Genomic DNA, 576716 nt, shown 5'->3' on the forward strand with positions numbered 1-576716 from the left:
CGCGCCACTGCACTCCAGCCTGGCGACAGAGAGAGGCTCCATCTCAAAATAATAATAATAATAATAATAATAATAATAATAATTTTAAAAAACACCTCATTTTCTAAAGAGGTCCTCAGTGTGTGTTTCCCATGCCCTTGTTTGCCCTTCACTTCCTTTGCCTAATTTAGATTTGTAAGCTCAACACATAAGCACTTTGTCTTTGTTTATGTACATATGGTGCCTAGCACTAGTCTTGGATTTAACAAATATTAAATAATCATGACTTCAGAATGATTATTAGTATTGGCATTTTAAAAATCACAGCTGGCCAAGAATACTGGTTTTGTTTTGTTTTCTCAAATGACCTTGTCTGATTTTGACACTGCTATGGTCGACAGCTGTACTATGGCACACTTACATTTACCCTTGAATACCACCTGGAGAACAGAGTTGGCACTAAGTGCAGCTGTTTTACTTTTTTGGAACACTTTTACAGATTCTGCACTGCACACCAGTTTGCTTATGGATGTAATTTCAGTTGTGTATAATCACCTTAACAGAACTGGAAAAACCCAGATACCATCTTGTACAATGCTCTGTGATGACAGAATTCTCTCAATGGGTTAACTCTGCATGTTGGAAATGGGAGGTTTTTTTCTTTTTCAATTACTAACTTGAGCTTTCATGATATCTAGTGTAAGCTCTAAAAGATCTGTGCATTAAATACTCTTGGATTATGTAGTGCATTTATATTGTTAGATTTTAAAATAAAGTTCTTAATTTTACCTGCTTTTAGGCTTTAAAAAAAAAAGCCCTTAATCTGTATCTCTTACCTAAACTCCTTTACTCCCCTTAAAGCGGCCAAATGATTTTGGACCATCATCCCATGGGCCAATTTATAAAAATAAATGCCAAATACTACATAACAATAGAAGAAATTGATAGTGGATTACAAGTTTAACAATGCATTTCCTTTTAGAAATGTCAGCATCAGCTTTCTCACAATAAGGGAAATACAAAGGTTGCTCTCTACCACTAGCCCTATATTTCAAGTGCAAACAAATCAATTAAAGAAAGTAGTTATGTCAGTGTGAGGGATACAATAGTGTAACTGAATAGAACAGTTTTGTTAGTGTGTATATTTTTGATTTATTTTTATTTTATATTATGTCCAGGGCAGAACCTAGGTAATAATATTGATAAATCGGGGGAGATGGTTTCCTTTTTCTGAATCAGTTCCAAAATATCGAAACATCTACCTGACCTCTATGTTCGAATAGTTCTGTGGCAGCATCCTCAACTCTGAATGTTATGATTCCTGTACAATCAAAATGAATAGTCTGATACTCTACCTGTGCTTCTGATACACTTCATCTTGAGATCTATCTTATGAACTCACTGTATCTCTCCCTGAATGTCTGTAATTGTACTCCCCATTAGAGACTCTCTGGAATGCTACTTGTAGGTGAATACAGTATTTCCTAGTGGAGTGTGCTCACTGAGAATGATACATTGTGTAAACGACACCCTTCCACTCTCCTGAGATTCTTACTGACTTGACTGCAAGGGTAAAAGTAATTGCAAAACAACGCTTTAAAAAAAAAAAGTTTCTAGGGAAGGGGGAGTGGTGTGAGGAATGTCTTCAACAGAATCCAACTTCTCTCAGCTGGAAATCTTGCCTTGAGAGGGTTGTAACAACTGGAGAAAGCAGTAACGAGAGGAATCTCTTGTCTTAGCAGAGGAGGGCAGTTTCCTGGATCCTTTCTATTATCGTCACCCTCCTTGTAGGAGAGGTGAGTAAATTAAACCAATGCTTGGCACATGGAACAAGCTCCCAGGAGGCCAGGGAAGGAACCATATTTGTCTTATTCATTATTGGTATTCCAGGCATGGAGATCAGTACCTGGCACACAGGAAAGCACACAATAAATATTTATTGATGGAGCAGTAAGGGCTCGACGTGTTTTTAAAACAAAATGGCTATGTATGTAAAATCTCCCTAATCTTGGGCATAGCTGGACTCATGGGAATTTAAAACAAATAATTCACTTTTAAAGATGACCCTAAATGTCTAACCCACATGATATATTTAGGGATGTATTAGATTTTACAGTTGGAAAGATCAAAGCTTTTTAAGTTACAAGTAGAATGATATTAAGGCCAGAACTTGAAAAGTATTTCTGAACTTAAAACCCAGTGCTCTGTCTCTCTTCCTATCCCCTAATGATTTTCTAGATAATATGATGGTGGTAGAAACAGAACAAAGAAACTCTCATTTTTACACTTGCCTTTATGAGGCAGCATAATAGATGGCTTACTTTGATTATGGTTTGTTGACACAGTTTGGTTTAGCCTAATTGGCAGAGTGGCAGATCTTTGTCTAATTCTGTCTTCCAGGTTGTGCCTAGCACATTACTGGTGCTCAAATGTTAATAAAACAGCAACGCATGCCAAGTATCTGATGTCCTAGATGCTGAGTGGTGATATGCATTATTGACATATGTAGATAAGTAGGTTATACATAGTGTGAAAATTAGCTTTAATTGAAGTTAAATGATAGCTTAGAAGGTGACAGCGAGTTAGTCATTTTGTTGGTGGATAAGACATACTATTATGTCTTACCTGAGGTGATTGATGTAATTCAATGTCAGAGTAGAACACACAGAGAAAAAAGACTTGGGTTTGCAACCGGAATTCATAACTCTCGCTGTGAGATCTGGCAGAGAGGCACTCCTGTTTGGTGTAGAAGGTCCCCTCTAGCATCCCCCCTCCCCATGGGGCAAGGAGTTCCATACTCTCTGAGCACCTAGAAGCCTGGTCCTGACTGCCCTGCCATCATCTTCCAAGGCTGGTCCTTGGCCAGAGGAATCACCAAGGACTGGCTTTTTTGAGAGGTGTGATATCACTTAGATGTGTAGGCTGGGTTGTCCTTTTCTTTTTCTTGAGATGGAGTCTCACTCTGTCACCCAGGCTGGAGTGCAGTGGCTTGATCTCGGCTCACTGCAAACAACCTCTGCCTCCCGGGTAAAAGCAATTTTTCTGCCTCAGCCTCCCAAGTAACTGGGACTACAGGCGCACGCCACCACGCCTGGCTAATTTTTGTATTTTAGTAGAGACGGGGTTTCCCCATATTGGCCAGGCTGGTCTTGAATTCCTGACCTCGTGATCCGCCCACCTCAGCCTCCCAAAGTATTGGGATTACAGGCATGAGCCACTGCACCCGGCTGGGTTGTCCTCTTATGTGTGAACCTTTCCATGGGATAGGACGAAGTTGAGATGGAAAGAAAAAGAGATTCCAGTTGCAGACCAGACACCAGTACTCCCTGCAGCAGTACTTCCCCAGTTAATTTGTAGCTTTTAGTATTTACGATAGAGTATATGGGTCCCCATTTGTTAGCTGGCTCCAGAACTTTCTAAAGTGAAAGGCAGGCCCGGAACTAGAAAAGTCATGTAGCTTGTTTTAGCATCAGTTCTTCACCTGTAAATAAGAAAACACTGTCCCACTAGCCTCAGAAGATTGCAATGATGAGAATAATCTTAAATACAACTACCATTTATTGAGTATATACTGTTGTTAAACCACTATGCAAAGGCACTTTGCATGTATTATCTTGGATCTTCACAAATCTTCACGGTATGCAACTTTTTCTTTTTTTGTGATAGGGTCTTGCTCTGTCACTCAGGCTGGAGTGCCATGGTGTGATCATAGCTTACTCCAACCTCGAATTCCTGGGCTTAAGATAGCCTCCCACCTCAGCCTCCTGAGTATCTAGGACTGCAAGTGCACCCCACCATGCCCAGCTACTTTTTGTTTTTGTTTTTGTAGAGGTGGGGGTCTTGCTATGTTGACCAGGCTGGTCTTGAACTCCTGGCCTCAAGCTATCCTCCTGGTTCAGCCTCCCAAAGTGCTGAGATTATAGGAGTAAGCCACTTTGCCTGGCCTGACTATTCAATTTTTACTCTCTTTTTATAAAACAGAAAACAGGCTCAGAGAGGTTAAGTTTCCTCTCCCAGTCTTCTCCCGCCAACCAGGGACACAAGGAAGATAATGTATGTAACAATCTCATACAAATACAAGGTAACATGAACTACTTCATGTATCCATTTAATACATATTTGTTGGCTGCCTGTCTTGTGTTGAGGATACAGCAGTAAACAAAAAGGGACAAACATCCCTGACTTAGAAGCTTACATTACAGTGGAGGGATAAAACAATACATAAAATAAATAAGTATAGACGGTTCTCAATTTATGATGGTCAAGAAATTGACTTTTGATTTTTCCACTTTATAATGGGTTTATCAGGGTATTAAGTGCATTTCTGACTTACGATATTTGTGACTTACAGTGGTTTATCAGGATGTAACCCCATCCTAAGTGGGTGAGCACCTGCACAATATATAGTATGTTAGATGGTAAGTAAAGCAAGGAAGATAACCAGAGTGTATGGAGTTACAGGGAAGGTGAAATTCAAACAAAGATATGACAATGGAGGAACAACATTCTATATTTTGGTTGTTGTGTGTGTGCATTTTTCTTTTTGTTTTTGTGGGTGCAAGTGGGGTGGGGAGAGGGGGAGAGATAATCCAGGCAGTAGAGGGAACAGCAGATGGAAAGGTCATGAGACTGGAATTTGCTTACTGTTTCAGAGACAGCATGGAGGCTATTGTGCTTGGGAACAGAATAGTAGGAGAAGATGTCAGAGAAATAAAGGTCCATAGGTCATTCAGGCCATGGTAAAGACTCTGGCTTTTAGCTCGAGTGGTATGGGGAGCTAAGCAGAGGAATGATTTGAGAAGAAGTGAAAAGAATTCACACTTTGGCGCTGCGTTGGAAATGAACTGTATGGCAAGCAGGGTTAGAAAGAAGGGGACCAGGCCGGGCGCGGTGGCTCAAGCCTGTAATCCCAGCACTTTGGGAGGCCGAGACGGGCGGATCACGAGGTCAGGAGATCGAGACCATCCTGGCTAACACCGTGAAACCCCGTCTCTACTAAAAATACAAAAAACTAGCCGGGCGAGGTGGCGGGCGACTGTAGTCCCAGCTACTCCGGAGGCTGAGGCAGGAGAATGGCGTCAACCCGGGAGGCGGAGCTTGCAGTGAGCTGAGATCCGGCCACTGCACTCCAGCCCGGGCTACAGAGCAAGACTCCGTCTCAAAAAAAAAAAAAAAAAAAAAAAAAAAGAAAGAAAGAAAGAAGGGGACCAGGTGGGTGGTTATGACAAAGTGCTGGCCAAACATGATGCTGGATTGGACCAGGGTCATGGCAGTAGAGGTGGCAGATAGAGGTTAGAGTTCAGATATGGTATTTTGGAGGTTGAGCTGACGATTTTTACGGTCACTTTTGAGGTATAACAGAAAGAAGGGAGTCAAGGAAGTCAAGGTTTTCATCCGGGCAATGAGAATAGTGTAGATGTGATTAACAGAGGATGGGGAAGGTTGTGGGTGTCTGAGACAGGAGATCTGGAGCCTGGTTTGCACATGTGAATTCTGAGATGTCTATTAGACACCAGGTGGAGATGTCAGTTATATTTTTTCACTTCATTGGGTTTGAATTCTTTTATCTGCCTCTCTTTTTTCAGAGCTGTACTGGCACTTATTCATGTTCCTCTGCTTTCAAGGTAGTGGCCTATGTCATAGAGAATTTGATGTTGGGGCTCAACTAAGAGGTGAAAGAAATATAGAGAAGCAGTTACAGCAAGAGTAATATAAAAAGTTTGTACACAATTTGTAACTCAGATTCCATTTCACAAGGTTGGGCAGGGACAGTGCCTTTGCTAGGAAGTCACACAAGCTGTTTAGTGCACACAGGTGACTTAAGGAACCCCAAAATGTTAGCTGACAATCTATTCCAAGTGTTTAAACTAGATGTTGACAAACATGTTTGAAAATTTGATGAAAGTTCAATGTAGTAGCTCATACATAAAACTCATTGTCTCTATAGATATCAAAATATGAACTTATGGGGGGTGGGAGCAAACAAAAATAAATCCCTGGGACGAAAACAGCAGAGTGGTCCCCGATGCTTGGGCTGATCTTACACACCTCTACGTGGCCAGGGCAAGGAGAGGAGGGGAGCTGAGGGAAGCAGCAGGAGCGGTGACATCTTGAAGGACCAGGTATTGTTTCTGCACCAAGTGAGTCTGGTTTGGAAATTTGAGCACCTAGAGGAGGTGGTTTGTTCTGTCCAAGGCAGAGCCAGATCTACCAATAAATGTTTCTGATTATGTCACAGAACTTGACATCCTGGTCCGTCGCTAAGGAGTGATCCCCTTTAAATCTGGAGTGTTTGTTGGTCTAGGGGTGGTAGTGGGTCTGGTGTTGAAACCTCTCTGCCTAATTTCGTGGTCATTTTACTGTCTGAGGTGCCAGAGTGGGCTTGGAAAGCAGGGGAGGGTGCAGCAAATTACAAATAAGCAAAATAAATCCTAAGAGGATTTATCGCCACATAAGCAACTCGCACGCAACTCTTGGGCTCCAAAAGAATAGTACAGCCCGCGTTGGTGGGCCGGTCTTCTGCCCGGGGTTAGCTTTCAGTCCCGGGGCGGCGGCGTGGCGTCAGGAGCGGGCGGGGAGCGGCGACCCGACGCGGCTGGGTCTCCTAGTAGGGCGCGTCGGGTGTGGGGAGGGGGCGCACGTGAGACAGTGGGGGGGCACTGCGTGAGGAAAGCCCTGCGCTTCTCGCCGGGGCACCAGGACTTGCGCCCCCTCCTCGGGTCCAGGCCGCGCGAGGGACCCGCCAGCCCGGCCGAGGTCTCCGCGACCCCCTAGCGGCCCGAGCGCTGCTCACCTGGGCGCCACCGAAGGTGCTGGTCAGACGCGAGGGCGCGGCCGGCCGGCGGGCGGGGAGCGGGGAGGCGGGACCCGGCGCGACGGGGCTGCCCCGCCCCGCGATGATGCGGCGGCCGCCGACTCGCCCCCGCGCTGTCACTCATTCCTCACCATGGTTGCAGCACAAAGCAACAAGCCCCGGAGGCCGCTTCCTCCCTGAGGAGCGGCTCCGGCGGCCGGAGAAGGCGCAGGAGGAGGAAGAGGCGGAGGAAGAGGAGGGGAATCGCCGCTTCCCAAACACTCTCTCTGAGGGGGCTGTGCGCGGTTCGCGGCGCTCGGCTCTTGGCCCTCGGACGCCCGCTGCCGGGAGTCCAAACCCGGGCTGTCCGTGGCCCCCTCTTTCCCCTCCCCCGCCCCGCGCAGACGAGGAACAAAGTTGCCGAGAGCGACTGGGCCGGAGGGCTGCAGCCCGGGCCGGGTGCTCTGGCCGCGGCGGCGCCGGCGCCGGGGCAGCTCCGCTCCGGGCGCGCTCATGGGGGGAGGCGGCGGCGGCGGAGCCCACAGCGGCGGCCCGAGCAGCAGAGGCGGCGGCGGCGGCAGCTGGGCGGCCCGAGGGGATGCAGCAGCAGTCGGGAGGGACGGCCGAGCCCAGTAGACAGAGACCAGGAGCGGCGGCCGAAGCGATCGGGCTTCGCAGCGCCCGGACCTGAGCCAGACCCACCCGGTCCGTCCTCCCGACCGGCGGCCGAGGCACCCGAGCGCCCGAGGACTGGGGACGCGGAAGATCCAAGTGATTCTCGGAGACCCCTGGGCGGCGGCACAAACCCCTGAGAGGAGGGGGCGACCCTCAGCGCCGTGGGGGAGGAGGCTCCGCCTGCCCGCAGCCCTCCCCACTGCCACTCGTACCTCCCTAAAAATAACTCGGGCTCGCTGGGGCCAGGAGGAGCCGCCACTGTCCCCCGAGTGGAGCTGGGGAGGCGTGTCGAGCCTGGGCCGGAGGGAGCCGGCGGAGCGGCGAGGAACAGGAGGAGGAGGAGGAAGAGGAGTTCCGCCTGCAGGGCGCACCGCACGGCAGCCTAGGGGCGCCGCGACCCTCCCGGCTGCGTCCAGCGCCCCTCGCGCCTGTGCCGCGCTCCCGGCCGCCGGGCCCAGCCAAGGCGCCCCCCCGCGCGGGCCCCGCGCCGCCGCCGCCGCCGCCGTCGCCGCCGCCGCGGTTTGGCTGATTAGCCGCGGGCGGGCGGGCGCAGCGCGCAGGGCGGAGGCAGCAGCGGCGCTGGGCCGGGAGGAGGCCGGCCAGGGTGCGGAGCGGCCCCAGCCCGGCCCCCAGTGGGGAGATGGCGTCCTACGTAGATAACAGCTTCCGCCAGGCGGTGATGAAGAACCCCCCTGAAAGGACCCCCCAGGTGAGAACGCGGCGGCCGCCTGCACTTGGCCGGATTTCTGCCTCGCAGGCTGCGTCTTCCCCTGTCCTCCCACCTCCTTCCTGACACAGTTCGCCCGGAGCACCCCACTTCTTGCATTAGGACCCCCAACTGCCAAAGGCATCTCACCTCCGAGTCTTTTACTCCGCCTATCCTGATTTTATTTTTCCCTCTCCTTGACATTCTGCTCCTTAACGCTGCCCTACCCATGACTGACCTTTCCCCCCATGTGGCCCCGCCGAGAGACAGAGACAGAGAGAGAGTGAGTGTGAGTGTGTGTGTGTGTGTGTGTGAGTGTGTGTATTCTCTAGCTTTCCTTCTCCCCGGCCGCCCTCGGTGGCCTCTGAATATCAGGGGTTGGGGTCTCATCTCCCCTCGGCCAGCGACTCTTGCTCCCTCTGACTTCAGATCCGTTCCTCCCCTTGCAAGTGACCCTTGGAGTTCAGTGGTGTTTGAAAGGTATAGGAGGAAACCTGTACGGTTGTGCTAAAGACAGATCCGTGCTGACCTTCTAGTAAAACATTGAGGTGTTTATGTATAGTTTACTGTTTTGCTTTTGTTTTTCGAAGGATACTGCTTTCAATTGAAGAGAAAAAAAAGTTGAATAGCTAGGTTAATGCTTTTAGTTTAAATTGCAGACATAGCTGCAGAGCAGGCATGTTCAAATACACCCTCAGGAAGGGCACCCTGCGGATTCTTTTGGTGTTGCACAACCTTGTCAAAATTAGATAAGTTTGTTAACCTTTATACATTTGTTTACCTGCAGGCTTATTCTCTTACTTGTAGCGGCTGATAGGATTGGATTTGGTTGTCTCAAGTTTTACTGGAGAGGGGGATATTTTATGAAAATGTGGTAGCTTAATTTTCTCCCCTTTTAGTTGCTGACTGGATAATGACGCATATTCCTAAGCGTTGGGATGGTGACTACAGGAGGTCCTGCCTGCCAACCCTCTTAAGACAAATAAGCCCTCCTGATCCTTGGGACCATCAGACGTTTAGGATCTAATGCTTGAAAGTGTTGCTTCGCTTGTTAGGTGTTGGATGCCATCTGTTCAAATCCAAATGCTCTCCTTCTCTCATGTTGATTATTATTTACTGTGGGGAGAACATAATAAAATATAATCTTCCCCTGGCTGCTTTTGGACAAGCCCCAAGAATGGCACCTGGTACCGTTTTTGATTTTTCATTTTCCTTGATGGAGCTGTCACATCTGGGAGATCATGGATAGATTGCACATACTTATCAAACGTGTGGAAGATGGCTGTAATTTTACAAGAAAATTTATCTCAGTGTCTCCAGAAAGTTCCCATTTTGAAAGACTATTTTTATCCCAACAAGGAATGTCCTGCTTTGATCTTGTTCTTCTCTTGGTGTTGCACGCGCTGCCTCTCCTGTGCCTTTCTCATTTATTTGTTTTAAAATTGTCAGTTGGATCAGTCTTCTGCATCTGAAAATGCACATTCCCTGTCTCAGTGTGAAGGAAAAGCAGATTTCAGTGAGATATTTCATTTCCTTTCAAGAATATTGTTTTAAGTGCCAAGTGAAATTACGCATGCTGAGAGTATTGGAACCTACCAAGGCTGGTCAGAAAATGATGTCAGAGGCCTTTGGTGGAAATTAGGGGGAAGCGGTGCATTTGGTTGATTAGTTAGAAGAATAACAATGACTAAAACCTACTATCAGGTTGGGAGGCGGGTCACCAACTAAGACTAGAAGAGACAAAACCTCCACTGTGACTGTGGGCCGACCGTGTCAAGTAAATGAACTGTTAAACTTTCCTGTTCCCCTGCCAGTTGTGTAGAATAGAGTAAAAACTGACCCAACACAAAACTTGGCCTGCGCCAGCTACTACTAACCCCACGACATGAAAGCTTTATTGACAGTCGGAAAGCAGCACATTTGCCCCACCAGACCGTCATAGAAAAAGTAAACATAAGGAAACCTACCAAACATTTCAGACATTCCTAAGTGTCAGCCCTATTAACTTTGATGTTCGTTTGGTTATTACTACAAAACCCCATGTTTATTTGTTTTCAAGAGAAAGTTGTTCAGAATGTGAACGTTTTCCATCTTTACCTGACTGGCCAGGAGTAATCTTCTAAAAATTTGAAATTTACTCAAAAGTTATATATATAAAGTTTTTGTAGAAGGTACTTTTTATGTTAAGAATGCTTTGTTAATGGAACGCTGGAAGATTTTCCATACAGCCTTGTCTTATAAATGTTTGTGAGTTAGAATTTTTAATATTAGAAAAGCAACCTTGTTAAATAAGCTTGATATCATGAACAGAAGGACAGGAATTAGGAAAGGTTTGCTGTTGTGCTTCTTTCTGAGGATAGACTCGATAAAGGAGTTTGTGTGATTCTCGTTATAGGCAAAAGGAAAAGAATTGGGGAACATATGTAATTTTTTTTCCTCTGCTATTCAATTCTATTTGTTTTTTAAAGTCTTGCCGGCCTCATTCATTTCCCAAGCTCCGTGAAAACATAGTTTTGTATTTAGGTCAATCAGTTGCCTAGAAGTAATCCTGATGTCATTAGTGTAACCTAAGAAGTTGGCTTGAAGAGAATCTGGGGGTGGGAAGAGTACTAGGAACTTTCGTAAACTGGGAGCTTTTCATGTCCACCTGGAAAATGGAAACACATTTCGGTTATATCTTTAGAGAGGGGGAAGAGTAAGGAAAAATACCAAAAATTATCATCGAAGTTTTAGCCAGGTTATACATAGTTCAGTTTCAAGAGACTATCACTGTTTCACCTGATATTCTGAGAGGAGGAAAAAACTCTTTAATCCAATGTGTATCCCATATTGTGTGTCTGGAAACCTGGCTGAGTTCTAGTCAATGGGGCATTGTATTCTAAATAACAAACTTCCTTGAAAATAATGAGCCCTGAAAACATTCTACTGATATTTCTCAGTGCACCTCTGTTGAAAAACAGGACTCTTAAGTAATTGCTTTATTTAATTATTTGGGTTTATGTCTTTAATCACTTAAATGAGAAGCTTGGTCACCAAGGCAATTTGGTGAAGTAAAAGATTGTAAATAAATTACAAACAGCTTTTATCCCCCAAGGCTTATACAATAAAATGATTTTTCTAAACCATTTTATTAACTTGTTGAGTTCAGGCCCTTTGAAATTGCTTCTGTAGAGTGTTTAAATGCATACTGTTTTTGGTTTTTCAGGTGAAACATCTATTGCAAAATTGTTTCCTCTCTTTAAAGACCTAATGTAATGCATTTTTAGCTAGTTGTAAAAGTTACTTTTAAAAATGTTATGTGTAAAATAACCCCCACCCCATCTCCTCCTAGTTAATAATCTTACTTTTTTTTTTTTTTGGCTATTATAACTTTTGATGTAGTTACTAACCCATTAATGTGTTATAAAGAATACAGGACTTAATTCATTGCGAAGTCACTCAGTAGAATTCATCTTGAGTCATAATGAGAGGGCTGAAAAAAATAACTTTAGCCCAGAGAACTGTAAATTATGAGAAACGGCATGAAAGAGTATCTGACAAATATTTAACTTTCAAATCTACTGGAAGAATTGTGTCTGTTATGGTTAAATTTTCCATTTGAGTTTCTTTTTACCATTGTTTATAAGCAGACTTGTATTTGTCAGCTTATACTTTCATTGCATTTTAGCCCATTTTGGGGCTTTAGTAATATTTGTTTCTCAAGTAGTTTTTGTTCATAGAATACAACTAAATTATCTGTATGCCATTTAAAAAGCATATCTCATAAAGAAATGATTGGCCACAAGCAGTTAGATTTCATCACAATGACATTTGAATTTCTTGGTACAGAAATACATTTGTAACGGAAACATGAACTTCAAACTCTGTTGTCATGTGACTTTGAACAAATGAGAACTTAAATTTATGATAAAAAATATTAACGTTCCTTGCAATATTGATAGAACCTTAGTCGCCTTCAAATAACCCTTTAAACATTTAGTAATTAACAGTTCCATTATTAGCTTTGCATATCTTGGCTGAGATTCAAAATGAAAATCTCTCCAACTGCAATGCTGTATGCAGATACTGGTTAATGCAGTTGCAGTCATTCCCAAATGCTGGAATTTCACAGATTTTTTTTTTTTTTTTTTTTTTTTAGGAGAAGATGACCACCTTGGTTTTTCTCTCAAGAAGGAACATAAAATCAAAACTAGTTATGACTTCTTATTGCTATCATTTAATCTCACTGTTTTTAAGAAAAGAAGGATGCACTGTTATTCTAAATCTCGGTTTTGAAAGAAAATATTGTTTGCGTCACAAGAAAATTCACTGCAGTTTTTCATTTAAATTTTACTTTGGACCTGAAAAAAACTTATTTGGGTAGATTTTGGATGATTCAAAGAATCACAATAAGGTCTTTCTTTGGTGATATTTGATGAGATGGGGTGCTTTCAGGATGGTGTGGCCACAGACCAAGTTTGGTAAGAGAGAGAGAAATATATATTTGGAATAGGGTCTTGCTTTGTTGCCCGGGCTCACTGCAGCCTCTATCTCCCAGGCTCAAATAATCCTCCCACCTCGGCCTCTTGTCTAGCTGGGTCTACAGGTTTATGCCTCTGTGCCTGGCTAATTTAAACAATTTTTTGTAGAGATGAGGGTCTCGCTTTGTTGCCTAGACTGGTCATGAAGTCCTGGGCAGAAGTGATCCTCCTGCTTCAGCCTCCCAAAGTGCTGGGATTACAGGTGTGAACCACTGCACCTAGTCTATTGGTGATAATTTGAAATTCAAGTAACATAAAATTGTAATGGGATATGCCTCAGATATAAATGGACTATCTGAAATAATGATATGATAACTTTCTAGAAATAAAAACTGATTTTGCTTGACTCATATGAAAACTTAATGAGGAAAAAAAATTACTCCTTTTTTGTAAATTTTATATGGAAGTAACTTTGGCCAGGAGTGGTGACACACATACCTGTAATCCCAGCACTTTGGGAGGCTGAGGTGGGAGGATCTCTTGAAGCCCAGGTGTTCAAGACCAGCCTGGGCATCATAGCAAGGCCCCGTTTCTATTTTAAAAAAAGGTAAATTTGATTTAGACTTAGGAGATATGGAAACCACTGAAAATTATTGGTCCTTAATAATCTGTATTTTATGGGATATTCCTTCTCTTCACTCTATTTTTGGTAACAGTTTCTTTGTCGGTAAAATGATAATAGCTTTCTGAGGTTTTGTGGATTAAGTGAAAGTACATTATTTAGTGTAATGCCTAATGTTAGTCCTCTTTATAGCATATTTTATAAAATATCTATTATTTAACAGGCCTTGGGAATTCAAAGATGAAATGTGTGTCCCTCAAGTAACTCACTAATCTATTGTTATCTTATAAGTAGGTTGTAATTCATTAGTGCTATAACACCTATCCTATGACAGCACTGAAGAGGATATGGACTTCCTAGATGAATATGTATTGAGTCGTAGGGGAGTAAGAATTCACTTACCAGTGAACTAGCAGACATGAAGTGTATTCCAGATTGACCTACTGTCGTATGAGTAGCACACATGGTAAGACGACATGTGTAGATGTTTGTTGAGTGTGCGGGGAACAAGAGGACTGAGGAAGGGATGAGGAATGATTACTGGCGTTTAGAAGCTTATGGTTTGTGAGAGTAGGGAGGAGATCAAGAGTTCTGTTAACGACTGGTGTTCATTTTCCTGGCTTGAGATGGTTGGGAGGCTGAATTACACAGTGGTGATGGATTAGAAATATTGCAGGAGTAGAATCTACTGGACAGGCTGGCTGAATGTGTGCACCTTTTATATCTCATTATATTAAAACTATGCTTGAATTATATCAGTGCATCCTAATTATGGCACAGGATGATCATGGATATTTCATAGTTCATGGGAAAAAATCCAAGTTGTCGAATATAGTATTCTTGATTTGTAAGATTTCTCACACTATTTTTTTCACTTAAACATTAGTATCTTCTACATGTACATTCTGGGAATCTAGTTTGAAATATCTGGTTCATCATATAGTTAAACTAGTCTGGGTGCTGTGGCTCATGCCTCTATCGCAGCACTTTAGGAGGCCGAGGCAGGTGGATCATTTGAGGTCAGGAGTTCGACACCAGCCTGGCCAACATGATGAAACCCCGTCTCTACTAAAAATACAAAAAAATTAACCGGGCGTGGTGGTGGGTGCCTGTAATCCCAGCTACTCGGGGAGACTGAGACGGGAGAATCACTTGAACCTGGGAGGCAGAGGTTGCAGTGAGCTGAGATTGCACCATTGCACTCCAGCCTGGGTAACAAGAACGAAACTATGTCTCAAAAAAAACAAACAAAACCCAAAACACCACCGTATAGTTACACTAAATATATTTCTTACTCTGTAATGATAATGTGATTTCCAAACATTTCATCATTTGGAAGAGTTGGAGAACTTCTAAATTTAAGCAGGCAAAAATGAACTTATTTATATAAAAATTCAAAATTGACTCGTGATGGCATAATGTAATGATGGCATTGAGTCTTTGAGAACAGTTTCTTACTCCTCTATACCATTTTTTGTTTAGATAAATTAACTGATATTGGTAAATTAGGAGGAGAAGGAATTTGTAGTACATACACTTGATCTTTTGTAGCTTTATCGGAGCTAGAATATATATATATATATTTATATGTATTTATGTAGTTAAAACTATGTTCAAGTGATTATATCAGTCATTGTGGGAAGAAAAATAAGTTTATTGCCACATTATTTTGACTGTTAAGATTTTTATTTTTTCAGGAAAAAAAAAAAAACACCCCTGTTTTCACATGCAAAATCGCCACCACCTACTGAATTTTAAGAGGGGTGTGTTTCTTGCTATATTCAGCTGTTTCCTTTTTCCCTCCAGTCTGTGAAAGAATTTACCCTGGGTGCGGTGGTGGTGGGGTTATTGTTTTTTTTGTGGAGGGAACAGCTTGGTTCTTGGATTTTAAGTTGTCCTGGCTCCACCTCTTCTGTACTTTAATATCCAGTATGTATAAGAAGTGTTTTGGGAGAGTTAGTGTCAATGACTTGAAGTGGAACTTTGTTTTGTCATTGGAACTAAACTCCTCTTCCTCTGGCTATTGTTTCTCATTGCTTTCCTTCCACAGGTTGAAAATAATGGACTGTGGAGCTTTAGAATTAAAATAAGTGAATAAAAATTTACATTTTGCTGCCATTTGCAGTTTAGTTGACAAACCGACACAGTATAGTATCTGCCCCTTGGCACCTTTCTGTTCTGTAGCTCATGGTATTTGTTTCCACCCGACATAAAAATTAAGAAGAAAGATAGAGAACACTGAACAAGAACTAATCATTAGGTCATTCTGGGAAGGCCTGATAGTAACTTTCTTAGAAGCTAGCAATCAATGGATCTGAGAGGTTTATGGTACTATGGTGATTATCTGATTTCTCCTAAAAATTCATTCTAGATTTAAGACTCATTATTTTTTAAAATTTATTTTATTTTTTAAGTGGAATCATTTTCTTTCTTAAACTTTTTAATACTACATTACCGTCATTATTTGCTTCTCAAATTGTCCCAAATTTGGCCATTGGGATTCCCTTTTATATATACAGTCATTAGACTTCCTTCTGATTTATATAGTTAACACTGTGTTCAAGTGATTATGTCAGTTATTGAATTATCTCAAATAATTGAGGTAAATATAGATTCATATACAATTGAAGGTAATAATGGGGAGAGATCCTGTGTACCCTTTACCCGGTTTCTACCATTAGTAATAGCTTATAAAACTGTAGTGTAATATCACAATCAGGATATTGACATCAGTGCAATCAAGAAACAAAGCAATTCCAGCACTGCAAATGGTTCTTGTTGGACTTTATAGCCACAGTCACTTCCCCACCCCACCTCTGGGGATCACTGATCTGATCCATTTCTATAACTTTGTCATTTCAAAAATGTTATTAATTGGAATCGTGTAGTATGGCCTTTGGAGATTGGCTCCCCTCCCCCTGCGCAGCATCATTAAGGCTCATTACCTTTTGGTTAAAATGAATTTCTGTTGTTGTTAGTGAATAGTTTGGCCTTGTGCTTCCAAAATACCAGTAATGTCTGAGGATTGGGGGGTTGGTGGTAAAAGGTAAATGGGTTTAATAGTGACAATGAAGAGAAAGTTTTGTGATAATGTGTATAAATATAGAGCAAAGAGCATAAGGTCTTGGGTGAGCAAGAGTTGTGATAGCATACTACATTTGGGAGATTTTGATATATGTATTTCATTTTCGTATTTTTTTTTGTCATAATGGAAGTAGTAAGGTTAGCCTTAGCCTTCATATTCTCCAATTGAAATTTAAAAAATAAATCAGAAGAAAGTCTAATGACTGTGTATACAAAAGGGAGTCCCAATGGCCAAAATTGGGACAATTTGAGAAGCAAATAATGGCAGTAACGGAGTATTACCCCTAGGGAAGAAAATATCCATGAGCCCATACTGATATAAGTAAGTAATTGAATAAAAAGCAGGAGAAGAGACAGCTCTTTGTTACGGTAGAATTCTAATTAGAAAATGAAGGAATGATGGAAATCGAAAATCACCAGCAGGCAAACGCCACAGTAGCAGTTGCTACAGGCAAGAATCATCAATGGATGCCAAAATTAGTGGGTGAAGGTATGATGAAAAATAACATCATAGATCATATCATTGGGATATTTGCATAGTCTCAAAATATCTCCCCCACACAATTAATTAACTATAAAGGAAAAAATCAATACTTAATAGTGAAGAAAACTGCTGACACCAAATTAACCAGATCATCAAAGTAATAAGTAATAATAATAGTAATAAGACATGTCAACATCATGTGTCTCCTGATATAATGTACTGAGAAAGAGACATCTCTGGTATTCTTAACTAAAAATCAACCTAAGTGGAGCAAATATCAGACAGACTCAAATTTAAGGACATTCTACAGAATAACTGGCCAGTACTCCCCGAAAGTATTGAGGGTGTGGAAGATGAAGAAATGCCCAAGAACTACCATACATTGGAAGAAACTAAGGAAATGTGATAACCAAATGCAGTGTAGGATTCTGGAATTGATCCTGGACAAGAACAACAACAAAAAAACATTATTAGGATGACTGATGAAATTGGAATATTTAGATAATTTTACCACAATTATTTTAGATGCTAAATTATAGGAAGCTGGGTAAACAGGGGATCTTTGACCTGTTTTTTAAATAACCTTTTTTACTCTAAAATTATTTTAAAATTCAAAGTTAAAAAAGGGAAGCATAGCTTTTGAAGTATTTTTTTGTGATCCTGAAAAGGGGATGCCAAATTATTACTTTTTAAAAAATCTTTTAGGCTGAGCATGGTGGCTCACTCCTGTAATCCCCGTGCTTTGGGAGACTGAGGCGGGTGGATCACTTGAAGTTGGGAGTTCGAGATGAGCCTGGCCAAAATGGCGAAACCCCTTCTCTACTAAAAATACAAAAAATTAGCCGGGCCTGGTGGTGCATGCTTGTAATTCCAGCTACTTGGGAGGCTGAGGCCAGAGAATGACTTGAACCCAGGAGGTGGAGGTTGCAGTGGGCCGAGATTGCACCATTGCCCTCCAGCCTGGGTGACAGAGTGAGACTCTGTCTCAAAAAAAAAAAGCAAAAAGAATCTTTTTTTCCTGTTTGATAATTTACTCTTAATGAAGAGCCTAGTACCTTTTAAGTGAGTATTTTGTATGTATTGGACCACTAGTAAAATGGTTGAGGCAGTATATATATTAGTTGGAGAAACTTGAAAGCACACACACACATAATAGCTAATAAATAAATGGATGAAAAGAGATAAAATAGGTTTATTTATTTTATTTTATTTTTGCAACAGGATCTCACTGTGTCACCCAGGCTGGAGTGCAGTGACATGATCATGGCTCACTGCAGCCTTGTCCTGGGCTCAAGGATCCTCCCACCTTAGGCTCCTGAGTAGCTGGGACTGCAGGCATGCACCATCATACCTGGCTAATTTTCTTTTTTTTTTTTTGAGATGGAGTCTCGCTCTGTTGCCCAGGCTTGAGTGCAGTGGCGCGATCTCAGCTCACTCCCAACAACCTCCGCCTGCTGGGTTCAAGTGATTCTCCTGCCTCAGCCTCCTGAGTAGCTGGGATCACAGGTGCATACCACCATGCCTAGCTAATTTTTGTTATTTTTAGTAGAGACAGGGTTTCACCATGTTGGTCAGGCTGATCTCGAACTCCTGACCTTATGATCTGCCCACCTCATCCTCTCAAAGTGCTGGGATTACAGGCGTGAGCCACTGTGCCCGGCCCTAATTTTTGAATTTTTTAAGATCTGGGTGTTGCTATGTAGCCCAGGCTGGTCTTGGACTTCTGGGCTCAAGTGATCTTCCCCTCTTGGCCTCCCAAAGTGCTGGCATTATAGGTGTGAGCCACCTTGCTTGGCCAGAATTTTAACAATTTATTCACCTTTATTCCTACCTGAATTTTGTTGATATTCCCAAGACGGAGTGTATTTTATCAGTGTTTAATGTTTTGTGATTCTGAATTTAAGTAAATTAGAATATTTGGTATAAGAAAAATTGTAGGAAATAGAATATTCCATGTATGTTAAGCAAAATAGAAAAATTGTGGTAGTAGTTTAAAGAAGTCAATCCCAGTGAAATTTAAATTGTGAATTCCCTCTTCCCCATTTTTTTCTTTCCTGTGACCTTAAAAATTCTTTAAATTGTTACTTTTGGTAGGAGTGAGGGGGTGGAAGGGGAGGGAAGGGAATGAATGGAAGGGGTGTGTTTAAAAAGTCTAGTCAGAGGCACTGTTACAGTTATGGATAATAGTGTTATCTAACCTGAGTATATTGAATACTTTCATCTAGATGTCTTAAAAGGACTTTAGTAGGATATAAAAAGAAAAGAAAAAGGAATTTTAAAAATCAAATTAAGGCAAACGGTCTCTACACATTTTCCCCCTCATATGTATGCCTTTACATTTAGGTTATGAAGTCAGCCCCCCTCCCCAATCGCATGAATTAGCCAACTGTCTTTCCTTTTTTTATTTTTTGGTGGTAAATACCAGAGAATGAATGCTGTTTTTAATGTTACAGATTTTTTTCATAACTGAAATTGGTGTTAAAAGATTGAATTAAAAAATATGAGACCTAACATTTTAGATAATTGTAAATATAATGTAAACAGGAAGGTATTTACTATTTTTAATAATAAAGACATAAATCCCTTGTTTTCTGTATTTTAAGAAACTTTTGCTGGTATTTGATGTTTTAAATAATAAGTTGCATTTGAGGGCACAAATGAAAAAGAAAAGAGCAGGCCAGGTTTTGAAGTAACTAATTGTATAAAATAAAATGAAAAATGTGTAAACATACAGGTGTGGACTAAACCTATTTGACATTTATCCATTTCTTCATAGAGAAACTATTTGAATTCTGCAAGGCAAAAAGTTTCTGATTTTTTTTTCCTCTGAGCTACTTCATGCATTCTTACAAAGTCCATTTCCTTTTAAACGGAGTCAAGGCCGGGCGCGGTGGCTCAAGCCTGTAATCCCAGCACTTTGGGAGGCCGAGACGGGCGGATCACGAGGTCAGGAGATCGAGACCATCCTGGCTAATGCGGTGAAACCCTGTCTCTACTAAAAAATACAAAGAAACTATCTGGGCGAGGTGGCTGGCGCCTGTAGTCCCACCTACTTGGGAGGCTGAGGCAGGAGAATGGCCTAAACCCGGGAGGCAGAGCTTGCAATGAGCTGAGATCTGGCCACTGCATTCCAGCCTGGGCGACAGAGCGAGACTCCGTCTCACCAAAAAAAAAAAAAAAAAAAAACAAAACAAAACAAAAAAAACTCCAAAAAAACGCAGTCAAATGTATTAGGGAATATTTGGTCAAATTGTTAAAAGTATTTCTTCGCTACCTGACTTCAAAGTATTTTGCAAAGATACAGTAACCAAAACAGCATGGCACTGGTACAAAAACAGGCACATAGACCAGTGGAACAGAATAGTGATCTCAGAAATAAGACCACACGTCTACAACATCTGATCTTTGACAAACCTGACACAAAAACAAGCAGTGGGGAGAGGATTCCCTATTAATAAATGGTGCTGGGAAAACTGGCTAGCTATATGCAGAAAATGGAAACTGGACCCCTTCCTTACACCTTATACAGAAATTAACTCAAGATAGATAAAGACTTAAATGTAAAACCCACAACTATAAAAACCCAGAAGAAAATCTAGGCAGTACCATTCAGGACATAGGCACGGGCAAAGATTTTATGATGAAAACATCAAAAGTAATTGCAGCAAAAGCAGCAGTTGACAAATGGGATCTAATTAAACTAAAGAGCTTCTGTACAGCAAAAGAAACTATCATCGAAGTGAGCAGACAACCTACAGAATGGGAGAAAATTTTTGCAATCTACCCATCTGACAAAGGCCTAATATTCACAGTCTACAAGGAACTTAAACAAATTTAGAAGAAAAAAACAATCCCATCAAAAAGTGGGCAGAGGACATGAACAGACACTTCTCAAAAGAAGACATTCATTGCAGCCAACAAGCATGGAAAAAAAGCTCAATATCACTATCAGTAGATAAATGCAAATCAAAACCACAGTGAGATACCATCTCACGCCAGTCAGATGGCAGTTATTGAAAAGTCAGGAAACAACAGATGCTGGTGAGGCTCTAGAGAAATAGCAGTGCTTTTGTGGAAGATGGTGTGGTGATTCCTCAAAGACTAGAACCAGAAATATCATTTGACCCAGCAATACCATTACTGGGTATATACCCAAAGGAATGTAAATCATTCTCTTATAAAGATACATGGAAGCATATGTTCATTGCAGCACTATTCACAATAGCAAAGACATGGAATCAACCCAAATGTCCATCACTGATAGACTGGAAAAGAAAATGTGGTACATGTACACCATGGAATACTCGGCAGGCTGTGAGATCATGTCCTTTGCAGGGACATGGATGGAGCTGGAAGCCATTATCCTCAGTAAACTAACACAGGAACAGAAAACCAAACACTGCATGTTCTCATTTATAAGTGGGAAGCTGAACAATGAGAACACATGGACACAGGGAGGGGATAACACACACTGGGGTCTGTCAGTGTTAGGGGAGGGAGAGCATCAGGAAAAACAGCTAATGCATGCTGGGCTTAATAACTAGGTGATGGATTAATAGGTGCAGCAAACCACCATGGCACACTTTTACCTATAACAAGCCTGCACATTCTGCACATATATCCTGGAGCTTAAAATAACAAAAGTATTTAAGTTGTATTTTTTAGTTACTGTATTGAAAAATGGCTTCATCAAATTTATGCATTTCTGAATGACTAGAAATGAGTTTTAAAAACTCGTGAGTTTGGTCAGGAGATCGAGACCATCCTGGCTAACACGGTGAAACACCGTCTTTACTAAAAATACACCATCTCTACTAAAAATACAAAAAATTAGCCAGGCGTGGTGGTGGGCGCCTGTAGTCCCAGCTACTTGGGAGGCTGAGGCAGGAGAATGGCGTGAACCTGGGGGGCGGAGGTTGCAGTGAGCTGAGATCGTGCCACTGCACAATCAGAGTGAGACTCCGTCTCAAAAAAAAAAAAAAAAGTGAGTTAAAAAAATTGAAATATAGTATCATAGAATGCCAATAATTGAAATAAGGAAGAATTTGATAGCATTTCTGTGTTTCTAATCTTCATTCATATCTGATCCCCATCCTGTTTTTGTGTAGCTGTGAGAGATTGAAGAGCAAGCTTTAGGGCAAGCATTTTCTATGTGTCTGTTGCTTGGGTTTGGGATACCACAAGCTTCATTTACAATGAGTGTGCTGAGAGACCCAAAAGTTCTTTATTCCCATATGTGAACCTCCCAACCTAATCGTCACCTGATACTTAAGTTGGAATGGGTGAGAATTCCTATCTTGATTCTGTTTTCTCTTGTGTGGTTTAAATCTACATCCCATAGTTAGAGAAAACTCTGTGGGAGGCAACATGCTAAAATCATTTCATTTTAAATGTCCTTGTTCCTACTTTACATATTCTGCAATGGTTGGGTTTTTTTTTTTTTTTTGTAGTTATAAGTTCATATCTTTAATTTTAATTGTATTCATAGAATACTTGTTTAGAGTTTACTGTATTTCCTTCATATAACCTAGTGGTTATAATCTTGGGCTCTGGTGTCAAACAAACTGCTTTGTGGCCTTGGGCAGGTTACTTCACCTTAGTCTGAGGCTTTTTGGATTTCACAGCCTTAAAATTTCACAGCACTGGGCATTGACATTTGTTCGTCACCTATTTATTATACCAAGTAAGCATGGTTAAAATACACATAAACTTGCTATCCACTAGCCTCATTTAAGAAAGGATATTTTACTGTCATAAAAATAGGAAGGTCATAGTTTCAGAATAAACAAATATAGCTTTGTTTTGCTATATTCTGGTTTTTTTTCAAGGATTGATGAAATTTTCACCATGGGTGGGTATTGTAATATTACCAATCTCCTATAATTGTGAATATTAATACATTAATACAGGGGTACCCAACCCCTGGACCACAGACTGATAGCAGTCCATGGCCTGTTAGGAACCAGGCCACACAGCAGGAAGTGAGTGGTAGGTGAGAGAGTGAAGCTTCATCTGTGTTTACAGCCATTCTCCATCTCTGGCGTTATTGCCTGAGCTCCGCCTCCTGTCAGATTAGCAGCAGCATTAGATTCCCATAGGAGCACAAACCCTATTGTGAGCGGCATATGCAACGGATCTAGGTTGTGCACTCCTCATGAGAATCTAATGCCTGATGATTTGTCACTGTTTCCCATCACCCCCTAGTTGCAGGAAAACAAGCTCAGGGCTCATGCTGATTCTACATTATGGTAAGTTGTATAATTATTTCATTATATATTACAATGTAATACAGAAATAAAGTGCACAATAAATATAATGTGCTTGAATCATCCTGAACCCCCCCCCCCACCCAACTCTGTGGAAAAATTGTCTTCCATGAAACTGGTCCCTGGTGCCAGAAGGGTTGGGGACCTCTGCATTAGTGTATATTAAAGTTCTTTTTTTTTTTTTTGAGACGAAGTTACGCTCTTGTTGCCCAGACTGGAGCGCAGTGGTGCAGTCTCAGCTCACCACAACCCCTGCCTCCCAGGTTCAAGTGATTTTCCTGCCTCAGTCTCCCAAGTCGCTGGGATTACAGGTGCCCGCCTCCACGCCTGGCTAATTTTTGTATATTTTGTAGAGACGGGGTTTTTACCGTGTTGACCAGACTGGTCTTAGACTTCTGACCTCAGGTGATCCACCCTTCTCGGCCTCCCAAAGTGCTGGGATTACAGGCGTGAGCCACCACGCCTAGCCCTAGTAAAGTTCTTAACACAGTCTCTGGCATTGAATATTTACTCTTCTTCTTATTATTTTTCAGTAGTTGATATTCGTTACTCTTTTACTTTTTCCCATAGATAACTTTTCATCATTAGTTTAATGACTAATTCATCAAAGTGATTTTAATATGTTGATTTGATAGACTTGATTTATAGCACAGATTGTGTTAGGTTTGCAGGTTGCCAAGAACTGTACATAATAGGGGTTAACTCCAGGCTTATTTTTTTTTATGCAAGAAAAAATCTAAAGGTAGACAGTGCAGGGTTGGGTTGGTGTAGATGCTCAAGGATGTCATTTAAAGAAACTGGCTGAGTCTTCTCTTTAGCAAGCAATTTTAGTCTTCAAAGTCACAAAATGGTAGTTGCCTCAACAAACAGGAAAGGAGAGGGGTAGGTGTTAAATCCTTTCCTTGGTGTTTTGTCTTTCTATTTTGAAGGAAAGCCCTCTCTAGAGACTTATTGGCTAAGACTGTATCACATGGCTACTCTTGGCTGCCAAAGAGGCTGGAAATTTGAGTGTTTTACTTTTAAGCCTCGATAGTACAGAAAGGCAGGAAAGAAAGACATGAAGATTAATGGGTGCTGTGAGCTGATGTATTTCTCCAATTTACTTTGCATAGAAAATAGATGATTGTAATAAGCTTATGCAGTGATTCTCAGGAGACTTCTTTGAAAGTCTTATTGAATTATAGAGTTATATTACTGTAGCTACAGTTATGGAATGCAGATATATTCAACTTCTTGGTTCACTTATTAGGCATATGGTTATTAATTTTTCGAATCTCAGTCTCATTTACAAATAGGGATAAAAATACTAGTGGGCGAGCGTTATGTGTAAATATTATAAAACTGTATGTAATGTTAAATATTATCATTTCTATGGTAGATGAGTTCTAAACATCCCATCTATTGATTTGAAGATATTGGCATATGATATTTTCTAAATCGGTTCCTTTTGTTTCAGATTTACTCTATTTAAAAAATTCCAGAAATGTATTTCATTTTTTTGGATGCTCCCAAAAAGTACAAAAGTATGTACTGATATGTCTACTTGTAGTAATATTTTGTCATTTTGCTAGGACTTCAGTGTTTCATTTGTCATCATTCCGAAAAGCTGAATCATCACTTCTTTTTTGTTTGTTTTTTGAGTCAGAGTCCCTGTTGTCCAGGCTGGAGTGCAGTGGTGCAATCTCGGCTCACTTCAGCCTCTGCTTCCTGGGTTCAGGTGATTCTCGTGTCTCAGCCTCCTGAGTAGCTGGAGTTACAGGTGTGTGCCACCACACCTGGCTGATTTTTGTATTTTTAGTAGAGACAGGGTTTTGCCATGTTGACCAGGCTGGTCTTGAACTCCTGGCCTCAAGTGATCTACATGCCTCGGCCTTCCAAAGTTCTGGGATTACAGGTGTGAGCCATTGTGCCCAGCCAAATCGTCACTTCTTATAAATATGTATTTTTATATAGAATATACATAAAAGCTAGTTAAATAGATTTTTGCACTTTGCTTACATCACAACTTTATGTCTTTAAGAAAAAGTTTCATATTGGTTGTTATACAGGACTAGCTTTGATACTAAAACTTTAAGAATGCATTGTGTTCTATCTTAAGGTGGGACATATGATGTGTTATGGGCTTTTTCTGATACCATTCAAGATTTATATACATAAACTGCCCTTAATCTTTTATAGTGGGATCAGTTAAACAATTTCCTATCAGAAGCTAATGGCTAGAAATGTTACTGGTAAGAGTCTACCATTTATCATCTTTAAATCTATGTTTCCATAAATTATTTCTTTTGGTGGGACTATAATATATGCCTGAATTTGGAGTTTTAACTTAGGACTCGGTTTTTCTTTAAAATTGATTAACTTGAACTATGTCTATCATTCCCACTAAGCTGAGAGTTTATTAGGCTGAGACTTACTGTCCATCTTTTTTTTTAATTTTTAAATTATTTTATTTTATTTTTGAGAGGAGTCTTGCTCTGTTGCCCGACTGTAGTGCAGTGGTGCAATCTCGGCTCACTGCAACCTCTGCCTCCTGGGTTCGAGCGATTCTCCATCCTCTGCCTCCCTAGTAGTTGGGACTATAGGCACCCACCACCATGCCCAGCTAATTTTTGTATTTTTAGTAGAGACAGGGTTTCACCTTGTTGGCCAGGTTGATCTTGAACTCCATCTCAAACTATCTGCCCACCTCGGCCTCCCAAAGTGCTGAAATTACAGGCGTGAGCTCCCACACCCGGCCCATCTTTAAAGCTCAGTACTTGCTCAACCTCTTAGCACAGAATTGGAGCTGATAAATGTTTTTTGTTTTTTTTGTTTTTTTTTTTTTGAGACGGAGTCTCGCTCTGTCGCCGGGGCTGGAGCACAGTGGCCGGATCTCAGGATAAATGTTTAATGACTTGATCTTGATTTCCTGAGATTTCAGACTTGGTGGTACAGGGAAAAATGTACAGTTGAAGCTTGAACAACATGGGTTTGAATTCTGTGGATCTCCTCATACATGGACCTCTCCCCTCCCCTCCCCTTCCTCTTCTCTCTCTTTTTTTTTTCCTTTCCTTTTTGAGATAGGGTCTTGCTCTGTCTGTTGCCCAGGCTGGAGTACAATGGTGTGATTAACAGCTCACTGCAACTTCAACCTCTTGGACTGAAGCCCTTCTCCCACCTCAGCCTCTGAATAGCTGGTACTACAGGTGTGTGCTACCATGCCTGTAGCTAATTTTTAATTTTTTTTTGTAGAGATAGGGTCTCGCTGTGTTGTTCATTCTGGTCTCAAACTGCTGGGCTCAAGCTGTCCTCCTGCCTTGGCCTCCCAAAATGTTGGGATTACAAGTGTTGAAACTTCAATAAATATGTTGAAAAGATTTTCGGAGGATTGCCACAATTTGAAAAAACTTGCAAATGAACTGGAAAAATTATGAATAATTATGAAAAAGTAGGTATGTCATGAATGCATAAAATATTTCTGGGTACTAGTCTATTTTATATATGACCATAAGATGTAAACAAATCTATTACAAAATGTTAAAATTTATCAAAACTTACGGACACTTACAGATTGTACATAGCTCCATTTGAAGTCTAGAGAAATGTAAACAAATATAAAGATGAAGCATTAAATCATAACTGCATAAGATTATTGTGCATACGGTACTACTGTAATAATTTTGTAGCCATCTCCTGTCGCTTTTGTGTCATGAGTATGGTTACTCATCTCTCAATGAGGAGTTTGTCCATCAGTAAACTGCATATTGCAGTAAAAAGTGATCTTTTGTGGATCTCCTATATTTTTCATGGATTTTGGTGCAATACTGTAAACCTTGAATAACATCATGGGACCCATACAGAGTGCCACTGGTGATGCTGGAAGTCTTCCCAAGAAGCAGAGAAAATTCCTAACATTATAAGAAAAAGTTGGATTGCTTGCTATGGACCATAGATTAAGGTCTGCAACTGCAGTTACCCAGAATTTCAGATAGGCAGTTCATCTTGCAAAGATTATTTTTATTTTTTATTAAACAAATTTAAGATATTGATAAATACAGTACTGTAAATGTATTTTCTCTTCCTATGATTTTAATGACATTTTCCTTTCTTTAGCTTACTTTGTTGTAAGAAAACAGTATACAATACAAAATATGTGTTAATCGAGTGCTTATCAATAAGGCTTCTGGTCAACAGTATTAGTAGTGAAGTTGTGGGGAGTCCAAAGTTACATTCAGATTTTCAACTTTGTTAGGGTTTGGCACCTCTAATATCTGAGCTGTTCATGGGTCAGAAGTTACCCACTTCATGGATTAAATTTACTCACTGAGTGTTAGCAAGATTGTCTTTGGCTTTTGCGATGGAACACTTAATTTGATATTTCTCTTTCGTGATGCTGAAAGTGTTAATTCTCTTATAGTTTGCATATATTCTATAAAAAGGATCTTGTTCCCTGCCTTGGTGGTTACAAAGTTGGTTTACCAGCTTGAAAAAGTTATTAATACCAGGTTAAGTATTTTATTTGAGTTTAAACTGTGTGTACCTGTGGGTGGGATATGGATTTTTATCTTTTTTTTTTTTTTTTTTGAGATGGTGTCTTGCTCTGTTGCCCAGGTTGGAGTCCAGTGGTGTGATCTCGGCTCACTGCAAGCTCCGCCACCCGGGTTCCCGCCATTCTCCTGCCTCAGCCTCCAGAGTAGCTGGGACTACAGGCGCCCGGCTAATTTTTTGTGTTTTTAGTACAGACGGGGTTTCACCGTGTTAGCCAGGATGGTCTTGATCTCCTGACCTTGTGATCCGCCCGCTTCGGCCTCCCAAAGTGCTGGAATTACAGGCCTGAGCCACTGCGCCCGGCCGGATTTTTATCATTTTACTTTTGTTGTTGTTTTGTTTTGTTTTCTTGAGATGTAGTTTAACTTTTCTTGCCCAGGCTGGAGTGCAGTGGCGCGGACTCGGCTCACTGCAAACTCTGTCTCCTGGGTTCAAGCCATTCTTATGTCCCAGCCTCCCAAGTAGCTGGGATTACAGGCGCGTGCCACCACGCCCGGCTAATTTTTGTATTTTTAGTAGAGTTGGGGTTTTGCAATGTTGGCCAGGCTGGTCTCAACTCCTGACCTCAGGTGATCTGCCTGGCTCAGCCTCCCAAAGTGTTGAGATTACGGGCGTGAGCCACCGCGCCCGGCCTTTGTTGTTGTTGTTGTTAGATGTACTAAGTTTTTCTTTCCTCAGTTATCTCTTGGACTCTCGATGAGAACTTTCCACTGATTTCAGGGCACAAGATCTAGTAAGTTGGCCGGGTGCGGTGGTTCATGCCTGTAATACCAGCACTTTGGGAGGCCGAGGCGGGCGGATCACCTGAGGTAAGGAGTTCAGGACCAGCCTGGCCAACATGCAAAACCCTGTCTTTTGTAAAATACAAAATACAAAAATTAGCTGGGCGTGGTGGCACGTGCCTGTAGTCCCAGCTACTCGGGAAGCTGAGGCAGGAGAATTGCTTGAACCTGGGAGGGAGAGGTTGCAGTGAGCCAAGAGCACACCACTGCACTCCAGCCTGGGCAACAGAGTGAAGACACCGTCTTTAAAAAAAAAAAAAAAGTCTAATCAGTCTTCTGTAATTACAAGCCTGTAATCTTTTTGCTGAAGATGTATCTTTACGCAAAGAAGAATGAAAAGGAAGAGACTCATCCCAGCCTAGTTTCCCTGTTATTTAAAAACAGCCAAGACAAAGCTCTTTTGTCTATCTTGGTTATTTTTTCTTCCTAAATATAGCCAAGCAAGGACTAGGACTTGCAGTAACTCTCAGAAAGTATCTGTTGATGATCTTTACAAATACACTCTGAGGGCAAAAAAGAAATTTTATTCTACAAATACTGTTATTAACATAACTTTGTAAAACTTCTTAAAGATACTAGGTATAATAGATACTATTTATTATTGTTCATCTGTTAATGTTCATCCAGAATGGTTTTTCCACATCACACACTTTTGCTTACGGAAGGACATATTTTTGTTTAGGTTGCTTTCAGTTTTCTAGCCTAACTTCCTTGAAACTATCTGTGGTGTTTGCCTAGGTGTTTTTTTTTTGTTTGTTTGTTTTTGTTTTTTTTGTTTTTTTAAGAAATCAAAAGTTAGATGAGAGGTTTTAATAAAGTTTTCTTCCTGCATTAGGCTTTGGTTATTAAACCACACACAAACAGCTATGATATTTTAGAGGCCATCAGATATACCACACCCCAATCTGGCATATGTTAGGTGCTTTGCTAAATAAATCTGCACAATCAGTTGATTTAGTTTACGATTGAGAAATATTTTACTACTATTTTACCTTATTTAAAATGATTGTAGGTATATTATATCAACCTTGAAATTGGAGTCAGAGATAAGACTGTTTACTCTTTATTAAATGAGGTGCATTTCCTTATCTCGTGTCAAAACAGAAATTTACCTGAGTTTATTTTCCGTTTTCTTATTTGTAATATGCTATGGAATTTTGTTCAGTAGCTTCTACTTCTTGGAAACCGCAAAGATAAATAATGGGCTATTATGGGCCGGGTGTGGTGGCTCACATCTGTAATCCTAGCATTTTGGGAGGCCGAGGCAGGTGGAAAACGAGGTCAGGAGATGGAGACCATCCTGGCTAACATGGTGAAACCTCATCTCTACTCAAAATACAAAAATTTAGCCGGGCGTGGTGGCGAGCGCATGTAGTCCCAGCTACTTTGGAGACTGAGGCAGGAGAATGGCGTGAACCCGGGTGGCAGAGTTTACACTGAGCCGAGATTGCACCATTGCACTCCAGCCTGGGCAACAGAGCAACACTCCATCTTAAAATAATAATAATAATCATTAGCTTTTATAATCTGTGCATCTATGACAATTTTATCAATATATGTTAAGAAAAAGAGGTTGTTCCAATTGGATTTTGGTTGTTAGATGTGAAATTACTTAGTTGAGAGCATTTGCTGTCATCATGGTTCAGGAGAGACACTGACCACTCAGAATTTGGCAACAGTATCTTGCCAGTGATGTTAAGTATAACTTTGTAGAAAAATGCTAATGAAAAACTTACTACAATGTGTCTGGTATCGGAACTCAGCACTTCCCAATAGAAATGTTGCTAGTGTTTACTCTCCTTTAACTACTTGGTCAAAAATAACTGGGTGATATTTGAAAGTATAAAAATTGATTGTCCTCAATTTTTATGTTTTTTATGAAAACAACGTTTTTTTGGAAAGGATTGAATACTATTTAAGCCTGCCTTCAAACTTACTGTGTAGCATTTTATACATTTCTAGTTGTGATGTTTTTTGTTTTTTAAAGGATGAGAGTTAAACACAAATTTCAGGAAAATACCTATCTCCATATTAGTTCAAACAAAATACAAAATAGCATAGGAGAGAGCAATTTTAGAAACCTTTGAAAGCCCAGTGTAAAGCAATCCATCATTCTTACCAAACTGGGTGAAATTTTTAAAAATAAGAAAGTCTTACCAACACAACTTAAAATCTGGCTTTTTGCATAGTTTTACACTTTTCTTTCTATATGAAATAAGTGAAGTAATTTTGATTGTAAAATGTCATTTGTTCTATCTCTCGTCCAGGTTAAATAAATAAATAAATAAATAATGATGCCTGATGCCTCCCTATCATCTCACTCAGAAGAAAACTTTTAAGACTTTCTCAGAATTTTCTTTTTAACTTACTGGATAAACACTCCTCTCCTCTGATGGTGAAAATGACAGTCTTAAAAGTGCTTACAGGAACCCACACTTATCCTTTTCCCGCTTTGCTTTTAGGCTAGATCTTAGGTCATAATTTTAGTTTCCCTTCATTTTTACTTTTCTCAGTTTATTATAAGATCAAAACTACAAGAGGAAAAATGCTGTTGTAGACCTGTTTATTTAGATGGTCTTTTAGAGGAAAAAATCCAAGCCCTCATTTCTCATTGTCAAGTAGAACCCCATTCATGTGCATGGTAATTGTCAAGAATCATATTTGTAACCACAAAGAACAATAATCTCACACTATCTTCTGGGTAAACTGCTCCTATGTTTGAATTGATTTTGTAAAGAGGTAACTGTGGTTTGTGGATGAAAACATTTGTTTATTTGCATTTTTTTGTTGTTTGTTTGTTTTCTTGAGATGGAGTTTTGCTCTTGTTGCCCAGGCTGGAGTGCAATGGTGCTATCTTGGCTCACTACAGCCTTCACCTCCTGGGTTCAAGCAGTTCTCCTGCCTCAGCCTTCTGAGTAGCTGGGATTACAGGCATGCGCCACCACGCCCGGGTGATTTTTGTATTTTTAGTAGAGATGGGGTTTCACCATGTTGGCTAGTCTGGGCTTGAACTCCTGACCTCAGGTGATCCGCCTGCCTTTGCCTCCCAAAGTGCTGGGATTACAGGCGTGAACCACCGCGCCTAGCCTATTTATTTGTGTTTTATGGTATTATTTACATTCTCACTGCCACCGTTCTCAGGGCTTTATCAATACCCCACAAAAAAATCACACCTTTTGATTTCCTCCCTTTTTACCTGTGGTAGTAACTCATTTAATCCCATGTTCCCCCCTTCATGAAGCATCTTCTAGTCACTTAGTCTAGAGGTTGAATTTTTCTTTATGCTGTCACTGTTTTTAGCTTGTGCATTTCTTCTAGGCATTCCTTGGTAATGCATAATTTCATAATTATTAAGTGTACATATCTCATATCTTTTAAACTGCAGAATTCCTCAAAGGTTAAACTACCTTAATGACCTTTATGTCTCCATGGCATTTTATAATACCTTAGCATTCCTTAAATATTCAAATGTATAATATGAAGTGTTTGACATTCTCATAGTAATAGAATAAGCAATACTAACGGGGTATATAACTCAGTTTGGGACAGTTTTAAAAATTTAATTTATAGGCAGTTTGAATTTGAATACAACATTGTTCAGGCTTGTAAATTATTTTAAGAGAGTCAAAATTGATTCTTAGAAAATTGCCTGGTTAGGTGATAGCAGTTCAAATTTTACTTAGTCACCATGATTTGTGTAAGTTACAGAAGCAATTCAGAAGCAAAGCCGTGAATTCTAGGCATGGTATTATGAATCTCTATGCCCTGGACTTCAGTTTATTGCCTTGGATTATATTTAGGTATGTGTATATATGTTTTCTTTCCTTGAATTTTGAACTCTCTGTTTTATATGTGTACCTTATAACCTTTCTTTTGTTAGGAGATACTTTAAATTGTACATTCTATTTCATCTGGTAAAATCCAGGAAGAAAAAATACTGAGACTAATAATGTCTTAACTTTTATGTTACTGTCAATCTAATAGTACATTTTGGGGCCTAATTCTAATGGGGAGGACTAGCTGCAAGAGAGAGACTGGTGTTCTATCCAGTTACTCTCCATGTGACCTTGGAAATTTTCACTGGATCTTAGTTTTCTCATCTGCAAAATGGAACACAATGCTTTCCATACCTATTTTCAGGGTTAAATAAGTTTAATATATGAGAAAGAACTTCACAATTGAAAAGTCTACATGGATGTAAAGTATTACTATTGCTGACATAATAAAAATATTAGTGTCAGTAGAAATTGTGAGTCATTTATAAAGATAACAGGCTAAGATCTTCTTAATATTCTTAACATTTGGCTAGTAGTGTTTATAGGAATATCCCTCTTTTTGGTGAATGCAAAGCGGTAGAACCATGTTTTCAAATTATTATTTGGTTATGCAGGTTTATACTTACATGGATTATTTCAGAAGTATGGGCTTCATATTGAGTTTTGTAAAGAGCTTTCTCTTTGCCAAAACATTTTCAGACTTCAAAGAACCATTGTGTAAAAACTCTTTTACACCAATGTATCTTAAATAGTTTTGATTATTTTATTTAAATAAAGAAGCTGAACCAAAAGTTCTTCACTTTAAAGAGTAGCAAAGTCTTTCCATATGTGTAATAGACACACATACATACATATGGAAAGACTTTGTCACTTTTGAAAGTGAAGAGTGTGTATATATATATAGGGGTGTGTGTGTGTATGTATATGTATTATATATAAATATTCTATTTTAAGCATGTTTTTTGGAATACATGTTTGTAGAAGAAAAGATTTGTAATTGTATGATGTGAATGGATACAGTCTTTTGCTTATTGAAATCTGACATCATTCTGTATTTAAATTTGAATGCCGATATGTGATCTTAGACACGGAGCCAGAAACTTGCATAAAAATGTAATAAGAATAAGAATCTTAAATACAAATCTTACCGCCATTTCTTTGAAGAATTTGAAAAGGAATTAGAATTGCTTTCATTTTATAAATGCTCACCATTGAAAGGTACAATATTAATGAATCTTTATATTATGCCTCTAGTTGTCTCTTTAAGAGTTACTTTGATAATATAGCCCTTTTGAAAGTGCCACACTGATGGTTTCAGATTGACTGTCACTGTAATAATATATAGTACTTTCAGTTGTGGTGTCAGTTCTTTATTTTATGTTTACGGAGCACATATCTCAGAACAGTTCAGGAAAGACATAGAAAAGCAGTTGTCATTTATAAAGTGTCTGTTATGTGCCAGAAGGTCATCTAGATGTTTTCTCATGGTTTACTTAGTTCTGACATCAACCTTATAAAGCAGGAGGTATACTATTATCAATTTACCAATGAAGAAACTGAGATGCAGGGATTATGTAATTTGCTTAAGAACACATGACTGTCTGATTTCAAAGTCCCTTTTCTATCCACTCTACTCCCTCTATAATAAGAACAGGTATAAATGTCTATGTTGTTGTTAATAAAGACTTTTACAAAATGAAGTTCTAATTTGGTTAGGATGTTTTTCTTTTTTTTGAGACAGTGTTACTGGAAAGGGGTCCTGATATGGACCCTATAAGAGGGTTCTTGGATCTTGGGCAAGAAAGAATTCGGGGTGAGTCCGTAAAGTGAAAGCAAGTTTATTAAGAAAGTACGGGAATAAAAGAATGGCTATTCCATAGAGCAGCCCTGAGGACTGCTGGCTGGCTGTTTTTATGGTTATTTCTTGATTATATGCTAAACAAGGGGTGAATTATTCATGAGTTTTCCTGGAAAGGAGTGGGGATTTACCCCAGAACTGAGGTGTTCCTCCCCATTTTAGACCATATAGGGAAACTTCCAGACATTGCCATGGCATTTGTAAACTGTCATGGTGCTGGTGGGAGTGTCTTTTAGCAATCTAATGCATTATAATTAATGAATAATGAACAGTGAGTACTACCAGAGGTCACTTTTATTGTCATATTGGTTTTGGTGGGTTTTGGTCTGCTTCTTTACCTTGTCCTGTTTTATCAGCAGGGTCTTTTTGACCTGTATCTGGTGGTGACCTCTTATCTCATCCTGTGACTAAGAATGTCTAACCTCCTGGGAATGCAACCCAGTAGGTCTCAGCCTTATTTTACCCAGCCCCTATTTAAGATGGAGTTGGCTCTGGTTCAAATGCCTTCGACAACAGGGTCTTGCCCTGTCACCTAGGTGGAATTACAGTGGTGTGATTATAGCTCACTGCGGTGTTGAATTCTTGAGCTCAAGTGATCCTCCCATCTTAGCCCCCCAAGTAGCTAGGACCAAAGGCATGCACATTTTTCTTTATTCAAATTTTTGTGCTAGGTCACTTTTACTTTAGAGATGAATTTCAGGTCTAAAGTCTAATTTTATTAAAATTAAAAATGTTTGAACAATTAGAATTAGTAGAGTAGGACTGGAAGGGCTTCTTTTAAATTAGACCCAGGTTTAGCAAATAGATTACTCTCAATAAAGGTTATCTATTATTGTTTTATTTCATTTTTGGGGACAGGATGTTGCTGTGTTGCCTAGGCTGTAGTGCAGTGGCACAATCTTGGCTCACTGCACCCTCCACCTCTCAGGCCCACCACAGCCTCCCAAGTAGCTGGGACCATAGGCGGGCACCACCACATCTGGCTAATTTTTGTATTTTTTGTAGAGATGGGGTTTCACCATGTTGCTCAGGCTGCTCTCAAGCTTTTGGGCTCAAGCAATCTGTCCGAAGTTCTGGGATTACAGGCACAGCCACACCCAGCCAGCTATTATTATTTTAACTACACCTTTTTAAGTAGCATGTTTTATTCTCCAGGTTTATTTGAAAATAATACAGAGTTTCGAATGTTGTTTGTGTGTGTGTGTATGTGTGTGTGAGAGAGACAGAATTTCGCCCTTATTGCCTGTGCTGGAGTGTAATGGCGTGATCTCCGCTCACTGCAACCTCTGCCTCCTAGGTTCAAGCGAAGTCTCCTGCCTCAGCCTCCTGAATAGCTGGTATTACAGGCTATGCCACCACACCCAACTAATTTTGTATTTTTAGTAGAGACGGGGTTTCTCCATGTTGGTCAGGCTGATCTCGAACTCCCAACCTCATGTGATTCGCCTGTCTCGGCCTCCCAAAGTTCTGGGATTACAGGTGTGAGCCACCGTGCCCGGCCTTGCATGGTTTTAATAACATCTAAGATTTATTGATTGCTGATTTTTTCAGCAGATACTATGTTAAAGACTTAAATGTATTATCTTGATATCTTTGTCTGATTAATTACTATTGGTATTTTGGTTTTCAGCTTATGCTGTTGTTTTTGTTCAGTCAGCTATACTATTTGGAGTTTTTACTAGTTGAAGTGAAATATAAGTGCTAAGCACAGTTAAAGTTCTTGGGCTTTGGGAACCTTGGGCTAGAGAACTTTGGGCTATATTGATGTCTTTCGAGTTGTTCTGTACTTGGGAAAGTTATTGGGTTTTCTCAACAGTCCTACAGCCCAGACATCTCCTTGTTTGTCAGAAACACAGACTTGACATACTCGATATTTCCATTCCTTAAGAAGTTTTAACATAGAATTACTTTGTTAATACTTAGCCTTTCTTTGTAGGGCCATAAATGGGAACCTTGGTTCTCTGTGCTAACTGAAAAAGTCGGAGGAAATGTGTGGGAAGTTACAGTCTCCTTACCAAGAGGATCCAGATTCAAATCTGGATACTTGCAACAAAAGTCCAGATTGTAATGGGTGTATTGTTTGAAACTATCAAGTTGGAGAGTAAAATATTCCTGGTGTTTTTGCTTATCTAACTGTTGCCATTAGGATAATGTCTTAGCTTGAAAGTGAACTTTGTTATTGGACCACACTATTCAGAGAGGGGCTAGTTGGTCTAGAATTTATCAAGAATTGAGAAACATTTATTCAGATATATTCATGAGCCTGTATCTTGCACAGAAATACATTATCTTGAGGTTATCTAACTCTAACACCATTTTATGATTGGACTTCACAGTCTCAACTGCGGAATGAAAAAGTTACTTTTCTAGATTTTGGAATGTGGGCTCTCAAGGAGACTTAAGTTCTTCCGAAATTCTAAAATAATCCATCCAGGTCCTTTGGTTGTGATGGGTGTATCTGTGTTTAAATGATGTTTCTGACTCCTTCGGTTGTAGAGGACAGTGTCTCCTTGTGTCTGTGGCAAGGAGTCTTGTTTGTTTCTCTTTGGTCCTTACAAGACATAGAAAGGGCTCTCTCTCCGTTAGGGATAGATGAGCGCTGTACTCCAGGACAGAAAGGTAGAGGGGTTTCAAAGGCGTGGCAAGTTGTTGCCTTTTTAAAATCTGAGTTTTCTTATTTATGTCTCCTTTTTCTAAATTATGGCTCTTTCTTCCAAACCATGCTTTGTTCTCTATTTCTCACACTCCTTATTTTCTTCTATTTTTGTGGGTGGTGGGTCAGAAAGAAAGTTATAAATATAGTCTTTTACGTTGATTGCTCGTTTTCTTCTGGTAGTTGAAAGTTATGTGCGTTGTAAGTGTATATGATGTTTTCTCTTTCTGGAATGTTTGCAGTGTTCTAGAAATGTTTATAACTTGTACCTAAATTAATATTTTAAGTATTATATACTTAGTTTTTTTTTTTTTTTTTTGCATAGTTCACATGTCACAAATTATAAAAAGTTATACACTGTAGTCTTACTTTCCTCTTCCACACCTGCCTAATTTCCAATTACCTTCTGGTAGTGAGTGATTTTAGTTACTTGTTTATTCTTCCAAAAATTAAGGAAAAATTCATACACAGATCCATAAAAATATATTTTTCTTCTTCTTAAGTTATATCTACATACATATCTGCCCTTGTATTTATTTAATATAAAATACAGTTTGAGGATCTTTCCACATCAGTACATGAAGAGCTCCTGTGTGTGTGATTAACCATTACAGAGTATCACAGGGCTGCAATGAATACCCCTCACATACCTGACCTGGAAAATTTCTGCTGGGCCACAGGGTGCTTGCATTTCTAATTTTGCTAGTTGTTGTAGAAGTGACCTATGGGACTACCAGCATTGTATTAGTACATTTCTTTTCCTTTATTTTAAAAATATAAACTTGTAATATATATGGTAAGATTAACCTTTTTAAGTGTAAAGTTGTATGAATTTTTTTTTCTTTTTTTCCAGAGTTTTGCTCTTATTCCCAGGCTGGAGTACAGTGGCACAATCTCAGCTCACTGCAACCTCCGCCTCCTGGGTTCAAGCCATTCTCCTGCCTCAGTCTCCCGAGTAGCTGGAATTACAGGTGCCCACCACCATGCCCGGCTAATTTTTTTTTTTTTTTTTTTCTGGAGTCTTGCTCTGTTGCCCATGCTGGAGTGCAGTGGTGCGATCTGGGCTTACTGCAAGCTCCACCTCCCGGGTTCAAGTCTTTCTCCTGCCTCAGCCTAACGAGTAGCTGGGACTACATACAGGTGCCGGCCACCATGCCCGGCTAATTTTTTTATATTTTTATAGAGACGGGGTTTCACAGTGTTAGCCAGGATGGTCTCGATCCCCTGACCATGTGATCCGACCGCCTCGGCCTCTCAAAGTGCTGGGATTACAGGTGTGAGCCACCGCGCCTGGCCAATTTTTTGTATTTTTAATAGAGATGGGGTTCACCATGTTGGCCAGGCTGGTCTTGAACTCCTGACCTCAAGTGATCCACCCGCCTCAACCTCTCAAAGTGCCAGGATTACAGGTGTGAGCCACCACACCTGGCAATTCTGAGATTTTTAATGTGTGTATAGTCATGTCACCACTGTAACCACAATCAAGACTAAGACATTTTCATTGCCCTGAAAAGGTCCCTTGTGCTTTTTTGTAGTCAGTCCTCTCCGTCTAGCCTGCCTCTGGCAACCAGTGATCTGATTTCTATCCCTATAGTTTTACCAGCCTTGTACTGTATATAGAGTCATATAGTGTACAGTCTTTTTTGCATGACTTTTTTCACTAAGCATAAGCTTTTGAGATTCAGCCATACTGTTCTATGTATCAATGGTTTGCTTCTTTTTATTGCTGAATAGTATTTCATTATATGGATGTACCAAAATTTGTTTATTCTTTCTCCAAGTGATGAATGTTTAGATTGCCTCTAGTTTTTGGCAGTTATGAATGAAGCTGCTATAAGTGTTCATATATAGTATTAATATAGACATATGTTTTCCTTTTTCTTGATAAATACCTAAATGTGAGATTCTTAGGATATATGATAAGTGTATGTTTAACTTTATGAGCAACTAACAAACTCCTTCCCAAAGCAACTATATCCTATTTTATTTCTACCTGCAATGTACAAAAGTTTCAATTCTGCATCCTCATCAGCACTTAGACGTGTCAGTTTTATTTTGTAAGCCATCTTATAGGTGTGTGATGGATAGGCGTGTGGTGGTATTTAATTCTGTAATTTAGAAACAACTTTATTGAGATATCATTCACATACCATACAATTCACCCGTTTAAAGTATATAATCAATGGTTTTTAGTATATTCCTGGATATACGCAACCATCATCACAATCAACTTTAGGACATTTTATCAGTCTCAAAAAGAAAATTGCTATACCCTCATCCTCTATCCCTTCTGTCCTAAGCACCTACCAGTTTACTGTCTGTCTATATATTTTCCTATTCTGGACATTTCATGTAAATAGTTTATATGTGGTCTTTGGAACTGGCTTCTTTGATTTAGCATGTTTTCAAGATTCATCCATGTTGTATATATCAGCAGTTCATTTCTTTTGTTTGTTTTTTTTTTTTTCCTTTGTTTTTTGAGACAGAGTCTCACTCTGGTGCCCAGGCTGGAGTGCAGTGGTGTGATTATGGCTCACTGCAGCTTTGACCTTCCAGGCTCTAGTGATTCTCCTGTTTCAGCCTCCTGAGTAGCTGGTAATATAGGTGTGTGCCACCATGCCCAGCTAATTTTTGTACTTTTTGTAGAGATGATGTTTCACCATGTTGCCCAAGCTGGTGTTGAACTTTTGTACTCAAGCAATCCTCCCACCTCGGCCTCCCAAAGTGCTGGGATTAGAGGCGTGAGTCACTGTGCCTGGCCCAGTTCATTTCTTTTTGTGGACAAGTAATATTCCATTATATAGATAATACTGCGTTTTGTGTATCCATTCATCAGTTGACGAACATTGGGTTGTTTCTACCTTTTGGCTCTTATGAATGATGCTGTTATAAACATTCATGTACAGGATTGCAGTTCCTTTAATCATTAACAGTGAAAACCTTTCATATATTTACTTTCCATCCATATCTCTTTGGTGAAGTTCTTTTCAAATGTTTTGCCCCCATTTTAATTTCTTTCTTTTCTTTTTTTGAGATGGAGTTTCACTCTTTTCACCCAGGCTGGAGTACAATGGCATGATCTCGGCTCACTGCAACCTCCATCTCCCGGGTTCAAGCAATTCTCCAGCCTCAGCCTCCTGAGTAGCTGGGATTACAGGTGCCCCACCACTATATCTGGCCAATTTCTGTATTTTTAGAGAGATGGGGTTTCACCATGTTGACTAGGCTGGTCTCAAACTCTCGACCTCAGGTAATCTGTCTGCCTTGGCCTCCCAAAGCGCTGGGATTACAGGCGTGAGTCACTGTGCCTGGCCTTAATTCCTTGTTTTGAAATAAATTTAGATTTACAGAAAAGTTGCCAACATAGTACAGAGAGTTTCCATATGTATACCTGACACTCAGGTTCTCCTGCTGTTAATAATTTAAGTACATTTGTCAAAAGTAAGAAATTAATATTGAATCAATACCATTAACTGCAGACTTTTATTTGGATTTTGCTAGATTTTCCACTCATGTTTTCTTTTTCTTCAGGATCCAGTCCAGGTGTACTATATTGCATTTAGCATTTTTTAAAATGTGGTTGTTTTTCCTTGAGTTGTGAGAGTTCTTCATATGTTCTGGATACAAGCACTTTATTAAATGCCACTTTTTCACTTGGCACAGTTCTCCAAAGTAATTTTATTAGTAGTGGAATCATTATTCATGTTAGATTTGGGTGTGAAAGAAAGAAGACTTAAGGATGACTTGAAAGTTTCTGGATGGCTGGGGATGTTAATTATTGGAGAAAAGGACTTCAGGAAGACCAGGTTTGATTAAGACAGTGAACAGTGGGTGGTGCTGGTGGTGGTAGTGATTAAGAGCTTAGTTTAGAACAAGGAGAGTTTGAGATGCTTATTTGTAATCCAGAGAGGAGTTGTCCAGTAAGTACCGTAGTTTGGACTTCACTGGTTAGGGATTTAAGGTTACTATGCTTTTTAACTACTATTTGACATCTATGTATAGGTAGATGTCTTTATTTTCTCTAAACAATGTGAATGCCTAGCACACTACTTGACATGCTGGAAGTGTTTAATGTTGAATATGTTGAATTGAATTGAAATGTAAATTTCAGTTCTGTTTTCTATAATGAGATATTTTACTGTAATAATAGTTTCTGGTGTTTGAAGTGTACATTATTTTCTTTCAACTGAACTTGAATATAATATACTTTTATCAAGTCATGAGAAAGTTTGATAACCTTTCTTAAGGAATAATTTTTGGAAATGTGTAGACATTAAAAAAATAGAGCCTGCCCCTGAACTGGCTACTGTCCCCTGAAGCCTGTATTCCTGACCACTGTGAAAAGTGCCATCCTTGATCCTAGGCTTCCTGTCCTTAATGGCCATTGGTTGCTAATGCTAAAACTGTGTAAGAAGGTAAATTTGTAATCATCATAGGTTATTTGTAAACAGAAAAGGTGGGGGGGTTGGTAGTAACTGTATTTTGGCTCTGTTCAGTGGGCCTAGAAATTTATTTGACTACATTTAACGCTGTTTTGAAACTTACCTTAGTTTAAGAAGTTTACTGTATTAGTCTATTTGGGCTGCCATAACAAAATACCATAGACGGGGTGGCGTAAACAACATAAATTTATTTTCTCACAGTCTTGGAGGCTAGAGGTCCAAGAATAAGGTTCTGGTCAGTTCATTTTCTGGTGAAGGCCTGCTCCTGGCCTGCAGACTGCTTTCCTGCTATGTCCTCACACAGCCTTTCCTCTGCTCGTAGGAGGAGAAATGGAGGAGGAGCAGAGGGAGAGAGCAGGTGCTCTGTCTCTCCTCTCATATAAGAACACCAGTCCAACTGGACCAGGGCCCCTCCCTTATGATCTCATCCAACCTTGATTACCTCCCAGAGGCCTCCATCTCCGAGTACTATCACGTTGGGATTAGGGCTTCAATATATGAATTTTAGGGGAATACAGTTTAATCTATAACATGTAACCATAGTAGCATCTTTAATACTGGGCTTATTTTGCACTTTTGTGTATGAGAGAGAATAAAGAACACACCTTTTAAGGTATTTATACCTGAGGTATCATTCTAGGAAATGAGAATGAGTTTGTGAAAAATAAAAGCAAAAAAAAAAAAAAAAAAAAAAAAAATCCTGCAAAGATTTAAACTTACTGGGAAGGGAGGTTTAAATTTCTGAAATGCTTACATGGTAGAATATTTTAAAAATTAAAAATACATGCAACTCATTACCTGTAAGCACAAAGAGTAACTGTAATTCTTTGAAAACGTTTCTTTATCCTGTTTGAATTGATTTAATGAGTTAAAAAATTGGTGACTTGTAATTAGCTTTCAACTAATGTGCTAGGGTTCTTAAATTCGTTTCTTGAGTGGGATAAATGTGTCCACATAAGATTTTATTGCATTATTAATTTTCATGGTATAATTGACTTTCACACAGACTGAATTACTAATTAGTATAATGTTAATGGATATGGTTTAATTTTACATCATGTGGCCTGATACACAAGCTTTCTCTAAGAAAGTATTGGGATGAGAAGTATCTCCTTAGAGATTTTACATTGGTACCAGTTTTATACCACCCCTACATTGCTGAAAGGAGCTCTGATTTGAAATGGATGGAGATACACAAACACACACACATATGTGTATAAGATGGGTATCTATACCCAAAACATCTAAAAAGCACTGATATAGACTATTTTTCCTTTTTGATAGAAAGTAGAAAAGTATAAAGTTTATGTTTTAGTGTGTCCAAGTTATCCAGCTAAAGTTACTAATACTGATGCATTTGGTTTGGTAATAGTTTTCACTGCCACATTGAATAAAACTTTATCTCTTTCAGCTTTTGACGTTTAAACAGGTGTAGGGAGAGATAAGAATAATTTCATACCTTAGGCTAAATTTTAAGAGAATTTTACTCTGTTCATATCTCTTTGGCTTGAGTAAATAGATGGTACTAAATAAGTGAAATGATCCCTTGTGGTGGGTTAATTGATTCATTTGGGAAGTACAGAGGTCCATGTGAAAGAATATGATTTCTACATTGGGGAATTTTTTTTTTTTAATGATGTAGACAAGATAATTTTGAAATTATATATTGAGTTTGGGTGATTGAAAGAATTAGGAAATGTGTAATAATCTTAAACCATATTTTTTGTCTACTTGTTTACCTCACTGAAGCATAAAACTCTTCTCTGACACCATTTGAACCAAAAATTACAGAACAAGGATACCAGTCATGTACTCCTAAATTATAGTTAGTTTATATGCGCTGGAAGGATACCCAACTTTACTACCATGTGAGGGAAACTTCTGGGGACAGTAATGAATTGAAATAGGTAAAGCAGAAGAATAATGTAAATTTTCCATGAAATAGAGTCTCAGGCAACTTGGTGCATCTGACTAGGTAACATTTTCAGTGAATGGGTGAATATGGCATAAGTCATAATTGTGTAAAGCTCTAGGAAAGGCACATTTGCACACTTGAGGCCCTTGGTCGCATGTCAGATACTTTTGAGCACACCTACTGTGTGTGTATGGCACTGTGTTGCCAAGTACGTTGGGATACACAGATTGGTAAGGCATAATGCAGGGAACTCACAGTCCAGTGAGGGCGGTACCCATAGGTGAAGAATTCATACCACAGCGTGGAAGTGCAATGATGAAGCTGTGTGGAAAAGGGTGAAAGAAACTTGGATATGCATGGGTCAGATGACAGACTCCATAACTGTTTCCATTAACAGGATTGTTGCTTCCCCAGCAGCCTCTTCTATATAGTTTCTTCAGTCTCATTTTAGGTCATATTTCTGTAATACTTATGGCTTGGAGAAGGGCATCCTATTTAATGTGAGACACACATCTGAAGCACAGAATGAAAAATAAAAACCTTAGGCATTTTGAGCAGTATTTCCTTTACCTGTCATGTATACAGCCTGCTCCAAAATACATGGAGTGTGGTATTGGAGAAATCTAAAAACAAAACAAAACACAGAGCACTTTAAATTTTTTTCCTTAAAGGTTATTATGGTAATTTTAAATCCTGAAATATAATTATTGCAGGGATATTAAGCCCAAAATTATTCTAAAGTTATCTTTCGTTAAATGTGGTTTGTTAAAAGATTTCCCATTGTTCAGTATTAGTAAGTGGACAGTGAACAAAGAGGACAGATTTTTGTCAAGCATAAACAACTTTTGCATCCTGTTTATTAAATAGAAAATACCTCAGTGAATGTGCTAAAAATAGATTCCTTCAGATTTTTAGTTTTGTCCTATTAGGGGTGGAGTCATTGAACAAGAAGAAAGGCATCCAGTAAACAGGAATTGTGTGCTAAGAGGTAGATTTTGCAAGGGAAATGGAGGCTTATGCGCTCAGAATTTGAGTTATACCATTTCACCATTATGAGTACCTTTTTAAGAATGTTAGATTTAATGGAGTGCTAAATGGTCTTTTTCATTACTGCTATGAATGATAAATTATCTTGACTAGGACTGTATGTTGCAGAATAAAGTTTTGAAAGTTGACAGTGGTGTTTTCTCAGATTCATTCATTATCATGTTTAGCTTGATGTTCTCAATGTTTTATACTGTTAGGAGGTAATTTTCCATTTTGGGTAGAAATAGTTTTAGTGTAGTTAAATATGGTTAGTATAGATTCAGTAATTTAGTATAGCCATTTGTTTTTACATTTGCATATATGTATTCAAGAAAGTTTGAAAATGAGAGGTATAATATTAAAAAATTACTCTTCCCCTCCTGGAAATCAAGCAAATAAACAGCAAATGAACCTGAACTTACCTTTCTCTTTTAAAAGCAATTGTTGTTGGAAACTATATATTAATTCCAATGATATTACCATTTCTTAAAAGATATTTTTTGGGATGTCTCTTTGTAGTTGCCAGGTGTGAGGTTGCATGTGGCAGCTTTAAATGTTACAAGTATCCGAGAATTCAGGATTTGCCATGGGCTGTGAAAATATAGAAGTAAATAACCAAGGTAATGTAGAAGACTGTTCTAATTACGGGGGATCAAGATGAGGAAAGGTTCTCAGTGACAACTCCCTAGTAGACAAAGAAGTAGGAAATGAAATCAACAAGACCAGCTTGTTATTTAGCAGATGGGGCCTGGGAGGACAGAATTTAACATTGATAACTCCAATTTAATGTTTCATGAAAGATTGTGTAAGCAATAATGTTGAATCTTTGTAAGCCAAACATTTTTTTCTGAATTAAAAAAATTTTTTTTTATTTTTTATTTTTTTATTTTTTGTTGAGACAGAGTCTCACTAAAAAGAAGAGAAATTTTTTTAGAGACGGAGTCTCACTCTGTTGCCCAGGCTGGAGTGTAGTGGCGTGATCTCAGCTCACTGTAACCTCTGTCTCCTTGGTTTAAGTGATTCTCCTGCCTCGGCCTCCGGAATAGCTGGGACTGCAGGTGCCTGCCACCTCGCCTGGCTAATATTTGTATTTTTGGTAGAGATGGGGTTGAGCTCAAGTGATCCCCCCGCCTCAGCCTCCCAAAGTGCTGAGATTAGAGGTGTGAGACACTGTGCCTGCCCTAAAAATATTTTTTAAAAATAAAAAATACAAACACTTTGCAACCCAGTCTAAAACAGCGTAAGAGAAAGTTTCCCTCCTGTATACTACTGTTCCAAATTTCCTAATTTCTTTTTATATACTTGAATGAAAATTTTTATAATCCTATCAGGATATTTAGGTATATTTTGTAAGTTAAACAAATGGAATCATTTCATACACATAGTTCTTGCCTTTTCTTTTAAATATTTCCACGAGATGATTCAGAGGTCAGCCTCATTCTGTCCAGCAGCACAGTATTCCCCTGGATACCTCATTATTTATCTTAGCAGTCCCAAAGGATGAACATTTAGTGTGTTTCCCGATTCCGTGTCCCCTTACACATAGTGCTGTGGTGAATATCATTATGTGTGTGTGTGTGTGTGTGTGTGTGTGTGTGTTTGTAGATGCTTTTTGTGAGTAGATGCATAAATTAGGTCCCCGGTAGTGGAATTACGGAGACTAAGTGTGTGTGTGTGTATATATATATTTATATATATGTAAACATTTATATATATATATATTTTTAACATTTTGGTAGTTATTGCCAAATGGCTCATTGAAAAGGCTGTACCAGTTTATATTTCCACCAACAGTGTATAAAAAGTCCATGCCAGCGATGGATTTTCATTAAACTTTACCACTTTTGCCAATCTGAGAAGTGAAAAATTGTATCAGTCTTTAGATAACATTTCTTTGATTCTGAGTGAGGCTGAACATATTTTTATGTGGTTAGTGGCCAGTATTAAAGATAATTTTAACCAGTTTTACATTTACTTCAGTTATAAATAATTAATATTAAGTGGCAAGACAGGCTCAACAAATAAATGGGACCAGAAAACCTCACCCATCTGTAACATAAGAGAAGTATCTCAGTGTATCACTGTTGTTGGAGGCATATGTGCAGAATGAAAGACAAAGCAAATTCCCCTGTACCTTCTGAGTATGTGTGACCAAATGTCTTTTCTATGTTGTGTACATCTAAGATTCTAGGAATAGCAATTTTATCTTTATTTAAATAATGTTATCTAGAACAATTGAAAAGATTATTTAATTTGGGTATTTTTTTTTTTACTTGGAAAGTAAGAAGTACCCTAATGTCACTCAGAACATTAAAAATGTTGAAAATGAAAATGTCTTTATTCTTTCTTCTGTTTTTGTTGTAGTCAGAAGTTAATGAATTTATAGCTTTGACAAAATGAGGAACATTTTTCTTGTGTATATTAAACCTCGATTGATTTCTGACAAAACCAATAAGCAATTTATTTGGAGTATTTGAAAATAAATTATAGGATGCAAGAATCCTACTAGTACGTTGGCAAGTGGATGGGACCAGATGATCAAATATTTCATTTCTATGTCTACATTTCATGAGTCAGTTTCACACAACAGCTGCTGTGGGGGAAGGGTTGACTTACCAGAATACTTCATGGTTTATTTTTTTAAAAAATGAAATTCATTTGGATATGAATGGGTAAACCAAGAAAGTTTATTGCTAATATATAAAAATATATAAATAAAATAAAGATAAATATAAAAAAAATTTTTAACATATCATTCTAAAAAAAGCCTTTAAAATTTTTCTTTTCAGTTTAAATTAGAGAAAGCAATGGTTAATTTTAAAATCTTCTTGCTTATAAATAGTATGAGTAGCAAATATTTGTTGGATAGTTTCTGTATGCCAGGCCCTGTGTTAAACATTTCACCTGTATTATGTATTGGACACATTATTTCCATTTTTCAGAAGAGGCTTTGAAAGTGCAGTTGATTTGTCAGGGCTGACACAGATGGTATGTGGAAGAACTAGTGGTATGATCCAGGGACTCTGGTTCTAAAACTTGTGCTCTTAAGCATTGTGTTAGAATGACTCCAAGTAATCAAGAAGAACAAATATAATTTGTGAATTGAGCTTATCTCACTAAAAACCTGCGTTTTTAAAACATTAATAAACTTCCTTGAGTAATTTTAAGCATTAAGAAGAAATTAGTTGCTGGGCTTGGTGGCATGCACCTGTAGTCTCAGTTTCTTGTGACGCTGAAAATCACTTGAGCTCAGGAGTTCCAGGCTGTATTGTATGATGATCGCTCCCGTGCATAGCTACTGCACTCCACACTGGGCAATACAGTGAGACCATGTCTCTTTAACAGCAACCATCACCACCAAAAAAAAAAAAAAAAAAAACCCTTTATTTTTTTCTTTTCTACAATAAATTTCCTCTAATTTTGTTTTTGGTTTAGGTCTTAATCTTCCCTAGTTTGGGTTCCAAAGATCTGTGGAAACTCACACGATAGATGGAAACTTGTAAAAGTGAGAAGCACATAAAAATATTTATTTGGAATGTTTATTTTATCAATCTTATGGTATATTCAAGGAGAATATATTTTCTCACAGCAAATATTCCACTGGGCCCATACCTGTCAATTAATGAAAGGAGGATTTGTAATACCATGTGATATAATGTAGTTTATTTTGACTGAGAACTTGGATCAAATGTAATTTTTTCTTCTTTTTAACAGCTGCAGGGATATACACTTAAGGCTCTGGGTAAGAGCTGGATCAAATGTTACATGGTTGCTTTAAAGTTGATACTTAATGGGGAGTTGAACGAATAGGTGTTTCTGGCGTTTTTTGAATGAGCAGGGTGCTTTAGAGGAAAAATGTCTCCTCTGACTCTGAGCAAATGCCTGCCTTTTTGACAGATCATGTTGCCATGGAGAAGTATATAGTCTATAAATTGTAACTTGCAGTAACAGGCAAGAATATGGCATTGGGTTGTCATGTGGGGCTGTGAGAACAGAGTGAGTCCAGATGTATATAGTCAGTTTGTTCAGAGATGTTATTTTACAGTAGCCAGGTGCCCACTGGTCTTTCTATAATCTCTTTATCTCATAATCTTTTTTCCTGTCTATGTGTATATGTCTGACATAGGATCAGTGAAACCGTGTAAGTAACTCTTTCCCTTCTTTAGTCTCATAGTCTTCCCTTTAGAGCAAATCACTGTTGAAAATTTGGTGGGTGTCCTTCCAATCCATGTTTTTAATTCCTTTACTCTCTGTATAGCTGTGTAACCACAGTTTTGTGTTTTTTAAAGTTCATCCGAATACCATCATCCTTCATATATCATTCTGCAACCTACCTTAGTCTTACTGTATTTTTTGAGGTCTCTTCATGTTGATATTAATCAGGTTCATTTATTTTAGTTGGTCATAGTATTCCATTGTACTGCATTTGATCTAGTCCCTTAGTGACAGACTTTTAGATGTTTTCTTTTTGTATTTCTGTGTAACTCTTCAGTTCCATTTGTTCCTGTCCTTTCTGTGGTGTTGCGTATAGGAACTCAGTACATACTTACTTGACTTTATTTTGATTTGACTAAAGCTAGGTCATGAGCTATGAAGCCATCCTTCATCTGTTTCAGTTCTTTCAGATTGTCTCAGTTCAGTTTATTTTTAATCGTTTTAGGTACTTTCCAGTCATTCGTTCTCATCACATGTTTACTCTGTTGAACTGTGATATATATTACCCATGTACTTGTAGTCTGGCTAGGTTTTGGGATGTAATTGTCTTTTCGAGATATGGATTTTTTTTCCAGAAATTATAAGTAACAGCATTGCTGTTGCAAGAAGCTTCCTTGTAACATCTTTGATGGCTCTAGGAATTATAGAGAAAGCATAGCTCTAACCTTTTAAGTACTTTTGATCATACTCCATTGATGTTTTTGCTTATTAAACAACTTGCTTTTTAATTTTTTTCTTTCTTTCTTTTTTTGGAGACAGGGTGTCATCCCATTGCCCAGGCTGAAGTGCAGAGGTATGATCACAGCTCACTGCAGCCTCTACCTTCCTAGGCTCAGGTGATTCTTCCACCTCAGCCTCCCAAAAACCTGGAACTGCAGGCATGCACCAGCACACCTGGCTAATTTTTTGTATAGACAGTATTTCACCATGTTGCCCAGGCTGGTCTCAAACTCCTAGGCTTAAGTGATCTGCCTGCCTCAGCTGCCCAAAATGGTGGGATTACAGCCGTGAGCCACTGCACCTGGCCTGTTTTTTCCCCCCCTTTATTATAGTAATACTATTCAGAAAGTAGTGCTGAAGACTCAGTTTGCCCAATACAATTGTCAAAATACAAGTTATATCAGTGCTTGCTGTCAGATAGAACATAATGCAAGCCACCTGTGTAATTTTTAATTTTCTGGGAGCCACACTATAAAAGGTAAAGTGAAATGGGTAAAATCAATGTTATTTAACCAGTACACCCCAAAACATTGCCATTTCAACATGTGATCTATATAACAGCCTATTGAGATAATTTACATTCCTCTTTTCTTACCAGCTCTTCAAAATCCTAACATATGTTCCCCAGGACCAGCGGCATGTCAAGCATTCCATAGCCAGTGTGTTTAGTGGCTACCATGTTAGATAGTGCAGGTATAGAAAATATATGTTTAAGAGGTATTAGTAAGGATCAGAGTGACTGGGGCTGAGGGGAGGTTTCAGGGAGGAGATGGAGGTACCAAGAGCTGAGCAGATCTAAGCCATCAGGTGCCATGTGGACTGGTTGGAAGAAAACCCAGGTGCATGGCTTAAGCAAAGATGATGTGTGGTGGGAGCAACTCTGGCTTATTCCAGAAACAAGTAGCTGGCTTGTCATAGAGGGCTAGATTTCGGAAAAGTGGGAAGGAAGCGTTGATTGGTAAACTGTCACCACTTGATAAGGAGTTGTGGGTGTCGGAGTTTTACGCTGTCTGTATGTAACAGTATCTTTTTTTTTTTCTTCATAGAAGGCGGCTTGTCAGGTTTATGAAACTATTCCTTCCATATTTCATGGTTGTCCTTGCAGAGTGAATTATGATTCTGATAAACTATGAGGTCATTGTTATATAATTCTGTGAAATTATATATAAGTTGGATGTTTACCACTGTAAGGAGAATGACTAAGAGGAATGAGAATGAGTTTACAAAAGCAACAAAAAGTGGAATGTTAGTTGGATGTGCATGTTTAATACTTTGGGTCTAATAGATTATGCCATAAAAAAATCAGAAGTTTTAACTTTAAAACTTTAAAAATCATGTAAGCTTTTTTTTTCTTTTCTTTTCTTTTTTATTTTTCCTTTTGGTGCAGTGTAGGGATTATTAGGATAGTTCCTGGTAAGTTATAAAGCCTAAAGGTTTCAATCTTTGAAGAACTCAGTTAACTGGAGATAAAAATCATTTGATGACTGCTTGTTATGTGTCAGTATTTATAATTACGTGTATTAATTTAATGCTCAGAAGAACCTAATGAGGTAGATGCTACTACTGTTATTACTGTTATCGTGTTACAGATGAAGAAACTGTCTGTCTTATCATACTGTCTGTATATGTAATAATAATCGTATGGAGAGGTGACCTAACTTGTTCAAGGAGGAAGAACTGGGATTTGAATTCAGGCTACCTGGCACCAGAACTAATGCTATTAACTCTGATGCTTCACTGCCTATTGTGGGGGCTGACTTAGGTTTCTTCCCTCCCAGCTTTTCTTTGGTATCTAGTCATTTCTCCCCGGCTCTCATAATTTTTAATGTGAAAACATTGGTACAACCTGACTGAAGGAAGGAAGGACCTCATACTGTCTGTACTATCTTTGCAGCCTTTCTGTACTTCCAAAATAAAGTTTTAAAAAAAGAGTCACTATTGACAACCTGTAATTCTCTTCTTTTCTGTTGTTTTTTGTAGAGATGGATTGGTCTCACTTTGTTGCCCTGGCTAGTTTTGAACTCCTGGCATGGAGCACTTCCTCCCCACTGGCCTCCCAAAGTTCTGGGATTACAGGCATGGGCCACAGCGCCAGGCCTCTTTTTTATTTTTGACTTTATTATTCTATTAACCAGTCTTTTCTTTTTGTATGAAACTAAACATTAATGACTGAACATTATTGGATAAAATTATTTGCAGCATAAATGGTACTATCCTTAAAAAACACAAAGAATTTTTACAACTCAATAAAAAAGCAAACATATTAATATAATGAATAAAGGAAAAAAAGAAATGGTTTAAAGTGTATGAAAAATGATTTTCACTAGAAACTAAACATGCAGTTTGCACAAAATGCCTTTTTTTTTTTTTTTTTGGTTTATGAAACTGGAAAAAGTTTATAGAAAAAAGAGGATAATACTCAGTTTTCCTAGGGCTTTGAGGAGACACACAGGTTAGCCAGCTACCCAGGGTCATACAATATCAAGTGGCAGGGATATATTGTAGCATTGTTTAAAGTTGTAGAAAAAATAGCAAGATATTAAATATTTATAATGAATAGCTTGATAGAGCAAATAAAGAATTTGGAATAAAAGATTATTTTTTAGTTGCTCCTGAAGATATTTTTGGCTAGATGTCAGTGATGAAAGCTGATTACAAAACAGAATGCATACTATAGTTGAATATTCATTTAAAATTACACTCATGTATCATATACATGTGAGTAGAAATCATCTCCACAGAAAGATTCCAATTGTTGCTTTCTCCTTACTAGGTGTGTGACTTTAGTCAAGATACCTAATCTCTCAGTGCCTTAAGTTTTCTTTGAAGAGATTCTTTTACAGATTTACAGGTAGTTGAAACGATTAAATCGGAGGAAAAGCAAAGAGTTTTTGGCAATGCCTGGCTCACGTGCCTAATAAATGGCCCTCACAGCTGTTTTTAAAAATCTTATTTCTGGCTGAAGAGATTGCAGATAATCTAAAATTTCTTATTTTGTCCTATTCATGTTTAACATTTTCAACAATAGATATCTTTTATTTAAAAGCTAGGAACTGTTTTGTTTTTAGGTTAAAGAGAGCAAAGATAGATTTGATGTCACATTGACATCTAGTATATTAGATCTATATCAGAAATTATTATTATTGCTTACTGAATTGCAAAGTCTAGAGAATCACTCATCTGATGTTGAAAAACAGCCCTTCAACCACATTTACAGTTAATAGTATTCATAAAGAAATAGTAGGTTTTTTTGAATCTTAGTCCCAGTCTTTAAAGTAGATAGTTAGGCAAGGTTCAGTAACTAGGAATAGATGTTGAAAATTGTAAATGCAAGTTTCTTATGTTTGTTTTTAGGAAAGTTTTAAAAATTATTTCTTATACTTCGAATCAGGAAGTGTTATGATTCCTTAATAAAGAGAAAGTCAAACTATCAGATTATTTACTAATTTGGGGAGTTGAATATAATGTTTCCAATAATGTTTCCTGATTTTATTTCCGTTTTGCCTTTAAATCCTTTGAAGCATCTTACACATACGGTGGTCCATGTTTAACTACTGCCTGTTAAATGCCAACTCTTCTATTTAAAATGGATTTTCACTGTTTTTTTTTTTCATGGCTTTCTTGGAAACCACTCTTGGGATTGCGTGTACTTAAGCATTGAGTTTACAAGTGAATCCAGATTTCATATTACATTTTCTGAATAGTACAGTGTACATTTATCTGCTTATTGGTTGCATTCTGGTGCAACTGTCAAGAACAGGTCTAGAAGAAACAAAACTAAAACTAGTTCTTATGAACACATTTGTTTTATGTAATCTCTTTTTGTAGTCTATTTTATTAAATTTTAATATTTTATAAATGTTTGTTACTTTGTTTATTGGTAAAAGGATGTTGTGGACAAATTATTTTTTGGGTCCAAATTAAACTTGGATTAAACAAATTTATTATTTACTGCAAGCATTTTTTGAGCCCTTCTTCTAATCTGCATCTTGCCTCTCTAAGGCCGGAGAGGCTAGAATGTATGTTTCCCAAAATCGATTGACTTGACTAAGCCACTCTTTTGCATAACTGTCATGAAACACATTCTGGGAAATAACTGTTCTAAATAAAAATACAGAAAGAGGGCAGAAGATAAAGCTGAAATATTTATTCATTGAATAAAAAATGAAACTGGCACTTAAAACCATTGCTTTTTGTGGACACAGATTTAAAGGTTTAGTGTTTTGTTTGTTTGCTTTGTTGAGACAGAGTCTCGCTCTGTTGCCCAGGCTGGAGTGCAGTGTCATGATCTTGGCTCATTGCAACCTCTGCCTCCGGCTTCAAGCAGTTCTCTGCTTCAGCCACCCAAGTAGCTGGGATCACAGGTGGCTGCCACCATACCTGGCTAATTTTTGTATTTTTAGTAGAGACAGGGTTTCACCATCTTGCCCAGACTGGTCTTAAACTCTTGACCTTGTGATCCACCCAACTCAGCCTCCCAAAGTGCTGGGATTACAGGTGTGAACCACTGAGCCTGGCCTAAAGTTTTAGTTTTTCTTCTTCCTCTTCATCTCCTCTCCCTCATCCTCCTCACTCCCTTTTTTAAAATAAGAGATTGTTTTTTGTAAACAATGAAAAAGAACCAGAGACTTATTCTGAGTATGTATTTACCTAAATAGATTATTTCTGTGTGTATAGTACTGTGAGTGCTCAGACACTGCATTAAGTAATTGAGACTATCCAATCAGGTAAGCGCTTTATAGAGTGAAACTGCTTGGTATTGCGTAGTTTACCCATTGTTTTAGTGCCGCTATAATCAGAAGTTCTTAGGAGACAGAATTGCTATCATAAACAGATGTGATGGTGAAAATGTATTTTCAAAACTTTATAATATGTTGTGGCACTAATGGGGGGGTGGTCTAAAAACAGGCACAAGTGGAGGTTGGATCTAGAAAATTAGCCCTATAATCTTAGTTGTTTTACTTAGAATGTTGTGTTTTTCTTGCTCTTGACTTTGCAAATCCTAGTAGAAGGTTCACTAAGTAGTATTAATTTATATTGTTATTAGCAGTATCACTTAATCTTGTTATTTGTGGTAGTTATATACTATAAAGTCACCCTGACCACTGAATTAGCAAATAATGAACCACTGCTTCTAGGGGTAATACAGGGTTAAGTTCCTGCAAACTTCTGGTGACATTTTCATCAGCTGATTAATACATAACCTCATATTATGTGTGCTTTTGTTTAAAAACAGCTTATTTAATATATATGGTTGATTCATCAACATTAAACTCCTGGCCAGGAGCACTATAACGCATGCTTGAATGAAGTGTATCGAACACACATATTTTCTCTGTAAGGCACATCACAGGCTTCTTCTGCTTACGGAACACGAGACCAGCACTTAAGCATTTTGTTTGGAGGCTGTTTTAAACAGTGGAATCATCAGAGAACACACAAGAAGGGGAAAAACCTGAGACCTAATGTACCATGAAGAGAAACTTGTTTACTGTATAAGAATTGAAACAGGAAGGCAGAGGGCCACTTGTTCAGCCTCAGCTGGAGATGTGTTTGTTGGACAAAAATTTTTTGGTGCTCTCTGCATGTCCCTTAAATGACCATGGAAGTCCAGGAGTACTGACTGTTCGAGTTACAAATAAATTTTAGGAAGTAGGCAAATTCACAAGGATGGAATCCTTGAATAATGAGGATCCAGCAGTATTTGGATTGTTTTGGAATCAGGTGATGACCCAGAAGCTGAGGTTTCAGGTAACTCAGCTCGTGTTCCCCTGACTCCTTTTCTGCTTTGCTACTGTTGTTCTCTCCAGCTTCAGTGTGAAGTATATGTAGGTTGCTCCTGATCCAGCAGGCAAGAGAATAGAGGGTGACCAGGTAATGGGATTGGAGGCGTGAACAGAGCTAGGGCTTGGCTGTAGACATTTTGCTGATTGTGCCCACAATTGTTGGATCAATCGGAGACTTACATTGTACTTTCCTATTTCTTATACTTTAAGTTTTAGTGTAATTTATGATGGAGAGTATAAATGTTGGTTTCAAAGTTAGGTTATACCCTATGGAACAAGTCAGTATAGATGCACATTCGTTCAACTTGTTTAAAGGACTTTAAGTTATACCATACAGCTGTTTGGCTTTTTTGTTCCCATATGGGCTCATGGTTGCTCACAGCTGCAGTCAGTGATAAATGCTTATCTCGGGAGTCCAGGTCAGTTTGGTGCATGTCAGTTGAGTTGGTATGAAACTGAAAACATGAGTTGAATGCAGTCAAAAGACCAATTTTGAGCATCGCTTGTTAGCTGGTTATTAAGGAGGTTTTTTTTTTATTTAGTTTTTTGAGACGGAGTTTCGCTCTTGTCGCCCAGACTGGAGTGCAATGGCGCTGTCTAGACTCATCACAACCTCCGCCTCCCAGGTTCAAGGGATTCCCCTGCCTCAACCTCCCAAGTAGCTGGGATTACAGCATGCGCCACCACGCCTGGCTAATTTTGTATTTTTAGTAGAGATGGGGTTTCTCCATGTTGGTTAGGCTGGTCTCAAACTCCTGACCTCAGGTGATCCACCGCCTTGGCCTCCCAAAGTGCTGGGATTACAGGCGTGAACCAGTGTGCCCGGCCTTTTTTTTTGAGATTGTCAAATTGATTTTATGTGGAAACTTGGTTCTTGAGAAAATTTTTAAAAATACCTTATTAAGGGCCTGTTCTGCATGAAGTCCTGTGCTGGACTGTGGACAATGAATTGGTATAAATAAAATTGCTATTCCTCGGCTGTTAGAAGCTCGCAGTCTGATACAGGATGCAAAATATTAAAAAACAAAAAGCAAAGTTGTGGTGGGCTTCAGGAAATAAATTTATTAGAGAGTAGGGTGCTTGGGGAAGGTGTGGTGAGAGGGAGGTAAGGGCCAGTATCAGTGATTATGTTGTGGCTTTTTGTGTAAGTGTGTGTTTGTGTTGGGGGGTGTCTGTGTTTAAAGTAGGGTGTCAGCTTTAAAGCTCTGCATCTTAGGAATATAGCAGCTGTGCAAAATTGATGGGAATGAGAAAAGAGAGCACCATCTTGTCGCGTTGGTAGGAGACAGGTACTTCTTCATCTAGAGGGACAAGGGCCTTTCACCAGACGCTTGATTGGCAGTGGGAAGGAGCTATTGAGGAGCAACAATCAGTGTGTCTTGATCACTGAATACGGACAAGGAGAAAGTAGAAAGTAAGGTTTTACGCTATTTACATAATAAATGGGCCAGATGTGGTGGTTCATACCTGTAATTCTGGCCCTTTGCAAGGCTGAGGCCGGCATACTGCTTGAGCTCAGGAGTTTGAGACCAGCCTGGGCAACATGGCAAAACCTCGTCTCTACAAAAAACACAAAATTTAGCTAGGCATAGTGTTGTATGCCTGTAGTCCTGCTCTTTGGAGGCTGGGGTGAGAGAGTCACCTGTGTGTGGGAGGCAGAGGCTGCAGGTGAGCCAGGATCACACCACTGCACTCTGGGATGGGCAAGAGAGCGAGACTCCGTCTAAAACAAAATAAGAAAGAAAAGAATGAATGTTTCTTCTCTAGTCTGTAAATCATTCTCAAACTCAAATCTGGACTCAGAGGCAGAATGCCCATGCCTGAATCTATGAAATTCTTTTGCATTGTTTTATTTTTAGCTGTGAGAAAATATTTTTAAAATTGGTATGTCCATGTGGGTATGGTTTTTTCAAGAATACTTTATTGTGGAATAATTTTAGATTACAGAAAAATTGCAGAGATGGTCTAGAAAGTTCTTGTAATATCTCCTACTGAGTTTCCTCTGTTAGTATCTTTTTTTTTTTTTTTTTTTTTTTGAGACGTAGTCTCGCTCTGTCACCTAGGCTGGAGTACAGTAGCACGATCTCAGCTCACTGCAAGCTCTGCCTCCCGGGTTCATGCCATTCTCCTGCCTCAGCCTCCCGAGTAGCTGGGACTACAGGCGCCCGCCAGCACACCCAGCTAATTTTTTGTATTTCTACTAGAGACGGAGTTTCACCATGTTAGCCAGGATGGTCTCAATCTCCTGACCTTGTGATCAGCCCGTCTCAGCCTCCAGAAGTGCTGGGATTACAGGCATAAACCACCATGCCTGGTCCCCCTGTTAGTATCTTACATCACCATGATGCATTTTTTGTAAGAACTAAGAAATCACTACCGACTTTATTTGAACTCCACTAGTTTTTCCACTAATGCGTCTTTCTGTTCCAGGATCCCATCCAGAATACTAAATTTGGCCAGGCATAGTGTTGCACACCTGTAGTCCTGCTATTTGGAGGCTGGGGTGGGAGAGTCACCTGTGCGTGGTAGGCAGAGGCTGCAAGTGAGATAGGATCTCACCATTCAGTCATCATGTCTCCTTTGTAATCTTTTCTGACTTGTGTTTCTCACTCTTTCCTTGTTTTTTATGACCTAGACAGTTATGAGGACTAATGGTCAGGTATTTTGTAGAATGTCCCTCAATTGGAATGTTTGCTCATGATTAGACTGTGACTGTGGGTTTTGGAAAGAAGACCACAGAGGTGAAGTACTGTTTTCATCACATCATATCAAGGATACATACTATTAATATGACTTGTCACTGTTGATGTTGACCTTGACCTTGTCCTGAGTTAGTGGTTGTCAGGTTTTTGCACTGTAAAGTTACTGCTCCTTCCTCCCGAAACTCTCTTCTTTGGAAGCAAGTCATTAAATCCAACCCACACTCAAGAAATGGGAGACTTAATTAAGCTCCACCTCCTGGAGGGAGGGAACATCTACATAAAGTATTTGGAATTCTTCTGTAAGGAAGAGTGACCTGTTCTCCCCCATTTATTATCTAGTCAGTTAATCACAGTTGTATCAGTGTGGGTTCAGGTCTATTTATTTGATACTTTGCAGTGTAATTTAATATTACATTATGTATTTTATTGCTCAGATTTTTCCAGTGTTTGGCATTGAAGCTCTTTCAGCTTTGTTCCTGTTTCCATTTGATATGCCCCTGTTTTTGTTGTTGTTGTTCTTATTTTTTGAGCACATTCTTAAATTTTGGTGCTACTAAGTGTTCCGGGCTCATTTGTGTTTTCCCCACCCCAGCCTAGAGTCAGCCATTCTTTAAGGACCCCTGGTTCCTTTCATTGGAGAATGACATTAGAAACCAAGGTCTGGGTGTCGGGATGTGCTTTTTGCTGCTCTAGGGTATTACTTCTTCTAGGCCCTCTCGCTGGACAGCGCTAGGAAATCAATGTGCATATGCGGAGGCACATTAGTGTAGTTTTATATCAAGGGATTTAAATGCTTTTTGACACTTAAAATTCAGAAACTAAAATTAAACTCCTTAGGCAAATTAATATATCTTTAGGCATAGATATGAATGTCTATAAATTTTATAAGTAGATTAGACAATACTATTAAGTAGGTATCTTCCCCAAAGTCTTTGTTTTCATTTTTAGTTGTAAATTATTATATTTTTATTACTGTTGATTCTTTGGTATGAAAATCTGGGCTGAACTTTTTTGTTGCCTGTAGATAATTATTTTATTTTTTTCATAGTGAAGAGATTTAAATTTCTGCCATTTTTTTGTTTGATGAGTTACAAGCTAGGATAATTTTTTTTTTAACTTTATTATGAAAAGATAATTCACATGTATTAATTTCCATACTGGCCTTTTTGGTTTGATGAGTTACAAGCTGGGATAATTTTTTTTAAACTTTAGTTATTTATGAAAAGAGAATTCACATGTATCATTTTCCATATTGGCCTTTGTACTCACAATCTTAATTTTTCAGATGCAGAGATATTTAACCTGAGCAGTTTAATCATCACTTCTAGACCATAAGATATCTTGTTAATGTTTTCCTAAATAAAAACAGAATTTTAATTTTCAGAGTAAAGCAGTTTCCTAACAGCATAATAGTATTAGATCTAAGTTTTCAGAAACACTAGTCTTGAAAGTCATTTATTGCTTGTGTTGTTAAAATTAATTTTATCATCTTGTGACAAATAAAGGGAAATCGCAAACAGTTCAGTGTAAACTACTATAAAGTAATTTGTAGGGTTTTCTCCATTTTATTTATTTATTTGAGGTGGAGTTTCACTCTTGTTGCCCAGGCTGGAGTGCATTGATGCGATCTTGGCTCACCACAACCTCTGCCTCCTGGGTTCAAGCAATTCTCCTGCCTCAGCCTCCTGAGTAGCTGGGATTACAGGCATGCACCACCACATCCAGCTAATTTTGTATTTTTAGTAGCAATGGGGTTTCTCCATGTTGGTCAGGCTAGTCTCGAACTCCCAACCTCAGGTGATCCACCCGCCTCGACCTCCCAATGGGATTACAGGTGTGAGCCACTGCATCCGGCCTCTCCATTTTAAATAGTTATACTACATGCGCCATTATTCTATAATATATGTTGTTTTTATAACAGCAATATGCAAATAGTCCTATAAATCAAGATTATTGCTATCTGTTTCTGGTCTTAATGACCAGTTAATCCTAAAAACAAGCAATGAAACACTATTTCTGGTACTTGTGGATTTAATAGAAATATTTCCAGAATTGTGATATGAAATAGTAAAGGCAGAATGTTTTTGGAAGTTTTACAGCGTGGTAGGTGCTGATTGATGTTGCCTGCCTTTTGCTTTTTTTTTTTTTTTTTGAGGCAAGGTCTGGCTCTATCACCCAGGCTGGAGTGCAGTGGCTTAATCTCAGTTCACTGCAACCTCCGCCTCCTGGGTTCAAGCCTTCTTCCTACCTCAGCCTCTTGGGTAGCTGGGACTGTGGCCGCACACCACCACGTCTGACTGAGTTTTTTTGTATATTGTATAGAGATGGGATTTCTCCACGTTTCCCAGGCTGGTCTCTTAACTCCTGAGCTAAATGATCCTCCTACCTCAGCCTCCCAAAGTGCTAGGATTACAGGCAAGAGCCACCGCGCCCGACCTTTTTAACTTTTTCTACTCATGATGACTGAGTAAAGTTGCATTGACTTTTTAATACACTGTATACTTTGCTTAAATTTTGTGTTAAAAGGAAATTAAGAAGTTATTCTATCTCCTTTCATTTTTCAGGTTAAAAAAATTAGCTCAATATAAGTAAAATGGGTTGTCCCCTAAATGACTAATAGTAGAATCCAGAGTCGAATCCAGATATCCTGTTACTCCAGTCCTTTTTAGGGCAGTCATCTGATTTATATTAAATTTTACTAAATACTTGATTTGCACCTGATAGCTACCTTCTCTCTTTTATTGTTGAATTAAAAGTTTAACCTTGAGCAAATTTTTAGGGACTATTTGATGTGTACTTGACAATGTGCTACAAAGTCTTACGTAGACTTTACCCCTGAAGACTTATCTGAATATTGTAAAGAATCAGGTTAAGAAGCAGCGGTTAAAAACATTTTATCTTTGTTGGGGAGTCCTAATTCATCTGGACTGTCAAATTTCAATTATCTATGAAATGGAGTGTAATGATGGTCCCAGATAATTTCAGTGTGAGTTACCATATCATTTCTGTTTATTGAGTGATCTAGAATTCATACAGTGTTGTGCAAAATTTGTATTTGCTGTAATGTGCATAAAACTGTCCATATATATGCATTTTACAGTATGTTTCTTACTAATTTTGTTAGAATTACTTAATACTAAAATACACTTACGTTTTCTGAGAGCTATTAGAAGAAACTGGCTTGTATGTGCCTAATGGCTGAAAATTTACAGTGCTGTGTCATTTGTAGATAATTTAGTTGCTCAACTTAATGTGTCTCATTTGTTTTTTTAAAAAAAGTATTAAAGCTTATGATTAGTATATAATACATTTTATTTTTTTTCTGACATAATGCCTAATAATCAGCCAGAATAATACATATAATCACATCATGGTTTTGATTTTGTTGTTGCTGTTTCTACGATTATTTTGAGGTGAAGGGGAAAACTACAGAGTAAAATGAATTAAGAATGAAAATCCATAAAGATGTTGACCCTAACACTAGAGTGTTTTCATATAGCTTCCATATTTGTAAAAAGGTACAGAATTTTATTTTGAAGGCGTTATTTTCGTTGTCAATCCTGGTAGGAGAGATTGTTTTAGAGAAAGATTCTTTGGCGTATTATTTTAAGGCACAGTGCTCTGTGAGAGTATTGAGAAGAGAAAGGTGGGGAAACTGAGAAATTACCTTGTGAACTCATGGATTTATAATTAATTCTAAGTGTTGTGTATATATATATAAACCTCCCCCCCCCCTTTTTTTTTTAGATGAAGTCTCACTGTGTCACCCAGGCTGGAGTGCAGTGGCGCAATCTCGGCTCACTGCAAGCTTTGCCTCCCCGGTTCATGCCATTCTCCTGCCTCAGCCTGCTGAGTAGCTGGGACTACAGGCGCCTGCCACCATGCCCAGCTAATTTTTTTGTATTTTTAGTAGAGATGGGGTTTCACCATGTTAGCCAGGATTGTCTCAATCTCCTGACCTCGTGATCAGCCCGCCTCGGCCTCCCAAAGTGCTGGGATTACAGGCGTGAGCCACTGTGCCCGGCCTAAGTGTTATACATTTTAAAAGTCTTCTTAGCTCAAATTGTCTTCTATTTTAGCTAATGGTTTTAGGTGTTGCTGTCTTATATCTAATTAGTAAGTGTTTAAATAGTTGCTATATGCCTTTCACTTGGATTGTTTACACTTTTTTATATTGGTCAGTTACTATGTTATTTCAATAACCTTTTATTTGCCTTTATCAAACAACTTCATTACACTACTAGCCTTCATTAGCATGAAAATTCCCTGGTGCCGTGGACTTGAGTTGACTTTGATACAGAATTTTGGAACTGGATTAGATGCAAGAGATTGCCTGATTTAGTGGTTCCCTTGACTGTACATTGAAACATCTGGGGAACTTTAAAAAGAAATCTTACTGGGGTTCGCCGCCCACCCCCCACCTGAGAGGGATTTTGATTTAATTGATTTGGAGTGTGGCCTGGGCACCAGACTTTTAAAAAGCTTCCACAGGAGATTGTAATGTACAGTGAAGTGTGAGAACCACTGTTACAGTTCCCCACTCTATGGAAAAGAAAAATGAGACTCAGACTTATTAATCAAATAATGTCTACTTTGGGGATCCAAAATCATTATTAAAATTGGTGAATTTAGAATGACTCTTAGAAGTCCATCTTGGTAGTTTTAATAAGTTAGAAATAAAACTAAACACTGCTAGACTCTCTTATCCTAATCCTTGTAACTAAACTATCACTAACTTTTTAAGGTCTAGTATAGGAGTGATTAGATTTTCCCAGGTATATGTAGTGCTTCCTTCTTGCCTCCTCCTGTTGCCCTCCAGCATTTTCCTGAAATTGAATCTTTGCTGTTTGTTTGAGAAAATATCCCCTCCTTGAAAGTTATTTGTAGAATTCTTGTAGGCTGTTCAGGGAAGGGTACTATGCAAATTTGCTAGTAAAGGATGTTTTAAATAAACCAGAATTAGCTAACCTTGCATTAAAAGGACATATACAAGCCTCAGTGCTTGGCATGGTATACAGTCGATGCTCAATTAGTACTTAAGTAAACAAAAGAAGGACCCGTGTTTTAATTTTTAAACATTTCCATCTCTCAGTCCATCTTTGCAGTGATAAACTGAGTGGTTAGATAAGGAATCTGACCTTTTACAAGTTGATTAACTTCTTTAGGCTTTGGTTTCCTTGTAAAATTAGGGTTGAATCGATGCTTTCTAAGGACTTTTCTAGCTCTAGCATTTTATGATTCTATAACCATTAATATTTGGCAGTATAATATTAAGTAAATGATACATTATCACCTAGCAGTCCAGAGGAAAGAATTTTCTTAGCTAACTAGAAGGTTGTTCAACTAGAGAAGCAAGTAGAATTCAGTATGTTGGTGAAATGGCAAGAAAACTTACGAGGTAGATTGGATGTAGAAGGGACAGTAAAAGTGGTTCCTTCTTTCTCAGCACATATTATTTATTGCCTCTCTCTTACTGACTGTATTTACATCTGTTGAAATCCCTTCACTCATAAAGTTGTCTTTGTGTACTATATTTTGGAGAATGCATACTCTTGGTATTATTGAACTCAGATTACAAACACATTGTTATGTTATCTCTCCTTCCACTAACATCACCTTAAAAAAAAAAACAAAAAAACAAAAAAAATGAGTTTACGTCCAGAAACCAGTGACTATATTTAGCATTTAAGATCAAATGGTTAGTGATTGATGTTTAGCTATGTTATTGTGCTGATAATTTGTAAAACAGTCTGCTTCTAGGGATAGGTACCAGGCTCAATTTGTGATTGACTAAGGAGATTTTAGAATCAAGAGATCTCTTGAATCAGAGACTCAGAGGGAACTGGTGACTTGCTCAGGTTCTCAGATAGGATTTGATTCAGATCCCTTCCCATGTTACTATACTGCTTCTTATGAATTCTATATTAGGCCAAGTGGGCAAAGACAAACGTTCTGTTTTGATAGAAATGGCTGTGAGGATAATCCACGTACCATAGATATGATTGATTGCCTAGAGAGCCTGTCAGTTGTATAAACTATTGTAAGTATATAGTATGAACCACTTTTTAAGTAGCTTACATATTTATTAAAGTGATGATTTTCAGATGTGAAGCAGTATTATAAAAATTTCTTGATATTTCGAATTCAGAACATGCTATAACTTCCATAATATATTCCAAAATATAACATAAATCTCCCCAGAGATTAACACAGTGAAACTTTCAGCTAGTATGGTTCCTGTGATTCTCAAATTGGGGACGGGGACAACCTTAAACTATAGTGAGGAGACCATGAGATTTTTTTAATTTTGAAAGGATACATAGGTGACAAAAAGTTGACAGACACAGCATTTAAAGCCAATATGAAATTCCCGCTGAGTAGTTTTAATTTTCCATTTTGATTGACAGCCACCTTTGCACATTTCCTCTTCCTTGTTTTGACAAGATTTAAGAGGATTAGAAAATTGATTCTTTAGGCATTTCTCCTTCCCTTTGGCCTTACACAAAGGTGGGAATGTTCAGTAATAGAATTCTGTCCTGAGAAGAAATACAGTTAATGGAAAGGAGATAATGAGTTTCTTTGTAAGGAGTTTCCAGGTAGGGGGAACATTTAAGATGTTATCTGTTTCTCTAGTAGGACCATTACTGAGCATTATTTTATTGTTCCACACCTGAATTGACTCTACATTTAGGACAGTAGAAATTCCTGGAATTTAGTTTGAGCAGTATTACAGAAGACATGGTAATTCTTAAGTGTAACTTTGGTCTTTCTCGAGGAATAAAACAGCACTTTTATCTGTTGGCAGACCTCTGCCATTTAATTAGTAAATGCATCCCTTATGCCTCACAATGCACTCATTCTTTTTTTAAAAAAAAAACATTTATTTTTAATTTAACACTTATAGCTATAAAATTTCCTCTCAGTACTATTTTAATTGCATCTCACAAATTTTGATATGTTTTAGTTAGTGTTGAGTTCTAAATATTTGCTTATTTCTGTTATAACTTTTACTTTGATTCATAGGTTATCAAAAATATATTGCCAAGTTTCCAAATATTTGAAGATTTTTCTAGATATATGAGCTACTTATTCCCATATGAAAGTTACTCTACAACTTAGACTCAAAACACCATGTACTTGTTATGTCTCAATTTCTGTAGTCAGGGATCTAAGGATGGCTTAGCAGATTCCAGTGCTTCAGGGTCTTTTACAAATCTGTAATCATTGGCTGGCTGGGGCTACAGTTTTATATGAAGGCTTGACTGAGGAAGGATCCGCTTCCAAGCTGACTGTTGGCAGGACTCAGTTTCTCAATAGAAATGAAAGATCTTTTGAAAGTGTCATTCCACTTAACATCCCACAGCACTTGAAATTGTTTTATATATTTTACTGCTGCATGTTGTTAACTTCTGAATATATTGTTACTAATTTTCTTTGAACAATTTTTATAACAACTAAAAAAAGAAAAAAAGAATCTCTTTAATCCCTATGTATTATATCTACTTTCTGAATTCTTTTCTATAAATTATGATTTTTATGTAATACTGTTTTTTTCAGCCTGGGGAACTTTTTTTTTTGGCATTTTAAAAAAATTATACTTTAAGTTCTAGGGTACATGTGCACAACGTGAAGGTTTGTTACATAGGTATACATGTGCCATATTGGTTTGCTGCACCCATCAACTCATCATTTACTTTAGGTATTTCTCCTAGTGCTATCCCTCCCCTAACCCCCATCCCCCCTGCCCACAGGCCCCCGTGTGTGATATTTCCTGCCTTGTGTCCAGGTGATCTCATTGTTCAATTCCCACCTATGAGTGAGAACATGTGTTTGGTTTTTTGTCCTTGTGATAGTTATTACAGTTGGTCTCGATATCTGCAGGTGCAGCATCCAACTAGCGATGGATGGGAAATACTAAGAAAAAAACCCCAAACCCAAAAATAACAGTGCAACAATAAACAATACAAATAAGAAATATAGTATAACAACCATTTACAGAGTGTTTATATTGCATTGGGTTAAAATAACGTAGAGATTTACCCACTACAGTATCTACCCAATTTACATCTAAAGAAGTGCTCAGGAGTATGTATTATTTAAGAAGCTCAGTGACTCCAGTGCTCATTTTAGGAACCATTTTCTCCGACTTAGCTGGTTCATTGGCCTTTCACTTTATTTGACTGGTCAGGATTCTTGCATTGTCTGTCCATTCAAGCTGAAGAAAAGATACTGCCCAATTGTGCCTTCTTCATGTAACACTTAATGATCTATAAATGTCAATAAACATATGCCAGACTCCATTAACCATGAAGTTAGGACTGCAGCTTTGCCTCTTGAAAGGATCTTAGGTGGTTATAGCTGGTCTGAATGAAACTGCTATGTGACAGCAGTAAAAATGCTGGCCTATAGGGTGTGCTGTTCAGTGGTGATTGAAAGAGGAAAAACAAAAAGCCAACTAACAGGGCTGCTACTAAGCAAGTGGGAGAGGAGGGGCATTACTGTTTTTATCTATTATTGTTAATCCTCCCAAATTATGTGCTTATTGTGTTCTTTACAGTTTGGGAATCATAAACCCATACTCTTTTGAAGTGGTTACCAGGGTTTTGGAGTCAGACCTTTGACTTAATTGACTATGTCTGTCAGCCAAAATGGATAATGAATGGCTTTTTAAAAGAACATGTTTTACAAGACTACAGAAGTTTTGTTGCACTTGGTATCTGTAATCTTGGTGTCTATCTAAAGGAATTCTTCACCAAGTCCATTCTTCAGGGGGAAGGGGAAACCTTATGAGACAACTTTTATTGCCATCGTTTTCCTTGTTCATCATAATGTCTGTTTTCTCATTTGGGCCTTGAAAAACACTCCCAACATACCTCTGCTGCTAGAATGTCATTGTTTAAGAAAGAAATGGTCCTTCTTTTAGGACAGTTATTTGAGTATTTGAAGTTACTCCACTCATTTTCCTTTCTTCCTATGGCAGTGGCAGTGGCATGAAGGTTGAGGTAGGGAAGCTGGGTTTTGAGGAATTGGGGTAATGACTGAGACAGGCAGCAGCCAAGTGTGGTAAATGTCTATGGTGGGGCTAGCAGATGGTGCCTGAGGGTGTACTTCTAATTTTAGTTGTTTAAAATACTTGTTTTATTTGACATTTCAGAGTTATAGTAGTTCATAATATTTTCTTCTTAAAGGAGATAAACATTAACTAGAAGGTTTTAATGATTTTTGTTCTTAAGAGGGCCTGCATTGCATTTTTGCCAACAGTAAAAAGAGGCAATAGCTGTCTTATTCTCCTCCAACTTCACTCCCTAACCAGCAATAAATTCCAGGAACTGCATGCAGATCAGTGATCCTTTATCTTTCATTGTTCTCCTTACGTGGGAAAGCATTGTTACTTAGTTGTAAATGTAGATTGTAGTTGAACAAAAAGCAAAGGAAGACGTATCACTTTCCTTTGGCTCTCTTTTTTGTGTCTTGAGTCTAGAAGGACTTTAAGATTATCTAGTTAATCTCCAGTCTCAAGAGGTAGTACCTAAACCATCTTTGTTGAGAGCACTTATAAGGTTATCAGAGGTCATTAAACAATTTCCTACCCAAATCTCTCTGCTTTTAAATAGCTAACACCTTTCCTTTACAGAGTTCCGTATTGAACATTTTGTGTAAATATTCTCTTTGTAGGCAGGGAGAAATAGGTAATTACCGTGGCAGCCCTTGGTGATGGCAAACAAAACAAAAAAAAAGCTCAGAGATGACTATAGTCACTCATTCAGGAGAGCATCCAGAGTATCTTGAATGGCACACAAAACCAAGTCTTTTTAATTTACCCAATTTGCTCAATATTAATTGAATCAACTGAGAAGGATGAAATTTTTCTAGCATTATTTGCCAGGTTGGACCTTGAAACCTGAAGGAACCAGAAATTGTCGTTGGCCACCTTGTAGAAGCCCTTACTCAAGTTTCACTCTTATTTGACTTTTTCGGAGACTGGCTAATCCCCTTTTTCTTTAAAATTGAAACAATAGCAGTAGCTGTATAATGGCCAGTGTTTAAGTGTTTTATATACCTCATTTTATTTGGTCTTCATGGCGACACTATAAAGTGTAGGTATGATCCTTAATTTTTATATGGTGAAATTTAAGCTTAGAGATATTTAAGTAATGCTCCCAGAACCTTACAGCAATAAGTAGCGAAGTTCAGATTTCGACTGGGTCTGATGCCAAAATACTTCTCTCAGTTGTTTTCCTCTGCCACCTCTGTCATTTGCAGGGCCCATCTGCAGTGTCTCCGTCAGCCCCTTTCCTGGATCACACAGCTGTTTATTTTGCATCACCCTCCTTCCATTTTACAAACAAGTTGTAACCTCATATTCCACTGTTAGGCACATACGGCTGGACATCACTGTTCTCTTAGGAAAAATGTGTTGCTTGAATCTGTATGGAGAAAATTCTTTTATTTTAAGTACATATAGTGGGATCAACCTATAGATCTTTTCAAGAAAACTGAGTGTAGTGTTGTTTTTAAGGGACCTCTTGTTGTCCAAGAGGTCCCTTAAAAAGAGTATTTCAGAATCAAGTCTGGCCACTGAAAAATTACTCGTATACCTATTACAGCAAATTAAATTTTAGTGACTTTTTCCCAGTATTCAAAATTATAATAACAATTCTGCAACTTGACCTCTTCATTAGAAATGTGGAAGTGATTTAAACTTGACAGTATGAACAATAGCGTTCTGAACTCGTATAGCAGCATCCTATTTATAGATGGAGGCAGCTGCATCCTTTTTCTTTATTTAGGAGGAATACTATTGTTCTCAGATCATCAGGTGAATGATCCTGTGGGGAAAATGTGATTGAGCCGATTATGACACAGGTATTATCTCCCTCCAATCAAGCTTTTATTCATCTATATGAAAAAAGAATGCATTTAAACTCTGATAGCTAAGTATGAAATAATGGTGCTGAATTCATATTAATTGGACACTTACATAGTTGTTTTAGTCTAATGAGATTATTTCATCAAGAGGTATCTTTGTCCAACATTTCTAGTTGTGCAAAGGCTTTAAATAGTCTGTTATGTATACTATAGACACGTATCTATTCACATTTAAAATTGTGTTTTATGAATTGTACCTTTTACTGATTGATTGATTCTCTCCCATTCTTTCCTATCAATAACTAATAGTTGTGCTTTTATTTAAAATGTTAATAATATCTGATACTTAGAGAAAGCCAGGCACTGTGCTTTATATTTTGGCTGTTTTATCTTATTTAATTCTCTCCCAACCCAGTGAAGAATATGTTGTTTTCTCACATTATACAGATGAGGACAGTTGATATACTTTGCCTGAGGTCATACAGCTAGTAAATGCTAGAACCGAAGCTTCAAACCCATCTGTTGGTGATTTTAAATCCTCACCTATAACACATGGATATTGTTGGCAGTGTTGGCACTATGGCTAGAAAATGTTTGTTTCACTTATTTCAGTAGCAAAGTAGCAATTTGAAGAAAGTCAACTTCAAACTAACCGCATTACTTGCACACAGAGCTTAGACCAGAGTTAGGTTATGTATCTTTAACATGATATTCAGTATATCTTTTTCTATATGTAGCAAACTATATGGATGAAGGTCTGCTACTTTGTGCCTTAATGACTCCAGAAGGAAGTGGGCTTGATTTAAGTGAATTTGTAGTGCGTGCTCTGTTCACGTATTCTTGTACATCTTTTGTTTTCTCTTCCACAATGAAATTTTTTGAGTACAGTGTAAGAAATCAAAATGGAGTGTACCTACCCACATCAGGGTTTGAAAGGTAAAATTTTTTCTATAGCTTTGTCTGTATTACATTTTTAGCCTTCCGTTTGAAACTAATTAGAAATATTAGTGCTCAAGTATCCGAACCTAATTAGAAATTAAAGTTTGTTTTTTTTTAAATTATAGGTGTTGAATTCATAGCTTTAAAAATGCTTCTGATTGAAGATAAGATGGGAATTTACATGGGATAAAAGAAAAAAAGCACCTTAAATGAGGACATTCCCATGTATGATTAAAAAAACATTCTGGATGTAAACATTAAAAAAGGATTTCTGTGTGTCATCCTGAAGATTTTGAGATTCATGTATTAATTTTTTTTCAGAAATTATTCTAAAGGGATTAAAATTGTTAGTAAAATTGAACTTCATAATAATATTTTCTCTGGTATTAGTTTCAGAAAGCCAGTGATTAGAAGAGATGTTAACTGTGTTTGGAGGTACTTTCTTTATGAATAGTTAAATTATATTTTCAAAAGTTTGTATCATAAACAATATGTAGGTTCCCTGTAGGTTTTCTTTTTGCAAAAGTGTTATTTAATTGAAGAAATAATTTAGGCCGGGCACTGTGGCTCATGCCGTTAATGCCAGCACTTTGGGAGGCCGAGGCAGGTGGATTGCCGAGCCCAGGAGTTGGAAACTAGCCTGAGCAACGTGGTGAAACCCTGTTTCTACAGAAAAATACAAAAATTAGCCAGGTGTGGTGACACTTGCCTGTAGTCCCAGCTACTCGGGAGGCTGAGGCAGTCTTTTAAAGCATACATTATAATATTCTGGAGAGAAAAATCTGCAGAATGCAGCATGCAAACAACAGTAAAGTAAACCATAAATTTTGTTCATTTATATGCTGTCTCCAACATATTTTTAAGTGTTTGTTAAAAATCTGGAATCTTTGCTGGCTATAGTAGGTCATGCTTATAATCCTAGCACTTTGGGAGGTTGAGGTGGGATGATTGCTTAAAGCCAAGAGTTTAATACTCGCCCGAGCAATATAGTGAGACTGTGTTTCTTAAAAAAAAAAAAAAAAAAATAGCTGGATGTGGTGGCATGTACTTGTAGTCTCAGCTACTTGGGAGACTGAGGCAAGAGGATTGCTTGAGTCCAGGAGTTTGGGGGTTACAGTGAGCTCTGATCACAACACTGCACTCCGGCCTGGATGACAGAGTGAGATCCTGTCTCTTAAAAAAAAAAAAAAAGTCAGCCGGGCATGGTGGCTCATGCCTGTAATCCCAGCACTTTGGGAGGCTGAGGCGGGCAGATCGTGAGGTCGGGAGATCGAGACCATCCTGGCTAACATGATGGTGAAACCCAGTATCTACTAAAAAATACACACACAAAAAATTAGCCGGGCATGGTGGCAGGCTTCTGTAGTCCCAGCTACTGGAAGAGACAGGAGAATGGCATGAACCCGGGAGGCGGAGCTTGCAGTGAGCCGAGATCACACCACTGCACCTCCACACCTCCAGCCTGGGCAACAGAGCGAGACTCCACCTCAAAAAAAAAAAAAAAGTCTGGGAATCTTTATATTGAAAAAATTAATTATTATAATTGTTCTTAGGAAATAGTTTTCAACCACCTGGGAAGCATATTCGTAAATCTTTACACTTAAAATTCAGGTTTGTTGTATACATTAATAAACCTGGATTATAGAACCTATTTAAATCCTGCTTACATCTGCACAGTATTTGCAGTACATTTGATAGTTTGATAAAACTATCAAAATGGAACCTAAAGGTTTTGCTGGTGTTCTCTCGTTTAATGAGGTACCAGGTAACAAAAAGAAGATTCTAGATTATAGCCCTCAGCAACCCTGTGCATTGAATTTTCAAATGGAATTGATTCTCAGGTTATAAGTAACTTGTCCACAGTTAAAAACCATGCAAGTGGCAGAGGTGTAGATTTTATCTCAGCCTGGCTCTAGAGATCAGTCTCTTACCCACAGTGCCAGCATGCAGGGTATATTAAAGTATACATTTCAGTTGTCTCTTTTGTGGTTCGTTGTAATTTTTTTTTTTTTCCATAAGATTACCCAGGGAGGAAGAAATAGGTGAAATGTCAGAGAGTTTAGGCAGTGGGCTATAATCTAGAATCTTCTCTTTGTTACCTGGCACCTCCTCACTCCGAAAAACCTGTTCTAGAAAGGAATCATTTTTGATGATGACTGTGCACCACTTGCTGAGCTTTGTAAAGGGCTTAATTTTTTTTTGTATCGTAGTATTCCAGAAAAGGTAGCTAGTAGGTATATATCCCTACCAAAAGATGGACATGCTTGAGGTAAATGGTTCAATTATGAGAGTGGGGTGGTTTTTCTTATTCTAATAATTTTATATACTATTATTTTACCTATTTTACAGATTTGTAAAATGTAGCAATTGCGACAGAATTTTTTCCCTCCAGAACCCCCAGTAACATCCTGTTAGTTCCTCACATAATGAGAGATGATCATATAGACATTTTATTGCAAGGTATAAATGTTGAGTGTTGAATAAGCACTTTGTCTTGATAGAGAATTAGGTGTGGTTATTTGTGGATGCCTACTTTGCTTTTGTGGGGTGGTAAAAATGATTGTTTGTACTATTAGAATAAAGCAAATAAGAGGGTTTATAAAAGCTCAGTGAAAATTCAAGAGCATTCTAAATATAAGCTTATATTTTTCATATTGTGTGTTGCACAAAATTAGGCTTATGTGCAAAAACAAAAGATTTGATAAAAATGTTTACTTAAAATGTATAAATGAATAGTGGAACTAAGACATATAAGAAAATTTGGTGGTAATCTATTTAAATTTTTTGATAAGCGTAAAAATCACTTTTTCTAGTGTATTGGAAGAAAAGTTTTACTGACTCAACACATTTGAAGTGAGTTCTTACTATGTGCTAGAGACTGTATAGTTTTAAAAAATGCCAAGAAGGAGTTACTGAAAGATGAAAGAGGATCTGAAAAACAAAGAGATTATTACATCAGTAAAAATCACATCAAGGGTTTGTCTAGATGAGTGTGAAGAAATAGTAGTACATGGATAAAATGAGCAAACGTAGGTTGTATCTCACATATCAGGACTATTTGTGAGGTTTCATAAAATATGACTTCAAAGTTTGTTGGGTAGATAATCATAACATGTATCAATGGTACTGGTAGTTTTTTTGTTTGTTTTCTTCTTTATTAAACGGGAGAGACAGGAAGGAGAAGGGGAGAGAATATAAGAATGAATTTGGATGAATGAGAGGAGCGAAAACGAAAATATCTGTATTTTGGATTTGAAAATTCTACTGCAGCAGATAATAACAACCTGGCTTATGGAGTTAGTGTATGTGTGTAGCAGTTTGAAAACTGTTTTTGATATCTTTCCCTTTGGTGATTATTAGATATAAATTACCTACATGTGAAATTTTATGGAAATTAGAGATAATAGATATAGAACATTCAGCACAGTGTCTGGCATATAATAGGTAGTTATTGTTGATAAATCATTTATATGAATACATTCATATAACTTGGGTGGCACAATATAATACAATGGTTTAAATAATGGTTTGAAACAGTAAGCTTGAAACTAATACTTTGGTTTGATAGTTTATATTACTAAGCTGTTGAAATGTGACATCTCTACAAAAATAATAAATTTAGCCCAATATCAAAATAGTAAACTGACTTCCAGAATCATAAATATTTAGATGTCCAGCGTATTTTGTGACTTCGTTCAGTTTGCTATTTTTGTTTAAGTTTTAAGAAAAATTTAAGAAAAACAAAGTTCAAAATATTGCAAGCACACAGGATGGTATAAAATATAGCAGTGTATTCCTGCTGAAAATCTTTAACGTACTCTGGAAAATCTTTAGTAGTGGAATATTCTCTGCACATTTAAAAAAATCTCACACAAAGAGCCTTCTGTGTTTCTTAAAGAATTTTTTTTTTCTTTTTTGGGGAAGGGGAAAAGGTCTATAGGATAAGTTTATTTAATATGACATCAGTTGAATAAAGCCAGCTGTGGGTAATTATCTCTGATATTTGATTTCCAGCTGTTTTGTTGAACTGTTATGGGCTCTCAAGGTATTTGGATATTAATTAAATGATGACTCATTACAAAGGAGTCTTGTTTTAAATACTACTGTATCAAATAGAACATTAAAATATAACAACTGGTACAGAGTTTTAATCCTTTCTGGAGTAACTATTTTTTCCTACCTGGTTCATATTCATGTTTATTTTAAAGTCAATACATTTTTTGTTTTTTGTTTGTTTGTTTGTTTGTTTTGAGACGGAGTCTCCTTCTGTCACCCAGGCTGGAGTGCAGTAGCGCCATCTCGGCTCACGCTATTCTCCTGCCTCAGCCTCCTGAGTAACTGGAACTACAGGTGCTTGCCACCATGCCCAGCTAATTTTTTGTATTTTTAGTAGAGACGGGGTTTCACTGTGTTAGCCAGGGTGGTCTCAATCTCCTGACCTTGTGATCCGCCCGCCTCGGCCTCCCAAAGTGCTGGGATTACAGGTGTGAGCCACCGCGCCTGGCCTAAAGTCAATACATCTGTAACTTGGAGGAAATCATTCAGATCAGATATGTTTTGGTAATGATTTTCTATAATTATATCTATATCTATATATCTCTGTATACGTAAATAGAATTAAATGTGTCTTCTCTTTGCTTAAAGGTTTTTGAAGTCAGGTTATCGTTAGTGAATAATTCATATCAGGTTGAATATAGAAGCAGGTATTTTCATTTTAGCATGTTGGATGTTGAACATCAGTCAAATTGTGTAAACAGTGGATTTTTTTTTTCTTTTTTTGAGAGAGAGGGTCTCAATCTGTTGACCAGGCTGGAGTATAGCAGCAGGATCACAGTTCACTGTAGTCTTGACTTCCTGGGCTCAAGCAATTCTCCCACCTCAGCCTCCTGAGTAGGGAAGACTGTAGGAGTCTACCCCAGCTAATTTGTGTAGTTTTTGTAGGGTTGAGGTCTCTCTGTGTTGCCCAGGCTGGTCTCGAATTTATGGGCTCAGGCAGTCCTCCAGCCTCTGCCTCCCAAAGTGCTGCGATTACAGGCATGAACCACTCACTGTCCCTAGCTAACAATGGATATTTTGGAAAATGTGAAAAGAAATCACAGAGGATAAAAGAAAGGTATTAAAAAAAAAAAAAAAAGGCATTGAACAATGAAATAAGAAATTAGGAAGTGGGATTAGTTAAATGTGGATTAGTGCTCCAAAGATGTCAGGAAAAGGGGCCAGGAGTGGTGGCTGACACCTGTAATCCCAGCACTTTGGGAGGCCGAGGTGGGTGGATCACGAGGTTAGGAGTTTGAAACCAGCCTGGCCAACGTGGTGAAACCCCATCTCTACTAAAAATAGAAAAATTAGCTGGGCATGGTGGCGGGCACCTGTAGTCCCAGCTACTTGGGATGCTGAGGCAGGAGAATTGCTTGAATCCAGGAGGCGGAGGTTGCAGTGAGCCGAGATTGCGCCACTGCACTCTAGCCTGGCGACAGAGCAAAACTCCATCTCCAAAAAAAAAAAAAAAAAAAAAAAAAAAGTAAGGAAAAGGGCAGAGGCATAAATCAAAACTGAGCAAACCCTCAGGGCTCTGGCAATGAGACAGGGTGTGGTGGAGGCCTGTGGGGTGAGGGGTGAGTGCTTCTAGAGGAAATGTAGTGTTTTGCAGATAATAAATATTGATCAGACATGCATTTTTACCCCTGCTGTGGGATTTTAGTCTCATTGCTTTGTTGATCTACTTTGTAGTTAACCTAGAGAAGTTAACACAGCCATTGCTACAGAACTTTCTGCCCCTTGAGTTCCAGAATTCCAGAATCCAGTTTCCTAGGGATTGTGGGGAATAAAAAGAGGTGTAGGGTATGGTCCCTGTAGGGGAGCAATACAGTCTTTATTGAGTAGTGTCTATATTGTCTTGTTTCCACAGGTATTTCATATATACATTTAAAAAGCTGACAATAAAAATGAACATATGATAACTTCCTTATTTGTGATACATGAGTAAATGTTGATGAGATTAGAGAAGGGGAGAACATGATAGAGTGGTCCAAAAAGGTTTCTCAGAGGATATGAGTTGAGTTGCCCATCGGGATAGATTGGGCAGTGGATGCTGATGTGGGCAAACACTGAAATAGACCTCAGATGCTGCATGATGATATGCCCGTGTAACACAGTTGAAATTTGGTGATCAATGAATGTATTCCGGCAGGGTAGGGCAACCGCCTAAAAAATGACTTGGGGTCCTTTACTTGGTTTATGTTGTACATGGTGAAAGAAGAGAAGGCCCCGAAATGACCGTGGGATAGAAATAGAAATGAAAAAAGAAGTATGACAGGAGACTTAACAGGATTAAAAAAAAAAAAACAAAACACGACTAATTAAATGTGTGAAAAAAACAGAAAATAGTTGCTACAAGTAGCAACTAAGTTGAAAACTCCTACGTGGTTTTCACTGGAATAGCTGGGACACTGGTGTGGGCACCAGAAGTAGAGAAATTTAAATGTGTGGCTGGTGTTTTGGGGGAAATTTAGTGTGAAGTTTAGTTACCATTTGAAATGACGCTTTGGCAGCTTCAAATGGTAACTAATCAGCTGGGAATTGTGGTGGTTTGTAAGAAAAGTCAGAGTCCAGGAGTCAGTTGTAAAGATAGGGTGAGAATAGATGCGATCCTTCATAAGGATCCTTATGAAGAACAATGACCGTTCAAAGACCAGCCCTGGGAGTACCTAACATGGAGAGACCGCAGAGCCTGGTGCAGCCTGCAGAGCCCATGTCCGGCCAGGGAAGACCCAAGGCCACACAGCACTGGCTGCCTTCCTGAAGTTTCATACCCTTTCCTTTTGTGATTTTTTTTTTTTTCTTCTTGTGTGTCACTGTGAAATTTTTAAAAATGTTTTATTTAATATTGTCTGTCTTACTAGAAAAGACAGTGGTTTTGGCTATTTTATATGCTAGTGTGTTCCTGGCATCTAGAATATAGCTTGGCACTATTCTTGGCCCAAGAAGAAAAAGGATTTGCTTTAAAGAGATCACTGGTGATCTTGTAGAAACAAATTTCAGTAAATTTAGGGGCAAAGATCAGATTCCCAAAAGTTATACAGTAACTGGATAGTTGAGAAAATGGACAAAAGGAATATACCTGCATGCATTTAATAGCCAGAACTTTACAGTGAATGACCAGTCAACATACAGGAGACAAATCCATCCTTAGCCTCCTCTTTTTATTTTTATTTTCCCTCCCTAGTTCTTTGCAAAGGAGGCAGACTGGATGCCGGGTGGCCAGGCCCCACATGTGGTTCAGCACAGCTGGTGGTTCTGCCAAGTTGGGTTTGATCCCCAGGAGCATGCAGATTTAGTAGTGCTTTTTGGCAGAAGACATCACTTTATATTAAATTATTACTGAACTGTCATAAATTTAAATAACTCAGTAAAAGATATACTTGGAAACGACACCTCTTTTTTAATGATAAAAGGACCTGATGCTACATGTAGGATACGGTCGCTTTTCATTATGCATAGGAGGTACTCGGTAACAGTTTGCCCATGGAAGAATGAGAAGTGATAGGTATTTATTATTTTTTATATAATTGCTTTGTAGGTAGCTTGAGGATCAAAGGCTAGAAGAGAAGACTGTATGTGATAGGATATAGAAGTTTTGTTATCAGGCAGCAGTGGTAGAGTGGAAGAAAGCATTTGTGAATTTGGGAGTAAGAAAACTTGTCTTCTGACAACTGTGATTCATAATTGAATTTCTATCTTGCATTGTGGCAATTTGTGAGAACCTTTTATCTATTCTAGCAAACTAAGTTTCTTTGAGGGCCAGAGTATATTGTACCAACCTTTGTATCTCCGAGGCAACATCCCAGCACAGTGCTTTGCACAGAGCAAGTATTCAATATCTTGAATTTACCAGTGAACTGCAAATGAAGGGAAAGGATAACATCTGAACAGATTTTGGATCCCCCTCAACTCCGAATCTATATAGAAATTTGAGACTAAATAGAAGTTGTCGTTTGTATTAGGAAAAATATGTGTGTTTAACTAAATACTCTTGATTACATGTCAAATTCTGCTGTTCTCTTCTTTTTAAAAGTTTATTTTAAAAATTGATACATAAAAATTACAGGTATTTATGGTGTACAACGTGATTTGAAATATGCATACATTGTGGAATAGCAAAATTGAGCTAATTAACATACATATTACCTCAACTTATTTTTTTGTGGTTAGAACACTAAAAATTTACTTAGTGATTTAAGAATACAATATATTGTTGTAAACTACAGTTACCATGTTGTGCCTTAGATCTCTCGAACTTATTCCTCCTAGCTAATTTTGTATCATTTGATCAACGTCTCCCCAGCAGTCCCCTCCTCCCCAGCCCCTGGTCACCACTGTGGGAACTCTCTACTCCTGTGAATTCAGCTTCTCTAGATTCTACATATAGATGAAATCACAGGGTATTTGTCTTTGTATGCCTGGCTTATCTCACTTAACATGTCCTCCAGGTTCATTTATATTGTCATAAAGGGTAGAATTTCTTTCTTTTTTAAGGCTAATATTCTGTAACACATAGATACCACACTTTCTTCATCCATCCATTGAGGGACATTTAGGTTGATTCCATATCTCAGCTGTCATGAATAATGCTGCAGTGAACATGGGAGTGCAGGCATCTCTTCAACGTAGTGATTTCATTTCCTTGAATATATAGGCAGTAGTGGGACCTCGTGATCATATGGTAGTCCTATTTTTAATTTTTTTGCAGGAACCTCCATACTGTTTTCCATAATGGATATACTAATTTACACTAATTTACATTCTCATCAACAGTGAGAATTTCTCTTTTCTTCACATCCTCTTCAATGCTCATCCTTTTTTTTTTTTTTTTTTTTTTAAACAGCCGTTCTTACAGGTGTGAGGTTTTATCATTGTGGTTTTAATTTGCATTTCTCAGATGATTAGTGATCTTGAATGTGTTTACATATACCTGTTGGCCATTTGCAGTCTTTCAAGAAATGTCTATTCAGGTCCTTTTCCTATTTTTTAATTGGGTTACTTGTGTTTTTTTTTTTTTGCTGTTGAGTTGTTTTTCTTACATATTTTGAATATTAACCCCCTATCAGATGTATGGTTTGCACATACAGTCAGCCCTCCATATACTTAGGTTGTACCTGCAGATTCAACGAACCATGGATTGAAGATATTTTTTAAAAAACCAATAAACAATACAACAATAAAAACTAATACAATAAAAAGACAATACAGTATAACAACAACTATTCACATAGTATTTACATGGCATTAGATATGATAAGTAATCTAGAGATGATTTAAAGTATATGGAAGGATGTGCATAGGCTACATGCAAACCCTATGCCATTTTATATACGGAAAATCCTCGGGGACGGGTTCTGAAAGCAACCCCTCATGGATACTGAGGGTCAACTTTATTTTCGCCCACTCTGTAGGTTGTCTCTTTAGTCCAGCTGTTTTCTTGGCTATGCAGAAACTTTTTAGTTTGATGTGATCCCATTCACCTATTTTTGATTTTGTTGCCTGTACTTTTGGTGTCATTTCCAGAACATTATTGCCCAGACCAATGTCATGGAACTTTTCAGATGTTTTCTATTAGTTTTACAGTTCCAGGTCTTAGTTTAAGTCTTTATTTTGAGTTTATTTTGTGTATGGTGTGAACAAGGGTCTAATTTTATTCTTCTGCATGTAGATACCCAGTTTTCTCAACACCATTTATTGAAGAGACTGTTCTTTCCCACATTGTGCTCTTGCTACCTTTGTTGAGAATCAGTTGACTATAAATGGTGGATTTATTTCTGATCTCTCTGTTCTGTTCCCTTGTCTACTTCTTAAGCTGTCTACTAGTAGAGTGTTGCATCATTGTATTTGACTTTAAGACCAGAAATTATCTAAGTAAGAAACAGAAAAGAAAAACTAAAATGCTATTTTGAGTATATTGTAGGAAATCTCTGCAGCCTGACATATTTTGGCAGAAGCCAGAGAGTGACTGATAACCTCCTTCACCCTGGGGCACCCTCTCCCTTAGATTTTCATAATTACCTTTCAATTGAACAGCAGTAATGTTCCACATGCCAGTGCTCACAAAAGAAAGTGTCAAGGCCCTGATGATTCACTTCGCAAGTCTTAGGTACTGTTATTATTCCTATTTTACAGGTGGAGAGACTGAGCCACAGAGAGGTTGAGTGACTTGTTCAGGGATGTTAAGCTGGTAAATGGCAGTCAGATATTGAACTCAGTCAGTGTTGCTCAGGTGACTCATCTAAGCCTAGTGGCCTGGTAAGCTTGCAGGGGAATTGCCTGGAAAGGTGCACTCTGATTGCCTGTTCTGTCCACAACATCTTCCTACATCACTTTGCAAATTTTTCATTCTATACCAAGGCCCAGAGTTCCACTAGTAGTTTTAGAGAGATAATGTAAAAGGAGTGTCTCTTAAATTTTTTTTTTTTTTTTAAATCTTTCATGGGAGAGGGTCAAAACACCTCGAATACTTTTTTTTCTGGAAAGTTTTCCTGGAGAATAAGAGCTGGAAGTAAAAGGTAAATAATTCTGCAACTTTGCAGTCACCTCACTCAGTTAAGATTGCTTAGGTACGTGTCAGAGACAAGTGTCCCAAGTTTTTGGATTTTCATCAAGCCAAGACCATTGCCCTTCATACTACCGTTCAAGAGTTAGAGCACCAAAATAAGGTAGGCAACTTAAAACATTTCTTCTATTGAGGATATTAGATAAAACAGTGAACTACTAACTAGTAGCAATATAATTTCAAGTAATGACTTTATAAGAGAAAAAAAAAAGGGAAGGTTACAATCCCATAATAAAGGGGAATTCTTTAAATGGAATACATTAAGCTTATCAAGGATCTCAACTTGTCCTTACTCTCTTATTTTGCCACACACTAGTGAGAATTCTCCAGTGGACCTACATTTGGAACCTTTTCACTAGACTTCTTTGAAATATTTTACCAAGAAAATATTTTATAGCTTCCTTTTCCTTTTTCCTGTATGGGTCCTGTAGTTCTCAGATGCAGTAGCTGATAGACAAACCCAACCACCTTTTATAACACTGGCTCTGAGGCAACACACATTTTAAGTTATGCACAAGTATTTTGGGAAATGTGAAGTTGGGAACCGTTTTCCTACCTTCCCTATTCATCTTCCGTTCTGATTGTGATGGCTGCTCTGCAGTAATTGACTTCATAGGATGTTCATTCTCACCACCCCAAGGCCTCTTTGCTTCCTTCTGATTTCTGGAGAATCTTGGTAATGATGATGGGAGGGCTTTAGATGTTGGGGTTGGGATGTCAGAGTATTGATGTTATGAAGGTAAAGGTCTGTTTATGAATGTAATGGAGTCTATCATATAAATCAAATGTACACATGTACAATTTAAACTGTAATGCATGCATGCTACTTCCTCTTTAAGTGGGGGAGGTAAAGCAGTTAGTAGTAGGATAAGTAAAGTGAGATTCTTAGCTTCAAGGGAGAATTCAAAACATGTATTGAAAGGTGAGATACTTCAGAAACTATAATTAACTTGCTGTCCCTTCTAGTGGAGCACTTGATTAGAAAATACATATTTTTAAGTCTCTGGTTCTTCTTTGAAATTCAGTAATGCACATTTTCTGTAACTGCCCTCCTCTGCACCCTTTCGCTAAATGTTTATCTGATTGGATAAACTATTCCTCTTCTCTGCTCCTTCACCTTTTATGGATAGGTCTAAAAGAGATCAATTTTGAACAGACCTAAGATTTCTTTCGCATTTTAACTCATTTCTGACCAGTAAACGTGGAAGGCTTTAATTACATATGTGGAATATTCTCATTTGCTTCTCCTGTCCTCTTGAGAAATAAAAAATTTGAGAATAAGTAGTACTATTGGTGGTTGACTCCTTGGTAAAACATTCAAGATGGGAAAAACAGATGTCAAATTATTTTTGTCTTTTGTCCTAGAAAAATGGCTGCAATGAAATTTTCTATATTTAAAACCTGCTTCCATTCACAGAGTATTTCCTTTTTGCTAAGAGGCAATAAAGAACTGGTGTCCTCAGTGACCTATTCTGCTTTGCTTTTATTAAGACTGTCTAAATTCTACCACTGTAGGACTGTTGAGATTTGTACAGTGAATGTTCAAAATGAGTGCTGTTGATAGTGCCTCTGGAATTAGGTTGGTATTAGAAACTTGAGGTTTCCTGAGGGTGATTTGTGCAGACTCTACGGCCCCTTGTTGCAGAGATAGGAGTTCAGTGGAGTGATGTATAGCAGCCCCTGTCTGTCCACCCCCAGCTCAGCAAGATTTCTAGGAGCCAGACTGTATTTGGGAAATGAATTGAACACCAAGCTGAAGGTTTTAACTCTATTGTTAGAGGAGAATTTGGGGGGAAGGTGTTGGTTGATGTTATTTTTTAATTGAAATCGAAGATAGTTCAGGAATCATTTTATTAGAGAGTGTATGTCCGTGCCTCTGTTCTCTATGTGTATATGCAGCTGCTTTACGTTTTTGGTTGTTTTACTTAAATGTTAAATGTAATCATTCGCAGCCTGCTAACTTTTGATGGAGAAAACCAGTGCAAGTATAGTATGTTAATCTATACATGTAAATTAAAATTTGACTACAAATATTGCCGTCTGAGAGTCTATTAAAATAAGATACTTTTAAAACGAAGATATCTTTTGTTAAATGTATTTTTGCTGCCTGAGAGATGGGAATTCTGGGAAGCTGTAGGCTTGGTGGTGTAATACATTGTTCTGAAGGAGAAATATTTATACTGACTCTTGAAAACAGGAATTGTGGACTGATCTTGGGCACTTTCTATTTTCTTATTTGTTAACAAAATTGAGTTTTTGGTGAAAACTAAATTGTTGCTTCTTCTAATGAAAAATTGTAACTTCACAAATGAAACTTGCTTACAGGATCATTTTCTCCTGGGACATGACAATGAACATGGTGCTTAGCATGCATTTTAGTTTGCTAAACAAAACACCCATTTAGTAATCATAAAAACTGCCTTGTGACTTCTGTTGTGACTGTATCATTTAACCCTTGTGTTTTCTTCAATGAGAGATCAACTCTTTGAGAATGCAGACTATAGATGATACTTCATCTGTCCCTTCAAATTTATGAAGTACTTTGTACCTTTCAACTCTTGTCCCTTGACACTTGACTGCTCTTGGGTTCCCTGACACCAACTTGAATTAGAAGACGAATGGGATAAGAGAGTGTTTTGTTGTAATTTGCAAGTCTGTTTTGTAATTTTTATGGCTAATCAATGAGATAATTACTAATCACCTTTGTCTCAAGTTTAGGAATTGTTCAAAAACTCAGTTTAAAAAAATGCCTTTTTCAGTGGAAAACACTTGAGGAAATTTTATGTTTGATTGATTTATCTTTTCCTCTAGAAAAGAAACCTGAGGAAGTTTTAGACAAACGGAACAACTTGAGTCTTTATAATTTACTTCTAGAATTCTTCATACATGTGTCTTTTTTTTTTTTTTTTTTTTTTTTTTTTTTGGAGATGGGGTCTTGCTCTGTTGCCCAGACTGGAGTGCATTGGCACAATGATGGCACACTGTAGCCTTAACTTCCAGGGCTCAAGTGATTCATCTACCTCAGCTTCTCCAGTAGCTGGGACCACAGGTGCGCATCACCACGCCTGGCTAATTTTGTTTTCTTTTTTCTCTATAGAGATGGGGTCTCACTGTGTTTCCCAGGCTGGTTTCAAACTTGGACTCAAGCAAGCCATTTGTGGGACTACGTGTATGGCTGCACTCAGGCATACATGTGTCTTATAAAGTTTAAGCCATATGTGTGTTACAATGTTTAAGAATCTGAGGCTGGAGAAATATGCAAGGGCCTTATCAGCAATGACCAGTAATGTCATTATCAGGTTTTCCTGGGCTTTGACGTGAATTTGAATTGAAATCACAGTCCTTGGAGATTGTTTTTCTTTCGAGTGTAAATTAGTAGGGTCAGAAACAGTATTTTGCCTTCATATGATTTAGGGTTAAAGTAATTATTGTAACTCTAAAATTATATATATATATATATATTTTTTTTGAAAACCATACACTCTGCTATGGATTATTTTTTCTTACTTTGTTCAAAAGCATGTGATGATGTAATCTGGGGTATGAGTGACTCGGATGCACAAAGCACCTCAGCAGGCTGGTGATCGGACATTTTTGTTTTATTTGCCCTGGTGCTTTACAAAGATGTGGGGAGGCTATTTGAAAATAAACATTTCCCTGCTAAGGATGATAGAAGTTAAACAGTTTTAATAGGAGTGCTGATGGACTTGTTCCCCACTTCCTGCCCCTTGTCTTTAGGGACACAAAGAGAAAGGAATCATCATATTTTTTGAGATCGTCTTCAGGAATGCTTTAAACCCCTATCTCTGTGTAGAATCGCTTGTGAGACCAGCGACTGCTTTTGGGTTCCAGGAAGGACGGTTGGTCCGGTCTGCCACCTTGTGGTTATTTACAGAATTGTTTCAGCCTGTATAGGTATGAGTTTTCTGAAACTGTAACACCCAGATTGAAAACACATTTCCTCCATTTCTTTCTCTCCCTGTTCTCAGGGAGTGCTTAAGGTCATGCATACCACCACCGCTGCAGGAATGTTGCCCTTTTCTTTCTTTGCATCTAGCAACATCCACCGTCCATTGCTAGATGCAGAGCTGAGAAAGAGATGTAAGAGAAGATGAGTAAAGTCTTTGTTCAAGGTGCCTCTCTCATCGAGGACATAAAATACAAACCTATTAAAGTGACCACATAGAGCACGTGTGAAGGGCCTAATGTGAATGGTCAAGGTGGTAAGAACTTTAGAAGCTCAGAAAGGAAGTGTTCACTGCCAGTTTTAAATGGGGTCTTGGAGCAGAGGGAGGACAGGAGAGTGTTTGGAGGGACTTTGTGTTAGGCTGGACCCGAAGACTGCTGGTCATCATGTGGAAAGGGTGCAAGAGGTTGTTGGTGTTTGGGTTTCATTCCAGTGTGGGGAGCCTTGGAACGAGGTGGTTTGAACATGGTGTGCTTGAAACGGTGTTAACAGATATGTGCTCCGGAGGTAACAGGCACCCTCTGCCCCCACCTCAAACGAAGACAGCATTAACCTTGTTTGGGAAATTTGTGGGTAAAGTTATTAGTCCCTCTCCTGCATGAACTGTAATGTAGTTTGTGAACCTGGCAGAAATACATGCTATACAGTGTTGTACAGGACAAGGTACTCTGGGGTACATTTTGGGAAATACTGCCAAAAAATGTTTAAAAGGATTAACCTGACAATATGCTACTGATGTGTTATGTTGAATTACTTCAATATAACAGGTTTTATTCAAATGATACTTCAGTTGTGTGGATATATTTTAGAAGAAAGTATATACAACATTTTAATTTGTTTTCTAATACCATCCACAGATGAAAAAATATCCAAGCATCATGCTAAATTAATTAGATCTTCAAAGACAGTTTCAGTAACTCCAGTGTGACCTGAAACTTGTGGGAAACCTCTTATAATTTGTGTAAAGTGTAAATATTGAAGTGTAAATATTGTAAGGAATGTTTTTAAGTCTGTAGGTCCAAATGTTAATGGAATGCATGCAGAATTTTTTTTTAACAACTTCATTTTAAGTGTTGTAAAACAGTCTTGAGCTATGGAAGGTAAACCTATGTTAGAGAGGAAAATACTTTGTTGTCCAGCTCTGCCAGTCTTGAATATGTTCCTAGCCAATCTTTCTTGGAGGAAAAATTAAGTGACTGTTTTCAAATTGGAAAATTTCCCCATTCTCCTCTTTCTCGGTCTTAAGGATATGAGATTTCATACCAATGTCATTTGGAAAGTATATTTATAACAGATGTGATAAAATATATGTCAGGTACACTTCTCTTTAAACCTAATCTAAAAAATCTAGATTTATAAAAGACACAATTTAGGGGCCCTTTATAAGTATTATAAGAATTCATTTGACTTTTTTTTTTTTTTTGGCATACAGACACATCATAAAAGGATAGTTAATTTGTAAAAATTCTGATATACATAGTAAGTGTCTCAGGAATATTTTAAATTTTATATTCTTAGGATTACTTGTGCTTGCATTCAGATCTCATTGGCAGTAAACTCAATCACCTTTTTTTCCAGGATCTGATTGTGCCATGAAACTATCAGTACTGAAACTATGTGTAATTTCAGCCACACAGCCTAGTTGCATTGATATTATTCACCTTGTTTTGCAAATATGGTCTCACTAACAAACCCAGGGTCACACACCTAGGGAATGGTGGGGATCAGGATTTGAACTCTGCCCCATCTGACTCCAAAGCTTGTATTCCTTTTATTCCATCTCTCTCCTTCTTAGGCTAGCTCTTTTGTATGTTTTAGTGTAGAAGTATTTGAGATCTCCTAAATAAAACACTGCAACTTAACCATACCATACCCACTTAACCATACAGTATCAATAAACATAATGAAACTTGCAGAACTTCCCCTTTTCTGCCCCTCCCCCATTTGGGTAGAGACGTGAATTTGAGCATTGGATAATCTAGCTTTTAACCCCCTTATTAATCATGTTCAGGATGTAGCTGTCTAATTCATTGCTAGTGATCTTTTGCCCAAAAGGATAAATTTCATTTTATCTTTCCAAGTTCCTCTCTCTGATAGATCCACAAGGAAGAATATGTTGGCGTCAGGACAGTGCTTATCCAGTGACTAGTGTTGCTTTAAGCGAGATGCTCCTTTCTCTTCCTCCTTACGTTTAAGTCCACGGACATTTGCCACTTAGGCCTCAGCCTCCACAGGCCTGCTAATTATGACACAGTCTTGGCCTCGGGTTCCTTGACCATTAAGATAGGCTTTTTAAAGGGATCAATCCAGTTCCAAATACAGTTAAATATGTAGCTTCATATATGAAACAAAACCCCTTTTAAAGGAGAAAGATACGCCTTTTTTCTCATGGTGCGGTGTAACATAATCCCCCCACCCCATTATTTTTTGTTGTGTCCAAGCAGCAAAGAGTCTATACAGGATAGGAGGGATCGCACCAGCATATGGTATGGGCAGTCAGTTGGAAGAGGAGGTGGAGAAATAGTAATCTGCTCTCAGTTCTCCAAAGATCATATTAAGACATACTGTAGATTGTTAGCGAGATCTTAATGCTGCAAACAAATGAAATTAAAAGCTAGTTGTAAGTGAATTGTAAGTTTGCTATGAAGCCAGTTATGTATTCTGAATGAGTCTCTTAGGAGAAATTTGAGAGCCCAGAATGTGGGGTACTCTCCCTCTGACTTCTTTCCCATTAGCATGTATTACGTCTTTTTTTTTTCTTTTTGAGACGGAGCCTTGCTCTGTCACCCAGGCTTGAGTGCAGCGGTGTGATTTTGGCTCACTGCAACCTCCACCTCCCGGGTTCAAGCAATTCTCCTGCCTCAGCCCCCCAAGTAGCTGGGCTTACAGGTGCACACTACCACGCCTGGCTAGTTTTTGTATTTTTAGTAGAGACAGGGATTTCTCCATGTTAGCCAGGCTGGTCTTGGGCTCCTGACCTCTGGCAATTCACCCGCCTCTGCTTCTCAAAGTGCAGGGATTACATGTGTGAGCCACCACGCCTGACCTAGCATGTATTATGTTAACAGACTTTGAGCAAGAGGATTGACTTTGGATAGGTTGTGAACAATCACTCTCCTAAAGTACTTAAGGATGCTTTTGGGTTTTGAATCTGGTTTACATTTGGGACAAAAAAAGGGAGTCTGTTTTTCATGGGAAAGCTTTATTCCAATTGGTCTCTCAATATCTTTGTCCACTGTGCTACCATGGTTTTATAACTTCAGTCTACTTTCAAGTAGCATCTATTTTTGAAAAAAGGATGTCCTTCCTAGGGTAAAACGAAAGGCTTATTGTTCTAAAAAATGCTGCTTCCTGGTTAGAGCAACATGTTCCTGTTTGTGCTCAATGACTAGAGAATTTTGGGGAAAAAATAGCTTACATTTTTTTTTTTTAAGAGTCCTTTAAAATAGTAGTAGTCATGTGAATTTCATTTGTCTTAGGAAGTGCATTTGGGAAGGTTAGAAATTGTTCAGTTTGTGTGTCATAGTTTTTTGACCAAAATGGACATTGAGACACTCTAGGTCATTTAACTCTTCAGCATTTTTTTTTTTTTCTGTAGTTGTTGGTTGAAATGTCCTTCTATGAATGTTTCTTGTTTGCATAGAGAAAAGAAGATTCTAAAAGTGTAACTCCCTGAAGGCCATACATTTCTTTGTGCATCTTAATAAGAGAAAAGTCTTGCTCTGTGATGTGCAGCCATTGGTTTTCACTGATGGTTGCACATTTCAGGTTGGTTTGAGGAGCGGGACTTCTCAGCACCCCATTCTTACTCACTTGCCTTTTTGTTTTTTTGCTGGTAGAAGCAATTCCATGCCAACTAATTATTTTACTAAAAGCCCACAACTTAGGGGAAATAAAGGTTGAAACTTCTGTGGGAGAAGTGAAGGAGGAGAAATAGGAGTGACCACTCGGGCAGGAAAGGAGTGGGGGTAGCTCCTGGGCAGGGCAGAGCTGGATTGTTTTGCAGTGGCCTTTCATGCCCCAAATCTCCTCCCTTACACTCCTGGTAGATTTCATTTCTCTTGGTTGTGCTGCCTGAAATCTCATACCACTTGGAGATTTGTTTGGTGGACTATGGAAGTACAAATGCCGACAGACAGTTCTTGTACAAGTTTTAAGGGTTCCTACTGATTGTGTTCAGATTGCCTGCCTTTAATTCTTAGACCAGGGCATAGTGAGCCGATATGGGGCGTGGGTAATGTGAGGTCTCTTGACACCTGGTGAGAAGGTAGAAAAAGTTGATAGGAAGATTAGAAATGAAAGGCAATGTGTGCCTATTTCAAGACATTGCTTAGTCCCGCTTGCTTTTAGGAAAGGACAAGAAAACTTGTTTTCCTTTTTGCTTTTTGTTGTTTATGCGATCTATGGTAACTAATATTTGGCTGCTGACCTCCTAATTTAAGAAAAGCTTAAACACAGATTCCTCCTTCCTTCGGTTTGCATGTCTTTTGCTTATCTCTAGTCAACTTTCTTTCATTTTTCAGGGTCTGAGAGCAGAGATTTCTTGATATCTTTGCCATAATTTCTCTGTTTTTTCCTACATGCCAAAATCCATGTTGGTCAAATTCATATTACGTAGTGAAACATTACTTATGGGTTGCCTGCCACTCCTGTTAATATAACTAAGAAGTCTCAAGTTTACATGGAGTCTATCTGTAAAGCCCTCTAATTGCGTCTATAATAGTGGAATCATGTAGTCTTTTACCCCAGTTTATAGGCTCCTTGTGGCACAGACCATTTAAAACAAGTTTAAAACAAGTTTCTTGTGGGATGATGTACTGTAAGAGCAATAGAAGAAACTCTGAATGTAATTGAATTCATTTAAGAAGTTTATAGTCTGGTTTGATATATAAAATACAAAATGAAGCAGTTACTACACAGGGTTTTCTGGTTGTATATTGCTTGAATAGTGACACATTCGAAAGTACCCCCTAAAAATCATGATTATATGAGATATGAATGTTTTATTTATGCAGGTACATATAGGCAGAAAACTGCTTTTTAAGTCTGTTCATGCAGTAAGGTGTAATGTCTGTCTCCCAGGTTTATGATACAGGCTCAGGAACGACTTCCTGATTCGTTCATTTATGTCAGTGAATTATAGGTGATAATATTCCATTCTTTACATTTTTATTAACTAATCAACAATCTTATTTAATTTGTATGCTCTAATTAAGATAAAGAAATAATGGTTATTCAAAGTATACATTCATACTCAAAATTGTTAAATCCATGTATATCACACTAACATAATATGTATGACATAGTTTGTATAAGAGCATGGCCCTTATACAACTATGAAACTCCATAATGTTGAAAAGCAACAGATTAATAAAGTGCTACTTGATCAGTGAGCTAGCTTTTTATCTTTGATTTTTCTTGGGTTAGTTGAAGTAGAAACTTGATTATTTCAAGGTCTTTTGTTCTATTTTAAGGCCTTAAGGCTGTTCTTTGATTCTGTCTTGAGGCTTCCAAATTCTTGCTTCTACTGTGTTTCTTTTTTTTTTTTTAATTTTTTTTAATTTATTTATTATTATTATACTTTAAGTTGTAGGGTACATGTGCATAACGTGCAGGTTTGTTACATATGTATACTTGTGCCATGTTGGTGTGCTGCACCCATCAACTCGTCATTTACATCAGGTATAACTCCCAATGCAATCCCTCCCCCCTCCCCCCTCCCCATGATAGGCCCCTGTGTGTGATGTTCCCCTTCCTGAGTCCAAGTGATCTCATTGTTCAGTTCCCACCTATGAGTGAGAACATGCGGTGTTTGGTTTTCTGTTCTTGTGATAGTTTGCTAAGAATGATGGTTTCCAGCTGCATCCATGTCCCTACAAAGGACACAAACTCATCCTTTTTGATGGCTGCATAGTATTCCATGGTGTATATGTGCCACATTTTCTTAATCCAGTCTGTCACTGATGGACATTTGGGTTGATTCCAAGTCTTTGCTATTGTGAATAGTGCTGCAATAAACATATGTGTGCATGTGTCTTTATAGCAGCATAATTTATAATCCTTTGGGTATATACCCAGTAATGGGATGGCTGGGTCGTATAGTGCTGGAAGTTCTGGCTAGGGCAATTAGGCAAGAGAAAGAAATCAAGGGTATTCAGTTAGGAAAAGAAGAAGTCATACTGTGTTTCTTAGACTTCGCCGTCCTTTCCAGAAATAGCTTTTAAAAATTTTATTTCTTTCTAATACTTTTCCAAATACACGTTTTTAGTCAGTGTGAATTTGTTTATTCTTGATAGTTAAATGAATGCAAATAGTCTTTTTGCTTAGATAAAATCAGTTTTAGGCCTTGGGCAGATTGTAACAGGTTGACAGGTAATTTAGTGAAAACAATGTAAGACTTTAATATAAGAGTCAGAATATAAGCTCCTCAGAAATGGGAAGACAGTCTTTTTTTTCTTGAGATGGAGTCTCGCTCTGTTGCCAGGCTGGAGTGCAGTGGCACAATCTCGGCCTACTGCAGTCTCCGCCTCCCGGGTTCAAGCGATTCCCCTGCCTCAGCCTCCTGAGTAGCTGGGAACTACAGGCGTGCATCACCACGCCTAGCTAATTTTTTGTAGTTTTAGTAGAGACGGGATTTCACCGTGTTGGCCAGAATGGTCTTGAACTCCTGACCTCAGGTCATCCACCCGCCTTGGCTTCCCAAAGTGGTGGGATTACAGGTGTGAGCCACCATGCCCGGCCAGGAAGACAGTCATTCTGTACTATTTGACGACTTCAAGTAACATACAAATTCATAATATTTAAACTAGAATGGTGAACTTTAGGATTATCCAGAAAAGTAACATACAAATTCATAATATCTAAACTAGAATGGTGAACTTTAGGATTATCCAGAAGGATCTTTTATTACAAATGTTTCATTAGGACATTTTTATTGGCTTTCCTTGAATGCAAATAGAACATTATGATTGGAGCCTGATTGCTTTTCTAAAGAAGGGGTTTATTAGATTTAGGAATGTACACTTCGTGAACTGGATAGAGGAAACAATTTTGTTTTAGTTTTCTTATTGGCATTGAACTTATGGGACCTATTTTTACATTTCAGTCTTTAAATAACTTTTAAAAGGCTTCTTGGAAATTATTTATCAGAGTATAGATGGATAAAATGAGAGAGGCCATCAGTTTATTTGAAAGTTGTCTATATGAGGGTGACATTTTAAGTTTCTAATATTGATAAATTTTAAATTGGAATGACTGTCTTAACATACCATAACATTGTTTTAAGGACTAAAATAGTCTAAAACATTTTAGACTGAAAAGCTTCCTAGTATTTTCTTTTCTTCTTGTTTTTTTTTTTGTTTGTTTTTTTTTTTTTTTTTTTTTTTGAGACAGGGTCTCACTCTGTTGCCAAGGCAGGAGTGCAGTGGTGCATTCTCACTCACTGCAACCTCCTTCTCCTGAGTTCAAGTGATTCTTCTGCTTTAGCCTCCCGAGTAGCTGGGATTACAGGCATATGCCACCATACCCAGCAAATTTTTGTATTTTCAGTAGAGATGGGGTTTCACCATGTTAGCCAGGCTGGTCTTGAACTCCTAACCTTAAATGGTCTGTGTACCTCGGCTTCCCAAAATACTGGGATTACAGGCGTGAGCCACCATGCCCGGCCTTAGTACTTTCTTTAAAAGGTTTCTAATTCCTTATCTAGTTATTCTGTGAATTATTGTCATCTACGTCCTTATATAAGATTCAGTTTCTCACACGGTTCTAATTGTTCCTAAGTGTTCTCAGCCTACAAAAAGTTTTTTTTCTTGATTAAAAGGATTAAAATTTAACCAAGAGAGTATGGTCTGTACACTGAAAAGTACAAAAACAATGTTAAAAGAAATCACAGAAAACCTAAATAAATGTATAGACATCACACGTTATAGATCAGGAGACTTGAATTTTTAAGATGGCAATACTACTCAAATTGGTCTGCAGATTCAATGCAACCCTACTAAAATCCCAGCTGGCTCATTTGCATATACTGACAAACTAATCAAAAAAATTAGGATTGAAAATGCAAGGCACCTAAAAGAGCCAGTAAAACCTGTTGAAAGGGTAGAACAAGGCTGGAACACTGAAAATTCGCAATTTCAAAACTTAATTACCAAAGCTGCCTACTCCAAACAGCATGGTAGAGGCACAAGGATAGACAAACCAGTGGAGTAGAATTGAGAGTCCAGAAATTAAACCCTTTTATTTATGGTCAATTGATTTTTCAATAAACATACCATTACAGTTCAATGTGGTAAAGAATAGTCTTTTCAACAGAGGGTTCCAGGACAACTGATACGCACATGTGAAAATAATGTTGGACCACTACTTCACAGTGTATACAAAAATTAAAATAGATCATAGGCCTAAATGTAAGAGCTAAAACCATACAACTTTTAGAAGAAAATATAGGAGTAAATCATTGGGATCTTGAATTAGGTAATGGTTTCTTAAATATTACTCTAATAGCTCATGCAACAAAAGAAAATAAATTGAACTTCAAAATTAAAATTGTGTGCTTCAAAGGACACCATCAAGAAAGTAAAAAAGATGGTCCATGGAATGGGAGAACATATTTACAAATTATACATTTGAATAAGGACCTTCTATCCAGAGTGTATAAAGGACTCTTACAATTTAATGATAAAAAGGCAGATAAACCAATTAAAATATGAACAAAGAATTTGAATAGACACTTATCCAAGAATTTATATAAATGGACAAAAAAGCACATTAAAAGATGCTCAACATCCTTAATCATTGGGGAAATGCAAATCAATACTATTACACACTTAGTAAAATGATTAAAATAAAAAGAGGGACAATAACAAGTGTTGGTAAGGATATAGAGAGCTTGGAATCCTCATACATTGCCTGTGGGATTATAAAATGGTTACAGTGACATAGGAAAGCAGCTTGACGGGTCCTTAAAGAGTCAAACACAGAGTTATAATGTGAATCAGCAGTTTCACTCATAGGTGAAACTATGAGCCAAAAAGAGGGAAGATCGTAAATGTCCATCAATTGATAAATGGGCAAACAAAGTGTAGTATGTATCTACAATGAAAGAATATTTGGCAATAAAAAGAAAAGTACTGATACATGCTAAAACATGGATGAACCTTGAAAACATTGTGCTAAGTCAAAGAAGCTGTCCCCAAAGATCATATATTCCACTCTGGGATTTCATTTACATGAAATGTCTGGAATAGGCAAACCCATAGAAACAGAAAGTAGTTTAGTGGTTGTCAGGAGCTTGGAGTAAGGGGGATGGAGAATGACTGCTAATGAGTATGGAGTTGTTTTTTTGGGATGGTGAAAATGTTCTAAAATTAGTGATGATGGATTGTACAACGAAACCACTGAATTGTTCACTTTAAAAGGATACGTTTTATAGTATGTGAATTATTATTAGTAAATAAAGCTGTTAACACTTTGAAAAGGAGAGGATTATTTTACAGATTTCTTAGATTTGTTGTAGATTTTGTCTAAGATTTCGGAAAGGAGTAAATATCCCTCATATTCTTGATGGCAGAAACTGTGTGTAATCCTAGACTCCTAGATATTATTAGAGTCTTAAAATACTAAATCCTTTCTGGCTTGTCACATATGAATATAAACAGGACTTTGAATTTTTACCTCTTCTGAACTTTCATAAATAAATTTGAGTCATTTTTTCTTCCTGTTTACTGCAGTGTGATCTGGAAAAACAAGGCACGTTTTCTTTTTTAAAAGAAAATATTTAAACTTAAATATCTCTATAAGATGTAATTTTGGTAAGAATTGAAAAAAATTGAATTTATATCAATTTTTAAGTGTAACCAGGCAATAACAAGCATTCATTTTATATTAACTAAGAAAATAATTTGATTTAACTATGGTATTGACAAATGTACTTTGAAATTAAAACTTTGTAGTTGCTATTTTGATGTAAAAGACAGAAACAGGTGATAAAGAACGATTTATGAGGAATTTATTTTTATAAGTTTGTCATATTATTTTCTATTTTAGTAGGTTTTATGCATATCCCGGAAGCAGTTGTAATGGACATTTGTACAATTGAGCTTTTAATAATGTTTATTTTTAATGTCTTAAGAAAACATGTATTTTTTAAAAAGCTATCCATAGTTTAATTCAGTTTGTAGATATAGTGACTTATTTTAGAAACCCCCTTTCCTGACAAGTCTAATAATTTCTATCCTTTTCTTTGACACAGGATCTGGAAATAGTATATTCCTATTTACATGGTATGGAAGCCTTGTCAAACTTGAGGGAGCATCAACTTAGGTATGTCATTTTAATATTAAGTTAATCATAGAATGCTAAAAATTTGAAGCATGTAACAATTGAACATTTTAATTTTTTACTTTTATTATTCTTGACACAATAATTGTATATATTTATGGGGTACATTGATATTTTCATATATGTATACAATGTGTTGTGATCAAATGAGGATTATTAGCATGTCCATCACTTCAAACATTTATCATTTCTTTGTGTTAGAGCATTTGAAATCTACTCTTTTAGCTATTTGAAAATACACCACAAATTGTTGTTAATGATAGTTACCCTATAGTGCTATAGAACACTGGGACTTATTTCTCCTACCTAGAATGCTAGAATTTTATAGATTACTTACTGTAGTCAACAAGTAGGGTTAAAGAAATCTTATTCGTGAAAACTCTGCTTCATCTAGCTTCTATACTAAGGAGCTTAAACTTACACTAATAATATATACTTAAACAGTATGTACAGTCAAACTTATACAGCTTAAATTTTACTTTTACAAAGTTGAATTCAATTGTATCCAATAAAAGAATAATATTTTGACATTTCTGTCATAGTAATATTTTTCCATTTCCACCCCAGTGTTTGTCTCTGTCTCTCTCTTTCTCTCTTCTTCCTCCTCCCTCTCTTTTCTGTCTTTCTCTCTCCCCATCCCCCTCCATTTCCCTCCCTTCCTCTTTCACCTCTCACCAAATGTAGTAAATGCCACTTGGTGAAAATATCGATAGGGGCAACATTTGCCATCTTGGCAAATTAAAAACCTACTACTTAGCATTCAGATTTATTAGAAACCAGAACCTTTTAAATTAATCATTTAAAGAATGATTAGGTCCATTATTTTAGTATGTTCTGGATCTTTGAATATTTTATTGCATTAAGTAGACTGCCTTTCAGAGAAGCACAGTTTATACCATATTTGTTTTTATGAGATCTGCCCATATAGAAATCTCATTACTTCTGTTGTACAGTAATACAGCAGTTGTATTTATGTTTATCTGGGCTTCATATTAAAGAACAAAAATGATGTTACCTTAAGTGGGGTATAAAATAAAGGACCTTAGGAAGATGGATAATATATAAACACCAACTAGGACATAATGGGAAAGTCTTGTTTCTTCCAGGTCTAGCTATTTCTGATGCCAGCAGGTTTTAATTATGAAAGGAATGCTTTTTCCATGTATTTCCCCTTTACTCTTTCAACACTAATTAATTTGTGAGCGTGTCAACTCCATATTTAGTTGTTAATTGAAAAGAATATCAAGAGGATTGAGTACTTCTAAAATTAAATTTTTAATGAAAATCATTTAAATTAAAGTAGATTGTAGATTAAGTGTTTAAAAATTAAGTCAAGTTTTATTAGGAAGGGCAAAACCACTGGGATTTTAGAAGATGGCTCAAATTAGAACAAGAATAATTTTTAACGTGTGTAACTTACATTTTATGTTTTGTGATGACAACTTTGCTAAGAAAAAATTGCAGTAACAATTGTTTATTTAATTGCATGTCATTAATTCATAAATGCAAATGCAGCTAATTAATATGTAAATACAAATGTCACATTCCCACTGTGCACATAAAACCACACACACCTAATATTTAGATATATTGATTATTATAATGTATTTTATAGTATGTGTGATTATAAAATGATTTAGATAATAGGAATTCTATGCAATTAGAAAAAGGATTTTTTATACCTAGAGAAATTTTCTGGATGACAAATGTATAAATAGGCTGGGCGTGGTGGCTCATGCCTGTAGTCCCAGCTCTTTGGGTGGCCAAGGTGGGTGGATCACTTGAGGTCAGGAGTTCAAGACTAGCCTGGCCAATATGGTGAAACCCCATCTCTACTAAAAATACAAAAATTAGCGGGGTGTGTTGGCAAATGCTTACAATCCCAGCTACTCTGGAAGCTGAGGCAGGAGAGTCGCTTGAACCTGGGAGGTGGAGGTTGCAGTGAGCAGAGATCGCACTACCGCACTCCAGCCTGGGCAGCAGAGTGAGACTCCATCTCAAAAAAAATAAAAGAAAAGAAAAAAAGAAAAAAAAAAGTATAAAAATACTAATGAAGTTCCATACACCCAGTTTCCAGCCAGTTTCAGACCTGTCAACTTTCTGCAGCGGCAGAAGTAATTTTTGGTTATAAATAATAAGTTCAAGGGTATAGTTGAGTCTATTTACACCTTACAATGTCTATTTTGGAGCCTACACAGATGTGTTTGTTGGCATGAACCTACAGGGTGGGCCTGTAAGATGTTTATCTTAGGCTTGTGTTGAAGTCACATTAATGGAAAACATCAGCTTAAACTAATTTAAGCTCTGTTTTAGAACGAGATCAGGATACCACATACATAATAACAAAAATAGAGGTACAGATAAACCCAACAACTTAGATAAACTGCTTTATAATACTACAATTTCTGGGAAGAACATGTCTCCTTTAGGTAAATTATTTTCCTTTAATTTTATACTCTGGGATTAATAGAGAGCAGTCAGTTAAGACTTCCACATGATACAGTTTTCCAGTTTTAGAAAAAAAGTGCTCATAATCAAGATTTTCAGTCTGTTAAGTATTGGGCAGTAGAGCAGCAACATTTGTGTTCTCTTGTGGGGGAGTGGAAGTGGCTTTTATTTATTTGAAAGCTTCAGCTCCCTGCATTGTTACAGAGCAGTTAAAATAGACGTTACTGCATTGCTGTAAGATCACACACTTTGTGCATTGTAAAAGTTTTTCAGAGCTTTGCTAAAAACTGTGTTTCTTCAACATCATTTTAACTGTTTTTCTAGTGTTTTATCCCTTTAGTTTATATAGACAAGAAGCAGCATATTTGCCAGTGGGGAAAAGAATGCTGTAATTGGGAGCAGAGACCAAAAATCTGTTTAAAAAAAATAGAGTAATTGGGGCTACTTAGTTTTGGAAACAAGAGCCTGCTAAAATAGAATATATATTTTCTGCAGCATCATGGATGAGTGTAATTGTTACTATATAGGCACCGTTAGATCATTGAGTAGTAACTGAAGTATGGTTATTATACTCATTAGGAATTCAGGGAAGGTCAGTTTGCTTTTGCTAAAACATTGCCTAACAATGTTTAAAGACAAAAAGCATTTTGGTACTTGATTCCTTCGTTTATGACATGTTCATATAAGATATTTTATCATGACTTTCTGATAGCACTGTTTAAATTTATTTATTTTATAAACAATTATTGATTGATTGTATACTTACTATGTACTCGATATTGATGTAGGCTCTGGAGATACTGCAATGAAGTAAATCAAACCCCTGACATCACGGAACTGAGGTTCCCAGTGGAGCAGAAAAGATGGAGATATGGATCAATGTTACTTTATTTAGTATGTTGGACATGATAAGGATGGGTGCTGGGCTGCTGGCTTTGGAGTCAAAAGGAGGTGATATTAGAGTCGGGACAGCCTGTGAAGATTTCTTCATTGTAGAGGTGCCTCAGATGCTCTGTTGTGGGCACAGGCTTGGTGCAGGGGAAGGCAGGGGCCACGATATAGTACGGTACAGTAAGTAAGTAAAATATAGCATAGTATAGAAGTACAGCAAATAGCATAGGAGTTTGGATTTTCTTTGAGAGGTTGTGGAGATTAAGAGTAGAGCTGTGAGATCATCTGATTTAGTGTTTGGAAATATCTCTCTGGAAAGTTTGTGGGGAATGGACAATAGGTATGTAAAGGTAGAGGTAGAAGTCTGTACTTGTCAAGGTCTTGGTAAGGGATAATGGTGGGATAATGATAGCTCGTGCTGGATTTAACAGGGGAGATGGTGAATTTGGTCAGTTGTGGAGGATGCATTTTGGAAACAGGTGATGGCAGAAAGATGTATGTGAAGAAAAGAGAGGAGTCAGGAATGATGACTCTTAAGGTTGTTACTATATTAGTCTGTTCTCTGCTATAAGGCCATATCCGAGACTGGGTAATTTATAAAGGAAAGAAGTTTAACTGACTCACAGTTCCGCATGGCTGGGGAGGCCTCAGAAAATTTACAATCGTGGCAGAAGGGGAAGCAAACACATCTTTTTTCACAAGGTGGCAGGAGAGAGAAGAATGAGTGCCCAGCGAAGGGGGAAGCCCCTTATAAAACCATCGGATCTTTGAGAACTCACTAACACCAGAACAGGATTGGGGGGACCGCCCCCGTGATTCAGTTATCACCACTGATCCCTCCCATGATGGGGGAATTATGGGAACTGCAATTCAAGATGAGATTTGGGTGGAGATACCATGGCCAAACCATGTCAGGGTACTAACTCTGGGAAAGCAGATTTTGGGGGAGAAATTCATTTTCTGTCTTGGACGTTGTAAGCATGAGGTGGCTGTTACATATTCAAGTGGCAGCACTGAGTAGGCATTTAGATGGGTGGCTGCCGTGATGAGGGATTAGGTTTGGGGCATTGCTTTGGAAGTCATCAGTGTATAGATTAAAATCATGAACTGGGTGAGATTACGTGGGTGTAGAGAAGAGGACTAAGGACAGGACCCTGGAGATGACAACATTTAGAAGTCAGGTAGAGGATGAAGTTGGGTAGCATCCAAAAGAGACAGAAAGAAAATGACTAGTAAGTTAAGCTGGAAAAGCAGAAGACCAAGGACAGGGAGCTGAAAGGAGATAATGCTGTAAGGAAAAAGGAGTAATCAAATACTGCGGAGTAGTGGAATTGCTCAGGACAGGTAGGATTCCGATAACAAGGTGTTTGCTGATAATTTTTAGAGCTTTTTCTTTGGAGTTTCGGGGACCAGATGATGGAGGAGTGAGGAAAATGGTGAGAAAATGGAGATAGAATATATAGACAACTCAGGCCGGGCGCAGTGGCTCACACCTGTAATCCCAGCACTTTGGGAGGCCGAGGTGGGCGGATCACGAGGTCAAAAGATCCAGACCATACTGACCAACATGGGGAAACCCCGTCTCTACTAAAAATACGAAAATTAGCTGGGCGTGGTGGCACGCAGCGTTAGTCCCAGCTACTTGGGAGGCTGAGGCAGGAGAATCGCTTGAACCCAGGAGGCAGAGGTTGCAGTGAGCCAAGATTGCCCCACAGCACTCCAGCCTGGTGACGAGTGAGACTCCATCTCAAAAAAAAAAAAAAATATATAGAGATAGATAGATAGATAGATAGATAGATAGATAGATAGATAGATAGTAGCTGGAAGGAGATGTGAGGTCAAGAGAGGAGTTCCGCCCACACGATAGGTGATATATTGAGTTATGCTTACATATTAGTGGATGTGATTCAGTAGAGAGGAACATGGAGAAGGAGGTAAGCTTGCAGGAGCGCAGGGTCTTACACAGGAGCGCAGGGTCTTCCATGGAAGCAGGAACTAGATTTCGGGCGGAAGTAAAGAGGCCCAGGCAAGAATCCTTCTGTTCCAACAGGAAACAAGGCAGAGCCTATTGTCTAATTTAAGACCAGATATTTTTAGACTTAACGCTTTTGGCTATCATCTTTTCCTATGAAAAATTGTTATTCAACCCACTGAAGAGGAATGTATGCTTAATAAGATGTATTCAAGACTCACTGCTGCCTCCTGGAGTTAAGTGAGAATCAGCTGCATTGTTTCCAGGAGGGGATTGAAGTTAAAATTCAATCCTCTAAAGTACGGTGGTGGGAATGCGAAGAACAAGGGAAAAAAGTACCCAAGAGAGCTGTTTCTTTGATTTAGCAAACCGAGGAAAGAAAGATGGATGTGGGCTGATTCTAGGGTTTCACAGGTTGGAGAATAGTAGCCCGACTGACCAAAATGGAGATGCTGTTGAAATAAACACTTTTAATAGCCAGCGTTTTCTATTTCTAGTTCCTTCATAAGATGGAATAGTAATTCTCTGATTTGCATTTCTGTATTTTGGGAAAAATGTAATTCACTTAAAATAATAGGATGCTTCTTGAAGATGCTATTCTCAGGGTAATTTTGAATATTTAAAAATTATTCATGTTTTTCATAATTTTTATAGTTTAGTAATTTTTTCAAAAACTCTGGGATGAATCAGCTGAAGTAAGAAATCTTTAAAGTTCTAAAGCCTCCAGTTAGTGGTCATAAAAATATCAAGTTAATTAGAGCCTACTTTTATCTTAAATTCTATACTGTTGAGTAACATTCTTGTTGAGCCGTGAATGATGTTATCACTTTTAAAATCAATAAGTTTTCCTTTTAACTTTTAGGTTCCTTCTCATTTTTTATTTATCTTGGGGAACATTAATTTGTCCACATGCCATTTACAAAATATAAAATACACACAGTGTTCTCCCCCATAAAATAAACACAGTGAAGTTGACATCGTATTAGATATTATCTTTTCTAGCATATTTTTACCAGATTTAATGTAATGTAATTTTGTTAACCTAGGTATTAAAAATATTCATCTTGAGGCTAATAAATGATTGTGACTAACCATATAAAATAATCAACTTTCTAGACTATATGTCTCATTTAAGGATTTAAAATACCAGTCTGTTTTTTAGGACAGATGTTGAACTCATGTTTTTATCTCTTTTACAGGTTAATGTGTGAAACTGTGAGATATGAGAGACACGAAGCAAATGAAGTTTTATACTAGTAGGTGTTTCCTTTTTGTTTGTACGATGTGTCTAATCCAGTGACTAAATTTTCTTAAAGAATCAAAGGAGAATTAGTAACAGCTGGCTAAGTCAGCACTAACTTATTTTTCTTAGTTGAGAAATGGGAAACATTTTATCTGTTTCCTGTCATAAAATAAAAGTTTACAGTTCTTTCCTGATAAGTTCACATTTATGTCTATATTTGTATCTCTCACATGTGGGTCAAAGATACTATTTCATAGTGTAGAGTATTTTGACATTTTTATTATGAAATAATAAATAGTATACAGTTTTTCTAACGGAACAAAACATATATTCCCACAGGCACACCAGATGAAATGTGAAGATAGCATAAAGGCCGTATTTTAGTTTATACTTCTTTCAGAAACAGGAAAATAAGCTGCCCCCCTGTCTTTGGGTATAATTTCATCTTTAGATAATATTAATATTCCTTTCAAGATGTGCAGCATATTCCTTCAGAAAAGACAGCCTATTCTTAAAGAATATGTAGTAGATAAATATTCGCATATTAACATAAATTATGATTTAGTAGACGTTATTTTGTTTAAATTATGTTTGCCATGACTGTTGTTCTCATGACTGTTTTTCCAAGCATTTATTTAAAAATTAGTACCTTCTAGACTTATAGGGAATATTTATTGAAATAAATAAGTCACACTTCTGCCCTTAAGGAGTTCATTATCTGTTGAGAGAGGTAGAAATAGAATACAAGGAAAACAACAACAACAGAAACAAACAAAGCAAAGTAATTGTGAGAATGTAGCTATGTTCCAAGGGTGGAAGAAGTGCAAGGGGGCGCATGAAGGAAATGAGGAGAGGCTCAGCGAAGCGGTTGTGGAACCAGATCTCAAAGGTGTGTCCAGGAGGCTGCGGAGACTTCTTAGGCAGAAGGAACAGTATGTGCCAGGATGCAGAGAGGTGAAGGGGCCCGGCCTGATGTTTTGAACATCATGGCAAGTTTAGTGTGACTCGCCTGTGGCGTGGGTCGGGGTGGTAAGTCAAGAGAAGACGCAGTCTGCCGTCATACTTGGTGAAGAACGTGTTGTTCAGAAAACAATCTGGATTCTTCAGGATACTTTTTTCCCTCCTAAATAACATGTTATGGAAAATTACAGACATAATATTTGACACAGGGGTATCACAGACCCACAAATACTCATTGTCCAACATGGCGAACCCATGGCCAATTGTGTTTCATTTCTGACTCTCCCCTCCCAGCTCCAACTGGATGATTTTGAAGTAAATTTCATAATTATTATGATATGTATCTCTAAAAGATAGTGACTTGAAAAAACCTTAAACACAAGATTATCAAGTCTTTAAAAATAACACTTTAATATCATGAAAATATTCAAAGTTTTTGTCTCAAATTTTTTTTTACAGCTTATTTGTTTGAATCTAAATCTAAAGTTTATTCATTGTGATTGTTGATTTTCTTTAAGCCTCTTTTAATAGTAGCTTGGAGGCTGATTTTCAGGCAGCAAAATGATGTGATCACATGTCTCCCAACCCTACCTGTCTACCTGTTCCCTCAAAGATAATACCTGTGGTTGTATGAAAATACGAAGGGTGAGTTAGATAGATTGAGTGTCTGGACAAAGAGGTCAGTAAGGAGACAGTTACAGCCATCTGAGGTGGTTAAGTACTTGAACTGAGGCAAAGACTGAGGGAATGGAGCAGTCAGGGATGATGGATTTTAGAAGATAATACAGGTAGATAGAATCTAGGATGATTCTGAGGTTGCAACATATGAAACTATGACACCTAGGACCTGTTCAGCAGATAATAATAAATATCCATCTGGAACCTACACCAAATATAGAGTCATAGATAATCAAGACGTATTTGATAATGAGAAAATTAACAAGAGGCAAGTGCTCTTAACATAATTCTTCCAGAAGAAATGAAGATGTGAATAAAGTATTATTTTGGGAGCAATAAAAAGTTATCAGTGGAATGGGTATAAAATAACAGGGATAGAGATATTTGAATTCTATTATTGGCATTTATCAAAGCAGTCTAGTGGCAGTAAGCATCAGCTTTCTAATATTTTGTCTTCCTCTGAAACACAATTTGGATAGTATCAATGATGATGAGGTGATAGCTGACATTTCACAAGCACTTCCTATGTCCTGTGTCCCCGATATGTGATTTATATGCATTCATTTACTTACTCTTCATGGGTATCTTGTGAGGTACTTGTTATCATTATCCCAGCTTTACACATGGACAAACTGAGACTTTGAGACGATAAAGAACTTACGCAAGCTCCCACTGCCTAACGTGGGACAAAGATTTGAGCCCAGACATTGTGATTCTGCAGCCATAGCTCTTTTTCTGGCTTGTTTCATGCCTTGTCACCATAAAATAATGCTTCTGTACATGGTGGGGTAAACACACACTCTCTCTGCCCCAACCTGTTCTCCTAAAGTGGCAACTGAAACCCACCAGCAGCTACGTTATGACTGCCTAACAATTATTATTGCTTACTTGTTTAAATCAAAGGTAGATTACAGTGTCTTCAAACCTACCTTTTTTTTCTTTTTTTTTCTTTTTTGAGTAGGTTTAGAGGTTTAGACAGTGCATGTGAGCTATGCTGATAATGCAAAGCCATATTTTAGGTAGCCTTAAATTTGAATGCATTCCACTTTGTAGAGTTGATTGTGGAACCTGCCCACATTTGACTAGTTAGAAGTAGGTGACAGTGTTAGTAAGTGGTGAAAAGTCTTTGGATATTCAACAAATCATGATTTCATAAGACCCAAAATTCAGAGACTAATTGTAGATTCACATAATCAGGTTTCTAGCGTTTGACCAATCTTGTGATGAAATGTAATTGAATTGTTTTCTTCCATGATCCTTAAACAGAGATGCTTCAGCTCTTACCAATTTGTGTTGAGTTCAGTTTTAAAAATTAAAAAATTATTGTATTTGTGTTATATATAAATCTGCGATAAACTTAATAATAGTACTCCTCTTTTTTGGACCTGTTGTTATTACGTTGTGGGGAAATGACTTGTTTGTTCTTGTTCTTCCTTGAGCTTGAAGAACACAGTGTAGTCAGAAATATCAAAGGCTTTCAGGCTTTGGTTTTATGACCAAGAGATGAGTAGAGTAGTCATTTTCCTTATTATGTTTATGTGCTGGTGCCTGCTAAGTCTATGGTTTGAATAATTTCGCCAGGTAAATATGATACTCTTTTGATCCACCCCTTTACCTCGTTTTTCTCACCTATAATGTGGAACCGATAATAAAAGTTCCTACCCATCAGGATTGGCATGAGGATGAGATGCAGTAATCTGTACAGACTGTTTAGAGCAGCATGTTCAGAATAAGTGCACAAACACGTTAGTGCCAGCATCATTGTCATTCTCATCAGTGTTTGATAATTTACATTTTGGTCTTCCAGTTTTTTATCGCTTTAAATGTTTGTCAGGAAGGAATTATAGTAGTGGTACTTTAGCTCTGATGGTGTTACTGTTTTAACTTGAACCACCAAGATGACAAAAACGCCGTTTTAAATTGTATTGAGTTGGGGGGGAACATTGTGATTCTGATAAGATTGCATTTTTAAAATTTAGAGTTGCCTGTTTAGCGTCAAATTTTATTTGTTTGCATTAGAAAGTTAGAGAAAATTAGCTCAACTTTACAGAATGGAAAAGCCTATCAGGTAATTTCTACCTTCCTTTCCTTTATTATCTACCCTATTAGGTATTGTGCTGTTTTACGGGAATACTGAAGTGGATAATATAAATTCCTCTCCGGAGGGACCTTAACTTGTATTTGTTTTTATTTAAGAATTTAATCTTAAATGAGAAACATATATGTAAAAACACTGGAGAGTAAAAGTTGCGGCATATCGCCAATAAGAAGTTGGGAATTTGTTCTCTGGAAAAATTATTCGAATCTAGGGCTGTCTTATAGTACAGTATGGAAACTGATCTGTTTTAGTTTTTTCTTAAGGCCAGCCATCTTCACAGATAGTGAAGTGAAACGGAAATACCGTTTAATATATAATTACATTTAACGTGCTCAAAACCTTTGGATCAGAAATTCAACCACTGCAAAAGTTTAAGTGTCCACACACACACGCCCACATGATAAATAAGTGTAACTGTGCACCTCATTGCCTGTTTGCCACATACATCTGACTGAATGCTTTGGTTTCCAAAGGAGTTTTCATAGCACTTTGTAAGGGTTATCTTGCTCTATTCCAGGAGAGGAAATTGTTCTCCATAAAAGAGCTGCATTGAGACCTATTGGGTCTTTTAAAGCATTTTCATTTAAATCTGTAAATGTGCAATTTAGAAATGCAGGCCTCCGCTGAGCTCTTGTTGCTTTTAGCAGTCTTTGCAGTTGTTGACTTGGCTTTCTGTTTTCACAGCAGCTGTTCCCACTGCTCTGTGAAGGTGCTCATCTGTCTCTGTCCCCCTTCTGCTCTCCCACACCTCCTCCAGCTAACTCTGCCTCAAGTTTGCTTTCTGGTCTCAAGTACCCTAATTTATCTGTATCTGCATGTACCTCTTGTCCCACTCCTGTCTCTAGGAGGAAGGGATGTCTTTTTGCCTGTATGATGGAGTTATTTCTGTTCTGGTTTGTATCTTCAGCCTCTTCTTCCTGCCCCATTTCTGAGACCGTAAGCCTGACCCTAAGTGTGCTATGATGCCTTCCATCCTGAAGTTTCTCCTTTGCCTCTCTTACTCATATCCAATTATTACACTATTTTTTTTCCTTCCTGATGTGACCAAGATTTTATTTTATTTTACATCACAGTAAATTGTTTTAAAATTATTACAAAAGCACTAATCTACTACTTAGATCATTTTTATAGCCCCCCACCCCTACCCCAGGTAGCAAAATACTGCAGATCTTCTTTCTTTATTAATATTTTTTTTTTCTTGAGACAGAGTCTAGCTCTGTTACCCAGGCTGGAGTGCAGTGGCACTATCTCGGCTCACTGCAACCTCCACCTCACTGGTTTAAGCCATTCTCGTGCCTCTGCCTCCCGAGTAGCTGGAATTACAGGCATGTGTCACCACGCCTGGCTAATTTTTGTAGTTTTAGTAGAGCTGGGCTTTCGCCGTATTGGCCAGACTGATCTCAAACTCCTGACCTCAAGTGATCCACCCACCTTGGCCTCCGAAAGTGCTGGGATTACAGGCGTGAGCCACAGCGCCTGGCCTCTTCTGTTTTTACCCAGCAAGATGTAACCACCATTTTGAGTATTTTTCTGTCCTAATTTTATTATGCTTATATGTGTATATAAAGAAAATGGTGGCTGGATGTGGTGGCTCGCACCTGTAATCCCAGCACTTTGGGAGGCTGAGGCGGGCGGATCACTTGAGGCCAGGAGTTCGAGACAAGCCTGGGCAACATGGTGAAACCCCGTCTCTACTAAAAATACAAAAATTAGCCTGGCTTGGTGGCATGAGCCTGTAATCCCAGCTACTTGGGAGGCTGAGCCACGAGAATTGCTTGAGCCCCAGCAGCAGGGTTTGCAGTGAGCTGAGATCACGCCTGGGCAACTGAGACCCTGTCCCCCCGCCGCCGTCCCCCAAAAAAAGTGAAACCAAAGGTTTTAATGTATTTGAAAAAATGGCATCTTTAAAGACCTAGCCTTTGCATGGAATTGTAGGACACAGGTGCTCAACCACCTCGCCTGTATGTAAGTATGAGAATTCAAGCACATGCACACCCATGCCCACACAGATACTTAAGAAAGACTGTTTCATCATATACATATGGAGATCCTTTAAGGCTTCTTGACAATGATATTTTTATATTACTATTTTAACATGAAAATGTTTTATTTTTATGTTGAACAGAAGAGTATTTAAATAAAAACATTGTTAAAAATACAATTAATCTGTAATCTTCACGAGGGTAGGGACTATGTTTATGTTTCAGGTTTGCCTTCTCATGCCTGCAATGGAAATTTGCATTTAGTCTGTTCCTGATGGTTATTTATTTATTTATTTTTTCAATTCTCTATTCAAAAGAAGGAACTCCTTTGATCTGTAGATAAAGACCTTCATTATGGTCTAACTTTCTAATAAAATGACTGGTTACACATCATCAGGTGTTGGATTCTTTGTGTCAATGTTCTATGAAACTGCTTAGTGAATAAAAGCTGTTTAGGGTAAGGTATAGGAGAAAAATACAGCTTGCTTTTTATATCCTTTCTGATGTGAGGGTTAGTGGTGCTGTCAAGTGTTTTGCAGTGTTGTTGCGGTTTCTTGCTGTAGGGACTCCTATAGTGAAGTTAGGCAGATTTAGCCTTGAATTTGACTCTGTCTCTGGGTGTGTATAAGTTACCTTTAATTTTTCTAGACCCAGGTGACGCTAGGTGAGGAACAGTTTTCTTGTGAAGATGAAATTGCAGCATATGAATCTAAAAGACACATTTGCAAATTAATTTCGTAACCCAGTAGTCGTTTCCAAAAGAGTCAAATTTTCAGATTCTTTTAAATGTGATAAATTGTTCCTTGAGCCCTTGGATCTATTTTTTTACCCTCAGTATAGCTGACTCATCGATTTGATGTATTGTAATCTCTCTCTATATATATCTATATCTATATATAGTTTTTCCTATCATTTATCGTTTATTGAATAGCTTTATAACTCCCAGTGTTTCATTCCTTCCTTTCATTTTAAAAATGAATTTCATAAATTTAAGATTGTGCCAGGCACAGTGACTCATGCCTGTAATCCCAGCACCTTGGGATGCTGAGGTGGGTGGATCACTTGAGCCCAGGAGTTCAAGACCAGCCTGGGCAAAATGGCACGACCCCATCTCTAAAAAAATACAAAACTTAGCCAGTGCTGGGACTCCAGTGCACCCCTGTGGTCCCAGTGCTACTCGGGAGGATGAGGTGGGAAGGTCGCTTGAGCCTGGAAGGTGGAGGTTGCAGTGAGCCAAGAGTGTACCACTGCACTCCAGCCTGGGCGACACTGAGACCTTGTCTCAAAAACAATAATAAAAATAATAAATAATGAAAAAAAATGATGATATTAATGAGCCTATAGAATATCTGGCTTTATTGGTTCTTTGGTAGTTTACATTGCTAGTTAAAAAAAAAAAAAGGATGTCTGCTGTCTCCCCTGTATTTTCAGTATAAAGATGAAATATCTTTAATATTTTCATCAGTTTTCAGAGTTCTTATTGATCTTACTGACTTTTCCTGTTTGTTGGTTGCAATTCCTTGTGAATGAATTGCTGTTGATTGGAAAATAAGGATTTTTTTTTTTGAAAATCTTAAAATGGTGTTTTCTTTCTTCAGAGTTTTTAATTATAAATGAAGTAATTTCCTGACAATTTAGAACTTTTAAGAAATAGAATAAAAATTACCCTCAACTTTAAAAATGTCATTTGTTTTCTTATTGTGGGAATTTATAATTGATATATTTACATATAACTCATTTTATAATAATGTATCAGTATTCCAACAGTGGAAAATGGAAATACCAAAGCCCTTAACTCTTGTTAGGACTCCTGAAATTTGGCGATGTTTTGGTACATGCACTTTATATTTCTTTTGACTTGATATCATTGTTAGGGTTGTTTACTGTGCTGTGTTGCATTAATTTATCTAGTGAGCTTGCTTTGTGCCATTTGGCTATACAAAAATAAATAATGAAGCATTTTTCTATCAGCTTATAGCTCAGAGCTCCATGAGAGGAGTAAAAATATACAAATAATTTTTAAACTGTAATAAATCCAGTAAGAAAAATGATGTAATGTATTTGTGAAAAAGATTAAAATTACTGTGTATCTGGAAAGCCATCTGTGTATTGGAAGGTGGCCATTGTTAGAACGTATTTTTTTGAAGCCGTGGAACACTTTGTTCATAGAAAATCCTGTTCAGCCCAACAGCAGTAGCTATTATAGTTGAAAGAGGTTTGGACGCCTTGAAATCCCAAGGGCTGTTGATATTGAAAACCTCTGATCTCAACTGTCTGCTGGACGCCTATAAAGGGATAGACGATAAATTGTCGTAAATAAGTAATTTTCACTGTGTTTTTTTTTTTTTTGGCGTAATCGTATATTTGAGAGCGTGAGTCTAAGCTGGCCAGAAGTCTGTAATAACAGCAGTGTAGGTGAGCACAAATGGGACCCTGAACTTTAGCAAAGGGCTTCGATAGAGACTTGGGAGGGGAACCCGCAGAATGTGATGACAGGCCGTGAAGAGGGAGAAGCTTGGGAAGATGTCCGTTTATCTTTTGGTTGGATGGTGTTGGTGAGACAGCAGATACAGGAAAATAAAGGCGTTTTTTCTGTTTTTTGGTCACGGATGGCTGGCCCTGTGGAATTCCTTGTGGTCCCCACGTAGTTATTGGAACCTTTGTTAGTCTTCATTTTATTCCATTTTTTCTTGTTTTATAGGCATGGGATCAATAGCCCTAGATGATGATTCCTGTCTCCTTTTCTCCAGATGCCAACAGCCTTGTCTTTTGAATGTGATACTGTGTGGTATTACATCCTGGATAGTATAAAGTGACCTTTCTAAAATAGCACCAAAATTAGTATTTGATGCTATATGTGGTTCTCAGTTGTGCCGAACCTGTCTGAGATAGCTGTGTCATGTGGTAAGCTCAGCCACTATTTCTGGACATTTTGCCAGTGCTCATCTTACCTATTCTTATTCACAAAACAATTGCCATCTTTGTGCTTCTTTGTTTTAATGACCTTGTTAATGCTGCCCATATGAAGTATTCAGAGGAGCTTCCTCACTCCCCTGGGCCGCTTCAGGCTTGGCCATATTGCATTTGATCTGCTAAAGTGGGAGGAGTCTCTTCTTTTTTTTTTTTTTTTTTTTGAGACGGAGTCTCGCTCTGTCGCCCAGGCTGGAGTGCAATGGCGCGATCTCGGCTCACTGCAAGCTCCCCCTCCCGGGTTCACGCCATTCTCCTGCCTCAGCCTCCCGAGTAGCTGGGACTACAGGCGCCCACAACCGCGCCCGGCTAATTTTTTGTATTTTTAGTAGAGACGGGGTTTCACCGTGGTCTCGATCTCCTGACCTTGTGATCCGCCCGCCTCGGCCTCCCAAAGCTCTGGGATTACAGGCGTGAGCCACCGCGCCCGGCAGGAGTCTCTTCTTGTAGCCCATACACCCTCCTTGTTCCATATTTTGTCAGGATCATCTGGGAAAGCACTAACTTCTGGTTCCAGATTGCTTAGATTTTCCATGGGCACCATTCTTTCTGTTTCTGTTTATTGCTTCTCCACTCCCCAAACCACCCCCTCCAAACTTAGATGGCCATATTTGTGACTGTTGGGAGTCTTGTTTTGACACGATGGTCTGCTAGGCTTGGCATCCTTTGCCCACAGCCACCTCTGCAATGCCTACCACTCTGTTTTGTTTCAACTCAGAATCTTCTCTCTCCTTGTCTCCCTTGGCTTTTCTTTCTTCTTCTTCTTCTTTTTTTTTTTTTTTTTTTTTTACGACGGAGTTTTGCTGTTGTTGCCCAGGCTGGAGTGCAGTGGCACGATCTTGGCTCAGTGCAACCTCCACCTTCTGGGTTCAAGAGATTCTCTTGCCTCAGCCTACCCAGTAGTTGGGACTACAGGCGCCTGCCACCATGCCCGGCTAATTTTTGTATTTTTAGTAGAGACAGGGTTTCACCATGTTGGTCAGGCAGTTATCAAACTCCTGACCTCAGGTAATCCACCCACCTCTGCCTCCTAAAGTGCTGGGATTACAGGCGTGAGCCACTGTGCCTGCAGCCATGAGCAGCCTTTTTGGCTGACTGTGCCTCACTTAAGTTTTCCTCTTGTATTAACAGCTGAATGAAGTAGCATTTTCACAGTTACTTTCTTGCCCTCTAATAATTGTCTTTGCTTATTTAATCAGTTTTCTTCAGGCTTAGTAGTTTTTTGTTCTTTCAATTCCCTTGTCAACTTCAACTTGATCACTTGCATTTACCGGCGGCTTCCTTAAATGAGAATGTGGAGCGGCACACACAGCTCTTTCCCATGGAGAGAGTGCCACCTTGTGGATCTCTAGGATATTGCCAAGGAGGCGCTTAGATGGTGGCTCCATGTTTCCGTTTACTGGTAAACTGAAGTTAACATCTTTGACTTTCAAGCACTTTAATACCTTACCTGGGTTCCTGTCTATTCAGTTCATTAATTTACTTATTAAGAAAATATTTGAGTGCCAGTCAGGTATTATATAGTGTATATATTGGGGGTACTTAAGAGTTAGAGGAGTTTAAAAACTACCGAGGAGAAACCCCTACTGTGAGTAATTATGACACTGGCACCTGCTTCACGCGAGCATGTACACAGGGCACTGGGAAGCTGGAAGAAAATGACTCACTTTCCTTGGAATATACCAAAACACTTCTCAGAGGAGGTGATAGTTAACCTGGAACTAGAAGGATGAGTAATACATTTACAAGAGAAAATATACTATTTAGAAGCTAGACAGCAGGTTTGTCCGAAACCTTTGTGGCATAGGTGGAAAAAAAAATGTGTGGCTTGGCCGAACAGGATGAAGTTTGCAGCATAAGGAATGTTGGGGTTGCGAGCAGAAAGCAAAACTGTAGGTTGGTCCTTTCAGAGACGATGCTGAGAGAGGAAAGGAGATGAAGAGAACTAGTATTTTTTGTACCCATCATACAAGGTACTGCATATATATTGTTTCATTATATAAAAGGAGCTCTGTGAAGAAGGTATCAGTGTCTTGCAATTTGCAGTTGAGGAACTAAAGTCTCAGAATTTGACTTTACCAGGATCACGTGGCTGGTGTGGAAGAAGGAATCTGTGCTCCAGAACCTGCGCTCTTTGCACAGCGTTTTCCTGCTTCCTTCATGGACTCTGCCAGGGAGGTTGGACCTTCTCCTGCGAAAGACCATGGGGTTCATCAGAAGGATGTCATCTGATCTGATTTACCTGAGCATATGATCACTGAAATGTTGCCCAGCTTCTCCTAGGCATGAACGTTCCTGCCCTGAAAGGAAGTTCATTGTAGTAGGAAGAAGATGCTCAGGAATAGGAAATCATTACAGAAAAACATAAAACGATGAAATTAGATGGGCTAAGTATTCTAGAGTTTGGAAAACAGTGAGAAGATTTTCTTAAAGTAGTAGTTTTTGAGCCATCTCTTAAGGTACAGTGTGATGCAGAGGGTAGATGGAGAGAGGTAAACATCCTGAACAGTGTGGCAGAGTTGGAAGGAACAGAAGGAAAGCAGCCAGACAGGAGCAGTGGGTTATGTTGAGGGTTAGTAGGAAGGAAGGTGGGAGAGGAGAGGGAGTCAGATCAAGTATTTCCCTCATGCCGATTTTTCTTGGTTTAGATTTGGGGTAATGCTCAGCGGAGATCATACAGTTCTGATTGCCCCAGAGGCTTTCTGTCTGTTTACAGCTTTCTGTCTGTCTGGAAGGTGAACTGATCATTTTATAATGGTCTGTATTTGTTTGGCCTTGTTAATTTCCTTCCTGTTGATGAAAAACAGAAATCAGAGCCTTTTAGAGTTTCTCATTATATACCAGGGCTTTTGTGACTTCCGTTTCATCCATTGTAGGATGAGATGTATTGAAATCAAATCTGTTGTCCATTGTGGTTCCTAGCTCATCATCCTGTGATCAAATTCTGAGATTCTAAGAAGGATTAGGTCTTCTCTAAGCGTGAATTCTCCTGATTAGAGAGACTTGCAAGTACTGCTTTCCTATACAAACCTCTTTAGTCTTCAGATTTCTTTTTTTTTTTTTTTGCCCAATACTGGTGGTATCAGGTTATTTGGAAATCCTTAGTCAGGATTCTTTCAGGGTTAAGCTTTGGCATTTCAGCAACACTTGAGGGAGCTGCTTTGCTCATAATTTTTAAAAAAATTATTTGAGGAAAAATTTAAAAACCACTGATTAATACAATGCATGTACCTAGTTGCATGGATATTGATAGAGTTGTACTTTTTTTTCCTGCCATTTGTTCCTCTTGGGACTTCATATCGAGACCATTTTTCTGAAAGTTTTTCAGAGTTGGCCAGCCCCATACGTAAGAATCATCTGGGATATTTGATTAAAAGTCACTTTGATGGATCTCCTACCTAGTGATCAGAAATTGGGTGGGATAGATGCATTTTAAATTAACATCTTAGTTGATTCACTTGCACATCAAGGCTTGAGAACTACTGGATATAATAGAATATCAGTGTTAGTCTTAGATATTTGTTATCTACCACTACACCTACTCCAATGTGGTTACATCCCAATAAACCCACTATATGTTGAAAATATCCTAAGTCAAAATGCAGTTAATGTACCTAGCCTACTGAACATCATTGCTCAGCCTAATGATACGGTTTGGCTCTGTGTCCACACCCAAATCTCATGTCAAATTGTAGTCCCTAGTGTTGGGAAAGGGACCTGGTGGGAGGTGATTGGATCATGGGGGCAGATTTCCCCCTTGCTGTTCCCATGATAGTGGATGAGTGCTCATGAGATCTGGTTGTTTAAACGTGTGTAGCACTTCCGTCTTTGCTCTGTTTCCTGCTCTGCCATGGTAGGACATACTTGCTTCCCCTTCCCCTTCCCCATGATTGTAAGTTTCATGAGGTCTCCCAGTCATGCTTCCTGTACAGCCTGCAGAATTGTCAGCCAATTAAACCTCTTTTCAAGTTAGCCAGTCCCAGGTAGTTCTTTGTAGCAGTGTGAGAACGACACATACACTTAGCCTACCATAAACATGCTCAGAACGCTTACATTAGCCTACAGTTGGGCAGGATCTTTTAACACAAAGCCTGTTTTATAACAAACTGTTGAATACCTCATGTAATTTATTGAATATTGTACTGAAAGTGAAAAGCAGAATCGTTGTGATACTCGAAGTTGAGTGTGTCGTAAAGACGAAAAGCTTGTCGGATCATTGGAAGTTGGGCACCGTCTGTACTATCATTGTCAGTCTTCTCTTAACCAGCTTCATTGCCTGGAAGTGAGGTCTCAATTTGCATACCCTTTAACTACTGAACAATTTGCTGCTGCTACTACTAAGTATTATTTTAATAATTTTAGTTTCATTTTTCTTAAAAAAAAATCACTTTTCCATTTTTACATACACGTGTAAAAACCCTCCAGTAACAGCTGCACTGTGGAAAGGAAGTGTTTGCAGACCTTGAAAGGAAGCACGTTGTACCCTACACAGAAACACTGTCTGCCTGAGGCATAATTGTAAGTGAAAAGAGTAAGCGTGGTTAGTACAGTGCTTTCTAATAAAGTAAGGGGAATTTCCTAGACAAGTAAGACTAAATAAAACAGATTTTTGATGCTGACACCTCACAGCAAGGAATTTGCATAACAGGAACTAAACATAAATTCTGTAGGGGATGGATAGGAGGAGAGGAGAGGGGTTTTTCTAGCTTACAACTATTTCCAGAACATCTGTAAAATAAGATTCACTGGGTTTTTTTGTATTCTTACATTCCTTAACTATGTGTTCTTACTTTTAATTAACTTACTTTTCGAAAACCTGAATCCTTAGAAGAGATAACTCAAAAAATTTTGCTTATCATATGGGGCCTGGCGTGTGGTAAATGCTCACTGAATTTAATAAATGTTGATTGAATGGTCATTCTCTGCAGATGCCTACTAAAGCAAAAATAACTCTTGCAAGTTAACTTTGGATTCTTTGGGGAATGTAGAGCAACAGCCTGTCTATCAGATAAACAAAATTGTAATGAGTGGTAGAGATTACCACTTACCTTCACATCCTCAGATCTTTCCCATGGATTTCCTGATATAAAGAGTCAACCCTAAACACAGGCTAATCGATAGGTGTTAAGGATGCTAGAGCATTCACTGCCACAGTATTTGATCGACTTTGAACATCAGTTGTCTTTCACTTCATGTGTGTTTTATTATCAGTGCCAGGAGAGCTGAGTTTATAAGGCTTGTACTTAATTTGTCCTTATTATTTTTGCCTTCAGAGTTGACAGACATGAAATAATTGAAAAGCCAGCTAATGTTTGTTATTTCTCTCTGTCACAGATAATCTAGATCATGGTGCCATTTATTGTACTTTCTAACATGTTAACGCTATTAGTTGTCACTGAATAATTATATGCATTTAATGATCACTGCTCATTTAATCCTTGCAGCAGCTCTAGTAACTTGCCCCAGGTCACATAGTTAGGAAGTGGCGATCTACCTTAATTTCCTATTTTTCTAGATTTTATTTCCTTGGGCCAGCCTTTTTTGTGATAAAGGGAACATTGTAAAAACAGATTTTAAAAAGTTTACAGAGTATTTTTTTTCCCGCTTTCTGTTTTAATGTTTCACCATTTGTTATTTAAAAATTATTAAACTAGTTTTGAGTCTGGAATAACATTTTTACTTGGCATAATTCAGAATTTAAGAGTAATGCTGTCATCTTAATAAAGACAAATAAGTTTTTTTCACAAACCAGACGAATGATTGCTGGTTGCAAGAGCTAATGATTAAAAACTGAGGAGACAAAAATATGAATTACTCTTTGAAGTACTTTGCGTTTTCACTTGAGAAATCATTTTATTTTTATGGTTCTGCATTCACATGTAACTTTTTGACAATGCTTTTCCTTTATGTTTTCTTGAGGCATTGCTATTGAGCTAAGTAGTCATGAATTTGGTGAAGAATGGACTTGGGGGGAAAGATGTTCAACTGCTGATTCACTTTGGAAGCAGATAGCACAGTGAAAATGATAAGGCGATAGAGATTGACATTATTAAGTGATGTAACTATTCAGAGTTGTAAATAGAATTTAGTGTCTTCTAAAAACTTTTTCATGACATAATATAGAAACCAGACAAAGCAGGGACTTGGCAGAAGTTGCTGAAGACTCCCTTGCAACGTGCATATGGTTCACGGGGATCTGAGAGGAGCGTAGTGTGCAGCGTCCACGTTGTGCTCTTGAAAGAAAAGGGGTGTGCTCTGTGCCTCCTTTCTACTCCTCCCCCTGGCTGGAGCGTGGATGTGGTGGATGAGATGCCACCCTAGAGTATGAGATGGAAGCCATGGGTTGAGGACGGCTGAACCACAAAACAGAAGGAGTGTGGCTTCCCAATATCATGGAAACACCTTATCAGTCTTGGACTTCTCATGTTCACACTATTTTGTGTATGAGAGAATAATGAACTTCCTCCTTGGTTACGTTATGCCATTGCTATGTTTAGATTTTTTAATAGTAGCTGAGTTTGTGTCCTAACTAATAAATTTGATGCAATTGACTATATACGATAAAATAACTTATTCATGGCAGAAGGCACCATAAACCAAGTCCAAGGGTAAACAGCAAACTGGGAGAAAAGATATTCACAGCTTATGTTTTCAAAAGGCCAGTTTTTGTAAAGTACGCCTAGAAAAAAATTTCACAATTTTTTTTTTTTTTTTAAGGCAGAATCTCTGGCCATGTCCACCCAGGATGGAGTGCAGTAACCCAATCTCGGCTCACTGCAACCTCCACCTCCTGGGTTCAAGCAATTCTCCTGCCTCAGCCTCCCAAGCAGCTGGAATTACAGGCGTGAGCCACCACCGTTGCTATTTTTTTGGTATTTTTAGTAGTGACGGGGTTTCACCATGTTGGCCAGGCTGGTCTTGAACTCCTGACCTCAGGTGATCCACCTGCCTCAGCCTCCCAAAGTGCTGGGATTATAGGCGTGAGCCACCATGGCCAGCCGGGGAAAAAAAAAAAAAAAAAAAAAAAAAAAAAACCCTCACAATTAATTAGAGACTTAGAGTAATTAATTAGAGACTTAGTTAAAAGTTAGGAAGTGATTTTACAAAAAAGAAACAGAAATGACTCATGAACATAAAAAAGATGGTCTTATAAGAAAAACAAATGAAAAATAAACTGAGATACCATTTTCACCAAGCGGATTGGCAAAACATCCAGAAGCGCTTCAGTCACCCTGACCTTGCTTGGCAGTGGCAGCCCTTTGCACTCACACTCCCCATCCTCCCTGCCTGTTGCCTGGAATGCTGCTCCCTTCAGGATCCACGTGGCTAACTCACCTCCTTTGCTCAGATGTCTTCTCAATGAGACTTGAATGTAATCTCCATGAGGGTGGGATCTTTTTGTTGTTTTTCCCCGACATATTCTAAACATCCAGAAAAGCCTTCCACATAAAATTTGTCAATATTTGTTAAATTATGACAAACTATATTAGTAAGGTTGTGGGGAAGTAGGTAGGCATATACATCGCCAACTACCTGTGGCGGACAGTTTGACAGTATCTAACAAGATTACTGTGTATGTGCTCCTAGACCCAACAGTTGCCCTTCTGGGACTTTGTCTTCCAGCTACTACTGTATGTACAAAATTACTATTGCAGTTTTTATTTGTTTTTATATAATTGTGTAATATTGAAAACAATGGGAAATGACTGTCAGTAGGGGGTTGCTTGAGTCAAATATGGCACATCCATACAATGGAAAGGAATGCTCTACAACAGTAAAAAGAATGCTCAAGAAAGCTATCTTTTGGTGAAAAGATCTCTAAGAGTTATCGCAAAAGAAAAGAGCTGTGTAGAGTGTGCTATCTTTTCTGTAACAAAGAAAAAAGTTGGTGGGAAGGATAAGAATGTATGTCCATTATTGTGTGCATATACATAAATTCTAAAAGAATACCAAAGAAATAGTGGAGAAATATGAGAACTTGCTAGACAGGGAAAATGATTAGGAATAGTAAGTTTCACTGATAGCTCTGGGTATTTTTTCATTTTATGAAGCAAGTGAAAGTATTTCGTGTTCAAAAAAAGTAAAAAATAGAACTTAGAATGATAGGTGCTGTTGGTCTAAGGAACATTTGAAACATTTAAATATACTAATAACTATCTTTTGTGTATTTCAGGGATATAAAGTAATTTGTAAAAATGATTTCAATCGTTGAATAATGGTATTTTTATGAATGTGTTTTATGCTATTGTTCTTTATTATTTTAAAAGTAATATGGGTGCTGTACTTTGTGCTATATGTTTTAATTTTGTTGTTGTTGTTGTTATAGGTAACAATCTGATTCTGTTACCGTTTCTTTTCAGCCCCGATGATATTGGGACCTGCTGGTATATCCTTCTTTCTGGTTCCGTGTTCATCAAGGAATCCATGTTTCTTCCAAGAAGCAGGTATCGTATAGACATTCTGTAACAGATTATCCATGAAGCTTGAAATTATTTGCAGAATTGAGTTCTAAAATTCTTGTCTATTCCTGTGTCCTCTTCTGCTGACACAAAGCAAGACAGTACTTTGAGGTGTTGATGCATGAATCTTTAAGAAATAACTTTGTTTTGTATGCACTGTTCCAATCTCTTTAACAAAGGGCAAGAACAGAAAACATACTGATGACATGTGCATTTGTTACATGATTATGTCAGCTGTGTTGAGGGCACATTTGCTCCTAGGGAATACAGTCAGTTCAAGGTAGCTTAGATAAAGGAGGACTAACTTAAAGAGTATAGCAGGCAGTCTCATAAACGTTTAAAGAGAGGCAAAGAAAGTTATTTAAGACCACATGGGACTAGAAATGGAGAGCCAGGGACTTTCATTGGCATTTTTTGCTTCTCAAGACCATATGACCTTTCATTTTTGCATTTGTCTGTAGATTGGCTACCTGCTCTGTAAGGCTGTTGATTCCTTTCTGCCTGTCTTTGACTTGTATGTGCTGACTACTCACTTAAGGCCTTATGTTGCTTAAGGGCTTATGTCCCTAATGTTTACATTGTTTGACTGCAGTGCTGGTATTGTCTTTAAATTCCTCAGAATACAATCTGACTGGCCTGGGTTGGGGCGGATGTATTCCTGTCTTCCAACCAGCTGTGGCCAGAAAGGGTTAGGGCTCATCTGTTGCATACATGATTGCCTAGGTTCAGGTTCCCCAAGGGTGTCAGCTACTGAGTTTCAGTAGTTTTGTTTCTACGTACTTTTCGCAAGTAAATAATTTTTACTAAAGGTTTTAAACTTTTAAGTATTTTTATTTTAAATTACTAAATAAATATTTTATTTGAATTGACTAAATTTATTAAAGTACGGGGATTGCCCCTTTCTGTCACTTAGCTCTTCTATAAAAATATTCAAATGTCTTGTTGGTAAATATTCTGAATGGGTCAGGCTCTTACGAAGAATCTATTTAAAAGATGTGAACAAAATTTTATAAAAGGTCAGAGTCTGAAACAAGGAGAGGTAATTTTACACTGTGGAGAAAGATCAGCCTGGGTGTGGTAGCTGACGTGAGTAGAATGGGCCTTTGGTGGCCAGAGTGCTAGTAGGAGTGCCAGAGGCACATTGCATCTAATTAAAAATAATTTCGGCTGCGATTCTCATGCCTCTTTGCCCTTCTACTTCTTTGAGGTCAAATTGACAAACATATTCTCTTTAGAAAATGGTCACATGAGGGAGGGAAGCTCTACTGCTTGCTTGTTCCTGAGTAATAGTCTTGGAAATGATGCTACCATTGGTGGTGGTGGCGGTAGTAATAGAGATAGTAATAATTGTAGTAGTAAAAATAATAGTAATAAAAGAATGATGACAAAATAGCTAAGCTTTTACATTATTTTCCATTCACCATTTTAAATGTTTTGTGTATATTAAATACTTTCATAACTCCCCTTTGAAGTGGGTACAGTTATTACCTGTATTTTATGAATGAGGAAACTATGGTAATACAGGATGGAGGGTGGTTGTACCTCCTGGAAATCTGCCTAGAAAGCCTGGAGTGACCCTGTGAGCTAGCTTCGATAATTCTAGGAATTCTGTTTCCCGCAGGAATATCTCCACTGGAATCGTAAAGCTCTTCCACTCCTTCAGACTCAGGACCTACTATTTGGTCCCTTTCTGGAGGTTCTGTCTGACTCTCTTTCTGAACTTAAAAGAAGGTGCTGACAAACAATATTTAAGCATTGGCATATTTTAAAAATTATATATAATTTAATATGAAAGTAGTAATTACCATATACATTTTCAAAAATAAAGAGAAGAAACATTGTCAGCTAAAATCCTCTCATCCAAGATAATCATTCTTTAATAGTATTTTTTCTCTACACTTATATGCTTGTGTTTAAGATCATGCTTTAAATACAATTTAATGTCTTCCTTATTCCAGTTAAAGAATATATATGTTGCCTTATAATATTAAAAATTCTTCATAAAAAGGTTTACTGTTTATAACTTTTAATGCCAATTTAACATTCAGTTATTTGAACTTTCCACAATTTAGTTAATAATTGTAAAGGATACATTTTATTATAAATAATGCTGTAGCAAATGCAATTTGAAATTTATGTCTTAAAAAGAACACTGATTGTGACTTTATCATCATCTTAATACAAGGTCTGTTGTACAAACTAAATGCATAAGACCAAAGCCCTAGAACAGTGAAGAAGCCAGTAATGGTCGTCCTTGACTACCAGCCGTTATCAACTAGTCAAGTAACAGCTTGTTCTAACTTCTGGAAAGGGAACTTAATGTTCAAAAGACTGCTATTCTAGAAAAAAGAGGACTTGCAGTTCAGACTTATTTCTTGAGCACATTGGACTCTGTATCTAATTATTTTAAAAGATGACATAAGTTACTCTTTTTCTGGCTGGATGTCAAGTGCTTGCCAGTTAGTACTTTAATAGGGTGAAAGAGGGAATGGCGGTTCCGACGGAATGACAAGCCAGTACTATTTATAGGTTATTGCTTCATGTTGCACCTGCTGACATTTGCACTGTCCAAGTTGTTTGTTTCCTTTGGGGATGTTGCCTTAGGAATAGGACTGAGATTGTTTTAATGAGAAAGAGTTTAGTGGTGTTATGCTGAAGATTGGCATTAGTGATTCAATATATATTTCTCTTCCCAGAAAATACTGAGGTTCTATATGGATTAGGTATTACTGACAGTACAGTTTCATAAAACAACTAGTTTACAGATGATTCTTCAACCTATGTTTTTATCGTGTAAGCCTGGAAATTGGTTATCAGTATATAATAAGTCAACTGAGCATTCTCTTAAAAGTGCCAACTCGTTTTGACGGGTAATTCACCTTGAAAGTACCAAAAGATCTGGAACAACATTTTTATATTTTTGACTAATTCTTATGAAATTGTTTTGACACATGATTTCATCCAGTGAAAAGGAGGATATATATGGCAGAAAAATCTGTCATTTGGCTTCCAGATTTAATTAGCCTTATTGAAATCCCTCAGTCGACATTTAAGTCAGCATTTTATGTTTTTCTAATTTTTTTTCTTTTGTTTTAGTTACCTTCCTAGAAGATAAGGGTGGTTTGGGTATGTACTTTTACTTTGGTTGTTCAGACGTGAGTGTTGTTCCTTGTTAAGGTTTGTAGGGCTTATGAATTCCTATGTGACTATCACTGACAGCTTGCTTACTCTTCTTCTCCACTTCAAGCAGTTTCAGTGATTATGAATGTTGTTTTTGTGAGTTTTGTTTTTAATCTACTAGAAATTTGTCAAGTTTTGAAACACTGATATTTATACAAGTGCCTGTAACACCATGTATTTTATGTTGTTACATATATTGTTGCCTTCAGATAGAGCTAAACTCTTATTTGAATTATAGTTTGTATTGAAGCAAGGTACAATTTATAGTTATTGTTTTCTTAAAAGTCGTTTAAAATGAATTCAGTGTCTTTGTATCAACAGAAGATTACTAGCAAAGGTAATTTAAGATTGGAGTGTATGGGTGAGAGAGAATATTTGCCATAGGTGAATATAGAAACAGTGCAAACTATGATGTGTTTTTTCAAATCTATGAGTGAAGCAGTTGTGGCCACTCAGTTGTAAGGTTGTGTGCTGCATAACTTTATGAGTGCTGATTACACCCATAGTCATTGCAGGTTGATTGATTAAAATAATTGACAGGCAGAGGGTAGTAAGAAGAAGGAGTTTTTCCTACATAATATTTTCAAAGGCATCATTTGCAACAGCTGTGGGGCTGGAAAGCAATAGATGAAGATTATCTTATGAGGTTGCAGATTTAGAAATGGTTTTCTAATGTACCTTTGCTTTATGCTATTGTACGTAATGGATAGGAAAACATTGACAATTTTCATTGCCCCTAAATACCCTAAATCAGTATATTTTAAAAAATTATAATAGAAATTGTGGAATTTAAATTTTTGTCTAAAATTACCCCATTCTATGAATGATGAAGCCTATTTCCTAATAAAGTCACAATATAATAATGAACCAATATATTATTTTTTGGCTGCTGACTTCTGGAAGGTTAGGAATTTATTAAAGATAGGTTCAGACTGTATTTCTGAATGTATATCTAGCTCTTTAGATTATTTGTTAGAGAAGGAGATAGTTTACCTAGGTTTTATGTTAACTCATTGAGTTAGAGCATTTTTCTAGTAATTTATCAGTCATTAAAAATCCTATTTGCAGTAAGAAAAAAAAAAGTGTACAATTTTTATTTTGTGGGGAGGGGTTATGGAGTCTTACTCTGTTGTCCAGGCTGGAGTGTAGTGGCACAGTCTCAGCTCACTGCAGCCTCCGCCTTCCACGTTCAAGCAATTATCGTGCCTCGGCCCCCCAAGTAGTTGGTATTACAGGTGCCTACCACCACATCCTGCAAAGTTTTGTATTTTTAGTGGAGACGAGGTTTCACCTTGTTGGCCAGGCTGCTCCCAAACTCCTGACCTCAACTGATCCTCCCACCTTGGCCTCCCAAAATCCTGGGATTACAGATGTGAGCCACTGCCAGTTTTTTGTTGTTGTCTGTTTGGTTTTTAAAGAGACAGGTTCTAAGTCTGTCATCTAGTCTTGAGTGCAATGGCACAATCTTAGCTCACTGTGGCCTCAGCCTCCTGGGCTTAACCCATCCTGTCTCCTCAGCCTCCCAAGTGACTGGAACTACAGGCACACATCAGTATACCCTGCTGATTTGAAAAATATTTGAGAGGAAAGATGGGGTCTTGCTGTGTTGCTCAGGCTGGTCTCAAACCCTGACCTCAAGCGATCCCCCCACCTTGACCTCCCAAAGTTCTGGGATTACAGGCGTGAGCCACTGCACCTGGTCTATGCTAGATATTTAAGACATGAATCATTATTGTTATACAGAGAGACTCTTTTATATTGGTCACAGTCTTAAAAAATCACTGCTGTTGAAATGCTTAATCTGATTTTCTTTTTTTTTTGAGGCGGAGTCTGCTGATTTTCTTAATAAAATCAATTTTATCATAGAAGTCTCAAAGGAAGGGCCTTTTAATAGAAATAGTCATGTGTCCCATATTTAATCATAAACAGCATCTTTATTGCTCTGATAGTTTAAAACTTTTTTTATCTTTTATATAGAGCATTTGGAGAGGAATCTCTTCACTTTCTTTTATGTGTTGGCCAGGTAGGGACTGTAAGGTTGAAGGGAAATTAATCCCAGGGTAGCTATTAGTCTAGGAACTTTGAAGATGCCAATAGGAGGATGGTAATTAAGGCTGGAAACCAGAGAGATTAGGACAAAGACTATACAGAAAGTGGTGGCTTCTGATGCATGGACTCTAGGGTTTGATTTACCAGGTTATTTGGGCAGCAGACTTAGTAGGCAAAATAATCTATACTACAAGTGCGTTAAGAAATTTTATCTATAACTGAAAATGTACTGGCAGTGGGAACTGCTGTGCAGTGAAGTGCCATCAAAATTGAGGTTTGCTTCATGGGCCCTTTCCATGCTTATCTATGGATTATTCTCCTCATTTTATATTTTTCAGTGTTTTTTCAAACATTAATTGAAACTTGCATTGACCTGACCACTCTCCTACTGTGTGGTCTCTACAGTGAGTCCTAGAGTATTCAAAAGAAGCAAGATGATCTACCCCTGCCGTCATGTAACGTAGTATCTGCTTGCGGCAATGAGGCGGTTGCATGGGAAGTAGAAAAAGTTCCCTGGGTATCATTGAACAAGTACGTAGTACTGTGTAAATTGACGTGGCAAAGACCATACAAAATGCAAAATCATTTCAAAGAGAGGGATATTTTAATGTATGTGGAAGGTCCTCAAAGGTGGCTCTTAAGGGGGTATTTTTGAGTTGGGTTTATAATTTAGATTGTTGGAAAGTGATCAGGAAGAAAATGTGGACATGGTAAAGAACATAAGTGATGGCACAGAGATAGGATTGAGTGAGGACGATTCAAACATAACCAACAGCTTGAGTGAGGGCAAAAGATTGAGATCAATTTATCTAGAATGCAAGTGTAGTTTAGGGAGTGAAATAGTTACAGCAGCATTGGTAATAGTGGCATTGATGAGAGCTCTACTTTACAAAGCTGTATAACTTGGTTGGAAAGCCGGGACTGTTGGTAAATTAGGTCTCAAGTAACATTGGCAGAAGGTTGAAATGTGCATATCATGTATTTGCACCACATTGACTGTGTCCATTTACAATTAGTGCTTCTCCTTCATTGATACCAACTGTATCCATAATTTAAAAATTAAAACTGTGCTGTGGTACTCTTAATAATCACATTTTAAATCAGAGCTGGCAGCTATAATGAGAATAAATGGAGAAACAGAACATTTAACTAATCAGTTTGGAGAGGCTGAAATACTATTCTCATTATGATTCACATGATGAACAATGAGCTACTTGAGTTTAAAAATCACAGGCCTACTTTCTGCTTGCCGCTGCTGCATGATAACTTAAGTGATTGTTCTGATACCCTTTAAGGTTTTTTTTAGTAATGGGAGGAGGTAAAACAATGGATGAGTTAGTTCTATATGTGGCAGAGACTGAAGACAAATTTATTTATTTGTTTTCAAGTGGGATTATTTATTTTAATTTTGACTTTGATTTTAGATTCAGGGAGTACTTGTGCAGGGTTTTTTACAAGGATATATTGTGTGATGCTGAGGTTTGGGTTTGATTGAACCCATCACCCAGATAGTGAGCAAAGTATGCAATAGGTAGCTTTTCAATTCTTGCCCCCTTCCTTCCTCCTCACTCTTGTACTCCCCACTGTTTGTTGTTGTCATGTTTATGTCCATGAGTAGCTAATGTTTAGCTCCCACTTACAAGGGAGAACATGTGATATTTGGTTTTCTGTTTCTGTGTTGCAGCCTCCAGCTCCATCCATGTTGCTACAGAGGACATGATTCCATTCTTTTTTATGGCTGTGTAGCATTCCATGGTGTACGTGTACCACGTTGTCTTTATCCAGTCCACCACGGATGGGCACCTAGGTTGATTGCATGTCTTTGCTATTGTGAATAGTGCTGAGATGAATGTGCAAGGGCAGGTTTCTTTTTGGTAGAATGATTTCTTTTCCTTTGATTATATACCCAGTAATGGGATGGCTGGGTCAAATGGCGTTCTATTTTTATTTCGTTGAGAAATCTCCAACCTGTTCTCCATAATGTCTGAACTAATTTACATTCCCACCAATAGTGTATAATAAGCGTTTGCTTTTCTCCACAGCCTGGCCAGCATCTGTTGTTTTTTGACGTTTTAATATAGCCATTCTGACTGGTGTGAGATGGTATCTCAGTGTGGCTTTGATTTGTATTTCTCTTGTAATTATTGATGTTGAGCATTTTTTCATATGTTTTTTGCCACCTGTATGTGAAGACAAATTTAAGTGTTTCGTATTTCATGTAAAGAGCTATATAGGATTAGAAAATCATATTCTTGAAAGAGTACACATTTGTTTTAAGTCATCCAATGACTTACTGAAGATACCTTAAGGAGTATGGCATTTTAAAAATAACTCACTAGTGAATTATGCTACAGAAGGGTAACTTTATTGGACATTAAACATATCCAAAAGGCATAAAGATAAGTGAGGGATGGAGTTCTGGAAGTTGTATATTCACGTAAGATTTACTTTCAGGTATTGGCAAAAATCACAGCTGGAGTGCAGATTAAGCATGATAGGAGTGTGGTGATTGGAGAAGGAATGGAGGGGGAAAAGGAAACACTACAAATCATGTTAAAACTGTCCTCATTGAGTTTTACAAGTAATATACTGGTCTTACATACCCTTTCCTCCTACCATGGGAAAATATCACTAACTTATAATAGGATTAAATGAGGCAATACATAAGTTTTTAGATCTTTTCTTTATAGAGAACATTATTAGAAGTTGTTGGCCAGGCGCAGTGCCTCATGCCTGTAATCCCAGCACTTTGGGAGGCTGAGGCAGGCAGATGACCTGAGGTCAGGAGTTCAAGAACAGCCCGGCCAACATGGTGAAAACCCCATCTTTACTAAAAATACAAAAAAAATTAGTCAGGCGTGGTGGCACCAGCCTGTAGTCCCAGAGACTCGGTAGGACGAGGCACGAGAATTGCTTGAACGTGGGTGGCAGAGGTTGCAGTGAGCCGAGATCACGCCACCACACTCCAGCCTGGGCAACAGAGTGAGACTCCGTCTAAAAAAAAAAAAAAAGAAGTTGTTTTCTTGAAAAGGAAAACCATAAGACTTTATTTAATTCATATTTGGAATGGCCTAAAGTTAGATGATGGGAGAATTAGTAAGGGTTACTAAGTGTGTAAGAACTGCTTATCTTAGGATTCGTCTTGTACAACTCATTATCATGTTATTTTTGCAGAAGCAGGTGATTGGGCCCTGCAGTTGGTCAGTTAATAAAAGTACTAGGTTAGTCTGGGAGCCATCCATTTTAACCTAAAAATGTTCAATTTGATCTATGCATATCTATATAACTGAATCTACAGTTGAGTTAAAATATACACATGTGCATAAATATATATTTGTTTGTGTGTATGTGTGTCAATTCATCCTCTAGGACTTGACTCTGTTCCCTTAAGTCTTCCGTACTTATTTACCCTGCACCTAATCCAACAACAGGTGTAAAAAACTGACATACCTGTATTAGTTTTACAAAGCATTAACCTATTAGGTAATTATTAAGTAGGTAGTTTATCAAGAATGAGCGGTATATGTATTGTTCTTTTTAAGATATTAATGTGCAAAACCTAATCACTACAAGGGGTAGTGTCCCAACAACTTTATCTTTGAAGAATTGTTTACCAAAAGGATTATCAAAAGTTACGAGCAAAAATGACCAGAACTGATTTCTAAAATCAGACGTTACTCCAGGTTATTAGTCATGTCTTTTCAAGAGATTCCTTACCTTTGTGCTTAATCAGTACTAATGAGCTCTTTTATCTTGACTTCTGACCTAAACTCACCTGCAATGTTTGATATGCGTATACTTCTGTCTTATTCATCCTACAGATATTTATTGCTTCTTACATGCTTGCTTAGAATGTGGTGCTGAACTAAAGGAGAGATCCTCCTCATGTGCTATCAAAGCCAAGAGATTAAAAAGTGTTTTGAGAAGGGAGAAGGGTCACTTTGTCTAGTGCTGCAGGGACATTCAATAATGGGAGACATAACCTTTGGATTTAGCAACATGGGAGTCCTGTGACCTAACAGGACTCGTGTTAGTGGAGTGGTGGAGCTGGTTGAGGAGACAATGGGGAGAGAAGAATTGGTGAAACAGAAAATTTCATCATATCAAGAAATTTCATAGTGAAGTAGAGCGGGAAAATGGGGTGGTGACTAGGAGTTGTAAAGTCAAGAGGGGTTTGTCTCTTCAAAATTAGGAGATGCTAGCATGTGTTTGTGTGTTGATGGAAATGATCCAGTTGAGAGAGGTACAAAAGTGATAAAGGAAAGAGGGGAGGTACTTGCAGAAGTGGGTGAAATTCCCACAGTGGGGTGGAATGGGGTGGGGGAGGTGTTAGCTTTTGAGAGCATGAAAGCACTTCATGCTCTTTTATAAACTTAGGATAAGAGATGTAGGTCACTTGGTAGATTTGGGAATTCCGTGATTTCCTGCTGCCAAACATAAATCCACACTCCCTTGATGAGACATACAGGGCAGCTCAAAATGCTTCCAGCTTGTGGTGCTTCCAACATGCTCTACAGTTACTGATCTCTGTGGTCTGGACACACTTTTGTCTAAGCTGTTGTGCCTGTCTGGGATATCCACCACATTGTTAGCACCTTCCCCCTACCCTGTGAATTTCTTTAGGAAGTCTACCCTTGTGTTCCTGTCAGGATCAATCATTGCATATCATACTAAACTGTGATACTTTCAAAGGTGTGGGCTCTGTTATTCATCTTTGCTTCCCCAGTGCCTAGGACACAGCAGGCATTTAATCAATGTTTGCTGAATTCTGTTGGGTCAGGATTATATTTTTAACTTGCCCTTTAAAAAAATCACTTATAAAGTTTGACAATATTATGATAACATATTCCCTTTTAGAAATAACTTTTCAGTAGCCTACAATTTATTTAATGTCAGGTTGATATAGATGAGAAAACCAGGGAAAAGAATGAGGTTGCAAGGTAATGGAGGAGGAGTCTGGGGAAACTGTATGATAAATTGATATTGTTCGACCTTTGCAGGGGTGTAGAAGAGGAAAAAAGGCAAATGGTGTTTGCTGGATGTTGGTTTTCTTACTGTGTTAGTTGTAATTAGTTTTGGTTGCAAAAAACAATTGCAACAATACAGTAGGACCCAATTTTTCTCTCACAGAAAAGGACCCTGGGAGTGGATGGTCCAGGATGGTTTGGTGGTGACCCCAAAGGTGAAAGGTTATAGGCTTCCACCCTTCTTCTCTACTTGTGCTAGCATGTGGCTTGTATTTTCAGGGTCAGTTGGTAGCACAGATGTCTGCCGAACCCCAGCCATCATGTCTGCCAAACTCCAGCCATCATGTCTGCATTAAAAGCTAGAAGCAGGAGGAAAGGCAATAGAGCAGAAAAGTTACCTTTTCCATCCAAGACAGATTCCTTGAAACATCATTTCTATTTATATCTCATTGTCCAGAATGTAGTCATGTGGCTGCTTCAGGCCACCCAGGATCCTGGGACACGTAGTCTTTTATTCTGCAATGTGATGCGCCCTGCTAAAAATAATATAAAAAATCCTTCTAAGGAGAAAGAGGAAAATGGATATTGGAGCAGGGAAGCCACGGTCTCTGTTACACCTGCTCTTCAGTTTTCCCCCTCACCCTTGGAGTGCGTTAATTGCCTGTGCTCACATTCTACATCAGCTCAGCCACGCTCCTTTAGCTTTTACATTATCTGTAATTCCTATTTGTCTTACTGGAAGTTTACTCAAGTCCTGGTATTCCTATGACATATATAAGGCAAAGGCTTATATTAAAGGTTTTAAGGAAGTGTGCTGGGAGAGAATTCCAAATAAGGCAAAGAAAATGATGAAACAAATGTCAACTTGCTTCAACTAGAGTTGATGATATTGAAGGGAAACTTTAGTTACACTAGATGTAAGTATATTCTATTTTAAATGTAAAATAAGGTAGGTCTCTAAAGGAGTAAAGTGAAATATGTAAATAGTCACAGTGGTATATATTAAAAATTCCCCCTTCGGGTGTTCGTCATACGTTCTGCTTCAGTATGAAGTATCTTCATCCTGGAACACTAACATGATTTTTAGCATTATTTAGAACCCTGTTTCCTGTTGTACATCATATTCCAATGTGATACCTGATGCACAGAGCAAAACTGTTCTCTAGAGGGAGAGGGTTCAATTGCTGGATCAAGTTGGGAATTTGGTTGCTATAACTACAACATCGCAGATGTGCTATACATTTACGTAGGCTTCTGTGGCCTTTGGAGTACTGGGATTGGTAGTGTCTTAACACAGTAAGTAGCTGTAAAGAGAAGGACTGTGATATTTTTTGTGTGTATAGTTGATGGAGTTCCCCAGGTCACCTGATGCTTAAAAGTCTTCAGTTAGGGCATTGTTTGTGATCCTTGCTATAAATGAGTGTGTGATAGTTCATCCCAGAAGTCCTGTTTGCAATGATGTTTATATTTCTCGTGAAGAAATAAATAATACTATATTTCATAAAGATTTTAGAGTCTGATGTTTGTGTCAATGAAACACAGTATTGTTTTTCTCTGGAAGATGTTTCAGTTGGTTACCCACTGCTAAGTGCTCAGGAACTCCTAACTCTTGTCTGTGTTCCGGTTGTTTTTGGAGAAGGGACAGAGGGATGTGTGAGTTACTGTTTCACTTGTATGAATTCAGGGTGTATCTTAAAATAATAGAGCAGCTAAATTTGTTTTTGTTTAAGAAAGTGTACTCTCTGTATTGGGGTCACTAACAGAAAATAACAAGAGTAATAGTATGGTTAAAAGAAGATTGATATGTGATGCAAATTATACTCTGGGAAATTGGAATGTCATTATTAAGATAAAAATGTCCAATTAATCATAGTTCAGGGACCTTCTTATTATGAGTTGAATATATGTGTGTGTGTGTATATATATATATATATATATTTTGAAGACAACAAAATCATATTTTGAAATGTTAAAGATGACTTTATTCTGTATTATGTACCCACTTAATTTTTTCCATGTATTATAAATTTTTTGACAGTACTTGTTGAAATAATAAAGTGAAGGACTATAGCTTAGATATTTATATTATTGCTTTTTTAAATGTAAGAATTTAAATGTCATGTGGTTTTTAAAAGGATCTGCAGTTATTTTTTATTACCAATTAGTATTTTGAATTGTGAGTCCAAAATATTTAAATTATTGTCTTAGATGTTTCTTATGGCTTTATAGGGGTTACATATTTTTGCTATTAAATAGAAAATAGAATTTCTGCTATTGACTATTCATGTGTTTAGAGAGCTACACAAACATTAAATCATTATTTTCTTGGTTATACTTTTATCTACTTTTTTTGAGTCAGATTATTTCAAGGTAATCTTAACCTTATCTTTAATTGATGGCTTACCTTTTCGTGTTTTATAACTAGAAATTGCTTAGAATTTAAGTGTAATTTCCTTAAGATAACTTTGGTATTAAACATTTTCAGATAGTTTTAAAAATGAGGGCAATTTAAAATTTGTCAAACACATTCTTGTGTTTTATTATTATTATTTTATGGTTCATTAGGGTGAATTTAGAAAATAGTCATTAGGCAGACTTAATTCAGTTTTACACATAGAAAAACCTCAAGTTGAGAAATTCCATTTCATTAGGCTAAATCAGATATATTTTAGGATGAACGTGTATATATTCTAGCATGTATGTATCAGAGACATATATGTTTCCCTCTTTTCTTGCCATGATGGATATAGTCCATGATAATAATTTAGTTATTACTCAGAATCATGAGACCATTTCCGTTTACTTCTTTTCACCTTATCTTGAATTTTAACTTACATAATTTTGGGAACACAAACTAAGGAATTGGCTTTGAATAAGGTATTCCAGGTTTTATAGCCATTATCCCATTTAAGTGTTTTTTTTTTTTTTTAGATAGAGTCTCGCTCTGACACCCAGGCTGGAGTGCAGTGGTGTGATCTTGTCTCACTGCAACCTCTGCCTCTCGGTCTCAAGTGATTCTTGTGCCTCAGCCTCCTGAGTAGCTGGAATTACAGTCATGTGCCACCACTCCCGGCTAATTTTTGTATTTTTTGTAAAGATGGGGTTTTGCCATGTTGGCTAGGCTGGTCTTGAAGTCCTGGCCTGAAGTGGTCTACCTGCCTTGGCCTCCCAAAGTGCTGGGATTACAGGTGTGAACTGCCATGTCTGGCCCCATTTAAGTGAACTTCTAAAATCTCTTATGTATAGGAAATTTTGTGTTTGAAAGCATCATTGTGACTGAAACAGATTTTTTTTCATTGATTATCTATGTTAGAACATAAAGTAATTTTAGTCTTTCAAATATAGTAGAGAAGAGCTGCTTGATTACCATTCAAGCCCAAGAAACATGAATTTTAATTTTTCTAAGAACGTGCTTGTGGGACAGTATATAGAAAAGACTTTAGAGTCCTTGTGTTTGGCAATAATGATGGTTTGAAGATGACATGGGGCAAGACTTTCAAAGTAATTGCCCAAGGTAGAGGTTTTCAAACCAGGCAGTTATTACATTTGCCTGGCTTAGGATGGGCAAAATGCTGAGTCCCACGCCCTGGAGATTTTGGTTTGCCACATCTGGGTTGGACCTTGGACTCTCTTGTTTTAAAAGCATACCAGCAGGTGGTTAATCAGATTCAAACAGAGAGGCTGTAGGTGAATGACTTTAAAATCGATGTGTAATTGTTTTAAAGGTAGATCAATAGAAGAAGAGAATCCCTGGAAGATCTGGTAAAGTTGAAACCAGAAATAGGAACCTTATCTTAATGGTCTCTGTGTGCCAAAGCTAAGGGCCTGAATAGTATTTCCATGGAAAAAGAAGTTGATGGAGAATAATTTAAAAGGGCTAATTGGTGGAATTTAGTGACTGAAGGTTACAGACAAGGGAAGAAAAAAAGTAAAAAATGGCTTCCGTTCTTTGAATTTGGATGTCTATAGAGCAATTACTTTGACAGCTATAACCAAATCTGGAGGGAATGAGGTAGGTGGGTATCAGAGTTGAAATGAAGATACTTGATTTTAGGCATGTTTAATTAATGCATTGACAAATAGATGGGAGCTACAGGGGATATAAAGAGATAACCTGGGTTCCTGAGAAAGATTGTAGATACAGGGTAGAGTAGGTGGAGGTTGGGTAAATAGAATACTGAAGGAAAAGAAGAGTACTTACAGCTATGTCAGAAAGTAACAAACAGGAACAGAATTTGAAAACTTTAAAATTTTGCTGTACTGCCCAACCCAGTGCAGAGATGTCTCATGGTCTATTTTAGCAAGCCATGCAATATGTTGTCAACCCTTACATAAAGTGAATGCCAGATTTATAAAGTTACCGAATTTTGTAAATGAGGCAATATTAATCTTTCACAAAACATTAATTTGAAAATGATTGAGTTGCTTTCATATTTTGGCTTCTATGAACATTCACAAATGTCTGTTTGTGTGGGTGATATGCTTTCCTTAATGTCTTGGAAAGGTACCTGGGGTGAAATTGATGGATAACATGGTAAATGTGTATTTAACTGTATAAGGAACTCCCACACTGTATTCCACAGTGGCTATAACATTTTTTATGCACACTAGCAGTTTATGAGATTTTTGTTTGCCTCACATCCTCGTCAACGCTTGGTATTGTCAGTCTTTTTCATCTTAGCTGTTCTAGTAGATATGCGGCAGTATTCTTACCGTGGTTTTTATTTTGTATTTCTCTGAAGATTAATGTTGATAATTTTTTCATGTGTTTGTTGGCCATTTCTGTATCTTGGCAAAGTGTCAGTTCACCTCTTTTGCTGTTTTAAAAAATTGGATTGTTTGTCTTATTTTTGAGTTGTGTAAGCAATCTTTTGGATACAATTATTTTGTTGGCTATATTTTGCAAAAATTTCCTCCTAATCTAACATGCACCTTAAAAAAAAATAAATAAAAACTCTGTGTTTTTGAAAGCTAAGGCTTTTTTTAATCTTAATGAAGTCCATGTTGTCAACCTGTTTTTTAATACTTTGTACTTTTAGTGTCCTTGTTAAGAAATCTTTTCTTAACCTCATGTCATAAAGGTTTCCTCAGTTTTTCTTCTAGAAATGTAATAGTTTTACTTCTTCCATTTAGGTCTGAGATCTATTTTGATTTAATTTTTGTGTGTGGTGTGAGGTAAGGGTTGAGATTTACATTTCTTCATACAGATATTCAGTTGTTCTAGAATACTTCATTGAAAAGAATATTTTTAATCTATAGAATTGCCTTGGCATGTTTGTTTAAAATCAATTAATTGTAAAAATAAATTATTTAACTATGAAATATTTGTTTAGATCTATCTCTGGAATCTCTCTTCTGTTCCATTGCTTTACATGTCAGTTCTTCCACCAGTACCACACTATCTTCATTTGTGTAACTTTATAGTCACTTTTGAAGTCATATAGCGTAAATCCCTGACTTTGTTCTTGCTTGTTTTTATTCTGTCCTTGCCTTTTTATATAAATTTTAAACCAGGTTATCAGTGCCAAAAAAATGTTCGTTAGGATTTGGTTGGAATTGCACTGAGTCTGTAGATCAGCTTGGGAAAGATTACTATCTTATCAATATTGAGCTTTCCAAACCGTGAACTCTCTCCATTTAAGTTTTCTAGAATTTCCCTTTGCAAGGTTAAGTTCCCTTTGGTAGTTTTTAGTATACAGATCATACACATTCTTCATTGTATTTATTCCTAAGTATTTTATATTTTGATTATAAATAATAGGTTTTTACCACTTCAGTCTATAAGGGGGAAGCTCTGAAACAAAGGTTAAGCAATATTGCCAGTGTTAGTTATTGGTAGAATTAGAACAGTCTTTCACTTACAAAACAAGTATGGGCTCATGAGAAGAGTCCACATTTAATTCAGATGAATTACATCAGTTGCCATTTTATTACTTGATGTCTTTGTAAAAGATTATATATGTGTATGAGTTTATGCTTTTCCTTTCTTGGACATGTGTTATTTTAACTTCCAAGAATTATGAATACAGTATTTTTCAAGTGACCTGAATTTTTGTTGAGGTTCAATCTTACAAAGACATACTTACCATTTCAACTTCTCTTACGGTATGTGCCAATTTTTGGGCAGGTTAGTGGCTAGGTTTTGATGCCATTAACATAGAGCTTTAAAGAATAGCAGATGTTTAGTTGTGATTCTTGAGATCAGTTCAAGTTCTTACTTGCTTAGGGCCAATCTGAATCATTCATTATATTCATCTGCCATTTTTCTCATTAATATGTTACATAGATCTGTTTGGTTATTTCTTAATGTAATTGTTTATTTTACTTCTTGAATGAATTTTATAAAAAATAAGGCCATTTGAAAATAAGATATTAGAGCTAAGCTTCCTTGTCTATACAACTCATACATGGCCAGCTTTGCACACTGCAATGGTGAACATTTAACAAAAGTATTATTGGACGGGCATGTGTCTACATGCTGAAAGGAAAAGCTGTTATGGACCATAACTTTTATACAAGCTGATCAGCTGCCATCTGTGTACAAAGCACTGTGATCAGCAGAGACCTGTTTGTGCCACTGTGTAGACTGATAGCAGCAGATTAATTTAGCTGAGCTGTTCTCTAGCAGTTTGGTCACGAGGACATAGACACTACCAAAGTGTAGTCATCACACCACTGATCTTTGCTGGTTTAGATTGTGGCAAGAGAGAAAAACTGCTTGCTCTCTTCACCCCAATACAGCTGAGGTAAGAGCCACCTTTTTTTCTCCTGAAGGGAAAAATGAGAGCAAATCTGCCTCTTTTAACTTTTCCCATGCTGTTTGATTTAAATTTATTCTAGTCTTTTCCATGATAATCCCCCAGGCCAGGTATACAGTTCAGCATCTCTTTGGCGGAGAGCAACTAGTTTGTAGCACAGCTTGGGTAAATTTTAATAACAAAATTGTATTGCCAGCACGAAGCATTTGACCTTGAAGACAGAGGAGAGCAGACATTGCAGATTTCCCTACTTGCCCTTCACTTACAAGAGAGTAGATAATGAATTAATAGAAATTGATAAAGAGTGTCTGTCAGGCAGCCGCTGAGGTCATGAGGCTGGTATGCAAAAAGAGTACCCATACAACATGCGAGACACATAGCTGCAGCCAGGAGAGGTGGGTGGGTCATCGAAGCAGGAAATTAGCCGTCAGATGGAATGTTGGCCTCTGTACAAGCTACGCCGCGCGCATGGACTCACTGGGAGAAAACACACAGGGAAATGGGGAGTGCTCAGTGCTGCAGAGAAAAGAGCTCCTATAGAAGATGACAGCACTATTGCTGTTAGTGGTACTTCAAAGATAACTGAAGACAGTGCAGGTTAGAATTTTTTTTAAAGGAATTAAAATGTTAGTAGCTTAAGTATGTTTAGTGTTTGTTAAATAGACAACAAACTACTGAGGAACGAACAGGGGGAATAGCACAGCTATAAGGCCTTCATATTGTATAATAATTTTTATCGTGTACTCTATTTTTATAAGCAGAGATTAAATGTTGAGATCCACTTTGCAGAGGAACAAACTTCTGTTAATTTGTGTAGGGTGATGATTGTTAGAATGTTTCTAAGTGAGCCTTGAAAGAAATTTAGAGATGTATAGTGTGTGTTCAGTTTTCCCAATACTTCTGAAATATAAGCCGGTTAAAGTCCATGCTTTAGAAGCAGTTTGCAGTTTACACACATACATGTAATTTATATATGTATCTGGTGTGTGTGTGTGATTTTTAACATAGCTGTTACTTTTTTGGGGTCTAAACTAATGAGTTAACTTATTAAGAAAATATTACATGTATTTTATGGAAAGTCTTTCAACCCACTTTCCTTTTATACTTATATTAAAATTTATTCTTATATAAGTTACCAATTTTTGAGAATGGAATTGATGGCATCAGCAGTTACTTGTTAGCTTTTCCTCCCTAATTTAATTGCCACTCTGCTGTCTGAAGACAGTGTTATGTGATTGGTTTTTTTGTAAGTCCTAAACAAATAAATTGGTTTTGATTTAGGATCATCAGTCCAGTCAGTTACTTAGACTTTTTTAAGGAAGAAACTAAAATTTAGTAACTGGCTATCATTTTCTGGAAACAGGGGTGTGAAAAATTGATATATTGGAGTATTATGTTTATCATTTTGTAAATTAGGATTGCCCACCAGTATAATATCTGCTTGACTCCTGTGTATTCCCTTGCTGGGTGTAGGCTGACTTGAATAAGTTTACATTCCGATACCGAGAATTGCATTCCACTGGGTAGTTCTGACGTACAAGAAGAATGTGGAGGCCCATACAAAGGGCAAGATTAGGGACACTGATAGAAGAGGCTTCTATGCTCTGTGACTGCCTTCCGTGGAAAGCTCACACTGGCAGAAAGTGCTCTTGACCCAACTTGGGAGAGGAAAATGTGGTCACAGAAACTTCGGACAATTGGACCTTACAACACCTGCAGCACCCTGTCTGGTGTTTCATTGCCTATGGGTATTTACGAAAACTAGGTAAGACTTCACATTCTCAAACTTTCATGCTGTGTGGGAGTCTTGAAGGAAAGTTTAGTTTTCTCTATTTTTTATATTATATGGAAGACTACTTAGTAATGTTTTGTCTTCATATTTTTGGTATTACAAAGTCATACCATTTGCACCTGTAGAAGTATATAACTTAGTTTCAATTTTGCTAACAATTTTACTTTTTAATTTTTAAATTGTTTTGTATAAAAACTTCAGCAAAAAAATGTAATGGAATGAAAGTCTGAATTGTTATACTGTTTTTAGAGCAGTCGTTCTTAGCCATACTGAGGGAGTACTAGCATTTAGGAATAATCTGTTTCATATGCTGCAAGTGGTCTTTTCAGTAATCATTTACTGGTGGGCTTAATTTTTTTCACAGATTTACCAGAAGTGAACCTACATCACTTTTAGTTGTTATCTTGTGATTGTTTAATGTAAGATTTTAAGGACATGCTGAAATTACATTGAGATTGAATTGTTGAAAGGCAAGGTGTACAGTGTATTTATACAGAACAATTTAGAAAGCTTTAAAATAGAGCATAGTGATCACATTTTCATTCTGTGTGGAAGGAGAAGACTATCAGCATTCTTAAAACACATATACCATAATACTTCTCCCTTCCACCACCCACTTTTCCTACTTTATGGCCTCTGACTAGACACCTCTTGTCAAATGCTGGTGTCTAGTTAGAAAGAACAGGTTTTTAAAATATTCAGGCTAACTCTCATTGATAACTGTTAACCTTCATCTTTCTTGTTTTTGAAAGACAGCTATTCGTATATGTGTGTTAATACATGTGTGTTAATAGCGTGTCTTATATACAAATACACATATACACACAAAGACTGAAACTTCTAGAAGACCAGAAATAACTTTTGAAAGATATTTAATTCTAAGTAGAAAAGATAAGCCATGTATCTTTAAAAATTAAGGAGTCTGAAATTTTAAAATATCTTGTTTATCTTGGTAAACAACAGATCTTTGCCGAGGTAACCCTAAAGCTCTTTATGGTCATTTGTAATTTGCTGAATTTGAATTGCCTTCTGAATTACAAATGCTGATTTGTGTTTTTCACTCAACTAGCTACTGAGTGAGCCTGGCCATTGAGAATTCACCTCTCAATGAAACTCACTTCTCGACTTGTCATTGGGTTATAGCTGTTTGTGTACTTGTCATCCATGGCATATAAACTACTTAAGAAGAGGGACTGTATTTAGTGAGTTTTTTTGTAAACTCTCAGTATTGATTACCAAGTTTATATTGGTAATATTGATTCTGTTACGTGTCCAGTGAACATTTGGAAGAGGAATAGATAGCACAATAATATATATGTCAGAAATAATATTATCTAGTCGTGCACTGTGTAATAATGTTTTGATCAATAATGGACCACATATACAGTGGTCATCCCAGAAGATGATAATATGGTATTTTTACTGTACCTTTTCAATGTTTAGATGTTTAGATACACAAATACCATTATGTTACAATTGCCTACAATATTCAGTAGAGTAACATTCTGTATGGGTTTGTAGCGGAGGAGCAATAGGCTGTGTCATCTAGCCTAGGTTGATAGTAGGCTATCCCATCTTGGTTTGTGTAAGTATACTCTGTGATGGTCACACAACAGTAAAATCGCCAAACAACATATTTCCCAGAACATATCTCCATCCTTAAGCAATGCATGACTGTATGTTAATATATATTATTACTCACACATATTATTTTATGTGTTGTATGTTATGTGTATAATATATTCTCACAAATACATTATTTATATCTTAAATTTAAACAAAAGTTTCTCACATGAATCATATATATGTGAGAAATAATATATGTTTTGTAGAGAGAGAAAAAAACCTCAAATATATGACCATGGATAAAGAAAAAAATGAGATTAATATTAGGTGAAAAAATGTTCATATAAATGACTCTTCTAAACTTTGATTTAAAATAAAGATTAAGTTGTATTCTTAATCCAAAAATTTCAAATCCAGAATGTTCCAAAACTTGAAATTTTTTGAGCACTGACGTGGTGCTCAAAGGAAAAATACTCATTGGAGCATTCTGGATTTCATATTTCCAGAGTAGGGATGCTCCACCTATACATGCAAATATTCCCAAATCCAAAATAATCTAAAATCAAAGCACTTCTGATTCTAAGCATTTTGGATAATGCATACTCGACCTGTCTTTCAGTCGTATTTGTTTACCTTCTGCCCATCTCTAACTAGTTCTTTCACCCAACGTCTGTCACTTCATTGTTAAATTATCATATAAAAGAGACAGGTTCCCAGTTTGTCCATCATCAAATATAACTCTTCATTTGTTCCTAAGATTTGCTGTTTGTTAAAATAGAGATTCTACTTTTTCTTATTCAAGTCCCAGATTTTTGCCAAGAAACCCAAATATCCTCTCTATAGTTTCTTTTCTAAGATTTTTTTATTGTGGTAAAAAAGATATGTAAACTATGTCATTTTAACCATTTTTAAATATATGGTTACATTTAAGTGTGTGTTCCAGTGGCATTAATTACATTCACACTGTTGTGTCACTAGTGGCGCTACCTCTTTCTAAAGCTTTTCTGTAACTCCAGATGGAAACCCTGAAACCATTATGCTTTCCAAACCACTTTCTCCAACCCTTGGCAACCTTGAATCGTTTTTCTGTCTCTATGAATTTGCCTATTCTAGATATTTCATGTAAGTGGAATCATATATTTGTACTTTTGTGGCTGGCTTGTTGTCTTTCGTGTATGTTTTCAAGATTCATCCATGTTGTAGCAGATATCTGAACTTCATTCCTTTATATGGTTGAATAGTATTCCATTGTGTGTGTATGCCACAGCTTGTTTATCCGTTCATCCATTGTTGGACACTGGGGTTGTTTCCACATTTTGGCTACTGTGAATAATGTTGCAGTGAGCATTGGTGTACAAATATCTGTTTGAGTCCCTGCTCTCAGTTCTTTTTGGTATTTATCTAGGGCTAGAATTGCTGTGTCATATGTTAATTCTATGTTTAGATTTTTGAGAAATTGCCAAACTGTTTTCCACAGTGGCTGTATCATTTTACATGCCCACTAGCAATGCACAGGGTTCCAAGTCCTCCACGTTCTTTTTTTTCTTTCTTTTTGCTTTCTTAAAAAAGGGAAATAGTAAAAAATTGTAGCCACCCTGGTATCCCATTTGCATGTGGCTTCAGGTGTGAAATGGTATCTTACTGTGGTTTTGATTTGTTTTTCTCTGATGACTAAAGATGCTGAGGACCTTTTCATGTGTGTATCAGCTCTTTGTGTATCTTCTCTGGAGAAATGCCTATGTAAGTCCTTTGTCAAGTTTACATTGGGTTGTCTTTTTGTTGTTTAAGAATTTTTTATGTATTTTGAATATTGAATCTTTATCAGATATGTGATTTGCAAATACTTTCTTATTCTGCAGGTTGCCTTTTCAGTTAAGGCCCTTTGATGCACATTTTTTAATTAGGATGAAATTCAGTTGATCTGTGTTTATTCTCCTGCTCCTCATGCTTTTATTTTCCAGAGCTAAGAATCTATTGCCAACTCCAAGGTCATGAGGATTTAATCCTATGCTTTTACTAAGAGTTTACTTTTGGCTCTTATATTTAGCTTGTTGATTCATTTCGAGTTAATGTTTGTCTGTGGTGTGCAGTAGGGGTCCAATTTCATTCTTTTTCATGTGAAAGCCAATAATCCCACCACCATTTGTTGAAGACTCTGTTCTCCTCCCATTGAACAGATATGACATCCTTGTCAAAAACCAACTGGTCAATCATTTGCAGTAACCTAGATGAGACTGGAGACTATTATTTTGAGTGAAGTAACTCAGAAATGGAAAACCAAACATCATATGTTCTCACTCATAAGTGGGAACTAATCTATGAGGATACAGAGGCATAAGAATGACACAATGGATTTTGGGGACTTGGGGGGAAGTGTGAGAAGGGGGTGAGGGATAAAAGACTACAAATTGGGTGCAGCGTATACTGCTTGGGTGGTGGGTGCACCAAAATCTCACAAATCACCACTAAAGAACTTATATAACCAAGTGCCACCTGTTCCCCAATAACCTGTGGAAATAAAAAATTAAAAAAAAAAAAAAAAGAAAACATAAGGAAAAAAAAGTCCTGTTAATTTAACACTCACACACAAAAAATCAATTGGCCATTGATGTATGAGTTGATTTCTGGACTCCTACTTCTATCCTTTTGGCCTAAGTACCACACTGTTTTGATTACTATAGCTTTGTAGTAAATTTTGAAATTGGGAAGTGTGAGTCCTCTGACTTTGTTCTTTTTCAAGATTTTCTTGGCAAATTAGGGCCCACCCAATTTCCATATGAATTTTACGACCAGTTTTTTTCATTTCTGTAAAAAAGACTAGTCTAATTTTGATAGAGGGTATGTTGAATCTGTAGATCACCTTATGTAGTTTATTATAAGACTTACTAAAAAAAAACAAAAACAGTGCTGTATTTGACAGTGTTAAGAGTCCATTTCTGACAGTGGCACCAAGGAACAGGATGTAATCACATTTGGATCAGAATGTAGTCACATGGTTTAGAGCAATCCTTACCTACTCCTGATTTTTGATCAAGGATCGTAGGTGTACATTTAAGTTACCCAATTTCTTTAATTGTATTTTTTTCTAAATTATTTCTAAGTCTTTTAAAAATGATTATTTTAGAAACTTAAGGGATACTGGCTTTTAGCTGATGTAATAGGACTTAATGAATTATTATTATTATTATTATTATTATTATTTTGAGACAGAATCTTGCTCTATCACACAGGCTGGAGTGTAGTGGCGTGATCTCGCTCACTGCAACCTCTGCCTTCCGGGTTCAAGTAATTCTTCTGCCTCGGCCTTCCGAGTAGCTGGGACTTCAGGTGCATGCCACCATGCCTGGCTAATTTTTTTTTTTTTTTGAGACGGAGTCTTGCTCTGTTGCCCAGGCTGGAATGAGTGGTGCGATCTCGGCTTACTGCAAGCTCTGCCTCCTAGGTTCACGCCATTTATTGGACTTGAAGTGTGACTTGAAGTGTGAAGTGCAACTTGAAGTGTGACTTCCTGACCTCAGGTGATCTGCCTGCCTCAGCCTCCGAAAGTGCTGGAATTATAGGCATGAGCCCCCGTTCCCGGCCTATTATTATTATTTTTGAGACTGAGTCTTGCTCTGTTACCCAGGCTGAAGTGCAGTGGTGCAATCTCGACTCACTGCAACCTCCATCTCCTGAGTTCAAGTGATTCTCCTACCTCAGCCTCCTGAGTAGTTAGGATTACAGGTGCCTGCCATTATGCCTAGCTAACTTTTGTATTTTTAGTAGAGACGGGGTTTCACCATGTTGGCTAGGCTGGTCTCAAACTCCTAACCTCAAGTGATCTTTCCATCTCGGCTTTCCAAAGTGCTGGGATTACAGGCATGAGCCACCGTGCCCAGCCTATGAAAAGTTATCTTAATTTATGCATCTGGTCTTTTGGAAAGCCCTTTGGATTCCCTGAATTTTTTGTGAGAAATTTTTCAGTTCTGTGTATTTCCCCTTAGAAACTCTTCCAGGGTAATACCCTTTTATAGATTTGATTTTTCTATAAGGACATGTATTGTAATTATTGTTTTTGATTCTTTCCTTGTGTGTCCATCATTTCATAGTTTTGTCTTTGTTTATAATTTTACTTGTTGTGTAAGCATCTTGCTGTGCTAATGCATTCAAAGACTTCGTTTTTGTTAATAACTTTTAACTGAAAACTGAGAACCTGTTGTTTAATATAATATTAAATACTGTGTGCATTTGATCACCTTTTCAGTGTAGAGCATTTCATTATGCGCACTGGATCCTCTGTGGCTTTCCTGCACTCCCACTTTATAAAATGTCTTGTACTTTATTCTTACTGTTTTGGTTTTGTGTTTTACTTTCTCAGAGTGTATTTGTTATTTGCAGTCCTGAAGATTTTGCACCATTTTTTTCCACTCAGTAATCTAAAATATTTAAAAGGATTGTTCATTATATTGTCAATGAGGTACTTTATCTCCTACACATCTTCATCTGTTGCCTTTTTTAAGTCTGTACTTATTTTCCAGAGCTGAATTTCTTCAGTTTATTTTTATAGAACTTGGCCAAAGATTTTTGAAAATGTTGTAAATAATCATATTTATTTACTTTTGTTTATGTATTTATTGTTTCAAAGAATCAGAGAGCAGAAGCAAAAGTAACTTGTGGACTTAATTTCTAGCTAACTTTTTTTTTTTTTTTTCATTGCTTTGTCTGTTTCTTCCAACCTTACAGCTTCTGGTTTGTGAGCTAAGAGCACATGATCTCTGTGAGAGAGCTCAGAGGCTTTGTCACTCATCAGGCCTAGCGTGTGCACTCATGACCTACTCTTTGGCTCTTTCGAGGCTGCTCTTCCTTTCTGCATTCCTGGCTGTGTTTGAAAAAATAGATTGTTGAATAAATGAAATAATATATTCTCCCTTGCTAATGTGTGTTCTGTGCACATTGCTTTTTCCATTCAGCTTTTTCAATAAATATATCTGATGGAAAGTCTGCAGTTTCTCGTGTTCACATCTTTGTGACGCTTTGTAGAACTCGAGTCTTTTTGTGGTTGAAAATGTTTCATCAGGCTCTAGTGCAATTGACTCTCTGAAAAACTCTCATGGAAATATTTTTGTAGAGCACGTTTTAGGAAATTTAAACTTTTCATCCCCAAAGTAATAGTGTGCTAGTGCAACTTGAAGTGTGACTTCCTAGCCATAAAGTTCTGTTGAATGAATGACTAATTGGTAAGAGGATTTGCACCCTAAATCCTGGAGTGGGGAAGATGGTACTATATTTATATATAAAATAATTAACAGTTATATAGTTTATTTATGTGAACATTAACACCTTTTGTTGCTAAAATTTGTAAACAATTCTAGCATGTATTTTTGTATCAAGTATTATATGAACAGTGTATACTTTACAAACATTTATGATTTTTTACTATGTTACATTTAAAAATGGATAAACATTAGACCAGTATATTTATAAACTTGTCTAAGTCTGTAACCTGCCAGATATTTTACTCACACATTGAGATTATTTATTAATTTGTAGTGCATAATTGTAAGCTTCATTTAAAAAAATTAAATTGCAAATAGGTAGATTCAGAAACTCACATTTTTGTGTATATTGAAGAGTTATGGAATTTCAGTTGTATTTAATTGTAAGCTAAAAGAAATGTTTAAAAATTCAGATCATTTAAATTGTATGAGAAGTAACATGAAAATAGATTTATTATGTTGTTTCTGGCAATTTTTTTCACTTAAAAGTACTCCAATGTGTATGTTTCTGTGGGCATATATGTGTGACGGCATATATGTGTGACTGTATATATGAACATTAAAAATTTTTTTTCAAATATGTTAAACATGATGCTGGTTTTGATTTTCATGGAAACGTTTTCTTCTTTTCAAGGCAGGTTTTACTCTATTGCCCAGGCTAGAGTGCAGTGGCACATTCTTGGCTCACTGCAACCTCTGCCTCCCATGCTCAAGTGATCCTCCCATCTCAACTTCCTGAGTAGCAGGGACTACAGGCTCACACCACCATGCCTGGCTAATTTTTGTATTTTTAGTAGAGACAGGATTTCACCATGTTGCCCAAGCTAGTCTCGAACTCCTGGGCTCAAGTGATCATCCCTCCTCAGGCTTCCAAAATGCTGGGATTACAAGCATGAGCCATCGCGTCTGGCCAGAAATGATTTTGGAAAAGGACTTAATTATCTTTAACAATCAAATAATTATTATTAAGGAAAAGGACTTAAGTGATGGCCTAGTCTAACCTAATAAACCTGTAAACAAATAAAATTTATCGTATGATGTGGTGAAGATAGTTTGCTAGAGATTGCAGACGATAGAATGACAATATTGGCTTTTCTATTTTCTTCCTCTTACATGACTTGGCTCCTAATACTTGAAACATGTGTATTACTATGATATAAAGAGGATTATAAATGGAACAAGAATTTCCATAGGAGTCCGTCACAGTGCCTAATTAACTTGGAAAAAATTGTTCAGTGAAATAGTTTTTTGGCAGAATTTTAAAGCATTTTTTCTTAAATATAAGTTTATTAAATATGATTGACAAAAATTTTAATATTAGGCCAGTGGTGGTAGCTCACACCTGTAATCCCAGAATTTTGGGAGGCCGAGGAGGGAAAATTGATTGTGGCCCTAAGTTCAAGACCAACCTGGGCAACATAGCTAGACTTTGTCCCTACAAAAATAAAAAAAAAAATTTAAAAAAAAAAAGGCATATATGGTGGTATGCACCTGTAGTCCCAGGTACTTGGGAGTCTGAGGTAAGGTAGGAGGGTTGCTTGAGTCCAGGAGTTCAAGACTACAGTGAGCTGTGATTGTGCCGCTGTACTGTGGCTTGGGTGGTGGAGTGAGACCCTGTCTCTTTTAAAAAAAAAAAAAAGTTAAGTCCTGAATGGGCAAAAACTGGCAGCCTTCCCTTTGAAAACTGGCACAAGACAGGGATGCCCTCTCTCACGACTCCTGTTCACCATAGTGTTGGATATTCTGGCCAGGGCAGTCAGTCAGGAGAAAGAAAGGGTATTCAATTAGGAAAAGAGGAAGTCAAATTGTCCCTGATTGCAGATGACATGATTGTATATTTAGAAAACCCCATCATCTCAGCCCAAAATCTCCTTAAGCTAATAAGCAACTTCAGCAAAGTCTCAGGATACAAAATCAATGTGCAAAAATCACAAGCATTCCTGTACACCAATAACAGACAAATAGAGAGCCAAATCATGAGTGAACTCCCATTCACAATAGCTTCAAAGAGAATAAAATACCTAGAAATCCAACTTACAAGGGATGTGAAGGACCTCTTCAAGGAGAACTACAAACCACTGCTCAACGAAATAAAAGAGGACACAAACAAATGGAAGAACATTCCATGATCATGAATAGGAAGAATCAATATCGTGAAACTGGCCATACTGCCCAAGGTAATTTATAGATTCAATGCCATCCCCATCAAGCTACCAATGACTTTCTTCACAGAATTGGAAAAAACTGTTTTAAAGTTCATATGGAACCAAAAAAGAGCCCACATTGCCAAGACAATCCTAAGTCAAAAGAACAAAGCTGGAGGCATCACGCTACCTGACTTCAAAGTATACTACAAAGCTACAGTAACCAAAATAGCATGGTACTGGTACCAAAACAGAGATATAGACCAATGGAACAGAACAGAACCCTCAGAAATAATACCACACATCTACAACCATCTGATCTTTGACAAACTAGACAAAAATAAGAAATGGGGAAAGGATTCCCTATTTAATAAATGGTGCTGGGAAAACTGGCTAGCCATATATAGAAAGCTGAAACTGGATCCCTTCCTTACACCTCATACAAAAATTAATTCAAGATGGATTAAAGACTTAAATGTTAGACCTAAAACCATAAAAACCCAAGAAGAAAACCTAGGCAATACCATTCAGGACATAGGCATGGGTGAGAACTTCATGTCTAAAACACCAAAAACAATGGCAACAAAAGCCAGAATTGACAAATGGGACCTAATTAAACTAAAGAGCTTCTGCACAGCAAAAGAAACTACCATCAGAGTGAACAGGAAACCTACAGAATGGGAGAAAATTTTTGCAATCTACTTACCTGACAAAGGGCTAATATCCAGAATCTACAAAGAACTCAAACAAATTTACAAGAAAAAAACAACCCCATAAAAAAGTGGGCAAAGGATATGAACAGACAGTTCTCAAAAGAAGGCATTTATGCAGCCAGCAGACACATGAAAAAGTGCTCATCATCACTGGCCATCAGAGAAATGCAAATCAAAACCACAATGAGATACCATCTCACACTAGTTAGAGTGGCGATCATTAAAAAGTCAGGAAAAAACAGGTGCTGGAGAGGATGTGGAGAAATAGGAACACTTTTACACTGTTGGTGGGACTGTAAACTAGTTCAACCATTGTGGAAGACAGTGTGGCGATTCCTCAAGGATCTAGAACTAGAAATACCATTTGACCCAGCCATCCTATTACTGAGTATATACCCAAAGGATTATAAATCATGCTGCTATAAAGACACATGCACATGTATGTATATTGCAGCACTACTCACAATAACAGAGACTTGGAACCAATCCAAATTTCCATCAATGATAGACTGGATTAAGAAAATGTGGCACGTATACACCATGATATGCAGCCATAAAAAAGGATGAGTTCATGTCCTTTGTAGGTACATGGATGAAGCTAGAAACCATCATTCTGAGCAAACTATCGCAAGAACAGAAACAAACACCGCGTGTTCTCGCTCATAGGTGGGAATTGAATAATGAGAACACTTTGACACAGGAAGGAGAACATCACACACCAGGGACTGTCGTGGGGTAGGGGTAGGGGGGAGGGACAGCATTAGGAGATACACCTAATGTAAATGACAAGTTAATGGGTGCAACACACCAACGTGGCACATGTATACATATGTAACAAACCGGCACGTTGTGCACATGTACCCTAGAACTTAAAGTATAATAATAATTTTTTAAAAGTTCATGTTAAATGGAAGGAAAGAAATACTTTTGTGAATGAGTGAGGTGTCACATTAACAAAGAGAGCTTCACTGGAATTCTCTGTTCTTGATTCTAGTTTGCATATCCCTATGTCAGAAACAATAAATCTTCTCCGGTGTTAACGTGGGAATTCACCACAGATAAGGCAAAGGTGCTATGTCTGTGTTCACTCATGCAGAGTTCTCAGGAGGAATGAGCTTTCAGTAGTACATCAGCTGAAATCAGTTTACCATAAAAATAAAGTTTTAAGTTGAGTATGTTTTTCTTAAAACATTTAGAATAAGTTGATTTGAAAATTTAGGAAAATAAATACACTTTTTAGGTGAAAAAAGAGTTTAACCTAAGCAAGTTGTGAAGAGAATTACATGTATATGCATTTTATACTTCTTTGGGACATTTCTATAGTTTGCCACTGAGACATTTCCCATCCCTACTGGAATATTCTCAAAGTTCACCTGAGGATGATTTAAAATAACCTAACAGAAAACTCACCCATGCTAATAATTCTCCTTTTCTTACATCATTAATTTGAAAATATTGTTAGAATTTTCCAGAAAAATCTATGACTGAAACTTAAGAATTTGCATGCTTTCTTGTCATTCTGTGGAAATTATTAAAGATAGTTCACTTTCTCCAAGGTGTACTTTTTGTAATTGTTTTTAATTTTTATTTATCTGGAAGTTTGGCTTATGTTCCCAATTCATATTACTTAAATCTCTGAGGTTGTCCTCATTGATTTTTTTTTCTTTCTTTCTAGTTTTGGCAAGCGTTCTGCAGGAAGTTTTAGGCGTGGCTGTGAATGCATTGTTTTAGAGCCTTCTGAGATGATTGTGGTAAGAGTATTACTTGTGAGGACTGTTTTTCTCCTGAAAAATTGCATGAAATAAAGGCATTTTTACAAACTGCTTATAATATTAGATTTTTGTTGAATAGAAAATATTGTATATTTTCTATAACATTAGATATATTTATTTCACAACTTTGTATTATGAATTTGAGTTCATAATCATAATATTTCATTATTTACAGGATTCAATTAAATGCAAAAAAATTTTAAAAAGTACAAGTAGCTAAGTGTTTGATTTTTGTACTTTGTAATTCAGTCTATAATAATGCCATTTAATTGAAATTTGGGGAGAATCTCTTGATTGCAGGATTTTAGCTCTCCAAGTTTTGATTGGTTTGAATGACTTACTTTAAATGAATCACTAGGTTTGCTGGTGTGAGAACAATTTTGGAATCTAAACATGCCTCCACTGTGAGTGTTTGTGAGGAGTAACCAAATGGAACTTTGTTCACTGTTAATTCATTCATCAGAGTTTCTAAGATGTTTTAAATGAGGAATTATTTTTTAAACAACACTTTTTAAAAACGCAAGAAAATCACTTGAATTCTTTGAAGTAATTAAAAGGAAATTTGGGGACTATTATGCTGGTTAAACACTCTGTTGACATCTTTTCTCTCTTTTTAATGGAATTTTGTGACTTAAAAATTTATAAAGAGAGATTATACATGGAACGTATTAGTAAAATAGATATTAGCAACCTTGAAGCTTAAAAACCAAACCTGTCATACTTTTTTCTTACTGTATAAGAATGATTTTAAGATAGGATAATATGTACCCTTTAAAAAAATTAGTCACAGAAATGAGATGAGGTGGAAGGGGAGTTTCCCAGTCTAGACATTCAGTAGGTATTCTTACTGTCCCCATCCAGCATCCTAGCTGGGAAGGAAGATCTTGTAAAGTAAATGATAACCAAATAAAGATGACGATGGAAACTTTATTCACGTTTAGTAAAGTATTTGATAAACAATTGTAGGTCTGTTTTCAGAGAAGATGTAGGGCTTTTCCCTATGATGTAGGAGAGGAATTCCGTCAGAAATGAGAACTTCCTCATCAAAGCTAGCAAACTTTTTGTAAAATTTACTGAAATATTTGGTAAAGTTTTACAAAATGTACTCAAGTGAGAAAGTAGCATAGTTATGAGTAAGGATTTAGGGTTGGGAAGAATGTGGGCAGCTATATAGCACTTTCCAACAGTAGATAGTCAAGATATTTCCTTGAGATTTTGCCCTCTGTTAATGCCACTTTTAGTTTTCTCTGAAGGATTTTTAGTCTTTAAAATTGAGTATTTTATACTTGCTGATACTACATGAACTACTAGGTTTGCTGGTGTGAGAACAGTTACATAACCTAAACATGCCTCCATTATGAGCAGTCACATGAGGAATAACCTATTGTAACTTTTATTCCCTGTTCATTCATCAGCATTTCTAATTTTTTTTTTTTTTTTTTTGAGACAGAGTCTCGCCCTGTTGCCCAATTTGGAGTGCAATGGCGTGATCTCACCTCACTGTAACTTCCACCTCCTGAGTTCAAGCAATTCTCCTGCCTAAGCTTCCCGAGTAGCTGGAATTACAGGCATGTGCCACCACACCCAGCTAATTTTTTGTATCTTTAGTAGAGATGGGGTTTCACCATGTTGGCCAGGCTGGTCTTGAACTCCTGACCTCATGATCCACCCGTCTCAGCCTCCCAAAGTGCTGGGATTACAGACGTGAGCAACTGTGCCTGGCCTAAAATGTTTTTAAATGAGGAATTACTTTTAAACAACACTATTTATAAAAAAAAGAAACTGAAGTCACGGAATGAAAGTAGAAGGAGAAACCCTTGCATAACCTCCCGAAGCCATTCTGTTAGCAGTGTTTGAGTCATTTGGAGGTTTTTACAGATTTCCATCAGTTTTTTTTTGTTTTCGTTTTTTCCACGTTGCTTAAGACAGTGTGGCAGTTGCTTTCATAATGTGTGGTAATGTATCCTGTGAGATCTTTCACTAATAAATCAGTACAAAGACTGCTGAAAATATCCTTCCCTTTGAAACTACAGGAAATTCAAGAGTTACCCATATTGTCCTAAGTGGAACTGAAAATGCCTCCTCATAAAAGAAATGTTACTTAAAACCAATTAGTTCCAGAGAAGTTCAGAGACACTTGAAGTTTGTCTAGATAGTTTGTCTACAGATGTTCTTTGCAAGATGATTGAATATGGGTTATCTGTAAGTTTCTTTCTGTATCTAATATTAATAGGAAATGTTGCATTTGGAGAAATGAAATTTTGGGGGGTTTTATTTCAGGTGGACTATATGGATGAAAATGAAGAATATTTTCAGCGTCAAGCTTCCCATAGACAGTCTCGAAGGAGATTTAGAAAAATCAACCAGAAGGGTGAAAGACAAACAATTATTGACACTGTGGATCCTTATCCCATGGGCAAACCTCCTTTGCCTAGAGGCTATCACACGGTAAGTTATACGAGTGTAATCATTTTATTTATTTCTAGTTTTTTTGTTGGGGTTTTATGAAAAGATGTTTAAATTTTCAGTTTTTGACAAATCTTTTCAATGATATATATACACACACACGTTAAATATACTTATTTATTTTTATTTGTTATATTAATATAAAATAAATATATTTATATATTTAAATTTATATTTATTAAAGAAATAGTAGATTTTTCTGGAAGCAAACATGATATGATTAGTTTTTAAAAGACATTGAAATAAGAAGTCCACAGACTTTGCTAGCTCCTTTATTTCTTAAGTTGTTCTCTGAAGATCAGCTTTGTGATAAGCCCATATAATTGTAATTGGAGTATTTTAAGTTGTTTTACCTTAATCTAACATTTTAGCCCCCTCCTGTGCACTCCACCCTTCACTCCCAACCCGAATGGCTGCTATCTATTTAAAAATAGATATGTAAAAATTGCATTATTTTTCAGTTTTTTATACCATTGTGAGAATATCTGAGATTTATTTTTTTAATGCAATGAAGTAAGAATAATTTGAAATAATGCTTTTTAACTCAATGTGAAGATGCCCTGAAATATTTCTAATAGGTTCAAAGATCCTCTTAAAGGCAGGCAGACATAACCCAGTTGATTGTCATTTATTTCATAAATATTGATAAATAAACTCCTTTTTATGTTTGAGGAAACCAAGACACAGATAATGAGTGCTTTGTTTAAGATCTCAATAAAGTCACTTTAAAGCCTTATTTTTCTTATTCCTTTGTTTTTTCAAGAGCAAAGTAGCTTAGATTCCTGGATAGGTCATAATAATGTGAAAGATCGTTTATGCATGTGATACCATTAAATGAGTGGTTATTTTATGTATAATTAATTTTAAAATAAAAATGTAAAAAATAAAAATAGATAATTAACAACTGTTTTACATTCCCCAGTTGTTTACGGTTTTCTTTTCTGCAAATAAGTATAAATACAAAATGCATGGGAAAATGTATATAGACTTAAAATTATTTACTCAACTTTTAATAAGTTTAAGTGATATATCTTACACCCACACTTCATATATTCTATTTCTCAGAGAGCTCTTTTTATTTAAATATTTAATGTGGTTTTGACCACTAGCAATCTGACTACTCCTCTTGCTACCCATGAAGTATTTTAGTTTAACATGAATTTCATAGTTGAATCATTGCATTGAGCTCATTTGGAAAGGACTGCTTTTTGCTCATCACAAAGACATCTTTGTCTATTGGAGAGACTTAGTATTAAAAAAAACCATGAAAGGTTTTTTGTTACCATTGTCCATAAAAGAAGGTAATGTTTTTGGGGTTGATGTAGCATTATGGAAGAAGGAAATATGTATTAAAAATAGTTACACATATTAATAGTACAACACAGATAATATTTTAGCCTAGCATTAATATTGCTGATTTTTTTCTGCTTTGGAATTGTTTTTCCAGTTTAGTTGTCAAACTAAAATAGTCAGTGGGAGTATGGATTATTTAAAATGTAGTGCTAAAGTTGGTTTGTTTGTTCTTATAGTCGTATTTGTCACACTTTAGTTGGGTGGGCCATTTGGTAACTGTCACCCCCACCCCCACTGTGATTCCCCTTTTATGGAAAACTTCATTCAGTTTCCTTACACTGCTCCTGTTTCATTATTTGTTTTAAAATATATATTTCTTTTATTTTTACAAGATTTTTTTTTTTTTTTTAGTGGATTTTTAAGAATGTCTTACCTAGCCAGCAGATACTTTTAGGGAAAATTCAATACTAGGATGAAAAATTTGACTTGATTACTAATGGATCTTATACTGGTTTACTAATGTGTGACATGTGGCATTAGTTTTACTAAATGAGTTAAGATTGGCAACAACATGGTCATAAGGATTGCATCCTTTTTGGGGTGTAAAAATGATGTATATTTATTTATTTTACATAAATACATAATTTTAATGTAGGAAGATTGCAAAATTTTGTTTTGTATATATGATACCACATAGTAAAAAGAATTAAATAGAAATTATTATTTATTACCCCTACATCATATTTACTTATTTTTAACAGAAATAGTTCTCTTTGAAGGAAATTGGCTAATAGGGAAGGACTGAGGGTAAAAAGTTTATTTAAAAGAATTGCATGATCAACTTCACAGGTGATTTAAAGTGATTGCAAGTGCATTTCAAGTGCATGGCTAAAGAACATGGGAAGCATTATACATATAGCTGATTCTGTATGATCATTCTTAACTTAATTTTAACATTATCTTCATTTTGGCAGATGTAATATAGCATGTCTGATAATGTTCATCTTTTCCTTTCCTCCTTTATGGCACTCATTTCATTTTGGCTCAAAGGAATGCACTAAATCTCAGGTATTGTAATTTGTGTGTGGTCTCCTGACACTAACCTAAGTTTATGTGTGAATTTGCACTGTTACTAATGAATTTATAATATTGGTATGTTGTGCTTGGTCTTGTCCTTCTGTATTTTGCCCTAATTTACTTTGAAATTATCAGTGGTTTGGGTGGTAGAATAGGCTGCTTGATCTATACAGACCTGGGGATGGATTGTCCATGTTGAAGAAAGAATTCAAGTGCAAGCTATTTATTTTTAAAAATGAATGGAGCACTTAATAAAATGAATGGAACACTATTCTTCACTAACCTGCTTTGCAAATAAAAAAATGAAGAGAGAAACGCAGGCAGACATAAAGGATTTTTTTTCCTTTTTATGTGAAAGCTTATGGGAAATTCATTAGAAATTTACATTTTAAATACTATAGATGAAAACTTTAAAGTTCAGGAATCCCAATGGGAGAACATTTTGGGAGGCCACTGGTAAAATTTCAGTCAGATTTTTTTAAAAAAGCTTAGTTAGAAAGGAAACAAAGTTTAAAATCTCTTTGTATTTTCTTATTTGCACTTTATTTTTAACAAGGTTTCTTGCTTTTATTTCATTCTACATTTTAATTGAGGTCTGTAATAATCTCCTTGGTCACTTCTTTCATGCCAGTACATGACTAAGTACTATACTAAGTACTAAAGTACATGACTAAGTACTGTACTAAGTACTAAAATCTATGTTTTTCAGTGTGAGTTCTTTGAAGATCTAGATTACATTTGGGGTTATCAGGGAATTTTGAGTCAAGGAAGAAAAACTGATTTATTCCTGAAAACTAATTGGTTAAGTAACTAGTAGCATTTTATGCTTGTGTTTTATCATTGTACAGGGAAAAGATCATGAATAATTTATTCACTTTGGGGAAATCTATCATCTGTATATCTTTGGCTGTTAGAGTAACTTTGCCTAAAAGTATGAATTTTATGTATAAGTTTTCAAATTAAAGTAAGACAGTTCCTTTATGTTCTATACAAGAGAGTACGTATTAGAATGCCACAGGTGTCATGATTGCTGTATTGGTTTTTGGAAGCACTACTAATTTTTAAATGATGTGATAAATCTAAAACATTTTTATATAATTTAAAAATTTTAAGTTAAAATAATTTTTAAATTGTACACAGTTATATGTACATCAGTGTTTTGAGCTTCTCTCTGAAAATAGTACACTTACATATAACATAATTTTAAAAAGGTAAATCAATATGTAATTGATCTTCCTCTTTTTTTAGCATAGATTACCAGTCTAATTCCTACTTAGAACTTGGAATTGAATTTAAAATATGCACTGAGTTATGATGTATACTTTAATGTACACTTTTTAAAATTAGATGTGTCGCAATAGTTTAAAATGGATTATAATTATTTTCTTCAGAAACATGAATACTCATAGTCCATGTAGTGTGTTTTCAGGACATTTTTCAAGGCAAGTGTATGAAGTTTGCAGAGAGAATAGCATTTTAAAATGCAGTGAGAAAGGAAGATTGGAGATGGCTTTCATTAGCATTTTCTTACATTTTGATGAGTAGAGATTGAGGCTGTATTTAAAATTGCTAAAAAATAAGATTTAGCATGAATTTTCAGTCTTAGAGTGAGTAGTTATAGAGGCAGGTAATAAGGTTCCTGGCAGAGGCTGGAAGATTTGGGGTCCATCACTAAAGAGACTATCTGGGGACTTTGGATGGTAAAGTTTACCTTGTCTCCGGGTTCAGAATAGGGCAGGAGAAGAAAAGCTATGTTTGTTTTACCCATGGTTTCAAGCTTTCTCTGTATTGATCAGTAATTTATTCTAGAAGTTTGTGTGGGTAGGAAAATCTGAATTCCATATTAAAAATGGAGAGGAGAGGAAGGACCATTTTAACTTTTACCTTATTGGAGCGACGTGGGAAGCTGGCACATTCCTCTTCCATCATCTTCTATCCCTCCCCTGATTTTAATAAGGAAAAAACGCAGCTCTTCCATTTTTCCAGTTTGGAAAGAGGAAAACTGTACAGAGAAATATTAGACTAAAGATTGAAGAAAACTTGTCCAACTGTAAAGGTTATGTGTCCCAACTGACATTGCATAATTTCCATCCTTCCTAGGCTGGTGGCAATATTAAAATGCTCTCCATGCTTTAAAGTTCTGGTTGACCTCACACTCCCACTCCTGCTTACCCAAAAATACGGCTCCACTTTATACAAATCTGAATCAGGAGAATTTGAACACAGTGTAAATAAAACATATTTATAAAGTTTCAGTCAATGCAAAAATTTTAAAATGATGAAAACTCATTGGTTGTGTAAAAGGGTATCTCCCACATATTTTATTAGTAGTCCTTTTCTACAATGTGAATATACACTCCAGAGTACTGTTTCATAAAGGTACACTGAATTTTCCAGTAGATGAGGCTTAATGTTCTTAGAGAGAATGTGCAAAAGTAATGGAAAATACTACATAAGATTAAATTAATATAATGTAAGTTGAATGCCATATAATATTAAACTTTATGGAAATAATTTTTGTTGTAGTCAGTGATAATACAATATTTTTAAAGTGTGGCAGCAAGGTAATAAGATTGATTCATATATGAGGCTTATGAAAATCAGTCTCATTTTAAAACTAAGGTTATTAGTTTTAAATATATATTATTTAAAACTAGTATTTAAATATATATTATACATATTAATATATAATATGTATAATAATATAAGACAAAATCTGTTTCTTACAATGGGTGTATAAGATATAACCATTCCTAGAATATATCTTAAATATCTCTGAAGTCACTAATTTCCTTTGAGATAGAGTTAAGTTGATTTCTCCTTCAGTTAAAGACTTCTTGGTAGTTTTGGTTTGTTACAAAAATCATTTAGCTATTGAAACAAATGAAAACATTACAGCATTTAGTTTCCGTGATCGTGTACATTTATTTGACATTTAGGCTTTTTGACTTGAGTTATGTTCTTAAATAAGTAGGCAATATTTTTACTCGTGTCATGTATTTGCCTTGTCATTTATTATTTATTAGGTGTGACTCAGTATTTGCTACTTAAAATAAGAGGATATGTTTTGGGTAATGTATCAATGACTTGTATAGCTAGTAAATTTCCTAGAATATTTAAGGACTTCAGATTTTACCTTCAGTTTATATGATATCACACCTAGCTATAATTTATATGATGATATTTAAAAATCTGTATATGTACATATATATGAAATTATGCAAATACAGAGGAAATTTCTTAGTTCTCTTAACATTTTTTGTCCTTTTAAAACATAAATTTATCAAGCATTTGTTTGCTTAATTGGACCTGAAGACTTGTCTTCAATATTATTATCAGTGTCTCTGTGAATTATAATGGGATAGAGTTTCAGGAAATTTGTGTATTTTATTTCTTGTATCATAGAGAGAAAAGCTCAATATTTTCATTTATGTATTTTTGGTCATTTAACACATATTCATTGAGTGCCCACCATGCTTCAGGTCTGTCCCAGGCTCTAGAGATATAAAAGTCTGCAACACAGGAGAATCTGCGCTCCCTTTGCCCTTACAGTCTCACAGGGAATACAGATAAATAAATGGTACACACCCAGGGCCCCTACAGGAGTCAGGGATGATTTCATGAACCACCTCAATGTCTTGGCTCAAAGAAAGATGTTTTGTACAGAAAGAATCTTATTTGCTCAAAGACTTAGAGGTTGAGTGGTCATAGGGTTTTTGAAAGCCATGTTGAAAGTTGAACTTTTTCATGACTGTAAGGAAGAACAAAGAGACTGAAGCAGAGGTGTGACATACTGAGATTTACATTTAAATAAACTACTCTGGCTCCGAGATGTAATAGATTTTGGGGATAGGGATGGTCAGGTGGGACCACAGGACCTGGTTAAGTAATGGAAATGGAAGTGGTGGCTAGAATATGGCAACTGGAGTAAGAATGAAAGGTGAGGGATTTAGGTGGTATTCGGGGGGAAGAAAGTAGAAATAATTTATGTTTCAAAATAAAACTTTAGCTCTAATTTATTAATTTCTGATGATTTGCTTTGTGGGCAGTACTTTCTATTCCAATAGTGTTTAATGACCATACTGTGTAGGAATATAAATACGTGAGTGAGAGTTTGAGGTAGATTAGTTTCAAGCAGATTACTCTTTAATCCAGGAAAGCTAAATAGAAATGTGAAAACTGAATTAGGTAATAAAGAATGGAAAAGAGGATGTGGAGAGAGTGTTAGAGAGTGATATACATACAAATAAAAACCCCCTGGCCGGGCGCGGTGGCTCAAGCCTGTAATCCCAGCACTTTGGGAGGCCGAGACGGGCGGATCACGAGGTCAGGAGTTCGAGACCATCCTGGCTAACACGGTGAAACCCCATCTCTACTAAAAAAAAATACAAAAAACTAGCCGGGCGAGGTGGCGGGCGCCTGTAGTCCTGGCTACTCGGGAGGCTGAGGCAGGAGAATGGCGTAAAACCCCGGGAGGCAGAGCTTGCAGTGAGCTGAGATCCGGCCACTGCACTCCAGCCTGGGCGACACAGCGAGACTCCGTCTCAAAAAAAAAAAAAAAAAAAAAAAAACCCACAAATTTTACTAAAATTTATTGTTTGGATGCCTGAAGCTTTATGTTTTCATCAGAAGAGTCTTTGGAGAGTGGTGTCAAAAGTATCCTTTGCTTTTCACGCCCATTATCAGCAGATTTACTAGTTCCTCTGTACCCTAGATTATGTTGCATTTTAACATCCTACAGAAAGCTCCCTGTGGAAAAGTCTCTGAACAATAGGTGGATGTAACAATACTGTGCTGTGTGCTGCAATTTCTGGCCAAATGCAGCATGTTAAAGCTGCTGTAGTGGTCTCAACCTCCTTGCTTTGGGGGCACTAATTCTCTTTCTTGCAGTTATAATCAGGTATTTATGTTGATTTAATTTATATGGATTGGGAAATTGCACTTGGATTGGGAAATTGCACTATAGCATATGTACAGAAATTGAAATGTAAATCAGGAAATAGTTTAGAAAATAAAATGATTTCTCATGCTATTAACAGCATGCATTGTAAATTCGTGCAAGGCAGTTGAGAATGGTATGCAGTGTGCTGTTTACCCAAGTTTCAGCTTCTGTTGAAGGATGTCTATTTTTATATATTACATCATCTCTGCTACAGAACTCCGGTGTCCACTGGGATTTACTGTTCTTTCATTCCATTTTGAAAGAAAGCTTGTATTGATGTCATAATTGGACCCATCTTTTGGTTGCACTTGGAAATTGAAAGTAATAAGGGTGTTGTGTAGCAAGTCATGCAATATTTCAAGCGATTTATTTGTCAAAAAGATCACTGTCACTTTGTCTTGCCTCTCCTTGTGAATACTGGTGGCTGTCTGTGCTTGTACATGTTTTAAATATACTTGGCTAAAATTTAGCTTTTAATTGCAACAGTGAAGATGCTTTTCATCTTCGACTGTTTCATTTCTTACCATGTGATTTTTTTTTTTTTTTTTTGTCATGAGATTTTGCAGAGCTACATGCTGATTTTAAAAGTCTCTGTTTTTTTTTTTTTTTTTTTTTTTTTGGAAAAATCTACTTTGATATTCAGACCTATTTCCTGCCAGTGCTGAATTGATCTTTTTTCAGTTATCTGTTGTAAGTTGTCTGTTTTCACTGTTTGAAATATCAGGTGATTGGAAATACTATCTTTTGGTTTTGAATGCAGTGTTAAAACATTATTAGCCTGAAATGCCACTCTGTTAGCTGGAAGATATTATTGACCTCTGGACAAAACTCTAGCATTTTATGGAATATATAGATGTTAGGTTTTAAATCACTTGTGAAACAAAATATTTTAATTATTTGTATTAAGATAATTAAAAAATAATAATGCTATACGTATTTATCTATATAAAATTTCCCCCTTATTTTCTCTGAAAAATTTAGTCATTTAGTCAGTATTATCAATACTATTTTAATAGTACACTTTTTTTTTTTAACTGATCAGGGACAAACCTCCGCTTCTTTTGTCCAATAACAGCTTCTTTGAGATATAATTCACGTGCCATAAAATTCACCTATTTAAAATACGTAAGTTAATTGTTTTTCTTTTTTGGTTAAAGAAACCCAAATACCATTAATGTTACCATCTTAACATTTTTATGATACAGCTCAGTAGGGTTAAGTATATTAGTAGTGAACTTTGGACTGACTGAGCATATCCATTTCACAGATGTACTGCCTAGCATCCTTTGTGAAAATTAAAATTACTCATATTGGAAAATATCAAGGCAAAAAAGTAAAATAAAATTACACATAGGCTAAAAAATACCTTTAAAGATTTTTTGGAAAAAGTAATTGTAGAATCTATTTTTAAAACATTACTAAATAATTGTGTTATAGCAATTTCTTTTGGACTCAGTAAATGATCAGATATCCTCCCCCATCCCCTTAAATCTTCCTTTCAAGTGGAAGACAGAAGACAACATATATGGTGCAGTGTATACTGCTCTAGAGGTGGGTGCACCAGGGTCTCACAAATCACCACTAAAGAACTTACTCATGTAACCAGATACCACCTGTACCCCAATAACCTATGGAAAAGTAAAAATAATAATAATTAAGTGGAAGACAGGTGGTAGTTGGATGTAACATGACATTTGGAATAGCTGACCTAGGAGAGAAATGGTATGGCAGTAGAGTGGACCAAACCTGTAATATGAATTGCTGATTTAGATAAATAGTGGAGTAATTACAAAGGGAAATATTTGAGGATGAAAAAGAAAATACTCAGGCTGTTTTGATTTTTACTCAGATGTCTATGAGAATAGCAATGGTAACCTGTCATCTATGGTTTCGATACAGTACAGAAGGCATTTGAGGGTGTTAGAAAATAAAGTTAAAACCTCAAAACAAGTCGTGACATTTCCCTTTCACCGATTATTAGCACACTTCTTTTTTTTTTGTTTTGGAGACAAGGTCTCTTGCTCTGTCACCCAAGCTGGAGTGCAGTGGCATGATCTTGGCTCACTGCAGCCTCTGCTTTTCAAGCTTAAAAGATCCTCCCACCTCAGCCTTCCTAATAGCTGAGAATACTACAGGCGTGAGCGAGCACACTCGGCTCATTTATGTCTTTTTTTTTTTTTTTTTTTGTAGAGACAGCGTTTCGCCATGTTGACCAGGCTGGGTTGAGCTCCTGAGCTCAAGAGATCTGCCTGCCTTGGCCTCCCAAAGTATTGGGATTATAGGCGCCTGGCCCTGTATTTCTTTATACAAAAATTTGAACTGAACCTTTAAAAATTGTTTGAATCATCAGGACTTTTGGAACACTCAGGAAAGTTTTTAAAAAAGGATCATTTTGCCCTTTGTTAATTTATGAAATAAGCATATCCCTAACCAACTGGGATGTAGAGAATACTTGGTCATCATTGATATTCTTGATGTCCTTTACAATGGGCATTTTTGAGGAGCACTTAACAGCTCAGTTTAAAAATTACTCTTTAGTATAAACTTTTGCCTGTCTTTTAGTATTAACTTTGGTTAGACTAAAAAAGCAGCCAGCTATTCTGCAAGCAGATTAAGTTGTCAGTCAGAGGGTTCTGCTCTGAAGTGGGTGTAAACAGGAAATCTAAGGACAGTTGATAACTCTGCATTCTTTCACATCAGCTAAGAGAGGCTGATTGTTTTCTTGTTGCAGCAGTTTTCAAACAGTTTAACCTCTGGACTCCTTTAAACTTCTAAAAAAATTTTTTGGCTCTAATGAGTTTTTGTTTATCTCTATTACTATTTACCACATCAGAAATGAAACAGAATTTTGAATATGTATCCATTGATTAATTTAAAAATAGTAATAAACCCATTACACATTAACATGAGGGTTTCTAAGGGGAAATATTTTATAAAGCAAAAATTTTTAAGGAGAATGATAGTGTTTTATACTTTAGCAAATACGTTTAATATTGGTCTAATAGACAGTTGGATTCTCATATCTGTATTCAATCTGTTGTGATACGCTGCTCTGGTTGAAGTATGTAAAGTATATGAAGAAAATCTGACCTCACATGCATAGGTAGTTGGAAGAGGGAAGAGTATTTTAACAGCTTTCAAAAATAATTGTGGATGTTCTTTGAAAGACTGCACCAAAATTTGACCAGTAGTGGTTTCTTAGAGATCAATAGCAATGAAGAATTTAAAACCATGTTAGTGTAACTTGCCTTATTCTCTTTTATTAAAACCCATTGGTCTTACTTGCACATGAAAGGATCTTTTTACTTATGCATACTTTTGTAACATCATGCATTGGTCACTAGGTTTAACAGTCTTCTGAATTTTGGCACATTATACAATATAAAGAAAAGTCACATTTGTTAATACCACCACAGATCTCATAAAGAAAGTGCGTTAGTTATTAAGAAGCTATCAAACTGTGTTAGATATGTTTTTCAAAATTCTTTTAGTTGAAACTTCAAATTTTATCATTAGCAAAGTACTATCAGCTGTTTTTCTTCAAATGACAGGCTCATTTTGTTCATTTTTAGAAAACACCTGCCAGATACCCAAGTCCGAATAACCATAGTTTTTTTTTTTATTATTTGTTCTTTCAAATGAAAATGTTTTTCTGTGAAAAAAGGGGCCAGTTCACTCACGACTCAAATAATTGCACATCTTTTCCTTGAGACAACCATTGTACATTGTAACAAAAGTGCTTTATGCAGACTTCTCACTTCATCATACAGAATATTAAAAGGATGTATACTAATGGGTGGAGATTTAATGCAATTAATTATTACTGCTTTATCAAGGACACTTTCAAGTAATACTGCATTTTCTTTTTTTGCGACTGTGAGTGGTGGTAAAGAATACGAGGACCATATTGGTAATGACAGTAGTTACACATTAGTAGTGATACCAGTGTCCTGATATATGCTAAGACATCAGTCAGGTTTTACCCATTTTTGCTTTTGCACATCAGCACAGTGAAAAAAGCAAGCAACATTTTAGTGCCAGAATGAAAACATAGTTTGACTTTATGAACTCCTTAAGAGCCTTGGGGATCCTCGGGGTCCTGAGACCATACTTTGTAAACTAGTCTCTTATAGCTTTGATTCACTGGTTCTTCAGATTTTATTTGCATAGTTTAATAGAGTTCTGCACATAAACAGAACCAGTGGAGTGTTAAGGGAAGGAGACGTTAAGGAATTGGCATATGCTATTGTGGAAGCTGACAAGTCCAAAATCTGTACCTAATACAGCATGACTTCCCCCCCCCGCCTTTGAGACGGAGTCTCGCTCTGTCACCCAGGCGGGAGTACGGTGGCACAATCTCCACTCACTGCAACCCCCACCTTCTGGGTTCAAGTGATTTTCCCACCTCTGCGTCCCAAGTAGCTGGAACTACAGGCGTGTGCCACTATGCCTGTCTAATTTTTAGTAGAGACAGGGTTTCACCATGTTGGCCAGGCTGGTCTTGAACTCCTGACCCCAGGTGATCTGCCCACCTTGGCCTCCCAAAGTGCTGGGATCACAGGCATGAGCCATCATGTCCCACCAGCATGACTCTTTAAATAGTCATATGCTGCATAATGATGTTTTTGTCAATGAAGGACCACATACACAACAGTGGTCCTAGATTATAGTACAGTATTTTTACTGTAGCTTTTCTGTGTTTAGGTATTTTACGTATGGAAATACTTACCATTGTATTGCAGTTGCATACAGGATTCAGTACAGTGACCTGCTGTACAGGTTTGTCACCTAGGAGGAATAGGCTATCCCATAGAGCCTAGCTAGGTGTGTAGTAGGCAACATCATCTAGGTTTGTGTAAGTACACTCCCATGATGTTTGTACAAAGACAAACAAAATTGCCCAGTGACGCCTTTCTCGGAATGTATTCCCTGTCATTCTGTTGTCATGATGTGTGACCGTTTTTAAAACTTCTTTCTTCTCAAAGCTCCCCTTACTTTATTTCTAGAATTCTTCTCTCTCTTTTGCTCTATTTTGAATATATAGTGTGTGTTTGTTTGTTTTACTGGTGCCTTTGTGCTGCCTTCATTCTTTTTCTATCTCCTTGTTCTTATATTAAGACGTAAGTGGCCAGTTTCCCTTGTTATCACAAAGTGTGATTGGCAACTCATGACTGTGCTCTGACATTCAGAATTCTTTCAGTAATCAGCTACTATAAAGCAAAATAATTGTCTGAGGGAATAGAGCTGCCTTTGGAAAGGTACTGGAAATGTTGTCTCAACTCCTCAAATCTGAAATGGTGGGTCTCGCTTGGTGAAAACTGAAATGGCCAGATGAATATTCTGTGTGATAAGGGGTCACCATAGGTTCATGCATTGTTTCTGGGTATTTTTTTCAGTAGTCTCATTTTCTTCCATACTGTGTTTTTACTTTTATTGTAAATACCATGTTTTGTAGTAGTTGATTGGATTATTAATATATTGTTAGTTTTGTTTTTAATCTTAAAAGTTCACTGAGTTTAGTGATGCATACTTTTAAATTTTGGTCGAACAGATTTTAAGTTTGCTTTCTGTCTTGGAAAAAATACTTACTTCCTATAAAACATAAACCATCCAGAAAACAGGTTTTTCATACATTTGCTCTAAGACAGTCTTTTAGTAAGCATTTCCTAGATGGTCAGTATATTTTGTTTATGTCTAGCACACTGTTGAACTGACCAAACATGATTTCTGAAGTTCATCTCTGATTTCTTCTTTTAGTTTAATTTTATTTAAAGTTCCAGGATACATGTGCAGGATATACAGGTTTGTTACATAGGTAAAATGTGTAACATGGTGGTTTGCCACACGTATCAACCCATCACCTAGGTATTAAGCCCATGTATTAGCTTTATGTATACTGATGTTCTCCCCCGCTATGGCCCCCCAGGCCACAGTGTCTGTTGTTCCCCTCCCTGTGCTGCCACTTAAAAGTGAGAAAATGCAGTATTTGGTTTTCTGTTCCTTTGTTAGTTTGCTGAGGATAATGGCTTCCAGCTCCATCCATGTCTCTGCAAAGGACATGATCTTGTTCCTTTTTATGGCTGCAGAGTATTCCATGGTGTGTATGTATCACATTTTCTTTATCCAGTCTATCATTGATGGGTATTTGGGTTGATTCCATGTTTATGCTGTTGTGAGTAGTGCTGCAATGAACATGTGTGTGTGTATCTTTATAATAAGATGATTTCTATTCCTTTGGGTATATACCCGGTAATGGGATTGCTGGGTCAAATGGTAGTTCTGCCTCTAGGTCTTTGAGGAATCGCCACACTGTCTTCTACAATTATTGAACTAATTTATACTCCCACCAACAATGTAAAAGTGTTTCTTTTTCTTTGCAACTTCGCCAGCATCTGTTGTTTCTTGACTTTTTAATAACAGCCATCCTGATTGGTGTGAGATGGTATCTTGTGGTTTTGATTTGAATATCTCTAATGATCAGTGATGTTTGAGTTTTTTTTCATTTTTGTTGGCTGCATGAGTGTCTTTTGAGAAGTGTCTGTTCGTGTCCTTTGCCCACTTTTTAATAGAGTTGTCTGGTTTTTTCTTGTAAATGTTTTTTGTTTCTTGTAGACTCTGGATATTAGACCTTTGTCAGGTGGATAGATTGTAAAAATTTCCTCCCATTCTGTAGGTTGTCTGTTCACTCTGATGATAGTTTCTTTTGCTGTGCAGAGGCATTTTAGTTTAATTAGATCCCATTTGTCAGTTTTTGCTTTTGTTGCAATGCTTTTGGTGTTTGTGTGTACGAGTGTGTGTGTGTGTGTGTGTGAAGTCTTTGCTCGTGCCTATGTCCTGAATGTCATTGTCTAGATTTTCTTCTAGGATTGTTAATAGTTTTGGGTTTTACATTTGTGTTAGTCAGTTTCACACTGCTGATAAAGACATACCTGACACTGGGCAATTTACAAAAGAAAGATATTTAATTGGACTCACAGTTCCATGTGGCTAGGGAAGCCTCACAATCATAGTGGAAGGCAGGGAGGAGCAAGTCACATCTTATGTGGATGGCAGCAGGCAAAGAGAGGGCTTGTGCAGAGAAACTCCCATTTTTAAAACCATCAAATCTCATGAGACCCATTCACTATCATGAGAACAGCACAGGAAAGACCCGCCCCATGATTTAATCACCTCCCACCAAGTCCCTCTCACACCACTTGGAAATTATGGGAACTATAAAATGAGATTTGGTTGGGGATGCAGAGCCATATCATACCAACATTTAAGTCTTTCATCTATCTTGAGTTAATTTTTGTAAAAGGTGTAAGAAAGGAGCAATTTCAGTTTTCTACATGTGGCTAGCTAGTTCTCCCAGCACCATTTATTAAATAGGGAATGTTTTCCTCATTGCTTGTTTATGTCAGGTTTGTTGAAGATCAGATGGTTGTAGATGTGCAGTCTTATTTCTGAATTCTCTATTCTGTTTTGTTGGTCTGTGTGTCTGGTTTTGTAACAGTACCATGCTGTTTTGCTTACTGTAGACTTGTAGTATAGTTGGAAATCGGGTAGCATGATGCCTCCAGCTTTGTTCTTTTTGCTTAGTATTGTCTTGGCTATATGGGCTCTTTCATCCCTGATGTCTTGTTTCTTGTCCTATCCCATTTAAAGTCTTGGGGGTCAGTTGTAGAATTAATGAGTGAATGCCTTCCTTTATTAATAATGTGAAATGCTACTTTATGACACACAGAGGTAATGTAATCTTCCATGAACATGAACTATCTGGCCAGCTGTTAGCAATTCTAACAATGATGATCTGATATTTACAATTAAATATTCTAGTATTATCTTTGGTTTTTAAGTATCAAAATGGTAGTAACTGATAATTTCAAAGTATAACTAAAATATGAATAGTAAAATGCTCTCCATGCCTTTTTAGAGCTGCTAAGGAGAGGGAGAAATTAGTGTGTGTTTTGGGCTTTGTTTGTTTATTCATTTATTTATAAAAAGGAATATTAAATGTTGTTATCTTAAACTCATGGCTATATTGGTAGGCTGACTTTTTTTTTTCAAGAAAATATTTTAGAAATTTTTGTGTCATTTAAAATATTTTCTATATTGAGATGGTCTTCTATATTTATTTATTTTCCAGGCAAGTTTATTTGGAAGTTTTTCCTGTCTGGAATGTATTTGATTACAACAAAAGAGCAGGCACAATTCTATTTCTGGTAGTAAAGTCCATTGGTTAATGTGTCCATTTATAATCACTGTCGCTTTCTTTTAGAAAGACTGTTGAACCATTTTGAAAACTTGCATATTTTGATATTTCCAGACACTATATTTTTTAAAAATAAAAATGTATTTCTTAAACATTAAATTTCTGAAGACTCAATAGGTCTTTGAAAGCAGATAGTAACTTTATGCCATCGTGTATGTCCTTTACACAACAGATAATATATAGGTCTCAGCAATACCGTGGTTACATCATGTTGATATCTTTGGATCAAACTTGCAAAATTAGCGTTATTTAGTATTTCTAGGAGTGGCATTATAGATCTTCCTGCTTTAACAGGTCTATACAGGGATATCAGCACAAGGATCTTAGTCCCAGACAACTGTACAACATTAATTAATGGGTTGGCCGAGGCTTGAATGCAGCTGACCTTTTAGAATATTTTAGAGAGGATAGAATTGACACTTACTGAAGGTTTATGATACACCAGTCTGCTAGATGTTTACTCATATGTTTTGTCAATGAAACTAGCCCACAGTTCTGTATTTCCCTGCCAGTAGATAAGCATGCACAGGCCAAAGAGGTTAAGTAACATGTTCAATATTCATGGTCACTCAGGTAGTAAATGTTAGACGTAGAGCCAAACATAGGTCTTTCCCACCCAATCTATGAAATTACTCATTTTTTAAAATGAATTTAACATATGTTGCTTTTTATGTTATTTAAACTTAAAATACGGCCCAAAGGAGATATATATCAAATAATTTAACGACTTTAGAAGTATACCATTTAAGTGCCTTTTGAAGAAAGAGACTGGGGCATAGAATGTCCAGTGCCCAATATCCAGAAATGATGACTGAGCTATATTTACAGCAGTTACGGACTTTGGTTGATGAATCAGTCTTTTTATTACAAGTTTAGTGTTTTTCCTTTTCTGACCATGTATCTCTCATTAATGAAGCACAGCTATCTTTTTTTCTTTTTAGCTTTTCTAGCTTCATTCCAATAGGATACATTTTTACTAGTAAGTAGCACCATTTCATAACAAAGGGATGACCATGTAACTAGTATATTTTAAAAGTTAGGCCCACTAATATTATACTAAGGAAAGCCAAAATCTTGCTGAAAGATCTTTTGTAGGTGTGACTCTTTAATGGACTAAAATAACTTACAGTTGTCTAAAATTACTCATAGTTTTTAGAGGTGAAAAAAATACCACTCAAAATTGCTTCTTGTGTACCAGAAAATGTTGGAAGTGTTTTGGCAATATTTAAGAATATTGAAAAAATACAAGTAAATCAAAGAGTTTTTAAAAAACTTCTGTAAAACTTACTATCTAGTTATATATAATCTGAATAATTCAAATTATTGTTTAAAATCATCTTTCTCTAATCCATTTCTAAGTTTGGCAACTTTTAATTTTTAAGTAAGGACATTAAGAAGAAAACTGCTTAACTATCGTCCAATTATCACTATAGTTTGTTTTTATTATCATTTATTTATTTATTTATTTATTTTAATTTTTTGAGACAGGGTCTCACTCAGTCGCCCAGGCTAGAGTGTGGTGGCGCAGTCACGGGTCACTGCAGCCTTGACCTCCCAGGCTCAAGTGATTCTCCTCACGAGTAGCTGGGACTACAGGTGTGCACCACAATGACTAATTTTTTGTAGAGATGAGGTTTTACCATGTTGCCCATGGTAGTCTTGAACTCCTAAGCTCAAACAATTCACCCACTTCAGCCTCCCAGAGTGCTGGGATTACATGTGTGAGCACCTGCGCCCAGCCTAAATTTTTTTTTTTTTTAAGTAGGGGGCATTTTAATACTCTCCCTCCCACTGCCAAAACAGAAAGACAAAAATCTTGGAATGAAGGAGCTACTTGGAATGAAGGAAGTCTTATCCCAAAACAGATCTGTGTCTATTAATGTGGTGGGTTTTTTTGTGTGATTCTATATTATATCACCCTTCTAACCCCATTTTCCCACCAGCTGGTGTTTGGTGACAGCCATGTTAGATGAGACTACCTTAAGAGTGTGAAAGGATTGTAAGAATTTTCTGGCTGAACCACTTAATGCAGTTTAGTTCTTTTCTATAACCACTAACATTCAGCCTCTACCTTTAAGATTTTTAAATTGCAATTAGCACAGGTATTTGAGAGGTATTCCTTTACAGAATGAGTGTCAAACTTGTATCCCAGTGCCTGGTACAAAGTAAGAACTTAGTAAATCCTAACAGTTATCATTTTAAATAGGAAAAGGTTAATGATTATTAGTTTTTGAGACAGAGTTTCACTCTTGTTGCCCAGGCTGGAGTGTAATGGGGTGATCTCAGCTCACCACAACCTCCACCTCCCAGGTTCAAGTGATTCTCCTGCCTCAGCCTCTCAAGTAGCCGGGATTACAGGCATGCGCCACCATGCCTAGCTAATTTTTTGTGCTGGGATTACAGGCATGAGCCACTGTGCCCGCAGCCAGGAAAAGGTTAATTTTTTTTTTTTTTTTTTTTTGGAGACCCAGTCACTCTGTTGCCCAGGCTGGAGTGCAGGGGCGTGATCTTGGCTCACTGCAGGCTCTCCCTCCCGGGTTCACACTATTCTCCTGCCTCAGCTTCCCCAGTAGCTGGGACTACAGGTGCCACCACCATGCCTGGCTAATTTTTTTTGTATTTTTAGTAGAGACGGGGTTTCACTGTGTTAGCCAGGATGGTCTCGATCTCCTGACCTCGTGATCCGCCCACCTCGGCCTCCCCAAGTGCTGGGATTACAGACATGAGTCACTACACCCGGCCAGAAAAGGTTAATTATTAAGAAACTCTTGAACTTAGTAAATCCTAACAGTTATTGTTTATTATAGGAAAGGGCTAATTATTAAGAAACTATTATGGTTAGCTGTAATCTGTCTCTCCACAATTTTAGTTCATGTTTCTAGGTCTCTTTTAAAGCAATACAAGTGAATATTAATATTCCATTTTTATATAACTGTGTTTCAGATGTTTATAAAGATCCACCCTTTAATCCTCTTCTTCTGTATTAAATATTACCAGCTTTTTGTAGCTTTCCTAAACCAGTAACTGCTTGCTGTTGTTTGCATAGGTCCTATAATACCCTGCAGTGCAGATAACAGTAGAATTTTCTGTCTTCCTTGCTCTGGACATCATAGGTCTGATCATGTAACCTGAGATTATATTAAGGTTTTGGGTATTGTACATTGGCTCAGAGAGAGCCTTTGGCTTGCTCTGTTTTATAGATAACCCCTTCTACCTCCCACTCACCTGTGAATTGTTCCTTAAGCCTGACTCTCCCCTCTCCTTTTCTTGTACAGGTGACATTTTGATAATATTCATGTAGGTCTTTATATTTATTCCTGTTAAATTTAAATTTACTGGTTTTAGCCTACTCTTTTTGCCTATCAAATTATTTAAAACTCCAGATTTTGTCAGTAAAGAAATTAGACATCTTTTATGATTACTCACCCATCCTGTGTCTGGTTCCCCATCTTAAAAAGTATGGAATAACATTTAACAGGTTAGTTTCTAAGTTGAAGTGGAATCACTTATGATTCATTCTGCGAACTACTGTGTGTCAAGTACTAGGGATAAAGCCCAGTCTGTCGTTGACCATATCAGATAAGTGTTGTGAGGTTGCCCTCATCTAACTTATAATCCCAGTTTGTGATGCAGTATTTCCTGTTTTTCTTAAATAAAAACAGAGGGATAATTAACAGATCATTGTGCTCGTGCAACATAGTAATCCCAAGGGAATATATTACAGTCAAATTAGTAATAAAGATAATATTTTACATTTGCCATGTTGCTGTGTGAAATGTTAAAGTGGGGAGCCTTGTTCTAGGGCCTCGCCCCTAGAAAAAGCATGGAAGCAATTCACAACCACTGTTGAAGGACTCCACCTCCGAAACCTTGAGCAGAGGTTTGTAAGTGAAGTCTGGCCTTTTTAAAAGATAGATTCTAGGAAATGAAGTAAGCTTTGTTAAATCTGCTGTTAAGGTCTGCCCATTTTTCAAGTAAGTGCATTTTTAAAAGTCCCACGTGGGAATTTCTCATGGACTTACAGGCTTCTTTGTTTTTCTGCATGTCTCCATCTCATGTCATCTTTTAATCTTGCCCTTCTAACATGCTCCATGTGAATGTTTCTTACAGATAGTTGCCACATAATTTTCTTATACTTCTTATAGATAGTTGCCACATAATTTTTCAATTACAAATCAGATGCTACATAAACAGTTTGCTATCAGAAACTTTTTTAAAAAACATTTTCTTGGAACGTATCTGTGGAGTAAATCTTGGTGATCTTTCTTGAACTCTCATTTAGGTTTTTCTGATACTGAACATGAGCTCAACAGATTCCTTGTGTTTCTAAAGACTGTATTTAGATTCACTTAGATGTTTAGTTAGCATCTAGCATTTCCTATGAGTCAGCCATTGCATTGGTTCCTTTCATATTTTATTTCATAATTAAATTATTTTTAATAATGAACCAGAAGTACCATTTCACTTTATGAAAGTAGAAAAATGAAATTTTAGCCCAGGTGTCTTCTGTGACTGCTTTGGGTGGGGTGTGTCAAGGACTTGTGTGAGGTAAACCCAAGGATGAAATAGATGATGTGAAAATGTAAGATTGAGTTAAAATATAAAGTTTATCAGATAATCAGCTTTTCTTCTAAAAGAAATTGCACTATTAATGCGGGATGTATTGGCTTTAGGAAAAAAGAAAGTAAAACTTCTGACCATGTCTACCATCTTTTATTTTGCGTTGGCTCCGTGCGTAATGAGTTTGATGTACTTATATAGAAAATTGCATTTTAAAATGACATTTTTGGGAGGTACGATGAAAGACTATAAATCCGATTTGTAAACTTTCTTGTTTTCTAGTATCAAAGAATGACTTCTTTCTGCTATACCCACAAGTTTTCCCCAGCTTCTATAGTTTTTCCTCTGTGGTAGCGGTGAGAGGGAATATTTAACTGTTAAGTGAAGTAAGTGGTATTAAACCTAGAATTCTATTTTGCATTCTTCTATGCTACTAACTCTATGATCTTATACACTTTATTTTTCTATGAAAGATAAGTACATTATTCTCTTCTCTTGGGTTTTGATGAAGTTTAATTAAATGTTTGTAAAGCACATTGAGATCTATGGTTAAACACTGTATATGTTCTAAGTATGATTAATCATTACTGAGAACAGACCATTTTTCTCAATTTCATAGTAATTAGAAAGTGAATACTTCAGGTGGAAAAAAAAGAATATAATGGTATTAAATATAGCATGGAAAGCCTTTGCATTAAGTAGTTTCCTGAACTATATAATCTCCATTTTTTTGGAGTGTTGTTACTGATAATTTAGAAGTCATTGGATGTTATTGACAGGGTAGAAAGTTCTTACATGGTTCTTTTTCTTAACCGGATCTAGTTAATGCTACTTGGTAATGGTTAAGGAATGAGGTAAACATAACCCAAATTAGAGTGAACGTCAAGGTAAGTGTGATTTATTCTTTTTTGTATAAAATCTATAATATGGGTTTCCCCTAAATCCTTTGTTTATGTTTTATTTCTTTAGCAGTGTTTGGTATATTATAACCTGTCATAATTGTGTTTCAACATACAAGATAGTGTGGATAATGAAATTTCTGTATTACAATTATGAGTTTTAAGATGTGTAGGTTGTAGGAGTGGAGCCAGACTGAGAGAGAGATCACGCCAAGTCTCAGCACAGAAAAGCATCAGTGCCTGAGGATGTGTGATTTTACTTCATCTATCAGGTTCCCCGATTAGGTTAGTTTCCATCTTGAGAGAAGTCACACATTTTTCCAGAGAGAGGCAAGCAATTGGAAACCTCCATATATAAAGTCAGACACCATCAGCATGGGGGTAATTTGACATAACCTTGAGAAGAATTTTTTGGCTCATGGATATGTGTTTTGTGGGACACGGGCCAGATGGAAGGTGTAGAACTTGATTATTTAATCCCTGAGTTGCCATTTACTTTTTTTTAATTGTGATAAAATATAAGTAACAATAAAATTTACAATTTTGTGTGTTATTAAGTGTAAAAGGCCAATAGGATTAAATACATTCCCATTGTTTTTGCAACCATTACCACCATCCATCTCCAGAACTGTTTTGATCTTCCCAAGCTAAAACTCTATGCCATCGAACAATAACTCCCCAATCCCTCCTTCCCCCAGCACCTGGCAACCTCCATTCTACTTTGTACCTATGTGAATTTGACTACTCTGATATCTAGAGTAGAGCATTATATAGTATTTATCCTTTTGTGACTGGCTTATTTCTAGCTTGATGTCTTCAAGTTTTATCTGTGGTGTAGCATGTAATAGAAATTCATTCCTTTTGAAGGCTGAATAATGCATATACCACATTTGTATGAATATTATTCATACATTCATCTGTCGAACACTTGGGTTGCTTCTACCTTTTGGCAAAAGTTTACTTTTAAGTTGTTAGTTATGAATATTATAGAAAAATATTTGGGATTTTGACAGAAACTAGTCTAGAGGATTAAATAGGGTCTTTCCAGTGCCCTTTCCCAGTCAGTGGAAGGTTCATTCACTCAACAAGAATGAGAGTGCCTGCAGTGCTTGGGGCGGTGAACACAGGAGTGCCCACACACAGATGTGGCACCAGCCATTGTGGAGATGAGAGTGTAGTGGAGGAAGCAGACACTAACTGCTTAAATACTCTTGGGACTCCATGCAAAATTACAATGGTAGTAAATAAGTGCTTCCACGAAGGGATAAACACTAACATGAGATTTCTGAGGGTATTTCACCAGTATGTTTTTGGGGGTGGAGGTGGCATCAGTCAGGAAAGGAAGGAAGAAGGAAAGTTTCAGGCAGAGGAAATAACGTGTGCAAAGGCGCTTTTGTCTATCAGGGAGGCAAGAGCCGCCCATGCAACTTGGGAGTGCAGAGAGTGACTGTGAGCAGGGTGTAAATCTGGAAAACGTATAAATCTTGCAGATCATGATAAGAGTTTTGGTCTTTATGCCAGGAGCAGTGGGAAGCCATGGAAGTGTTTTGTTTTCATTTGTAAAGGGGGCTTAGTGGATGAGGGCAAAATGATTAGGCTTTAGTTTTTATAAGATTTCAGGAGGTGGTATTGTAAATAGGTTGGGTGGATGGAGTTAGAATCCAGACAGTTAATTAAGGAGACTTTTACAGTTCTCAAGGCAAAAAATAATGATTGGAGTGGGATGATAACAGCAAAGACAAAGAGAAATCTAAATTTGAGAAAAATTAGAGAATGTAATAAACAGATGTTGTGATGGATTGATCATGGACAGAGATGTTAAGGAAACTATTAGATGTAGAAATGGCGTAACAGGATCACTGTGGTTCATCATGTGAGTATTCCATGGGATGAGGAATGGTGTAAACCAAAACAGATTCTTGAGAGATTTGTCTGGGAAGTGGAGGAAGAGGAAAATACCGGGTCTGGAGAATGTTTCTGTTTTTGTTTTGTTTTTGAGATGGGAGAGACCTGCACATTTAAAAGCTGGCAGGGAGGACTCTGGTTGTGGGGCAGAGGTTAAGCATACATAGCAGAAGAAGAATAATGGGTAACGTTTGGAGAAGGATCCAAAAGAGTGATGTGGTGGGAATGGTTGCCTTTAGATATGAGGAGAAAGAAGGAAAGAGAATAGGGTGGGCAGAGTCTTAGGTAGTAGTCAAGAAACACAAGTCAGCAAGCACTGACAATTCCAAAGTCAATTATTAAAAATGCTACATTTTCTGTATCTATTTTCTTTACATGTGCCATCATTGATAGATAAACCTGATTGTGAAAAGCTGACCAGTGTTTCAGAATTAAAATGTCCTTATTCTTTGTCAAATATAATGCAGTCTTTCAAATACCTACATACCTACGTGAAATTAAGAGTTTGTAATAGAATAATGTATCCTCATTTTATTTCAACTCTCTGCCTCTGAAGTTTGGTTTGGTTTTTAAAAAAACCTGGGTAGGTTAATTTTTTATATTATTTGCAAGGCAATATGTGCATCTGTGTGTGTGTATGTGTGTGTGTGTGTGTGTGTGTGGGTGTTTGTGAAAATCACATCGTCTAAATTTATACAATGCTTGTCAAGTGTGCATTTTATAAATTTTTGATAGATATTTGTTTACTATAGCACAGCGATATTTGAGGGTGGGATAGAGGTCACATTGATTCCTTTATCTTCACCTTGGTGAAAAAAAATCATATTTTAGTTCAAAGCTGTTCAAGTAAGTCCTTGCTCCGTTTTCCCACCCTGTCTTCAGTGATATTATTTGGAGTCAGCAATCAATGGATTCCATCCCTCTGAGACTTGCTTAACCTACAGCTGCTGATAGAATACAGGCAAGAGCTTGTTACTTTATCTGAATTGTCCATTGCTACCTTAATGAGTGAAATGGTTAAGTAGAGGAGGGGGCGAGTCTTAAGGAATGTGTGTACCATTTGAGCTGAATATTTCAGTGTATATAGGGAGAGGGAGGGTGAGAGAGAAATCCACTTACATCACTAGAACTGCATTGAGTGTGAGCCTTGCAGGTTAAGAGACAGACTACAGTGTCTTGCTTTCTGCAGGAAGCAGCAATGCCGTTTGTTTCCTAAGAGGAATTTTTTATTTAGAAAAGGAAGCTTTCTATCCAGGAAATGGCTTTCCTTGTGCGTTGCTATGCCAACTGCCTGCAGCCATGGTCCTCCAAAGTAAGCACAATAATGTAATTATATTGGTGTATTGCATTCAGACTCATGATTTTTGAGATTGTGTGTGTGCATGTGCTGTGTTTCTGTTAGTGGCTCTCTTGCTAGCAGGCATGCTTGTGTTGAGTGTGAGGGACAGACATCATTAAATTAAATGTCCATCAGTGTCATGCTGCTAAGATTAATTGTGCAAACTTGGTTAGTGGAGTGGGACAGAGATCACTGGTCACCACTCTGTCAGCATCATTAGCAGCTAGGGAGGAGTTCCCGATTCACACGCTCTGCCCTGATTTTTTTCTTTCTTTCATTTTCTTTTTTTTTCTCTTGGTTGGAGGGTTCTGTATGTGTGATTGCAGATGAAACAAGGGTATTAACAATGCTTGGCTGAATGCTAGAGCCTGGTTCTTATACCACCCTGACTAATATAATTCTGTGTTAAGCCTTTTTGAGGGGAGTCTGTGTGCAGTCAGCCATTTTAGCTTTTTTCTTTTTTTTTTTTTCCTCTCCTTTTCTTTTGCCTCTTGTTCTTCAATCTCAGAAATGATCTTGTTCTCTTGGAAGACTGAGAGCTGTATGAGGTTTTCTCGGTCTTGTCATAGCCTAGGATGGTTAGAGTTTCAATGTTATAAAAATGGAGACGAACACTGTTGTTCGGATTCCTTTTCTGGTCTACAAGTGTGAAGGGTTTTTAAGCTTACCAGTAGTGACACTTTAAGCTGCAGCTTGGTTTTCCCTCCTCCCTCTTTTTTTTTTTTTCTTTCCTTTTTCTTTTAATTTAATGCTGTAGAGGGTGACTTGCCATCGTGAGAGATTGGTACATGATGTGTAAATTCAGTTCAGCATATGTTTCTTCATTATGAAACCACTAGCAATCCCAGCTAACCATGGAGTTATGGGCCAGCAGGAGAAACACTCAGTAAGTATCGCAAATGCCGCTTGTGCTTTGATAGCACGTCATAGAGAACTGCTTTAAAATGGGAATGTTGCTCTTTCTCTTGAGGGAAAACAGTTTTTGTAGAAGGTATAATAGTCTGCTTGGAGGAGGGGAGGGTACATTAAAACTGCCTTGTTCCTCCAATGTTGTAATTTTTAAAAATTTGAAGCAAGACCAGCAATTTATTTAAAGCAAAATCACTAATACTGAGAAATATTGGGCAGCTGATTTTTATATTCAGAAACTAAAGCGTGACAGTTCAGCTTCGACTTAATACTTGAATAGTTTTCAAAAAAAATGTTTTTGTAGTTGAAATCAATGAGAAATCATCAGAAAGGTTATTGAGAACAGGAATCTATAGTGAGGAATTCACATGTAGGTTTGAGTGTAGGAGGGAGAGCTTTGGTTATTGATTTGGTAATAAAGCGATCAGTGGGATTTATCTGACTTCTTAACATGTATTCATCACTTATGAAAACACAGATTTTTTTTAATGCCACAAAAAATTACTGCTTCTTTATAATTGATCCCATGAGTCAGCTATGTGTTTGTCAAGCTGAAATCCCATGGGCAGCTACCGAGAAAGACTTTTCTATGCCTAACAGCAAGTCAGAGCCTCCTGTTTCAGGAATGTGAGTTCTCACAGTGCTACTTTTATATCACCATATTGGGAGTTTTCTGGCATCACACAAATTCACCTGATTGATACATACATAAATATATTCAATCCTCAAAATGAAAATGCATGAATTTAGGCAGCTTGTATAGTAGTCTAAGTATTTTTGAAATGCCTTCTTCTACATCCTAGCATCTAGCAGGTTGTTAAAGTGTAGGAATTGTCTTTCATGTATTCTAAAGAAGATAAGATGGTAAACTTCAAAAGTGGAAATAAGTCGCTGAGGCTTTGTAAGTTTATAGATAGGAGGCCATGAATGTAGAGTATTTAGATGCTTAGGTTCATGGGTATAATTTGGTTTTGTTCATCATTATGAACAAAATTACCAACTAAATCCAAGAGGTGTTCTTAGACGAAGTGATTCTTTGCGCACTGTCTCACCTCAGGAATGAGCCATGCAAGCTGCGCTTAAGGCAGCGGCTGTGTGGGAAGCATGTTATGACGCTGCGCCGAGAGCCCAGCCCCTTACCGTGAGGTCCTCGTGGTACTTCACTAATTAACTCTCTTTGGATCAGATCCAGAGAAAGACCAGCCCTAAACTTAATTTCACTAGTAGTAAAGGGTGTTGTAGAGAAGTTCCATTGTAGTTTGATTTTCTTAACAGGGCCTTTGAAATTAGACTCTTCTGTAGTCATGATTTTCCAGGTAAAAGTAAGAGTGTTAGTTAAGCTATACTTGAGGAACCTTAGAAATAAAAGTTAAACCCCAGGCTTTTTACTTAACTGTTTCATATGTCTTTTCTTAAAGTATGTGTGTGTGTTTGTGTGGGGGGGTATTTAAATGAATAATAATATAAATTTAATGAACAAAGAAAATTGTTGGCTGGGCGTGGTGGCTCACACCTATAATCCGAGCACTTTGAGAGGCAGAGGTGGTAGGATTGCTTGAGGCCAGAAGTTTGAGACTACTGTGGGCAGCATAGTGAAATTCATCTCTATTTAAAAAAAGAAAAGAAAGTTGTTAAAACCATTTACTGCCAGGAGGAGGAAAACATATTACTACATTCATGAAAAGGCCAGTTGGGACAGATACTACCTAGTAGTGCCTGAACTACAGTCCCTGATCTTATTCTGTAAACCTGTTTGTTTCCTGACAAGTGCCTATATTTTGCTACAATTTAGAGAGATACTAGACTAAAGTAACACTAGCAATAAAATAACTTTGGATCAAGCAATTTATAGAAAATATGTGAGTGGTATTGCCCATGATACTTTGGTTAGAACTTAAAATACTAGAATTTGCCATCTCAAGATGCCACATGCAGCTTAGGATATCAAGATCTTGCTGTATCATAGTTGACTAGTCCTTTGATTCTATTGAGCTTGCTATGTAATAATCAGACCTTTAAAATTTTAATTGTGTGTGAGGAGTTGAATAAGAAAATAATTACTCAGGCTCTCAATAAATGACTCAATGTAGTTGTTGGGCAAAAATGAGTGAGATGGCCCCTTTTTCATCCTATGAGGTTTTATGGTGTCAGAGCTAATTTCAAATGAATAGAATTTATTAAATTCACAAATACTTCTGTTTTTGCTTCTTCAAAAAGTTTGTGGACTTTTAAATGGCTTGGCTTCTTTGACTGCAGCAGGTAGTGCAGTACTAGAAAACAAAAACCATTAAATTTGGGGTGGAGGCATTTTTTAGCTATGACAAGGCACAAGTAGTAAGCTCAGTTACTGTACTTTATCAGAACCTTTCAGATCTCATGGGCTTTTATTCTTTATTTGTTGTCTCTCATTCAATGCATACCTTAGTTGCTGGCACATAATAGATGTACGATAAATACCATTGAATTTCTCTTTAAACTTTTGGATGAATAAAGTCTCAACCTTTTTAACTAGTAAATTTTACATATTTTATCACACCTCCCCCCAATTCCATGTTATGTGGTTGATTGATAATACTAGGATGAATACCCACCTGTCACCAGAAATGCACCCAGCACTGGGCTGTATTTTTATAGTCATGTGGTGCTTTTCTGTTAGTCTTCAGAGGAATCTCATGATTTTGTGAATATAAAAATGTAAAAATCTTGTGATTTCTTTTTAAAATAAGAGGAGATTTCTAACATTTCAGAACTGTATTATGAGACTGCGTTTTTCTAAAGACTACTGTGGACCATTAGTTGGATAGACTGTTAATAGATGGTAGATGAAGAAAAGTTTTATAGGCTCATTAAGTTAGGGAAAATGTTAGCATTAAAAGTATCTTTACTCAATTTACCAACTGTTTTGTTTTTTAAAGTGGAGCTCTTCTCTCCCCATTTTGTCCAGCTCAGATGCCTTTGAAAATTCCACAATGTAGGATGGATTAGAAACTCTGTAAATTAAAAAAAAGTTTTAAAATAAATTAATTTGATGCTATCAAACTGATAACATGTTTTTGAATTTTACATTTTTGTAGAAATTGATTTATATAGTGTGCTATACTTAAATCACAGCCCAAGTCATGATTAAATAATAATAAAAATGGTAGTACACATAAGAAAGTGCCCTACTTAAATATGGGAATAAATTGCAGTAGCTGTAATTTATAGAGTAATGTAGTGCATAGCAGACACTATATTACATATTATCTCAATTCTTAAGAAACAGTATTACCTTTTTACATATGAAAAAACTGAGATTAAAAAGAGTTTTCTCAGGAGCATATTACTAGTAAGTGGTGGAGCCATCATTGGTACCCAGGTTTGTCTGATTTTATAGCCATTGCCTTAACCACAGACTTACACTACTTATCCCTGTGTGACCAAATTTAGTCTACTTCCGGTGTGTAGACTGCATAATTATGAGAGCTAGTATTAACCAGTGGAATATACAACTTGAAAAAGTGCTTTTTTTCCTGCAGCTGTCTTTTTCCTGGCATATGTGACATTCCAAGCAGAAAGAATATCATGATCAAAATCATTTTACAAAACTTTCATTGCTTGGCTGAGTCAATCGTACATCTATCCATTTTGAAATCATGTTGAGACTTGAGTTGAGATGGTCAGGAATAGTTGCCATTTAGCCCAGTTCCTTTCTTCCTTCTGCTTTTCTGTGTTTGGCCCTACCGTGTACATTTCCTTTTTGCTGCTTAACTCTTTAAACATATGCTCAATGTCTCAACTTCCTCTGCCTATTCCCTTTGTAACTTCTGAGTGCCTGACCGTGGCCACTTGTGTTCTACTAGAAGTCCTGAACCTTGCCATTGCGTCTCGCCTGTTTCTGCCCCAGTGAACCCTGCATACGGTGGAGCCTGACTTCAATTCATAATCACCTCCCTTAAGTCCATACCGCCCATGACTCATCTGTAGCCATAAGCATCATTTTCATCATTCAGAAGCCCCTTAACCAAGAAGGATATAACTTAACCATATTTTCTAAATTCCTATTGGTCACTTAAGACCCTCTATAATCTACATTTGTTCCCTTATAAACGTATAAGATTGGGCTCTTTTATTTTAGGACAAGCTGGCCTGATGAGAAACACTCCAGGTTCATTTTTTTTTCTCATTTCTCAGCTTGCTGTGTTCATGGCTTGACTTTGACTTGGTCCTTATCGCTTCATATTTATCTCTATGTTAATAAGGAATCAGGATCACTTAATATGCAGTGCTTAATTTTATTAGTTCTTCTAATTGATGCTTATAAATTTGTTTGGTCTTTACAGTTAGATGACAGATTACATCTGGAATGAATTCCATGTGTTCAAACGGTATGGCTGGAATTTAAAACTGTTTATCAGCTGTTAAGAGTACAGTATAGAGAAGGATTTTTCAGGCTGGAACAATAACATGTGAGGGCCCAAGGTAGGAAGATGGAGAAGAATATGAGGGTTCTGAGGAAAAACAATGAAATCATCACTGTTGGAGTTTTGTGTTAGAGAGAAGTAGGTCAGTACAGGTGATGGAGTGGAGGATGTTAGAATACCAGATAAATTAATGACTATTTTGAAGATGCAGCAAAGGAGTGTAACCTCTTTCTTCACCTCTCCTTCCTGTCTTTCAACTGGAACAGATTTAAGAGAACTCAATTAACAAAAAATGAGTTATATTACCATGACAGTTTGACCTTGTCTGTAAACATTGGGTAGAATGTTTCTTTAGTATATTTTGATTGATGGATTTTCCTTAGCAATGTAGGAAAAAAGCACCAGGACTAATTATAGAGGCTAGGGTACACCTCTTCTGGGTGAGACTCCACCTCTTCATTATCTGATCTTTATTTTGTCTATTATAACAGATATATTTCCTGAGATGAAATAAACTTATCTCTTGGCATGATTTTCCACTGTGCTTGCTAGCAGAGGGGATTGAGAGGAAGCATATCCTGTTGTTTCATTCAAGGACAAGGTCGTCTTGCCTTGGATTTGGGCCAAGAAACCCTGGCAACAAATAACAGATCTTTTTACCCCCATTAGAAGTGAAGAAATGTATTTAGAAACTTGCCAAGACATTGCATGCTCTGCTTATATGGGTAAGACAATGCTTTTTCCAGTGGTATCACTGTGTATCCAGTTATGTCACAGAGGACATATTAAAGTAAGATCTTTACTTTTAGTCAAAATAAGTATACTTCGTATCTTTGCTTTTAAATATTTTTAGTAATAATTCATTAAAAAATCTATCTGAAAATAAAATCAATTTAGGTTAGTGAAAAAGAATGATGAACTTAAGAAAAAGCAAATGCTCAAAATGTATCATTAGGAATTCAGTTATTCTCCTTTAACCATTTAACCCTAGTAAGATCAGTAATCAGTTTATTTCTTTCTTTCTCATTTTAAATATTATATAAAATGCACCAAAGTAAATGCTCTGTAAGTTTGGTCTCATAGGTATAAGTATTCCTTAAACATAACCTGACATTTCTCTTCTCTTCTCGTCTCTTCTCTTCTCTTGTCTTCTCTTCTCTTCTCTTCTTTTCTCTTCTCTTCTCTTCATTTTTTGAGATGGAGTCTCGCTCTGTCGCCTGGGCTGAAGTGCAGTGACGCAGTCTTGGCTCACTGCTACCTCCGTCTCCCGGGTTCAAGCATTCCTCCCCCTCAGTCTCCCAAGTAGCTGGGATTACAGGCGCCCGCCACCACGCCCAGCTAATTTTTGTATTTTTAGTAGAGGCGGAGTTTCGCCATGTTGGCCAGGCTGGTCTTGAACTCCTGACCTCAGGTGATGTGCCTGCCTTGGCCTCCCAAAGTGCTGGATTACAGGCTGAGCCACTGCACCCAGCCCTGACATTTCTTTAATCTGCCTCCAGAGGTTTGGCCAAACTCCTAATTTATTCAGGTAATCTGTTAAGAATTCCTCCAGATGAATGCTGAAGTTTTCTTCATTTTCTTTTGTTTAACAATAAAGGTAAAATTATTTTACAGTTACTTTCAATCCTTAATGAAGTACTTTTTAATGCTTACTTTATATCCCTCATTTTAGAAAAACTAACTTATTACTGTCATGTCTGTAATGCTCTTTATAAACTTTTGAAAGCCTTTTCAATTTAGATCAAATAACTTTTATCATTATATATTTTATTCAAATATAGTTTGCTTATAAGCTTTTTTGAAAAATATTTTAAAAATAAAATGAGTGTCTAAGTATAGCTACATACAGATATAACCATGTGAGCATGTATAAAAATATACACGTGTGTGTGTGTAGTGTGTTTGTAGTTTAAATGAAAGTTTGTAAATGTGTCCTTAAGGTCTCTATTAATATCCTTGTTCTGAGATCTTTGTTCTCTCTGACCTACTTTTTCTTCATCCTTAAGAAGTGGTCTTTATAGACATGACACATGCTTGTGATTATTTCCATATAGTATTAAGATGCCAATGCTATTAGTATTGTCTTAGGTATTACACAGAATGGACTAAATGGAATAGTGTCTGGTTTTTGGAACATAGATTAAGAAACCAATAGAAAAGATATATTAGGGAATGTAGATATAAATTTGCTACCTTAAAGCTACTTTAAAGACATGATGTAACAGAGCAGACTTTAAAAATGCAACATATTGCATCACACAAGAAGTTCTCTTAAGCTCACCAATGGTCCCTGCCACTCACTGTCTTTCCTTTTGGTACAGAAACACCCATGCCATAAAGAGTTAATCACTTGTCACCCTCTGCCATTTCTTCTTCTTAATTGAACCTCTAACATAGGCCTTGTATGTAGTTTTGTTGTGTTTTTCTCTCTTTCGCTTGTGTGTGTGTGTATGATATATAAGAATCTTATTATAATTGCAGTCTATGATACATCATATCAATCATCCACTATCTATATTTCTTTTGTACTCTGAAGTCACTATATAAATATGCCCCATATGCTTCAGATCTCTTCATTCCACATCAATAGACCAAATTCTCTTTTACAACTTACACTGGATATTCATCATGAAGGCTGTTTTCGGAGACATCTTAGGCATGAGTTAGCCTTACGTTTATTAATAAAGTGACAGCCTGAAAAATTTCTTTACAGTTATCAAAGTTATATTCTTCTTCAATGAACTCTAGAGAGATACATTACTGGTTTGCAATATTGACTTGGTTTGATGATTAAATGAAACATACCCTCCTTTCCCCTTTATTGATATATCTATATACGTGTACTTATTTCATATGTAAGTATGTGTATGTGTAAATATAATTAATCCATACTCTCATTTTTAATTTTGGTGTGTAGAAAAAAACTAGAATTAAGATTTGCTTACTTTATTAGTAAAAATTGAATTTTGAGAATATATGTTCTATCTCTTGTCATAGATGTTTTATTTTCTTACTCTTCTCTGATAGAGTTGAAAATACAGATTACAATGGAGTCATCTTATTATAGGGTATTTTCAGTGGGCAAAAATTTAATAAAAGTGGCAAAAAAGAACATCACACTTTTCATGATGAAGACAATAAAACATGAAATGTGAAAAAGTGAAGAGTTGTAATTTTTTCATTCCCTCTCTTAGGGGAAAAAAATGGGTAACCCACTTTTGCATTCTGAAGTATTTTTATTAAGTGGGAGCACTCTTGTTTATTTTTCTCAGTAATTAAGAAATATTTGGACTTAAATGGGAGAATTCTGCCATATAATTTTTATGGGTACTATGGAACTGAGAAGGACTACTAAAAGTACTACAGTAATTTTAATACTTAAACCTTAAGTACTTCATATTATAGTATCTTTAATAGTAGTGGAAAAGGAGATTGCCGGCCGGGCGCGGTGGCTCAAGCCTGTAATCCCGGCACTTTGGGAGGCCGAGACGGGCGGATCACGAGGTCAGGAGATGGAGACCATCCTGGCTAACAGGGTGAAACCCCGTCTCTACTAAAAAAATACAAAAAAAAAAAAAAACTAGCCGGGCGAGGTGGCGGGCGCCCGTAGTCCAGCTACTCGGGAGGCTGAGGCAGGAGAATGGCGTGAACCCGGGAGGCGGAGCTTGCAGTGAGCTGAGATCCGGCCACTGCGCTCCAGCCTGGGCTACAGAGCAAGACTCCGTCTCAAAAAAAAAAAAGAAAAAAAAGGAGATTGCCTTGAGTTCCTTGTCAGTAAAGATTTAGAATGATTCTTTAGTCACTGGGCCTATAGTGGCTGGGTTGGTGGGGGTTGCGGAAAGTTTAGCAAAAATGAGCGATGAGTAAATTTATGCCCCAGGTTTCCAGTGACTAAGAATGTGAAGGATGAAATTAGCTTTTTCGTTATGACTAATAAATTTTACACTTACTTGTTTTCTTGAAGGTATACTTTTGTTCATTTTAAATGGCAACTTAAAGATATGGATGCATAGGACTATTTCCTGTTGAAATGAGTATCATTTGTTGAAATAGTCAAATGTCAAAATCATAGTATTTTAGGGATAACATTTACCTAAATGTAAAAATAACTTAAAACAATTTTATGTAGAAGAAGGCATACTTTGAATAGCTAACCTAATTTTCACAGATTGTTTTTATTTGTTACAGTTATTTAGGCAGCAGCTTGGTCTGTGTCTTGTTATAACAAATAAAATTTGAAATAGCAGCTAAAGAAAGTATAAACACAGGTGACATTTCTTCTCCCTTTGCACTGTATATAGTGAGCCTTTTATCACTAAAATTTTTTTTTTTTTTTTTTTTTTTTTTTTTTTGAGACGGAGTCTCGCTCTGTCACCCAGGCTGGAGTGCGGTGGCCGGATCTCAGCTCACTGCAAGCTCCGCCTCCCGGGTTCACGCCATTCTCCTGCCTCAGCCTCCCGAGTAGCTGGAACTATAGGCGCCCGCCACCTCGCCCGGCTAGTTTTTTGTATTTTTTTTTTTTTTAGTAGAGACGGGGTTTCACCGTGTTAGCCAGGATGGTCTCGATCTCCTGACCTCGTGATCCGGCCATCTCGGCCTCCCAAAGTGCTGGGATTACAGGCGTGAGCCACCGCGCCCGGCCACTAAAATCTTTTAATGTGTTCATTTTAGTTGGGCATATTCCCAGATTTCTTTACCCTTCATTATCCCTATTTCCCCTCTGAAAAAAATTAACAACCTGATATAAATAAGAATTAAAGCATGTCTGTTGAACAACCTCACGAAAGATCATTAGAAGTGATATTACGAAATTCTTTTTTTTTCCTAGAAAAAGAAATAAGGATAACTTTAAATGTCGTAGCTGTTTCTTAGAGCAAGACTAGTCAGGGACTATCTTTCAAAAGAAGAGGAAAATACAGATTTTAGTTCTTAATGAAAGTGTCTTCAGTGTCAGCTAAATAAAACGTTAAAAATTAACATTTCGAGTACTTGCTGGATATTAGAAAAGAAGTAAATCTATATTGATATTAAAAACATATAGGTTAAAATAAGTACATTTTTATATAAGAACAGCCACTGACTAGTGCAGAAGCACTCTGCAGAAAATGAACGGAGAGAAAAAAATTACAAAACATTTACATTTACATTACTGTTGTTCTTTTGTCATCTGAGCAGTTCCATTATGTTTTGAAATTGTATGTTATGCTTATTTGCTTTGTAAGAAGAGAGTATTAATAAGGAAACAACATTCTGAATGTTTTCTTGTGGGTTTTCTTCAGAGTTCTGTAAAAGATTAGAAACTGTGGTTTGAAAATTTTCCATCTAGTTGGAGTAACATATTTAAATACTGGGTGAACGGACAAAAAATATATAGGAATGCACAGGCAAGACTGTCACCCGTAATTGAGTTGTCCCCAAAGAAGCAAATAAGACTCAAATTTTACCAGTAAAGGGTAGGACATAAGCAAGATGGGAAGAAAAAAGGAAATGGGAAGAACGTTTGCAAAGCCGAAGGAACAAGCTAAAACCTTGAATCAGAAAGGTTCATGTGCCATCAAGGAGCAGAGAGTGGATCAACTTGGCTGAGATGCTAGGGCAGTTGGAGGAAAGCTGGGTTGATAAGAGGGGTCAGTTTGCAGAAGCCGTTGAATGTCAACTCAAGGAATTTTGGTCTCATCTGTGGATACATATAATAATTAGAAAACCATTAGCCATTGAATATAGTGAAATGAAATTGTTTGGTGTGGCCAGGGTACCAGTGTGGTGTTAACGTTCATGGGTATGGTCTTTTAGGGTGACTAGTAGAATCAAGCTATCTCTATTGATCTGGGCACAGTCTGCTCACTGCTAACTTTATGATGTCAGCAGATGAAAGGATCAAGAATTCCTTGATGTTATTTTCCTTTAAAATTTGACTGTATATGTGTTTCCATGAAAATGTCACTGCTTGACTCACCTTACTTTAAATGACCCAGTACTTTGTTTTCGTTGATTATTAATTGGATCTTAATTTCAAAGATGTTGAAATGAAATAAACTTTTAGAATCCACGAAATGTGGTATTAGCCATTAACATATTTAATGTTTATGTTTAATATATTCAATAATAACATCTGTGTATTACATTAATAGTAATGTGCAGATAGTACAACTGGATATGCTGTTAACCTTCCCAGGTTCCTTACAGCAGATTCACTTGTTAAGGAAAATTCAGTGTCACCATTCACTTGTCTTGGTTATTTGATTGTGAATAAGACGTCCCCTATCTTAGAGTTGCTCACAGAATGATAGTAGGAGATGAGGGATCTGCTGACATGTGTACCCACTGTTATGTATGGGGGCTGACTGAGGAGTGTGCAGGGGGTAGCTGGGGCCCACCAGGTGAATGCGTATGAACATGGTGAATAAAGGCATTTCAGGCAGATGGAGTTTTGGAAAATTTGAGCTGTGCATCAGAGTCATCTGGAAGTCCTGGAACACAGGGTTTGAAAAAATCCAGGATAGAGTGGGATTGAAGATGACCTGCTCCCACTTTGATTTAAATACTCTACTCTTGTAATTTATATAATGTTATCATTCCTACCCCTAAAGAACCTGAGTACTTAAATATATTGAAATAACTACTCAGGGTTCCACAGGAGCTCTCGAAATTTAGCAGTGGATGGAAGGGGGGGAATATGACTTAGAAGTGAAACTGCTGCTAGTAACCCATCTATAAAAATAGCCCACGTTAGGAAATAGTTTGCACATGTGATTACGAAAACAGTAATCTGGCCAGTTGTGACCTTTGTGAACAAAGTTATGTTAAGAGAAGGGATTAGTAAGAGCTGTAGCATTGTGGTCAGAAAACTCTAGAATCAGTAACTTGGATATATAATCTGGCTTCCCCACTCATTCGCTGTATGACCCTGGCTGTATGGCCCTTTAACATGGAATCTTCATTTGTAAAATGGAGGTAATATGGTTGTGTGAAGATTAAATGAGGTAAAACCTATAAAGTGCTTAGAATAATACACAACCCATAAATACAAGGCTTATATTTTTGTAGGAAGATTTTATCCACACTATCCAGGAGGTAAGGAAAATTAAACCTGTTACACACGTGAGGCAGAGACAGTACACTTGTCTTTTACAAGTACACTTGATGTTTCCCTTTCCTTTAGGTGACTGTCCTTAAGTTGGTTTGCCTTTTCCATCGCCTACCGTTCCATATCAGCAGCAACCTTCTTTTTACTAGTTTGTTATTAGAGTGAAAAAGCAACAGTAATGATATCATTAGTTAAAATGGAAGGCTCCCTTTGTTCTAGGCAATGTTTGAAACTCTTCATTTATTATCTCATTGAATCCTCACAATAATGTGAGAGTGCTGCCTCCACATACTAAAGAAATCGGGACATAGAGATAAAGTAACTTTCTCGAAGTCACAGGCTAATGCCTGGTGGAGCCATTGGCAGGATTTTCTTGTATGTGCAGATGCATGTGCACACACAGGTCTATTTGGGGAAGCTACGTGAAATACCTGTCCTTTGTACATAGGTTAAAGGATAGACAGTTCCTTTTGTTTTCAGTGTGTCCTGTGGATTATAATTCTTATCAGAAAGTCCATGAACAGTTTATTCCTCCCTCAACATTTAGAGGTGATTTTCTTTCAAATAGATTTCAAAGGGATTTCATAAGTGCCGTGTCATAACTGCTACCATCCCTGACATAAAATGTAGAGTAACTTTACCTTGATCCTGATAGAAATAAAACCAGAGTATTTTATTGTTCCTCAGTCTTAGCCAGAATTGCAAGAATACAATTTTGTTTTGAAGAACTACTCTTTTTTTTTTTTTTTTTAAGACAGGGTCTTACTCTGTCAGCCAGGCTGGACAGGCTGGAGTGCAGTGGTGTGATCTCAGCTCACTGCAACCTCCGCCTCCTGGGTTCCTGTGATTCTTCCACCTCAGCCTCCCGAGTAGCTGGGATTACAGGTGCATGTCACCACACCCACACCCAGCTAATTTTTGTGGAATTTTTGGTAGAGACAGGGTTTCATCATGTTGGCCAGGCTGCTCTCTTAACTCCTAAGCTCAAGTGATCTGCCCGCCTTGGCCTCCCAAACTGCTGGGATTACAGGTGTGAGCCACTGCACCTGGCCTATATGCACATTTTCTCTTGTTAATTTAACCTTTTAGGAGCAGGTCACCATGCTTATCTGAAATTTCCCATTCATATGGTTTGCCAGAGGTCTTTCATGTTATCCTTTTTTAGACTTGGATTTAGAAAATAATCCTGCTTTGACTTACTATTTGGGTGATATAATTGCTCTCTTAATTTGTTTCTAGTTAGATAAGTAATCTATAGGGAGCTAATTTTAGTATATAGCCAGATGAAAGAGTTTTCTCAGCCAGACTGACTTAGCAACATAGTCTTAGCCATTTAAAATACATATAAATAAATAATAATTAGGTTTATCTTTATTACGGTTTTGACTGTGAAATATAATTAGACCTTTTAGAAAACTGTATTAGGATATATTTTCACCTGGCCACAACAGAGTGCCCTGAAATCCACTGATTATGGATTCTTCTTCCTTGGCACTGCTAATGGCACTGTATTCAGTCCCTACTCTCTGAAAAGAGTGTATGTCTGATGATGATGGCTGTGGTGTTAGACTAGGTAGGACAAGAGCACATCCTTGAAGGAGTTCATGTCACGTGCTGGCTTTATTAGCCACGTGTATATATATTACTCCATTCTCTGTATTGTTCCCTCCTTAAAGTGTCATCCAGAGCTGCTGTGGAAAAAGATATTGTTGTCAGTTTGTTTATAATAAAGTTAATGAGTGACTTTGAATTGTTAACCCTGAGCCTGAGAACATACTGGATCTATATTGAAGCATCATTCATAGTGTAGCAAAACTTATTAATGGTACTCATTGCATATTATCTTCAAGCATTTTAGTAAGCATATTTAAAACAAAAGTCTTAATTTTTTCAACTGTGGACCTCTACACAGCAATAGGAAGGAACTATTCCAACTAGGTTTTTTTGTGTAGTAAAACAATAAAGTAATTTATTTACCAGAGACCTTGATTTGAGTTCTTGTTCTGATGTTAGCTAGCTGCACAATGCTTAGACAAGTAATTTAACTACTTCTTCTTTTTTTTTTTTTTTTTTTTTTTTTTTTTTGACATGGAGTCTCGCTCTGTCTCCAGGCTAGAGTGCAATGGCGCCATCTCGGCTCACCGCAACCTCTACCTCTGCCTCCCGGGTTCAAGCGATTCTCCTTCCTCAGCCTCCTGAGTAGCTGGGCCTACAGGCATGCACCATCACACACAGCTAATTTTTGTATTTTTAGTAGAGACAGAGTTTCACCATGTTGGCCAGGATGGTCTCGATCTTTTGACCTCATGATCCGCCCGCCTTGGCCTCCCAAAATGCTGGGATTACAGGCGTGAGCCACCACATCTGGCTGTCATTTAACTTCTTAAAGTTACTGATTTCTCCCTTCAAAATGGAGGTCATGATTGTCATACTGGTCTACCTCACAATATTATTTTGAAAATTATTGGCTGGGCATGGTGGCTCACGCTTGTAATCCCAGCACTTTTGGGAGGCTGAGGCGGGTGGATCACCTGAAGATTCAGGAGTTCAAGGCCACCCTGGCCAACGTGGTGAAACCCCTTCTTTACTTAAAATATCAAACATTAGCTGGGCACGGTGGTGTGCACCTGTAACCCCTGCTACTCGGGAGGCTGGGGCAGGAGAATCACTTGCACCCAGGAGGTAGAGGTTGCAATGAGCTGAGATTGGGCCATTGCACTCTAGCCTGGGCAACAAGAGTGAAACTTTGTTTCAAAAAAAAAAAAGAAAAAAGAATTATTAATAGTTACAGTAATAATTACAATTATTTTACTAAGTACTCTGTGTGTGTGTGTGTGTGTGTGTGTGTGTGTGTGTGTGTGTGTGTGTGTGATTTTCTTTAGTCATCTAACAATATTAGGAGCAAAATGGGATTCTGCTTCTCATTCTTTAGATGAAAACTTGAGGTTTAAATGAGAAAACTAGAGTTCATGTCATCCGAATCTTTTTGCACACTGTAAAGCTTATGTGAATGCCAGTTATTGTTGTTAGATTGTAATGCTCTAAAGTCATTCCTATGTGGGTTGGAACCCAACTCTTCTCTGTATCTGTGTGACAGTAGGCAGATTGCTTCAATGTTCAGAACCATTTTTCCTGATCTGTCAAGTGCTGTTAATGATGCATACTTCATAGGTTTTGCAGGAATTACATATCTGGCACATGGCCTGACACACGGTGGCATCCATGAATTCGACTCCTGCTTTTTCAGCTAGGATGTTTTCCTTTTCTTGATTTTTAAATAGAATGTTGATGGTGATTCAGAGACTTATTTATTTGATTTTAACTTCGTAGAACATGATTTTCTGTTGGACATCTTAGATTAATTACGATTTGCTTTAAGATCCTTTATTAACTACTCTTTACACATTGGTACTGGTTTGCAAAATAGCTCATAAAAGACCATAATTGATATGAAAAATTTGTATTATTTTTTCCCTAAGTACTTCAATTTTTTCCCACTTATTAAGTGATTTTGTGCAAGTCGAGCTGCTTAGTAAGACCTGTCTTTGTAGTCATTTCGTGTGTGTGTTTGCAAGGAGGTATTTTTAGATAGTTTAGCTGAACAGCAATCTGACGTCTTTAGAGGAGACATCAGTTCATTATGTGGATACAAATTCTATGCTTTCGGCTTTTATACACCAAGTCTTAATTTAAATCTGTTTTTCTTGCCTTTTCTAACGAAAGAGACTACATCATGGTATGTATTCTATTTCTTCCTAAGGCTTGCCTTTCTGGTTAACCTTTGCTTAAGAAATGATCAAGGTAGAAATGTCTTTATTTGCTCACAACTTAATATAGATTATAGAAGCATGAGATTTGGAGCTGTATTTAAATATGCCATTATACATTGTGCTATACAGTGTTTTTCTATTGCAATGTGATTCAGGGATTTAAAATAGTCATTATGGGGCTCATAAATGCTGCGTTCTTTTAAGAAGAAGAATGTAAAGGCCAAGATGTGGGAGTTCTATACTTCTTATAACTGCACATACTGCTTTATCGGTTTAAAAAAATGCCTTTTGCTTTGTGAAAGATAATTTAATGCTGAGTATGTAAGAGGAACGTTGTTATTTGCTTTCTTATTGCTCTAAATACAGTGTTTATAGGAAGTTATAATATCTTCTTTTATCTGATTCTCCTTACCCCTTTCGAAATACTGGGAAAAGAAACTCTTAAGGCTTAAGCAAATTCATGTTAGTTGTTTGTGACACTTATCTCAAAAGAGATAATACCTTTGGTAAATGATATACTTAGTACCTTTGATTAATGATAAACATAGAAATTTTTTTTCTAAGCATAGTAAATTTTTTTACTACAGCTAAGTTGAGAAACTATTCATAGAGAAGTTTAAAAGATTTTTAAAAAATAATTTTCCAGTATGTTCTTTATTTCTTTTCCAAAATTTTTAAGTTATATCTACTACATGTCGAAATGTCAAAGCTTGAGTGAAAACTTTTGTTATTGGTTCCGATGTGTCATCTGCATGGTGTGAAGCATCCAGGGTTTAAAGCATGGTTTTTGGTTTTCAGTTTAGTTATTTGATAATGTGTGAATTCACTGGAATTTTAGAGATATTTTAATTATTACAATGGAATTTCTCATATTTTATCTTATATTGTAAACATGAATCATTGTCAGAGAGAAATGAATTATCTAATGCCAAAGAAAGACACATCTTAGAGTGTCAGGTTAATAATGGGCATCTGTATGAAGATGTGGAGATCTTTTATTCTTCAAGAAGAAAGCAAATAAGTTTTTTTATATATCGAAGGATCAAACAAGACATTTTTTATAGTATGAAAAACAGAGGAAATCCTAAAGCCATGACTTTTTTTTTTTAAATCCTTTCTTGTTCTTAAAAATTAGTGGCGTTATGTAACCATTTAAGTATTTAGCTGAAGCCTGATATTAAGTGAGTCAGATTCCTAGCTTCTTAATGATGCGTCTTTACAGTGAAATTCAAGCAGTTGCCAGATTCTTAAGCCATGAGTTCATTCTCCACCCCCCTCCCCAAATTTGCATGCAGTAGAAACTGAGAATCTGTGCCAAAAGAGGTGTTAGCACTGAAATTCTTATATGCTAAATGTAACTTTTGATTTTAGGCTGTTTCACAGTGAAATTGTATTTTAATTTAAGAAACATGACCAATGTCAGGCTGAAGTTTCTTTATTGAAAAGTAACATACAAGCTCTGAAATCTGCCGTCATTGGCTCCTCTTAACTTCCCATCACATCCCACCAGAATAACAGTTGTTTTTTTAGAGTTTTCCCCAAATCAACGAAGAAAAGCACCTACCTTTGCCTAACGTAGTAACACAGTAATGTACTAACTCTATCAGCCCTACTCTCGTGTAAGCCAAGTATTTTCTTGCCTCAGCATTGATTTGGAGGGAGAAGATTATATAAGCCTTTTCTTGTACACATAACTCCAAGCAGTCCTTCAGGAATTGTGAAATTGAGCACCTTACGAATTTTTCCTAAGGGATCATGGAGAAGTCAGGTTGGAAATATGAAGAATGTAGTTAATGCCTACCTCCCACCCCCATGGAGACACACACACACACACACACACACACACACACGAATTGTAAACGAAATAGTGCCCTGGTGGGGGATATGCAGTGCCTGACTCCTTTGGATTTCATTCCAATAGACACTTTATCCCTTTTTTCCTGAATTAAGGTGATAAATCTTCGTTTTTGGTTCAGTTCACTTTAAAATATCTCACAGATTTGAACCATCATTAACTGGAATATATGAAATATATAAAATTCTTGAAAATTGTTTAAAGATGTCTTTCCTTAACTTACTCTTCTGGCTGGGTGCAGTGGCTCACGCCTGTAATCCCAACACTTTGGGAGACCACGGTGGGAGGATGACTTGAGCCCAAGAGTTGGAGACCAGCCTGAGCAACATAGGGAGACTTTGTCTCTACAAAAAAAAAAATTGAAAAATTAACCGGGGGTGGTGGACCATGCCTGTGGTTCCAGCTACTTGAGAAACTGAAGTAGGAGGATCACTTGAGCCCAGGAGGTTGAGACTGCAGTGAGCCATGTTCATACCACTGCATTCCATTCTGGGTGACAGAGGGAGACCCTGTCTCAAAAAAAGAAAAGAAAAGAAACACACTCTTCTTGTGTTGACAGGAGATTTTTTTCTACCTCTATTGCTTTTCTTTTTTTATGTTCCAGTTTTCCATAGTTGGTAGAATACATTTGAATAAGCCCTATTTAGTCATATATGAAGGTATGTATATATCTAGTTTACACAAAGCTATCTAGTTTATAAGCACCAGAGAATCACAGATGTCAGATGCTGGCCTTCAAGTGAAGAGGACACATTAAAAATACCAAAGTTTATATCTGATTTATTTGGTGTGTTTTGTTATTGATGTCTTGGTTACTATTTTTTTTTATTGATTTTAATCTGAGTTCTGTGAATTACAGTCTAAAGGAAGGATTCTATCTCAGGAGGTTTGCTAATCCTGTTGGTAAAATTGAAATCATTAAAGAGCAGAATTTATTTACAAAGCTACATTAATTCAAATGGCAAGTATCTAGCCAAGTTCATATTTCACTTGAACTTTTATTAGGTTTCTGTGTTTGGAGGAAACACTAGGTGTTTCTCAAGTTCCTTAAGATATTTATAAGCAAAAGTGTAGACATTTAAGCAAACTTTAAAATATAAATGAATTCCTATTTTACTTTCCTGTGGTGGGCTTCATGTATGAACTACTTTAAGTAGGGCTTACCTCAAAAGGAAGAGAAACCTTGAGGCCTGTTATCTAGTTACCCCATCTGTTTATGGATTTCAAGAATCACTGTCTCACCACAGTATGGATCAAAGTATTCCCTCCCTCATTATCATTGTCATCTTGATCATCATTGTACTTGTATGCGTTAACTAGTAAGCACTCAATAAGCAGGTGAAGTTTTACAAAGTTTTGCCCCCAAAACGAAACATCAGTTGGTTGATTATAATTTTAAAAATTAAGAGTCTATTTATTTGCCCACTGGATATTTTAGTGTGGATGTTGTCACAGATTTGACATAGCTAAAATACAACTCTTAACTGTTCCCCCCAGCCACCACCACCACCACCAAATATTAACCCAAACCAACCAACCAACCAGCCATGCAGTCAACAAACTATTAGGGTCCCTAGTTTTCCTCATCTCAAATCATTGAGGTTGCCATCTATGCACGTATTGAAACCCCAAACCTATCTTTGGTTCCTCAGGTTGCTCAAACCTCTGTATCCTTCAGCAAGTCTTAGTTCTTCTACCTGCCTCACCATGAATTGACGTTCTTCCCTCCATCTCCATTATTACCACCCTGGTCCAAGCTACCATCGTCTCACTTACACGGTTCCGGGTGTTGTACTGTTCCAAATACCTAATAGTACTTGTACTATTCCTAGTGTTTCCCTTATTTCTCATCTGCCCTTCTTCTGCATGCTATTCTTCACATTTATAAAATATAAATCAGATTTATAAAATATAAATCAAACAATGTCATTTCTGTGCTTTTAAAACTCCTCAGTAGCTTTCTATTGCACTTGGAGTAGAATCTGCGCTCCCTGGAGAACAATGCATGAACTAGCCCCACTTGTTCTTCTTTCCTGTCATTGGACTTTTCTCCATCTTACCCACTCTTGCTTCCGTTGCCTTGATCCTCCCTTTGTACATTTAACAGACCAAGCCATGGAGCCTTTTGAGGCTCCATGTTTTATTTTGCCCAGAATTTTACCTGTGATGCTTGCCTGGCTGGATCCATGACTCTCAGATGTCAGCTATAGGAGGTTTTCCTGGCAGGCCAGTTCAAAGTAGCCCCTCGGGCATTTCTGTTACACCATATTATTCTAATTCTCTGCCAAGCATTGATTACTGTATTTTGGGTTTTTGTTTGTTGTTGTTGTTCATGTTATTACTGCTTGATTATTATGTCTTTCCCCACTGGAATGCAAGCTTCATGAAAGTATGTACCTCATCTGTTCAGTTCATCACTGTCTGTAATGTCTGGGATGTGTTTAACATAAAAAAACCATTTGATAAATAATTATGGAATGTGTAAGAGAAAAATTAATAAGTACAAAAACGTAGGTATAGGCAACATGTTAGTAAGCTTAGAATTAGTAGATAATTGTTTCATCTTGGGAGGATTTTTTTTCTCTTGTGAGTAGATTAAACTTAGATAAAATTGAATTTGGGTAAAAAGACTGGAGGCAATAAGTAGCTAGTAAACATCAATCACTGAATATCCACATTAGCAATCTTAATGATAAGTTAGGATTAACACTGTTAACTATCACTATTGTTATGTCATGTGATTCTTTAATATTGAACATTTTAATAAAATATGGAAATAAATATTGTTTAAGCAGCAAAAAAATTTTGATAAAAGCTTCTTAGGAATTTAGGTGATATCGAATTTTAGAAATACTGACATTCTATTTAGGAAGAATATTACTATGGATTATTTTGAAGATCAAACTTTGAAGGCCTTCGGTATAATTCAGTGCCAAAAACCAAGTAAAGCTACTTGGATGTTTCCTTAAGTGATAGGACTTGACTATAAAGCATTATGAAAGTTACATGGTTCTCTAAGAACAATCATATTTAATGTATCATGGAATTGAAGTAAAAATATGTAAATTTTTGTTTACATGCATAATAAATTGTTAATAAAGAATTCCAAGTTACTTTTCCCTCTTAGGATTTATGGGGGTTTGTGGAATACTTGTCTTTAAAATTAATGATACAGTTTACATTGTAGAAAATTTGGAAACTATTTAAATTAATATTTTTCTATGATATAAAAGCAAAATCTAAATTCTGCTTTTAGCAGTGACGTAGCTAATTCACCTCTCTTGATATCAGTTCCTACAGCTGTGAAATGAGAAGATTATACTAAATGAATCCTCAGGCTCTTCCAGGTCTATCATTGTGCTTTATACAAAAACTTGTATTTGCGTAATGCTTTATATTACCAGAATTCTTTCACATCTGTTTTCCATTTGTTCTCACAACTATCTTGTTAGGTAGGCAGTACAGACCTTGTTATGTCTGTTCCACACTTGTGAGTAAACTGAACTAAGAATTAAAATTATTTTCTTGAGTTACACAGTCATCTTGGAACTAGCCATGTATTTGCTGTATAATTTCATATCATAATCTTTGACCTCCTGATGCTAATTCCTGGTGATGTTAAGTACTTAGTCAAAGTAAGTATCCATATTTCATAAATTACCACTGCAGTAACTTGAGAATTTTCAAAATCTGACTTTGGAAATTTGGTTATCCACCCACATAATTTGTAGGAAGCCAGTACTAAAGTATTGTAGCGATTTGTGAGATATACCTAATCACTTTTATGGTGCTTCAAGCCTATCAAATTTTTACTTTTTTAAAAAGTTGAATAGCTGAATATAGAGGCTCCTCTAAAGTACCTCCAGGTTAGGTTTTGAAAGGCCATTTTTAAGTTTGTTGTCCAGATGGTATACCTCACTCCATTCTAACTTGACTTCCTACTTCCATTCTAATCCCTTACAAGCCATTTTCCCTACCCCGTGCCAGAATTATCTTATAAAACATAACTGGGTCTTGTTAACTTCCTGTTTAAAAAAACCCAGTGACTTCTCATTGCACTTAGAGAGCCTACTTTTTGGTAGGCTCTCTGCCCTGACCCTATTTGTACCACTCTGCCCTGACCCTATTTGTACCACTCAGCCTTTCTCACTCCTTACCTTCCAGTGCATGAACTCTTCTCAGAACCGTCAGATTCTGAGTGCATGTTTTCTCCCTCAACATTCTCACTCTTTACTCCAGTCACCTTGAAATTGGTTCTCGACCGTTCCTAGGTTTATCCCACCTAAAGTCTTTACCCTGGATACTCCTGCCATCTGTAAAGCTTTCCTTCCACATCTTTGGCTGGATCCTTTGTATTTATTCACCTCTCATTTCAGATGTTATTTTCTCAGAGTGGCCTTCTCAGATCACCCAGTCTTAAATAGTAGAGTCTCCATTCCCAACCATCACCATCTATTACACGCTCTTCTTTTGGTATTGTCTGTACAGTACTTACTGATAGCTGAAATCGTTTTAAAATTTTTTTATTATTACATATTCCTCCTTTCCCCTTCCCCCCCTCAAACCCTTCCTCTCTGATTTAAGAGTGTAAATTCCAGGGAGCAGGGATTTTGCTAATCCTAGTCATTGCCAAATCACTAGTTCCTGTAACAGTGACTGGCTTGTTACAGGATGTCAGTAAATACTTGTTGGATAATTAAGTAGATGAATGAATCTTATTGTTCTGAGTAAGTTTATATACTCTTCATCTGGCAGGCTTCTTGTTGAGATCTATGATAGGAAGTTAAAAATTTGTTGAGTTCAGAAGTTTTGTCCTTAATTTTTTTGGTGCTGGCTTCCAGGAAAGCTAAACTAAATTTATTGCATAACTACAGTTGCTGGTCATTGTGTTTTAGTTTTATTCTGGTGATCTTGCCTATAATTGCTGATGGAAGGGGTTGACTATAGAGCTGGTTAAGGAAAAGAACATTGGGATCAGACCATCCATGTTCAATTTCTCTCAGCCTCAATATCTTCTACTTTAAACTGGAGTTAACAATTCAATGATTTGCTTGTTTAATACTTACTATACCTTAGGCACTATGTGAGAAGCTAGGAAAGCGTGATGAAAAAGACAGATACACCTAGAGAGGGCATTGAATTATTAAATCAGCAGCTACTGTAAAGGGATTTAAGTTCTGTGACAGGCAGCATTCTGGGTATCACAGGAACATCTCACAAGAATTTCTAACTTCAGGAGGAGGGTTCAGAGAATTAGCCAGGCCAGGGGTGAGAGTATTCTTCCCGGAAGAGGGAACAGTGAAGACCCAGGAGGAGATACAGAGTATCTCTCTGTATTTAAAGTAACCAGAAATAGATTTATATATTTAGTACAGAGACTGAGGGGAAGAGAAGTAAGTGTGAGAAGATCAAAAGGAGAAGACAGTAGGGTGCAGTGGTTAGGAATATAACTTTTTCCAAAGGGAAAGAGAAGCCACTAAAACATTTTAGGCAGGAGAGTGACAAGATCAGGTGTGTATTTTCCTATCGTGTTTTAAAAGTTTACCTCTGGCTGCAACATGAAGAAGAGGGTTACAAGAAGCAAGATGGGACAGTGGTAGTACAGTAGCACCACAGTGAAGTGGGTTCATATTTGTAAATCCCCTCTCAGAGTGCTGTCACACATAGTGGGAGCTTGGTTAATTTTATAAGTTCTGAGTGTTCCTAAGGTGAATTGAGGCTGTGTAACTTCAAGGTTATGGAAGTTATACTGTTTGCATCGACGTTTTCAGAGTATTCATGCTTTTGTGTATGTGCATGCATGTGCACTGACACCATAGATTATATTTAACCAGTCATCAGCTTCTCTAAGTGGATTTTAATGAGTGCTACTCTGTTTCCCTGATTTCAACCTAGGATGATACATCAATATGCATACGCATACACACTTAACAGAAAAATTTAGAGAAAGTAGTTGAAGTTGAGGAAAGTAAACAAAACTTAATACAGCAATAGAATATTAAAAGTTTGTATTAATTTGGGAAGAATGTACTTTCTAAGAGAGTTACTCAGTTGGTGATGTAAATCAGTCATGGCAGGTGACTGAGAAAGTCATAAAAATGCTGGAGCATTGGCAGAAGTGAGGGGATCTCTTTATGAGGTAATGTGTGCTTGATGATGTCATAGTCATTCAGACTATTCATTTAATGGCATGTGTCTAAGGTTTACAAAAAAAGGAAAGATGAAGGAAAAGAGAAAAATCTGTTAGACTTCTTGCAGTTTATGAGTATATATTCCTACTGGCCCTAGGCAGTGAGTAACACACCACTAATGTTCAGTCAGTTCTTGCATAGTGCCCTCCCGACAGCCAAAGCAGTGAGATTACCTGGCATGCCAGGGTTGACACATCAAGCCTTTGAAAATAAATGTGAAATTAAATGTCTTATCATTGAAGTCCTTGGAAATAAATCCTAACGTGGATATCTTTAAAAAGGAAAAATTGATACAGTAGGCACATAACGTGAATACCTAGTGTGTTTGTTAGCACCTGTGGTGGTGGTTGCATGAAATCTAGAAGCGAATCTTTAGAGGTAGGATCTGAATTGTCATCTAAAATAGTTTTCTGTGTGTGTGTGAATATATACATCTGTGTGTATGAGGAATGGGTGGAGATTATTAATTATTTTTATTATTTTTCAAGACAAGGTCTCACTCTGCCACCCAGGGCTTGAGTGCTGTGGTGCAGTCACAGTTCACTCAACTTCCTAGGCTCGAGCGATCCTCCCACCTCAGCCTCCTTAGTAGCTGGGACTGCAGACGTGTGTCATTACACCCGGCTAATTTTTGTATTTCTTGTAGAGACAGGGTTTTGCCATGTTGCCCAGGCTGGTCTGAAACCCCTGGACTCAAGCTGTCCTCCCGCCTAAACCTCCCAAAGTGCTGGGATTACAGGCATGAGCCACCATGCCTGATTTGCTTATTACATTTACTTACTATACTTTAGGCACTATTTGAGAAGCCACACAGTATATAAAGTTTTTCAGTTGACAAAGTTATATAACCAGTGTATCCATAAATGATAACTTAGAATAGATGGAACTTCACAGTTTTGAGTCACTATCCATTGTTTACATATCAAGACAAGCTTTAGTGCTGTTTTTTGATGTCCTCTTGATATAAGTTGTAATGAATATCTTTTTATGTTAAAGTTATGTGGAATTACTGTAAATGTTTTCTTTTTCTTTTTCTTTTTTTTTTTTTGAGACGGTGTCTCGCTCTGTTGCCCAGGCTGGAGTGCAGTGGCCGGATCTCGGCTCACTGCAAGCTCCGCCTCCTGGGTTTACGCCATTCTCCTGCCTCAGCCTCCCGAGTAGCTGGGACTACAGGCGCCTGCCACCTCACCTGGCTAGTTTTTTGTATTTTTTAGTAGAGACAGGGTTTCACCGTGTTAACCAGGGTGGTCTCGATCTCCTGACCTCATGATCCGCCCGTCTCGGCCTCCCAAAGTGCTGGGATTACAGGCTTGAGCCACCGCGCCCGGCCAATGTTTTCTTTTTCTTATCTCAAAAGTAATTCATATTTATATTTAAAACTTTAGAAAATGTAGATAAGCAGAAACAAATTTTAATTGTCTATAATCCTACTATGCAATTATAGCTATTGTTAACATTTTCTTTATGCCCTTCCATAGTCTTTATTTTGTGTATGTGTGTAGAATTGGTTCATGTTAAAATGAGGAAAATCTTTTGTGCAACATTACCACCGTTGCTGATATTTAAAATGTGTTGAATTATTGACTCGTACATTGTGAGCTCCCAAAACCCTTCAGTGGCTTCCCACCTCATTCAGGGTAAAATCCAAACTCTTTACCATAGCTCCCCACGTAATTTCACTCTTGAATATCTCTCTGCCCCAGTCCCTCTCCTTGTCAGAGCTTGTGCTGACCTCGCTATTCCTAAAACATGCTAATGCCACCCCCAGCTTGGGCTTTTGATCTTAGTGTCCTTGTTCCTGAAATGCCTGCTACTCACATGTGCTTCTGCAGGGGTCAGGCCTTCATTCCATTCATATCTTGTACTCAGATGTTACCTGAGCAGGGAGACCTTTCACCCCCTATATCCTGGATCCTACTTAATTAATTCTCTAATCACTACTATGTGATGTTCTTATTTTTTTGATGGCCTTCCCCCAACTTCCTACTCACTCCCCAACACAGACACAGAAATGCTAGGATATAAAGTCTATGGAATCAGAGTTTTGAGTACATCCACTCTTATTCCTAATGAAATCAAGTTTACTTCCATTTTTTTGAAAGACTACAGCATAAATTTCAAAAGAAGTATTTATTCTCAAGTGGTCAGCCTATTCAGTAAATTTTATGAGTCATCAAAATCAAACAGTCAAGTAGGTGGCTTCTAGACCTAATTTTTCACATAACCTATGAAGCAGCACTTTTAAAAACAAGTAGTTTTTCGGAAGCCTTATAGTTTCATCATAGAATATTTGTGTATTGAAATTTGGGTAGATATTAGTGCTCTCCAAATTAGAGGGCACTGAACAACTCCATATATTTCATACTGTCTTTGGTTCATAAGATAATCTAATACTTTGTTGATTTTGTTCTTAAGTTACATAAACAGCACAAGAATTTTTCATAATATATTTAATGATTATATTCCTTTGACTTAGTGATATGCTAGATTTATCTCAACTTTACACAAAGACAAATATGAAGTATACTTAGCAATGTATTATATATTAATATATGAAAATGTTATATACAAAGTTTGTGTGCTTATATACTTTGTATGCATGTCTGTATATTTAATGAAGATGATATAATTAAAATTATTCCTTTGGGAAATAAGTGAGAGCATTAAAAAAGAGAAAACAATTTTCTCGTCTTAATATAACATCTTAGGTCATCCCTTGCTATCTAGTCACCGTTTATCACATCGGTTTCTTTTCGTCTTTGCTGGATGCAGTACTTATCACAACTTGACAGTTTCTTGTTTGTTATTTAATTATTTGTCCCCACCCACTAGTTGTAAGATGCATGACAGCATGGGCTTTATTTTACTCATTGCTATATTTAGCAAACTCGGAATAGTGTCTGGCCTACTGGTTTTCAATAAATGTTGTTTGACTAGTTAATTGAAAAGTAAATGAACTGTCGTGTTTATTTTATCCAAACTGCACACAATCCCGTGAAATAAGTCACATGTTATCAGAGTCCTGCCTACTTCTTCATAAGGCATTTAGACTTTCACTGTGGAAGATTTTTCAGTCATAGGTCGCAAAAATGATCCTAGTATTTGTTTAGGGTGATGATAGCTATTGTACCAAACAAAACAAAATATAATGGTTCAAACACAATAGATTTGTTTTAAAGTCTCTTTTTCATAAATCTGATGTTGTTCTTGATCAATGGACAAATTCCTTCTAGATAGTAGTTCAGGGGTGCAGGCCCTCTCCATTTTTTGGCTCAGTTGTCTTTAACCTTCAATGCAAAGCTTGCGTTTTCTTCCAGTGGAGACTCTCTTTAATGGAAAGGGTAAGATCATGGAGAGTCTCATGTGGAAGGTTGTTATGAGTAAGATATAGAAGTGGCATAATCACTTGTAATTGTTTGTACTCTAGTGGTTTGAACTCATTTATATTGGCACTTACGTAACTGGAAGGGAGGTTGGGAAATGTAATCTAGCAATGTACTCAGCAAGAGGGCACTGGTGAATAGCTAGCCAGTCTCAGCCATGCTACTGTATGTAGATCTAAGTTCATTTGCATTTAGGTGTAAGATAGCTTTATAAGTTTTGAAGAGTTAAAAATTAATTATGGATTAATGTTTTTAATTCTGTGTAAGGCCTCCTTCCCAAACCCAACCTTTTTTTTCACAAATAAGGCAGCTTAAAATCCTCCATGGATCCCATAGGAATCTTTTTTCTTTGATTTTAAACACTCATTTCCCAAACTCCATACCCCATTGAGCATTTCTTCAGCTGGGATAACTAAGTGCAGTCTCTTTGGAGCTCATCAAAGTTGTTGTCTAATTGGTTGTAGAAACCATCTTCTGATAGTACCAGCAGCTACCTCCCTCTCCAGGGATTGCTGCTTCCATAGCACCAGTCCCACTAGGTTCTGGAAAACAAGAGACCGAGAACTCAAGTTTTAGTAATTGTAGAATATTACCAGTATTTCTATATTAATTAGTGTTACAGTCTAGATGGTATGATTGCATGATTTGCTTATAGTTGATAAACGTAGATTTTGGAGCCTGTTACTGAGGGTTTTGGACGAGCCACTTAAGCTCTGTGAACTTCCGTTTCTTATCTCCTTCCTTCCTTCCGTCCGTCCGTCCTTCCATCCTTTCGTCTCACTCTGTCACCCAGGCTGGAGTGCATTGGCATGGTCTTGGCCCACTACCAACTCTGCCTCCCGGGTTCAAGCTATTCTCATGCCTCAGCCTCCCAAGTAGCTGGGAGGTGCATGCCACCATGCCCGGCTAATTTTTGTATTTTTAGTAGAGGCGGGGTTTCACCTTGTTCGTCAGACTGGTCTGAAACACCTGACCTCAGGTGATCCAGCTGCCTCGCCGTCCCAAAGTGCTGGGATTACAGGCGTGAGCCATCGCACCCGGCCTGAGCTTTCATTTCTTCGGCAATGAAGTGCAACATCTGGGTTCTTCATAGGTATTAGAACAAAGAGACAATGTATGAAACATTCATTGCATTGCCTGTTACACAATACATGCCCCCTCGCCCCAAAGCAATCTAACATTAAGAGAAAATATACAGAGGACTTTGGAATTTAAAACAGATGAAATACTACCCAGAACATGACTTTTAAATCACCCAACTCAGTGCCAACAGTTGCTGTGTTTTTCATTGAAAGTTCTTGGACTGGTAATCTAGAGAATTTTTTGGAATCTCCCAGAGGGATTCGTGCTTTTCAAATGAGTCGTCGTTGATGGTTGAAAATGAATTGAAAAGGAAAAGGAATTATATGCAGAGTGCATGCCTGTGTACGTGCATTTGTGTGCGTGTGTGTGTACGTATGTGTATTTGAAGTGAGAATAGTGTGGCTGTCACTTGAAATCCATCATAAAACTGTTTATTAACAGGCAACAGGACATTTCATTTGGCCATATATACATTAATCAACTACCTTCGTGTTTCTATGGAAACTTGTATAAACAGTTGGATTGTACTGTTTGAGGTCTCAAATAAACATTTCCATTTTGAAAAAAAGACAGTTATCTTTTCAATGACACTTTCAATGGTTCTAATAATAATTCTGCTATTATTCTTGATGCCATATATCTCAGATATCTTTCTTAAAGTGATAGAATTCATTGACTAGCTAGCATAAGTGAGAGAGAGAGAGCACGCGCAAGAGAGCGTGTGCACACACATAGTATTTTTTCTGACCTTCAAATGTTGGGGAAATTATATATAAGACAAGGTTTTGTTTCCATCAAAATCAACTATCAGAAAATAAGTCACCTTAATCTTCTATATAATGAAATTCTCTCTCAATTTATTGTTTTTAAACAAGAATGTATTTTTTCCATAAGGAAAATAAATCAGAAATGACCTCAAGCGATCTTAGCTTGGAATGTTTGTAAGAGTCACATGATGGCATTGGTATAAGGGAGTTAAAGAAGTTTTACGTAGATTTAATAATGAGTCCTGAAAATATGATCTCAAAATTGCAGTTGCTGGATATTACCATAAACATTGTAAAGATCAATTTATAAAGCAAAAAGTAAATGATTGTCGTTGTAAAGAACTTGCAAGAAAAATGAAAAATCAGCTTCACGAATGTTGTACAGCACTATGTCATGTATAGACACATCACTACCTTAAACAAATTAGAAGGAATGTAAACTCAATTGGATGACTCAAAAAGTGAGTCAGCTTTGCAAATGTCAAAGTCATTGATGTTAGAGATGCAGATGTAAAGTTTCGTGAGAGCGAGAAATTATTTACAATTAATATTTTATTTTCCATGTGATTTTGAAATTTGTATTACACTAGTAAGTTGACATAAATAGCCATTTGATTGTTTCATTGATATCCATGAGAATTTTCAGGTCAGTTATTAAATTAATAAATATATTTAAGTTTAATGCTTAAGTGTGTGCTCCCTAGCCATTTGTCTGGGGCTGCCATCTGTTTCCATCACCTTTTTGCTGTGTGATCTTGATGCAAGTCACTTTTCTGCATCTGAGGTTTCCTCCTACATAAAATAGTCCTACTAATACCTACTTTGTAAGAGTGTTGTTAAAAATTAAGTGAGCTAATATATGCAAGTACTTAGAGTAGGGCCTGGCACATAGTAACTGGTGTACAGGTAATCTAATTTTGTTATCTTTGGAAAAATGGGGCAAAGCTTCACATTTTGAAATACATGATACTTAGATCATGCAGTTTCTCATCACCCGGAAGTATTCCTCTCTGCCATTTTGAAGTGAAGTTCATACAGGTTTCCTTTCTACTCAGTGCTTTCTTTCAACATTCAATGGAAAAACCCTTCTAAAAGTATTTGCTTTGAAACATTAGTCACCTTGTGACAGACAGTCTCTTTTCAACCAGTTCACTAATTCTGATTATTTATTTTCCTCATCGGGGTCCCAAGTGTGTTTAAAGTGTCCCCATTTCATACATGTAAGAATTAATTCCTTTCTGCCTTGGGAGAGGGCTAGAGTACCATATTTCAGTAGCTGATTCCACCACATAAAGATATATATTTGGACAGCAAGCCATGTGAAATATTCATTGTATAAGCCACATCTTATCAAGCCTTCTCTGTTACAACTCTCTCTAAAACATTATCATAATATAGGAAAGTAGCAAAGAACATTTGCAATACATCCCCTCCCCCACCCCCAAAAAAACACACAACACAGTGGTGTTTCTGTTCAGACTGTCCTCTGAGAGGCGGTGTGCTCCGTATGGCAGGAGCAGAGTTTTATGGTTTTACCATACTTAGTTTGTAGCATATGTCTGTGCCAAATACGTACTATTTTCGAGGCTTTTGCAGTCAAATATAATAAGGCAATACACATAAAAGCACAAAACTACCCAAGTTGTTATCACTTTGAGAGAATTCTAAACTACAGAAACTTGAATATTTATAAAAGAGAGTAATTGAGCTATAAGCATATCATGACAATGAGGTTATTTAGTTTGCAAAATTTATTATGGTATTCCAAGCAGTGAGTTCCTCTCCATATAAATACATGATTTATTTAAAAGGTAATACGTAGACTTTTGGGGAAATACGTAGTAAGTGAACTACCGTAATGGTAGTTTTAGGTATGATCCTGTCAAAACAAGTCATTTGGTTGGCTTCTTTGTTTCCACGGAATTTGAAAAATATCTGGCCTAACGTGGTGAAGGATGTTGAATGGAAAAATGACAGAAGAAATGAGAAGGAACAGAGAGGCGTATGTAAGGTAGATTATTTGGACGACAGTGATTATTTCATTTGATCACTCTCTTATGTTACAGTCATTTCATAGAAGAAACTGAGGTACACAGAAGTTAACTGACTTGCCCAGGTTTGCTTGACTTAGGAGGTAGTTGAACAGAAGATAAATCCATATATGGCTAACATGAGGCTTCTGTCTTCTGAGCCTGGTAGGAAGCTGGAAGAATGTTAAGTTCTTACAAATTGTTAATTTTGGCAGTTTTCTCCAGTAGATAAAAGCAAATACATTTTTGCAGAACTATTCTTATAAAGCATAGTTATATCAACTCCTTAAAAACTCTACCTGTAGTTTAATCAGAAAAACATTAGGCCTTATCAGTTTATTAAGTTATTAACTCATGACAGATTTAGAAAACTTTTGTTTCCTGACATTATATACATTTATTAGCAAAATAAATTGTATATTTTACAAAAATCTTTCTCTTTGCTTTGTGGAATACTGATAGATGAAGCCTTCAAGGATGGGTGTTGTATCTAGGGTGTATATAAAGGGATTATGAGAGGAGTCAAAATTACTATGGTAAATAATATTTAAAAGTCCAAATGTTTACTTTTTTCTGGTGTTCTTAAAGAGATAGGATTTAAAGAAATAAAAGTTGATCAGATTATAAACTGGTCTTTAAAATGAGCTACTAAAAAATTTCCTGCCTCATCAAGCTGCATGTAGAAACAAGTCAAAGAGTGTCAGAACTAGTAGTACCTGAAAAGATAGTAGCAGAAAGGGAAAAAAAAAAAGAAGACAATGTGGGTGTGTATGTGTGTGCCTGCCTAGAGAAAGAGAAACAATATGAATGGCTTTTAAAACAACTTGAGCTCCAGAGGGAGTGAAAGATAGTGTCTATAGCTGGGTGACTTTGGCCATAAAAGCCCTTTCTGGGAATAGCTCAATAATCTATTGGCATCTAGGCTTAGATTCCAGCTACAGGAATCGTGAATTTGGAAAGGACCTGTGCCTTGCAGAATCTGGTCTGTGACGATCTATACTTAACACTTGTTTAGTCATTTCTGTGTGCCAGGCACTTCTCTAAGTCCTTCACACCCATTTATTTATTCAGCCCTCACAACACAGGCTTTCAATAAATGATGGATGAATGCTGAATGAAAATATAGTATGCTTTATTTTTTACAAATACCTCAGAGAAAAATAGAAAATATGTCTAGGAATATACTGACTCCACCTTGTAGAGATTAAAAGCATGAACATAAAGACTCAAAACTCTAACAATGATATGGGGAGAGCAGTGTTCATTTGGGTAAATTCTGAGTGATGCATCTTAATATAAAGTTACTTTTAGTCACTAAGTGTGATATTTAATTTAAGTAGTTTTATTCAAGGTAAGATGCCCGGGAAGATTGACTAGATTCCAGTGGTCATCACCCCAAACGTTGTGCATTCTGTTGTAACTGTTACTTAAAGTGGTTCCAAGATTAGTTTGGAAAATTATCAGTTAAATACATTTCAGTCAATAGACAGTATTTTTTTGTTTTTAACTGTTGGATTTCTCAGCAGTCCTAAGATGATGATGATAGGTATCTTGGAGCATGAAACTCTCTTTTACATATAAAAAAAAAAAAAGGAGAATAAGCCTCTGTTGATAATAAAATTCCACAAAATTCATCCCCAAAACTTGGGGATCTAGTACCACAGATGCTGGGCTATATCAGTAATTAATTCAGGATGGAAAGGAAGAAGAAGGGCAGCCACCCTTGTTTGTACTGCACTGTCACCAACTTTAGGTATTTTACCAATTTAACTTTTTTTTTTTTTTACTTGTTATTACTTATTTACTTATGAGTATTTACATATTGGTATCAGAGACTTCAAGGCATCCATACTCATTGTCTTTATGTTCAAGGTAGAGTTCATTTATTAGCTAGTGATTTTATAAATGCCAACCATTAGATTAATCAGTGATTATCAAATTCCTATTTATATATTATAGAGACTTAAATAATATGTAGAATTTATTTTTTCAAAGCTAATTATGGTAGCATCTGTTTGTCCTACATAATAAAACAACAAAAAATTATTAAACAAATGATACCAAGGTTTTATGAAACTGTGATTAATTTTAGATTTATGCTTATATAAAGTATTACTTCCTGTGTGCCGGGCACTTCTCTAAGTCCTTCACACCCATTTATTTATTCAGTCCTCACAACACAGGCTTTCAATAAATGATGGATGAATGCTGAATGAAAATATAGTATCCTTTATTATAATACTTATATAAAGTATTATATAAAGTATTACTTTATGTACTTTAATACTAATATAAATACTTTATTACTTCATATATGCATAAACCTAAAATTAATATTATCTGATTTAAATATAATATATAATTAATATAATCTAAGTCTGATTTAAGAACCTGATTTAAATATTACCCTTGTTTCTTATGTATTTAGCAGTGTTTGTAGTTAAACTGTGATTCAACCATTTGCCTAAGAGTAGTTTATTAAAATTGTGATTCACAGGTGGTGTTTTTTAGGACTATAGGTTGCTTGTTCCAGGAACAAAAAAAATTAAGCAGTAATATATTTATATAATCAAATATTAAAATAAATATTTAAGTGATAAAAATGAAAAATATAGGTGAAAAGATTCCTTGGAATTGTGTTCTTAATGAATTGTTGGAAAATACATTGGTATTAAAATTACATAAAATGTGTTACTTTCTCATTTAATTAACTTAATTATTGATTTTATTCAGGTAATTACTGTATATTTCTAGCTTTATAAATTTTTTTTTTGAACAGAATTTGTTATAAATGGTGGCTGCAGTTGCAAGATAATTCACAACTTCAATTTAATCTGTAATTTAAATAGCATACTGATACATAGTAATTTAAATTGGCACTGGGTCAAGCTTAGAAAAAGTTTAGAGTCAGGGATGCTTGCTGTCATGTTGTGCCTTTCTTATATATATTCCTCAGATCTCTGTTGCCCTGATGCCCTTGGGTTTAAATATGGGCATCTGCCCCTGTGTCTGCCTCCTGACTCTTAACCCCTACATGGTTTATTTGCCTCCTAGAAACTCCATTTTTCCTAGGCATGGGCTCAGGCCTCTATTCCATTAGAGTGTCATGGCAGAGCCAAATCAGTGCATTTCAGTTTCTTTCCTTATGGGAACACCTTTTGTAACATCTCCCATTCCATAACTTGACTGATGTGTATTGTCAATAAAATTTAATAATAATGCCAGATGTGGTGACTCATGCCTGTAATCCCAGCACTTTAGGAGGTTGCGCAGGTGGATCACTTGAGGCCAGCAGTTTGAGACCAGCTTGGCCAACATGGTGAAAGCCTGTCTCTGCTTAAACAAATAAAATAAATAAATAAATAAATAGCCGGGGTGGTGGGCACCTGTAATCCCAGCTCTTTGGGAGGCTGAGGAAGGAGAATCGCTTAAATCCAGGAGGTGGAAGTTGCAGTGAGCTGAGATTGTGCCACCACACCTCACCCTGGGCAACAGAGCAAGATTCTGTCTCCAAAAAAAAAAAAAAAAAAAAAAATTAATAATAGTATTGTGATCCTAATTGGTGGGAAAAGATTTTAAGGTTTTTTTGAACATGGCATCTATTCTTACATATCTCATATTAAAAGGTATTTAATTAATGCTAATTTATATATGCATTTACTTTAATGTATCATTATTTCATGCCATTCTGCAAAGAACACAGATAGTGGAGAGAAAGAGATAAAAACAATGTTTGCAGTGGCTCACACCTGTAATCCCAGCCCTCTGAGGAGGGAGGATTGCTTAAGGCCAGAAGTTTGAGACCAACCTGGGCAACATAGAGAGACCCTTTTTTATTACTTGCAAAAAATTTTAAAATTAGCTGGGCATGGTGGCATGTGCCTGTGGTTCCAACTACTCAGGAGGCTGAGGTGGAAGGATCACTTCAGCCCAGGAGTTTAAGGCTATAGTGAGCTATGATTGTGTCTCTACATTCCAGCCTGGACAGTTGAGGAAGTCTGTGTCTTTAAAATAAAAATAAAAATAAAAAACATTTATTTTCTATTGTTTGTAACACCTGTCACACAGTGAATTTGGAGGTAGTAGAGGTTTAGAGTTAGGAATGTCTTACTTATCTTGATATTCTCTGCCCCTAGCAGAGTGTATGACACGGCAGATATTCAATAAGTATTTATTAAATATAATTGAATTTTTAAAAGCAAAAATATTTCTCTTTTGACAGTCTTATGGTTCTGGGCCTAACATTTCCATGTAATTCTGATATTTGTGACTGTAAGTAGGCACAAATGAATAGATTGTGGTATCTAAAAGCTGGATAAATGTCTCTTCTGTTAGGTTTGGAGCTCTTACAGCTCCTAGTGCTCTCCATACAGTGAATTCTTAGTCAGGGAAGATGACCAGATGATGGATTCTAAAGAGAAGAGAATTCTGTGAGACCTGAATAAATAAAGTGTAAAAATTCATTAGATTGGCCGGGCGCGGTGGCTCAAGCCTGTAATCCCAGCACTTTGGGAGGCCGAGACGGACGGATCACGAGGTCAGGAGATCGAGACCATCCTGGTTAACACGGTGAAACCCCGTCTCTACTAAAAAATACAAAAAACTAGCCGGCCGAGGTGGCGGACGCCTGTAGTCCCAGCTACTCGGGAGGTGGAGGCAGGAGAATGGCGTGAACCCGGGAGGCGGAGCTTGCAGTGAGCTGAGATCCGGCCACTGCACTCCAGCCTGGGTGACAGCGCGAGACTCCATCTCAAAAAAAAAAAAAAAAAAAAAAAATTCATTAGATTGTTTTATCTTCATTTGACACATTAATTAAAAAAAAAAAAAACACTATGTGGCATGTCAACCTGAGTCATGTCTGCAAAAGATAATCAATAGAAATCAGTTTATTGTTCTCTAATTACATGTATTGATTGATGCCTTTTAACATCTCTAAGCCATAGAGTAATGTTTCCCCAGTTGCCTTCTGCAGTAAGTGACTGAATTAAATGGAAGAGTAGCTAAGACAATGAAGGGTCTCTATCCTGCCTATTATTTATTTTAATATCTGATCACCATCTATTTAGCTACATGTAAAATTATAGTCATTAATACATATCTGTAAACTTGTATCTTGGAATTGTTCCTGAAGAAGTCCTGCAAATATTTCACTATTCTACATTATGAATGAAACATATAAATTCTGAATTTAGAGGTATTTGCCTATCCCTTACAGATAAGTTGTTATTCTCCTAAATATTACATATTTTACAACATCTTCAATTACCAGTTTCTTTATAAACACTGTTAATAAGATAGGTTTGCGATTATTTCACTTCTCCAAGCTCCCTCAACAAATAGATTTTTCTCCATTTATTTGGCATCTAATTATATGCCCCTATGAAGTTCATGTTTAAATCTTCCCTTTGTATGCCTCGTATCCCATAAAGTTATTATTTCTAAACAGATTGTATGTAAATATTGTTCAATATAATTCACTTAAGGTAGAGGGGGTATAATCCATTCAGAAAGTAGGTCTGAATTAATATGGGATATAAATACATTTTGCCTACTTGGAGCTCTGAAGTATCAAAATCCATTGAGCATTGTCACAAATCCGAACTGTCTCCCTTGTGAGGCCTACTCTAAACTATGCCCTAACATTTTGGAGGGGGAGAGGGAATGAGCCTCAAAAGGTAGATGGGAGTATTACTAAGGTTAACATTTATTTAAGTTTTAACAGTTAGTCCTTATATTTATAACTATTCACCAGCTAAATAGGATCAATATGCAGGAAAAAGGGAGTGTTATCAGTATTTCATGATGCTAGTTAACATGTATTTTGAAATGCTGTTTAATAGCTCAGTAGTATAATATGTGATATTATAGATAAATAGAATGCCTTTTTTATTCAAAAGAATTGGTAATAACTGATAAGAGTGTAAGATTCTTCAGAACATTACATCTGTTTTCTTAGTTTCTCACATGACTAGGGCATAATAAGAGAAAAGAGACTCAGTAAATATTTGTCAAATATGCCATTGTATGAGTGGGTTTTTTTAAATGCATTTTCTCTGGTATATAAGGGATGCAGAACACATAAAAGATGCTTAGTGAATGTGTTTATTTTAATAGAGACTGTTTTTATTTAAACATGAACATGTAGAAAGTTGATATTTATGTATATGAGTATAGATAGGTAAGTGTTGTCCATAACTTTTTCAATTCTAAGATCTTTGATGGCATTCTTCTCTCTTCTTTGTAGAGCCTAGTACAGTTGCTTGTATGGCAGTATACTTCATCAATTCTAAGATGCTCTCTTTTTTCTTAACCTTTAAACATCATTTGGGTATAAAAGAAGCTTAAATGTGTCTTCTTGTTTAAACTGCTTTTTGCCACAAAGTTACATTTGTGATGGCTAATAAATAGTAGTAGCCTAATTTGCTCATTGATGTGTGATTGGAAAATTTTAGCTAACTAAATTAAATACCCAAGTTTATCTTAATCACCAGACCCACCTATTTAAAGCATTGAATTAGTGTTATTTAAGGCTTACTGTGTGCTCATACACTTTAAAAATTATTATGTGATTTTTGGTAAATAAGACAATATTTAGTAATTTGTGAATGTGGAAAATGAATACCATTTTTACTTCAATGGGATAGAATAAAATATGATATTTTAATTTTAAAATGTCTTCTTGGAGTTCTTGATTCAGATTGTAATCCTAGTTTTTCCTGCTCCTTCCATAGCTTCCTGCAGATTTCACAAAACTGCATCTTACTGACAGTCTCCACCCACAGGTGACCCACGTTTCTTCTAGCCATTCAGGATGTAGTATCACTAGTGATTCTGGAAGCAGCAGTCTTTCTGATATCTACCAGGTAAGAGACTGTTTTCCTTGTCATTTGCTTCATTTTCATTTATTCCAAGACATTTTAAGGTTCTCAGCTGATAGAATCTATAAAGTAAATACGTGTGTGTATATTACATGTGCATGTATGTACAAAAAATATTAATGTTTATTTAACATATGTCATTTTTAGGGTGTAGAACTGGTCTAATTGTACTGCCTCTGCTATTATGAGTTACCAAAGTGTTTATTTTTTTATTTGTATAAAATATATGGGGTAAAAGTGTAAAATTTTTGCTTGGATAGATTGCATAGTGGTGAAGTCAGGGCTTTTAGGTTATACATCACCCCAATAACTTACATGGTGCCCATTAAGTAATTTCTCATTATCCACCCCCTACTCTCTCATGCTCTGAGTCTCCACTGCTTATTCCATACTCTGCATCCATGTGTAAACATTATTTAGCTCCCACTTGTGACTGAAAATGTGGTATTTGTCTGTCTGTGTCTGACTTATTTCAAATAAGATAGTGGCCTCCACTTCCATCCATATTGCTGCAAAAGTCATGATTCATTTTTTTATGGCTGAATAGTATTTCATTGCGTATATGTACTGTACTTTATTCGGTCATCCATTGATGAACACTTTGGTTGATTCTGTATCTTTGCTATTGTTAATAGTGCTGCAAGACACATACAGGTACAGGTACCTTTTTGATATAATGATTTATTTTCCTTTGGGTAGATACTCAGTCATGAGATTGGTAGATTGAATGGTAGTTCTCTTTTTAGTTCTTGGAGAAATCTCCATACTGTTTTTCATCAGAGGTTGTACTAGTTTACATTCCCACCAGCTGCATGTTATTGTTCTCTTATCTCCACATCCTCATCATCTGTTACTATTTTTGTCTTTTTCATGACAGCCATTCTGACTGGTGAAAGATAGTATCTCATTGTGGTTTTCATTGGCGTTTCTCTGATGATTACTGGTATTAAGCATTTTTTCATATGTCTGTTGGCTATTTGTATGTCTTCTTTTAAAAATGTCTATTCATGTCCTTTCCCCACTTTTTAATGGGATTATTTTGTTGTTGTTGTTGTTGTTGTTGTTGTTGTTGTTGTTGTTGTTATTCAGTTGTTTGAGGTTCTGGATATAAGTCCCCAGTAGGATGCATAGTTAGCAAATATTTCTCCCATTCTACAGATTATCTGTTCACTCTGTTGATTATTTCTTCTACTGTGCAGAAGCTTTTTAGTTTAATTAAGTCCCATTTGTCTGTTTTTGTTGCCTGTGCTTTTGAGGTCTTAGTCATGAATTATTTGCCTAGACCAGTGTCCAAAAGAATTTTCCCTAGATTGTCTTCTAGTATTTTTATAGCTTTTGGTCTTAAGTCTTCAATCCGTTTTGAGTCGATTTTTTTTATATGCTGAAAGATAGGGGTCCAGTTTCATTATGCTGTGTATGGCAACCCAATTTTCCCAGCACCATTTATCAAAAAGGGTAGCTTTTCCCCAGTGTATGTTCTTGGCTTTGTCAAAGATCAGTTGGCTGTACATATGTGACTTTATTTCTGGATTCTTTATTTTGTTCCATCGATCTATGTACCTACTTTTATACCAGTATCATGCTGTTTTGGTTATTATAACCTTGTAGTGTAATTTGTTCTTTTTGCCCAAGATTGCTTTCACTATTCAGGCTCTTTTGTGGTTACATATGTACTTTAGGATTTTTTTTTTTTCTAATTCTGTGAAAAATGATGCTGGGATTTTGATAGGAATTACATTCAATCTGTATATTGCTTTAGGCAGTAAGGTCATTTTAGTGATATTAACTCTTTCAATCCATGAGCATGGGATGTTTTCTCATTGTGTCATCTACAATTTCTTTCATCAGTATTTTGTAGTTTTCCATGTAGAGCTTTCACCTCCTTGGTTGAATATATTCTAGGTTTTTTTTTTTTTTTTTTGGTAGCTCTTGTAAATGAGATTGCTTTCTTGATTTTGTTCTCAGGTAGATTGTTATTGGTGTATAGAAATGCTACTGATTTGTACACATTAATTTTACATTCTGAAACTTCCCTGAATTCTTTTATCAAATCTAAAAATTTTTTGATGGAGTCTTGAGGGGTTTCTATATATAATGAGATCACTCCGTCAGTGAACAGGGATAATTTCACTTCCACTTTTCCATTTTGGATGCCTTTTATTTCTTTCTCTTGCCTAATTGCTCTGGCTAGGACTTAGAATACTATTTTGAATAGGAGTGGGAAAGTGGGCATCCTTGTTACAGTTCTTATAGGGAATGCTTTCAACTTTTCCCTGTTGAGTGAGATGTTGGCTGTAGGGTTGTCTAATATTACAAGTTTTTTCTTATTAAAGTCCATACTGAGTGTGACAAAAGGAAGGGCCTATTCAGAGTGGACCATTGAATTATCTTCCTTGTGTTTTTTAAAAATTACCTTTAGATTTAGTATCTGCTTAAAATAAATTTTTATGATACTGATGGATAGAAAATAAGCCAGAGCTGTGGGATTCCAAAAATGTTTTTAAAACAAAATAATTTTAATTCTTAAGAAATATTCTATTAGCTTTGAATATGCAAAGTTAGGAAAAGAGACTGAAATATACACAAAAAATCCTTATTTGGGCCTTCAAATACATTCTACTACTATTGGATTGTATATGGTTTCAAGCAAAATAACATTATTCTTACTTTACAAAGAATAACTCTTGGCTTATTAGGAACTGTGGCATGAAAAAGCCATAAAAGTAACTTTCTTTAGAGACAATATAGTTATGAAGGATCATTGCTGTATTTAGTCAGTGACGTTTTTATTTTTTTAATTATTGAAAGTTAGTCAACAATTAAGAATACCATCAATACAAGACATACTCGTTTAGGTCCTGAATTTAGTAGATCTTGGAAAATAATTTTATTTTAAAGAGACAGTATACTAGTTATATACTTTTCTCAGTTTACTTCCACATCACATACACACAAACACACCATTTATTCTGAAAGTTGATTTTTCTAAACATGTATCAAAGAGTTCCCATGTGTAAAACAATCAACAGTATACATAAAAGCTGTACTTTAGCTTATATTAATTGAAATATTATGGCAGAGCCTTTGTCCTCTAAACTTTGAATTATTATTATACATATTGAAAATCTATAGTGAGAATACAGCTTGAGGTTACAACAGTTATCACTGTTCTCATCAGATAAATACAAACTTGGATGAAACTCCTAAAAGGTAAATCTGTTAAGAGAATGAAGTAACTTGTTTGGCCAGGTGCAGTGGCTGATGCCTGTAATCCCAGCACTTTGGGAGGCCAAGACAGGCAGATCACTTGAGGCCAGGAATCTAAGACCAGCCTGGCCAACATGGTGAAACCCCATCTCTAAGAAAATACAAAAATTAGCCAGATGTAGTGATGCATGCCTGTAGTCCCAGCTACTCAGGAGGCTGAGGCACGAGAATCTCTTGAGCCTCAGAAGTTGTCACAGCAGTGAGCCGAGATCTCCCCACTGCACTCCAGCCTGCGGGGCAGAGCAAGACTCCGTCTCAAAAAACAAAAAAGTAACTTGTTTGTATAATTGATTGAGGCATATTCTGAGGGGAATTCTAGTCATATGTGCTTTTACCTTGAATAGGCTGGATAAGTACATGAGGAAATGCAGATGGTACTTCTTCTGCCCCTGGTTATCATCTGAATGTCTGTGAAACCAGAGTGTAGGTGAGAGTTCCTAATTACTCTAACTTAGTTGGAGCTTGCAGCCTGCTATCTGGCTTTATCTTTGGGTGTAGATGAAGAAGAGGATCCCTGTGCATATCATTATAGTTGATTGTCAAAGCTATTTGTTTCAAATTTGATGACAGGCATATAGCCTGTAAGTATGTATCCATCATAAGGAAAAATCCATAGATGTATCTAAGGATCTAGTTATTGGCTGTGCAAAACTTAACATTTAGTAGAGATTTTCAGTAGACCACTTCTATTATCTTTGAATCAGAACTTAAAATGAGAAGTCTGACATGCACCTGGTTCAACTTCCAAATTTACATTTGAATCCTCTGCTTCTCTCCTGTGAATCAAGCATCCAGTTTATTCTTGAACAATTCCAAGGGTGAGCAACTTTCTCCCGCAGCAGCCCATTTAATCTTCATACAGTTCTGATTTCAGAGGTCTCCTGTCACATTGAAGTGAGAATAAACGCTCACGAGATGGACACAGATTGAATTTGAATGCTGTACACCAGGGAGATATGGATAGAATAATGTTGCTGAGATGGTGGGAAGAGAGGAATTTGTGAGTGAATTCTTAGTCATTCATAATGACTAACCTTTAGAGAAGAAACACTCCTCTGTTTTAACAGGGACACATCCTGGGGAGTTTGGGAGTTGAGGGAGTTCCTGTCTTAGACTTCTGTTTTCTCTCGGAAGAGTTGAGTTCATTTGTTGAGAGTGAGAGGGTTGGCAGGTAGAGAGTTTTAAGGAGAGAGAAGTTTTGAAATAATAGTTGCAGAGAGTAGGAGAACAAATTGACCAGAGAAATGGAGACTGAATTGAGTTAGTGCCCTCAAATATAAAGTGATTTCTCTGCTCTGTTAAGTAATTTTCTCCACAGTAAGCACAAAGAAAGCAAGGATTTGACTTCACCCAGGACTGAAATTTGTTAAGTGACTGTAATACAAAGATAGGTGGAGCAACAAGGCAAGTGTTTTCTAACTGCAGATCACAGCTTTTGTATGCCTTCTGCCTGGAATGTTTTCCCCTAGCTTGATCCTTTTCAGCCTTTGTTTTCTTTTTTTTTTTTTCTTTTTTTTTTTTTTTTTTTGAGACAGAGTCTCGCTTAGTCGCCCAGGCTGGAGTGCAATGGCGCGATCTCGGCTCACTGCAAGCTCCGCCTCCCGGGTTCACGCCATTCTCCTGCCTCAGCCTCCAGAGTAGCTGGGACTACAGGCGCCCGCCGCCTCGCCCGGCTAATTTTTTTGCATTTTTAGTAGAGACGGGGTTTCACCGTGTTAGCCAGGATGGTCTCGATCTCCTGACCTCGTGATCCGCCCGCCTCGGCCTCCCAAAGTGCTGGGATTACAGGCGTGAGCCACCGCGCCCGGCCTTCAGCCTTTGTTTTCAAGTATCATCTCCTCAGAGTTGTTTCTTTATAACCCTCTGTAAAGGAAATCCTCCATTTTGATTCCTTTCCTGCCTAATCTTTTTGTTTCCTTCCTAGAACACTGAGTGAAACAATTATTACTTTTTATGTTGTCTCTCTGCCTAGTAGAATGGCACCTTCAAGAAGGCAGGGAACTTGTCTGTCTTGTCTCCATTTTTTTTGCTAGAGCCTAGTACAGTGCCAGGAAATTTTAGGCATTCAGTAAAGATGTGTTGAATGAATGTAATTGAAATAATAGACATGGGAGTATAAGCTGGATATGAAAGGAAGTTGAGACAGGAGGTGTGAACACTAGACACAGAAGGTAGTAGAGTCTTGAGCAAAGATCCTTCTTAAGTTGAAAAAAGGTTACCGGAAATAGTTATACAAAAATAGATAGATCAATAGAACAGAGAGTTCCAGCAAAATTGAACTCGTGTAAGGATGTAATATGTGATAGAGGAAACTTCATAAATCAATAAAGTGATGGATCATTCAATAAATGGTCTTTGGAGTTGGGGAATCATTTTGTATTCTCATTTTGTATCGTAATTAAAATAAATTCCTGATAAACTAAAGAGTTAGCAAACAGTGTTTTAGTAAAGGATCAAAACATTTTGTAATCAAAACATCAATTGATATGAAGATTTAAAATCAGAATATAATTTATGCAAATTAGAAAATAGCTCACAATGTTGAAATGTTCAAAGGACAGTAGTAGGTAACTTACAGAAAAGAAAATGCAGATGTCTACACCTTAAGTATTTGAAACATAATAGTAATTGAGCATATAAGGACTTAAATATGAAATTATTCTGCCTATCAATTAGCACAGATTTTCTTACCTAAAGTAAACATTTATAGACATTTTTATATACTCCTTGTAGGATTGTAATTTTGGGGAAGCAACCTAACGATTTACATTAAGAGCTTTAAAAATCGTTCTTCTCTTTTAGGCATATAATATGCATTTAATAAGCAACACTTTTTTGGCAAGTGATTTTAAAGTGCTTACTGATAAAACATGCAGTATTTGATTTTTATTTTAGTTAAATGAATACTTCAGTAGAGCTTTATGGCATAAAAAATTTTTTGTTAATTTTCTTGATTTTTTAAAATAATGTAAAATAAATTGGTTTTAAGAACTGTTCACAATAGCAGAATAGATTTAGTGCCTTTTGATTTAAATAGTGGAGCTTTCAGCATTGATCTGAGCATATTATTTTTAAAAGAATATCACTATTTAAATATTAATGGACAACAAAATCTATGTTAGTCTGTACATGTATAGGAAATTAGACAGGAGTTATTTGGCTAAACCTTTCTCCTTGTTCCTGTAACAAATATATCCAGATAAACTTTTAAATATAAAGCGTCTGTTTTAGTGTCTTTATTTAGAAAAAAAGGGCTTAAAGACACACATGAGTCTTAGTAGTGTTATTTGGAGGAAGCTAGAAAACAATAAGTGTTATGTTTAAATGCAAATATGTATTTAAACTTTGTATCTTTTATGACTTAGCAAAGTTGAAAACATTTTATTACTGTATTATGTTTCAACTATTTCTTATAAGACTATTGAGAATGTTGAGCAAAGTGCAGAGTACTTAGTATTTCTTGGTTGGTCACACCTGATTTTGAATCCTAGCCAGTTACTGGGTTTTGTTTTGCTTACATTGAATAACTTATTTAATTTCCTTGACATTTTCTCCTCTGTAAAATAGGGTTAATAATACTAACTTGCTGAATTGATATGAAGATTATTGTTTTAAAACATCAACTTCAGTGCTAGATACATATGATAGTCATTCAATATAGGATCACTATTTTTATAATTGTTGTATGAACCAGTTGGCCAGAATGTGTTGGTGCAGTTAGTCTAAGATACTGTTTTACAAGGAGAGTGCAGCATTTGACAGAATTTTTTGGGATTTTTTGGACAAATTCCACAAATATAAATTGTGTGCAAGGTTCATTGATGGTATGGGGAGAGGTAGAAGGTGTACGAGTACTAAGATGAAGACTGCATCCCCTTGAGGAAGGGACTTTTGATCTACCTTGAGACTGGCCTTCTTTCTCCCATGTATGATCCAAAAGCAGTCCTGTGAATAGTAACAAGCTGTATCTACAGTTTACATCGATGATAAGATGGGCTTGTGGAGGTTAAGTGACTTTGCTAAAATCACATCATGAATAGTAGAGATGAGATTTGGAGCCACGAAACTGAGTTTGTTCACACAGTTAATACTATATTCTAGGCACTCTTCTTAAGTTTAGTACTCCTCCTGGAGACCAGTTTGTGTTCCTCAGTCTCTAAACATCTTGTCCACAAGGCAAGAAATTATGAAATTAGTAGGTCCCTGAAAAGTTACACATTCTTTTAAAAAGTATGATTTAGGGAATATGTAGTATTTTAAGGTAAAATGGATATTTATTCTAAATAATCTCTAAATTTTTGGTTTAGTAAATGTTATTTTATGAATAGTTTGTTTCTTAAAGCATGGAATGCACATAGAGATAGCAAGCAGCTGTGATCTTTTACATAAAGTGGAAGGTTCCATTTGGGAGAGAGAAATCCAGCTGACAGTTGAAAGTCTTTATGTTCTGCTTAAGACTTAAATATAAATAATTTAAATGATAGTTATTTCTTTGGGGTGGTATAAAATATATTTCATCTTTTCACATACATTAGATGTTTTAAAATTAAAGAAACCTTTAGTTATATAAATTATTATTGAAAATAAAGATTTTTAAAATTTCTGTCTTTGGTAGTGTCCTTCACTCTATGCTAATATTAAAGAATGTTTATATAGAGAACTGATAATATTTTTGAAAATATAAGGTGATGAGTAATAGTCTTCAATGTGAAGATGCAACTAAGGTGAAAATGTGATCATAGCAAGCATTAGCAAATTATATTTCTAGACTTCAGGGTCAGATGCTGGTAACAATGTTGACCTATTTTCTCTAACCAGAACCTTGGCATACTATATCACATCAAGTTCTACTTCAGTTTCCTTATTGAATCTAGCAATGATTCAGTTAACTTTGAGCTTAAATTACGAGATGTGTTTCTGAGTGTGTCACAGTTCTGTCTGTATGGGCTGCTGTGGCTTACTGCTCTCCTGCCTGCAGTATCTCTGCTTATTAATGACCAGGCCATTGAACTTTCATAAACATTAGCTTTTCTGTCTTCAATTATTTTCCCTTTAAGTTTTTTTTTAAAATAATATATGCATTTTAGTTCAGGAAATTGTACCTAAAGAACAGAAAATGTGATTAAAACTCATTGTTAACACATGCTGGTATTATTTCAAAATGTAGGATTAAATCTTATATTCTGTGATATGAACCAGGACTTCACAAAGCTGAAACTTTGTTGATAAGAAAATAGCACAGGCTGGGCGCGGTGGCTCATGCCTGTAATCCCAGCACTTTGGTAGGCTGAGGTGGGCTGATCACTTGAGGCCAGGAGTTCAAGACTGGCTGGGCCAACGTGATAAAATCCCATCTCTCCTAAGAGTACAAAAATTACAAAAATTAGCTGGGTGCAGTGGTACACATCTGTAGTCCCAGCTGAGGCATGAGAATCTCATGAACCCTGGAGGCAGAGGTTGCAGTGAGCAAAGATCATGCCATTGCACTCCAGCTTGGGCAACAGAGCAAGACTCTGTCTCAAAGAAAGAAAGAAAAAAGAAAGAGAGAGAGAGAGGGAGGGAGAGAGGGAGGGAGGGAGGGGAGAGGAGGAAAGGAGAAAGAGAAAATAGCACAATTTATTCTGTAAGTATTAAATTATAGGAAAAGGATAGATCCTTATATAAGCCACATTTGTATTCAGTGAATGTTAAAAAGAGGCAGATTAGATTGCGGTTAAGACTCTGAAGCCAGAATTCCTGGGTTCTAGTCTTGATTCCACAGTTTATCAGCAGCACGACCTTGGAGAAATTATTTCTCTTCACCTAAGTGTTGGAATAATAAAAGTTAATAATGGCCCTTACTTTATAGGGTTGTTTCAAGGATTAAATGACTTAATAAATACATAGCAATTAGAGCACTACCTGATACATTGTTAAGTATTTAGTGTGGCTGGGCGCGGTGGCTCAAGCCTGTAATCCCAGCACTTTGGGAGGCCGAGACGGGCGGATCACGAGGTCAGGAGATCGAGACCATCCTGGCTAACACGGTGAAACCCCGTCTCTACTAAAAAATACAAAAAACTAGCCAGGCGAAGTGGCGGGTGCCTGTAGTCCCATCTACTCGGGAGGCTGAGGCAGGAGAATGGCGTGAACCCGAGAGGAGGAGCTTGCAGTGAGCTGAGATCTGGTCACTGCACTCCAGCCTGGGCGACAGAGCAAGACTCCGTCTCAGAAAAAAAAAAAAGTATTTAGTGTTAGCTATAATAAGATGTTTTCAAGATTTTAATATTTCATTTGGAAAAACACGTTCAAGATTGATATAGTTAATATTTAATTGAATTCATTTTTACTGTGCTTAACTGATAAGTGAAGTCTAGGTATATAATGTCAAATAAGATCTATATGATATATACATACATATTGCTGAGATGATAGTCACAAAAGGCTACATAGTGACGTAGAAAGGATAATTGTTCTAGGATTGAGCTAGTCCAACAAAAGAGACCATCTTGAAATGTGTGACTCCAGTGACTTAGAAAATTTGCAAGTATCTTGATAACTTGAAATTTGGTGATGTGATCACCTTTGTTGATGAGTGGAAAGAAAGAGCATGTTGCCTCTAAGCATATGGTCTCCTATAGTGTTTCTCAATTTATCGTTTAACATTAGTCATTGGGATAATCTAATTGTTAATGTTTCATTTGCATATTTATCAAGTTACCTTTGATTTGTGGCTCGTTTTTCCATAAGGACTATTTAATAGGGGTGAAATGGTCCGGGCTTCTTGGCATTAATAATTCACACCTGTTCTGCAAAAGGAATTCCTCAGAATTGTCACCCTTAAGCTGTTAGCCTAAGCCATTCTCTTTGAAAAATGGAGTGAAAACAAATACTACCTTTTTCTTCTTTATTCTACTGTGTTTCACATGCCATATGACAGCTCAGATAAGAAATCAAAATTACTGAGATAAAGTCATTATTCCTAACCAAAAATTTAATAGGAAGTGGAATCACTCATATTTTGTTAAAGTAATTGTTATACGTAGTTTCTGGTGCATACGTAGTTGTTGGATGGAAAAATAAATATAACAAAAGCATTATTTTGAATGAGACTTGCTCTTATTTCTTTGGGCCCCAAAGATTTATTTACTTAAAATAGTTTTTAATTTGTGTGTGTGCGTGCGTGTGTGTGTCTTAAGGCCACAGAAAGCGAGGCTGGTGATATGGACCTGAGTGGGTTGCCAGAAACAGCAGTGGATTCCGAGGACGATGACGATGAAGAAGACATTGAGAGAGCATCAGATCCTCTGATGAGCAGGGACATTGTGAGAGACTGCCTGGAGAAGGACCCAATTGACCGGACAGATGATGACATTGGTAAGCTTGAACAGTAAAATGAATCTAAGAGCAATTAAAAATATTCAGTGGTAAAACTGTGTGATGAAATAAGAGCCCAAGACTTGTAGACTTTTAAAAATCATTAATTTATTAATTTCCTTTTTATAAACAATAGTATTTGTTGGACAAAAATTGGAAAAAATCAAGTTTACTCAGTCTTACCTTCAGGAATCTACAAATGATAACGTGAATGAAACTTCTTAAGAAACTCTTTCCACATAAACCCTTTCTTAAGCTTAGTTTATGGCGAAAAAAAAGAAAAAAGTTAAAATGAGACTTTCAAGCAATATTACTTCTATTAATTTCCTCGTGAGCCCTATTTTTATTAAGCTCATGTTTTCTGTATGTAAACATAAAGGCAGTTGGTAAAATTGTCATAATAAATTTGCTTCTACTCTGGTTTCATATGAAGACTCAAGTGGGTGGAAGGAGAGAGCAAAATGTCAGGTTAGTGGCATATAGGCTGTGTGATGGTTGAGACTTTTTTTCTTTTGCTGTTTTTGTTCTTTTTTTTTTTTTAATTTTTATTTTATGTTCAGGAGTACAAGTGCAGGTGTCTTACATAGGAAAACCTGTGTCATGGGGGTTTGTTGTACAGATTATTTCATCACCCAGGTTTTAAGCCTAGTACCCACTGATAATTTTTCCTGAACTTCCTCCTCCTCCCACCCGCTAACCTTCTGAAAGGCCCCAGTATGTGTTATTCCCCTCTCTGTGTTCATGTGTTCTCATCATTTAGCTCCCACTTACAGGTTCTGTTCCTCTGTTAGTTTGCTAAGGATAATGGCCTCCAATTCCATCCATGTCCCTGCAAAAGACATAGTCTTGTTCTTTTTGTGGCTGTGTTGTATTCCCTGGTGTACATGTACCACATTTTCTTTATCCAGTCTATAAATGATGGGAATTTAGGTTGATTCCATGTCTTTGCTATTGTGAATTGTGCTGCAGTGACTTTGTTTAAGTGTACCCAGAGGTTAAAAATTTAAGTAGCGTTATATCGACCTTTCCATCGTAGCAGGAGTTGGTTGTGTAGTAATTGTTTTGGGTTTGAGTATGCCTCCCAGACTCTGGCTTGTTTCTTAGAGCACTGGAAATGAGAGCAACTTCCATTGAGAGTCATCCTTCCGTGAGAGTTCCAGGGTCTATAGCCACCCTTGCCTGAGCCTCGCTCATCTGTTGTACCGCTCCCCCAACTCTTGGGCCAATACATATTTGAAGAGCAGTTAAATGAACTGAATGTGTTGGAATTAGATATACGATGGTGTGGAGTGACTTGTTGCATGAGTTTGAGTGGCACAAACATGTATGAGGAAAAACTTTCACCATTTCAGGAATGGTGAAATATTCTAGGAAATTAAAGGCAAAAAAAAAAAAAACCCACAAAACCTTAGATTAGACATTCAAAATTTAATTGAAATAATTTATGGGAATTGTTAACTCTTTATAGATGAATAATGTATGGTAATTATTATTTATGCATTCAGCTAATGTGGGTGGGTGAGCCCCTTCTATGTGCTCTAGGTTTTCTAGGTCCTGGCAACTCACTCAGTGCTGAACAAGGGCAAAAGTCCTTGTTCGTTGCAATCTATTAGGGGAGACATGTGATCAGCAAGTGAACAAGTAAAACCCATTGCAGGCAGTGAGTGCAGTGAAGAAGAGTAAAGTAGAGGCTGGGCTGATGGAAGCAGGGGAGTGGCCTGAGTGGAATGGTTCTGTTTCACCCCCTGAAGACTTAGGTTTATACTTTTCCTGTTTCTGATACTGCATGTTAATCTGATTTACAATTTCTAAAAATGGGGTTTCACTCTCCAATTCCCTGTTCACTTTCTTGGGTCCGATACCACATGTTCAGCTGATTTCCAATGTCCAAAAGTGCGTTTCACGTTCTCCCTCTTTGCCCTTGCCAATTTCTTTCTTTTTAATCCCCTGTAGTTTTAAAGAAGTAAATTGGAAGTGTGTTCAATTTACCATTTCAATTCAGAATCTTTGTTCATAGGTGCTTTTTAAAAAAAAATAGGTGAAACATTGCTTATGAATAGATTGATTTGGAAGTTGCCATTTTATAAACTAATCTATCTTTTTTGAATCTGTTCATTTTAAAATAGTTGTGGAAGAAAATGCTGATTATTAAAATATATGTCTGTCATTCCTGGAAATTTAAGACTTTCAGTTGGTAGCTGAGAAGCCCTCTCTCCCAGAATCTCTAGAAAGCAGCAGCCATGGTGATTCCTACAAATAAATAAAAAGCTATCTTAAAAAAAAAAAAAAAAGTGCTTGTCAATATAATTCCTACAGGGAGCAGCATTTATTACTTGGAAGCAGTGATGATTATCATGCTTGCAGCTATGAAATATACATTTATTTAAAGCAATAAATCACTAACATTAAACAAGTCCTAAAGGGTGTTGTTTGTTCTATATAAGACCTTGAAAGATTTTGTATTCTATTTCCCTGAAAATAAAATGTGTGAGAACTGCTTAGCTGTTGTTAAATGCAACTCATCCTCCAGGATTTAGTTAAAATAGACACCCTTTATATAAAATACAAACATCTGTATGATTGATGTTTTAGATTCCTCTTCCCCTGCAAAAAAGGGAGAGATTATGTCCACATGCATGCACGTGAGTGTATGCGTGAGTGTTTAAGGTGAATCAAATGAAGTTGCTAATATTTGAACATGTTTTTGTGAGCTGCAGGAAGAAAAAAATTCCCTTTGGGTTCTGATAGATTTCTTGGGTATAGTTTTGTTTCAGTACTTTGAAGGAAGGGACTGTATCATGTTAATTTTTGCCCTGGAACTCACAACTTTGTAGGTACTCCATTATTGAATAGTTGTAAAAAAATTTTTTTTGTTTTGAGAGCTTGACACAGTAAAGTAGAAGACTACTTCGATCTCTTTATACAAACCCCGGGTTTTTTTTAAAAATTAATAAAATGTTTTATATAAAATTGTATCAAGCAAACCAGGATAAGCTAATTTTCTGAATTGGCTTCGGCTTCTGGTATCTGTAAGTTAATTATTTGTTGTTTTTTTTTTTTAATGGTACATTGTAAATAAAATGTTTTTAAAGCTTTATATTTTTCCATAAACATTAGATAGGTCATAATAGTGTATCATTCTAATAGCTAAGTGTATAATTCTATAGATTGTTCTAAGAAATACAAAAGAAAATTGTCCTGTTTCTCCCATCCGTGGCTTCTTTTCATGTGTCCTGAGGATTTTCCTACTATCCATCCCAGGCTCTGAATCCTTGGCTACCCTAAGCCCTTTTAAGTCTGTATGATACCTGTGTCATTGTCAGAGTTTTGAGCCCCCTGTAGCAGGAGTCTCCACCCCTGGGCCACAGACTGGTACTGGTCCCTGGCCTGTTAGGAACTAGGCCGCACAGCAGGAGGTGAGCAAAAGGTGAGGGAGCATTACCACCTGGGCTCCACCTCCTGTCAGATCAGCGGCGGCATTAGTCTCATAAGAGTGCAAACCCTACTGTGAACTGCATATGCAAGGGTTCTAGGTTGTGCACTCCTTATGAGACTTTAGTGCTTGATAATCTGAGGCGGAACAGTTTCATCCCAAAACTATCCCCCCCGCACCCACAGAGAGTGGAAAAGTTGTCTTTCACGAAACCTGCCCCCGGTGCCAAAAAGGTTGGAGACTGCTGCCATGTATATATATATATGATTAGTTATAAAATAGTTCTTTATTTTTAAAAATTGCTCCAATCATCTAGTATAATATAGCATGGAAATTATCTAAAAACCAGGGATACCATTATTGAATCCTTGAAATCTTAAAAAGTCTTAGATGCCATCTGGTTTAGCATTTATGTATTTCTGGTTTTTCAGCTGAGCCTGGATAATTATGTACATTTACTATTTGATCTTTCTGTCTCCTTTATTCTTATAATATATGATACGCAGATATCTTCTAGCCTGTGGTTTTTTTTTTTTAATGCTAACCACTACTCATATATCACAAATTAAACTCATGACCCACTAATAGGTTAAGAGTCTGCCAAAAAGCAAACAATATGTCTACACAAAGCACTTTAAAATTATTACAACAAATACTTGTGAAGGTACTTTGTATTTTCTTCCCACTTTTTATTCTCTGATCATATATGTGATAATTATTTGACTTCTATTATTGTCTAAACAGATACTAAATTCAAAACATTTCTGACAATTTCTGGCCCACATTTTTCTTAAACCCACGAAACTTTGCTTGTCCAAAGAAATTTAGCAAATACAAGGGGTGGGAAAAAGTAAAATGCATGGTCTCTAGGTAATAGTGTCATAGTTTATGGTGAGGGGTGAGGGATGAAGGCTAAAGAAAACAGAGCTGGAAACTGCAGAGTTAACTGGGATGTGCTTCAGAAGACCATGACTTGTTCATTTGCCTTTATAATTCAAATCAAAAGGTCAGTGCATTGGTAAAACAATGATTCCTGGCTCCCATATATGATAGATATGGGTCATCTCTTGCATTGGTATTCAAAATTGCTTTACTGCTTCTCCAGGAATAAATACATTTTATGGTACAGCACAGACACTCCTACTCATTCCAGAAATAAAAGTTTCATGAAACAGAACGTATTCTTTCTATAACTGATGTGCTTTGATAGTTTAACTTCTTTTTTAAAAAATACTGGTAGCAAAAGTAAAGTGATTTCCTGACACATAAATCTGAGTCAGTTTGCACAGCACTGTCCTATTGGACAGAATCTTTGGGTACACCTGTCATTATCATTTTGCTTGTTGCCAGAGCCCCCCTGTGTAATGAAAAGTCTTATATAGGAGGGATGACATAGTCCAATCAGAACATGCCATTGCCCAACTGGACCAGAGAAAACCACTCAAGTCTGTCCTTCCAGAAATGTTGTATCTGGGAAAATATATTCACAGAATATATTTTTCTGTTGTGCTTTGTTTTAGTAATTAACAAACTGTATCCAAGAACATAAAATTTGTCACTAAAGCTTAACAGATAAAAGGAATGTACATAGGAAATGTTTGATTATGTACAAGAAACATCTAGTATAATTTTTATTTAGCCGAAAGTTTGAATGATATCATGACTATTATAATAATGACAGTAATAGCAGTTCTCATTTATTGAGTGTTTACTCTGTGCCACAGACTCTTATTGTCTTTACTGCATTTTATTCTCACAGCTATCCAGTAAAACAGATACTGTATTTTTCTTTTTAAATGAGAAAACTATGCCTTAGGGAAATTGATCAACTTACCCAAAGTAATACAACTAGTAAGCATTTAAATGTCTGACGTACACCCTGTGCTCTTTACCACTGCCTTTAAAGTCCAGCAGGACCTTGGAAACAGATGGTCTTGAATCATGTCACTGCCACGGTTTTTTTTGTAGTTTTTTTTTTTTTTTTTTTTTTTTTAAGAGACAGAGTCTCTTTCACCCAGGATGGAGTGCATTGTCACAATCACAGTTCATTATAACCTCAAACTCTTGGGCTCAAGCAATCCTCCCACCTCAGCCTCCTGAGTATCTGGGACTATAGGCATGCACCACCACACGTGGCTAATTTATTAAATATTTTGTAGAGATAGGATCTTGCCAGATTGCTCAGGCTGATCTTAAACTCCTGGCCTCAAGCAATCCTCCTGCCTCAGCCTTCCAAAATGTTGGGATTATAGGCACGAGCCACCGCGCCTGGTCTTGCCATCTCTTAATTATATGGTGCTGATGCTGAGCCTTGGTTTCCTCCCTATGAAATGAAAAAGAAAATGCACTTCACAGAGCCATGGTGAGGAGTAAGGAAAGAACTTAGTGTGTAATTAGTAAAGCTACTGAATGATAAGAAAATACAGGACTTTTAAAAATAGAAAACCCAGGACTTGAAGAGACTGTGACATCAACAGCTAGAACCATACTAAGGTGTAAGCTGTTTCTCCACAGTATCCCCACAGGAAGGAAGAGCGATCAAATTTCCTTTTTTGCCAACTTGTGGGCTAAAAAATGGTATATCAGTTTTCATTTTCATTTATATCATGTTGTTAATTTTTTAATTGATCATTTTTTATAGATTTGATCCATGGAAAATATTCCTTAGAATGTTTGAATTAAATATAGTTATTTCTGCTGACTATTGTAGGCATCCACCTGCCCAAAAGGCACAAGAGTGGACCAACTGACTTGTTGGAGAATTCTCAGAGCCACCTTTCATTTTTCACTCATGTGATAATAAGCCTTGTATCTCATTTACAATTGAAATTTCCCATTTGAAGTTTAGTAATGTCTTTAGTGGCGTTAGAACTGGAGTTACAGTGTAAACTGTTGCCTCTAATTCAACAAGTAAGTGTCATCATCTCCACAGTGACAGAATTTTTTGTGTACCTGCAAGAAATTCAACTGGTGTTAAAGATACTTGAGATGTGTTTTTCAATAAGCAACATTGTAGGGCATTTAAAAAGAAAGGAACCTAAAGCATTCTTTTTGAACACTTGTTTTTCATAAAAGTTGTAGTGTTTATAAAGTATGTCTTTTGCTTTTCAGAACAACTCTTGGAATTTATGCACCAGTTGCCTGCTTTTGCCAATATGACGATGTCCGTGAGGCGAGAACTCTGTGCTGTGATGGTGTTCGCAGTGGTGGAAAGAGCAGGGACCATAGTGTTAAATGATGGTGAAGAGGTGATTAGCTATTCTTACCACCTAAAAAGTTTCTTCTTAAAGATATCTCAATACAGCAATTGAACAAAACCCCAATTCTTACTTTTTCCTTTTTAACACCCAACAACAGTAAGTTTGAATAAATCAAGAATTATGGTACACCTGTTATGTCACTGTATTAGTCCATTTTCACACTGTTGATAAAGACATACCTGAGACTGGGAAGAAAAAGAGGTTTTAATTGGACTTACAGTTCCACATGACTGGGGAGGCCTCAGAATCATGGCAGGAGGTAAAAGGCACTTCTGACATGGCAGCGGCAAGAGGAAAAATGAGGAAGATGCAAAAGCAGAAACCCTTGATAAAACCATCAGATCTCGTGAGACTTATTCACTAGCACGAAAACAGCGTAGGGAAAACCACTCTCATTATTCAAATTATCTCCCACTGGGTCCTTCCCACAACACATGGAAATTATGGGAGTATAACTCAAATGAGATTTGGGTGGGGACACAGAGCCAAACCATATGAGTCACTATATTCCAAATCCATTCTATTTCCCATTATTTGCAGAATTTCATATGCAAATAGAAAGTTTTGATATATTAACTTTTCAGTTTTTACATCTTAAATGTTCGTAAATTTAATGCCTTTTTTCAGACAAAATGATATTGAAGCAATGATGATCATTTTGTCTACATGAGCTTTGGGGGACAGAGAAATTTTTTTCCTTGTGTCATTTTAGAGAAGAATATCCAAAGTCAAACTAAAAGGGCATTATGATACGCGTTCAGTGCTAGGCATATGGAAACATGTCAATACGTGGCTGTGTTTTATTCCTTTTTCTGTGAACTTGTTAAACAGTAAAATAGAGTTACTTGTTTTATCTCCAAAATGGAAGATCTGCTCATTCATTTTTAGGGACCGTACTAGCACCTTCAGCTGTATGATCATGATGTTACTTTCTGCTTTGTCTTTATTTTTTTGGATTAGCTGGACTCCTGGTCAGTGATTCTCAATGGATCTGTGGAAGTGACTTATCCAGATGGAAAAGCAGAAATACTATGTATGGGAAATAGTTTTGGTGTCTCTCCTACCATGGACAAAGAATACATGAAAGGAGTGATGAGAACAAAGGTGGATGACTGCCAGGTATAAAATATATCATTAAAAGTATATATTTTATTCTTAATAAAGAGCACTTATATGCCATTGTGATGAGATTTTTCTTCCTATATAAATACCTTACAAATAAATTTTTTTTTTTTGAGACAGAGTATTGTTCTGTTACCCAGGCTGGAGTGCAGTGGCACAATCTCGGCTCACTGCAACCTCCGCTTCCTGGATTCTAGTGATTCCCCTGCTTCGCCTCCGGAGTAGCTGGGATTGCAGGCACTCACCACCACACCCAGCTAATTGTGGTTTTTTTTGTTTTGTTTTGTTTTGTTTTTGGAGACAGAGTCTCACTGTGTCTTCCAGGCTGGAGTGCAGTGGTGCGATCTCAGCTAACTGCAACCTCTACCACCCGGGTTCAAGCGATTCTCCTGCCTCAGCCTGCCGAGCAGCTGGGACTACAGGTGCGCGCCACCATGCCCACCTAATTTTTGTGTTTGTAGTAGAGATGGGGTTTCACCACATTGGCCAGGCTCGTCTCGAACTCCTGACCTCATGATCCACCTGCCTTGGCCTCCCAAAGTGCTGAGAGTACAGGCGTGAGCCACTGCACCTGGCCTTTTTGTATTTTTGGTAGAGATGGGGTCTTGCCATGTTGGCCAGGCTGGTCTCAAACTCCTGACCTCAAGTGATCCACCGCCTCAGCCTCCCAAAGTGCTGGGATTACAAACATGAGCCACCATGCCTGCACCAATAAAATTTTAATGTGGAACTATTACTTTTAGTCTTATAACACCGCAGAAAAGTAAAAATTAATCTCCATTAAAGTTACTTGAACTGCACAGAACTGTGAGTTCAATTAAAAAAAAAGTGATTGCCATCAGTAATTAATAATCTCATCAAAATATGGAAGTAAAATGCACATTATGAAGTAAATACATTAATAAAAGTGATTAGGTATAGTTATGCAGTGTTTTTATTTAAATACATGTAAGAAATTGATTTTAGAAGAGTCATGGAAATTAATCATAGTGTGAATCAGTAGAATGACTTGCTAGTTAAATAATAGCTAATAAAAAGAAAATACTTGATAGCAAAAGACAAATAGTATCAGTATTGATATTTTATTAATATTTATTATTTAAAAGCATTTAATAATTGACTAGAGAAAATACTAAGGCCAAATGTGAAACTAGATTGATTTAACTGGCAACCAGCATATTACAGAGAAATACATTTAAGATGCTTTTGATATTATTAGGTGTTTATAATTTATGACTTCTAAAAGGATTTGTCTCTGAAACAAAATTAAATGTAAACAACCAAATGATGTGACTTAGACTAATTAAGTGTCATTGTATTTATTAGTCTGCAGTTTGAAAAACACCTGAATATAGTTTATTTTAAAATAACATAATTGAATTTTTATAGTGCCCGGTCAATGTAAAATGGTATCACTCATTTAAATATTCATTTTAAGCATTTTACTTACTAAAAAGGAAAATGACCATGGCTATACATAAAATTATCTTATTTATAGAATCTAAATAATTCCACCAGCTAATTCCTTCCATGAGCACCATAGAGGAAAAAAAAATAAGGCTATGAATTCAGTGTTGTAAATATATAATGCCAGAAACGCATTCTAAATATATTTACTTCCCAATTATTTTGTATAGTAGAGGAAAACAAAATGGTATAAGAGAGGAAAACAAAATGGCTAATTCTCAGTTTTGTGGTATAATAGAGGAAAACAAATGGTAAATATTGAAGTCTTTATTTAGCGGGAATGTGCATTTAAAGGGAATTATATATGCTATTTCAGCTCTGTAATTGTACTCTTGAAAAAAAAAAAAAAAACTAAATCTAAACTGAGTCAAAACAAGCTAGCAAATTGTTAAAGGTTTTTCCTGTCTCCTGTCTTCTCAGTTCTTCCCTGAACCCTTCTACATAGTGGAATTACAATAGTGTTTGAGTTAGAGTGTGTGTCCTTAAAGGGCAAGTAAAAGTTTGTTGTTTTTTTTTTTTTTTTTTTTTTTGAGAATTCAGCCATTACATTACTACCCCTTAGCCAAACTCTTTTGTTAGAAGTTTTGTAAGTATGAGACTGAAATGATATGCGGCATAGAATGTTTCAGGATAATTGATTGAAATGTTATATGACTGAATATTATAGAGTGCTTAAGTCATGTCAAATGTACCAGGTAACATTATTTATCTGGGAGTTCTGGAAAAGGAAGAGGAAGTAGGGGTTATGTTAGGGAAAAGAATCTAATTTATTTACCAGGTGAAAGATTAGTGGGAAACCCACATAGTCAGCAGGGAAGAGTCCAATTCAAAATAAAACTCTGATTAAGATATATAGACTTCTGGCTGGGCGCAGTGGCTCACGCCTGTAATCCCAGCACTTTGGGAGGCCAAGGCGGGTGGATCACGAGGTCAGGAGATCGAGACCATCCTGGCTAACATGGTGAAACCCCGTCTCTACTAAAAATGCAAAAAATTAGCCAGGCGTGGCGGCGGGCGCCTGTAGTCCCAACTACTTGGGAAGCTGAGGCGGGAGAATGGCATGAACCCAGGAGGCAGAGCTTGAAGTGAGCCGAGATCACGCCACTGCACTCCAGACTGGGCGACAGAGCGAGACTCCGTCTCCAAAAAAAAAAAGATCTATAGACTCCTATAGCTCCTAGTATGAAGTTAATTATGAAGAGGGTCAAGGGTTGAGGTACCTGCTAAAGAAAGTCCCTGTCTTCCTTTCTGCTCCACTCCACACCACTGTAAAAGGAATATGTTAAATCAGGGATTTCGTTCCTGTACTTCCATTGACCCATCTGCTCAGGCCTAGCATTTTATCCCTAAGGAATTCCTTAAACAGGGATGGAGAACGAATTTTGGCATTTTAAGTGCTTGCTTGGGATACCATTTTAAAATATCATATATCTGTCAGAAAATACAAATGTTAGTTCATCTCCTTGTTGAGAGAGGTAAAGGAAACGGTGAGAACCATATTTTTATTCATGCATAAAATAGCCTCCGTGAGTTTCTGTTATTTTACTGATCATATTGTAGGGAAGCAAGTTATTGAGTGAAATGAACAAAAATGATGCTATCTTTACCAAGAAAAAACAACTTTGTATAGGCTTTGTCGTCATTATCTTATATTTCAGGGAGTTCCAAAATGAATATTGGTTTCTGTAGTAAGATAGTTGAGCTCATGTTAAGCCTAAGAACACAATGATGAATGGATTAAATTTAAGATTTATTTGTTTGGATCCCATGACATGGTCAAGCTCTTGTTTTGCTCTGGGTCCCTTCTTTGTATTCTCTTCCAGTTCTCCCTCTTCAGTGTCTATTCTTACTCCCTGTGTGGTATGAAAGGACAAAATTCAGAGCTTGATACACACACCCTATGGCACCAGGCAATTGGTAATGGTTTTCCATTACCCACATATGCCTCTTTCTTTTCTTTTTCACTTCTTCTGTTTCCCTTTCTTCATTTCCTCTTTTACCCTCTTAGTCCCTTTATTCTTCTCCACTGCCTGTATCTTAGGCCTGCCAGTGACACCCAGGCATTGCTTAGCCCTGCCCTCCACCCTTCAAGTGGGGAATGAACACTTGGATACCTGTGTGAACAATTCGGTATGAATTTCCCTCACAGACTGCAAAGTGCCAGTTTAAATAGATCTAACCTCTTAAAGCAAATCTATGTTAGATTCACCTCTTCCTGGAATCATAGGCACTAATACCACTTAGAGTGTAAGAAGCAGTTTTGGATGAGAAAACAGTTTGCTGTGGATAAATTGAAAATTGATTACACCATATGTGGATTGAAGTTTAATTTTATTTCATTCATCATCTGTAATGTTTTACTTAAATACAAATTATAATGTCATGCCCAAAGGAAAATAATCCTATGATATAAACTGCCATTGACTTTAAGTGAATTCTTATTTGAATTTTTATTTCATACCAGGGTACTGAGATCATATAGTACTTTCATGGGCTTACAGCAATCTGAAACCCATGAGATTTACAGAAACCTAAAACCTCAGTAAAGCAATTCAGAGATTTTCTGAACAGGTGCGGTGGCTCATGCCTGTAATCCCAGCATTTTGGGAGGCCGAGGCAGCCGGATCGTGAGGTCAGGAGTTTGAGACCAGCCTGGTGAAATCCCATCTCTACTAAAAATACAAAAAATTAGCTGTGCATGGTTGTCCATGCCTGTAATCCCAGCTACTTGGGAGGCTGAGGCACTTGAACCCAGGAGCTGGAGGTTGCAGTGAGCCGAGATCACACCACTGCACTCCAGCTTGGGCGCTAGAGTGAGATTCTCTCAAAAAAAAAAAAAAAAAAAAATTTTTTTTTTTTCAAAGATTTTCAACTGACTTCATCGTATTAGTTAAAATTAAATGTTACCTGTGAATTTCATGTTAGATCTATAAATTTGTTATAGCAAAAATAAGTAGCTTCTTTAAAAAAGATAAATATTTTCATGTAAAATGTATTTCTTTTTAGGTGCCAGTTCTATATGACCATATTAGAAATTCAGTTTGGGATTTTTTTTCTTTTTTTTCCTTTCTGGATGGTATTTCAGCTTGCTACAGAATAAATGCCAAAATGTCTGTCTAGACACTAAGAATTTCAAATCAAATGTATTCTAATTAAAAAAAAGTCTGTAGTCAAGATTAATTTTAGTACATTTCTCTTCAAAAAGCATTTTTCCCTTATATCTACTTATTCAGTTGAATTCAGGGATGTATTTCTTTTTTAGAAGATAAATGAGAAAATGAGTATTTAATTATGTTCTGTAAAACTGAGCGCAAGAAAGAACACCTAGAATTATTTGGAAATAAAACCATTCTAAATCTCTTCTATGTATTTGGGAATAATTTTGCTGCTGTGTACAAAGAAATAAAATATTTTTTAGATAAGAAACTAAGGATCATATACTTTGAAACTTTATACACCTGTGGTCAGTGTTAAGGAAATTGCTCAGAAATAATGTTAACAGTTTATTTATAAAATTAGTGTGATACTATGAGCAATATTTTTAAAAATATAGTATCAGAGCTCTAAAAGTATTTTTAATATAATTAAAGTATACATAATTATTAGTACAAAAAAAGCCTATATCTTTTGATTTTTAACTTTTTGCTTCAAAATGCTTAATAGAAAAACTAGTGAGATTAGCCAACTCTGGGAGAAACATGATACTGCAATATGCTGTTCCTCTTATGAACTGCTGCTTCTACTTAAAATCTATTGGTTATGCAGAAAGCATGAAAAATATAGAAAAATATTAAAATGAAAGTCACTCAAAATTTGTATTGCTCAGAAATAATATTAACAGTTTATTTCCCTCCAAGATTTTGATGTGCATGTGTAATTTATTTTAAAGTGGCCAGCATGTAGTTATGAGACATCGGGCTGTTTAGCCATCTGTACAATGAGGATAATAGCACCTTCCTCATGGTTTGATGAGGAGGATGAATTGAAAAAGTTCCATAAGGCTGCCACAGTGTGATGGTGATGGCGGTGATGATGAAGATGTTGTCATTATTATTATCATAATACTTAGTGTAGTATCTTTTTAAAAAATTCATATGAGCAATATAAAAAGAATAATGTATTATCAGAGCTCTAAGTGCCCTATGAAATCATGATTTCAGGTGGTTGCATCATATTTTATCTTATTTACAATATAATTTAACCACCTTCTTTTTCATCTTCTTCACATTAAAGGAGAAAAAGAAATACTATACTTCTTTCCATTTCCAAATGATCTCTTGTCTCCTCACTAACCTCTAGTTAATTTCTATAATAAGTGATTTTTATCATTCATTCTTAACTTTTTTTAAAACTTGTAAGAAATGTAATTTCTTAAGTGGTTTGCCCTAAGCTCTGAAATTTTTTATATTTGGGGTCAGGGAGAGTAATGACTTAATATGCAGATTTTAAACTTTTTCTTTAAGAGCAAGAATTACCCTTAATACCAGTTATAAGGATAATGGTTTGAGCTATAACACATAATGTGGTTTGTGTTTTGGCCTTCTTTGAACAAGCTTTCTAAAATGGTGTTTCATCAATGTAATTAGCAAATATGTCTACTCCATAGGTATCTTTGAGTGTCTGTATCTTTTATTAAAATCATTCTCATTCAAAAATTGTTGCTTTTTCAAATTCTTTTAATTCACTAAATGATAATTAAGTTTTTACATCTATTCTCCTACAGTTCTGCTCCCCCCACTGCAATGTTTTTTAACTGTGAAAGAAGCATGAAAAAGCTATCTTCTAATTTTGTCTTTAGGTTTTTAAAATTGTTAGGATTTTGAATGTAAAATACATATAAATACTCTAGAAATGAAACTTTTCTTGACCGAGGAAGAAATACATTAAAAGTAGAGAAGTCTGATTAAGGTTCATTACAGCATTAATTTAGAAAGTATGGGAAAGACAGGGAAAAATGTCAGTTTTAAATAATTAAAACACTGAATTATTAGTACTGCTAAGTCTTTTACAAGCACTTTATCATTAACATGTGACTTATGTTTTATTCCAGTTTGTCTGCATAGCCCAGCAAGATTACTGCCGTATTCTCAACCAAGTAGAAAAGAACATGCAAAAAGTTGAAGAGGAAGGAGAGATTGTTATGGTGAAAGAACACCGAGAACTTGATCGAACTGGAACAAGAAAGGGACACATTGTCATCAAGGTAGGATGCAGGACCACTCCTACTTCCCAAGGAAAGGAATTTTTTTGGTAGTATTGGTTGTGGCAGTTTAGGATTTTTTTCATTTTTAAGCCTATCTCTTAAAGGTTATCAGTTGTGGAAAATCTTTAGGTATGATCTCCTGATGAATAGCAGTTTCATTTATTGTTAACTGTGTTACTACCCAATTAATTTTATGTTGAATGTTTGAAATCCCAGTACCATATAAATGTTACATATATATATATAGTAATTAAAACTTTTTTTTGTTACAGGGTACCTCAGAAAGGTTAACAATGCATTTGGTAGAAGAGCATTCAGTAGTAGATCCAACATTCATAGAAGACTTTCTGTTGACCTATAGGACTTTTCTTTCTAGCCCAATGGAAGTGGGCAAAAAGTTATTGGAGTGGTTTAATGACCCGAGCCTCAGGGATAAGGTTGGAAATATATTCTATTTTGATTCTTAAATATGAAACGTTAAAATGTAAACATGTAAATATTTGTCACAGCAATTATGTCCAGATTAATGTAATGAAATAGGAGAATGTACTTCTTAAGCAAAAAAAAAAAAAAAAAAAAAAAAAGGTGATATAAAAATATTAGTTCAGACTTAGAAATATGAACAAAATATTAGTTCAGTCTTCTTTAAATACAAGGGCCAATAAATTGGCCACCAAATGTTTAAACATTTTTTAAGTTCTGTTGGGAGTGTGTTAAAACATAATCAAACATCTGGATTCCATAGGAATCTGCATTTTCTAGTTTGGTAGTCAGTGTACACCAGATAAAAGTTACAATTTTTAAATTGGCACCAAAGCAGCATTTTATGGCAGTCATCACTCACTGTAGGCCCCAGGATTATAATTCTAAGGAGACCATCTAGAGCTCTTGAGAGCACTAAGGCCAGATTGGATGATAAACTATGTTATCTTATCTCCTTCCTTTTATATTCTGCACCCTTACGGAGCTTTCTAGGCTTAATAGCATTGATTCTCTTTGTCTAGTCTGTTCTTCTACCTTTACTTTCTAGTTTCTGTCTTTTGTGTTAGCTGATTTTTGTTTTATTACACCTTTGCTTTTATTTTGATCTATTTCAAATGCATTTTGAAAGTTAGACAAGTTTTAGGTTAAATACCCTCACAGACTCAGAACCTTTCCTGGCAAAGCAACATGAAGTCTATAGTCAAAGTAAAAATAATTGATTTTCAGAAGGTCATCCTCATTGAAGACTTTATTGTTAATTTATTTTCCTGTTTATTATTATTAGGTAAAGTGTTTGAAAGTTGGATATCTTTTCTGGAATGACTTTAATCACATTTTTGGCACTAAAAAGGACACTTACGGAAAATAATTGACTTTTCAGGTTACACGGGTAGTATTATTGTGGGTAAATAATCACTTCAATGACTTTGAAGGAGATCCTGCAATGACTCGATTTTTAGAAGAATTTGAAAACAATCTGGAAAGAGAGGTAATATTTGTGGTTTCTTTTTAAGATCAGCTTAAAGTTCATTTTATTCAGCCTGTTTTTGAGTTGACACTACTGTTTCTGAACTCTTACAGAAAATGGGTGGACACCTAAGGCTATTGAATATCGCATGTGCTGCTAAAGCAAAAAGAAGATTGATGACGTTAACAAAACCATCCCGAGAAGCTCCTTTGCCTTTTATCTTACTTGGAGGCTCCGAAAAGGGATTTGGAATCTTTGTTGACAGTGTAGATTCAGGTAGCAAAGCAACTGAAGCAGGCTTGAAACGGGGGGATCAGGTATGCTATTTCTAAACTCAGATTTAAGGGTGAATTTTGGTGTCTGTGTTGTTGTTGTTGTTGTTGTTGTTTTTTCCAGTTTTGATACATTAATTTTATAATTTTATTTTTAGATATTAGAAGTAAATGGCCAAAACTTTGAAAACATTCAGCTGTCAAAAGCCATGGAAATTCTTAGAAATAACACACATTTATCTATCACTGTGAAAACCAATTTATTTGGTAAGTATTTGGCATACTTTTCGTTTTTCTCCTTTTGGCCTTTTTTCCCCCCAGTATTTCAGACATCATAAGAAAGCATGTGTGGTAAAAGCATAGATTCGATCTAAATAAAAAGCTACTGACTTGACCATAATATATATTTTGAATCTATGTCTTTATTGATAACTGAAATATTTTATTGATAAATACGAAAATACCCATAAAGAGTGTACTGTACTACTCTTTTTAAACTTATTTTGATAGAGCAACATACCAAGCAGATTTGGCGTCATTCATTTACTGTGTGGTTTTGTTTTTCTGCAGGTTTGCAGTTTTGATAACTGAAGTCTGTACTTCTCATGTATTTCCAAGTTCCACAATTGCCTTAGAATTGTTCTGATATCTTCTAATTGCCATTATGTGGTGTTTCTGTTTTCATTTATTTTAGTATTTAAAGAACTTCTAACCAGACTGTCAGAAGAGAAAAGAAATGGTGCCCCCCACCTTCCTAAAATTGGTGACATCAAAAAGGCCAGTCGCTACTCCATTCCAGATCTTGCTGTAGATGTAGAACAGGTGATAGGACTTGAAAAAGTGAACAAAAAAAGTAAAGCCAACACTGTTGGAGGAAGGAACAAGCTGAAAAAGATACTCGACAAGACTCGGATCAGTATCTTGCCACAGAAACCATACAAGTAAGCATCTGCCTACATTTTCTGTGCATTATTTTGTTTTGTTAAAATGATATGCAAAGGTAGTGATGTAATTAATGTTTGCATGAGTCTGAAAATGTTCTAGGTTTTTATTACTGAGCTATTTTGGAAGAAGTAATTAAACAAATTTGTTTTAATCTCGTTTTTGCCACTTATTTGGCCACTCCCAATCTTCTTTAAAGATAGTTTAGCATTTCCTCATTTGAACTATTTTTGGGGGGTTTGGAGTTTTTTTTCTTTTGTTTTTTGTTTTTTTATTTTGAGACAGAGTATCCCTCTTATTGCCCAGACTGAAGTGCAGTGGTGCAATCTCGGCTCACTGCAACCTCTGCCACCCGGGTTCAAGTGATTCTTCTGCTTCAGTCTCCCGAGTAGCTGGGATTACAGGCGCCTGCCACCACACCCAGCTAATTTTTGTATTTTTAGTAGAGACTGGGTTTCACCATCTTGGCCAGGCTGGTCTTGAACTCCTGGCCTCGTAATCCACCCGCCTTGGCCTCCCAAAGCGCTGGGATTACAGGTGTGAGCCACTGCACCCAGTCGCAGGTTTGGACTTTTTAAAAGTAAGGGTGTGTTTGCCTCCTGTCTCCTCCGTGATGATTTAGAGTTGCTTTCTCTACTGTATTTTGTTTCTGGGTATCTTCTTTACCAACAACATCTGCTCGTTACCAATCAAATCATTGCTTTATCCAGTTGCCACTATTCATCCCTATTATTCTCTATATTCCCCTCTCTCTTCTATTTTCAGTTATTTAATTACTGTCAGGGTATCAACAACCAAGCACAGAACTCCTTTCATTCTTCCCAGTCAACTTAGTGGTCAGAATGTCAGGTGTATTCTTGAATTTCTTCTTGGTTACTTATTTATGCCAGGAGCTCAGCCAGGCTAGACAAAATTGCAGGTATTTCTGATGCTTTTTAAGCTTTGCTTGTTTGCTTGCTTATTTCTTCATTTTAGTTCCTTCTTGAGTCTAGGGATGTTTTATAAAACTCGATTACTGTCAGCCATTTCTCACTGTGCCACATTTAGTTATATAGTCCCCAAACTACAATGTTAGAAGAGATAATAACTTTAAAACGTATAATTTCTTTCTTTGATAAATTAATGGGTCTAAAGACATGCAGTAGATATACAGGACTATATCAAACACTTCTTTTTCTTTTTTTAAAAAATTCCATTTCAGATCTTTTAAAAAAAAACTCCATTTCAGATAAAATTTTCATCTACAGATTAGAGAAATATGATTTAAAATATATTATTGATTGATTGAGTTGTCCCAATTAAACTATAGAGTAATGATTGGTGGTTTTGTATCAGCTGAAGAAGTCTTCTATAGCAGAGTCCTAAGGATAAGCAGTGAGTAGTAGTTATAGACTCAATAGGATATTTATATTGAGTAAGTTTCTAAGAGACAATGGATTAGGGCACCTGACATTTACAGAAAATAAGAATCAATTTTTAAAATAACCCTCCTTGATGAAAAGCTTTTTTTTAAATGGATGAAAAGAATAAATTACCTAAATGCAGATTTTTAAAATTAATTTATTATTTCGAGACAGAGTCTCGCTTTGTCAACCAGGTTGGAGTACAATTGCTGGGATCTGCTCACTGTAACCTCCACCTCCTGAGCTCAAGCAATTCTCGTTCTTTAGCCTCCTGAGTAGCTGGGATTACAGGTGTGCACCACCATGCTCAGCTAATTTTTTTTTATTTTTAGTAGAGACAAGATTTTGCTGTTTGGCCAGGCTGGTCTTGAGCTCCTGTCCTCAAATGATCCACCCACCTGGGCTTCTCAAAGTGCTGAGATTACAGGCATGAGCCACCACACCCAGTCCTAAATGCAGAATTATTAACAGCACAATAACAAAGAAAGATCTTAGAGTCATATTTGACCATGAGTTAAATAAGAACCTTTAAAAAAAAGTTGGTATGACCCTGGCAAGTATAAATAGAAATGTGACATGTAAGAACTGGGATGTAATCCATCAAAAATACTGGATGTTGGAGAGGAACACAGTATGAGAATACTATGTATAATTTTGTTCTATGTGTATTTAGAAATACTCTAAAGCTAGACAAGGGAAAAGAACAAGAATAATTAGATGTGTTGATTTTAAAACACTGAGGAAACATCTTAAATAATTTGTATTTAGGAAAATAATATGACTCATTTAAAGATTTATCATGAAAATTATTTGAAATCCTATGTGTAATGCAATTGAAAAGAAAAAGGAAGTTTCACTAAGCTGTAGGATCTATTATATTGGTAATAGACTTGATTTATACTATACTAGCTATTAACACTTTTCTAGAAATTATCATTTGTTTATGAGGATTTTTTTTTTTTTTTTTTTTACAAAGCTACTAAGCTAGTAATTAGAGAAGTCTAGATAGAGTATACTGTTGAGTTTTTTCCTCAAACATTATCAGCCTTAGAGAAGCTAAGATGCTAGATAATGGCAAATTGGCAAGGTCGGCACAATTGAGCGATGTGCATAGAGAGGAAGGAGAAGGTGGGGCTTGAGCTCCCAGAATTCAGATTTGGTTGCCAAGTAAGTAGAAAAAGACTAATGAACCCAGAGACAAGAAGGAGTCAGTCAGTACACTATAAAACCAGCAAAGATCGAAAGGCAATTTCAGTAACAAGGCAAGTGTTGGAGAGGTAGAATCATAAGAGGATGTTCCCAGAAAGGGATATTTCTGACTTAGGTCTTGGATATAAAATAGTTTCAATCCAAGAGCGTCCGCATGTCTATGGATGACAGAGATGTAGGTGAGTAATGAAGAAACTGAGAGTAGAAAGGGAGTTCATCACATAAGGTGTTAAAGTGTTACGGAGAAACGGTTCTTAAATGTTGGGTGTGCCTGCAAGATGCTAATATTTGTAGCCTTTTGTGCCAGAGTGGCCCAGTCAGCTATGCTTTGTCCTGAGCCCATAATAATGATCTTGTGTCATGTATTACATAGCAGGTTTTTTGCAGAGACTGCTTTATATGGTTGAAAAATAAAATTCCACTAACGTGAAAGTTTTCATCTTTTACAGAATATTATTACTTTTAGTCTTTATGCCGGTTTTATGCTTCAATAGAAATTTAATTTTGTCCCAGACTGACCTATGAATTTGAAATAATTCACACTGAAGTTGTCTTTAATTTTTTAAATTTTTATTTCAATAGCATTTGGGGTACACGTGACTTTTTGTTACATGGATGAATTATATAGTGGTGGTGAATTCTGAGATTTTAGTGCACCCATCACCCAAGTAGTATACATTGCACCTGATGTGTAGCTTTGTTTAATCCCTGGCCCCCACCTCACCCTTCCCCTTCTGAGTCTCCAAAGTCCATTATATCACTCAGTATGCCTTTGCCTACTCATAGCTTATAAGTGAGAACATAGGGATTTTGGTTTTTCACCATTATTTCACTTAGAATAATGACCAACAGCTGCATCCAAGTTGCTGCAAAAGACATGATTTTGTTCCTTTTTATGGCTGAGTAATATTCCATGGTGTAGCTGTAAATGTGTTTTCTTTATCCACTCGTTAGTGGGCACTTAGGTTGCTTCCACAGTTTCGCAATTGTGAATTATGCTGCTCTAAACAAAATGTGTGCAGGTGTCTTTTTCGTATAATGTGAAATTGTCTCTAATTTTAATTTAATTTTTGTCTTTAAAAAATGTTTTTGCCCTTATTTACCTCTATAATTTCCATTTTCAAAAAAAAAAAAGTAAAGAGGAGAAATGCTGCTGTTTTTTAGCATAACCATTAAAAATAGTAGTTATTATGATCAAGCCCTAATGTGGGAACGGCTAATAAATGCTAAATTTATTCATTTTATTCATGACACCTTAGTTTATATTCCAGCCTTAATATAATTTTCCTCTTACTTCAAGGTGTTTATAGAAACTAGTCTGAGCTATAACCATTTTCTTGTGACCCCAGTTATTTCTGTGTGTGTTTGCTTATTGCTTTATGTGATGTTTTGTTTTGGAAACAGTTGACCCTTCATTCTAGAAATAGTTTTTACATATTGTTAAATCATGTTTCAAGAGTTCACAGTAACAGGCTTTTTATAAATGGAAACGAGTTTGTTGCTGTCAATAATAACCAGTATTTCTCTGGATACTTAAATGGGTAGCTAGAAATTTTGATCGGAGAATTAAAAGTGAGTCATTGGATTTCTGTTGCCTTTTCTTTGATGCTAGGAAATGTCACCATGCACCACTGTTTTTTTATGCTCTGTATAATCAAGAAATAATGTCTGTGTCAGAGTCTCCTTACATTGGACTCCATAATGATCTCATTTTTTCTCTAAAGCACTGGAAAATAAAATTAGGACACTTTGAATTTTTTTCCTCCTCTTTTCATTTTACTCAATTTCTTCAACTATTGAAGGTCAGATTATAAAATAATTTATCATTCTGATGCAGAACTATCAGTTGAGTGAGATAAATGTATTCTTTTTAATGTACTTTTTCTTAAATACATTTCCATCAGAAGCTAGAGCTTATTTTTTTTAATGTATTTCTATGGTAAGTAACTACTAATTTTTGTTATGACTTATCTACTTAGAAAAACCATAGGTTTTAGAGAAACATACTATACACAAGAAACAGCAAAATGAGGCTGGGTGCTGTTACTCACGCCTGTAATCCTAGCACTTTGGGAGGCCGCAGTGGGAGGATCACTACTTGAGGCCAAGAGTTTCAAGACCAGCCTGAGCAACAAAGCAAGACGCTGTGTCTAAAAAAAAAAAAAAAAAAAAAAAAGCAAAACAAAAGCACAAAATGAGTCAGATACACTTAAGCAGTAGTTGCTTTTGCAATTTTCAACCACATTTATTAATGATGTTTTTACATTAGCTGCAAAAAAAATGGAATACGGTTTTTGGTCTGTGTCTATTGTATAGTGATGACTTACAACTTTTTAACTTGCTGATAATTTTCTAATTTTCCTCTTTGTTCAGTGATATTGGGATTGGTCAGTCTCAAGATGACAGCATAGTAGGATTAAGGCAGACAAAGCACATCCCAACTGCATTGCCTGTCAGTGGAACCTTATCATCCAGTAATCCTGATTTATTGCAGTCACATCATCGCATTTTAGACTTCAGTACTACTCCTGGTGAGTATCACCAACACTTCTTTTGTTTTCTTGTAGTTATCTTTTTATTTCTAACATAATGGTCATGTTATATCTATCTCTCTTCATTTGTCATGGATTATATCAGATGCTGAGTAAGGATGAACCTTAAACTTCAAGATTCTTGAAACCAGGTGTTGGAACCCGTTCTCTTTATGTTCAGCACAATATTTTTATATGGCCATAGGCAGATTCTCTCTCTGAACTTGTTTCTTCTTTCATAAAATGAAGATAACGCATCCCATGCCATGATTACTAAATCATATTAAATAAATAGAGTAAGAAGCATATTTTAGGTCTATTTAATGGACTTTTCAATACAATAAAGATTTTTTTTTTTTTTTTGAGACGGAGTCTCGCTCTGTCACCCAGGCTGGAGTGCAGTGGCCAGATTTCAGCTCACTGCAAGCTCCGCCTCCCGGGTTCACGCCATTCTCCTGCCTCAGCCTCCCGAGTAGCTGGGACTACAGGCGCCTGCCACCTCGCCCGGCTAGTTTTTTGTAGTTTTTAGTAGAGACGGGGTTTCACCGGGTTAGCCAGGATGGTCTCGATCTCCTGACCTTGTGATCCGCCCGTCTCGGCCTCCCAAAGTGCTGGGATTACAGGCTTGAGCCACCGCGCCCGGCCTACAATAAAGATTAACTCTGGATTTAAATTTTATTTCTTTGATGCCAGCATGACAGTCTTGTGTGCTGCTGTTGTCTACTGATGTGCTTGCTGCTGTCTGTAGATCAATCTGTTACCTTTAGGGAAAGGTGTGTTCTTGCAGCAGAACAGCAGGTAGTTTGACTGATTCTTTGAGGAAGACCTAGAGTAAGGGAGAGGTAAAAGTTCAGCATTGCTTTTTCTGGGGAGCTTTTTTTCCGATTACTTTGCTTAATTGCATTGCCATATATTAAAATTCTTTCTACTTATGTGTGACTTTTCTTTCCCCAGACTTGCCAGATCAAGTGCTAAGGGTTTTTAAGGCTGATCAGCAAAGCCGCTACATCATGATCAGTAAGGACACTACGGCAAAGGAAGTGGTTATTCAGGCTATCAGGGAGTTTGCTGTTACTGCCACCCCGGATCAATATTCACTATGTGAGGTCTCTGTCACACCTGAGGGAGTAATCAAACAAAGAAGGCTTCCAGATCAGCTTTCCAAACTTGCTGACAGAATACAATTGAGTGGAAGGTATATATTGTCTACCTTACTGGATTTCTTTATCCCCTCTTCAAACCCACATCAAAGTCTAAGAGATGAACAGTTTTCAAAGTGTTTTTTAAATGAGTAAGTGTCCCTGCAGATTAAAAAGTAGTTGTTTTGTTTTTTTTCCCTTTCACCAAGAATTACTGTATGAAAGCAAATGCACACAGTCGACTACTGACCCTAACAAGGATCTCTTAGGAACTTGTTCAAGGGCACTGTGACCTGAAGGTTGTTACTGACTGCCACAGTGCGTGCTGTAACTTCTCATGCTTACCTTAGGGTCCTGGTTTGGAAGGCGAGAGTATGCTTGACATAAAGTCACAGAGTTAAACGCGGGTGCTGTCTTCCCTTCGGATAGGTACATTCACGGGCACATTTTCTAATCATATTCTAGTGTTATTTGCTCCTGCACACCCAACTTTTCTAGGAGCTTCCTTAGTTTAGGCAGAGACATCTATGACAGTGTGGTTGGCCACTACTGCCTGTTATTGTACATTGTGCTGTGAAATACACTTCTCAACTCTGAAACCAAATTTTACTTGCTACAGAGCTTAGTCCTTTGCTGCAGAAGTGCTATCTCACACATGTTACTTGCAAGAAAATGTCGTATCTGATTTTACTATTCTCTTCAATGATATTTTCATTGTTAGGTGTAGGTAGCTTTATCTTCAAGTCACAATAAGTGCAAGTTGAAAAAGAAAATAGTTGTTTTGGTTCTCATAATGGCTGGTTTCTACACTGAAAATTAAGCAGTTCCATAAATCATATTCCTTCTATTTTTAACTTACGGAGTGTTTCACTGTATTTGACTTTTCCATGTTATAGGTTTAAACCAGTATATAATTCATTCAAAACTTTGATTTTCTTGCCATCAACTGTAACTTTCTTATGCCTCTTCACTTTTGTTTTCAAACACTAGCAAGTAGTTTTGTTTTAGTCGCTCTGTTTTTTCCAGTTATCATTTCAATGCACATTGATATATCTGGAACCACGATAGAGTTTTACAGAGCTCCACTGAGCTATAAATTCATGATTCACATTCATTATTGAAGAAAATTATAGATGGGTATGTCATGGGCTTCATGAGTAATCAAAATGGAGAATGTTAAATCTGTGAAAATCAAGGGTGCAAAGTATATATTTTTTGTCATATGTGTTTGTCTTGGTGAAATATACAAAAAAACATTTTAGCGGGGCCCCTACTGTGCTCATTCTGTTTTTTCGTTTATGGAATTTCACAGAGAAAGCATATGTCTAAAAAAGAAAAACAAAACAAAAAAATACCACCACCACCATACCACAGACACACACACACACACACACACACACACACACACACACACACACAACAAACATCTTAATGCTATTTTCAACAAATTACCTAAAAGGAGAAGGAGCTCCAGCCCTGTGTTCTCATTTTTGCACTGACATTAACTAGTCAAACTTTAGGAGCCTGTTTCCTATTCTGACAAATAAGTATAATACCTGCCATCCACTTACCTGCAGAGTTTTTATGAAAATCCAGATTTTTTAAAGTTAACCTATTGTAGGATTGTTCTGTTCATAGGATCAAATAGAGGCAAGTAGCTTAGGGTTTCTTAGGTATTTGAATCAATAAGTAAACCTGGATTGTTACAATTTGGGCCCATCAATAATCACAGATTATTGGGAAAATAAGAATGATGATCTACTTGTGTCTGATCTTTCCTGCTTCCTGCCTTAGGATCTAGTTCCTTTTTAAACTAAAAATGTGGCTATTTTCTGTTATTTTTAGCAAAAAGGGTAAAATACTTCCAAAAGCAGGAAAAGAAAGGAGAGAAAGAAAGTCCAGCTAGTAAAAGTGAAATTCCATGTGATTTGTTTGTTTCTACCACCTACTTCTGGATAGGCAGTTCTGTGACCTGGTACCTGAGACAGCAGCTGCGCTCTGTCTTGGTTGAAAAGAAATCTTCCATCATTCAAATCGGTGTTCTCTCAAACTTTCCGTAAAAAGTAGCATTCTTTCAAGGAATATCATGAGATTGCTGCATAGGCTTTGACTCTGGTATGTTTCTGTTTTTCACAGGTATTATCTGAAAAACAACATGGAAACAGAAACTCTTTGTTCTGATGAAGATGCTCAGGAGTTGTTGAGAGAGAGTCAAATTTCCCTCCTTCAGCTCAGCACTGTGGAAGTTGCCACACAGCTCTCCATGCGAAATTTTGAACTCTTTCGCAACATTGAACCTACTGAATATATAGATGATTTATTTAAACTCAGATCAAAAACCAGCTGTGCCAACCTGAAGAGATTTGAAGAAGTCATTAACCAGGAAACATTTTGGGTAGCGTCTGAAATTCTCAGAGAAACAAACCAGCTGAAGAGGATGAAGATCATTAAGCATTTCATCAAGATAGCACTGCACTGTAGGGAATGCAAGAATTTTAACTCAATGTTTGCAATCATTAGGTAAGAGAACACATTTTTCTTAAGATTCAGTTCAGTTCACAGATTTAAAATATGTATCAGTCCAGGAACATCGTATAATTAGTATAAATGCAGTAGATTTTAATTGACTCATAAGGGACAATTCTTTTTCTCTGAATCCTAACCTTAATTTAAAATCTCTCGTACCAACAAAACCAGCTGTGCCAACCTGAAGAGATTCGAAGAAGCCATTAGGCAGGAAACATTTTGGTAGCATCTGAAGTTCTGATTTGGAGCTCCGAAAATCTATATCCCCCACTTTTTTTTTTTTTAAGTTTGTTTCAACTTTTCTCAATATCAGTTTACTTTTCTGTGGAAATAACAATACCCCAAAGAGTTATCAACAAGATTAATGATATCATGTATGCGGAGTTCCATCAAATAGCACAAAGCAGTTGGCCAGGAAATGTTAATTTTCTTCCCTTTTTTTAAGAGCTTAGATTGAGGTTAGAAGAAAAAAAAATGGCAACAATTAGTTATGTTGCTATTGAGGGTGATTATTAAATGAGTCATTTTCTCTGTCTGGGAGTTTAGTCATACTCTCATTACTATCATAGCTTATTTTATTACTAGAGGATATTTGCTCAGTCGGTTTTATCAAAAGGCCGCTATGGGCTAAGCACTGGTATGTATACATACTGCTATGTATGGATACAAAGCATCAATACTTATATTCAGGTGGTTTTGCTGATAGTAAACAGATGAGGAGGGTCTATAGGGAAGAGGAGAGTAAAACGCCTTGGCTTGACCCTGACCCTACTTCCCTGTGCCATCTCATTCCCCAGAATTATCATCAACAGTTTCTTATGCAGCCTTCTGTAAATTGTTTTGCATATAAAGCATAAACAAGGAGGTGTTATGTGTCAATAAATAATCTGTACACTATTTTACTTTAGTTGTTATATCACATTTCTTTTTCTCCTCTCAGTGGCCTAAACCTGGCACCAGTGGCAAGACTGCGAACAACCTGGGAGAAACTTCCCAATAAATACGAAAAACTATTTCAAGATCTCCAAGACCTGTTTGATCCTTCCAGAAACATGGCGAAATATCGCAATGTTCTCAATAGTCAAAACCTACAACCACCCATAATCCCTCTGTTTCCAGTTATCAAGAAGGATCTCACCTTCCTTCACGAAGGTAAACATAAGGCAGAGGGTTTCCATCTTTGCTTGGAGAAGCACAGAATAAATGCCATGTGATTTCCTTTTTCTTCTCTGTCAATTTCAGGAAATGACTCAAAAGTAGACGGGCTGGTCAATTTTGAGAAGTTAAGGATGATCGCAAAAGAAATTCGTCACGTTGGCCGAATGGCTTCAGTGAACATGGACCCAGCCCTCATGTTCAGGACTCGGTGAGTATGTCATCTTCAGTGCCACGTGTGAGAGTAGAGAAGGTTAAATTTAGAGCTTCCCAATAAATGATTTTTTAAAAGTTTGAGTATTTACATTTGTCCTACGGCAGAAATTATAGTAGGATGTGCTGAGAATCACCTGTGAGCTCTAATTTGGAATAAATGTCTTATTCCTTATAAAGTGTTCTTTTGGCTGTCAGTAAAAACAGTTTGTCCTTCAGATATTTTCAGTGTAATAGTCACAATTATGTATTTCTTATTTCTCAGAACACTGACTTGTAGAGCTAAAACTCATAACTAGTAGTATGAACTAAAATATGTAAATACCCGAAATAGTCTTGTCTTAATATCCACACAACAGATTTAGCTAGCAGTGTAGTAAAAAGTGATTAATTCAGTGAAAGAGAGAAAAGTCGGTCTTAATTCTAGAACAAAAAATTTAAATATATTTGTCTTTTAAGCTAGAAAAATATTTCTAGTAAAGTTGCGTGTGTGAGGTGATTATGCAGTTTAATGTTTGTGGGCTTCTAGAACTGCTTATCCAGAAGTCTAGTCCTTTCTTTCTGAGCTTGTGATCTTTCTGTCTCTCTTTCTACACCCATGCTTCAATCTCCATGGCTCTCACTTACAGGAAGAAGAAATGGCGGAGTTTGGGGTAAGTGGTGGAGACCTTGCATACCCACACACAGTCCTTATTCTGCTCATTGTATTGTTTTCTTACCTGCTGTATTTTCTGATGCTTTGCATTTTTGCATTTTTTTCCTTAACCCTCTTGCTGTAGCAGAATTTCAGACGGCAAACTGACTTCAAGTTTAATCTGTTGGGGCTTTTGCTTTTGAAGTCATGATCCATGAGAGCTGTGAAATGATTGATGACTGTTCTGGGGAACTATAGGCCAGTTTTTCTGAACTCTTAGAAAGATTTTATTTTAATATAATTGGTGTGTCTTGAAATGCGGAAAGCTCAAAGTAGGGGGAGGGGAGGAAGGATATTAGAAGGAAAAATTGTACAATTAAAATATTTCACAGATATGTGAGAAATAAATATTTTTAATATAAAATAGGTGCCCCCAGGTGTTAAACCCAAATTTTTTACAGCTCAACTAACTACTATTTTCATTCTGTATAAACCAATCCTTTTTAAAAATAATTCTTAACAATTCATGTGCTCAATAGTTTCCATACATACATGTTTACATTTGCATGATTGTTTTATTAACAGATTGACCGTATTACTTTAAAAACTCACTACATTCAACTCAAGGAATAAGAAGACAATTGTGAACATTGTAGTTAATTTTATTTAAATATATATATAATATCCTCTTTAGGGGAAGTAATCTTAATGTTGCAAATCTTAATGATTATAGCTGTGTATTCTTGCATGAGCTTTTATATGTAATTATTATTTTCTGGCATCTGTGAGAGAACTGCCTTAAATGCTCTATAGAGGTGAAAAGTAGAATTTCCTAGTTCGAACTGAACAGGTGCCAAACATATATTTTTATATGTATATTATGTATAATTTTCTTTTAACTAAATTTTTTTAATCTATATTATTCTATATTCCTGTGTAACAGTTTACTCACTGGAATGAAGCATGTGACCTTTTGAACATAGAATATTAATATCAGTCTTGGCACGTTTTAAATAGATAAAGTACTCCCATGCTAGAGTGAGCTGCATATCTACCTTTTCATCTTCCAGGTCTCTCAGCCAGGGTAGTACAAACGCAACAGTGCTAGATGTTGCTCAGACAGGTGGTCATAAAAAGCGGGTACGTCGTAGTTCCTTTCTCAATGCCAAAAAGCTTTATGAAGATGCCCAAATGGCTCGAAAAGTGAAGCAGTACCTTTCCAATTTGGAGCTAGAAATGGACGAGGAGAGTCTTCAGACATTATCTCTGCAGTGTGAGCCAGCAACCAACACATGTGAGTTTTTCCTTAAAGTGGCTGCCGACTTTGGCTAGAATGCAGATTTGTTTCCTGTACAGTGATATGGGCAGTGACAAAATAAGGCTTAGTGCAGAGGGGGAGCTGGCAATCATGAGATATACTAGTCCTTCCCTTGAATGCTAATATTGAATACTGGATAGCACTGTGCGCGGCCAGGCCCTCAGGTCAGCTGGGTTAGTGTGTGGAGGATGACACTGTCCACATCTAGGGCAACCCGTTGCTTTAGTTTCACCTGGACACAGCCAGTACACATGCAAGGGGCGCATATGTAGATATGGCTCCCAATTATGTGTCTTGTGTTCTCAGAAAGGTGCCCCCAAATTATGGGCACCCTGAGGGGAGTTGGGGCATGAAGTTGAGTGTGCTGGCTGCCTTTTAACCACTAGCCCAGACAACACCCAACAAGAAATTCACCTACCAGTTAGAGCAATAATTCTGCTCCACAATGAACTACAATAGCCATTAAAAATCGGGTTAGTCTATAAATGGGGCAGTTTTTTTTTTCTAAATCTGCATCTTGACAAAGGCATTTTCCATTCAATACACTCCTGTGTCTTTTATGTGCAGATTTGAAGATGTCTGCTATAGGATTTAGTTTAGATAGGTGATTTGAGAAGATTTGGATTATTAGATTTACCCAGGACACTGTAGAAGCACTGTGTCATGGTGAAGAGCTTGTCCTCTGGAGTCAGAGTGGTCTGAGTTCAAATCCTGTTTGCCTCCTCTTACTAGCAATGCAGCCTTAGGCAAGTTACTTGACCTCCCTAATCCTTAGCTTCCAGGTGTGTATAAGGGAGGAAGCATACATATGTCATTGAGTTTTGCATATTAAGATACTACATGCACAATATTTAATTGTCCTAAATTGCTTTGCCATTTATCTACCACAAAATATATACTCAGTATAATACTCAAGCATTTTTGGCTACTGTTTGCTTGCATAGATAATTCTACCTCCTAGGAATGTGGTAGTAAATAGATTGCAGTTGGCAGCATTTATTAAATAAAAACTTAGTGCATATACTTGTCAACCAATTTGGAACACCATTTTAGAAAAATAGTGTCTGATGACTTGTCTGTTGTAGTTTTTATCATGTATTTGTGTCTTTCATATACATGGATATAACATATTGAACTACCCACATTTTTCTATATTTGTAATGGGGTGTTTAATAGTATAATCATCTTTTGAGATTGCTGACTTCATAAAGTAGATACCTTTGTCCTGCCACATACCTAATATTTTCTGTAACTAGGGTCCCCCATATCCATTTCTGTGCTTCATAAAGGCAGCAGGACGAAAGGTGTGCCTTTTAGTATTCTAACTGCAGAAAATGCTCACACAGTTCTAAAATTATCTTCTACATAGCTACTAGCATCTAAAATTCTTTGTTCTATTTTCAAACCCAAACAATTACCAGTGCCTAAGAATCCTGGTGACAAAAAGCCTGTCAAATCCGAGACCTCTCCGGTAGCTCCAAGGGCAGGGTCACAGCAGAAAGCTCAGTCCCTGCCACAGCCCCAGCAGCAGCCACCACCAGCACATAAAATCAACCAGGGACTGCAGGTTCCCGCCGTGTCCCTTTATCCTTCACGGAAGAAAGTGCCCGTAAAGGATCTCCCACCTTTTGGTAAGTGATTACATTCGTTTCTTTTTTTGGTGCCATTCACTCTCATGGTTTGCAAATTAGGAAAAAAATATTTGTCTTGGATAACTTTGTCTAATATATTTGAGTTTCTGTGTTAATTATTAGCTCCTAATAAAACCTGAACATTGAGCAAGTTAAACCTGACTTTGCCAATGGAAGGGGTTGTTTTTATAAGTAATATCTCATTTAATCACGCTAATTTGCTACGACAGGGTGTTAATAGAGAGTTATGTGTCCATTTAATTTTTGCTGAGTGCAGAAGATGCTTTGTTCATTTACATTATTTAAACTGGTTTTGCCTTACAACCAACGAACTGCTGGGATTTAAGCAGAATATTTTTAAGTTAAATGAATTGTCTGAAGGTAAATTCTTATTTGTTGACTCACTGATTCTATAGCTTAGGGGGAAAAATAAAGCAACTAACTCCTGAGTATGGAGGAGTTAAATTACACTTTATCTTTCCTACGAAAAGAAAAACATCTAGTAGTTTAGCCCCTTTGTGGAAGTGGTACAACACAATAATTTTTCATAAAATGCACAGCTTGTTTTTTTCTACGTATATGTGAATGAAATAATTGATAAAAAATAAATTATTAAAAATAAAGGGACAGTAGGGTGGGCGCGGTAGCTCACGCCTGTAATCCCAGCACTTCAGGAGGCTGAGGCAGGTGGATCACTTGAGGCCAGGAGTTAGAGACCAACTTGCCCAACGTGGCAAAACCCCGTCTTTACGAAAAATACAAAACGTAGCTGGGCATGATGGTGCATGCCTGCAGTCCTAGCTACCTGGGAAGCTAAGGCACAAGAATTGCTTGAACCTGGGGGGTGGAAATTGTAGTGAGCCGAGATTGCATCATTGCACTCCAACCTGGGCGACAGAGCAAGACTCTGTCGATCGATCGATCAATAGATAGATAGAAGGGAAAGAGTTTACTTAGATAACATTGGGTGTTGATAGCTACGTCCCTGCACAGTTACAGCCCATCTGTATGGCTGGGGTGAGAGTCATTTATTTCATAGACCTCTCACATGTTCTCTGTCCTCACCTCACATCTGATCAGCAAATGTCCTCTTTATTGATATTGGGGGGGAGAGTAAGAAAAGAACACCTTTCCTTGATACGTTTCTCCTTTCAAATATTTGTGTTGATCCCCTCATCACAAACACATTGAATTATGTGTTTCTTTATATATTGTTTTTAATATGCATGCATTCCTGAATCCCCTGCAGTCTGACTTCTGTATCCTCTTTATGCAGAACTTCTCATATGGAAGAATATCAGTCTTCACTTTAGCTAAAAACAGCTTATTAGCCATATTTAATATAATGTAGATGTGTCTGAGTATAAAGCTCTATCCCCCATGTTTCTGAAGCCATAGCTCTCAAAATGTCTTTAGTTCCATTTACGAACTTTAGAAATGTGGATGAAATATCATTTGTTGTCTTATATTTATTTAGTTTAACATACACATTTAAAGTCACAGTATATAAAATACTAATTTAGAGATGCTGCAGGTGTTTCCCCCACTCCAGTTCATGAAAGAGTTTTGTTCTATATACTTTCTACATCTTTAACATTGGTGTCTTTGTCCATCACTGGGACCACTTTTGAAGTATCTAACACAGCTTTCTTAGGCATAACATCTTCACATCCATCCACATGGTTTGAAAGATAGTACTTTTTGAATCTGTGTGTGATGCTGGCCTTGGAAGTTTTTTCCACATCAAAACTACCCATTCAATTAGCTTTATTTCCTGTGTATATGATTTCTACGTGTAATCAAAGTATTGCTTTAAAAGGTTTTTTTTAAAAAAAGATTGTATTAAAACAACATCAGACTGCTTACATGAAGTGAAATGAAGGATTAAATCTTTGTTAAATTTTACTAACACTAATCTGAGGTGGTTTCAGGCTGTAGTGCCTTCCCAAATATCTCTTTGTTGTTCAAAATAAAATTGAGAGTGCCTATTAAAAATATTTTACTGTAACTTCCTCATTTATGAAAAATAATTTTGAGGAGGGAAATCATCTTACATTGACATATAGAATAATTTTTCCTCCACTCTCATCCTGTTGGATCCTACACATGGTGCTGGCTCACTTCCTTCTTCTGAAACCACCTTCCAAGGTTTTGTGACACAGCACTTTCATGGTCTCTTCCGCCCTTCTCTTTCATCTGTTTACTTGATCAAGTATTAACTGCATGGAATTCCTTAGAGCACCTTCATTCACTTTCCTGGTTAGCTCCTCTTAGCTCTTGCCTCTGTACTCTTCTCCCTTTATTCTCACTTCCCTTGAGCTACCCCTTTCCAAGGATACAAAACAGCTTCCAACTCAAATTTGGTTTCTAATAATAAACATATCTAGCTGTGCCACTTCCATCCTAAATTCAGTGTGTCCAAATTGTCCATTTTTTCTTCATTGTTTACTAATATATTGTTGAATAAAGATGGTGACTACTTCAAAGTTTAGAATCTGATGTAAAATATCAAAAGCAAACTATTTCTGGTACTCGGCAGATATCAGCCTGAAACCAAACTACAGGTATGTCATGCCTTCTGTAGGCACTTACTCTGTGGACCATGAAGAATACAAAGAACATTTACATTGTAAATAGGTTGAACCTCAATGTAATGATATTAAATCTTAGCACAAAAGAGTTTTTCAGTCATAAATGGTGTTTATTTTCAGACTTGAAAATACATATGTAAGGGGTTTTTTTTTTTCTATTATAGGCATAAACTCTCCACAAGCTTTAAAGAAAATTCTTTCTTTGTCTGAAGAAGGAAGTTTGGAACGTCACAAGAAGCAAGCTGAAGACACAATATCAAATGCGTCTTCGCAGCTTTCTTCTCCTCCTACTTCTCCACAGAGTTCTCCAAGGAAAGGTAGAATTAAATTACTTTTTGTTTTCTTGTATTGAAACCTGTACATTTTGGCTATGGGAAATTCCAGAGTTATGTATTACATAATTCTTAACGTTATCGTCATTTAAGATGAGCTCATATGTAATTGCCCAATGGATTTTTTTTCCCTCAGTTCATAAATTTGGAAGAATGGCGGTTTTTAAAAATGTTATACTTACAATAAATAGTATTAAATTTATAACTATAAGAAGCCTTTTAAAAATACATTTAATTTTTATTCATGATAAATATACAAAGAATTTTTTATATTAAAATTTGTTCTAACTAAATTTGGTTCTATGATATTAATACAGAGAAGAAGGCTTTGAAAACATGAAAAACTAATATCTTCCTGATTTATTTTTTCATTGTATTAACACAGGTCTTGATTACCTTTTTGGTTGCTACCTTGTTTTATTTTTAAAGAGACTATATTTTAGGTACTCAGAGTCACCTCCTTATGTTGATACCGTCTCATATTAAAAGAGTAGGTAATTTTCTGCTGCATAACTCTTAAGGCTTCTTCCTCCTCCTACCCTTTTAACTGAATGAGTGTAAGCCAATAATAAATGGCTAGGACTGAATTTTCCCTAAAGGAAGGCCAAAAGGGCTTAATACATTGTTAAATTTCACTGACACAACAGGTATTGCTTTACTTGGTGGATATTTCAGACATCTGTGCATTTTGTATGGGTATCAGTCTCTCCTGTCCTTGTTACATGGATGCATCTCAATTCTTTTCTCATCCTGTTGTTAGGTGGCAGTGGCAATCAGCTGAGATCTTTTGGCTCCGGGCAGTTGGACTTAACCAGTTCCTCCTCTTCTCTTGGAAGTGAGAACAGTAACAAGAATAACAATGCACCACGGACCTATGGGATAGGTGGGGTTTATAGAACCAAAAACGGGGTGGGAAAGAGAGGAATCATCTCATTAGTTAATGAAAATGGGAGAATTCCTCCAAATGTCAAGTGCTCCATCTGAGTGATTTACTTTTCTGAAGATTTTTTTTTTTTTAGCAGACTGTTCAGGGAAGGCTTTAAATCTTATCTGTCAGATCTTGCACTGTGGTTTTATAAAAAGACGTTTTATAAATGAACACATTAAATCTTATCAAGACCTGTGCAGCCTTTAAAAAATAAATCAGGAATTACCAATATACTGAAAGAACATACTTAAACTGGCAACATGTAGATGCTCTAGATTTTAGTTTTTCTTAGGTAAGTGGCATTGAAGAAATTTGCATTGCATATAATATAAAATAAATACTTAAGTAACATGAGATCCCTAGTAATGTAGACAAGAAAAACAATGAATATTGAGAAAGAAGATTTGGATTTTTTTCATTAAAAACATCAAGATAGGGCCGGGCACAGTGGCTCACACCTGTAATCCCAGCACTTTGGGAGGCCGAGACAGGCTGATCACCTGAGGCCAGGAGTTCGAGACTAGCTTGACCCACATGGTGAAACCCCTGTCTCTAGTAAAAATACAAAAAAAAAAAAAAATTTGCCGGGCATGGTGGCACCCGCCTGTAATCCCAGCTACACTGGAGGCTGAGGCAGGAGAATCGCTTGAAGCCAGGAGGTGGAGTTTTCAGTGAGCCGAGATCCGCCACTGCACTCCAGCCTGGGTAACAGAGGGAGACTCCGTCTAAAAAAAAAAAAAAATCAAGATAGGCCCCTTCCGTTGTGACTTTCAAAATTATTTTTAGTAACAAAAGAGAGTTACGGGTACTTTCAGGCCAAGAAGTGGACATCTGTTTAGCTATTCTGTAGTAACGATCTTGTGAAAAGTGCCCATTAACTCCTTCAAAACAATTGGCTTTTATGTGATTCAACCAATATTAATATTGAAAAACCAAATGGCAAAAATTCAAAGACATCTTCAGGTCTTATTTCTTATTTTTGTTTATATGTTTACTTAAAATTGTAAGTAGGATACAGATATTTCCAGTTGAATTATTCTATGCCATACAAGTTCTAAAAATTGAAAACTGTTGAAAACAAGATCAGTGGCTTTGCATTTTGAAAAAAACATACTTTAAAATCTGATCCGTTTTCTTCGTGATTTCTTTTCTATAGACTAATAGTGTAATGATATAGGTAAGGGAGCTAAGAATAGTCGAGTGGTGCCTTTTCTGCATGTTTTCCTAGCTTGTAGGATACTTTCTTTTTTCCTCTCTAAACTTTAATTAAACAACTTAAGCTTCATTAGAATAAAACATTTGTCTCTTAGTCATGTGGTATCTACAAGTGAAACGGAGTTTTTCTCCCCAGTTCTATAGAGATATCTATGCCTGCATTTTATTTTTGCTTCTATTTGGTATACTTCCCTTTGGTGTTATGAACCTAGAGAGTCTAATTAATATGGTCGTGTTTCTCATGCAGGCTATACTTTGGCTCCCAGTGGTACTGTGGATAATTTTTCAGATTCTGGTCACAGTGAAATTTCTTCACGATCCAGTATTGTCAGCAATTCGTCTTTTGACTCAGTGCCAGTCTCACTGCACGATGAGAGGCGCCAGAGGCATTCTGTCAGCATCGTGGAAACAAACCTAGGGGTGGGCAGGATGGAGAGGCGGACCATGATGGAACCTGATCAATATAGCTTGGGGTAGGTGGCTTTTCTTAGTGTTCTTTTGAATTTATCCTTCCATCTCTCTTTTGGTAATGAGTCTTTTCTCCCAGATGTTTATTTTTATTTATTTTACATAATGCCTAAGAATTTTTCTCCCATCCCAGTTCTGATTTTTCACAATTTCTACACTAAGTATCATGTTATTTTTGTTAAGCAGACTGCTTTTTTAGTTAAGTTTTTTCTTCAGTGGAACACAATTGTTCTGTTTTAAAGGCAGAGGGTGACTGTAGGATCCATCCTGAAATAATCAAATTATATTGAGCCATCCTTATTGTTGTTGGAAATTTTTTTTTTTTTTTTTTTAATGTCACGTTGCATTCTTTTCCCCCATGCCTGTTTTATAGTAATGACAAACTCAGAAGGCTAGACGTGGCAGAACTGGCCACTATAAGGCAATTCAGTGCTACTTTTATCCTGTTTCTGGGATAAAAGCAAGCTACCTTTCTAGGAAAAAGGGTGTTTTGGTTTTATCATAGTTGAATTAGTTATCAATCTTGGTTTGTTTTTTTTTTCTTTTCCATTTCTTTTAACCACTTAGGTCCTATGCACCAATGTCTGAGGGTCGAGGCTTATATGCTACAGCTACAGTGATTTCTTCTCCAAGCACAGAGGAACTTTCCCAGGATCAGGGGGATCGTGCGTCACTTGATGCTGCTGACAGTGGCCGTGGGAGCTGGACGTCATGCTCAAGTGGCTCCCATGATAATATACAGACAATCCAGCACCAGAGAAGCTGGGAGACTCTTCCATTTGGGCACACTCACTTTGATTATTCAGGGGATCCTGCAGGTTTATGGGCATCAAGCAGCCATATGGACCAAATCATGTTTTCTGATCATAGCACAAAGTATAACCGGCAAAATCAAAGTAGAGAGAGCCTTGAACAAGCCCAGTCCCGAGCAAGCTGGGCGTCTTCCACAGGTTACTGGGGAGAAGACTCAGAAGGTGACACAGGCACAATAAAGCGGAGGGGTGGAAAGGACGTTTCCATTGAAGCCGAAAGCAGTAGCATAACATCTGTGACCACAGAAGAAACCAAGTCAGTCCCCATGCCTGCCCACATAGCTGTGGCATCAAGTACTACAAAGGGGCTCATTGGTAAGTTTTAAAATTGGGGGACTTTGTCATGTCTGGATCATGTCTTTAATGTAACTTATTACAATAGTAAAATTATGTGTTTGTTGGTTCTTTTCCTCATTTTCTCCATTGTACTTCCAAAGTGGTGGTGTGTTAAGGTCTTTGAAATCAATAGTGGTTAAGAGCTCAGGTTTTGTGGTCAGGTACATACAGATATATTCCTACATAACAAAACATTCAGTAAATCTTAGCTATTAGGATCAGTAGATTGTCATTGTGGATATGATCTAGTCTAATTTTTTTCCCTTAACCTAAAAATCAGGATAGATTCCTATTATTCATAGAGGAGAAATTTTTCTTTAATTGAAACTCTTTTATATCTTTTATTCTTCTATTTTGTTCCCTTGATTGTGTTTAGAACTATACACTTTGTATATTTAAAAGTCTCCCATTGATTTTTATTCTGCACACACATCGATTCTTGATAAGCAATTATTTGTGCACAATGCAGAAGGAGGGAGAGGTGCTAATAGTACAGTGACTAAGAGCACGGGCTTTGGAGTCAGGCGGACTGGGGATTGAATCCTTGTTTTGCCACTTTATTAGTTTTGTGACATTGGGGAAAATACAAAGCAGTGCCTGTTTCCTCATCTATAAAATGAGCTTAATAATTTCTACTTAATAGAGTTAGTGGGAGGATTCAAGGAAATTTATGCAAAGTATTTAGAACAGTGCCCAGATAGTAGATTCATTAAGTACATGAAAGCTATTGGTGCTGCTGTTTCTGTTAGAAGAGGCTGTCATGCTCCCTCAGCCCTGTTGAGATGTATTTTCTATGGCACAATTAACATCTATATAGATGAAGTGTAGAAACAGATTATTGGTTGTAGAGTGAGAAATTCTGGAGTATAATCATTACAGACATTACTTTTATTAGTAGGAAAATTGTAGTTATTTAGCCATGTAAATAGTCATGGGTAGATTTCAAGTTTAATATCCTTTTACAATGAATAAGGAGAAAACAGTAAATATTCTTAGGTTGGACTTTTTCAAGTGCTTACAACTAATACTCGGAATTTGTATTGCAAAGGAAGGAAGAATGATTTTTAGTTCCTAACAGTTGAGTTTAAAAAGTTCAAGAAAATAAAACTTTAGTTTTACTTGCCTATACAGTAGGTTTCATATTCTAGGTCATGAGCATCAATAAAGGGATTTTAAGAAAAATTGACACCTTATAGTAATAGTTTTAGAGTTTTTAAATTGGTATCCTTTGTGTGACTTTTCCAAATTTATTTTAATTCACTGTTTCCGTAAGTGAAGTCCTAAGACCCAAGAGTGATGTGGAATTGCTTCTCTGCCTGGTAAAGATAAATGCCCAGAAAAAGGGCAGATCCGGCAGGCAGAGAGGAAAAAGGAAACTTGTACCAAGCGCAAACAGGTTCCAGGCATAGTGCTGTGTACTTAGGTTCTTCCTGTGCTTCAGTCTTTCCAATAAGTCCAGGGGTTAGGTTTTAATCTTGCTACTATTTTATAGTTACAAACTGTTTTAAACAGACAAGCAGCCCATTTAAAGATGAAAGTACTTAGATGCACTAGCAGCTTTTCTCACCAACTGTTTCACCACACAGTGATAACCATTGTGAAATTTGGTTTAATTAACATGCATTCCCTGGCCTGCCTCACACGGCACCTCTGACCCATACCACACAAATTCACATTTGCTGCTACACTGTGGATGCTGTTTTAATAATTATTTTTATATTTTTAATTAAACTTTTGTGGCATGAACTACTTTTTAATGCTGGTGCATTGTTTCTACTCTAGCACGAAAGGAGGGCAGGTATCGAGAGCCCCCGCCCACCCCTCCCGGCTACATTGGAATTCCCATTACTGACTTTCCAGAAGGGCACTCCCATCCAGCCAGGAAACCTCCGGACTACAACGTGGCCCTTCAGAGATCGCGGATGGTCGCGCGATCCTCCGACACAGCTGGGCCTTCATCTGTACAGCAGCCACATGGGCATCCCACCAGCAGCAGGCCTGTGAACAAACCTCAGTGGCATAAGCCGAACGAGTCCGACCCGCGCCTCGCCCCCTATCAGTCCCAAGGGTTTTCCACCGAGGAGGATGGTATATACACATAAATATTCCTAAAACCTCCAAGTTAGATGTGTTCACTTATGCTACTTCCCAAGGCATTTCTGTTTTCTTAACACTGCAGTCAGCTATGTCTAACCATACACCACACAAAGAACACTATATTCAGAGTTCCAAATTTAGGGTTACGGCTGTTGACTGCTCTGTGTGTGTGTGTGTGTGTGTGTGTGTGTGTGTGTGTGTGTGTGTGTCCCTAAATGGCTTTTAAAATGCCAAAGATTATGGAGGGAGTCACTTAAAATACAGTGTGTATATAACTGGATTTCTTTTCTAATTCTCACTAAAATTTGACGGCTTTCTGTGTGTCTGTGTGTTTCCCTAAATGGCTTCAAAAATGCCAAAGATTATGGAGGGAGTCACTTAAAATATAGTGTTTATATGACTTGATTTCTTTTCTAATTCTCACTAAAATTGAAGTACTTCTGTGACCCTATTTTGAGAAAAAGAATAAGGCAGGTGCGATGGCTTACACCTATAATCCCAGCACTTTGGGAGGCCGAGGCAGGCAGATCACTTGAGCTCAGGAATTTGAGACTAGCCTGGCCAAAATAGTGAAACCCTGTTTCTACTGAAAATACAAAAATTAGCCAGGTGTGGTGGCAGGCACCTGTAATCCCAGCTACTCGGGAGGCTGAGGCAGGAGAATCACTTGAGCCCGGGAGGCAGAGGTTGCAGCGAGCCAACAACATGTCACTGCACTCCAGCCTGGGCGACAGAGGGAGACTCTGTCTCAAAAAAAGAAAATAAAAATCTCACAAGTTTGTGCTGTTGTCAAGAATTTTAGAAGCATCTAGGACTCTCAAAGGTGGATGGTTAAAGTTTTCTGTGGAAACTTTGTATTTGCACTTTTAATGAATTGGGACTCATTTGGAAATGAAAGTCTGATAAAGAAAGATACACTGTCAGCCAGCCCGGTGGCTCATGCCTGTAATCCCAGTGCTTTGGGAGGCTGAGGTGGGAGGATTGCTTGAGGCCAGGAGTTTGAGACAAGCCTGGGCAACAAGTGAGACCTGTCTCCATAAAAATATTTTTCAAATGACCCAGGTGTGGTGGCATGTGCCCATAGTCCTAGCTACTATGGAGGCTGAAGTGGAAGGATCACTTGAGCCTCGGAGTTCAGGACTGCAGTGACCCACGATTGTGCCACTGCACCGTAGCCTAGGTAGCAGAGCAAGACCCTGTCTCTAAAAGAGAGAAGGGGAGGGAGAAAGGGAAGGAACGAAGGAACCCACATTGTCTGTAACTCTTTGTGCATTCTTTCTACAAACCTATCTGACCATGCTGAATTGAGAATGAGGAAGGAGATTATGTCTTCCCATCCTCTTTAAAGTTTTCAGTTTAACATGTTTGATTACACAATCATAGATAAAAGCAACACATGACCGGGAGATTGGGAGGCTGAGGCGGGAGAATCACTTGAGCCCGGGAGGCGGAGGTTGCAGTGAGCCAAGAACACTGCACTGTGGATGGCAAATCCACACCCTGTCTCAAAAAAATTAAATAAATAGAAAAACATTACAAATGAAAATTACTTAAAATCCTGCCACTTGCAGACAGCCATTATTAAAATGTGGTTACATATCCTAGACTTTTTGTGTGTATCTGATCTTATATTATTTTTTTAAAATGACACATGCTGTTTTACAACTTTTTAAAATGAATTTATTTACTTTCTGAACAAAAATATATAATGCATATCTTTTTAATGTTGTGTGTGTGTATATATGTAAAGATATGTATTGCATACATTTTAACCTTTTTATTGTTGTTCATCATTGCTTAGGAGAAAAGACAAGGATTCTAAGTGAGCTCTACTAAAAAGAGTATGATTTTTTTTTTTTTTTTTTTCTTTTTTGAGGCAGAGTCTTCACTCTGTCGCCCAGGCTGGAGTGCAGTGGCGCCATCTCAGCTCACTGCAAGCTCCGCCTCCCGGGTTCGCGCCATTCTCCTGCCTCAGCCTCCCGAGTAGCTGGGACTACAGGCACCCGCCACCGCGTCCGGCTAATTTTTTGTATTTTAGTAGAGACAGGGATTCACCGTGTTAGCCAGGATGGTCTCGATCTCCTGACCTCGTGATCCGCCCGCCTCGGCCTCCCAAAGTGCAGGGATTACAGGTGTGAGCCACCGCGCCCGGCCGAATATGATATTTTTATTTAGCACATCAGTGAATATATTCTCTATAGCACAAGAAATTACTTGCTTGCTCATTTATTTCTTTTTCTTCCCTGCTGTATTTGCAGAAGATGAACAAGTTTCTGCTGTTTGAGGCACAGGCTTTTCTGGATCCAGAGCGAGCCACCTGAAGGGAGAGCACAGGAAGATGTCCCAAGCATTGGAGCCTTGGAACTCAACATTCTGAGGATGGTGGACCAGTTTGCCTCCTTCCCTGCCTTAAAAGCAGCATGGGGCTTCTTCTCCCCTTCTTCCTTTCCCCTTTGCATGTGAAATACTGTGAAGAAATTGCCCTGGCACTTTTCAGACTTTGTTGCTTGAAATGCACAGTGCAGCAATCTTCGAGCTCCCACTGTTGCTGCCTGCCACATCACACAGTATCATTCCAAATTCCAAGATCATCCCAACAAGATGATTCACTCTGGCTGCACTTCTCAATGCCTGGAAGGATTTTTTTTAATCTTCCTTTTAGATTTCAATCCAGTCCTAGCACTTGATCTCATTGGGATAATGAGAAAAGCTAGCCATTGAACTACTTGGGGCCTTTAACTCACCAAGGAAGACAAAGAAAAACAATGAAATCCTTTGAGTATAGTGCTTGTCCACTTGTTTACAATGTCCTCCTTTAAAAAAAAAAAAAATGAATTTAGAGATTTTGTTCAGAGAGTAAATGTATATCCATTTAATGATTACAGTATTATTTTAAACCTTAAGTAGGGTTGCCAGCCTGGTTTCTGAAAAACCAAATATGCCGGACAGGGTGTGGCCACACCAAGAAGACGGGAAAACCTGGCTTGTGACCCTGGCTTCCCATGTCCTTCTGGTCTCACCCGCGAAGTGCCCTATCCTGGAAGTATGAAATGTTAGCCAATTAATACCAAGACACCTCATCTGCTCCTTCCCCAGTGGATGGGGTTCTTCTGTAAAACTGTTTGCACATGGCCAGGGGAGGGAACTAGGACCCTTGTGTCTTGTCTGAGCCTTATGGAGGCAGGACGGTGTCATTGGCGGATGTGTCCTGCTCCATTGAGATGGATGGCAAACCCCATTTTTAAGTTATATTTCTTTGATTTTTGTTAATTTAGAGGTTTAGGTTTTGTTTTTCTTTTTTTTTTTTTTTTTTTTTGAGAGAAACATTTATAACTGGATAGCATTGCAGTGAAAGCAGCTTGGGATGTTGGAGCTAATGCCAGCTGTTTATACTGCTCTTTCAAGACAGCCTCCCTTTATTGAATTGGCATTAGGGAATAAACAAGCCTTTAAATGTGATAAAAGATCAAAAACCTGGTTAGATATGCCAGCCTTTGCAAGGCAGGTTAGTCACCAAAGACTAACCTCCCAGTGGCTTTATGGACGCTGCATATAGAGAAGGCCTAAGTGTAGCAACCATCTGCTCACAGCTGCTATTAACCCTTTAATGACTGAAATGACCCCTCCACTCTATTTTTGTGTTGTTTTTGCACAGACTCCGGAAAAGTGAAGGCTGCCAATCTGAGTAGTACTCAAATGTGAGGAACTGCTGGTCTTGGATTTTTTTTCCATTAAATTCAGCTGATCATATTGATCAGTAGATAAACGTAAATAGCTTCAAATTTTAAAAGTGGAATTGCAGTGTTTTTTCACTGTATCAAAAAATGTCAGTGCTTTATTTAATAATTCTCTTCTGTATCATGGCATTTGTCTACTTATATATTACATTGTCAATTATGCATTTGTAATTTTACATGTAATATGCATTATTTGCCAGTTTTATTATATAGGCTATGGACCTCATGTGCATATAGAAAGACAGAAATCTAGCTCTACCACAAGTTGCACAAATGTTATCTAAGCATTAAGTAATTGTAGAACATAGGACTGCTAATCTCAGTTCGCTCTGTGATGTCAAGTGCAGAATGTACAATTAACTGGTGATTTCCTCATACTTTTGATACTACTTGTACCTGTATGTCTTTTAGAAAGACATTGGTGGAGTCTGTATCCCTTTTGTATTTTTAATACAATAATTGTACATATTGGTTATATTTTTGTTGAAGATGGTAGAAATGTACTATGTTTATGCTTCTACATCCAGTTTGTACAAGCTGGAAAATAAATAAATATAACGTAAAGCCTTGCCTATATACTTAATGAATCATGCATGCTTTTTATTATTAAACTGGAATAGAAGCCTTTAGTCTCCTGCAGAAGCAAGTCCTTTGGCTGAAGAGATTTAGCCTCTGGGTTATTGGAAACTGCCCAATAGCCTATTTATTTTAGGCAGATCTCTGTTGATCCAAAGCAATTAATATCATTAATGTTAGCACCAACCAAACCACGTTCAGAATTCAGTGTTTCTTGAAGATGCTGTCACAATATATTTGCATAACATTTGTCTCTTCTCAACCGTTTCCAACAGTAATCTTTATGGTACATAATATTTTGGTTCCCGGTATACATACTGAGAGACAGGACCTCAGAGAACTTAAACTGACATTCAAGGTCACGATCATTAAGTGAAGAGTACAATTTAGCTAGTGATTCTGGACTTCTAACTAGTACACAATATTGATATGAGTGCTGATGTCTCGTGTCTGAATAATACTTTATCAGAAGGGCACTTAATTTTAAAAGGTAAAAACCAGTTAAGTAGTAGCCTGCTTAAGCACATTTTTAAATGAGTGACTCATTTCTTTTCCTCAAGCAGGCATAACTAAAAGTATTATCCATCAGCCACTGAGAAGTCTCAGAAGTCGGAGTAGAAGCAACCGGAAGCCAAGGCACCAAACACAGGAAAATGCGAGGGAGTCTGAAGCGGAGCGGGAAGAAGGTCCCTCCAGAAGCTTAACAGGAAAATGGCCAGGGCCAGGCTTCAAGGTCTTTCCAAGGCATTTGTGCCAGCTGTGTCACTGAGTAAATTTTGAAAACCTGGACACCAAAAGAGTCGGGCAATTTATTTATTTACCATTCTAGTAGCTTCAACCACACCTTTTAAAAAATGAAGAACCTGCGTGTTTGTGTATGTTGTTACATGCTCACCTATGTTGTCTTTTCACTCTAAACCCATTCCTCAGGGACTTTCCTAAACTGTCACTCAGAAAGCTTAATTTTCTTAAGCTTTAAAAAAAAAATACTAAGAATCTGATGTTTTGGAAAATAACTTCTTTATCATCACTATTTGTGTTCTTCTAAAAATATGAGACAGTGACAAATAGGCCATGGTTTGTTATCCTTTTAGGTTTTATTAGACTTACGTTTTAGGATACCTCTGTGTAGCACAAGACTGGTCTCCACTTAAGGGTATCAAGAAATAAGTATTTGCCAAGTGTAACAGTTTGCAGGGACAGAGGTTAATCTATGTTATGTTAATAATAGAACTTTGCCAAGTTTTAGGGATATTGTAGAAGGTTTTGGTGAAGGTCTGATGCTCTCCACCCTAATCAAAGAGGCCACACAGACCTGGATCTGTGTTTTCGTACATACAGGTTGAAGTCCTCAGAATGTTTTTCTCAGCTTCAATCCATTTCTCTGCTTTGGGAGGTGTAGATTTTATGCTCATCTATGATTTAATGTCTTTTACCTTTAGTTCACTGATTATATCCCAAAATATTTTTGAATAATGCAAGCTTCTGAGGATGCATGTATCAACACGCCTTTTGGTCTCTGCTTCTCAACGCCAGTGCACTACCGTCTCATACCAAAGAAAAAGGAAACTCTTGAGTGCTTTATCCCATGATACCAGCATTCTTTAAAAAAAAAAAAAAAAAAAAAAAAACCAGCCTGGCTAATACGGTGAAACCCCGTCTCTACTAAAAAATACAAAAAACTAGCCGGGCGAGGTGGCGGGCGCCTGTAGTCCCAGCTACTCGGGAGGCTGAGGCAGGAGAATGGCGTAGACCCGGGAGGCGGAGCTTGCAGTGAGCTGAGATGCGGCCACTGCACTCCAGCCTGGGCGACAGAGCGAGACTCCGTCTCAAAAAAAAAAAAAAAAAACTTGCCTAGAGAATAAAGGTAATGCAGCAACTGAGGGGTCAAGTTGTTGATTGCAGAGGTAAGTGATTTTATGAAGATTCACTAAGGGTGTAATATCAGCAGAGGTTGTTGAAAGGGGTAATAAGATGGAAATGTGTAAGGCAAACTGCAGCTGAGGCCAACATGACACTTTCAAGAAAGATTTCAAAGTGAATGAGAATTTACCTATTTGAGAGTAAGACAACAATATTGACTGGAACTGAAAAATAATTCACGAATTGCATTTTTTGAGACAGAGTCTCACTCTGTTATCCAGGCTGGAGTGCAGTGGTGCAATCTCAGCTCCACTTCCTGGGTTCAAGCGATTATCCTGCCTCATCCTACCAAGTAGCTGGGACTACAGGCGTGCGCCACCACACCCAGCTAATTTTTGTATTTTTAGTAGAGACAGGGTTTCACCATGTTGGCCAGGCTGGTCTTGAACTCCTGACCTCAAGTGATCCACCCGCCTTGGCCTCCCAAAGAGCGGGATTACAAGCGTAAGCCACCGTGCGTGGCCTGAGTTGCATTTTTTTAAAGATTTACATTTTAGCCAAGTACAAGGCAAGCTAGTTTCTATTATGCCATAGCTATATACCAGAAAAATTTATAGAGGCAATCACAACATTCCATGCAAGGTTAAGAAATGCCAGAAAAGGCTTTATTTCATGGGCAATCAAGATTGTAACAATTCTTATGGGAAAAAATGTCTAAGCCTAGAATAAAATATCTGAAATAAATTGAGTCAAATGACCAGTTTTATAAAGAATGAAAGTGAAATAAATTTAGTTCAGAGTGTTCAACACCTCAAAAATAAAAGCTAGTTTAATAGAATTTAAGAAACTTTTGGCCAGGGACAGCGGGTCATACCTGTAATCTCAGCATTGTGGGAGGCTGAGGCAAGAGGATTGCTTGATGCCAGGAATTCAAGAACCAGCCCAGGCAACAAAGAAAGACCCTATCTCTACAAAAAGTAAAAAATATAGCCAGTTGTAAGGGTGTGCACCTGTAGTCCTAGCTACTCAGGAGGCTACAGTAGGAGGATGACTGAAGCCCAGGAGTTAAAGGCTGCAGTGATCTATGATCATGCCACTGCACTCCAGCCTGGGTGACAGGGCAAGACTCTTGTCTCAGAAAAGGAACATTTTAATAATAATATTGTATGACCTTGCCAAATGCATTGTGGTCAGATGGGGACCAATGAAGTAATAGTATCTCAGAATACGTGAGGTTTTCTTTAATTTATATAGATTGAAACTTTTTTTTCACCAAATGGGACTATAAAATTGGTTTTAGGATCAGGTGAGTGTCACATTTGGTATTAAGATGAAAATATGTATATGTACAATGCTTCTAGATACAGTTTAGTGAGCTAATTTACTGTGGTCCAAGCACTTTTCTAGATGCTAGATATTTACAGATTTTATTAAAGTGAACCAAGGCACCTTCAAGTTATACTTTCTTATTTTAGAGAAGCGTCTCAGGCCCTACATGGAAAAACCTGCAGAGTGATCCCTCCGTTCTTGATCACAGCTGGATTGAAGGAGGTGCCTGATCCAAGAGTTGCCAATGTAGGCTCACCAGCAGTCTAGTCTGTAAGAGGGTCCTGGAATGAGCGCCGTGACCAGCCAACAACTAACAACCTTATCACATTCTCTTTGGGGAATCCCTATGAAAGGGCAAAAACAAAACAAAAGATGCACCAAAGAAGTGAGTATGCAGAAACTACTAAGAGAAGCAATGAGGATGCAGAAATCGTAAACAAGAAGGAGCCCATGAGGTCAAGAAAGCAATTCATCAAAGGCAGGAATCCTGTTAAAAACTTAGACACTTCTTATGGAACAACCAAATGATCCGTCATCGCACCTGAATAAAATGTCCAGTCTTAGAACAACTCCCTGAAGCTTGGCTCTGAAATGTTCTTGTTCTTCATGAGGCCAGGATGGAGAGCTATTTTTTCTGTATCCTCTCTAAATAACCACTCTGTTCTCAGCATCTAGAAACAGTGCCTGGGATAATGCCAAGGTGTTTAATAAATGAATATATCAAACAACCTAAAAGACAGTTACACAGGTAAATTGGAGACTCAAAAATCAGACAAAATGCATGTGTGACGAGGCATCTATAACTGCTCAGACTGGTGAATATTCAGAAGTGAAATAAATGATTTGTAACAAGGCTAGCAAGGGTTTCAGATTAATCAAAAGGAGCAAAGGATAAAAGACTGTTGAAAGAGTTCAGTTTGGTGTGACTACAGAAGTTCAGTGGAGTGAAAGGTCAATGAAGACTGAAGTGTCCATAAGAAGAGACGAGACTTCAGCTATAGCTTCAAGTATCATTTGAAGATGTGAACGAAAGCAAGAGGCAGGGCTATTGGCATGGCTGTGGGACACTGGAGTCATGCCTCATTAGATGGGACATTATGATCGGAATATACTGAGAAATTGGTTGGGATAAGTAGGGAGCGTGAGATTAGCAAAAAAATGTTTAGAGATTGTTCATGTTAGGGGATTAATAAATGCTTGTAAAAAGAAGGAAGGAAAGGAGAAAGAATTGGCAGAATCTTTTGATGAGACAATGGTAGGAAAGGATGACTTGATTAGTCAGGACCCGGCAGGATGGAGGGTGAGGTGGGGGAAGGTAGCTAGCTGGGAAACTTGCTGTCATCCCAGGCCTGAGCTAGCAAAGCCCTGGAAAGTATGGTTTCAAAGGCCATTCAAAGGAAAAAAATCAATAGAATTTGGTGTCTAATAGCATATAAGAAACTTAAAAGTTAAGCCAAAATTTTTAAAATGTTCAAGATCCTACTCTGAATGCTTAAGATAAAGAGAATAGGCTGGGTACAATGGCTCACACCTGTAATGCCAACACTGGGAAGCCAAGGTGAGAGGATCGCTTGAGCCCAGGAATTCCAAACCAGCCTGGGCAACATAGGGAGACCCTGTCTTAAAAAAAAAAAAGAAAAAAAAATGATTCAAGCTTGGTAGCATGTGCCAATATGTCCCAGCAACTTGGGAGTCTGAGGTAGTAGGATCACCTGAGCCCAGCAGTTCCAGTCTGCAGTGAGCTATGATCGTACCACTGCACTTCAGCCTGGGTAAGAGAGCAAGAACTTGTCTCAGGAAAAAAAAAAAAAAGTAACATTGACAAAGATAAGGAAGTTGCAGAAAATGTTAATTTTTAAAACAGTCAAAAAAATTCTTATCCATGGGATTCAAAGTTCCACACTATTTCCACTGTACCTTCTGTTAATACATCATCAGGTAAGGCTCTGGATGTGGTTGCGGAAGCGGGCATTCGACCCTCTTCAGGTACAATCACAGTACTGGTGAGTCCGCACAATCTATTCACTGCATTTTCCAAAACATCTGATTTTTTTTTCTTTTTTTTTTTGAAACAGAGTCTCGCTCTGTCGCCCAGGCTGGAGTGCAATGGTGCGATCTTGGCTCACTGCAACCTCCGCCTCCCGGGTTCAAGTGATTCTCTTGCCTCAGCCTCCCGAGCAGCTGGGACTACAGGCACGTGTCACCACGCCCAGCTAATTTTTGCATTTTTAGTAGAGACGGGGTTTCACCATGTTGACCAAGATGGTCTTGATCTCTTGACTTCGTGATCCGCCCACCTCAGCCTTCCAAAGTGCTGGGATTACAGGCATGAGCCACGGCTCCTAGCCATCTGATTCATTCTTTTGTGTCATTGTAAAGGTTGCGAATCATTGAGTGCAAGCACTACATCTAACTAAGCTATTTCTAGCACTGTATCCTTCAAGGATATCCTTAAATAATAGAATTTGTATAATGTTGGATCAGCTGGTTAGATTTTAGAGCTTTTCAAAAGATGGAAAATGTAGAAGAATCAAAATAGCCAAGCAAATGCCAACGAATAGAATGGGAAGAGTCAAATAGAAAATGTGAACGGTTAAGCCACAGCCCTGCAAAATTAAAATTATTTGCTCACATGCAAAACTAGGCCCAGAGAAGGACACTGACAATGTGGAATCGGTAATTTCAAAAATTCACCTCAAAAAGCTGGAGGACCGGTAGAATGAAAACCACCAGCCTGTTCATGGGCGAACTGTGGTACTTGTGTCCTTTCTTCCATTTACTTTCCTGAGGAGAGGAGAGACTGCTCGCCTGGTGTTCCACTGCGCCCCTCCCCAGCAAGCCCCTCACTGACCCGTGAGGCAGGAGCAGAAGTTGTTCACTACAGATTCTCACTCCATCATAATATAAGCAAGAACGCTGGGCACGGTGGTTCATGCCTAATCCCAGCACTTTGGGAGGCTGAGGCAAGAGGATCACTTGAGGTCAGAAATTCCAGACCAGCCTGGCCAACCTAGGGAAACCGCATCTCTATGGAAAATACAAAAATTAGCCAGATGTGCTGGCATGCACCTGTAATCCTAGCTACTTGGGAGGCTGAGGCACAAGAATTGCTTGAACCCAGGAGGCGGAGGTTGTAGTGAGCCAAGATCGCACCTCTGCACTCCAGCCTGGGCAACAGAGCGAGATTCTGTCTCTAAATAAATAAATAAATAATGAAAAATAACCAAATATAGATATAGGAAGAAACATGAAAATAATAGTGTTAAAGGAGGTGGAAGAACAGCAAGGAAAATGAGGGAAGGGAAATGATAAGAAAGAACAATTGAATGGTGAAATAATAAGCAAATATTCAAAAGCAAAAAAAAAAAGCAACACAATAGTTCATATCTGTGGTTTGGAGCAGACCCCTCCTGAAGCAGGAAAACTCTACTCTTTGGGAAGTGAATTTCCCATTAATAACAGTTAATGTGACTCACAGATTGGAGGCTTCTGATAACAGCAAAAGATTGTATCCTTTCATTCTCAGACTGGGGTAGGTACCAGATGCTCTTACTTAATTACTTGAGGATATAACTACATAATCTTGCCCATGATTGCTGCACTGAGTTTACCTGGTTTGAGCTCAGAGTGGTTTACCTCATTGATTTCCAGCGTCCTTTAAGGTCAGTCACATATGATTGCACTTAAGATATTTAAATAGCTGTTTCTTTTTCCTCCCATAGAGTGTGCGATCATCAGAGTTCCCCCAAACCAGAGAATCTCTACTTAGCCAGTGCAATGGCTCAACATGAACCCGTATTTGAAATTTCATTTTACCCAGTCAGCTCATGAAGAAGCAATTTATCTGTGGATTTATATAAATATCACTATTAGAGACAAACTACTTATAAATGCTTTAAATTCATTTCTCCTCCAGACCCAGAAAGGAAACCCAAATGTATCCACTTTACGCATTCAAAGCCTTGACATTCTGAGCTAATCTTTCATAAATGGATCGAAGGGAGGGTCTCCTTCCTTCCTTGGGGCTCACCCAGAGGTTGCTCCTTTGCAATCCACATTGATGAAGGACACCTTCCCTGCTGGAGGTCACGTGCCTGCAGGATATTCTTTGAAGAGCAAACACCACCCTCCAGCCTTGAAATGCTGGCGTGGCTTCACCGTGTCTAAATCAAGCTCTGTCCACCCAGACAGGAAGACTCCACCCTGTTGTGACAGGCACAATGTGGAATTTGTGCTTCAGTGAGCTTCAGATGATTCTCACCCCACACCTTGGATGTGTTTTCGAAACAACGTGGGATATAAATAAATAAAACACATTAACCATTGTGGTGCTTTATTCTCTCTTCAGTATGTGTAAGCTGATTTCTACCATAAAAGAGTTTTTTTCTCTCCTTCCCCCTTCCTTCTTTCCCTGCTCTTCCACCGCCCTCACCATCACCACCCACCCTGCCCTAAAAAAACAGTTCCGCTTTTGGTATTCTTCTGTGAGGTTCCACACTTCATTGAAGGGTGATTCTCCTAGTGGAAATTTTGAAATGCATCCATTCCCATCCTCTGGCTTATTCAGAATCCTCTATTGCCACATCTTTAGGTGCTGCTTCAACCCCCATTTACAACTTACCTCAAGCTCATGAGTGTCTTTTCTTGCTCAAGTTCTCATCCTATCACTCGCTGCACAAAAGCCTTGGAGAATGTTCATTTCCATCCCAAGAACAAAATAAGCTTTTGCCCCTCCCCACCTTAAAACAATTGCTCAAGGTAATGGTCATTATCTCACAAAATTAAATGATTAACTTTTGAGGTCAGACTGTGGTTTTTCTACTGAAAAACTTTTCTTGGCCGTGCGGAAAGAACAGTCCGTCTGTTCCATGTGACACAGAAGTGTGAAGACGATGCCCGTGTTTCTGTCCCAGGCGAGGAAGTTTGTATGTAAATACAGTGAGGAAAGGGTAAGAAGACAGAGATTCAAAGCAAAAAAAGGGAACAGTAAATGCACACAGTGCAGTTTTACAACTAAAAAACCAAATTTACACATTTCTGATGTCAAGAAATCAGAAGGCATTTGGAAAATATTCTAGCCCTTTTAAAGATATTGCAAACCGTTTTCCCTGGTTATTTCTACATAGCAACAAACTTTTATCTCTGAAAATAAACTGTCCATCTCCTGAGAAGAGATTATGTCTCTTCTGAGAACTCTTTCAGATACAAGAATGTGAAGGATTCCAGTTGTTTGGTCCTGCTTACTTTTCCTGTGACGTGGATATATGAAGCGGTATAGGAATCCCCGTCCAGAAGTTCTCAAGAGAGGAGATGGGCTTCTATGCTTTTTTTTTTTTTTTTTGAGATGGAGTCTCGCTCTGTCGCCCAGGCTGGAGTGCAGTGGCCGGATCTCAGCTCACTGCAAGCTCCGCCTCCCAGGTCCACGCCATTCTCCTGCCTCAGCCTCCGGAATAGCTGGGACTACAGGCGCCCGCCACCTCGCCCGGCTAGTTTCTTTTGTATTTTTCAGTAGAGACGGGGTTTCACCATGTTAGCCAGGATGGTCTGGATCTGCTGACCTCGTGATCCACCCGTCTTGGCCTCCCAAAGTGCTGGGATTACAGGCTTGAGCCACCGCGCCCGGCCCCGGGCTTCTATGCTTTTTTAAAAAATGTGACAGAAAGTCTGCATGAGGTTTTAACTTTTTTTTTTTTCCTGGTGAGGACAAAGTCAGTTTTCAACTGTGAGAAAAGTGCTCTGAGGCAAACTCGCTTTCACCACAGCTTAGCCCTGTGGCATCTCCTGCTGTGGCCATGCACCCAATAAATTTCCCTAGATGTGCAATTCCTGTAGCCTGGTCCTGGTCAGGCTGGCATGGCAGGAGGGCTTCCTTCTATTACTAAAGTGGAGTCTCCAAATTACCTCTTTGGAACGTGTGAACCCTAGGGCATGGTTCCCAACCCCTGAGCCACAGACTGGTACAGGGCCACAGGCAGGGGCTGAAGGGCGGGTGAGCAAGGGAAGCTCATCTGTATTTACAGCTGATCCCCATCGCTGGCATTACTGCTCAAGCTCCCTCTCCTGTCAGACCAGCGGCGGCATTAGATTCTCATAGAAGCACGAACCCTATTGTGAACTGTGCATGGGAGGGATCTAGGTTGCGTGCTCCTGATGAGAATCTAATATCTGATGATCTGTCACTGCCTCTGATCATCCCCAGATGGGACCGTCTATTTGCAGGAAAACAGGCTCAGGACTCCCACTGATTCTACATTACGGTGAGTTGTATGATTATTTCATTATGTATTACAATGTAATAATAACAGAAATAAAGTGCACAATAAATGTAATGTGGTTGAATTATTCCAAAACCATCCCCCTGCCTGGTCCATGGAAAAACTGGCTTCCACGAAACCAGTACCTGGTGCCAAAAAGGCTGGGAACCGCTACCCTAGGGGAAGAATTTAAATACAAATGTAGCAAACTCCAGTTCCTTATTTTGTTCTGTAAAAGCATTATTGATTTTGACAACCCAAAGCATCATCGGGAAAACAGGGAACACACTGCATGGACATCTGCCATGAGGGGGATGTTAGTGATCGTTGGCTACAGAGCTCTGTGAAGGAGCAGGAAGAGAGCCAGGAGTCTAGTGGGCACCCCCGGGGGCATAGCCCCTGTGTACTGGTGTGCACGCTGGACGCTAGTGACCTGGAGGCCAGCAGTGGGAGGGGACAGGCAGCATTAGGGATTAGAAAGCAAAGACTTCATGAGTTTATTTTGGATTGCTCTCTTTCTTTTATGTTCCTTGTATTTGTCTGCTAGAGTGGCCACAGCTTGGGTGTTGTAAACAATACAAATGTTGTTCCCACAGTTCTGGAGGCAGGGGTCCAAGATGAAGGTGCTGGCAGTTTTGTTCTTTCCTGAGGTCTCCCTCCCAGATTTGTTCTCCCTGACTTGCAGATGGCTTCCGGCTCACTGTGTCCTCACAGCGTCTTTCCTCTGAATGTGCATCCATGGTGTCTCCCACTTCTTATAAGGACACCAGTCCTGTTGGTTTAAGCCTCTGCCCTGTGACCTCGCTTAACCTTAGTTACCTCTTTGAAGGCCCTGTCTCCAAATGCAATCACATTGGGAGTTAGAGCTTCAACACATGGATTTTGGGAGACTACAATTCAATTCATAACAGGTCATTACCGAGCCACCAGGTTGCTAAGAGCAAAACCTCAAGTTCATGAGTGCAGCTGTGCCCAGGTGCAGCGCCAAGGGATACCCTGAAAAAAACTTTTTTTTTTTTTTTTTTTTTTGAGACAGAGTCTTGCTCTGTTGCCCGGGCTGGAGAGCAGTGGCGCGATCTTGGCTCACTGCAAGCTCCGCCTCCCGGGTTCCCACCATTCTCCTGCCTCAGCCTCCCGAGTAGCTGGGACTGCAGGCGCCCGCTACCATGCCTGGCTAATTTTTTGTATTTTTAGTAGAGACGGGGTTTTACCGTGTTAGCCAGGATGGTCTCGATTTCCTGACCTAGTGATCCACCCGCCTCGGCCTCCCAAAGTGCTGGGATTACAGGCGTGAGCCACCATGCCCAGTCAAAAAACTGTTTTTCATGTACTTATCGGAACGGCTAAAATTAAAAATACCAAATGCGGGAGAGGGTGTGGGGTAATAGGATCACTCAAATTGCTGGTAGGAATGTAAAATGGTACAGCTGCTTTGGAAAGCATTTCGGCAAATTCCTATAAAATTCAACAGTACTATAAAGTTATAGATGTACTGTACTATATTTATATTAATATAAACTCAAGTATCACTATAAAATTAAAATTACTACACAACCCAGAAGTTGAACTCTTGGGCATTTATTCTCAGCACATCCAGGATAATGTAGACTTTTCCTTGATTGACTTGTAAGTTCAACATGTCCATGGTTTATGGTTCATAATGTCTACCTATGGTTTAATATCATATGCCAATTTATTAACATATTCTCCATTAACAAAAATGAGAGAGAAAGAAAAACTCTTCTAGATAACAATCCTCCCTGCTGTTTCCCTAGCAAGTCATGGGTGAGATCATTGGAAGCTGACCTATGGTGCTTTAGGTGTCTCATAAGACTCGCAGCATTTCTTCCTCCTCGGGAAATGCTCTGCTGAGTTCACAATCTCAAATCAAATCTGCTTTGTATGTAGGAGAATGAAACTGGATCTTCATCTCTCACCTTATACAAAAATCAACTCAAGATGGATTAAGGACTTAAATCTAAGACCTGAAACTATAAAAATTATAGAAGATAAAATCAGAAAAAACCCTCATACACATTGGCTTAGGCAAGGATTTTATGACCAAGAACCCAAAAGCAAATGCAATAAAAACAAAGATAAATTGCTGGGACCTAATTAAACTAAAATCTTTTGTTGTGCAAAAGGAACAGTCAGCAGAGTAAACAGACGTGGGAGAAATGCTTCACAATCTATACATCTGACAAAGGACTAATATCCAGAATCTACAAGGAACTCAAACAAATTAGCAAGAAAAAACAAACAATCCCATCAAAAAGTGGGCTAAGGACATGATTAGACAATTCTCAAAAGAAGATATACAAATGGCCAACAAACATGTGAAAAAATGCTCAACATCACTGATCAGGGAAATGCAAATCAAAACCACAATGCAATACCACCTTACTCCTACAAGAATGGCCATAATCAAAAAATAATAGATGTTGACATGGATGCGGTAAACGGAGAACACTTCTACACTGCTGTTGGGAATGTAAACCACTATGTAAACCACTTCCATAGTACAACCGCTATGGAAAACAGTGTGGAGATTCCTTAAACTAAAAGTAGGCCGGGTGCAGTGGCTCACACCTGTAATCCCAGCACTTTGGGAGGCCGAGGTGGGCGGATCATGAAGTAAGGAGATCAAGACCATCCTAGCTAACACGGTGAAACCCCGTCTCTACTAAAAATACAAAAAAATTAGCTGGGCAGGGTGGCGGGTACCTGTAGTTCCAGCTACTTGGGAGGCTGAGGCAGGAGAATGGCATTGAATGCGGAAGGCAGAGCTTGCAGTGAGCTGAGATCGCACCACTGGACTCCAGTCTGGGCGACATGGTGAGACTCCATCAAAAAACAAAAACAAAAAGACTAAACTAAAATTAGAACCACCATTTGATCCAGCAATCCCACTACTGGGTATCTACCCAGAGGAAAAGAAGTCATTTTATGAAAAAGATACTTGTACACACGTTTATAGCAGCACAATTCACAGTTGCAAAAATGTGGAACCAGCTCAAATGCCCATCAATCAATGAATGGATAAGGAAACTGTGATACACACATACACAAACACACACACACACACACCATGGAATACTACTCATCCATAAAAATGAATGAATTAATGGCATTCGCAGCAACCTGGATGGGATTGGAGACTATTATTCTAAGTGAAGTAACTCAGGAATGGAAAGCCAAACATTGTATGTTTTCACGCATAAGGGAGAGCTAAACTATGAGGATGCAAAGGCATAAGAATGACACAATAGACTTTGGGGACTCAGGAGGGAAGGCAGGAAGCGGGTGAGGGACAAAAGACTACAAGTCAGGTTCGGTGTATACTGTTTGGGTGGTGGGTGCATCAAAATCTCACAGATCACCACCAAAGAACTTACTCATGTAACCAAATACCACCTGTTCCCCAAAAACCTATGGAAATAAAAAAATTTTTTAAAATTTAATCTGCTTTATAGTTGGTTTTTAGTATAGAATAACTTTTCCTAAGAATCAAATTGTTGCATATTTTTCTAAAACATGCATGGCGAGATGCATATAGTATACAAACATATTGTAACAGCATAAATCTGTAAGAGACAGCAAAGTAGGATGGGTTACAATTTCTTGGGAAGCAGATCATCTCATGGGCTAGGACTAGTGGCATGGTGGCTGTGTTCAAGCCACGATTGACTTCACCTCCTCTGCCATGGGAGATGCTGACAATGCAGGGCACACCCCAAGCAGGGGCTTCCGCCATTCCCTGACCCACGGACTGAGCATGCAGAGAACTGGCATGGTCTGCTTAGCACCTGCCTAAGATGTGGCTGGGGTAAGTATCAGGAAAGCGGGTGGAAAATGTGAGCCCAGGGCAGGAAATCAGAGCACAGGTTTAAGAAAAATGTCTCAGAAGTCCTTAAAAAGTCAAGTACCTGAACGGACACACTGGCTAATAAAATCCTGGCACTTTGGGAGGCTGAGGTGGGTCCAGCAGTTCAAGATCAGCCTAGGCAACATAGTGAGACCCTGTCTCTATAAAAATATTTTTAAAATTAGCCAGCCATGGTGGTGTGTGCCTGTAGTCCCAGCTATTCTGGAGGCCAAGGTGGGAGGATCCCTTGAGCCCAGGAGTTTGAGGCTGCAGTGAGCTATGTACTCTAGGCTAGGCAAGAGGGTGAGACCCTGTCTCAAAAACAAACAAAATGTCAAGTGAAAGTTTAAAAATAATCAAAAGGGCCAAGCACAGTGGCTCACGAGGTCAGGAGTTCGAGACCAGCCTGACCAACATGCTGAAACCCCATCTCTACTAAAAATACAAAAATTAGCCGGGCACAGTGGTATGTGCCTGTAATCCTAGCTACTCTGGAGGCTGAGGCAGGAGAATCGCTTGAATCTGGGAGGCAGAGGTTGCAGTGAGCTGAGATTGCACCACCACACTCCAGCCTGGGCAACAGAGCAAGACTCTGTCTCAAAAAGAAAAAAAAAATCATAAGTAATAATTAGTAATAATTAATACTAATAATTATAATAATTTAAAGGAGTATTTCTCAAGACACTTGCAAGAAAGTCTGCATGGTCAAAACTTTCCATAAGCATTATTATTAATATTATTTTCACACTAATACTAACCTATTTGCCTTATTATTTGTATTGACATATACATTGATGGTACAAAAGCAATGGTGGGTAAAACTACTGGAACCTTAACATGAATCAAAGCAGTGACGCCAAACTGAACTAGCAGTCATTGTGTTTTTCACCCTCCATGCACTTGCGGTCAAACAAACCCGCAGAAACATACCAATCCTTGATAAGGCAGTAAAACTTTTTAAATTTTTGTAAGATCTTGTCCCTCGAGTAGTGTCTAATTAATATTCTAGGTGAAGAAGTGGAAAATAGAAATAAAGCACTTCTGCAGCTTAGCAAAGGAGAATAATTGTCTCAAGAAAAAGCACTTTTTTTGTTTTAGTGTAAACCGAACTAATTGCTTTTTTCATGAAACATAATACTTTCCAGAAGAATGACTAGTTTTTCAGTTTTGGATAGTTGGTAAACCCTTTTTTTTTTTTTTTTAATTTACAGGCAAGGTCTCTCTGTCACCCAGGTTGGAGTACAGTGGTGTGATCTCGCCTCACTGCAGCCTCGTCCTCCTAGTGTCAAGCAATTCTCCCACCTCAGCCTCCTGGGTAGCTGGGACTACAGGTGTGCACCACCACGCCCAGCTAAGTTTTCTGAGTATTATTATTTATTTATTTATTTTAGTTGATACAAGGTCTCACTAAGTTGCCCAGGCTGGTCTCAAACTCCTGAGCTCCAGTGATCCTCCTGCCTTGGACTCCCAAAGTGCTGGGATGACAGACGTGAGCCACTGTATCCAACCAACTTATTGTTTTTAATGACCAAAGTGAGTCCACCACTTCAGAGAAAACAACTGATTGACTCTTGTCAATAATAAAATTCAAGCTTTCAAGTGAAAATTAGAATTTTGAAAAACTTGTATTTGCCACTATAAACTTGACAGCTCCCCAACAGTTAAAACTTTTCTATTGAGATTGCTGGAGTTATCTTAAGGAATGTGGGTTTTTTTTTTTTTTTCATATTATATAATGAAATGTATCCACATAAAAGGTTGAGAACTTCTGTCTTAAGGTTTAGGGTGGGTTCCTGTTAGCCAGACCATTTGATTCTTTCTTACTAAAAACAATTAGGTGTAAATCACATGCATGAAAAATGTGAGTTTCTCTACTTGAAAGTGACCGGCAGCTAAGCTGCTGGGTTGCACACTGAAGTTGTTTGTGGACATCCAGAATCACTTGAAAGGTAAGACCCACTCACCTGTTAAAAGTATAGATATGCGACTCTTAGAAAAATTAGTTCTATTTTTCTTGTAGCTTAATTATAAGAGAATGATCTAGATCTAAAAAGATCATAATCCACATTCCGTCTTGGTTTGAATATATTACAAAGACAACAGTTTCTGGAGTCAGATAGGTCTTAGTTTGAACTCAGATGTCCACCGTTTCCATTGCAGGACTTTGAGATATTTACATCTCTGACCTCCAAACTAGCCTTCAGTGGTGCCTGTTGCCTGGTTTGACACCCTTCTGACCTCTCTCATGATGGGTGGTGGTCTGTTGGACAAATAGGATATGTCAGAAGTGATAGTATGTAACTTCTAAGATTAGGTTACAAAAAGATTTCATGCGTAAAGTCGTGCTAACTCAAAATCAAATGTCAATCTGTGTTTCTTTTCGTTTTAAGCACAGTTGATTCTCAAACAACACAGGTTTGAACTGTATTGGTCCATTTATATGAATTTTTTAAAATAAAAACTTGTATCTTGAACTCTTGCTTTTCTTTTGGATCATAGCTCTGGGGGAAAGCAGCGGCCACACCAGGGGGCCCTGCAGGCCACTCAGGCTGTATGTGGAGAGGCCCGTATGGAAGAACTGAGGCTGCCAATAACCACGTGGGTGAACTTCGTAAGAGGGGTTTCAGCCCCAGCCAAGCCTTGAGACGGCTTGTGGCCTGGCTGACAGCGTGTCTTCAGCACCATGAGAGACTCTGAGCTAGAACCACCCAGACAAGCTGCTCCCAGATTACTGAGCACAGAAACTATTTGTTATTTTAAGTTACTATGTTTTGGGGATAACTTATTAGATAGCAATAGATAATACAGGTAACTAAAATATTGTTTTCATACTTTAAAACATGTCCTGAATCTTCCAGGAATATATTTCTCTAGAAATCTGTTGAGGGTTGGCTCAGTTGTCTGCATCTAAAATAGAAAGATCAGATCCACTAAAGCCGACAATTCTTTGCTTGAAATAAGACAGAAGTGTGTGGTCTGATGCAAAATTGTAGCGATTTCCTGGAATGTAGGGGCCAGGCTCACAACCTTAGCTATATTTCACTATCCTTCCATCACTGTTTCTCTGGTGGTTTGGGTTGTCTGGAGTTAGTTCTCTAGTAGATTCATGAGGAAAGATTCATGGGAACGCTCTTGCACTGCAAATTCAGTTTTAATGTACAAACACTCAGCTCACCTTTTCTTTTCTTGAGTGTACTAAAAATGACACTTCACTGTCTTCTTGCATAAAGTAGTGCTAAGTCAAAATTGATTGTCAATTTGTATGTCTTTTCCTTTGAAGCATAGTTGATCCTTGAACAACATGGGTTTGAACTGTGCGCTGGTTCATTTACAGGCTTTTTTTTTTTTTTTTTTTTTTTTGAGACGGGGTTTCACTCTCATTGCCCAGGCTGGAGTGCAATGGCGTGATCTTGGCTCACTGCAACCTCCACCTCCCAGGTTCAAGCGATTCTCCTGCATCAGCCTCCCTAGTAGCTGGGATTACAGGTGCCCGTAACCATGCCCAGCTAATTTTTATATTTTTAGTAGAGATGGGGGTTTCACCATGTTGGTCAGGCTGGTCTTGAACTCCTGAACTCAGGTGATCCACCTGCCTCCGCCCTTCCAAAGTGCTGGGAGCCACCCAGGTGTGAGCCACCACACCCAGGCTACAGGCATTTTTTTTTTATATCCAGTGTGCTTGCTCTCCTACATCCTCTTTCACCTCTTCCACACTTTCTGCCTCTGCCACCCCTGAGACAGCAAGACCAAACCCTCCTCCTCCTCAGCCTTCTCAACATGAAGACAGTAAGGATGAAGGCCTTTATGATGATCCACTTCCACTTAATGAATAGTGAATGTATTTTCTCTTCCTCATGATTTTCTTAAGAGCATTTTCTTTCCTCTAGCTTACATTATTGTGACAATACAATATATAGTACATAAAACAGGTCAGGCATGGTGGTTCACGCCTATAGTTCCAGCACTTCGGGAGGCTAAGGCAGGCAGATCACTTGAGCCCAGGACCAGCCTGAGCAACATAGTGAAACTCTGTCTCTACAACAAAACCAAAAACATTAACTGGGTGTGATGACACATGCCTGTTGTCCCAGCAACTCAAGAAGCTGGGGTTGGAGGATCACTTGAGCCCAGGAGGTTGAGGCTGCCATGAGCCGTGGTTGCATCCCAGTACTCCAGCCTGGGTCACAGAGTACGACCTTGTCTTAAAAAAAAAAAAAAAAGGAAGAGCAGCGAGCTAAAGTTTCCAGTCAACAGTAAGCTATTTATAGTTAATTTTCCAGGGAGACAAAAGTTATCACAGATTTGCCCCTAACCCATATGGTTCAAGGCTCAACAGTAGTATGGTATTTTTATGAAGTCTAAAGGACTTTTTCTTTTTCTTTTTTTTTTTTTAAGCTATAGTTTTGGCCAGGCATGGTGGCTCACGTCTGTAATCCTAGCACTTTGGGAGGCTGAGGCAGAAGGATTGCCTGAGCTCAGGAGTTCGAGACCAGCCTGGGCAACATGGTGAAACCCCATTTCTACTAAAAAATACAAAAAAAAGTACTCAGGCATGGCAGCGCATGTCTGTAATCCCAGCTATTAGGGAGGCTGAGACAGGAGAATTGCTTGGACCCGGGAGGCGGAGGTTGCGATGAGCTTAGATCGTACCACTGCACTCTAGCCTGATCAACAGGGCAAGACTCCATCTCGGGAAAAAAAAAAAAAAAAAGCTATAGTTTTATCAGACTAAGTCTTGGCATTGTAAGTTCTGGGCTATTATTTCATACAAGCAGGGGTCCATCCAACAAGTAGTTTCAAATTCTCCCTAAGGAAAGTTTTATTGCATTTTAAATTTTAGTATTTGTTCTTTTCAATTATTTTGGTTTTCCTCTTCAGAGACCTCTCCCTATCAAACATGCTAGATCTTCTTTTACTGTCTTCTGTAGCTTTCACTTTTTATCAAATCCTTTTTATCTTTTCTCATTTCCTTTGATATTTAAAAGTTTCCTCCTTTCCGACTTTCACTTCCCTTAAGCATTTTGTGTTGTGTTTATTGTCACATCTTGTTTGGTTTATCTTAATTTCTCTCTCTCTTTTTTTTTTTTTTTTTTTTTTTTTTTTTTTTTTTTGAGGCAGAGTCTTTCTCTGTCGCCCAGGCTGGAGTGCAGTGGCATGATCTTGGTTCACTGCAACCTCTGCCTCCCAGGCTCAGAAGATTCTCTTGTCTCAGCCTCCCAAGTAGCAGGGACTACAGGCAGGTGCCACCACACCCAGTCAGTTTATGTATTTTTTGGTAGAGACAGGGTTTCACCAGGTTGGGCAGGCTAATCTCAAACTCCTGACCTCAAATGATCAGCCTGCCTCAGCTTCCCAAAGTGCTAGGATTACAGGTGTGAGCCACCACACCTGGCCCCTTTATTTCTCAAATGTTTTTTTCCCTAAACCTTTTCTGAGTTTTTTCATATCTCATTTAAATTTTTCTTTGCTCTATTTACTTTATTTTTGTAAATTCTGATTTTTATGTTTTATCAACACATATAATAGTTTTCTTTATGTTCGTTTAGCATGTTTTGAAATATTCAGTTAAAGTTTTCATCTGTTGTGTGAGCTTGAATTTCTGGTGTTATTTCATAGTATGTAAGGATTTAATCTCCTCCTATTTCTCTTTTTCTGTTTTGTTTGTTTGTTTGTTTGTTTGTTTTTGTTTTTTTGAGATGGAGTCTCGCTTTGTCACCCAGGCTGGAGTGCAGTGGCACCATCTCAGCTCACTGCAAGCTCTGCCTCCCGGGTTCACGTCATTCTCCTGCCTCAGCCTCCCGAGTAGCTGGGACTACAGGTGTCCACCACCACACCCGGCTAAGTTTTTGTATTTTTAGTAGAGATAGGGTTTCACTGTGCTAGCCAGGATGGTCTCGATCTCCTGACCCCATGATCCACCCACCTCGGCCTCCTAAAGTGCTGGGATTAGACTTGAGCCACCGCACCTGGCCCCATTTCTCTTTTTCTAATAATACCAACTTTGTTTGAGATTTGATACAATCCTTTTCTTTAGCTCATTTTTAATTCAAATGACTATTTTTGCATATTTAAGAGAGATGAAGGAGTCAGAATAGCATTTCTAACCTCATGACTCTAGAACTCTTCCTTTTGTTGTTTTCACAAAGAGACTGAAAACGTGGCAGTGAACTACCTGAGGTTTTCATTCTCTGTTCATCTCTAATTTTATCTGGATATTCTCTTTCCTTTGTCTCTATTGTCCCTGCCCTAGTCAACTAGGAATCTATTCTCAGCATTTGCTCCTCCATGTAGGGCTTTGTCATGGAAAATCAGTCTGGTTTGTTACTTTCAAGAATTCATAGGCACAAACACCCAGGCAGATCCGGCATCCTCAGATCTTCCAGCAACCCCAGTGCAGTTATCTGGACAATAAAACCTGCAAAACACTTTTCAAGTTTCTACAGTTATTCTCAGAATACTCTACCATGTTTTCCCGTGAATAACCGATAGTAATTTAGGAGTTCTCTGTCTTTGGTTTTGCTCTCCTGGTTGCTCCGATGTTTTTTTATGGGGGCATTCAGAAGGTCAAAAACCACACTGCCACTGCCACCTCATTCCCAGAATGGTATTCTCTTACTTTTTCTTTTGAACATAATTTCCTTGGAAATGGTTTTTAGAAACTTGTGCACTTATTTAATTTGCTTTTCTATTCATTTATAAACGTTTTTACTATGTAAATTTCAAAATCTAGACAAAGGTAGAGATGACAGTATATTGCTATCACCCCATGCACCCATTTTCAACAACGATTCACATATGACTAATCTTATTTCATTTTGGGACTATGTATGTTTCTGTCTTCCAACCCATTGGATTATTCTGAAGAAAATTCAAGACATTATGTCATGCCAGCATAAAATGCTTCTATTTTTAAATTATTTTCAAATGACAAATGCACACACATACAGCTGACCCCTGAACAATGTGGGAGTTAGGGGCACCAACCCATCCCAAAGTCAAAAATCTGTGTATAATTTTTGACTCCCCCAAAACTTACACAAATCAACACACATGTTGTATGCTATATGTACATAGTATGTCTAGTTTCCTGTATTCTTACAATAAAGTAAACTAGAGAAAATAAAATGTTATTAAGAAAAGCATGGCTGGCTGTGCACAATGGCTTATACCTGTAATCTTAGCACTTTGGGAGGCTGAGTTGGGCAGATTGTTTGAACCCAGGAGTTCAAGACCAGCTGGTGCAACATGGGAAAACCTCATCTCTATTAAATAAAAAAGAAAGAAGGAAAGAAAGAAAGAAAAAAAGCAAGCAAGCAAGCAGGCAAGAAAGAAAGAAAGAAAAAGAAACCTATGGCTGAGTCTGGTAGCTCATGCCTATAATCCCAATGCTTTGGGAGGCTGAGGAAGGAGGATCACTGGAGACCAGGAATTTGAGACCAGGCTGGTCAACATAGTGATGCCCCATCTGTATTAGTCCATTCTTACACTGCTGTAGAGAACAGCCTGAGACTAGGTAATTTATAAAGGAAAGAGGTTTAATTGACTCACATTTCTGCATGGCTGGGGAGACCTCAGGAAACTTACAATCATGGCAAAAGGTACCTCTTCACAGGGTGGCAGGAGAAAGATTGAATGAGTGCCAAGCAAAGGGGGAAGCCCCTTATAAAACCATCAGATCTCATGAGAACTCACCACTATCAAAAGAACAAAAGCATGGGGGTAACCACCCCCATGATTTAATTACCTCTCACTAGATCCCTCCCACAACATGTGGGGATTATGGGAACTACAATTCAAGATAAGATTTGGATGAGTACACATGTTATGCCCAGACCGTTTATTCCCCGAAGAAGACCACCAGAGTCCAGAGTCAAAGCTAAGCAGCAAGGATCTTTATTACAGGTTCGAACCTGGAACTCTCCCTCGCTTGTGAAACGAGACGGGCAGGAGAGCTCCCCTACTGAGCTCCGAGCAGTGTTATATAGTCTAAGAAAAGTGGGCATAGAGTTATTATACAAATCAGATATATGATTGGCTAGTGTTTGAACAAGGCAATTTGGCTAACTATGATTGGTTCCCGCCATTTCTGATATTTTGGTTCAAACTTTGAGGCGGGAGAGCAGGTTTATGGCAGCAAGAGTTTATCTTACTTAAACACGTCTTGTGACCTTGCCTCAGAACTTACAAAATCTCTGGTATGTGCAAAACAAAATCTCTGGTACGTGCAGAAAACCAGGTACTCACAGAACTTACGAAATCTCTGGTATGTGCAAAGATTAGAGAGCAGAACAAGGGTGTAGCGGGTGGGGGGCGGGTACACATCTATCTTTGTGTCCTTTCACACAGCCAAACCGTATCACTGTCTATACAAAAAATTTAAAAATTATCCAGGTGCAGTAGCGTGTGCCTATAGTCTTCCTAGCTATTCAGGAGGCTGAGGTGGGAGGATTGCTTGAGCCCAGGAGTTTGAAGCTGCAATGAGCTGTGATTGCATCCCTGCACTCCAACCCAGGGAACAGAGTGAGACCCTGTCTCAAAATAAATAAATAATAAATTAATAAATAAATAAAATTTTTAAAAGAAAATAATAGAAAAAATATATTTATTATTCATTAAGTGGAAGTGGTCTCTCAAAAAGGCTTTCATCCTTGTCATCCTCATGTTGAGAAGGCTGGGGAGGAGGAGGATGAGGCAGGTTGGTCTTGCTAGCTTGAGGGTGGCAGAAGCAGAAGAAAATCCAGGTATAAGTGGACTAGCACACTTTAAACCATGTTGTTCAAGGGTCAACTGTATAGACATATATATAAAACATCAGGCTGTGATGGTTCACAACTTCCCACAAATGACAAGTACACAGTGGTGCTTTGGCTTCACACATCTTAGGAAAATTGTATCTATGAATGGACTGAAAGGACATAAAGATAGATGTGTACCCGCCCCCCACCCGCTACACCCTTGTTCTGCTCTCTAATCTTTGCACATACCAGAGATTTCGTAAGTTCTGTGAGTACCTGGTTTTCTGCACGTACCAGAGATTTTGTTTTGCACATACCAGAGATTTTGTAAGTTCTGAGGCAAGGTCACAAGACGTGTTTAAGTAAGATAAACTCTTGCTGCCATAAACCTGCTCTCCCGCCTCAAAGTTTGAACCAAAATATCAGAAATGGCGGGAACCAATCATAGTTAGCCAAATCGCCTTGTTCAAACACTAGCCAATCATATATCTGATTTGTATAATAACTCTATGCCCACTTTTCTTAGACTATATAACATTGTTCGGAGCTGAGTGGGGGAGCTCTCCTGCCCGTCTCGTTTCACGAGCGAGGGAGAGTTCCAGGTTCGAACCTGTAATAAAGATCCTTGCTGCTTAGCTTTGACTCTGGACTCTGGTGGTCTTCTTCGGGGAATAAACGGTCTGGGCATAACAAATGGGGGCTCGTCCGGGATTTCCCCCAAGCCCACCAGACCCCCAAGTCAACGGATCTTAATCTGTAGGTAAGCCGGCTTTGTCACTGTCTCTGTCTTTGTCTCTGTCTGTCTCCCTGAAATTTCGCGAAATCCGTAATCTGTAATCCGTATTGGTCTGTTCTGTAAGTGGCACGGTCTTGGCGGACGCGCTAGAAGACAGCCACTCGGGACTGGTGGGAGACGTTCCCCAGTGCCCATCTGGGGGCCTCCATCCTTGGTTGCCCCGTCTGACTCAGGTCGGAAGTCCGACATGCGCTCGCGAATGCTCATTGTTATTACTGTCTGTCCGTTATTGTTAAGTGTTAAGTGTAAGCCCAAAACGAAACATAAAACCTTTTCTTCCCCTTCCAGGACCGGACCTGTCGGATACTCCCCTCTGCTTCACACTCATTTTCGTCCCCCCTTCTCTTTGTAGGAGCAGTCCAAAGATGGGCAACAACCAGAGCACGCCGCTCTCACTCCTTGTTACCAATTTTAAGGATGTGAAGGCTCGGGTGCGTAACTTAAGCGTAGAACTAAAGAAGGGAAAGCTAGTTACTTTCTGCCGTTCGGAGTGGCCCTCTTTCGGCGTAGGGTGGCCCTCCGAAGGAACTTTCTGTCTCTCTATTATTACTAAGGTAAAAACTAAGATTTTCCTGCCAGGGCAGTCAGGACATCCTGATCAAATTTCTTATATTCTAGTGTGGCAGGATCTTGTGGAAAACCCACCACCCTGGATAACTCCATTCATCCCTGAGCCCTGCAAAGTCCTAGTAACGCGACCTACAAGACAAAAGACTCTCTCTGCTCCCTCGGCCCCTGTGCTGCCAGACAGCCAGGACCCCCTAACGTTAGAACCCACATTTCCCCCACCATATCCGCACCTTATCCCGCAGGACCCAGTCCCCCAGGGTGGTGCTTCCGTAGAGGGAAACCGAGAAGCGGAAGCAGCCGAGAGCGAAAGTAACCTGGGGGTGCCGGCCGGCCGAACACGAGGCCGCGTACAGCGGGACCAAGCTTCCCGACTCCCTGACTCCACTGTAGCCCTGCCTCTCAGAGAAATAGGATCGCTCGATGATACCGGGCTCTCCCGTCTCATGTATTGGCCTTTTTCCACCAGTGATTTATACAATTGGAAGTCCCAAAATGCTCGGTTCTCAGATAATCCCAAAGATCTAACCTCGTTGTTAGACAGTGTCATGTTTACTCACCAGCCAACCTGGGATGACTGTCAACAGCTCCTCCGAATCCTGTTCACAACGGAGGAGCGGGAAAGAATCCAAGTTGAGGCCAGAAAACTGGTTCCAGGAGATGACGGCCAGCCAACTGCAAATTCTGACCTCATTAATGCGGCTTTCCCTTTGACCCGGCCCAGATGGGACTACAACACGGCAGAAGGTAGGGGACGACTGCTCATTTATCGCCAGACTCTAATGGCGGGTCTCCGGGCTGCAGCTCGCAAGCCCACCAATTTGGCTAAAGTATATTCTGTGTTACAAGGTAAGACAGAAAGCCCCGCTGTGTATTTAGAGAGATTAATGGAAGCCTTCAGACAGTTTACCCCTATGGACCCGGAAGCACCGGAAAATCAGGCAGCGGTAGTAATGTCCTTTGTAAACCAGGCAACACCAGATATTAAAAGAAAACTCCTGAAATTAGAAGGTTTAGAGGGAAAGCAGATTCAGGACCTCCTTCAGATGGCCCAGCGAGTTTATAATAATAGGGATACTCCAGAAGAAAAACAGTTCAAGGCAACCAAAGAAATGACCAAAGTCTTAGTAGCAGCTTTCCCCCAGGCAGGAAATGGCCAAAACAGAAAGCAGAAAAAGCAAGGCCCTAGGCAAGGATTAGAAAAAGATCAGTGTGCTTATTGCAAGGAACGTGGCCACTGGATTAAGGACTGCCCAAAGAAACGGAGACCAGCTAACCCTACCTCCGTACTCGTTACCCAGGACTCTGACTAGGGAGGACGGGGTTCGGACCCCCTCCCAGAACCCAGGGTAACTTTGCAAGTGGAGGGGTCCCCAGTTCGCTTCTTGGTCGATACTGGGGCGGAACGCTCAGTCCTAACCAAACCAATTGGAAAAATGTCTAAGAAAACATCCTGGGTGCACGGGGCCACAGGCATCAAAAAATACCCCTGGACAACCCAGAGGACTGTAGACTTAGGAACGGGAAAAGTCTCCCATTCCTTCCTAGTCATCCCAGAGAGCCCCTGCCCTCTACTAGGGAGGGACTTGCTGACAAAGATGGGGGCCCAAATCCACTTTGAGCCAGAAGGGCCCAAGATAACTGATTCCCAAAACAGGCCAATATCTATCCTGACTGTCACCTTAGAAGATGAGTACCGACTCCATCAAGAGCAAAAGCCCCCCGATCAGGGAATTGACTCTTGGCTCCAGCGTTTCCCTGAAGCGTGGGCAGAAACTGGGGGCTTAGGTCTAGCTAAACATCGACCTGCCATATTTGTGGAAGTTAAGCCAGGGACAGACCCGGTTCGGGTTCGGCAATATCCTATGCCCCTGGAGGCAAGAGAAGGAATTACGCCCCATATCCGCCGACTCCTAGACGAGGGAGTCCTACGGGCTTGCCACTCATCCTGGAATACTCCACTGTTACCTGTTCGTAAACCCAACAGTACGGACTACAGGCCAGTACAGGATTTAAGAGAAGTTAATAAAAGGGTCATGGACATACATCCCACTGTGCCCAATCCATACACCCTTCTGAGTGCCTTACATCCCAAAAAACAGTGGTATACCGTTCTTGATCTAAAAGACGCTTTCTTCAGCCTTCCTCTGGCTCCCAAAAGTCAAGAACTCTTTGCATTTCAATGGACGGATCCTGAGAGGGGCATCAACAGTCAGCTAACATGGACCAGACTGCCACAAGGGTTCAAGAACTCGCCAACCCTGTTCGATGAAGCCCTTCATGAAGATCTGGGTGAGTACCGGCGGCAACACCCTGAAATAACTCTTTTGCAATATGTTGATGATCTCTTAATAGCGGCCAGGTCCCCGGAAACTTGTGTTCAAGGGACTGAGGACCTCCTGAAGACTCTGGGGGAGCTAGGCTACCGAGCCTCAGCAACAAAGGCTCAGATCTGCAAGTCGGAGGTAACTTATCTGGGGTGCCTATTAAAAGGGGGGCAACGCTGGCTAACCAAAGCCCGAAAGGAAACAGTCCTACGCATCCCTAGACCCCAGTCAACACGGCAAGTGAGAGAATTCCTGGGGTCGGCAGGGTTCTGTAGGTTATGGATACCCGGATTTGCTGAGTTAGCCAAGCCCCTATACCAGGCAACAAAGGAACGGCAGCCCTTCAATTGGACGGAAGAGGCTGAGCTGGCCTTTCAGCAAATCAAAACTGCCTTGTTATCAGCCCCCGCGCTGGGGCTCCCTGATGTCTCCAAGCCCTTCCACTTATACGTGGATGAAAGTAAGGGTGTTGCAAAAGCCGTGTTAACACAGTACCTAGGCCCCTGGCAGAGGCCAGTTGCCTATTTGTCAAAAAAATTAGATTCAGTGGCTGCTGGCTGGCCACCCTGCCTCCGGATAATCGCGGCGACCGCCCTAATGGTCCCAGACGCTGATAAACTTATCATGGGGCAAGAGTTGCGCGTTATAACCCCGCATGCCATTGAAGGCGTCCTCCGGCAGCCGCCGGACCAATGGATGAGTAACGCCCGGCTCACCCACTATCAAGGACTGCTGTTAAACCCCCTCAGAATAACTTTTCTGCCCCCAACCTCTTTAAACCCTGCTTCACTGCTGCCAAATCCAGACTTGGACGCCCCGTCCCATGAGTGCACTGAGATACTGGCTCAGGTGCATGGGGTGCGGGAGGACCTGCAAGATCATCCGCTCCCCGACACAGAACTCACCTGGTTCACTGATGGCAGCAGCTATGTCCACCAAGGCCAGCGGTATGCAGGAGCGGCTGTAACGTCAGAGACTGAGGTAATCTGGGCGGAACCCTTGCCTCCAGGGACATCGGCCCAAAGAGCCGAACTGATAGCCCTTACACAGGCCCTCACCCTAGGGGCAGAGAAAAAACTAACAGTATACACGGATAGCCGCTATGCTTTCGCTACTGCGCACATACATGGGGCCATCTACAGAGAAAGGGGACTATTAACAGCCGAAGGCAAAGAAATAAAAAACAAGCAAGAGATCCTAGCTCTATTAACTGCTTTGTGGAAACCAAAGAAATTGGCTATCGTACATTGCCCTGGGCATCAGAAACCAACTACGCCAATTGCTCGAGGCAACTTCTTAGCCGACCAAACCGCAAGGAGCATAGCAAAAGCTCCCAGTCAGCTCCTCGCGCTCCAGCTCCTCGATCCTGGCCCGCGAAATTTGCCATGTTTTCCCGACTATACCGAACAGGATCGCGAATGGATGAACACGCTTCCCCTAAAACAGGTTAAAAATGGGTGGTGGACTGATATAAATGACCAAACCATCCTACCAGAAAAATTAGGATGGCAGGTGTTGGAACACATCCACCGGACAACCCACCTGGGTGCCCGGCGAATGATGGACTTAATCAGGCACGCCAAGTTTAGAATCAGGTGCATAGCTGAACTGGCCAGCGATGTCACAACAAATTGCAAAGCCTGCCAACTAAACAACGCTTGCCCCCAAACCCAGACCACCGCAGGAATTAGGTGTAGAGGAACTAGGCCTGGTATCTATTGGGAAATAGACTTTACTGAGATAAAGCCTGGAAAATATGGGTATCAGTACTTACTTGTCTTTGTAGATACTTTTTCAGGATGGACAGAAGCGTTCCCAACTAAGAGAGAAACTGCTCAGGTTGTAGCAAAGAAAATTTTGGAAGAAATCCTCCCCAGGTATGGCTTTCCCATCCAAATAGGGTCAGACAATGGACCAGCCTTCGTTGCTAAGGTAAGTCAGGATTTGGCTTCCATTCTGGGGGCAAATTGGAAATTACATTGTGCTTATAGGCCCCAAAGCTCAGGACAGGTAGAAAGGATGAATCTGACTCTGAAGGAGACCTTAACTAAATTGACCATGGAGACTGGTGCTAATTGGGTAGTACTTCTCCCCTACGCTCTGTTCCGGGCCCGAAATACCCCTTACAGACTAGGCCTCACACCATATGAAATCATGTATGGCAGACCCCCACCCCTGGTCCCCAGTCTAAAAGATGACTTACTCAAACCTGAAACTGAAAATGTCTCTGAGTTCCTGTTCTCCTTACAAGCCTTACAGAAAATTCACCAGGAAATTTGGCCCAGACTACGAGAACTGTACGAGGCAGGACCTCCGCCGACGCCTCATCTGTTCCAGCCGGGAGACTGGGTCCTAGTCAAGCGCCACCGGCAAGAAACTCTTCAACCCAGGTGGAAAGGACCACTGCAAGTACTCCTGACTACTCCCACCGCTCTCAAAGTAGAAGGCATCGCTTCGTGGATCCACTACACACACGTCAAACCAGTGGACCCAACATCCGACCTTCTCGAGCCGTCTGGAGCACGGGTTACATGGACTGTAGACAAAGCTAAGAACAATCCCTTAAAGCTAACCCTGCGCCGTCATCCCCATAGCCGTAACCATGTCTAGCTTACCTATGCTTTTATGCCTTATGCATCTGACTCTCCTCACTGCTGCGCCGTCTAATCCCTATGTCTGGAGGTTCTGGCTCTATGAGAACAAAACTCACCCCGGGGAAACCCCCCAAGCGGGTAAACTGCTAGCTAGCGCAGACTGCCCCCCCTCAGGGTGTAATACTATAGTTTACCTCAATTTCACTAGGTTCCAGATTGCGCAACCAGCAATACCCATGATCTGTTTTGAATATGATCAAACTGAATATAATTGTAAAAATTATTGGTGGCACCAGAGTGCAGGTTGCCCATATAGCTACTGTAAGACGCACTCTGTCCGATACTGGAGAGAACGACAAGCTGTTACAACAATTCTCTGTTGCTATGGAAGACTCCGCCTATTCCCTAGCCTCCCTTCAGCGGCAGCTCACCTCCCTAGCACAGGTCACCCTTCAAAACCGCAGAGCCTTAGACTTACTCACGGCTGAGAAAGGAGGTACCTGTATGTTCCTCAAAGAAGAATGCTGTTTCTATATAAATGAGTCAGGGTTAGTTGAGGAAAGAGTCCAACGCCTACACGAACTAAGCTTAGAAATGAAAAAGCAACAATTCACTACAGCCGCTAACAATTGGTGGAGCTCTTCAATGTTTTCCCTTCTGGCACCCCTTTTAGGCCCCCTAATGTCTTTACTACTTCTATTCACTATAGGCCCCTGTGTGGTAAATAAAATTTTACAATTTGTCAGAGAAAGGTTTGATACCATCCAACTAATGGTCCTCCGTAGCCATCACCAGCTTCTCCTGCACCCAGAAAGTGAGGCTATATTATAAGACTCTGGAAATCCAAGATTGGACATCCAGTTGCTTATGAGAAGGGGGAAATGAAAGGACATAAAGATAGATGTGTACCCGCCCCCCACCCGCTACACCCTTGTTCTGCTCTCTAATCTTTGCACATACCAGAGATTTCGTAAGTTCTGTGAGTACCTGGTTTTCTGCACGTACCAGAGATTTTGTTTTGCACATACCAGAGATTTTGTAAGTTCTGAGGCAAGGTCACAAGACGTGTTTAAGTAAGATAAACTCTTGCTGCCATAAACCTGCTCTCCCGCCTCAAAGTTTGAACCAAAATATCAGAAATGGCAGGAACCAATCATAGTTAGCCAAATCGCCTTGTTCAAACACTAGCCAATCATATATCTGATTTGTATAATAACTCTATGCCCACTTTTCTTAGACTATATAACATTGTTCGGAGCTGAGTGGGGGAGCTCTCCTGCCCGTCTCGTTTCACGAGCGAGGGAGAGTTCCAGGTTCGAACCTGTAATAAAGATCCTTGCTGCTTAGCTTTGACTCTGGACTCTGGTGGTCTTCTTCGGGGAATAAACGGTCTGGGCATAACAGGACCACTGAAATAAAAATTAGATATTTTCTTACAGATTTATGAAGACAATATTAAAACAAAAACAAAACAAAGCACCAAACTTCTATCCAATTTTCAGCATCAGAAGATCTGAAAGTTATTCTTAATTCACCTTTTCTCTTTCCCCAGCACAACCACCATTAATTAAGTTCTCTCCGTTCAATATCTTCCAGATCTCTATTATGACAGGCTCTGCCTTAGTTTAGGATTTCATCATTTCTTTTCTACGCTCTGGCTTCTGATTTATCTCTTGACCTCTAGATCACCTCCCTTCAGTTGGTCCTCCAGAAACCACTAGTAAGAACTTTCTTAACTGTTAATCTATTCATTTGACTCTCTAGAAGCACTTAGTAGGCTCCTATCGCTTAAGGATAAAGGAAATTTCCTTACAAATAAAGGAGGCTGCTAGTGATCAAGATCCTGTTTACTTTTTCAATCTCTCCTCTTGCTCTGTCTATACAAACACCACTTGTGCTTCCTTCCTGCTCTGCTATTTGAGTCTACTCTGCTTTCCTATATGTTCTGTTTTTCTCCAAAAACCTCCCCCCCACATCCTGCCAGTAAACTGTGACTTACCATCAAGCCTCAGTTACATCTCTTCTGGCTTTGAAAAAAACACGGTGCATGAAGTAAAAGGAGACTTAAATATTATCTTGGACTTTCAATGTCCTGCTCACATCTAGCTCATTCATTCCTCAAAAGCCTTCCTGAATCATATAAGGTGGGTATTGTTTCTGTGGATAAGTAAACTGAGTAGAGGCAGCGGTTAGTAAATGGCAGAATGAGAAGGCCCTGGAAAACCCCAGCAGGCATCATTCCTGTTGTAGTCTATAGGAACATGCCCCTGAGTGCGTAGCCAGCAAGTTTGCCCTTGTTACATATATATCCCTTTCAGAGTTCACAGCAGGGGTAGCTTCCATTATGCGGATTGTTGATCCTTTTTCCTTTTTTCTAAGCTCTCATGACCACTAAATCTGCATAATAAGCAACTAAAATGCTTCCTATTGGAAGAAAGTTATTTTTTTTCCCTACTGTCTTCACTCCCAAATGCACCCAGGTCAAAATTTAGCAACGCTTGGCTTGAAATGGCATCCATGTTTTGTTATGGTAATTTTTTATTTTTAAATGCAGAAGAGATTTAGTAGTAAAATCCTGCTTGCTTGTTAGAGGTCGTGGGAATACCTCTCCATCTGAATGGAAAGAAATTAGTTTTAAATTATTAGATGGCCAAAGACTTATAGAGAGTAGAGTTACAGAAGCAGCTTATGACCTTCACCTACACTTGAACTGGAATGGCAATCTACATTTCCAAAGGCGCTAAGCGTTCCAATTTAAATTTCTGTGGTGACACTTGAAAAGATTGATCATTCTATCCTGAGAGGAGATGAAGGAATGAGGGTGAGGGGTTATGAGCAGGCAACACTGCTAGTGGGAGCTGACAATCAACTAGGAAAGCCCCAAGGATGTCCGATATTTCCTGTTGCAATATTTAACTCATTTTTGTGTTTACATTTGATAAACACAAGTTTAGAGATTCAAGAATTAGAACATCTCTTGTCTCACTCCAGCTACCAATATTGATTAAAATGGGAAAGATTGTTTATTGTAAATTGCATTTGTCTTCACAATGTGGGAACAATTTAGGTTTTCAGTGAATGCTTCTTTGTGTGTGAAAGATGTGTGAATAATCAAACTAATTTCAAAATATTTTTAATGTTTAATTTTTATTTTAAATTGACAGTAATAATTGCATAATATTTATGTGGCACAATGATGTCTTAATGTATGTGTACATTGTGGAATGAGCGGACCAGGCTAATTAACATATTCATCACCTCACATGCTTATCATTTCTGTGTTGGACGAACATTTATAAACCACTCTTTTAGCAGTTTTGAAATATACAACACATTATTGCCGGGCGCGGTGGCTCACGCCTGTAATCCCAGCGCTTTGGGAGGCCGAGGCGGGCGGATCACAAGGTCAGGAGATCGAGACCACGGTGAAACCCCGTCTCTACTAAAAATACAAAAAATTAGCCGGGCGCGGTTGTGGGCGCCTGTAGTCCCAGCAACTCGGGAGGCTGAGGCAGGAGAATGACGTGAACCCGGGAGGCGGAGCTTGCAGTGAGCCGAGATCGCGCCACTGCACTCCAGCCTGGGCGACAGAGCGAGACTCCGTCTCAAAAAAAAAAAAAAAAAGAAATATACAACACATTATTGTTGACTATAGTCACCTTGATATGCAATAGATCACTAGAACTTATTCTTCCTAACTAAAACGGCCTAATTTCGAAATTCTGAAATCTTACTTTACATTTTACTTTGTATTTTTAGAATGTAGTATCTTTGAAGGCAGTGATATGTTTCCTTCAAAGACTTTAATGAATGCAGTGTGTCAAAAATACACTGATTAATGTGGATAAATAATAATGATATCACAGTTTTCTCAGGCCCATAGTCTCTCCTATTGAACAACATAAACCTGAGAAAATGATGAGATAAAGCCGATTTTTTTCAAGATGAGAAGGAAGAAAATTTGGATATTTAAGAATTTAAAATAAAATGATAAATTAATCCTTCAGAGTTATGTTTGAGAATGCTAAAAATTAGCCTTTCTTTTTTTTTTTTTTTTTTTTTTGAGACGGAGTCTCACTCTGTCGCCCAGCCCAGGCTGGAGTGCAGTGGCGCGATCTCGGCTCACTGCAAGCTCCGCCTCCCGGGTTCACGCCATGCTCCTGCCTCAGCCTCCCGAGTAGCTGGGACTACAGGCGCCCACAACCGCGCCCGGCTAATTTTTTGTATTTTTAGTAGAGACGAGGTTTCACTGTGGTCTCGATCTCCTGACCTTGTGATCCGCCCCCCTCGGCCTCCCAAAGTGCTGGGATTACAGGCGTGAGCCACCGCGCCCGGCCCGTGAGCCACCGCTCCCGGCCAGCCTTTCTTGAGTAAAAAACAAAAGTGTGTGTTAGAAGAGACCTCTCGTGTTTATAATAGCTTACTGCAGTTTCTTAAAAGAAAAATCAGCTTCTGGAAGATAGAATGAATGTACTATTTCTTACTCCTTTCACGAAGTGCAACTACAAACCCTAGACTTTACATATTAAACAATGTGATGACTCTGAAAGGTGGAGAACGCTGACTGACTGGAGACCATGGGACCAGAGGCAGTGTGTTCTCTGGGTTTTCTTTTTCACTCACATATCCCAGACTTGTAGCTAAAGAAACTCGTAACCCAGAAATACCAATGAATGCACACCAAACAAAAGAAAACAAAAATTCCCAAAAGCCTGCTCTCTCCAGCTGAAAGAACAAAAGATGGGTAGCTAATGAGACAGATAATGATTAGACAGGCTGGGTGCAGTGGCTCATGCTTGTAATCCCAGAACTTTGGGAGGCCAAGGTGGGTGGATAACTCAAGCCCAGGAGTTCAAGACCAGCCTGCTGGGCAACATAGCAAGACACCATCTCTATTAAAAAAAAAAAAAAAATATATATATATATATATATATACACACACATAAATATATAAATATATACATATATATGACAAGGATTGGACAACAACTGCTCCACTCCAGCCAAACACCACAGAAAAAATGTTAGCCCCACTCCCAGTGAAAGCTCAAGAGGAAGCATAGACTTGCACTGTCCCCAGGCTATAATGGCAGTAGCACCAACCTCCACCTCCCACCCTCTCACTGGACTAGAGTCAGAGAAAACTGAGTGTGGAGATGGAACTTTCATCCCTCTCATGCAGTGTCAGTGGAGACCACATGGATTTCCACACCTACCCAGTGGGTATGAGATGCCTCTGCCCCTTCCTTCTGGGGTGGCCTCAAAGGAGACCTACTGCAGACAAACCTTTCATCTCAGCCACTTCTCCAACATAATGTCAGGCCAAGAGGGAAGCAGTAATAAGGTTCTTCAACGCCTCCCAGCCAGGAGTAGAGGCTGAATGTGAAGCAGGACTTCCACTCTCACCTAACAGTAATGCGTAGCTCCCCCAACTCAGGCTCAATGGGAGCCAGGTGGGAACCTGAAACTTGACCTCTTCTGGCAGTAATGAGGCAGCTCACTCCCCACTCCCACTTTCCAAGAAATTTAAATAAGATCCCAAATTTCAATATAACATACAAATATCTAGGTTTTAATAGAAAATCACTCCTACCGAGAATAAAGAAGAACTCAAACTGAATGAAAAAAAGATAACAAATAGATCCTAACACTGAAATGACGGCAATGTTAGAATGATCTGATAAAGGTCTTAAGGAAATCATCATATGTTTCAGTGAGCATTACAAACATGCTTGAAACAAATAAAAAATAGTATTTTATCAGTGAATGGACTCAACACAGAATAGAGGGGACAGAGGAAAGAAATAATGAACTTGAAGATAGGATAATAGAAATTACCCAATCTGAACAAAAGAGAGAAAAAGATTGAAAAAAAAAAAAAAAAGAAAAAAAGGGCCGGGCGTGGTGGCTCAAGCCTGTAATCCCAGCCCTTTGGGAGGCCGAGACAGGCGGATCACGAAGTCAGGAGATTGAGACCATACTGGCTAATATGGTGAAACCCCGTCGCTACTAAAAAATACAAAAAACTATCCGGGCGTGGTGGTGGGCGCCTGTAGTCCCAGCTACTCGGGAGGCTGAGGCAGGAGAATGGCATAAACCCGGGAGGCAGAGCTTGCAGTGAGCTGAGATCCGGCCACTGCCCTCCAGCTTGGGCGACAGAGCGAGACTCCGTCTCAAAAAAAAAGAAAAAAAAAAAGAACAAACCTCAGGGAATTATGGGACTGTAAAGATTTAACATTCTTGTTATCAGAGTTCTAAAAGGAGAAGAGTAAGAAGATGGAGCTCAAAAAATATTAGAAGAAATAATGGCTGAAAACTACCCAAACCTACAGATTGAAGACACTGAGCAACCCACAAACAAGATAAATCCAAATAAATTTTCATCAAGACACATTACAGTCAAACTCATGAAACTTTTGAAAACTAAAAGAGAAAAAATCTTGAAAGCAGTGAGACAGAAAAGATTACATTAGTTATATTGGAAAAACAATTTGAATGACAACAGATTTATAAGGAGAAACTATGGAGGCCAGAGGAAGTGACACTATATTGTGGAAGTACTGAAAGAAATGAAGTGTCAACATGAAATTCTATACCCAGGTAAATATCATTTAAAAATGAAGGGGAAATGAAGGCATTATCAGAAAAAGTTTAACTAAAAAGATTTCTCAGCAGTAAACTTATTCTAAAATAATAACTAGAAACTGTTCTCAGAACAGAAAAGATAATTAGAAGGAATTTTGCAACATCGTAAGGGAAAAAATAATCATGGAAAGACTAAATATATGGACAAATACAAAACATTTTCCTTCTCCTCTTGAGTTTCCTAAATTAGTTTGGCAGTTGAAGCAAAAAGTATGACACTGTCTGATATGGTTCTTAACATATGTAGAAAAAATACTTAAGCTAATTATATTATAAATGAGGAAGGATAAAGGGACATAAGAAATATAAGATTTCTATACTTCACTCAACTGGTAAAACGTGATATAATGTCTATGTAATAAATATTTAGCAATCAATAAAAACTATACAAAAGGATAAACTCAAAAACACTATAGATAAAATAGAATACTAAATTATATTTAAGCAACCTGTAGGAAGGCAGATAAAAAGAAAACAGAAATGGAAACCAGAGAGAACAAACAGAAAACAAATAGCAGACTTAAGTCCTAACATATCAATAATTACACTAAATGTAAATAACCTAAATACAACATTTAGAAGACAGTTTGAAGTCTAGGCACAGTGGCTTATGCCTGTAGTCCCAGGACTTTGGAAGGCTGACGCAGGCAGATTGCCTGAGGTCAGGAGTTCAAGACCAGCCTGGGCAACATGGTGAAACCCCATCTCTACTAAAAATTACAAAAAGTAGCCAGATGTGGTGGCCCACACCTGTAAACGCAGCTACTTTGGAGGCTGAGGCAGGAGAATCCCTTGAACCCAGGAGGTGAAGATTGCAGTGAGACTGTGCCACTGCACTCCAGCCTGGGTGACAGAGCAAGACTGCATCTAAAAAAAAAAAAAAAAAAAAGGCAGTTTGAGTGGATTAAAAGACATGACCCCCCATATGGTGCCTACAAGAAACTTACTTCAAATATAACAACATAAGCATATTGAAAGAAAAAGGATGAAACAAGTTATATCATGCAAACATTACCAGAAAGAAAGCAGAAGTAGCTATGTTAACACCAGATAAAGTAATATTCAGAGCAAAGACTATATTACCAGATAAGGAGAGGAATATCATGTAATGATAAAAGGGGTCAATGCACCAAGAAGATATAGGAATCCTGTACGGGTATCCACCACACAACAGACCTTCAAAATATATGAAGTGAAAACTGATGGAACTGAAAGGAAAAATAGACAAATCCACAATTATAGTTGGAGATTTCAACACCCCTGTTTAACAATTGATAGAAAAATTAGGCTAAAAATCAGCAAGGATATGAAAGAATGGGATGTCCTCAACCAACAAGACGTAATCAACATTTATAGAACAGTCTACCCAACAACAGCAGAATAAGCATTCTTTTCAAGCACCCATGGAACATATACCATGATAGACCATAACTTCGGCCATAAAGCAAGCCTCAATCTACCATACTCACAGGAAAACTACATGCTCATATCAAGTAATGCAGAAAAGACATTTGACAAAATTAAACACCCATTCATGATTTAAAAAAAAAAAAAAACCCACAATTCTCAGAAAAATAGAAATAGGAACTTCCTCACCTTGACAAAGGGCAGGAGACATATGCTTTCAGAGCTGGATCAAACCTTGGATGAGAAAATTATGACTTAAAATTGTGGACTGAGTTACCCATCTTTAACTAGCTGGCGCCTATGGAAGACTCCTACATTAACTATTTCTTATAATTTTTCCACTGAAATTAAGAATGCTAAATCCTGGCCAGGTGCAGTGGCTTACACCTGTAATCCCAGCACTTTGGGAAGTTTGAGACCGGTGGATCACCTGAGGCCAGCAATTTGAGACCAGCCTGGCCAACATGGCAAAACCCCGTCTCTACTAAAAATACAAAAATTAGCTGGGCGTGGTGACAGGAGCCTGTAATCCCATCTACTTGGGAGGCTGAGGCAGGAGGATTGCTTGAACCCCAGAGGTGGAGGTTGCAGTAAGCCAATATCGTGCCACCACACTCCAGCCTGGACAACACAGTGAGACTCCATCTGGAAAAAAAAAAAAGAAAGAATGCTAAATCCCCACATTATCTGTTACTTTCTGTTGGAGACAAGAACTATGAGGCTGCAATCTGGGATAGAAATCTTGGAGCAGCGGGGAAGTGCTAAATCCAGATGTGGGACAGAAAACAAGGGATGAGACTAAGGATGCTTCTAAGAGCAATAAGAGCATTAAAGTTCAATAATAGAGCTACCTCAGAACCAGTAAATATGGAGTAAACCAAATTGATCTAAAGTTGTTGCAAAAACTGAATAAGGTTCTAAGCCTGGTAATGTCAAGTCATCTTGAGAGACAACCTGAGCCAGCATGACCACGGAACCTTTGATTTGTGATCCAATATCTCTGCAGTGATCCGGGGCAGCCTGGAACGTAACGACAAAATCCCATTTGCCCAGAACCCAGAGTGATAACAGCTTTGGGTTTGGTAATAGAGACCACCGGCCAAGTATGTCTGTCAAATGGTAAATTCAATCAAAACATTCACACTGGGATATATGTGTGATGTATCACATACATCTAGGGACATCGGCCTTTCTCTTCTGAGAGGTGTGTTTTGTTTTTTGTTTTTTGTTTTTTCCCTGCGAGAGACTTTGAGAGTTACTATGGTTTTCTAATTTAACTAAATAACAGTTTTTGTGAGCCCAGAATTGCACAGAATTATGGGTATCGCAGACTATAGAAATATAGCCTATTTCTACACTGTGAATACACTAACATGTTACATGTGGCAACAGGCTGATTTCTCACAGCCTGTAAGGTGGATACTATTTTTCTCTCCATTTTTCACATGAGAAAACAGAGGCACTGGGTGGGGTAAGCAATTTGCCAAGGGTGCAGTTAGGAAGTGGCAGAGGCAGAATGCGAACCCAGCCAGGCTCGCTTCAGAGTCGGTGCTCCTAATGACTGTTTTGTGAATGACTAAACAGTAAAGTTTGAACTGCTAGGTCCAGAAAGGTTGCATAAATAGTTTTCCTTGAAGTTGCCCTGGCACCCAGGATTTCTGAGCAATAGAGGAAACTTTTTAATTCAGATTCAGTTTGGAAGTTTTCTTCCTTCCTTCCTCCTCTTCTTTTCTCTTCTTTTCTTTCTCTTTCTCTTTCTCTCTTCTCTTTTTCTTTTGAGATGGAGTTTTGCTCTTGTTGCCCAGGCTGGAGTGCAATCTCGGCTCACTGTAACCTCCGCCTCCCGGGTTCAAGCGATTCTCCTGCCTCAGCCTCCCGAGTAGCTGGGATTACAGGCCCCCGCCACCACGCCTGGCTAATTTTATATTTTTAGGAGAGACGGGGTTTCTCCATGTTGGTCAGGCTGGTTTCAAACTCCCGACCTCAGGTGATCAGACCACCTTGGCCTCCCAAAGTGCTGGGATCACAGGTGTAAGCCACTGCGCCCGGCCCGGAAGTTATTTTTCTTTAAAAAGCACAGACTCTTTTAAGGCTGTCTTATGTTTTCAAAAAGCTTTTTTTTTTTTTTTGAGACGGAGTCTCGCTCTCACCCAGGCTGGAGTGCAGTGGCGCAATCTCAGCTCACTGCAAGCTCCACCTCCCGGGTTCACGCCATTCTCCTGCCTCAGCCTCCCGAGTAGCTGGGACTACAGGCGCCCGCCACCTCGCCCGGCTAGTTTTTTGTATTTTTAGTAGAGATGGGGTTTCACCGTGTTAGCCAGGATGGTCTCAATCTCCTGACCTCGTGATCCTCCCGCCTCGGCCTCCCAAAGTGCTGGGATTATAGGCGTGAGCCACTGCACCCGGCTCAAAAAACTTTTTGAGAGATGGAGGGTCTTGCTATGTTGCCCAGGCTGGTTTCGAACTCCTGGACTCAAGCAATCCTCTTGCCTCAGTCTCCCAAGTAGGGGGGATTATAGGCATGAGCCACTGTGCCCAGCTTAACGCTATCTTCTTTTACATGAATCACAAAGGTTTGAACAAGAAGTAACAGCCCGAGGGTGCTGAAAGTTGTAAAAACACAAGGAACAAGTTCAGTACTATGTATTCTTCATCTCTTTTCCCCATTTACCTGTCTCTGACTTTGGAAAATTTTTTCTTTGCAGAGAATCTACTTTTCTATGCTCTTTTTGGAAATATAGTTTTAACTTGCCTGGTGGAGTTTCCTAGTCTTTAAGTGTTGCTGTCAGTGGAATTGGATTGCTGAGCAGTAGAAGAGAAGAGGCTCACAATTCTTACAAGGAGTCCACATCGCTACCCACAATACAGAGGCTGGGGAGAGAGAAATGGCTAGAGAGGAAGAGAAGAGGCTGAGTGAGTCTCAAGTGAGAATATTAGGTTTAGCACGAGAGGATCTTGAGTAGTTGCAAGGAGAGAGAGAAATGGGGAATTAAGGGAGACGGGGAGACATTTGAGAAGGACGAGAAAATTGGAATCCCTTTGAAAAATGACTTTGCTTCTAGATGGGGCATCCCTGAATGCAATGTTGAGCAGAAACCTGGCTACAAGAGGCCCCTTAACATACTTTGATAGAGAAGGACTATTCCCAGAGGCATACAGTTAGCTGTAGGAATTTGAAAGTGTTTAAAAGGAAAAAAAGAAAAAAAAAAAACTTAAAAAATAATTTAGATGATAAAGAATAAAGACCCTATATTTAAAATTCCGGCTTGATTCAACTGTAGGCTGAAAAGTGGAGAGTTTTAAAATTAGAAAGAGCCAGGCGAACTTAAAAACAAAGAAGAAGAGAATCAGAAAAGAATAAAATACTGTTAATTGTGTCAAAGATTCCTAGGAGGAGCTGGAATCTCAAAATCTCAGTCTATTTCTTATTGTTCGTCCTATGTGACTAAGTTAATTACAATAATGTGCATCATTCTCATTTTGTGCTGTAAGTTTAATTATTTTGGATAACCTTTTAGTTGTTCACATAATGTCCTGATTTAAACAACGCCTTTGGTTATTTCCACAATTAGGTGGGCAACGTGGATCCCTGCTAACAATTGAGATAAAATTATGTCACTCAAAACAGAAGAATCAGGTAGGCAGCCTCGATCTTAATTCAGCATACACCTGGCTGATTTTACTGCATGTCACAATCATTAAAGTAACTTTAGAAACTAAGATTATACATTTATAATACAAATGATAAATATCTACAGAGAAAAATGTAAATTCTGTGATTTTGCAGATTCCTTTATCATGTGATTATTTTTTTCCTTAATTCTCTAAATCATCTTTTCCAAATAAGAGAAAAATTAAAATCAGACTAAGAATATACATCTACTCTTGGATGAAGAGTGAACACTCTACCTAAATATAGATTTTTGACGTCAAGAATCCGAGAACTGGTTTGTGAAAATAAGCTTTAAAAGCCATGAAATTGAAAGCCTTATTGGTCCATTTTTACTTGCTTTAGTCAGGAAAGTTTTGAAAATCAAGAACCTTTGGATCAGTTACTCCTATCATTCTGTGCCTTACAGGAAATGAGAGAGTAGAGTACGCCAAACGTCATGTTTTCATTGTTGTCATTTAATCTTTTGGACAACTGAATTACTTGCTTTCTTTTAAATTTCCCCAGGGTTAACAGATCTGACGATGGGTTGAGATTTTTGTGATGTGGTTTTGTAAACCTAGAGTATTTGGTCCTTTCAATAACTCAGCCCTGGGCAGGAGAAGAGATCATTTTTCACCTGACTCCAGTGTTGTCTGAGCATCCACAGACAGCTGATTAACACGATGTAGCTCAAGGACAGATGTAAGAATCTAACTTTAAAACACCAGTGAGCCAGGCGTGGTGGCTCATGCCTGTAATCCCAGCACTTTGGGAGGCTGAAGCGAGCAGATCACTTGAGGTCGGGAGTTCGAGAACAGCCTGACCAACATGGAGAAACGCTGTCTCTACTAAAGAATATAAAATCAGCTGGGGGTAGGGGCGCATGCCTCTAATCCCAGCTACTCAGGAGGGTAAGGCAGGAGAATCACCTGAACCTGGGAGGCGGAGGTTGCAGTGAGCTGAGATCACACCATTGCATTCCAGCCTGGGCAAAGAGAGTGAAACTCCATCTCAAAAAAAGAGAAACCAATGCTCATTTTACCTTCAGAAACTGTGTCTGGATATACTATTAGATGCTGCGTGGAAAAGGCTCCACTTGGTGAAAAGAGAATAAAAAAGGTTCCACTTGGGTCTTATGCTGGTGCAGTGGACATATTAATTTTGTTTGACCATCATCCATTTCTCCTCCTTCTATGAATTTAACCTTTATTTTGGGGAGAGTGACCACCCCTGTTTATCATGTGGCATAGGTCAAATGCTCATGCTAAGCTTAAAGGAAATTTTTTTACAGGGTGTCTCTCTGTCGCTTAGGCCGGAATGCAGTGGCGCAATCGTGGCTTATTGAAGCCTCAAACTCCTGGGCCCAATTGATCCTCCCACTGCAGAATACTGAGAAGCTGGGACTACAGGCAAGTGCCACCAAGCCTGGCTAATTTTTGTATTTTTTGTAGAGGTGGGTGTCTCCCTATGTTGTGCAGCCTTGTCTTGAACACCTGGCTTCAAGTGATCCTCCCACCTCAGCCTCCTGAAGTGCTGCATTACAGGCATGAGCCACTGCACCCAGCCTCATCCTAGTCTTAAGGAAAGCACATGACTCAGGCCTGGCCAGTCAGAGTATCAGAGCTTGTTAGTTACAATGACTGGGTGAGTATTGTACTTAGGATCTCAGCTGGGTTGGGAAGAATCGTTTTTGGGATTTTTGTTGGAACTTTCGTGAAAGAGGCATTGTCTCCTGCTGGGGTTGCCACATGGATAGATTAGAAGATGACTACTTCTGGTAGCTATTTTTTGCAAATACTTAGGAGCATTAGCCTTTGTCTGAAAAAAAAAAAAAAAAAAAAGCAACACAGACAAAAGCAAGTCCAAAGATGGAGTAAGTAAAAAATTCCTAAAGATGTAATTGAGTAATTTCTTCCCTCTGTGCCTAAGTCTATCTGTACCCCTGCACTTTTCAAATTTGTGAGCCTACACATTTTTTAAAAATTTAAGCCAGATTAAGCTAGGCTACTCTGGCAACCAAAAGTGTCCTGATTAATACACTTAGCTTTATGTGAATTGGAACAATTGGCCAGGGCAAAGAATGAAATACTGATAGCAGGTCTTGTGGTCCTGGATGAGAGAGACTGAGGAAAATTAGATTAGAGGACACAGTTTGGGCTGGGTGTGGTGACACATGCCTGGAATCCAACATTTTGGGAGGCTGAGGTGGGTGGATCACATGAGGCCAGGAGTTCGAGACCAGCCTGGCCAACACAGTGAAACCCCATCTCTACTAAAAAATATACAAAAAAGTAGCTGGTTGTGATGGTTAATACTGAGTGTCAACTTGTTTGGATCGAAGGATGCAAAGTATTGATCCTAGGTGTGTCTGTGAGGGTGCTGCCAAAGGAGATTAACATTCAGTCAGTGGGCTGGGAAAGGCAGACCCACTCTTAATCTGGGTGGGCACCATCTAATCAGCTGCCAGCGTGGCTGGAATATAAAGCAGGCACAAAAATGTGAAAAGACTAGCTTGGCCTGGCCTCCCAGCCTACATCTTTCTCCCAAGCTGGATGCTTCCTGCCCTCGAACATCAGACTCCACGTTCTTCAGTTTTGGGCCTCGGACTGGCTCTCCTTGCTCCTCAGCTTGCAGACAGCCTGTTGTGGGACCTTGTGATCATGTGAGTTAATACTTAATAAACTCCCCTTTATTTATTTATATATATATATATATATGATATGTAATAGGACATATATGATATATAACAGAATATATATATGATATATAATAGGAGTTTTATATATATATCTCCTGTTAGTTCTGTCACTCTAGAGAACCTTGACTAATACACCAGGCATGGTAGTGTGTGCCTATAATCCCAGCTACTCAGGAGGCTGAGACAGGAGAACTGCTTGAACCCAGGAGCTGGGGGTTGCATTGAGCTGAGTTTGAGCCACTGCACTCTAGCCCGGGGACAGAGTGAGACTCCATCTAAAATAAATAAATAAATAAATAAACAAACAAATAAATAAATAAATAAGAAGGAAAGCATTTTAAATTAGCAATTTAAATAGTGCAGACTGCCAGACAAAAACCTAGTTTTGTCAAATGACCTATATTGTAATGTATAAAACCAAAAATTATTTAAAAACATAGTGCAGGCTGATCCACATTATTCAAAATGAATTAAAAGCCATATGTATTAGCCAAAATAATAGCTCCCTCCCTCAAAGAGATCTACTTTGTAATACACAGAACCTGTGATTGTGACTTTGTATGGCAAAAGGGAAAACCTTGCAGGGGAGATTAAGGATCTCGAGATATGGAGATTATACTGGATTATCTTTGTGGAGCCTACAGATGATTTCAAGGGTACTTACGAGAGGGAAACAAGAAGATCAAAGGAAGACGGTGATATGAAGATAGAAAAAGTATAGAGTGAGGCCAAGGTGAATGGATCACTTGAGGTCAGGAGTTCAAGACCAGCCTGGCTAAGATGGTAAAACCCCATCTCTACTAAAAATACAAAAATTAGCCAGGTGTGATGGCATGCACCTGTAATCCCAGCTACTGGGGAGATTGAGGCACAAGAATGCTTGAACCTAGGAGGCAGAGGTTGCAGTGAGCTGAGATTGTGCCACTGCACTCCATCCTGGGTGACAAAGCAAGACTCTGTCTCCAAAAAAAAAAAAAAAAGTATAGAGCGATGTGACTTAGAACCAAGAAATGCCAGGACACCTCCAGAAGCTGGAAAAAACAAGGAACAAATTCTCCTCTGGACACTCCAGAAGAGACCAGACCTGGCAATACAAAACAAATTTTAGATTTCTGACCCCCCAGAACTATAAAAGACTACATCTGTGTTGTTTAAGTCACTATATTTGAGGTAATTTAATACAGCAGCAAAGAAAACTAATAAAAACACCCTGTTAAATGAGGTGGGTATTTTTGAGATGGACCACCTAATCTTGGAAAAATATTTTGCCTCTTAAGCTTCTAGCAGCTGTAAGAGGGAAAAACATCTTCAAATATGCCCGGGCTTTATTTCCTACGTGAATTAAAAGAACATTGCTAATTAAGGGTAAAGATGGAGATTTTCCAGTGATTCTTTGAAAGGATCACCAGGTTCAGATTGTATCATGGTGCTCATGACTTCACACCTCGTTACTGCAGAGAGAGAGAGTATTAGGAGGCTTTCAAGGAAGGTGGGCCGATTCTCCAGCCAACGTGAGATATTGATAGACAAGAAGCTAAACTTCCCCCCAAGAGACAGTATGTCAGTCAGAAAACTATTTCCTGTCCGTTGAAATATCTTTTTATAGCTGGGAAAAACTTGGGAAAACCAAGTGGTGAGCCATGGAAAAGGGTTTCTTTGTTTATTTACTTTGGCTTTTTGAAATGTTCTTGGACTTGAGCAGACGGCTGACTCTGGGGAAAACAGACCTAAGGACGATTAAAGATGTCCCAAATTGACTCTGCTGGGAGGGACACTGCTCGTTGCTGCCCTCCAGAGAAGTTCGGAGAGGGAACAATGAGAAGCAGAAGGCTGATGGAGAAAGGGCCGCCTGTATGCCAACAAAGGTCAGCCCGTATGCGTGTCTGTTGCACCTTGCCTAGCCTGTGAGTTTGCCTTGAAACCTTTCCACAGAGATGGCAAAATATGCTTTCAGCTCAGCTTTAATTTAGAAGCCATATCCCATCTTGGTTGAGTGCCATCTTGTTTAAAGTAACGTATTCTGGATCTATGTAGCTGGGGACACAGAAGGGGCCCACCATGAGGTTGTAGGCTTGTGAGCGTCTTTATGCAGGCTTCTCTTTGCGTTAAGCTCTTCTGGAGAGATGGTGACTGACTGGTTGACAGAACTGGCCTTAGCACAAAATTCTTGGAGAAATTTGGGGCGAGATCTTCTCTTCCAAAGTCCAAGCTGTGGGCGATTGGGGGCAGATTCTCACCCTAAGAGGAGACATTGAAGTGAGCCAATATTTTCCAGACGTTAAACACTGGAGGGGACCAGTGATTAATGGCTCACACCTGTAATCCCAGCAGTTTGGGAGGCTAAGGCAGGAGGATTGCGATTGCTTGAGGCCAGGAGGAGTTCGAGACTGGCCTAGGCAACATAGTGAGACCTCCATTTCTACAAAAAAAAAAATTAAAAAATTAAAAATGTAATCAGGTGGGCCGGGTGCAGTGGCTCACGCCTATAATCCCAGCACTTTGGGAGGCTGAGGTGGGCAAATTGCCTGAGCGCAGCAGTTTGCGACCAGCCTGGGCAACACAGTGAAACCAAATCTATACTAAAATGTAAAAAATTACCTGGGCATAGCAGGGCACAGTGGCTCATGCCTGTAATCCCAGCACTTTGGGAGGCGAAGGTGGGCGAATCATGAGGTCAGGAGTTCAAGACCAGCCTGGCCAACATGGTGAAACCCTGTCTCTGCTAAAAATACAAAAAATAGCTGGGTGTGGTGGTGGGCAACTGTAGTCCAGCTACTTGGGAGGCTGAGGCAGGAGAATTGCTTGAACCAGGAGGTGGAGGTTGCAGTGAACTGAGAGCATGCCATCACTCCAGCCTGCGCAACAGAGCGAGACTCTGTCTCAAAAAAAAAAAAGGTAACCAAGTGTAGTGGTGTGCCCCTGTAGTCCCAGCTGCTTGGGAGGCTGAGGTGGGAGCATCAGTTGAGCCCAGGAAGTTGAGGCTACAGTGAGTCATGACTGCACCACTGCAATCCAGCCTGGGTGACAGAGGGAGACTCTATCTATTTAAAAAAAAAAAAAAAAAATTAGCCGGTGCGTTGGTGTGTGTGCCTGTGGTCCCAGCTACTTGGGAGGCTGAAGTTGAGAGGATCGCTTGAGCCCAGGTGTTAGTCTGAGGCTACAGCGAGCCATATGAAGACAGTGCATTCTAGCCAGGGCCACAGAGTGACACCCTCTCTGAAAACAAAACAAACCACCAAACAAAAACAACCCACTGTAGAGAGGGAAGGTATAATGGTTTTAGGCATTTAATTTTTTGGCGTCACTGAAGGATTTTGTTTTTAATTTAGATTCTTTGAAGGAAGAGTTGGTGATGGTGATGGTAAGTGGTGGTGGTTGGAGCTGTAGGAACGAGGAATGCATTTGTTTGGGGAGGTTAAGGGGGGCCACTTTACACTGAAAGATGAACGTAGATGTAAAACTAGTAGCTACAAGAAATTAACCAGGAATGGAGTGAGGCTAGAGTTAGACCCTCACAGAACAGCAGATAACAAAGATGTGCCCTGAAAGCCGCGAATATTTACCAGGTGCTTACTCTGCAAGAGGGACGGTCTTTTTTATGTGCTTCACCTACTTAAGCCCACACAACACCCCATCATGAAAGTGCTATTGTCAGGATTCCCATCTGACAGATGGGAAATGGGGGCCTGGGAAGTCCAAAACCACCCAGCTAGCAAACAGAGGAACCAGGCTAGGAATCAGCCAGTCTCTGTCTAGAGCCACCGGGAGAAAAATGGGAGAAAAATTTGATGCTGCCAAAGGCACCCCTCAAAAATAGATAATGATGCCTCCAAGCCAAAGGGAGGGGAGTCTCCTGCTGAGAGGGTGTCGCTTCTAAAGGCACTCCTGCCTTAAATGGAGGGCGGAGGGAGGCAGGGCAAGCTGACCACCCCTGCCTTGAGCCTGGTGCTGGCAGCCCCCTCTGGGCGTCGAATGGGGTGTGTCAGGTCAGAGTGGGCTGGGCCTCGAGTGTGATTGGGGGGAATCCTGAGGGAGGATTGTAAAGATGGGACAGGACCCTGAGGGCTCGCGCTCAGGAAAGGCTCAAACATCCCTGTCTTCCCGAGATGGGGTTGTCTGACTCCCTGGGGGAATGTGATTTTGTTTTCAGTTAAACCAATTTGAATGAATCTAGCAAGTGTCAATTCTTCCGCTTGGAACTGTGGAGAATGCTGTTCTAAAATTAGACCGACTGGCGAAACCTTCTCACAGGCTTCTTTCTGTTTTACAGACTGAGATAATGTTTCGCTGGAAGATGCTGCTGCATGAGGCAGCCCATTTTAATCACAGTGAAGCTTCCCCCGAGGCTTTCGCTGCCTCTCCCACCTTGTGGGGACCTGCCTGGGAGAAGTTTCACACGCGCCCCCGCTCCACCTCCCACCCTGCAGAACGGCCGCTGGACGCTGGCTGCACCTTCTCGTGGAGAACAGCTGCTGGCTGTTTCTTCATTTCTAAACTTCCAAGGACAAGCTTGGAGTGCAGCTAAGCCTTTGGAGGTGCTGCAGCTACCGTTCTGATCCCGAGAGGTGCATTTCTGAGGCGGACAATCAGCACTGACAAGACAAGTTAGAGGGAATGAGCTGGCTGGGGGCTGGGAAGCAGCCCCTCTCCTTGGAAGGACTCTGATGGGAAAACAGATGCCAAGAAGGGATTTTTGGTTTATTCCAAGGACAGATGAGATAAGTTATTGATGCACATGATTTTGTGGGGGAAGCAGGGGAGACCCAAGCGGGGCACAGCCAGCCTAGCCGGTCAGCAATGAGAAAGTGTCCTTGGGTCTACGTGGGTGTGCCTGGGAGCAGGGCTTGGATCTTAGGCATTGACGGTCACCGTCTGCAGGACAGGGGCGGCCAGTCCATGGATATCCAATCTTCTCAGGGTCCCTGGAAACAAAGGGGACAAAATGTCTGAAGGCTTCCTGTCCCTCACTCCTCCCCTCTGAGTCCCTCTTCCTGACCTGCTCCACCCTCTCTTCTTCCTCTCCCACCTGCTTCTCTTTTCTTGCCTTCTCTCCACCCCTTCTTGAGTCTGCTCTGTGTCTTTCATTTCCTTTTTAAAATCCTGTCAGCATCCTTTAGCTAAGGATAACCATCAGTATCACTATTCTGTGTTATTTTTCTCAAATAAAATCCTGTTTTGTTTAGTAACCAACCCTGCCCATTCCCCCCACTCCCCACCATGCTTCCTCTGTTTTTACCCCACACAGCCAGCAGCAAGACTGGGGCAGGCATGTGGAGAGCACTCTGGGTTCTCCCCCAGCCTGAGGCCCTCCCTTGACAGGTCCCAGGGAGCACCATACAGCCCAAGAGCCCTGATAATCCGCCAGGCCCCAGCCCTCCACTCTCCTTTTGTCTCAGCTACAGATTGCCTGGCACCAGAGCCCTAGAGGAGCCTGTAATGAGAGTTGATTATCCCATCCTTGCAGGAGAGCACTGGGACAAATCCTCCAGCACTTATGGTCCTGTTGACCTCAGTTACTACTGGAAGTCCAAGTCCAAGCCTTCAAGGTCAACCTTCATTACTCCGACCCTTTTTCCCAGGGGTTTCAGAACATTCCCTCATCTGACTCATGCTCCCACACCTCTGTGACCCTCAGTCGTTCCTCTGAGCCTCTGGAACGCAGAGTGTGTCATCAGTACAACTTCCTGTCTTCGTTCTCATCTGGGAACGTTTCCTTCACCTTCTTGTTTAACTCTGAGCTTTCCCATGCAGCCACTATTACCCATATGTGGCTGTCGAGCACTTGAAATGTGACTAGTCCAGACTGAGATGCGGTATCAGCATAAAACACATACTGGATTTTGAAGACTTCATAGGAAAAAAGGAAATGAAAATATCTTGAAGGATACTTACGTGGGTATAAGATTCTGTGCCGGAGCCGGGCGCGGTGGCTCAAGCCTGTAATCCCAGCACTTTGGGAGGCCGAGACGGGTGGATCACGAGGTCAGGAGATCGAGGCCATCCTGGCTAACACGGTGAAACCCCGTCTCTACTTAAAAAATACAAAAAATTAGCCGGGCACGGTGGCGGGCGCCTGTGGTCCCAGCTACTCGGGAAGCTGAGGCAGGAGAATCGCGTGAACCCGGGAGGCGGAGCTTGCAGTGAGCCAAGATCGCGCCACTGCACTCCAACCTGGGCGACAGAGTGAGACTCCTAAAAAAAAAAAAAGATTCTGTGCCGGCCGGGCGTGGTGGCTCGCGCCTGTAATCCCAGCACTTTGGGAGGCCGAGGCGGGCGGGTCACCTGAGGTCAGGAGTTCGAGACCAGCCTGGCCAGCATAGCGAAACCCCATCTCTACTAAAAATACAAAAAATAGCTGGGCTTGGTGGCGGGCACCTGTAATCCCAGCTACTCAGTAGGCTGAGGCAGGAAAATCACTTGAACCCAGGAGGCGGAGGTTCCAGTGAGCTGAGATTAGTAATTAACTAGGCCTATTGCACCACTGCACTCCAGCCTGGGCAACAAGAGTGAAACTCCATCTCAAAAAAAAAAAAAAAAAAAAAAAAAAATCTATGCTGTCAGTTCTTTTCTTGTAGCCCTTCAAAAATCTGGCTGTCACTTCCTTTTGGCCTCCATGGTTTCTCATGACAATATGTTGTCTATATTGTATTAAGTAAAATACATTATTAAATTGTTTACCTATTTCTGTTTGTTTTAAAGAAATGTGGCTAGTAGAAAATTTAAAATTATATATGTGGTTCACATTGTATTACTATAAGATAGTGCTGCTTTGGATAGGTGTGATGGCTCGTGACTATAATCTCAGCACTTTGGGAGGTTGAGGCAGGAGGATTGCTTGGGGCTAGGAGTCGAGACCAGCTTGAGCAACAGAGTGAGACTCTGTCTCTACAAAAAAGTAGCCCATGCCATTCTGTAGTCCTAGCTACTTGGGGGGCTGAGATGGGAGGATTGCTTGAGCCCAGGAGATTGTGGCTGCAGTGAGCTATGATTGTGCCACTGTGTTCCAGCCTGGGTGACAACAGAGCGAGACCCTGTCTCAACAACAACAACGACAACAACAACATAGGGCTGCTCTGACTGAGGTCTGGCTGCCCCTGAAGGCTTAGCTCCTTCAGAAACCCTCTCACATGGTGGCTGGTCCCTTCCTCATGCCCTCTGTTCAGACAAGGCCTAGAGGTGGGGCTGGTAGCTCCTGGCTCCCCGTTGTTCTTTCCAAGCCATTGGTCATAGTAGTTCCTAAAACAGTTTTGATCTTCTGAAACTCATGCCATCAAACTAGACCTGCCTTTACCTCTTCACATTGCAATTCTCTACCATTCTCCTGGTTACTCCTTCCCCTCTTATTGATGATCTTAGTCTCCAGTTCACTGTTGTTCTCACCATCATGAGTCTGGGCATCATTTTTGTCATTGGTATGCCCCTAGATAATCCATCAACACCCTGGCCTCTCTGTTCACTGTTTTCCTCACTTTTAATGACATGTCCTCTATCCCACCTCAGCCATCTGCTTTAATGGTCATATCTTTGTCATCGCCTATGGTTTCACAACCTCCAAAATCTTAATTTTAGCATCCCATTCTTTGAATTCTCTCTCTTATATTTATAGCTTATTTCCTCTAGGCTCCCCATTTCAACACTTTTTTGTTGTTGTTGAGGTATTGCTATGTTGCTTAGGCTGGAGTGCAGTAGTGTGATCATAGCTCACTGTAGCCTTGAACTCCTGGGCTCAAGCAATCCTCCCACCTCAGTTACCTGAGTAGCCAGGATTACAGGCATGCGCCACCATGCCCAACTCAACAATTTATTGATTCCACTGGTACTTCCAATTAATTGATTCTATCAGCTTCTCACTTACGCATCTTAGAGTCTATGGTTCATCATTGCAATGACTCCTTGCATATATCTTTAAGACCCTTGTATCTCTCCCCCTTTCCTTAGACCTTCTGGCAAACCTCTGAACCTGACTAAATTCAACTCTCCCCGAACATCTATAACCAAGCAGCTACCATGGCCAGAAAACAACAACAACAACACAACAATAACAACACCTGAACTAGTCTCAGTCTAAATTTATGACATCAAACCTTGAGTGCTCCCTGGCATGGCCTGTTAGTTTTGCAAGATATCCTCTTTACACTCTCATTTTTCTCCACCTTCACTGGCCACCAATATTACATTACAACTGATACTTTCCTTTCTATTGAACTGCAAAAGTATAAATAATCAGAGGAAAACATCTACTCCTTCCCATCACTGAGTCAGTCCACTTTATATGCAACTATATATATTCTCTATTTTCATTTCACATATAATGGGTGAATTGACCCTACTCTTAGCTACAACCAATTTCTCTACTGTGCACCATATTTTATTCTTTCTCAATTCGTACAATTCTTTCTCTGTCATTTATTATATTTCCTTTGGTCTACTGGATTGTTCTCATTAGCATGCAATATGATACAATCTTTGCCTTCTAATTTCTGCTTGGATCTTCTGCTCCCCTCTGTAGCAGAACTCCTGGAAAGACTTGCCTATCCTCTCCGCCTTCACTTCACTGCATAGTCTCTCCAGGACCCTTTCTAGCAGATATTCAAGTCCACCAGTCCAGAGCCATTGTCAATGTCAGTAACAATGTCTACATGCCCTCTTCTTCTTTTTTTTTTGAGATGGAGTTTTGCCCTTGTTGCCCAGGCTTGAGTGCAATGGCGCGATCTCAGCTCACTGCAACCTCCACCTCTCAGGTTGAAGTGATTCTCCTGCCTCAGCCTCCCAAGTAGCTGGGATTACAGGCATGCACCACCATGGCCAGCTAATTTTGTATCTTTTGTAGAGATGGGGTTTCTCCATGCTGGTCAGGCTGGTCTTGAACTCCCGACCTCATGATTCGCCTGTCTCAGCCTCCCAAAGTGCTGGGTTTACAGGCTTGGACCACCGCGCCTGGCCTACATAGCTTCTTCTAATGTTCATTTCTCAGTCATCTTCACTGAACTTTTAGCAGCATTTGATCCAGCTGCTTATTCCCTTTTGGAACACTGTGTTCCCTTGGCTTCCAGGGCTCCATTTTCCTGGTTTTCTTTTTCCCTCCCTGGTTGCTCCTTCTCAGCCTCTTTTGCTGACTCCTCCTCCTCGTTCTCACTTTCAAATGCTGGAATGCCCACAGACTCAGGCTTTAGACTCTTGTTTTCTTTTCTACACTTATTTTCTCCTAGATGATCTCACACAGTTTTATGGTTGAAAAGATCTATATATATGCTGAAAATTCTCAGATTTACTTCCCCAACCTAGGACATTCTGAAATTCTAAATGCATAAATCAACTGTTCTTTCTATATATCTACTTGATTTCTAATGGGAACCCCCCAGCTTTATTAAGAAATAATTGACAAATAAAGCTATATACATATATATATAGTGTACAACATAATATTTTGATATATATGTACATTGTGATATGATTAAATCAATCTAATTAACTCGAATGGGGTTCTTGATTATTAAATATGCAATGCCAAACTCTTCATTATACTGCTCAAATCTCTTCCCCCTACAGTGGCTCATGTATTAGTAAATGGCATCACTATTCATCATGTTAGTTCTACAATTTCAACAACCTGGAATGAACTATCTTTTTTTCTCTCATGATCTGCATGCAAACCATCATCACCTCTTGTAGACTCTACCTTCAGAATATGTCCTTTCTAGCTGGGCACAGTGGTTCATGCCTGTAATTCCAGCACAAGCTGGAAATCAGCATGGGCCATGTAGCAAGACCCTATCTCTACAAAATATTTAAAAATTAGCCAGGCACGGTGACACATGCCTGTAGTCCTATCTACTTGGGAGGTTGAGGTGGAAGAATTGCTTGAGCCCAGGAGTTCAAGGTTACAGTGAGCTATGATTGCACCACTGCACTCCAACGTAGGTGACAGAGTAAGGCCCTATCTCTAAAATAAAAGAAAAAGACAAAACTTTATTTTCACCTTCCCCACCAGACCCTATCCCAAGTCATCATCTCTTTCCTGCAATAGTCTCTTGAGTTTTATTCTTACTCCCCTCTAATCTATTCTCTACACAACTGCCAGGTTGATCTGCTGACATGTAATCAGATCAAGTCATGACCTACTCAGAATCCCATGGTGACTTATCTCTAGTTTATTGTGGTGGCGATGTCTATTTGGGAAAACGGCATTTCACACAGCATTGCTTCTGATCAGGGAACTCACTTCACAGCAGATGAAGTGTGGCAATGGGCCCATGCTCGTGGAATTCACTGGTCTTACCATGTCTCCCACCATCTGAAGCAGCCGGCTTGATAGAACAGTGAAATGGCCTTATGCAGACTCAGCTGACACGGTGTCAGCACCTGCTAGGTGGCAATATCTTGCAGGGCTGGGCAAGGCGCCCTCCAGAAGGCTGTGTGTGCTCTGAATCAGCATCCAGTACATGTTGCTGTTTCTCCCATGGGCAGAATTTGCAGATCCAGAAATCAAGAGGTGGAAATGGGAGTGGTACCATTCACTATTACCCCTAGTAACTGACTAGCAAGATTTTTGCTTCCTATTCCTGAGAATTTATGGTCTACTGGCCTAGAGATCTTAGTTTCTTTTTTTTTTTTTTTTTTTTTTTTGAGACGGAGTCTCACCCTGTTGCCCAGGCAGAAGTGCAGTGGTGGGATCTGGGCTCACTGCTCCGCCTCCTGGGTTCATGCGATTCTCCTGCCTCAGCCTCCCAGTGGCTGGGTTTACAGGTGCTTGCCACCACGCCCGGCTAATTTTTTGTATTTTCAATAGAGATGGGGTTTCACTGTGTTAGCCAGGATGGTCTCGATCTCCTGACCTCGTGATCCGCCCACCTCGGCCTCCCAAAGTGCTGGAATTACAGGCGTGAGCCACCGCGCCCGGCCGAGATCTTAGTTTCAAAGGGAGAAATGTTTCCACCAGGAGACATATTTATTTCATTGAACTGGGAGTTAAGATAGCTGCCTGGCTACTTTGGGTTTCTCATGCCTCTGAGTTGACAGGCGAAGAAGGGAGTTATAATGTTGACTAGGGTGATTCCTGATTACCAAGAGGAAATCTGACTGCTACTCCATAAGGGAGGTAAGGAAGAATATGCCTGGAATACAGGTGGTCCCTTAGGGCATCCCTTACTATTACCATATCCTATGATTAAGGTCAGTGGAAAACCATGACAACCCCTGCAAGGCAGGCCTCATAGTCCACACCCTTCTGAAATGAAGGTTTGGGTCTCCCCAGCATGTAAAGGACCACAACTAGCTAAGGTGCTTACTGAAGGTAAAGGGAATATAGAATGGTTAGTGGAAGAAGGTAGTTATAAAACCATGACCATATAACCAGTTACAGAAATAGAGACTGTAATTGTCATGAGTATTTCTGCCTTATATTTGTGTGTGTGTGTATGTGTGTGTATTAAGCAAATACCTTGTTTTATTCCCTTACCATGTAACATAGGATGTACTGACTTCATCTCATAATATTTAAGTATTGCTGATTCTAAATCCTAGTATTTAAGCTACAGGATATTAAGGAAAATAGTAAACACCGCACAAGGACTTTATCTCCTGTTCTGGAGAAGAGGTTCATGTGTTTTGGTTGGATGTAGGATAGTTATACCATGTTAGGAAGAATTATGGCCTTGTTATCGCCCTTACTTGAAGATTAAGTATTGTTTGAGGAGATGCATATGGGTTCAAATTGACAAGGGGTGATTTGTGATGATTATTTTTAAATGTCAACTTGACTAGGCCATGGGGTGTGTAGGCATTTGGTCAAACAAATGTGTGTGCCTGTGAGGGTGTTTCTGGACAAGATTAGCATTTAAACTGACAGACTGAGTAAAGCAGATTGCCCTCCATAATGTGTATGGGTCCCTCCAAACAGCTGAAGTCCTGAATAAAACAAAACGGCTGACCCTCCTGTGAGTAGGAGGCGATTCCTCCTGCCTGACTACCTTCGAGCTAGGACATTGATATTTTTTCTGCTTTGAACGGAAACACCAGCTCTTCTTGGATCTTGAGGCTATGGCCATCAGACTGGAACCACACCATGGGTCTTCTGCATCTGCAGCTTACAGAGTGCAGGTCTTGGAACTTGTCAGCCCCTTAATCACATGAACCAATTCCTATATGCATGTGTGTGTATGTGTGTGTGTGTGTGTGGTGTGTGTACATACATATCTGGTTGATTCTGTGTCTCCGCAGAACCTTGATGCGCTTACAATGAAATATTCCACCCATGGACTGAAAGGCTGTCATGACCAGGCTTCCACATGCTTCTCCAATGTCTGACGTCTTCTCCTTGTTCACTCTGTCCTGCCACACAGGCCTTCTTTCTTAAACAGGTCATTGACTTCCCCATCTCGGGGCCTTGACATCTGCTCTTCCCTCAACCTAGAATGCACTTCCTCCATATCTTTTTAGTGCTTTGTTTTTCATCTTCTTGTGGTCTTTATTAAAGAGTCCCTTCCTCAGAGATATTGCCTAACCACCTTATCCCAAATAGTACCCTGTATCATTCTATCCCCTCTGTGTTGTTTCTTCTCCTTAGCTCTTACCACTTCCTTACATGATATTATGTTTGTTGAAATATTTGTTTATTTGTTCATTTTTTATTATACTAGCATGTCATTCCCATGGAGTAAAGACTTCATCTCTCTTGTTTTCCTTGGCTAAAGTGACCCCTTTCAGGGAGGCTCTGAGATATTTACTCCCTTCTTATTTCTTGACATCTGTTGGTCATGAAGGTTACAACTTTTTTATACCAAATGATAACTTTTATAGCCAATCCAGTTCAAGTGTATAAACACAATCATTGCCTCCTAGCAATACATTTTGTAAAAGCCAATTAAACACTGTTATAGATGATGTAATTCCCTGGCTCTCATTCCCCCAGCTGCTCTCCCATTTAAGTCATTAAACTGACTATGTTAAACTTTTGAACAATTTCCCTAATACAGAATTAATCAATTGCTCCCAAGCAAGTTCGTTACAATACCCAGTCAGCTGCCAAAGAAGCATGTGAAAAGATACCAAGCCTAGAAGATAACTGCGTTCAAAGATACTTCCCAGTGTTTTCTTGTGACAACTTATTCGTTTATTTTTACTTTAAAATTTATGTCAACCACTTTGCGTTGGAAAAAAATAACCCATGGGCTCTGCTATTAGTGATGTGAACCTGAGTCCACATCTGCAATTTCAATGCCACATGACCTTGGCCAGTTTTGAACATCGCTGATATTCAATTCCTCGTTTCTAGAAATGGAATAACAATACTATCTACTCACAAAGATGTTTGGATGACTGTCTGGCATCATTTGTAGGGAAAATTGTTTGAGAAAGTTTAGAGCAAGGTAGAAATATTTGCTGTTAACTAATATGTGTGTGGGACATAGTAGGAGCTCAAAATATTTTCCAAAGATGAATAAACGAAGTCATGTTTGTTATGTTCCTTTTGATGACATATGGGTGATGGCGGTGCTGATTTAAGATGGGATTAACCGAGGATAGATGAGGGGCTATTTTACTGAAGTCTTGTTATTCTTTGTCTGCTTTCATATCTGTTCAATCCCACTGCCATTTTAAATCATCCAGAGCTAAACTGGAGGCGAGGGGAAATATTTATTTGCAGTAGACCTGTCAATTCTCTAGGTAGCAAAGAAAGGGCAAAATGAGCTATCTCTCTCACACACACACACACACACACACACACACACACACACACACACATGCATATTATTCAATTATTATCTCACATTTCATTGATTTATAAGAATATATATACATATTAAATCTACCTCATCTATCTATCATCTATCAATCTATCTGAAACCCACAGATAGTTGAACAAAGATAATAATTCAAAAAAACAAAATTCCAAAAAGAACAAGTGTTCATCATGTGTTTGTGTCAAGATTTCAATTTAATACAAGGGCTGAAGAAATGGATTACATCATTGTCTATATTTGATTTTCTTTTGCTGTCAGTGAGGGTCCCATGCTTCATCCTGATTTTCCTCCCCCCTTCATTGTTGATGTTATGGCTCTGTTTTCTGCTTTGCTGTTGTTTTGTAAGCTTGCTGTTTTCTGTCACTCTGATTGAGAGCATAAGCCACCATTTGTCAAAAAATCTACTCAAGTTATTTTGTCAAATGTCAATCTCTTCCCCTTGAACTTTATTAAACACACACACACACACACACACACACACACACACACACACACACTTCTCCAAAGAACCTTAAATATATATTTAGTTCAGAGTAGCAGGGACCCCAAATCACGAAATCACAGTCCTTTGTGACTCACTATGACAAAGATGTGAAACTATTTTTGAATTTTACCTGAGGTCAGAGAAGTTTTCAGCATGACACATACACACACACAAAAAAATCCCTAAGAATCTGAAAGTGGACAGCCATCGGATAGAGAAACAAACTGTCTGAAGAACTGAGAGTCCTGCACAACCTCCACGCAAACAACACTGAGTGGCAAAGCAGGGCCTGCTTGGTGATGCACCAAGTGATGCTTGGTGATGAGGGTCTTTCCAGCCATTTGTAGATAGACATGGTGGAATACAGAAATCACATTTTATTTCCAGTCTTGACACTCACCTGAAAAATGAAATCCTTTGCAAGACAATGGGGATTTGGAACTGACCAGTAATAGAGTTTGAAATGGCTCTTCCAAAACAACTTTATCACTTTAACAGATAAGATACGCTGCTACTGAGGAGCCTGGCATGCATGCACTGGAAACCCTCGGCTTCATTTCGCTCACTTCCCTTTGCAGCTGGCCATATTTATACTTGTTATCAAGGGGGACAAGTACCATCTAGCTCTGTTATTTGAGTTTATAACTAAAAAAGCAGGCTATGAAGCTTTCTTTTCTTGGTGGGAATAGAGATGCCCTAGAGTACTATAGGTCAGCACTGAGAGCTCTCTGGAAACAGCTTAAAACACCACTGGAAAGCTTGGTGAGTTTTATCTGCCTCGAAGGTTCCCCAATTATATAAATGTTCATCTCATGGGCCATATTTAGAGTGTGCATGCTCCAAAAAATATAAAATAAATGGAGGGCCCTCATTGCAGAATTATGAAGAACTCATATTAAATGTTGCCAGTTTCACATTCTGTCACGCTGTCCTCCTTGGGATGGGAGTGTTATAGAGGAGGTAGCCATCTGGTCCCTGTGATCATGACAGATGAAAACTGAGTATGTTGTATTTCTAAACCTCAAAGGGAAGAACTTGGTCTTTCTGCTACTTGATTAGAATGTTAAGATCTGGACTTTGACTGACATGATGGCAAAAGCTCTGAATATACAAGGGCTGATATTTTAAGACATTATATATTCATCGAATCCATAAATACTCACTGGATGTCTTCCTCGTGCCATGGCAGTAGACTTGGGGGACAGTCACGTTTCCTGCTTTCATAAATCTTACAAAATATTACTTTCAAATCAAAGACATCAGAGGTGATATTCCTGCTTCTGTACTAGTGTGGTCTTTCAAACATAGTATGTACAAATATAGAGATTATAATGATGGGCTGCCAGTTAGTTTTATTTCTAAATCTTAATAACATCTAGTTGATTGTTGGAACTTGGATATAAAAAGTTAATTAGAAAGCAACTGCTAACCAATTCATCAATTACCTGCAATTACTAATGGGATAGAAGTCTATGACTGTTGATTTAAACAAAAAGCATAATTTTAGTGAACCATTATTATGGAGTACATAGCTATTAATATAATTTATTAATTACCCTTAAACTGAAAGTTAGAATGTTTAATTTCTTTGCAGGAAATTCACTTTTGATTCAAAATCTTTTAAAAAATGACATGCAGTACAACTTAATATAGAAGAATAACATGAATATATCTGCCCCTTCTGGTCCATTTATCCCACTTTGTAGTCTGCTGATTTTCTAGATGTTTTAATGTGATTTGTCTCACTCATTCTTTCAAACAAAATTTTGTAATTGTTGTGCCATTTGCATATTCATCTCCCATCTTCTAAGCTAACGTTAGTCTTCTTTCATTTACTCAGTTTCCAGAACTGAATTTGTGCAGATGGTCTGGAAGTAGTAGCTCAGGTGGCTCATAGAATTTGATGCGAAGGAGATTATGGGTGTCTGACATCTGCATTGGCCAGAAAATTTGCAGAGAGACATAATCAGTGATCATTAGTTTGGAGGAAATTAAGAAAACAGATTCAGAATCTAAAATAAGACTTTGTCACTTACAAAGAACTGCAGGGAGGAAAGAAAGAAGTGCTTACTAGCCAGTAACTTGGAAACATCACACCCCAGGTCCTCCTCAGATCAAAATGGCAGGCTCTCCTTTAGGTACAAGTCAAATCTAAGCCCCTTTCTGAGAATTGCCTTGTCCCCAGGAGGGGAGAAAGGGCCTCCTCATAGCACACAGGTAGAAGAAACTTTGTAATACTCAGCAGGGGAAAGGGAACTGATTTAAGTTAGCCTACTTCAGAAAGCCTATTTGAAAGGGAATACTGCTTATTTGAAAAAAAAATTACTTTTTTTAAAAAAATAGCAAAATTATAATGACATACCATTGTATTGAGATTTCAACTTTAACTCCTGCATGTAGTGTTTTGTTATTATGAAGGGCTTCCTTTCAGCACTAGGCTTTTGGGGGAAAAATTACCTAGTGGTATCTGATATTTTGTGTAGTGCAAATGTCAGTCTACCATGTATCTCGTGCCCTCCAAGCTTCTGTGAATTAGCTTTCCTTTAGTGCTTAAATGAAAGGGTCTTGAGCCTTCCTTTACAGACAAAGTCCACAGTGGAGCTATAGAGGGTATAAATAGCCAAGAGCACTTCAGCTGGTGGAGACTCAGGGAAACAGGAGCAGTAGTAGGTATGCATGTCCTTCACTAAATGTTGTATTCTAGGAAACTGCAAGGACATCTAGCAAGATGGGATGGGAGAGGGACCTCAGCTGCCAGACTCATGCTTATTAAGCTGCATAGTTGGGGAAGCACTAGTCTTTTCCCTGTTGTGGCCAGGGAAATCGTATAATAACAATACAATGATGCAGAGTCTTGAGTCCAGCCTTATCCTGAGAGTTCAGTGTTTACAACTGGGGTAGCATTAACCTTTTCTTTGCTATGGTCAGGGGCCTGGTGTTCAAGCCTTGTGATTATAGTAATGCACCACATAATGATGTTTCTGTCAACTACAGACCATATATATGACAGTGGTCCCATAAGATTATAATAGCATATTTGTAGTATACCTTTTCCATGGTTAGATACACAAATATTACCATTGCATCTCAATTGCCTGCAATATTTGGTATAGTAACCTGCTGTATGAGTTTGTAACCTAGGTGTGTGGTAGGCTGTAGCATCTAGGTTTGTGTAAGTACACTCTATGATGTTTGCATAATGATGAAATCACCTAATGATGCATTTATCAGAATGTATTCATCATTAAATAATGCATGACTCTCCAGCTGTATAATGTGGCAAGACAGCAGTGGGATTTGCGACATCATCTTTTTATGGCTAGGGAAACATCTGCTCTTTGGTGGCATCATTGGAGGGCTGGGGTCCAAGCTTGTTGATGAGACTTGATTGCTTTCAGCACAGGGCCATAGCTGGATTCCATGGAGATCTGCAGAAAGCCAGCTCCCGCTCTGAGAGACCAGCTGCAGTAATCAATTTGGACAACTCTTACCTTACAAGTAGAAGAGGTTTGGTCAGCAACTTAGGGAAAACAATATGCAGGAAATGAGCATTTCCCCTTTGTTCGTACCTCTTGCCCCACCCACATATGACAGAAAACCCTTGTAATGTGACTAAAGTTTTGCCAATGGAATATGAGTAGAAGTGGCCTTTGACACTTGTTGCTATGGGTCTTAAGACTAGAGGAAAACAGAATATTTCACTGCAAAATATCCTTCTTTGGCATACTTTGAGACGATATTGGAAAAAACTACAGGCAGAAATAGCTCTTAAAAGCTGCGTTTTTGTGGGGGGTGGGATTTAATTCTATAGAGAAATCCCACATTAGTGAGGTAAACAATGAAGTGAATAGCAGAGGCAAACAGATTTTCTCTGAGACCCCTCACCTGGGTCTAGGAAAGATGAACACACAAAAAAAAGGAGACTAAAAGTTTGCCTTTTTTTTTTTAGACAGATTCTTGCTCTTGTCGCCCAGGCTGGAGTGCAACGGCACGATCTTGGTTCGTTGCAACCTCCGTCTCCCAGGTTCAAGCAATTCTTCTGCCTCAACCTCCTGAGTAGCTGGGACTACAGGCACGTGCCACCATACCCGGCTAATTTTTGTATTTTTAGTAGAGACGGGGTTTCGCCATCTTGGCCAGGCTAATCTCAAACTCCTGACCTCATGATCTGCCCGCTTCAGCCTCCCAAAGTGCTGGGATTCCAGCCTGGCCAGGTCCAGCGTTTTTACAGTTCTGACAGAGAAAGCTTTCCCACAGGCTACTGTCTATTCTTTCTGAGGGCTGCTCCCTGTGAGGCTTCATCTGCATAAGAAGACAGCCTTTCCTCACCACACTTTTCCTTCTTTCGCCCACATCCTGTCTTGCAGGCTCCACACCCCTATTCCTTTCTGGACAGTGTAGAAATTTCAGTCATCTGACCCCTACTTTGAGTTTCGTACCTTGTATATTTGTGGTGTTATGACGTCTATTGACTTTTGTCCATAGTTCCTTTCTTGTAACTCCCATAGCCCTTCTTACAGTCTTTTGTTATTATGTTGGGTGTGTTAGGCCTCAGGGACAGGCCTCGGATCTTCTACTGCCCTCCCTACCTAGCTCAAGGCAGGACTCTAAGGTTTCCCCACCTTTTCGATTGTGGGTCTTAAGGCCCTCCCATGGAGGGTCCACCCTATACCCTGTGGGGAAGGAATACTGACAACGTGAAGCTTCCATGAAAACCCGAGAGGACAGGGTTCAGTGAGCTTCCGGAGAGCTGAACATATGGAGGTTTCTGGAAGGCGGCATACTGGGGAGGGCATGAAAACTCCATACCCTTCCTCTATACCTCACCCTATCCATCAATTCATGGTATCCTTTTTGACATTCTTTATAATAAATTGATACACACAAATAAGTGTTTCCCTGACTTCTGTGAGCTGCTCCAGCAAATTAATCAAACTCAAAGAATCCCAACTGGAAGACTTTTGGTCAGAAGTTCTGGAGGCCTGGATTTGCAATTGGTGTGGCGTAGAGAGCAGTTCTGGGGACCGAGCCTTTGAATTGTGGGATCTGACACTATCTCCAGGTCAGTGATGTCTGGACTGAATTAGAGGACACCTCGCTGGTGTCCGCTGCTTGGAGTGTGGAGAAAAAACCACCCTACATTTGGTCACAGAAGTCTTCTGGGCTGAAGATTATTGTGGTATGAGAGTAGAGGAGAACATGGTTAGAGTTTTCCCTACACAGCATTGCTCCTGGGTCCATATGCATGTTAACAAATTTGTATACCTTTTTCCTGTTAATCTGCCTTTTATTTGAGAGGTGTTCCAGGTAGGAATTTATGAGGGTCGAAAAAAGAAATTATATTTTTTCCTCCCCTCCAGGACATTGGGCTACCTCATTCCTCTTCCCATCAGATTATGGAACCAGGTTATGGTCATGACTCAGCTTTGATCAAACAGATGACAAAGCCTTTAGAGAGAACGACAAGATTAAAGGAATCAGGGCCCATGAATAGCTGTGCAGAGGAGGATGTCCTGCTGTAAACCAAAAATAAAATCCTAAGCCCCCCAGCCAACTGAATGGACCCCTCCTCTCAGCCAAGCGCATTCTAGAGTAAACCTGAGCACTGGTTCAGGGCATGATGGAAATGCAAATGAGGCATAATGAGACAAGCCTCATTATACCTTCCTCTCTTTGGAATCCAGGCACAGCTGAGCAGCATTAACATTAAAATAGAGACCTGGCCGGATGAGGTGGCTCACGCCTGTCATCTCAGCACTTTGGGAGGCTGAGACACATGTATCACTTAAGTCCAGGAGTTCAAGACCAGCCTGGGCAACATGGTGAAACCGTGTCTCTACAAAAAATACAAAAATTAGCTAGGTGTGGTGGCATGTGCCTGCGGTCCCAGCTACTCAGGAGGCTGAGATAGGAGAATCACTTGAACCCGGGAGGCGGAGGTTGCAGTGAGCCAAGATTGTGTCACTGCACTCCAGCCTGGGTGGCAGAGTCAGACAAAAACAAACAAACAAAAAGCCAGGGACCTTATAAGTGACAAAACAGACTCTTTGTAGCAATAAGAAACCAACATGACAGATAGCAGGCCCTGAAAGAAATCGAAGTATTTTATCCCAAAATATATTTCTTCACATATTTTGAAATGGCCTTGCAAAGTTGTACTTTGTGGGGAAAATCTGCATTCTATAGGAAATACCTTCTCTTTCTAGGTCTTTTTCCTGACTGAGGAGAGAATTAACTGAGTCTGTGGCACCTTTGAAACTCTGTCTCCAAAAAAAAAAAAAGAAAAGAAAGAAAGAAAGAGAGAGAGGGGGAGAAGGGATATTTTGCAAGGTGTGTTTTATAGACCTTTCTGGTGTTATCTCTGTGAAGATAAGGATCTGGAATTATCTGGGTGACTAACTTCTGTCTTCCCTGGTAGAGGGGAGAGAGACACCATTACAAATTTGCATCTTGCCTTTAGGAACAAAGGGTCAGGGAAGAAAACTTATATCCTTGTATCTGCTTCTTTTTCAATTTTGGGTTTTCAGCTCAAAATAGTCCTTATGCTAAAGTGGCGTATTTTGTGGTGGCATATTCTGCTGCCCCTCATTAAGCACAGTGAAACTAGTGAGAAATCAGATAATGCAGGCTGGAAACTGGTGATATTTGTGTATATCAAGGCAAAATATTTGCTAAAACTTTTATTCTACTTGGAGGACACACTGACTGTTTTAAGGAAAGGGGTTGGAAATAACAGAATATGAGTGGGTTTGGGGTACTCTTTGAAGATTTTAGCAAGAAATTCAAAAAAGAGTCTAGTTCAAGCAAGAATTAGCCAGTTTGTAATCAGAGATGAAAGGGAATGGAAAGAGCTGAGAAATTTGGAGGCTTATAAGGTCAGAAAAGCCAACTCCTTTTGGACCCAAGTTTTTCTCAAAGACCTATTGAGATTTTTTTTTTTTTGGAAAGCAAAGGGAGGTGTCTTTGCCAGGTCTTTGCCAGGCCAGTGGCAAAGACCAGAGTAATGGTGTGGCTTTCCTACTCAAACCTGTTGTTTCAGATGGTCTCCAGGTAACCTTCATACAAATGAAGAAAAGAAGCCAGGGTTGAGCTCAGATGTCAAGAAATAAAGCAGGTTGAGTAAATATGGCTGAAAAAGAATGTTCGGTGTGCACACTGGCACTTGAAACAGACTATAGAAAATACAACAGGGTCAGGCACGTGACTCATGCCTATAATCCCAGCACTTTGGGAGGTCTGGGGGAGGGTGGACCATTTGTGGCCAGGAGTTTAAGACTAGTCTGGCCAACATGGCAAAACCCCATGTTTACTAAAAATACAAAATTTTTCTGGGCAGGATGGCACATTCCTGTAATCCCAGCTACTTGGGAGGCTGAGGCAGGAGAGTTGCTTGAACCTGGGAGTCAGAGGTTGCAGTGAGCTGAGATCGCACCACTGCACTCCAGCCTGAGTGATACAGTGAGGGAGGAGGAAAGGAAAATAGTTGGGCAGACAGCTAAAGCTGGTCTTTGGTAAAATTCTTTTAAACAGAAAGACACTCTGAAGAATCAAGCTATAGGCACACATAGAGCCACCTGGGGAAATCTCAGGCTGCAGCTGCACAGATAAGAAAGCAAGGCCTAACATAGAAGCCTTTATTCTTAGTGTAACCAGTGGGATCCTAGGAAAAAGCTTCCTCTCCTTTTCAGGCATGTACACAGTGGGCTCTGGGGGAACTTGCATGGGGAGCAGGGATTCTTACTGAAAACATACCCACCGTTGCACAAACAAGAGAAACTGCACTTTGTGCTTGCCTAAAGATGGGCTTGCAGCTGTACAGACAGGGGGAATTACACAGACAGCTTCACAGATAAGGGAAGTTACACAAACAGCTACAGAGATGAGGGGAGTTTCTTATAAAAACTTTTGGATTCAGCTGTAAAAATGGCAACTCTCTTTTGGGCCCCCTCTCCACTGCAGAGAGCATTCTTTTGTTAATTAAACTTTCACTCCAACTTCACCCTTGTGTCTAGGCTCCTTAATTTTCTTGGCGGTGAGACAAAGAACTCCAGGTACTGTCTCAGACAAGACTGTAACATTGTGGTGCATTGGCAAGACTGCAACAACAGCAAGACCCTGTCTCAAGGGAAAAAAGTATTTTAGTTTATAGGTACCAAAACTACAACGGTCCCTCCAAAATACGTTATCTGTAGTTTCTGGACTTTGAGCTGGTTTCAGCAACTGGATGGGAATTTGGGTTTCTCTTCTGGAGAAAAATTGTATTCCACTTGAGGGAGGTGTGTTAAATCAGTTTAGCCTAGAGCTGCCTCCTAACATATTTTAAGTTCAGCCTAAAGGATATTTCTCTGTACATCATGATCTCTAACAAGTGGAGGTGTAAACAGACAGTAGCCTATACTTGTGCCAATCACTGTGTTTTAACCAATCAAATGTAGCCAACTGTTTGAACCATTTTCAAATAAAGCAAACACCTAGCTGTAACCAAACTGACTGTTTCTGTACCTCACTTTAATTTTTTGTACGTCACTTTCCTTTTTCTATTCCTAAATCTTCCACCACATGGCTGCACTGGTGTCTCTGAGCATACTCTGGCTCTGAACGCTGCCGGATTCACAAATCATTCATTGCTCAAGTAAACTCCTTTAATTTTTTTTTTCTTTTTTTGAGACACAGTCTTGCTCTGTCGCCCAGGCAGTGGTGCGATCTCGGCTCACTGCAAGCCCCGCCTCCCGGATTCATGCCATTCTCCTGCCTCAGCCCCTGGAGTAGCTGGGACTACAGGTGCCCGCCACCACGCCCAGCTAGTTTTTTCTATTGTTAGTAGAGACTGGATTTCACCGTGTTAGCCAGGATAGTCTCAATCTCCTGACCTTGTGATCCGCCCTCCTTGACCTCCCGAAGTGCTGGGATTATAGGCGTGAGCCACCGCACCTGGCCAACACCTTTAAATTTAATTTGGCTGAAGTTTTTCTTTTAACAGAAGTAAGATGCACACGGATATGTAGCTATCCAGGATGTGAGTTCTGGCAGAGATTACCAGTTGTCTGTCAATAACAACACAGGTTCCTTGATGAAGGAAATAAAAACAAATGGCTGTAATTTTTAGGGGGAGAGCTAAGCTGTTGTTACAAAGAATCCAGCGTCATACATTGGTTTAAAGAACAACTAAGTTTATAGTGTTCTCATATAATAGCCTCCAGGTGAGCAGTTCTGTTTGGTGACTCGTTCAGGGACTCAGTTTCCTTCAGTTTTGCAGCCCTGTCATGCCTTAGGCCATTGTCACTATCTGCAGAATCAAAGTTTAATCAACTTTCAGACTAGATTCCGCAAATGAGAAGGGGAAACAGATCCTGGTGGAGATCCTGACCAAAAATGGCTCACATTCCCATGGCTAGAACAGTTACACAGGCATTATTAACTGTAAGGGAAGGCTGGGGATATGGTTGAACAGGCCAGCCATGAGCTAGTCACACCTGTTTACTATGTTTTTATTTCCATCATCTGCCACTCATACAAGGAAACCACGTTTATTATATTAGTCTTTTGCTGAAGAAAATAGGAGAGTGGGCCGGGCGCGGTGGCTCAAGCCTGTAATCCCAGCACTTTGGGAGGCCGAGACGGGCGGATCACGAGGTCAGGAGATCGAGACCATCCTGGCTAACACGGTGAAACCCCGTCTCTACTAAAAAATACAAAAAACTAGCCGGGCGAGGTGGCGGGCGCCTGTAGTCCCAGCTACTCGGGAGGCTGAGGCAGGAGAATGGCGGGAACCCGGGAGGCGGAGCTTGTAGTGAGCTGAGATCCGGCCACAGCACTCCAGCCTGGGCGACAGAGCGAGACTCCGTCTCAAAAAAAAAAAAAAAAGAAAATAGGAGAGTGATACCTTTCACTTTATCAAAAAGGATTAGCAGGCCAGGTGTGGTGGCTCACGACTGTAGTTCCAGCACTTTGGGAGGCCGAGGTGGGTGGATTATGAGGTCAGGAGTTTGAGACCAGCCTGAACAACATGGTGAAACCCCATCTCTACTAAAAATACAAAAATTAGCTGAGTGTGGTGGTGGGCGCCTGTAATCCCAGCTACTCAGGAGGCTGAGACAGGAGAACTGCTTGAACCTGGGAGGCGGAGGTTGCAGTGAGCCGAGATTGCACCAGTGCACTCCAGCCTGGGCGACAGAGCAAGACTCCATCTCAAAAAAAAAAAGAAAAAAGAAAAAGAAAAAAAAAATTAGCACAACATACAGCTCCTAACAAAATGTTAGTTTTTGGGTTTTGTTTTGTTTTCTTTTTGCCAATGTCCCTTTCCCAGGACTTCTGTGGGGCACTTCTCCTTGACATTCTTTATTTAGTTCTCTTCTCCTATAACCAGCAAAATCAACAATAAGCTCTTAATTTTCATATCCACTACCTCAGCAATCATATTCTGTGCTTCTTCATGGTGTTTGACACTCCTGACCACCCTTTCCTTTCAAAAAATGTTCACTACCCTCTGGTATTATTTTGCCTTGGTAATGCCATAGTCAATTTGCTAACCTTTCCATCCTCCCTTTCCATGGAAATCTTTCAGGGTCACTTCTTGACTCTCTTTTATTCTTATTCCACTTATTCCACTCTCCCTGGTGGGTCATGTTCATTTCCCCTTCCTCAGATTTCAATTTTATGAAGATGATTCCCGAATCGATTTCCCTGGCTTGGACTTCTCTCTCTTGCATTTCGAATTACCTGGTATATAATGCCATGTAAGTGTTTTGCCAGCAGATCAAATACACATATTTATACATTTGATAAGTGTATACATTATAGGCATCTATTAAATATTAGGCACTGTGCTAGGCCTTAGGAGTGCAATGAAAAATAAAATGGATAAGGTCCTTGTCAATTAGAGCTTATCGTCTATGAAGTAGAGATTAACTGGATGTGTAGGTTTGCAGTGGCAGCTGGAGTGTTCTGGGCAGAGGGGATGACCTGCATACAGGCCCTGGAGCACAAAGTTCAAGGAACTAAAGATCAGGGTGACTCTAGCAGAAGAGGAAGTAACATAATGTTTAAGAAGCCGGCACAGGATAGACTGTGTAGGACTTGTAAACCATGTTAAGATTTTGCTCTTTATACTAAAAACTACTGAAAGCCATTCATTAGCAATGTTTTAAGCGGACTTGATCATATTTGCATTGGAAAGATCACTCTAGCTCTGGGGAATGAATTAGGGTTTGGAGAGAATAAGTGGCAGATTAAAAAATAGGCTATGAGGGGTATTTTGTCAGTACAGTAGACAGGATTTGGTGAGAAATTTAATAGGGAGAGGAGGAAGGGAGGTACAGTGGTTAATTGCTGGGTTTTTGGACTTGAATGATTGCGTGGATAGTGGTACCATTCACTGAGACAGGGATTGTTGGAAGACGACCATATTTGAGGGAAGAGAGGGGTTAAACAGGCAGCTGGACATATTGACTTATACCTTACAGTAGAGATCTGAGCCAGAGATGTAAATTCCTAATTTTATATGGTAATTAAACCAAGGACATGAGTGAGATTTCCTAGGGAAAGAGTACGTAGTGAGAAGGAGAGAGGCCAAGAGAGGAACTCAGGAATTTAATTGTTTAGTAGAAAGTATGACTGAGAAGGAGGAGCCGGAGGAGTGGGAGGAAAACCCGGAGTAGGAGACAGTGGGAACGACCCACAGTGTTGGATGCGCTGAGGATATTAAGCAAGGGGTTTAAAATACTGAAAGCATTTAGTGAAGTAGACATCTTACGTGACTTTAGTGAGAGTGAGTGTTATTTATATGAAATGACAGGTGGAAACCAGATAAGAGATACCTGAAAAGTGAGTGAGAGAGGATAAAAGGGGAATGGTTGGAATATATAGCTCTGTGAAGGAAGAAGAGGTAGGCCAGAAGCTAGGAGGAGATGTGAGGTCCATTGTGGTTTGTTTATTCATTTTTTCTTTGGATATGTTTAAATGTGAATGGGAAGGAACCAGTCAGGAGGGAAAGGTTGACTTCACGATACAGCAAGTTTTCTGAGGGGGGAGTGCTTTGAATCCCTACCTCTCCAGCCTCCCACAGGCCTCTCAGATTACCTTAGGAAGGAGATTTCTGTTATAACAGAAGTACAGCTACAGCTGCAGGTAACGTGATATGTTTGGTAGAAGTAGATGGGAGGCTTCTAATTTGCTTCTTTTATATTTACCTAAAGTAGAAAACAAAGCTATTTCCTGAGAATGAGAAAAGTTCTGTGGGGGTGGGGTGGCGGGGGTGGGGTGGCAGGGGAAGGGTAGGAGTGTTAGTAGGAGGATTCAAGAGACTAGGGAAACATAGAGAATATTCCAGTTATCTATGGCTGCCTAACCAACCATCTCAGAGTTTAGCGGCATGATCATTTCATTGTGCTCATAGACTTTGTGAACCAGGAATTTGGATAAAGCACAGTGAGGGCAGCTTGTCTCTATTGCATGGTAGAGGCTCTGTTGCCACTGCACCTGGCCTCCTGTCTGTTTTTCAAACTTACATTGAACTACTTGGTTCACCTTCCGGGTGGCTGTCGATGATACTGTCTCTATGGCGGCAGAAATCATAAAGTCACACTGACATGCTCCTTCACAGAAATCATATCGAGCACTTAAGACTGACATACTTGCTTTTCTTCTTTTAACCTCATTTTTAAAAAGATTTTTATTTTGTTAATGTTTTATTTTTTGTTATAAGGACAGAACTATAAACATACATTTTCCATTCATTCTAGAATTGCCTTATCTCCAACCTGGTTAGAAGCCCTTCAAATCACCAGCTTAAACACCATCACTTCTGTGAAACCTTAACTGATTTCCTGATTTTGTTGGTGGTCCCAAAGCATTTGGTTTGAGTTGCTAAGTACCATATCTAGAACAGTTGTTCCTAAATTTGTCAGTGCAGTATCGTCACCTGCAAATCATTTAAGAAAGGCAGATTTCAGCCTCACACCCCAAACCTACTGAGTCATTCCTTGTGGACACAGTGATCCACAATTATGTAATTGTTAATTGATTGATAGACATTTGCATAGATGCCTGTAGGCCCATTAGACTCTTTTTTTTTTTTTTTTTTTTTTTTTGAGGCGGAGTCTTGCTCTCTCTCCCAGGCTGGAGTGCAGTGGCGGGATCTCGGCTCACTGCAACTTCTGACTCTCAGGTTCAAGCAATTCTCCTGGCTCATCCTCCTGATAGCTGGGACTACAGGCATGCACTACCACGCTTGGCTAATTTTTGCTGTTTTTTTTTTTTTTTTTTTTTTTTTTAGTAGAGATGATGCAGATAGGAGACAGGGAAATACTGGGTGGAAGAGGGTGGTTCTGTGGCAAAGGCCCCACCATCACACCTGAAGACCCCCAGCTCTAAATAAGGACAGGCATTCCTGTTTTTCACACCCAAAAAGTTGCCTTGTGGCTCACCACACCCTCTATCCTCCACCCATATAAATCCCGAACCCCAGGTGCCAGAAGCAGACAGGCAAGCCAGCAGACCAGCAGACGAGCAGTAGAACAGCACGGCAGAGAAAGAGAGAAGAGGAGAAACATCTGAGCACCTAGAGGAGTTCGGATGGGGTGGTTGGAGAGGAGTCCAGCTGCTGGGCAGCCCGACCCCAGGGGAAGATCACCTTCCTGCTCTACCCCCACCTTCTGGGTCCCCATGTATCCCGCTGAAAGTGACCTCCACCTCACATTCATCCTTCAAGCCCTTGTGTGACCTGATTTTTCTGGGATGCTGGGCAAGAACGCGGGATACAGAAAGCTGTCACACTGGACTTCTGCCCTTTTGAAAAGGCCGCATTGAGCTGATTAATACTCAAGCTGTCTGTGGATGGCAAAGCTGAAAGAGCTTTGTGTTACTGGGATTGCAGGCACGCATCCCTAGACAGTGCCAGAGCCCAAAGTGCTCGCCCTGGCCTCTGCACCTGCCCATCTGCATGCTCCCCCTCCTGCTAGGGGTTTGAGCAGCAGCGCAATTGAACAGGCAAGCCATAGCCCTGTCGCATGTCCTGCGAGGGGGATCAGGGAACTCTCCCATTTCAGAGGCGGGGTTTCGCCATGCTGGCCGGGCTGGTCTCGAATTGCTGACCTCAAGTGATCTGCCTGCCTCGGCCTCCCAAAGTGCTGGGATTACAGGCAAGAGCCACCACACCCAGCCCCATTAGACTCTTAAATCCTCAAGATCAGAGGCCATGTTTGATTTCAGATCCTCTGTAGTGCTTTGCCCATGGGAGATGTTCAAAACATTGTGTGGAGTTTGTCTCTGTCTTCTCTTGGGATTAGTCATTTGTAGAGACTTTTCTATATGCTCTTCTTTTTCTCTTGGATTTCCATCAGATGTCACCCGATTCTGTTCTCTTTTTTACTTAGCCATCTGGGGCCCGATTGCCACAAACAACAAAAACAGCAACAACAACAACAAACACAGTATGTAGGTGGGAAGTACATTCAAGTTAAATTCAAGTTAAAAATGTGAATGAGGTTGTCATTTTGCTTGCGTTTGTGTGAACTCTTTTCTAGGCAGGGGATCAAAGGTATTTTATTTATTTATTTATTTATTTATTTATTTATTTATTTATTAAATAGAGATGGGGACCTCACCATGTTACCCAGGCTGGTCTCAAACTCCTAGGCTCTAGTGATCCTCTTGCCTTGGCCTCCCAAAGTGTTGGAATTACAGGTGTAAGCCACTGTTCCTGGACGGGTTTTATACTTTTAAAATGTTAAAGGCAGTATTTTTGACTGTCGTCAAGGTGAGCATGGCACGTACCATGGGAATAAATGGAATTCCCAATGATCATGTTGGTATAGGTTTTCTTTCATTTTTATGGTAGGGTGGGAAAGGGGACAGAAGGGTCTTGCAATCTCACGAAGTCAGCCTAAGCATCTAGTTCCCTGAGATTTTGCTCAACATGCTTTGTTGAAGCAGTTAAACCTGGCTATAGCAGCAGTAAGGGGTGAAAAATGGACAGGATGGAATCAAATTTTTTTTTTTCTAATTTTCAATCGCCATGCTGGCCGGGCTGGTCTCGAATTGCTGACCTCAAGTGATCTGCCTGCCTCGGCCTAATCACAAAACAATTGAATTACAATCTCAGTGCAGTGATTAAAAAGAATTGATTTAATCTGGCAATAATGGATTCTGCTGCTAATTAAGCATTTGTGTTGTACGTGGGAAGATACATTTGGGAAGCAGTTATTTCTCACTGCATACCTGTCTAATATAGCTGACAGTTATAGTCACAGTCCCTTTTCTCCCCCCTTAGGATTTTGTTTGCAGCTCCTTTAAATGCCAAACATTTGTGCTAAAAATAGCTGTTCCATTTTCCTGTGACTCCATCCAGGTCAGTCTGCCTGCCTCCCTTGCTTCCCAGGTGGGCATATCCACATTACGGTTTTGTTAGTTCGTCTTTGTATGATTTATTTTCCCCTCCAACTACAGACGACCCACATTGTACTTCCGTGACAGGGCTGCAGTGCAGTTGCTATGCAGGGTTCCTAAATAGCATCGAGTAGAATGGATGCCAACAGCTGCATTCAGCTGCAGTGGAGGGACTTTAAGGGAGTGGGCACCGGAGTAAACATTTCAAGTGGAAAAATGTCACTGCTGAGGGAAGTAGTCTCTTTTAATGTTTTAAAAACATTTCCAGACCTTGCTAGACAGATCAGTGTGCAGCATCGGGTGAAAGGGAAGCCGAAGCAATGAGAGGTCACCAGACAAAGAAACCAGAAGAAGCTTGGAGGGAATGTATGATCCTGACTCTAAGATGCACATTTCTATTTCATATTTCAATACTTCAGATGTTGAGATATATCTTACAACTGCTAGGTGCGTTTAATAATTTCCGCTGCTTATCCCTCCAGCACCCTATGTCACCCCATAAAATAAAACCATTATTTAAATGAAGTTGTGAAGCTCGCACTGAGTGATGTCTAGATTTGAGGAAACAGCACGTTCACCAAGGGAAACCCACTACAGTCTAGAGTTTACCTCTCAGCCATGTGAACTAAGAATCCTAATTTGTGAGCACACAGAAGGACTTTTTGTTTTTACACCTTTATTGAGGTATAGTCGATATACAAAAACTGCATATATTTAATGTATACAACTTGTGGAGCTGGGGCATGTGAATACAACTGCGATACCATCACCACAGTCAAGGAAATAAACATATCCATCTCCTCCGAAAGTTTCCTTGTGTCCTTTTGCTTTTGTGTGTGTGCTAAGAACACTTAGCATGAGAGCTTCCCTGTTGACAAATCGTTAAGTATACAATACCATATTGTGCACTACTGGCACCGCGTTGTACAGCAGATCTTCAGCACTTACTCATCTTGTATAATAATAACTTTATACTCATTGAACTCCATTTCTCCCTTTCCCTATCCCCTGGCAACCACCACTCTATTTTCTGCTTCTATATATTTGACTTTTTTTTTTTTTTTTTTAGATGGAATCTCAGTCTGTCACCAGGCTGGAGTGCAATGGCGCGATCTCGGCTCACTGCAACCTCCGCCTCCCGGAGTGATTCTCCTGCCTCAGCCTCCCAAGTACTGGGACTACAGGCATATATATTTGACTCTTTTAGGTACCCCATATAAGCAGAATTATGCAGTATTCAAAAGTACATTTTCTTTTTTTTTTTCTTTTTTGAGATGAAGTTTCGCTCTTGTTGCGCAGGCTGGAGTGCAATGGTATGATCTTGGTTCACCACAATCTCCGCCTCCTGGGTTCAAGCGATTCTCCTGGCTCAGCCTCCTGAGTAGCTGGGATTACAGGCATGCACCACCAAGCCTGGCTAATTTTGTATTTTTAGTAGAGATGGGGTTTCTTCAAGTTGGTCAGGCTGGTCTCGAACTCCCGACCACAGGTGATCCAATCCATCTCGGCGTCCCAAAGTGCTGGGATTACAGGTGTGAACCGCCTCGCTGGGTTAATTTTGTACCTTTGGTAGAGACAGGGTTTCTCTATGTTGGTCAGGCTGGTCTCAAACTCCTGACCTCAGGTGATCTGCCTGCCTTGGCCTCCCAAAGTGTTGGGATTACAGGCATGAGCCACCACACCCGGCCCAGAAGTACATTTTCTAAGGAAAAGTATAGTATTTATTTGGCTTACAAAGACTTATGTATAAATTCAGACTGTTCATTGAAAAAACGTAACAGACACAGGAAAGGAATGGAGGAATGCCCCTGTCAGAATTACCAACCAATTCCCCTCCTGGAGATGAACTCTTACTTGGAAACCATATTTTAATCAGAAGACAGCTTGGAAAGTCTCCAGGTAGGGTGAGGAGTCCACCTTAGATGATCCACCCGCTTTGGCCTCCCTAAGTGCTGGGGATTACATCCCTCCCTCCCTCCCTCCCTCCTTCCCTCCGTCCTTCCTTCCTTCCTTCCTTCCTTCCTTCCTTCCTTCCTTCCTTCCTTCCTTCCTTCCTTCCTTCCTTCCTTCCTTCCTTCCTTCCTTTCCTTCCTTCCTTCTCTCTCTCTCTCTCTCTCTCTCTCTCGTTCTCTCTCTTTCTTTCTGAGTCTTGCTCTGTCACGAAGCTGGAGTGCAGTGGCGGATCTCGGCTCACTGCAACCTCTGCAGCAAGTTTCAAGGGATTCTCCTGCCTCAGCCTCCCAAATAGCTGGGACAGCTGGGACAGCTGGGACTAAAGGTGTGTGCCACCACACCCAGCTAATTTTTGTATTTTTAGTAGAGACGGGGTTTCACCATGTAGGCCAGGATGGTCTCGACCTCCTGATCTCGTGATCTGCCCGCCTTGGCCTCCCAAAGTGCTGGGATTACAGGCGTGAGCCACCGCTCCTGGCACTCTGTTTATGGCATCCATTATGTTACATTATTGATTCTCAACCTTAGATGAACATTCAAATGACCTGTCTCTCCCTCCACCTTTTTTTAGGGGGAGAATTATGTTTGTACATTACACCACAGGGACTATACATACATAAACTTCTTTTGAAAGATAGAGATGGGGTCTCACTATGTTACCCAGTCTGTTCTTGAACTCCCGGACTCAAGCAATCGTCCTGGCTCAGCCTCCCAAAGTGTTGGGAGTACAGGCATGAGCAACTGCACCCAGGCTATATATATTCTTGTATGCCTAGTTTCTCTCACCCAATATAATGTTTGTAAGATTCATCAATGTCGTTGCATGTGGTTGTAGATTGTCAAATCCCAATGCTGTATAGAAATCCATTGTATAACAATATTACATTTTACTTATCCATTCTAAATAGGAGAATAAAAATTCGGGTGATTTCCAGTTTGTGGTTATTTTGAATGCTATTACGAACATTCTAGTACGCACCTTTTGGAAAACATATATGTATACATTTCTATTATATACCTAGGAGTCACATTGATGGGTTATAAGATACGCCTATAGGCTGGGTGCGGTGGCTCATGCCTGTAATCCCAACACTTTGGGAGGCCGAGGCGGGTGGATCACGAGGTCAGGAGATCGAGACCATCCTGGCTAACATGGTGAAACCCCGTCTCTACTAAAAATACAAAAAAATGCTGGGCGTGGTGGCTGGCGCCTGTAGTCCCAGCTACTCGGGAGGCTGAGGCAGGAGCCTCAAAAAAAAAAAGAAAAAAAAGATACGCCTATATTATTAAGCCAGGTGTAGTGGCTCATGCCTGTAATCCCAGCACTTTGGGAGGCTGAGGCGGGCCGATTGCTTTGAGACCAGCCTGGGCAACACAGTGAAACTGATCTCTACAAAAAATACAAAAATTAGCCTGGTGTGGTGGCACATGCCTGTGATTCCAGCCACTCAGGAGGCTGAGGTGGGAGAATTGCTGGAGCCCAGAAAGTTGAGGCTGCAGTGAGCTGTGATCGCACCACTGCACCCTGGCCTGGGTGACAGAGCAAGACCCTGTCTCAAAAAAAAAAAAAAAAAAAAAAAATGCTATGCCTATATTCAGGCTAAGTGTATATAGAATATTTTCTTTAAATTAACATAAAACCACATGATGAACCTGCTAAAACCCTCACTGGCTTTCTTCTATAGTCTGAGTAAACCGTGTTCCATACAAGGCCCACAGGACCAGCTCCTATTTAATTCTCTGGCTTCATCCCATGTCACTCTTTTGACTCAGCCATGTTTGCTCCCGTTCAGTCGTCTTCCTGCATGTGGGTGTCCTGCTTTTTCCTTTGTTTGCAACATACTTATTGCCAGTCCTTCTCCCCAGGCAAACCCACACTGCTCAGCTCCTAACAGGAAGCTTCTATTCATCTTTCAAGTGTCACTTTCATGGAGCTTTCTCTGATCATGGTTATCCAAATATCTCCATTTTATTTTCTCTAATTCTATCAAATTTCTTCATAGCACTTATGACAAATTTGACAGTATATACTAATTTTTTGTTCCTGGTTATATACTATTTTTTTTCTTTTTGAGACAGAGTTTCACTCTTGTTGCCCAGGCTGGAGTGCAATGGCATGATCTCTGCTCACTGCAACCTCTGCCTCCTGGGTTCAAGTGATTCTCCTGCCTCAGCCTCCCAGGTAGCTGGGATTACATTCAGCTTCCCAAGTAGTTGGGATTACAGGCATGCACCACCACACCCAGCTAATTTTGTATTTTTAGTAGAGACGAGGTTTCACCATTTTGGTCAGGCTGGTCTCGAACTCTTGACCTCAGGTGATCCACCTGCCTCGGCCTTCCAAAGTGGTAGGATTACATGCATGAGTCACCATGCCCGGCCTGTTTCTGGTTATATGCTATTAATAATTTTTGTTTCTTGTTTTTCTGTGTCTTATTCTAGCCTTGCGGTACTTTAAAAAACAGCTGCATGAATATTCCACTCCCAGACATCTTGATGTAATTATTTTGGAGGAGATCCTAGCTTTGGTATTTTTTAAAAGCCTCTCAAGCTCATGACTGTGTTATAGCATTTGTAATAAGTTATTAATAGTACATGCCCATCATCATAAATAAACATTGGAGACCACTGGACCAGTCCACATGACACCTTATTTTACATACTAGGGAACTAGGTTGCTTAATAGAGAATCTGAACTATGTTCACTGTTACACAACTGGTTAGTGCTATGACTGGGACAGCTTCACTTTCTAATTCCATTGCTCTTCCAGTGCAAGGCAAACTCTGGGGTTGCATATTCTGATTATTTGTGCATGTCTATCTCCCTCACTGAATTGTAAGTTCGTGAGCAATTGGGACTGTGTTTATTTTATCTTTTTATTCTTCATAGCACCTGTATAATTCCTTGGTCATAGCAGACTGTCAATAAGTGTGTTGAGAACAAATAATATAACCATTTCGATCACTTATCTGACACTTATATAACATGTTTCACTGAGCTGTTTCTGTTTTGTACCTTAAGCACTAACATTTCATTATTTCAGAATCTTTTTCTTTATACATTAAAAGGCTGAATCAATTTCAGAGCCTTGAAGCCAAAGAGGTTTGAGGACCCTCGAAAGTACAGTACCTTTTCTGGAGTATTAAATATCAATAACAACAGGGATTTTCTTCATCTATGGTTGGACATATTATTCACCAGTGTCAGAAAATAGAGTCTCCTCAATCAGGAAGAGTTTCTGGTTCTTTCTTTCTCTTTTTTTTTTTTTTGAGACAGAGTCTCGCTTTGTCGCCCAGGCTGGAGTGCAGTGGCACCATCTCAGCTCACTGCAAGCTCCGCCTCCCGGGTTCACGCCATTCTCCAGCCTCAGCCTACGAGTAGCTGGGACTACAAGCACGCACCACCACGCCCGGCTAATTTTTTGTATTTTTAGTAGAGACGGGGTTTCACCGTGTTAGCCAGGATGGTCTCGATCCTCCTGACCTCGTGATCCGCCCGCCTCGGCCTCCCAAAGTGCTGGGATTACAGGCATGAGCACCGCGCGCGGCTCTGGTTATTTCAAGAATTGTAGATTACTATGTACTTACAGGCATCACTTTACCCACAGTATCTGACTCAAATTCAAATGAAAAAATTCACTGTATAGTAAATTCATTTCTAGTGATTTGTGTTTTATAAAAAAAGGGAAAAATAATAAATTCAAACATCCAGAACTGTCGTAAATTAATAAGGTAGTTCTGGCTCTAGGAATTTTTGGGCACTTTCCAAAGTAAGTGAAAATATAATTATCAATACAATCCAAGAAATTTGTGGCTGGAACATAGGAGAAGCTACCTACTGTTATCGGGAGGTTGTGTTTCTAGCAAGTAGAGTGTCTGGCAAATTTTCATCTTTCAAGATTAAGATCTATTAGGAAATAGAGAATACCGTAGAAATAACTACAATAGCATTAAAACAATAGTTTTAAAAATTCACAATAAATAAAAATTCAAGAAAGAACCCATTTTATTAATACAGCAGTCTGCTCCAGAATCATCCTCTTCAATTGATCAAGAAACATTGCTAATGGTGTGATGATCTGCTGAGGCTGTAGGGTTTGTTTCATATGAAATGCGCTTCCTTTACAGTGTTCTGGGTCAGTCTCTGCTGGCTTAAAATGTAATGACTTGTGCTCTTGCATTCTTGTTTTGTTCTTGCAAGTCTTTGCAAAATGCTAAACTCACAAATGATTGTGGTGCTCAAGGGCATGTTTTCTAGGGTATGTCAAGAGAGTTAAATGTAATCAGGTCTTTCTGCACTGCTTCTCAGACCTGCCCCCTGATCCACAGAAGCAGGGAGGGGAAGTTAGGAAACAGTGTACACTGAGGAGGAGCTTTAAAAATGTAGAATGATGATATGGTTTGGCTGTGTCTTCACCCAAATTTCACCTTGAATTGTAACCATCTCCACATGCGAAGGGCAGGGCCAGGTGAAGGTAATTGAATCAGGGAGGCGGTTTCCCCCATACTGTTCTTGTGGTAGTGATTAAGTCTCACGAGAGCTGATTGCTTTATAAATGGGAGTTCAACTGCGCAAGCTCTCTCGCCTGCAGCCACGTGAGACACAACTTTGCTCCTCTTTCGCTTTCCGTCATGATTGTGAGGCCTCCCCAACCATGTGGAACTGTGAGTCTGTTAAACCTCTTTCCTTTACCCTTTACAAATTACCCAGTCTTGAGTATGTTTTTATTAGCAGTGTGAGAACAGACTAATGCGAGTGACAACGTAAAACCAATGACCTCAAAATCATTGCTAGAAAGGGATTTACAATATTTACAGGTCTCTCTACTCTTCAGGTCTTCGAGGGTAGTGTTTTTTCATCTTTATATTCTTAGCACTTCTCAAAGCGTTAAGTTACTAATCGATGCTTATTCTGTAATTGCTGAATGAATCATGAATGTGACATTTGGGGGTTGTTATATAGTAATAGCCCCTTATTTGTCTATTACCCCTTTTCAAGTAACCTTTTTTTTTTCTGTAATTTTTACAATCTTCTTAGGGAAAAAATGAGAAGGTAAATTTATTTTAGTTTCCCATAGTTAGTTGGAATTTATGCAGTGGAAGTAATTTACCCAGTGAATGAAATTTACAAGTCTCATGACTTCTCTGCTTACATGGAGGTAATAAAAGTTTCTGTGGTCAGTAATTAAAATGCTCAGTGCCACAAATAGTCAAAACTCCAATTCTGATTTACATTGAACAAGTTCTTCCTGCTAGGGAAAGGGGATGTGGCCAGGAGAGAGGGAGAGAAGAAGATCTAGATTGTGATCTAGTGTTGGTTTCCTCTGGCTTTGGCCCACCTTAAAGCTCATTTCTTTTTCTCATGTTCTCTTTTTGGGACCTTCAGAGGCCCTCCCCAACCGCATCCCTTGGGAATCTCACCAGCAATTTCAGTGACCCAGACTAATGGCTCTTTGTGGCAGCCAGTCATTTCCTGGTAAATATTTTCGTTTTCTTTGCTCAGTGTCTTCTTGGAGGGCATGCCATGCGATGCTGCCTCTCCTTCACTCGAGCAATTTCTGTATTTTGCAGGTCACATATTGAATCACCCAGTATTCTAAATGACACCAATCTGCTTTTAAATCCCTCTCTACCTGAGGTGAAAGTGGGCATTCTTAGCGTAAGCAGCCAGCCTGGTTTGCCTGGGATTGTTCTGTTTTTTATTTTAGCTTAATTTTTTTATTTTTACACCCCTCTTAGCTCATACCTAATGCCTGGGATTTTTCTGGTTACAGCACTAAAATCCCTACTTCCCTGGAAACTTCTCCCTGGGATGCAAAAAATCCTTCCCCCCGACCACCCCCAGCAGATATGGAAAGTTGGGAGAAAAGCATACAACTTCTATACCAGCCGCCAAATAGGATGAAAAACAACATTGTTTTCAGTGTCAAGTAGATGTGGTATAAGTTATCCATCCTCCATAGTTGCTGTCATAAGGCACCACTGGATAGTACTTAGGATGAGCAGTGCTTCAACAGGGTCACCATGACACAGCCAAGCTAGACATAACAACACGAAACAAAATCACGCACACATAATTATATAATATAAATAGTTCTACACAGGTGTATTACTCTAAATAAAATTATGAAATTATTTTACATTTCATATTTATGGTATTTTTGAAATTATGTATTATTTACTTCCCTGTTACATAAATGCTATTATTGATAGAAAACCATAATAGGACTAGTTCATAGTGGCAATTAGACATTAATTGTAGGACTAATTAAATCAATACTATGTATGAAAATATCATAATTTATGTTTCTCTGTCTTTGGATACAGCAAAATGTGTGTGGATACATGTATATGTATATATATGTATATATATTTACTCCCTCTGTTGAAAACAGCAATATAAATCTGTGCGTATACATATATATGTATTGTATATATATGTATATATTTACTGTATCTCCTATGTTGAAAACAGCAATATATTTAAAAATTACTGCTTACCAACATCTCTCTCTCTCTCTCTCTCAAAACAAAACTCTTCTCTAACCTCCCACCTCCCACCCTGATTTGAGTGAGTCCTAAAAGAGATGGTGAAAATTAGATAATCCTGCATGAGGTCTTGCTCTCTGCCTGGAATGTGCCACCTTGGAACCTCACGTTCAGTTTTCTGCATTTAGCAAATATCTTTTGATTTATTTTTTTCAAATTTCTGATGAGCTCTTTTTTACTCCTTGCTGCCCTATGGATAGTCCCTTCTCTGGAAACCAACTTGGTGCTGATTTATGAATTCTCTATTCTTTTTTTTTTTTTTTTTTTTTTTTTTCAGTCTTGCTCTGTCTCCCAGGCTGGAGTGCAGTGGTGCGATCTCGGCTCACTGCAAGCTTCGCCTCCTGGGTTCACGCTATTCTTCTGCCTCAGCCTCCTGAGTAGCTGGGACCACAGGTGCCTGCCGCCACACCCAGCTAATTTTTTTGTTTTTTTTAGTAGAGATGGGGTTTCACTGTGCTAGCCAGGATGGTCTCGATCTCCTGACCTCATGATTTGCCTGCCTCGGCCTCTCAAACTGCTGGGATTACAGGTGTGAGCCACCGTGCCCGGCTGAATTCTCTATTCTTGTATGATCAGGAACAAATATACTTGCACCTCGCCTTGGGGCACAGGGTTCATCAGGGTTGTGGATGCTTGTTTTCAGCAGAGAAATGCTCAGGAGCTTGTGCTTCAAATGATAAAACAAAACAAAAAACAGCACAATAAACCAGTTCCAGGATATGTTTGTTTACTTCAACAGATGTAGTGAAGTTTTAATTGTTCACTATGACTGGTAGTTGAAAAACTGCCCAATTCCTTGTCCATTTTAATGTATAAACTTCCTTATGGTTTTAAAATATTTAATATTTAGAAGAAAACACAGTGGATTCTTTAGTAGAGGCTTTAAAATTAGTTAACTATTTGTAGACTGCATTCCCTTGGGGATGTCTTGCCTCTTTTTAAGTGAGGTTGAACACTTTATTAGCTTTCTATTTTTGTATAACAAATTACCACAAATTTAGTGGTTTTAACAGCACACACATTTGTTATCTCAGTTTCTGTGAATCACAAGTCCAGGCACAAGTTAACTGAGACCTTTGTAGAGTCTCACCAGACTGAGCGGAGATGCCTGTTGGGCTGTGTTCTCATCTGGAGGTTAGACTGAGAAAAATCTGCTTCCAAGTTTATTCAGGTTGGTATTAGGATTCAGTTCCTTGAAGTTGTAGGACTGAGGCCACCATTTTCTTGCTGACTGTCAGCTGGGGTCCCTCTCAACTCATTGAAGGTGCTGCCATTCCTTGTCATGTGGTACACACATGGCAGCCCACTTGCAGTAGGAGACTCTCACTTCAGTCTGATAAAACAGAATAATGCATGACATGATATGGTCAATGGAGTTGATTGCATTATTCTACTCCATCATCTTTACCTTATATTTTAATCGAATTAAGAGACTGTCTATTCCATCAAATTCACAGTCCTCACTCACACCCAGGGGGAGGGAATAATTAAGGTTTAATAGGCAAGAAGGCAGGGATCTGGGGAATTCTTAGAAGTCAATGTATCACAAAGAGTTTTTATGTTTAAAAGCCATTTGTATTTTCTTTCTGTAAACTTTTTTTTTTTTTGAGACAAGGTCTCACTCTGTCACCAGGTTGGATAAACTGTCTTTTGATATTCTTTGACTGCTTTTTTCACATATTCCAAAAAATAGCAACATTGCATAAATGAGTACAGGATGAGTGAAGTAAAAGGGCAAATCCATTGGGCAAGCTTTGCCCCAAACAGAAAGTCAAGGTGGGTGGTAAAAAATTTACTTAACCTGCTTTGGAAGAGAACTGTTATATGAAAACTGAGTTAATCCTCTTTCTTTGAAGCCTTCCTGAGGACTGGTGCTTTGACTCCCAGTTCCTGCTTCTCCCAATCAAGATTTTTTTTTTTTTTTTTAAACTTTAAGTTCTGGGATACATGTGCAGAACATGCAGGTTTGTTACATAGGTATACATGTGCCATGGTGGTTTGCTGCACCCATCAACCCATCATCTGCATTAGGTATTTTTCCTAATGCTATCCCTCCCCTTACCCCCCATCCCCCAACAGGCATCACAGGCACAGGTGTGTGATGTTCCCCTCCCTGTGTCCATATGTTCTCATTGTTCAACCAATCAAGATCTTAATGGGAGGAGGGTTAAGTAGATCTGTTTCTGCTTTTTTTTTTCTTTTTTTTTTTTTTTCTGAGGTGGAGTCTTGCTCTGTCACACAGTCTGGAGTGCAGCGGCACGATCTCAGCTCACTGCAACCTCCGCCTCCTGGGTTCAAGCAATTCTCCTGTTTCAACCTTCTGGGTAGCTGGGATTACAGGTGCTCACCACCGTGCCCAGCTAATTTTTTTGTACTTTTAGTAGAGGCAGAGTTTCATCATGTTGGCCAGGCTGGTCTTGAATTCTTATCTCAGGTGATCTGCCCACCTTGGCCTCCCAAAGTGCTGGGATTACAGGTGTGAGCCACCTCATCTGACCAAGCAGATCCATTTCAACACCAAGGAACTTAACATCAAAATCTTATTGCTCATCTGAAAGAAACCTTATGTCTCAATTCTTACAGGACTGAGTTCTGTGACATTGTGGTTATGTTAGGCCCACCTTGATAATCCAAAACAGTTTTCTTATTTTTAGGTCAGCTGGGTAGCAACCTTAATTCTATCTGTTCCCTGAATTCTCCTTTGCCATGTAATACAAGTTCCTGGGATTAAGATGTATCTATCTTTTGTGGGAAACATTATTCTGCCTATCACAGGGTGCTATAATTAGCTTTGTCTGGTATACATGGCCACCACTATGATTGGTGGGATTAGGGATATGACGGCAGCCCCACCAGCATTCCTATCATTTAATAAGATGAATAGTTGCCTAAAATAAGTCAAATACCGTTCTGGACAGAGAAACTATTTTTCTCCCATAACCCCATCTGCATGCAAATTCTTACTAATTATTCTTGGATAAATATAAAATTTTGCATATTATTGTATTCAAGTGGTGACTGGTGACACATATGTTACCATACCTCATTACATTGCATTTTCAAAATTCAGTAACATATATTTATTGCACTGTTAATTTTGATAGCAGCTGTCTTTGCTGGTTATGCTTCTCAGATGGTCAACAGATCATGGATGATTTGATAAATGAGTTATATTGCTATGGCCTACTTCTGGATTTTGCTAATCAAAGAGTTTGGACATAATTTCTTTATGAAGTTCTGTGTATCTCATGCTTCTTATCCTAACTTTCAACTTTAAGACATTTTAAAATGATGCTTTCAAATGAGAGTGTTGATCATGCTTTCTCTTCTCACAGTGTGTATTGGTTTGTTAGGGCGATATGGTAAGGGTTCCCCAGAGAAACAGAATGCATATATTATAAGGAATAGGCTCATGTGATTGTGGGGGCTGACAAGCCTCGAGATCTGCAGGGTGAGTGGGTGACACGGTTTGGATATTTGTCCCCTCCAAGCTCATGTTGAAATGTGATCCCCAGTGTTGGAGGTGGGGCCTGATGGGAGTTATTTGGGTCATGGGGGCGGGTCTCTCATGAATGGCTTGGTGTCTTCCCCACAGTAATGAGTGAGTTCTTGCATTGTTAGTTCATGTGAGAGCTGGTTGTTGAGAAGTGTGTGGCATCTCTCTTGCTCCCTCTTCTTGCTATGTGACACGTTGTTCCCTCTTCTTGCTATGTGACACGTCTGTACCTTCTGACGTGAGTTAAAGCTTCCTGAGGCCTCACCAGAAGCCAAGCAGATGCTAGTGGCATGCTTAAACAGCCTGCAGAAACGTGAGCCAAATCAACCTATTTTCTTTATAAAATACTCATTCTCAGGTATTTCTTTACGGCAACACAAAACAGACTAACATGGTAGGCAAGCTGGAGATCCAGGAAGAGCCAATGGTCAGTTCAAGTTTGAAGGCAGGAAATAGCCAATGCCCTAGATGGAAGGCAGCCAGGCAGAAAGAGTTCTGTCTTACTCAATGGAGAGTCAACCTTTTGCTCTATTTAGGCCTTTCACTGACCTAATGAGGCTCACCCACATTAAGGAGGGCAATCTGCTTTATTCAGTCTAGGGATTTAAGTGTTAATCTCATCTAAAAACATCCTCACAGAAACACCCAGAATAATGTTTGACCAAATAGGGCCACAGTTGCGCACTCTGTGGCCCAGTCAAATTGACACATAAAATTAACCATCACAGGCTGCCATAACAAAGTACCAAAGACTGTTGTTTAAGTGACTTAAACAACATAACTGTATTTTCTCACAATTCCGGAGGCTAGAATTCCAAGATCAAGGTGTTGGTAGAGTTGGTTTTTTTTCTGAGGCCTTTCTCCTTGGCTTGTAGATGGCCATCTTCTCCCTTTGCCTTCACACCGTCTTCCCTCTGTGTGTGCTTGTATCCCAATTGTCTCTTCTTATAAGGGCACCAGTCATATTGGACTAGGGTCTACCCATGTGAACTCATTAATTACCTCCTCAAACACTCCATCCTCATATATAGTCACATTCTGAGGTACTGGGACTTAGGACTTTGCTATATGAATGGTGAAGGAGTGAGGAGATGCAATTCATCCCATAACATAGGATAAGTGCTGTATTTGTTTGTTGTTGTTGTTTTTTTTGAGATGGAGTCTCACTTTGTCACCCAGGCTGGAGTGTGAGGGTGCGATCTTGGCTCACTGCAACCTCTGCCTCCCAGGTTCAAGCGATTCTACTGCCTCAGCCTCATGAGTAGCTGGATTTACAGGCACCTGCCATCATGCTCTGCTAATTTTTGTACTTTTAGTAGAGACAGAGTTTCACCATGTTGGCCAGGCTGGTCTCGAAACTCCTGACCTCAAGTGATCCGCCTGCCTCAGCCTCCCAAAATGCTGGGATTATAGGCATGAGCCACCGCACCTGGCCAGAGTGCCATATTTGTTAATAAATGTGTGTAAGATCTGAAAGTAGAAACAGTGAGAATTTAGGATGTAGACTGTACTGGGAAGGCACAGGAATGGAACTAGACAGGCAAATGTACAGCTTGACTGGTCAAGCACAGTATCATATAGAATCTATAATAAATATTAGTCCATGGGCCCAGCTATCATTGTCAAGTCCAAAAGAGAATGTAGGCACTTCCTAGGGGTATAACATAATGTCCTTCAAGAATATAGAACTAAGGACAATAAGACTACTCTGAAAGAATTAAATACAGAACTATTTAAGAATCATCAGAATAAATATACATAATATAATCTTAAAGATACAGATAGTCCAGATCAAGTCTTGACTAAAATTATTGGCATATTTCTTTTCTTTCCACTACAAAATACTATGTTAATTAATGAAGTGGGAGAAATTGGCCATCCATGAAAACATCAAAAACAAAACAAAACAAAAACAAATCAGCCTGTTTTAGGGGCAACTGTTGGCAGTGACCACATAGTTGTGTTCTGGGTAGAGAACATCTTGACCCAATAATTTCATTTGTCAGTTCTTTTGGTAGATTATTATCTACCAAGGTATATTTACCTTTTGTTGAGAGGATTGGGTCATGTTTTGAGAGCCTGATAGTTTAACATTTAGATCTGTTAACTAACTCACATGTAAACCAGTGAGACTTGAGAACCTGAGCAGTTTGGCTACAGGAACAAAATAGGTTGGCTAGATAATAACAAGTGCTATACCCCTAACTGAATATCTTTCTTGTGGAAAGTTTATAAATTAACATGCTGGCTTACACATGAGGATTTTGAGAGTTTTGTCACTGTCAGGTGGTGTCTTTGACCTTGGCCAATCATGAGACTTGGGAAAATCAAACTTGTAGGTCTCTGTAAGAGTGAACTGTGTATTTTTGTTAACATACTGTAAGTACTGTCGCTCTTTGTGGCTTTGTGTCAGAAGCCTGAGGATATTTTTGGCATTACTCCAACCTCATCATACCATTTGTAGTTGAATTTCTACAATAATAATGGGGTATCCTAAAGTTAGTATAGACTATTACAACTGGGAGCCATCAGCAGGTCAGGGGCTCAGACACGGACCTGTGTGTGTGTGTGTGTGTGTGTGTGTGTTTAGGACGCAAGAGAGGAGAATTTGGATGAGAATGTGAGGTGAGCGCACAGGCAGGAGGGAACAAAGAAAGGCAGTACTAGCTAATTTTTATATGCTATTTAGTATGTGCCAGGTATTTTCCTAAGCTCTTTTACATTTATTAACTCACTTAATTTTTATAAAGCTCCATGGGGTAAGTACAACTGACTTCCTTATTTTAAATATAAAAATGAGACACTCAGAGGTTAAGTAAACTACCAAGGTAGAGTAGGATTTGAACTCAAGATGTCTGGTTCTACAGTCTGTGCTTTTGACCATCCAACCACCATCATCATAGGACCATGTAAGAATTCCAGTGACTAGGAAAAGATCTCAGAGCTAGCATCTGGAATTACTTATCCCTGAGTGCTAGAGGCGGTGACTTTATATCCCTCCTCCCTTGGGAAACTGCAAGTAACATCTTTAGCATTTATTGAGGGACACTCTATGCTAGATGTTAAGCTAGGCATTTTATACTATCTCCTAATAATTTAGAGTTCTAGAAGGTTCATAATGGAACCAAATGCCAGATGATGATGATGATGATGATGATAAAAAGATTATGATACTCTATAGCAACAACAATGATGATAATGAAAATAGCAGCTAATATTTGTTAAGGGCCTTCATTGTTGCAGGCATTGCGCTAAGCACCTTTTATACACTATCTCATTTATAACTTCTCCAGAGCCTGAGGTGAGGACTATTATTTGGTAGAATTGTTGCATTTTCCAGTTTTCATTTAAGCCACAGAGAAGATAAATAATTAGCTCATGAATGGCCCTGGTTGAGGGCAGAAGAGAACTGTAAGGAGAGAGAATCAGAATGGTTTTGAAAGTTGTGGAGATTAAATGTATAAATATTTAGACAAGTGGTTTATATTATAAACACCTATACGAATGAAAGATTGCTTGTACTATCCCTCCTGATTTTGCTGTATACTGAAAGCACTCAGAGACCAGCCAGCAGAGAACACAGTCTGACCCATCCCACTGGAGGATGCTGGCAGCAAAAGCCTCCGCCGTCTGGCTTGGCAGTGCCAGGCTCTTACCTCACCCAGGTGCCTGTGCGGATAAAATGGTGGGAGGGAAGGCAGAACCTCCAAATCCATAATTCCCAAATCCTCAAGGGAGACCAAAATATTATGCTGTTGCTTTCTGGAGTTTTCTCAGTTTGAATTAAAGTTTCCAGTTAAGTCCCATCCATTGGCCAAATTAGTTTTTGGCCAACCCAATCTTACTGTCTTCCATGGGTCCTGCTTGATGCTGCCTCTTCTGGAAGTGAGAATGGGGATTCACCCCTACCATGCCAATTTCCCAGGGGAAAAAAGGAAACTTCCACAAATATTTCACTTCAGTAGATGATGAAGATTCTATAAGAAGATCGTTCAACTAGGGAAACCCCTTTCTGATCATGTCAGTTTCCTTTTCAAAACATCTCTAATTCTTCAGTGCTTGCAGAATCAATCCCCAAATCCACGAGCCATCATTCAAGGTCCATTAAAACCACACTAACCATCCTTGTCCAGTCACTTCTTTCTCCTAAAGGTGCATGTGCAAGTGGGAAGTGATGGTGAAATTAACATCCTGGTGGTGAACCTTTGACTAATGGGAAACCAGACACCCTTTCCAATCCTACCAAGATGCATTTTATGTAACGTCTCAGGGGTGCAGTTCCACAGATCCAGCAATGAGTTGCACTTAGCTATGGCCAGATTAAAAATGCATTCTTGGACTGGTTCTCCCTCCTTCCTTGCTTCCCTTCTCTTGTCACTTACTTCTGCTCCCTAATAAAGTAATAAATTGTGTGAAAGGTCTCTTCTGCCTTAGGTTTTGCATTTTGGAGAAGACAGTAAAAGCAGTTAAGAACACAGTTTTTGGAGATCCTTGTTTTCACTTATCAAAAATATTATCATTAATATAATCATAATATTTGTTTAAGAGCATATAAGATTACTGAATAAGAGAAGGGCTCAGACTCCACATTGTGTGGTTTTGAATCCTGGCTTTACTACTTAAAGACTGTGCAACCAGGCTGTACGTGGTGACTCACGCCTGTAATCCCAGCACTTTGGGAGGCTGAGACTGGCAGATCATGAGGTCAAGAGATTGAGACCATCCTGGCCAACATGGTGAAACACTGTCTCTACTAAAAATACAAAAATTAGCTGGGCATGGTGGTGGGCACTTGTAGTCCCAGCTACTCAGGAGGCTGAGGCAGGAGAATCACTTGAACCCAGGAGGTGGAGGTTGCAGTGAACTGAGATCACGCCATTGTACTCTAGCCTGGGAGATAGAGAAAGACTCTGTCTCAAAAAAAAAAAAAAAAACAAAAAACAAAGAAGAAAAGAAAAAAGACTGTGCAACTTTGCTGTTGTAGATATTATGGAACAATTTGTTCAAACCTCATTTTACTCTCCTTCTAGATGGATATTGAAAGGTTAAAATCTATATTCTCCACGCTCTAATGCAGCTAGCATTCTGGATGTGGGTTCATGCACTTGTGTAATATTTGAAAGGCAGAACTGAATCAGAGACCATTCTCCGCTTCCTTCTTGGCTTCTCTTACTGGTGAGCAAGGCTGCGACAATTCCCACAGTCACCCTCCATTATCCTGGGTGTTGACAGACAGTTGCAATGATAGAATGATCTAAATGTTTCCTCTCCTGATCCTTGGCCAGAATAAAATGAACAAGAAAATGCACTCAATTGGCAACAGATCATCAGTTAAATCATTAGTGAATCCGAAAGTGGGACTTTCAGAATAGTAGCTTTCAAGGAACAACAGCTGAATTGGCCCGAAGATTGGAGTAATTGCAAAAGTAGATACGAGCAGCAACTTACCTCTTTTGAAATAATGTTTCTCCTGACTGGAGGACTTACTTGGAGTTTAATCATTACCTGCCCTTACCATGTGATGATGGATAAAACACTCGGACTCTGAGGGTTCGATTCCCCATCTATCATATGTAAACGATGAGCCCAGCCCTGTGTGAGGTCATGGGTGTGAAAGTGCCTGTAGAGGTGTCTGCCTCTGTCTTTGGCTGTGTGTAGGTCTGTACATCTGTGTGAGTGCACGTGTGTGTGGAAATGCATCTGTGTAGGTCTATGTGAGTTTATCTGAATCTTTCATGTTTCTAGTTTGTATGTCTTTTGAGTTTTTATGGGCATGTCACTGTGCATAGGGGGTGTGTGTGTGTGCACATGTGCTAGTTTGTATATACATATCTATTTTGTGAAGGTGTGTTACGTACGTGATGCTGGATGGATGTCTCTCCATGTAACTGAAAACATGTATGTACATGGGTCAGTTTTTGCCTGCGCTTCTCCATTTGTGTGCCCTCTTCAGTAACACTCTAGTGTATAGGCTCAGAACCTCCTATAGAAATATACAGAGCACCCTCTAGTGTTCAACAGGAGACAGTGCCCTGCCCGCAACCCACAGCAGGGCCTAAATTGCCTTCCGTAAAGCAATGGTCCCCATATGTCCATGGCCGGCTTTCCGGGACTGTCCTTGAGAGGCAGAGGTGGACGGTCTGGAGTGGGGTGCCCCTGTGACAGAGAACTCCACACAGAATGTGACTCACAGGAAGGTGCTTGATGATGTGAGGTGAAAAGCAGCATCTGCTGCTTGTGGGCACAGGATCACCAGTGAGCGGGTAGGACATAGGGGTAAGAGTTTATTAGGCTTCATTTCCATTCAGCGAGTCCGTAGGAAGGTGGCTGGTACATAATCAGATTGCAGTGGCAAGGAAACTTACCTCTGTTCTGTACACTTGAGGATCCGCACTTGAGAAGCTGATCCCAGAATACGCTATATTCCTACGTGGCTCTGTATAATGTTGGGGCTGACAGCATCTGAAGTACGTGGGTGCTGCCTGTGGAATGCTGACTCTGTGCCAGGCACTGGACTAAATCCTTTATGTACTGTCTCATTTGATTCTATAAACAACTACACAAAGTGAATACTACTAATATGTCCGTTTCAAAGATGAAAAAACTGAGGTCTAGCAAAACTAAATAATTTGTCCAAGGGCACACAGCTTTGAGATGTAATAAAACTAGATTTTGAATCCAAATCATCTAAAATAAAAACACTGCTCTTAATCTATTACAGGGCATTCCATGGTCTAAACCACCATTTTATAAAAGCCAGCATGAAAACCAGAAGCAGGGCACTGGCTGCCAATTTGACACAAGATAACTGGAAGGAAAATGCCAATGACTTAAAGTATGTGAAATTTTGGCAAGGGTGCCAAGACCATTCAACAAAAAGGGCAATCTTTTCAATAAATGGTGTTGGAAAAATATCCACATACAAAAAAATAAAGTCGGACCCTTACTTTATACCATACACAAAATTAACTCAAAATGAATCAAAGACCTAAACATAATAGTTAAAATTATAAAACTCTCAGAAGAAAACACAGGGAACAAGTTTCATGACATTGGATTTGGCAATGACTTTGTGAATATGATACTAAAAACACAGATATCAAAAGAAAAAATAGATAAATTAGACTTGATCAAAATTAGAAACCTAGGAATCAATGGACACTCAACAGAATAAAAAGACAACACACGGAACTGGGGAAAATATTTCTAAATCTACATTTGATAAGGAGTTGATATATAGAATATGTAAAGAACTTTTATAACTCAGCAACAAAGAACCAATTTGATTTAAAAATGAAGAGAGACAGGATACAAATGTCCATTCTCATAACTTCTTCTCAACGTAGTACTGGAAATCATGGCCAGAGCAGTTAGGCAAGGGAAAGAATCAGAAGGTATCCATATTGGAAAGGAAGAAGTTAAACTGTCCCTGTTTGCAGATGACGTGACTTTATATATAGAAAACTTTAAAAACTCCACCAATAAAACTCTCAGAACTGATAAATAAACTCAATGAAGTTGTAGGATACAAAATCAACATACAAAAATCAGTAGCATTTCTACAATGGGCGTGATGGCTCATACCTGTAATCCCAGCACTTTGGGAGGCTGAGGTGGGTGGATCACATGAGGTCAGGAGTTTGAGACCAGCCTGGCCAACATGGCGAAACCCCATCTCTACTAAAAATACAAAAATTAGCCTGGCGTGGTGGTACATGTCTGTAATCCCAGCTACTCAGGAGGCTGAAGCATGAGAATTACTTGAACCCAGGATGTGGAGGCTGAAGAGAGCTGAGAGTGCACTAGTGCTCTCCAGCCTGGGTGACAGAGTGAGACTCTATCTCAAAAAAAAAAAAAAAAAAAAAAAAAAAAAAAGATGCTGGGAAAATTCGATATTCACATACAGAAGAATGAAACTGAACCCCTATCTTTCACCATATATAAAAATCAACTAAAGATGAATTAAAGACTTAAGTATAAGACCTGAAATGATAAAGCTACTAGAAGAAAACAAGGAAAACACTTCATCAGCCTGGGCAATATGGCAAACCCCATCTCTACAAAAAATACAAAAATTAGCCAGGTGTGGTGGTGCACGCCTGTTGTCCTAGCTACTTACGGAGATGAGGTGGGAAGATCTCTTGAGTCCAGAAGGCAGAGGTTGCCGTGAGCCATGATCACGGCATTGCACTGCAGCCTGGGTGACAAAGGGAGACCCTGTCTCAAAAAAACAGAAGAACAAAACAAAAACACTTCATGACGTGAGATTGGGCAAGAATTTTTTGGATAGGACCTTAAAATGTAAACAAATGCAAAAATAAAGACACGGGATTACATCAAATTACAAAGCTTCCACATGGTGAAGGAAACAGTGAAAAGACAGCCTGTAGAATGGGAGAAAATATTTGCAAACCATGCATCTGACTTGGGGTTAATAGCCAGAATATATAAGGAACTCAAGCAACTCAATAGCAAAAAACAAATAATTCAACTACAAAATGGGCAAAAGACCTGAACAGACATTTTTCAAAAGAAGACATACAAATGGCCAACAGGTATATTAAAAAATGCTCAATATCACTAATCATCAGGAAAATGCAAATCAAAATCCAAATGGTCTATCACCTCATGCCAATTAGAATGGCTATTATAAAAAAGTGTAACAAGCATTGGCAAGGATGTGGAGAAACGGAAACCCTTACACAGTGTTGGTGGGAATGTAAATTATATAGCCACTATGGAAAACAATATGGAGGTTCCTCAAAAAATTAAACATAGAACTATCATATGATCCAGCAATTCCATTACTGTGTATATATCCAAAGAAAATGAAATCAGTATGTCAAAGAGATATCTGTACTCCCATGTTGATTCAGCATTATTCACAGTAGCCAAGATATGGGCTTAACTTAGGTGTCCAACAATGGATGAATGGATAAAGTAAATCGATAAAATAAATGTACATTTATGCACTGCATTACAGCATTTCAGTTAATGACTGACCAGGTATGTGATAGTGGTCCAGAAAGATTGTAAGGTAGCTGAAAAATTCCTATCACCTAGTGACATTGTAGCTGTCATAACAATGTAGCACAATTACTTTTAAAAAATGTAGCCTACGTCTACAGTGTTTATAATAAAGTCTACAGTAATATACAGTCATGTCCTAGATCTTCACATTCACTCACCACTCACTCACTCATTCACCCAGAGAAACTTTCAGTCCTACACATGCCATTCATGGTACTTGACTATAAAGGTAACTGTTTAAAAAATCTTTTGTTTTTCAAGATGGGGTCTTGCTATGTTGCCCAGGCTGGAGTGTAGTAACTATAGGCATAATCAGAGCACATTGCAGCTTCAAACTACTGGCCTCAAGTGATCCTCTCATATCAGTCTTCCAAATAGCTGGGACTAGTGGCATGCATCACTCTGGCTCATTTTAAATATCTTTTATACTGTATTTTTATCATTCCTTTTTTTATTTTTTATTTGAAGTTCAGGGGTACATGTGCAGGAAGTGCAGGTTTGTTACATAGGTAAATGTGTGCCATGGTGGTTTACTGCACAGATCATCCCATTACCTAGGTATTAAACCCAGCATCCATTAGCTGTTCTTTCTGATGCTCTCCCTCCTCCCACTCCCCACCCTCTGACACGCCCCAGTGTGTGTTGCTCCTCCCTTGTGTGTCCATGTGTTCCCATCATTTAGCTCCTACTTATAAGTGAGAACATGATGTATTTGATTTTCTGCTCCTGCATTAGTTTGCTGAGGATAATGGCCTCCAGCTCCATCCATATCCCTGCAAAGGACATGATCTCAGTCCTTTCTATGGCTGCTTAGTGTCCCGTGCTGTATATTATCAACCCTTTTCTATATTTGATATGTTTAGATAGACAAATGCTTACCGTTGTGTTCTAATTGCCTACAGTATTTAATATAGTAACATGCTGTACGTGTTTATAACCTAGGAGCAATAGGCTATATCGTGTAGCCTAGATGTGTAGTAGGCTATACCATCTAGGTTTGTGTAAGTACCCTCTGTTAGGTAAATTTTGACAAAAATTTTGTCAAATTTTGTCAAAACACAATGACAAAATTGCCTAACGACTCATTTCTCAGAATGTGTCCCTGTCATTAAGTGATGCATGACTGTATGTATTCAAAACAGAATACTATTTAGGCATTAAAATAATATTGTGTCATTTAGAGCAATATAAATGAACCTGGAGGACATGATGTTAAGTGAAATACGCAGGCACAGAAAGAGAAAATACTGCATGGTCTCACTCACATGTGAAATCTAAAGAAGTTGATCCCATAGATGTAGAAAGTGTAATAGTGCTTACCAGAGGCGTGGTGTTGGTGGTGGTGGTGGTGTCGGGGAGCATGCGGGGAGGGAAGATAGGGAGAGATTAATCAACAGGTACCAAATTACAATTAGATAGAATGAATAATCTGTGGTGTTCTATTGCTTGGTAGGGGGCCTATAATTAACAATGTTGTATTTATAAATTAAAAAAGAAAAGAATTCCCTTAGGAGCTTCTAGTTCTATGAAACAGTGGCCCATCACATCTGCTGAGGTTGTGGGAGACGGAAGGCTGAAGAAAGTGGAGAAAATTGGTAATAATTTTGAGGAGGATGTGTGGGACTGTTGGCTAAGGACGTAATGATGTAAGGGCCACATAGTAAGCACTCAGTAAAAACACATTAAGTATGAGTGCATAAGAATGGTAGTTGACCATTAATGGTATATCATGAGTTTATGGCGGTACCAATATTCTTTTTGTTTTTGAGGCAGAGTTTCACTCTTGTTGGCCAGGCTGGAGTGCAATGGCATGATCTCGGCTCACGGCAACCTCCACCCTCTGGTTTCAGGAGATTCTCCTGTCTCAGACCCCACGAGTAGCTGGGATTACAGGCATGCGCCACCATGCCTGGCTAATTTTGTATTTTTAGTAGAGATGGGGTTTCTCCACATTGGTCAGGCTGGTGTCGAACTCTTGACCTCAGGTGATTTGCCTGCCTTGGCCTCCCAAAGTGCTGGTATTACAGGCATGAGTCACTGCGCCCGGTGGCCGTAGTGATATTCTTATGTGAATGATCTTGAGTATAGCTTGGAAAAGGCAGAGAATTTGGATTTTGGTAGGTCGGAGTGAAGGAAGGAGAATGGCTATTTGGGAGGTTAAGTGATGGATCGTAAAATCTGTAATGGTAAGGGAAAAACTAAGGATGAGAGGAATTAGCATGTGGACATAAGCTGGAAGGTCCGGAGGCTGAGTTTGGAGGGTGAGAAATTCGACTTGTATTATTTCGGAAGAATGAGCTGTTCCTGGTGAATAAGGTCTAGGTTGTGGCCATTACTGTACTGGAATGGAGGCAAATAACTCTGAGATGAAACAGTCTAAATCTGGGAATTGAAATGCCAGTTTATTTGATGGTCCATCACAGGGATGTATAGGTCTCTCAGATATCTCCCTCCTCTTGGAAATCCTTGCCCTCCACCCCCTCCTGCCTCTTCCTCAACCTTCCAGGGCCTCTATAACTATCTTCACTGAGAACTGACAGCAAGCGTAAGGAGCTGAAGGGAAATCATGAATAGCTAATAATCATAAAACATACTTTTTAAAAAACTTTTAGTTTCAAGTGTACATGTGCTGGTTTATTATAAAATAATTTGCATGATATGGCATTTTAAAATTATTTATTTGTTTAGTTTTGAGACTCTGTTGCCAGGCTGGAGTAAAATGGCATGATCTCCACTCATTGCAGCCTCTGCCTCCCAGGTTCAAGTGATTCACCTGCCTCAGCCTCCCAAGTAGCTGGGATTACAGGTTTCCACCACCACACCTGGCTAATGTATTTTTAGTAGAGACAGGTTTTCGCCATGTTGACCAGGCTGGTCTCGAACTCCTGACCTCCTGATCTGCCCGCCTCAGCCTCCCAAAGTGCTGGGATTACAGGCATGCGCCACTGCACCAGGCCTGATATGGTATTATTCTTAACTTTACTAGTAGTGATGAAAATGAGAATGAAAGCCAGAATGAAAAACCATTTCACACCGATTATACTGGCAAAAATTAAAAACATCTGAGAGCCGGGTGCAGTGGCATGAGTCTGTAATCCCAGCTTTTTGGGAGGCTGAGGAAGGAGGATGGCTTGAGCACAGGAGTTGGAGACTAGCCTGGGCAATGTAGTGAAACCCCATCTTAAAAGAAAAAAAAATCGGAGAATATCAAGTATTGTGACCTTGTGGAACAGTATCTCTTCTATGCTGCTCTGGGAATTTACATTAGTATCATCGATCACTCTTAAGTATATATCTTAGCAAAACCCTTACATGTTTCTCTAAACATCTAATGGGATGTTTAGGATTGTTTTTTGTAGCATTATTTGCAGTGGGAATAAAATGGTAATATCCTAAATATCATTACAAGTGTACTTGCTGCCATCTTTCTATTGGGGTTTAAAAAAATCTTTTTCTTATTAAAAAATGTAGGAGCACTTTATTCTGGATACAAATAATTACAGGGGTAGTATAATTTTAGTCTATACAGTATGTAATTAAAGGAATGCTATAAATTCATTGAAAAGGAATTAACTAAAACTACCTGTATAAATATGAATAAATTTCACAAAAAAGACACAAGGAACAGAGGAATACATTCAGTATGATACCATATGAAGTTTAAAAACATGCAAAACAGGGCCAGGCGTGGTGGCTCACACCTGTAATCCCAGCACTTTGGGAGGCCGAATCAGGCAGATCACGAGGTCAGGAGATCGATACCATCCTGGCTAACACAGTGAAACCCCGTCTCTACTAAAAATACAAAAAATTAGCCGGACGTGGTGGCGGGCGCCTGTAGTCCCAGCTACTCGGGAGGCTGAGGCAGGAGAATGGCGTGAACCTGGGAGGTGGAGCTTGCAGTGAGCCGAGATCAGCCACTGCACTCCAGCCTGGGCGACAGAGTGAAACTCTGTCTCAAAACAAAACAAAACAAAAACATGCAAAACAGACTGGGCACGGTGGCTTACACCTGTAATCCCAGCACTTTGGGAGGCTGAGGTAGGCAGATCACTTGAGGTCAGGAGTTTGAGAACAGCTTGGCCAACGTGGTGAAAGCCCCTCTCTGTTTAAAAAAAAAAAAAAAAAAAATTAGCCAGTGTGTAATCCCAGCTATTTGGGAGGCTGAGGCAGGAGAATCGCTTGAACCCAGGAGGCGGAGGTTGCAGTGAGCCGAGATTGCTCCACTGCACTCCAGCCTGGGTGACAGAGCGAGACCCCGTCTCAACAACAGCAGCAACAATACCACCACTCACGCAAAACAATAACATTTTAAAGGCATTTATACCTTTATAGTAAAAAGTATGCAAAAGGCATGGAGATGAGAAATACTGATGTTGGTGTTTATCTGTGAGGTGGGAGAAGGCTGATGTGTTGGAAAGAACACCCAGGAGGTTTATGCTGTGCTGTTGGTCATGTCTTACTTCTTAAGCTAGGTGAGGATATATCGGTGTTTCCTTTCATTCTTTCTTTCTACTTTATCTGAATATATTACATGTTGATTTAAAAATAAAATATTTGTATCTCAGACATATATAAATAAGGCAAACATTATTTCTCTTTCCAATTGCTCCTTTAGTAATTATGTCTTTTCCCTCCCCTGCTTTTCGCATTCCTTATGGCTCACACTCTCCCTCTAGTGGTAGCTCCTGCAACCACAGATTATTTCCTTGTTTTTACATTTTCTTGTTTTTTTTTTTTTTTGGCTTATTTATTTATTTATTATTATTATTATACTTTAAGTTCTAGGGTACATGTGCATAACGTGCAGGTTTGTTACATATGTATACTTATGACGAGTTGATGGGTGCTGACGAGTTGATGGGTGCAGCACACCAACATGGCACAAGTATACATTTTCTTGTTTTTAACTGAAATGATGAACAGAAATGCTGCAGACTTTACCTTTGTCCTTGTGCTGTTTGTCATCTAAACTTTTCATTCAAAGATCAGTTTTCAAAGTAAAGTGCTAAATATATTATAAAAATCATTGAAGGGGTTCCATCTTCTTTATGAACGAAACAATTTAAAACTGGCTTTGCTTCAACCAGGGAGACTATGGGGTGGGGGTGTGGGCTGCAGTAGAGTTTAGTTTCATTTTGGAAAATGGATTTTTAAAAATAGGGTACTTTGGAGAAATATTTGAGAAAGGATGTAAGACATTGTGCATTTATATGCTTATTTGCATTAAAATGAATTTGACAATAATCAATTTACTTTGCTTAAGTCCTTAACCTAATTTTTTTCTAATGATATTTAAGCCTGTTCTTTGGCCTCATTTTTCCTGTAATCATAGACAATAAATGCCCATCAACATCTGCATATTGCTCTTTTACATGGTGAAATTGTTTTTTAGTTTCCTATTTCTTGCTTCTTTGAGCTAAGTTCCTATTAACTTACGTTGATCATCATTTCTATTTCCAGTGCTTATATATTATTATATATTATTTATTGCACTTGCCTTAACTGTTTTCCAGGTGTGTTAGCTTTTTTTTTTTATGAAGCAAAGCAAACACACCACTGTTTATTTCACTAAGATATTCTTAATTTATTTTTCTTTTCGCAAGTACCACAATATAGCTCTTGTTACATTTTAAAACTTAAGCTCTAATATTCTGAATATGATTTGTGGTATAAATATTTAAAAATGTATACTAAGCAAAGTTTATCCCAGAAGAAACCAATCTGTTCCAGATGTACGATGGCTGGTCTCCCTTGCTGCTTGCCAGTAATCTTGCTGTTTGCCTCTGTGGGTCTTCCTCTGTCACTTCAGAATCTGTTGAGAGTTTTTATTTGTTCTAGAGCCCTTGAGAGGAAAACACTGGTTTGATAGCAGAACACTTTTTTCCTTCAATTGCGGTGTCTTTTTCTCTCCTCCTGTAAATGAGTAATATTATATATATCTTGGGGGTGTATATATATATATATATATATATATATATGTGGAATTTTGACATTTGAAATGTGATGTGAAAAGTTGTTTATAAAAACAAGTCAAGTTTGAGAAAACAGGAAAAATTTAGAAGGAAATGCCCAGTGAGTTAACTGGAAGAAGAAATTTGTGGAAACAGGAATGAATGTCAGAGAGGGCTGTGGAACAGGGAGGCTTCCAGTGTCTACATTATGTCATATTTAAGCACGTGATGTAAAAATATTTTGGGTAATTTTTTATTTTGGCAATTTTTCTTTTTTAATCATTTGCAAAATTACATTTAAGAAAAGAAATAAACAGGCTGGGTGTGGTGACTCACGCCTGTAATCCCAGCACTTTGGGAGGGCCGAGGCAGGCAGATCATGAGGTCAGGAGTTCGAGACCAGCCTGGCCAATGTGGTGAAACCCCGTCTCTACTAAAAAATACAAAAAAATTAGCCAGGCGTGGTGGCACACGCGTGTAGTCCCAGCTACTTGGGAGGCTGAGGCAGGAGAACTGTTTGAACCCGGGAGGTGTAGGTGGCACTGAGCTGAGAGGGTGCCACTGTACTCCAGCCTGGGTGACAGAGTGAGACTCCGTCCCCTCCCCCTGCCCCCCAAAATGGAAAAAAGAATAAACAGAAAAAAAGAAAAAATAAAAGCAATATTCCAAGATCCAGGTACGTTCCCTGTTAATATTGGAGGGAAGAAGTAAAACAAGAGGCAACGAGGACCGTCAGATCTAGGAGATGAGCATCGGATGTGAACCTCTGCAGCCAAGTGTGTTGGTGATGTCAATGGGCCAGAGACCACGTCCTCTCTACTGACCCTTCTGCAGGAATTGGGGCAACTGGACAACATGTCACCTTTCGCATTCAACCATGATCTGCTGCTACCCTTCGCCTTATAAGTGGTCTTTTAGTCTTCACTATACTCTTACAGAAAAACAAAGGAAATGATCCCTCCCCTTATCTCAGGTATTTTCCTTGTTTCTGACCTACCCGACTTCTTATCCTTCAGCTCTCGTCTTAAACATCTCTCTCACAGAAGACTCATCAATTCTGACACCCCAATCTAGATCAGGCCCATAGGCTAGAATGGCTCAGCATCTTCGGTATTTTTCCTGCTAGTGCTACCGGCTGTTTGAATCTGCATGTTTACTGGTTGTAAGCTCCACAAAGGAAAAGCCCATGTCAGCGTGGCTTCCTGCTGTATTCCTTACCTAGTACTATACCTGGCGCATTGCAGTGCTCAATAACATGTTGAATGAATGAAGAGTAGCTGCATCCATGAGTGTCGAACAGTTCATGTGTGTGTTACATATTTCACCACTCCAAGTGCCTCATTTAAAACTCATCTGAAACTATTCTGCAGTTACATCATTAGGCTTCCCTTTTTTTTTTTTTTTTTTCTGGGGACAGTCTCCCTCTGTCACCCAGGCTGGAGTGCAATGTGTGATCTCGGCTCACTGCAACCTCTGCTTCCTGGGTTCAAACGATTCTCCTGCCTCAGTCTCTGGAGTAGCTGGGACTACAGCATAGTGCGAGCCACTACGCCCGGCTAATTGTTTGTATTTTTAGTAGAGACGGGGTTTCACCGTGTTGGTCAGGCTGGTCTCAATCTCCTGACCTTGTGATCCGCCCACCTCGGCCTCCCAAAGTGCTGGGATTACAGGCGTGAGCCACCGCGCCTGGCCCATTATGCTTTCTAAAAGAGAAACATACTGCCCGTCCTCAGACAATGATGTATGCTTCATGGTTGGCTTATATCAAAGGCTTTCCTAGGAATCTAAAATATGACATTGGGATAGAAGGCATTGTGCTCAGAGTGTTATCAACACAGTAATTCCCGCAACAGATCCTTGCGGACAGGCTCATCTTTTAAAACCATCCCTTTCATTCTATTGTCTCCCTACTGAGGAACATACAATGGTTTCCTCATGGGCAACCATATTAAATCATATGATTGCAAAGTGGGAGCCTGGATGAACTTCCCAGCTGCCTTCTTTCTTTTAATAAACAAAGGGTTCTACACCCAAAGAGGTCCAGTCATTATAAACTTCTTAAAGCAGAGTTGTGGCCATGTCATTTCCTTACTGGAGGCTTCAGTTTGTATTTTCAGTTTTTTGTGATCTGCCTTTTTGACTTTTCTCTATTTTATTCCCTTTACTACACTCTTTGCTCCGGCCTAGTGATATGGTTTTGATGTTTGTCCCCTCCAAATCTCATGTTGCAATGTGATTCCCAGTGTTGGCTGTGGGGCTGGTGGGAGGTGTATGGATCACAGGGGTGAATCCCTCATGAATGGCTTAGTGCCACCCCCTTGGTGATGAGTGAGTTCTTGCTCTGAGTTCACACAAGGTGTGGTTGTTTTGCAAGTGTGTGGCACCTCCCCCTTGCTGTCTTGCCCCTGCTCTTGCTATGTGACGTGCCTGTTTCCACTTTGCCTTCCGCTATGATTGGAAGCTTCCTAAGGCCCTCACCAGAAGCATAGGACAAGTTGCTAAACCTCTCCAGTTCTGTAAAGTAATGCCCACTTACAACAATCTCGCTGAGTTTCACCTATGAATAGTAAATGTGAAAATGTTTTGGAAATCCTGTGTGAGGTATAAGTTCTGCACAATTACCAGTTTTTATTATTAGGAGGGAGTCAGTACCCTCAAATATTTGTGTTATTCTGAGGCTAGGCCATGGTAGCTTTAATGGTTGTAATCTAATCAAGGCTGGCTTTGGAATGGGAGGTAGAAGGAGAGAAGTGAGTGAAGTTCATATGCTCACTCCCCTACTTTATAATATTAGGTAGGTGCAAAAGTAATTGTGATTATTTTTTTTTAAGACGGAGTCTCACTCGGTTGCCCAGGCTGGAGTGCAGTGGCGCAATCTCGGCTCACTGCAACCTCCACCTCCCGGGTTCATGCCATTCTCCTGCCTCAGCCTCCCCAGTAGCTGGGACTACAGGCGCCCGCCCCCATGCCTGGCTAATTTTTTGTATTTTCTTTTTTTTTTTTTTTTTAATAGAGACGGGGTTTCACCGTGTTAGCCAGGATGGTCTTGATCTCCTGACCCCGTGATCCGCCCGCCTCGGCCTCCCAAAGTGCTGAGATTACAGGCATGAGCCACTGTGCCCAGCGCCATTACTTTTAATGTCAAAGCTGCAATTTTGCACCAACCTAATGGAAATGGGCCTTTATTTTTGTATCTTATCACTATTGGAACAAATCTCTTGTGTGTTATTAAATCTATGAAGTGACCCACCTTATAAAATAAAATATTTAAGTGTTTTTGTAAATTTAACACATAGGAACTTTCTCCCATAAGCAACTGTTTGCTGTGTAATGATACTTGATTTTATCCCGAAGCAGTAATTATCAATCTTCACTGAATATTAGAGTCACCTGGGGAGGTTTAAAAAATCCCAGTGCCCAGACTGTACCCCAGGCCGGTTTGATTAGAATCTCTAGTAATTCCAGTGAGCATCTAATATTAAGCATCAATGCACTGAAAGACTTATCCTGGTCATCACATTTTTGGTCTCTGTCCCCACTAAGGAGTCTTTTTTGGGGGGTGGCTATTTACTTCAAATACATATTTTGGTCTTTTTGCTTCATGTGTTATTGAAAAATAACATGTCAGGGTCTTACCTAACATTTTGTCCCAAGAATCATACTGTCCAAGGCTTTTACAAGACTGATCTGTGAGTATAGTATATACTTTCAGAAATGCCCTACTTTGAAGGTGACACTTTGATTCAAAGTGTTTGCCCTGACTCTTCGTGACATTTTTCTTTCAGTTTGGCATCGCGCTTCACCTTCCTTTAACTGCAACATCAGTCCTTTTTGGAAATTGGCTGCCTGGGTGACATTAGTTTTCTTTACTTTTCAAGAATCTGGTGTTTATTTTGTTTCCTTTGAACAGTGTACAGAGGCCTCCACTCCTCTTGGATGAAGTCCAAACCTATATTCTTATATAGCACCAGCTCCCACAGCCAGTCCTCCTGCCCATAGCTCTCCTCTCGAGAGCAAAGTCCTGAGAATGGCATCTTTTCTCTGAAGCATGTGAGTCACAGTTCTTCACTGGGATCAATACCTCCTCTCTGTCTTCTGGAAATTGTGACTTCATTCAAGTCCCTAAATTGCAGTAGTCATCACAATTAGATATTTATCCAGTACCAGAATCTCCAGAATGTTTTTCTTACAGTTGCTGTTTCTTTCATGGATTCCACTGAGAGTCTCCATGAGGCTAAGCCCCATTTTGAAAGGAAATGAATCTTGTGGATGTTGATATCTTTCTCCTTTCTAGTTTCTGATTTCCTCATTGCATCCATATTACTTGTATAAGTCATGCTAGGATTTTCAGGCAATAATTGACATGAGTTATTTTTTTTATTTTTATTTTTATTTTTTGAGACGGAGTCTCACTGTGTCTCCCAGGCTGGAGTGCAGTGGCGTGATCTCGGCTCACTGCAAGCTCCGCCTCCCGGGTTCACGCCATTCTCCCGCCTCAGCCTCCCAAGTAGCTGAGACTACAGGCGCCCGCCACCACGCCCGGCTAGTTTTTTGTATTTTTAGTAGAGATGGGGTTTCACCATGTTAGCCAGGATAGTCTCGATCTCCTGACCTCGTGATCCACCCGCCTCGGCCTCCCAAAGTGCTGGGATTACAGGCTTGAGCCACCGCGCCCGGCCTTTTTTTTTTTTTATTCTTCAGCATCTCTTTCCCTCTCCACCAGCACTCCAAGAAATTACATTTGTCCCATGGGACTTGAAAAGGTGAGTTTATTATCAAGTGCCTGTCCTCCCATAACAAAGGGGCAGGGATATGACCCAAGCTGGGCACATTAGATGCTCCTGAGCTTAATCTTGGACAGAAGATAAGAGTGTAAAACCAGTTGGAATTTATCCCAATGCTGGTGTCTGCCCAGGCTATGATAAAATTATATTGTGCTTGCTTCCTTAATTCTGGGGACACCATGGTTCCTACCACACTGGAGCCTAGTTCTCAGTCTTCTTGTTAATTTTTATTATTATTATTATATTTTTATTATTTTTTGAGACAGTTTTCCTCTGTCATCCAGGCTGGAGTGCAGTGGCACTATCTCAGCTCACTGTAACCTCCGCTTCCCCAGTTCAAGCAATTCTCCTGCCTCAGCCTCCCAAGTAGCTGGGATTTCAAGCACCCACCACCATGACCAGCTATTTTTTTTGTATTTTTAGTAGAGACGGGAGTTCACCATGTTGGCCAGACTGATCTCGAACTCCTGACCTTGGGTGATTCACCCGCCTTGACTTCCCAAAGTGCTGTGATTACAGGCATGAGCCACCGTGCCTGGCCAGTCTTCCTGTTAATTCTGAAAGCTGTCAAATATCTTTCTAACTACTTTTTTGACTTCAACTACCCAGATTTTTTTTTTTTTGGCTTCAACTACCCAGAATTAATTTTTGTTGGTTGCAACCCAAGATGAGAGCTAAAATAGATGCAGATTCTGATGCAGACCCCTATGGGCCTCAGGAACATGGTTTTCTCTCATTCTCCCTACGGAGAATCATCTCTCAACAGTCAAAATTAGCAGGGTAGACGGGGTAACCTTGTTTACTTTATTGCCTTGCACTATCTGTCATGGAGTAACAAGGAGCAGCAAAGCTACTCATCTTTAACCTAAGTACTGAAGGAGTTACATGCATCATTAGGTAGACAAGCTAGCAAGGAGAATAAGAGCATGTGTATATGGTGAGAGACGGGGTTTGGGTCCTGGCCTCACATTTACTAGGTGAGTGATGTCAAGGACTCCATTTCTTTGTACAAGAGGACAACAAAGCTCTTCTCATGGAATTGTTATCTAAAATTAAACGACAGAATTGTAAGATGCTTGGGACTGGCCTAGCATGTAGTAGGTGCTGTGTAATAATAGCTATTATTATTTTTGGAATTGTAGAAATAATGGTAATGTCCATCTTTTTCATAGAAAAATTACTCTATTATCTATGACAGTAGGAAGGAGGAAAAAGAGCAATTAGTTGGGCCAAGGGGTGGTTCATTTGGCCTTGTAAGATTTTCCTCCAATAGAGCACGTCGGAAGCCTCATAATTCCCAGCCTTGATCTTGATCTTCTGTTAGAACTTGGAACAGTGATTTTTCCTGGCAAGCAGTGACGCTTCTGTGGATTTGCTATGATAATCTGGTGAATCTTGGGTGTAGAGTTCTAGTGCTCCTAGAAAACTGGCCTGTGATGCTTAAGAGAGTGATTGTGAGGTGGTTATCTGACTGGGTGGATTTCTCCATAGCTGGTTCACTGCCTTCTGTCATTCTGATGGATTCTTATATATAAAAAAAAATCCCTGGGACTTCATAGCTTACAATGAACCACTGTCATATCCTCTTGGTCAAAAGGTCACCTAGTCACTTTAGTCAGTGTGAAGAGTCACTGATGCTTGTTATATTCCTTCCCATACTACTCGAGGTATGTGATTCAAGCAAATGACCATACTTAATAATAATAATAATAATAATAATTGCAATGGCAAGTGCCAGGGTAGCTTCTAACATTTATTCAGTACTTACCATGTGTCAGGCTCTGAGAAATACTGCTTTCAATCATTATGGATTCCTATAAAATGGGTATTATTATTGTCCTTAGTCCTCAGATGAGAAAACAGTAGAACAGAGAAATGAACTTTCTAAGATAACACAATGTGTCTGAGCACAGCTGGGATTTGGACCATAGCCTTCTGGACTCACAAACCTGTGACCTTAGCCAATCTGAAGATTTCCTGAAAGGAAGGAGTGGGGGCATGGTCTTTCTAATCATGTCAGGGAGTTGGGGGTCTAGGTTCACCACCTTTCAGGAAAGTTGTGGAGCTATTATTTCTGACCTTTCATAATAAAAGTGTTGCAAGGATTTGGAAAGGCCGTTATGTTCTTTGGGAAGTGCTTTTTTAATTTTTATGATGAAAATTTTTGCTTCCCTTTTTATTCTGCTCTGTAGCCTCTCTGCGAAACATAGTACCAATTCTTGACCTTTTTAGATTTAGAAATAGATTGTTTGAAGCTGGGCTTTGTGTCAAGTGTTCCCCAATGAAATTATAATTTACCTCAAAAACCTTATCTCACTGGTATGTGACTATTTTCCTTAAGGTGGGAGGTATTGACACAGTAGAACACTAGGGGTCAGAGCATCTCAGACCACGTCAATGCTTGCTTACAAACCAGGGGCAACCTGGGGAAATCTCCTCTAGCTTTAGTTTTCCCATTTGTAAAATTAAATTATTTCTGAGATCTCATGTTCAAATGCTGTGTCATTAATTTCCAAGTCCAAGTGGGGGACAGATGATAGGATCTAGAACAACATAATAAGTAGTTAAGAGCCTAAGGTATAGAGTCCATCTGCCAGGGTTTGAACCTTGGCTCTACCAATTACTGACTTCTAACTTTTAGTCAGCTACTGTTGTAAAGTGGATTTTCCAGAAGCAGACACTGAGTAGTTTGGTGCAGGATATTTAGGGATAAATACAAGTAAAAGGAAGGAGAAGAAAGCAGGATTGTGAAGACAGTGAAACTGAACTGTGATGTAGGCCTGACAAAGCCTTGGCCAATCCTGTGGAGAACTCTGGAGCTTATGCACCTGTCAGAGCTGTCCCACGGTTTAGGCCTTTAAACCCTTTTGTGATTCATTACCTTATCAAGTAATAAAGCTTGATATAAAGCCTTATTACTTGATAAAGGCTTCCCTGGAAAGGCTACACACTTGAGCAAGGTGGTTCTCTGCAACCAAGGAAAGAGCTGGAAGAAAAAGTCATTTCTTGAAGGAGAATTTGGTGGTGCATTTCCACTATAGCTGCATGACCCTTTCATGTCTCAGTTTCCTTGTTAACCAAGATGTCATAACAATAGAGTTTACATCTCAGGGTATTGTGATAACTAAATGGATTATTATATAGAAAGTGCCTTGAACAGGAGAGGGAGATACAGAAAACTCTTGATATCTATTACTGATGATGGTGGTGATAATTATAATGCTGTAGAATTTTTAAGCTATCAAGGGAGTTAGAGATAATGTCATTCAGTGGTTCTCAAATTTTAGCAGGTGTCAGAATTTCTTGGAGGGCTTGTTAAAACACAGGTTTCTAGACTGTATCCCTAGAGTTTTTGACTCAGTAGCTTTTGGATGGAGCTTGAGAATTTTTACTTCTACTTCATAGATTCTTTCTTCTGCTTGATCAAGTCTTCTACTGATGCTTTGTATTGCATTTTTCATTTCACTTGTTGCATTTTTCAACTCTGGGATTTCTGTTTGATTTTGCTTTTTATTACTACAATCTTTGTTAAAAATCTCTGATAAATTTCTAGGTTGTTTCTCTGTGTTTCCTTATAGTTCATTGAGTTTCCTTAAATACAGCTATTTTAATTTTCTTGTCTGGCAGATCACACACCTCCATTCCTTTAGAGTCAGTCATCACTACCTTATTTTCCCCTTTGGTAAGGTCATATTTTCCTGCTTATTGTGGATTCTCGTTGACATGTGCTGATGTCTATGCATTGAATAATTAGGTATTTATTCCGGTCTTCATAGTCTGGCTTTGTTTGTGCCTGTCCTTCTTCAGTAGGCCTGCCCAGAAGTTCTAAGTAGGCTGATTTGTGTTCCTTAAGCTCATTACTGCTACAGCTATTTCAGCCTTAGAGGGCACCCGAAGCCCAGGTTTGCTGTGAGTCTCACAAGGGGGCTTCAAGGTTTGAGTGGTGACCCAGCCCATAGGACTTGGGGAAGACCCAAGTAGGGTACCTGGGCTGTGTGGGAAAGCTGGCCAAGCTTGGAAACTGTCCCGAATGTCCCGAAGGCCCAGATAGGTGCACTGCCAGCAGTTCCCTGAACAGGTAGGACAATCTTCAGACTGCAAGAGGCGTTCAAGCTGAGACTTGGCTCCTTCAGAATCTGCTGTGGGATGGGAGCTGGTGACCCTTCCTCAGTGGTTCAGACAGGCTCACATCTACCAGCAGTTCCCTGCATAGGTGGGATAGTCCTTTGACTGCAGCAAGAGGGAGCAAAGCTGAGACTGGCCCCCTTCAGGATCTGTTGTGGGATGGAGGCTGGCAAGCCTGTCAGGGAGTCTGTCAGGTGAGTAGCTCCCAGGCTGTGAGATATAGGCAAGTCTTCCTCTAGATTCTTGTGTGAGCAGTACTAATCTGGGACCACAGCTGAGAGGGGCTGGAAGCTGAGCCACAGGACATCTTTCAGGTCTATTGCCAAGATCAGTGTCAGTGAGCAGATGAGCCTCTCTGCCAAGACACTAACATGTGATTGTTCCCAGACTCCTTGGCAGATGATTTTGGTAAAGCTGAAGGCCAGGTGGGGCTACAGCCAAACCCACTGGGTAACAGGGGTTTCTGGGCTTGAACCTGGGAGCACAACCAGCAGGTCTGTCACCTGAGTGTGGGTTTGCATTCTCAAAATACCCTCTTAGGTCTTAGGCTTCAGTGGTGTTCCACAGCCTCCTATCTGAACCCCAAGGCTCCCACAAAGAAACTTTTGTCCATAGATGGATGCACAATTCTTGTCTTGAAGGGATACAAGCAGGTGACCTCCTATTCTGCCATCTTGCTGACCTCACTCTCTAATTTATCTAATACTTCCTCCCTCTCTCCCTCCCTCCCTCTCTCCCTCCCTCCCTCTCTCCCTCTCTCCCTCCCTCCCTTCGTCTCTCCCTCTCTCCCTCTCTCCCTTCCCTTCCCACTCTATCACCCAGGCTGGAGTGCAGTGGCATGATCTCAGCTCACTGCAACCTCTGCCTCCTGGGTTCAAGTGATTCTCCTGCCTCAGCCTCCCAAGTAGCTGGGACTACAGGTGCCCCTGGCTAATTTTTTGTATTTTTAGTAGAGATGGGGTTTTGCCATGTTGGCCAGGTTGGTCTCAAACTCCTGAGCTCAAGTAATCCACCCACCTCGGCCTTTCAGAGTGCTGGGATTACAGGCGTGAGCCACCGTGCCTGGCCTCTGGCCTCTAATTTGCATTTTTTTTTTTTTTTTTTTTTTGAGATGGAGTCTTGCTCTGTCGCCCAGGCTGGAGTGCAGTGGCGCGATCTCAGCTCACTGCAAGCTTCGCCTCCCGGGTTCACGCCATTCTCCCGTCTCAGCCTCGCCAGTAGCTGGGACTACAGGTGCCCGCCACCACACCCGGCTAATTTTTTTTGTATTTTTTAGTATAGACAGGGTTTCACCATGTTTGCCAGGATGGTCTCAATCTCCTGACCTCATGATCTGCCCGCCTCGACCTCCCAAAGTGCTGGGATTACAGGCGTGAGCCACGGCACCCGGCCCTAATTTGCGTTTCTAATAGGTTTCCAAGTAATGCTGATGTTGCTAGTTTTGGTATCACACTTTGAGAACCACTGATCTATGCATTTCCTTTTCTGATAGAGGAATTGAATATGGGTAATGATTGGCCACTGTCCTGTAGTTAGGTTATAGAAGAAGTAGAATTAGATCCAGAATCGATATTCTTAGTCTGCCACTCTTTCCACTGTTGCAGCACTTACATTTGTTACTTCAGCACTGAAATGACTTCTTCAGAGCTGATACTAACCACAGAGGATAAAAATATTTTGTACCAAGATTTTTCAAATGTGACTAATAGTATATGTAACACCTGTATCAGTACATTTACTTCATGAATTCCTTCAGGTAATTACTTTTATGGAATCATTCCTGGTGGTACACTTCCCTTTTCCAGCACTCCTGGGGATATCTGAAACAAAAGACAAGTGCTTTTGCCATAAAGTTTAATTAAGAAGGCGAATTAAGAGAATATACCACATAACATATATCAAACTAACTTTATCCTCCAGGGCAGATGTGCATTTCAGCTTCCCTCACCAATCTCCATACCTACCCAACACACACACTGAATATTCTTCCTAGGAATCAATAACTCTCTCTCTCTTCTCCCCTAGACTCACTCTTTTGTGTGGCAAGTGCTGAGTCTTAGAAAAACCAGAACTGCACTTGCTAAATTGCTATCTCTTTTCTCTGCTGACAAAAGACAAACCTCTTATTTGTTAAGGCTGCAGTCTTGACTGTGTTCTTTGTTTGTTTTGGTTTTTTTTTTTTTTTGAGACAGAATCTTGCTCTGTCGTCCAGACTGGAGTGCAATGGTGCAATCTCAGCTCACTGCAACCTCCACCACCCAGGTTCAAGCGATTCTCCTTCTTCAGCCTCCTGAGTAGCTGGGATTACAGGCATGCACCACCATGCCCGGCCCATTTTTATATTTTTAGTAGAGACAGGGCTTCTCCATGTTGGCCAGGCTGGTCTCAAACTCCTTACCTCAGGTGAACTGCCAACCTCGGCTTCCCAAAGTGCTGGGATTACACATGTGAGCCACCATGCCCTGTCCGTTGTGGCTGTCTTCTGAGATACCGTGTGGGTCTTTGAATCTTGTACCCCTTTGTCATGATTCTGTATCATGGAACTCTGGGGCTGATTCTGCCCAGACTAGGGGAACTTGACAATTTTCTGGGGGATGTCATCCTATTACTGATTTTACTTCTTCATGAGTGTTTAAGGTTTCTTTTAATTTCTTCCAGAGTCACTTTCACTCCTTTAGAGTTACTCTTCCTTAACCTCTCTCAAGGTTATGTGGTAGCAGATTCCTCACCTGTAGCTTTATTCTATATGATGGATCTTTCCAGTGAGCATGAAAAAAGGCATGAGTATATGTTTTATGATTGCTTAGCTTCTTATTTGAAATCAGAGAACATAGTAATTGAGGAGTCAGAGGGCATACTTTTAAAACATGCTGAATGGCTCAGGCTGGTGAAGAAGGCTGGGAATGAAGAGAGAAATCTTATGGAGCCCCCAGAGCCATACTTGATCCTCAGCCACTTCAACTTCAGCTGGCTTCTCATTTTCTTTTTTCCTGCTTCATGACGTTTGTAAAGAGAAAGGAACTGACAATAGACTGACTGTACAATCTGTGGGACCCAGTGCAAAATGCAAATGCAGAGCCCTTATTTAAAAATATGCAGAACTTAAGACAGCAACAGCAGAACATTAAACCAAGTTGTGGGGGCACTTCTGAGTATAGGATCTGGTGTGACCATTGATGAAGCCAGCCCTGGGTAAAAAACATAACCTGTGACCATGTGTACCATTGGCTTCTGGACCAAAGACTTAGGGTAAACTTCCTTTTACTAATTTGTGTGTGACAGTCAACCAGACCTTTTTTGCTGCTCCATTTCACTTTCCTTAACCTTGGTAAACTAGGAGAATTTGCTGCTGTTTTGGTTACTGCCCTTAACATGCAGTGTAAAAATTTTTTTGTTTTTTTGTCTTTTTTTGTTTTTTGACAAGGTCACGCTCTGTCACACATGCTGGAGTGCAGTGGTGTGATCAAGGCTACTGCAGCCTCAACCTCCTGAGCTCAGTCTAAAGGGTCTTTAGGGAAGAATATCCATCTGTAGAATCATAACTAGTCTCTAGTCTTAACACTGTCAGCTGGAAACAGTTCCTCAGGAACTAACAGTGCAAAAGATACAACAGTCTTTTTTTTTTTTTTTTTTTTTTTTGAGACAGAGTCTGGCTCTGCTGCCCAGGCTGGAGTGCAGTGGCCGGATCTCAGCTCACTGCAAGCTCCGCCTCCCGGGTTTACGCCATTCTCCTGCCTCAGCCTCCCGAGTAGCTGGGACTACAGGCGCCCGCCACCTCGCCCGGCTAGTTTTTTGTATTTTTTTAGCAGAGACGGGGTTTCACCGTGTTAGCCAGGATGGTCTCGATCTCCTGACCTCGTGATCCGCCCGTCTCGGCCTCCCAAAGTGCTGGGATTACAGGCTTGAGCCACCGCGCCCGGCCAAGATACAACAGTCTTAAGACAAAGATCTGCTCACTCTTATCTAAGTAAAGGAATGTAAAGGGATTTTAAGTTTACTTTTGAGCTGAGTTCACCAGGGAGCAAATCAAGACCAGGATTGAATAACTGATTGTTATAAATGCAGCCCGTGACCCAGATATGCCTCTGAGCTGTGTCCTGGGGAGAGTGTACACTGTGCTCTCTGAATCCGCACAGCTGGAGCAGGATTCTTATCTTAAAATTCTAAAGCAATTAGTGCATAGGCTTAACGTCCTTCCTCTAACAAAGCATCTAAGAAATGCCACCAGTCAAGGGAAGAGGGAGGAACCATCAAGGTGACATGAATGGCGAATGGTGAGGATCCTCTTGCTGTGAGAGTGTGCAGGAGAGAGGCTGCACCCGGTCTTTCTCAGACAGTTTCCTGAAGTTGAATAGTAAAACGACAAATACAAAACTGCCGAAACACAGGCTGGCTTGATGGTTAACAGCTCGAGGAATTTCAGGAGGTGCAGGTGGGAAGCAGTGTCTTACTGTGTTTTACAAATGATAAAATTAATTCCAGAGGGTGCCTGTGGTAGTACAACTTGATTTATCACACTCACAAGTGAGGTTTGTTGTAACTTATTTTTTAAAGCAGTTCACATAAAATGTATATGTTCTTTATCTTGCTAATTTCAAAATAATTTCAGAAACAGTCTTTTTAAATTTTTATTTGAAGTTCCGGGGCACATGTGCAGGATGTGCAGGTTTGTTACCTAGGTAAACGTGTGTCATGGTGGTTTACTGCACTGATCATCCCATCCCCTAGGTATTAAGCCCAGCATGCATCAGCTATTTTTCCCGATGCTCTCCCTCCCCTGCCCCACAGGCCCCAGTGTGTGTCGTTCCCCTCTCTGTGTCCATGTGTTCTCATTGTTCACCTCCCACTTATAAGTGAGAATATGCGGTGTTTGGTTTTCTATTCCTGTGTTAATTTGCTGAGGATAATGGCTTCTAGCTCCATCCATGTCCCTGCAAAGGACATGATGTTATTCCTTTTTATGGCTGCATAGTGTTCCATGATGTGTATGTACCACATGTTCTTTATCCAGCTTATCAGTTGGTGGGAATATAAATTAGTTCAATCATTGTGGAGGCAGTGTGGCGATTCCTCAAAGAGCTGGAACTAGAAATACCATTTGACACAGCAATCCCATCACTGGGAATATACCAAAAGGCATAAAAATCATTGTGTTATAAAGAGACATGCATGCATGTGTTCATTGCAGCACTAGTCACAATAGCAAAGACATGGAATCAACCCAAATGCCCATCAATGAACGACCGAATAGAGAACAGTCTTATCGAAAGAAAACAAGATACCTGGAGCTGGGTCTACCTTTTTGTGAGTTACTGAAACAGAACTTTGATTTTATTTTTGTTGTTGCACAAATTGGAAGGATAAAAAGAATGGCATAATATTAAGTTTGGTTGGGAGAAGAAAGACCGGGGTCCATCTGAAATATTCTTTTCATTACACTGCATTATTCAATATTCCAGAATGAGAAACGGGGAAAGGAAGACCAAAGACATTCATCAAGGAGATGGATAGGGAGGCTCAGAATTGAGGATTCTCAGCAAGCAAAGGCAGTTCTCAGAAATGAAGCTTCTTCTAAGTAAAAAAAAAAAAAAAAAAAAAAAAAATGCCTCCACTCTTTTTGTTTTTACCTCTAATGTGGTTTCTTTCCTTAGGGGAGCCTCATCAGAATTACTGATTACATGAAAAAAAAAAAAAAATGAACGTTTGCAGCGTTTTAACTAACAATCTGTTGTGACTCCAGATACTTCAATAGCTAAAATATGTAGCAGTCCCCCTGTTAATGAGGATGGTGAGGCTGAAGCCACTCTGGTCAACGTTGGCAGTTTCTTTGCAGTTTCAATTCATATGTTAGGTTGTCATCTCTGGAGTTTAGAGACAGTCCCTATTATTTCAGCAAATAAAGTCTGCAATCATTGGTAACCAGTAAAAACCTTGCTGAGACAGCAGAGGGAACATTCTAGGAAGAAGAGGGATGTAAAATACTGGAATATTTCTTTTTTTTTTTTTTTTTTTTTTTTTTTTTTGAGACGGAGTCTCACGCTGTTGCCCAGGCTGGAGTGCAGTGGCGCGATCTTGGCTCACTGCAAGCTCCGCCTCCCGGGTTCCCGCCATTCTCCTGCCTCAGCCTCCTGAGTAGCTGGGACTACAGGCGCCCGCCACCGCGCCCGGCTAATTTTTTGTATTTTTAGTAGAGACGGGGTTTCACTGTGGTCTCGATCTCCTGACCTTGTGATCCGCCCGCCTCGGCCTCTCAAAGTGCTGGGATTACAGGCTTGAGCCACCGCGCCCGGCCTTTGGAATATTTCTTAAAAATGGTGTGAGGCATTATTATTACCCATTTTAGTCTTGAAAATGTGCTATGGATTGTGCTAGATGATAGTAGTTATTTTATTCTATGATGTCTGTGGTGTTCTCTAGATTTAAATCTAGATCTAAATGAAATTTTGCTTTAAAGAGTGAAGTAGAGATCAAGCATTATTTCATAGTAGTTAGTTTTTGTGCTAGCAGCAGCTGCTTTGTTCAGTCCTGCAGGGTTAAATTATTATGGCTTTCAAATTACAACTTTTGTTATTAATGCCTGCATCCACTAGATCTCCTGGTTTAGTTGTTTTAACTGCAGTAGTTGTCAATGAATCACGGGAGAGCTTTCTTGTTCCCCAAACCCACTACTTTTAAAGGTTTTTATCTCCTCATAAATTTTATCCTCTTCTTTCTTTTTTCTTTTTTTGAGATGGATCTTACTCTCCAGGCTGGAGTGCACTGGTGTGATCTTGGCTCACTGCAACCTCCACCTCCCAGCTTCAAGCAATTATCCTGCCTCAGCCTCCTGAGTAGCTGGGACTACAGGTGCCCGCCACCACACCCAGCTGATTTTTGTATCTTTTTTTTAGTAGAAATGGGGTTTCATCATATTGGCTAGGCTGGTCTCGAACTCCTGACCTCAGGTGATCCTCCCGCCTCGGCCTATCAAAGTGCTGGGATTACAGATGTGAGCCACTGTGCCCGGCCAATTTTATCCTCTTTCTGATCAGCAAAACTACTCTGTTGTGGGTAAACCCCAGAACACTGGCTTCCTCCTGGAAGGGGGATTGACACAAAAGGGCATGATGAAATTTTCTGGGGTAATGATAATGTTCTATACCTTTACAGGGGTTTTGGTTATACAAGCCTATACAAGGGTAGGCCTTTATATTTACCTAGAGAGTTGCCATTTCTGATGTCCTTTCGTCTTTCCTGAAGATCCAGGTTTTCGTCTGGTATCATTTGCGCTTGGGCTGAATGAAATTTTGAAGCATTTCTTGTAGAGTGACTCTACTGGTGACACATTCTCTTAATACTTTTTTTAACAGATGAAAATGTCCTTATGTCATCTTCATATTTGAAGAATATTTTTACTCAACATACAATTCTTACTGGAGAGAGTTTTTCTGTCAGCATTTAAAATATAATGTTCCTTATCCTATTCGGTGTAGTACTGGTGTAGACCTAGCCAGAGCAATTAGGCAAGAGAAAGAAAGAAAGGCACCCAAACAGGAAAAAGAGGAAATCAAATTATCTCTCTTCACTCACAATATGATGCTATACCTAGAAAACCCTAAAGATTGTGTCAAAAGTCTCCTAGATCTAATACATGACTTCAACAAAGTCTCAGGATACAAAATCAATGTACAAAAATCAGTAGCATTTTTATACACCAACAATGTTCAAGCTAAGAAACAAATCAAGAATTCAATCCCAGTTGAGCATGGTGGCTCCTGCCTTTAATTCCAGGACTCTGGGAAGTTGAGGTAGTAGGATTGCTTGAGGCCAGGAGTTTGAGACCAGCTTGGGCAACATAGGGAGAACTCATCTCTATGAAAAATAAAAATTATTAGCCTGGCATGGTGGTACATGCCTGTTGTCCCAGCTATTTGGGAGTCTGAGGTAGGAGGATTGCGTGGGCCTAGGATTTCAGGTTATGGTGAGCTATGATTGCACCACTGAGCTCTAGCCTGGGCCACAGAGTGAAACCCTGTCTCAACAAACAAACAAACAAACAAAGAATTCAATCCCATTTACAGTAGTCACCACAACAAAATATTTTATTACATGAAAGATCTCTAAAGGAGAACTATAAAACACTGCTGAAAGAAATCACAGACAACACGAATGAGAAAGCATTCAATGCTCATAAATTGGAAGAATTAATACCATGAAAATGTTCATAGTGCCCAAAGCAATCTACAGATTCAATGCTATTCCTATTAAATTACCGCTGTCATTTTTCTTTTTCTTTTCTTTTTTTTTGAGATGGAGTCTCACTCTGTTGCCCAGGTTGGAATGCAATGGCACGATCTCAGCTCACTGCAACCTCCGCCTCCCGGGTTTAAGCGATTCTCCTGTCTCAGCCTCCCTAGTAGCTGGGATTACAAGCGCACGCCTGCCAGGCCTGGCTACTTTTTTGTATTTTTAGTAGAGACGGGGTTTCACCGTGTTCCTCAGGCTTGTCTGGAACTCCTGAGCTCGGGCAATCCACCTGCCTTAGCCTCCCAAAGTGCTAGGATTACAGGCGTGAGCCACTGCGCCCAGCCTGTTGTTGTTTTTTGAGGCAGAGTCTCACTCTGTCACCCAGGCTGGAGGACAGTGGTGCGACCTTGGCTTACTGCAACCTCCACCTCCAGGGTTCAAGCGATTCTCTTGCCTCTGCCTCCTGAGTAGCTGGGATTACATGCACACACCACGATGCCCAGCTAATTTTTGTATTTTTAGTAGAGACAGGTTTTCACCAAGTTGGCCAAGCTGGTCTCGAACTCTTGACCTCAAGTGATCTGCCTACCTCAGCCTCCCAAAGTGCTGGGATTACAAGAGTGAGCCACTGCACCTGGCATCACTGTCATTTTTCACAGAATTAAAAAAAATTCTAAAATTCATATGGAACCAGAAAAGAGCCTAAATAGCCAAGTCAGTCCTAAGCAAAAAGAATAAAGCCAAAGGCATCACACCACTCAACTTCAAACTATATCACAAGGCTACAGTAACCAAAACATCATGGTACTGGTTCAAAAATAGACACATAAACCAATGAGACAGAATAAAACCCCTGAAATAAAGATATGCATCTAAAACCAACTTTGTCTTCTACAAAGTTGAAAAAAATAAACTATGGTGAAAAAATACCTTCTTCAATAAATGTTGTAGGGAAAACTGGCTAGCCATATGCAGAAGAATGAAAGTGGACCCCCACCTTTTGCCATATACAAAAATTAACTCAAGATGGATTGAAGACTTAAGTGTAAGATCTCAAACTATAAAAGTCCTAGAAGTAAACCTGGGAAAATACTTTTCTGGACACTGGCCTAGGCAAAGAAATTATGACTAAACCCTCAAAAGCAAATGCAATAAAGACAAAAATTGACAATTGGTACTAAATTAAACTACAAAGCTGCTGCATATCAAAAGGAACTATTAACAGAGTAAATAGACAACCTATAGAATGGAAAAAAATGTTTGCAAAACTATGCATCCAACAACTAATATTCAGAATCTAAAAGCAACTTAACAAGAAAACACAAATGACTCCATTAAAAAGTCGGCAAAGGACATGAATAAACACTTCTCAAAAGAAGGCATACAAGTGGCCAAAAACATATGTAATATGTTCAGCATCACTAATCATCAGAGAAATGCAAATCAAAACCACAATGAGATACCCTCTTATACCAGGCAGAATGGCTATTACTAAAAAGCTAGCAAATAACAGATGTTGGCAAGATTGAGAAAACGGAATGCTTATACACTGTTCATGGGAATGCAAATTAGTTCAGCCACTGTGGAAAGCAGTTTGAAAATAGCTCAAAGAACTAAATATGGAATTATCATTTGACGAGCAATCCTATTACTCGGTATATTCCCAAAGGAAAATAAATTGTTCTACCAAAAAGATACCTGCACTTGCATGTTTATTGCGGCACTATTCACAATAGTGAAGACATAGAATCAACCCAGGTGCCTGTCAGTGATGGATTGGGTAAAGAACATGTGGTACTTATACACCGTGGAATGCTACACAGCCATAAAGAAGAATGAAATCATGTCCTTTGCAGCCACATGAATGCAGCTAGAGGCCATTATCCGAAGTGAATTAACACAGAAACAGAAAACCAAATACTACTGCATGTTCTCATTTATAAATGGGAGCTAAACATTGGGTACATATGGACACAAAGATGAGAACAATAAACACTGGGGATTTCAATACTGGGGAAGCAGTGGGGGACAGGTCGAAAAACTGCCTGTTGGACACAATGTTCACTCTTTGGTCGAATTTGGGGATCATTTGAAGCCCCAACCTCAGCATCACGAGATATACCCATGTAACAAACCTGCACATGTACCCCAAGAATCTAAAATTTAAAAAATGAATTATATTTAACATGTGTATTTAGAACCCTAACATATAAAGTACATAGAAGTGGTACTTTGTAGTTTAAATGTATTTTATCATTTTAATTGTGAAACATTTTTCTCTTATAAATGGGATCAATGGAAATAATAAAGCTCTTCTGATAAGCTGAAAATTTGCAACCAAAAAAGAAATAAAAGATAATGTTTCTTGTATTGTTACAATTTCTGTTGATAAATTTTGAATCTGTGTTTTCCTGTATGTGACACATCATTTTCTTTTGACTGCTTTCAAGAATTTCCATTAACTCTAGTTATTAGTAGTTTGACTATGATGGACCTAGCTACGGTTTCTTTGCCCATATCCTGCTTGGCTTTTACTGAGCTTCCTGAATATGAAAATTTATGTTTTTAAAATCTAATTTAAGAAGTCTTGGGGCACTGTTACTTCAATAAGTTGTATACCTCATCCTGACGTACCACTCTTTCTTGAATTGTATTCATGTCTGTCAGACATTTAATATTGCCCTCAGGTCCTTGAACTGTTCACTTAAAAAAATCTTTTTTTCTCATGTTCTATATATCTATATTGATTTGTCTTCAAGTTGCTGATTCTTTTCTCCATCATTTCCACTCTGTTATTAAGCCAATACACTAAACTTTTTTTTTTTTTTTTTCCCTGAGACTGGGTTTTACTCTGTTGTCCAGGCTGGAGTGCAGTAGCATGATGGTAGCTCACTGTAGCCTGTACCTCCTGGGCTCAAGGGATTCTCATGCCTCAGCCTCCATAGTAGCTGGGACTACAGGTACATGCCACCATGCCTGGCTAATGTTTTAACATTTTTTTGTAGAGATGAAGTCTCACCATCTTGCATAGGTTGGTCTCAAACTCTTGGCCTCAAGAGATCCTCCCTTCTTGGCCTCCCAAAGTGCTGGGATTATAGGCATGAGCCACTTTGCCTGGCCCAATTAAATTATTTATTTTTTGAGATGGGAGTCTTGTTTTGTCATCCAGGCTGGAGTGCAGTGGCACGATCTTGGCTCGCTGCAACCTCTGCCTCCCAGGTTCAATAAATTCTCCTGCCTCAGCCTCCAGAATAGCTGGGACTACATGTGTGTGCCACCATGCCCAGATAATTTTGTATTTTTAGTAGAGACAAAATTTTGCCATGTTGAACAGTCTGGTCTCGAACCCCTGACCTCAACTGATCCACCTGCCTTGGCCTCCCAAAGTGCTGGGATTACAGGGGTGAACCACCGTGTCCCACTCCAATAAACTTTTAATTTCAGAAATTGTGTTTTGGTTTTAGAATTTCTATTAGGTATTTTGTATTATATTTCTCTGTTGAAATTTTCTATAATTTTGAGCATGCATTCCTTTGCTTTCTTGAGCATAATTATAACAGCTTTTTAAAAATTCTTGTCTGCTAATTACAACATTCAGATCACCTCACCAATGGTCTTGGTTGGTTGTATTTTCTTGTAGGAATGCGTTATGTATTTCTTCTTGTATGTTGATTAATTCTAGATTTTCTTCTAGGCATTGGGAAAATTATTTTGTAGAAACTCCCAAGTCTGCTATGTTTCTATTAGGAGAGTTTTATAAGACAATTTACTTGCTTGGACTCAAAACTCTCTTTTCGGTAGCAGTTCAAATCATATTTCAATTGTTTTAGCTTAGTTGCCCTGCTGTGAATCTGTTTCCTGCCTGCATTCATCAGGCAGCTGAGATTTTTGCAGAGATTCAGTATATAACATGGTGCTCTCACTCTCTCATTCTCTTTGAGATGTGACCCCTCTCTTTGTAGTACCTATGATTGTTATGAATTCTGTATTGTTTTTTGTCTGGCCAGAAATATGTCAGAAATGTGTGGCTTTTTATGTCAAAGTTTTAGTCACTTCACCTGGCATCACCTTTATGCTGGTCTCATTAAAAGTCGTAAAAATTGTAAACATGTCCTGTCTGCTGCTGGTTTTTTCTTCCAATTTTCTGTCTTCCCTCCAGAATTTGCCTGCTTATTTACACTCTCCAGTGCCTTCAGGTCTTTATTTTATTTTGCTCACAGTTAATAGCTGATATCTGCAGGAAGATCAGGCTTCACAGTGAGGGGTGGAGTTGGCGGGACTTCCTGGGCCAGTTCAGGGACTTTTGCAAAAGACCCCTGTGACTCAGGGATTTGAGTTCTTAACCAATTGAGTGAAGGATTCAAAATTAACCATTCCAAGGGAGAACTGAAAAAAGAGCCACTCTCAGTGGACAAAAAGAAAGGGGAGGGGGTAACACAGGGATATAAGCCCTAGCCACCGGAGCCAGCAACAGTAACCCTTCTGGGTCCCCTTCCAGGTCCCCTTCCACCACGGGGAAGCCTTCCTTTAGCTGTGTTCAATAAACTGCGCTGCTGCTCACTCTCCTGGTCCGTGGACTTTTTTTTTTTTTTTTTTTTTTTTTTGGAGACAGAGTCTCGCTCTGTTGCCCAGGCTGGAGTGCAGGGGCTTGATCTCCACTCACTGCGAGCTCCGCCTCCTGGGTTCACGTCATTCTCCTGCCTCAGCCTCCCGAGTAGCTGGTACTACAGGCGCCCGCCACCATGTCTGGCTAATTTTTTGTGTGGTTTTTTTTTAGTAGAGACGGGGTTTCACCGTGTTAGCCGGGATGGTCTCGATCTTCTGACCTCGTGATCCGTGGACTCTTTTTGAGTTGTAACACCGCGAGGGTCACCAGCTTCATTCTTTGAAGTTAGCGAGACCACGAATCCATCGGCAGGAGAACCTCCTGACTCAACAGGAGCTTACTTAGCTGCATTGGATATGAGTACTAGTTTTATTTTGATAATAGCATGGTAATCATGATCCTTTCAGAATTTAGGGCATTTAAAATCTTAATCTAGCTGTGGGTACACTGCAGGCATACGATAAATGTTGAATTGGTAAATGAATTAAGCAACTTGTCTAATTACTTTTTCATGGAAATAGAAGGTGGTTTGACCTAATTAGATGAATTGACTGACTTTTGCTATCCTGGTGACCCAGTTTACAGGCTTGCAGAGAGGAAATGGTGATTTCTGTGTTTGCCTGCATAGTTTTTGCTTGGTGGACTCTTGCCTCACTTAAACTAACATATCTTGTGCATGCCTGACATGGTTTCTCAGCAGCACAAATCAATAAACTAGAAGGAAATATACCTTGAGTTTTGGAACAATAAGATAAACACTCTTTGTTTGTCATTGTTCCAAAGAAACAGACTTCAATTATGAAGTAGGTCACTTGGGTAAATAAGATTGCTTTAACTTCTAGTAAAATAATCAAACAAGTGCTTTGTAGAAAAAAAAAAAAAAAACACTCTCATTTAAGTGTTGTAACGGACATGAAATATGAACAATAACAGTCTATAATTATGAGAAACTAATTTGATTGCTTTTTCCAAAAATAATTCAATTACTGAAGTAGTAGTCAAAAGAAATAGAACAGATGTTTGATCCAATGTCTCATAAAATATTTTACTTAGCTACATACAAATGAATTAAAATTGATTTTATGGATGCCAATTCAGGAGCAGAAATGCTATACAATAGAACCTCAAATTACTCAGGAGATTTATTTTGGAATAATACTGTGTAATTTGGAGTGGAGAAAGTTTATGGAAAATTGGAGAAAGGGATTAGTGACAAAGAATTGAAAACCGTATGTTGCTTATGGAGATATTTAAAATTTAGGAATTTAATGTTTTAAAAATATTTATTCAATAGAGTATTTACTCAGTATGGTATATGATTTCATGAACATGGGTAGAGACAGAGACCAAAGAAGAAGGTATGGGAGCTATAGTGGTTTAAAAATATGTCCAAAAATTCTTTGATAGTCTTGCTTATCCAAAGATAAAGTCCACCAGGCTGGAGAGCAGTGGTGCGATTTTGGCTCACTGCAGCCTCTGCCTCCCAGGTTCAAGCGATTCTCCCACCTCAGCCTCCCGAGTAGTTGGGACTACAGGTGCGCACCACCATGGCCGGCTAATTTTTTTGTATTTGTAGTAGAGGCAGGGTTTCACTATGTTGGCCAGGATGGTCTCGAACTCCCGACCTCAGGTGATCTGCCGGCCCTGGCCTCCCAAAGTGCTGGGATTACAGGTGTGAGCCACCTCACCCAGCCTCAAAAGATAACACCTAATCCCTTTGCTGCCTTCCCTGAATGTGAATGGACTTTGTGACTCACTTCTAAATAAGAAAATGTGGCAGAAATCACAACTGAGCCATTTCTGAGTCCAGGTCCTCAGAGACATTGCTGCTTCTGCCTGCTCTCGCTTGGATTCCCTCCCCTGAGGGAAGCTGGCTGCCATGGCATCAGGACACTGAAGAAACCCTACAGGGAGGTGGGTGACTGAGGAGCTGAAGCCTCCTGGGACAGCTGGCCCCAACTGACTAACCCTGTGAGCGGGCCTGCGTCAAGTCACATCTTCAGAGGACTTTAGATGACTGCGGTCCTGGCTGAGAACCTGACTGAAATCTCAGGAGAGAGACCTTGGGCTAGAACCACCCCGCTCAGACACTCTCAAATTCCTGACCCACAAAAACTGTGAGATTATCAAGGCTTATTATTGTTTTAAACAACCAAGTTTTGAGGTAAGTGTGTGTGTGTGTGTGTTTGAGACAGGATCTTGCTCTGTCACCCAGGCTGGAGTGCAGTGGCCTGATCTTGGCTCACTGCAGCCTGCACCTCCTGAGCTCAAGTTATCCTCCCACCTCAGCCTCCTGAGTAGCAGGGACTACAGACATACACCACCACACCTGATTAATTTTTTAAATTTCTCTGTAGTGTCTTTTTGTAGTGATGTGGGTCTTCTTATGTTGCCGAGGCTGGTCTTGAACTCCTGGGTGCAAGCTATCCTCCTGCCTCAGCCTCTCAGAGGTTGGGATTACAGGCATGAGTTACCACACCCAGCCCAAGGTAACTTCTTATGCAATAACAGGAGGTCACAAAATTCTAGTTATGCTGAATTTTAATTTTTACTTAGAAATGACACAGGAGCTTACGTAACACTAGTTATGTTTAATTAGGTTTTTTGGTGACCTGTTTTTAGGGTCGGAGACCAGTTTCCTCAGATGAGGGTAGAGATTCTCCTGGTAGCGCTCTGGCACAGAGATGTGTGTGAGAGTGTGAGTGCCAGTGGAGTTGGGGGCAGTGCTGGTAAACTGGGGAGAACTGAAGTGAGGCAGAAATCAGGTATGATTTTGAAGGTTTTTATCTAAAATATTCCGATCAATTTGAAATTTTCTGACTTACGTGAGTTGTCGTTAAAAAAGCAAATACATTTGCGAGGGTAAAATTCGTCAGTCATTTGCACCTCGCTGTAGATTATTTGAACAGATAATGACATTGCCCAATATGTGGCTAAAATATGGTGGAATGGGACTCTTGGGGAAGACAGGCTTGGAACAGGCAAGGGGGGATGGGTGCCTGGGAAGGGCCTTGCCCTCGATTCGGGGATCCAGACAGCAAGTTGAACATGAATAGAACTGAGAACCTTTATTCCAAAAGACATGTAAAAAGAGAATAGGAGAAGAGAACAGATTGAAAAAGAATGCAACCATTGAAGTACAGAGGGAGAGAAGAAAGAAGAGAAAATGTTTGAAGCTAAAGATCATCTATTCTGAAATTTGTCCTGGGTACCCTGTCATGGTTATGTTTAGAATGCTGCTGAGATTCTTCTTGGTGCCCTTTTTGGCATATTCTCAAAAGTGTCAACAATGATGCTTGCCTTACCATGTGTGTATGAAGAAGAGTTCACTTGAGTTGTGATACCTGGGGCACGATATGTGAAATGTGTCCACATGTTGGAGTTGTCACTCTGATGCAGTAAAAGTCCTGGCTGAACCTTGTGTCCTTCTGTGCCTCCTCATCTTAGCAGTGAAGTCATATTCTGCCTGGCATGGTAATCATTACTCTATGTTCCTTCTTCCTCCCAGATGGTAGGCAGACTAGTGGTTGGGGCCCTGTCTCATCCAGTTTGGTGCTTCCTGGTGAACGTATTGGTATCATCTTGATATAAATATTTGTAGAATTGTACTGACTATGGAAAATCACATTTAGTATTTTGTTGTAACATTGAGCCAATATGGCTTTCTTGAAAGAGCCAGAGTTTAGAACTATCCAGTATTTGTCTAAGGTATACATTTATTAAATTTTAATCCTCAATGGGAGTGCTTGCCTGAAGTGTACATGAGGTGAGGATGAAGTATTGACTTTGTGGGGCCTAGTTAGCAAAACGAGATAAAATTAGAAGAAGAAAAAGAGGAGGGAATAGCCCTTACCATGACATTGCCCCTAGAAAGTGGAATTAGAATAGGTATAAAAGAGAGGAAAAAGAAAGGATATGTGAGAGACAGAGGAGGAAAGTGGAGAAAAAGATGTAGATAATGAGTGGAACGTGATAGAAGATGAAATATGTAAATGAAGGACAGGGTCGAGATGTTATCAGAACAGTCAGAATATAAAATCCAGGACTGTCCCAGTTAATAGACACGCCATTGAATTTATTTAATATTGTGTTCCTTTGGGTCTTTGGGTTCCAGGGAGTTGAGATGTAAACTAGATTTAAAAAATAAAGCTTTATTTTAAGCATATACATGCATTGAACAAAGAAAAGCCAAGGAACCAGGTTACTCCAGTGGCTATCACTGGCCAGACCACTCAGCTTCCCCAGTCCAAAGTCTGAAGGGAGCCAGTCTGACTGGCTTTGCTAAGCACGACCTTCTGATTGGACAGAGTTTTGTGGGCTGCGTCAGCTGGTCCTTGCTTGTGTTAATCCCCCATTTGGTGTTCATCCCTGTGCAAAGAAGAGCCTGGGGCAGCTTCCTTGAGTAAGCAAGGGATCATTGAACATGTGAACAGTGCTGTGGTTGAAATGACTAATTGAAATATGAATGATAAGCCGGGATGGTGGCTCATGCCTGTACTTGTAGACACTCAGGAGGCTGAGGCAGGAGGATTGCTTGAGCCTAGGAGTTTGAGACCAGCCCGGGCAACATGGCGAGACCTCACTTAAAAAAAAAAAAAAAAAAAAAAAAAAAAATTAAAAAATAAAAAGGAAAAAATATGAATAATAATTTGAAAAGAAAATAAAATAAAACCCTGAATCATATTTACAGACAACCCACAGGCTTTAAGGAAGATCCAAACCTGTAATATGCTAACAAGGAAGGCATTTGATATACTTGATAAACAATTTTTTACTCTTACTGCTTCTCTGTGAGACTCCTTGTATTAGTCAGTTTGGGCTTCCCTAATGAAATACCACAAACTAGGGGGCATATGAACAACAAAAATTCATTTCTCACTCTTTTGGATGCTGACTCTAAGAGCAAGATGCTGGCCAATTTGGTGTCTAATGAGGCCCCCTTCCTGGTTCATAGATGGTATGTACCTTCTCACTGTAACCCCACATGGGGGTGGGGTGAGGGAGCTCTCTGAGGTCTCTTTTATGAGGGCACTAATCCCAGTCGTGAGGGCGGAGTCTAATTGCTACGAAAGGCCCCACCTCCTATTACAGTATCCCTTACCCAAATGCTTGGGACCAGAAATGTTTCTGATTTTGGAATATTTGCATTATACATATTTACCAGTTGAGTACCCTAAATTTGAAAATGAGAAATCTGAAATGTTGCAATGAGCATTTCCTTTGGGCATCATGGGAGCACTCAAAAGTGGCAGATTTTGGAGCATTTCAGATTTCAGATTTTCCGATTTGGGTTGCTTGGCCTGTTCCATCACACTGGGGGTTAGAATTTCAACCTATGAATTTTGGGGGAGGCATGCCGACCTTCCGTCTATAGCACCTCTACATTATCTTATAGATTCATCTTTAACTTGTTTCAGATTTTTCTCAGTACTTTAAATCTTACACCATATGCGCTGGGTGATTTTTCTACTTTTAATTGGGCCCTCTTGAAAATAAATGGGAAGTAGATTCTTGGAAATAAAACATCAGAGTCTTTTCTGACTTCTTGGGTGGGTGGGTAGAAACAGATGATTCCATACCTGACATCTGCTTCCTTTAATACCCTTCAGGGTCTTTGCCCTATGTCTCTCAAAACTCCTTCAAAATCACTTCAAACCACTTCAGACTTTTCAGGGCCGGTAAATGCTCCCACAGCGTAAATAGTTGTTCCTGTCAAATCGGTTGGACTGTGTCTTAGGGGAAGACAATATTAATGTCTTTTTCTTTACACCTTTACAAGCAAAAATTCATTAAGGCAAGAGGCAAGTCATAGAAACATATTTCTCTGGTGTGCTTTTGTTGTCATGTTACTGGAAATAAATATCTCTGATGCTGTAGTTGCTGATATAATGAAAATCTAAGTAGATGATGGTGTTTGGATTGCAGGTGCTAAGGGCCTCTCGCACTGGCACTGGCGCTGTGGACTCATTGAGTTTCCTTGTGTTCTTACTAGCTGATAATAGGGTCATTCTTCTCAGGGTCCCAGTGGCTGTAGAGAGCTGTTTGTGGGAAAGCCATTGTGTGACAGGTTTGAGAAGGTCTAGACAAGGGCAGGCCCCAAAGATAGAGGACTACAATTTACATTTATTGCCTGCCTTGCCTCAGGTGCCTGGCATGATGTCTCAATCCCAGAGCTCTTGAAAAGCAAAAGGCAGCCACAGGCAAACAGAGGAAACAGAACCAATCTGTTAAACGCAAAGGTGTTTACTCTGCATCCCAGCCGCAGAAATGCTCATATTCCACTAGTGGGACAGAAGGGAGCTTATGGAAACATATTGTGAGTGGAGCAGACAGAGTGTCATGATTTTCAAAAATCTGCTGTAACCTTCTGGTTCAGTTTTTGTTTCCCTGAGGGCAAGGGAGTGAGATTTTGTATTTTTCCTTATTTAGAAATTCACATCCAGATAAAGCATCCCTTGACTCTATGAGTGAATATCTGGAGAGAATGCTTATGCGTCCAGTGTGAGAATGACTTGGAACCCAAGATATGCTGATTGATGATGGAGAGTAAGCTTAGCCAGTATTGAGGCAGTTTATTCAGCTGCTAGAACAGGCTTCTTTTTTTGATGACATGTAACTGATCATTTGACATCCATGAAAGAGAGCGCAGAGCACCAACTTGGGAACCAGGCTGCCTGGCTTCAATCCCTGCTTTGCCACCTGCAAGGTATGTGATCCTGGGCAAGTTATTTAATTTCTTGGTGTCTCAGTTTCCTCATCTTGACAAAAGTCAAGGTTTGTAAATGGCTCAGACTGGCTCTGGTGTCTGGTAAGTGCTGTATAAGCGTGTGTTACACACAGACATATGCATGTACGCAAATACTTGGTGCTATCTGGCGATGTCATCAGCCAACTTCTGTAGCTACAGGCTCAGTCTTTCATCTATAAAGTAAAGGGGATGGACTAAACTCCATTTTAGTTGTACAGTCTATGATTCTAGGTCATGGTGTTTGGAAGTGGTGGTAAAATTACAAAGAATATTATGGAAATGACAATAAGCGGCCATAAGGAATCATCTTTAGGAATAGGTGTTTATGATTCAAATGTATTTCCATTCTCCCAGTATTTGAAAGTATGGGATGGTATGTGGGTAATCTTGGATTCAGGAGTTTATATCTACACAGGCATCGGCCAAATAAAAAGGAACAGACAAGCTCTCATCAACCATGAGACATTTTTCCATCACAAATGAAAACTTTATGACGCAGACTGTGTAAAGCCTGGCTAACATTAAGATTAGGAAATATCTATACTTTAATCAGAAGAAAGAAAAAGCCAAAGATTTAAAAATAGCAGGGCGGCTTAGCAAATCTCCAGGCTAAGCTGAGTGTGTAGTTGAGATACAGGTTGTTAAGCAAACTTTCACTGATACCCTCAGGGAAGAAACTGTGAAATAAGGCAGCTGAGCAGGGATTTTTCAGAAATAGTAAGATAAATTTCACAGTATTTGGAGATTTTACTTCCCATAAAATTGAAAAAAATTTAAAATCTGAAGTTGAATGGAAAAAGAGATACAGCTCAAAGGACAACACTATTTCATTGGAAAAAGAATGATGTACCTTATAACATATAACTTAAATTCTGAGCATCTTTAGGACTCTTACAATATTTTTTCATTTTCTTTTCCTTTTATTCAGTTGTTGTAAGAGGTGTGTTTTAAGTATGACCTTAGCTTTGTTAGTTGCTTTGAGCTCTTTACAAAGAAAAGAACATTGCTGAAAAGAGCCATGAATAAATAAGAAGTCAGTATAGATTTGCAAATATTTTATAAAGGTCTAAGGGTCACTGAAGTATTGGAAAATGGGAAAAGGGAGCAGATAAAAGAAAAAGCATCAACAAAAAGTGAAAACTTTAAGAGAAAATACACAGAAGCAGAAAATTTAATTAAACTAAAGTTTACTGAAAGGGTCAAGATGTTATAAGAACCGCATCAACTAGAAAGACCTTTGAGAGAGGAAGAGTCATACCAATAAATAAAAAGGAGAGTTGTGATAAGACTTTAAATGGATAAGGCTGTGAACTTACTGTTCTCTTAACAGGCTGACTTTCAAAGCCTAGGCAAGGTCTTTACTATTAGAAAGTCATGAGGACCTTCTTAAAAAGCCTTGAATATTGTATTCAGTTTGAGGCATTTCACTGCCAGGAAAATGAAGGCAAACAGAGATGGGAATTCAGAGTTTAAAACACACACACACACACACACACACACACACACACACACACACACCCCAAAAATATTTCAGGGTCTATGGAGAATTGACTTTTCAAGAGAAAGTATGAATAAAAAGAATAAATAATAGCTTCGCTTGCAAAGTCTAAAGAGAGGAAGGTTATCACCTTCCTGTTGTATGCACCTAAAATTTGACAGTGTGAAATTACGAGGTAACAGATATTCTCATTTAAATCTTGTGAACTTGTTTAGTCATTGGTGTGACTCTACCTTTCACTTTAGGTTACTGACATTTATTTATCAATATTTGTTTTTTACATAGGACATTTATGAACACATACATACATATACACATCCATATAGCCAATAAGTAGCCAGTCTTCCTTCCCTTTCCCTGCATTTTCTCTTAAAGTTGATGACCTCTGAGTCTACTGTACATTTGTAGCTTCCCTATAAATTTCTCTAAAGAGATGTAAGGACCACACATTTGATTGGCTGAACTTGAGGTTGCCCATGTCAGCTTCAGCTAAAGTGAGTTGTTATTATTCATATGGGTGTCCAATTAAATCGCTTTAAAGGTTCACTTTTGCTCACAGGGGATTATTGAGTGGGGCAGGGTGGGGAGTGAGATATTGCTAGTTGTTTCAATACTAAGGGAATTCTATATATGCTATCATTTTACTTTAGCTGTGAAGAAAGATGAGAAAGTCAGTAAAAGAAACTTGAGATCCACTGAAATAAATTATTTAACACATATGAACAGGTAAGAGGCTCAAAATATGTGGATTAAATATTGTTGCTGCAGAAATATGACTGTTTTCTCCCTTTTCTACCTAGTACCTGGTCATTCTCTTCCCTACATGAAATCCAAGACTTTTACATCCTAGGTGCACCAAATAAAAAGGTATTCAATAGACAAATGCTAGTGGTTTTACAGATGGAGTGGTCTAGGGAGGATAGGGTGTTGAGTTTTGAAATAGGAAGATGTTTTTAATCTTATTTAAAATTCTTTCTGGCTGTGTAAGCCATATATCACAGTGTGCTATGCTTGGGTAGCTATGTATGTTCCATCAATGAGAGTGCTGGGCTGAGGAGTTAAGCAAATGTTGTTTTGTGTTGCCAGCTGGGCTTCAAAATATGGCAGTCTCCGTGTTTATTGCCGACTAGTATTTTTCAAGAAAATATAAAAATTGTCATCTTCTCTGTCAGCATGAGACCACTGAATCATTAAGACTCACCAGCGCAGACTGTAACAAAAAGATGTTTTCCTTTGCTGTGGATTTAACCATTTTATGGGGAGGTGTTTTCAAAAAACTCTGCATTTAATGCAATAAAGATGACATTTAATGTACAACAGGTATTAATAGAAGTTATCACAACTAAGTCAAGGTGAGATGAATAGTGGAAAGTGGCAGTCACAGTTTGATAACTGGAATTAAATGCAGAAATCCAAGTTAGAGAAGGCAGTAACAGCTCTTACTGACCAGCAGGGGTCACCCAATAACCAGAAAACAGATAGGAGGCTGGTATGTTCTCGGCGCTGAAATGCAGGAGAAACTCCGGTGCGAGGTCTCAGGCTGCTCTACGGAGACACACGGAGAACTCACTCATAATCCTAACTCAAAAACCAAAACACAGCGATTCACTTCCCAGAAATGATGTTCTTCACTGGGTGAAGGGAGAAAACCTCGGGGCCAACTCTGGAGCTCTGCTACATGTAGGGGAGTGAAGAATAATGGACTGGGAGTGGAGGTTGCACCCGATGACGTAAACAGAAGAGAGTGGAAGATACCTAAGGGGGAGAAACTCCCTGTTGAGTTCAGATGCTACTGATCTAACTTCAGAGACCCAGAACAGAGAGCCCAGCCTCCAGTCAGGCTTCCTTTGCCGTGTTCAATTACAGAACTTTAAAACCTGTTCCTGGCCCCTTATGTTTCAAAGATTTTTGTAAAATGCATTTTTAAAACATCAGAAAAGTTCGGATTATCAAGTTTTCCCCACAATGATTCTTGTATTCTTCTTACAGCTGCTCTGTGCTTCCTTTTCTCTTCAATGTCTGCTATAAAGAAACGGGTGCCCTATCGATTCTTTGTCTGTGGATTTCTGAATAATTCCCTGAAAGGACCTTCAGAGGGACGGATCAGTAATAAAAGTAGCAGCTAACATTCTTGAGAGAGGATGGTGTCATACACTGCCCTAGGCTATCACTGAACATGTGTATGTCTGATAACTTTCAAAAGGGCTTTATGATGTCGATACCTTTTTTGTTGTTGTTGTTGTTGAGACGGAGTTTTGCTCTTGTTGCCCAGGCTGGAGTGCAGTGAGGAGATCTCAGCTCACCGCAACCTCCACTTCCCGGGTTCAAGCGATTCTCCTGCCTCAGCCTCCCGAGTAGCTGGGATTACAGGCCCCTGCCACCACGCCTGGCTAACTTTTTGTATTTTTAGTAGAGGTGGGGTTTTACCATGTTGGCCAGGCTGGTCTCGAATTCCTGACCTCAGGCGATCCACCTGCCTTGGCCTCCCAAAGTGCTAGGATTACAGGTATGAGCCACTGCACTAGGCTATGTCAACACCAGAGAGCAGGTTTGCCTGATGCAAATTCCTAATTACCCTGCTGTTTGACTGTAAATCTCAGGTCAAAAAGGACAAAGAAACATTAAAATTCAACCATTTTGACTACTTGCCTGATGCTCGAATACTTTCTATGGCATCTCTGTTAGCTGGTCATACATTGTTACAGTTATACATTGCTGAGATGGGGACTCATAAGTCTTCTGCATCTGAACAGCTCTGGCGGTAGGAGGGCCATATAGTCAGATGGAAGAAAGCATCTCATAACTACTCTTTTTACTGACTGGTGCATATTCTCCTCCTACTGGGTCAACGTGAGGAGACTGATTTCCCTTCAGGGTAGTCTTTCATACATTTGAAGGGAGTTGCTCTGAATCTCTCAGGTTTTCTCTTTATTAAATGCACTAAGATCTCTCAGAGATCTTTATTATGTTGTTTAAGCATGATATCATTTTCACTCTTTCCTACATCTGAATGAATTACATTGGTTCATGTTCTTCCGAACATGTGGTTCCCAGTGCAGAGTGAGGCTAGTGTGCCGAGGGGTCTGTCATCTCTTTTTTTCAAGATATTATGCTTTGATTGATTCCTGTTTTCTAAGAAACACTCAAATTTGTTATTTTTTTCTACTTGTATATTTTCTCCTCATTTCCCAGAAATGATATTTTTTTTTGCTGGGTTCTTAGAATCAGATAAATGCACAACTATACAATGAAAATTAATTTAGCGACAACTAACAAAAGGCAAAGACATTTTTGTAAACATTAGTTTCAGTGGTAGATAATGGCAGGATTCAACCTCTCAAAACATTAATTGACTTTCCTTATAACATCATGTGCCAATGTTGCTTTACAAATCATGGTGAACACATTTTGCTGGGTTGAAATGATAAATTCATTTTTATGTTCATCCCTAGGTTAGGATTTTAGCACTAAATTTCTAGCCAGTTATCACTGTACTTTTATGAAAGCTCATGTTTAAATAACTTTAGATGTATAGATTGTAGAAATAATATGCTACAACCATTGCCTTCTTATGAACAGTTAACAAGTATAATTTAAAAAACTACTCAGCTCTCCCAGGAGAGTGTTTTGAACAAGTTGGAAAACAGAATTAAACAGCATATCATGCAAAGTGGGTGGCTGAGTTAATGTTTCTATTTTCTTTCTATGGGACTTTTACAATATTGTATGCAAACAATCTGAGCTAAGGTTGCATAAGATGTCAATTCAAAGATATTCAAGTTATTTTATAGACATTAAAAAGCACCTTGCATTATCATTCTCAAATTTTGTAAGTGGACAAAAATCTATTTGCACATAGTTGCACCCCTATGACATAAATTTTTAATGTGGTTAAACTCCATTTGAATATATGCCAAGATAGAAGCAATGATTAGCTTATTTTGAAAATTACCCCTTTAATCTTTCCCATTACTGGATAGCCTCTAACAAAGAGAGAACCTTTCTGACCTCTTAAATTGTCGTAAAATTGAAGATCTCAGCTTGACTTTTAGACCTTCTGCTGACCCAAGGCAAATTAGACCTTCTTCAGGATTTGACTTGAAAGACACTGAGCAAATACTTAGAGGAGTGATTACAGAGTTTAAGCCCCAGAGTAGAAGAAAATAAAGAACATGAGTTAAGAAACATTTTTCTGCGCGTAAAGGGAAAGGAGCCATAAGAATGTAAAAGAGAAAGATTAGGAGGGATGGAAGTTGGTGTTAGGTGGTACCTGCATATCTCAAAAGGGATTTGGTGCTGTAGCTCTTTGGGTCTCAAATGAGACTTGCTATGAAAAGGCTAACACCTCAGATAAATTGAAAGGGCATCCAAACAAAATAGATACCTGTACCCATCTGAAATCCAAAGAACAGGCACTCTTACTGCTATAGTTTTAATGTGTCCCCCCAAAAGCATGTGCTGGGAACTTAATCCTAAATGCAAAAGTATTGGGAGGTGGGGTCTAACAGGAAGTGTTCAGGTCATGAGAGCCCCACCCTCATAAATAAATTAATGCAGTTATAAAAGAACTTGAGGTGGTGGTTTGATCTCTTGTTTTATGTCATTGTCCTTTCTTTGCCCTTTTGCTATGAGATGATGCAGCAAGAAGGCCCTCACAAGATGCCAGCCTTTCTGTATTGGACTTCTCAGTCTCCACAACCATGATCCAATAAACTTCTGTTCATTACAAATTATGCAGTTTGTGGTATCCTGTTATAGCAGCACAAAACTAATTAGGATAAAAAAATTGGTACCAAAAAGTGGAGCTGTTGCTATGACAAATGCCTGAAAATGTGAAAATGTGGAAGCAGTTTTGAAATTGGGTTATGGAGAAAAGCTGGAAGAGTTGGAGAAGTAGGCTAGAAAAAGCCTTTGTTTCCATACCTGGTGTGTTAGGGGTGTTTGAGGGCTTGGAAGAAGAGAAGAACTGTAGGAAAAGTGTGAAACTTCTTCAAGGTTACTTAAGTGGTCATGATCGGAATGTTGGTAGAAACATGGATAGTAAAGGCCATTCTAATGAGGTCTCTGATGGAAATGTGTAATACCTTATTTGAAAGTGGAGAAATGACCATTTTAATTACAAGTGGCAAGTAAATTGGCTGAAATATGTCTGTGTTAGGTGGGTTTTTTTTTTTTTTTTTTGCACTGCTATAAAGAAATACTTGAAAATGTGGAAGTGGCTTTGAATTAGATAATAGGCAGAGCTTGGAAGAGTCTGGAGGCCTCAGAAGAAGATAGGAAGAAAAGGGAAAGTTTGGAACTTCTTAGAGACTTAAGTGGTTGTGACCAAAATGCTGATAAAAATATGAACAGTGAAGGCCAGACTGATGATGTCTCACATGGAAGTGAGAAACTTATTGGGAACTGGAGCAAAGTTCACCCTTGTTATGCCTTAGCCAAGAGCTTGACTGCATTGTGTCTATGTCCTAGGGATCTTTGGAAATTTGAATTTAAGAGTGATGACTTAGGGTATATGGTAGAAGAAATTTCTAAGCAGCAAAACATTTAAGATGTGGCCTGTATGCTCCTTAGAGCCTATAATCAGATGTAGGAGCAAATAAATGAGTTAAACTGTAAAAGGGAAACAGAGTATAATATTTTGGAAAATTTGCAGCCTAACCATGTGGCAGAGAAAGAAAAAGCATTTTCAGGAGAGGACTCCAAGCAGGCTGTGGAGTAAGTACTTGCTGGAGAGATTAGCATGACTCAAAGGAAACCAAGTGCTAATATCCAAGACAATGGGAAAAAGTCTTAAAAGGCATTTCAGATATCTTTGAGGCAGCCCCTCCCATCAGATGACAAGAGGCCTAGGAGGAAAGAATGGTTTCATGGGTCAGGCCCAGGATGCTGCTGCCCTGTTCAGCCTTGGGACACTGATCCCCGCATCCTGGCTGCTCAGGCTCCAGCCTTAGCTCAAAGAGCTCCAGATCCTGCTTGAGCCACCACTTTTGAGAGTGCAAGCTGCAGTAAGTCTTATGACTTCCACATGGTGTTAAGTGTATGGGTGTGTGGAATGCAAGAGTGAAGAAGGCTGGCAGCTTCCACCTAGATTTTCAAAGCCTGATTGTTGAGACAGAAGCCTGTCATGGGGCAAACCCCCACACGGAACCTCTACTAGGGCACTGCTAAGGGAAAATGTGGTATTGGAGCCTGACCTGGTCCCACCTCCAACATTGGGGATTACATTTAGATATAAAATTTGGATGGGACAGACATTCAAACTATATCAGTGTCCATGCCCAAAGACTATGAAAGGCAGAGTTTAAGAGTGACGAAGTAGGATATCTGATGGAAGGAGTTTCTAAGCAAAATATTGAAGGGGCTGTGTGGCTACTTTTGACTGCATACAGTAAAATGGGAGGAGAGAAATAATTTACTAACAGAATGTATAATTAAAAGAAAAGCAGAACAAAACAATTTGGAAAATTGGCAGCCTGGCCATGTTAAAAATGAAAAAACATGTATAGGGTGACAAGTGACCTTTTGATAAAGGAATTAGCATAGCTGGAAGGAGGCCAGCTGTTATTCATCAAGACAATTGGAGAATGACCTCTAAAACATTTCAGTATCTTCAAGCCTGCCCTTCCCATCACAGGTCCAGAGCTCTTGGAAAGCAGAATGGTGCTGGGCACCCAGGGTCCCTCCATGGGCTCTTTCCAGGCCTGCTTCAGGACTCTGCTCCTTACATTCCAGTGCAGTGGTCTTCAGCTGCCCAAGCTGTGGCTCAAGCAGCTCCAGGTGGAGCTTGGGGTGCTGCTCTGGAGAGTACAAATGATAAGCCTTGGTGGCATCCACTTGGTGCTAATTCTGCAGGTATGAAAAATGCAAATGCCTTCCTCCACTTAGATTTCAAATGGTTTTGTGCAACCTGAGGGTCTAGGCATAGACTTGTCACAGGGTTGGAGGCACAGCAGCAGGTCCCCACTAGGATAATACCTAGTGGAGCTGTAGGAGTGAGGCCACTGCAGAAAATTCCAAGCAGAGGAATGCCTGGTGGAGCTATGGGGGTGGGGCCACCCAAAGACTCTAGAACTGTAGAGCTTCCAGTGTGCAACACCAGCCTTGGGGAGCTACAGGCACATAACTCCAACTTGTGAGAGCTGCTGTATGGGCTGAGACCAGCAAAGCCATGGGGGTGGGGCTACCTGAGGCCTTGGAGACCCACTCCCCACCCCTGGAAGGTAGGGCATGGAGTCAGGGAAGATTATTCTGGAGCCTTAAGATTTAATGTTTTGTGTCCTGTTGGGTTCTAGACTTACTTGGGACCAGTTACATCTTTCTTCTTGTTGATTTCTCCCTTTTGTAATGGAAACATTCTATCCTTTGCCTGCCCTGTCATTGTATTTTGGAAGGAGATAACTTGTTTGATTTCATGGGCTAACAGCTGGAGAGGAGTTTGCCTGAGGATGAAGAGTACCTTGAGTCTCACCTATATCTGTCTCATTTAGATGAGACCCTGGACTTTGGGCTTTTAAGTTGATGCTGGAACAAATTAAGACTTTTGAGGCTATTGGGATGAATGAATGTCTTTTTTGTGTGAGAAGGATATAAATTTGGGGGACCAGGGTGGTTCCTAATGGGAGTTGTTTAGGTCATGAGAGTAGTATGAATGGATTACTGCTGATTATAAAAGGTCTTGAGGCTATTAGTTTGATTTCTTGCATTCTCTTCTCTTTGCCTTTCCACCATGGGATGACACAGCAGGCAGGCCCTTGCCAGATGCCAGCCCCTCAATTTTTGGAACTTCCAGCCTCCAGACTCATCAGCCAATAAGTTTCTCTTCATTATAAATTTTCCAGTCTGTGCTACAATAAGTCCTCACTTAGGGTCACTGATAGGCTCTTAGAAATTGTGACTTTAAGATAAATGATGCATAACAAAACCAATTTATAACTCATCATTGTCATAATAAAACAATTTTGAACAAGATGATGTTATTTGAGGACCTGTTGTACATAGTCTCACTTAAAGTTGCAGTTTCCAAGAACCTATAGATGATGTTAAATGAGGACTTACCATATTCTATGATAGCAGCAGAAAACAGGCTAAGACACTTACCAAATGCCTCATATCAACATGAATAGTTTTAGAAGAGGAAAAAATGAAGATGTACTGTGCTTGGGCAGTGATGGAATGCAGTGCTCACAGAATTGCTTACTTCCTAGGATGATAAAGGGAAGGCCATTCTTGTTATTGGTAAACCTAAGTCGTGGGGGCAGATATGTGGGGCAGAGGGAATAAGCCCAAAGCCCAGGCCAATGAGATATTATCAAACACTGTCTAATTAGGGACTCTTATCTTGGAGTAGATCAGAAGTCACAAATTCAAATATGAGGTCTGAGTATGTAACATGGATGAGCAATTGGCTTGTCTTCTCTTTTTCTGTTTGGAATACTGAGACTATTATGTGAAGAAGCCTGGGCAAGCCTACTGGAGGATGAGAGACTGCATGGAGCAGAGGCAAATCCTCCAGCTGAGACATAGACCAAACAGCTTGTTCACACAAGGCATAAGAGTGAGGCCCTCATGATCCGGGCACAGTGGTCCATACCTTTAGTCCCAGCTACTTTGGAGGCTGAGGCAGGAGGGTCACTTGTGTTTAGAAGTTTGAGTCCAGCCTGGACAACAGTGTGATACCTTGTGTCTTAAAGAAAAAAAAAAGTGAGAAGACTGAACTTATCTTGGAGCATCCAGCCTCAGCATCAGCATCAGTGACCACAGAAAGTATCTGTGCTGATTCATACTGAAACTGTCCAGTTAACCCAGAGAACAGTGAGAAAAAATAAAGGATTGTTACTTTTTAAAGGACAAAACTCTTTTTTTTTTTTTACTATTTTTAAATTTTACAACTGGAAAATGTCTATTTGTACATTGTTTTAATATGACACTACCCTGATGACATTAATTTTTAATATGGTTAAATGCCATTTACATTAGTGTCATGATGAAAAACATGATTAGTTGATTCTGAGAAATTACCACTTTAATCTTTCACTATTATTGGACAGCTTCAAACTTTGTGCTATAAGATCAACAAGAGATCTAACAATATATCTTAATAGACCAATGAAGTATTTATTTGCTGAAATTTGAAGACAATGCTGAGTAACCTGTTGGTACACACCTGTGCTCTGCCCTGGAGCCCAGAATTCTACAATTTTACAGATCAATTACTGAAAGTTAAGGCATCTTAGATTTTTCCCTCTGTAAAAGGCCAGCAGAAGCCTAAGAGTTTGTTTAATCAGAGGGCCAAATTTGGCCAGCGGATGTGTTTTATTTGGCATACCCAGTGCTGGCTCAAAAATTTAAAAAGTTTGAATTAGTTATGGTGCCAATTTTTGGAACTAGACAATTACACTGAAAACCCTATTTCCAAATTATGACCTTTGTTGATGATAGATCCTTTGAGCTTAGAACAAAGGGTAATCTGTATGTGTCAGAGTCCTCAGTCTCAGCAATTCTCAAACTTAGTCCTTGTGTGTGCCAATTCACTGCTTTCAATTTGCTTCCATCCAACTCCTTTTCCACAAGGCTAACAGAATAATTTTTTAACCACCAAAATCTAATTATGCTAGCCAGGCATTGTGGTGTGCACCTGTAGTCCCAGCTGCTTGGGAGGCTGAGGTGGGAGGATCACTTGAGTCCCAGAGGTTGAAGCTGCAGTGAGCTGAGATTGCACCACTGCACTCCAGCCTGCGCAACAGAGGAAGACCCTGTCTCAAAACAAAAACAAAAACAAAACAAAACACAAAATCTAATTGTGGCGTTTCTCTATTTTAAAAATGGAGATCTTTGATCTCAGCATAAATTCTAGTCTCCTTATTCCCTTGTTACTGATGAAACTTCTTTCCCAATTCTCCTTCATACGTTAAAATTCAGCCACATAAAATTGGTTTTTTCTGCAATGAGCCTTGAGCTCTCCATTCTCTTAATTTTTGCTAATTTTGTTTCTTCCTGCCTGAAATATGTATTTCCCAACCATGACTATTTGGCGAATTTCTGTCCAGCCCTCAGGTCTTTTCTAATAGGCTGTTTCCCTGAGTCTTGGTTGGTTGCTCTTCCCAAGTGTCTCCATAATACTTTGTACTTCACTTTTCATGTGGTTTCATATGGTTATTGTGCTGTATCATAAAATCTTACTTTCTGTATCTTCTACTTGACTGTAAGCTCTGTGAGGACAGGGGTTATGCCCAGCTTATTCACAGATTTATCTTTTAGCAGGGGGTTAATAAATATTTATACATTAACAAATATTGGCTGATGAATGAATAAATTAGGCAGTAAGAAGAAGCAATAGTATTTAAGAAATCAGTCAAGCAAACAAAAACAATAAAAAAAGTTCTTTTCTTATGATGTTCTTTACCTCATAGGCAGCTGATGCTTACATTTTTAAAGACAACATTTATGTGGCCATGGGGAGATAAAGTAATTGGCTGGTGAATTTGTCATGACCAGTCTAATTTATATAAATTTCTTATCTTCTGCAACCTTTACAATTCCATAGTTTAAAAACTCAGTGATTGAAAGACTTTAATAGACAGTGTCTTCCAATGACTGTATTTTTATATACATTAGCCACTTACCCTTTGCAAGCTTGGGGATTTTTTGGGCCAGCATGTGATTATATTAACCCAAACTATAATCACTTTTTTTGGCATAAATAAAGTCAAGCAGTTAGCAGAGGCCAAAGGCCCTAGCAGCCGTTTTAGTACAATTTGGATGGATGCAGATGAAATTACAGAGTCACATTTTATTTGTTGGCTGCTGTCCCAATTAGGAGCTTAGCCACATCGGAGAGTCGAGAGAGATCAGAAAAGGAGGTAGCGAGAGGATACACAGTTCGAAGGAATTAATCCATGGCACTATGGGCTTGCTTTTGCTCTGACCGGCAAAGAGACTAGCTCTGGACCTCTGACCGTATGAGCCTATGTGGATTAAAAAATTCTCCAATGTTTCCAAAACATTAATTATGTTCTTTTTACAGAGTTTTACACTTACGCAGCTGGTAGATGGGGCGGGGGAGGTAGGGAGTGGGAAGAAGTGGGGGAGGGGGAATGGCTGAATCAGATGTCATAATTATTTCAGGACTGGAAACAGAATTGAAATGACCCAGATGGTTACCCTAATGAAGCTGATCCAAAATGTATGCCAAGAGGCATCAGAACATGCCTTTCTATCTGTCTCTGTGTGTGTGTGTGTGTGTGTGTGTGTGTCTCTGTGTGTGTGTGTGTGTGTGTGTCTCTGTGTGTGTGTGTGTGTGTGTTTAGGTGTATAAATGCAAGTGTGCATGCATGATTGATTTTTGGCTGAAGTGGGCTTGGGGTTATAGCAATGCAAGTGTGGCAGGCCAAGATGGATGTGCATAGGAAAGAAATCACAATGCAGAGCCTCTTCCTGCTATGGCCTTGGGTAGGCCTGACTCCTCTCAATTGCACCAGCATGGAAAATCCCCTTTCCTTTGGCTTTTAACATAGACCATATTTCCTGGGAATGTATGGTGCCTTTTGGATAAGGTGCTTGAGGCAGATCAAGCAGGGCTAGGGACATTTAGGCTGTTGACTTGTGCCAGGGCATTTGTCCAAAACTCTGTCTCTAGCAAAAAACACATATTGTGCTGCATGCTGGGGCGACTGTGACAACCACCTTGTTTATGAACTTTGTTTTACCAACATGAACCAAGATAGCTGCTGCAATGCCATGAGACAAAAGGCAAGGACAGGGCTGAAGACTGATATCATCTCTACTCAGGTTTTAAAACAATAGAAAGAATTTTTTCTTTACATGAAAGGACTTGATATATGTAGATCTTCAGCACCATGCCAGGTACATAGTATATACTAATTATAAGTTAGCTATTATTATTTTATTATTCATTTAACATCTTAGCCATGGATCTAACTGTGCTTATAATTCAAAGGTATTTCTTTAATAAAGACCTATGAACATTGTGTTGGATATGAAGGGAGACTGATTTGAGAATTGATTATAGCAACTTTGCCACCTTGGATAATTGGGACTAAGCCTTAATTTTCTATCAGTAAAACAAAATTAGGATGGGGCAGAGTATTCCTAGAATGCTTCCCTTGGTAGGGGAAAAAGTTTTTTGCCTAGTCTGTGTTATGACTGTGTGTGATATTTTATACATGTGACCTCATTTAATCTTCACAATGAATTTGGCTTTATTAAGAGACTGAAATTCACAGAACCCAAGACATTTGTTAAAAATAGCAATGACTTTCATTTATTGAGCACCTCATATTTGTCAAGCTCTCTACATACCATTCTTTATTATTTCCTCATGGCCACACTGCAAGGCATATTGTTATCCAGATCCATAAATGAGGCAACTGTGGCTCAGAGATTCAGCAATTCATCAAGATCCGACAACCAGTTAGTACTGGGGCAAAGATTTGAACTCATGTCTCTTTAACTCCTAAATCCATCATCCTTCTATTAAAAGAGGGTTGCCTTGTGAGATTGCCTTCTCCCACTCCTACTTGAATGAGTCCAAGATGCGCTTGTTTGATAATAAATTCTATTGACATTATTCAAGAGCTTAGAGAATAAAAAGTGTCCCAGCGAAAAGTATGCTTCAAAAAACACAGCTTGCCACATGTGCAGAGGAGGAGAAATTAAGTGAGAAGAACCCAAATTGATGAGAGCTTCCAAAGACACAGGGATATAAACAATCTCTAAATTGGAAATGTGATGTAGTATTGGCCACAGAGTGTGCATATGTGTTTGTGTGCTGGGAGAAGGAGGGGAGAGTAAGTAGCACAGGCTTTTGATAGATGAGAGAAAAAAGCAGGGACTGCTGCCCTTGTGGGCTTTCTTTCTAATGTGTAGGGGGTAGCGCTGAGGATCGGCAGTGGGATTGGGGAGAATGACCATCCCACATACCTCCTGCTGCTTGGTGGGCACTGCCAAGTGCATTCTCTCCCTGGCCTTGTATTTGGAAAGAGATCGCCTTGGGAAATATACTGGAAACAGGAGGGTGGCAGGATTCTTACTTTTGGTTTGGGTTTGGACTCCTGACTCCCACTCAGCTGCCGGGGCTCCTGCTGATGAATTGCTTGTAATGAAAGTCTATCTCCTGGGCTAAACAGCACACGGGAGCTCTGATTTTGCCTCTTATTGTGTAACCCCAAGCAAGTTGTTCTACTTCACTGAACTCTGAAGATAACAGTGATCACCTACCTCCCAGGGACCCTATGAAGAATGGCCAGGAAATGTGAATATAAGTGCTACATAAATGCTAAGTCAATGACATAAATCCTCCTGCGGACAGTGGTGTGCCTATCCAGGCTGCTCTAAATCTCTCTTCAGTGACACAAACTCAGGGCCTCAGGATAGGATGTTCTTGCAGAAACACATTTTAAGCCACAAACCAGATCACGTTAGGGGGTGTAACTCCAAGAAGGGCAGACAAATGGAAATAGATAAGGCTGAAAATCTATCACTAACTCACTCTCTTAGGCTCTGGAGTCTGGCACATATTACATGATGCCTCAGTGCCTTTCTGTTTGAAAGTCACTTCTTCAGATTGCAAATCCTCACTTGCTTTTGTCTTTCCAAACAAAACTTGATTCTGAACTTTAGAATACAAGTTTTGCATATTTCCAAAAGAAAATTATGCTGGAAGCGTAGATTAAAGATAGTGGATGCTTTTGCCCAGTCTTCCTCTGTGCTTGGTTGAAACAGAATTGTTCAACTGTTGGCAGGGATCTGTGATGCTCCCGGCTACCCTGGGCTCCTAAACGGTTTTGAAAGCTGCTGGAGATTGTTGTAATAGGCAACAGAAGGGAAACAGCCACGTTTGCTGCAGGGGAATTTGGGGTTCACATTGCTGGCTCTTCCTCACACTAGTCATACCTCACAATGGCTTTGGGCAACAAAGTTTGCACTTTTGAATTTTTAGTGAAAATGCCTCCTCTCATGGGATTCTGTTACATCAATTTTCAATACACAGATAGTAACCTGATTATAACCAAAATGTTTCTTCCTTTCTCTCTTCCTGCCTGCCTTCATTTGACATGCATAGTTATCTTTTAAGATAAGGTTAACCATTGCATTTACTTATAAGATGGCTAGTGTACTGTTTCAAAATTAGGATGGGGAAAGGTTTTTTTTTTTTTTTTTTTTTTTTTTTTTGCTTTAAAGATGGGACTCCCTGGTCTGATCTCCAAAGCCAGGTGTTGTTGCTTGTGAAAACTGTCTTGTGCTGGTTTCCATGACACCACACTCTCCTGGTCTTTTGTCAACTTCCTATTTCTTGTCAGTTTCTTTTTGCAGGCTTCTCTGCTGGACCTCCAAATTTTGGATTGATCCATTCAGTGCCTGGTCCTTGACCTTCTAATCTTTTTGAATGTGCTTCCATTAAATATGGGAAGATCATTAAATATTGATAACTCTCTATTTCTATCTTGACCACTGACCTCTGCTTTGATTTTTTTCAGATTTATATATGCAACTATCTACCTGATTCTCTACTTGGATATTAAATCAAAAGTTTCAAATTAACATATCCCAAAATGAACATTTTATTTCTCCTTGCCCAAACCCCCTTCTTTCCCAGTCTCTCTTATCTTCCTCTTCCATTTTAATTATTTATTCACCTTTTCTTTGCTCCTTATTCTGAGGCATGATATTTCCTTTTTTAAAATAGAATTTTTCTATATTGCCCAGGCTGAAGTGCAGGGGCTTGTCACAGGTGCAATCATCACGCTCTACAGCCCTGAATCCTGGCCTCCAGCAATCCTCCCACCTCAGCCCCTGTAATAGCTGGGACTACAGGTGTGTACCACCACACCTGGCTCTCCTATTTTCCTGACAACAATACCATCCATTTGGCTGTTCCCATCAAACACAAGGATAATCCTGGATTGTTCTCTTTCCTTTTATCTTCATTGTTCAACTCATCAACAAGTCGTCCAAAATACATTCTGAATCTCAACATTTTTCACCATCTAAACTGCCACCAGCATGGTTCATACCATGAATCTGTCTCATTTGGACTATACTCAGTAGGCTTCTAAATGATATTCCTGCACCAGTCTTGCCTGCTACAGTTTATTCTCTGCATAACACTAAATGGAATTTATGATGTTTATTATTTATTTGCGTTTCTTAGATGATGAAACTTGGAAGGAAGTGAGTGAATTGTTTCAGAACACACAGGAGTAATGAAGGAAGAAAGACCTGAAGTCCATTCTCCGTAGTTCTGACATTAGTTAACTTTTGAAGGGTTTCAATCCCATTTGTTAACTGATCATTTAAATTAGGGTTTAATATAAAATTCTAATAATTGGTATTAATTATAGAGCACTTACTGTGTGCCGGGCATGATTCCAAGGACTTTACATAATTTAGACTCTTTAATCTTACAATAACCCGATGAACTATATAGTATTGTTACTGCATTTTAAATATGAGGAAACTGAGGTACATAGCTGTTAAGTGTCTTGTCCGAGGTTATATAGCCAGGGGGCAGCAGAGGCAGGATTCAAGCCCAGGGATTGGTCTCTGGACTTTGCTGTGTTATACTGATCCTCCACTGAAGCCACGAGTTTGTTCCAACATGATCCATTGGTCCGTTTGGGGGCATTTATTTTTCTTGTTGTACATTGGTTATTTTATCTGTTGAACGAATTTATTATGAGAACACAAATTATCCATTACTGTACCAGTAGTGTCTTAGGTACAGCAAAGAGGAGAATTGTCATAGCTTTGGATTTCTTCTATATACATGGTAGTTTGGGTCCATAGTTTGGAGTTTTAGGTGCTATTTACTCAAGGGGCAGGCTAAAAATGAACTCCCAAATTGCCTCAAATATTTTCTGTTAGGTAACATTTCCCCAAAAGATGCTGTCCTGAAAGCTTCTATGTGAAACAGCAACTCCTCTCAGGTCCCAAAGGGGCTACTTGCAGTTTAAAAAATAGTTGGCCTCTCTCTCTTGCACCTGTGCTGTGCTTAGTAGATTTATTCAGTCAGAGAAAACTTCAAAAAGGATTGGCGATTCGAACTGAGCCTTGATTAACTGAAAGAATTTTGAATATCGAAAGAGAAGGTTGAACTTATGCCAGGTCGGCACTGTGGAATGCATAAAAACAATAAGATTGTTTGCTACTTAATTGAACAATTGTGATGCTAATCTGTTTGTCCCTTTGTGTCTCAAAGGTAACACACTATACACTTCACCTGGATAACGTGTAATGTAACATCACCCAGAAACAGAATTGTGCTTCCTTTCACTCGTGGCTGCCTTCCTGTCCCCTCCATCTTTGTGAATAATTCTTTGTTGATAAGGGACTCATTATCATTATTGATTAAACTTTGCCATCTCAGTTTGATGTCGGTGAATACCTTGCTCATTTTAATCTGTCTCAGGGCTGAGTTTTATGCTTACCATGTTTTAATTTGTCCCAGGATTGTGTTTGCCTGATGCTGATATAAAGATTGAGGACTCTCTTGGGGGCATTTCGTGACTGACACAAAAAAGTGTTTGGAAATATATGAATAGTCCTTTAGGATAAGCCTTGAGACTCACAAAGAGAACTCGGTGGCAACCTCCCTGTGGCAGTTGCCTTGAAACTAGACTCATAAACTAAAGCCAGGAATAAATAGCTATAGTAAAACTGTTAATCTGTTTACATGTTTTAACTCAGGGGTGACTTTTTTCCCCCTTATTTCAATCCTGAATATTTTTCTCTTCCTAAGACATTCTATTGTTCAATTGACCTCTACAAATATTGACTTTATTAGATTTTTGGTGAGAACAAAGTTGTATTATATGCTATTTTTGAATATGAATTATGTATTATATGAATATGGTACTATTTTTAAAATATTTTATTTTGAAATAATCTCACACTTACAGAGAATTTACATCAATAGAACAACAAGCTCCTGTGGGCTTTTCACCCTGATTTCCCAATCGTTATCCTTTTAATTTGCTTTACCTGATGCTAATTGAAATGACCATTTCTCATTCTCTGAATTCTTGCTAGTTCACTACCTGTTTAGAGCATATTAATCAAAACAGAAAAGACCTGTTTGGATGTTTATGAGGGGAGAATGGAGGAAACGATGGGATTATGATTACAGGGAGAGGAGGAGGAGAGGGGATTACTATTAGAGGAAACACAGGAAGCTTTGTAGTAGCACTGTCACAGGTGCACTATATTTCTCCAGCAGGGACTCCAGAAACAGTGCTCCAGTGACATCAGTTTTTTTCTGAGGTGCTATGAAGGCCTTACTTTCCAAATAAGCTCATATATCCATTTTCTCTTATAGATTGGTGATAAATAACAGTATTTATATTTAGGTGGCTAATAAAGTCAAGTGCAAAAGTTGCCCCTTTGGGACATTACATGGAAATATGGAGTGCTTCTCCTGATGTTGCCAATTGAGGACCCCTCTGAGCAGGTTTCTGAGGTCTCCCCATCAAACCACGGGTCACGCAGCCAGGGAGATTGCCAGTGAAGTGGCAAACTGCCCGACCTCTTAGCGGTGTGTACAGATCCTGAAGGGTGCAGCCCGGACTGTCCTGACTGGCCTGGGAGGCATATGAGTAATGTGATTTGAATTGGCAAAAAACCATGATTTTCACTTTTAAAGCAATCTTTTATTCTTGAGCTGAAGCCAATTGAAATGCCCCGAGCCTGGGCCTTTTTATTCAGACAAGAACAATGAGATCAATTTCAGCAGAAAATGAGGGAACAGGAGAGAGATGGCAGCTGAGGTAATTGGCTGTAAAGGACAAAGTTTGAAATTAAATATTATGGCTTAAATAGTCCTGTAATTCAAGCTTCCCTTCTCTCCCTTCTTCTATCTTGCATTAGAGAAATAAAACAAAAAACTCCTTACTGCAAAATGGAAGACAATCTTTTTCTAATAGAAGAAATTTCTCTCTGCAACATGAATTTGAATACAGCGATTTGATTTCTATGGAGATAAAGAGGCAGAGAAGTTAGTGCTGTTTGGAAGGGAATGTAAATGTGGTGTCAAGGAAGAAAACTTCACGCGCACCGGCTTATTAGAATTTGCTGTATTTTATCCTGTTTTTGTTGAGCAGCAGAAGGGATGCAGGAAGCTTTTTATTTAATTTTTAGGGCAATTAGGGAGAGGAAATCCAGGCTGAGTGACTTTAGACTGCTCATTACCTTCTGGCAGGCAGAAGGAGAGTGCATATTTTAAATGTTAAGATCAGATTATTTATAAGTTTCACTTTGAGATTCAAGGGCATGGGAGGAACGATAACTTGATTAACAGAGAAAACAGCTTTATGTACACAGCTGGTTTAATCTTTGTAATAGGTCACAGACTGAAGAGCAGCATTTCAGTCTCTTCTTGGAAGTGACAGATTCTAGGGAACCACTAAGTTTTAGAAAAAGAAAACTTTTAGACAATCCCCCACCCCCACCCCAAATCTCTCAGGGAATGTGGTAGTGGGGGATAGGCATTCCTAGGTCTTGCTTTGCTGTGCTGTAATGACAATTTTAATTCCATACCTTTCCTGGAATGAATTACTGACTCCTCTAGAAGTAAGTGAAAGCCACTGAATTTGGTCATTTCATTGTTATATGTAACAAGGTGTCTTGGGTTGTTTTGTAAAATGAATGCATCTACCTGTAAGAGAATTCATGGTCATTTCATTTTCTGGCAATAACTGCTGACTACCTCCTTGATCAGAGGACACAGGCTAACCTGAATGTTCTAAAAAATTTTTGCTGACTATCTTTCCCCGAGAGCTTGTATGGTTTTCTTTGTGGGGTTGTCTGAAGGTCTCTATTCTTAAAGTCCTTTCAGGTAAAAGTAATAAAAATGAACACTACCTAGTTGAAGCAGTGAAGGGACTTTGGAGTATCCCCTGGGTGCTGAAAAGAGCAGGTCAATGTCACCCGAGGAGGACGGGAGTCAGGACCCTCAGGAACCTGGCAGTGGGAGTGGGCTGCCCTTCTCTCTGAGTGCTGGCCTCAATGTGACTTTGTCTCTGATTTCAGGTCCCGGTGTTTAATTCCTGATACCAATTTCTGGGAGAGAAAATTGAGTTCCTCCCGCTTGGATTAGGTGTTCTCTTGAGGACCTATGAGCGGTGGGCGGGATTGGGGAAAAATCACATGGCTGCCCTGTGCTCCCAGGTGTGCAGAAATTCCTAGCAGGGTGGAAACCTGGTGAGAGGGGAACCCCTTGAAAGTTGTCTCTTGTACTCAGCTAGTCTGTGTGCGCAGGAAAAACAATTTGCTATTTAAAATCCCAGCGAATCCTAAGGAAGTCTCAGAATTCCTTTTTGGAATAGATGAGTTGTTTGCCTGTGAATGAAAGATAAACACCAGGGAAAGACTTGGAAAGTGTAGGAATGAGAAAAAAAAAAATTCTAAACTGACTTTATCAATAAAACAAGAATTTGGAGGTTGCCGGGGACTGGACTGGGAAAAGAAGCTCAGCTGTAGGGAGAAAGCCAAGAGCCAAGAATGTACATGGCGAGTGCAGTGAGCTGAGGAAGTGGGCACAGTGAGGGGTATTTACAGTACGAGCATCTTTAAAAAACATTCAAACTTTTTTTTTTAATGTTAAAACGGGAACCACTCAGACTGTGTCCTCTCCCTCCTACTTTCCCGGAGGAAGAGAAAAACAATCCTCAATGGCAAATGGCACCTGCAGCAAAGCAACACCAAGAGCTAGCCTGGCTCTCAGGGGGAACCCTGTGCCTCCTCCTCCTCGCTCCTCCTCCTGGTTTCGGTGCTCTTCAGCGGTCCCCAGCCTTTTTGGCACAAGGGACTGTTTTTGTGGAGGACAATTTTTCTACAGGTTGGGTTGGGGGGCTGGTTTCAGGATGAAACTGTTCCACCTCAGATCATGAGGCATTCGATGGTCATAAGGAACGTGCAACCTAGATCCCTGGCATGCACCATTCACAATACAGTTCACGCTCCTCTGAGAATCTAATGAGGCAGAGCTCAGGCGGGAATGCTGGCTCACCTGCCGCTCACCTCGTGCTGTGTGGCCCGGTTCCTAACAGGCCACGGACCTGTACTGGTCAGCTGCCCAGGGACTGGGCACTGCTGCTCTACACTTTCAGAAAAACTTCTCTAAGAATGGACTATAGAAATGATCCCTGAAAGTAGAGTCTTAGTATGGGCATCTTACATCTAGTTTTTAATTTAGCTGGCTGGACACTGAAACATAGTCCTGTCCCTTCCCAGAATTTAGTAAAAGTCTGACCTTATGCCCAGTCTTCAGTTTGTTGGTATTTCATGTGGGGAAGGAAGTGGTGATTGGACTCGTGAAGTATACAATGAAAGGATCCTTCAACCCAGCTAATGGAACTCAAAATAACTTGAAGCCAGAACCAAGTAGGAGCATATAATATTTGTAAATAGAAGTGTTCTTCTCCCTCTTTCTAAAGAATTTCAAGTGAAATTGGGAGGGGCAGAAAATTTCCTCTGGGAGTAGAAGAGAATGGTGTAGGAATTTAGACTACACTTGTTTGAATTTTAAAAGAGAGGCAATTCCAGCTGAATTTTGGGATAGAAGAATAAGAACCATATATATGTTGAAACAGTACAAATGTGGTAGTATGGAGAAATTTTTAGATTGTCCTTTAAAAGTTTCACCTTGAACCTAACGTCATTGTAGCTGCAATGGCATGCACTCTGTATGTATCATCAGAATGGGGCTGGGAGCTGGTAAAGCTTAAAAATATGCACTTGTACCAGGAAAATGGTTCATTGTGAAAAATCTCAGTTCTTAGACTTCTAGAATTGCTCTGTTTCTACGCTGCTACTGTCTTGGCAGCAGGAGGGACAGAGGTGGGACCCTCACTGGTCTTTGGGCTGCTATCCTTGTGTCTGATATAAAATCACAGAAGAAGGAAAATAGCCCTGTAGAAAATTCAAGTTAGTAAGTGCTTCTGAAAAAAATGTGGCTCGTCAGCTTTCAATTTTTCATTCTAAGGAAGACGTTGATGAAATTCTAGGTGCCATTTCTCAAGTGCCAAGAGGACCAGGGTAGTGCCTCCGGGGTAATGAGCTCTTTTTATTGATGTCTTTATTTATTCACTCATTCTTTTATCAGGGGTATATTTAATACATAAAATGCTTTAGAAAGATGCTGGGTACTGAGTACATAAAAAGGCAGACATTTAAATAAGGTATTAAAATATTGAGGTAAATGCCAGTAGAAGGCTGTATAAAGTGCTCAAGGGAACACCAAGAACAGTCAAATAAAATAGTTATGCCTAAAATTGGGAACAGGATGAGATGGGAGAGAAGATAATTTTGCCTATACTACACCCCACCTTTCTTTCTTACAACTCAGAAAATGTGTCCGTTTCTTACTGCTTCCAGGCCCTTCCATCGTTCCTTTTAAGACACTTTTTGTTACAGGAATTTCATTGTAGATTGTGGTTTATTGTTTTGTAATTCTTTTTTAGTATTAGGCTTTAGTGAACTGGCCTCAGGGCCCTAATCACTAGCCATAGCGTTGTCTCTATATAGAGTTTTGAGTTTCGCATGAAACTTTGAAATAGAATTTGCTTGAAGTTGGAATTGTCTGTATGAAAACATTTTAAGTATGAATTCCTAACCATTAGGATACATTTCAAGAACAGGCCTATAGAAAGAAGTATAACTGTAGTTATAAAAATAATACCGTTGCTACCACTAACTCAAACAGCTCACAATAACAAATTCAGGCTGTCTTACTACTGCTTTAATTCCCTGTATGTACCTTACGCTAGAGAAATTCAACATTGTTGAGTGATTCATTAAACATGGAATTTCAAAGTCTACTCCTTTTCTCTCTGAACTGGCGAGCTTTTGTTTGGGCATAGTCACGAGTCTGTTGTTTTTTTGATGCACATCTCAAATGCAAACAGTAAATTTTACATTGTAGTTTTAGGTTAGTTTTGTAGCAAGAAAGAGGTCTGACTCATGCTACTTGCGGTGGATACTGTAGTGTGCCACACACATCCCCTATGTTGGACTGAGAGTCACATTCCCCTAGCTGCTGGGAGTGTTGGCTGCCCACAATTCAAGCTGAGTCCCTCCACAGGAACTGCCCTCAGCAGAAGCAAGCTGCATTATTCAAGATTGCATCTCCTACCTCTATCTCTTAGCTGTTTGATATGGAGGTAAAATGTCTGGCTACTTTGCCTCTATCTGGGACAACTCTGAGGGGTTATCTGTAGGAGAGAATCATGTATTATTCCATAATAACTCCTGGCATTCTACTGGGCCTTTGTAGAGATGGAGTTTCTGAACCTGTGTCAGGGTCACCCATTATGGGCTAGGTTTGATCAGATCCACCAAGTCATTGCTGGACAAGATCAACAATAATTTGTTGAAAGATGGAAGCAGTACATTTTAGATATGTCATGAGCTGGTGCAGAAGGCACAAGTAAACTTAGAACCCCATGCCAGCATCACCACTCTTGCACTGGCATGAATTCCTCAGCTTACTCTTCTGGCCCTGTGGAGGATCTTTTATGACCAGCTAACTGAAGAAGAAAAAGGCCTAACTTAGTTTATGGATAAACTGGCTTAGTATATGGATGCAAGCTGAGAGTAGCCTGCTGCTTCATTACCACACCACTCAGGTGAGGCTCCCACAATATCAATAAAAGTAAATGTCCACAGTGGTCAACATTTGTGTTGACACCTCCAGTAAAGATATGTCTAGATTCCTGGGTAATGGTGAATGGCTTGCAGGTGCTGCAAAGAAGAAAGATTGGAAAATCAGGAACAAGGATATCTGAGCATGTGGAAGTAGGCACAAAGTATAAAGATCTTTGTGTCTCTGTTAATGTCCACTAGAGAACATCCACTATGAAAGAGATAGTAACAACCAAGTAGACATAATGGCCTGCCAGTCGATGTCAGCCAGGCTCTGTCATTCCTTACTCCACAGAAGGCACAATAGAATAGCCATTGTTACAGAGGTGAAGGCTATGCTTGGGCCCCAGAGCTTGGGCTGCCACTCACAGAGGCTGATCTAGCTACTGTTGCTGCTCAATGTCCGATATGTCAGCCACAGAAATAAACACTGAGCTCCTAGTATAGCTCTCTCTCTCTCTCTCTCTGTCTTTTTTTTTTTTTTTTTTGAGTTGGAGTTTTACTCTTGTTGCCCAGGCTGCAGTGCAATGGCACGATCTTGGTTCACTGCAACCTCCACCTCCAGGGTTCAAGCGAATCTCCTGCCTCAGCCTCCCAGGTATCTGGGATTACAGATACAAGACACCACACCCAGCTAATTTTTGTGATTTTAGTAGAGACGGGGTTTCACCATGTTGGCCAGGATGTTCTCAAACTCCTGACCTCAAGTCATCTGCCCGCCTTGGCCTCCCAAAATGCTGGGATTACAGGTGTGAGCCACGGCACCTGGCTGTACTCTCTCTTTAGGGGAACAATAAACCACTTGTTGGCAGCTCAATGACATCAAACTCTTTCCAACATGGAAGAGACAACTGTTCATCTTAACCGGAAATGATGAGATGACACATGTTCTTTTTTTTTTTTTGAGATGATACATATTCTAAATATAGATTTGCTTTTTTCCTTTTCTTGTTTGCAGGTCCTCACTGTCTGAGGGCTTATACAATGTTTGATCTACCAACATGGTGCTCTGTGTCATCACTGTAGACCTAAGGACCCACTTTATGGTAAAGTAGGAAGACAGTGGGCACATGACCACAGGACACAATTGTCTTTTAACATACCATGCCACACAGAATAGCCTACCCAATAGAGTGATGGAATGGACTTTGAAGCTCATCTCAGGTGCCAGCTTCAAGATGAAACCCTGTGAGGATAAGGCACTGTTCTCCAGGATATATTATATACCATAAGACAGTGAGTGATTTGTGAAGTAGAAGTGACCCTGTTTGTAATAACTTTCAATGATCCGCTTGGATAGTTTGTACTTCCTGTTCCTGCAATTTTAGGTATTGAACATTTCCATCAGGAAATACAGAAAGAACTCCTTTAAACTTTCAGCAATGGATACCACCTAGTCACTTTGGATTTCTTGTGTTAAGAGACCAGTAGACAAAGAGGATATTGGCAAGAAAGTTAATCTTGATCACTAAGATGAGGTAGAGTGGCAGCTACATGATAGCGGCAGGGAAGAACCCATTTAACATTCAGATGATCCACTGTGGCATCTCTTGATACTTCCCTGGTCAGTTTTAATGATAAATGTCCAAGTACAGCAACCATCTACTGAAAAGCGCCTGGCGTGTAAGGACTCAGATTCCTCAGGGATGAGGGTCTGGGTTGCCTCAAGAGGTAAGCTATTTTGGCCACATCGTTGTGAGGTTGCGTGGCAGATGAGGAAGAAGAGGAATACCAGTTAGAGTCTCAACACTAGCTGCAGTGTTTGCTGGAATTTGTTCTTTTGTAAGTTTCTCCAGAAAAGATGACCAACTAATATTCTAAAGGAGTTCTTCCTGTGTAGGCTGGTAGATGAGCGAAGTGGGTGGTGCACTTACTATATGATGCAAGCAGATCTAAATGGTACAAAGAATGGGTTTTACTGGATGCCGTGGTGTGCTTCCCAGCTGTACCTTTCTGGACAGAAGCACTTATTCCCCAGCTGCAAGGACTATTGGCTGGTGATGGTTCATAGCTGAGCGTCTCTCTGGGAATTTTCCTTGCCAGTAGAAGCCCTCTAATCCAAGCCACTTCCCCTGTCTGGGGAAACTTTTGCCTAATGCTGGCCCATGTAGGACACATAAAGGCCTAGACTCTGTTGCTTCCATTGCAGGCCAACCCTGAAGGGCTATCCCAGCTCCAGAACTCCTCCTAGGATGCCAGAGGCTTCTGATAAATAACTATATTGCAGTTTGACTTCTTGCTCTGCCCAATCTTGCTTTCCCACATCTTTAGAGGTATTGTTTCCCAGCACACTCTCCAATAAATTTCTTATACACAACTCTCTGCTACATAACACATTTCCCTGGGAAGCTGACCCTGGTCTAAGAAGATTTAAAGAGTGTACACTAAGGGAATGTTGAACTCTCCAGATTCAGGAAGCCAGGGAATCATAGAAGAGCTTGGCCATGTGGAACCTCCTTTTCAGAAGAGCTTGATCTTCATTTCAGGGATTTACCATTAATATGAATTAGCTGTGCTGTTTGAGCCTGCTCCTCTCTGCCTTCCAAATGTTTCACATGCTCCCAGATCAAATGGTGTAGAGATGGAATCTGATTGGTTCAACTGATAACCATCCTTCTGTGTAGATGGATCCCTCCACTTTTTTTCCCATTGGACAATACCAGCTAATGGATGGCTGCTTTAAGGATACACAGTTGCTGTTGGTCCTATCCGTGAGGCCTGGGTGGAGTCATCCTCAGACATGAACTGTTTGCCTGAGGTCCCTTAGTAGAGCCCCCAGACATGGGGAACTCTGTGAAGAGTGTTTAGTATATTTATCAACAGGGAACTGGAAAGCATTCTCTTCATGAAAACAAACTTTTTTTTTTTTTTTTTCCCCCTAGGACATTTATGTTCCTGCTGCTGTGCTTTCTTATCAGATTTTTGGACTGAAAATTTTGTTTGGATATCAGATCAAGTACTTATTCTATGATTTATTTAAGAGCCCTTTTATGAAATCAGTATAAATATACACCATTAGTGGGAATGTTGTGATAAGTAAATAAATAATGGAAGTAATGTGCTGAGCCCAATGCCTGGCATATAGTAAGCCCCCAACAAATTACAGGGGTGGTGGGTGACTGTAGTTTTTATTTTCATTACTTGCCATCCTTCAGTCTGGGAAACTTTTTTTCATTTTAATTATATTTCAGTAGTAAACCTCTGACACTTCTTTCAAGGAGAAAGATTTGCTTTGGAAACTCTCAGCCAGTTATTTCCATCTCTATGCTCTTAGGTCTGTAGTCAATGTTTTTCAATTTCTAGGGGTTAAATGAGGACACCAAAATATTGTTAGCATAGTATACAGTTGCAAGCCCTTTGGTTCTATTTGGTTAAGTGCTTTATGATCTATTTTATTTGTTAGTCCCAACACAGCCTTGTGAGGTGCATGTTTATTCTTATTTTTACCCCATAGATGGTTTTTAATTAGCCTAAGCAAGTTCATGCAACCTTAAGAAGGTCAGTGGTGGTGCATAAATTCAATTCCTTCAAATCCTAGAATTCTACCTTGTCCTTTGGGCCTTGCTGTTTTTCCTGATTTCTGTGTTTTTGACATGGTTATAGATGTAAGCTATAGTTCAAAGGGAAAAGGCAAAGAAATCAATGTGACTTTTTAATGAAAGAATTTAAATCAAGCAAGACCCCATCAGCTCAGCATTAAATTAAATAGATTTTTTAAAGTTTTAGTTTATGAATGTCAATTTCTGAAATTTTCACACTTTCTCTATTTTTCCCTTGCAAATTCATTAAATGTCAGACTAAAATAATTTACATTTTAAAATATTTGACTTCTTATGATTTGACTTCTCACCAAAAATCTTATGAAGTCTTTTTCTTGGCAAGTCCTTTTCTGCTGCTTTCAGAACAATGTGAAAATCTGCACTGTTCTCACCTTCTATCAAAGGAAATGAGAGAATTACAGAGGTAATGCATTTGGAAATGCTAATATTATATAATGCTATGCAATTTTGAGATCCTAAAATGAAGCTTTGGCTCTTCAGAAGCCCAAGAGAGGGGCTTTTGTGGAAGAGGATCTTGGAAGTGTGAACTTTTGAAAGTCAAAGAGTTTAATGAAAAGGCAGCAGTCTTTGTCCTATCCCTTCCTACCCCTAGTTTTGAGATACAGATGCAACTCTTTTCAACTGTTTTAACTGCGTATTTCTAAATGATAAGTAACTAATATTATTTGTTATTTTTATTTTTAAACATCATCTAATGAAATGGACTGTATTGACTTCTTAGAGATGCAGATTACTATCTTTTAAGCCATAGCAAATTATTCCAAAACTTAGAGGGTTGATACAACAACCATTTATTTTTTCATAGTTTCTCCAAGTCAGAAATGTGAGTATAACTTAACTGAGTACCTCTAGCTCAAGATCTCCCATGACATTGCAGTCAAGCATTGGCTGGAGCTGTGATTTCATCTGAAGGCTCATCTAAGAGAAGAAACACTTTCAAGTTCACACTTGGAAAAAGCAGGTTCTTTACAGGATGTTGGGCTGAGGATTTTATGTCCTTGCTGGGTTTTGACTGTGAAGGCCTCCCTCTATTCCTTACCATGCAAGTCTCTCCATAAGGCAGCTTACAACATAGCACTGGTTTTCTCAGAATGAGCAACAGTGAGAGTAAGAGAGAGTAGAAAAGTTGAAGCCTCAGTCCTCAATCTTTCTCTTTTTTTTCGAGACAAGGTTTTCGCTCTTGTTGCCTAGGCTGGTGTGCAGTGGTGTGATCTCAGCTCAGTGCAACCTCCACCTCCCTGATTCAAGCAATTTTTCTGCCTCAGCCTCCTGAGTAGCTGACATTACGGGCACATACCACCAAGCCCGGATAATTTTTTTTTTTGTATTATTGTAGAGATAATATTATAGAGATAATATTGGCCAGGCTGGTCTCGAACTTCTGACCTCAGGTGATCTGCCTGCCTTGGCCTCCCAAAGTGTTGGGATTACAGGCATGAGCTACTGTGCCTGGCCGTCCTCAGTGTTTTTCTAACCTAATATTGTTCCATACCGTCTGCTATACTCTGTCACAGTCAGTAAGTCCAGTTCACACTCAAATCAAGAGGATTAAACAAGGGCTTGAATTCCAGAAGGCGGACATTATTGGGAGCAATCTTAGAAGCTGCCTTCCATAGTTCATCCTCCAGATCCCAGTAATTCATGTCCATCCCACATACAAACACATCCATTCTCAACCAATATCTCCCAAAGTTTCATCTCATAGCATCAGCTCAAATTCCAGAGTCTTAAGTCAGGTCCAAGTGTGGATGGGATTCACCAGGTACCGTTCCTTAAGCCCATATTCTTTCAATTTGCAGACCTGTGAAAGAGGCAAATTTCCTCTAGTTTCCACACCCCTTGTAAAGTGGTGGAACAGATATAGGCTGGCTATCTGTTACAAACATTTCTTTTGAAAAAAAGGGAAAATTGGAAACATAAGATAGTCATTGCTTGATGGGAGGTGTGAACTCCAGCAAAACAAATGTTTAAAGATTAATTAGATCTCAAAGCCTGAAATATTATTCATAACATTTGGTCCTGCTCTCTGGGCTCTTGGTTTCACCTCTTTGTCATCCTTTCTTTTTCATAAAAGATACCATGTATTTACATTTGAGTAGTTTTCTCTTCTTATCTGGGATTTTGACTTTGTTCCAAATGCTGTCTGTTTTGTAGATTCTTCCCTTATCTCCTTATTCCTTGTGTCACCAGTTTCCTATTCAAAGTCTAAGTTAATGAGTATGTTTGATAAAGCCCAGGCTTCATTGACCTACTTACCAGGGAAGCTGGGGAAGTACTTAAATCTTCACTTTCTTGAGTGGGATTCTGAGTTTTCTAAGACCCAAAAGATTGAGAATTTCCCCACTTGGGATTTTAGATATTGGTCAGTCAAAAGAATGACAAGTGTTCCTTATAGTCATCTTTTGAGCTTAAAAATGCATTTTCTTATATGTATATATCTTTGACATGTACTATCTTTATACTCACACCTTATAATTATTTTTATTTAATTAATTAATTTTTCTTCAGCTTATTTTAAGTTCTGGGGTACCTGTGCAGGATGTGTGGGTTGGTTACATACGTAAACGTTTGTCATGGTGATTTGCTGCACAGCTCAACCTATCACCTAGGTATTAAGCCCAGCATCCATTAGCTATTCTTCCTGATGCTCTCCCTCCCTCTGCCATCCCTGACGGGCCCCAGCGTGTGTTGTTACCCCAATGTGTCCAAGTGTTCTTATCATTCACCTCCCACTTATAAGTGAGAACATGTTGTGTTTGGTTTTCTGTTCCTGCATTAGTTTGCTGGGAATAATGGCTTCCAGCTCCATCCATGTCCCTGAAAAGGACATGAACTCATTCCTTTTTATGGCTGCATGATATTCCATGGTGTATATGTACCACATTTTCTTTATCCAGTCTATCATTGATGGGCATTTGGGTTGGTTCCATGTCTTTGCTATTGTGAATAGTGCTGCAGTGAACATACATGTGCATGTATCTTTATAACACAATGATTTATATTCCTTTGGGTATATAGCTGGTAATGAGATTGCTGGGTCAAATGGTATTTCTGCTTCTAGATCTTTGAGGAATTGCCACATTGTCTTCCACAATGGTTGAACTAATTTACACTCTCACCAACCATGTAAAAGCATTCCTTTTTTTTGCACAACCTTGCCAGCATCTGTGGTTTCTTGACTTTTTAAGAATAGCCATTCTGACTAGTGTGAAATGATGTATTAGTCAGGATTCTAGAGGGACAGGACTAATAGGATAGATGTATATATGAAAGGGAGTTTAATAAGAAGTACTGACTCATGCTATCACAAGGTGAAGTCCCACAATAAGCTGTCTGCAAGTTGAAGATCAAGAAAGCCAGTCTGAGTCCCCAAACCTCAAAAGTAGGGAAGCCAGCAGTGTAGCCTTCATTCTCTGGTGTAAGTCCAAGAGTCCAAAAGCTGAAGAAATTGGAGTCCAATGTTTGAGGGCAGGAAGCATTCATCATGGGAGAAAGATGAAGGATGGAGGACTCAGCTTTCCATGTTTCTCTGCCTGTTTTATCCTAGCCACTCTGGCAGCTGATTAGATGGTATCCACCCAGACTGAGGGTGGGTTTGCCTCTCCCAGTTCACTGACTCAATTGTTGATCTCCTTTGGCAACACCCTCACAGACACACCCAGGAACAATACTTTCCATCCTTTAATCAATCAAGTTGACACTCAATATTAACTATTAGAGATGGTATCTCATTGTGGTTTTGATTTGCATTTCTCTAATGATCAGTGACGTTTAGCTTTTTTTCATGTTTGTTGGCTGCATTAATGTCTTCTTTTGAGAAGTCTGTTCATTTTCTTTGCCCACATTTTATTTTATTTTTTTGAGATGGAGTCTCACACTGTCACCCAGGCTGGAGTGCAGTGGCGCAATCTTATATCTCCCAACTTCCTGAGCCCAGTACAAACACAACCCACCATATATCTCTCAATTTCCTGAGCCCAGTACAAACACATTCCTCCATATATCTCTCAACTTCCTGGGCCCAGCACAAACACATTCCTCCATATTTCTCTCAAACTTTAGAAAAACACCACCTGGGAAATCTCCGATAAGGACACAGCGGGAACCAATAAAAAATGCTAAATGTATAATGTTAACCAATTGTAATGCTGTAACCAAAAGAATTCCCTTGTTCCTCTGTAACTTTACTATCCTATTTACCTCGGGCTATAAAAGGCAAGCACTCGCATTGTTCGAGGCCCTCTTGTATGCTGTGGAATGGAGGGACCAAGTTCGAACTTGCAGTAAAAGATCCTTGCCGCTTGGCTTTGACTCTGGACTCTGGTGGTCTTCTTTGGGGAACAAACGGTCTGGGCATAACAGTATCTCATTGTGGTTTTGATTTGCATTTCTCTAATGATCAGTGACGTTTAGCTTTTTTTCATATGTTTGTTGGCTGCATTAATGTCTTCTTTTGAGAAGTGTCTGTTCATTTTCTTTGCCCACATTTTATTTTATTTTTTTGAGATGGAGTCTCACACTGTCACCCAGGCTGGAGTGCAGTGGCGCAATCTTGGCTCGCTGCAAGCTCCGCCTCCCAGGTTCATGCCATTCTCCTGCCTCAGTCTCCCAAGTAGCTGGGACTACAGGCACCCACCCCCTCACCCTGCTAAGTTTTTGTGTTTTTAGTAGAGATGGGGTTTCACCGTATTAGCCAGGATGCTCTCGATCTCCTGACCTTGTGATCCGCCCGCCTTGGCCTCCTAAAATGCTGGGATTACAGGCCTGACCCACTGCGCCCAGCCTGCCCACTTTTTAACTTTTTTTTTTTTTTTTTCCTTTTAAATTTGTTTAAGTTTATTGTAGATTCTGGATATTAGACCTTTGTCAGATGGGAAGATTGCAAAATTTTTCTCCCATTCTGTAGGTTGTCTGCTCACTTTGATGATAGTTTCTTTTGCTCTGTAGAAGCTCTTTAGTTTAATTAGATCCCATTTGTCAATTTTTGCTTTTGTTGCAGTTGCTTTTGATGTTTTTGTCATTTATTTTATTTTAAATTCATAGAGATGAAACTCATAACAAAGTACCATAGTCAGGCAAAAAAAAAAAAAAAAAAAAAAAAAGGATTAACTGGAAATGTATGTTCTTATGAATTAAATTTAAAAACTAATATTTGTGTTAAGTCTTTCTCCAAGAAGCTCTAACTAGTCAGAGTGCAGGGGAAGACTTTGGGATTTGGTCAGTATGTACTCACTTGGGGATCAATTTTGAGATACTATTTACAGCTCAATACCCAACATTGCTATTTCATGCATGACATACGATTGACCTTTGGGAAGAGAAGTCTGATCTTACATTTTAGATTAAGGGCAGTTGTATGTATTGCCTAATGGTCATCAGGCATTAAATTGTAGGTAGACTCAATTTCTCAATGTTCTGTTAGTGGGAGATTGAAAATTCAACTTTCTAAGGAGTTTCTACTAAAAAAAAAAAAAACTTTTGGATGTTTATGAGTCAGATAAGACCAGTGTGACCTTTTTCATTCATTGCTATATTTCCATACTTTGATGGGAAATACAGATTCCAGGTTGTTTAATTATGAAAAACCTTTGATTTATACATTTTATACCTTTTATTATACTTTTTGGAATATACTTCCTTGATTTTCCTGGTATCTTTGACAAATGAAACATGCTTTCTTGAATATAAGGACAGAAAATACTTTCTCTGCAACATCAGAGGAGGCTTTTTTTTCCGTTTTAAAAATTGTGATAAAATATATATAACATAAAAATTACCATCTTAAGCATTTTTAAGTGTAAAACTCAGTGGTATTAAGTACATTTCCATTGTTGTACAACTATCACAACATCCATCTTCAGAACTCTTTTCATCTTGCAAAATTGAAACTTTATACCCATGAAAAAATAGCCTGCAATTTCCTCTTCCACCAGCCCCTGGCAACAAACATTCTACTTTTCATCTCGATGATTTTGGACTGTTTAAGTACCTCCTGTAAGTGAAATAATAAATATCTTGTTTTTTCAACTGGCTTATTTCACTTGGCATAATGTCCTCAAGGGTTCATCCATGTTGTCACATATGTCAGAATTTCCTTCCTTTTTAAGGCTGAATACTATTCCATTGTGTGTAGATGCTACAGTTTGCTTATCCATTCATCTGTTGATGGCCATTTGGGTTGCTTTCACATTTCAGCTATTGTGAATAATGCTGCTATGAACATGGGTATACAAATAGCTCTTTGAGAAACAGGCAGCTTTTGCTTCATTACTTCAGGTTGATTGCTTGGCAATAACTGCTACTGGAATAACACTTGTAATTTACAAAATAACCAGGAAGGCTGATTATATTACCTAGGGTTTCAGTAGAAAGCAAAATTCGACTCAAGTGATGCAAAATATTTTGATGAAGAGAATAATACAGAGGTATGTGTGTTAGGGTGTAGTGGGGGGTTAAGGAAATTAACAAGGAATGTTGAGATACCCAGACAATAGCAACAGCAGGAAGCAGTTAACATTTTTAGTTGTCAATGGGCAAGAGAGCAAATAGTGTTAACGGAAACTACTGAGAGCTGCAGCTACAGAGAAGGAACCATGGACAGTAGCTGAACCCATGGAAAGATGCAGCTACTGCCATAAAAGTGGCCCAGAGTGGGCGGGCATGGGAACAAAATACTGCAACCTCTTTTTCCTCCTGCCCTCCAATCTTTTGCTAATAAATCCCACTGGTTGAGTCTAATCAGAAGCCAGCTAGCAAGAGCTAACTGTCCAGGGTGACATATTGGTCAGTCCTATATCGATCAGTCTCATGGGAAGGAGCAGGGCCGAAAAGGACAAAAGAATGGACGAGGAAGCGTTCTTCCATAGATAAACATTTTCAACTTTTAGAATTTGTGCATAAGGATAGCTGACTTATTCTTCTCTTACAATTGAAAAAGTTTTATTCAATCTTTTTTTCTCTCTGCTGAGACACAAGGAAATGAGGCACACATTATTTATGAGCTTACTTTGTTTTTCATGGCAATGTGCCTTTAGAGACTGAATAACTGAATCAGAAAGTAGAATGACCAGAAATGGATCATTTCATACTGCGTACTAAAAGACACAAGCATTTAAAATTTGCTTATATCAAGCCCACTCCCAAGAAAGAATAGGAGACTGTAGTCACAGCTTCTGTGCCTGACCAGCGTTCATGCATGGGTGAGGAGAAATGCTGACTGAAGAAACTCAGCTGAAACCAAAGAGAATCTGTCAAAGTGATGAGAAGTTAACTGTATAGGCTTTAGACACACTGCATGACCAGATGGGTAAATTAGGAATTGTTTGAAGAAGCTTCTGTAAAGGAGATGTGACTGAAGAAAATTATTTTATGATGTGCAAAATGCAAAAGGTGGTGCATATATGTCTGTGTCTGGGGGAAGGGTGAAAAGCAAATGGGGATTAGTAATACTGAAGGCAACACACACAGAGTGTAAGAATACTAGCAGTTTCCCATTATTTAGGAGAGTTGTGACATTCTTAAAAAACCAATGGTGAGAGAATTTCTATATTCATAGAACTTTTACCACTTTTTTTTGACTGTTTCTTTCATTGTATAGAACCTCCATCAATATCTCAATTCTCCAATTCTCCAGAAAGGCAATGGCAGAATATAGGCAATTACAGGGCTGCATTTGCACATAACAGAGTCAGAGATAAACTCAGATTCTGACCCAAATTTATATTTCAACAAAACTTCCTGCTTCTGAGTTCATGGCTGAATAAGTAGATCTTGCTGCCTTTCATTGCACTTATACTACATCTGCCCTTTTGATGTAAACACACGTCTATCACATCTTTCCAATGCAATTTGCAATGAGTGACCTCATTTCAAAGCAATATTTGTTTAGCAGAGACAGTTTGCCTTGGCAAAGTTTTCTAAATAATTCATAGATGATTTCTACTAACTGAGAAATATTGGTCTCAGTGCATAAAAAGTAAGTAGCCCATGTCTATCTTAAACTAGACAAAAAGGGTATTCATTAAGAGTTATAGTCTGTAACCAAAATTTGGAAATAAATTAGTGCAATTCTCATAATGCCATTAGTTGTCACATATGGTGATAAATAATTTAAAAAGGCTTTCCTAATGGGAATTATTTTACAGCTTGGAACTCTAAGCCTACTGGTGATGGGGTATTGAGAATTTGGGACCATCTATAAAAATATGTTCAATGAACATTTTAGCAATATGTGAACCTTTCAACTAATATGCTATCAAATTACCCCTGCCTATTTACGAATTTAAAATAAAAATAAAAAGTGAAGACTGGATGCGGTGGCTCACACCGGTAATCCCAGCACTTTCGGGGGCCGAGGTAGGTGGATCACCTGAGGTCATGAGTTCGACACCAGCCTGACCAACATGGTGAAACCCTGTCTCTACTAAAAATACAAAAATTAGCCAGGCTAATTTGTGTATGCACCTGTAATCCCAGCTACTCAGGATGCTGAGGCAGGAGAATCGCTTGAACCCAGAAAGCAGAGGTTTCAGTGAGCCAAGATTGTGCCACTGCACTCCAGCCTGGGCAACAGAGCAAGACTGTCTCAAGTAAATGAGAAACATGCAAGAAATGCTGGAAATCAGGAGTTGCTAGTTGACCTCAGCCACCAGCAAACTGTGTGGCCCTTTAGAACTGTTATGATTTCAAAACTGTTGTCATGTAATTCTGTGACAAAAATTAAATGGAATTTTAGCCCCCAACATTTGTCTTAATGAAATGGGTTATTTGATGCGCCTAAGTAAACTAATAACTAACTTAGAACTCTTTATTTACCATGACTTTGAAAAAATGGATTGTAGAAAAAAGTCAATCCCCAAACAAATCAAATTTTATGTGAATATTATTCATTTTATGGATGTCTCCTAATGTGAATACATTTAGTCCTCTCAACCACTTGAAGTTCTCAAAAATTTCATGCTGTCTTTGCTTTTGGGCCTTTACTTATACTTTTTGCTCTCCCTACTTCCTATCTTCACCTGGATAAATCATACTCATCCTGAATCCCTTCCAAAACTGGACTGACCATGAAAGAACCCTCATAATACGTAGGCAGCATGTCTTTGCCAAGATAGGCTAGTTTTCCATTAGTAATAAATAATCACAAATTCTCAGTAGATTTAACATAACAAATCTTTAATTTCAGCCTATTCTACATATCCATTGCTCGTTTGCTGGAGGTTTCTGCTCATTGTAATTACTCATGAACCCTGGCAATGGCAGTTTTACTTGAGATACACTTCCATGATCACCTCAGTGGTGAATTGTGTCCTAACTCCTAGAGTATTCATTGTAAATTACACATCACTGCCACTCATGTATCATTGGCCAAAGAAAGTCATGTGGCCAATCTCCTTAACTTTAATGTTTGTGGAGCAGCACTGGTGACTCCAAAGTAGCACAGTGGTAAAGAGCAGCACTTTGGCATTCAATAAATTGAGCTCAAATTCTGTCTCTGACCCTTGCTGGATGTAACTTCCAGCAAGTTATTTAATCTTTCTTTTGTCTCTTTCTCAGCTGTAAAATGGTTCTTATAATAGTAGATCCTTATTGAGTTTTGAAAGTTAAACGTGTTAATACAGGCAAAACACTGTATTAACAAAGTGCTTGACATTACATTGAATCAATAGTAGCTATCATTTTACCTCATATTTAGTTTTTACTGCCTTATAATTTTTGTTTCTAGGACTGTCCCCTCTACAGGAGTGTAAGCTCTGTGTTAGTGGAACTTTCCTTGTTGAGTGTTGTACCCTTAGTGTTCATAGAGGAGGAACACAACAGGTATTTTATTCCCTTTGAGTTTCAGACGTCTGTACAGTTATTTCAGGCCATTACGGTATTACTTACGGAACTTCTGCCTCATTGAAACAAATTGCACATGGTCACATGAAAAAATTAATTTCACCTTCTCACACACTCAACCAACTGCAGCATGCCTCATCCACCGAGATAATTTGGTTTAGTTAGCAAATAAAATTTGATTTAGTTGTTTATTAAAGTAAGTAAATGACTACTTTCTACTTGTTTATATTTTATTTTTAGAATTTTTATTTCTAGGACAATTGAGAATTGTGAAAGAAAAGTAGACTCTTAACACTCATTGTTCATTAAAAATAAAATAGTGCCATAGTTCTAAAAATGGAAAATATTTTATTTCTCCAAATGTTTTCAATAAACATTCATAGAGAATATATGAATCACGCAGAGTAGAGTTTAAATGACATGTGGGTAACAGGAACATATCAAACTTCAATACAATTATACTCACAATTTGACTTGGCAAGGCGAGAAAAATAGGTTACTTAAAAACTGTCAGAATTGCAGTACAGGGTTGTTGACAGCTGTGAAGAAAAGTTGAGTAACATTGAGCTGAAAAGGTCAACGTTTCTTGTTGGCACTGGCTGGTGGGATGGGAAGGGCCTTTGGGATTGTCAAGGGCCACCCTCCAGGGACATATATTGCAGAGGAAGTTTTAGAGGTCAGACTTTCTGAGATAGAGCGGAACTGGTTTCCTCACAGTAGTTCTGAACTCAGAGGTCATTCATATACTCTTTTGAATCACATTTCCCCTAAAGGCTTGAATAGAGAATATAGGTTAATAAAACTGGGTAATGGTAAGGTTTGCAGGAGACATGGGAATCATTATTCTGTTCCTTTTAACTGAGTTTAATACCTTGTTTGGAGAGAAAGTAAAAATACAGGAAAACTAGTAAAGGAACTTACGGCCAAAAAATAAATAAATAAACCCATCTGGGTTCAATTTTTTTTCATTACAAACACTATCCCTGTAACTCACCTTTAAAGGCCTTGTGATTTTTGAAGATGAATCTATATTTCAAATAAAATAGTTGGCTATTGTGAAATAATTTTAGTGTTTGATGCAAAAATTAAATAATTCTAATAATAAGATGAAAGCCGGTTAATAAGGAAATGTATCTTTTTGGCCAATAATTCTGACATGTGCCATTCCACATTGCTTTGCATCCCAGGAGTTTAGAATACTTTGTGGAATGCATCACTATCCCTAGTAGTTAGGTTTTAATCCACACGCTGCTTTTTCTTAATCTAATGGATATAGATATTTACACTGTAAAGCTACATAATGATAAGCATTGGGGTAAATAAAAATGTATCTACATTTTCCATTAAAAAACAGACCTAGAGATTGTAAGATTGGTGACTTAAATCAATTTTTAAAACAATCTTTCATCCAGATATTAGCATTGTGCAAACTTGGGCTAGAAAATAATTTCCACATTTTAGGCCAGTGGCAGACCCAGGGCTACTCGGATCCTCTAAAACTAAGCTTAATATGGTGGCAGTAGTAAGGTTAACCAGCAATGTGAGTTACCAGATCTCATGCCAGTTGCGCTTCCACCTTTCTTGACATTCTTAAGCCACATGGGTTGGTTGCAGGCTGGGGTGAGTTGGAACTGCTGAATCCTTAAGCGTTCCAGTTTTCTTACAGTAATAAATGATATTAGCCAACCATTATTAATCACTTGCTATGTTCTTGGCTCTTTTCTAATAATTTTACATGTGTTAACTCATTGACCTTTCACACTTCAGTCATTATTATGAGGCACTTGTGTCTCTGTTTTGCAGATGAGTTAGCAGAGGTAGAGAGAGGTTTTTCCCAAACTTGCCCAAATCACTATGCTGGTAAGTGGTGGAGCCGGGTAAAAATTCAAGCGGTCTTGTTCCAAAGTCATTGGTCCTTCAGTTTTAAACTATGTTATCAGGCTTAGCTTCTTGATTCTCAACCATATTACTGCGAAATATCCTCTGAGTTCTAAATGTGTGTGTATTTACAACATTTATTAATATTACTAACTATATATTAAATAAGAAGGCTCACTAATTTGAAAAATAGTACTATAGCAGGAATGTAATATAGTTTTATTTATTTTGTTGTTTTACCTATTTATTTACTTATTTATTTTTTAGACACAGGGTCACACTCTGTCACCCAGGTTGGAGTGTAGTGATGTGATCATGGCTCACTGCAGCCTTGAACTCCTGGGCTCAAGTGAGCCTCCTGCCTCAGCCGCCTGAGTAGCTGGGACTACAGACGTGCACCACTATGCATGGCTAATTTAAAAAATTTTAAATGTTTAGTAGAGACAAGCTCTTGCTATTTTGTCCTGGCCTGAAGCACTCCTTCTGCCTTGATCTCCCAAGTTACTGGGATTACAGGCGTGATCCATCACGCCTGGCTGCAATTTTAATCTATTGGAAAAAATATCTGCTATTTCAGCCTACCCTTCCCCAGCCCACATTGAGTCTGTTTCTTGTAAAAGTTTTTTGATGTATTAAATATTTTTGTTTGGTGTTTTGTGAAAAGTTTGTTAAAACAAACATGAAAAATTTTAATTCTTAGCATTTAAATAATGACAGTTGAAGTTTATTTGTATTTCTGTACAACAAGTAATTTGTTATTTCAATAATTTCTTCTTAGAGACTAGATAGAAATATACTATCAGTTGTTTTTCACTTACTTTTTTATGAAATGAGAATGGGGATGAAGGTCAGGAGTAAGAAAGTGGGATTTAAGTTTTGCAGTGGCTCACGCCTGTAATCCCAGCATTTTGGGAGGCTGAGGCAGGTGGATCACCTGAGGTTAGGAGTTTGAGACCAGCCTGGCCAACATGGCAAAACCCTGTCTCTACTAAAAATACAAAAACTAGCTGGGTGCGGTGGCGGGCACCTGTAATCCCAGCTACTTGGGAGGCTGAGGTGGGAGAATTGCTTGAACCCAGGAGGTGGAGGTTGCAGTGAGCCGAGATGGCGTCACTGCACTCCAGCCTGGTTGATGAGTGAAACTCCATCTCAAAAAAAAAAAAAAAAAAAAAAAAAAATACTAGTGACCTTCTGTCACATTTGCAATATGGAAAATGCAAAATGACTTCTAAAATTGTTTTGTTATCAAATAAAATATTCAGCAACAGATAAGAAAAGCAAACATACCCATTAATTGAAAGAATTGTGTCTAATTTATTTTGCTAGTTGTGAGTTAACAGAATACATGATATTAGATTCTCTGTATTTCTAAAATGGAAGACGATTATCACAGACCTGAGTGAAACAAATGGGAACCTGGGAAAAGAGGCTAAATAGTTATTTTTCTCAAAATAGGAATATAAAACCCCCAAAAGTAAAAATGTACCTTATTTCAGTATTTTGTAGCCAAATGTCTAATTGCATGTCTGCCTTTTCCATTTGTAATATTCCAGAATTCCAGGCAGGTGGCATGTTAGATGATGTTTATCATAATTATGCTGCATCTTACCACCTGAATAGGAAACTATTGGATATTGCACATAAATCTTTCAATGTAATAAAATTGCATATCAGGACATACATAGAAAGGTAAAGAAGATGTGAGCATAGTATTAGATAGATTACTAACAGTGACAACATAATTTCTTGAAATATTAACAGTGTTGTTCCTTTTCTTCTACCCTTAGACTCTGGACAAGAGTAGAGTAGATGTTCAAAGTCCCTGTCATTCACTTTGCGCAATCCCAGGGACCTTTGAATGATTCTGCATAGCCAAGTGGTCATACCATTTTAAATGACATAAACATTCTTATTAAGCTGTTGAGAATTTTGACCTTTCTTAAATGTCAGAAAAGGGATATTCTACAAATAAATTTTGATCAATGGCTGGGGTTAGTGGTTCACACCTGTAATCCCAGCACTTCGGGAGGCCAAGGAGGGCAGATCACGAGGTCAAGAGATCAAGACAATCCTGGCCAACATGGTGAAACCCAGTCTCTATTAAAAATACAAAAATTAGCTGAATGTGGTGGCACATACCTGTAGTCCCAGCTACTTGGGAGACTGAGGCAGGAGAATCACTTGAACCCGGGAGGCGGAGGTTGCAGTGAGCCGAGACTGTACCACTGTACTTCAGCCTGGTGACAGAGCAAGACTCCGTCTCTAAATAAATAAATAAATAAATAAGTTGTAATCAACAGGAAGCATAATATACCAAGTGTGTGGACTCTTCTGTCCACCTCAGACTCTGTGGGAGGTGGTGGATTTAATGAAATGCTGTTTCCTGTTATGTGAGAGTATTTGATAATTTAAGATCTCTATTGGCACAGAAAGTGCTGTGAGATCTGACACTGGTGATCCTAGAACTGTATTCACCTGAACCAGCTCCCACATTTTACAAGTGAGAAAATGGAGGCTCAGAGAAATAAAATGATTTGCCCAAATAAGACAGCCAGTTAGTAGCAGAGTCAGGAATAGAATCCAGGTCTTTTGACTCTCAACCTTGTATTCTTTCTACTTTATTATACTGAATTGGAATTTTTCTCTTTTGTACTTTTTCTTTCCTTTTGTGAAGTTCGTTATATGCTGATGTTTCAAGCAGAGGAATTGAATTTTTCATTATAATTTTAATAAGGTGCCACAAAACTGAAATTCACATTTGAATTTCAATTTCCTTTCTTAAACCGTAACATATGCTGAATAGTAAAGACAAACCTAACCACATAAGTTACCATTGTGTCTGGAAGTCCCAATTTTAATGGTCATATACATGCTACTATAAATCAAAACACCTCTTTTACTGTATTCTTTTAAGTTTTATAATTCTATATACAGCTAATTATCAGCCCTGCCAACATTTTGACTAATTTTTGTTTTTTCTGGTTTCAATACTTCTAGTTGAGGCCTTGAAAATCTCTCTGGATTCCTTGAAGATTAGCAGAACATCTGTCAGGAAGACTGAATATGTTGAGCATGTATGTGTGTGTATCTTTAAAATATTTTTAAAATTTTATTTTCAATTGACAAATAATTGTTGTTTTTGGGGGTATAATATGTTTTGATCTATGAATACATTATAGAAAGATTCAATCAAGTTAATTAACATATCCATCAGCTCACCAAATGTATCTTTTTTTGTGATGGGGACATTAAAAATTCTTTTAGCAGTTTTATAATATATGATACATTATTATTAACTCTGGTCACCATGCAGTTCAATAGATCACTAAAACTTTTTTCTCTAGTCTAACTAAAGCTTTGTACCCTGTGATCAACATTTTCCCTTTCCCTATCCTTTTCCTCTTCCTACTGTCTGGTAACAACCTTTCTAATCTCTGTTTCTATGAGATCAACTTTTTTAGATTCCACATAAGAGTGGGAACATAGTATTTGTCTTTTTGTGTCTGGCTTATATCACTTAGCATAATGTTCTCCAGTTCCATCTATGTTGTTGTGAGTGACAGAATCTCCTTTTTTAAAGGCTGAATAGTATTCCATTGTGTATATATGTACCACATTTTCTTTATCCATTCATCTGTTGATGAACAATTAGTTTGTTTCCATATTTTGGTATGGTGAATGATGCTAAAATAAACATGGGAGTGCAGATATCTCTTTGACATATTGATTTCAATTCTTTAAATATATACCCAGAAGTGTGTATATATTTTTAGTTTTTTGCGGAACCTCTATTTTCCAAAAAGGCTGTACTAATTTACACTTCCACCAATAGTTTATAAGGATTCCCTTTTATCCATATCCTTGCCAACACTTGCTATTGTTCTTTGATAATAGTAATTCTAACAGGTGTGAGATTATATCTCATTGTGGTTGTAATTGACATTTCTCTGATTTTAGAAATGTTGGGTGTTTTTTCATATATATCTGTTGGCCATAGTATTTCTTAAGAAATGTCTGTTTAGATCCTCTGCCCTTTTTTTAAAATACTTTAAGTTCTAGGGTACATGTGCACAACATGCAGGTTTGTTACATATGTATACATGTGCCATGTTGGTGTGCTGCACCCATTAACTCATCATTTACATTAGCTATTTCTCCTAATGCTATCCCTCCCCACTCCCCCTACCCCATGACAGGCCCCAGTGTGTGATGTTCCCCACCCTGTGTCCAAGTGATCTCATTGTTCAGTTCCCAGCTATGAGTGAGAACATGTAGTGTTTGGTTTTCTGTCCTTGCAATAGTTTGCTGAGAATGATGGTTTCCAGCTTCATCCACCTCCCTACAAAGAACATGAACTCATCTTTTTTTTTTTTTTATGGCTGCATAGTATTCCGTGATGTATATGTGCTACATTTTCTTAATCCAGTCTATCATCAATGGACATTTGGGTTGGTTCCAAGTCTTTGCTGTTGTGAATAGGGTTGCAATAAACATATGTGTGCATGTGTCTTTATAGCAGCATTATATATAATCCTTTGGGTATATACCCTGTAATGGGATGGCTGGGTCAAATGGTATTTCTAGTTCTAGATCCTTGAGGAATTATCACACTGTCTTCCACAATGATGGAACTAGTTTACAGTCCCACCAACAGTGTAAAAGTGTTCCCATTTCTCCACATCCTCGCCAGCACCTGTTGTTTCCTGACTTTTTAATAATTACCATTCTTACTGGTGTGAGATGGTATCTCTTTGTGGTTTTGATTTGCGTTTCTCTGATGGCCAGTGATGATGAGTGTTTTTTCATGTGTCTGTTGGCTGCATAAATGTCTTTTGAGAAATGTTTGTTCATATCCTTCACCCACTTTTTGATGGGGTTGTTTGATTTTTTTCTTGTAAATTTGTTTAAGTTCTTTGTAGATTCTGGGTACTACCTCTTTGTCAGATGGGTAGATTGCAAAAATGTTCTCCCATTCTGTAGGTCGCGTGTTCACTCTGATGGTAGTTTCTTTTGCTGTGCAGAAGCTCTTTAGTTTAATTAGATCCCATTTGTCTATTTGGCTTTTGTGGCGATTGCTTTTGTTGTTTTAGTCATAAAGTCCTTGCCCATGCCTGTGTCCTGAATGGTATTGCCTAGGTTTTCTTCTAGGGTTTTTATGGTTTTAGGTCTAACGTTTAAGTCTTTAATCCATCTTGAATTAATTTTTGTATAAGGTGTAAGGAAGGGATCCAGTTTCAGCTTTCTACATATGGCTAGCCAGTTTTCCCAGCACCGTTTATTAAATAGGGAATCCTTTCCCCATTCTTGTTTTTGTCAGATTTGTCAAAGATCAGATGGTTGTCAATGTGTGTTATTATTTCTGAGGGCTCTGTTCTGTTCCATTGGTCTATATCTCTGTTTTGGTACCAGTACCATGCTGTTTTGGTTACTGTAGCCTTGTAGTATAGTTTGAAGTCAGGTAGCGTGATGCCTCCAGCTTTGTTCTTTTGGCTTAGGATTGTCTTGGCAATGCGGGCTCTTTTTGGTTCCATATGAACTTTAAAGTAGTTTTTTCCAATTCTGTGAAGAAAGTCATTGGTAACTTGATGGGGATGGCACTGAATCTATAAATTACCTTGGGCAGTATGGCCATTTTCATGATATTGATTCTTCCTATCCATGAGCATGGAATGTTCTTCCATTTGTTTGTGTCTTCTTTTATTTCGTTGAGCAGTGGTTTGTAGTTCTCCTTGAAGAGGTCCTTCGCATCCCTTGTAAGTTGGATTCCTAGGTATTTTATTCTCTTTGAAGCAATTGTGAATGGGAGTTCACTCATGATTTGGCTCTCTGTTTGTCTGTTATTGGTGTATAGGAATGCTTGTGATTTTTGCTCATTGATTTTGTATCCTGAGACTTTGCTGAAGTTGCTTATCAGCTTAAGGAGATTTTGGGCTGAGATGATGGGGTTTTCTAAATATACAATCATGTCATCTGCAAACAGGGACAATTTGACTTCCTCTTTTCCTAATTGAATACCATTTATTTCTTTCTCCTGCCTGATTGCCCTAGCCAGAACTTCCAACATTATGTTGAATAGGAGTGATGAGAGAGGGCATCCCTGTCTTGTGCCAGTTTTCAAAGGGAATGCTTCCAGTTTTTGCCCATTCAGTATGATACTGGCGGTAGGTTTGTCATAAAGAGCTCTTATTATTTTGAGATATGTCCCATCAATACCTGGTTTATTGAGAGTTTTTATCATGAAGGACTGTAGAATTTTGTTGAAGGCCTTTTCTGCATGTATTGAGGTAATCACGTGGTTTTTGTCTATGGTTCTGTTTATATGATGGATTATGTTTATTGATTTGCGTATGTTGAACCAGTCTTGTATCCAAGGGTTGAAGTCAACTTGAACTAGGTGGATAAGCTTTTTGATGTGCTACTGGATTCGGTTTGCTAGTATTTTATTGAGGATTTTTGCATCAATGTTCATCAGGGATCTTAGTCTAAAATTCTCTGTTTTTTTGTTGTGTCTCTGCCAGGCTTTGGTATCAGGATGATGCTGGCCTCATAAAATGAGTTAGGGAGGATTCCTTCTTTTTCTATTGATTGGAATAGTTTCAAAAGGAGTGGTACCAACTCCTCTTTGTACCTCTGGTAGAATTCAGCTGTGAATCCATCTGGTCGTGGACTTTTCTTGGTTTGTAGGCTATTAATTATTACCTCAATTTTAGAGGCTATTGTTGGTCTATTCAAGGATTCGACTTCTTCCTGGTTTAGTCTTGGGAGAGTGTCCAGGAATTTATCTATTTCTTCTAGATTTTCCAGTTTATTTGTGTAGAGGTATTTATAGTATTCTCTGATGGTAGTTTGTATTTCTGTGGGATCAGTGGTAATATCCCCTTTATCATTTTTTATTGTGTCTATTTGATTCTTCTCTCTTTTGTTCTTTATTAGTCTTGCTAGCAGTCTATTAATTTTGTTGATCTTTTTTAAAAAAACCAGCTCCTGGATTCGTTGATTTTTTGAAGGGTTTTTTTGTGTCTCTATCTCCTTCAGTTCTGCTCTGATCTTAGTTGTTTCTTGCCTTCTGCTAGCTTTTGAATGTGTTTGCTCTTGCTTCTCTAGTTCTTCTAATTGTGATGTTAGGGTGTCGATTTTAGATCTTTCCTGCTTTCTCTTGTGGGGATTTAGTGCTATAAATTTCCCTCTACCCACTGCCTTACATGTGTCCTAGAGATTCTGGTATGTTGTATCTTTGTTCTCATTGGTTTCAAAGAACATCTTTATTTCTGCCTTCATTTCGTTATCTACCCAGTAGTCACTCAGGAGCAGGTTGTTCAGTTTCCACATAGTTGTGCAGTTTTGAGTGAGTTTCTTAATCCTGATATCTAATGCGATTGCACTGAGATCTGAGAGACAGTTTGTTGTAATTTTTGTTCTTTTACATTTGCTGAGGAGTGCTTTACTTCCAACTATGTGGTCAATTTTGGAATAAGTGTGATGTGGTGCTGAGAAGAATGTATATTCCGTTGATTTGGGGTGGAGAGTTCTGTAGATGTCTATTAGGTCCACTTTGTGTAGAGTTGAGTTCAGTTCCCGGATATCCTTGTTAACTTTCTGTCTTGTTGATCTGTCTAATGTTGACAGTGGGTTGTTAAAGTCTCCGATTATTATTGTTTGGGAGTCTAAGTCTCTTCGTAGGTCTCTAAGGACTTGCTTTATGAATGTGGGTGCTACTGTATTGGGTGCATATATATTTAGGATAGTTAGCTCTTCTTGTTGAATTGATCCCTTTACCATTATGTAATGGCCTTCTTTGTCTCTTTTGATCTTTGTTGGTTTAAAGTCTGTTTTATCAGAGACTAGGATTGCAACCCCTGGATTTTTTTTTCCATTTGCTTGATAGATCTTCCTCCATCCCTTTACTCTGAGTCTATGTGTGTCTCTGCACGTGAAATGGGTCTCCTGATTACAGCACACTGATGGGTCTTGACTCTTTATCCAATTTGCCAGTCTGTGTCTTTTAATTGGGGCATTTAGCCCATTTACATTGAAGGTTAATATTGTTATGTGTGAATTTGATTCTGTCATTATGATATTAACTGGTTATTTTGCTCATTAGTTGATGCAGTTTCTTCCTAGCATCAATGGTATTTACAATTTGGCATGTTTTTGCAGTGGCTGGTACCAATTTTTCCTTTCTATGTTTAGTGCTTCCTTCAGGAGCTCTTGTAAGGCAGGTCTGGTGGTGACAAAATCTCTCAGCATTTCCTTGTCTGTAAAGGATTGTATTTCTTCTTCATTTATGAAGCTTACTTTGGCTGGATATGAAATTCTGGGTTGAAAATTCTTTTCTTTAAGAATGTTGAATATTGGCCCCCACTTTCTTCTGGCTTGTAGAGTTTCTGCTGAGAGATCTGCTGTTAGTCTGATGGGCTTCCTTTTGTGGATAACCCGACTTTTCTCTCTGGTTTCCCTTAACATTTTTTCCTTCATTTCAACTTTGGTGAATCTGGCAATTATGTGTCTTGGAGTTGCTCTTCTCGAGAAGTATCTTTGTGCTGTTACCTGTATTTCCTGAATTTGAATGTTGGCCTGCCTTGCTACTTTGGGGACGTTCTCCTGGATAATATCCTGAAGAGTGTTTTCCAACTTGGTTCAATTCTTCTTGTCACTTTCAGGTACACCAGTCAGATGTAGATTTGGTCTTTTCTCATAGTCCCATGTTTCTTGGAGCCTTTGTTCATTTCTTTTTACTTTTTTTTCTCTAAACTTCTCTTCTTGCTTTATTTCATTCATTTGATCTTCAATTACTGATACCCTTTCTTTCACTTGATTGAATTGGCTACTGAAGCTTGTGCATGGGTCACGTAGTTCTCATGCCATGGTTTTCAGCTCCATGAGGTCATTTAAGGTCTTCTCTACACTGTTTCTTCTAGTTAGCCATTCATCTAATCTTCTTTCAAGGTTTTTAGCTTCTTTGCAATGGGTTCGAGTATCCTCCTTTAGCTCGGAGAAGTTTGTTATTACCGATCTTCTGAAGCCTACTGCTGTCAACTTGTCAAAATCATTCTCCATCCAGCTTTGTTCTGTTGCTGTCGAGGAGCTGTGTTCCTTTGGAGGAGAAAAGGTGCTCTGATTTTTAGAATTTTCAACTTTTCTGATCTGGTTTTTCCCCATCTTTGTGGTTTTATCTACCTTTGGTCTTTGATGATGGTGACCTACAGATAGGGTTTTGGTGTGGATGTCCTTTTTGTTGATGTTGATGCTATTCCTTTCTGTTGGTTAGTTTTCCTTCTAACATTCAGGACCCTCAGCTGCAGGTCTTTGGAGTTTGCTGGAGGTCCACTCCAGACCTGTTTGCTTGGGTATCACCACTAGAGGCTGCAGAACAACAAATATTGCTGAACAGCAAATGTTGCTCCCTGATCCTTGCTCTGGAAGCGTTGTCTCAGACAGGCACCCAGCTGTATGAGGTGTCAGTTGGCCCCTACTATGAGATGTCTCCCTGTTAAGCTACTCAAGGGTCAAGGACGCACTTGAGGAGGCAGTCTGTCTGTTCTCAGATCTCAAACTCCGTGCTGGGAGAACTACTACTCTCTTTTTTTTTTTTTTTTTTTTAATTTATTTATTATTATTATACTTTAAGTTGTAGGGTACATGTGCATAACGTGCAGGTTTGTTACATATGTATACTTGTGCCATGTTGGTGTGCTGCACCCATCAACTCGTCATCTACATCAGGTATAACTCCCATTGCAATCCCTCCCCCCTACCCCCCTCCCCATGATAGGCCCCTGTGTGTGATGTTCCCCTTCCTGAGTCCAAGTGATCTCATTGAGAACTACTACTCTCTTCAAAGCTGTCAGACAGGGACGTTTAAGTCTGCAGAAGTTCCTGCTGCGTTTTGTTCAGCTATGCCCTGTCCTCAGAGATGGAGTCTACAGAAGCAGGCAGGCCTTGTTGAGCTGTGGTGAACTTCACCCAGTTCGAGCTTCCTGGCTGCTTTGTTTATCTACTCAAGCCTCAGCAATGACAGATACCCTGTCCCCAGCCTCTCCTTCAATTTGTTTCTGTTGACACAGACATTGCCTTGCAGTTCAATGTCAGACTGCTGTGCTAGCAGTGAGCAAGGCTCCGTGGGCATGGGGCCCTCTGAGCCAGGGGCGGGATATAATCTCTTGATGTGCCTTTTGCTAAGACTGTTGGAAAAGTGCCGTATTAGGGTAGAAGTGTCCCAATTTTCCAGGTACTGTCTGTCATGGCTTCCCTTGGCTAGGAAAGGGAATTCCCTAACCCCTTGCGGTTCTTGCATGAGGCAATGCCCTGCCCTGCTTCGGCTCACACTCCATAGGCTGCACCCACTGTCCAACAAGTCCCAGTGAGATAAACTTGATACCTCGGTTGGAATTGCAGAAATCACCCATCTTCTGTGTCACTCACACTGGGAGCTATAGACTGGAGTTGTTCCTATCCTTTGCCTATTTTTAATTTGGGTTATTTGTTTTATTGCTATTGAGTTGTTTGAGTTCCTTATATATTTTGAATATTAGCCCCTTATCAGATGTATGGTTTACAAATATTTTTCTCCAACCAATGAATTACCTCTTCATTCTGTTAATTGTTTCCTTTCCTGTGAAGAAGCTTTTTAGTTTGATATAGTCCCATATGTCTATTTCTGCTTTTGTTGTCTGTGCTTTTAGAGTCATATCCAAGTAATTATTGCCCAGTGTTATATCATGGAGATTTTCCCATATATTTTCTTTGAGGAAACTTTACAGTTTCAGATCTTACATTTAAGTATTTTGTTCATTTTGAGCTGATTTTGTATATGGTATAAGATAAGGGTTCAATTTCATTCTTCTTCATGTGGATATTCAGTGTTCCTAATACTATTTATTAGAGACTTTGTCCTTTCCTCATTGTGTGATCTTGATACCATTGCCAAAATTTGACCATAAATATATGGATTTTTTTTGGCCTGTCTATTCTGTTTCATACTTCTTAAATTTGTTGAGACTTGTTTTGTGGACTAACATGTAATCTGTCCTGGAGAATGTTTTGTGTGGACTTGAGAAGAATGTGTATTTTGCTGCCATTGGATGAAACATTCTGTAAATATCTATTAGGTTCTTTGGTCTAAAGTGTTGTTGAAATACAGTGTTTCCTTATTGATTTTCTACTGGATGCTCTGTCCATTGTTGAAAGTGGGGTATTGAAGTCTCCTCCTATTATTGATTGCAGTCTTTCTCTCCCTTCATATCTATTAATGTTTGCTTTATATATTTAGGTGTTCCAATATTAAGTGAATATATATTTACAATTCTTATGTCTGCTTGGTGTATTGACCCCTTTATCATTATTTAATGATCTTTTTCTCCCTTTTTATAGCTTTCAACTTCAAGTCTATCTTTTCTAAGTATAGCTCTCCTCATTCTCTTTTAGTTTCCATTTGCATAGAATATCTTTGTTCTTCCTTTCATTTTTAGTCTATGTGTATGCTTAGAGGTGAACTGAGTCTCTCATAGGCAGTATATAGTTAGGATATAGTTAGGTTTTGTTCCATTTAGCCACTTGATATCTTTGGATTGAAAAATTTAATCCATCCAGTGATTATTGATAACTCAGATCTTACTATTGCCATTTTGTTAATTGTCTTCTGGTTAATTTGTAGATCCTTTGTTCATCTCTTCCTCTCTTGCTGTCTTCCATTGTGATCTGAAGATTTTCTGTGGAAGTATGCTTTGAATCCTTTCTTTCAATCTTTTGTGTATCCAGTAAGAATTTTTGCCTTGTGGTTACCATCATGCAATTTTAAGTTGATAATGACTTAATTTTGATCACTTATGCAAACTCTATAATTTTACTTGCCTTCAATTTGTTTCTGTTGACACTTAAAAAAATATTTTATAGTTTTTGTCCCTTAAATTTTTGTGGCAATAGTTGTTTTTAAGTTTTTTTCTTTTAACTTTCCTACTAGAGGTATATAATTGATTTTTATACCACCATTACAGTAAATGAGTGTTCTGAGTTTGACTATATTCTTACTTGTACCAGTGAGTTTTATATTTTCACATATTTTTATGTTGCTACTTAGCTTGATGGACTCCTTTTATCATTTGTTGTAAGAGCAGTCTAGTGGTGATAAATTCCCTCAGCTTTAGTTTGTCTAAGAAAGTTTTGCTCTTCTCCTCATTTTTTAAGGACAGGATTGCAGGGTATGGTATTCTTGGTTGGAAATTTTTCTTCTAGCCTTTTGAATATATCACCCTATTCCTTCCATCCTGCAGGGTTTCTGCTGGAACATCCACTGATGATTTATAGGAGTCCCCTTGTATGTAACAAGTTGCTTTTCCCTTGAAGCTTTCCAGTACTCTTTCTTTGTATTCAACTTTTGACAATTTGATTATACCACATCTCAGTATGGGTATGTTATTTATCTTATTAGATGGCTATTGAACTTCCTGGATCTGGATTTTTGTTTCTTTCCCAGATTTGGGAAATTTTCTGCCATTATTTCTTTGAATATATTTTTCTGTCCCTTTCTTTCTTCTTCTTCTGGTACACCAATAATGTATGTTATTCCACTTGATAATGTCACATAGGTCCCTTAGGTTATTGCCCCTCAATTTTTTTTCTTTTCTCTTTTTACTCCTCGAATTGGATAATTTTTAATGATCTGTCTTCAAGTTTACTAATTCCTTCCTCTACTTGATCTAGTGTGCTATTGACTCTCTCTATTGAATTCTTGAGGTTAATTATTATGTTCTTCAGCTTGATGTTTGGTACTTTAAAATATTTTAAAATCTCTTTGTTGATGTGCTTAATTTGTTTATGCATTGCTTTCCTTGCCTCAGTATCTTTATAAATGTCCTTTTGAATCCTCTGTCAGTTAAATAACATATCTTTGTTTCTTTAGAGCTGGCTTCTGGAGATATATTTTGTTCTTTTATTTGGAACATATGTCTATTTTCTTGTTTTGCTTGACTCTGCATGATGGTTTCTGTGCATTGGCTAAAAGAACAACCTTTACCGTTCTTCTTAGACTGATTTCATTTAGGAGACATTACTCTTCAATTAGCCTAGCCAGGGATTCTACATGCCTCTAAACTCTTTGTACTTGTCCAACCTGCTGTCTTTGTTCATAGTGGCCTCAGGAAATTAAAGAGTATCAAGCTGTGCTATTGTCTTGAGAGAGATGGGATAGAAACCAGTCCTTTGGGATGCAGATGGAGACTTTTGGAATGTTAGATATGTGTTCTAGTTCCCTCTTTCTTTGCAGAGTAGCTGAGTGCCAGAGTTTATCTCCCACTTGTTCTGCCCTACACAAAAATGTTCTGAGGTACATACCTATGCTCTTGATCAGACTACTCATTTTGGACTTGAGGAGATAGCTATTAAATATTTGCAAGTTTAAAAGTCACCTTTTTGTTCTCTGTGGCCTAAGAGACTCAGGAGTGCAGAACTCTGTCAACTCCTACAGCTAGGTGATTTAGGAGCTAGTCCTTTGGATGAAAGCTGTAAAAGTTGAGCATACAGAAACTGTTTCCAAGGGGAGTCTTTAGATCTGGATTTATCATCAGAACAAGCCAGAAAAGAGGGTGCAGGAAGTCCCACTCTCCTGTTTGAGAAAGCAGAAGTCTCATAATCTCCCAGCAGGGGGAATCTTCTGGTCTGGAGTTAACACTGAAGCAGGTCAGGAAGAAAGGAACAAGGAGTACCCACTTTCTCTTTCAGGCATGGAGTAGTCCTCCTGTCTCCCTCTAATGAGAGATTCAGGAATTTATCTCTAGAGTAAGCCAGGAAAGAAGGTACAGGGCCAGTGGAAGCAGGGAGGGGAATGTGCTTTCTCTTTCATACTTGTTGGAAGAGGCCTCCAACCTCTTTCCACAAAGAGAATGTAGGGCTGGAATTATTGCTGGAGCAAGCCCAGAAGAAGGTGTAGGGAGCTTATATATTTATTGTAGCACTATTCTTAATAGCAAAGTCATGGAATCAACCTAAGTGTTCATCAGTGGTTGATTGGAGAAAGAAAATGTGGTACATGTACATCATGGAATACTATGCAGCTAGAAAAAATGAAATCATGTCCTTTGCAGCAACATGGATGCAGCTGGAGGCCATTATCCTAAGTGAAATAACTCAGAAACAGAAAATGAAATACCTCATGTTCTCATTTAATAAATGGGAGCTAAATTAAGAGTACACATAGACATAAAGATGGAAATAACAGACACTGGGGACTCCAAAAGAAGGGAGGTTTGGAAGGAATGAGGGTTGAAAAACTACTTATTGGATACAATGTTCACTATTTGGGTGACATGTTCACTGAAAGCCCAAACCTTATCATTACATGATACATCCCTGTGTAAACCTGCACATGTACCCTCTGAATCTAAAATAAAATAACAAAAAGTGAAGATGTAGGTAGTGCTCCCTTTCCCTTTAAGGAATGGAGATGTTCTCCATCCTCTCTATGCTGAAAGATTGTGGAAATTTATTTTAGGAGAAAGCAGGGAAGAAGGCACGGGGAGTGTCTTCAAGTAAGCAGGAGTTTCACACCCTCTTTGCAAGAAGAGCCTTCTGATACAGAGTTACCCCTAAATCAAGCCATGGAAAGAGAGTGCTCCATTTCTTTTGCAAGAACAAGGAGGTCCCCAGGCCTCCTCTAATAAGAGACTGCAAAAATCTATCTCTGGAGCAAGCCAGGGAAGAAGATCTAGGGGTACCCACTCTTTTGTTCAAGCAAGAGGAATTTTTACATCTTCCATGCAGGGTGAGGCTTCTGGTCTGCCGTTATATCGACTTGCTTGTCGAAGCAAGTCAAAGAAGAAGGCACAGGGAGTGTCCTTTTTCTCTTTCAGGGACAGGGAAGATTCCTAGCCTCTCTCTCATGAGAGATGGCAACAATTTCTCTCATAAGCCAGCCAGGGGAGAGGGTGTGTGTGTGTGTGTGTGTGTGTGTGTGTGTGTGTGTGTGTCTTTCCCTTCAAACCCAAGGAATTTATTTTTCCTCCACAAAACTTCCAAAGTATTACTTCTTTCTAAGTGCTGATTCTCCTGTGCTTAACTTGCTGGTTTCTCACACATAAAAGGCTGGGTAGAGTTGTTGTTGGCAGCTGCTGATATGGTTGGCATTCACTGGGATTAAGTAAAAAATGTATTGCCTAAAAGATGACATTTAAAAAATGGATATCCTAAACCAAATAAGAAACCACATGAAATCAGATTTGTTCTTTCTTAAAATTAGCTGGAGTCCCTGTAAGTTGCACTTTAATCTCAAAAAACATACTCGTAATGTTATCCATGAAGCTAATTTTAACATCTATATGGTATTTTAGATTTCCGAGAAAGTGATTTTTATCTGATTTGAATTTATTACAGTGAGTGAAATACTGCTGTTTGGACAATATGCCAGTTTTCACATTTTCAATATAAATTTTGCACTGAAATGGCAGCTCCTGTGCCTTCCTGCTGGCTGCCATCCTCTCACTTCTTACTGTCAGCTGTGTAAACCACTTTTTGCCTACATCCCCTGCTTTGTACGATCCTCTTACTAACTGAGGCACAGCTCTGTTTCTTTCTTTTATTTATGATCAGCCACCTTTTCCAGGTTACTTAGAGAACCATTATATTATTACTGAAATAAACTATTACAACTGAAAGGGTCCTGGACAGTCACTCAGCCTAGCTCTTTTATGTGATAAATAGAGACCAAAGTGCTTAAGTGACATGCCTGAGTTCAGATTTCTTAGTGCCATTGGTGGAAACAGAACCCATGTCTCCCAACATTAACTTTCTCTTACCTCTGCTTTTCCTATTTGTCGCTCTTTGGATAAGTTATAAAAATTTCTGATAGATTTTGTCTGATAAAACCCTTGATAGAACTAATTGGTGACCCACTAAGCCTTTATATCCTCAAATAACTCCCTAAGTACCCAGAGTTGGCAAACTTTAAACCTTGTTTTGAATTTCTATTGCATCTTTTTGTCTTAACAGATTTGGTGGCCCACACAATACCTCAGTCACGTTTCACTGAGGCCCCAGTTTGCATCTGACCTGCATATATTACTGGGGGTACCTGGAGGTCTGGTAAAGGAAACTGCCAGGAGGATATTTAAACAAAAGCATCTGGAGCATTTTGGAAATGAAAAGAGTCTCTGTTAGTGAATAAAGAGGTAGTAAAATACAGAAGCTGGCCCAATAAGAGTATCTCAATAGTGAAGGACTAGGCAGTGATGAGAATAGCCTGGGTGCTCTCACTGATACTTATTCTCTAGCTATGCCACATGAGCCAATGAAAAAATACAAGGGAGACAAGGGGTTAACAAAAGCAATTAAATCAGAATAAGCTGTTTTAAGTAAAATCTCTATAAGACATTCGGTGAGTAAAAACAGCATGTTTTTGGTACTTAAGACTGGAACACAAAAACACAGGAATGTCAGTCTTTCAGTTTCAGCATGAAGTTCAGTATTGCTGAAATCTGTGGTTACCTTCAGATAATTCAATGCTCTGGTATTAGTGTGATTTATTACTTGGCATTCATCCTGAATCAGCCCCGAAACTCTTAACCAAGTTTTTGCTTGAGCGAGATTAGAGACAGCTTGGAGACTACAGGGTCTGCTCGAATAAGAGACTGAAGAACTTTTGGGCACAGGACTTTTCCGTTAGGTTGGTGAAGAAATAATTGTACTTTGACATCTGTGTCAGTGACTATACCACAAAATGGGGTTGAAGATATTCTTCACCACTGACTGCCACTTACGTTTTGTCTTTGGAAAGCCTATGCTCTAGGTGGTGGTGATGCCCAGCATGACCTACTGAGAAATGGCAGCTATGCCTGGCAGACAGATTAGAAATTGCAGGGCAGACTAGTAAGGAAACAGGTGTCATTTAAAAACTATTCACAGTGGTGGCAGCATCAGGCCCAGTGGGAGTGGGGCATCAAGCAGATGTAGCATTGTTACGCAGGAGTGCTCATCCTATTCTCCGCAAACACTCGTGAAACCCTCTTGGGGCCTGGCAAGGATACTTGGGGAAAGAACTCAGAGATTGTTGATGTTCTACATGAGCAGGTGGTGGAAGGCCTGGGGAAATGAGTTATATTTGCTCTCTATTTCTCAAGTCTTATAAAAATGTTTTGAATTCAGGGAGTAAATGTGCAGGTTTGTTACATGGGTTTATTGCATAATGCTTTATTCCTCAGGTCTTTTAATCCTACTTGAATCACCTGTATTGCTGATTGGAGGCAAATCAGTTAACTTGAATATAAAATTTATAAATGAAAAAACACTTTTAGGAATACCAGCATTTTTTACAAATGATTTTAGTATATTATGATTATTTTCTTAATTCTCCTAAAATAACATCCTCTGAATGCACAAACCTCAGCTAACTGCTCCATATTTTGTGTTAGAATACTACAGACTTTATTTATTTTGACTCTTGAAACTTTGCAGAGCTAGAATTTTGTTTTAAATCAGTTTTCAAGTATTTAGTTGTCTGTTTGCTCTGGTGATAAATAGCATAAGAGTAACGAGAGAAATAGGACTTCAGCAGCAGCCTTTTCAATGTCGGTGTCTGTTTCCTTAAGATCTTGTGTCCTTGGTCAAACCAAGTCTCCAGATGGCACTGTTGTCAGAAAGATCTAGGAAAATAGATGACCCAAATATATTTTTATATCTGTGTTTCAGTTTGTAAATCACTAGTCTTGTTTCTGAAATGGTTTTCAGGTCAAAGCAGTTTTAAGATCCCTCTTCAGCAGTTACTTGTCATTCTCATCCCATTCTTCCCATTTTCTGTGTATTAGATACTTTTCCAGCCTGGAATTTATAGCTCCCAGTGCAATACCAAGCACAGAGTTTGTTGAGAATCTACTTTTATTCCCTGGTAAAGTTGCTTTTAGCAGTAACAATAGTACTTACTATTTTGTTTTTATAGAATTTCTAATCAACATAAATCACAATTACATCAACACAACAACATACATTGTGGACCCACAATACTGTGTCCTTTTAGAAAATATTGTGTCAGAACACTTAACATGAGATTTACCCTCTTAACAAAATTTTAAGTGTACAATACAGTATTAGACAATCTTTAATTGTTTTGTAAACAACACCATACAGTATTATAGAAACGATCTTTCACAGTGGATCTCTAGGATTTAATATAGTGTGTACTTCTGCATTTAAAGATATTTCTGAACTCTTCTCCAGGATCCTCCTTATTATGACATACTTATTTTTGTAATAACTCCTGCATACATCAAATATAAAGCTTGTAAGCAGAAGTATGCACTTCTCTAAAAGTTAACCAAACGTGGTGTGCTTTCTTTCCATGCAAATGTTTGCATACCTCTGTCCTTGGAATTACTTCTCTGGGTCAGAGTGAGCCTTTGTGCACTTAAGGACAAGAGGATAAATGTTTTCAGCTTTACATTATTTTGCAGAATTTATTCATTACTGTTTCTTACAAGCAGGATCTCCTTTAGCATGACAAATAAAAAGCCAAATAGCATATTCTTTGTTAAATAAGTGATTCAGACAGTTGTATTCGTAAACAACCTTAGGGATACTACACGGTCCTCCTTCCAAACTACCTGCCCTGGGTCTAAACTCATCCTGCTTTATCTTGGCATCCTCTTTTTTAACAATAACTTTTGTGTTAAAGCATTGGTACAAGGTCTCCCGGAGGCTCTTGTTGAAATGTGCATGCTGCCTTGGAGGGACAGGAGGGCTGTTTCATTAGCATAGGCTGGCAAACTGCCAGCTTCAGTCATTTAACATCTAGTAATTGATCTCCTTTTATGTGCAAGGCAGTGTAGTCAAATGAGGAGAAAGGTGGTTCCCGGAGGACTTGAAGGATTGTTAATATTTGATGGCTATGAAGGCAGAAAAAAAGTTGAAACATGAGGAAAACGGAAGATTTGAGGATGAAGGGAGACCTAGGATGAGTTGCTGCCACTGGCATTACTTAGAAAGCAGTGGGAATAATTTGGAAGTGGAGGATATGTTTAAATAATGTCAGAATGGAAACCAATGGTGTTTTTCTAGAGATTTAAAAAATTCATCCCACAAATAATTATTGAATGACTACAATGTATCTGGCATCAAGGACTTAGAGATACAGAAGTAAACAAAATGTATCAAGTCTCTGCCCTAAAGGAACTTATAGGGTAGTGGGACAAATGGTAAATGAATAAAGTAAATATCTTATGGCAGACAGTGATAAAGGTTATAGAGAAAAAGAAAGGGAGGTGAGGGAAATAGGGCTGGGTGAAAAACTCAGGGGTGCTGAATAGGGATGTGTGACTCTTTTGTCTAGGGAGGGCAGGAAAGACATAATGGAAGTCAGAAATTGAATTGAGCCCTGCAGCTATGGGAGGGAGTGGGTAGAGCATGCCCAGAGAGGAAGAGCAAGTTCAGTGGCTCAGAGGCAGGTAGAGCTTGGTGTATTTAAGAAACATTAAGGAGGGCAATGTGGTTTAAGGAAAGTGAGAGAAGAGGAGAGTGTGGGAGAGAAAGACATATTGAGGACTGAGAGAAAGGGGATGGGAAGCAGGTGGTGTAGAGCTTTGAAACCATCGTTTGTACTTTGGATTTTACTCTAAAGGAGCTGATAGTCAATTGGGTGATTTTCAGCTGAGGAAATGACATCATCAGACACATTTTACAAGGACACACTGGCTGCTCTGTTGAGATTAGATTATATGTGTTGTCAAGGGCAGAAACACGGAGATAGAACATATTACGAAAATCCAGGGGAGAAATGATGGTAACTTTTATCGGAATTGTGTTGGTGAAGGAAGCAATTAGAGGTCAAATTCTGGATTTCTATTTGAAAGTAGAACTGACAAGATTTGCTGTTCTTTAACTTGGACAATATGCGTTAGTGCTCTTTTTTTCCTTGAGGGTGAGCTGTTTGTGAAGCAGGACATTTCCCTGGCTCCTTCATGGGTGGGAACTGGAGGGCCGAGGTGCTGGAACTAGCCAACTGCTTTGGTACTGGCAGGGGGTGAATTCCACTCACTTGGACCTGCTGCACTTCATCCCTCATGGGACGGGGAACATGCAGGTGAGTGGGCGCAGGAGCTGGGGCTAGTGCTTTTGGGTGCTGGCAGGAGCAAAACTCCATGCGGACCCCCCGACAGCATCTAGGGGGATGCCCGTGACCCCTAAAGCCCCAGAAGGAGTATTACAGTGCTCTTTTAGCTTTGCTGTCCACAGATGGTTTAAGTGTTAACAGCTCGGTGGAGGGTCAGTGTGACAGCATTTTGCACCCACACTCATGGCACCCGGGTTCTTGTCCAGCATCCAGGAAGAATGAGACCACATGAACGAATTGAAGATGGTAAATGTGGGGGATTTTATTGCTGATAAAATTGGCTCTCAGCAGGAGGCGGAGCTGAAAAGGGGACAGAGCAGGAAGGTAATTTTTTCCTGAAGTCTAGCTGTCCCTGGCTGTATTCCTCTTTGAACTTACATTGTCAAGCCATCCCTCTGAAGTCAAGCCACCTCTCTCCAGCACATCTAGCTGCTACTCTTCTCTCTACTAGCTGAGGCTGGGGTTTTTCTGGGTGCAGGATGGGGACATGGGACGAGCCATGGGTGGTTTTGGAAAAGGCAGCATTTGAGTGGGTAAACAGGAATGAAAGTTTTCTCTTTGAGCTTTGGTTCCAGGTTTGAGGGTGGGGCCTTTGCTGGGGACCCACCATCTTCTGCCCAGAATTTCCCTGTCTCCTATCTCTATCATTTACATGGAGAGCAAGCAGTCTTGAGCTTCTCTAGCCAATACCTGGGAATCTAAAGCTGCAACACTTACAGTTATGTGACCCTAGAACCATGTGTGAAACAGTAACTGAAATTACCTTTTATGATTACAGCCTATCCTGTGGATTTCAGGATACCAGGGTATCTTGAGAAGACATGAACAGTTCTAAAGAGCCACTGTTACCAACCACAAGAGCCAGGCTTGTTTCAAGAGTCAATGTTCAGGATAGGACAAGCTAACATTTTCTTCTAGTTCCAGTGTGGTTTAGAAGTTCAGATTCCTCTTACAAATCTTCTGGAGGATCCTTTAAGCTACAAGAGGTTTCTAGTTGAAGGTATAATCATTTGCAAATAAAGTTGGATTCTGAGATAAATTTTAAAGAAAGTGAGAAGTTGATCTACCTTCACATTCAGGGAATTCTTGTCTCTCTAGATGCTTTTCTTCAAACGTATACTCTATCATATGCACGTTCATCTTGGCTCTACCTAGCTGCACTTCCTAGCTCAACTACTTCCTCATAATTTACTGTATTAAATAGAGTATCACAATGACCAAAATCATATTTGACCTGCAAAAAAAGCTACCAGAAGTAAATGTTTGTGATTGATGGTGACATAGTAGTTTGTTATTTTTTGGCAGATAACCATAGTGCCCAGAAGTTACACCTTTTGTGAAACCATTCATTGCAAGTGGATGCATGGTTCCGTTGAGCACAGTTACTACATCTAAATGACCACATATTTATCAACAAATGTTTACTGAGTGTTTATCATGTTCCAGGCCTATGCTGGAATGGAGCCACAGCTACAACGAGACAGTAAAACAAAAAAGATGACGTGATTAATTGGGGAGTATTCCTGGGAATACTCATAAGGGACAGGGAATGGTGGATGAGGAGGAGAAGGACCAGCAAGTAGATAGCATCAATCAAAGTCCCACAGAGGATAACTTTGGATCAATTCCCTAGGGGAGCTCTGGGAACTCCAGAGAGCTTCCCAATAGGGGTCACACCTCGAAATTGTCTTGACCTTCGAGCAACAGACCTGTTCCTGGAAGAATGTGAATTCCAAGGCACTTACTTGGAATGTGAATTCCAAGCTCTCTCATTCAGGCAGGCAGAGTGGGTTCCAGAAGCCTAAAAAGGCACAGGTGCTTGATGTTGGGAATAAAAGCACACCTGGAAACCTGTGAGCATGAACATGGTAAAGTGATGAAAACAGATATGAGTAGAGTACTGACAGTGTCCTCTTCAGACTACTCAATATACCACTCAGAGCCATTCATACCACACATCAGATTTACTCCACATGGGCTGGGCAGGCAAACTCACACATAGAATATGTTCCTTTCAGGATGAATTGCTGCCTTTCTCAGTGTGGAAAGTGTCTGATGTAAAAAAGCTGGCGCCAAGTGGCTGATTGGTCTCTGTGAGAGATGATACCACATTGAAAGCTCAGCTTCTGTCTCTGCTGCCGACTGGTTGGACATTCAGCAGTATTAGTAGTTATATCAGCCTTGTTGAGAGAGAGCTCATGCTGTTGGGCCCATGAATAACCTCCATCTCTGCTGCAATGGCAAGCGGATCTACTGTGCTAGTACTGGGGTGGTCAAGGACAGACCCTGCCTGACATCTACAGGATAAGATATCCTATCCACAGGCTGTCCATCACACGTCTGCACGGATGCTGTCTAGCAGACATTAACATGCAGTACAAATGTTCACAGACTGTGTGTCCATTCTTACACATCTATCTACATGCTTCTTCCCTAACTTCCTTAATCATGTGCACATTCATCTTGGCCCTACCTAGCTGTAGTTCTAGCTCAACTAGTTCCTCATAATTTACTGTATTTAATAGAGTATCACAAGGACCAAAATCGTATTTTGTGTCACTTGTGTCTTTTGTAGTGTCTTTTGTGTCACTACAAAGAAATACCTGAGGTTGGGTAATTTACAAATAAAAGAGATTTATTTGGCTCATGGTTCTGGAGGCTGTACAAGAAGCATGGCACGGGCATCTGCATCTGGCAAGGACCTCAGGCTTCTTCCATTTCTGATGCAAGGCATTTGGGAATTGTGTCACATGGCAAGAAAGGGAGCAAGGTAGTGAAGAGGGAGGTTTCCGGATTTTTTTAAACAATTAGTTTGAGAACTCACTCATTACTGTCAGGACAACAGCAAACCATTCATGACAGCCGCCCTCATGATCCAAACATCTTGCATTAGGGATCAAAGTTAATTTGTTTGGTGGGTCCAAACAAACCCTATCCAAACCATAGCACTCCCTAAGATTTTTCACTAGTTTTCCAGTCTTGGTGCTTCCAGGTCTCTGACCAATTAGCCAAGCTTTTTGACACTACATAGGCATTCATACTAGTCTGGTCCCTGAATAATACAATTAATTATGGCAGATGACTACAACTAATTGTAGGTCTAATTGCATTAGCTATACCAGTTACAGTATTTTCTCCAAGACAAATGGATTTTTTCAGCAGTCATCAATAAGAAGGATCAGAAGCTTTCATTCTAGAAGTACACGCAGAAGTCTGTTGTCTAACAATATAATCCAGAGGATATAATGAAGGTTACTGCCTCTGCATACTCTAAGTCTTTGAGTGAATTGCTTATTTCTACCATTCCACCTGGACTGTAGTGGCATTTCTGATTTATTGTTGTTAGATACAGTTACAAGGTCTTGCACTTGACTTTTTCTACTATGAATGTCATTACCATTGGTCAAAGAATCAATGTAAGGGTTCTGTCAACTGCTATATATACTTATCCTGTGTATGTATACAAGGAACATGGAAATGTGATTGGCTGGATCTGTAGGCTATGGACACACTGTGATATAGACTCAAGTCAGGACTCCATTTATTATCTGGTCTCCTTAGGCCTCCACTCTTTTAAGGGTACCATGGTGATGTTTTGGAAACTCCCCGTATTAATGCTAGCTTGAACTTTTACACTAAAAGTATAGGAAAAATGTGGGTTTCCCCTGTTTCTCAGTGTAAAGTTACTTGGGTAAATGTCCATAGATTTATTTGAGGAAGACCAGGGGAGTTAATGTTGTATATCCTTTCTGTGACACTGTAGGATCCTTTCTCAGGTAGATTTGGCTTTTTCTTTAAACAATGGTCACTACACCTGAGAAATGGCTCAGGCTTGGAAATTAGGGAATGGAAAGTGACTTATCCATTAGTACAGCTGACATCAGTCTTCTGTTCATCTGCTTTTCATTTAAAAAATGCAGTGATCTATATCAGACAATGCCCTTGTTGTCTGCCGATGTGCCTTGTTTTAGAAATACCATGGTTTATTAGATATTACCATAGATAACTGCAACTTTGATGCCTGCAAGTAACTCTGTCTACCTTTTCCCTGTGATTAAAAGCTGCCATCTGGCCTCTGCTATTTCAGATCCTTCCCCGCTGATACAAGAAAGTCAGTTCCATCACAGCATCTCCTACTATCAATCCCAGCCTACTAGAAACAGTAACAAATGAGCTTCTTGATGATGCCAGTGTCCTCCTCACTAATGCATTCCTTAACAGTTAGTGAAAGGAGTGTCTTCCAGGACTATGCAGGGAACATGGTCATTTGGTGGATTCTTAGGTCTTATGTAACTATCTTGTTCACCTCTCTGAGCCTGCTAATCTCTTGCTCAATACTCTGCCCAGGCATTTTAACCTCAATTAATATGAGTCATTTTTTTTCCAAGTTTCTAGGGATAAACCAAGCAAAATTTATTAGGATTGACTGTGGATTTCCCTGCTAGGGTGTTGGGTTATGGGAGCATGCCCCCAGATTAAAAAATTCTCCCTTACCCAGCTTATAGTCCACTTTTCTGGTTCAGTACCTTCGGGATCCACTTCTAGGCATGTTGTTTCAGATCTTGCCCGTACCTATGAGATAGATCCTGGATCTCCCTCAATGAATAATTCCTTTTCTCCTTTAGCAGATGTAGTACTCTCCCAATCAGATCATGCAAGAATAATAGGGAGGTGTGGAACCATCCTAAAAGGCGAGTGTAATTTTGCAGAGCATTGATCACAGTTGAGGTTTCTGTACAGTGTTTAGGCAAGAGGAAGGTGATGTTCTGTACGTAGAACTGAGGTACTTTTTCAGGCTCAGGAGTTTAGGGGCATTGGGAGTTTAATAATTTTGTGTGTATTCCAGGAATTTCTATTCCATCTCAGGATCCCACCCCTTCTCTATCGGGATCCTACCTTTAGCATAAGAAACTTGCCAAAATATTAATCAGCCTTCTTTGCAGGTTTGCTATTCTCAATCTCAAGTTTTGGTTCTGGTCTTCAGGACCATCTTATATGCAGCTACAGATGATGATGTTCTCTTTAAACGCTGCCATGGAGAACTTATAGCTTTTACATTATGTTCGGAACTGGTAATTTGCTGACCTAAAATTGGAATTTTCTTTCTTCAGTCCACTGATGGCAGTTAATAATCACAAATCCCACAGATCTTATAGCTACCATAATCACGATATATCTCAAATACTGGATATTAAACAATCTAGTACATCTTTTTCCTCTTGTGTTCCATCCCAGTTCACCACGCATGAAAGTTTAAGCAATGGTCCTGGGGTTTTGTCACTTTATTTACCATCAACAATGAGATTCCTGTTGCCATCTAGCCAGTGAGTCATCCAAACACTGAATCCTATACTGACTATCAGCTTTCAGCATCATTTCTGGTACTAACTTTCTTAGGTTGATTTCTCCAGTAGCAAATTCTGAGTTAAGGGTTTGTGTAAAAGCGATTGATGAAGTATTCTTAAGAAGACTGTAAAGGAGTGGAAAAGTGAGGCAAGAAATAAAAGAAGTCGTGCAAGGGTGAGTCCTGTGATGAAGAACTTTGAATCATTCCTGCAAGGAAGATCAAGAGACAGTGTAGCCACACCTCATAGCTGTCATGACCATGGGCAGTAAGTTGGAGTGTTTATACATCTGAAATGGAGTCATCGATGATAACAGTTGTCACTGCTGGGAAATACTTTCCCAGACCACTCCTTGTGTGCTGAGGCAAAGAGTACTGGGATCCTGAGGTTAGTCCTCTGAGAAAGATACATGGCTAGTGGCTGATGAAAGTGAAAGCATGCTGGTGGACATAGCCAGTGTGAATGAAAATGTAAGGAGGTATACAGGACTGGAGAGGAGCACCAAAAGTGTCTTCTAGAGAGATGTTAATGGAAGACAATCAATAATCATCAGAGGTAATGATATTTTTTGATAATGTTGGATAACATAGATAATACCATTAGCCTACTGCCTCCAAGAGATTAGTCTCCAGAGAAAATTTTTAGTTGTCCTAAAATTACCAGATGATTTGTCTCACTGTTTAAGTCTCACAGCTACTATTTTCTCTTCATGACTAGGTATCAAATATTCTCACTACTACTCAAACTCTCTTCTTCTTTTTTTGTCCTCCTCCTCCTCTTTTTTTTTTTTTTTGAGAGAGGGTCTCACTCTGTTGCCCAGGCTGGAATGCAGTGGTGCAATCTCAGCTCACTGCAAGCTCCACCTCCTGGGTTCATGCCATTTTCCCACCAGGCGCCCGCCACCATGCTCAGCTAATTTTGTTTTTGTATTTTTAGTAGAAACAGGGTTTCACCATGTTAGCCTGGATGGTCTCAATCTCCTGATCTTGTGATCTACCCCCTTTGGCCTCCCAAAGTGCTGAGATTACAGGCATGAACTACCATGCCTGGCCCTTGTCCTTAGTTTTATTTAATGTATCCATTAAAGAAATTTTGGAAATGACCAATCACTGATCATATTGTGGACATTTTGGTGTTTTTCCTCTGTCTTAGCCCATTTTGTGTTGCTGTAACAGAATACCACAGACTGGGAAGTTTATAAATAAAAGACATTTATTTCTTACAGTTCTAGAGGCTGTGAAGTCCAAGGCTGAGGGACTCACATCTGGTGAGGGTCTCCTGCTGCTTCATCCAAGGAAGAAAGTGGAAGGGCAAGAAAATGTGAAAGAGCAAGAGAGCAAGGGTGGGCCGAACTCACTTTTATAACAAGCCTATGCTGTGATAACTAAAACATTCTGAGATAATGATATTCATCCATTCCTGAAGGCAGAGCCCTTATGACTTAACCACCTCTTAAAGGTCTGACCTCTCAACACTGTTGCATTGGGGATTAAGTTTCTAACACGTGAACTTTAGGGGAAACGTTAACATGATAGCAGCCTCCTAATTTTTTTTTTTTTTTGCAGATAAATTTTAAATAATTTTATTTTAAAAAGTATTTTCAAATGGTTATCATTCTTCCAAAACAACTTTACTACTATGGATAAATCATTCAAGAAAAATATAATGAGCCCTTTATATATACTTGACAATGTCCTAGCCACTGTGAGGTTACAGTAATGAACAAGGCAAAAACACTTGACCTCTGCTTGGTGAAGAAAGATAATAAACTAATATATACTGTGTTAAATGGAGAAAAATAGATATGCAGGTTGAGGAGAAAAGGAGTACTTTGTGCCTATGCCTGTGTGTGTGTTGTTTTCAGAGAGTGGTCTGGTAAGGCCTCATGATCAGGAGGTAGTGAGAAGAGGTCTGAGGTGAATGTACTATGTGGAGGGAATAGCAAACACTTTGAGATAGGAATATGTTTGGTGGTTCAAAGAACATCTAGAAATTGGTGTAGGAATTGAAATTGTTGGCTCAAATGGAGTGAGCCAGGAGGAGAGTTGAAATTATAGCAGTTGTGACCAAAATGGAGTGTGGGTAGCTGAATAACCAGGGTCTTGGGAGCCATTTTAAAGACTTTGGGTTTTATTCTTGAGATGAAGGTTGTGGGAAAATTTGAAGAAGGGGAGAGTCATGATCTGACTCACATTTTAAAAAACTCAATCTTATTGTTTCATGAAAAAGAGACTCTAGGGAGCAGAGGGAGAAATACAGAGACCAGTCAGGAGGCTGTTGCAGTAATCACAACAAGACCAGGATGCTATCAGTGGAATAGTGAAAACTGGTCAGATTCTGGAAAGAAAATATGCACATATTTGCCAGAAATGCTAATAGGATTTACTGATAAATGGTATGGATTAGATATGGAGTTTATAATTTGGGAGGAATATTTTATATTTTTATTCATCTCTAATTCCTATTCCCTCTAATGTATCAATTTAACTTCAGGAAAAAATTTTCTCTCTAGGTAATTGAATTACCGTGAGGAACGCTAAAACTCCAGACATTTCCATGGGTTACTGATAGTCATAGTGACAGATTACCATGCAACATAGGTTTAGTCAGAGTGAGGGCTACACGAAAAAGTAAGATTCATCCCTGGCGCTGATGAACTATTGGCTTGCTGACAATAAAAAATAGGTAAGACTAAGGCATGTCGTATATGACATAATATATTTGAAGACATGTCCATATGTAAAATTATGGAACTCTCTCTCTCTCTCTCTCTGATTTCCCCAGACTCTAAGTACAATACCAATTCAGAAATAAAGAAAAATCGATCTGGGTTAACGTCCAGTCACTGAAAGACTTACCAAGGAAGTACTTTAGCTTACAAGGAAATGTAGCATATGAACGGGGAGATGGATCAACAAAAGAAGTTAGAAGTAGAAATGGGTAGAGCTTATAATGAGACAGAGATTGGCTTGATGTGAATGAATGAACAATAATAAAATAAGAGTGTGTTTTCTTGAGATAAACATTTGTGTAAATAACACTAGTTTTACAGGTATTTCCCCCAGGACTTTCTAAATAACTCAGTGATTCACTATTGGGCAAAATTTTACATTTAATTTGGGGAGTTCATGAATATTCTGAAGCTAGGGGGTCCATGGAACCCAGATTGTGAGCTGTTCAGAGTGTTTCAAAGCATTTTGGTTTTGCCATCAAGTAACAACTATGCTTTAAGATCCCTTTTCTCCTGAAACATTTCAACCAACTTTGCCAGAAACATTACCAAAATTAGAACATCACAGATCTAGCTGCAAGTCACAAAATAGATCAACCCTGTGACCTGAGAATAATATCTAGATCTCTAAGTTTTTCATTTTTTTGTGTGGTAAAGAGAGGAAAAGATGCTTTGGTATTCCTAAACACTTGACTGGATTTCCTGTATAGACTGAGTGTGAATTTAGGAGGTGTTGAGTGCATTGTTATCCATGCATAGATGCAGTTGCCCAGTGAAATATGCTTACCTTAGAGTGGAGATGAGCAAAGACATTTGAGGTAAGAAAGAAACATTGAGGAAAGAAACATCAATTAAAAGTTTTAAGGAATAAGCTAAAAAATGAAATTCAGCTTTTCTGCACCATAGAATTCTGCAAGTAATCACCAGAGGCATCAGGGTATGGACTGTGAGGGCAACAAGTCATGGTTGTTTTTTCTCTAGTACATTACATATTACCTATGAGCCATTTATTTATTTATTTATTTACCTCTTCCAGGATGATTAAAATGTACCCTTTGTAGAGCTCTCTGGTCACAGGCACAAAATAATAATATCTTGGTAAGCTGTGTGCTCTGGAAACCCTGCAAGCAAGCAGAGTCAGGTGGAATTGACATAGCTGAACTGGTAGCTGTCAGTGAAATGTGGGTTGACCTCCAAGGGTGTAAGTGTCACTGTAGCAAAGCACTTTGTGAGCAGAGTGAGATGAACAGCAATTATCTCTTTCAGAATAGCAATCTTGGGGACAGTCATTTTCTCTCTGATTTCTGGGTTGAAAACTGCACTGCACACTTCAGAGAGATGCCTTGAGTTTTATGTTGTGCATTATACTTTTGCATGGCACCCTGTGTAGGTGTCCAGATGGCAACCAGGTGAAATTGGTATGAGCCAACACAAAGCAGCAGATTGCATTGATTTGCCTAATATGTTAAGAGAAAAAGGTATTGTGACTGTGCCTACACGATTTACACTGTCATATGCATAAAATGGTTAAAAAACTGTGGTCTTGGGAATTAGGCAGATGTATATTCTGTTTTGGGCTTTGTCACCCACTAGTTACTTACTAGCACTGGCTTCTTGAGTACTGACTTCTTTATCTCAGAAATGGAAATAAGAATACTCATTCCTGAGGTTGTTTTGGGGATAAAACAGATAATTTATATCTGAAGCTTTTAGCAGAATGCCTAATATGTAAGTAAGATCTCAATATGTGTGACTTTTCTTGTCAGTCTGATCTTGAACTTAACCTTACTACTCTGGTTACTACAAATGCTCTTCCCCCAGATCTTCTACCTTTCTAGGTACCACTAAGACTGCACAGGACTCTCTTCTCTATTCTCTGGGCAGCTCTTGCAGCAGCGGCAATTTCATTCCTGCTACTGTGACTTGTACACAGGCGAGACAAGAAAACTCCTTGTAACTCACAACCAGGGCTTCATGGAGGCAAGTGAATTTTTAGTCTAGTTTCTCAAGCTGCAGCTTGGATCAATTTTCCCCATGAAAATGGCACTGCTAACATTTTGGCACAAACTTTTTCTATGTATGACTACATTTAGAAAATCACAGTCATGTTGTCTACACTGGCTAGGAACCTGCTTTTTCTAATTTAAAAATTGTAAGCATTTTCTAACGTCATGAAATATTCTTTCAATGTAATTTAAAATGAGTTGTCCTGTTACATTTTTCTAAAATTGGAGACATCTTTATTTTAAAGTAATATGTGACAAACAGTCTCTCATCTCACTACTCAAAAATAATTGCTGTTAGGAATTTCATTTGATATCTTTCAAGACATTTCTGCAAGTATAAACCTATAATGAATGCATTTTACATAAATGTAGCTATACCACACATTGTATTCCATATCTGCTTTTTTAACTCAACAAAATATTGTAGGTATCTCTAAAAGCTAAATAGTATTTCATTATATGGATACATCACTATTTATTCATTCAATCTCTTATTAGACATTCTCATTCTTTTCAATATTTTTTATTATGCAACATTCGACAAACATATTTATGTATCATATTTGTTTACTCACATTCTTATTACTTTCTTTCTTTCTTTTTTTTTTTTTTTGAGATGGAGTCTCACTCTGTCGCCCAGTCTGGAGTGCAGTGGCATGATCTGGGCTCACTGCAAGCTCTGCCTCCCGGGTTCACGCCATTCTCCTGCCTCAGCCTCCTGAGTATCTGGGACTACAGGCACCTGCCACCACGCCTGGCTAATTTTTTGTATTTTTAGTAGAGACAGGGTTTCACCGTGTTGGCCAGGGTGGTCTCGATCTCCTGACCTCATGATACCCTCACCTTGGCCTCCCAAAGTGCTGGGATTACAGATGTGAGCCATCGCGCCTGGCCACACTCTTATTTCTTTAAGACAAATGATGAGAAATGGAATTGTGGGATCAAATGCACATTTTAAATGTTGGTACAAATATCCTTCCAGAAATGTTGAATATTTTATATTTCCTTTTAAAATGCATGAGATGTTCCATTTCCCCATACCTTTACCAGAATGAGACTAGTGTTTTTTTTTTTTTTTTTTTTTTTTAATTTCTTGTTAAACTTAATATATCTTTGTAAGCTGTCCTAAATTCTTATTGGAATTTAACAGTGTATATATTAGAGCCAAATATTTGGCACAGTAATGCAACGGATTGTGTTGATATTCTTTTAACGTAATTTAAAATGAGTTGTCCTGTTATATTTTTCTAAAAGGGGAGACATCTTTATTTTAAGGTAATATTCTTTACAGTCTCCTCTTTCTACAACATCCATGGGAAAATATTTTCTAAGCTCCAGACCACAGACAAAAATATCAAAGTCATAAACTTTGCTGAAACAATGGCTGAATTTCTCTGCAAATGTTTATTCTATTCCTGTAATAGGCAAAAAGTTGCATACCAGACAACTTATGAACCTAGCTTCCATGAAAGAATTGTGACTCTTTTTAACATTTTAGGCTAAGTGAGAAATTGTCTCCGTAGGTTAACTTTCAAGGACTTTACTGAAGACACTTGGAAAATTCCAGAGCTCAATTATTTCTTCCAGACATGCTATGTAAGATGCATTTATTTTGTCTGCTACTATACTTACCTAGAGACCTCATTATCTGGGAATGTGCCATGGCTCTGTGACTTGAAGTCCTGAGGGAAATATTTTCACCCACCATCCTATCAGCCTCTCAGTTTTGAAAGTGGAATGTGAATCAGAAATTTATACTCTAGTCTTCAATTTGTAAAAAGATAGTGCATAGATAAAATGAAAAAAGTAAGTGTATGAAAAAGCTCTTGCCCTTATCTCCAGCATGCTAAGTGATATGTGAGGCTTTAGCCACTGCTGTAAGGAGTTGACATGTTCAAATTACAGAAAAGTCTGCTCAGTAAAAAGAGTATTTTAATAATTCTGGCCATCAGATGAGTACAGGAACTATATGAAAATCCTCTAAAAGTGCCTGCAGGAGATGTCATTTGATGACATATAAGTGTCAGCAGTCAATTAAAGGGTTACCCCAGTCATTACAGAATGTAAGCCAACTGTGACACATGACAGATCCCTGGGGACATGGTAGTTAGAAGTGTTTCCTTCCTTCCTTTCTTACTTTCTCTGTCCCTCCCTCCCTCCTACCTTCCCTCCCTCCCTTCCTCTCTCTTCTTCCTTCCTTTTTTCCCTGCTTCCTTCCTTCCTTTCCCTCCTTCCTTGCTTCTTTCCCCCCTTCCTTCCCTCCTCCCTTCCTCCCTTTGAGTCAATTCATATTTGCCAGTTAGGGATATTAAAACATTGTTTTTATCTTTTCACATTTTAAAAGAGCTGTAAATAAGTTTTCTTTTCAGAACTGAGATTTGCTGAGTCTTTAGTATAATAGCCAAGAAATTTAAAAAGGAGAAAAAGCCCATTTTGACAATTATATCAGCAAGTTTATATTGTGATTCCAAAGTATAATGTCCATGGCACAGAATGGCATTTATCACATCATGCTTTCCACTGGGTTGTCTTCTTTGGGCTGGAACATTATTTTATTCCTGTGTTTATCTTTCAAGAGCATCTTGCATAGACTAAAACATCAATATATTATTTTAAGAAATATGTCTCATGGTTGAGCGATTTATGGTTTAAAAACAATGTAGCAACTAGAAAGCTATTCTTAGAGAAAGGAGAGGGAGGGTAGTTAATGAGAAGAGCTCCTTTAGAGAAAAAGAATCTTGGTAGGCATAAGGGGAATGAATAGGGAAATTAAAAAAAAAATTGAGTGGAAGACTTAACGGAAAGAAGTTGCAGTAAAAGAGTTTAAACTTGATAGTTCTTAGAAGCTTTTTAGGACTTCCAGTGTGATACTGGAAAGAAAAAAAAAAGCTTTAGTGAGAGTAGAGATTAATGATGATCCTTAGAAGACTAGTATCTTTTTTAACATAATAGTAGAGACAGTTCATCTCTCAATCATTCCCTTACCTTCAGGGACATTCCAGTATTCAAAGATCTCTCTTGGTGATCACGGTTCTTCTGAGAGACAGAACCAGGTATAGGTATATAGATATATAAGAGGAGATTTACTAGGGTAATTAACTCAAGTGATTATGGAGGCTGAGAAGTCCCATAACAGTCTGCCTGTAAGCTGGAGACCCTGGGATACCAGTAGTATGGCCCAGTCCAAATCCAAAAGCCTCAGAATAAAGGAAACTGATAGTGTAATTCTCAATCCGAGGTTGAAAGCCTGAGACCCAGGGCCTCTGGTTTAAGTCCTGGAGTCCAAAGACCAGAGATTCTGAGTACTAACATCTAAGATGAAGGAGAAGAAGGGTGTTCTATCTGCAGGAGAGAAGGAAAAGCTAATTTGCCTTTCTTCTGCCTTTGTGTTCTATTTGTGCCTGCAGCTGATTGGTTGGTGCTCACACGTGTTGAGGGTGGATTTTTTTTTTTTTTTTTTTTTTACTCAGTCTACCAATTCACATGCCAATCTCCTCTGCAAACACCCTCACAGACATACCCAGAAATAATGCTTTACCAGTTCTCCACATCATTCTTAATCCAGTCAAATATACACCTAAAATTAACCATTACAATTCCACTCCTTGTTAACTTGTACCCATATATATCTCCTTAAACCATACTTAATCTCCAAATAAAGACAATAAAGGTAATAGTTTCACTAAACAGGATATGACTATCCTAAATACAACAAAAAATGCAACAATCCCTTCCCCAGAAGAGGAGGTAAATTTCTTGGGTGATGTTAACTCTTCTTCTGATATCCCATTATTTAAATACTATGGTATAAAATGAACAATTCTCAAATACTGTTATAAAGTCAATAAATCTTTTGTTACATAATAAAGGAATAACAGGAATGAAAACAAAGATATTTGCTTAAGTGTATACACACATACACACATACACGCGTGCGTGCAAACCTATTCTTGACAAAATAAGGAGAAAATACTCATGACAATAACAATCCTCATTTCTTTAACTGGTCACATGGTCATAGCTGGTATTTATAAGCGAAATTCTGTAAAATATTTGAAGAGGTTTATTCTGAGCCACATATGAGGACAATACACAATAGGCTGTCTGTAAACTTGAGGAGCAAGGAGAGCCAGTCTGAGCCTCAAAACTGAAGAACTTGAGTCCCATGTTTGAGGGCAGGAAGCATCCAGCATGGGAGAAAGATGTAGGCTGGGAGCTAGGCCAGTCTCGCCTTTTCATGTTTTTCTGCCTGCTTTATATCTGCTGGCAGTTGATTAGATTGTGCCCACCAGATTAAGGGTGGGTCTGCTTTTCCCTGCCCACTGACTCAAATGTTAATCTCCTTTGGCAACACCCTCACAGACACACCCAGGAACAGTCTTTGCATCCTTCAATCCAATCAAGTTGACACTCAGTATTAACCATCACAGGTGGGAATCACTACCCTTCATCTTTCCAGTCTTTGATGGTGGCAGTAATCTCTGCCATCTCTCTAGGGATGTGTTATTGTTTTTTATTTACTATTTTCCTAGGTAGAAGAAGCTGTAATGGCTTCCATTTGTCCTTTCCCACCAATGTCACTCTCACTCCATAAATTAGGGAACCGCATGGCAATTCTGCCAACAGCTAAGTACAACCAGCTTTCTGTGTGTTCCACTTCCGTGGATTCAACCAACTACCAATCAAAAATATTTTTTAAAGAGGATGGTTACATCTGTACTGAACACACAGAGACTTCTGTCCTTGTGATTATTTCCTAAATAATGCAGTACGACAGCTACTTATATAGGATTTACATTGCATTAGGTATTGCAAGTAATCTAGAGATGACTTAAAGTATACAAGCATTAGGTATTGTAAGTAATCTAGAGATGACTTAAAGTATACAAGAGGATGTGCATCTACTTATATGTAAATACTATACCATTTTATACTAGGGACTTTAGTATCCATGGATTTTGCTATTCTCAGGGGGTTCTGGAACCAATTTCTCATAGATGTGAAGGGATGACTGCATGTCCATTCCAATTATGCATTCTGGAACTGGAGAAATAACCACAGAATGAATCTGGAGACACATCGAGTCAGACCTGCACTAAAAATCCATTGATCGCCTGACCACTATAAGCCCCTACTCTAACTGGAGGGCCACAGTGACATTTCAGGTCTCTTAGAATCAATGTCAGTTCATAGTCAGTGTCCTGGAGTCTCTGAAAGGTCTGATTATTTCCTTTTTCCCAATGCGTTGTTACCTTGGTAAAAGGTCATAGGTCCACTTGGAGAAGGATGGAAGAAATATTAACAGCATAAATTTTCAGTAGTATACCAAGGTCCTTCCTGTAGGGGATCTGGCCTCCCCTTTATTCAAGGGTTCTGTGTCTGAAAACTGGCTCAAAACTGGAAATTGATTGAAGGGTCATGATTCTCTGATTTTATGATTCGAGTTAAATTTTTGTTTGCTTGACCTGAAAGTTCTCTGCTTATACAGATCCAGTAAGAATTTAGCAGGCTTTCTATCTATTTCACTTTTTAGGAATATAATAATTATCTAGTTAATGCCATATATCTACATGAGTCAGACTATTCTGATTATTGCTTTGCCTCTCCTGTCCATTATAGTAACTATTAATATGTCTACTTTGCCTTTGATGGTTGAATGCTGCTACTTGGTCCCTGCCATCCCAGGATCCAATTTCATTTGAATTTTCATTTCATTTGAGTTTTCCAATTGAGTTACTGTTGTTCCCACTGTGAGGTTCAGCCTATGAAAAAAGCAATCAGGAAGCTCTTTAGGAATGCCGGATCTCCCCTGAAAAATCTACTTATTAAAGTATTGGTGAAAGGTCTATCTTCTCTACTCTTCCCGTGTGGGTGAGTAGGTTTTAAGTGATAAATGCTAGCATTCAAGTCTCCCTAAGCCTTTGAGGCCCTTCATCTATGATGAACCAAGGGAGAACAGGCATTACCAACTCACTCATGGTGGACCATCTTTTGATCAGTGTTTCAGCCAAGCAACCAAACAAAGTATTAGTACCTTTCCTAATTCCCTAAGCTGCAAAATTAAAGGCAGGATCTCTGCTTAGTGGGCCATGTCAATAAATATGACCTGATCCAACCTTATGTTCCTTCCACCATTATCCCACATTTTAAATATCCATTTTCATACTGGATATCTGTTTGTATAAATTAGAAAACACAAGGGGTTCTTTTGGAGTGAAGTGTGCTTCCTCTAGGGTCACACTTTATACCTCATCCTTGAGGGCCTGCTAGGATTTGAGTTTAGTTGTAGGTCTAAAAGCAAAGTGTGATGGTGGGGGTGGGTCTTGTTGAGAATCAGCATTGTCTTTCTTGACACCTCAGAGAAGACCATTACTATTTCCCCAGGCAATGCAGGGTTAATCTCCTTAGACACAGGGTTAATATCCTTGTGGGTGAGGAAGACATTGTCAACTGGGGGTGTGGAGGCCATATTCACTGGCAAACAAGACTTATCAGAATTTCAGCCTTATCAGGGTCTTCCCAGACATCCTCATCCCAACTTACAGGATCTCCTTATTTCCCAACCAATGCGCTTACTGTAATAGTAGACTCTGTGAGTCTGTGAGTTCAACTTTTATTATAATTCAACCAATTGCATAATGAGGCCTTGTATTTAGTTTTCAGCATTTTTTAGCCCAGTGGCTACTGGAGAAAAGATTCTTCCTCGAGGTACACATAGAAGCTCTTAGGGTATTTATGCAGAGCTGGGGCCAGGAATTCTGATCCCTGAGTTACTCCTTTTCTTTCATCACTTTGTCCAGCAAGATTAGGAGCAGCCAACCAATGTAACTATATTCCTTAGTTTTCCACAAAGATTTAAAAGTATCATATTCAGAGTCACCAAGTTCCTTGCCTCTTATAAGTGGTTGATTAGAAATATACAACGCAGTATTTTGCTTATCTGTATAAACAGTTTATGCCTTGGATTATAAGAGCTTTCTTTATTATTGGAAGTAGAATCTTTAATATTTTTAGGTATAATTACATTTGAGAGCTACTTCCAGAAACCCCAAAACCATTTAAGAAAAGACATCCTTAAAATTCTATTCGTCTAGAACCACTCCTAGTACCAAAATCTGAATTAGACAGGGTTCTCCAGAGATAGAACAAATAAGATACACACACACACACACACGCACACACACACACACACACACACACATACACACACACATATATATTTGGAGAAATAAGGAAAATTTATCAGGATAATTGGCTCATGTGAGTATGGAGGCTGAGAAGTCCCATGACAGGCCATCTATAAGTTGGAGACTGATATGGTTAGGCTTTGCATCCCCACCCAAATCTCATCTTGAATTGTAGTTCCCATAATCCCCACATGTCATGGGAGGGTCATGGTCGGGGATAATCAAATCATGGGGGTGAGTTTCTCTTGTGCTATACTTGTGATAGTGAATAGTCTCATGAGATACGATGGTTTTATAAAGGGCAGTTCACCGGACACACTCTTTTGCCTGCCACCATGTGAGATGTGCCTTTGTTCCTCTTTCGCCTTCTGCCATGATTGTGAGGCCTCACCAGCAGCGTGGAACTGTGAGCCCATTAAACCTTTTTCTTTATAAATTACCCAGTCTTGGGTATTTCTTCATAGCAGTATAAAAATGAGCTAATACAGAGACCCTAAGATATTGGTAGCATGATTCAGTTGAAGTCAAAAAGCCTCAGGATAATAGAAGCTGATAGTGTAATTTTGAGACTGAGGCTGAAGGCCTGAGAAACTGGGGACCTCTGGTTTAAGTCTCAGAATCTAAAGGCTGGAAAGCCCGGAGTTCTGATGTCCCAGGCCAAAAGAAGAGTGTCCCAGTTCCAGGAGCAAGGACGAGAAAAAAAATTGTCTTTCCTGTCCCTTTTTGTTCTATTTGGGGCCACAGACAATTGGATGGTGCCTGCCCTCACTGATGAAGGATCTTCTCCATTGACATGCATGCCAATGTCTTCTAAAGATACCCCTACAGTCACACCCAGAAATAATAATGCTTTACCAGTTCTCTGACCAGTCCACAGACACACACGCCAGTTTCCTCTAAAGATACCTTTACACCAGTTGTCATAGGTATCCTTTATTCCAGTCAAGTTGATACCTAAAAAGAAGATCACATTTGGTATGGAGATCCTCATGTAGTGCACAATAATGAGCAGTATATCACCAGTCTATTCATGTAAAGGTGTTCACTAATTTAACACTTTTTTACCTTGAAAATGAACCTCTATTCATTGTCTTAGTTTGTTGGAGTTGCCAGAACAAACTGTCATAGACTAGGTGTCTTACCAACAACAGAATTGCAAAGAATTGCATAGGGGAGGGGACACAAACATTCCATCCATAGCACTGCTAAATCAAACAAATACAAATTTACCAAGTCTAACTCAAGAACATCCATTGAATCTGGCAAATAAGCACTAAGTAGTTTATAAAAGAGTTGTTTTCTGACCTACATCACCCAAACCCTCTGCTTTTCTTAGGAGGTGACAACTAATTCAATTCTGCCTGACAGAGCACTGTAAGCTGTGGGGCTTTTTGAACAGCTGTGGAAAATGGCTAACACACTGATTCTTAAAATCTGTTTGGGAGATTAAATAGGGATTTCATGCAGCATTTCAAGCATTTGTAAGCAATTTCTGTTTGGATGCTTTTCACCCTTCCTTTCTCGCTTATGACAATTCAGCTATAGAATATCATTGCTACAGGACAAAAATAAAGTTTCTGGGACAGAATCTTAAATCCAAACTAAAAATGTGTTTCAAAACTGTTTCTTAATTCGAAGACAACTCACACCTGCATCTTTTTCTCTTTCCACCTCGCTGTAATTCAGAGACATCTTGCCTGAAGAAATACTTATCACTTCTTTCCTTTGGAATTCTAGTGTTTGGAGTATTTGGGGAGAGGATGTGCAGAGTGGGAATAATGGCTGACAATGTCTTCTATGAGAAGGACAAAGTTAAAACTCTTTACCTAAAACTATAGGACTATAGTTTGAGATATATTTTTACATCAGTTGTCAATTAGAATTGCGTTTTCTTTCTGATTTGTATTGACTCTGAGATAGCTCAGTTACAGTACAGATCAGCAGACAATTTTTGACTTCACTTCAGAATATATGTTTTTATTCATGATTCCACTGATTTTCTTGCAAATTATTGAGTAAACATGTTATGCAGACATTTTAATGCTGCCCCTCCTTAAAAATATCTCTATAGCTATAGCCACGTAGGTCAAGCCTGACTATAATCATTTGTCTATTTCTGCCTTGGAGTAGTATGTATTGGGTGCTCTTTGAGTTATAGAGACTCTATCCAATAATTGTAATATTGAGTTTATTCCATGTACCAGGTCTTTTTTTCTAGTTCATCTTCATACAAACAAATTGAGGGGAAACTGCGGTTTTAATCCCTTTACAGAGGAGAAGTTGAAGTTAGAGAGGTTCAAAGTGTGTGAGGTGACAAGCGTGGCAGGTCAAGAATCACTCTCAGGTATGACTGTGTCTAAACTTCCTGGTTTGTCACCATGATTACAGTTTCTTGATATGGTTTCAGAACAAGATATCTTTATGTTCATAGAAGAACAAATTGCTTATCATGGCAATCAAGTGTCAGTACATTTTGGTCAGAACATATTATTTCAACTTTCCCAGGGCAAGTCTGAATTTCAGCCTCAGGAGTTTAAGTCATAGAGTAGAAATCAATGCAGCAAAAAGATAATACAGTGAAATGTCTTAATGTTTGGCTGAAAGGAAGTCACTAAACAAATATATATGGGGATTATGAGTATCTCTAGGCACTGTTTTTTTGATATTGATAATATGTTGCTCCATGAAATGATTTATTGTTTTTTCACAAATAGTAAAACAGTTTTATTAATTTTACATATTTATTACCTAGCCGCACAGATTTACTCATCTTTTGAACATACTGTGCACATTCCTGACTGTTGCTTTTGTGAAGGCTACTTTTTTTTTTTTTTTTGAGATGGAGCCTTCCTCTCTTGCCACGCTGGAGTGCAGTGGTGTGATCTCAGCTCATTGCAACCTCTGTCTCCTGGGTTCCAGCAGTTCCCCTGCCTCAGCCTCCCGAGTACTAGGACTACAGGCACACGCCACCACACCCAGCTAATTTTTTGTATTTTTAGTAGAGACGGGGTTTCACCATGTTGGCCAAGATGGTCTCAATCTCCTGACCTCATGATACTCCTGCCTCGGCCTCCCAAAGTGCTGGGATTACAGGTGTGAGCCACTGCACCCAGCCCGTGAAGGCTATTTTCTTCATGTTTATATCCCCTGCTCCTCTTTGCTTCCCTGAAAATTTTCATAGCTCTTCTCATGTCTCAGATCCTATATTGTACCCACCCTACTGTCCTCAGTTCTTTGACATCTAATGGGATTTCTATGCCACTTACTTGGTATTTATATTGTTTTATATACACACATATCTTTTTTATATTTTCAAATGACTTTAAACATTCAGAAAGTTATGAGAATAGTATGAACTCTTGTATGTTCTTTACCCAGAATTACCAACTGTTAATATCATCAACCACAAAGAAGCAAAAGAACGGACTATAATGCAGTAGGACAAAGCATTAATTGGGATCTTGGAACTTGCAGTTTGGATGACACAGATTGGGTTGAGCTAAATTGTGTTTCAAAGAGAGGGAGGAGAGAAAGAGTTTTTAAGAGAAAATCAAAAGGAAACTAAGGGGGATTACAAAGGATTACCATTGGTGAAGGTGGCTGCCTTAGTACATGAGTCCAAAGTTCATTGATTATCGCAGTTCAGGAGCCGCAGTGCTGGCAAAATTCAGCTGTTTTCCAGGATATTGTGATCATTGTAGCTGGGCCCAGTTCAAGGGTTCAAGGCAAGTTTTGTTGTTGTTGTTGTTGCTTTTTTTGTAAGTTGGCAGGACATTCATGCAGTCCTTAGAATGGCTTCCTGACTCCATTTTCGAACTCAGAACCAGAATGACACCATTTTGTGTATTATATTTCACATTTCTCCCTTTTGATCAAGAGCTAATATAAAGAAGCATTACTGATCAATTATTGTTTGGTCAGGCACAAATTTGTTGCTTCCCTTGGAGCTAGAAGCACCTGTTTCTAGACTGTCGTGTTCCAAGAAGAAGGTTTGCTGAAAGTCAGTGTGCATCCAGGCTTTAGATATTGGCCAAATTTGAGTAACAAGGGAGCCATTCTAACAAGGAGAGTCACATCAGTCCATGATGATTGATGTCACATCAGAAGAGGTGCACGTTTTATCAACCGTGTCTAAACATTGTGATATCATAATCTGAAAATCTTGCGTAGCTTGGCAGCAATGAGAAATATAGACATTACAAGTCTTAAAAAGAATGAAAATAAGAATTAGCAGAGAGATAACAATTATTATTATATAGCTCTATTCTGGTCCTGAGGATGTTGCCAACACCTTTATGAAGCCAATTAAAAATATCAGAAAAATTCAGATTAAACTATGAGGAAATCCCTGCGAAGGTGTTCCTTTAAAAGATTTGGCTAATTTTAGAAGTTTCTAATTCAACCTGATGGGAAGTGTTTATCCAAGTGTAGCAAGAGTTATTTGCAGGTGCACAGACTGATCCTTCAGCGCCAGTAAATAGTCTAAAGCAATATAGTTGTCAAGAATTACATGGGCAAGAGAGTGTATAAAGAGGTGGCTTTTTTTTTTTTTTTTTTTTTTTTTTTTTTTTTTTTGGCTCTAATGGGTCTAGCAGTGTATCACACAATTTGGCTCACAGTACAGGAGTGGCTTCACATCAAGTAGTCATGCCAGGAGGTTCTTAGACCTAGGAAAGATCCAAAAAATGTCACTAGACATGCACCCTCATTGGGATTAAGATCACCAAGAAGGACACAGCTTTGTGAAGGCCCGCAGCTATTGTCTTCATATTTGGAGGGATCTCCACTGGGGGTAATCATCAATTATTGAGAGGACTCTTGCAGTTTTGTGAGAGCTTGGAGTTAATTCAGTGGTTATTGATTTAGCACTACTATAAATGAGGTAAGATAGCCCAGAAGGCAAGTGCTGCCCATTCTCCAGCTATCCACACATTTCTGAGCCCACGGGAAGCCACTGTGTTCACAAAGAGATAACCAGGAAAGCACAAAAATTCCAGATCAATTTTGTGGGTTAATGAATTTGTTGGTGGGTAGAGAGGATAATACGGGACAAACAAAGTATCAAATGAGGCAGTGTCTAGCTGTCAGGGACAGAGGTGTTAATGGCGCAGATGATCAAAGGGGTAGGGGTCCCCAACCTTGTTTAAAAGCTTAATATGATACCTTATAAATGAGGGAGGACTGATTTAACTGGCTGTGGTTAAGGTAGTCATAAGCCATGAGAATGAAAACTGTAAACAGAATAGTACCATTTTGGTGCACCAGATTTCTGTGAATGGGTAGAGTTAGAAAGAAACAAGGAGAGTAGGAAAGAGTTGAACACTATAGGTAGGGCAAGTAAGGTCAGATTCATACCGAACAGCAACATTTTTTATAGCGGAAAAATTGGTTATAAGTGTGACTACAGGGTTGTTATTATCTGACAAGTTTCTAGTGGGGGAAAAGTGGTAAATCCAACATTCAAAGAGCTTTGCAGAAGTGGCTAAAGACTGTGAGTACTGGATGATGGCATTATTTTTTAAGGGTGTGGTATAGCAAATAATGAGGGAAAAGTGGGGCAGAAGGTAATTAGACTTCATTATAGATAAGGGTTGGGAAAATGCCATGTGTCTTCAGGGATATCTTGAAAAGATTAGTTAATCTGGTACATAGCCTTGGAGTAACTTGAATATTTGGCTAGTATTTTACTTACAACAAAAATTAGGAGTAATGTCATCATAGAGAACTTAATTGAAACCACCAAAAATGTTCAAGTAGTTAAATTTTGGAATGAAGAATTTAAGCAAAATTCCTAATAAGGTAATGAGCAAGATTAAGAGTTTGAAGATTTGGGCTGCATGATTCATATGAAAATAAACAAGTATGATGACAATTGTAAGGCCGATTATGATATACAGGCCTGGTCCATGTACTTGGGATAGCTGTTAACCTATGATATCTTCTGCTTCTTATTCAAAGACTGAACAGAATGGTTCCTGTTTAGTTTAATTTGCAGATTTCCATCTGGTTGTGAGGTCCCCTTGGGAGAGAGATCTTTTTTAAAAATAAGAAACAGGTATCCACACATCAATGCTTTTAAGCTTAGCGGTGCAAGGATTGGTTAATAGTATCTGGTAAGGCCCTTTCCACTTGATTATAAGGCATCCCTAGGTGGGTGTCATTTTCTTTTTTTTTTTTTTCTTTAACTTTTATTTTTAAGTTCAGGGGTACATGTGCAGGATGTGCAAGTTTGTTACATTGGTAAACGTGTGCCATGCTGGTTTGCTGAACAGATTATCCCATTACCTAGGAATGAAGTCCAGCATCCATTAGCTATTCTTCCTAATGCTCTCCCTCTCCCTGCCCGCCACCGGCCTCAGTGTGTATTGTTCTCCTCCCTGTGTCCATTTGTTCTCATCATTCAGCTCCCACTTATAAGTGAGAACATGTGGTGTCTGGTTTTCTGTTCCTGCATTAGTTTGCTGAGGATAATGGCTCCCAGTTCCATCCAGGTCCCTGCAAAGGACATGGTCTCATTCCTTTTTATGACTGTACAGTATTCCATGGCATATATATCCTACCACTTTCTCTATCTAGTCTGTCACCAGTGGGCATTTTGGTTGATTCTGTGTCTTTGCTATTGTGAATAGTGCTGTGATGAACATACGCATGCATGTGTCTTTATAATGGATTGATTTATATTCCTTTGGGTATATACCCAGTAATGGGATTGCTGGGTCAAATGGTATTTCTAGCTCTAGGTCTTTGAGAAATCGCCACACTGTCTTCCACAACGATTAAACTAATTTATACTCCCACTGACAGTGTAAAAGTGTTCCTTTTTCTCTGCAAGTTTGCCAGCATCTGTTGATTTTTGACTTTTAAATAATAGCCATCCTGAGTGGCCTGAGATGGCATCTAATTGTGGTTTTGATTTGCCTTTCTCTAGTGATGAGTGGTGTTGAGCTTTTCTTCATATGTTTTTTGGTCACATGAATGTCTTTTTTTTTTTTTTTGAGAAGTGTTTCTTCATCTCCTGTGCCCACTTTTTAATGGGGTTGTTAGTTTTCTTTTCTTGTAAATTTGTTTAAGTTCCTTGCAGAGTCTGGATATTAGACCTTTGTCAGGTGGATCGATTGCAAAAATTTTCTTCCATTCTGTAGATTGCCTGTTCACTCTGATGACAGTTTTCTTTTGCTGTGCAGTAGCTCTTTAGTTTAATTAGATCCCATTTGTTGATTTTTGCTTTTGTTGCAATTGCTTTTGGTGTTTTCGTCATGAAATCTTTGTTCATGCCTATGTTCTGAATGGTATTGCTAGATTTTCTTCAAGGGTTTTTATAGTTTTGGGTTTTACATTTAAGTCTTTAGTTCTTCTTGAGTTAATTTTTGTGTGTGGTATAAGGAAGAGGTTCAATTTCAATTTTCTGCATATGGCTAGCTAGTTCTCCCAGCACCATTTATTAAATAAGGAATCCTTTCCCCATTGCTTGTTTTTGTCAGGTTTATTGAAGATCAGATTGTGGTAGGTGTGCAGTCTTATTTCTGTGTTCTCTACTCTGTTCCATTGATCTCTGTGTCTGTTCTTGTACCAGTGCCATGCTGTGTTGGTTACTGTAGCCTTGTAGTATAGTTTGAAGTCTGGTAGCACAATGCCTCCAGCTTTGTTCTTTTTGCTTAGGACTGTCTTGGCTATTCAGGCTCTTTCTTGGTTCCATATGAATTTTAAAATTGTTTTGTGTAATTCTGTGAAGAATGCCAATGGTAGTTTAATGGGAATAGCACTGAATCTATAAATTACTTTGAGCAGTATGAGCAGTATGGCCATTTTCATGATATTGATTCTTCCTGTTAGTGAGCATGAAATGTTTTTACATTTGTTTGTGTCCTCTCTGATTTCTTTGAGTGGTGGTTTGTAGTTCTTCTTGAAGAGGTCCTTCTCTTCCCTTGTTAGCTGTACTCCTAGGTATTTTATTCTTTTTTTAGCAATTTCAAATGAGAGTTCGTTCATGATTTGGCTCTTGGCTTGTCTGTTGTTGATATATAGGAATGCTAGTGATTTTTGCACTTTGATTTTGTATCCTGAGACTTTACTGAAGTTGTTTATCAGCTTAAGAAGTTTTTGGGCTAAGATTATGGGGTTTTCAAGATATAGGATCATGACGTCTGTGAACAAAGATAATTTGATGTTCCCTCTTCTTATTTGGACACTGTTTATTTCTTTCTCTTGCCTGATTGCCCTGGCCAGAACTTCCAATGCTATGTTGAATAGGAGTGGTGAGAGAGGGCATCCTTGTCCTGTGCTAGTTTTCAAGGAGAATGCTTCCAGCTATTGTCCATTCAGTATGATATTGGCTGTGGGTTTTTCATATATGGCTCTTATTATTTTGAGGTATGTTCCTTCAATACCTAGTTTATTGAGAGTGTTAAAGATGAAGCAATGTTGAATTTTATTGAAGGCCTTTTCTGCATCTATTGAGATAATCATGTGGTTTTTATCTTTAGTTTTGTTTATGTAATGAATTGCATTTATTAATTTGCATATGTTGAACCAACCTTGCATCCTATGGGTGAAGTTAGCTTGATTGTGGTGCATAAGCTTTTTGACCTGCTGCTGGATTCAGTTAGCCAGTATTTTATTTATTTTTACATTGATGTTCATCAGGGATATTGGCCTGAGGTTTTCTTTTTCTGCTACATACTCTGCCAGGCTTTGATATCAAGATGATGCTGGCCTCATATAATGAGTTAGGGAGGAGACCCTCCTTTTCAAGTTTTTCAGATAGTTTCACTAGAAATGGTACCAGCTCTTCTTTGTACTTTGGTAGAATTCAACTGTGAATCCATTTGGTCCTGGGCTTTTTTTGGTTGGTAGGTTATTTATTACTGCCTCAATTTCAGAACTCATTATTGGTCTATTTGGGGATTCAGTTTCTTCCTGTTCAGTCTTGGGAGGGTGTATGTGTCCAGGGATTCATCAGTTTCTTCTAGATTTTCTAGTTTATGTGCATAGAGGTGTTTATGCTATTCTCTGATGGTTGTTTGTATTTCTGTGGGGTCAGTGATGATATCCCCTCTTATCATTTCTGATTGCGTCTATTTGCTTCTTCTGTTTTCTTTATTAGTCTAGCTAGTGGTCTATCTCTTTCATTAATATTTTCAAAAAAAGCCCCTGGATTCATTGATTTTAGAAAGGGCTTTTTTGTGTCTGTATCTCCTTCATTTCAACTCTGAACTTGGTTATTTCTTGTCTTCTACTAGCTTTGGGGTTGGTTTGTCCTTGGTACTCTAGTTCTTGTAGTTGTGATGTTATGTTGTTTACTTGAGATCTTTCTAGCTTTTTGATGTGGACATTTACTGCTATAAATTTCCCTCTTAACACTGATTTGGCTGTATCCCAGAGATTCTGGTACATTGTGTCTTTGTTTTCATAAGTTTCAAAGAACTTCTTGATTTCTGCCTTAGTTTCATTATTTATCCAAAAGCCATTCAGGAGCAAGTTGTTCAATTTCCATGTAGTTGTGTGGTTTTGAGTGAGTTTCTTAATCTTGAGTTCTCATTTGATTGAGTGATCATATTTTGATCTGAGAGGCTGTTATTTCAGTTTTTTTTGAATTTGCTGAGGAGTATTTTATTTCTGATAATGTGATCAATTTTAGAGTAAGTGCCATGTGGCACTGAGAATAATGTATATTCTGTTGTTTTGAGGTGAAGAGTTCTGTAGATATCTATCAGGTCCACTTGATCCAGAGCTGAATTCAGGTCTTGAATATCTTTGATAATTTTTTTTATCAATGATCTAATATTGTCAGTGGGGTGTTAAAGTCTCCTACTATTATTGTGTGAGAGTATAAGTCTCTGTAGGTCTCCAAGAACTTGATTTATGAATCTGAGTGCTACTGTATTGGGTGCATATATGTTTGGTATAGTTAGCTCTTCTCGTTGAATTGAACCTGTTACTATTATGTAATGTGCTTCTTTGTCTTTTTTAATCTTTGTTGGTTTAAAGTCTGTTTTATCAGAATGCCACCCATTTTTTTTTCTGTTTTCCATTTGCTTGGTAAATTTTTCCTTTATTTTGACCATATTTGTGTCTTTGCATGTGAAATGGGTCTCTTGAAGACAGTAAATCTATGGGTCTTGGCTCTTTATCCAGCTTGCCATTCTGTGTCTTTTAATTGGGGAATTTAGCCCATTTACAATTAAAGTTAGTATTGTTATGTTTAAATTTGATTCTGTAATCATGATGCTAGCTGGTTATTTTGCAGACATGTATATGTGGTTGCTTCATAGTGTCAGTGGTCTGTGTACTTCAGTGTGTTTTTGTAGTGGCTGGTAATGGTTTTTAGCGTTTCCTTCAGCATGTCTTGCAAGGCAGGCCTGGTGTTGATGAATTCCCTTAGCATTTGCTTGTTTAAAAAGGATCTTATTTCTCCTTTGCTTATGAAGCTTAATTTGGCTGGATATGAAATTCTGGGTTGGAAATTCTTTTCTTTAAGAATGTTGCATATTGGCTACCAATCTCTTCTGACTTGTAGAGTTTCCACTGAGAGATCCACTGTTAGTCTGATGGGCTTCCCTTTTTAGGTGACCTCACCTTTCTCTCTAGCTGACCTTAACATTTTTTCTTTCATTTGACCTTGGAGAATCTGATGATTATGTGCCTTGGGGCCGATCTTCTAGTGGAATATTTGACTGGGTTCTCTACTTTTCCTGAATATGAATGTTGGCCTGTCATGATAGATTGAGGAAGTTCTCCTGGATGATATGTCATTTTCACTATCCAAAATCTCCAGGTTGTAGATTGCATTGATGTTGACCTTTATTTCCTGGAAGTGTACTGCAGAAAGATTGCTCTACCACTTTTTTGTTGTTAATACCTGGATCTGTTCCTTACAATAGGTCAGTGTGTCACCTTTGATTAGCTTCGATTCATGAAGTATTTTGTCTAAATGCATGAGTCTTTCAGTAATTATCTTAAGTGGAAATAACCTATGTTTTCTACAGGGGTAGATCTAAGATTAAGCAGCACTAAGGGCAGAGCTTTTGGCCAGGGGAGATTGAGATATTAAATTCATTTTGCCAATTGGATCTTAATTGTTTCACTAGTATGTTCCACTAACCCAGGGAACTGTGAGTAGTAGGCACAGTAGTAGCAGGAAATGTGGAATAGGTCAAAGCTTGCATATTGATTGTATAATCTGCCTGGTAAAAATGAGTGCCTTGGTCACTATGCAGTTCCAAGTGTATGCCCCATGTGGAGATTACTTTTTCTAAAATGATTTTACTTACTGCTGAGGCTGTTGCTTCAACCCAGTGGGCAAACATAAAAATCATAACCAAGACACATTTATATCCTTAGAATGTTGGTTTCTCAATAAATTCCATCTGCCATATCTCAAAAGATACTGAAGGCAAAGGAAAATGTCTTGTAGAACTATGAACAGGTTTTCAGGGGTTGTATTTGGGACAGACTTGATATATGTGATACATTTGAGAAGTGACCTTTGTGGAAGGATTCCTATAATATTATTTTCCCCACAAAATCATTTTATCACTTCCCCAATGGTTTATGTGATGAATTTAATGTAAAATTTGATCTTGGAGGCCATGTGTTAAGACAGGTCTATTTTTAGGCTCATATCACAGGCTAGTTTTAGAATCATAAATACAACCTCAAGTTTTCCATTTGTTTTTTCAATTCAAAGGGCTATCTGTTATGCATGTAGGATAAAGTTTTTGATTGTATCAAATTGGCCATTAGAGGTTTTAAGAGGATATTGAGCTATGGGCAGTTGGTTCTTAGAAGCTGTGATTTTTCCAGTTGTGTCAGCTGTGTAATTTCCTTTATCTTCTTTACTATTAGTTTTCGAGTTTCATGGGATTTTAATTATTGCTAAAGACAAATTTTTGGATAGCTTGGAGTAATTCTGGGTTACAATCACTGTTTCTTTAAATTTTTGGTCTATAAAGATTAGAAAACCTCTTTGTTTCCAGAGCATATGAAAATCATGTGCTGCCCCCAAAGCACAATGGCTATCAGTAGAGATATTTGCAGTGTTATTAATTGCTAGCATACATGTTGGCAGACAGCAAAAAGTTCTGCCTATTTGGCAGAAATGGCCTTGGGTGAGGGACCACTTTCAATGATTTCAGACAGTGAGACAATAGTATAGAAATCTTGATGTTTCTGTGAGTTATTTCAAAGGTAAGATTCATCCGTAAATCAGACTAGTTTAGCACTTGGAAAGGGGGTTTCCTATAGGTCATGTCTGGGGGTTAGTAAGGTTTCTGTTAGGGTTATAAAGTCATGTGGTGTCTTGCTAGAAGAAAGTGGATAAGAGGTGGCAGGACTTAAAGAGTCACAGGGAGCAATAGTTACATTAGAGGTTGATAATAATAGGTTCTCATTAGAAATGAGTCTGCTAGAAGAGAGATGGTGGGTATGATGAGAGATCAGTAAGTCCTCAATAGAGTGAGGGACATAAACCATTAATGGAGAGTCCATAATTAACTCCTAATTGCCTTTAATAAATTTGCAGTGAATGTGATGGCCTGCATACAGGGTGGGAGTTTTTTAGACACAGGGTCTAACTGTTGGTTGTAATATCTGAGGGGTCTCTGAGAGTCACCATGCTTTTGTCTAAGAACTTCTAAGGCATTTCCATTTTGTTCACGAACAAAAAGGGAAAAGAGAAGGTTGTAATTAGGATGTCCTAATATAGGGGGCTAAAGAAGGCTCTCATTTTTCTCAAAAGAGGAGGTGGCATCCTCATGCCATTGTAGAGGTTTGGGATGGGTCAGACTTTAAAAGGAATATGGAGCCTGAGCCATGGCAGAGACACTTGGAATCCATTGTCTGTTCTATCCTGCTAATCCCAGGATTCCACAGAGGTGTCTTTTTTTTCCTTTTTGGTTTGGCCAAGAAAATCCAAGATTATTTTTATTCTTTGGGGAATCAAGCAAAAAATCCTGTCTTGAAATTAGACATCCTAAGTATTTTACTTGTGTGGAAGAGAGTTATAGCTTCCCTTCTGAAACTTTATGGCTTTTGGTGGCTAATTTCTTTAGCAGGTAAAGGCTGTCTTCCATGGAGCCTTTAGGATGGAGGAGCAAAGTAATAAGTCATCCACACATTAGGTGAGAACAGAACGCAGAGGAAATTCCAAGTTTGCTAAGTTTGCTTTTAAGACCTGGGAGAAATACCTAAGTCTTTCAGTATACCACTGGAACATTACTGTAAAGGTATATTGTTGTCCATCTCACATGAAAGCAAAAAGATTGGCTATCTGGATCAACTAGAATGCTAAAGAAAACTCTACAGATGTCAATCACAGTGAAAACCTATCTAGTGATTTGGCTGATGTATGTGGGTTTGGTACAACATGGTGATGGCGTATAACAATGCTATGATGGCTCTTTAGTCTTGGGCAAATGTTCCTCCCCAGTTATTAGATTTTTATAACAGTAGGATCAGAGTATTAAATGGGTTAGTACATGGAATGATTATCCCTTGTTTGAAGTAATCCTGAATAATTGATTTGATTTCCTGAATAGCTTCCTGGCATAAAGGGTATTGTTTAATATTTGAAAGTATTTTTGTTTCATTGATTTGTATTTTAATTGGTGGTGCTTAATGAGTATGGCTAATGTCAGTGGCATATTTAAACCATACGTTTTTAGGGATAGAGATTAGTAGGTCTTGAAATATTTCATTGGGAAATATTTTCTCCTTGTTTTAAAGAACTGAAAATATAGGTACTGAGAATTCAGTAGACTCTTTGAGGGTTCCCTCTTCAGTAGTTTTTTTCTATGTAAATTGTATTTCCTTTTTTTTATTTTGAGAGAAAGAAATGTAAGTTTTGCGTGCTTTCAGAAAATCTCAGCCAATAAGGACTAACAGAATTGATGACAGTCCTAGCGTTTTGCACATTAAAAATCTGTGGGGAGAGATTGGTAAACTGCCATTGGTTTACCTGAAACCCCCAACCATTTGTTTTTTGTTGTTACCCTGAGGAAGGGAAACAGGAAGTGTAGTTGGGTTTATTACTGAAAATGTGGCCCCCATGTCAATAAGGTTCTAGTTGCTCCATTTTAAGTGATTATTCTAATTTCACCTAAAGTGCAGGCTAAAAGAAAAGGGCAATTTCCCTTTGTTCCTCAGAGAATACCTAGTATTTTGTGTTAGAAGAGAAAGAAAAATGTTCTTCCTCAGGTTTCATCTGAAATATTTTTTTCTATGATTTCATTTTAAGTCTTTGTAGTCTGTGGCATTCATTTTTCCAATGACCTGGTTCCTTGTAATAATGACAAGGGCTTTATGGTGTTTTTTGGGATTTGTTTAATTCTAGTTGCTGCATTTGGTAGTTCATAACTTTTGCAGTTTGAATCGGAAAATCTATGATTCTAGCAGCTTTTTGTTTGGCTGATTTCTTTTTGATTTTGGAAACTTGTTCAGCCAAATTAAGTAGGTTGGGGGTTTCTGTAGTGGCCCAGTTTAATTGCTTATGTTTCATTAGGGTGCTACGTTCTTCCTGTAACCCGTTAACAAAAGTAGAATCAAACAGAGAGGAAGTTTGGTAGTAAACTTTATCTAAACCTGAATGTTATAAATAGACTCTCTCTAATATGTCATAGTATTTATAGATGCGTTACTCAGCTTCTTAAGGATACTGCTGAATCTTTTCCCAGTCTATAGTTTTTGGAAATACTTCAGAAATCTAAGTATGTAATTCACTGGCTAGTTTTTGAGTATTTGGGAAATCTCCAGGTTTTCTTTTATTTAGGTGATGTAAAGGACGGTGCCAGTGTACTTTACTTAACCATGTTTGAGCATGGCTTTCACCTACTAACAGGTGGATCAATTCATAAAGATCAGAGTAACCTGGTTGGTAGGCTTAGTAAGGAGATCAAATTCTTTGGAAAATCTGGCAGGATCAACTAAGGGATCAGGGAAATCTTCGGTCATAGCTCTGAGTTCAGGGAGTATAATAAGCAACAGAATTTCCAGAGCCTCCTTCATTTGATTCAACTTTAAAAGAGGCTTGGGTGACAGGAGGAGATTCGACAAGGGGTTTGTATTAGTCAAGATTCTCTAGAGGGACAGAACTAATAGGATAGATGTATATATAAAGGGGAATTTATTAAGGAGTAGTAACTCATGTGATCACAAGGTCCCACAATAGACTGTCTGAAAGCTGAGGAGCAAGCAAGCAGGTCTGATCCCAAAGCTGAAGAACTTGAAGTCTGATGTTTGAGGGCTGGAAGCATCCAGCATGGGAGAAAATATATAGGCAGGGAGGATAAGCCAGTGTAGTCTTTTCACATTCTTCTGCCTGCTTTTTATTCTGGCAGCTGATTAAATTGTGCCCACCCAGATTAAGGGTGGGTCTGCCTTTCCTAGTCCACTGACTTAAATGTTAATCTCTTTTGCCAACACCCTCACAGACACATGCATGAACAATACTTTGCATCTTTCAATCCAATCAAGTTGACACTCAATATTAACCATCACAGGGTTCATCAAAAAAGGGAAGTTCAGTTAGACAAGGGTAGACAGGCAGTAAGCAAGAGGGTGCATAGGACAGCAGTGGGATGGTAAGGGGTATGGCTAGAAGGGGAAAGCAACACAGGACAAGGACAAAGAGATAGAGGTACACTTGTTTTTTGACTTATCTTTAGAATTTTCTGAGTTCTTTTGTAATTTAGAAAGTCTTTGAGCTTATTTGTCATTATTATCTCCTAGGGATACTAGCTTTGATTCCTGGAGTCTCTTGAATGCCTCAAGATACTAGCAGAAATCCCCCTCGGACTATTTAGTCTTTTCTTTCTTTTTTTTGAGATAGAGTCTCACTCTGTTGTCCAGGAAGGGGTGCAGTGGTGTGATCTTGGCTCACTGCAACCTCCGCCTCCTGCATTCAAGCGATTCTCATGCCTCAGCCTCCCGAGTAGCTGCGATTACAAGTGCACCACCGTGCTCAGCTAATTTGTGTATTTTTAATAGAGACATGTTTTCAACATGTTGGCCAGGCTGGTCTCACACTCCTGACCTCAAGTGATCTGCCTGCCTCAGCTTCCCAAAGTGCTGGGATTACAGGTGTAAGCCACTGCGCCCTGACAGGCTATTTAATCTTTTCTTCTAGCCCTTATAATTGTCCACAGAGGAAAACAAGTTTTGGCAAATCAAATGATCCTCAGGTTGGCCATTGTGATTTCAAATCACTTTTAGTGATGTTGTTGCATTGAGAAAGACTGTAACTTTTGTACATAAAAGCAGCAGGGGTTCCAGGAAAGAGTGACTTGGCACCTATACGCTTAGAAGTCCCCATGAGTACTCACCGAAAAGGACAAAATTCCTTTGTTGACAGTTGGCAACAAAGAACACCCGATGAAAGCCTAAACCTCAACCAAGGCAAGAGGTTTGGAGAAATAAGAGGACTTACTAACAAGGTCAGGGCCACTGGGGAGGTGATGGAACACAAGATGTGTTATTGTGTATTCATCTGTCTCAATTTTCAGTATGATGGCTTACCCTAAGACCTTAATTCTTTGATGGATCTAAGAAGAGTTGCTAATTTTTTATTTTTTCAGCTTTTTTCTTGTTGTGAGGATGGGAGTAATGATGTCCAGACTCTACATGTCAGACCAAAACTCCTGTCTAATACATAACGAAATTTTATTAGCTGTCTCAATTATGTTCTTTTTTTGGTTTGTTATATTGATACATAATAGTTACATATATTTATGGGGGTACATATGGTATTTTGATACATGCATACAATGTGTAACGATCACCTTATTGTGCTATTGAAAATTGGAACTTATTTCTTCTACCTACCTGTGTTTTTGTACCCATTGACCAACCTCTTTTCATCTCTTTTTTTGCTTACCCTTTCCAGTCTCTGGTAAATACAATTCCACTCACTATCTCCATTAGATCATTATTTTAAAATGTATTTTTATTTCTAATTTACCATGTATGGGTAAGAACATATAATATTTATCTTTTTTTTTTTTTTGCCTGGCTTATTTCACTTAACACAATGCCCTCCAGTCCTGTCTATGTTGCTGCTAATGACAGGATTTTATTCTTTTTATAGCTGAATAATATTCCATCATATATATACATATATATATCTATATATATCACATTTTATTTATTCGTTCATCTGTTGATGGTCACTCAGGTTGATTTTGTATCTTGGCTATTGCAAATAGTGCTGAGATAAACATGGGAGTGCAGATATTTCTTCAATATACTGATTTCCATTATTTTGGATCTATAATCTAGCAGTGAGATTGTTGGATCATATAGTAGTTCTATTTTTTTTTGTTTTTGAGAAACCTCTATACTATTTTTCATAGTTGCTATGATAATTTACATTTCTACCAACAGTGTATGAGTGTTCCCCTTTCTTGTCATCCTTATTTTCTATCTTTTTGATAATAGCCATTTTAATGGAGATGAAATGATATTTCATTGTGGTTTTGATTTTATTTCCCTGATTAGTGACATACAGCATTTTTCATATACCTGTCGACCATTTGTGTATCTTCTTTTGAGAAATATCTCTTCAGATTTTTTTTTTTTTTTTTTTTTTTTTTTTGAGACAGGGTCTCTCTCTGTCACCCAGGCTGGGATACCGTGGCACGATGATACGATCTCGGTTCCCTGAAGCCTCTGCCTCCTGGGTTCAAGTGATTCTCCCACCTCAGCCTCTTGAGTAGCTGGGATTACAGACTTGCACTGACATACCTGGCTAATTTTTGTATTTTGAGTAGAGTTGGGGTTTCACCATGTTGGCCAAGCTGATCTTGAACTCCTCAGCTTAAGTGATCTGCCCACCTCAGCCTCCCAAAGTGCTAGGATTACAGGCATGATCCACCTTGCCCGGCCTCTTCAGATCTTTTGCCCCTTCATTTTTTTAGGGACAGTGTCTCACTCTGTCACTTAGGCTAGAGTACAGTCATGTGATCATTGGTCACTGCAGCCTAAAATTCCTGGGCTCAAACAATCCTCCTGCCTCAGCCTCCTGAGTACTTAGGGCTATAGGTGTGTGCCGCCATGTTCAGCAATTAATTTTTTTTTTTTTAATTTTCGTGGAGGCAGGGTCTTGCTAAGTTACCCATGCTGGTCTTGAACTCCTGTCCTCCAGTGATCTATCTGCTTTGGCCTCCCAAAGTGCTGGGATTACAGGCAGGAACCACTGCACCTGGCTTGCTTATTTTTTCATTGAATTGTTTTTTGCTATTGAGTTGTTTGAGTTTCTTATATATTCTGGTAAATAATCCCTTATCAGGTGAATAGTTTGCAAATATTTTCTCCCATTCCGTGGGTTGTCTCTTCAGTTTGTTAATGTTGCAGTGCAGAAGCATTTTAGTTTGATGTAATTCCATTTTTCTATTTTTGCTTTTGTTGTGTGTGCTTTTGAGGTCTTATAAAAAAAAATCTTTGTCCATGTCAATTTCTCTGATGTTTTATTCTAGTGTTTTATAATTGCATGTCTTACATTTAAGTCTTTAACCTATTTTGATTTGGTTTTTGTATATGGTGAGAGATAGGAATATAGTTTCATTCTTCTGCATATGGATATGCAATTTTTCCAGCACCATTTATTGAAGAGGTATCCTTTCTTCAATGTATTATATATTTTTGATGCCTTTGTTGAAGGTGAGTTGGCTTTCAATTTGTGGATTTACTTTTGGATTTTCTATTCTGTTCCATTGGTCTATGTATCTGTTTTTAAGCCAGTACCATGCTGTTTTGTTTCCTATAGCTTCCTAGTATATTTTGAAGTTATATCTCCAGCTTTGTAAGGATTGCTTTGGCTATTAGGGGTCTTTTATGGTTCCATATGAATTTGAGGAATTTTTTTCTATCTCTGTGAAGAATGTTATTGGTATTTTGATAGGGATTGCATTTAATCTGTAGATCATTTTGGGTAGAATGCAGATTTTAACAATATTAATTATTCTATTCCAATTCACAAATATGGAATATCTTTCAATTATTTTGTGTCTTCTTCAATTTCTTGTATTAACATTTTGTAGTTTTCAAAGAAATTTTTTCACTTCTTTGTTTAAATTTTTTTCCTAATTATTTAATTTATATTTTAGCAATTGTAAGTGGCATTGCTTTCTTTTTCAGATTGATTGCTGTTGTCATAGAGAAATACTACTGAATTCTGTCTGCTGATGTTGTATTTTGCAACTTTATCAAATTCATTTATCAGTTCTAACAGTTTTTTGGTGTAGTCTTTAGATATTTTAAAATATAGGATCATGTTATCTCCAAAAAAGGACTTTCTGAAATTTTCCTTTCCAGTTTGGTTAATTTTCATTTCTTTCTCTTGTCTAACTGCTTTAGCTAAAATTTCCAGTACTGTATTGAATAGAATCAGTGAAAGCAGTTCCAGATCTTAGAAGAAAGGCTTTCAATTTTTCCCTGGTCAGTGGGTTCTCATATATGGCCCCAATTATGTTCTTCATAACATTTTTTTTTCTGGATTCAGGATTCAATAGAATATCATGCTTTGCACTTTTGGTTTTTATGTTTCTTAGTTTCCTTTAATCTGGAATAATTTATCAGCATTTGTTGCTGCTGTTGCTTTGTTTTGTTTTTGTCTTGAATTACACTGACATTTAAAAAATAATTCTTGTTTTGTAGAATACTTGAGTTTGTCTTTTTTTTTTTTTTTTTTTTTTTTTGAGATGGAGTTTCGCTCTATCACCCAGGCTGGAGTGCAATGACTCAATCTCGGTTCACTGAAACCTCTGCCTCCTGGGTTCAAGAGATTTGCCTGTCTCAGCCTCCTGAGTAGTTGGGATTACAGGCACCTGCCAGCCTGCCTGGCTAATTTTTTTTGTATTTGTAGTAGAGATGGGGTTTCACCATGTTGGACAGGCTGGTCTCGAACTCCTGACCATAGGTGATCCACCCACCTCAGCCTCCCAAAGTGCTGGGATTACAGGCATGAGCTACCACGCCTGGCTGAGTTTGTCATTTCTTAATGATAAAATTCAGAGTATTTTCTGGCAGAAATATTACTTAAGTGATTTTGCATCCTTCTCTGACTATCATAACAGGAGGTACATGATGTCAATCTATCTCACAATTGGTGATAAAAACTTTGATTAATTAGTAAGATGATGCCCACCAGATTTCTCAATATAATGCTGTTTATTTTTGTGTGTGGAAAACTTTGTGCTTATGTAAATATCCTTTTTTTTTTTCATTAAACATTGACTTAATGGCTTTTCAGCATCCACTTATGATTCTTCCCTGTAGTGATTGAAAATGGTGTATTTTTATGTCTATTTTTCATTTTATACTTATTGGTTGATATTCTACAGTAAGGAAGAGCTTTCCTGCTATCTTTGTTTATGTATTTATTAGTATGAAATCAAATATTCTTAAAATCTATTATTGCTATTACTGTTACTGTTTTCTTTGATATTACAGTTTTTCTACACTTAGTAAGTGGGAACTACTTCAAACTGGCTTTTTAAAAATATGTCTTCATATTTTTTTGAGTATTTTCTTTCTGATTCACCAAAATGACCCAGGCTTGTCTCAAGCTTTCTTACCATAGCCTTGGAATCAGCCATTTTCCCAAGAAGCTCTTGTTCCTTTTAGTGTGGAAAAATGCTTAGAAAGTAAGATCAGGACATGCTTTGTATTTTTAGTTATGTTCATATGTATGAACATATATATACACATATACATATATATACACACACACACACATATATATATGTATTTGTCCTGATTTTACAATTGTATTTTAAGCTTTCTGATGGATTTTGCCCAATGTCTGATTATATATATTCCACAGGATTTAGTATAGCAACTGTCTTTCACATATTAGGATTTTAGAATGCAAAGTGGCCTTAGATATTCCTTGCCCACTGTTACATCTTATGCATGAGAAAAGTAAGGCCCAGAACAATTAAATGGCTTGACTAAGACTGTTTGATCATGACAGATTTGATTTTAGAATATAACTATTTTGTCTTTCAGTTTACTTCTCTTTCTATCATATGACACACACGCTCAGTAAGAAAGTTTGCTAGTTGCCAAAAGTAAATTTCCCACATTTGGTAGATTAAAAATGGTATCTTTTTTTGGCTACTCCTTCCACAGAGAGATAGTTTCCTTTTCTAGAAAGGAAACTTGGCTTCTGATGGTGAAAGTCTTGACCTTCAAGACTATTGTCTCTCCTATTTTATTCTATGAAATTAAAGAGTACATTTTGGGATTTAAAACTAAAAATTCAATTCCTACTGGCTAAGCTAGCTCTCTTCTGAAAAAAAGAACAAAAAGATAAGAAAACCTAAAGAAAAGCAGTCTCAGTATTTTAAACATTATCTAATTACATGGAAAGAAATATAAGATATAAGGTAAAATCTGGTTTCAAAGCTCAAAAACAACCACCACCAAAAAAAGCCCTATAAAAGTTATAGAAGAATTTGTTTTAGCAGATCACGAAGACACACTGTTATTTTCTGAATAATAGAGGAGGGTGATCCAGGAGAATCTTACTAACCCAAGCAGGTTTTTAACAAATATTCTTCTGTTTAGTTTGGAAGAAGATGGCTTTTCTAACTCGTATTTACATTGCGTTTAAAATAGCTGTAATATAATTTGTTGTTTCCCTTCTTTTTTTCATGAAGTATTGATCTTTCCAAGAGTATTGTTAATACCTGGGCTTTTCAGTAGCATGACCTTGGAATTGGTCTAGGGATTAAAGTGTTTGATTACAGGTCTGTCTCAATCAGTAGATTATGTTTCTCTGGGGCAGAATCCTTTTGCATCCTGTTCATCCCTAAATCTAGTCTGTAGCTCAGTGCCTGCTCTAAAAATTGAATACAAATGTTTTATAAGTGAATACTAAGGCTTTAAATGGTTTGGTCTTATAGAATGATGTAGGAGTGTGCATGTCTGTATGTGTGGACATACACATGTATATGTAAAAGAATTAGAGTCTGTCTCTTTCAGGTTGACAGTTCTCAGTAGAAAGACATTAGCTTTCCACTCAGATCTTGTTGTAGTCTGAAGACAAAAGTAAAATTTATGAGCTCTTGGAGATAAAGAGATTTTTTCCTCCCAATTATGCAGAGTTGAGTTTCAGCAGGTTTGTCTTTGTAAGGAGTCAAAAAGAAAGCCATCTTACCAACATATATTGGCTTTAAATAGTTTAACATCTATTTTCATACTTCTCATGCTGTTTTAAAAACTTCTGTTAATAGTGCACTTACAATTTCATTTTAATTCAGCATTTTCAAAAGACAATTTGGTTCATAGATACAAGTTTTCTACCTCTTCTTTTAAAAAAAATCTCTATGTGTACATGCATGTGGTTATATTACCAGCTAAAGAAAATCACTTGTCTACAAAGATCACTTCTGTAAAGGCATCCCTGAACACTTCAAGTTATATTCATGATGGTTGTTCAAAGTGACACAAGGCTGCACTTCTTTGAAGTACAGTATTACACTCAGCTGCCTTCATGCAGTGCAATCCAAAATAATTACTGTCAGGGTCCAACTTCTACCTTTTAAGGCCCAGAGGGTAGCTGAGAATTCATGAGAGACATAAATTAAATGTGCATCCTTGTTCAAAGCCTCTCTTCCTCTCTTCTTTCTAAAGTGCCAGTATAAAAACTTCACTAAACAACTATTATTTATACATAAAAGAAGGCTATGGCATCTTATCTCAGACTTGCCCCTATAAAATATTCTGAGATTAAAATGCATTTGAAGACAACATGCAGAGTTTTCGTAGTGATTGAGAATTATTTGACATTATTTACTGCCTCTTACACACATATTTTGGATACATTTGCTTACATGATTTAATATAAAAAAAAGAATTGAGGTTTTGAAACTACATGGCCATGAATTATAATAATATATTTGCCTTCACTGTATGGATATGTAAAGTTGATGGCTGGGTGTTGGGGATTTGTACATGGATTGCTAATTTTTCAGTTCGCTATGTGAAAAAGAAGCTATAATAACATCTGTTACTAATATTTGAAACTTCTCATGGCTTTCTAAAATGTAAATTTTTTTTGGAGAAAATTTAAGTTAATCTTGACACTCTGATGACATTGTAGATCCTTAAAATACACATGGGATATTTTCTTTTTTTTGAGACAGTTTCACTGTTGTTGCCCAGGCTGGAGTGCAGTGGCGTGATCTTGGCTCACCGCAACCTCCACCTCCTGTGTTCAAGCGATTCTCCTGCCTTAGCCTCCTGAGTAGCTGGGAATACAGGCATGCGCCACCACACCTGGCTAATTTTGTATTTTTAGTAGAGATAGGGTTTCTCCATGTTGGTCAGGCTGGTCTTGAACTCCCGACCTCAGGTGATCTGCCCGCCTTGGCCTCCCAAAGTGCTGGGATTACAGGTGTGAGCCACCGTGCCCGGCACACATGGGATATTCTAATTAGAAATATTGAAAACTTTAACTTTTGAATCTCTTGGTTGCAAACTTCTCAATTATTAAATACTTCTAAATAGCAACCTTTGAAACACATTAGTTAAACTAAAATTTATTTTGAAAAGATGGAAAATAGTATTACTTCTCTAAAGAAGAGTTTTTGAGAGTAATTATCAATATATTCTAAAAATCAGTATTTATTTAGACTTTTAAAATTTAGATTTGTTATAAGAACATAACTTGGTCTGAAGATTATCCTTCTATTTTGAGGGAAGCAGGAAGGTGGGGGTATGGTTGAAAGGAAGAAAATAGGCCGGGTGCAGTGGCTCATGCCTGTAATCCCAGGACTTTGGAAGGCCAAGGCAGGTAGATCACCTGAGTTTGGGAGTTCGAGACCAGTCTGGCCAACATGGAGAAACCCCATCTCTACTAAAAATACAAAATTAGTCAGGTGTAGTGGCACATGCCTGTAATCCCAGCTAGTCAGGAGGTTGAGGCAGGAGAATCACTTGCACCTGGGAGGCAGAGCTTGTGGTGAGCTGAGATTGTGCCATTGCACTCCAGCCTCGTCAACAAGAGCAAAACTCTGTCAAAAAAAAAAAAAAAAAAAAAAGGAAAAAAAAAAAAGGAAGAACATAAGCAACCACATGCAATAAATCAAAATGCAACAAAATTTTTACCTTTTTGGTGGAAAATATTAACTATTTTTGACTATTTTAGAAATACTGATGTACAGACAACATACTTGCATTTAAACACGGGCAACCTACACTTTGAGAAGCTGATTAAAATAATTTTTCTCCAATAATATGACTTAGAATGCAATTAATCTAATTTTGAACCTGAGAAACAAAAAATAAAAAAAAAAAAATCAAATTATCAGTAATTGTGGAACAATCCTCCTCCCCTTTTGAATTAAGAAGAGTTAAAAAAAAATTTTAAATAGTGAACTTTTTTCTTGTCCTTGACAGAGACTGTGGCAACCAGCCATGGGGCCACGCTCTGATGCCCCTGCTGGTAGTTCCCACTGCTCCCCAAATTCTGTCCCAGCCCCGGGGTGAGCTCCTGTAGGGTGGGAGAGGGGCTGAGGCTGCATGAAAGAGGTGTACTCCTTCTCCCTCCCCCAGGAAGAAAGGTAGGATGAAAGGATGGAGATCGTTAGACCCTGTGTCTGGAGGGACAAACTCAACTCTTTTAAGACATGAAAATATATTGGCCTGTAAGCATATTGAGATACATTGCTAATAGCTTTTCATTTTTTTTCTGGGCACATTTACATTTATTATTGTATTAGTCCATTCTTGCACTGCTATAAGTAAATACCTGAAACTGGGTAATTTATAAAGAAAAGTTGTTTAATTGGCTCATGGTTCCACAGGTCATACACGAAAGATAGCTGAAGAGGCCTCAGGAAACTTTCAATCATGGCAGAAGGGGAAGCAGGCACATTTTTCATGGCCAGGGCAGGAGGAAGAGAGCACAGAGGGAGGTGCTACACACTTCTACATAATCAAATCTCATGAGAACTCACTATCACAAGAACAGCAGGAGGAAAATGCATCTCATGATCCAATCACCTCCTACCAGGCTCCTCCTCCCACACTGAGGATTACAATTTGACATGAGATTTGGGTGGGAACACAACTCTAAACCATATCATTCCACCTCTGGTCCCTCCCAAATCTACTATCCTTCTCACATTGCAAAATACAATCATCCCTCAACAGTCCCCCAAGTTTTGACACATTTCAGCATTAACTCAAAAGTCCACTTTTCAAAGTCTCATCTAAGACAAGGCAAGTCCCTTCTGCCTATGAGCCAGTAAAATAAAAAACAAGTTAGTTATGTCCAAGATACAGTGAGGGTACAGGTATTTGGTAAAAACACCCATTCCAAAAGGGATAAATCATCCTAAAGAGAGAGGCTTACAGGCCCCGTGCAAGTCTGAAAGCTAGCAGGGGAGTCACTACATCTTAAAGCTCCAAAATAATCTCATTTGACTTCACGTCTCACATCTAGGCCACACTGATACAAGGAGTGGGGTCCCAAGGCATTTTGCCTCTGCACTGCCCTAGTAGAGGTTCTCCATGAGGGCTCCACTCCTTCAGTAGGCTTCTGTCTGGACATCCAGGCATTTCCATACCATACCTTGTCTAAAATCTAGGCGGAGACTCCCAAGCCTCAACTCTTGCCCTCTGCATACTCAGAGGCTTAACAGCACATGGAGGCTGCCAGGGCTTATGGCTTACACCCTCTAGAGCAGCTGCCTGAGACATATCTGGGGCCCTTTTAGCCACAGCTGGAGCTTTAGTGGCTGGGACACAGGGATCTGTGTCCTGAGGTTGCACAGGGAAATGGGGCACTGGGCCTGGCCCATGAAACCATTCTTCCCTCCCAGGCCTCTGGGTCTGAGATGGGAGGGGCTGCCATGGAGGTCTCTGAAATGCCTTTGAGGCATTTTACTCATTGTCTTGGCTATTAATATTTGTCTCCTCTTTACTTATGCAATTTTCTGTAGCCAGCTTGAGTTCCTCCCCTGAAAATGGCTCTTTTTTTCTACCACATGGTCAGGCTCCAAATTTTTCAAACTTTTACAATCTGCTTCCCCTTTGAATATAAGTTCCAGTTTTTCATCATTTCTTGCTCATGAATATGAGAATAGGCTGCTAGAAGCAGCCAGGCTATGTCTGGAACCCTTTGCTGCTTAGAAATTTCTTCTGCCAGATCCCCTAAATCATTACTCTCAAGTTCAAAGTTCCACAGATCCCTAGGGCAGGGGCACAATGCCTCCAACCTCTTTGTGAACTCATAACAAAAGTGACATTTGTTCCAGTTCCCAATAAGTTCTTCATCTCCATCTGAAACCTCCTCAGCCTGAACTTTGTTGGTATCAATATTAGCATTTGGTCACAACAATTTAACAAGTCCCTAGGAAGTTCCAAACTTTCCCTCATCGTCTTTTCTTCTTCTGAGCCCTCCAACCTGTTCCAACCTCTGCCCATTACCAAGTTCCAAAGCTGTTTCCACATTTTCAGGTATCTTTATAGCAATGCCCCACCCCTGGTACCAATTTTTTGTATTAGTTCTCATGCAGCTAAAAGGAAATACCTGAAATTGGTAATTATAAAGAAAAGAGGTTTAATTGGCTCATGATTCCACTGGCTGACCAGAAATCATGGCTGAGGAGACCTCAGGGAACTTTCAATCATAGTGGAAGGGAAACAGGCACATCTTACATGGCTAGCATAGGAGGAAGAGAGTGAAGAGGGAGGTGTTACACACTTTTAAACAAACAGATCTCATGAGAACTCACTATTATGAGAAGAGGCAAGAGGGAAATCTGTCCCCATGATCCAATTACCTCCCACCACACCCCTCCTCCAACACTGGAGATTGCAATTTGACATGGGATTTGAGTGGGTATACAAATCCAAACTATATAAATAATATATATATATACACACACACACACACAGGGATAAGCATATTTTAAGTGTTACAGGAATTATGCAGTTTTGAATCACAAATATGAATGATTAAAATTTCTTTAAAAATATTATTTTTATTGGTTGCATAATATTCCCTACTATATTTTATAATGTATCTACTTTCCTGCTGTTGAGTAGTATATTTCAGTCTTTTGTTATTTCAAAATCATGCTGATTTGAACAACTTTGTCAATAAATCTTGGTCTGTATCTCAGATGATTTCAGTAAGAGAGATTCCTAGAAATGGATTTACTGGTCTAAGAAAGTTAACATTATAAAGCTCTTACTGCATATTACAAAAACCTTCCTAGGAAGCTTGTATCATTCTACTTCCAGCTGGCAGTATAGGCGTCTGCCAATTTCACCAAACTACCTTGACAATTGAATATTATTGTTTAAAAACTACTGTTAATTTGAAAGGCAATGATAGCTATTTTAATTGGGCTTTTCTGGTTACCTATGAAGTTGAATATCTCAATATATCAATTGATAGTCATAATTCAAAGGACATTTAAACCATGCATAAAGTACATGGGATGATAAAAAGTCAGCAATAATGTAGTTTTCCCTTATTTGCACGGAGTGTGTCCCAAGACACCCAGTGGAGGCCTGAAACTGCAGATAGTAGCAAACCCTATGTACACTATGCTTTTTCCTATATATACATATCTATGATAAAGTTTAATTTATAAATTATTCACAGTAAGAGATTAACAACAATAATAAAATAGAACAATTATAACAACATACTGTAATAAAATTTATAAGATATTTTCCCACTCTGAAAATACCTTTCTTGTTATGATGTGAGATGATAAAATGCCTATGTTATGAGATGAAGTGAGGTGAATGACACAGGCATTTCAATGTAGCATTAAGGTACTATTGACCTTCCTGTATCAGAAGGAGGATTATCTACTTTGAGTGATCCTTGGATCATCAAGCCATGATGATGCTGATGGCTGGATATCAGGAGTAGATGAAGGATGTTGTTGATTAGTAGGCAGGTCATGTATAACGTGCGGATATGCTAAACAAAGGGAATAATCTTTGCCCAGCAAAGATGGACAAAGGCAGGCTGGAGTAGATGCTGTGAGATTTCATTATGCTACTCAAAATAGCACATGGCAGGGCTGGGCACCAGTGGCTCACGCCTGTAATCCGAGCACTTTGGGAGGCCGAGGCAGGCAGATCATGAGGTCAAGGAGTTCTAGACCAGCCTAACCAACATGGTGAAACCCCGTCTCTACTAAAAATACAAAATTAGCCAGGCATGGTGGTGCATGCCCATAATCCCAGCTACTCAGGAGACTGAGGTAGGAGAATTGCTTAATCCCGGGAGGCAGAGTTTGCAGTGAGCCAAGATCATGCCACTGCACTCCACCCTGGGTGACAGAACGAGACTCCTTAAAAAAAAAAAAAAAAAAAAAGAAACCAAACAAAAACAAAAACAGCACATGGTTTAAAACTTATGAAGTGTTTATTTCTGGAAGTTTCCATTTAATAGTTTTGGAATGAGGTTGGCTATAGGTAACTGAAACCACATAAAGTGAAACTGTGGCTAAGGGAGCGGTTACGGTACAAGCTTAATGACCTTTTATAAGTAATTTCTTCTCTTTCTATAGTTTGCACGTCTGTCAAGCAGAAGCAAGAATTGCTTTTCTAGTTGTTTTGTAAGAATGAAGGAATGGTCAACTTAAATAATGAATATGTTATACTACAGTGGCTCACTGCATGCATCTGAGTTTGAAATCTAACTCTTAACACCTAATATCTTTGTAATACTCTTAGCCTTGGTTTTCTCATACTTAAAATGAGGTTAATAATAGAGCCTATCTAGAAAGGTTGTTCTAAGAATTAAGTGAAGTAGTACATACAGTGTTTAGTAGAGGGCTTTGTGCGTATCAACACCCAATAAATGCGTTGTTAGTAGTGTTATGTGAAAATACTTTAATATAAAACATTTCATAAATGTAAGATTTTATTAATTTATAATTCAGATGATACATCAATTATCCAATTTGCTTAGGGGCTTTGTTTTTTCCCAGGTATTGGTTTATGTGGAAATATCTGCAAAATTTGTAATGATAAAATGTTTTGAAAATAGTCATGAATACGGTAGGGGATGAAAAGATTTTCCTCAACTCTCTTAGGGTTCTTGGCTGAATCTGAATGGAAAATTGACAAAGACAGATTAAATAGGAGAAGAGTATGCTCTGTGGCTCAAGCTAGAGTGTGGAGTGCAGTGGCACAATTGTGGCTCACGGCAGCCTTGAACTACAGGGCTCAAGTGATCCTCCCACCTCAGCCTTCTGAGTACTTAGGAATACAGGTGCAAGCCATCATGTCCAGCAATTTAAAGTAAGTTTTATATGACACAAGAGCCTTTATAAAAAAATAGAGATCCAAAGAAGCAGTTTTAATTTTTTTGGCTCATTTATCTTTAACCCACTCTGAATATAACCTTAAAAAATTTATAAATTAATCTAGTAATACCATCCAGAGGAAGAGAGACATCCCACATATTTAACATACATACATAGGGACATACATAATCATGCAGACAAATGCAGGAAAAGCCATGTAGCTTTCATTTTAAAGTTTTAGCCATGCGTCAGGTACAATAATACAGAACTCACTCGTTTATAAAAGAATAGCTAGATCCTAATTGTGTTTCTGGTAGATGGAACAAGTTAAGGTTACCTACCTAGATGACTAAAACTCTACTATTTGTAGAAAAGACTTTCAAGATTTTTCATTTGCCAAATTTGCTTCCAAATAACTCCTTTCCCCCAGCCTCAGGTCCAGGGGAAGATTATTTACATTTCAAAGGCACGGAGTAAGAGTTTTTTCCAAGAGGGAGTTTTGGGTCGTATTTGCTGATAATCAGAGCTCTAATATAATTACTCTTTAGAATAATTTCCCCCATTTTCTTAAGTGTAGGACAGGTGCATTTCCCATGATCTGATCTTTTACAAGATCTGCAAGCATCTTGAGATAAATAGCTGAGGTTTGGATATTGTTAAATAGGATTGGTAGACTTTAAATTGCTTCTGCAGTTCCATTTCTGTTTTTGTAAAGACTCAATTTATTAGGTCAGGATAGTTATTTTTAATTCCTCCAAGCACTGGATCACAGCCTAAATGATATTAAGGGGCTGACTCATTTATCCTCTGCATTATCTTCCATTTCTTCCTTTATATCAGGGAGCAGATTACCAACTAAGAGGGAAATCAGAAGAGTCTTATGTTCTAGATTTAGAGCTGTGTGGCTTTGTTTTAACAAATTCTTCCACAAAAGCTTCAGACTTGCTTTTTCCTCTCTGAGTATATAGTTCTATCTTAGCTTAGAAGGCCTTGAAAATGGTCCTCAGGCTCTTAATATCAGCCTTCAATTTGACCAACTTCTGACAGTTAAAACTAATGTTATCAGGTATCAGCCAGAAAAAAATGATAAACATTCCTGGCAGCATTGAACTCCTTTCTTTCTCTCTCTTAGACCAAAGGTATCTGTCAAGTGACTCAACACCAAAATGAATCAACTTTTTATGACTTAGCCATGGATGCAAAAGGTGTCCTCAAGAGAGGGTGCAAAAAGATGCAGCCCTATCAAGATCCAAAATACTCCTAAGAACCAAAAGAAATACAGGTAACTTGCCCCTGGAGAGCTGGCAACAGTTGGCATATTAGAAATGAGAACTCATATTTTTGTCTTGCTGTGTATTTGGGTCCCCACAACCTTTCATTTGGGCACCTGTATATGCAGGCCCCATAACCTATGTGCCCCAACAAATGGAAAGTCAAGCCAAGCAATCGAGACACAAGACAAGACAAATGGAAAGCAATAGCTGTCCTTGGGAGGGAAAGGATCAATAACTAATGGGTAACCCAACTTAACCAAATTTTTAACTAGAGTCACAGTATAAAAGAACTAACTTTAAAAAGTGTTGTTTACTGCTAATCTGGATTTGGAAAGAAAAAGACTCTTACCACTTTTGCTCCACCAAGCCCCAAAGGCAGAGACTCCACACTGATGTGGTAAGAATTTTTACCTGCTGCTGGCTTTCATCAGACAGAGGTCCAGGATCTTTGAACTGCAGCTTCTGGACTGAGCAAGGTGTCCCCAGTTGATGTGGCCCTTCACTGGGTACCAGAAGCTCTAGGGGAGGAAGAGATTTTCCTTCACTGTCTTAGGGTTCCTGGCTGGGTTTGAGAGAAAAACTGACAGATTAACAGGAGAAACCATACCGATTTATTTAACATGTTTTATGTAACATAATAGCCTTCACAGAGAAGCAAAGACCCAAAGAAATAGTTAACTATGTGTATTTTTATGCTAGGTTTGATGAAGAGTAGACAGTTTAGGAGAAAAATGTTTGGAAAGGGGTGTAATCTAATGGTAGTAAACTAGGGGAAACTTAACAAGGTTCAGATTCTTCTCTGTGTCTCTGCATCTTCAGAGAGAAGGTTGTTCCTTTCCTCTCTGTATAGGGTGGGCACCTCCCACATGAGGGTCTTATGACTGGCTTTAGGAGAAGGTCATAAAATTCTTCCTAGTATTATTTTCTGCTTCAGGGGAAAAGGGGGAGAGAAGGTTAGAGAGAGCTTCCTGCTTCTGATACTTTCTCAAATGCCAATGGATCATGTTTTGGGGTAGTTTCCTAAACCCCATTAATATAAAAATCACAGGATCCAAAAATACATTTGCTTGTAATGCATGTTACCATCAGGGATAGTATGTTATATAGAACATTCCTGATGGTATTTTCCTTATCTTTTCTAAAAATATGCAGTTAAAGAGTGAGTTGAAAAATTGTGAACAATGTTAACTAGGCACAAAAAACTGGACTCAAATAAATTAGCATTGCAAGTAATTATTCACAGAAATTAGTGCATTGAATAATAGGAGAAATTTGCATTTATTTATGGGTTGGGTAGTGGTTCTTTCAAAGGAAAATTTAAAACAGTGACTCTGATTGATCTTTGGTTCTGAATTTCTAAATGCAGGAACACAAATGGTTGCTATTAACAGAGCTTTGGGGAAGAAGGAAGAAAGAAACTAACGCTGAATTTCCGATATTGCTCTGTCTGCACTGATATTCTGGAAAGCAAGGAAAAAATGGAGGGGACAGTACAAATCTGCATTTTTTTCCCCCCAACAGAATGCCTCTCCTATTTTCATTTAGCCCCAAGGTTTTAGAGAGATCAATACGGATACTCTCCTGGGAAGGAAATAAGACAGGAACATGTGCCCTAGTGGAACTGCTTAGAATATTGAATAGTTTTTGACTTAGCTTGATGCAGAGGCAAGGTAATACTCTCCAAGGAGAGAATTGCTACTGTAGTTTGAAGCTCATGGGGGAAAAAAGAAAAACTAAATGAAAGCTGGAAGGAAAATGAGTGGAAGTTTTTACTCCTCCCTGCCTCTCAAGTTCAAAAATAGGATGGTGAGTTGAGAATACAGGAGCTCAGAAAGACCACTTTACTCTGATGAAAACTGTTTTCCACCCCATCATCACTACAGCAGAGGGCAGTGAAAATGCCTCTACCTCTATTTAAAATCGAAATTCATTCTTTAGTGTAATATTTGCTTTCTTTCCTGTTTCATTTGATGGTTACACTGCTGACATGGATTCATGATGCTTACTAAAATATTCACTGCAAATAGCTGGTGTGAAACAGTCTCATATACTGCTATTCTTTTACTCCTCTGGATTAACCTTTCTCTGGCAACCACAGCATTGTAAACACCCCTCAGCGTTAAATAAAAAAACAGCAGTGTGCAAGTTGAAATGATTGCTTTAGTTTTTTTTCTGGACCAACGTGTGACTTGTTTTATTTAGCATTCTCCCACTGTTTAACAATCACGCACAGCTGAAAGCTTTGCTTTTACTTTCTTTGCCATGTTTAATGAGGTCCAGGGAAAAATACTCATGCCTCTCTCTTTTTTTCGCTTTAAAGGTCAAGATTTGAATCAGAATCGAATTTGGAAGGTCAGTGTTCAAAGGTTACTGCTTTAACCTAAAAAGTGTCAAGAAAACCTGGACAATTACATAGAGGGGCAAAAATTAAGTCAAGATTGGTTAAAAAACTTGCAAGTATTAATGCAACATTGTGGCTGAGACTTCAAACTCATAAAAATCAGGAAAGTCAAAATTATGATCCTCCCAGCTATCATTATTCGTTCCTTGCACACATGATAGTATTTTATGTACTATATTTACTGTTATATTTATGTCCTATATAGAATATGCCAAGTTATAGTTACTAGGGGAAGCATAACTTTCCATTTCTAACTTTCCTGCATTTTAATTCTTCAGCACAGTTAGCACTAGATTTCCTTCATTTTCTCCTCCTTTGAAATCTTAAAGAAAATGTTTATCATCATTAGATAATTACTCTGTGGACATATTAGTTTTATCAGTAACAATGAAGTCTTCTCTATATTTTATTGCCATATTGACTTCTTTTCAGAGGCAAAAATATGCCTTTTGGATTTGCTTATTTTTTGTTAAATATTTCTTCTGTTTATTGGCAATGTGTATTTTATTTGTGCTAATGAGGTGACTGCGCATCTCCCTATTTTAACCATTCACTGGTGTTGGCACTTATTATGCATTTGTGGGTCAGGCTGCAAGAAACAGAGCATGTTTCCTTTGTTGGGGAGAAGAGCTTTCTGCAGCTTACAGATGGGGTCTGCAAAATCCAGCAATCCTTTGTGGAGGAGGCAGACAGTAGCTTGGTGACTGTCGGAAGGGTGCTGACACCCTATTCCAGCTCTGTTCATAGCTTCGTATACATTGTTTTATGATTATTTCAGCAGATACTGTAAGATTTGAAAAATGAGAATAGTAAATATACATGGGTGTGTAACTTCACAAGAGTAAAAAATGTAAGAGAAAATAACTAATTTTCAGTAGATTGGATATTGTTCTAGTTTCACGAAAGAAAGTGCTGCAGATTTGTTGGTACAGGTCATCTGAGTAATCCTTTACCAAACTGGGCAATAGGTATGTATTTAGAGACAAAAAATGTCTTCAGAGTCACTTGCAGGCCCTATTTATTTAGCATGATGTAATGTATAGTGGAAGGAATTTTGGAATCAGATGGATCTGTATTCAAATTTAGATTCTAATACAAAGAGATTACTTTGGATAAGTGACTTAACCTCTCTGAATCCTGGTCACCTAACTTATCAAAATGGTAATGATTGTACCTTCTCATAGAATGTATAAAGGTTGAGTAATATATATAAATCGGCTATCACACAGCAGGTTCTCATAAATGTATAGCAGTGTGATTAGATGCAAGACTGCCTGGGTTTGAATTCAGGCTGTGCCCCTCAGTAGCTGTGTGATCACGGGCCAGTTGGTTAATCTCTTGTTTCGCTTTTCTTATCTGTAAAATAGGGATAACCATAGTCCTTATATCATGGACTTCTTGTGAAGACCAGGTGATGATTATGCCAGTTTGGGTAAATTGCTTAGAACAGTGCCTGGTGTATCTTAAGCACTATATTGATGTTAGCTAATAATGCAATTGCTCCTTTCTAGATATAAAACTGATCTGAGAAATTTCTTTCTTATTAGACTTTCTGAAAGTTTTCCAAATTACCTAATTTGCTTTCTAGCATTTGGAATTTTCCCTGTAAAAAATAATTCACTTTCAACTTATCTCCAATATCTGGTAAAATTGATGGGTATTTGAGTCTAGTTAGAGTTATAAACAAAGGAAATGCTTTGCCCAGCTTTGTTATGATGACACTAATTGCCATCGTGGCACCTTATAAAACCATTTTTTGTTTATATACCTTTCAGAAATCTTATTAATATTAGTCAGATTTTGATTTACCTTATTTAAATCATGACTTTGCACATATTACCATAAAAATAAATGCCTCCAAATGTAATATAAATTGTTGATCTTTAATTTTATTGTTACCTTCCTTAGAAACAATATATATATATTTATTCTCGATCATTTAAATTATATCTTATAAATAGCTCTTCTTTCTTTGCTTTTGGCATTTCTTCAACTTTTACTTAGTCTTTAAGTACAATTTCTCGACTTTTCAGATTTAACTCTCCTAATACTTGCCTTCCTTTAAGCCTCAAGCATGTAACTTACTCATTTCTTCATATTCGTGAAACACTTTAATTTCTTTGGCAAAATCTACTTGATAGCTAAGAAATTGTTTATTCACTTTTATTGTTCCTTTATTTAATATTTATTGAGCATCTACGTTATGCCAGGGACTAGGGGTGTTTAGAACATGTGCTAGGCTTGGATGTAGTGGTATTCCTAACCTTTCCATGGTGCTTTTATAAATTCCATATCAGTGCTGTCCAAGAGAAGTATAACACAAGCCAAATATGTAATTTTAAACTTTCTTGTAGCCATATTTAAAAAGTGAAAAGGAAACAGGTGAAATTAATTTTAATAATACATTTTATTTAACCTCATATATCCAAAGTTTTATTTCACTAGAGGAATTATTTAAAAACTGGTGAGATATTTTCTGTTCCTTTGCATACTAAGTCTTTAAAATCTGATGTGTATTTTACATCTACACACATCTAAATTCTGACTAGCCGTATTTCTATTGCTTAGTAAATACATAGAGCTGTTAGCTACCAAATTGAACAGCACAGGATCCCTTAAGACAGGAAACTATTGTCAAACACTGCAGTGTAATGTGGGATGAAATAGCATCAAAGCAATATAAGAAGCATATTTTCCTCAGCCCTCAGTAGAATGTCCTTGTATATTTTCTCCTAAATCAATACATGCTGACATTCCTAAGATAGAAATTAGCATTGAAAATCAATTGTTTAAATCAATGATTTTTGATGAGAATGTTATAATTAATAAATCAGGAAAACCATTTATAATTGAGACAGTCTTGGGAATTGAAACATTATTATCTCTGATGAATTAAAAAAAAACTTCTGGATTTAAAAAAATGGCTCAAGTTTAGGTTTTGGGGTAGCATAAATTGAATTGGGAATAAATTCCTGGAGTCTAACATGAGATGACACTTTTGTTTTCCTTTGAAGAAAGTAACATTGAAACACATAGGATCAAAGATGAAGTATATACCGGCAGGACACATTGGCAATGAAGGATATTTCATCTTCACGATGCTCACATTTTCAGCGAATCCAAGGGAACTCTGAAATTCACCTATAAAAGCCTGACAGTAATGGCTTGAGCAGGGCTACCCACCAGCCTTGGAGGTGTTTCAGTACACTGGTTAGAATATTATCTTATATTTCAAGGTGAATCCTGGTTTCCATGGAAATCTACAAGTGTGTACTACAAGTCAGGCATTTAGAAACCTTAAAAAGGGGCCAAAAAAAAAAAAAAAAAAGGAAGGTGCAAATAAAAAATGCGTGATCCCTGCCCCGCCCCCACCAAGGGAAGCCAAGATAACATGCATTGAAACAAAACACACAAAAGGTTTTATTAGTTTATTTTCTGCTTGGAGTAGTTACCCACTATTTCCTTTGTTGCTGCTTTTATGCAGAGAATATGAATTAAAACACACAAGTTTAATTTAGTGAAATTAAAGTTGCTTAGCCTGCCCCCTCTTGGATAAAATCTTTTTCTTCAAATGAAAAGAATGAATGTTCTTTCACTTGCCTGAATCTGCTCATGTCATTGTGTATTTACTGTGATTACAGTCTTGGTGGTCGTTGACTATTGTATGTACATCTCAGCCTGTTTTGGGAGCAGTAGAATGAAATGAGTAGTAAGCTTGTGAGTTCCTTCCCGGGACATCAACTGCCCCATTTTTGTTATTGATTGCTGTAGCAGTTGCACAGTTTGGTATAAGGGAAGAACTTGGCCCTAAAGAGTGTGAGAGGATATCTATACAGTTTTATAATATTCTTTTATTGTTGAGTGGAGGGGAGCTATACGAAAGTTTCCCTGGGCAAAAGTGTGCTATAAATCCATGGTGGAAAAGGTAGGGGTCTGAGGGAGAAAATCTCCTACACCATCATTTTCACTATGGCCATTACCCATAAGAAATGTGAAATAAAAAGAAGAGTAAGCCAAGTGAAAATTAACTTTAAGTCATAGAAACTGACAAGCGGTTTCTGTGATTTAGAGTAGAGTCATGTCAAGTTCCAGTGTTGAAATAAGAAACATAGAGGACAGGCATTTTTATGTTGTCTGTAATTGGACAAGTGAAGAAAATGATTTGTTGAAGGTGATGCTAATGACATCAAACCAATGTCAAACTGTGTGCTGGGAGAGAGAGAGAGAAAAAAAAAAAAGAATGGAGAAGGAACATATTGTGCCCAGTTTGAGTTTATGAGGAAAAGGGTTTTGTGCCAGATAATTTTTTGTGACTACAAAAATGTAAATGTGGAGAATTATCTCTCTGGCTTACTTTTTAAAATTTTTATCAGCATCACCTCTCTTGTGCAGGCTAAATGTGTTATGTTTTGCAGAACGCACTCCCAGCTTGTCTTGCACTGTTATTGCAGGTGGTATTTAAAAATTACCTATTTCTAATTATGATAACATATACCTTGCAGTCCTGTTGGACTGAAGATAACTTTATGTTTCAAAATAGCCAAGCGGTTTTAGTGATAATTTTTTAGTAATCATTAGGGTTATATTTTATTTCCCACCCTCCCAGACAGCTTTCATCTCTGGACCATACTCAGTATGAAAATAATCATTCATCTGCTTCACTTGCTTTTGCTGTCTCTTTCTGCCCATCCCATTTTCCCCATGGCTTAACCTTGGGTAAGAGTCTATTGCTTTTTCTTTCTGTTAGGACTGAACATTTTCCTCTAGCCAATAACAAAGGAAATCTCAAAAATCAAACATAAACAGAATAGAAAAAAAACTAAGATTATTCGATTTCATATCAAACTTCTAACCTGAGATTAAAAAATTCTCATATGTCCCCAATTTCCTAAGAAGCCCCATTTAAAATATTCTGACCTAATGTCAGACCATATGTTAAGTAAGGTCTCCCTATTTGAGAAATGCAATAATTATATCCTCAGAAGGTCTACAGCTTGATATTGAGCAGGTCTGCACTAATTCCGTATAGACTGTGGGCAAGGGTTACAAGTCCTTACCTACATTTTCTAGAGAAATTATCCAACCATGTTTTATTCTTTGAGAAGACCAGAGGCATGGAGTGTGGTAAGAACTGAGAAAACATTTAGAATTCTATAGGAAGGACAATTGCCATGAGCAACTCTAATGGTTGTTCTCAGAAGGGCCTTCCTAATATTTTTACTCAAGAAATAATTTGGATGATCTCTGTTCCATTGTGCTAGAAGTTAAAGGAAACTTTAATAAGTGAAATTCTTAGAAACTCTGTCTTATTTTAGCCAATAGCTTTATCTGCTGCTTCCTTTTTAATTACTGAAACTGTAGCAGGACGAGCCACAGACAAAACTCCTCAGACACTGAGTTAAAGAAGGAAGCGGTTTATTAGGCCAGGAGCATCAGCAAGACTCCTGTCTCAAGAGCCAAGCTCCCCGAGTGAGCAATTCCTGTCCCTTTTAAGGGCTCACAACTCTAACGGGGTCCATGTGAGACGGTCGTGATCGATTGAGCAAGCAGGGGGTACATGACTGGGAGCTGCATGCACTGGCAATCAGAACAAAACAGAACACCACAGGGATTTTTACAATGCCTTTCCATACAATGTCTGGAATCTATAGATAACATAACCGGTTAGGTCAGGGGTGGATCTTTAACTACCAGGCTTAGGTCAGGCAGGCCCAGGGCTGGTTTCAGGTCTGGTTCCTTGGTTTCGGGTCTGGTTCCTAGGTGTTGGGTTACCTGCCTTTAGTTTTGCTTCTCTATCTTTTTCTGACTATAAAACAATATGAGAGGATCTGTCTCTCTTCTCTCATTTCCCCCCTTTGAGACTCTCACTTTTTCTTAGTGGGAGTTCTCATTCTTATTTTCGCTACTTATGTCTTCCTGTGCAATAGATTGATAATGATTCATATGGTACACTTGTGCTGATATATAATATGAAGTGACATTGAGAGACTGGGCTATATGCTCGGCTAATTGCAAAAACAAATTTCTTGTTTTTCCTGGAATTTCTGGTACTGGCACATTCAGTTCATCATAGAAGATTTGAAATACTGGCTCAGGAGAGCGTTTATAAGCTTTTCCTCAAACCACGATATTTACTTGAAGATCCAGTCTAGCTCTATCAATTTCTAGGGTTACACATTCCCCTTTTTTCTAGCGAGGATTAAGGGGATTGGTTATTACTAGTTCTAAGGGGTTACACTGACCACTGGTACAGGAAGGGCCAATTTTCCCTTGCTGAAGGTGGAGAGGATTTTTTCATTTTTTATTCAAGTAGCCTAAATGGCACAAGACCATTATCCACATTTATTTTTACACCGTCCTAATTCATGATCAATGTACTTATTTTCTGCCATATAGCCTCTTTCCTAATTAAGAGAACCATACCCTATTTTTAACTTATTACTATTAATGACAGCACAGGTATCAAATTTCAAGGTGACTTGTTTGGGCACCTCTTTTTTTTTTTCTGTTTTGGCTAACACTTCACTTGTATTGTTTATGAGTCCCCACCAGTCTTCAGTTCTTAATCTTATTTTAAAAACTGTGGTCATAGGAGGCTCAGATGGGTCATAACACACATCAGGTTGGTCATTTCCTGGGCTACATACCTTGTATAGAATAACATTGTTTTGTTTTTGTTTTTTTTTAGAGTTCCAGTGCACTTATAATAACTATAAAATAATAGGACCATAGCAACCTTTTGTCCTACCTCAGTGACTTGGTGTATATACTGGGAACAGCCCTCGGTCTGAGGAAGATCAGTTGAAGTCCTTACTGTACAAGTCCAAATTTTAAGCAAAATGAGTGCTGTGATGAGTTTCCTCATGCTTTGGCCATGCGTGGACCAGTCAGCTTCCGGGTGTGACTGCAGCAGGGCTTGCCTTCTTCAGAGTCACTTTGCAGGGGTTGGCAAAGTTGCTCCTATCCATGTACAGCTCTCAGGCTGCTGATGTTTAAGGACGGTCTTGGAGGTTGGGCCTGCTGTAGTAACTGAGTCTACCACTTCTACACAGTTATGTTCAACTGGGCTCTCTGATAGCGGGAGCAAGGTGATGGGGTTTAGGGTGTTGCAAACTTCAATGGTTATGCGGGGATTTTCACAGAGCAAGCTTTGGTATCTAGTTAGTTTAGCATTCATTAACCAATGATGTCCTTTCGTAGTCATTAAAGTTACCACAGCATGGGGGACCTTTATATTCAGGTTTTGCCTAAGGGTTAGTTTATCTGTTTCTTGTGCTAACAGAGCTGTTGCTGCTGGGGCCCTTAAACATGGGTGCCAGCCTTTGGAAACCCCATCTAGTTGTTTTGAGAGATAGGCCACTGGCGTTCGCCAGGGCCCCACAGTCTGGGTTAAAACTCTAACTGCCCTATTATTTTTTTTTTTGACACATAGGGTGTAAAGGGTTTTGTCAGGTTAGGTGGCCCCAGGGCTGGGGCCAACATGAGTTTTCCTTTTAACTCATGAGAAGCTTGTTGCTCTTGGTTGTAATAGATGTAGTTTATCTAATCTCCATTTTTATTAACTGTCACCTACTAAAATACTGACTTAAATCTTGTAGCTATTCGATTTCAAGCTTTAAATTGATCTGGTATTCTTTGTGGGGCTCCAGTTGCATCTAAATAGATGTAGAATCGAAAGACCAATAAGGGGCTTCTCTCACTTTATGACGTCTTATTTGTTTCTCCCTCTGGTTGATGAAATGCCAGGGTGAAAGGGATAGCCAAATGGACTAAAGCACAAGTGCCACTCTAGTTATTTGGCAGAGTGCTCAGTAAAGGTCCACCACAATACCACCACACATCTGCTCGGGGATGAACAAGGGCTGACTGATGGATAAGCTCTTGAAAATTCTTAAGCTCATTGCATCCCTTCAGGTCTCCAAGGAATGCTAAGTTGCCTCCTTGTCGTGAGAGACACAAAGTGAGCTTAGTGTTGGGAGACGGAAGCTGGATGGCTTTCGGGGGCTGATCCGCAGGGTGCTGGACTTTGGGATATAGCAGAGAGCTTGGCATGACTTATTACTCCCGGCTGTAGAATCCTGGAAAAGAGTGACCATGCAGCCTGGTTGACTGGAGGACACCTTAGTGGAGAGGGGGACAATCTGGGCCTCTGGCCTGCCATGTGCACAAGCATAACAATTGCTTTTGTTTAATGTGAGATGGAATATTTGATCCATTTTAACCAGGCATTTGCATCTTGGTATCCTGTCTTAATTGCTAAAGTTTGTTTTAAGTCTTTAACTTCTATGATCCTCTAGTAAAATGAATGTATAATTTTAGGAAATTACAAAAACCAGTTGGGGCAGTCTATCCTTGCTCTTTAGTGGCCCACAGAATGTTGGACCAACCATGGCATGAAAGCTCTAAAGACTCCTGGTTGGCACTGGGGTCTTTATGAAAATTTCCCCAGATTAAATGGTCCTAGTTTACTAATGCCCAGTCTGAGGAGAGTCAGGAGGGACAGAAGTACTTTTCTGAAGTAGAACACTGTCTTTGACTTGGCAAGTCCCCATAGGGTATAACAAGGCAAGCATTAAATGCAATAGTTTGAGGTGAAATTGACTTGTTTATGTTAATAACTAGATGGTCAGCAATAGAACAAGAAAGAAGAAAGAGTAATAGAATAGATGAAAGGAGTTAAATTTTTGTTAGCTTTAGTTTGGTAGGGTTTTCCCCTGGGACTATGGCCCACGACTCTGGAGAGGGTGGTGCTTTCTTGACTCGGGTGTGATGAGTCCATCCTTTTTTTTGCTGTACGAATAGCAGTCTTGGTGGTTATCAGCACAAAGTAGGGTGCTTCCCAGGCTGGCTCGAGTTTTTCTTCTTTCCACCCTTTGATGAGAATGTGATCTTCAGGCTGGTGCTGGTTTACCAGAAATTCTAGGGGTGGTACGTGTGCTAAAAGACTTTTACTTTTTGAGGGAAAGGAAAGTGGAAGATAAACCAAGTGTATAATTTTTAAGAAATTGAACCTTTGTTTTAAATGTGGCGACCTTGGCAGTGAACTTTATAGTCTTTAGTGCCTTTTTACTGAGAAATTTCCTTTAGCACCTATTTTTATTAGTTTTTGGACCAAAGAAGCCAAACACCATTTTATATTTGACAATGCTTCCTGTATGATTTTTATACCAGATAAGCTAAATTTTACCTTTATATTAGTGTGTTATTAATGTTAACCCTAATTTTAATAAAACCTTGTAGACATATTTATCCAATTTTTAATGTTTGACCATAAGGTACGATTTTATAGACTCTTTTTAATCTTTTATAATTTCTGCTAAAGAGAAGGTTGGTGCTTTAAGAAGAGCCTGCTATGCTTTCATTTTAATGTCCAGTCTACAGAAAAACTGGATGATACCTCTTTAACTTTAGCCAATGTTTACACACAGAAATTTCTTTCCAATTAACATTTTAAAACTTGATTAAACCTTTAAAACAAAATACACATATTTTAAACATTTTAATGTAGGTAAAAATGTACATTCTTCTGCCTCCTTATAATTCTTTTACCAAAGGTATATTTTACTTTTTTTTAATACACCTTGCACATAAACTTTTTTTAATAGTTTTACATTCAGGAGGCCTAGTTACTTTTAAATTATACAACATTTCTTGCATAAATTCTTTTTTGAAATTTTTTAACGTAGTTCCTAGTAGGGTGGGCTTATTTGTGCCTGACCCATGCTTCTTCGAGACAAAATACCATGCTCACACCACACGCACACCACAAAACAAAGAATGGGTAAAAAGGGCACACACACACTTTTGCAGTTTATACCAAACCAAAATCAAAACCAAAAATCAGAGTATCCAGAAATCCAAGCCAGGTCAAAACCAAAACCAAAGTATCAAGCAATTTAAGACAAGTCAAAAACGAAAACCAAAGTGCCGGTACAGGCACACTATGGGTGATCAGGCCACGCTTCTACTCAAATGAAGTAGGCAAGTTCCCAAGACCAATCCTGTTAAGCAATTCAAACCAAGTCAAAACTGAAACCGAAGTGCTGATAAAGCCACGCCATGGGTGATCAGGCCACGCTTCCGCTCAAATGGAGTAGGCAAGTTCCAAAGACCAGTCTTACCAAGTTTCAGATGTCCAGACTCCAAGTACCAGTTCCTTCCCGGTGTTCAGCCACTGCGTTGATCCTCCACGGGGGCCTGCCACACACTGTTCTGGCGAGGTGTCTCACCAGGGCCAATGCCTACCCTGGAGCGCTCTCAGGATCTGCGTCGCTCGGGCTGGTCCAATTCCCCCACAGGGATGTTCCACAGGGCAGGCGTAAGCTGCCTAAGGAGCTGCCTCGACCATCCACCAATTACCTCACTTCCTGGTCAGGGAACCAAGCAATGTAGCAGGATGAGCCACAGACAAAACTCCTCAGACACTGAGTTAAAGAAGGAAGCTGCTTATTCGGCTGGGAGCATCGGCAAGAGTCCTGTCTCAAGAGCCAAGCTCCCCGAGTGAGCAATTCCTGTCCCTTTTAAGGGCTCACAACTCTAAGGGGGTCCTTGTGAGAGGGTCGCGATCCATTTGAGCAAGCAGGGGGTACATGACTGGGAGCTGCATGCACTGGCAATCAGAACAAAACAGAACACGACAGGGATTTTTACAATGCCTTTCCATACAATGTCTGGAATCTATAGATAACATAACCGGTTAGGTCAGGGGTGGATCTTTAACTACCAGGCTTAGGTCAGGCAGGCCCAGGCCTGGTTTCAGGTCTGGTTTCTTGGTTTCGGATCTGGTTCCTAGGTGCCAGGCTACCTGCCTTTAGTTTTGCTCCTCTTTCTTTTTCTGAGTGTAAATCAATATAAAATAATATGAGAGGGCGTGTCTCTCTTCTCTCAAAACTATTTACATTCTATATAGGCAGTAAATTATATGGTTCAAAATTCAAAATTACAAAGCCTATTTATCACAGATTTCCCCTCCTACCACTGTCCTTCTGCTGCACAATTCTTCTTAGTACAGTTAACTAATGTTATCAGTTTCTTGTGTATCTATTATTTCTTCTTGAGCATCTTAGTCACTTTGAGTTGCTGTTTAACAAATTACCATAGACTAGACGGCTTATAAACAACAGAAGTGTATTTCTCACAGTTCTGGAGGCTAGAAGTTCAAGATCAGTGTGCCAGCATGGTCGGTTCTCGTTGCAGACTGCCGGCTTCTCATTGTGTCCTTACAGGGTGGAAGGAAAGCAAGCAGGCTCTCTGGCTTCTGCTTATGAGAGCACTAATCCTGTTCCCAAGGGCTCCCCCGGCATGATCTATAAGTAATTACCTCTCCAAAGCCCCATCTTTAAATACCATCACATTGGAGTTTACATTTCAACATGTGGCTTAAGGGGAGACACATTCAGTCCCTAACATTGGATAACTTTGTTATCAAATATATATTATCTCTGTTTTTTTAACACAAATATTTTCATATTATCATTACACACATTGCTTCATATTACTCTTTTTTTTTTTTTTTTTTTGAGATGGAGTTTCACTCTTGTTGTCCAGGCTGGAGTGCAACGGTGCCATCTCAGCTCACTGCAACCTCCGCCTCCGGGGTTCAAGTGATTCTCCTGCCTCAGCCTCCTGAGTAGCTGGAATTACAGGCATGCACCACCATCCCCATCTAATTTTGTATTTTTAGTAGAGATGGGATTTCTCCATGTTGGTTAGGCTGGTCTTGAACTCCCGACCTCAGGTGATCCACCTGCCTCAGCCTCCCAAAGTGCTGGGATTACAGGCATAAGCCACCACGCCCAGCCCATACTACTCTTTTTTTTTTTTTAACCCAACAGTATACATTAAACATCAATTCATTTTAATATAGAAAAATCTTTTTAATTATTTTTAAAATGACTACATACTATATTATTATTCTAATAATATGTATATATTCTATATACATAGAATAAGTACTATATAGTCATAGTATATACAATTATACTATGTATTATATACTATTATGCTATGTATATACTATTACACTATGACTATGTAGTATATTATTCTCTTATATGCATATTACTTAATTTATGTACTAGGTCCATTATATGTGAATATTTAGGTTGTTTACTCACTTTTGCTCTTATAAAAATGTTTTAATGCATGTTTTTTCTTTATTGTGTGAGTAAACCTATATGATATAGTCTTAGAAGTAGAAATTCTTGGGGTGTGTGTGTGTGTGTGTGTGTGTGTGTGTGTATATGTATTTATAATTTTGCTGGATACTGGAAATTATCTTCCACACAACTTTTGACATATTATACCCATCAGCACTGCATGGGAGTGGCTGTTGCTGTACAATATCACCTATGGTATCTTATTAAACCTTTGGATTTTTACCAGTCTAGTAATGAATAATAGTATCTTGGTATCCTTGTCTTTGTATTATTAAGAGTGAATGTGGACATTGTTTCATTCATTTAAGAGACATATTTATTTATCTAATGTAAACTATGTGCCCATATATTTTTGTCAATTTCATAATGTGTTATTAGACTTTTGAAACTGATTTGTAGATACTCTTTATGTATGAAATGGGAGATAAACTCTTTATGACACGGTTGTGTTTTTCCTCCAGTTTGTCATATATTTTGACTTTGCTTGGTGAATTTTGCCAGGCAGAAATGTTTGATGTGTGTGCTGTTATGTTTATCTATTTTTTAAATTTTATGACTTCTGAGTTTTTTAATATAGAAAGGCCTTTCTCTTTTGAGATTAGAATAAAATTCCTGAAGAGCTCCAGAGAGATGGGACTATTTTCCAGGGATTAGCAGGTCAAAAAGTGGATAGCATCATTCCAGTCTCCAGATCGAGAAACTAGGAGAGCAAGGAGACCTGTGAAGCGGCCAGTACTTTTATAAAAATTTCCTCCTTTTAGAAACATGTACACAAACAAACCCCTAATTATCCTAAAGGTGGCCAAGGTAAAAATATCAAAAGGATGAGGCCCATTTGGCTTAGAAACAATTAAAAACCAACACTCATGCGTGGCTCTAAGAAGTTTCTCCTTGATTCTGCGTTCAGAGGTTATCTGCTGTGAACTGGTTCTTGTCCCACCCCTACTTTCCTCATCCACTGCTCTTGAAATGGAAGGCATCTGAAGTTGACAAAGATGTTATACAGGATAATTGAGGATAATGTCTCCCTCTTGCCCATGAATATAACTAAAATGAGAACTTTATATTAGTTTGTGCAGTGCTGTAGAAAGCAATTGGAGGCACATACACTGTGGAATAGATCTGATATCATTAATTTTAAGGTTAAATGCCTTCTCAGTGAGCTACCTGTGCAACTAAATTAAATCAAACATTTAATGTTAGCTGTGCAGGTTACTTCATTTATGAAGGTTAAATAGCTGAATTTCAATGTAATTTTTTAGCCTTGCAATGGTGGAGATCTGGAAAAGAATTTCTGATGTATGGACCCTTCTAAATTGCTAAATTGCTTCTAAATTGTCAATGCAAATTAATTACTTATTTTCTCACCTTTTCAATGTGGTAATAAAATAACTGCAGGTGGCAAGTAGCATAAATTAACTACTTATTTGATTAGTTAAAAAACAAAAATTAATAATCCTTCTTTGTAACTATGAGAATAACATAGCTGATAAAAGAAATTCTAAATACTAGTTGCCTAAAGAATATAAAAAAAGATTATTTTTTCCCTAAAATATAAAGATTTTTCATAACTAAGAATATTTTTATTTTAATCAGCATCAAATATTTATATTGTTTAAGATTGTATAGCCATTATTAAATGTAGAATACAATGCAAGTCTGTAGGCTTGCTATTTTAATTACAGCAGACTTATACCTTTCTAACACTTTCACACTCAACGAAATGTAGAGATCCTTTTCTGGCAAAGATTTTCTGGCTCAACATGAAAAATGTCATTACAGTCTGCCAGAGCAGCCCACCTGTATGGTCGATCTCAGTGAAATGCCAATGGATTAATAAGAATGTTTGTATAGTAAGGGTAACTTAGGTGACACTTACCTGACAAGGGACCTCTCTTTACCATAGTGCACTTGTTGGATTCTTCCAGATGGAAAGGAACAATGATATGCATTATTCTTAGTTACTGACTATTTTTTAAAGTCAATATTGACCATTCTAGGAGTAAGGAAGTGGAAAATAATGCTCATAGCTCCAGAGAGATAGGACTATTTTCCAGGGATTAGCAGGTCAAAAAGTGGATAGCATCTTTCCAGCCCCCAGTTAGAGAAACTAGGAGAGCAAGGAGACCTGTGAAGGGGCCATAGTTCTGGAGGGTAGGGCAATAGGGGATTAGACTAAGGTGGTGACATTGGGGAGAGAGAAGAGGGCAGAGTAAAGAGATGCCTTTTAGGCATAAGGGTTATGAGGGTTATGAGGCTGTGGTCACATTAAGTTTTCTCAATTAGAGGAGAAGGAGCTGGAACATGACATTTATGGCTTATTCAACATACTAACATAATCTCAGTGTCTAATAATTGGTAAACAATAACTTCAACTCCCAGTGAGCATTGTAGTTAGGTCAGAAAATCTAAGTACAGAATTTATTATTTATTAACCATAGGAATTATCTTTATAGTGTGAAGTCCCTGCACTATGATTTTTACCCACAGCCATGGGGTCAACATTTTGGAATTATTAATTAGTGTAATGGATTTCAAAGCCCACGTTCTACTTGGAGATGTATAGAAGAGGATTGGAGAGATGTAGAAGGTAGGGCAGGAGTAATTGGCAATATTTCCCACTGTGGAAATATCACAGAATCAATGTTCATTTTACTTACTATTGTATAGATTGTGCTCTGCAAAACTGAAAGCTACCTGTAGAAAAAGTCTAGTATTATCTATAAAACAGATGTAGTCCCATTCCCTGTGTCACTCATGCATAGCTTTCAGCCGCAGATCTTGAATTTCCTGGTACTTCAATGAGTATCTTTCTTTTATTGCCTAGCTACGTACAAGTGAGTAAAGCACTTAATTCCTTTACTTTGACCTCCTCAAAGGAAAAGTCCCTTAAAATACAAACTTGTAATTCTTACAAGGTTCAACTCAATTGTCTTTAAAAATAATAGCCAAGAGCAAGAATTTATTGTTAGAAAAGAAGTAATGAAACTGAGTGAAGTCTTTACATTTACTGCATTAAAACAGAATCTATCTTTCATGACTCTCTTTTTAAATTTAACTGTTAATCAACTATTAACATTTTCTAGTTATTTTATATCACACATGTACTTTACTGCCACATGTAAAATAAGCATATAAATAACGTCTAATGTGAGCAAAAACCTTTTTATTAGATTAGCTGATGACACAAACAAGTTTTCTCAAAAGGGCAAATAAGTTATATGAGAGTTTTATGTGGCTTAATCAGCCAGATTTCCAAGCATGATTTTAAGTTGTATTATTATTATTCCAGCAGAATTTGATTCCTAATTCCCCTCTTGCATCTTGAAGACTAATAGCAATATATCTATTTCGATGTGGAGAGAGAAAACTATTCTTGGCGTTCCCAGTTACCTTCCTTAGGAAATTTAAGGCTCATCAATGGCAAAATCAGTACTAGACATTTTTCTAGTATGGGTGAAGGGAAAACATTTAAAAGTAGAATAAAAATGTGTTGGTCATTTGCCACTAGTTTGATTTCTGGTATACCTGAACTTTCATGACTTGCGCTAAATCTTCTAAGGTTGACGGCCACATTTTGCTGGAATTTAGTCCTAGGCAGAGTGATGTGCATATGCAGGTGAACAGCTTGTTTTGATGACCTAGACAAAGAAAACTCATTTTCAGAGAACTAACCTCTACCTTTCTGGCCATTGGTATAGGCCACAACACCCATCTTGATATGTTGTTACTGTGAAATTAAATAATTCAAACTGAAAGCTGCAGGAACTTTAAATTATTCTGAGCCTTGAGAGGAATGTGGCTATGTGGCCTGAGTCATGTGGCAAGCAACTGCAATTTCTGCCCTGTAAATAATTAGGAAGATCAAGAGGTGCCAGAGATAAGACCTCCCCCTGCCAAGACCTGTACCCCTCCTCACAGAGTAATAAACTAAACTTCCTTGGAATTAAGCAATCAGTAACCAATCTAATCACTGTAAAGGATGCACTGGTTTTGTTTGGAAAATGTAATCTTACAATACTTCTCTTCCTCTGCCCACATAAATGGAAACGTAACTTTTCAGCTTTGAAACAGTGACCCCATTTGTTTGAAGTCCGTGTTTCCTAGGTGGCTATCCTCAAGCTTTGTGCTTGAACAGACTCTATACTTAATCATATTTTCTAAATCTCATTATTTAAGGTTGACATTACTTTCATTGGCAAAAGCAACTAGGATCAGTAGTGCACAGCAGACCAAAGTGGTCCCGTCAGATTCCCTTTTAGAAAAACAATTAGCCTGTTAAAAAAAAAAGAGAAGTAGGTGGTGAAGATACATATGTGGTGAGAGTTATGCTTTGGTTTCTGATTCTTTTTCAGGCTTTTAATCTAGTTCTTCATAAGGCTTGATTACACTAAGTCCTCTTATAAAAAGTTTCTTCTTTATGATCGAGCTAATTTGAGTGGATTTCTGTTTCTCACAACCAAAGGAAACTTGACTAAGACAAAAGGAATGATGGCAGAGTGGTTAGCATCTCTTTTCTTGACATCTCTCACTTCTTATTAAGTCAAGGCAAGCATAAAAGGGAAAGAGAATAGGATTGATTGTTGTATCATGTCAAGCTGATATGAAGGAGTTTTAATATCCCGGATGAAATCTGTCCATATTGATTCTTCTGATGAAGACAGCCTTAAAAAAAAGGGAGGTTCCAGCAAATCCCTGAAAAGAATGCTTGACTCTGATAGCGTTCAGGACATGCTCCCCCAAAATATGGCACCTTGACATGTGAGAAAACAGCAGAAGCAGGAAGGCCACTCTCACCTTCCTCTCACTCTTCTCCCCTGGAGCAGACCGGAAAATAAATCTCTAAACTTCTAAAAATGTAAGTCATAAAGCCGGGCACGGTGGCTCACGCCTGTAATCCCAGCACTTTGGGAGGCTGAGGCAGGTAGATCATGAGGTCAGGAGATCGAGACCATCCTGGCTAACACAGTGAAACACCGCCTCTATTAAAAATACAGAAAAAAAAAACCAGTTAGCCGGGCGTGGTGGCGGGCGCCTGTAGTCCCAGCTTCTCGGGAGGCTGAGGCAGGAGAATGGCGTGTACCTGGGAGGCGGAGCTTGCAGTGAGCGGAGATCGCGCCACTGCACTCCAGCCTGGGCGACAGAGCGAGACTCCATCTCTTAAAAAAAAAAGAGAAAAAAAGTCATAAAACCATCATTCTAGGGGGATTCTCCTTATAACAAGAAGAAAGGAATATCCTTGTTTTCAAACACACAGAGACACCAACAAAAATCTAAACAGGCCTTGCTAATGTCCCCCATACCTCCCAGTTTATTATCATTAGATTATATTCCCTTTGTCTAATCATATGTCTGCATAACGGTTCACTTTTCATCAAACTTAGCAAAAAAACACGCAGATTTGCCTATTTTTTGGGTCTTCCTTTTCTTATGAAGCCTCTTATGTCAGGTAAAACTTATATTAAACAAATTAGTATAATTTTATCTGTCTTTTGCTATAGGGGTTTCAGCCATGAAACCTATGAAAAAAAGTGAGATGAGTGAGAAAAGCCTTTTTTTTTAAAGTCCCCTACAATGCTTTGCGGCAGGAAATGTGATCTGGGACACCAAAATAGATACCCTTTTACAGCTAAGATAGGCCCTAAGGTTAATAAAACAAAGTTACCCTTTTGTTGAGGGCTCAGGGCCTGGCTACCATGGCAAATTTCTAAATGCCTACTATAAGAAAAACCACACACTTGTAAAACTCTTAACAACAGGAGCTATCAGGCTGAATTACAACTTAGACCACTACAACTGTGGCTGGACAGAGGACCAACATTGCAAGCATTGTTTTCTGATAAGGTACTGCAGACTCTAGGGCAGTTTCAGCCAGCTTATAGAGGCTAAGCACTAACGGTCTTTGTGTCCTGTAGTTCACCTTTTGACATAAAGAGCTAAATTCTACCTCATTTTAATGCTAAAACCCCACCCCAAAGTGAACATGGGGCGTATGTTACGCACATGTTTACCCAGTCCACATACACTTGGCTCCCCTCATAAATATGTATAGTTTTCTACCCAAACCTGCTGAATATGTGTGACACTGGTACTGTGAGGCATAAAACTCAGTCTGTTCTTCCTGTATTTGAAGAGAAAACACCTTTGGTCCATGCTGGAGACTTTCTCTTCCTGACTTGCAAACCAGTATCACCAATAAAGTTTTCCTTTCTATTCTGTAGTCATCCTGGTGGTCTGAATTCCATTTTCATTTAGCATTGTGTGAGAAGTTGAGACAAATGTAGTCTTGAACAACTGGTGAGGTAGCTAGGCAGAGAATGAATAGACTAGGAGTTAATGGTAAAGGTTAGAAACTTTATCATCACAATCTGATAGAAAACTTGGTGACCTCCAAATTCATTTTTGAATGAAATTAGATATATCAAAATGCCAAGTGAACATTTACCAATATACATTGTATCACTAAATGTTTTCTGTGGCTTTATTTTTCTGAGTAACCCAAACCAGGACCTGGCTAGACTATGACATGTGTCAGAAAATTCTGTAAGTGATGTAGTTATCTTCTCATTTAGGCTGTGGTATTAGAATCCAAATCAAGGCTTGGATGATATTTTGTGAGTATTATTTCCTCAAATGATGCTAAAGTGAATTCATTAATTTTTAATCTGAAAACACTTTAATTAATTCAGAATGTGAAAGGTTAGTTTGAAAATAAGGTATGATACAAAGGGGATGGCAGGCACCCTGATGTGCAGCAGATTGGCTCTGATCTTTTGCAATCCAAGTGAGAGGTTGTTGTTCTGTTATGGATGAAAAGGCTCATTATCTCAAAGAAAATTGCCCAGATGCCATACCAGTGAGGTCACACTAAACAGGGCTGTGGTTTCTGAACCAAATATTTGAGCTAATTAACAGTTAAAGGTGTAGGGAACTATTTTTAATGTACTATAGAGAACAACTAATAAACACTTCCTTCACACAAAATATTTAACCACTTATGGAGGCTAAATGGAGCTACTGAGTGAAACTGCAAAAATTAGAAAAGTAACATTTAAAAAATTTATTATATAGTTACATACTTTCTGTATTGCTCAGGTTTTGACATCTCTCCAAGTGTGTAAATAATTCTGTTAACTTTTTAAAAAAGTCATGCAGTGTAAGAGGATAAGTAGTAAAATATCTTAATACCTTTATATTCTATTTGACATTTTAAAGCTAAACCTTTAGATTTCAAGGTTTGTGAATAGAGTCGAAATGTTGAAGCCCTAGACATTGCAATTTTTTGGAAAATATACTTACAGAAAACTACAGTGCAGTGTGTTAAAGTAGGGCAGGAGAATATCATAACCAGTGAGAATCTGACCTCTTGTTTCTGTCTCCTACTCTCCAAAGTAAATGCTATGCTTGCCTGGTTTTCTGAATTGCAACATCACGTAATGACTCTGCAGGTGGTGCTGTTTGAGTAGAAATGGAATTTTATAGTTAGCCACAAGGTCTTTCTCTATTAGAGAAACTATTAACACTTTAAATCAAAACCAGAAGTGGATGGTATGATTTGTGACAAAGATCGAGGCTGTTTCAGTGATTTTAAGTATACTTTTGTATTGTTTCATCTTTGCCCAACTTTCTGGAGTAGCCAATTAGGAATAGCAATAGCCAGAGTAAAGAAAAATGAGTGTGAAATTTTGAGCATTGGTAGATAGACACAGGGAGGCAAAATTTAAATAAGGCATGGTGTGGGGTATTGAATAAACTGGAGCACAGAATGAATGTTAGCATCATAGAATCAATACAGGGAAGAATGGTTTCCAAATAGGCATTAGAAATCTTATCTTCATGCTGCAACTGACTTGAGGCTTTATCAAGTCTTCCTTTCTGAGTTGGTTAGAACTTCAGTAGTTGGAATCCTAGAGTATTTTTGTTGCTTAAATACATTAGTTGTGATTTAAAAAATATAACGTGAATTTAGTTATTATTGTAAGAGTCAAAGAAAGAGGAAAGAAACATGAAAAGCAGCTCAAGAGTCAAAGACTGTTTTATTTTGGAGAATAAACCTGAGAGGGGCTTCTGGCTGATTTCAGTCAAGAGTGCTCTCTCTTACAGACTAAGAGTATTTATTGGTTTTAAGGTGAGAGGTTTTTATCACAGGCTTGGAATGTTTCTGTGTGGTGGAGAAGCTTATTGCAGGGTTGGAATGTCTCTGGTTGGAGGGGAGGTTATCTCGGGGCTGGCATGTCTCTGGTCGGGGAAGGGTTTAGAATGTGGTTTATGGTCATGCTGACCTTAGCCATTAGGCAGATGCCCTTTGGATTTAGGCAGTTTTTGATCAAGGGAACTTTAGAATGGGGGTGCTTGTCCAAGATGGCAATGCTCCTGCTCTGTCAATTATCAGCCACACTTGTGTTGGTTTTTGAAGAGCTTGAGTATGGTGACGGTTGTCTTTGCCTGGCCTCCTTTTCTTTTGGATGACAGACTACACCTGCACAATACAATATATCTGTAACTGCTCCATTCTTCTGGTCAGACTGTTTGATTCAGGGATGTGCCAAACTGAGATGATTTTATTTTATTTTGGATGGAAGTGGTATGGAATGATCTGTTTTCTCCATTTTGTGAGATTGCAAATTTTGCCTGCAGAGCTGCCTACAGCGATGTCATACTTCACAAAAGCCCCAGAGAGAGTGAAGCTGATGCCCAGGGGGCAGGCAAGCCTGAGAGAGTCCTGATACTTTTAAAATTTCTCCTTCTAGTCCCTTAGGTCCTCAGGGCTGCCCTGGTTTCCTGCAGCCCTTCTCATTCTGTTGCTACTACAGGAGTTTGAAGTACACCCACCTTCCTTTTTTTTTTTTTTTTTAATAGGTTAGTCTTGACCTTCTGTCCATGGCAATATACTAAGGCACAGCACTCAGTGTCTTACTCACTAAAGAGATAGAACCTATGTGAAAGGGAACCCCTCAACTTGTTGCCATTTATCTGCACTGGGAAACATACTTACTTTCTTTTCTTGAGGCAGAGGAGGAAGCATCCCTTCTCAAGTCTGATGGCCACTGTCCTATCCTAAGACCTTTGCATACTTTTCCCTTCTGCTTGGGCAGCTCGTACTCCACTCACCCCTCCCTTTCATTCTTATTCTTCTTCTTTTTTTTTTTTTTTGAGACAGTCTTGCTCTGTTGCCCAGGTTGGAGTGCAGTGGTGCGATCTCGGCTCACTGCACCCTCTGACTCCTGGGTTCAAGTGATTCTCCTGCCTCAGCCTCCTGAGTTGCTGGGACTACAGGCGTGTGCCACCATGCCCAGCTAATTTTCCCCTTCTTTCTTTAGGTTGAATGTCAGCTCCTCAGAGATGCCTCATCGCAGAAGATAACTGCTTCCTTCCCTTCTCATCCTCTTACTACATGTAGTTTCCTCTTTCATAGCACTTACCTCAAATATTACGTTTTCATTTGTTAGCTCACCTTTTTTGTCTGTCTCCCCCACTGCAGTGTAAACTCCATCACAGCAGGGATCATGTATTTATTTATTGGTTATTCTGGCACCTAGCACTTTTATAAACTACAGGCTTCTTGGTTCCTCATGTAATGGCAATTAACATGGAGCCAAGCAGATTTCCCATACTAGGCTTTTATTTCAGGGCTTGTGGTCCAGTGCAAGGGAGACAGTGGAGGCAAGGCACAAGGATCTTCTAGCAGGCTCCCTGAAAACATCGGTAGTGATTTTTTTTTGTGAGGCAGAGCGTGGAATTGACACTAGGGGTAAGGTATACAGGCAGGTCTGGGTAAAGCATGTGAGAGGCAGGGTATGCAAGTCAGCACATCTAGTTATCTTTAGTAACTGGCCTTCTGGTGATCTGACCACAGTGGTATCAAGGCTATAAATCAACTCTTCAGCATTTCTTTCCAAGGTGGGACACTCTACAGTCCTTAGTTCTATGTTTAGATCTCCTAAGACCAATTTCTGGAATTATTTAAGTAAAAGGCATCGTTAAACATTATGAGAGCACAAAAGAATGGCTATTATCTCTGTGTGACTAAAGCCTCGGGGTTAGCAGGTATAGTCAGTGAGGCAGTGGTGTGGGTTTTGTGAAAAGAAGAAGAAAAAAGAAAAAATATGTGAGGGAGGAGCCTCATCCCACTCCTATTCTATCTCAGCTCTTTCTGTAATGCATTGAATAAATTAAAGAAAAAAAATTCTTTTATACTCTTCCTAAAAATAAGTACCTAATCAGGGTTCAGCTCTACCTAGCAATTATAATCTTAAATCTATATCTTAAACTAGGCAAATCAGAGAAAAAAATACTCACTGCACTGATATATTTGGTTGACTACCAAATTCCCATTTTTCTCATCTTCTAGCAAACAGACCCATGATATTTTGTGCTTGTGGGAGGGGAAAGGGTCACCTTCAGTACCAGGCAATATCCTGATCAAAAAAAGGTGTCTTTGGCTGATACATCTCCTCTCCAGCAATTTGTTTAGGAATGGGCACAACTGGGGAGCAGCTGCTAGTGTATTCTGATCAGCACGGGAGTTTTGACCTGCTCCGTTTCCGACCTGGGTCGGTTCATCCCTCCTTAGGCAACCTGGTGGTCCCCTGCTCCGGGAGGTCACCGTATCGATGCCAAACTTAGTGCAGACATCTGACTGGCATAGCACAGTACAGCCCAGAACTCCTGGAATCAAGTGATCCTCCAGCCTCAGCCTCCCGAGTAGCTGGGACTACAGGCACGCGCCACCACATCTGGCATGTCTTCTGAAAAAGTGTTTTCTTCTTTCAACAAAAGGGGCCCAAGGAAGGCTGTCTTCTGGACTTGGAAGGTTGTTGACTGAAGATACAATATCTAGAGTGTCTAAAGTCATTTGGAGGATTGAGATGGGAATGGAAAGAGTCAAACTCTGTAAAATATTTGAAGACATTTATTCTGAGCCAAATATGAGTGACCATGGCCACAGGCCTCAGGAGGTCCTGAAAACATGTGCTCGAGGTAATCAGGGTGCAGTCTGGTTTTATACATTTCAGGGAGACATGAGACTTCAATCAAATACATTTAAGAAATACATTGATTTGGTCCAGAAAGGAAGGACAACTTGAAGCAGATGGCAGGGGTGGGGGTAGGGGGCTTCTAATTTCTGGGGAGAGTTAAATATTTTTTGGTTGACAATTGGTCGAGATTATCTAAAGACCTGGGATCAGTAGAAAGGAAATGTGTAGACTGTGATAAGAGGTTATGGAGACCAAAGTGTTATCATGCAGATGAAGCCTTGGGCAGCAGGCTTCAGAGCGAATAGACTGTAAATCTTTCTTATCAGACTTATGGTCTACGGTCATGTTAATGCTGGAGAGGTATAAAGAAGCATGCCTAACTCCCACTTCCCGTCATGGCATGAACCAGTCTCTCAGGTTCAAACTTCAGAGTGCCCTGACCAAGGAAGTTCATTCAGATGGTTGGGGGGCCTTAGAATTTTATTTTTGGTTTACAGAGATGAGTAGCCACCAAGGCAAGAGTAGCAGAGGGGAAGTATGAAAAGAATCACAGAATCATCTAGCCTCAAAAAAACTCTTCTTCCCATTTCTTGTTAAGCGAAGTAATAAAAATGTGTTTATAAGATTAACTTTAATAGGTCTTTTGTTACTTGTATTCCAAACTGCTACTCTTAAGAATAATTTCGTAATAAGGGGCATAATAAGGGAGTGATATATAAACATAGTGATAGAATTATAAATGTACATTTTGTTAGAGAAAGACAGTAGTAAATCAAGCCTTCATCAAAAACCAGATATAATGAGATATTTAATTACTTTGGATTGAGAAAAATATCTCTAGATTCTGGTAGGACATGGAGAAGTTCTGATCACTATTATAGAGAAGATGTATTAGGAAGGAGTCCAGTGAGGCAATACCATTTAAGATAATGCTTCCCCCATTTCATTTAGTAATGCAAAATGAATGCCTATTTCAAGAACACTGGAGAATTGAAATGACTACTGTGATAGTTCTAAAACTAAAATATACTCAAGAAAGAAATGTATTTTTTAAACAATGTGGTCTAATTATACTTAGGAAATAAAGAGGTCCTTAGTATTTATGAATCAATAAGTGTTCTTTCTGTTTTCCAACTGTGTTTTCTCTGTCAGAGGTCTGTTAAATAGAACAAGAAACCTATTTACTATTGAATTTAAAATCTTTTTTGTTTTTAATTAAGAAAGCTTTCATGTTATGAAAAAAAAAAACCTTTCAAACAATAGCAAAATCCAAACAAGGGAAAAACTATGTACAGAAAGAGTAAGTTTCTCCTAACTTAGAACACAGGTTCAGTCCCTATTGGCAATGATTAATGTTTATTTTTCCATCTCAAATCTTTTATGAATAGCTTGAATGGGTGAAGGAGCAGATTAAATCATACATTGAACAAATATTGATTGAGCACTTCCTCTATGTCAGGCATTATGCTTGGTGCTGGAAATGTAGCATGAAAAACGTCACCAATGAATCTGTCCTCAATGAGTTTGGGAAAATGAGTAGGGAAAGAGCCACAGTAATTAAAAGCATTTTCCTAAAGGTGGGATATGTCAGAGTAGGGAAGGACAGGTACTGGTAATAATCAGTGGAGGTACTTAGCTTCACCTGTAGTGTCGCAAAAGACCCGCCTGAGGAAATGATGTGTATACTAAGACCTGGGGAAGGCAGGCAATGTCTTTAACACATTTTTTCATCTATTTTAGGGGATAAGAGGCAGAAAGAATGCTATATAGTCATATGTAATTTAAGTAGCTCCTGTGTTTTAGCACTTATTTCTGTCAGCTATAAGCACATTAGCATTATTAAGCTTTGGAGTGAATTGGTATTTTTTTTTTTAAATTTATTTATTTTTATTATTTTATTTTTTATTTTTTATTATTATTATACTTTAAGTTCTAGGGTACATGTGCATAATGTGCAGGTTTGTTACATATGTATACTTGTGCCATGTTGCTGTGCTGCACCCATCAACTCGTCAGCACCCATCAACTCGTCATTTACATCAGGTATAACTCCCAATGCAATCCCTCCCGCCTCCCCCCTCCCCATGATAGGCCCCGGTGTGTGATGTTCCCCTTCCTGAGTCCAAGTGATCTCATTGTTCAGTTCCCACCTATGAGTGAGAACATGTGGTGTTTGGTTTTCTGTTTTTGTGATAGTTTGCTAAGAATGATGGTTTCCAGCTGCATCCATGTCCCTACAAAGGACACAAACTCATCCTTTTTGATGGCTGCATAGTATTCCATGGTGTATATGTGCCACATTTTCTTAATCCAGTCTGTCACTGATGGACATTTGGGTCAATTCCAAGTCTTTGCTATTGTGAATAGTGCCGCAATAAACATACGTGTGCATGTGTCTTTATAGCAGCACGATTTATAATCCTTTGGGTATATATCCAGTAATGGGATGGCTGGGTCGTATGGTACATCTAGTTCTAGATCCTTGAGGAATCGCCATACTGTTTTCCATAATGGTTGAACTAGTTTACAGTTCCACCAACAGTGTAAAAGTGTTCCTATTTCTCCACATCCTCTCCAGCACCTGTTGTTTCCTGACTTTTTAATGATCGCCATTCTAACTGGTGTGAGATGGTATCTCATTGTGGTTTTGATTTGCATTTCTCTGATGGCCAGTGATGATGAGCATTTTTTCATGTGTCTGTTGGCTGTATGAATGTCTTCTTTTGAGAAATGTCTGTTCATATCCTTTGCCCACTTTTTGATGGGGTTGTTTGTTTTTTTCTTGTAAATTTGTTTGAGTTCTTTGTAGGTTCTGGATGTTAGCCCTTTGTCAGATGAGTAGATTGCAAAAATTTTCTCCCATTCTGTAGGTTGTCTGTTCACTCTGATGGTAGTTTCTTTTGCTGTGCAGAAGCTCTTTAGTTTAATGAGATCCCATTTGTCAATTTTGGCTTTTGCTGCCGTTGCTTTTGGTGTTTTAGAGATGAAGTCTTTGCCCATGCCTATGTCCTGAATGGTACTACCTAGGTTTTCCTCTAGGGTTTTTATGGTATTAGGTCTAACATTTAAGTTTCTAATCCATCTTGAATTAATTTTCGTATAAGGAGTAAGGAAAGGATCCAGTTTCAGCTTTCTACTTATGGCTAGCCAATTTTCCCAGCACCATTTATTAAATAGGGAATCCTTTCCCCATTTCTTGTTTCTCTCAGGTTTGTCAAAGATCAGATGGCTGTAGATGTGTGGTATTATTTCTGAGGACTCTGTTCTGTTCCATTGGTCTATATCTCTGTTTTGGTACCAGTACCATGCTGTTTTGGTTACTGTAGCCTTGTAGTATAGTTTGAAGTCAGGTAGCGTGATGCCTCCAGCTTTGTTCTTTTGACTTAGGATTGTCTTGGAGATGCGGGCTCTTTTTTGGTTCCATATGAACTTTAAAGCAGTTTTTTCCAATTCTGTGAAGAAACTCATTGGTAGCTTGATGGAGATGGCATTGAATCTATAAATAACCTTGGGCAGTATGGCCATTTTCACGATATTGATTCTTCCTATCCGTGAGCATGGTATGTTCTTCCATTTGTGTCCTCTTTTATTTCACTGAGCAGTGGTTTGTAGTTCTCCTTGAAGAGGTCCTTTACATCCCTTGTAAGTTGGATTCCTAGGTATTTTATTCTCTTTGAAGCAATTGTGAATGGAAGTTCATTCATGATTTGGCTCTCTGTTTGTCTGTTACTGGTGTATAGGAATGCTTGTGATTTTTGCACATTAATTTTGTATCCTGAGACTTTGCTGAAGTTGCTTATCAGCTTAAGGAGATTTTGGGCTGAGACAATGGGGTTTTCTAAATATACAATCATGTCATCTGCAAACAGGGACAATTTGACTTCTTCTTTTCCTAACTGAATACCCTTGATTTCTTTCTCTTGCCTGATTGCCCTAGCCAGAACTTCCAACACTATGTTGAATAGGAGTGGTGAGAGAGGGCATCCCTGTCTTGTGCCAGTTTTCAAAGGGAATTTTTCCAGTTTCTGGCCATTCAGTATGATATTGGCTGTGGGTTTGTCATAAATAGCTCTTATTATTTTGAGGTACGTTCCATCAATACCGAATTTATTGAGCGTTTTTAGCATGAAGGGCTGTTGAATTTTGTCAAAAGCCTTTTCTGCATCAATTGAGATAATCATGTGGTTCTTGTCTTTGGTTCTGTTTATATGCTGGATTATGTTTATTGATTTACGAATGTTGAACCAGCCTTGCATATCAGGGATCATGGTGGATAAGCTTTTTGATGTGTTGCTGAATCCGGTTTGCCAGTATTTTATTGAGGATTTTTGCATCGATGTTCATCAGGGATATTGGTCTAAAATTCTCTTTTTTTGTTGTGTCTCTGCCAGGCTTTGGTATCAGGATGATGTTGGCCTCATAAAATGAGTTAGGGAGGATTCCCTCTTTTTCTATTTATTGGAATAGTCTCAGAAGGAATGGTACCAGCTCCTCCTTGTACCTCTGGTAGAATTCGGCTGTGAATCCATCTGGTCCTGGACTTTTTTTGGTTGGTAGGCTATTAATTATTGCCTCAATTTCAGAGCCTGCTATTGGTCTATTCAGGGATTCAACTTCTTCTTGGTTTAGTCTTGGAAGAGTGTAAGTGTCCAGGAAATTATCCATTTCTTCTAGATTTTCTAGTTTATTTGCGTAGAGGTGTTTATAGTATTCTCTGATGGTAGTTTGTATTTCTGTGGGGTCGGTGGTGATATCCCCTTTATCATTTTTTATTGCGTCTATTTGATTCTTCTCTCTTTTCTTCTTTATTAGTCTTGCTAGTGGTCTGTCAATTTTGTTGATCTTTTCAAAAAACCAACTCCTGGATTCATTGATTTTTTGGAGGGTTTTTTGTATCTCTATCTCCTTCAGTTCTGCTCTGATCTTAGTTATTTCTTGCCTTCTGTTAGCTTTTGAATGCATTTGCTCTTGCTTCTCTAGTTCTTTTAATTGCGATGTTAGAGTGTCAATTTTAGATCTTTCCTGCTTTCTCTTGTGGGCATTTAGTGCTATAAATTTCCCTCTACACACTGCTTTAAATGTGTCCCAGAGATTCTGGTATGTTGTATCTTTGTTCTCATTGGTTTCAAAGAACATCTTTATTTCTGCCTTCATTTCGTTATGTACCCAGTAGTCATTCAGGAGCAGGTTGTTCAGTTTCCATGTAGTTGAGCGGTTTTGATTGAGTTTCTTAGTCCTGAGTTCTAGTTTGATTGCACTGTGGTCTGAGAGACAGTTTGTTATAATTTCTGTTCTTGTACATTTGCTGAGGAGTGCTTCACTTCCAATTATGTCGTCAATTTTGGAATAAGTGTGATGTGGTGCTGAGAAGAATGTATATTCTGTTGATTTGGGGTGGAGAGTCTATAGATGTCTATTAGGTCTGCTTGCTGCAGAGATGAGTTCAATTCCTGGATATCCTTGTTAACTTTCTGTCTCGTTGATCTGTCTAATGTTGACAGTGGAGTGTTGAAGTCTCCCATTATTATTGTATGGGAGTCTAAGTCTCTTTGTAAGTCTCTAAGGACTTGCTTTATGAATCTGGGTGCTCCTATATTGGGTGCATATATATATAGGATAGTTAGCTCTTCCTGTTGAATTGATCCTTTTACCATTATGTAATGGCCTTCTTTGTCTCTTTTGATCTTTGATAGTTTAAAGTCTGTTTTATCAGAGACTAGTATTGCAACCCCTGCTTTTTTTTGTTCTCCATTTGCTTGGTAAATCTTCCTCCATCCCTTTATTTTGAGCCTATGTATGTCTCTTCGTGTGAGATGGGTCTCCTGAATACAGCAGACTGATGGGTCTTGACTATCCAGTTTGCCAGTCTGTGTCTTTTAATTGGAGCATTTATCCATTTAAATTTAAGGTTAATATTGTTATGTGTGAACTTGATCCTGCCATTATGATATTAGCTGGTTATTTTGCTCGTTAGTTGATGCAGTTTCTTCCTAGCCTAAATGGTCTTTACATTTTGGCGTGGTTTTGCAATGGTTGGTACTGGTTGTTCCTTTCCATGTTTAGTGCTTCCTTCAGGGTCTCTTGTAAGGCAGGCTTAGTGGTGACAAAATCTCTAAGCATTTGCTTATCTGTAAAGGATTTTATTTCTCTTTCACTTATGAAACTTAGTTTGGCTGGATATGAAATTCTGGGTTTAAAATTCTTCTCTTTAAAGTTCATATGGAACCAAAAAAGAGCCCGCATCTCCAAGACAATCCTACGTCAAAAGAACAAAGCTGGAGGCATCACGCTACCTGACTTCAAACTATACTACAAGGCTACAGTAACCAAAACAGCATGGTACTGGTACCAAAACAGAGATATAGACCAATGGAACAGAACAGAGTCCTCAGAAATAATACCACACGAACTTTAAAGCAGTTTTTTCCAATTCTGTGAAGAAACTCATTGGTAGCTTGATGGGGATGGCATTGAATCTATAAATTACCTTGGGCAGTATGGCCATTTTCACGATATTGATTCTTCCTATCCATGAGCATGGTATGTTCTTCCATTCATACAGCCAACAGACACATGAAAAAATGCTCATCATCACTGGCCATCAGAGAAATACAAATCAAAACCACAATGAGATACCATCTCACACCAGTTAGAATGGCGATCATTAAAAAGTCAGGAAACAACAGGTGCTGGAGAGGATGTGGAGAAATAGGAACACTTTTACACTGTTGGTGGGATTGTAAACTAGTTCAACCATTATGGAAAACAGTATGGCGATTCCTCAAGGATCTAGAACTAGATGTACCATATGACCCAGCCATCCCATTTTGGGTATATACCCAAAGGATTATAAATTATGCTGCTATAAAGACACATGCACACGTATGTTTATTGCGGCACTATTCACAATAGCAAAGACTTGGAATCGACCCAAATGTCCATCAGTGACAGATTGGATTAAGAAAATGTGGCACATATACACCATGGAATACTATGCAGCCATCAAAAAGGATGAGTTTGTGTCCTTTGTAGGGACATGGATGCAGCTGGAAACCATCATTCTTAGCAAACTATCACAAGAACAGAAAACCAAACACCGCATGTTCTCACTCATAGGTGGGAACTGAACAATGAGATCACTTGGACTCAGGAAGGGGAACATCACACACAGGGGCCTATCATGGGGAGGAGGGAGGGGGGAGGGATTGCATTGGGAGTTATACCTGATGTAAATGATGAGTTGATGGGTGCAGCACACCAACATGGCACAAGTATACATATGTAACAAACCTGCACGTTATGCACATGTACCCTACAACTTAAAGTATAATAATAATAAATAAATTAAAAAAAAAAGAAATAATACCACACATCTACAGCCATCTGATCTTTGACAAACCTGAGAGAAACAAGAAATGGGGAAAGGATTCCCTAATTAATAAATGGTGCTGGGAAAATTGGCTAGCCATAAGTAGAAAGCTGAAACTGGATCCTTTCCTTACTCCTTATACGAAAATTAATTCAAGATGGATTAGAGACTTAAATGTTAGACCTAATACCATAAAAACCCTAGAGGAAAACCTAGGTAGTACCATTCAGGACATAGGCATGGGCAAAGACTTCATGTCTAAAACACCAAAAGCAATGGTAGCAAAAGCCAAAATTGACAAATGGGATCTCATTAAACTAAGAGCTTCTGCACAGCAAAAGAAACTACCATCAGAGTGAACAGGCAACCTACAGAATGGGAGAAAATTTTTGCAATCTACTCATCTGACAAAGGGCTAACATCCAGAACCTACAAAGAACTCAAACAAATTTACAAGAAAAAAACAACCCCATCAAAAAGTGGGCAAAGGATATGAACAGACATTTCTCAAAAGAAGACGTTCATACAGCCAACAGACACATGAAAAAATGCTCATCATCACTGGCCATCAGAGAAATGCAAATCAAAACCACAATGAGATACCATCTCACACCAGTTAGAATGGCGATCATTAAAAAGTCAGGAAACAACAGGTGCTGGAGAGGATGTGGAGAAATAGGAACACTTTTACACTGTTGGTGGAACTGTAAACTAGTTCAACCATTATGGAAAACAGTATGGCGATTCCTCAAGGATCTAGAACTAGATGTACCATAGGACCCAGCCATCCCATTACTGGGTATATACCCAAAGGATTATAAATTATGCTGCTATAAAGACACATGCACACGTATGTTTATTGCGGCACTATTCACAATAGCAAAGACTTGGAATCAACCCAAATGTCCATCAGTGACAGATTGGATTAAGAAAATGTGGCACGTATACACCATGGAATACTATGCAGCCATCAAAAAGGATGAGTTTGTGTCCTTTGTAGGGACATGGATGCAGCTGGAAACCATCATTCTTAGCAAACTATCACAAGAACAGAAAACCAAACACCGCATGTTCTCACTCATAGGTGGGAACTGAACAATGAGATCACTTGGACTCAGGAAGGGGAACATCACACACCGGGGCCTATCATCGGGAGGGGGGAGGGGGGAGGGGGGAGGGATTGCATTGGGAGTTATACCTGATGTAAATGACGAGTTGATGGGTGCAGCACACCAACAAGGCACAAGTATACATATGTAACAAACCTGCACGTTATGCACATGTACCCTACAACTTAAAGTATAATAATAATAAATTAATTAAAAAAAAAAAAAAAAAAAAGAATGTTGAATATTGGCCCCCACTCTCTTTTGGCTTGTAGAGTTTCTGCCGAGAGATCTGCTGTTAGTCTGATGGGCTTCCCTTTGTGGGTATCCCGACCTTTCTCTCTGGCTGCCCTTAAGATTTTTTCCTTCATTTCAACTTTGGTGAATCTGGCAATTATGTGTCTTGGAGTTGCTCTTCTCGAGGAGTATCTTTGTGGCGTTCTCTGTATTTCCTGGATTTGAATGTTGGCCTGCCCTACTAGGTTGGGGAAGTTCTCCTGGATGACATCCTGAAGAGTGTTTTCCAACTTGGTTCCATTTTTCCCCTCACTTTCAGGCACCCCAATCAGACGTAGATTTGGTCTTTTTACATAATCCCATACTTCTTGCAGGCTTTGTTCATTTCTTTCTCTTCTTTTTTCTTTTGGTTTCTCTTCTCACTTCATTTTTCATTTGATCCTCAATCGCTGATACTCTTTCTTCCAGTTGATCGAGTCGGTTACTGAAGCTTGTGCATTTGTCACGTATTTCTCGTGTCATGGTTTTCATCTCTTTCATTTCGTTTATGACCTTCTCTGATTAATTACTCTAGCCATCAATTCTTCCACTTTTTTTTCAAGATTTTTAGTTTCTTTGTGCTGGGTACGTAATTCCTCCTTTAGCTCTGAGAAGTTTGATGGACTGAAGCCTTCTTCTCTCATCTCGTCAAAGTCATTCTCTGTCAAGCTTTGATCCATTGCTGACGATGAGCTGCGCTCCTTTGCCGGGGGAGATGCGCTCTTATTTTTTGAATTTCCAGCTTTTCTGCCCTGCTTTTTCCCCATCTTTGTGGTTTTATCTGCCTCTGGTCTTTGATGATGATGGTGACGTACTGATGGGGTTTTGGTGTAGGTGTCCTTCCTGTTTGATAGTTTTCCTTCTAACAGTCAGGACCCTCAGCTGTAGGTCTGTTGGAGATTGCTTGAGGTCCATTCCAGACCCTGTTTGCCTGGGTGTCAGCAGCAGATGCTGCAGAAGATTGAATATTGCTGAACGGCGACTGTACCTGTCTGATTCTTGCTTTGGAGGCTTCCTCTCAGGGGTGTACTCCACCCTGTGAGGTGTGGGGTGTCAGACTGCCCCTAGTGGGGGATGTCTCCCAGTTAGGCTACTCAGGGGTCAGGGACCCACTTGAGCAGGCAGTCTGTCCCTTCTCAGATCTCAACCTGTTGGGAGATCCACTGCTCTCTTCAAAGCTGTCAGACAGAGTCATTTGCGTCTGCAGAGGTTTCTGCTGCTTTTGTGGTTGTTTCCTGTGCCCTGTCCCCAGAGGTGGAGTCTACAGAGACAGGCAGGTTTCCTTGAGCTGCTGTGAGCTCCACCTAGTTCGAGCTTCCCAGTGGCTTTGTTTACCTACTTAAGCCTCAGCAATGGCAGGCGCCCCTCCCCCAGCCTCGCTGCTGCCTTGCCGCGAGATCGCAGACTGCTGTGCTAGCAATGAGGGAGGCTCTGTGGGCGTGGGACCCTCCCGGCCAGGTGTGGGATATAATCTCCTGGTGTGCCTGTTTGCTTAAAGCGCAGTATTGGGGTGGCAGTTACCTGATTTTCCAGGTGTTGTGTGTCTCAGTTCCCCAGGCTAGGAAAATGGATTCCCTTTCCCCTTGCGCTTCCCAGGTGAGGCGATGCCTCGCCCTGCTTCAGCTCTCGCTGGTCGGGCTGCAGCAGCTGACCAGCACTGATTGTCCGGCACTCCCTAGTGAGATGAACCCAGTACCTCAGTTGAAACTGCAGAAATCACCGGTCTTCTGTGTCGCTCGCGCTGGGAGATGGAGACTGGAGCTGTTCCTATTAGGCCATCTTGCTCCGCCCCCTAATTGGTATTTTCTTTAAAGGATTAAGCTTTCAGAAGTAAAAATTCTTAATTTGGGGTTAAAAATAAATTGCTGCAAAAAAACTAAAATCCAAGTAGATAAATATATGCATGCCTTCTAAAATATAGCAAGTAACACAAAAGAAGGCCGAATGAACTTTAACCACAATATGAAGGATTTAGTTTGAACACTGTTGAGAACTTTCAGAAAGAAGTTGTTAAATCACATCATTCATTTAACCAATGTTAATTCTTTGCTTGACCAAACTTTAGTTAAGCTCCTGAAACTTCTCCTAGGCTTATCTGTGCATTTCTTTGTAAAATCCAGAAAAGAACACTAAGTCAGTTTAGCAAGACTCCTCCCCGCTTGATATCTGATCACCCCCAATATCTGAACAGGTTCCTCATCCTCCACCATCCCCCAGGTGATGTCTAATCACCTTGAACTGTCTTCAACAAGAATCCTATTAGATAGTAAAGCGGCCTCATTGTCTGGGGTGACACCAGATATTCTTTGTCTCACAGTTGAGGAAATCAAAGACATGGACACACCAAGGGTGAGGTTGGAGCAGAAGCTTAATAGGTGAAAGAAAGAAAACAGCTCTCTGCTGCAGAGAGGGGTCCCAAAAAGGGTTGCTGTTCTGCAGTGAAATGCAAGGGTTTTTATAAATGAGCTGGTGGGGAGGGGGCATGTATCTACATAGGGTGTGAAAATCCCGTTAGGACCAGGTGTGTCATTTGCATAGAGCGTGATCTCTAGCAGCCCCCACCAACCTTTTATTATACAGGCAGGTTCTTAGCCTAAGCTCCTCCGTGTTGCTTATCTTTTTCCTACTACACATGTGCTAAAAAGTGGGGTGTAACACCCCGGCCCAAGGTAGTCCTTTCTTTTTTTCTTTTCTTTTTTTCATTCTGAGGTGGAGTCTCGCTCTATTGCCAGGCTGGAATGCAGTGGCACAATCTTGGCTCACTGCAACCTCTGCCTCCCGGGTTCAAGCAATTCTCCTGCCTCAGCCTCCCGAGTAGCTGGGACTACAGGCGCAAGCCACCATGCCCAGCTAATTTTTGTATTTTTAGTAGAGAAGGGGTTTCACCATGTTGGCCAGGATGGTCTGGATCTGTTGACCTTGTGATTCGCCCACCTTGGCCTCCCAATGTGCTTGGATTACAGGTGTGAGCCCCTGCTCGCTCCAGGCCCAAGGTAGTCCTTTCTACCAGTGCAGCTGCAGGCATCCCTCAAGCAAGCTTCCAGCTTCCTTATCTGAGTGTGTCCAAAAAAGGAAAAGAATGTGCTTACTAAGGCCCACTGTGCTTATTGGGATCCACTGTATATATGTGAAGCTTGCGGATTACCCAGGAAGCTCCCCACGCTATGCCCGAGTTTGCTTCCTTATCAATGTTTGGCAGCCCGATCTTCCAGGCTTCTCCTTATTAGGAGAGAAGCAATTTCTTGGGCTGCTTTGTGTTAGAAGGGAAGTTTGCCAAGGATTCTTTGCCCTAGCTATCCGCCTAGATAGTTTCTTCCTCCTGTCTCAATAGGTTTAGCCAGAATCCCCCTTACCCGATACCTCCCCTTAGTAATTTCCCATCCACTGATCCCTACCCTGCTTCTTGGCTATAAATTCCCACTTTCCCATAATGTTTTCAGAGTTGAGTCTAGTCTCTCTCTTCCATTGCAAAATCCTATTGCTGTTGTCCCTATACCTGCGGTGATGGTCCTGGATAATGTCTGCTGTACTCTGCCTTATCAAGTATCATTTAATATTTCTTTAGTATAAGTTGGGGGCATTTAGTGTTTGTTGCTGATTTCTCACTATTCTTTGAAAAATCCTAAATCTCACCCACTGTAAATTAACACCTCTGGTGAAAGGCTGTTTTGATGGGATTTTAAAGAGTAAGGTCCAGGCTTTTTGTCATGAAGTCCAAGGACAATCACAGAAGTGCTGCATGTTCAGCTCAAGAACAAGATATTTATGAGAGTGCATAAGTACTTTGTTTTGATGGTGAGGTGTATTGGGTTGTAAATTTTAGAAAATAACTCAGGTAAGGAACATCTGTTTATTGACAGAGAACTTCTCATTTCCACTGCCACTGTCCGGGCACTTACCGTTTCTTGCCTGTGTTGCTACAGTAAATGCCTAACTGGTTTTCTTTCCTATAATCTTGTGCCCTTCCAATATGTATTCCACTCTGCTGCCCAAGAGATCTTTTAAAAGGGCAAACCTGACCATGTCACTCCACTCTCCTGCTTAAAAACCCTTTTGCAATATGCCAGTGCCTTGAGGATTGCAATCAATCAGCTTCACAAAGTGCATCATCATGTGACTGTTGCCTCTCTTTAAAGTTTCTATCTTGTTAGTGCTTTATACTTAACTTTTTACTTAGGCAGATGAATTACTAGCAGCTTCACGAAAAGCATATGGGTTCATAGGATTGTCTTTTTGTTTTTCTCTCTGCCGACACAGCCTCCATATTGTCTAGTAGCCCATTAAGAGTTAATTGCAGTGTTACCTTCCCAGGCTGAGGTAGGTTACATATTTCTATTCTATTCAGTTCTCCATAACACCTTGTTTACAGGTCTAACACAGTACCAGCCTTGTTGGGTTGAAATTGTTGAATCTCTCTCTCTCTTTTTTTTTTCTCTCTCTCCTAATACATCATGAATTCTTTTAGGTTAGGGGTTGTGTCTTGCTTGTCTTTATATACACAGAGCTTAACATAATTTGTGGAAAATGGAAGACAAATAATAGATGTGGCTTATCAGAAATCAGTTTTGTTTTTTGGCACTGTTCATCTGTTTAATATACTGAGAAAACATGCTTTCTAGCATTTATTTACTTCTGTTTGAAAGTGTACTTTTCTTTACTTTGTTACCAAAGGTCTGGGGTCTGTTCTCAACGATTGTGGTCCAAGCATTAGGAAGAATACTAATGGTACAGTTCATTGGTTCACAAAAGGGTCACTGGAGTCAGTGTTTGCATTTGAATCTTCGGTCTTTATTAGCTGTGTAATTTTGAACAGGTTACTATACTTCTCTAATATTTCAGCTTTTCCATCTGTGAAAAAACAGTGCCTCCCACACAGAGTTGTTGGAGGATTGAGACAATCCTTGTTAAGCATTTAGGGTATCTGAAAGGGAGCAAGCATTTCATGAATGTTAGATATTATTATTTTAAGAATTTCTGCCTTTATTTTGTCCGGGGATCTGCTGACATTCTTTGGAACTAGGCAAAAGCATAAAACGTGGTGCTAAGTACCGAGAGTAAGGAGATTGAAATTGATGAAGGCATGGCACTTTCTTACCAAATTTCAAAATAGAAAATAGAGGTTCCCATAAGAGAGGAAAAAAGTCCTCTAAGAATTTAGAAGAATGGGAGATTATTTTCACCTGGGCTAGAGTTCTCAGCCTCTGCACTACTGACATATTGAGACATATTATTCTTTGTTGGGTAGGACTATCTTGTGCATTGTAGGGTGTTGAGCAACATTTCTGGCCTCTGCCAACTAGATGCAAGGAGCATGTTCCCAGGTGTGAAAACCAAAAATGTTTACAGGCATTGCCAAATATTCTCTGGGGGATAGGGCTGGGTGGGGGGTAAATTTGCTCCCAGTTAAGAACCACTAAGCTAGGGAAATTTGAGAAAATGTGGCCTAGATATGCAGGGAGTTGCGGGGTAAAGTTGGGTCAACTGTGGAGATAATTTTTTTTAAAAATTATTATCATACTTTAAGTTCTGGGGTACATGTACAGAACGTGCAGGTTTGTTACATAGGTATACACATGCCATGGTGGTTTGCTGCACCCATCAACCTGTCACCTACATTAGGTATTTCTCCTAATGCTATCCCTCCCCTACCCCCCTACCCCCTGAAAGGCCCCAGTGTGTTATGTTCCTTTCCCTGTGTCCGTGTGTTCTCATTGTTCAACTCCCACGTATGAGTGAGAATATGCAGTATTTGGTTTTCTGTTCTTGTGTGTTAGTTTGCTGAGGAGGATAGTTTCCAGCTTCATTCATGCCCCTGCAAAGGATATAAACTTATCCTTTTTTATGGCTGCATAGTATTCATGTCATCTGCAAACAGAGAAATTTTGACTTTCTCTTTTCCTATTTGAATACCCTTTATTTCTTCCTCTTGCCTGATTGCCTTGACCAGAACTTCTAATTCTATGTTGAATAGGAGTGGTGAGAGACGGCATCCTTTTCTTGTGCTGGTTTTCAAAGGGAGTGCTTCCAATTTTTTCCCATTCAGTATGATACTGGCTGTGGAATTGTCATAGATAGCTCTTATTATTTTGAGATACATTCCATAAATACCTAGCTTATTGAGAGTTTTTAGCATGAAAGGCTGTTGAATTTTATCAAAGGCCTTTTCTGCATCTATTGAGATAATCATGTGGTTTTTGTCATTGGTTCTGTTTATGTGGTGGATTATGTCTATTGATTTGCATATGTTGAACCAGCCTTGCATCCCGGGGATGAAGCCAACTTGATCGTGGTGGATAAGTTTTTTGATGTGCTGCTGGATTTGGATTGTTAATTTTTATTGAGGATTTTGCATCGATGTTCATCAGCCTGAAATTTCAGCCTGAAATTTTCTTTTTTTGTTGTTTCTCTGCCAGGTTTTGGTATTAGGATGACGATGGCCTCATACAATGAATTAGGGAGGAGTCCCTCTTTTTCTATCATTTGGAATAGTTTAAGAAGGGATGGTACCAGCTCCTTTTTGTACCTCTGGTAGAATTAGCCTTTCCATCTGTCTGACCCTGGGCTTTTTTTGGTTGATAGGCTATTGTTTACTGCCTCAATTTCAGAACTTGTTACTTGTCTATTCGGGGATTTGACTTCTTTCTGGTTTATTCTTGGGAGGGTTTAATGTGTTCAGGAATTTATCAATTTCTTCTAGATTTTCTAGTTTATTTGGGTAGAGGTGTTTATAGTATTCTCTGATGGTAGTTTGTATTTCTGTGAGATCAGTGGTGATATCCCCTTTATCATTTTTATTGTGTCTACTTGATTCTTCTCTCTTTTCTTCTTTATTAGTCTGGCTTGTGGTCTATTTTGTTAATCTTTTCAAAAAACCAGCTACTGGATTCATTGATTTTTTTGAAGAGTTTTTTGTATCTCTGTCTCCTTTGGTTCTGCTCTTATCTTAGTTATTTCTTGTCTTCTGGTAGCTTTTGAATTTGTTTGCTTTCGCTTCTCTAGTTCTTTTAAGTGTGATGTCACAGGGTGTCTATTTGAGATCTTTCCTGCTTTCTTCTGTGGGGCATTTAGTGCTATAAATTTCCCTCTAAACACTGTTTTAGCTGTGTCCCAGAGATTCTGGTATGTTGTTTCTTTGTTCTCATTGGTTTCAAAGAACTTACTTATTTCTGCTTTAATTTCATTATTTACCCAGTAGTCATTCAGGAACAGGTTGTTCAGTTTCCATGTAGTTATGTGGTTTTGAGTGAGTTTCTTAATCCTGAATTCTAATTTGATTCCACTGTGGTCTGAGAGACTGCTTGTTATGATTTCCGTCCTTTTGCATTTGCTGAGGAGTGTTTTACTTCCAATTATATGGTCAATTTTAGAATAAGTGTGATGTGGTGCTGAGAAGAATGTATATGCTGTTGATTTGGCATGGAGAGTTTTGTAGATGCCTATTAGGTCTGCTTGGTTCATAGCTGAGTTCAAGTCCTGAATATCCTTGTTAATTTTCTGTCTCATTGATCTGTGTAATATTGACAGTGAGGTGTTAAAGTCTCCCATTATTATTGTGTGGCAGTTAAGTCTCTTTGTAGGTCTCTAAGAATTTGCTTTATGAATCTGGGTGCTCCTGCATTGGGTGCATATATATTTAGGATAGTTAGCTCTTCTTGTTGCATTGATCCCTTTACCATTAAGTTATGGCCTTCTTTGTCTTTTTTGATCTTTGTTTGGTTAAAGTCTCTTATATCGGAGACTAGGATTGTAACCCCTGCCTTTTTTTTTTTTTTTTTTTTTTTTGCTTTCCATTTGCTTGGTAAGTATTCCTCCATCCCTTTATTTTGAGCCTATGTGTGTCTTTGCATGTGAGATGAGTCTCCTGAATACAGCACACTGATGGGTCTTGACTCTTTATCCATTTTGCCAGTCTGTGTCTTTTAATTGGGTCATTTAGGCTATCTACACTTAAGGTTAATATTGTTATATGTGAATTTGAGCCTGTCATTATGATGCTTGCTGGTTATTTTGCCCATTAGTTGATGCAGTTTCTTCATAGTGTTGATGGGCTTTACAATTTGGTATGTTTTTGCAGTGGCTGGTACCGGTTTTTTCTTTCCATATTTAGTGCTTCCTTCAGGAGCTCTTGTAAGGCAGGCTTGGTGTTGACAAAATCTCTCAGCCTTTGCTTGTCTGTAAAGGATTTTATTTCTCCTTCACTTATGAGGCTTAGTTTGGCTGGATATGAAATTCTGGGTTAAAAATTCTTTTCTTTAAGAATTGTGAATATTGGTCCCCCCTCTTCTGGCTTGTAGGGTTTCTGTAAGGAGATCCACTGTTAGTCTGTTGGGCATCCCTTTGTGGGTAACCTGATCTTCCTCTCTGGCTGCCCTGAACATGTTTTCCTTTATTTCAACCCTGGTGAATCTGACAATTATGTGTTTTGGGGTTGCTCTTCTCAAGGTCTATATTTGTGGTGTTCTCTGTATTTCCTGAATTTGAATGTTGGCCTATCTTGCTTGGTTGAGGAATTTCTCCTGGATAATATTCTGAAGGGTATTTTCCAACTTGGTTCCATTCTCCTCGTCACTTTGAGGTACACCAATCAAATGTAGGTTTGGTCTTTTCACATACTCCCATATTTCTTGGAGGCTTTCTTCATTCCTTTTCATTCTTTCTTCTGTAATCTTGTCTTCACACTTTATTTCATTAAGTTGATCTGCAATCTCTGATAGCCTTTCTTCCACTTGATCGATTGGGCTATTTATAACTTGTGTATGCTTCACAGTGTTCTCGTGCTGTGTTTTTCAGTTCCATCAGTTCATTTATGTTCTTCTCTAAACTGGTTATTCTAGTTAGCAATTCATCTAACCTTTTTGGAAGGTTCTTAACTCCCTTGCATTGGGTTAGAACATGCTCTTTTAGCTTGGAGGAGTTTGTTATTACTCACCTTCTGAAGCCTTCTTCTGTCAATTCGTGAAACTCATTCTTCGTCCGGTTTTGTTCCCTTGCTGGTGAGGAGTTGTGATCCTTTGGGGGAGAAAAGGCATTCTGGATTTTGGAATTTTCAGCCTTTTTGTGCTGGTTTTCCTCATATTCATGGATTTATCTACCTTTGGTCTTTGATGTTGGTGACCTTCAGATGGAGTTCCTGTGTGGACATCCTTTTTGTTGATGTTGGTGCTCTTTCTTTCTGTTTGTTAGTTTTCCTTCTAACAGGCCCCCATCTGCTGGAATTTGCTGGAGGTCCACTGCAGACCCTGTTTGCCAGGGTATCACTAGCAGATGCTGCAAAACAGCAAAGATTGCTGCTTGTTCCTTCCTCTGGAAGCTTCATCCCAGAGGGGCACCTGCCAGATGCCTGCCAGATGCCAGCCAGAGCTCTTCTGTATGAGGTGTCTGTCGACCCCTGCTGGGAGGTGTCTCCCAGTGAGGAGGCATGGGTGTCAGGGTCCCACTTGAAGAGACTGTCCCTTAGCAGAGCTTGAGTGCTGTGCTGGGAGATCCGCTGCTCTCTTCAGAGCCATTGGGCAGTGTGCTGAAGCTGCGCCCACAGCCGCCCCTTCCCCCAGGTGCTCTGTCCCGGGGAGATGGGAGTTTTATCTAAAAGCCCCTGACTGGGGCTGCTTCCTTTCTTTCAGAGATGCCTTACCCAGAGAGGAGGAATCTAGAGAGGCAGTCTGGCTACAGTGGTTTTGCAGAGCTGCGGTGGGCTCTGCCCAGTTCAAACTTCCTGGTGGGGTGGCTTTGTTTACAATGTGAGGGAAAAATCGCCCCTCAAGCCTCAGTAATGGCAGATACCCCTCCCCCCACCAAGCTCAAGTGTCCCAGGTTGACTTCAGACTGCTGTGCTGGCAGTGAGAATTTCAGGCCAGTGGATCTTAGCTTGCTGGGCTCTGTGGGGCTGGGATCTGCTGAGCTAGACCCCTTGGCTCCCTGGCTTCAGTCCCTTTTCTAGTGGTTCTGTCTTGCTGGTATTCCAGGTGCTATTGGGTTATGAAAAAAACTCCTGCAACTAGCTCAGTGTCTGCCCAAACAGCCACCCAGTTTTGTGGTTGAAACCCAGGGCCCTGTTTGTATAGGCACCTGAGGGGATCTCCTGGTCTGTGGGTTGTGAAGACTGTGGGAAAAGTGTAATGTCTGGGCCAGTGTGCACCGTTCCTCACGGCACAGTCGCTCATTGCTTCCCTTGGCCAAGGGAGGGATTTCCCTGATCCCTTGCACTTCCTAGGTGAGGCAGTGCCCCCCACCCTGCTTCGGCTTGCCCTCTGTGGACTGCATCCACTGTCTAACCAGTCCCAATAAGGTGAGCCAGGTACCTCAGTTGTAAATGTAGAAATCACCCACCTTCTGCTTTGATATCACTGGGAACTGCAGACTGGAGCTTTTCCTATTTGGCCATCTTGTTTGCAACTTTGGAGATAATTTTCAAATGAATCACATAGTTCAGAAGAGGCTTTACACATGATTTTGGGCCAGGCATGGTGGCTCACGCCTGTAATCCCAGCAATTTGGGAGGCCAAGGTGGGTGGCTCACCTGATATCAGGAGTTTGAGACCAGCCTGGCCAACATGGTGAAACCCTGTCTGTACTAAAAATAAAACAATTAGCCAGGCATGGTGGTGGGCACCTGTAATCCCAGCTACTCAGGAAGCTGAGGCAGGAGAATTGCTTGAACCCAGGAGGCGGAGGTTGCAGTGAGGTGAGATCATGCATTGCACTCCAGCCTGGGCAAAAAGAGTGAAATTTCTTCTCAGTTAAAAAAAAAAAAGAGGAAAATTTATCCTCGGGAAATGTTTAAAAATAGGGTTTATTTATTTATTTATTTATTCATTCATTCATTCATTTTTGAGAGGGAGTCTCGCTCTGTTGCCTAGGCTAGAGTGCAGTGGCACGATCTCAGCTCATTGCAAGCTCTGCCTCCCAGGTTCCCACTATTCTCTTGCCTCAGCCTCCCAAGTAGCTGGGACTACAGGCACCCGCCACCATGCCTGGCTAATTTTTTGTATTTTTAATAGAGACAGGATTTCACTGTGTTAGCCAGGATGGTCTCAGTTTCCTGACCTCGTGATCTGCCCACCGTGGCCTCCCAAAGTGCTGGGATTACAGGCGTGAGCCACTGTGCCCGGATTTATTTTTATCTGTCTAAAATAAATTAGGTGTTGAGTTGGAGGGAGGAAGGGATTATCTGGTTTATTAACATTTGCCACTCCCAGAAGCTGATGATCATCTGGTGTATTATCAGTGCATCAAAAGTCTAGAGACAAAAGGTGGGTGCAAAGATGCAAAGCATGGCTCTGACCCAAAGGAGCTTGTCCATTATAAACTCTTTAAAGGCAGAGGGCCATATGTTTTGAGGATGTTTACGAGACACATTAAAAAAGTGCTAGTTAGATATATCTCTATTTAAACAATAACTTAAGACAATAAGAAAGACACTTTCACAAGATTACTAACAAAATTTTCTAGGAGTTTAGGGGAGGAAGAAAGTTTTTCAGGTTCACTAATAGAAGAAGGCTTTACCCAGAGTGATATATAAACAGAGCCTTGAAAATGAGCTGCGTGCAGTGGCTCACGCCTGTAATTTCAGGACTTTGGGAGGCCAAGGTGGGCAGATCACCTGAGGTCAGGAGTTTGAGAACAGCCTGGCCAACATGGTGAAACTCCGTCTCTACTAAAATGACAAAAATTAGCTGATTGTGGTGGCAGGCGCCTGTAATCCCAGCTACTCAGGAGGCTGAGGCATGAAAATTGCTTGAACCCGGGAGGCGGAGGTTGTAGTGAGCCGAGATCCTGCCTCTGCACTGAAGTCTGGGCAACAGAGTGAGACCCTGTCTAAAAAAAAAAAAAAAAAAAAGGAAAAAAAAAAAAAAGAAAAGAGTGAGCTTTAGATGAGATAGACCAGTCAAAAATCCTGAACAAACAATGGCAGTAGGAATGGAGGTAGGAATGCATGGAAGAGATTTACAGCAGAGGATTATCTGGGCCAGAGTTGAGGGTTTGGTGGATCATAACAGATGGGGTTAAAGAAATATTTGCATTTTGTTTGTTGAAGGAAAAATAGTTTCATTTATGCAAACTCTAGTAAAATGCTCTCTGGGGTCTTTGTTGATAAGCTACCTCAGGGGCTTCGGACAGGATTTAAAGGGACAGAACAAATGCTGCTCTGTTTAGACTCACATGGTTTTCTCTGTGGTGTGCTGGTCATTTGTCAGGGCAGTGTACTTGTTCTGGTCCTGTTTCCTCTTCTCTGAAATTCGTTTTCAGAGAATCATGCACCCTTTGCCTGTGGCAGAAGTTTGAACTTCCAAAGCTGTCTCCTTTCTCTTTTTGCTCGGAATCCTGATGCTCTGGTTATATGGGTTATGGTAAAGATTGTCTTATTTTCTTAACAGCTTCCAAGCATTCTGGGCCATTTTTTGGGTGCCAGTAATAAACAGAGCTATTTAAACATGACATCACACACAGTTAAGTGCCATGTGTATTATCATATCCTGTTATTTACATTGTGTAAATAGAAGTGCACAGAAGTAGCAACTACCAGCAAATGAAGTCAACAAATAAAGGAATAACACTAAAATTTAACAGCCTCATCTATTGGCAGCCAAAAATCTTTCTATTTGTTTAGGTTTAAGTCAAGGTAATTTTCTTCCACTTTGAAAAGATGAAAACAGTGCCAAATTAAAAAATATGAAAACACATCTAAAGGAATATATTTTTAAAATATTGGCTGGGCCAATATTTTTATGCAGCCACCCGCTTCCCCTAGGCCACTGACTCTTATTCCCTGTGAACTACAGCGGACACTGCTGCTTCCTGCCTCTGGACAATCAACTCCTGCCATTCTTCTCCCTCTGGCAAGCAGAGAACACCTACTGCCTTTCATGACCAGCTGTTAAAGAAAGTGTTGCCCTGATATAGCTTTAAGGTCCCCCAAAAGCTGTTGTACTAAGAGGGTGGTCCCACATATTGAATTCAGGTCCTATTGCTTGTTCTTGATTATTATTTTTCCTTAAGAAACAAACATCATTTTCCCATTCAGAACTCATTTTTCCTTGATAATCCTCAGTCTGTCAAACACATTAGAACAGATCTAAACTCCTACTCATTTAATTCCTACCGTCTATCCTTTGCCTCTTACCATATCTAATTAGGGGTGTGATTAAGATAAGTTTTCAATGTAAATATTTTTGATAGCCCTTTTTTCCTCATTTTTACAACCCAGAAAGTTTCTCAAGGACTTTTTGAAATATAGTCATCATTGAAGATAGTGCCCCATCTCCCAGTTTCTTGGGAGGGTAGGCGCCTTGCTCCAATTTGCATAACTACCTCCTGTTATAAAGTTATGAGAAGCTTATTCTTTTTTGGATAAAGCCAGTCAGTAAACTCAGATGGCCTATGATTTCATCCTAACATCCTCCAGTACTTTTCTACTAGATCACCCCAGTACTTAAAATCCCTCTCACCCTTTGCTTCAGCAGACTTGAGTTCAGACCTCTGTTTCCCATTGCAATAGCCTCCAATAAAGTCTTCTTTACTTCTTTAATTATTTTATCCCGTGCAATTTTTGCTTTGATGATGATGATAGTTTTCATAGGTTTGAAGATCTGGAGACTAGGAAATGGGAGTAGCAATGGAAATAGGAGAAAGTGAAGGGATATTCTTTTAGTGAGGGAACTTGTTGAGTTTGAACATTTGGGATTTAGGATGGTAATTGACATTCAAGTGATGAAGTGGCTCCGGAGCTTTGATAATACTTGGACTTGAGAGTCAGTCAACATAGTGGTGATGTTTAAAGCCCTGATAAAGTGTTATTTCTGTACAGAATCAGGAAGATCAGAAGATCAGATGAGAGATGATCGGGGGCTAAGATAGAAACTATGTTAAGGGTTGAAGAAAAGGACTAAGCACTGTTAGGAAAGAAGATAGAAGGGTCCCAAGTAATCAACAGAAATAAAAATAAAGAAGGGAGTTTGGGTTTTGCTAAAAGTAAATTCCTAAAAGAACATTACATGGAAGAGTGACAGAGGAAATTTTAGAGGTGGAATGTATAGCTAAGAACTTGATCAGAAATAACACAAATCATTTGAGAATTTGGGTGAAAAGCAGAGAAGAAGGAGGTTGTAATAAAATTCTTTTTCCCAGAATAGATAATACTAAAATATTTATTAAAGTTAGAGTGATAAAAACAAAAAACAAAAAAAGATTGGTTCTCAGAATACTAGAGTTAGTTTGGGCAGGTGGGAATGTTAACTTTCAAAGGAAGGATTTGAGCATATGTATATGTGTGTGTGTGTGTTTAAGGGGTAATGTTGTTAGTATTATTTTCCTTATATAAAAATTAATTTTAGTATTTGAAAAGAAGTCTTGTAGAGTCAGTCTTACTTTTTTAAGCAGTAAATTGAAAAATCAAACTGAAGTAAATTTTTATAACATCTTTTTTTAAAGGAAGAATTAATTACCCATGCTAGAGGGCAAGACTGCTTTGAAGTCAGTGGGTACAAAGGTATTTCAAGGACAAATGCCTGTTAGAGAAAACTAATGGAGGAAATTTTGTTTTAGAAAGGAAGTGCATCACGTAGGTTGGAAAATGAGAGATAGATGGTAAATGACATTTTCCCTGAGTTTTTGACTTGTAAAAGAATAGTAGGAATAAAGATAATGTTATTCTGGACTATTTGAAAGCTGTTTTTACTTAGACTAAATAAGCATATTGGTTTATACTTACATAGTGCCTACCAAGTGTTTGGCACGTTTAAATTCACTAAATACTTTCACCAAATCTCTCCGGAAAGTACTATTACTATCCCCAGTTTCCTAATGAGGACATTGACAGGTTAAGTAACTTTCCCAGAGTTATTTACTCACCTAAGAAATAGGGTCAGGATTAGAATCCAGGGTAATCTAAGACCAAAGTCTGTGTACACTATACTCTACTGCCTCTTACAGACAGATAATAGATGTTGCAAATTCCTGAATGAAATTCACCTCATCAAAATTTACCTACGAGCAGTGCATTGGAGAGAAACTGGATCAAATTAAATGTTAAAAATTATTAAAAACAATGTTCTGGTTATGTTTTATAGATTTCTTTTGTCCTCTGCTTTTCTTATAAGGCTGTGAGTAAACATTATTTTCTTAGCAGCTGATACAAGAATATCTTCATTGAGTAAAATTCACTTTATGGAGAAAATATCATATATCCTCTGGTTTCCTCATTTTCCTGATGAGAAGCTCCAAAAAAATTTATCCGGTTGATGGGAATATGTAACCTTTCAGGAATGTGGCAAAACTGAGCATAATATGTAACTATAATATTGCATTTATGATTAATTACAGGGGTGTGTGTGTGGGCAGGGGGGCGGCTCTCAGGACTGATCGTTTACATAACACCTTTATGGGAAATAGAAAGAGGCTCTCTCTGCATGAATGAATTAGAAAAATGCATTTAGCCTTTTCGTTCTGTACACTCTAAATGCATATGTCTGAGTTCAAATCCTAGCTCTGCCTCATCCTGTGGAATGACTTTGGTAAATAACTAGCCTCTCAGTACTTCCATTTCCTCATCTTTGTATTGGGGACAATTAGTGCTCTCTTCACAATTAATTGTGTGGTTGAATTGAGGTGTTAGGAAGAAGGTATGGCTGGCCCATAGCAAACATTTCATATATATCATCTATTTGTTCCTAAAAATCAAATATGGCATTAATTTAGAAATAACACTTTTTTCCACTTGCCTTTTATGCAAAAATGTTATTGAGACATTTCCCCTCGTCTTTAATATCTGTCTTTATCATCAATAGACACACTTTTGAATCATTTAAAACAGTTTTGCAGAGCCCAACGTCTTGAATTCCAAGTTGAGAAACAGTACTGTGTTTTTGTGTTTGGCACTTGTATTACTCTGTTTTCACACTGCTGATAAAGACATACCTGTGACTGGGTAATTTATAAAGAAAAGGAGGTTTAATGGACTCACCATTCCACGTGGCTGGGGAGGCCTCACAATCATGGCCCAAGGCTACAGGCACGTTTTACATGGTGGCAGTAAGAGAGGATGAGAGCCAAGTGCAAGGGGGAAACCCCTTATAAAATCATCAGATCTCGTGAGACTTATTCTCTACCACAAGAACAGGATGGGGGAAACCACCCCCATGATTCAGTTATCTCCAACCAGGTTCCTCCCTCAACACGTGGGAATTATGGGAGCTACAATTCAAGATGAGATTTGGGTGGGGACACAGCCAAACCATATATATTGGTGCTGTCATAAAAAATTGTATCCCAAGCCACCATGGCTCCTCACAGAGTATTAGGACAGATTTTTTTTATTGTACTCTGTTGAGTGTAGGTGATCTCTAAAATGTAATTATTTTATGTATTACTTTTAAAGAAAACTTTATTTTTTTGAGACAGAATCTGGGTCTATCACTCAAAGTGGCATGATCTCTGCGCCCTGCAACCTCCGCCTCTTGGGTTCCAAGTGGTTCTCGTGCCTCAGCCTTCTGAGTAGCTGGGATTACAGGCATGAGCCACCACACCCAACTAATTTTTGTATTTTTAGTAGAGATGGGGTTTTGCCATGTTGGCCAGGCTGGTCTCAAACTCCTGGCTTCAAGTAATTTGCCTGCCTCAGCCTCCCAAAGTGTTGTGATTATAGGTGTGATTGACATGCCCTCCGAGCCACTGTGCTTAGCCAGAAATCTTTAAAAAGTTAGTGTATAACAGCATCCAGCAATTCTTATTGTGAATTTATACTCAAATAATAATTAAATAATAATTATTAAATCTGTGAAATTTTTCTTTTTATCAAAAAGAAGAATTTCTCCCTCTTTTTATGTCAGATGACTTGATAGGAATTAAAAACTATCATTGTGGTTATTTCTGGCTAATTTTTCTTCCTCAAACAGTACTTTAGGGCTCAAAATAAAGAAATTTAGAGAGCCCTTCATATTTGAGTATAAGGTACATTCTTTTTTCTAAATGTGAATTTGGTGAAAAATTTTTTAGCTATATTTTACATTGATAAGATGCTTAGGGTATACAGGGAAACTAAAAGGCATACGCAGAAAAATAGATGATTTTAAACTTGCCTCTTAGAGGCAGCGGCATTGTTGCCTGAGAGATGACTGCAGTGTGTACCTTTTAGAGCAGAACACAATGTTTCAAAGTGTAATCACAGATTTTAGTGCATTTAGATTCACTACTTTGAGGCACAACTTAGATATGGAGCCCATGAACCTACATGTTAAACAAGGTCTTTCCTACCCCAAGTATTTTTTATGCACACTACAGTTTGAGTAATTGTATTTCATATAATAGAGGATATGTGTGGCAGAAAGGAGTGGAGAGAACAGCCAGAGAAGAGGGAGGGCAAGAATAGACCAAGTGATTAAGACAGGGAGGTGGGACTGGGAAAGAGACTTACTGTAAGGCATTGGCTCACTTGACTGTGAAGGCTCAGAAGTCTGGGAGCTGAAGGGGGTGAACTGGGGACCCAGAAGAGCTGATGGTGCAGTTTTAGTCAGAATTTGAAGGTCTGAAAACCAGGAGGGTTGATAGTGTAGTTCCAATCTGAGTCCATGTCTAAGGGCAGGAAAAGACCAATGTCTCAACTTGAAGATGGTCAGGCAGAGAGAAAATTACCCAGTCTCAGGCATTCTGTTATGACAACAGAAAATGAAATAAGAGAGTGTGCTTAAATATATGAAAACAGTAATAAGCCTGTAATCTCTCTCTCTCTCTCTTTTTTTTTTTTTTTTTTTTGTTGAGACGACGTCTTGCTCTGTTGCCCAGGCTGGAGTGCAATGGTGTGATCTCAGCTCACTGCAACCTCTGCCTCCTGGGTTCAAGTAATTCTCCTGCTTCAGCCTCATAAATAGCTGTGATTACAGGTGTGTGCCACTGTGCCCAGCTAATTTTTGTATTTTTAGTAGAGATGGGGTTTCACCATGTTGGTCAGGCTGGTCTCAAACTCCTGACCTCGTGATCTGCCCACCTCAGCCTCCCAAAGGCCTGTAATCTCATGGGAGAGAGACATTTTTTACTAGAAAAGTGCTGTGTCCAGAGTTAAAAGTAAAGGTAAAATAAACGCTATTCACTACGCTTGGGAAAGATGAGAGGCCAAAGAGGTGAAAAGAGAAAGAAGGAAGTTATCAATGACAAAGTTATAAATATTTATGAGTGAACAATCTGAACAAAAGTCATATCATTTATTAGATGACATTGAAAGGTTATTTGTACTACTTCAGTGATTTTGTTGTGTATTTCGGTAAAAAAGGGGTATATGTAAAATGAAAAATGTTCCTGATAAAGTATGCACAATAAAGATATTTCTATGATATGGATCACTTTGACAACATTGTAAAGGGCTATTTGTGTTTCAGCCTCCCTGCTGGTCCCCATTTTCCTCATAATAGACTCTCTCCTCTACTTCAACGGGTCTGGTATCCCATTTCTTGCCCCTTTTCCCATGCTTTCTCAGTTTTAAGAAATTTCAGTGTGATGGTTGATGAATTATACTTTATGTAAATTTCAGTGACTTCTGTCATTTATATTTGAAGCTATTTGACCAGGCGCCAGTGACCAGGGTGGGAGAGACTTGGGATGACAAGGAGAGGTTGAGGGGTGCTTTTTGTCCCTCTTTCTCTCCCCTTTTATGCCAGTCAGATACTTTCCAAATAGAGTATTGATTTTACCCTGGCAAATGTAAAAGAAAACTTACACCAGACAGAGTTAAATAGAGAAAAAGGACTTTTTTCAAGACTATTGAAGTAGGTGTCAAGACTATCGCAACGCAGGAGAGATTGAATTCAACTCTGAGTACAAGGACACCTGGGGATTTATAGCAAATGGACAGAGTGAGGGAGTCATTAAATGGAAATATTAGGAGGAGCTTAGTTACAAAGGGTGGGGAATCAGAAACTTTATTGGATATCAAGGGTTAGAGGTATTTTTGCTAAACTGGCTTTAGGAGGATTCTTGTTAAAACTAGGACAACTGGATTCTTTGTTAAAACTATGCTTAACAAACCAAGGACAAGTTTTAGTCAAGAAAAGGGCTCACAGGCTGGCACAATGGCTCATGCCTGTAATCCCAGCACCTTGAGGGGCCAAGGCAGGTGGATCACTTGAAGTCAGGAGTTTGGGACCAGCCTGGGCAACATGGCAAAACCTATCTCTACTAAAAATACAGAAATTAGCTGGGCGTGGTGACGTGCGCCTGTAATCCCAGCTACTCATGAGGCTGAGGCAGGAGAATCGCTTGAACCTGGGAGGTGGAAGTTGTAGTGAGCTGAGATTGCACCACTGCCCTCCAGACTGGGTGACACAGAGTGAGACTCTGTCTCAGGAAAAAAACAAAAAAAAAACAAAAAAAAAACTCAGAGTGAGGAGCCTGCTTAAAACTTGGTCAAGGACAGATTCTTTGTCAACAATGAGAGGTTTAAGAGTGCAGCTGAACGGTGAACGATATAATTTCTAACTTTGTTCAGGCAAAACTTTGGTGTTTGAAATCCTCCCATTCCTTCTCTTTAATGGCAGTAGTCACAATAATTATCACTTCCATAGTTCCAGGTGTGACACTTACTACTCTTCATGTGCCAGTGCATTTTATCCTCACAGCATCCCTGTCAGATAGGTCCTTTGACTATCCCTTTGTCACACGCGAAAATTAAAGCATAGTGAGGTGAGGTCACACACTGAGTAGTGACATCAGACACCAGACGCCGTGTTCTTCACCTGTATGTTACACCGTCCTGTTGTGAGGGGCTCCCTCGAGCACAAGTGGATGCCTTCACTAGTTCTCTCCCTTCCCTCTCTTCCTTGTGGAAAATAAGATTTCAGAATCTGTTCTCCCACTTGTATCTGGGTCTCCACCATTCTCTGTCTTCTGAAACATGGTGACTCTGCTTCAGCTGCTGGACAGGCTCTCCACATAGCCTCACGGACCAATTCGAACTCTTTATCTAATTATAAATGCCATGCAAGTGTCCAAAAGGAAAGCATGGTGTATAGAAAGCATCTCTTTGAAGTAGGAAAACATGGAGGTATGGTAATTGCATCTTTGGCTTTTGAGCAATTACCTATTAATGTGAGTGCCAATGTATATATGCATCTTACACTTTATGGAAATAAGAAACTAGGTCAACATTGAGGGAGATTAAGAACACTAATCAATAACTTAAAAAGAGAAAAAGGTCATTAAAATTTGAAATGTCATAAAAAAGTAAATCCAAATGCCAAATTCGGTACTATGTAGGCTCTCAATTACCCTTAAAGAATCATACTCTTCAAAAAAGACGGACCCTGCAATCTGCTTTATAAATAACTATTTGGGCGATTCTCATGTTCATTCAAACGAGAAAGTCATTGCCCTGGGAGTTGTGAAGGCGTTTTAAAAGATTTAATGATGACATACTTTAACTTGCCAATGATTTAATAAAAATGTCTTGAACTGCTAAAAAATAAATTGGATAAACTAAAAAACAAAAACATGTACTCTCCGTTTTAGCTTTATTTGAAAGAGTCTTAGAGAAATAAAACTAAATCCCTTTTGTGTCATTTGGAAGTGTTTCTTTCTATCCTTTTCTTTCTCTGTTCTTTTATTCCTGAAGAATAGCCATCAAATGGCTTACATGTTCCCACCTGGAAAGCTGGGTTACAACTTGGAGATGAACCATTTTGCTGAAATCACTATTTGCAGAGATATATAGCTCCTTAGCTAGCTGAAAATGTTCTTGTCTTGATCGTAGTAGGCAGGTGTGTCGCTGCTGGACCGTGAGGGTTGCCATGGTCACGGCAAAAGCCTTCAGATAGCTCAGTTGCTTGAGTGTTGGCCTGCCACCAACAACGTAATGCCTGATTTTCTACAGCCAAGACAGAACACATTCCTTAGGGAAGCTGGAGTGCTTGCCATGGTGAGGGACATTCACTTTTTCATTGATTTGTTTGATTTGACAAAATAATCTGGGAACATTCAATTTTACCATTGTGTTTTGTAGTCAAAGCAACTAACATGGATCAAGAATACTTAATGTTTGTGGTTTTTGAATATGTTAGTCATTCTCACTTGTTTCTTCAGAGGATGTTACCTGGTGATTAGGATTGGGTTCTGGAGTCAGATTGCCAAGATTTCAACACAGGCTGTAGTATTTTTTAGCTTGTCTGATTCTGAGCAGGCTATTTCACTTCTTGGTGCCTCACTTTCACCTCTGTAAAGTGGGGGATGATTATAATACCTCCCTTTTGGAGCGTTTTCATGAGGATTACATGAGATAATGCAGGTAAAACATTAGGAACGGTGCCTGGCACACATGTGTTATTCAGTAAATGTTAGGTAATAATTTCTAAAATGAGCAACAAATTGACTATTCACATTCAAGTAAAAGGCTTTTAAAAATGTTTAATTCATAAGTTTTAGAGATTTTAAAATATATTAGTATGTTTGTATATGTGTACATGTGTTGGAGGCTGGGAGAGGGGCACAATGTAAATCTAGGCATTGGGTTGTTTACCTAGTAATATTAAGAAAATACTGTATTAAAGCCACAGTTAGGGAATACAAAGTTTCTAAGTTGGTAAGTTATAATTCCAGAGTTGGAGTTATCCTCTGTTATGGTCTACTGCAAGAAGGGGATAAGATGAGACTGCCCTGTGGGAAGGCACAATTTTGGTGCCATATTTATGCCCCTATAAAAAGTTTCGTTTCTTTGACCTATATCGGCATTAGGGTGATGCGGAGAAAGAACCATGAAGGGCAGACAAAACACAGCTTATTAAGACACACAAGTTGACCTGTGGTACCAGAGAAGAATAAGAGCTTCTCCAAACTTTTGTGGTAGGAGTTTGGGTAAAGGGCAGGAGCATTCACTAATAATTCTTTTTTTCTTGAGAGAGACTAGACCTACCAAGCCAAGGACTTGTTCCTTATCCTTCAAATTGTGTTTCAGCTGAATAGCAATGATTAGGGTGTGTTAGTAGGCTTAAAGTGATATACTAACTGCTGTTTCCAATGAGTGAAGCACAAACCTGGGGAAACAGATATATAAGGTGATTTTTCTTTCAGATCAGATCAGAAAATATTGCTCTTGTTAGCCCATGTTCTCTTCTTGCCATCTGATCTGCCTAATCCTCAGTGAGTCATGTGTTTCATCTCCTGCTCACTTTAGGATGGTGTTGGAAGAGTAAGATGGGCTTATGTTGGCCCATGTTACATGTTAGGTAGTTATACATCACTGTCACTAAGCTTCTTAAACTTAGCAAAGCACAAGCTTAAACCTGTGTATAAGACACAGCTTATGGCCAGGCGTGGTGGCTCACGCCTGTATTTTGGGAGGCCGAGGCGGGCGGATCACAAGGTCAGAAGATTGAGACCATTCTGGCTACTATGGTGAAACCCCATCTCTACTAAAATACAAAAAATTAGCCAGGTGTGGTGGCGGGTGCCTGTAGTCCCAGCTACTCAGGAGGCTGAGGTAGGAGAATGGCATGACCCCAGGAGGCGGAGCTTGCAGTGAGCTGAGACTGCACCACTGCACTCCAGCCTGGGTGACAGAGCGAGACTCCATCTCAAAAAAAAAAAAAAAAAAAAAAGACACAGCTTATACAATATCAGAATGTTTTCTGCATAGAGTTATACAAAGTTATTTAAAATATTTGGATATTTAAAAGCTTAATCTCCCATTGCTCTCAGATACTTCTTCATGTCCTAGAAGTCATGATGTCAAAATATCAATGAAGATGAATTAGTGATTTAAAAAAAAGATTGTGAAATTCTTATGCTTAGTTCTGCACTTTTCTTCTGTTTCTGCACTCTTAATTTGAACATCCGTACTTCATACTATTTTATTCCTCTGATCTGCCTCATTGTCATTTAATTTATTCCACTATCCTCCCATTTCCAAGCAGACAGCACCTGCCCACTTTACCAATTCTGTGCTTCTTCTTCCTTTTGGTTATTTCTAAGATACAGTTGTTGTATTAGTCCATTCTCACATTGCTATAAAGAAATACTGAGACTGGGTAATTTATAAAGGAAAGAGGTTTAATTGGCACACAGTTCCACGTGCTGTACAGGAAGCATAGTGGCTTCTGCTTCTGGGGAGACCTCAGGAAACTTACAATCTTGGCAGAAGGCCAAGGGGAAACTGGCATGTCCTACTGGAGATAGAATAAGACAGGGTGGTGGGGAGGTGCCACACACTTCTAAACAACCAGATCTTGTGAGAACTCTGTCATGAGAATGACACCAAAGAGACAAATCTACCCCGATGATCCAATCACCTCCCACCAGGCCCCATCTCCAACACTGGGATTACAAGTGGACGTGAGATTTGGCGGGGAGCACAAATCCAAACCATGTCCGATATCTTGTGCGCTCTCTCTCTCTCTCACACACACTCTCGCTGTGTATGTGTATGTGTGTCTGTAAGCTGGGAATTTCTTACTTCTTAGATACCCAACCTTGCCTTATTCAGGGAATATTGGAACATAATCATCTTTTTTACTTTCTCATTTGAATTTTTTTGTTTTCCAAGCTTTTCTGGCTTCATGATGGGGAAAAGGTATGTTGTAATCCATTTTAGCTTTCTTAAAGGGGAAAGAACATTAACTGAAGACATATAGAGGCACAAAGCACCACATAGCTATATGCCAAGTAAAAATGATACGGTCTGAGGATTAAGAAAAATATTCATAACTTCAAGTATTTATTTTCTAATTTTATAGTTGACAAAAGCAGTTACCAATCGCACATTATTTGCCTCAAATGTTCAAAGATCAGTGGGAATATGCAAACATTAAGAAAAAATTTTAGAGCTGTCAGGCTGTCTTATTTTCTTGGGACAGGGTCTTGCTCAGTCTCTCAACCTAGAGGGCGGTGATGCAATCATAGCTTACTGAAGCCTTGATCCCCTAAGCTCAGGTGATCATTCCACCTCAGCCTCCTCAGTAGCTGGGACTACAGGTATTCACCATCATGTCCAGCTAATTTTTATTTTTTATTTTTGGAGAGATAGGGTCTTGCTATGTTGTCCAGGCTGGTCTTAAACTCCTGCGCTCAAGCAGTCCTGCCCTGGCCTTCCAAAGTGCTAAGATTACAGGTATGTATCACCACACCCAGCACTGACAGGCTATTTTAGCTTCAAATGTGATCATTAATCATTATGATCTAAAATGTTCACATGAGTAAAATGTGTCTTGCAGATTGAAATGTGTAGGGAGATGTGTTATATTTTGTTTTTGAAATGGATGCGGTAATTGTACATATTTTTGAGATACAATGTGATCCTTTGATACATGTATGCAAAGCAGCCTGCTGTATCTCATAAATATGTACAATTACTGTGTACATATTAGATATGTATCACCTTAAACATTTATCTTTTTGGTTAGAACATTCAAAATCTTATTTTCTAGATATTTAAAATATACAATGCATTATTATTAGCTATAGTCACCTCACTGTGCAACAGAACACCAGAACTTATTCCTCCTAACAATATCATTCTATCCATTGACAAACCTCTTTCCATCTCCCCTTCCTTGCTATTTTTTTCAGATTCTGTTAACTACTACTCTACTTACAGCTTCTTTAAGATCAACTTTTAAAAATCTCACATAAGTGTGATCATGTAATATGAATTTTCTGTGCCTGGCTTATTTCATTTAAAATAATTGCCTTTGGACATATCTATGTTGTTGCAAGTGACAAGGTTTTGTGCTTTTTATGGCAGAATAGTATTCCATTGTGTATATAAACATATTTTCTTTATCTATTCCTCCACTGATGTTCATTTAGGTTGATATCATGTCTTGGCTTGCATGGAAGTGCAGATTTTTTGGTATACTTATTTTAAATAATTTGGATATATAAATAGTAGAGACACTGCTGGATTGTATTGTAGATCTATTTTTGATTTTTCAAGGAAGCATCACACTATTTTTCATAATGGTTGTACTAATTTACATTCCTACCAGCAGTGTGTAAGAGTTGCCATTTCTTTACTTCATCACCAGTATTTGTTAGTTTCTTTTTATTTTTTATTTTTTTATTTATTTTTATTTTTATAATAGCCATTCTAACTGGAATAAAGTGATATCTCATTGTGGTTTTAATTTGCATATCCCTGATGGTTAGTGATGTTAAGCATTTTTTTCACATACCCACTGGTCATTTATATGTCTTCTTTGAGAAATATTTATTCATGTATTTTGCCCATTTAAAAATGTTATCATTAATATTGTATGCAACTGAATTGTTTGAATACCTTATACATTCTGGATATTAACCCTTGTCAGATGTGTAATTTGAAAATACTTCTAATTTTTTCCCTTCTTTTCACAGGTGTTGAATTTTCTTATATTTTGTAGGTTACCTCTTCACTCTATTTATTGCTTGCTGTACAGAAGTTTTTTAGTTTGATATAGTCCCATTTGTTTATTTTTGCTTTTGTTGCTTATGCTTTTAAGATCTTGTTTAAAAAACGCAAACTGATGTGATATGGCATTTCCCCTATGTTTTCTTCTAGTAATTTGATAGTTTTTGGTCTTATATTTAAATCTTTAATTCATTTTAAGTTGATTTTTGTATGTGGTGAGAAATAGGGGTCAAGTTTCTCTTTCTTTTATCTTATTATTATTTTTTTTTTGCATATGGATATCCAGTTTTCCCAGCACCATTTATTGAAAAGTCTGTATTTTACCCATCATGTATTCTTGGCACCTTTGTCAAAAATCAGTAGGCTGTAAGTGCATGGATTTATTTCTGGGCTCTCTATTCTGTTCCATTGGTCTATGTGTCTATATTTATGCCAATATGATAATGTTTTCGCTACTATAGTTTTGTAGCATATTTTGAAATCAGGTAATGTGATACCTCCCACTTTGTTCTTTTTGATCAAAACCGCTTGGCCATTCAGGCTCTCTTATAGTTTCACATGAATTTTAGGATTTTTTTTCTATTTCTGTGAAGAATGAGATTAGAATTTTGATAGGAATTGCATTGACTCTGTAGATCACTTTGGGTAGTCTGGACATTTTAACAATATTAATTGTTTCAATCCATGAACATGGGATATTGTTTCATTTATTTGCATCCTCTTCAACTTCTTTCATCAATGTTTTATAGTTTTCATTGTAGAGAGTTTTTACTTCCTTGGTTAAATTTATTCCTAAGTATTTTATTTTATTTTTGTAGCTAATGGAATTGGTTTTTTTGAGTTCTTTCCCAGCTTCCTACTCTTCATGTACAAAAGCACTATTAATTTTTATATGTTAATTTTATATCCTGCAACTTTATTGTATTTATTTTATTTTATTTTATTTTTGGTTTTTAGATGCAGTCTTTAAGGTTTTCTATATGTAAGATCATCCATCTGTAAAGAGGGACAATTTGAGTTCTCCATTCCAATTTGGATGCTTTTTATTTCTTTCTCTTTCCTAATTGCTTTGGCTAAAACTTCTAGTATTGTGTTGAATAGTAGTGGTGAATGTAGGCATCTTTTTCTTGTTCTAGGTGTTAGGGGAAGAGCTTTCAACTTTCCCTCATTCAGTATAATGTTAGCTATGGGTTTTATCATATATGGCCTTTATTATATTGAGGTATGTTTCTTCTAAACCTAACTTATTGAGAGTTTTTATCATGATAGGCTGTTGAATTTTGCCAAAGGTGTTTTCTGCATCTATTGAGATAATTATATATTCTAAATCTTTTATTCTGTTAATGTAATGTATCAAATTTATTGATTTGCATATGTTAAACCATCATTGTATCCCTAGGATGAACCCCACTTGATCGTCTTTTAAACTTCCCGTTGAGTTTTAATTGCTAGGATTTTGTTGAGGATTTTTGCTATTATGTTCATCAGAAATATTGACCTTTTTTTTTTCTTTTTCTTTGTTGTGTTATTATCTGGTTTTGGGATTAGAGTAGTTCTGGCCTCAAAATGAGTCTAGAAGAGTTTCCTCTTTTTAATTTTTTGTAATAGTTTGTTAAATATTGGTGTTAATACTTTCTTAACTGTTTTATAGAGTTCAGCAGTGAAGCCATCAGGTTTTGGACTTGTCTATGATGGAAGACTTCTTGTTACTGCTTCAATATATTACTTGTTAGTCATCTCTTCAGATTTTGTGTTTCTTCTTTAGTCAGTCTTGGTAGGTTTTGTATGTCCAGAAATTTATCAATTTCTTGTAGGTTTTGCAATTTGTTGGCATATAATAGTGTATAGCATATTTCTGTTATAATGACTCTTTTGTCTCTGTCTCATTTATTTGAATCTTCTTTCTCTGTCTCTGTTTTATTTATTTATTTATTGTGTTTTTATTTTGATACAGGGTCTCATTCTGTCACCTAGGCTGGAGTGCAGTGGCGTGTGGTCACAGCTCACTGCAGATTCAACCTCCTGGGCTCAGGTGATTCCTCCCACTTCAGTCTCCCAAGTAGCTGGGAGCATAGGCATGCACCATCCTGCCTGGCTAATTTTTGTATTTTTTGTAGAGATGGGGTTTCACCATGTTGCCCAGGTTGGCCTTAAACTCCTGGACTCAAGCAGTTGGCCCGCCAAAGCCTCCCAAAGTACTGGGATTATATTGTGAGCTATTGTGCCTGGCGTTTCTTTTCTTCTTTGACTAACATTTTACTAGCTTTATTTACTTTTTTAAATCAATTCTTTATTTAATTGATCTTTTGTATTTTTTGTCTTTATTTATTTATTCATTCATTCTGTAATCTTTATTATTACTGTTCTTTTACTAATTTGGGATTTGGTTTGTTTTTTCTAGTTTATTGAGATATATCATTAAGTTGTCTATTTCAGGTCTTTCTTCTTTGCTATAAGTGTTTATTGCTATGAAGTTCCCTCTAAAGACTGCTTTAGCTGTATCCCAGAAATTTTAGTATGTTGTGTTTTCATTTTCATTTCTGTCAAGAATTTTAAAAATTTCTCTTTTAAAATCTTTATTGACCCATTTGTTGTTTAGGAGCATGTGATTTAATTTCTATGTACTTGCATTGTTTCTAAAGTTTTTCCTGTTGTTGATTCATGGTTTTATTGCACTATAGTCAGAACAGACACTTGATATAATTTTCGTTTTTAAAAATGTAGTAAGACTTGTTTTGTGGCCTACCATGATCCATTCTGGAGGATGTTTCATGTGCATTTTAGAACAATGTGAATTTTGCAGATGTTAGATTGAATGTTCTGTAAATGTCTGTTAGGTTCATTTGCTCTAGAGTGAAGTTTAAATCTAATTTTTTGTGGTGTTGGCTTTATGTCTGGAAAATCTCTTCATTGCTGAAAGTGGGGTGTTGAAGTTTCCTACTATTAGTGTATTGGAGTAGATTACTCCCTTTAGATATGTTAATATTTGCTTCATATATTTAAGCGTGAGGTGCATATATATTTACAATTCTCATATTCTCTTATACTGACCCCTTTTTCTTTATATAACAGCCTTGTTTGTCTTCTTTTTTTTAGTTTGTCTTTAGTTTTTGATTTAAAGTATATTTTATATCTTTTTCCATCCATTCACTTTTCATCTATACATGTCCTTTGGGTGAAGTGAATCTCTTGTAGACAGTATATATTTTTAAAAAAAATCTATTCAGCCACTTTGTCTTTTAGTAAGAGAATTTAATCTATTGATATTGAAGGTAATTATTGATAGGTAAGATCTTGGTGCTGTCATATTGTAACTTGTTTTCTGATTGTTTTATAGAACCTTTGTTCCTTTCTCCTCTTACTGGTTTCTTTTGCGATTAAGTGGTATTTTCTATCAGGATGTTTGATTTGTTGCTTTTTGTTTTTAGTGTATCTATGAAAAGTTTTTGCTCTGTGGTTCCCACAAGGCTTACAAAGAACATGTTATAGGTATAACAGGTTATTCTGAACTGATAACTTAATTTTGACTGCAAAAATAGGAAAACAACTTTAATCTTTAACCCTGATTACTCCTCTACATTTTGCATTTTTGATGCCATAATTTACATTATTAATCAATTAATTATTATTATTATTTTAGACAGGGTCTCACTCTGTCACCCAGGCTAGAGTGCAGTGGCACAACCTTGGCTCACTGCAAACCCTGTCTCCCAGCTCAAGTTGTCCTCCCACTGCAGTCTCCGGAGTAGCTGAAACTATAGGTGTGCACCACATCCCTGGCTAATTTTTTATGTGTTTGGTAGAAATGGGGTTTCACCATGTTGCCCAGGTTGGTCTCAGACTCCTGAGCTCCCACGATCTGCCTGCCTTGGCCTTCCAAAGTGCTAGGATTTGTAGGCATTAGGAACAGCGCCTGGCCAATTTATATCTTTTTATATAGCTTGTCCCTTAACTAATTGTTGTAGGTCTTATTACTTCTATTTTGGTTGACCTTCCTGTTTAGCAGTATAAGTGGTGGTTTATGTCCCACAATTAGTGTGTTAGAGTATTCTGAATTTGTCTGAACACTTACTTTTACCTGTGGATTTTATACCTTTAGATGCTTTCATGTTACACATTAGAATTCTTTTCTTTCACTTTGAAGAATGACCTTTAGCATTTCTTGTAAAGCAGGCCTAGTTAAAATTAATTCACTCAGCTTTTGTTTATTTGGAAATGTCTTTATTTCTCCTTCATTTCTGAATGATTGCTTTGCTGATACAGTATATTTTGTTGGCAGTTTCTTTTTCCTTCAGCACTTTAAATATATTATCTCACTCTCTCGTGGTCTGTAGGGTGTCCGTTGCCAGATGTATTGGAATTCTCTTTTGTGTTATTTAATTCTTTTCTCTTGCTGCTTGCAGTCTTATCTCTTTGTCTTTGACCTTTGAAATTTGATTATAATATGATTTGGAGGTATCTTATTTGGGCTGAATCTGATTGATGACTTTTGATCTTTCTGTCTCTGAATATTTGTACCTTTCTCAGAGTTTGGAAAGTTTTTGTTATTTCTTTGAATAAGCTTTTTACTCATTTTTTATTCTGTAGTCCCTTTTCAATGCTGTGGCTATGTAAATTTTCTCTGTTGATGGAATCTCAGGTCTCATCAGTTCTTTTTGTTCTTTCTCCTTCTTTTTTCTTTTTATCTCCCTTGATAGTGTATTTTTGAATAGCTTGTCTTCAGACTCATTACCTGTCTCTTCTGTTTTGAGCAATTCTGCTATTGATGGCCTTTGTTGCATTTAAAAATTCATCTATTATACTATTCAGCTCCAGGATTTCTGTTGACTTTGTAAAAAGTTTTTCAATTTCTCTGTTGAATTTCTCTGTCAAACTTTTGATTTATTTCTCTGTCCTTTCTTGAAGGTTGCTGAGTTTTCTTAAAACAGCTATTTGAAATTCTTTGTCTGCCATATTATTCATCTGCATGTCTGGAGTTGCTGGCCCATCTTTTTGTTCATTTGTTGAGGTCAGCTTTTCTAGGATATTCTTATTCCTTATAGATATGCATCTTTGTCATCGTATTTATGAATTAGGTGTTTATTCCTATGAATAAGAATGAATACAGAGATCTACAAATTAGGTAGTTATTCCTAAGTGTTCACCACCTGGGCTTGTTTCTGACCTTTCTACTTTAGAAATAGGGTTTGGTTTTTAGAAATTCTGAGCATACTGTTGTATTTCATTTTAGCACTACAGGGTGCCCTAAGCCCAGGTTAGATATGATTCTCAAGATGGTTCCACTGCTAATGCAATCTCTGAATAGATGTGCCTGCAGGAGATACAGAAAGGGTCCCTGGGTCATGTTGGAGAGCCAGTCAGGCTCTTAAGTTCAGAGGATCCGTGGACCATTGTTTCTGCCATGCGGTGCAGTCTTTCTGGTGCAGTAGCTGCTCTGGAAGGCATGATGAGTTCCACACACTGGCTGCTGCTAGTCCCAGTCCCTCTCACGGTCCCTAAATAACTAAAGGTGGATCAGGCCCATAGGTACTTGCAGCATTCTCCATGGGCCACTGTAAGAGCAAGTCTCTTGCAGAGGGACCCAGGTTGGTTAGGAAGCCAAATGTCTGCCTCCAGCCCACTTTTCCAGTGTAGCAACTGTGAGTCCAGGGGGACGTTCCACATGAGATACCATAATGGCTTGGGGGCAGGGTGTCATTGTCACAGAGAACTAGTTCCCTTACCATCCAACTGAGGTTTTATTCATCTTTGCAGTCCAAGGGGGCTTCACAGTCTCACTCACGTGTTCAGGTTCTCTTAGCTCCTGTGAAGGTACTTTTGGGCATGGATAGTTGTTCAAATTGATATTCCTGTGGGGATAAGATCACTGGAGAGATCTACTCCACCATCTTTCCCTGCCCTTTGTCAAGAATAGTTTTAGTCTTACAGTAAGATTCCATCATTAACTATTTATATTATGCATTGTAGGCATAACATATTCTCAGCCAGAAATTTAAAAAATCAATTTTAATAAATTTATTGAAGGATAATTGACAAACAATAAAGTGTTCATTATTGAAAAGTATAACATTTGTTGAATTCGGACACCTGTGAAATTATTACTGCAACCAAAATCTGTCATCCTCTCAAATTTTCTTTGTGCTTCTTTGTAATTTCTTCCTTTCTCCCAACACTCTTTTCTCACTAATGCAACCACTGGTCTGTTTATATTGTTTAGATGTCTGTCTCCTCTAAATCTCATGTCAAAATTGGATTCCTGTTGTTGGAGGTGGGACCTGGGAGCAGGTGACTGGATCATGGGGTCAGATCCCTCATGAATAGTTTAGCACCATCCCCTTGGTGATAAGCACGTTCTCATTTAGTTAGTTCACAAGAGATCTGGTTGTTTAAAAGTGTATGGCACCTCCCCTGCTTGCTGTCTTGCTCTTGCTTTTACCATATGATGCACCTGTTTCCTCTTTGCCTTCTGCTGTGACTGTAAGATTCCTGAGGCCCTCAGCAGAAGCAGATACTGGTGTCATGCTTCTTGTACAGCCCATAGAACCACAAGCCAATTAAACTTCTTTTCTTCATAAATTACCCAACCTCAATTATTCCTTTCTAGTCATGCAAATGGACTAATACATCTGGTTTCTGTCAGCATAGTTTGCATTTTTTTGAGTTTTATATAAATGGAGTCAAGCAGTGTATACTCTAATTTGTCTGCCCCTTCCACTCAGAAAAATTATTTTGACATTTGTAGACGTTGTGTGTAACAACAGTTAATTTCTTTTTATTGCAGAAGAGTATTTCATTGTACGTATATATATATAATCTATGTATTTACCTGTAGGTGGACTTTTGGATTGTTCTTGGGGTTTTTCTAATGCAAATAAAATTCTAAGATCATTCATGCACAAGTCTTTGTGAGGACATATGTTTTCATTTGCTTGTAAAGAAAACTTAGGAGCAGAATGGCTGGATCAAATGATAGATTTATATCGAACTTTTAAAGAACCTGTCCATAGGTTTTCAAAGTGGCCAAATCATTTTGCTTTCTCAAAACATGTATGAGAGTCTCAGTTTTCCACGTCTTATGACAAAACTTGCTATGGTCACTTTTTAACATTTTAACCTTCTAGTGGGTGGTGGTAGTGATATTGCACTGTGATTTTAGTGTGTTTTTTTTCTAATGACTAAAGATGTTGAGCATTTTTTTCATGCGTAGATAAATATCTGTATCTCTTTTTTCATCAAGTATTCGTTCAAATCATGTGCTTACTTTTTAATGGTTGTTCGTTGTCTTATTATTGAGCTGTAAGAACTTACACACTCTATATACAAGTTCTTCACTGGATATAGGTTTTTGCAAATATTGTCTCTCAGACTGTAGTTTGCCCTGTCATTTTCCTAATAGTATTTTATAAAGAGTAAAAGTCTTTAGTGTTATGGGATACTAATTTGTTTTCTTCTTTAATATATTTTGGTGTACTGTTTAAAACATTGTTGTCAAATGCAAAGTGACTAAGATTTTTCTCGTATCATTTCTTCTAAAAATTTAATAGTTTTAACTCCTATATTTTAGTCTGATTTATTTTTACTTCTTTTTTTTTTTTTAAATAAAGTTATCCAATGGTTCTAGCTTAACTTATTAAAAAGATTATCATTTCTTCACTGAATTCTCTTGGCACTTTCATTGAAATCAACCGGCCATATATGTGTGGATCTATTTCTGGACTATTTGGTTGCATTACATTGTATGTCTCTCTTTATACTGACATTATACTTTCTTGATTAATGTAGTTTTATAATATATCTTGAAATCACATACTGTAAGTCCTCTAACTTTGTTCTGTCTTTTAAAATGGTTTCAACTTTCCTAGGTCTTATGCATTTGTATTAATATATAAATTTGAGTCAGATGGTCGATTTTTATCAAAAGCCTGCTAGAATTATGATTGAGATTGCTGTGAATTTACACATCAATTTAGAAAGAACAGAATCTTTACAATAATTATTTGACCTATGAATATGGTATGTCTCATCTTATTTTTATACCTTTAACATTTCTTTTGGCAATATTTTATAATTTTCAGTGTACAGATCTTACACATATTTTGTCAAATTTATTTGTGACTTCAAAATTTTGATGGAATTGAAAATGGAATAGTTTTAAATTTTAATTTCTGATTTATTGCTACTTCATAGAATATAATTAATTTCTGTATATGGAGTTTGTAAACCTTGCTTGACTCTATTATTAGTTGTAGATTTTCTCAGAGCCCTTAAGATTTTCCACAAAGATGATTATGACATCTGTGAATAAAGACAATTTTATTTCTTTCATTTTCCAATATGTGTGCCATTTATTATCTTCTTTCTTTCATGCACTGATGAGGTCACCCAGTCAAATGTTGACTGGTGTTGGCAAGATGATTTTGTGACTTTTATGTTGTATAGTTCTGGAATTTTTGTATTCTTTTACATATTTTTTTTTGAGATTTGCTCTGTGATTAATTTGTCTTTTGGAAACACCAGACTATCCTTCTGTCTGAAGCTGATTTGGTTCCACTATTGAAAGAATACTTTTCTGAGTATATAATATGATCCCTTATGCATTGAGAGATTTCTGTCCTCTTGCTGTTGGGAGCATAAATTATTCCCAGGTGAGTACATCTCTGGAATTGCTTCAACACTCTGGTAATTACCTCACATCCATGTTCGAAAAAGTACTCAGCCTCAAAGACGCTAGGGAAACCCCTCGCATATTTTCAGAATTCTCTTTCTCAGTGCAGCACTCTCCTATTACTCCACTCTATGAATTCTGGCTACTTTGGACTTCCCACATTCTCAGCCCTGTCACTTCAATTCAGAAGGCCTTCGAGTATCTTTTTGGTGCCCACTATTCTGCACTCAGACCTGGAAACTCTGCAGGCAGAGGGCTTGGGGAACTTTACACCTCACCTTCCTTGTTTCCCTTTTCTGAGGGATTGCTGTCTTAGGATGACTGTGTTCAATCTCTGAAAATGGTTGTTCTGTATACTTTTTGTTCATTTTTGTTTGTTTATAATGAGAGAGGGTACAACTGATTTCTATTATTCCATCATGGCCAGAAACAAAAGTATTGTGGGTATTTTAAATTCATAAACATTGTCAAATTTATTAGGACTCATATGGTTGACCCATTTAGAAATAAAAACCAACTCAACATCCTGAAATAGCTGAAAATGCTTCCTGAAAGAGTTCAGCAAAGTGGGAAGTCCAAGGTAGATAACAGAATTAAGAAGTTTAATCAACATGATGAAAACACATTCTTTTTCCATCTCATATTTGCTTACTTTCTGGTATCTGTTTGGCTTTATTTTCAAAACATTACTCTCCACAGAGTGGAAAGATGACTTGGCAATTTTAGGCTTATGTGAAACTTAGAAGCTTATTTCAGAGGAAGGGTAAGCATCTTTCCTGATAACCCTGGTGACATTTCTTGGGGAGGATTCTGACTGGCCAGTTTAACTTACATGTGCAACTCTAAAGCAGTAACTCTGGTAAGGGTATGGCATACTTTGATTTGGTGGACTGATTCTGGACCTCCTTGCCAAGGACAGTGTAAAAGTCAGCTATACCAGGAATGTAATGAGTTGAACAGACTTATTTAGAGTCAGGAAGGACTGATTTCACAAAGCAAGGAACATTGGGGAAATACAAAATGTATGCCAACTATATTACTAATGATACTGTTCAGTTATTTTTATTATTTTGTTATACTTTAAGTTCTGGGGTACATGTGCAAAATGTGCAGTTTTGTTACATGGGTATACAGTGCCATGGTGGTTTGCTGCACTCATCAACACGTCATCAACATTAGGTATTTCTCTTAATGCTATACCTCCCCTAGCACCCCAGCCCCTGACGGGCCCCAGTGTGTGATGTTCCCCTCCCTGTGTCCATGTGTTCTCATTGTTCAACTCCCATTTATGAGTGAGAACATATGGTGTTTGGTTTTCTGTTTCTGTGTTAGTTTGCTGAGAATGATGGTTTCCAGCTTCATCCGTGTCCCTGCAAAGGACATGAACTCATCCTTTTTTTACAGCTGCATAGTATTCCATGGTGTATATGTGCCACATTTTCTTTATCCAGTCTATCATTGATGGGCATTTGGGTTGGTTCCAAGTCTTTGCTATTGTGAACAGTGCTGCAATAAACATACATGTGCATGTGTCTTTAGAGTAGAATGATTTATAATTCTTTGGGTATATACTCAGTAATGGGATTGCTGGGTCAAATGATATTTCTGGTTCTAGATCCTTGAGGAATGACCATGTTGTCTTCCACAATGGTTGAACTAATTTACACTACCACCAACAGTGTAAAAGCATCCCTATTTCTCCACATCCTCTCCAGCATCTGTTGTTTCCTGACTTTTTAATGATTGCCATTCTAACTGGCATGATGTGGTATCTCATTGTGGTTTTGGTTTGCATTTCTCTAATGACCAGTGATGATGAGCTTTTTTCATGTTTCTTGGCCACATAAATGTCTTCTTTTGAGAAGTGTCTGTTCATATCCTTTGCCCACATTTTGATGGAGTTGTTTGTTTTTTTCTTGTAAATTTATTTAAGTTTTTTGTAGATTGTGGATATTAGCCCTTTGTCAGAAGGATAGATTGCAAAAATTTCCTCCCATTCTGTAGGTTGCCTGTTATTATGATTTTCTTGAGATGGGGTCTCACTCTGTCACCCAGACTGGAGTGCAGTGGTGTGATCTTAGCTCACTGCAACGTCCACCTCCTGAGCTCAGGTGATTTTCCCACCTCAGACCCCCGAGTAGCTGGGACTACAGGTGCATGCCACCAAGCGGGTCTAATTTTTGTATTTTTAGTAGAGATGGGGTTTCCCCATGTTGCCCAGGCTAGTCTCAGACTCCTGGGTTCAAGTGATCCACCCACCTTGGCCTCCCAAAGTACTGGGATTACAGGCGTGAACCACTGAGCCCGGCCAATATTGTTATTTATTACTGCATAACCAATTACCCAAAACCTAGCATCTTAAATAATGAATATGTATTACTTCACATTTCCTGTGAGTTAGGCATTTCAAAGCACATTAGTTGGATGGTTCTGGCTTAGGGTCTGTCTTGAGTTTTCAGTCAGCTATTGGCCAGGGCTGCAGTCATCTGAAAGCTTGACTGGGGACGGGGAAGGTAAGGATCTACTTTCAAGTTCACTCACTTGGTTGTTGTCACGCTTCAGTTATTTGCCAGTTGTTGGCTGGAAACCTCAGTTCCTCATCACATGGAGCTCTCCATAGGCTGCCTGAGTGTTCTTACAACCTGGAAGCTGAATTCTTCAAAAATGAGTGATCTAAGATAATATTTTTTTGCACATTAGTTGAAAACCACGGCCTTTTATTCAGAAATGATGTCACATAACTTCTGCCATGTTCTTTTTGTTAGACATGAGTCACTTGGTCCAGGCTACACTCAAGAGGAAAGGAATAGTGTTCCATCTCTTGAAGGCAGAAATACTAAAAAGTTTGTACACATATTTTTGAAATCACCATAGGACGTTTATAACTAGAACCTATAATTTACAATAATCACAAGACCCTTGTTTTTTTTTTTTTTTTCCAGTTCTTCAGATACAATTTAAATAATTTGTGCTTTAAAAAATGAAGGCTAAATTGTGTTACCTTTTCAGAAGGAAAATCATACTTAAATGTAGAAATATTCTTGATACATTTTGTAATGATAATAAATAGTTGAATTTCTGGAATGTTTTAGAAACAGACATAGGTCTAAAGGGATGCTGATAAACTATATTTAAAATGTTTTGAGGTAGTTTATACAAATTCAGAAAAACTAACAGAATGAAAAATATAATAACTGCAACCTTTTGCCTTCAGAGACTTAATATAAACTCATCTTTGTAAGTTTTTAATGAAATTACTGTCAAGTTCAGTATAATGTGAAGGAGATGAATTATGATATGATACCTTGTATTTCATTTAAAGTTGTGGCCTATAGACAGTCATTCTGAGACATTTTACAGACGATTTACCTTGTGTAGATATTTCTAAAAACATGTGGAAATATCTTTAGAAAGTTAATAGCATGACAATGAATTAAAATAATCATGTGTTACTTTGTTCGTTTAAAATTACTATCAGTGAAATATGAATCTTAGCTATAACTTGTAGCCTTTTCTCAAACCTAATGTTTGCTCTAAGAAAGAGGCAGAAAATATTTCAAAATATATTCTTTTCCATTTGCCTTAATCTAATTTTCCTTTATTTCCACATGGAAATTTAATGAAAAAAATATCTACATGAACAATAGCTTTGGATAGGTCTTCAACTTTAAGGTTGAAGGTTTTTTTATTTTGAAAAATCTACTCTTTTGTCAAAGATGTTCACTGAAAATGAATTCAAATGATACACAGATGGAATAGTTTATTTATTAAATCTCTTTTCCATCCTGGGCTCCTAAGTGCCTCTGTTCTGATGGCCAGAAAGGAAGTCTTACAGATTTGTATGTACTTTATGAGGATAGTCTATGCATCTGTGTGTATGTGTGTAGGCATGCTTGTTTGCAATGTTTTCCTTTTTTATACCAGTATTTCTCTAATTTTAGCATGCTTCACAATTACCTGCAAAGACTGTTAAAACACAGATTGTTAGGCTCCCAACCACAGAGTTTCCAGTTTAGTAAGTGGGGTTGAGAACTGAGAATTTACCTTTCTAACAATTTCCTAGGGGAAGTTGAGGATACTGGTTGGGGATCACACTTTTATGATCACTGAATTATACAAATGACAGTAACTTGCTTTTTTCTTTATCTACTAAAGATTTGTTCCTGTCCATTTATTTGAAACTATATCATTTTTTTTGAGACTTGAGTTCAGTGGATCGATCATAATGTAGTTAATGTGCCTCTATTGATGGATGCTTAGGTTGTTTCTAATATTTGAAGCTTTAATGGAAGCAGGTAAATTTCCCAATATTTAATTTTCCAAAATGGACACTTTGCCTAATATACAGCTCACAAGTCAATTTACAAGAGGTGAAATCAGGGAATGTTCAATTTGTAGAGTATCTAATTTGATGGATTTACTAATTGTAGCCCTCTCAAATGTTTTGATGGCTTGTAACAGTTAACTTTATAACAGTGCCCCAATACCAGTACAAATTTTCCATATTAGTCTGTTTTCACACTGCTATAAAGAACTTCCTGAGACTGGGTAATTTAAAAAGGAAAGAGGTTTAATTGACTCATAGTTCCACATGTCTAGGAAGGCCTCAAGAAACTTATGATCATGGTGGAAGGCGAAGGGGAAGTAAGACATGTCTTACATGGCAGCAGGAGAGAGGGAAAGTGATGGGAACTGCTTTCCCTCTCTCCTGCAGTGGTGGTGGGAACTGCCAAACACTTTTAAACCATCAAATCTCATGAGAACTCACTATCATGAGAACAGCATGGGGGAACCACTCCCATAATCCAATCACCTCCTACCAGGTCCTTCCCTTGACACATGGGGATTACAATTCAAGATGAGATTTTGTGGGGTCACAGAGCTAAACCGTATCACTCCCTAAGTGCCTTTACGAGTTTTTTCCTTGTTTAGTTTTCAAAAGTTCCATTTTGATGTGTTTTGGGATTAATTTCTTTGGGTTTATCTTGTATGAAGTTTTCAGATTCTTGAATCTGTAGTTTTATGAGATTTTTTGTGTCAAATTTGGAAAGTTTCCAGCCAGCTTTATTTTAGTCCTACCTTCTTTTCTCTCTCCTTCTCAGGCCCTGGTGATAACTGAGTCAGGTTTTTGTTATATTCCCTAAAGTCCCTGAGGCTCTGTTCATTTCTTGTTTCTAGTTTATTGTATCTCTGTGTTTAGATTGTGTAATGTATTTTGTTTAATTTTTCAATTCACTTTTTTTCCCTCTTCGCTTCCATTTTTCTGTTGATCTCTTCTACTGATCATTTTATTGAGGTGGTAATTTTGAGTTCTAAAATTCAATTTTTAATATATATTTTATTTTTTTTTGCTGAGATTTGATATTTTTTGCTGAAGTTTTCTGTTTTTTTCCATTTGTTTCAAGTTTTTTTTTTGGTAATTATTAAAGCATTTTTATCATGGCAACTTTAAAATAT

General features: G+C 38.7%; 1 protein-coding gene and 2 pseudogenes across 25 annotated transcripts; 1 reads left to right on the forward strand and 2 right to left on the reverse strand.

Annotated features, from left to right (window-relative positions):
• The first annotated feature begins 6971 nt into the window (after positions 1 to 6971).
• RAPGEF2 (Rap guanine nucleotide exchange factor 2) lies at positions 6972 to 267789 on the forward strand. Of its 25 annotated transcripts, none has more exons than XM_015450980.3 (31): positions 6972 to 8156; positions 94102 to 94172; positions 100701 to 100757; positions 117793 to 117876; positions 147991 to 148066; positions 150368 to 150535; positions 152897 to 152914; positions 213032 to 213163; positions 223624 to 223801; positions 230346 to 230482; positions 231455 to 231613; positions 238134 to 238286; positions 238559 to 238723; positions 239650 to 239757; positions 239850 to 240053; positions 240167 to 240275; positions 240703 to 240949; positions 245936 to 246093; positions 247048 to 247288; positions 249369 to 249752; positions 250699 to 250910; positions 251001 to 251124; positions 251756 to 251779; positions 252831 to 253054; positions 254500 to 254709; positions 257465 to 257617; positions 258393 to 258467; positions 260023 to 260248; positions 260811 to 261370; positions 263174 to 263479; positions 265747 to 267789. In XM_015450980.3, the coding sequence occupies exons 1-31, from the start codon at positions 8088 to 8090 to the stop codon at positions 265770 to 265772; spliced, it is 5058 nt and encodes a 1685-aa protein (XP_015306466.1). In that variant the 5' UTR covers positions 6972 to 8087; the 3' UTR covers positions 265773 to 267789. The 25 variants fall into 25 exon arrangements, with proteins under 25 accessions (XP_015306466.1, XP_005556252.1, XP_005556250.1 ...); XM_005556193.5 differs by having other exon boundaries at positions 7906 to 8156; positions 258393 to 258515; XM_005556195.4 differs by lacking the exon at positions 258393 to 258467.
• A 148945-nt stretch (positions 267790 to 416734) lies between these two features.
• Positions 416735 to 416934, reverse strand: LOC123573847 (small nucleolar RNA U3; annotated as a pseudogene).
• Positions 416935 to 417197: 263 nt separating this feature from the next.
• LOC123573848 (small nucleolar RNA U3) lies at positions 417198 to 417284 on the reverse strand (annotated as a pseudogene).
• Between the last annotated feature and the right edge of the window lie 159432 nt (positions 417285 to 576716).

Source organism: Macaca fascicularis, chromosome 5 (genome assembly GCF_037993035.2).
Source record: "Macaca fascicularis isolate 582-1 chromosome 5, T2T-MFA8v1.1".
NCBI classification, from domain to species: Eukaryota; Metazoa; Chordata; class Mammalia; order Primates; family Cercopithecidae; genus Macaca; species Macaca fascicularis.

Excerpts from the sequence above, each read along its gene's own strand:
- RAPGEF2 (XM_005556193.5), top strand. The coding sequence starts at position 8,088 with ATGGCGTCCTACGTAGATAACAGCTTCCGCCAGGCGGTGATGAAGAAC. Across the intron at positions 8,157-94,101 it reads CCCCTGAAAGGACCCCCCAG|GATCTGGAAATAGTATATTC; the intron begins GTGAGAACGCGG and ends TCTTTGACACAG. Across the intron at positions 261,371-263,173 it reads TACTACAAAGGGGCTCATTG|CACGAAAGGAGGGCAGGTAT; the intron begins GTAAGTTTTAAA and ends TTTCTACTCTAG.